The sequence below is a fragment of the Megalops cyprinoides genome, chromosome 12 (assembly GCF_013368585.1).
Source record: "Megalops cyprinoides isolate fMegCyp1 chromosome 12, fMegCyp1.pri, whole genome shotgun sequence".
Lineage (NCBI taxonomy): Eukaryota > Metazoa > Chordata > Actinopteri > Elopiformes > Megalopidae > Megalops > Megalops cyprinoides.
This window is the reverse complement of record NC_050594.1, coordinates 33,097,483-33,674,198: the sequence shown is the minus strand read 5'-3', so window position 1 is coordinate 33,674,198 and position 576,716 is coordinate 33,097,483. Positions and strand designations below refer to the sequence as shown.

At 42.1% G+C, this 576,716-nt stretch overlaps 14 protein-coding genes across 26 annotated transcripts; 8 read left to right on the top strand and 6 right to left on the bottom strand.

Annotated features, from left to right (window-relative positions):
- The first annotated feature begins 37,912 nt into the window (after window positions 1-37,912).
- Window positions 37,913-59,495, top strand: LOC118786452 (uncharacterized protein K02A2.6-like). The gene is given in 4 exon segments (XM_036541510.1): window positions 37,913-37,994; window positions 38,985-39,206; window positions 39,209-39,550; window positions 59,491-59,495. Coding segments are annotated over 4 exon segments (651 nt in total).
- Window positions 59,496-296,991: 237,496 nt separating this feature from the next.
- LOC118787472 (40S ribosomal protein S29-like) lies at window positions 296,992-299,402 on the bottom strand. Its single transcript, XM_036543043.1, has 3 exons — window positions 299,305-299,402; window positions 298,391-298,490; window positions 296,992-297,120 (listed from the first exon to the last, which is right to left on the bottom strand). Exons 1-3 carry the CDS (start codon window positions 299,364-299,366, stop codon window positions 297,112-297,114), a joined length of 171 nt encoding a protein of 56 aa, XP_036398936.1. The 5' UTR covers window positions 299,367-299,402; the 3' UTR covers window positions 296,992-297,111.
- A 3,268-nt stretch (window positions 299,403-302,670) lies between these two features.
- lrr1 (leucine rich repeat protein 1) lies at window positions 302,671-309,312 on the top strand. The gene is made up of 4 exons (XM_036541488.1): window positions 302,671-302,896; window positions 303,915-304,013; window positions 305,903-306,630; window positions 307,346-309,312. The coding sequence occupies exons 1-4, from the start codon at window positions 302,714-302,716 to the stop codon at window positions 307,599-307,601; spliced, it is 1,266 nt and encodes a 421-aa protein (XP_036397381.1). The 5' UTR covers window positions 302,671-302,713; the 3' UTR covers window positions 307,602-309,312.
- A 1,987-nt stretch (window positions 309,313-311,299) lies between these two features.
- Window positions 311,300-316,476, top strand: LOC118787142 (alpha-1,6-mannosyl-glycoprotein 2-beta-N-acetylglucosaminyltransferase-like). Of its 2 annotated transcripts, XM_036542592.1 has the most exons (3): window positions 311,300-311,442; window positions 314,862-315,011; window positions 315,114-316,476. In XM_036542592.1, the coding sequence occupies exons 2-3, from the start codon at window positions 314,884-314,886 to the stop codon at window positions 316,435-316,437; spliced, it is 1,452 nt and encodes a 483-aa protein (XP_036398485.1). In that variant the 5' UTR covers window positions 311,300-311,442; window positions 314,862-314,883; the 3' UTR covers window positions 316,438-316,476. The 2 variants fall into 2 exon arrangements, with proteins under 2 accessions (XP_036398485.1, XP_036398486.1); XM_036542593.1 differs by having other exon boundaries at window positions 314,862-316,475.
- Window positions 316,477-317,979: 1,503 nt separating this feature from the next.
- Window positions 317,980-322,895, bottom strand: dnaaf2 (dynein axonemal assembly factor 2). Its single transcript, XM_036541509.1, has 2 exons — window positions 321,738-322,895; window positions 317,980-318,972 (listed from the first exon to the last, which is right to left on the bottom strand). The coding sequence occupies exons 1-2, from the start codon at window positions 322,893-322,895 to the stop codon at window positions 318,064-318,066; spliced, it is 2,067 nt and encodes a 688-aa protein (XP_036397402.1). The 3' UTR covers window positions 317,980-318,063.
- Window positions 322,896-323,338: 443 nt separating this feature from the next.
- LOC118787258 (kelch domain-containing protein 1) lies at window positions 323,339-340,803 on the bottom strand. Of its 2 annotated transcripts, none has more exons than XM_036542757.1 (13): window positions 340,535-340,803; window positions 339,151-339,221; window positions 336,236-336,353; window positions 335,949-336,061; window positions 328,084-328,168; window positions 327,905-327,988; window positions 327,514-327,594; window positions 327,191-327,249; window positions 326,120-326,229; window positions 325,910-325,982; window positions 325,512-325,596; window positions 325,197-325,249; window positions 323,339-323,844 (listed from the first exon to the last, which is right to left on the bottom strand). In XM_036542757.1, the coding sequence occupies exons 1-13, from the start codon at window positions 340,640-340,642 to the stop codon at window positions 323,697-323,699; spliced, it is 1,188 nt and encodes a 395-aa protein (XP_036398650.1). In that variant the 5' UTR covers window positions 340,643-340,803; the 3' UTR covers window positions 323,339-323,696. The 2 variants fall into 2 exon arrangements, with proteins under 2 accessions (XP_036398650.1, XP_036398651.1); XM_036542758.1 differs by having other exon boundaries at window positions 323,696-323,844; window positions 325,459-325,596.
- An 811-nt stretch (window positions 340,804-341,614) lies between these two features.
- pole2 (polymerase (DNA directed), epsilon 2) lies at window positions 341,615-351,962 on the top strand. The gene is made up of 19 exons (XM_036542852.1): window positions 341,615-341,684; window positions 342,689-342,789; window positions 343,014-343,089; window positions 343,208-343,285; window positions 343,670-343,763; window positions 343,949-344,023; window positions 344,380-344,463; window positions 344,887-344,943; window positions 345,305-345,353; window positions 346,278-346,350; window positions 346,969-347,141; window positions 347,870-347,959; window positions 348,079-348,133; window positions 348,943-349,002; window positions 349,663-349,740; window positions 350,024-350,132; window positions 350,811-350,987; window positions 351,503-351,570; window positions 351,897-351,962. The coding sequence occupies exons 1-19, from the start codon at window positions 341,617-341,619 to the stop codon at window positions 351,913-351,915; spliced, it is 1,584 nt and encodes a 527-aa protein (XP_036398745.1). The 5' UTR covers window positions 341,615-341,616; the 3' UTR covers window positions 351,916-351,962.
- Window positions 351,963-352,962: 1,000 nt separating this feature from the next.
- Window positions 352,963-361,618, top strand: klhdc2 (kelch domain containing 2). The gene is made up of 14 exons (XM_036541971.1): window positions 352,963-353,082; window positions 353,927-354,193; window positions 354,522-354,601; window positions 354,949-355,066; window positions 356,498-356,613; window positions 356,795-356,876; window positions 357,984-358,067; window positions 358,866-358,946; window positions 359,224-359,282; window positions 359,503-359,612; window positions 360,284-360,356; window positions 360,642-360,729; window positions 361,282-361,334; window positions 361,486-361,618. The coding sequence occupies exons 2-14, from the start codon at window positions 353,933-353,935 to the stop codon at window positions 361,607-361,609; spliced, it is 1,329 nt and encodes a 442-aa protein (XP_036397864.1). The 5' UTR covers window positions 352,963-353,082; window positions 353,927-353,932; the 3' UTR covers window positions 361,610-361,618.
- Window positions 361,619-362,753: 1,135 nt separating this feature from the next.
- Window positions 362,754-386,372, bottom strand: LOC118786698 (nuclear export mediator factor NEMF-like). The gene is made up of 32 exons (XM_036541970.1): window positions 386,158-386,372; window positions 385,661-385,729; window positions 385,205-385,307; window positions 384,985-385,110; window positions 384,462-384,610; window positions 384,110-384,177; window positions 383,921-384,010; window positions 383,476-383,549; window positions 383,178-383,248; window positions 382,971-383,046; window positions 380,425-380,565; window positions 378,021-378,229; window positions 377,473-377,667; window positions 376,979-377,042; window positions 376,336-376,424; window positions 375,814-375,917; window positions 374,868-374,930; window positions 374,425-374,537; window positions 374,187-374,244; window positions 373,953-374,011; window positions 370,116-370,236; window positions 369,504-369,882; window positions 366,277-366,325; window positions 366,082-366,131; window positions 365,029-365,188; window positions 364,754-364,831; window positions 364,473-364,664; window positions 364,348-364,386; window positions 363,922-364,028; window positions 363,594-363,637; window positions 363,407-363,486; window positions 362,754-362,843 (listed from the first exon to the last, which is right to left on the bottom strand). Exons 1-32 carry the CDS (start codon window positions 386,214-386,216, stop codon window positions 362,766-362,768), a joined length of 3,357 nt encoding a protein of 1,118 aa, XP_036397863.1. The 5' UTR covers window positions 386,217-386,372; the 3' UTR covers window positions 362,754-362,765.
- A 1,070-nt stretch (window positions 386,373-387,442) lies between these two features.
- On the top strand, window positions 387,443-403,097 carry LOC118787047 (MAPK/MAK/MRK overlapping kinase-like). 3 transcript variants are annotated; one of them, XM_036542453.1, is made up of 12 exons: window positions 387,443-387,750; window positions 388,858-388,972; window positions 389,479-389,568; window positions 390,092-390,162; window positions 393,753-393,831; window positions 394,430-394,478; window positions 395,035-395,213; window positions 398,695-398,796; window positions 398,987-399,160; window positions 400,195-400,318; window positions 401,041-401,238; window positions 401,507-403,097. In XM_036542453.1, exons 1-12 carry the CDS (start codon window positions 387,645-387,647, stop codon window positions 401,582-401,584), a joined length of 1,365 nt encoding a protein of 454 aa, XP_036398346.1. In that variant the 5' UTR covers window positions 387,443-387,644; the 3' UTR covers window positions 401,585-403,097. The 3 variants fall into 3 exon arrangements, with proteins under 3 accessions (XP_036398346.1, XP_036398345.1, XP_036398347.1); XM_036542452.1 differs by having other exon boundaries at window positions 401,504-403,097; XM_036542454.1 differs by lacking the exon at window positions 387,443-387,750 and adding an exon at window positions 388,340-388,513 and having other exon boundaries at window positions 401,504-403,097.
- A 1,173-nt stretch (window positions 403,098-404,270) lies between these two features.
- wdr20a (WD repeat domain 20a) lies at window positions 404,271-441,165 on the bottom strand. The gene is made up of 4 exons (XM_036542389.1): window positions 440,895-441,165; window positions 407,942-408,124; window positions 405,934-407,253; window positions 404,271-405,243 (listed from the first exon to the last, which is right to left on the bottom strand). The coding sequence occupies exons 1-4, from the start codon at window positions 441,156-441,158 to the stop codon at window positions 405,190-405,192; spliced, it is 1,821 nt and encodes a 606-aa protein (XP_036398282.1). The 5' UTR covers window positions 441,159-441,165; the 3' UTR covers window positions 404,271-405,189.
- A 5,149-nt stretch (window positions 441,166-446,314) lies between these two features.
- LOC118786693 (heat shock protein HSP 90-alpha 1) lies at window positions 446,315-459,006 on the top strand. Of its 3 annotated transcripts, XM_036541959.1 has the most exons (12): window positions 446,320-446,413; window positions 447,618-447,680; window positions 454,370-454,456; window positions 454,717-455,083; window positions 455,259-455,392; window positions 455,618-455,929; window positions 456,320-456,485; window positions 456,596-456,786; window positions 456,997-457,144; window positions 457,590-457,858; window positions 458,058-458,391; window positions 458,727-459,006. In XM_036541959.1, exons 2-12 carry the CDS (start codon window positions 447,618-447,620, stop codon window positions 458,837-458,839), a joined length of 2,184 nt encoding a protein of 727 aa, XP_036397852.1. In that variant the 5' UTR covers window positions 446,320-446,413; the 3' UTR covers window positions 458,840-459,006. The 3 variants fall into 3 exon arrangements, with proteins under 3 accessions (XP_036397853.1, XP_036397852.1, XP_036397851.1); XM_036541960.1 differs by lacking the exons at window positions 454,370-454,456; window positions 454,717-455,083; window positions 455,259-455,392; ... (5 more) ...; window positions 458,058-458,391; window positions 458,727-459,006 and adding exons at window positions 447,890-448,256; window positions 448,377-448,510; window positions 448,623-448,925; ... (4 more) ...; window positions 450,840-451,173; window positions 451,362-451,471 and having other exon boundaries at window positions 446,315-446,413; window positions 447,618-447,767; XM_036541958.1 differs by lacking the exons at window positions 446,320-446,413; window positions 447,618-447,680 and adding an exon at window positions 452,543-452,713 and having other exon boundaries at window positions 454,307-454,456.
- Window positions 459,007-463,846: 4,840 nt separating this feature from the next.
- Window positions 463,847-510,164, bottom strand: dync1h1 (dynein, cytoplasmic 1, heavy chain 1). Of its 2 annotated transcripts, none has more exons than XM_036542469.1 (78): window positions 509,814-510,164; window positions 507,873-507,960; window positions 505,386-505,559; window positions 504,688-504,943; window positions 502,595-502,781; window positions 501,142-501,413; window positions 500,747-500,974; window positions 499,450-500,526; window positions 499,154-499,333; window positions 498,477-498,626; window positions 497,950-498,096; window positions 497,650-497,790; window positions 497,377-497,553; window positions 497,075-497,185; window positions 496,862-496,981; window positions 496,507-496,746; window positions 496,246-496,401; window positions 496,012-496,125; window positions 495,809-495,919; window positions 495,294-495,503; window positions 495,043-495,189; window positions 494,704-494,870; window positions 494,210-494,383; window positions 493,930-494,095; window positions 493,644-493,832; window positions 493,166-493,360; window positions 492,739-493,021; window positions 492,320-492,420; window positions 491,740-491,899; window positions 491,286-491,526; window positions 490,664-490,847; window positions 490,171-490,383; window positions 489,526-489,764; window positions 488,874-489,030; window positions 488,417-488,644; window positions 487,650-487,880; window positions 485,500-485,640; window positions 485,116-485,349; window positions 484,782-484,988; window positions 484,532-484,653; window positions 484,269-484,434; window positions 483,499-483,662; window positions 483,205-483,334; window positions 482,859-482,992; window positions 482,667-482,781; window positions 482,357-482,518; window positions 481,903-482,117; window positions 481,142-481,346; window positions 480,861-481,034; window positions 480,615-480,734; window positions 480,402-480,522; window positions 479,726-479,921; window positions 478,375-478,492; window positions 477,825-478,040; window positions 477,361-477,573; window positions 477,128-477,255; window positions 476,822-476,975; window positions 476,337-476,483; window positions 475,945-476,095; window positions 475,254-475,507; window positions 474,717-474,851; window positions 473,042-473,136; window positions 472,646-472,820; window positions 472,450-472,525; window positions 472,125-472,285; window positions 470,259-470,370; window positions 470,110-470,170; window positions 469,678-469,801; window positions 469,014-469,127; window positions 468,727-468,897; window positions 468,106-468,323; window positions 467,706-467,809; window positions 466,470-466,678; window positions 466,050-466,203; window positions 465,519-465,661; window positions 464,987-465,155; window positions 464,638-464,762; window positions 463,847-464,251 (listed from the first exon to the last, which is right to left on the bottom strand). In XM_036542469.1, the coding sequence occupies exons 1-78, from the start codon at window positions 510,064-510,066 to the stop codon at window positions 464,123-464,125; spliced, it is 13,929 nt and encodes a 4,642-aa protein (XP_036398362.1). In that variant the 5' UTR covers window positions 510,067-510,164; the 3' UTR covers window positions 463,847-464,122. The 2 variants fall into 2 exon arrangements, with proteins under 2 accessions (XP_036398362.1, XP_036398363.1); XM_036542470.1 differs by lacking the exon at window positions 479,726-479,921 and adding an exon at window positions 479,068-479,263.
- Window positions 510,165-512,811: 2,647 nt separating this feature from the next.
- ppp2r5ca (protein phosphatase 2, regulatory subunit B', gamma a) lies at window positions 512,812-567,038 on the top strand. Of its 6 annotated transcripts, none has more exons than XM_036541685.1 (16): window positions 512,812-512,926; window positions 513,441-513,509; window positions 524,193-524,355; window positions 553,911-554,110; window positions 555,216-555,326; window positions 555,768-555,860; window positions 555,950-556,080; window positions 556,239-556,298; window positions 557,056-557,164; window positions 557,632-557,685; window positions 558,107-558,277; window positions 559,587-559,714; window positions 560,288-560,389; window positions 560,866-560,938; window positions 561,946-562,062; window positions 563,892-567,038. In XM_036541685.1, the coding sequence occupies exons 1-16, from the start codon at window positions 512,900-512,902 to the stop codon at window positions 564,024-564,026; spliced, it is 1,743 nt and encodes a 580-aa protein (XP_036397578.1). In that variant the 5' UTR covers window positions 512,812-512,899; the 3' UTR covers window positions 564,027-567,038. The 6 variants fall into 6 exon arrangements, with proteins under 6 accessions (XP_036397578.1, XP_036397577.1, XP_036397579.1 ...); XM_036541684.1 differs by having other exon boundaries at window positions 561,946-562,068; XM_036541686.1 differs by lacking the exon at window positions 561,946-562,062.
- The last annotated feature ends 9,678 nt before the right edge of the window (window positions 567,039-576,716 follow it).

Below are 576,716 nucleotides of genomic sequence, written 5' to 3'. Positions count from 1 at the left end.
CTCATTACAGGGAACTTGCTGCATCCACAGAAATCGGGAGATCATTTAAGGAGATGAATGGCTGCCATTCTAAATTATTTACAGTATCTTCCCATTTGGTACCCAAATGAGGATCAGCAGAGAGGGTAGGCTCTAACATTTAATGCAAGCAGAGACTGCTGGAGAGTGTAGCGCAGTGAGATGTGAATGCAAGGCTGGAGTTTAATCAAAACTCTGCTGTGGGGAAAACCACAAACCTGGTGCCTAAAGTACTTCATTCATCGAAGGGATGCTGGATGTACCCAGAACGGCATTTATATCACACAGGAACTGAGTCAGCATTACAACTGAGAATATAGCAGTTCCATCCAAAAGCTGAAGCCCCCACAAATATAGCAGTTCCATGAACCAGCTGTCATAGCCTCATTTGCCTATGCTATTTATTTGATGTGGCTGAACAAGAATTTATCTGAAATTCAAACATCAGTTATCACATTTACTACAACATGTTTTGTACCCACAATTTACTCTGGGTGTGTTTGACATCTAATAATTTGTGTATAAGAGCAGCTCTCATGTTGGCAAGGGTCTGTTATTTTGATAACAATTACAAAAGTTAATAAACCAGAGCTGTGGAGAGCTGGTAAGTGAATCAACGACATGTAAATAAACAGGGCCTGGACAACAAATCATGTTGACAGTAGAGATTTGATGTGGATGCAATCACAGCAAACACTTACAAATCGGTCCAAAACACAAGTAGGCAGTACTGAAGCCTATTCATTACAATGCCTCTGGATTTCATACCCTGTTTATGCAATCATGCATATTTATACCCATCATTCCTTTGGACAAGGTAAGATCACAGAGTATAGCAGTGAGCCAAGAGGACACAGATGAGACTCCACAGCATGGTTGCTGTCCAGAGGCTCTCTAAGCCAGGAGCAAGCAGCCAATCAATCAGCTGTGCATCCAGGCTCATACAGATATCATATGAACTAATCCCTCAATCCCAGAGGTAGAACTGAAAATAACCTGACAAGGATGCAGAGAGAAGGAGATTTTCGATTTTCAGAAGCCTACAACCTCAAAACAACATAAGGACGTACCAGTGGGAGCTGAATCCTTACTGTATGGGGACAGTCAATTTCCCCAGACAAATTTATGTAAAACACAGTCATAATGATTGGGCCATTGTCAAAGGGGGCTTGAGTGCAGGCACTCAGGATGCTGTGTGTGATGCTAACACTTGTCCTGCTATTTGTAACCGTCAGTGGAGCCATGTCTGAAGGGAAAATTGACTGGGAATTCATTGTAGTTCACAGTGATTCTCACAGCAACAGACAGCAGGAAAACAAGAGTCTGTGGTTTTAGAAATGCAGGCCTTGCACAAAGTCAGTTTATTCACCCATTGGATACAAAGATATGACCAGAGTACAGTGCAAGGAAAAAGAGTACTGCTTCTCATCTGGTTCTGCTAATGTCAAAAATAGTTTACTTGCTCTCACCCTCTCTTGCATTGAAAATCTTTTTTTTTTCCAGTAAATTTATTGTTCAGTAACACGATTTACACATTAAATAACTTCATAAGTTCCTCATAAACTATGCACTACACCTTCATATGCATGGTTTTACAGTATTAAATCTGTTCTGTGCAAATGTGCTTCATGAAGGTCAACAGTAATACACTGTATGTCTTCATATGTATATTTTTATTTTTCAAATATCACATTCTGTATAACTCTGCATCAGAATCACTGCAGGTTTTTGATTGCTTTCTAATATAAATATAATGTCTAATCTTTATTGATGAAGGCATTATGTTGCTGTTTGAAGGCCCCACTTAATCACACTTAATATTAATAATAATAAAGTGTGACTGTTCTGTGAGGAATTTAAATGTGTTATAATTGATATTGGTACAGGAGCCATTTACAAACCATTTAGTTTAGATATGGCTTGCTTGGTGTGCCTTATAGCATTGCAAGTATGCAATAACAAGTCCATTAAGAGCTTTTACACATTCTCCTTCAAAGAACAATGCACCAACTTATAATATGCTCTTACACTATGTCACTTGCAGTGAAACTATCACCACTAGATTAACTGATTTCACAAAATGTTCCTGTTACATTCACTGTCATCACTGCTGGCTGGTTGGGAGCCCAATTCACAGATAAGTCTGGAAATCATTTTGGTGATGTGAAAATGGCTTTATTTTGAGGCCTGGGTAGCATTCTATGTGGAGAAGGCCACCTGGCCCGGGCTAAATCACGCAGAAGAGAGACTGAGGTAAAGGATGTCATTTCCTGGTACTTGGCTTCTCTTCACATGATATTCCATTTTTCCCCATCATCATTCCGCTAGCCACCACTCCCACTCCGCAATCAATGAGTGGACCTATGTAAGAATATAAGGAGGTTTCATCATAAGACCAGGGCTACTCAGCCCATGTTTCTTATTGACTGAGTGTGTCTGGCACAATGTCGAACTCTGTAAAACTCTGCCATGAATAAGTGCTATGAATAACTTACTTTTAAATATTTTGCTGCTGAAGCCCTCTGAAGGTAATTTATGTAAATAAAGAACAGCAGAGATCCCAAAACCAGACAGTGACTCCACTTCTAACAACACCCTGCTTAGACATGATCCCTATTATCATTCCTGTTTGACTTTGCTGAAGCCTATTTGGATGCACTGTTAGATAAATCCCTAATTCCTACTGATTTTAGTTTGATGGTGTCAGGGCTCCGCCTCCCTAGCTGTGGTGTTTTTGTTTCTCCCTGTCCATGTGCTTTTTGTTTTTCCTTGTGTTCCAGCCCCGCCCCGCTCCCCGCCTGGTCCCCACCCACCTGATTGCCCCATTACCTTCACCTGCCCGCCTGCTCACCTGCATCCCATCTCCTCATCAGCCCAGCCCTATTTCTACCCTGCTTGTTCGTGTCTTGTTTGCCAGTTTGTTGCAGTGTGTTTCGTACCTGTTTCGTTCCCGCAGTTTTTTTGAATGTCTGATTTCTCCGTGCTTGACTCTGCCTGCCCTTCGTCTTCGTTTTCTGCCTGCCGTTTTGTCCCGTTGCCTGATCGTTTGCCTGCTCGGTTCCTGACCCTGCCTGCTTCTGTTACCGACCCTGCTTTTGCCCACGGACTGCCTTCCAGTTTTCGACCCTGCCTGCTTTTGTTGCACAACTTGCCTGCCGTCATTAATAAACCCGCCTGGAACCTGAAGCTCTCTTGGTCTGCAACTGAGTCCTTGCCTGAGCCCTTACAGATGGGTCACTTTGTTAGATGCTTTTTGTAAGTGGAATATTATCAGCCTCCATTTTGGAGGTTCCATGAGTGCCCCATAAATCAGAACCCCTCTTTTACTGCATTGGGTCTGTGGTCAGCCATCCTCCATATGAAGTCTGGAGACAACTGTGGAGGTTTTGTTCTTTGTTGCTTGGTCGATAAATGCGTGTGGGTGGAAAAACAAACAAAAAAACATCCATCATCTAGCTAGCTTATTATCTGACTGGCAAATCAGCAAGTTAGCATCAGGGAAATATAGAAATTTCTCTCTGTCCTTTAAGTACTGACAAAGGTATCACTTTAAGAGCAAGTAAGTAGCCTGCCGCCTTGTTGATTTTAGATCTAAACTAAAACCAACTTTTAGCTAACTTTTAATTAGTGCAAGAAAAAAGCACACTGAGATACAGCAAATAAGGAAAAATCAATTGATCCAGCAGGCAAAAGCAACTCCGAATAGCAAATACAGACACCATCATTTAAATCTATGTATATGCTTAGCTGAGTCACATAGCAAACTCACATAGCTTGAAAATCCAAATATATGGAATGAATAACAGTTTTATTGTACTGCAGGATCTTTACTGAAGCAATTGAACAGCAGCAGCAATGGTCCACCTAAGTATCAACTTTGCAACTTTTTGGTCAGAAGTCTAGCACCCTAACAATTATTAATGAAAAAAAAACAGTAATGATTTTGCCCCCCATAACTGTGTATAACTGCCCAGAATTGTACAAATACCTTATTTTTTCTCTGACAGCCGCAAGCCATCTTGACACGAATGGACAGCCCCTGTCTTCTCTGAAAAGTTGGACAGTACAAGTTGGATACGTTATAGGCTTTGCTTTAACAACTGCATGCTGGGTGAGCCACTGTGGGGCCTCACAGTGCCAGTGTGATGCATGGCCTGTGTGGTCTTATGCTAACTTAATGTCATTTTTTCCTAACTCAATCATGGAAGTTATAGCCTTTCGGTGAGTTTAAACCCCCCAAGTCATCAAAAAAGTCAATTAAAGTAAAATGATTTCATGCATTTCATGATTGTTTCTTCTGGGGAGAAGAGTTTAGAGGGAATAATTATCAAACCATTTGAACATATGTCTCCCCAAGGTGTGAAACAATAAGATTATTTGTCAGATAATGAGGACATATTGTTACTTATTATTGGGCAAAATTGGGAAATGTGTCTACCCACCATGGCATATTCATTTCCACCTTTCAGCTCCATCTTAGAAAACAATCTGTTAGCTATGCAGAGCAGCCGAGGAGCAATATCTCCTTTTCCGAAAATAACAATAGTGGCAGTGAAGTTCTAATGCATGCAAATGGCCCACGGGACACTGATACAGGACCACCAATAACCAGGCATGGGCATTTTATCCCAAATGGCTTTGCAAAAGCAAACATGCTTCTCAAGTGGCAGGATGCCAATACCTCCATCATTGCACAGTATTGGCTCAACTGAAAGAGAAACACATTTTTAAATAAATAAATAAATACTGTGAAACAGCTATGATATCTTAAGTACAAGGAATGTTTTTTTTTTTTTTTTAAGATTTTTAGGCACAGTGCTGAACTGCTAGATGCATGAATGTTCAAACCATTATCAAATAACAAAGGGGCCCATTTTTCAATGAACAAGTTCAATTTCTCATTTCCACCATTTGCTGCTAGCAATGCTCATTGCCGACATGGCATCAATATTTCAGGAGAGGATATTTCTCTAAGCGAAATCATATTCCTCCTAGTAAGCAATCACACATGCAGGGGGCCCTGACAAAAGCACAATCCACAGGATCTCAGATGTGTCATACTGAGCTCTTGTCGGGCGAACAGGATGGCCATTAAATTGTTACACGTGCAGTCAAATATTGTCAAATATTGCACAGTGAAGGAGCCATGAATGAACACTAACTCTGATCTCCATCCACACTGTATTACAGCCTATATCAACACATCATCACCTGCAAACTAGTCATACTGCTGTGTGTGGATGGTACCCATATCTGTAGTACAGTCTCCACCTGCCTGGGCCGTATCTGTGTGCCCAGGCATGAAACCTCATGCTGGTTATTGAGTGCCACAGTAACATGCATGGTAGGCTCTGATGCCTTAATCTTGTGGTATCCATCTGACTGTACCTGAGCTGGTCTGGCCACGTCCTGTAATTTATTTGGAACTTTGACATGCAGTAGGACATTGATCCTGGAAACACCCCATTCATATGTATGACATGGTGCCTCATTGCTACCCTGGCTGTTGTCAGTCAGAAGTACCATTCTGAATGAGGTGTATGTCAGTATGGCCATTCACTTTCCTCTCCTCCCCATGCCAATGGCATTTTCTACCTGGTGGCAGTAATGACATTTTTCCAGCTGGAAAAAGAAAGTGAATGAAATCACTTTTGTTATTGAAAATTTGTCAGTGTGTACTTCTGGAAATATCCAGATACAAAACCACCTGTTCCATTTTACATTTATTGTAGGCATTGACTGAGCAGTCTTTACAACACAACTGTTATATTAGCATATTTACCACATTTGTGCTGTTTCCCCGGTATAAAACAGCATTTATATGTGACATCTTTGCAGTGGCTCACTTGTGGATTTGATACACCCCTCTTCAAAATATGAAGCACTGGCAACACACCAATGGCAGACATTCACCTGTGGCCCCATAGACAGGTTTGACAGTCTGTTGGCAGAGCTACAGTGGCCCAAGGAGGGATCACCTGTCTGTTCATATTAGTGCTGTCCAGCCTGCGGTGGCAGCAGTCCCATTAGCTGCCAGATGATCCATTATCACACGGGTCAAGCATCGTCCCCCTCCCCTTTCTCCCTCCATCCCTCCTCTTTGCAGCCATGTCTGCCCATGCACCAAGAGAGAATTGAAAACTTTGGATTACAGTCACACTGCTTCACTCCAAATGTTTTCTAAAGTGTTATAAAATGTATTTAATTGAGGTCGACTTGGTACAATGTGGCCTCCATTATAAATTATAAAATTCAATACTGCTGTTATTTCAGTATACATTTTCATAAATTTGTTAAGTTTCTTGATGTGTTGTCTCTCTTACCAAATCTCTTTTTTTCCTTGATTCTAGCAAGCTCTTCACCACTCAGTGAGCACATCTCCTGCTGTTCCTCGTTACCCGCTGGTACTGTAAAATGCCCACTCTCACACACAGACATAGGGTCCCTTCCTTGTTTCACAGGCAGAATTAAAGTCTCCATGCTTATTCATTTGTGGGTATTAAGGCTAATTGACCTCTTCCTTTCCAGAATAGGATAAGTAAACACAGTCTCAGAAAGCAGAGGGGATTTAAAGCTTTCAACAGTGTTTGCAATTAGAACAGCCAGTAGTGCATGACCCACTCTTGCCTCCTTTTAGGCAGGAGATGTTCCAATTGTTTTTGTGTGGCTCCAATTCAAATGCATCATCAATGAGAGAGCCCAGTGGCCGCAGAGTCCAGCAGCACTAGGAGGTCCGTGCAATCCAAACCGCAGAGGATCAGACCAGACAAACCACTCCAGCCTCCTTCTTGGCTCACTCTCCGTGGCATGTTTCATCAGATGTCAATCCCTTGCAATCAATAAGCTTCATCTGACAAAAAGAGTGAATTTTTTCTGATACACAGACAGATATGTTGCCTGCTTGTCATTATGTCACATCCTTCCTATAAAACTATTTATTTTTATTGCTATATTTACTATATCATCAATATGTACCGTTACAATTAGTTTTACATGTATTCTTCAGCAGGGTCTAAAAATAAGAGGTCTTTCTGCAAATAACACAAGTAAACAAGGACCAAGAGACCCATGAGAATCTACAGATTAGCTTTCAGCATGCTGAAAAGCATCAAATGAACAAAAATCTAGGTAAAAAAATGTGTATGTCTGAAAGTGCATCTTCCTTCCCAATATGATCTATCACAGAACAGTTGTAATGTTTCTGTTGTTCTCTGTAATTTTCTCCAAGAAGCAAAAAATAAAAAGGATGCAGTGTTTTTCTTTTGGGGGGGGGGCAAAGAAATGACCAGAACAGTAACCCATGGCCATTGATAATTTCTTTAATTACTTTTATTATATGTGTAGTGTCGTTTTTTGTTCCCTGTCAAAGTCAAGTGGATCACCTAGGTAGTTGAAGAGATTAATTGCTATAATCATGGCCTGTTCTCTCTGGGAGAGGTTGTTATTTCAGAGAACAGCAGGCAGGCGGGCAGAAAGATGTCAAGCAGAGCTACGTTATAACTTTTCACATGTCTTCTAAATTGTCAAAAATGAACCTGCAAAATTATCATGTGTCATAGAGAACACAATGAAGCACCTTGCAGTTGGTTATAACCAACACTGTCTGCAGATATCCCATACATGGAGCTGTGTAAAAGTTGAGGAGCATAAACAATTGCTGCATATGATGAGAACAGGGCTTGGATCCAAGAACTTTGTCACACACACACACACACATTTTATATATATAAAGACATTTCACTAAGAAGCAATATCAACTGCATATGTATGCTATATGAAAATGGGAATGGCTGTTTGGACTGACAAGAAGACCTTCTTGATGACTTTATTTTAAAAATGCCAACTATATATATAATCGGGGGTGGGGGGTTCACACAGCAGCTCTGCTGTGTGTATAATATAGTGGGTATAATAATGTGGTAGGTGATGGATCTAATCATGAGTAATGCAAGTGGCATGGACAAGGAGGTCCAGATGTTTTGATGACAGGATTTCCAAACATGATTTTTTTTTTTTTTCATTTGAATGCAAAGATTCACTCCACAATCCTGCCACACATATGTTCTCTGACATCAAGAAAACAAAATGAGATAGTTGCCAATTTTAAAATCCAGATTTCTGAGCAGCTAGCAGTATTCTGGGACTATTGTTCATATTCTTGTGATATTGCAAAAGCAAAAGCCATTGCAATAATGGAGATCTCACTTTGTTTCCTGCAGCCAATCTATTTCAGTCTGATTTAAATGCAGTACATGTATGTGAAGCATCTGTCTAGCCTAAACTTGTGTAGAATCAGAAATAGATTGATGAAACCGAATGATGAACCCATCAACAAAGAAAGACACAAGGCCACTATGCAATAAATTTAGGAAATTCATACATTTGTAGCACCTTTGACAAGTTAGCTGGTGCAATATACTGAACTCCTTTGGGTTTGTTTGCTTGTTAGTAAGCAAGAACTGAGCCTCATAAGTTATGTTTATGTCACAGGTTAACAGACCCGGACACCCAACTGCCCCGACCACAGTCAGCCCGCCACAACGCAAGACCGGGTAGGTAGCAAAAAAAGCCAACTTTATCATTACAGTTAGGTTTAAAATCTTACATAAATGTAGTTCATTTAAAGACAGCACACCCTGGAGTCACCCCCTTTTGCGTGCTCTCCCCACTGCAGGCCCGGCGGAACCTTTCCATCCTCCCGAATGATAGCGCCCCCCACAGGTAAGTACACACACCCCAACCCACAGCACATGGTGGTCCCCTCCCACCCTCACACTCTGGCAGGTAAGCAAGCACTGCTGGTCCAGAATCGGGGACTGACCAGGTGGGGGTCACAGGATGCCACAGGGAGCACTCACACACACACTTGATACAAAACAGGCATTGCTGCTAATCGCCTCTCCCCCAGGCAGCAATGCCAAAAATAAAAATAAATCTTGAAACCACACACAAAATACAAAAGAATCCCCAAAAACACCCTCGTATTCCAAGTAAAAATTCAAGGTTGTCTGGATGCCAGGCAGTTCCGTGCTGCTGGGTGGGGTTATGCCGCCTCTCAGATCTGATCCCTCGCTGTCCCTGCAACTCCTGCGAACGTGAAGAGGGAACTGAAAGAGCTGGCATAGCCACCCCTGGTCACACACACATACACATGTTGTGCAGGACTGAATGTAACACATTCCTTTCGAAAAGCAGGGCGGATGCTTCTGCCATTTATTGCCAATTGACCAGACGGGCAGCAGCTTCTCCGTGGAGGGTCTGAAGTTGACAACCTTCCTCCTCCCTGGGCTCTCTGCTCTGACTATGTTCCGCCCTGCCAGAGTCCCGCACAAACACAAAAGCACCCGACCAAAAACGAAAAAAAAAAAACCCAAAGAAACTGATGCAACCAAGGAAAAAAAAACACAAAAACAACTTAATACATGTCACAACAGAACGCTTCCCCATGCACTCCTGCTTCCTTTCTCCAGGCAGCTGTCCCATTACCACCCCAACCAACTGCTTCTTAATGGCTACGAAGCTCCCCAACACACCCAGCTCACAGGCCTGCCAGGCATAGCTTGCTCGTTATTCAATCATTCAATAATTGCTGTGCCACACCCACATGCAACTCCCTGGGTTGCCCAAACCACCGCCTGACACTTACATTACCACTTTTTCAGCACTGAGAGGTTACTAGTCATTATGCAATTTCTGCAGGACAGTGGCACGCCCAGCCCTGCCCTCATTCACAATACCACTAGAGTTAATTCCTAAAAGAGCTCACCATTTTAAATGACCTCTCACAATTTAAGATAGCACCCTTTGAACTTATAGCATCTTGTAACTTGGAGAGCTCTGCTAAAGGTGTTATGTTTTTACTGTCTTTCTCCCTTTATGCAGCCCTGTTTTGAAATTGTACATTAGGCTTGTCTCACTGTAACAATCACTGTACTCATACAAGAGTGCTGAGGCGAAGTAGATACTATCCTCCAATTCACTCACATGCAGCCAACAAGGATTTTTCACAGTTCAAGTCACACATAACACTACAGCAGAGTAGGTGCTCATTGGAGGGTAGGTGCTACTCCACTAACGTCATTTGTGCACCTGTGAGAGGTGAGATGAGGAAACCCTGGCCAGCCTACCCCCCCCCCCCCCCTATCCCCAGCAACATGACGCCAGTCATGTTGACAAATGACATGGCTGGTTTCAAACCCAGGTTGCAGTCCTTAGCCTGAATTTAAATCAAATGCCTCGCTGATCGAACCACTCAGCACTCCCTTAAGTATTATACCAACCATTGTATTAGGAGAAATAATGCCACAAATAGTAGTGAACATTCATATCCTACACATGTTTAAAGGTTTAATTAAGAGAATGACACCATACCACACTGCACTCTGACATTCAGGGCCCATGAAGTTATCTGGCTATATCACAGCAGAATGCCAACCATTTCCTTGTATGGTATTTGAAGGGCAAAAATGGAAATGAATGTACAACAGTGATATTAAAAATAAAAAGATTAGTCATGGTTATTAAAGACCACATCCAACTCTGCTATTATCTGCCTGTAAAAAGCTAAAAGCTGACCTTTCATTATTTTTCTAAAATGAGCATTGTGGCATGATTAGTGTAATGCCCTTTACATAAGGATTCAGTCTTTTTTCTTAAGCCTCTCCTTTTTAGCAGCAGTGAGGAGAAATCTTGAGAAATCTTTAGAACCTTTTAGACCTCATGTTGCTCACAGTTCCCAGCTGAGCACTGCATATGTCCCCTTTCTGGAAATTCATATGTTGTTTATTGTAAAACAGCTATGGTTTATTTTTTTCTTTTGTCAGTTATTTGGTAGAGTGTCTTACAGGCTGTCACGATAAGATAAAAATAAATAGATATTGTTTATTTTTCAAAAAAGGATAGGATTAATTAAAGGATTTCAGATACAGCCTTTAGTTATGGATTTTAACTGGGACTTTACCCCTGGTATATATTAATAGTTTACACAGACATAGGTAGTAGAACACAGAACTGTGTTGTTTTCTAAGGCTGCATTATACTGATATGACAATCCTATGATACCTGTTGTTGACAAAGGGAGAGCAGAGGCTCCTCATTGAGTTGATGAGTAAAATCAGATGGACACCGGTGTCCCACCAAAGGAGAGCCCGTGGAAAGCAACCCGACAGGTAGTCACCCATTTGACATCGGCGAGTCTCATGGTAGCATGGGAGAGCAATTAAGAGGATGCATGCTGTAGAATTATGCATTTATACCTGCTGCATAACTGTAAATGAGGTGTCAGTCACAGAGCATTTTTGTTTCACTCCCTCCCTTCCACCCAAGCACACACAGCACCTATCCAGAGAAACTCTGATATTGCATAAGGTTGAGGATTTCCATGATTGCTTTTTAATTGATCGAGAGACTTTATAACGCACATGCTATGGAACACTGCAGCCTTCAGCGGTCCTTGCTGGCTAATACATAGGAATATTATGGTGGCCCATTCCAAGCCATCTTTTCAGCTGCAGATAACAAAATAAAGTTAAAAAACTGAAGCTTGTTATTTGATGCCAATCCACCCATGAAATGCAACTGTAAAGAGCACAAAGTAAATCCGCCATGATTGAAAGGCCTTCCGCTGAGCTGATTTTCAAAAATCATGCTCTGCTTTTATGCATCAAGCAGAGCGTTACTCAACAATAATGATGCCTAAACCAATCCACGGCCATGTCTGTGAAAAGCACTGTGTCATGTGGCTTTCATGTTTATTATGCCAAACAAGACTGGAAATGCAATCCAGCATTTTACTATTGTCATCTGAGTTTTCTGTTTGACATATCTGCAGAGCCTCATTCATCTCTGGGCACCTGTCTTCTCTTTATTTTGCTATTCCCTGGTCCATTACCAGAATGCCCAGTAAGGCTACCAGGGTGGAAGTGGCCTCATGTTGCTCTAATTCCTCTCTGTAAAGAGATGACTGCATTTGAGCCACATGTGTGGCAAATCAAATCAAGCTGGGGATCTCGATGAGAGTAGATTCAGTGTTGTGGCTGCACTGAGCACACAGGCTACGAATCTACAGTCACAAGTTTTAGTCCACAAGACAATTTGCCCTCAGTTTTGCAATATATGCATCAATTGTAGAATAGGGTAGACGTAGCTTATATCATTAGTCAACTCAGCACTTCACAATCCCACATTTCAATATTCCAGGGTAACAGAACAGTATCAGTATATGCCCACTGCACAAATAATACTGTATTTAAAATGCCTGATTATCAGTAGATCGAAGTTTTGACCTGATGTCTGTGATGTATTGTGATGTGTGATGCATGACTTCCACCTCTGTAAAAACATTAAAATACCCCAGGTGTTTTTGAGCATGTGCATACTGTCTGCTGTCTGTCTTGTGCAGGATCAGAACTCTTAGCCCTGCTGCAAAGAAAACAAATGATCCCAATGAGTTAGTTGCAGTGATTTATCATGAATGCTGGAGTGCTGTGGAGACCTGGAAGAATGCTTGCATTTACATGGAGTTACTTACTCAGTGATCAGTATTGACAGATCAGTTCACATCAGATTCTCTGATCTTTTGTTCAGGCCTGCTAAAGACAATGCAAATATTGGATTAGGTGTGTGTGTGTGTGTGTGTGTGTGTGTGTGTGTGTGTACTTGTACCCTTTGCAGACACTAGGATGGGGAATAACAGAATAGTAGAAATGTTTGCTCTCAGTGCAAAACATTAATTATGGCATAGATTCCGAGATGGTAGATTAACTCAAGACAGCGGGAATCTATTTTTGCAGTTATCATAGAAGCAGTTATCATAGACAGTATCAACCTTTATGGTGAAGGGAACAGAAGTGCTGAAATGCTGAAAAAGAAGACTGAAGGTGCCTGCGCTGTTAGTTCACATAATCTAAGGTAAGATCATACAGTTTAGAGGGCTCTTATAGTAGCTCTTTTAGCAGTGGTCTACTCTGTATTATATATTATTATTTGCCTTCTATATTGCCTACTGTGTAAATAATGTAATTTTACCTACTGTGTAAATAATGTCATGTCACTTATTTATGTAACCATATGCCAGATCTGGTACCCTACATAGGGTACGTACCATGTACAGTAAAAATGTTAATGGGAGGGGATTGGGTGGACAGAGTCATTATTTCGTCCATTTCCTACGTACAGTCTCTTCACTGGACATCATCTGCACTCACTCACCGTATGACTCAGTAATTTGAATATGAATAATACATTTACGTATATTCTGCATTTCCTGTTCCTCCCAAACTGTAATTATTGGGGGAAAAGTTTACCCTTGCTTGTTGTCAAATGGACGTCACCTCAGAGAATTGCAGGAAGCTATTTATGGCCTATTTCTCCCACACCAGATGTGCTGGAGACCCGTGAGGCTTCAAAGGTCCTTCTCTAAAGCTGTCAAAGACAGGTAATTGCAACCTCCCAATTTCAGGGTCATGCACTTGACCTCCCTTTTTTCATTAAATGCAACTGAAATTAGAAAGTTCTCCAAGCACAAGAAATAAGTGCAAAGCTTGCTTACAAGTCTGACCAGGTCTTGGAACTCATGTAGAATGTATTGTTTCCCAAAGACTGGGAAAGTGTGTATGCTAAAACCGGTGTGATTATAAAACTAGATAGGGAAAATTTCTAGCTAATTTTAGCTTTGAGGAAACAGCGATTTAACATTAAAAAATGCAAATGCGGAGGTGAAAACTATAGGAAGCTTAATAACGCTAATGAAAACATAACGAACCATACACGCGCGCTACATAGCATAAAATAAGTTACATGCGAAAGGGTTGACCAGGGGGGTGTTTCAGAAAGCAGGTTTAACAAACTCTGAGTTCAAACCTGAACTCTGGGTTGACTACCTCTGAGCTGTCAAACAGAACAGATTCAGAACAGGTGATAACATTTAGTTCAATCAACTCTGAGTTAAGTGAACCCTGAGTAAAGCACGTGCACGAGGAGATAAAGCCCTCATCAATGGAACGCAAATAATATGAATCAGCATGGCAATGAGAGAAAAAAGGGCTCGATCCTCCTACTTCTCCCCAGTGGAGTTAGAAATACTAATGAATGCATATACAGAATATGAGCATATATTTATTTAAAAAAGCAATACAGTAGAAGTAGCAAAAGAACGTGAGCTGGCGTGGCAGAAAATTGCTGACTGAGTCAATGAGTGAGTAATAAAAAAAAAGAAGTTTTCCGAGTGTTCCACTTATTCGACAATTTTATTTTACGTGTTTGTGTGCGTGTGCATGTTAAATATAAATGCAGGTGCAACCCAACAGGCACAAAATGTACTTGGCAGCAACTGAAGATGAAATGCAAAAATATAGTTCAAACAGGTAAGGTATAATATCATTACAAGCAATTGTGATGTTGTTTACCCTACCCTACCTAATTAAACATCATTCAGTGGTTATGTCATATATGTAAGTAGCTATTAAAATTTCCTAAGCAAAAACTGTAAATTGTTCAGCCATCCCAACACTGCCAGTATTTCATATTGTCTATTTGAAAGCAACTCCTAAATGCCTTTATACATGCAAGTCTCCAAATTTGTGTTAACTGGATGTGTTCAAATTTGACCTCCATTATAGCCAATAGAAAAAAGGCTGAGGGCCGAAAAACAGGTGGGGTCCACCACCACCACTCACAGAGGCTGAAGAGATGGCCCTCAGTCAAAACACTGGGCAACCTATTGCTGAAGGTATCCCTGGAGGAAGCTCATCTGATCCAGCCACCCCCCAGGACACAAGGGCCTACATAAGAGCTAAGTCATTCAAATTAATGATATATGTACATTCATCCGTTTGCCAGTGTGGGCTCAGTGATGCCTACCCATCCATACTAGACACAACTTGGCACACAGATTTTCTTGTAGCAGTATTTCTGCTATTCAATTCTTTGTAATTGACTGTTGTTACTTTTCCAGATTCTTAGTTGTCCTTCAGACATCATAATCTATTTCATGGTGACTCAGAGTTATATATTTGAAAAACCATGATGTGGCCTGCACACTGTTATAGAAACAAAAGTTAAATTAGGTGGGGCACTTTTCTGGGTAAAGTTATAATTTAACTGTCTAGTCTTCTACATCTTCTAACAGTTACTGGTGGTGTAATCTGTCTGGTGGAGCCTTCTGCCATAACAGATCTCCATGCAGTTGTAAGTACTTTTAATACTCCACAGATTTATCATAATGGGTTAGAGTAGAACACAAAAATTGTTCATTTTCATTACAGGAGGGTGATGAGGAAACCTTGTCAGCTGCCACGGAGAGGGAAGATACAGAGAGGTCTATTGAGGTTTACACCTTGAAAATAACATCTAACAGTTGATGATAGTGTTGTACCATAGTAATACTTGACCTTCTTTTCCTCTAACAGAGCGATGCTGGAAATTACAATGAGGAAGAGGGTCCATCCACCTCCACAGCACTATGTAACTCAGTAAGATGTTTTTCAGAATTGGCCGATGACGTAGACCTGGCACTGTGATATTCAATGTCATTTTTGTGTTCCTATAGCTCCTTGTGAAACAGCTGTGCAAGGTGTACTTGGAGAAACAAATCAAAAAATCTAATTTAGAAATGGACCATATGCAGATGCAGATGCAAAAGACAAAAATGGAAATACAACTGCTGAAACATCAGTTAAAGGTGGGTGAGGTGCCCACAGGTGGATGATTTTACTTGTTTGAACAACATAAAACATATTAACTACTGTACTGCATTTGTACTTGCAGGAAATAAAGAAGACTTCATAAAAAGAGAGGCATATTGTCTTTATTTGTCACTGGGGAGGTGATGGGTCAATCAGAAATGATGGTAGCAGATTGTGTCTCTCACTGCTCTTCCATCTCGTGCATCAGCGGGGTGGTCAGTATCAATGTCAGGATCGTTCGCTGGATGAGTGGGACATTGTTCTCCTCTAATTGTGGCAATGTTGTGGAGAATCACACATGCTACAATGATGTCACAGGCCTTTTTTGTGGGGTGACCCTGAGCCGACAAGGGCACTGGAACCGGGTCTTGAGAATCCCAATGGTCATCTCCACCCTGACTCGTGTCCTGCAGTAAGCTAAGTTATAACGTTGCTGCGGGCCGGGCTCAGGATCAGGGTAAGGGGTCAGCAAATAGGACTGGCAGGGGTACCCTCAGTCACCAAGCAGGTAACCATCAAACTCTCCTATGATAATACGAGGATACAGTGTAAATTATCAGTTGCAATAGGTGGAAACAAAATATTGATTATAATAGGATATGGCTGTATGTATATACTCACCATGAGTATTAGCTTGTGAGGGCTGAGAAGATTGTTAAGATAAATGATCGACTGTGCTGAAAAACGCTCACACAGATAATCATCAGGGAACGGAGGTATCTACGAAGTATTTGTGCTTCGATATCAACTGGCTCTTCGAGAAAGGGACACGCCATGTCTCACACCGCCTTCAGTCTGCTGGCTTCAGCTAGAGAGGAGGAGAAACTCAGGGTTAGTTGAAGAAAACTTGCCAGCGAGCAGGTTAGCTTCACGGAGTATGTTGCCATAGTAACGCTGAACTGGCTTTGTGAAACCGAAAACCGAGTTTCCTTTAACTCTGAGTCAACTAACTCTGAGTTTTCACTAAACCTGCTTTCTGAAACACCCCCCTGATGTAGTTAACAAATTGATTGTTGACTGTTCAAATTGATTGATTGACTGTTTGAATAACTGCACACTTGTTCTGATTATAGGCATGAGTATTTCAAAAAACCTTCAACAAGAAGCATGTTTTTGATAGTACTGTTTGACAGTTCGTATTGTTCTGATAATTGTACTTATAACAGTGAATCTAGTAAGAAAGGCTAGTGTACATCTGTTAGCACCCCAGCCTGAGCGGCTGATTTCTCCCTGTCTGGCAGTGTGGGTGTGTCCTTTGTTTGTTTTTCCTGTGCATGTGCTTTTGTTTTGTTTTCAGCCATCACCCCACCTCCTGTCCTGCCTATCTGTCGTGCTGCCACGCCTACCACCTGAAGCCCACCCTGCGCACCTGTTCCCTGTTCTCTCATCAACCAGCCCATGTTTATATACCCTTCTGTTTCCTTTGTTCATTGCTTGATTGTCTCAGCTTTGTTTCCTGTGTTGTTCTCACCGTTTGTTAGCTCTGATCTGTTTGGTTTTTGACTCTGCCTGTTCCTGATTCTCCCTTTTTGCCTACCGTTTTTGATGCCGTGTTTTTTCCTGTGGATTTTTTGGTTACTGACTTTGGACTGGTTTTTCATTACGACTTTGCCAGTGTGTTTGGATCTGTACTTAAAGGACCTCCATTTACTGCCTGTTTTGTCTGCGGCTGGGTCCTTTCCCCATCAACCCTGACAACATCTCTGTTCCTCTACTGATGAGATGACAAAAAACAAGAGTCTGTTAACTCTGCCTAAATCCACTTATTTTGTCTAATTTATAAAGTATTTAAAATGCGTATATTGTTTTACTGATGAGAGGAAATAAAAATGAGAGCCTGTTAACTCTGCCTAAATACATATATTTGGTCTCATTTATAAAGTTTTTAACATAATGTATGTATATGTTTTCAATAACACGTGCATAAAAGGAAGTTGTGATTTATCAAACATATATCTCCTCGAAATGGCTGGTTTACCTATTCAGGATAATATAAGGTGATGTGGAAATAGCAGTAAAAATGGTCAGGAACATTTATTTATGCACCCATTTGCCCTTCAGATGATTTATAGATAAAGCCTATTGTGAATTGGGTCGCAATGGTTTGTCATTTTTAAAAAGTGGGTCCCCAGTAAAAAAGTCTGGGAAACACCATTCTACTGTAAATACTTAATATGCATATCATGAATTTGTGACAATGGGGCTCATAGTTCTAGAATGAAATAGGTATTGAGTGCCACCATGATAAAATAACCCATATTAATATGAATAAAAAGAGCATACTTCGTAATAATAATACTTGTAACAAGACATTTTTATGTTTATAGTTTATTTAGTTTCACAGTTCTCTTGTTCTTTTTTCCAGTGGAAAAACACTCAGTGTAAAGCAAATAGTTTTGAGTCACAAAACATTCAGCCTTAATTTCACTTTCTGCTTGCCATGCATGAGGTGGCTCAAAAAGAATCCTTTGGCAAATTTGCGCTGAGGCAATTTTCATTCACAAAGTCAGTGAATCATTGATGATGATGATATGGCTTCAAGGCTTCGGTAATCACAGAAGGCCAAGGGCCACATTCATACAGCTCCTGATATGCAGAAGTTTCAAGACTGTTTATTTTTTATTGTTTGCCCTATTATTCTCACAGTACAAAAAATCAGCCCTGAAATCAGAGGAATAAAAAATAAAGGCGCCATGGAGCTGAATGGATAAGTGATTCCTAATTCTGCTGTGCAGACAGTAGGGGTAGAGACTCATCCCAGAGGAGAGCAGTAAAATTAAATCAGCTGAGACAAAGAAATGAAACTATGAAACTGGAACTGTCTGGCTTTGTTGACTGTGAAGACGTTGCAGTCAGGAAAGTTATCACTTTCCTGCTTCCTGAATTAGCTAAATAGAGAGACTCCTGCGCTAAGTGATAGCCTGGTGGTTACGCAGGATCACCAGCTGCCTCACATCTCCTGAAGCTTCTGAATCCCACAGCGCTCTTTATGCTGTAAAAATAAGTCCTCATTGATCACCTGCTATGGCACTGATCATGCTGTCTTGCCAATAAGAGAACCATGTGCAGGACAATCAAAAGAGTATTTGGATGTAGAGAGCTGTTGCACCCAAACCTTTCCAAATATATTTCCACATACAACAGGATTAAGTGCAGTATGTAAGCAGGGTGCTGAAGTTGTTAAACTGGTGAGGCTGACAAAGGAGATGGGGGGCAAAAATGCACCTTTACTGTAAACAGCCATTTATGTGGAATGTACAGTATGCCTACTTGCTGTGAGTGGATAGAAAATGTGTCAGTTAAATACAGCTCACCCATTTTCAGCAGATTACCTTTTACTCAATAGCATTTAATATGGTGACACTGCATTTATATAGTTCTTTTCAAATGGTTTTAATTATAACATGTTAAATAACATCATAAGAAAGTGATTTAACATCAGCATTAGCTTCATACCAGTCTATTTTATTATAATTATAAAGTTAGTTTGAAGGGCTGAAGGTTAGAAATGTAATGCTATCACATTAGACACAATTATGTAAAAGGGAATCAGCTGGAAATGGGCAAACTTTTTCATCATATAAAACAGGGGTGGCCAAACATTTTTCAACAGGGGCCAGATTAGATCTTGTGAAAATACCCGAGGGCCAGCTCCTTGTTTTTAATTTTACATATGCATTCTAAAAGCTTTTATTTTCCGTGTAATAATAAATCAACAATTAAATGGGCTGTAATCAATAACATAGCAAGGCTTGCCTGCACATCTTCTTACACTGACTTCTTAGTAAAATTCAAAATGCACTGTGCAGTTTTTAATGAATTATGAAACAGTAAATTGCAGTAAATTAAGCATAATTAGGCTACTCTTCATCTCTGATTAAAAACATTGAAAATATCGGCTATTACGAGGCAAAACAACAGGCTCAAGCCTCAGAACATGACTGACCAATGAAAAAAACACGGAAAAAACACGTCACATCACTTTCACCTCCACTGACTGCCACCTCCACTTGTAGGACATGTCCCACCAGTGGAGCCTGCAGCCAGACCCTTCAAATTTATTTGTATTTTGAAATGCGTTGTATTGCAATGATGTCTTATTAGGCCTGTTTTATATTCATATTTCATCTATACCAGTCCATAATTAACTTTGCTTAAAACTAAAGGCACTATAAATAAGTAAAATGTCTGACTTGTTTCAGTATAGTAGGAACCTATATACACTACTATATTGTAGTGTTCGCGCGGGCTCAGGGAAGAACGACATGGAGTATTGCTTAAATTTGGCAAACTGGCTGTTTATTAGCAACACACAAAAGGGAACCAAACACTAGGGAAAAGGGAAGGGACTAACTAAACACGCTATTAACCACAGTCACGGTGGGCAACTTTGTACACATGCAAATGTTCAATCCGCAAAGCATGCTGGTCGGGCTCCGTCACTCCCCCAACACGTCATACTGCCCCCGCCGAAGAGGGTTGCTGTCCCCAGCTACTGACCACAAAGTCTCTTAAGTGTTGGGGAAGCTGCCGCGGCGCCCGCCGCTCAAGTCCGTCCGCACCCCCCAGCGGTGTGGCGGACACTGTCGACTGTCCCCCGGCCCCTGACTCCCCCCCAGACGGAGTGAGGGGCTGATAGGGAGCGAGCCAGTCGCAATGGAGGACCACCACCCTGTTCCGCCGGACCAGTCGCACCCGGTAGACGACATCAGAGAGCCACTCTAGCACAGGCCTGACCCATTTGCTGGCGAGTTTGGGAGAGAGGCCCTTCTTACGCTCAGGGCTGTACACCCACACTAGGGCCTCTGGAGCGAACTCTTCCCCCATGCACCACGTGTCGTATTCCCGCTTCTGTTAGAGTCCAGCGCTGGAGAGGGCTCGCCTGGCCAGGTCATGTGCTTCCTGGAGCCGCTCCCGAAGGTGGTATAAGTAGTCCAGTCCAGGCGCGCCCTCAACCTCAGGCTCGGGGGGTGGGCCGAACACCAGGTCCACCGGGGTCCGCACCTTGTGCCCGAACATGAGATCCGCAGGGGTGCAGCAAGTGGACTCCTGCACTGCCGTCTGGTACGCCCACCGGACCAGGGGCAGATGGAGGTCCCAGTCCCGCTGCTGCTGGCTGCTGGGTGGCTGGGGTGCGGTTGTGGAGTGGCGTCGTCACACCCATTGTGCCAACGGATTTTTTTTTTTTCACCAGGTATGTTGTACTGTTTTTACTTACCTTACATTTAAGGTTCGTTTCGATACTACGTAAAGAGGGATTCAAGTGGGTAGTATCTTAGCCACATGGGAATATGTATGCGCACCTGTAATACAAAGAAACAATCTGTTAATATGAAAAAATCTATACGATCATTATGTATGCCCTTTTTCCTGCGACCAGTGACAAGAGTGGGGCTGGAGCAAGACATTGTACAACGCTGTGCCAACGGATTATTTTTATACTCAGATCACTGGCTAAAGCACAGCTTGGCCGCCAGTGGTCACTGAGGAGTCAGAGGAGGTCATAGGGGGGTGAGTGTACCAGAGCTGAAGTGACTAACTCGTGTGAGTCCTGCGTAAAGCCTTAGGTAGCGGGTAGCAGGTAGCCGAGCGGTTGCTGCGGCTACGTCACTCCCCGAGACCTGGTTAAGTAGCATTGTTGGCGACAGGCTAAGGGCAATTTGCCTTTAGCTCAACTGGCAACGACGCTGGCTGTAAGGGCTTGGCAGCGAGCAGTGAGAACCTCGGTTCGAAATTCACTCGCTCGCTGACCCACGTAACATCGAATTAAAACACAATGCAAGATCCCACCCGTTACACCATGGTATTTCGAGCCAGGCAAACATTGGATGGTGGACACACGGCATCCACCATCTTCATTACACAGTCTTTCACAATCTCGCTCTCAGCAAAAAGGTTTAGCGCGCTTCGCAATTAGCATGGCCATTTTGTAGCTAGCTCTCTTACCTTTTTTCTTTGAATCTTTTGCCTGTGAGAAGAGTTGTTGCTGAGAGGCCAAGCTAGCTTCCAGTTGCTTTTGTTAGTCCTTTCACAGCTGGGCAGTTTCTGGTACAAACTATGTTTAGTTTCGTAATGTCTCTTCACATTGATTGAATTTTTTCATAACAGCGACAGCCTCTTGGCAAATGAGACAGACGTAATTATTTCAGCTTTCCGTTTCTATTGAAAGCAGCGGCCCTCGCTATCACCTTTGCGCTTCTTTGCGGTCATAGCGAATGACTGGTTGGCTTCTGACTGAATAACCAATCAGTTTGTTATTAAGGGACAAGTTTAATTTCTTCTTCATTATTTTGCAGGTCTACAAACTGTTAGTGCTGCCATCATGTGGTGGGCCACTTGAATAGCTCATTTCACGTCTTCACCAGATAGCCTAATATTGTACTGTAGCGCTGGCACCGTGGCGGGCCACCCGCAGTATATTTTGGGAGAGAGGCCACGGGCCATTTAAAATCTGCCCCTTTGGCTCGCAGGCCGCACTTTGGCCACCCCTGATATAAAACAATCAAAAGTAATTTTAGGAAAAATAGCTGGTAGCTGGCCTATTTTACAATGACAGTTTCCACCAGCAGAGGTATACGTCACACTGAATAACAAATCAATCTGTGCAGTATCTGCATGGAGCCAAACAATGGGACCGAGGTATGATTTTTTTTTCCTTTATCGTTTTTCTGGCTCGTGTTACTAAGGAGCACCACTCACTTGACGTTTCAATTCTCCTCCACTCTTTTGGTCCTCAGTTAGAAGGCCTATGCAGCAATCAGAGTTTGGGAACAAGCACAGAGATGACAGCCAGTTCTAGGTGCTGAAAGAGAGACCCTGTCTTGTCTGTCAGATTCTGTCTTGAGGGCATCATACTGTATGCATGTGTGTGCCTGTGTGTGTGTGTATTTATGGGGGGGGGGGGATAGGAGGTCTCAGAATGTTCTGGCTAAAGGCAAAACAGCGTCTACTGTCAGCAACCCCTGGGACTGCAGTCTTCCTGTATGACCAATGTATGTGCCATCTCACAGAAAGGAAAGTAAACTGTAATTGTCTTAGACAATGTAGGGAGTGTCCATAAGCCTGCCATATCATGAATCAAGCCATTCAAATCATGAATGTCCCCTCTCCTCATGTAATTCATAAAAGCATATGTAATTGGGGATGCTTGCTCGTATTTGTGACTCAAAGTCAAAGACAAAGCGCATTGTACTTGGATTGAATCTGGGCCTTGGATTCATTTACAGCAGGGGTCTCCAACCGTTTTTCATCTGAGAGCTACTTTGAAAAAATCAAAGTGGTGGAGAGCTACTCATATCTTATATTACTCACACTTATTCACATAACGTATCTAAACACTCACATTAACCAGCTGAATTAAGCTACTTTTTGTATATACGTGTATCAAATGTCAATATCCAAAGCTCACATTTTGGATCAAAAGCATCTTAAATTCACATCAATAGCATGTCAAATGTATGTCTACGAGATACCACACTGCAGCTTTGACTGCGACGCCAAAGAACCAGGCTCGTTGGTATGGCAGTCAGAACGCATTCTCAACTGTAGTGACAGCACTCTGTCACACTCACATAATATATCAAAACATCTTAAATTCACATCAGAGTCATAGAAAACATTACTACGTGTTTATGATGTGAGATAGACAAATTTGGTGATCATTGGACGCGATTTTGGAACATTAAGCCACGTTAAGCCTTTTCACGTTAAGAGCTTTAGAGTGGTGCTGAATGTTGAATCTTTTACTAACTGAAACACTGGTACTGCAGATGAGGCACACGCACTTGTCCTTCACATTCATGGTAAAAAAAAAAAAAACTCCAGTTCCCGTTCCTCATGGAAATGGTATGGTTTTTTTTTTTTTTAGCCTGTCCACTTTCTTTGTTCATCATAAATCTGGCTATTTTATAAGCTAAACTGGCTTGCTAACACCACCGAACCCCTTGCTTTAGCTCAGTAGCTACTTCAGTAGCTAGCCTACAGGGTAACTAACGTGACGACGTGTTGGCAAACTTGACAGTAGCCTAACTTATTTGATTGAGAGCTGATATCATTTTGTGTTGGAGGGGGGTGGGACATCTGTGTATTTGATTAGATTGAAGAGGTTTCCAGGGTGCATTTATTTGTTGTCAGATTTTTTGTACATAATCTTTGAACCTTTTGGTGAGCTACTCAAAAACAGGCAGCGAGTTACTACTGGTAGCTCGCGAGCAACGTGTTGGAGACCCCTCATTTACAGACAACAGTATATTCCCTCTTATCTGCAGCTGAAGGTGAGACTAATGTAACTGAAGTCTATTGCTTCCTACCACAGTTTAATTGCATCCCTGCAAGTGCAGTGTCACAGATACTCAGGCCTTCCCTAGCATGTTGTGAGAAAGTATGAGATTAAACCAGGGAGGATTTCCCAGGATTTTCACAGTGACTGCAGAGATATAACAGCCCACTCATGCCAATAGATATGTGTCTGAGATAATTTTGCACTTGGTGTCATTGACCAATCCATGTAATATTCGCTTTTCGAGTATAATGTATAACACCATATTTCATTCAAAGGCCACTTTCAGTTTTAGGACAATAGTAATCGCTTACATTTTATACTCAAATGCTATCATCATGGATGTAATTTCAGTTCTCTGGGTTTAGTTAATTGTGTCGGGATTGTCTGAAAATTCTCCTCATGTGTCTTGGTTTAGAACTCGAATTGCTTTTTTTTTCTTAACATTTGTCACTCTATTTGTAGGACCTTAAAAATGCCATTTCACACTCTTCATTCATACCAAACTCATACCAAAACTTGGGTCATACTAGTTTGAGATTAATTTAATTCTGTCAATCTGAGGGAATTTCCATCCTTGTGTTTTTTCACTGTTCAATTCAAATACTGTCAGTGCGAAGGGTGTTATTTATTGCAATAAATCCACAGATTAAAAAGCATCTATTAGCTCAATGTGACTTTTTCCTTTAAAATGGCTCGGTGGTGGAGACTGAATCCACTGCATGATTGTAATGCAATGCTGGATTACTCTTGGAAGAAGAGGGCAATGAACTGGTGATTTTAGCCTAGGATGCAAAGCCCATCATCTTTTAGACTTGAACACAGCAAGGGTCTCTGCCTTTTACATCTTTATCCATTTATGTTTGATTTGTGTTTGATCTGTTTTTTATAAGCTTCTCTTTACAGTAAGTAGTAACTAGATATAAATACAACACATATCAACAATACAACAATATGTGAGCCTGTAGCCTAACTGACTGTGAATTTAAACTGTCTTCACATGAACCAAGAGTGGACAACCTACAGATTAGAAAACATTTATCCATTTATTTATTGACCAGAGAGTAAAACCCATCGGGGTCTGCATCTGGATAAAGGTTCAGATGCAGTGGATCTTTGAACTGTTTCTCAACTCTGTTGTGTGCCTGTGCTTTGTGTGTGTCTCTAGTGTTTGCCTGTGGCAACCTGGCTCTCACATCCAGAGGATATCATGCTCCTGCTTTTTTCACTTCTTTTGGAAGTGGGACTGTCGAAAGGGTTAAGCAATGTGAAGTATATACACAAACCAGTTCCACCACAGGCTACTCTCATTCCCCTCGTGTATCTCTCCTGCACTCTCACTGTCCCTGGAAACATTGTATGACCCACGCACAGAGAAATATAATAAAGTAAATAGCCTGGAGCTATTTAAAGCGCATTTTACTCATGCTGATATTCTCTGTAGATGTGCACTACTCAATTCCTGTGCAAACTGAAGGCAAGGCTCACGTGGCAAGTGTTATGTAAATCAATGGAGCTGAGTCCCTTGAAAGGAGGGGTATGTTTTTAGTATTAACACATGGCAAGCTTGACAAATCAAGCACTGCTGATATTCCTGTCTCAGAGAAATCTGAGATGTGGGCACCAAAAAAAATTAAACTTTTTTGCATTCAGCCCTCAGCCCTCTGCTTCAGAAACTGAGGCCTGGCAGCATGAGATCCAATTAGCATAACGGAATGTGTGAATTTGAAGCGGAGTACTCTTCCTTTAGGGGGTGCGTGAGGAAGCTGAGAGAAGCAGAGGAGGGCAGCTGGTGCCTCACAGTTCACATCGCTACAGTTGGTAAGAGTCCCAGTGCTGTTCTTTACACAAGGGCTTCCCTCGGAAGACACCACACCACCTGACATTGTGTAGAAATGTCAGATACCCTCCTAGAGCTGGAAAGCAGTCTTGTGCAAAGCGTGATTCCATTGTAAGAACACCAAAAGAGGCTTAGCTTCAATCCATATTGTAAGCAACTTCCTAAGCATGTAAAATTACAGAGGTGTATTAATGTGCATGTTACATGTGTACGCCTGTTTATTTCAGTCATTTTAGAGGAAAATTTTGGTTTTGGGATATCTGATTTTAACCATTTTAGGAACCCTGCAGTGTATTTAATTGTTTTTCTATGTTTAATTGGGCTTATAATTAACTTTGCCCTCAGAAATAAGTGTTGGAAAATTTAATTGGTTAATGGCATCAGGGTAAATTATTCCCTACAATTTATGACCAAATGAAGATCTTTTATCCGTCTTGAAGGTAGATATCTATAGGTATCTATTTTGATCTCCATTTTTTCACATGCAAAAGATATATATATAAAATCTCAATTGAAAGAATAGTAAAAAACCTCCCAGTTTGGGCCTTGATCAACAAACAATGTGAACAGGAGAAAAAAAGTGTGCATAATCATTACACCTGTTTCCTTGTTCTCCTGAATCAATGCAGTTTGATCTGTGGTTCCAGCGCAGAGAAGCCTACAATGCTTCAGCTTCAGAAACACTGATGAAGAAAGTGTATGAAGCACACCTCTGATCATCAGTGCCCGTTGATTCACAGCAAGCACAAAATAACAATGCCACAAAGGCATTCCCTACAACCCATGGGATAGGGGGGATGCACGCTCCCCACAGGAAGACCTTAAGATCACACCACAGTTCTCCTAGCAAACAAAGTGCTTCATGTATATTCACTCCTCCACCACTTGTGCAGTATGGTTCTGTGATGGGGAGGAATAAACAAGATTATAATTCAGGAGGGATTCCCACATTCTCCCATTTTGAGCACCATTATCACTCACTTTTTGTTCAAAAGGAGGGGCATGTTTGTTAGAAGGCAGATAGAGACAGAGGGGTAAAAAGGTTGTGCAAACAGACAGCGAGTTGTTTAAATCCTGCATGAATTCACAAGAGCCACCAATGTTTTCATGTATGTGGAGCCAGGGGATGAGACATACTTGTTCCCATTTTCTCACTGCCATAAATTAGCTTGACCCCAACGTTATAGGATTAACAGTACAGGAGGGTGAAACATGCAAGCATGCAAGCATGTCTCAACACCAATCTGGCAACCCATTTTTCCTCCCCTGAAATTGGTGGGTGATTTTTTTTTATAATCCTGTCATTACATTTGCTTTGACACCAGTGAATACAAAGGCCAGTAGCACAAACAATGATTAATGAAAGGGGGGGGGGGGGGCTGCTAAAGAAAGAGAAAATAACAGTACTGTCTGAAAAATGGATGTATGGTTGCTGTAGTACTGTTTGATGAGCCTTGAACAATAAAAATATCACCTCTCCCTGAGTTTTTGCGTGACCGATTACAAATAATGGCAGATAGTGGTCTGAAACCTAGTTAAGAGGAAAATGTGAGGTGTGGCTCTACTAATGGTCTCAATCCAAATGTTCTTTTGCTGCACAATGTATGCTGCTCTGGCCAGCCAAACCTGGGTCAAGGTCTGAGCTCAGTTATTCCTGTAAATAGCTCCAGTATATGAATGGCAAGGGGAATTGTGCAGGCGTGATTCCATTTTTATGAACACATTTTTATGAGCAAATCAAGGACAGGGTAAACCACATAATATCCCCTCTGCAGTGCAATATAAATATGTGATGTAGAGTATGATGTTATTTTTATCATCGCTTTAGTTCAACAACTGAGGTTTAATAGCTGATGTTCAGGAGGACAGGAAATTTGCTATATTCGCTCCTATTCTCCTCAAACCAATCAAAGCCAGCATATAATGTACATAAACTGCCAACTAACCTCTCCTCCATGTTGCATTAGCTGCTGTGGATCCCACTCCTCCTCTCTCCTCCTATCTGCAAGTCTCCCTCCTGGGCAGGATCATAGCCATGCTGACATGCCTACCTCCTAGGAGGTTTCAACTTCCAGGAGATGGCCAAGCCAAACATCCCAGCAGACCTGCTTTCAATTCATTGATGCTGTACCTTTTCACTATTAAATGACAGCATCACACATGAGACCAAAGGACTAACAAAATGCTGCGTATTCATGTGTGTTATTTTTAAATACAGAAAAATAATCATATTGCATTTGTGTGTATATATATATATATATATATATATATATATATATATATATATATATATATATATATATATATATACAATATATATATATTTGCCATAGACTATGATCATTGCAGCACTGCATGGCAATTTCAGTCCAGTATTTTCAACAATCACATTGTGTGTTTGACCACAATGTCATCATTAAATCTTAACATTCAGTACTGTAACAGCATGTCAACCACTATACAGTATTTCTCAAACATTACAATAATTTTTCTCAGAGTCAGAGGCAACAGGATCAAAGAAGCAAGCATTCAATACAAAACTGCTACCAATACTGATTTGAAAGGCAGAGAAACAGACCACAGACCAACCAATGGAGGATCTATTTTGTCCAGGCTGGTTGCAATTAAAAGAAGGTAGATGACATTAAAAAACATCGAAACAAACAGCTTGTCAAAAATGTTTCCAGTTTTTAATTGGCTAAAATGTTTAAATGTTTTAAAGACAGTGCATTCATCACTTAACAACGCAGCTTAACAGAATAGGACCTGAGGTAAACTACACCTGTTTCTGATTAGTTTGTTGTACCATTATCTTCTCGTGACATTCAATGCATGGATCACTGAAACATAGTCAGTGATAACAGCCAGCAGAAGAGTAGTACGGCAAATGCAAGTTATTACTTTAGCAACAGCATATTGCAAGCTGGTGGACAGATGTTGCTCAATAAGATATTGACAAACCTCAAAATCAAGTTGTGCATTGACCCTAAAAAAGTACACGTTATCTGCATTGAGTTTAGTGGACATACATGCAGTATTGTGGCAGTTAGAATAAGCTCTGAATATTTCTGCATCACAATCCTAGCAAATTGCATTATTGGCATTATTACAGTACATAAACCAAGGAGGTCTGAAGATAAAAGGTCTTCTTGGTTATTTTAAACATGTTATATTATCAATAGTGGGTGGCAAGTGGTTTAAAAAAATAAATAACAAATGTGTATTTGTAACCACTGATAAAAAGAGGTTTGTGGGTTCAAATCCTGTGTATGACCTCACAAAGACAGGACCTTGCAGCATAAGTGGTGTAAAATGAAATCATATCTGAAGTTTAATTTTCTTTTCAGCAAAGAACTGTTGGCAACTGACCAGCTGAAGTTCTTAAAGTGTGAATTTAGAGTGAGTACCGAGTCCTAATTGCTTTTCCACTCCCACCCCTCCTTCTTCGCTGGTGATTGATTGGCTGTTCTGTCTGTCATTCCTTTCAATGGATGGGTGCCAGCACCTCACAGCTCTGATGAAAGGTTAATTGGCTGCTTTTCTCTTCTCCACACCTCTTTCTCCCTCTTTAATTATTTCAGGGAAGGGTGGGGGGATTTGGGGGGGGGGGGTACATTGCTGAAACTTGTTAATTGCCTTCCTTAACAAAATATTAACAGCCCAGAATGATCCTTTAAGGTTGCAGCATTATCCATCAGGCGGGCTGGCAGTCAGATGCAGGCACTTGGGCAGGGATTGCAGTGCTGATTCTATTTAAAGCCTTGCTCCCAAAGGCACAATGGGGATATTGAGAAGGTCTGTTGCTGCATTTCTTTGCCTGGTCCTCTTCTGCATTCACATTAAAAAGAGAACTTTTTGCTGAAAAGCCAATAAATTTCCCTCCATTTCCAATTACACCCTCTTTGCTTGCGCTTCCTCCATTATTGGCCATGCCAGGTGATGACACAATTATTATGCGTCATAAATTCTTCCACAAACACCTGAAAGTCCCCCCACCACCTGATGGTATGTAGGTTCTGGATGTCTTTACAATGTGCACAGTAAAAAAGCTGACCTAAAGGCTTTAATCCTTTATAACAGAGGTTTCAGTGATTTCACAAAGCTGTCAATTACCAACAGAACAGAGCTGAATTTGTGAGAGAAAGAAAGATAGAGAAAGTAATTTCTGGCAACTAACCTCTTTAGCCAGAGCTTACTTACTAATTCGTGGCAGGCAAAATGGTCCAACAACTGTCATTATGGTTTGTTTGGGCCAAGACGTCAGTGAGAAGATAAAACCTCTTCAGTATGGAAAAAAGCATCCAAATTGCATCCAGACTTACTATTCTATTGGCCCATGCTAACTTGTAGCATTTCTGTCTTCACTAGAGGTTACATAAGACCACTCTGTACATGTTACCTGGACAAATCTTCCAGAGAGAATCCAAACATAACTGTGATATTGTGCTGATTCTGCTGTATCAATGTTTCAGTAGTATTTGTACATATTGAATAAATAAAACAATAATTTAGAAAAATAAATAGTAAAACTGTAGAATTTAAAAATGATAAATATCTTTTTCATGATATTTACAGTGTGATTTCAAACAGGGGAAAGTGACAAACTGTGCACCAAACACCTTTTCAGCACAGGTCAAGTGTCAAGAATCTTTTTTAAATTGTTCAGGCTTCTGCCTTTGCACTTGCTGAAAATTATACTATTATAAAAATGATAAAATCTCTCATAAATACACTAATATACCCCCAATATGGTTTGTTAACATATTGAAATTTGAACATTAAATCAATTTATGTACAAAATTGCTAAACAGCTGGTCATGATACAGTTGCAAAAAAAAGTACATATCAACTCTTGTTAAATTGTTACTACTTACACATCCTCAGCTGTATCCAGCAGTGGAAGATAAGGAAGCTGTACTGTTGCAACAAGAGAGGGAAGGGAGATGAAGGAAAGTGTAGTTTGGCCACGACAGCCTTTTCTGGATCAATCAGGAATTCTCTGTCAATACAGCTTGAAACAGTACACTTTTGTGCTGTCAGCAGGACTGTGCAACAGTGGTAAGGAGCAGGGCTAGTTTACTCATTTAGTTCCCAGGTGGGCCAGTTCTGTTGTATCCTTTGGCAAGGTACTTAACCCGAATTACCTCGGTAAATATCTGAGAGTGTAAATGGATAGCATGTAAGAACTGTATGGTGTGTCAGTCATTCTGGATAAGTGTCTGTTAGCTATTTAACAGCGATATAATCTACAGCTGGGTACTGCAGACATTCCTTGTCATCCATATGAAAGAGGCACAGTGAAAGTGATCTTTCATACTGTTCATGTCAGTTGCTAGGCAGCTACAACTGGCAGTATCTGTGATTCAGCTTTCCTACAGTAGATTGTTTAAGGCCATTTATCTAAATGTTTTTAGTCACACAGTGTGTAATAGAACAAATCAGACCAGTGTTCCAAAGTCTTTTTTCTGTGCATGGATTTGTTATATTCAAAATTAATGTTTGTTGTAACATCAAGAAATTGCATTTTATGCATTTTTTTAAATCTGTGCTATGGTTGTATATAGTTTTGTCAGGCTGCTGGCAAGGACTCAGGCGCGGACCACAGGAGCTTCGGGTTCCAAGCGGGTTTTATTGTGAACGTACGACAAAAGCAAAATCAAAACAGGCAGGGTCGAGACCAGGAAGGCAGTCCGTGGGCAGAACCAGAGTCAGAAACAGGAACAGGCAGGGACAGGAACAGGCAGGCGATCAGGCAAACAGGGCAAAGCGGCAGGCAAAAACGAAGTTGAGGCACAGGCAGGGTCGAAAACGGGAACTAGCAGACAGCGAAACCGGTGGGGACGAAACAGGCAAGAAACACTGCTACAAACTAGCAACAAGACAGAGACAAGCAGGGAAGAAATAGGGCTGGGCTGACGAGGTGATGGGAAGCAGGTGGGCAGGCAGGTGGCGGCGATCTGGCAATCAGGTGGGCGGGGACCGGGTGGAGAGCGGGGCAGGGCTGGAGTGCAAAGGAAAACAAAAGCACATGGACACAAAAAGACAGACAGGGGGAAAACAACAATAAGAGCTAGGGGGCAGGAGCACTGACAAATTTAGATACCACTGATAATAATAATTGAAGCAGTACTACCATAATGTATTAAAATAGTGTGGTTAATACAACTAATCATATGTGCAGGAAGAAGCTGAAAAACAACAAGTATTATGGTAATTGATATGTTCCTACTTCAGTGATATTTTCTCTCCATCTCTGTGACTAGTGAAACATCGTTCAATGAAGTTTGAAAGTTTAGTCTTGCATGACTGACAACCACATATTTTCCTCATATCAACATGCATACACACTGTATTCAGTCCTGTAAAAGATAATGGCATGATAACATCTACAGGACTCCAAAGATTCAATTTGCACACTTTAAGTTGCCTTACTTGTAATACAGTTTCAACGAATCCTGCTCATACAGACTCAAAAATACAGTTGACATGAACTTCCTTTAGTGATGGGAAAACAGAAATTTTGGCCTTGCTACAAGAAAAGTAAGTTGTATGATGAAAATGTAAGTTCCTATGTATTAAAACCCTAGAATACCAATTATTTTCCATCTACTATATATCTTGTTGTGTTTTATTCCTAGCGACACAGCAAATATCACAACACACAAGGGATGTCTACAAAAATACCAAGAGTATTTTCGTTTGCTTGCCAAGCTTTAGTAAGTGTTCAGGTCAGATCAAAGAAATAATATCCTGACTGAAAATGTCATTGGAAAATCCCCTCAAATATCCATAATTCAGAGATTATGCCCAACAGCAAACCTTCTTAACCAAGCTATTTAAATCAGCTAAGTGACTGTGACAGCTGTTTCTACAATATCTTCATGTGCACTGACTTAAAAAACAAAGCACACTGTGGACAGATTCCTTACTCTCCCACTGTGTATGTGTGTGTGTGTGTGTGTGCATTTGTGTGCGTGTGGGTGTTTGTATTCTTGTCCTATGCAGGGCACATCTAGACCCAATATTTGTTGTCACTTTCATGTGTAAACAGAGTTCAGTTTGTGACAGATCTACAAGGGCAAGAAGAAAAAAAGAGTCATTTTGCCATTCTATGATATACGTGGTAACCAAAAGCTTTGTTACACACTCTAACTTGCATTTGAATCCACTCAATGCTCTACTAGTAGGCATGATACTTGGTCTGAGTTCACTAAGTTGATGTAGGGCCACTACTGAAGTAATATAATGGCACAGTCCCATTAGGACAGTGTTTCTCAATCCTACTCCTGGAGCCCCCTGTCCTACATATCTTCTATCTATCCTTACTAGAAACACACCTGATTGAAATTAGTGATTAAATCAGCTGTGCTCAGCTAGTTAAAAAAGTGCCAATGATGAGTTCAGTCAGGTAGGTAGAGCAGGGAAAGATGGAAAACGTGCAGAGCAGGGGGGCCCCAGGAGCAGGATTGAGAATCAGTGCATTAGGACATGCATGCCTTCATGCTAGTGAATCCACAGGATTACTGCACCAAAAGTGATTTCAGTGATTTCAATACATTTCTTGTATTGTCTCTGTGGTAAGGAGGCTGACAGTGGGCGATGGGATGACTCAAAATATTCTGGTGAGTTTTACCCAAATGTACAATTCTTCATCTGGATTATTCATTAAGAGACTGTCCACTTAACAAAAATAGACTTAAATGATTATAGAGTGCGCCAGTTCACACCACCAATGCAGCTACATCTTGACTTAAAAAAGGAGGATGTGACCTCAACGGCACAATCGAGAAGTGTCGCAGGCGGAGGTGCATCACATGTTAACAGGGTAATCATGGGTGGGGCCCTCATCAATGTGTCACAGCCGATCAAGGGTCAGACGGCATATGTCTGTAAAAGGGAAGAAAAATAACATTTTAATGCTTTAAGTGGACGTGGGTTGACTTGGTTGTGCTGGGAGCCTGTGAGAGACAAGCACAGGAGTCTGAGAACTTCTCTTGATGTTGTAATTATTCTGGAGCTGTTTTTTTATTGTTTTGCACCATTAACAAGCAATTTTTACTAAGTATCACCCATTGCAAGTATTTGCAATAAAATTGTCAGACAAAATTCTTGTACACCTGTGTTTAACACATGTAATAAACATCATTCAAAGTTGTATTCTGAGTGTAACAGTCACATATGCAAACTTTTCATTTCAAAAAGGGCTGCCTTAGCTTTTTATCTGTGAATGTTGGAAAATCATATTTTCCTTAATTGACATTCTTTTGAAGTCTCCAAGTTAACATTTTTAACCACAGGGTTAAAGCTTAGCATCTTAATTTAGTCTTCGCCAAAGCTGGATTAGCTAAAGACGACTCAGCCCAAATTTTCCACTGGTTTGATGTTTCAGAGGTGTTATATATGATGTTAAAGTAAAGAAGTGCAAAAGTGAATGTTTCAGTCAATAAAAATAGATCAGTGTTGAGGTTCTTTGAGAATAAAAATAATGTAGTCTCATTATTTAGAGTCACTGACTACATTAACATGTACACTGTATTATGAATAATGGTCCCTACGCTGGTTGCAGTCATATTCCAAATAAGATGTTCACACACATCATGAAATCACACAATAGAAACATTCCAGTATGAATGAACCCTGTACAGGGTTATTTTATTTTAGAGAAACATCATTGTAGGCTGATATTGTGCTTACATGAGAAGATGAGATTCTATCAAAACCAACAACATCCCAAACTGCTTCTATTATTATTCTACTGATAAAAGTTCCTATATGAGCCATTCTGCATTAACTAATCTTGACGGAGAATGACTTGCCAATTTAAAGCAAAGATGTAAATTCCTATGTAGCTCATAAAATTTCACATTGCAGAATTATTTTTCTTAATGGGGCTTTGCTGAAGAAATTAACTGAGTACAACAAGGTGTATTGAATGCACCTGCGGCATTTTTCAAAAATTTCTTAAACCTGGCTCATACATATGGAAATCACCAGCAAACCACTTCATGAATATGCTAATGTCTGCTGAAGAGCTCAATTAATTAGAAATTTCTGCATGTTCAAAATTCTACAACTTTTCAAACTAAACTCTGCCACCAAAGGAATTAACACACATATACACTCACTGTAGACAGTTGCTAAGGTGATACCAGCCCTTATCCTGTGAATTTATTTCTTCTATAGGCAGAATTGAAACTTTGTCAGACTTGAGCAAAAAAAGGAAGAAGAAATTCAAATAAAATGACTAATTCCATTGATTGTTATATGCCCCTGGTGCGGAAGGCAAAACACTGACTTTTGGAGCATGAAAAGGAAATTAAGCCAACTGAAGCAATTCAAATTAATGTGTAAGTCTAACAAGGTACCTCTAACAAACTTAGATACTGCTCTACTGCACTGTATTATGAAAATGTAAGGATAATATTGTGTATGTGTAACGACTCAGGTAAGGACTCAGTCGCAGACCACGGGAGCTTCAGGTTCCAAGCGGGTTTATTGAAAGACGCAAAACACAGGCAAAATCAAAAACGGGCAGGGTCGATACCAGGAAGGCAGTCCGAGGGCAGAATCAGGGGCAGAGAACAGGAACAGGCAGGGTCAGGAACCAGGTAGGCAGGTGATCAGGCAACATGACAAAGCGGCAGGCAGAAACGAAGTCGAAGTGCAGGCAGAGTCGAAAACGGTAATATGCAGAAATAGGGAAAACCGGCGGGGACGAAATGGGCGAGGATACACTGAGACAAACTGGCAAACAAGACAGGAACAAGCAGGGTAGAAATAGTGCTGGGCTGATGAGGGAACTGGAGACAGGTGTGCGGGCAGGCAGGTGGAACTGATCAGGAGGGTGGAGAAAGGGTGGAGAGCGGAGCAGGGCTGGAACACAAGGAGGAACAAACAAAAGCACATGGACAGGGAAAAAAAAAAACACCACAGCTAGGGAGGCGGAGTACCGACAGTATGTGAAGTATTATGCTATGTGTAGCGAAGGGCAAGAGCAGTCACCCCACCCGGCCTCGAACCCTGGTCTACAGGGTATCGAACAAACTAATTATCTGCACAAAACAAGATCTGAAAACTCAACCAGTTTCACTTGATGTTATGTAAGTAATCTCAGGCACGATATTTTTGTGTTGCTATTGCGCATTGATATACTGCATGAAATAGACTTGCGCATTGATTTGTAATGAGAGTGTGAGTGACATGAGTTCAACAGTAAAAGGAGAGCAGCGAGCTCTTAAATGAAAACGTTGTCTAGACTTTCTTAATGTTAAGGTTGAATGTGTGCGTGTAATGGGACATACACAATTGGCGACGAGGATGGGATTGTAAGACTACACAGCAGCGCGCCGTTTCACGTGAGCGAGGAAAGAGGAAAACTTCACACAGGTGAGAGAAACAAGCATCTGTACAGACAGAAGTGGTGAGTAGGCTGCTGTAGAAAGCTAAGTGGACTGCTAACTCGGATAAATGAGAGAAGGAATGGAAAACAGACAAATAATGGCAGGGGGAATTAGAAATATGGACAGTTTCGATAGCTCAGCAGAAGATTGGGCAACATATGTTGAGAGACTGGATCGGTACTGTGTGGCTAATGACATTGCAGACGGGAAAAAGGTAGCCGTACTACTTAGTGTCATGGGAGCTAAAACCTACAACTTACTACGTAGCCTAGTGGCGCCCGTTAAACCATCTGAAAAATCTTACGATGATATTGTGGAAGTGCTGCAGAATCATTTGAATCCAAAGCCGCTCGTCATAGCCGAATGTTTTAGGTTCCACAAACGAAACCAACTGAAAACTGAGTCCATTACAGACTTTGTGGCTGAGCTCAGAAGACTGGTGGAGCATTGTGACTTTGGATTGAATCTGGCAGATACACTACCAGATAGATTTGTATGTGGGCTGCACAATGAGAACATACAGAAAAGACTCTTAACAGAAAGAGTGCTGACATTAGCTCGTGCAGTTGAAATTGCCACTTCAATGGAAACTGCCGCTAAAGACACTGTGGAGTTGCAACAGCAGATGGTGCAAGAGTGCAATGTACATAAAATAGAAAAGAAACAACAGAGACATATCGCATGCTTTCGATGTGGAAAGAAATCACACTCCAACTGACTGTTGGTTTAAAGATAAAGAATGCAGACATTGTCAGAAAATAGGCCACATACAGAAAATATGCAAAACAAAAATGAAAAACAAAAAGTTCCATAAACATAAAGAGAAAACCCAAAATGAGCATGACATCGACAAAACTTGTGATTCGGACTCTGACCACGACTTAGCTTGTTTTGATGTATGCTCATTAGAAAGGCCCAACAAGGGAATAATATGGGTTTCACCCAAAGTGGAGGGAGTAACTTTGAGGATGGAACTGGACACTGGATCCGCCTTAGCAGTGATCTCCAACAAAGACTATCAGGCATACTTCTCACACCTGAAATTGCAGTCTACAGCAGTGATGCTGAAAACATATACTGGGGAGAGGATAGCGCCGATAGGAGTGGTCACAGTGAAAGCCCAGTATGGTGACCAAAAGTGTGTGCTGCCACTTTTGTGGCATTGAGAGAGGAGGTGCGCCCCTGTTTGGGCGAGAGTGGCTACGTGAAGTGCGACTAGACTGGCGGTCAATCAAGGAACTGCAGGCTGTAGCAGTCACTGGAAAACAGAGCAGCCACACCACAACTGAAAAACTGAATCAAATACTCACAAATGCCGGAAAAGTCTTCCAAGAGGGCATTGGAACACTAAAGCACATGAAAGCGCAGATTGTCCTCCAAGATAATGCCGTCCCCAAATTCCACAAAGCTCGCCCAGTTCCATACGCCCTTCACTCAAAAGTGGTAAAATGAGCTCCACAGACTGGAAAAAGAGGGTATTTTGTCCAAAGCAGATTGGTCCAAGTGGGCGACGCCTATAGTTCTAATGGTTAAAGGGAATGGCTCAGTACGCATCTGTGGAGATTTTAAAGTAACCATTAATCCAGTCCTGACAGCCGAACAATACCCCCTACCACGTATTGATGACATCTTTGCTGCACTGGGCCAGGGTAAACGGTTCTCAAAAATTGATCTTGCACAGGCTTATCTGCAGATGGAGGTGGACGAGTTTTCCAAGAAGTACCTGACGATCAACACCACAAAGGGCCTCTATCAGTACAACCGCCTGGTCTTTGGTACAGCATCAGCCCCAGCAATATGGTAGAAGGCCATGGAACAAGTCCTACAAGGTATACCAAACACGCAGTGCTATTTGGATGACATTGTAATTACAGGAACTGATGATAATGAACACCTGGCAAACCTGGAAAAAGTTCTCAAGAGACTGGAAGATTTTGGATTAAGGGCTAATAAGGCGAAATGTGAGTTTTTCCAGGATGCCATAGTGTACTGTGGTCACAAAATTGACAAACATGGACTGCATAAATGCAAAGACAAAATCGATGCTGTTTTAAAGGCACCACCACCACAGAACACTAGTCAATTGCGTTCTTTCTTGGGCTTGGTAAATTATTACCGTAAATTTCTACCCAACCTCTCAGCAGTGCTCTACCCATTGAACTGTTTGCTACAAAGTGGGACTAACTGGCACTAGTCAAAAGAATGTGAATGTGCTAACACATTTTGACCCCCAGTTACCACTCAAGCTTGCTTGTGATGCTTCCGCATATGGGATTGGAGCAGTACTGTCACACAGATTATCTGATGGAACAGAGCACCCAATAGAATTTGCCTCAAGATCTTTAAATGCTGCAGAACGTAACTATGCGCCAGCACTTGTACGGTAAGCACTTTACCCTAGTCACTGACCATCAGCCACTAGTGTCAATCTTTAATCCAGCTAAGAGTGTTCCAGCAATGGCGGCTGCACGACTGCAACGGTGGACACTGTTCTTGGGTGCTCACACCTACAGCATTGAGTATAAAGGCACTCATCAGCATAGGAATGCGGATGGACTTTCCTGACTTCCACTAGAATCTCCACCGCCAGAAAACACCAAAGAACCAAAGAACATGTTCTACATGTCTGAGGTGGATCCATTTCCAGTCACAAGTGAAGAAATCGTGCTGGAGACAGGGCGCGACCCTATCTTCGCCAGGGTGTTTGATATGACACTGAAGGGCTGACCTAACAAGGGTGATCCATCATTGCCAGCTTATTCCAGATCAGCTCACAGTGAACCAAGGATGCACCTTATGGGGAACGAGGGTTATTGTACCACCAAAGCTGCGTTCCAGGGTGCTGACTGTACTACACGAAGGGCACGTAGGCGTGGTGAAAATGAAGAGCCTAGCCCGAAGTTCTGTATGGTGGTCTGGAATTGATGAACAGCTGAAGACAATGGCCAAGAAATGCAGTGTGTGTCAACAGACCCAAAAGTCACCATCAACATGTACTTAGTTGTGGTTGATGCACACTCAAAGTGGCCCGAGGTTTTCTGTACAAAGGCAGCAACCTCTTTAAAGACTGTTGACCTCTTAAGAGCCTTGTTCTCACGCACAGGCCTGCCACATCAGATCATGAGCGACAATGGAACACCTTTCACTTCTGAAGAATTCCAGCGTTTTGTCAGAAAGAATGGCATACAACACACCACCATTGTGCCATATCACCCAGCTTCCAATGGCCAAGCAGAACGCTTCATTCAGACCTTCAAGCAGTCCATCAAGGCCATGGACAAGGACAGTGGATCACTGCAGCACAAGATCACAAACTTCCTGTTGGCATATCGTAACAGCACACATGCCACAACTGGACAGACACCAGCAATGCTTTTTCTAGGACGTCCACTGAGATCACAATTGGACTTACTGAAACCCAACCTACAACGGCAGGTACAGCGGAAACAGTCTGGTTCTGCCCTACATTCCAGAATGAGACCTCTTCGCACCTTTCATGTTGGACAGAATGTATTGGCCAGAGACTATCGCAACAATACTCAGAAATGGCAGCCAGGCTCCATTGAATCACAGACTGGACCGCCAACATACATTGTCAACATCGGCCAGGGCATTGTCTGGTGTAGACACATTGATCAGCTGTTGGATGCAGCAGTACAGACAGCTATGGACCCAGAGCCTACATATTGTCCAAGTGTCCCTGAGTGCACTGACCACATGCCTGACACCACTGACAACTCAGAAGATGGTAGAGGTGATCTGGAGACTGTTACACCTGTGACTCAAGGCCCTGCTGCTAGTGTCACCCCAGTAATGCCAGCGGGGACAGAGAGACGTTATCCTGAAAGAATTTGTAGACCCCCTGAGAGACTCAGGGATTAAACAAAAAAAAAAAGTGGTTAAAATAGTTCAGCATTAGTTCATGCATGTTATGACCTCCCTAGATGTCAATGTAAACATCAATGCTGGAAGGGAGGAGTGTTATGTAAGTAATCTCAGGCACTATATTTTGTGTTGCTATTGCGCATTGATATACTGCATAAAATAGGCTTGTGCATTGATTTGTAATGAGAGTGTGAGTGACATGAGTTCAGCAGTAAAAGGAGAACAGCGAGCTCTTAAATGAAAACATGTCGTCTAGTCTTTCTTAATGTTAAGGTTGAATGTGTGTGTGTAATGGGACATACACAATAATGGCCAACATGTTGAAATTGTGGAAAACTTTAAATTCCTTGGCACAATTCTGGACTCCCAGATAAGCTTCTCTGAAAATACAGAGTACATTTTCAAGAGATGCTCGCAGCGACTCTATCTTCTCAGAAAATTCAGCAGCCTCGGTGTTAGTCAGCAGATCTTAGAACCAGTTTACAAAACTATTATTGAGAGCGTTTTAAATTTTCATCCCTCTGCCTAGTATAGATTTAAGATTAAACTTTCTAGAATTGTGTCAATGGCAAGCAGAATAGTCGGCAAACCCCAGAAGCCCTTAAGTCAACTTTTTACAGAAAGAGTGAGGAAGAAGTCGAGGAGTATCCTGGCAGATAGCTCCCATCCTCTCTTCAGCCAGTTCGAGCCTTTGAAAGGGAGGCGCTATAGAGTCCCTCTGGCAAATAAAAATGTATTTAAGAAGTCCTTCATCCCAAGTGCCATTAACATTCTTAACTCTACAAGTGACTGATAAGATTCAAGACACAGACACTGACAACAACTATTTTTATTTATTTATTTATTTAATGTGCAATGTGACCTTGTCTACGTTGTTTTATTAACTGCCTGTCTGTTTCTTATGTTGTTGTTCTTGTGTTTTGGTGAGCCGTGGACAATAAAGATATATTCTATTCTGTTCTAAACTGCAGCTTTGACCGCAACACCAAAGAGCCAGGCTTGTTGGTATGGCAGTCAGAGCGCATACTCAACCGCAGTGACAGCACTCCGTCACACTGCCCTCCCCTTCTCCCATCCCAGGGTGCCCTACTCACCAGTGCTTCATCCATCTCTGGGGTCCCTCACACCGTGCTTCACCAATCTCTGGGGTCCCTCACAGTGGGGTCAACCTAACCTGGGGGTCCCTCATACGGCTCTCACACTGGGCACGCCTCCGATGGCCTCGCAGCCAGTCATCCCACCGCTGACACCATTTGTAGTGAAGGGCAAGAGCAGTCACCCCACCTAGCCCCAAACCTGGGTCTACGGGATACCAAACTGCAGCTTTGTCCGCAATGCCAAATTTGTAGCGAGGGGCTAAAGCAGTCACCCCACCCGGCCTCGAACCCAGGTCTACGGGTTACCAAACTGCAGCTTTGACCGCAACGCCAAATTTCGTCGCTACATAATTGGCCAACATTTTTTTTTTTACCCGAGTAGTGGGTGACCATAGGAACCTATCTACCAAGTTTGGTAGCTCTAGCATCTATAGTTTTTGCTATGCAAACACTTTTAGGGCAGAAAATTAAAAATAATAAAAATCGGAACAAACACAATAGGGTTCCAGCACTATGTGTTTGGACCCTTAATAATAATAATAATAATTTGCATTATTAATTATAGAATTTCAAAGTGCTTCAAAAACAAATCTAAGTTGAATTAAGAAGAGCACGCTAATGACATGATATCCAGGATGGTGACAAACTACAGCAGCATACCAATAAAATATCAATAAAAATACAGTAAAATGTAAACAAAAACAGGAATATCATTTACCACTCAAATGCCGAATTAGAAAAGTATGTCTTTAAATGTGATTTTTAAAAGGATCTGACAGTAAGTCTCCAGTATATCAGGCTGGAGAGTTCCAAATCGGCTTGTCCTTGCCTTTTTTGTTTACTCCGTGTTTAAAACGTAACAAAGCAACCGCTGACCTAACTGTACAAATCTGGCTGGTATGGGACAAGCAGGGATGCATTCAGGTGCTAAACCAGTCTGCTACAAGCAGTAATCATAAAATCGATTCTAACATGTACTGGAAGCTGGTGCAGTGACTCAATGACAGGGTTATTATGATCTCTCTTTCTGGTTCTTGTTAGGTCCGTGGCAGCAGCATTTCACTGGAGTTGTAGCTGATCAGTAATGGAACTAGAGATACCAGATAACAAGGAGTAACAGTTGACTTGTCTAAATGAGAAATGTGTTCCATTTTATAAAAAAGAAAAATCCCAACAAAATAAAATATCCTTAAATTTGCAAAATTTTGAAATTTCATAAGACAATTGTGTGTAGTGATGTGACATTACAGCTGAGCACAGCTCTCTGGCAGTGTTCATTTTGGCAGCTGATTTTGATTTAGTCTTAGTCTTAGTGTTTTGACTAAAATGCATATTAGTTTATGTCACATTTTAGTCTTTTAAATTATTAGTCTAGTTTTAGTCAACAAAAACTATAGAAGATTTAGTCTAATTTTAGGCAAATGCATTTTAGGCAAATGTCACATTTTAGTCAATTTGCATTTTTTTTATTAAATCATTACGGTGACCTTTCATCAAGCACACAGATGTTCTTAAGCCAGCTACATTCATTAGGTTTTCTTCTCAGGGCCAGGGACTCCCAGCTGTAGCCTAAACTTGATGCATTTAAAAATACAGTTACATTCAGAAAGGTTGTGTCATGCACTGTATTCTGTATAAAGATGTAATAAGTGTATTTTGCACTGTGGAAGGAATACGACTTATTCTTTGGCTGTCTGTCAAATAAATCTGACAATTTAATTTAAAAATATTCTTTTGCACTCGGTTGTTTATCATTGCAGTGCAAATGACAAAAAAAAAACAACTGCAATGACATACAGTATACTCAGGGCATATAACCTACCCACAATGTAAGACAAAAGTCAGTGCAAATATAGTATAATTAAGTCACTTATATGTTTGGAATAGTAGTGCAAATGACCATAAAGGACATACTAAAGTGCTGGACAAATAAAGGACACGAGACTTAGTGATAAGGGCATTGTCACTGTGCATCTGGAACACAGCATTAGCAGTAGTCTCAACCCAGAACTGAGTCAAGCAAAACTCAGGCAGGCTATTGTCAGAGCGGTGCTTCTCACTTGCGGTTACCACATTCACACTAGGATTAGCGTGAGTGAAAGCAGACACAGAAATAAAACCTAACTAGCATAATATTTACATGGTACATGAAAACAATCGAAGATCATAATAATGGTTATAATTTTACAATATCTCTATGACACAAGCATAATAGGACACTGTACACTAGCTGTCCTGTAAACAAACAACGCCAACAATTGCTATTGCACTGGCAAGCTAACCTAAACACTAACAAGTAACACATATTGGCCACCGCTTCATTTGCAATACTGTTCCTAACGACAAAGTGAAAAAAGACAATATTTCTACTGACTTTGTCTTACAGTGTAGGACCTAGCTCAGAACAACGCTAGCATTGCTGGACATCCTAGTTATAAGTTTGCGAACTTGCCAACAGCGAATGGCAAGAACGAGAGTGAGCGCTGTTTGTATTGTGCTGTAGAAAGGGAAAGTAAGAGGCAGACCGAATTAAGGAGCAGTCCAGCTAGCTAGATAATACAAGGAACATTGACTTAGTAGGTTGTTCATGTAATGTTAACATTCATCCTGCCCCAATCAACTTACCTACCGATATGCACAATTAACGTTAACAAGTCAAGAGAACAAGAAAAGTTAGCTGTCTGCTTTTAGCTAATTTTGATAGCTATAGAACTTACCCTATCATATATTTCTGGTTGGTGGTAAATGGTAAATGCCTCGATGTATGTACTGTTTTTCCCACCGATTTTGTACCCGCACGGTCTGCATTGTGTTTTATTGTCAATAGCATTAGTGATATAGATACAATTTCTCCATAAATCGGCTATTTTTTTTCTTCCGAGTGTTCCACTGGCGGGGCAGCATGACCTGGACCTGTATATCAACCAATCATAAGCATGCAGTACTCGGTTATGCATATCTTGTAAAGTGAGTGACTGTATGTAATTTGATTTTAATTAATTAATCGATTAATTGATTAATTATTTAATTAATGGTAGCTAAATTGCTTGTCTGTCTCTGACATTATCGTTTCATTATTATTCGTCAACGAAAATTGTACTATATTCCGTCACAGTTTTTATTTCCAAAGGTGCATTTTTATTGGCAGATGCTATTTGTACCCGGGTGTAAGTAGCAATGATATACAGTGCCATGCAAAAGTTTGGGCACCCCTGGTCAAAATTTCTGTTACTGTGAACAGTCAAGTGAGTAGAAGATGAACTGATCTCCAAAAGGCATAAAGTTAAAGATGAAACATTCTTTTCAACATTTTAAGCAAGATTAGTGTATTATTTTTGTTTTGCACAATTTTAGAGTGGAAAAAAGGAAAGGAGCATCATGCAAATGTTTGGGCACCCCAACAGATTTGAGCTCTCAGATAACTTTTACCAAGGTCTCAGACCTTAATTAGCTTGTTAGGGCTATGGCTTGTTCACAATCATCACTAGGAAAGGCCAGGTGATGCAAATTTCAAAGCTTTATAAATACTCTTGACTCCTCAAACCTTTTCCCAACAATCAGCAGCTATGGGCTCCTCTTAGCGGCTGCCTAGCACTCTGAAAACTAAAATAATTGATGCCCACAAAGCAGGAGAATGCTATGAGAAGATAGCAAATCGTTTTCAGGTAGCCATTTCCTGAGTTCGTAATGTGATTAAGAAATGGCAATTAACAGGAATGGTGGAGGTCAAGTTGAAGTCTGGAAGACCAAGAAAACTTTCAGAGAGAACTGCTTGTAGGATTGCTAGAAAGACAAATCAAAACCACGTTTGACTGCAAAAGACCTTCAAGAAGATTTAACAGACTCTGGAGTGGTTGTGCACTGTTATACATATAGCTGATATAGGTATTTCTGTATATTTCTGTTTCTGTTATTTAGCCTACCCTCATTGATAAAAATGGACAAAATAACAGAAACAGCTCTTATGACGCCTTCCCACCACATGGTACCAGCTCAACTTGACTCGACAAGTATAACGCAATACAAATCAACAGCACCACAGATTACATCCTCCAAAATGAATTTAATAAACACCTCTCTGAAACAGATTCAACAAAAACTGAAAATTATAACTTTCATGAACGTAGGATCTATTGCAGAACTGTTGTATTAGACTGCATTAGTTTTAGCTAAGTGTACCTAATACACTGAACCCATTCTATACTGCATTCATCTGCGGATTAAATTCGATTACAAATGCCTGTCTGAGAGATGTCAGTGTTAGCTAGCTAGCTAGCTATCGCTAACAATGTTCCAATGTCAAATTACACTACTACAAGGGCGTTATTTAAAGATCCATGTAAATTAGCTAAATTATACGTGATGTATCTTGAATTGGCAAGGTTGGCTACTGCCACAGCATTTAATTTTAAGTCGACTTTCTTAGTGTGACTTGCTAGCTAGCTAAATTAATAAAGCAGCAAGCTAGCAAAGGTTAACGTTTATGTTATGGGTAGTTAGCCTGGTCTTTCTGGAGCTTAACAAAACCAGATAAACCACAAAAATGAATGAAGGATGGTAGAAGCTAGTCATATGTCATATTAAACTTGTCAGTGTTGCTAATTTACAATTTGTTAATATAATAACACCAGCTAAACTCCTGCTTACTATCATTATAATCGGCTAACCATCTCACCCTATATTTCCCAGGATTACTTGTGTGGTCCTGTCTGAAAGCAGAACAATAATTGGATTCTTTGTCTTACTCCGTACCTGCTTGGTGCTTTTCGTTTCAACAGGGTGTGTTGTCGGTAAAATGTTGGTCGTAAAATGACACGCCATCTCTTCACCATGTAAGTCTATGGGGACTAAATGGCGTTAAATAACACGCGAAAAGCTGAAAATGCGAAATGTCCTTAATAGTGGCGTGATATTTATACACCATTCCATGATATCACGTTGTTAAATCAGCTAGCTAGCTAACCCTTGGTTAGCCAACGCTGGCTCAAACATACTGTAGCTAGCTTTTACCAAACTGATGAGAAATGTCTGTATATAGTCAAAACGGGAATAAACCTTACCTTAAAGCAGCGTTCTAATATAGATTTCTTCATTATCTGACAAAATGAAATGTTCACAGCGTTATCATTTGTCGTACTAATTAGCTACCCAAGTAGCACAGTGTTAAGATTTGTCGTAATCCTTATAGCCAGCTAGATAGTGATAAAGGTTATACCAGTAAAATCGCCTCGCACGTTGAAAGAAACGGTGAAATAATTAGCTAATCTTTGTCTCATTAGGTAAATATAATTTTCCAAAATTAATTGTGACTGCATTTATAGAACATCAAACATTGTTACAGACCATCTGCTGCTCACCTTTTCTTCGTAGCTCCAGCCGTATTCTATTCTTTTCCGTTTCCCTTGCTTGCAGTCGTTATTGGACATGCGCACTTGAGTTTGTTTTCCATTCTTGTTTAATGGGTGCAAATAGCCTCACAGTGGGCCAGGGCTATTCGTACCCGGGTGCAAATAGTCACTCCGATTTTTTTTTTTATTTCGTCTCATTTTCGTCATGGAAAAAGGTTTGTTGACGAACATTTTTCATCACAGTTTTCGTCAACGAAATTAACACTGCTCTCTAGTCAAAGTTTAATTTTGAGGTTAAGAAAAACAAAAATTATTTTGACTTAAGGTTTTATATTTTTACTCACAAATGCAAAGATTCAAATTCTTTATTTTGTTCCCATAAAATTGTGTTTTTTTATGTTGGTTAATTTCACTATTGCATTTTAACTGCTATTCTAATTAGTTGGTAGTTTAGGCTTCCCCCTCTCACCTGACTGCATGAAAAAAGTGAATGAGGGCAATTACTGTAGATCGGGGTACATGTATTTTGAATAGCGTAAATTTCATTATCTTCACAGGACTTAGCTAACTACCACAGGAATAACTTGCTATCATGTTAAACTGTCTTGTATTTTAACAGTATGTTGCTTAGCACCGCACAGATTCAGGTAGTATCACATAGCAATCACATGGTTGTTTGTTATTGTTTTTTAGTTTTGCGGGGCACTTGAACTGCTAGTCTTAGTAGTCTCTCATTAGATTGTTAACTGAGCAGGGAATTTATTGAGTGTATCTACACTGAAGTGGCAGCCTTGTCTCTCAGTCTCATCATATAAAAACTAGGCAGTCTATCTATGGCAGTTGATCATCTGAAAAAGGCCCTGGTGCATCACTGTCCCACATTGTGATTGTTAATTAACTATGTGCATTTAATCTCATCCATTGTATGTGAATGTTTTACTTCAGGGTGTGTGTTGGTATTGTGTTGATTGATACATTTAGGCTAGGTGTGCACTTGTGGGCTTGGCCCTGTATTTGACACTGGTGCTTATTTGTGTGTGGATGGTGGTGTCCTTGTTTACGTAACATTTAATGTCTTTTTTTTGTATTCACTTTGTGCTCGTCTTTGGCAGTCAGTCCTTCACGCGCCAAGGCGACCCTCACGCATTCCCTTGCCATACTTCTCCCATCCCAGGATGCCCCACTCACCAGTACTTCACCCATCTCTGGGGTCCCTCACACCGTGCTTCACCCATCTCTGGGGTCCCTCACACACTGGGGTCAACCAAACCTGGGCCCAGCCTCAAAGCCGGGTCTACAGGGTACCAAACATGCGCCTTTGACCGCGACGCCAAAGAGCCTGGCTCGTTGGTATGGCAGTCAGAGCGCATACTCAACCATGGTGACAGCACTCCGTCACACTTAGCCTTGCTAAAATTTATATTTACAGTCCATCCAGTCTGAGCTTCAAATAAAGGACTGCCTCCCACAATACAACTTCCTGTTACCCTTTTCTTGTGATTCCCCACTTAAAAGATAATGTCTAATCCACTGTCATTCTTTGAAAAAAATGCTTCAATCATCAATATATTTTCAGGACACTGGATAATTGCAGAACATCTGAGGTGAAAGGGATCATGGCAATGCTCCTCTTTTTATTTGCTATTCAGCAAGGGAGATATGGAAATCTCTGACATATCATCAGACATCCAATTTTCCAGCTGTCTTCATTAAAGACATGGTGAAAAGTACCTTCAAGAGTTTCCAACGTACAGTGATAAAGCTAAGATTTTTATTAATTATACAAGTTTGAAATGTAAGTCAGGGCTCAATACAATAAATCACAATTGGGCCAAAACCTTCATTCTCATTGGGACTGCACACAAATGTGAGAGCCTGCATGCTTCCTCCACTGAAAAGAAATGAAATGATTTCCAAGGACCCAATGTGTGATGGATGTTACCAATCGTTGAGTTAATGAAAAGCTTCTAGCACAAGCCCTGCCAGACCCTTGGGTTCAGCTTCACCTGCATTGATGTTACAGAGAGATCAAAAAGATCACTTTTTACACAACGTGTACTCCCCTAGTCAGTGAGGTAACCAGGGTCGTAAGGCAAGGTGCATACATGGACCATGAAGTGAGCAAAGCAACAGTTTAAATCTACTGGAGAGTCTGTGGGTTCATCACAAGAACCCTGCCATCTCTTAGCTGCATTTTCATTGAAACTGCATAAAAATATATTGAAATCACAGAGAAACAGGTGGCACTTTTACCTCTTTTTTTACTTTATGGTTTTGGTTATGGTTAATTTTATGTGTAACCTTAATGACATGCAAATGGTAAAATGGGGAAGTTGGCCTATGGTCATACAAAAGAAAAACCCAGGGTGACCTACATTTATGAACTGCATGTCATTCTAACAGGATTATGTCAGGCACTATCACCATGGAAACATTGTGACTTTCTTGAATCACAACTCCCCCCCCACAAAAGAATAGTGATTCAATTTTGAGTGAAAATGCCTATCCATGATTCTGAGCCTTACAGTAACCCTTTGCCTATTCAGCCAGTTATTTGTCAAAAAGTAACATGAAAATCTCAATGTGCACCTACAATATTTTCATTTCTGCAGAGCTGAATACAAATAAAGGCACGGAAATGTCAAAGGGAAGATTTGTCAGCTTTTCCCTTAATGGTCTAAAGTGAGTGGGCCTGGGTTTGTAATCTGTGGAAAGCAAAGCAAGTTAACAATTATATTGTATAATAAGGTTGTTTATTTACATTTAAACATTTAAATAAGCCTCCATTTTATTCAGTGTCCTTTAACAGTGCTATGAGGGGACATCCATAGCTGCCAGGAAACGAGTGTTTGGCCAAGGACAGTTGCCCTAGCACACTCATCTGAAGTCAAAACAACTGGAATGTTTTTCAACAATCTGAGGAAATTGATCTCACAAGACCTGTCCATCTGTCTCTACAGTTACCATCAGCTATTGATTTGCGTGTGGTTTCAGTAACAGAACTGTAATGCTCATAGCAAATAGTGGAATGTTCCTTTAAGAGAGCATGGAATTGTGGATGTGAAACTGGGCAAAACAAATAGAAAAAGGGGAGTGGAAATGAAGGGGAGTGAAGGAAAACAGAAATAAATACAATGTAGTTCATGTTCAAATCCACAATACATGTCTTTTTTCATAATAGACACCACACAAGCCAAGCCCATTCAAGCCCATTACCCCTCACACAGTCTTGATGCCTTGATGCACACAGCCACACCTATCTAGCATCCCCCTGACTTTTAGTGCAGTCTTGGTGGTCAGAACATTACTTAGTGTCAGGGTGTTAATGAGGTCAAGGGTGTTTTTTTTCTTTGAAGATTCCCTATTGAAGCAGAGGTGGTGACTGAATTCAAGACTACAACATTATGAGAGGAGAAATTTAAGGGCAGGGGTTAAATGGCATTGGTACACATTCTGTGATTCTACCATGGACCAAATGATCCCATTTCTGATAAATGGGGTCTGCATTAGTTGGGGATATTCATGTACCAATCACAGAAATAACATGTAGAATGCATTCTGTAGCCCTTTACTGTTTTCCATGTCATATGCACATGAATATTTTAAGAAAATAAATGACCCTTTGTAATCGGTTCCACCATTGTGTGCAGGTAAGTATAGTAGAAGCCTTGTATTTACATCCATTATAAATGCTTTTCACATTGGTGGAGTAATTAGTTGTGTTCTCATAAAGGAGCACAAAAAGCCAGTTATCCTCACATTCCCACCATCAGGGATTATGGAAGAACAATTTCCATTTTTAAAGCTTCTAAATGTAAAATCGTGCTAAAATGTGCTACTTAGTATTTATAGAATACAGCAGCTGAATTTCTCAGAGATTTAGATCAAAAATAATAAATGCAAAAAAACGTAAAACTCTTAAGGCAAATTTCTGCCAAAATTATTTCTGTGCTACAACACAGATTGCCATCAAAGCCAGAGTGAAATACATAGATACTGTTGTTTTTAAAAGTACCCATTTATAGTGCTCACCTTTTTGTTTGTCATTATATTGTATCGAATGCACTGCTCTGATTGTTTTACTGTTTGTGTAACAAGGAGACTGAATATTACCCTCCTACCAATCTCTGCCACTGCTAGAAAAATACATCAGGGTATTAAATTAGGACTTCTTTCCCGAATAGCTTCATCAGAATCCAACACCAACTTCAGCAGCACCAGCATAATAGGATTTTCTTCCATGCAGTCCTTTGAAGTCAATGAGTTAGCTTGTCGGGGTAAAGACTGGCACTCATGATGTGCCTTAATTCCAAATGAGGGTCATTAGCATGCTGGGACACTGTGTCATAGGAGTTGTGTGAGGCTCCCTTGTGCCTAAGTAGAACAGCTCCTCTTACAGGGGGGAAGAAGACTCCTTAAGAGTACAAATTCCACTGTTTTAAAAACATCACCTTCAGCACCCTTCTGACATAGGAGCAAAATACTGTTTCAGTGCATGAGTGGTTCTCTGCATGCTACAGCTTGTATTTTCCTGCCACTGAGACACTGTGAAATCCATGTAAGTGCTGGAAATGTGAGGTCTATTTGTCATTGTTGTATAAATGCCACTTTAACCTTCTCTAATGGCTAAGTGTGCCATCAATATTTGTCATTTATAATTCATGCCGGAATTAGCATATGAGACGTGAACTGTCCAGTTAAATATCAGCCCAAATTAGTCATGTATAATATGTTACATACTATGTAGTTATTTAAACATTTTAATGATTGTATTGTGCTGTAAATTGCAATGACTGCCCCCCTGCCCACTTAGCCTAGCAAAAACAGCTGTTCAAGCAGACCCCACTAAGCAGGCCTCTTTTTCTGAGAGCAAAATCATATCCAATTTGTCCAGCTGTGACAGAGGTGGTAACGCTCTCTGAGTCTCGGGCACACATAGCTACTCATCCTCACAGACACCAGCTAAACAGCAGACACCAGCGAAGAGGTGGGTAAGTTACTCAAATGCTTTGGACACTAATGATATGTATCTTGTGACAAATGACATGGATGTTCACATATGAAACTCCAGTCATATTACTGTGTCTCAGGCTAGTAAGAAGGTGTACATCTTGGTGTACACAGACAGCAGAAAACCAAGAGTTTTACTACATTTGAACGCTTAATTTTCAAATTAAATTATACCATGTTTTAATTTACAACTAGAATATTGTTTTATTTAATTTGTAGGGGATATGGACACATATTTGCAACCAAAAACAAGTTTATTACAAGGCTTACACTCAGCATCCTAAATATATGGCCCTGGCCATCTGGTAAGGAGAGGATTGTGCTCTGCATGACCCCTCACCCTCATCAGGCCATAAAACAACTACTTGCCATTTGTAAGTGGACTTCATGACACTGCTCTTGATTTTAACTACAAATATTCTGGCACAGCCATGCATGTAACACCTCTGAGACACCTGGCAAACGTGATCAAACGTGATCTCCGATGGGGTCACCCAGAGTTTACTGGAGATTCTCAGGTCTCTGTCACGAAGCGTCTACATGGGCTTCTATTGTCCAATTTCCTCTAATTGCTGCACAAGTTTTCTATCAGTGACCGAACTGTGTGCCCACGTGGACTATAGCATTTGAAGTAGCTCTATATAAGTGTGGCAAGAGCAATGTCTGAGGTTCCCCCTTTTCTTAATTCAGCAACGTGTCTCTTTGTAATTTTCCTGCGTTGATGACATTTCTGCTGGGCAAGGATGCGAGAAGACCAAGCTGTGGTTAATATGTAGTGCTTTCCCTTATGCATGAGCTATTACAGATGCAAAGATGACCGGATCTCTTCGACATGCCCCATGTGATGATGTAAGCCTGGCAAGGAAGCCAGAAGAGGTGGACCTCCAGTGACAGACCTGGACAATGTTTTTTTCCCCGACAATGGTCAGGCAATAGATCTCCCTTGCACGTCTTTCTCTCTCTTTGGCGACAAACCCAGAATCCTCCAGTGGAAAATGGACTGTGGCCTTCCCAGTAGGCCTACAACAAATGAGCTTCCATCCCCTCAAGTGTAATGGACTGGCTCTCCTCAATAATTCAATGAATATTATTGTTTAATACGGGTATTGTGAGTAGCTTAGCTGATTTGCTCTTGTACAAGATGTGTTTAGACACATCCATGATTTGTACAATAAACATTTTTCCCCATTACAAAACTGATTAGACTGACTTAACAAACAGTTAAGTTAAGCTTGTCAAAATAAGGTATCATTACTTATACACACGTTTAAATAATGTTTTGCCAGCACACAGCAAACTATGGTTATCACTTCATTATCTCCTGCTGTTTGACTCAGCTGCTGAAAGCCCACTCTGACATACACACTCAGCGTTATCTTTACCTTACCCTTTTGTGTGTTTTGTCCAGGAATAACCTTTTTCATCATGTTTTCATTAATTAATTTCTCATTGTCTGTGTAGATGTTCTAATTTATTTTATTTCATTTTGTCAGTGTTTGTGTTTTGTTAATAAATTTGTTTTATTAATTACATCATTGTCTTATCTGTATTTTGTTTTGACAAACCAACAGACTTAAAAGACTTCATTTTATTATTTCATAGTCATTGAGGAATGTTAACTATCCTCACCAAATGACTGGTGCCCCTATGGGGATAGCGATATTCCCTACATAATTAGAGGAAGTCTAATATCCCCTACAAACAGTACATCCAATTTTAAGTAGCATTATACTACAAACATATGACAATTTGGTATTGTTTATTTATTTATTTTATTTTATTTGCAGTGTTAAACAGCATTCTGTTTGAAGTTATATCTGTTTGTGAGTATGTGTTTGTATGGGCACAAATTCCCACAGACACCCTCCAAAATCTTGTGGAAAGCCTTCCCAGAAGAGTGGAGGCTGTTATAGCTGCAAAGGGGGGGGGGGGGGGGGCAACTCCATATTAATGCCCATGGTTTTGGAATGGGATGTCCAATAAGCGCAAATAGGTGTGATGGTCAGGTGTCCACATACTTTTGGCCATATAGTGTATCTGCTGAAACCGTAAGTTAAGCCTAGACTTCGAGACTGAGTGAGCCTTTGCATCCCAAACATGAGCAGGTAGAGGGTTCAGTAAGAACTTAATAAGGGATGGCTCGATTACCTGCAGTACTTTTTGCTACTTTTGGAATAACAAGTCAGTCAGCACCTTGCAGACTAGGTGCACATGGGGGGTTACATGGAAATATGAGATCACTGAGATACAGAGAGACAAGCCCAGTTAAAGCCTTAGAAGTAAAGACATGTAGTTTTAATTTTGAATTTAATAGGTGGCCAATGACGAGAGGCTAACACTGGGGTTGCATCAAGGCTGGATTATGGACCAGTGAGGCCAGTGCCCTGGGGCCTCGGACTGCCAGGGAGCCTCCAGGCCTCAGGCCGCGCACGGTGCATGGCCCAAGACCTCCGAAGGTCTTGCCAGGGCCCTCAGTGCGCACAGTGCAAGCTGACCACTAGGCCCCTTGGTGCTTATAGCGTGAGCTCACCACTAGGGCCCCCCAGTCCCCTTGGTGTTTAAAACGTGAGTTGACCACTATTCACGGGTGAATCAATGTCATGGATCAAGGTTGAATCACTGTTGAATTTTGTTTCAGTTTTTAAAATCGAATCAACATTGATATCGCAACCTTTTTTCAACATCTTACTTTTCAACATGGGTGATTTAAGGTCTTGTGTCAATGTTGAATTAACCTTGAATTAAGTATTGATTTTGAAAATCGAATCAACGTTGATATCACAACATTCTTTGAACGTCTTACTTTTCAACATTGATTAAACTATAGATTGAGTTTCCTTTTCACTCTACACTGTACAATTGTGCATTCAATTATATTATAACCTAGTTTTCAATTGGATCAACATGACAATACTGACTGAATCAGTAATTTACTGTACATATCCCATTTTTTTAACATCTTTTTATTCAAATTTTCCATATTTTCATGTGAGTACATTAGCTTGGGGGGATCATCACATCAAAAAAGACAATGGCACAATATACAAAATAAATAATACATAATTAAAGCATACGATCACTGCAAAGCAGAGAAACTATGGCATAATGAAGAGCATCTTCGTAAAAGGTTCCTGATACAACAAATGATATCAGACCATACAGTTAATGTGTTCACATTGGCTTGGTGTAACCTTGCTGTGGACTTCCCCAGAATGCATATATCTATAGTGTACCCAAGTATATGCAAATGAAACCCCAGGCTCTACCCAAACCTAGAATACCTTTTTTAGCTGCAGTCAATCCTGCCAATAAAGCATGTCTTTTTGGTCTACTGAGCACAATATCTGAATCATCCCCAAGCACCAACAAACCAGGACACATAGGAATGTGCACACCTAGAAAATCCTTAAGTGTTGATACCATAGTTCCAAAGATCCTTTATTGGAGGGCACTCCCAATACATATGTAGGTATGTACCAACTATTCCTTATGAACAAATTGTACAAAGATATGTGTCCGATATTTTCATTTGAAATCTGCAGTACGGGGTAATGTAGAATCTATGCACCGCCTTAAAATGGATCAATTGATGAGCCAGATTTTTTGAGGATGTAAAAATATTGTGCCAGATTGAACCCCAGTCTACAGTAACACCTAAGGTATGAAGTTCCCTACTCCAAATAGTAGAAACAGCAACATATCCCATGTTTTCAATGCAATTCCCATACAAAATATAGTATACTTTAAGTATACTATATTTCAGTATACAAAGTACACTATTTTGAAGGTACTTTAAGTATACTAGAAATGTACTTAATTATATACTTTTTTTTTACTAAGTAGACTAAATTGGCCCACTTTTTAGTTTAGTTTAGTTTAAGTTTACTTTTCAATACTTTAAAGTATCTGTGTAGTGCACTTTCAATTTATGATGGAGACTTCTTGAAGTATACTTCTGAATACTTTAAAGTATACTTGTATGTATTTCAAGAAGTCTACTTCATAAATTGAAAGTGCCAATACACTTTCAATTTACTAAGACTTACTGAAATATTTAAATGTATACAATAACTATATTTTTATATCAATGTTTTGATTTTTGCATGTTAGTGAGCTGGGCAAGACAACAACAGATTCTGAATACAGAAGCACTCTTGCGGAGGGAATGTTCTCATTTGTTTACTGAAATCATAACACACCATCACTACTGTTTGAACAGCGAAATAATTAACAAAATATTTACAAGAAATTCTACACACAGTGCCTTTAACATAGTACAAAATAGTACAGACAGAACTCTTACTTATTTTGTAATTTAAAGTCTAATTAAGGCATCCTACGCACCGATCATGGCATCAATCTTCTCAGGGTCCAAGGCTGGTTTGGATTCAAGGTCTTTGTGTGCTCCAGATTGTCAGCCAGTCAGACTGGATGTAGCCAAGGTTTCCCTTCCAAACACCAGGACAGCAAGATCTCCAATGTAGACGGAAGGGTCCAGGCTGTTTAGACACTTCAATTGGCAGGCAGACACACAAACTGCAGATCCTGGCATCAGCGGTATCTGAAAAATGATAATAGAAAGGACAACATCAACATTTTGGCAAATAACACAAATATTTCAGTCGTTTTGGCATGAAATAAATGCATTTATGTAACTTTGTACAGAATCGTGTTGTTCTGAAGAACTTACAAGCACTGAATTCCTCCACAGCAGTTCATCATGCCAGCTATGGTGCTGAGTGGAACAGTCTCCAAAGCGTAAGAAATACCCTTTTTAAAAACAACTACAAACCTTCCATGCAGCGACACATGCCTCAAACAATTATCAGGTCACAGATATACATTAAAAAATCCGAAGGCACTGTCGCAGCACTGGAGGTTTGCGAATTTTTTAAAACTTTTTAACATTTTTTACTTGCACCCACCATCCCCTTCTAGATATGGACACTCAGTTATTTCTTTACCAGAGATGCATTGCTGATCTTCATCATTCATTAAATCAGTTCTTCCCACTTCCACAGATTGTCTTGAAAGAAATACAAGCAAACGCCATGGTGCAAACCATAGATTGAAAAACTCCCAGAGGACGACAGTTGGAGGGGAAAAAAAAAATTGAGACAATTAGCAATGTCGCTTCCGTTACCCGTGCACGCAAAAAAGAAACAAGAATAACTTTCTTGTGAAATCTTTGAAATCTTTTTTTCCTGCATTCATATGTATTCTAATGCTTCTTCAAAAAACAAAACACCGACATAATTGGCGCAATTCATAAGGAGTGTATTTGAAACCAGAGACATTTCATGTGTTTCCATCATTTAAGTGTCACCAAAAACTTACCTTTAAAATGACCCAAAGAAGAGGACCTTACAAACGGTACCTTGAGCACCCAGATGTAAGGATTCCCAGAAGAACAAAGGAATGAAGAGGTAAGTTCTAGCTAAAGTATGCTAACCACACAGTAAATTTAATGGAATAATTTTAGCTAGGCCTATATGAGATAACGTTAGCTAGCTAGGTAAGTGCTTGCTAACAGTTACTTACCTTTTATCAGAATCTTTGCTTTTAACTTTAGATAACTGTTAGCCAGAGTAACCAGTTAGCTAAGGAAGTTCGATAGCTAGCTAGATAGCTCGTTTGCTGTGTTAGCGGCAGGGAAAAAAATCACCCTGTACCTAACTTTATTCTTAGCTAGGTAACTAGTTTGCTGATAAAAGTATCTAGTTTGCAACTTTTCAACAATAAATATAACTAGTTTAAAAATATATAGCTAGTTAAACATAACGTTTCTTAAATTTCATTTTATTTTATTTTTTTCTTGAAGCTGAAGCTATGTGTTATAAAAATGTAACATTTAACCGGCTGGCTAGAGTATTAACTTAAATAATGTACCGTTATTCTTTCGCATTGCTTCAGGCTGCAGAGAAAGTTAATGTCAATGCAGAAGACTCTGTATCTGATCCCAACAGAAAAGAGGAAGACCTACTCAATCCCAACAGTGAAGATCAAAATGAAACGTGTGTCTGTCAGTGTATGTGGAAAACCCACATTATCCCACTGCCAAATCCATTTGAACGGAATTAAAGGTCCATTCAGCAGTTGTTTTTCTCTTCTGTTGCACTTGTAAAATATGTTTAAAAATACATTCATTTCCTGTCTGTCTGGGGCTTTCAGTCCTATTACTTTTAACAAAATGTGGAACAATAAAAAATATAATCAATACTAAATGTTTCATCTGACTTTTCTCTATGTTACAATCACACAATACATACAGTAAGTGCTGCAGATGAATTGATTTATAGACATTTCCATTAATACTCCAACTGATAATTCTTTAATAGTATAAGAGTATACAGCTTCATGTTTTGGCAGTAATAAAGGTTACAGCCTCAGTAATAAAAAAGCTTCAGTATGCAGTACATAATAGAATTTCCTTGACATGAATACTTAGTATATACAAGATGAATCTCAAAAAAGTAACTTCTACTGTACAAGTATTTCGACTGTCTTGGCTGTAAACTTACATCCTACTCCAGTATAAATGTATACTATTTTTTCTCTTTGGTAGTAGGCCTATACTTAAAAGTATAAAGTGCTAAATAAGTACACAATTTTCTAAGTGTACTTCTTGAAAGTATATCAAAAGTAAACTAAAAGTGTACTATCCAATTTTTAGTCGGCCTATACTTTAATAAACTTTTTTGTAAGGGTATACAACTTGCTTTGCATAGCTTGCAATACTGCCATCCCTATACCATATACACAAACATAATTAAAAAAAAAAAAGAAGAAATAAATAAAATATATATATATATAATAAAATGCTAATAAAATAATAATAATCATTAATAATGATCATAATAATAATTTAAAAGGCAGAAATTTCTTTTGTATGATGTTGAAGACATTGTCGATTCAAGACACAGATCTTGTTAAAATTTCAACTTTGATTTATAATTATTTTGTTAACCTTTTTACAACCATTAGGATTAAACGTTTTTTCAATGTTGAAACAACAACTGACATTATTTCAACAACCACATTTCAACATTGAAGGTTGGTCACGTGCCGGCTGGGATAAACGAACTTTAGGTTGACGCTTGATCGAGTTAAACAAAACTAATTTATTCTCGTTAATGCAAAAACAAGTGGAGTACATAGTAGAAACAGATACAGTAAATTTATATTTTGTTACTTGTTTCTTCCTTAAACCTGTAATTCAACGGGGTAAGAAACCCGCGCAGCTCCTGTAAACAAAACAGAAAATACCGGCAAATTTGCTACATTGCATTACCACGTCAACCAAAATTCGCGTCTTTGGGTCACTACAGCGCGATTTCGTCGATTTTTTCGCGGGACAAAATATTTTTTCGAACGGCTATCCTGTAAATGAACACATCAAAGACGAATGTTCGTGTGCGAAAAAACGGTGTTTAGCTTTTTCAGAACAGGCTCGATTTTCATCCGCGACAGGAACGCATTCAACCAATGAGGGCGTAGGTTGTGGAAACGTCACACTGCTACAGATATGAAGGAGTCGCTTATACATTTTGTGTCTTAAAACGCAGCGCTGTTTGAGAAGGGCAACAAAAGTTATAAAGATAACGACTTTAAAGACAATGTCTGGAAAAAACATAGGAGAGGAGCTCGGAATGAAAACGGTGGTTGTACAGTCTATGGTCCGTAGCCTACTTTGTGATGTGGTGAAGCTTGATAGCCAGTCTCAGCAAGCTAGCTACGTTGTTCGTTCAGTCCTGCTGACTTCTCCGTTGTGGGTGGGTGGTGTATAGAGCACTAGAGTGACTGTCTACCATTTCTGTGTATTCCTTGAAAATGCTTCAACGTAAACGAGTGGCAACTGTGTGTCTGTTGTAGTTGAGGAGCTCAGGTAGGTCCGAAAGCGGAAACTCCCCGCGTTCTCGCCTCCTTCTCAGGATAGGATGTAGCCTACCAAAATTTTTTTCTTTTTTCAAAGTTCATTCAATATATATCAATAATCATTCTATATATATCAAAGTTCATTGTATATATATCACTTTTCATTCCATATATATCAAAGATCAATATATATTTCCTGTTTGGCATGCCATAATACACACACACACACACACACACCTGCATTCACCTCTTTCAGAATTGTTTACATCTCTGAATCAGAAAAAATATTTTCGATCTTCTTTTTTGCCAGCATTTCAGCTCTATGTGCATCTCTTGTTAGAATGTCCTTGGACCAGATTGTTGAGACATTTACTCATGCTAATTCCAGACAACAGAAATGAGCATTTGATTTAAGAACAGCTGAGACTCATTATATGAATGAGTGTAAGAACAAATTTTGGTATTTCCACACGTTTAATGAATTCAATGAGACTTTTTTTATATGTACTCCCCCCAAGAACAAAATATGCCCATTTCTACAAAAAAATTTGATGATGAGTAAAATAGGCTGTATAAAATAAACAATGCAGGTCACAGGATAAGTCATTATCAGTCTTAAGGAACTGTATTGCAGCTTCTTGTTCACTGGGGTATAAAAATAAAGTAACACGTTTATAAAATTTATTTGGTATCCCGCACTCCTAGACCTTTTTGGCTGCATACGGGTGGAACCTCATACATGCTATAAAATCTGGTGGTGGATCATTGATGCTATGGGGCTGTTTTGCAACCCCTAGTCCTGGGGTCCTTGTAAAGGTCAATGGCATCATAAACTCTACCAAGTACCAGAACATTTTAGCCAAAAATCTGGTTGTCTCTGCCAGGAGGCTGGAACTTTGCCACAAGTGGATCTTCCAGAAACACTAGGCACATATCAAAATCCACAAAGAAACACAGTTCTTCATAAAGTTATGTAACACAAAATCAAAATTTTGCAATGGCCTGTGGTTTGAACTGAAGAGGGCAGGATTTGGAAGGATTCTGTATGGAGGAATGGTCTAAGACAGCGTTTCCCAAACCTCTCCAGGAGGACCCCTTGTCCTGCATGTTTTAGATCTCTCCCTGTTCCAACACATCTGATTTAAATGATCAGTTTGTTATTAAATGGCTTCAGGAGTTCATAACAAGTTGTTCATTTGAATCAGCTGTGTTGGAGCAGGGAGAGATCTAAAACGTGCAGGACAAGGGGTCCTCCAGGAGAGGTTTGGGAAACGCTGGTCTAAGATCTTTCCTAATGAGTTGTCTAATCTCATAAAACATAGAAAAAGGCTTGGTGCCATTATCCTGTCAAAGGGATGTTGCACAATGTTCTGAAAACAGGAGTGCCAATAATTGTGACACTTAATCTTTTCAGAATTTGAAATATATCATTTTTGTTGATTCCATTGATTCATTTATAAAGCAAAATATATTCCAAATGATGTTGCAATACATACAATTAAATCACATAATGTGTAGGTGTGACACCTTGTGGCCTGTCCAGTATACTAAATCAAAATGCTTTGAAATATGAAGACACATATCACAGAAGTCTTACATACTAAGAAAGGACAGATTTAGCACATACTAAAAACTTATAGAAAATTACTGTCATGTCAGAAATCATGTCTTTACAAACTTCAGCGTACTGCATTTTAAAGAACTGAAGATATAAAACTCAGTACTTGGTTTCTTTTGTTAGCTAGACTGAACAATTCACAGACAGTATTAATATTTTAGCATACTGCAACTGTTACGGGTGTGAACCTGCTGTGTTGTGAATTGGATGTTACGTGGGCCGGCGAGCGAGCGAGTTTTGAATCGAGGTTCTTACTGCTTGCTGCCAAACCCTTACGGCCAACGTCGTTGCCAGTTGAGCTAAAGACGAATTGCCGCTAGCCTGTAGGCAACAACACTACTTAACCAGGTCTCAGGGGAGTGACGTAGCCGCTGCAACCGCTCAGCTACCTGCTACCCGCTACCTAAGGCTTTACGCAGGACTCACACGAGCTAATCACTTCAGCTCTGCTACACAACATTTTAAGATGGTATGTCAAAAGGGTTGTGGGAGGTGCTTCATGCCTGCTCTAAAGACAACAAATAAATGGGAAATTAGTCTACTAATAATTTTCAATGACAGTTTATATTTCTCCTAGTATATCTCTTCTGTAAATACTAGTTGTGATACGACACAAAACACCAGCTACAACAAATCTCTCTGTGTTTCACATCAGCACAGTATCTAAACTACTGTAGCTTCTTAGCTGTCAGACTGATGTTTGGTGGTGTGGAGTTTCCGCTTAAGGTGAGCTGTCAAGATTAGGGTTGTGAATGTAGCTGCACGGGCTTTCTCAAGATGAGCCACAAAATTAAAGCCAGATTAGCATGGGACTACAAATCACCACATTTTCAGGTGGCTTTAAACATTTTACTGACATTGAGGAAATTTAGTCCCCATGTAAATCATTCTGACTTGCACCCCCGAGTTATTTTCTCTTCCTAGACATTTTTTTTTCCAGGGGCTTAAGACATGACAGATATCAGACTCCAGTCTTGTGGGCTGTATATTGCTGTGTGTATACCAGTGGCTCATTTTAGAAGATTTAGGATTTGGATTAAATATGTAATGTTTCTAGAAAAATTTACCATTAAGAGTGTGAACACCAGCCTGTAAAAACACTTAATGAAACAATGTTGTGTAAATAATCATTTCTGATAGTACCACATTCAGAGTACAATTTAAAAAAAAAAAACAGCATAATACATGCTTTCGTTCACCCTTGTTCCAGAATTTTTATTTTTGGTTCACAAGAAAAAATCAAATAGTTATCTTGTAAATTCAATGCCTGTACATTTTTGGTGTTCTTCACGTAAACCAGTATTCACAAATTATACCCTGAAGAGATATTTCAATATTTACAGTGCTTGGCCTTTCTCTGAAGGTTACAGGAGATTGAAGATTAATTGTCGTATGTATGGATTTGTGCAGAATGATTTAACGATTCAGACATACCCGCTTCATGCATATAGTATAAACAAAATACAACTATTCTTTTATATGCAAAATGGAATATAGATGCCATCCTGAATTGACAGCACTAATATTCAAGTAGTAATTTTATTTATTTTGAAATTTGATTTTGACAATTACGTGTGAGGAATGTGACAGCATGTGAGATTAGTTTTTTACTTAATGACTCCATTATATTTGGCCTGACAAATTAAATGAAAAATCTTGACAGAATGATCTCATTCTGTGATGGCAACATCTGGTTTCAAGGACAGGTTTTTCCAAGAGATTGTACATCTACTGCTCCCTTCAGGATGATAAACAATAAAAGATATTTGTGCCACATACTCCTCCAAGTCCACAGAGCTGCCATATGTGCCAGCTCTGTGGACTTGGAGGAGTACACAGCCTCAGTGACTGGCTGCATTAGCAAGTGCATTGAGGATGTTACTGTCTCCAGAACTGTCACCATCCGAGCAAATCAAAAACCATGGTTCTCCGCAGAGGTGCACACTGATGAAAGCCAGGGATGGAGCCTTTAAGTCTGGTGACTGGGAGGCTCTCATCACAGCCAGAGCCAAACTGTCCTGGGCCATCAGGGAGGCAAAGCGTGCCTATGCAAAGAAAATCCACAGCCACTTCATGGACTCCAAGGACACACGGCACATGTGGCAGGGAATACAAACCTTCACTGACTACAGGCCAACACCTCAGGCTTGTAGCAGTGACGCCTCCCTGCCGGATGCACTGAATGACTTCTACACATGTTTTGAGGCACAGAACAAGGAACTCGCGAGGAAGACCACCCCTTCCCCCAATGACCAGGTCCTTTGCATGTCCACAGCTGACATAAGGAATACTCTACGCAGAGTAAACCCACGTAAAGCTGCTGGTCCAGACAACATAGCTGGTCGGGTGCTCAGAGAATGCGCTGAGCAGCTGGCAGGCATTTTCACCGACATCTTCAACATCTCCCTGAGCACAGTGACAGTACCTGCTTGCCTCAAAACAACCAGGATCATACCAGTGCCCAAGAAGTCAACCGTGTCCTGCCTCAATAACTACCGGCCTGTGGCACTCACACCTGTCATCACAAAGTGCTTTGAGAGGCTGGTACTGAGGCACATGAAGTCCCATGTCCCGGACCATCTGGACCCATTGCAGTTTGCCTACCGCTCTAACCGGACAACTGATGATGCCTTCACTACTGCCCTCCACCTCACCCTCTCCCATTTGGACAGAAAAGACAATTATGCCAGAATGCTGTTCATAGACCTTAGTTCAGCATTCAACACAATCATTCTGCAGAGGCTGGTTGGGAAGCTGAGCCTACTGGGCATGAACACCTCTCTCTGTAATTGGATCCTGGACTTCCTGACTTCCCCCCACGGCTGTGTGCTGAGCCCACTGTTGTTCACCCTGCTGACACATGACTGTTCTTCCCAGCTCTAATCACATCTCAGCTGATGGACTGGTGTCGAGACAACAATCTGTCTCTTAATGTTGAGAAAACTAAAGAGATGATTGTTGATTTCAGGAAGAGCCCTGCTGTTTACACTGCCTTGAACATTGACGGCTCTGCCGTGGAGACAGTCAACAGTGTCAAGTTCCTGGGAGTGCACATAGCGAAGGACCTCACCTGGACACGCAACACCACCACCATAACCAAAAAGCCCCAGCAACATCTCTACTTCCTGCAAAGGCTGAAGAAAACCAGCCTCCCCCCTCCCATCTTCACCACCTTCTACCAAGGGACCGTAGAGAGCATCTTCTGCAGCTGCATCACCATCTGTTTTGGGAATTGCTACGTCGCTGACCGCAAGTCCCTACAGCAGATAGTGAGGACAGCTGAGAGGATCATTGGGGTCCCTCTTCCAACCATGGAAGAGCTCTTTCAGAACCACTTAATCCGGCGTGCAACCTGCTCGCGCCACCGACCCGACCGAGCACCCCAAATGCAAAATGCACACAGCCACTTTAAACAGTGTAATATGTTTACATATTTAAATATTCACTTGCACTCTTCTGCCTGCCACATTTAGGGCCCTATCTTACACCCGGCACATGGCGGCTGGCACGGCGGCGCAGTTGTCTTTGCTAGCTTACAGGCAGCACATTGTCAGTTTTCGCGTCATGCGCTCACGCTGTCAAAATAGAAGGTGAACATGCGCGGCCTTAGGCGTGGTAATTAAAAAAAGAGGTGTGGTCAAGCTCATGGTCTATAAGACGCTATTTTGACAGCATTGAAAATGCGCCGCTGAACAAGTGCCGTTGACCAAGTGCCGTTGACCAAGAAAAACCTGGTCGGAAGTCAGTGGCGCATTGTTTAATGTTATTTTAAGGGTGCAGTATCAACTTACTCATGTCACTCTGCGCGATCATACACCTGCGAATTACCCTGGCTCAAGTCATGACTCCTACTGGGCAATTCTGTCATTCCTACAGTCTTCCAGAGGAATCCTCCCCTGGAGGGGTGGCTGTTAGGGGACAATGGCTACCCATTAAAGACATGGTTCATTACACCATACATCATGCCAACAACAGTGCGTGAATTGTCCTTTAATCGCAAACACACAAAAGAACGCACTGTCATAGAAAGAACATTTGGGTTGCTGAAAATGCGCTTCAGATGTTTGGATAAGTCAGGTGGCACATTACAGTACAGCCCTCAGAAAGTCGGAGCATTCTTTGTGGTATGTTGTGTGTTGCATAACATTGCCATACGCCATAGATGTCTCCTGGACATAGATGAGGGAACATTACAGGACTTTCAAAGACGTGAGGCTGAATTGCATGTGCCGATGCCAATGGACCCAAATGCACCATCAGCAGCACGGGAGAGGAGAGATCAGCTGGCAGAACAGCTTCATCATCCGTAGCCTGGTAAGCACAGTTTTTTTTATTTATTAACAGAATGTTTTTAGGTTTAACACTTGAAATATTACCATGAATATGATTCACCATGTTTTTTTACATCATGAGGCTAAAACATTGGCAAAACATTTCTTTCATACATCTTTATTCTTTTTCAACTGATGACTGAAAAAAAACAATACAAAGAAACTGTCAAAAACAAAAATATATGTGTTGATCATTTATTCACCCTTTGCCTTCCTTGGGGTTGCAGGCGTGGAGCAGGGCGGAGCTGGACAGGGGAGGCTCCGGGAGGAGTGGGGAGCGAGGTGGTCCTGGTGGATGTGGACAGAGACCTTGTGGAGGGAGGTGGCGGTGGAGGAGGAGGTGTTACCGCAGGTGTTACAGCAGGAGCAACGTGCTCAACTGCTTCAACAAGCGGTCCCAGATTGTCGGCAATGCACGCAAGGGGCCACAACAACATCTCCATGTGGCCAAGACGGGTGTTGACACACCGGACACCCTGCTGGATTGCTGCCAGCTGCCTCTCCAGCATGTTAAAACTGGCCTGCTGGAGATCCAGGAAAGGGTGGTCCTCCTGTCGGACGATGTTGCCACGGTGTGATCTGGGTCTGCTTGTTGCTCCTCTCAATGGCTGATCTACAGCCAGTGGAGCTAAAGAACATATTTGGTGTATTTATTGTATGGCTTTGTTGCGGGTGTTAATGTAAATAATTATAAATAAATAAACAATTAAATGAATTAATTTACACAACCCTGTATGGACTGTAAGCACCGACTGACCTTGGAGCTGGACGCCTATTTCTAACCCTCCAAATCCCTCAATGCTTTCTGCACTGAGGGTTGAGGCAGCGAGGTCCTCCGCTAGCGTCAGATCCTCTGTGGTCCTACGTGGTCCTCCCCTTGTCTCCCGACGCTGCTTGCGGCTTGCAGCGAGCTTTTGCTTTCCCCGTCTCCTTCAGGATCCAAGATTTTTTATAGTCACTATGCAAATGTACAGCGAAATTGCAGCACTCTTTATGGTGTGCTCACATAGCCTAAAACTTAGCACATTCTAGACGTAGAAAGAAAAGAACTGAAATATGTGCAATGTGTTGCATAAATATATAGTCTAAGTAAATTTACTTGAAAACAATACACAAAATACATAAAATGTTAGTATTCATTGTTTTTGCATACTAATGGAACTGGTAGTAAGCAGTATTGTACAGTATTGTACATCTACCTGACATCATTGTAGCATTTTCGGCATTGCAGAGGTGTTCTGGTGAGGCCAGAAGACGAGGAGACTCTCACCGCAATGTCTTCCCACGCCTGCTTGACCTCAAGGAGTTTAGGGGGATTTCTTCTATCCCCATATACGATCTGCTCGTGCGCTTTTACTTCGATCAATGGCGGACTGCTATTTCAATGGTGCAATTACCAGGGAGACCAAACCGATTTTCTTCCGAAGAGACCAATCTGCTCGAAGTATTGAAATAGCAGTCCGCCATTGATCAAGCGCCTCGCTTTTAAAGGGAATGACAGATGATGATCTGATTGGTCCTTTGCATGTCACGCCCAAAACACACCTCTGATTAATTAGGTAGAGTAGTCCAACCCTTTTGGAGCAATGCGCCGGCACTTGGCACGTTTTTTCCGCCGTGAAAATAGCTAAACTCGCCAGACCACACAGTGCGCTTCACGCCACTGACGATGCGCCTTAGATCATTAAAATAGGGGGTTTACAATCTGTTGTCAGTTATTTTGTCTATTTATTGTCTTGTTATTTTGTCTATTTATTGTCTTGTATTTATTCAAATTGATTGAATGTAGCACCATGGTTCCCAGGGAAACGTTATTTCAACCCTACTGTATACTGCATATGGAGGGGCTGAAAATAAAATCTCTCTGACTCTGACTTTGATTGGAAAATTCCCTTTCAGTAGATTACTGTATTATATTTTGAAAATCCCTCCAAAATAATGCAGACATGTAGACTGTCAGTGTCATCACTGTTCCGTGGTCTGGAGTTCAGAATAACCTAAGTATATTTCAGATTCATCAGTGGGTGCCATAGTCATTTTTTATTCACTGGTGTGGGATACAAACACACCATAATACCCAAATAATTATGCATGTACCATCAGTAACCATCCCAAGAATCAGTGAGAAATGCTGGCCTTGGTCAGTGGTTGAACATTAATGAAGAGCATCTTTTGTTATATTTTACTTGAATATCAAATTCCCTTACCCAGGATAACTTGTATAGACAGAAAAAAAGATTTAAGAGTTTTTAAAAACTGTTCCATTTAAAAAGCTTGATATTTTGTAGCAATACAGGTTAATTGTTTCTTCAAAAGTTACAAGAGTAATACAACCACAAACATGTTTTATTACTTCCTCATTGTACAGCATGTTGTGATGTTTGCACCTAGGCAAAGTCACGGATAAAGTTTTCTGCAATGCAGCACATTCTGTTACCAGACAGATGACTGTTCTGAATATAATTCATTTATACAGAATAACTCATTTAGGCATGTGTATATATACAGCATTTTTAAAAATAAATTTCAAGTGTTATAACAGTGTTAAGCACTTGTGTTATCAAGTCAATTCCTTTGTGTGTACAATGTCTGCAAATCTATTCAGTGCTGTTATTTTGCAACAGAAAATGGAGAATGCAGATGTTAGCGGTTCTGTCTTAAGTGATATTCCATCATGAGTATATTACTTCTTTTCACCATTTTCCGCCTCCTGAAAAGTCAGTAGCACTTTATATTGCATTGTACTTATTTACCCTAATTTGCCCAGTATTTGCCTCGAAAATACACGGAGAGTAATGAATAATTACTTGGTAACACCAATACAGCTGTTGTTATTATAATGTTATTGTTGCTATAATAATGTTATTGTTAACACAGAAATAAGTTTACCATATCAGTATATAATAGTTTCATAAAACTTACATGCAGAACTGTGGACAATTACCTGTAACAGAAATCAAGCAAATAGATGCTTGCAATTTCATGTAAAACAATGCAATTACCAGTAACAAGGATGATCTTACTATAGAATTGAAAATTAGTTCAATAGGAATTACTAGAGCTAAATACCAGTTGTTATCACATAATTTCCTATTGAAATATATTAGTAACTGTATTAGCATTACCAGGTCATTACCCATTTGTTTCATCAGAGTTTCCACATACTTTCCCAATAAATACCAGGCAAACAGTGCACTGTAAAATTCAGTGCTACTGAAAGTTCCCACTTCACTTTATATGAAGTACAGTTTCAGCATTTATTTATTTCATTTACCTGGCAACACTGCATCTGAGGTTTGAACCCACCATAAAATATGACCATGAGAGAATGAATTTCAGAATGAATTCCCTTGACTTTTTTTTCTTTCAGTTTATACCTTTGGAGAACTGCACCTTTATTCTGATATCTTTATTCTGATATGCTTACAATACACCAGGAAAAAACAGTCATTTTAGCTATATTGCTTTTTTTCTTTTCTTATAAGAGATATTAGACCTTGCCTGATTCTAAAGATGGCAACCCCAAAGAAAAATGCAGCAGAGCAGACCAATGGGTGTTGACTTCTGCTTTATCCCATCAGTTCTGTATCAGCTTTGGACCAGATGCAGCTCTGAAATCAGGATCCTGCCCACAGTGTGCCCTTTCCATTCAACTGGCTGCAGCTGCTGCAGTGCAGTGTGGGAACTCATCACTATAGTAACTGCAGCCAGTCCAGTGGACTTCCATTCTATTGGACAGTGCATGAGGAACTGCAGTAGTCTCACATGGCAACATCAGTAGTTTGTGCTCTCACATTTGTTTCTGTAAACCCACTTTTAAATACTGTGATCTCCAGCCCTGGACTTGCTGTCTGTTACAAGATGCAGTTGCATGTTTTCTGCAACACACTGATTCTGGTGGAGTGGACCACATGTTAACTGTTGCTAACAAACTTGTGTGAACTGGGTGGTTGATCTCTCAGTGGTATTCAATGGACTCTACTTTAACGACTCTATGTAAATTATGTGGAGTTTGGAGTAAGCTAATGGTCACTCATGGATGTGGACTCACTGGGTTCGGATCATTTGAATCGCTGTAGGGTGTCCAGTTAGAACGTGATGTCCATTTCCTTATGAGGGGTTGCCAAACACCACAACGTGATCTTCTCTCAAGTGTTCTAAATTGAGTGATTGTGGGTATGTGGTTCTGCAATAACAACAAAAATACAACATTGGTGTGGATGCATAAATAAATCACAACAAGGAGTTTATCCTACTGAATTAGAACATTCTAAATGAAATATTAACAGACATTTTTACACTAACAAAAAATAAACATTTCAATTGTGCATAAAGCATTGAACTACTAGGCGTATCTACCGTTGTGTACACAGCAGCTGCCTTTACCAGTGATGTCACAGCCAAACATTCAGTGTGCATGCGCGCCTAACCAGAAAGGTGTAGGATTTCTGCCTCTCATTCCGACTAGCAGCTAACTGGCTAGTTATCTTACTATGGCAGTGTCACTGTGGGAACTTGTGACAACCCGAAAATTCTGTAAGGTATCAATTACAATTTCTACAAACATGCACTGAACTACCAGTAATTCGCCTCCGGTGAATATAAACGTAATGGAATGTTATTCCGTAAGGTATCAATTACAATTTCTACAAACATGTGCTGAACTACCGGTAATTCGTCTCTGGTGTACATTGGATGACGTACATCGTCTTTGCTGCTGGCAGGGTTCTGCTAGGGAAGATGAATAATTCGCCCTGATTGGCGGAAAATTCAGGCTCGTGGTGACAAATTGCTGATGGGCTGTCCGACGTAGTTAGATGAAAGGGCTAGTTCGACAGCACTCACGTCTTACATGTGAGCCTGTTTCACACTACTATTGCTGATTAATGTATAAAAAGCTAGAAAGTTTTGACTGAATTACTACTCGTGTAAGGCCCCCCACACCACGTCTGGAAAAAAACATACCCCATCTGTGTGTATTAATGTCCCTTTATGTCAACATACAGTTTTCATCTAGATAACTATTCCAGCAGTATTTACATTTACATTTATTCATTTAGCAGACGCTTTTATCCAAAGCGACTTACATAGGTTACAGTTCTTTACAATGTTATCCATTTATACAGCTGGATATTTACTGAGGCAACTGTGGGTTAAGTACCTTGCCCAAGGATACAGCCGCAGTGTCCCAGCGGGGATTGAACCAGCAACCCCGCGGTTACGAGTCCTGCTCCTTAACCACTATGCTACACTGCCGCCCTATCAGTCTTAACAGTCCCATCCACACAGCACAGAGAATAAGGGTGTACTCACACTAGGCGATGCATACCGTGCCCGAGCACATTTGACCCCCAAAGTCCGGTTCGTTTGACTAGTGTGATCGCTCCGTACCGTGCCCGGGCCCGCTTGAAGAGGTGGGCTCAGGCACAGTTCAGTTGGACTCGAACATCAATGATGCGACTGTCCCATTTAACAAATATATCCGTTATAGCAACAGTTAGCTGGATATCTGTTAGAATACGCCAAAAGATCTCAGCACGAAGGGTGGGAAAGACAAGATCTCTTGGAGAAACTTCTCTTGTCCAAACTGTTGGTCCAATGGCAAGACAAAACAACAGCAATGCCCTAAGAAGCACAAGGAGACTTGAAGTGGGTTGGCTTCATTATCAGAAGCAGGACTTTCATCAAGTGAGGTAAAAGAATGGAGGTGGAACGAGGCACCTAACACTTGACAAGAACACCACTGTCCAGCAGATCCTGGAGACTGCGAAGGGCCTGTTTTTCCCAGGAGGCCAGTCGCCTAGAGGATCCATCAGTGACTTTACATTTGAGATGTGTGACTTCAAAAGACAAACAGTGTCAGTGACTTCTACACTTGTGGACCTTTATGAAGACTCAAAGTTAAAAATGTTGAGACTTTACCTTTGCACCTTTGGTTTCAGACTCTTCAGACACTGAGAGCTATGAGCAGGTATGTACAGATTATATGAATGCTTGTTTATGAATTGATGGAAATTAAGCAGCCCAAGTTTTGACAAACATTTTTGACAATATCTAAACAAAACACTTTTGAGGGAAAGTGAAAACTTAGTGTTTTCATTCTTGTTGGAGAGCTGTTTGTAAAATCCCATGCAGTTTTTTATATATATATATATTAGGAAGCCATATTAGCAAACTTATCAACCAAATATTTTCCAGTTTGTATAGAGTAACAGTCTATTAACTGTGAAAATGTCAAGCTATATTTCACTTCCTTTTGTTTACAAAATTGAAACTGCTTATTTCATTTCAGAAATTGTCGGTCACCAAGTTGGGTCATATATGGACAGATTGTAGAATATATTTACAGTGAAAGTGAACCTCCAATATTTTTTTTCTTTTATTTACATTAGAGTTAACTAAAGTATAAATTATTAAATTGTTTTTAACAGGATCCAAAAAGTCAGACAATCTGATCAACACAGCCAACATGGAATCTCAACCAGTGTGACTTCAGCAATGGAAAAACCAGTGTGAAGCTCCACGCCAGATACAATAAAACATCCAAGTCCACAGCAGCAGCTGGTTGCAGATGAAGTAGCATCCCTAAGTCCAGTTCAGCACTCCACACCAGATGCAGGAGAGCTTCCAAGTCCAGTGCACCACAACAGGACAGATGATGTGCAGTTCCTAAGTCCAGCTCAATATTCCACACCAGATATATCAGAGCTAATGAATTATGCTGCCACTGGTTCATACCTCACTGTGATAGGTGAAATTCCCACAATCCTCACCGACATCAACGAAAATGAACTTTTTGTTATAAATGAGGACTCAGAGGTGTATATCAGACCACAGTGTGAAGATGCAGAAAATGATCTTGCAGAAACACTTCTGTGGACTGAAGGCCATTTGGAAATGAATGCAGTAACTCCACAACCCCACACTGAGGGTTTCACTGTAGGTTTCACAGATGTTAATGTTTGCCATGGCATTCCATACATTCCACAGTCACACAACCATACATCATCTTAAAAGAGGCAACTACATTTTACGCAACACAACACAATCAAAGTTACATTTCTCTGAATATTTACTGCTTTCGGTCTTTCTGAGTACTTTGTAGCTCCTCCCATAATACTTATTATAAAATGATAGGAAATGTATGGCTGAAATATGACATTAGAAGAACTGAGTTCAGAGTTCACTTGATCTATCACAGCTCAATATAAGCAACAACAGACAGTTTTTATCATGTACCATTATGATTTATGTACTGCTCAGTTGTGGTGAGATTTGTTTTGTATTGTTTAAATGTTAGTGTGAGCACATTCAAGTACCGTATGCTATACTATGTTATAATATTCTCTCATTGTATAAAGTCTAATGCCTACTTTAAACAGCTATTATTTTGAAAGTTGATGTTTATGTACGTGTTGTAATAAATGGTTTATGTGGTGTTTTTTTCAGGTCCCAGAAGTGAATGCATCTGCAACAGGCCCACTGACAGATGGAGTTGTTTCACCACCTCTCTCTTTGGAAGAGGGATCGCAAAAACCAATAGAGACAAGGTATGCACACATTCGCCGAGCAATGATTGTGGAGGATCTTCTGGACTTTTTCATGGACTGTACAGTGGTAAATGTAAATTTAAAGATGGAATTCAACAATGAGAAGGCTGTTGACGACAGTGGGGTTTCCAGAGAGGTGTATACAGCTTTCTGGGAGCAGTTCCTCAAACAGTGTGAAGGGGAGGAGGAAAGAGTGCCGAGACTGAGACCTGATTTTTCAGAGGCACAGTGGCAAGCTCTTGGAAGGATTTGGGCAAAGGGACTTGTAGACCATAGTGTGATCCCAGTGAGACTGTCAAAAGCGTTTGTTTTGGCCTGTCTTTTTGGTATCAGTTCAGTGGACAGTGATGTTCTCTTGGAATCTTTTTCCAAGTATTTGTCAGATGGTGAACGGTTAACAGTTGAAAAGGCTATTCAGGGCACACTGGATGAGGAGGAAAAAGATGAGCTGCTAGACCTCTTTTCTCGAATGGGGTCACATTGTCTTCCCTCTGAACATAACACAAAGGCAGCTATTGAAACAATGGCCCATAAAGCCATACTGCAGGAGCCCAAATATATAATACTGTTTTAATAGAAGTCTGATAGATGTGCAGCTTAATCTGCCTCATAAAGAGAATGTGCTATCATTGTATGCATCAAAAAAGGCAACAAACAAAAAGGTGGTTGAAATGTTGCAAACAGAAACGGTGGTTTTATCACAGAAAAAGCAGACCACATTTAACTACTTGCAGCACTACATCAGGAATGCTGATCAGCGCAAGATGGAAAACTTTTTGCATTTTTGCACAGGCTCCAATGTACTTTGCACAGAACAAATTAAAGTAACCTTCAATAAAAGTAAACCTCCTTTGGTCGGAGACCTGTTGCACATACATGTGGAGCCATAACTGAGATTCCATACACTTACAGCTCTTACCCAGAATTCCAAATGGAATTTGATAATGTTCTGTCAGCCAACTTCTTTATTATGGATATAATCTAGTCAGTGCTTAGGCCTAGAAACAACACAATTCATTGTCATTTTACAGTTTTGTTTGTGCCACTTGCCAATGTTCAAGAAAACAGTTCATGAATTATGAGTCGAGGTATTTTTTTTTTTACAAAGATGTTTACACAGTATGCTATACTTACATGTTTCATATAGTAAATACATTTTACACTATGATCTAAGGCTATGTCAGTTCACAATGTTTCCTGTGAATTGATTTTCATTTTTCAGTATTCTGTTTGTGTCATTTGGTACTGTTCAGGCAAACAGTTAATGGATTGTGAGTCAAAGTGCTTTTTTAACAAGGTGTGTTTTACTTTCTTTTGCTTTTCATACTGAAATTCAATAAATGTATAATGTTTCACTTTTTGAACTATTGGTGCTTGTTAAATGTCTGCTGCATTCCTTTATTTTTCAAGTAATCAAATGACACACCGTTGTTATTACAGTGTCGTTGCACTGCAGAATTAATTTGTAGAGGGCCTTTAGTAGTGATATGGTTACTTCATTGTGTGGCTTTAATAGCAAATATCATGTCACATTTACCACAACTGATAGTATATGAACCTATGTGGCTTACTTTAAATGTAGGAAAGCCTTGTAAGTGTAGAAGAGCATCATACAATGATCAGTAATACCAGATTTCATTCTTGGAGGTCTTTTATCAGTGAATATTTGCAAAATAAATGTTATGATATAATATGACCCTTGCGGACAGCCCCATACCTTTAGGATGCCCGCTGTCCTACCAGTTCCACCCAACACCTCTAGCATCCTCCCGGGAAATTTGCCACCACCAGGGTGTTGTCTTCTCTGATCTTCCTCTGGCAGGATACACCTTCCCCCAGCAGTTGGAGTTTGTCCCCCTTTTGATTATCTGGACCACAGGAGTTCTACACAGTAAGGCATATCAAAAACATAACATTTTCCAGGTAGACTGTTAGGAACAGTGGTCATCATCATATTACATTGTGTGGTGTAACCTCAGTGGATTTCATTTCATTTCATTTCAGTTCAATATATGGAGATCCTCATACAAGGTACCCAAATGCTGTTTACTTACATAACACATATTTATGTTAATGAAGAATAGGAGGACTCTCCTTCATGATCAAAGCAGGCACTTTTCTCCATGCTCCTAGGCCAGCAGAGTTTGATTTTATTTATTTTTGCCTTTATTATGCAAATTTAGCTAAGGGCCACTTCCCTGAATGGAATTAATCTCTTCCTGAACTTATTCTGTTTTTTTTTCCCTACATATTCATATAGCAGCCACATTTGAATGAATTTTGTTTATATCAGTGGATCTTCCCTTTAAGAATAATCAACATTACAATACAATACTGACAAAGCAATATTAAAGGGAGAGTCACTTCAGGTGTACAAAAGTGTAATACATTTCAGAGCACTTCAGAACAGTGGCACAAACATGAATAGTTTGGAATCATTTAAAGTGTATCTGCAAGTTAACCACCTCTCATGGATAATTTGCGTTTGTGCATTACTGTCCAACCATGTGTTTGACATGCATTATAATTGTTTTTGTATTACCTTTTCTGGTGACACTTTTCTTGGTATTGTATGTCATAACACCTGTGTAACAATGTCATAAGAATGACATGAAACAAGACACAACATGTCATGACAGTTTATGTCCACATCTCATTTCAGATTGCTACTTGATTATGTCACCTGTCATGATCAATCTGGAATTAGATACTGACATAAGATGTTATGACATGGTGACATAACATTTTCCTTCATGAGGTTTTATGACAGATTTATGTCTGACACAAATATTCTATGAACTGACATAAGCTGTCGTTTTATGTCTTGTTTTATATTGTTCACATGTTATGCAGCCGGTAGTATGTACCACTCAAGTAAAGCGTTACCCCTTTTCTAAGTAGACATATTTTTTATTTCATCTTTGGTGACTTTATTTTGATATTTTGCTGTTTTATTATTGTATTGTATTTACAATAGGGGTGGCATGATAAAATATCAATAATAATAGACCACCATAATGGAGACATACAATGGTATAAATACTAATGGGTTTTGTTAACTGTTTTTGAAGTACAATGAATAAACAATGATTTACTTTTTATAAATCAAATGAACAGCAGTCAGAGTGTTTTATTAGTGTGAACCCTAGCAGTTCCCAATGCCTCCACTGTTTGCCCTCCTCTGTCTCATGAGCAAAGTGAAAGCAGACTCTACATCTAGATCCTTATCTCAGATTTACTTAATGTGGGGCTGAGCTCACATAACCAGAGACCTACTCAATTAACAAGTTCACAAAAAGCAGCTCAGAATATGAAATCGTGCTCAAATAGCAAAGGTGTTGAGGTAAATGAACAAACTGTAAAAAAGAATATGAGCTACCGACACCCAAAATTTTAGCTCTTACACTTATGAAGTCATGTGATACGTAGCATAATAGCAGCCCCTACCCCCCACCAATGATGATCCACATTCTCCAGTATTAATTAACAATATGAATACAAGATGGAATCTGTGGTTTAAAAACATTTTCTACTTCACACTCCAGTTCAGTTAGTACACCCAAAAATATGACAGGACAAATACTTCCTAATTGCAAATGCAAGACACTCAGAGCAACATACAATACACCAACAACAAAATGCAATCACTCAGTCCAAAATACAAAATACTAACAGCAAAAACCAATACACTTCTGTATGGTATTTCTCTTTATGTGTAGTGTCTTTCTTGTTTGTGAATTATGTCTGATTTATTGTTATTAATTTGCATGCCATTGATGTGTGTTGTGTTAAATTATGGCAAAGAGAATCCTCAATAGCTGCATATTTTCCAGTGATGGATTCACATGGAATGCTAAATTTCTTCACAGCTCATGTATGTCTGTACCGGTAAACATCCTAAAAATCCATCTGTTTTATACCCTCAGCCATCCACTGACTGTCCACAATGAGAAAAGCCTATTAAATAACATACACTTACAACCTCTTCACAATCTGTGTGTCACATTTGGGATTGTTAATTGAACCCTATGAATGGTTCTATTAAACAGCAATCAAACCAATGTATGCCTGAAAAGGCCTGCAGGAATTTTTATCTTCTGCTCTCCAACTGCCAGGCCTGAATAAGAGGTGAGAGTGAGAATCAAGTGAGATTTCCCTATTCCATGCAGGACCAGCTGTCAGATGATTGTACGTGATTGGTCAGTCAAGTGTAATGGGGGCAGGTGTGTTGCAGGTGTCACACTATGTTCTTCACTGTCTGCACAGCATAAGAGACAGGTTTAGCTCACATGGCCAAGGGAATCTCTACAGAAGAAAAAATAGAGATTGTGGTGATCCTTTGATCACAACCTTCCACATATACTATATTTCATTTTTAGAACATTCCAAAACATGTATGTGTGTGCATACCATATCCTGACCTCACATTATAAGGCAGAGGTCAACGGAATAAGGATCCTAAAATATCCTTTAAAATATATATTTTTTATTTCGTGTCATTTCAAGACTTTGGTGATTTCAAGACTAATGATTGATTTTGCATGAATTTGACAGTAATGTACTATAATTTTGTGTGCTTACTACCTGGGCTGGAGCAATCACTTTGACCAGCTGCACTGTTTGAGGCTATTTCCATTCACAACTATACAATGTACTATGCTTTCTGTAATACCCTCTGTACATGTGTCATGCTGAAAACCTGCTTGTTATTCATGTCCACTGTTCACGGAATACAGTTCAATTTCACTAATGGCTAATTCTGGGACAGTTAAGTAATTCTCCATTGTCCCTGTTAACTAAAGAAGTAATAAAATAAATAAAATATCTACATAGGTAGACTTTCAATCCACTGATCCAGCATTTGCCAGCCACTTTTAATTTGAGAAAACACAGACCTGGTATTTTAAAAAGAGTTAAAGTGGTCTGTGTGTGTGTTGATAGCTGACTGACAATGTTCTGTGAATAGCTGTGTACTTTTAAGAAGCCATCTGAGCCATGATTCATACTGAAGAACCATAATGCAGTAATTTTTCTGAAAAGTGTCCACATGAAAGAGATATTTTGCCTTTGGTGTTTTTTCACAAATTTGACACACTTCTTTGATTAATGTGAAACTAGAAGTAAGAATATGAAGTGTTCAAAAGTAAATACACTGAATGTATGTTGAAAGTTAAAAAAAAAAGCCTTCCAGGCTTCTACTACTGTAAGTGTTCCTTGGGGAATTATGGAAACTTTAGATTTACAGTTTTAAAGTGTAAAGACAGTAATTGTAAACCTTGTAAATAACAGCTCAAACCAGTTCTCTCATTGTCATATTGTCTTTGTCACTGACCTGGTAGCCCAGAAAAAGGGAGCACTGTTATGACATACTCTTTTAACCAATTCAGTAGTTCTCATCAATTGAACATTTTCTGACAACACATTAAATTCTTCTTCCAAACTGTCTATTAATATGCAGTACTCATCAGCATAGAATGTCATATTGGTTTGTGAATGAAACTAGGGCTGTGACGATAACCGCATCACCGCAATACCGCGGTCATGAGACGCCTACGGCGGGGTTGAGCTCAATACCGCATCACCGCAATTATGTGTTTATTTTAGGGCTGTCAACGTTAACTCGTTAACGCTCGTTCGCGATTGATCTGGAAATTTTACCGCGTTAATGTTTTAACGCATATTAATCATATTAACAAGTTTGACTTCCTTCCGTAATTCCAGCGCGGATATTTACCTGGCTGAATTACTGAAAGGCGTGGCAAACGCAGATGTGCTGAAGGCAAATTTCGTTTTAACCCTTTCGCATGTAACTTATTTGTTATGGTATGTAGCGCGCGTGTTACCTTATATAGTTCATTATGTTTTCATTTGCGTTATTAAGTTTCTTCTAGATTTCAGTTAGCATTTGCTATATTTTTAGAGTTAAATCGCTGTTTCCTCAAAGCTAAAATTAGTTAGAATTTCTCCAATCTAGTGTTCTAATCGCACCAGTTTTAACATGTGCGCTAAACGGCTAATCACACCGGTGTGACCGTACGCGCGAAAGGGTTAAAAGGAAATTTGGTGTTCAGCACATCTGCGTTTGCCACGTAAAATAAAAAGACCTTAAAATAAAGAATGAGTACATTTCGATTTTTTGCAGCACTACAAGCAGTGATTGTAGTAGATAGCCTACCGACATCATGTTCAATTATGTTGCATGTTTAAAAACCAATGTTCCCTTACCATCTTCTTATTTGTCATTTGATTTGAAAAATAATTAAAACTGTTTTAATGCGGCTACATATAGCCTACCTGTTCATGCTGCTTCAGACGCGATTATTGTATAGCCTACAGAATTATGTGAATTAAAATATAAAATATTAAAATGTTAAATGTAAAAATGTTAAAACGTAAAATATTTGTACGTTTGCAATGACTTTCTGAGTTGTAATCAGCCTTCCCGAGAATTTTGCAGAAAAATAAACAAGTTGTTCATGTGCAAATGTTATGGGTTGGCTTTTTATTTTGAACATCATTGACGCTGATAAATGAAAATATGGCCATAGAAGGTTGAAAATGCAGATTCCAGCACAAAATGTGAACTGGAAAGATGGGCTGCTGTATCCTATTGCTGCTCCCCTGACAGCTTAGCCAAAAAGACTGCATGACATTCATTGCTATGAGGAGCATGAATTGTGTTGTTTGGGTAAAAATAAATGCAATGAAGTAGTGCAAAACCAAATTAATACAAGACAACGAGTTTATACTCAGCTTTCAAAGAGACCATTTTGCAAAACTAAGGGTTTTGCTGAGAGTACAGCATGTTCTTTCCCTGTGAATTAAATGAAACTGGATCAAAAATATTTCAAAAGTGCAATATATAAGCAAGATGGTAGCACTCATCTTGGAAGGGGTATTATGCAGCAGTGAACAATACATGAGTCATAGGTTTGTTATAAGCACAGGTAATCAGTATAACTGTTGTTCAGGTGGCATAAGGTGTCTTGATGCATTGTAAAATAGGTGTTATGATGCTTGTATCACAAAGTCGTTCAAGCCATTCAAGCCACTATGAGTGTTACACAATACCCACTTTGAGTAAAGTGTTACCAAGTTTATTATTGGGCTGGGTAGTCTTTCAGTGACAAAACTGACATTAAAATTTAGTTTGTATAAATTCATGACTAATTTCCCATGTCTTATCTTTGAAATGTACTAAAACTACTGTTCTAAATTATTGCATTACTTGTGAGGATTTTATAGTTAATCTTTCATATATAATCATCCATTTTTGGTTGTGCTGCATTAAAAAAGCATGTTTTTGAATTTCTTACCAGAAGAATCATGTCAGACAAAAAGGATATTACTTTCCTTGTAACACATACCTTCCTTGAAACCTGAAACACATTTACAATGCCACAGGTTTGCAGAGTTTCTGCTCATCACTGCCCACGTCTCGGCATCTGCAGCATTACATACGTGAGACAGTTACAAATGAGGCTGGTTTAGAATCCATCCTGAAATATTCACCTCAGCCCACAGAATATTCAAAAGATATAAAGTTCTCCTTTCACATACTCTGAGTTTGGGTTTAAACACCTACATCTTGCTCTATCTTTTGACTTGCCTGTCTCAGAGTGGGAGGCCATGTCTTACCTTATCAGTTACTCAAAGACATTTTCACTTTTACAGCTAGTTTCTCATGCAGACAAATCTACTTCTTCTATGTCTCCTCTCTCACAACCCCATGGTCAGGATAATGCATTACCTTTATTAGGGGACCTAGATAATGTAACTCCTTATCAATACATGTCATGTAAACCTCTGGATTTTAATGTGCAGTATCCAAATCTGAACAGAAAGGGGCTTCTCCTCCTCTACAGGCAACAAAGTGCAGAATTCATTCTGGATCTAATGCATAATATGTCTCAGGCATAACACAATACTACTAAAACACTACTACAATAATACAAATCTTTAAAGATACAATGGATTTTACAGTAAAACCCTTTGTGATTGCATGACAGCCCATTCTGTGTATGGCAAGTTTTTATTGTTTAAAAATTAAGTGACAGACAAGGCTTGATCTTTCAGTAGGTCATAGACCTTGTTTTTATCATATCTGGAGTATAATTTAGGTCCATTTTTGATAAACCAGCACTAGCTGCATCAGGACAAAGACCAAATTTGACAATATTTTTCAGTTCTCTCTAATTGAAAGCTCTGGCACTTACTAAGACTGGAAGAAAAATTAGTTCTGAGCTTACAGGAAGTGGTTCAGAATGTGTGTAAGCAGTTGCCTGTCAGGGCTCCGCCCCCTTAAGCCGCGGTGTTTTTGTTTTTCCCCGTACCTGTGCTTTTGTTTCCCCTGTGTTCCAGCCCCGCCCCGCTCCCTGCCTGGTCTACGCCGACCTGATCTCCTCATTACCTGCACCTGCCTGCCTGCTCACCTGCATCCCATTGCCTCGTTACCCCAGCCCTATATCTTCCCTGCGTGTCTCTGTCTTGTTGCTAGTTCGTTTCTGTGATTTTTCCTGTCTCGTCCCCGCATTAGTTCCCGTGATTTGTTTGCTGTCGCTGTTCCTGCCTGATTCCTGACTTCGTTTTCTGCCTGCCGATTCGGATCTGTTTGACGCCATTCGCCCGCCTGGTTCCTGACTCTGCCTGCCCCGACTACCGATTCTGGATCTGCCCCCGGACTGCTTCACCGTGTTTTCGAACCCTGCCTGTCCCTGTACCACGAACTGCCTACCGATTCCGATTAAACGCTTGGATCCGTATACCCTGTGGTCCGCGTTTGTGTCCTGATCTCCGATCCTGACAGTTGCCATATAAATTAATAAATCAAATTACATTTTTTGACCCTATAGACCATCCAACCCAGTTTAACCTGTGTGTCATGCTTCACAACTGCAATAAACAGCTTTCCATAACTGGTTGTGGTACTTTATTTGGTAACACTTTTATTTGGTATTTATTTGGTAACTATTTTGATGGTCCACCTGTAGATGCTCAACAGACTAGAAGTAGCATGTCAACAACATATCTGTTGACAGTTCAAATACCATTAGGAAATATACCTGCATACTATAAACTAATTATATTAGACATGACCTTAATATTTCTGATGATGATCTACAGTGAGTTTCAAGACTTTGGTGATGATCAACTGACTTTCAATAAGGTATCAACAGATGATCAGGTAAACAAACAGGGAGATACTGGGAGATGATCAGCTCACTATAAATGCATTATCTATAGATGTTCAGGTACATGTGGTAGCCAGTTCAATCCTCATCTGTAGACTAGTTAGCATATTATCAGTATTATTTCTGTAAAGTGCAACAGACTCTCTGTAGTTTTCATGTTGATAGATCAGTCTTTCAGCAGACTCTCAGTAAAAGCTTCATATCATTCTTGGCTCTTCTGAAAAGTTGTCCCCTTGTTTTTATACAAATATATGGGTGTTCAGTTAACTAACAATGGTGTATCAACTGCTAGTCTACAGAGAGTCACTAAGGGCTGTACCAACTCTCTGGTAAAGACTTGTATGTTTGAATTTTCACCATCCAAATAAAGTGAAAAATTATTTAATTAAGTGTACAATCTACAACTTGCTCATTTCAAATTCAATGTTCAATTGACTTTCAGGAGTATTTCAACAGCATGTCTGATAATGACCAGTTACCTGTAATCAGTAGGCGATTTGTAGAGGGATGAGGGGGGGTGCCATCCCCCTTGTTAGCAAAATGACCAAAATGCATTCCCCTTGTTAACCTGCCATCCCCCTATATACTCTATAGTAGTGTTTCCCAAAGACCCGCAGATTTTATTTGGGTCGGCAAATAAATTTGCAGAATTTCTTACATGGCCCGCCTATCACACTCTTTCGCGCGTACGGCTGTGTTCACACGTAGCATCTTTTTGAAGCTGTCAGCGTCTGTTTTACATAATAATCCTGTGGAGTAGACCGTGTTTTCAAACACGCCCTGAGCGTTTTTTTTTTTTTTTTTTAGATGAAAAAGTTCAACTTCTCAGAACAAACGCCCTTACGTCAAACGCTTTTTTGACAGCTGACCAATCACAAGCGGAGTAGTGACACCTGTCTTTTCCCATAACCACCAAAATTGGAGAAGGTAGCGGTGGAGAAGTTAATTGTGCTAGTTTCTGAGCACAGTGAACTGCAGAACATGACAGTTAAACGGTATCATCATAAAGATGCCGTTTGGAGTCAAATTGGACGGATCCTTGGAGTTTCTGGAAAGTGTTTGTGTTTACTGCTTGTCTTTAGCAAAACTAGCCTGTTAACTAATGTTAGCTCTGCAACAATGTACAGCCAACTAGATCGCTAACAATGTACATGCTACTGTTATGGCAACAAAAGACGCTGCTTTTTGGAACAAAAGCTGGTTAGGGTTAGCTTCGAGTTTGCGGGGTTATCCCCTGAAAATCGACTAAACACGGGGCTAAAAGATGCCAGTGTGAAACGGGGCTAAAGTAAACAATGGACCTTGCATCACGTTTTGGGACATTTAAGCCACGGTAAGCTTTTTCCTTATAATGGGCGTCTGTGGAGAGGAAAGCGCTTAACTTGAGATAACGACCATACTCCTAGGATTTCGGTTTTGATTTTTTGACAGGTAGAATTGTTTGTGACAAGAGATGTCCGAGAGAAATTTGGTGATCATTGATCGCAGTTTTGGAACATTGTGCCACGTTAAGCGTTTTAGAATGTCCGGACTTGAGACGCCTGCGCAGTGTTGACATAGGCTACTAATATTAATGCCATCCACATTAAGTAACTTTAAATTTTTCTTTTTTTAAATTTTTCATTAAATATTTCCCAGTGTCTCACACCGAGGAGGAAGTAAAAGATTAAATGCGATAGCGCCATCATTGCCCACTGTCTTATGATCCCGTAGCCTAGGTTAGCGACGATTGATAACTACCTTAACTTTTCTCATAATTACAAGATCCTGATCTCGTAATTACGCGATCTTTTCTCATAATTACGAGATAAGGTGTATAATTTTTTTTATCTTTTGTGAATGCAATGCGCTTTCGTACATTACACCCTCAGTCTGACTTTTTAGTCAGGCAGATTGGGCCCAAGGTGGGCCCCTTTGTTACTGGGCAGAACCGTGGGCCTGGGGCAGCTGCACCCTCTAGCGCCGACCTCCCCCCGGTCCGTTACTGATCATAAGACACCTTACTAGCAGCATATATCAAGTTAAAATCGCATTGTCACACTTGGCTTTCTCTTATGAATCGTTTGTAAAATATGAGGCCAAGTTTGGCTAAACTTGATCATCACATGAGCGTACTTAGCAATATCTTTATTGTCACAAGCGCATGTAACTGGATTCTTCGCCTAGTAAATGTTATGCAAATATTCGCTAGAATAATATAGCTGGTTAAGAAACGGGGTCAGTGCACTAAACATCTTCCCACAGCTTCCCCAGACCCCAGCCGAAAGACTCGCACGCCGCGCCTCTGGTACCGTTAAGGAACATTTATCTAGGCTATATTTTCACTTTAGCTATGTATGCTACTTTCTCACCTTATGTTTGTGGCGGATCTTGCTTTCATCAATTTGTATGTATACGTTGGTTCCACCAATTTTTTGCCCCCTCTTCTTTCTATATTTTCACATACGTCTCACACATATGTCTCTCAATGTGTCTGACATCTTGGACAGGGTCGCACTACTATGTGAAACGCCATCCTGGATCATATCCACTTGCCTCATTTGCAGACCCTGGGAAAACCTAGCAAACATTATATTAAAATACCACATTATTTCAAAAGAGTAGTTAAATGACAGGTTACTATCATCTTACTGACAAGTTAAATTCTTGTACGTAACATCAGAAGTGTTTAAGACTTATTTATAAGATCGCAGCTCCATCAGTGTAGACCTAGGCTACCTGTGGATATACTTCATCCAGCTGAACAGGCTTGCATGGAAACGCAAAAAAATGGACTTGGTCCTGATGCTCCTTTTTCTTCCACAGCCCTTCCTGCACTGCCTCGTGGATTTATGAAACAGTCTATGATCATAGGGTATCTCCTTATTGAAACCATTTTTAGACCCTTTGTACTTGGACGTCTCTCCGACTTTAAAATATAAATATAAATGTTTCATGTTTTAAAAAACTTACCAGATGTACCCATCTTTGGAGTGGGACTTGGCCATCCTCAAGTACTTTCTGCACCATTTGCATTTCATGTGTGCTTTTAACAGATTTTTCTTTTGCAGCCACTTTATAAGTTTCAAATGGGATTTTTTTTTTGTTTCTCTCACGTAGACCTTCTTAATAAGTTGTCTCTCCAGACCTGACATATTTGTATGTTTTGAGAGTTCAGGCGCGAGTTTTTTTTTTTTTTTTTTTTTTTAATCACTTCCGCACAAGGGCAACAATAATTGGTCAGATATGTCACCATGATGGGTCGCCAAACGATCTGAGAGAGCTTTCAGGTGGGATCAAGATTCGACCACCAACTGTGGATGCACCAAGCCCAAATCTTTAGTTAGGTAATTGATGCCTTTGGTGATTCGTTTTGATAAGACGGTTATATAGTAAATGATCTGCCTTTAAAGTAAGAAATGTAACTTTAGTTAAGCTGGCAAACGTTATTAGCCAGCCATAATGTTTATAGGTAGCTGTGTAATGTTAGCTAGCTAGCTGTCTAAGGTTGCTAGGTTTACCTGTGTGAGTAGTTGCTGTCTATTGTTGCTTAAGCGAAACCCAAAAGTCTGTTATGCACGGTGATGAAAATGTTAATGTCTTTGAATGAGACTAACCATGTAGGTGGTATTATGTGTATTAGCTAGTTCGCTATTGATTAGGTAGCTAGAGTTAACTTAATGTTACAGTACAGTACTTGAGGCTCTGCTAATGCATGTTAATTCATTATTTTTAGATGTCGACATACAACACACGTCGAAGACCAGGCAAGCAAGCGGAGCAGGACAAAGACCATGGTAATGCAAGTGTGTGGGCACTTTGTGCCGTTTTATTTAGCTAGCTAACTATGTCGTAATTGAACTGCTTTTCCAAATTCTACAGGGGTTATCACTTAGTTGGTTTGTAGCAAGTTAGTTGACTGATGGAGGAGTGTAACTGTGGGAGGGATGATATCAGAGTATGGTTATGTACGAAGTGGAGTCCCACTAGGATCACTGTGTGTGGGCCTTTGATCTTCATTATCTGGCTACATAGCTAGTTAGTTACATGATCTGGATACAGAGCTTAGTAGGAAAATAGTAAAATTTGCAGATGATACAAAGCAAGGAGGTCCAGCCAACAATTTGGAATCAACTAAGGTGATTCAGGAAGACCTAAAGATAGGCTAATCCAGAAGTGTGTAGATACCTGGCAGATGGCGTTCAGTACACCTAAGTGTAAAGTCCTGTTTATAGGAAATAAGAACCTTAGACAACACTACTTCATGGAAGGAACAATGTTAGAATGTGTTCAATTTTACTTGGGAATTATTATTTGGGAGTAATAATTGACCAATTCATGTTGGTTCCATTATGTTTTTATAAATGTATAGGTAAAGAGGTTAAGCTAACACCAGTGACCTAAGAACTTCTACTATGGAAGAACAAGACAATGATCCTGCAGAGCCAAGTTGAGGAGTTAAAGGCCAGCAACCCTACACTTCAACAGCAACTTGAGGAGCTTATTGCAAAGAAAGGTACTGGACAATTTTATGAATACCTTAGATATTATTAATTAGATTATTCATTTATTAATTAGATATTATGGTGGAACTATTGATTCTTGACCATTGAAAAGCCTATGCATGACAATTATTAATGAAGTGTTTACTTGCGCAAGGGATTCCAAAAGGGCCTTAAAACGTGTATCTGTTCATGTTTTTGGTGTGTGTGTGTGGGGGGGTGTTGGAGTGTGTATAGGCAAGCAAGAGTGTGTGCTTAAAGGTGCGCTGCACATTCTCTCTCCATCAGAAAATCCTGAAAATGGCGTCTTTTGTTTGTCAGACGGTCCTGGTCCCAGTATCTCCTCGGTACAAGAGGATTTCTATGGTGATGAAGACTCATCAAGTGATGAAGACTCATCGAGTGATGAAGACTCATCGAGTGATGAAGACTCCTCCACAAGTGGGGAAGAACATCATCACAAAAAAAAGAAGTCCAAGAAGAACAAGAAAAAGAAGAGTGAGAAAAAGAAAAAGTGGAACAAGAGGAGAGAAGAAAACTATAAAATAAAGCGAGGTTTGTATATTTGATACCTCACTCTCTCGCTGGTTCACTCACTCAGTCAGATTTCCTATACACCAGAACCTCACTAATTCGTAACTCAGTAATCTGGAAATGGCAGTAAGCTGAACTGTTAAAATCCTGGAAATACCATTCAGTTATGCTTTATTAATTCCGAGCACCACTGCAGAAGGATGCGCATAAAACAGAAATGCTATTGCATTTTACATTGCAAAATACAATTAACTGCGCAAAGGACTACTATTGTTAAACAATACTATTTGGAGGCTGGGCAGCAATAGCAAGTTCACCTAAAGATCACTTATGAGGCAAATGCCTGCTTTCCATCCTTATTTTTAAAAGAACCTGGTTCTCTTATCCTCCTATAGCACATTTACTGGTTAACAACTTTTGGGTTCTCTGAAATAGACACATTTTTTTTTCCTGTTGCCATTTAAAGTTTAAAGTGCCATTTAAATGTAGCATTTTGGTTTTGAAGGCTGTGTCAGCTACCGGTACACATTTGTACCTGAGGAATATGCCGGTGTTTTCTGACAGAAACTCCTGCTGCTGATTTGATTGTTGGTAGCTATAAAGGGAGAGTAGATTATTTGCAAATAAGGCAACAGTTACAGAGTAGTTAAATCAAGAGAGTAACATTTTTTCATTTTATTTTGATGTCAGTTATCGTTATAGTGATTCCTAAGGGCATTTAGATACTATAATTGCTAACCCATTCATTTGCTCAGGAACCTGTTTATTCAGCCACTCAGACTAATTCCCATAGTGACTTATTCACACATACCCACCCCCCGCCCCAACCATGAAGATACATACTTTTTCTCTCGTTCACACATCCACACTGTTGCTTATTTACATAGGCTACATCGTTTTGATTTGTTGGCTTGTAGGTTTTCTGTTTTTCTTATTCTTCTTTCTTCTTTTCTTGGAAGAATGTCCACTTGCTTGCTCACTTTCATACGTTCAAGTCACTATGTTAATCTCTCATTGATCATTCAATTACACAATCAATCCTGTACCTATTTTGTTTCTACTGAACATAGTGGTGCAAAAGTGCATAGGTTTGATTATGCATTTTCTGTATTGTTTTATTGTGTTTTACATTTTTTAAAGTAATTTCTTCTTTTCTTTACTGTAGTAAATGACGTCCAAGATGTGGTGAGGTGATATAGGAGGCTAGTGACAAAATGACAAAAAGGGGTGCAACCATGACCAGAGCATTCCAAAAAGGTTGTGGGTGTGTCCCAGAATGCTGTGGCTTAACTTGCACCAATCGCAGAATTATATCGTGCAGATTGAACCCAGTTCAATTCCCTAACCTTCACATCAGGAAAAATGTCAGAGTTTGCCCAATTGTGTAAGGAAAAAAGGACAGGGGAAATTGGAAGAAAAGTCACTGATATGAAAAGACAGGGCTTGCTTTTGCCTTTTCAGCTGCTGTATCATGGGACACAGTTACGAACAGTAGAATTAATATTATTTTGGTTTGTTCCTCCTGTCATTGGACATTCATTGGTTTGCACAGGATACCGTGGTTTCTTTTGTTTTTATCTTACGTTCATTAAACAGTTTAAATGGAAAAATGATGACTTTTGATTTGATTGCTTCCCAGGCACTGCATTGACTGGGTGACTGTTGAGCATTGACAGTACACATAGTATTTTGTCTTTTGGTTTGTTCTTCCAGTAAAAATGCAACATAATAATAATTTTATGTTGATTAAACATCTGAACGTGAAACAGTGATGGCCTGTGCTTTTTAACTTCCTTAAATTGTTTTCCAAAGACCTTTTTGTGCTGATTTTAAAGTCAGGATATTTTGAACTGACAGTATTACAGGTAACTGGTCATTATCAGACATGCTGTTGAAATACTCCTGAAAGTCAACTGAACATTGAATTTGAAATAAGCAAGATGTAGATTGTACACTTAATTAAATAATTTTCCACTTTATTTTGATGGTGCAAATTCAAACATACAGGTCTTTACCACAGAGTTGGTACAGCCCTTAGTGACTCTCTGTAAACTAGCAGTTGATACACCATTGGTAGTTAACTGAACACCCATATATTTGTATAAAAACAAGGGGACAACTTTTCAGAAGAGCCAAGAATGATATGAAGCTTTTACTGAGAGTCTGCTGAAAGACTGATCTATCAACATGAAAACTACAGAGAGTCTGTTGCACTTTACAGAAATAATACTGATAATATGCTAACTATCTACAGATGAGGGTTGAACTGGCTACCACATGTACCTGAACATCTATAGATAATGTATTTATAGTCAGTTGATCATCTCCCAGTATCTCCCTGTTTGTTTACCTGATCATCTGTTGATACCTTATTGAAAGTCAGTTGCTCATCTACTAGCATCTCGCTGTAGATCATCATCTACAAGGTCATGTCTAATGTAGTTAGTTGATAGTATGTAGGTATATTTCCTAATGGTATTTGAACTGTCTGCAGATGATCCTTTGCTGATAGTCAACAGATATGTTGTTGATGTGCTACTTCTAGTCTGTTGAGTATCTACAGTGGGACCATCAAAATAAAGGGTTACCCTTTATTTCATTACTAACTAACTTGCTGCACTCAAAAGCATGCAGCAGCTTTATATAGAAATGAGGGTATATAGCAATATAAAAACAAATGCCTGTTTTGGATTTATTGCTTGGTTTGGAAAAGGGAAACAGTCAGAGGTCTACAATGAAATGAGCAGCATCACCACACAGCGGCACATGTTTTCACTACATTCAGTGCTCGGTGCAGTTGGGCTGCTATTGGCTGAGCTAATGGTTTCCCTAACTTACGAGGCCTAAGCACCAAAATCAGTTTGCTTATTTTATGACACTAGCATATCTTACTTTCTTGAATTCATTAAATCATCTTCCAGGGAAAGCATTTACATTTACATTATTGGACTTTAGCAGGCGTTCTTATCCAAAGCAACCTACATAAATTACTTTTTTTTTTGAAAATGAACCCAAGAAGTGTGTAGTTCCATGAGTTGTGCCAAATACACAAATAAGTTAACAACCCTTGCAAGGCAAATTTCTAAACATTCAGGTAAACAGTTTGTCTGGCTTTTACTTTGTCATTGAGCATCCCCAGTCTTCGTAATCATGTAGTACTTTTTGTAATTTACATTTACATTTATTCATTTAGCAGACACTTTTATCCAAAGCAACTTACATAGGTTACAGTTCTTTACAATGTTATCCATTTATACAGCTGGACATTTACTGAGACAATTGTGGGTTAAGTACCTTGTCCAAGGGTACAGCAGCAGTGTCCCAGCGGGGATCGAACTGGCAACCTTTCGGTTACGAGTCCTGCTCCTTAACCACTATGCTACACTGCCACCCTAATTTACATTTACATTTACATTTATTTATTTAGCAGACGCTTTTATCCAACGCGACTTACAAAAGTGCATACAGCAAGTATAGCAACAGTACGGGGACAGGATGTGTACAGTTCCACAATGAGACAGTTCTCAGCTGAGAGCAAGGTCTGTTTGAGGACACAGTACTATTAGATTTGTACAATTACAGCCTATAGGGCAACTAATACGATACACTTTCAAACGGCAGACTTCGACAACTTCAAACGGCGCAATGAGCGTCAGGGTAAAGGCGGCAACAAGAAACAATTTAAAAAGCACAATTTAAAAAGCACAGTAATTTACGACAGCACTGATGGGCGGGGGGCAGCAATTGTGTGCTGGGTCAGTCCAGGTAGAGTCTGAAGAGGTGCGTCTTCAGGCCCCGTCTGAAGGAATGGGGTGAAGAAGCTGTCCGTAGCGAGACAGGGAGTTCGTTCCACCACTGGGGAGCGATGTAGGTGAAACGCCGATGTCTGGCAGAACGAGCACCTCCTGCCTTGACCATGCAAGGAGCGAGACGTCCAGTTGCTGCTGAGCGCAGGGGTCGGGCTGGTGTATAGGGCTGGATGAGTTCTTGGAGGTAGGCAGGGGCTGTCCTGTTGATTGCAGAGAAGGCGAGGGTCAGGGTCTTGAATCTGATCCTGGCAGCGACAGGAAGCCAGTGGAGGGATTTCAGCAGGGGAGTAACATGGGAGAATTTGGGGAGATTGAAGATCAGTCGGGCAGCTGCATTCTGGATGAGCTGGAGAGGCTGGGTGGTGCATGCTGGGAGGCCTGCGAGGAGAGCGTTGCAGTAGTCCAGTCGAGGGAGAACTGTGGCCTGGATAAGGAGCTGCGTCGCGTATGTTGTCAGGAACGGACGAATCCTCCTGATGTTGTGGAGGAGGAATCGGCAGGCCCGTGACGTGCGAGCAATGTACTCCTTGAAGTCCAGGTTACTGTCGAGGATGATGCCCAAGCTCTTTGCTGACTGAGAGGATGGTATTGTGGTGCCATCGACGGTGATGGAGAGGTCATGCAGGGGGGAAGGGCCGGCTAGGATGAAGAGCAGTTCCGTTTTACTGAGGTTCAGCTTCAGGTGGTGGGATGTCATCCATTTGGAGATGTCAGCCAGGCATGCAGAGATTCTTTCATTGACCTGGGGGGTAGAGGGAGGGAAAGAGAAAAAGAGTTGGATGTCGTCAGCATAGCAGTGATAGGAGAAGCCATGTGATTTGATAACTGAGCCAAGAGAGTTGATATAAATTGAGAAGAGTAGGGGTCCCAGTACTGAACCCTGTGGAACTCCTGTAGTGAGGGGGGTGGGTGCAGAGGTGGAGCCTTTCCAGTAGAACTGGGAGGATCTACCAGTCAGGTAGGACGTGAACCAGGAGAGGGCAGTTCCAGAGATGCCCATCTCAGACAGCTTTGATAATAGTGTCTGGTGGTTGACTGTGTCGAAATAATAAAATGATATATAAAATGATGAAATGACATAAGCTAAAAATGTTTTGGTTTCCAAAACTATGTCCACAAAATAGCCTGTCTCATGGTTTGCCAAGAACAACACAACACAGCACAATTTTTTGTGTTCAGAGTGTCTGTTGTTTTATCATGCCAAATTTCATGTGTTTTTCCTAACAAGAATAAAATATTTTGGACATGTGAGAAATGTGCCATTTTTCTATGCTGCAAACATTTTTGCGAATACATTATGTATGGTACCACTTTGACATTCTTACCATGTTTTATCATTGTCACCATGTCACCATTATTCATGGGTCATCGTTTGTTAAGGGGGGTGTCTGTGATGTCAGTGAGGGTGTTAATGATGCCTTCATAGTCAATAAACACTGAGCTGTAAGGCACTGGGTAAGTACACCATATAGCTTGGTTCAGGAAGGAGCAATGGACATGGATCAAGGCAATGGATCATTAAGGAATGGAGCTGACACAAGGCTTAAACTGTATAGAAATTAATTCACTTTAGTGAAAATAGAAAATGTGAATTTTGTACAGTCACATTTGTAATAAGCATGCACCAATAAATTCCCCTTAAAGAAAAGAAAATAATAAGCAGGTCTTTTTTGCAGTATGTGTTTGTTTTGAAAGTATTTTTGTGTTTGAGTGCATTCTTGAAATGAATCCTTCTACCCTTAGTGTGAATGTCTACAACTTGTGTGGATACAGTCCTACCGCACCGTAGCATCAATGATAGATTTAGTTTCTCAAAATATGTTTAGAATTAAATGGAATAAATGCTGCAAAGTCCCTTTAAAATGTTACATTAATTTAGCATAGCTAGCAAAGCTAAATGGACATTAACTTAGAGATTTTAGTAGCAGGGCAGCTTAAATTGTCACAAAACCATGAGGAACAGCTCTGATAATTCAGCCAAATGAACAAAACATGTTTTCATTTGAACCCATATTTAAGCTCAAATCAATACTTGTATCGATGCATTCCATGAATTCAGCTTAGCTAACCTCCATTTTAAAGAGTGGTCATGATGGTATGCTAAAAGCAAGTTCAATCATCAAGAGCAAATGAATGGAAAGTTGTAAGATCATAGCTGTTTTTCTTCGTCTCTTGACTCTCAACACAGTTCCCATGGCAACATGAGGACTGTGCTCAGGCCATCACAGGTTTCGCCCACATCCTTTCAGTGTGTTTTGCAAGCATTGACCCCTTTCCACTGTGGTCATATCTTCTATGTGAAGCTTTAATATAAACCCCCAGAAGGTTACATGTGCTGTGCTGAAAGAACTGTCTGTTTTTGTGTGGTGGCTTCTTTTATACTGCATTGGACTAGTTTGCAGATTACTTCCCATTCAAGATGATTCAAAGTTTGCTTGACCAATGAATGCTTATAAACATCATAATAAATCTGTGTTCACAAACATTTTGAGAGATTTGACTAGCAGAGATCTGAAACAGTTCTTTGTCAGAGCAAGAGAGTAGTCTTATTTTACCCACACTTGCTCACATACAGCATAATTCTATTGACAATTCTGTGAACAAGTGTAGAAGGTTTAATGAGGTTTATCTGTGCATGGCATCTTTCATCATTCTGCTAGAGAGCTGAATGTATATCTTCAAGGGACAAACACGCACCAAAGATGGGCCAACCATCATCTTTTCCATGGCTTACTTGCCTGGAGTGGATCATACAGATGCTTCAAACATACACTATGTTTGCTTTCTAACAGATCTTATATTAAGGCTGCTAAAAAATGGATATTGATTTTGTTTGGCAAGGTAACGCACCAGAGTGTGCATGTTTTATGAACAGAACATGACTGAAACATTAGAAGAATGGCAATGTTTGTTAGATATTTATAGCAGCATTTTTATTTTTTCAAGTTGTGTAACGGTATCTTTTAATTGCAGTAGAGATAATTTAGGCAACCTCAATAATGTAACTTAATGCATGATAGTATTCATGAGCATAAGGTGCTTTAGATAACTACGCCCCCTTCAATTTGTGCCCATTCAGCCAAAAGATCATTTGTGAGGTCAGGCACTGATGTTGGACGAGAAGGCTTGGCTCGCAATCAGCATTCTAATTCATCCCAAAGGTGAAATTCGCAAACTGACTTGTGGCAAAGATGGCATCCTATGACAGTGCCACGTTTAAAGTCACTGAGCTCTCCAGTACGACCCATTCTACTTCTAAGGTTTAGAATTGTCTATGGAGATTGCATGGCTATGTGCTTGATTTTATGCACCTGTTAACAATCAGTGTGGCTGAAACACCTGAACTCAATAATTAGGAGGTGTGTCCACATACTTTTGGCCATGTAGCGTATGTAACATAAGGTACATATAACATATATAACATGTGATCGTCTCAACATGGTCTGCAGTTTTAGGGATATATGTCACTGTAACAAATGGTCTTCACACATGTTCAATATTTACTTTCCATCACTCCGAGAAGATTCTTCAGTGTAAGACAATCCTCTGAAATTCCACACTTTGCATCCCTAGTTCCAAATACTTGTCAAGAAGTAATAATTCCTATGCCTTTTGTCTGTATAAACCATCAAGTACGTTGTTTTGTTTAGGGTTTCTCAAACTTTTTCTGACCAGGGACTGGCTTGCTGTAATCTTAATTCTTTGAAACCATCCAATTTTACAAATAAAAAAGAGAAAAAAAAACCTCAAATGCAATATTTATCACTTGTGTAAGTCCGTCTCCCTGGTTTCATGCATCTCACTTTCTGGTTTCTGTGTTTCTCTTTGATTCTGTGCATTTGTTTCCCTGAACTAAAACATAGCTAAAGGGATTTTTATTTGAAAAGAGACAGTCATCTAGCTATGACCTCCAGCTATCTAGCTATTGCGCACTTAGGGGGGTATTCTCCCATGCGTGCAAGTCAAAAAAAGCGCGCAGTTACGCACTTTTCAGCCTACGCGTATTCTCCTCTAGACTTAAGTCTATGATTTGCGTGCCATGAAGGCAGTTACGCGCTTTGGGCAGAGCAATCCCAAACATTTTACATCACATGGTATTGTGAACAAGCCTGGTAAATAATTAGTACAATTAGAATAAAACAGAAATATCCATTAAGATCCGTATAAATAGCAGAGCGTACCCATTCATTAATCAATTTAAATGACAGAGACTACTTTGGAAGAGTCATGATGAGTGATTGCTTATAAATTTTTTATAATAGGCTACTCAGCATGAGTTCAAGTGTGGAGCATGCATTTTGTTCCACCTTTTCCTCAATAGTGCGTTTTTATTAATCCTTTCACACATATGGTCACACCGGTGTGACTAGCTGAAAATGTTTACATGTTACTCATTTGGATATGTACTGAGGCAGTTCTGAGTTAAGTACCTTGCCAAAGGGTACAGCAGCAATGCCCCAGAAGGGAATCAAACCAGAAACCTTTCAGTTACAAGCCCTGTTCCCTACCACCATGCTACACTGTCATCTCATTTATAAAGTGTCTTGGAAAATGTTAAGCAGTTCCAACTAGTAGCAACTAGACTGCAAAATAAAGTGATACCTTTATACCCCAGTAAAAAGGGGTTAAACTTGTACACAATGGTATGAGTAAGGTAGTAAAAGTTTCAAACTGTAACTTTTTAGCGGTAACAATTTGTTCTTTATTTTTCCACTTTAATACTGTTACCCGGTAATTCCATTCCTGATTACCATGAAATTGTCAAACTGATGGATACAATTCCTTCATTCCATTAATACACCCATAGGACATGATGGTACAACCTTTTTGTGATCGTTTTGTCTTAAACAGGTGAAATAAGCTTTCTTGATGAGGTGTACTGCAGCGATAATGTCTGAGTGAATCCTGACGGAATATTTGGACCCTTTGGCCCCCTAGAGAAAAGCACCATTGACAACAGAGTACAGTTCGTGTAGAGCTATGAGAGCCATGGCAGAAGGAGGGAGGAAGTCTCCACAGGCCAGGGGACAGCAAACCAACAGCCTCAATAGATGCCTTTGGATGGAGCAGCTGCCATAAACAGCTGTCCTCTGGGGATGATACACAGTCACAGTATCATTCTAGTTTTTCAGGAGGAGATGACAAAGCTCCTCAGAGAGAATTGAGAGTGGCCAGGTCTGACAGGGATGGAGCAGAGCATGCAATGGAGAGGAGGTACAATACAAAAGACTTTCCTTACAGTATAATGTGCACCGCAATGTTGAGGTGGCAGAGGAGGGAAAGCAAGTCTCATTCAGAGCAACAAGGGGAGGCTAAACAGGATGGTGATGATTGTTACGGCCCAGTCTAGGGTCAGACCGTAACAGGGAAAAAGAGGGGAGACCACAGTCGCGAATACTGGGAAAAGTGTAACAGAATTTATTACACTAACATTTAAAGACAAATAAAACATATAACATAAATCAAGTGGGTAACCGGGAACACAAATTCAGGAGTCGACAAGCCAAAATAACAAACAAAACACAATCTAACTAACGAGAGAGGGAAATTAACTGACTTAACAAAATAAATCTCAAAACAAAAGATACAGTAAAACTTCCCTTTCTCCCTTCTTAACGAAACCAACATGAAAAAGAGATGGAAAAGAAAATGGCATCGACGCCCTACTTCCCACACCCAACCACAGTGTCACGAAGACCAAAAGCAATACTCACAGATACATAAGGACGAGAACCTAAGCATACGCACAACGATGTACAATTAATAATCACAAAATGCGGTAACGATAAGTGGTCTCTTCCCTTGCGCGGACTGAGCCTCTTTGAAGGGAGCGGGCCGGCCAGGAAATGAGGGAAGCCTCCAATCACGAGCAAGGAGAGGAGACACCCAGCGAAGGTCACACCTCGGGGAAGGGATGAGACGGACCTGGGGAAAACGTAAAACGACGCATGCACGCAGCCGGAGCAAAACACATACATCGGGGAAAACGAACAAACACAAACACAAACACAAACAGTAACGACCATGGTCGTAACAATGATGCGATCAAGTTTTTCCTTGGGAAGAAGTGAAGGGAAGGCATTCCAGTCTTAAAAATTTGGAGGTCAAGGGACTGAATGTGTTCGTTAGTCAAACAATCAGATTGTCAAAAACATATTGAACAGTACCAATGCCAGTGGTCAGTGGACCAGAGGGGGGCATGTCAGCAAGAACGTCCAGTAGGTGGCAGCAGTTGTTGATGAGTACATAGCAAAGTGTGTCTGGGGGCATATCGAAAAAAATTTGGACTGGTCTTTGCACTATAAGTCAGACTCATGGCAAAATAAAATCAATCACACCACCTGATGCCAAAAGTGGAATATCTAGCCACCCTGCAGATTTAATCAAACAGATAGTGAAGTTGACAGTGAACCAGTTTAACAAATACTTGGAAATGAGGATCAGACTGTTCAGCTCTTCATGTAGGAGGGCCAGACAAGTCCATTATTAAGGAAGTATGGAAATGAATTTTTACCTGATTCTTTTTGTGTGGTGACCCCCAGTGGCTTCATTTGGAAAGGAGAAAAGGCAGGGGTAAAGGAACCAATCATGAAACTGAGAGCTGTTTCTTTGGGAAGTAGGACATACACTACCTCCAGTTCCTAAAGGGCAGACTGCAAATTGGGGCAAATGACTGTGTCAGTGGGCATTTAAACAAGCCTAGGTGAAAATCCATTGGAAAGCCCATGCAACTAATATGGAACAAATTCAGATTTTGGGTGGTCAGAAAGTCTGGAGGCAATCGTGGGTATGTTAATTGGTGTGGACAAGAAATTTTGTAGTCATTTTGGCCATTTCAGGGGATTTTTTTAGAATGGAGCATACAGGTTTATCGAATGCACTCAGGGCCAGATTAAGAACACAAAGGGCCCTGGGGCAACACCTAATCAAAGGGCCCCCTCAAAATTATCACACAATATTTTCAGGCTCTCTCAGGTCTTGGCTTTTTAAATGGAAAACAAACAAAGTGGCTCAGACCGAGCCATACACTATTCCAGCCAATCAAGATGCTGCTTCAGGATCACGGAAGGGAGGGGTGTAATTTGATTGGCTGTTGAGCTCAATTATCAACAACCCTTTGCCAGAATCAAGGACTGTACCTTTATTTTTGAAAACACACAAAAAAAGTTGAAAACACAACAATATTAAGAAAGATGAGTAGGTATGATTAATTAATAAACAATTTATTTTGTGGAAACAATTAGGTCTAACCTGAGACAAGGAGAACACCAAGGCTAAATGTACAGGAAACCATGGCACAACTATAACATAAAGAAGGTTATATGACTATACAACACAAATTAAATGCTAGGTCCTCACAGATAACACAAGACATGCACACACATTTTACAGCAGCCTAAGCTATTCCATGATAACTTAACTACACAAATTGTTAATAACCAGATGAGAGAAACGGTGCAATCAGTCCAAATACTATCAGTACAAAAAAGAAAGGTGAATAGGCCAAAAAGTACAGAACACATTGCTCTTTCATTAATTTTATATATTTATATATATTTATAATCGAATTTGACTCAATCGAAATAAACAATTGTGGAATCAAGGTGTTTGAAGTGTATGTGTGAGTGTAACTATTGTTGTCGAGAGAGAGTGTAGATCTCTCTAGACAACATGATGTAGGTCTTCTTCCTGGCTTTGCGTAAAGAGAAATCTTTCACAATTTCTGTAAAATTTAGTGCTCTATGTCAGACTCAATGGACATGCGAGTGAGGTGGCATAATCTATCCTGTCCCATTGTTGACCGTAAACGATTCTTGATCATTGATAATTTTGAAAAAGAGCGCTCTCCTGATGCATTGGTGATGGGCAATGTGAGATACAGTATATTCGCAGCGCTATGTCAATATTTGGAAATACAGTTTGCAAATTGCTTTTACGGATTAGTTGAAGAAACTCCCTCAAGGAAGTTTTTTCTAGTTTTCGCTTTTGAAATGCACAATCACGTCAGCAAAATCATCGTGCAAATCACTGAAGTACTTTTCTTGTAATTTCATAGCTGCTGAGCTTGTCCAGAATGTATTTGGATGTTATTCAAGAAAGAAAAGCGCTCACTCAGATCCTTGTAGGATGCATATCTTTGTTCGAGTTCTGCTAATAGTCTGTCATTACTGACATTAAGTACGTCCACGATAAATTTTTGCCTGCTGGTCATTGATAATTCGGACTCAGGCATTTCATCGGCATGTATATTACGCATGCACTTTCTCTGAGTCTCATTTTTATATGTCTTGGACACAGCAGGAGACATACTAAGTGCTGCAGCTTCAAACCTATCAAACTGGTCTCTCAGCGTTGCAACATAGTCTCTTAATGAAGAAATCAACTTAAGTGCATTCACGAGATCTAGATCTACCTCTTGCAACATGACACTTATTGTCTCAAACCTCTGCAGCACACAATTCCAGAACTCAGTTTAGAGTATGTGCTGCACAAGGAACCCACTCTGCAAGGGGATTTAGCTCACGGATGCAAGACTGTACACCCTTGTATATGCCAGACATATTGCTTGCATTGTCGTAGCACTGACCACGACAGTTCTGTAAATTAATGACCAGTTCCTCCAACACTCCCATCACAGCACTGAAAAGCGATTCCCCAGTGTGGCTTGTTATGGGGAGGAATTCTAGGAAGCATTCTTCGATTACACCCTCTGGAGACACATATCGCATAATAAATGTCAGCTGATCAACATGGGCCAAGTCTGGTGTGGAGTCTACACTAATCGAAAAGTATTTAGCAAGTTTAACTTTATTGACAATCTCATCCCTTTCACCCATCAACTGAATGAATTCCACGCATATAGTGCTGGACAAATAGGACGGCTTCCCCCTCCCACTGTTTCCATAACAGACAATGTGTTTCCTCAAGAAGGGATCAAACTGGGCTATCAAGACTACCCATGTAATTTCCATTGCGCGGCGAGCTGAACATTTCTGTATCTCCCCTAAAGGACAGACTGCGCTCAGAGAAATTTCACGGTGGCAACAACTCTTTTTAGAACTTCCTCCCAATACTGACACTCGGAATTGAACTGTTCTCTTAAGCCCACATCAATCTGACCCTTTTCCGATGTTCTTGACAACCATATTAACAAGCACTGTCTGTGATGCTCTGATCACTCGTGCTCTAAAATAGCCCTGTTGGCATGTTTCCAGTCACTGAACCCACCACACCCAGAGAATGAAGATGTGCCCCTCCCAAACAGCTTACACGCGAAACAAAACGCTGACCCTTTACCAGGAGAATACAGACGCCACTCTCGTGGCACTGTCTCAGCATTTGGCAGGGTGCTGTTGAAGAGACTCTTGGAAAAGCTCCGCTTCTGGTGTTTATATTGTTTTTCAGATGCGGAAAAGTCACTGTTCCTGTTTTGGCATGGCACTGGTCCTTTCGTAGTCCAATAATTTTAGCCTTCCTCATTAACGACAGCAGGCCAGCATCCTGGGTCTTTGCTACAGAAATCCCCACTCTCTACTGAAACCTTTTTTAATCCTACTGCTGGTGCTGCCCTTAGTGCCTCCTCAGACTCATTGCTCTGACCCTTATTTTCTATGTCAGACAACAAATAATTACTCTCAAACAACAACACTTCTTAGGCTATTTATCCGTCCATTAAGCTAGCTAGATAACTAAATTGATTTTAGATGCCCCAATGCTAACTAGCTCCTGGTTGCTCATGGCTGTACATGTCAGATAGAGAAGGTGGGGGGAGGAGGAAGAAGGGTGTGCAGAGAGACAAGGCTGTCAAGGAGAAGGGCATCAGGATACAGGAATGGGGGCCATGCTGAGAGAATGACATGGAAAGACAACACACGGGTCAAGGGGAGGCCGGATGGGGGATGGTGAACATCAAAGCAGGAGATGCTCGGGTCTGCTGTATCCCAGGCAGGCAGCTGGGAGCCTGACAGGGTCCTTCTCAGGCTGTCAGCAGGCAAGGCAGTAGGATCAGGATGGCAAGCAATTCACTGGTGTGCACAGCCTGGAATGTGGAAATGGCTGGATGTTTACCCTGAAGAGTGGAGAGACACAGCCAATAAAGTTCAGGTTTTTGGGCAATACAGTTAAAAGAAACTTCCTCTGAAAACAAGCTATGCTCCAATCTTTGATTGACAGAGACAGATAAGCAGCTCAGTGAGGGCATCAACCCCAGGGAGTGGGGGGGGGGGGGTACAATTCAACATGGATTGCCTGAAAATGTTCCCCCTAAAATGTGGTTTGGAACTTCTTCTTTTTTGTTTGCTCATTTTTATTCATTTTGTATGTGTAGTTTTAATTTTAGGTTTGTAGTTATGGCTGTTTAAAATGTATTTTTACTATTGACTACTACTATCTATTTTAACCCTATTTGCTACAGAGACTGTGGTATTATTGTTTGTAATTGTTTTAAAGCATGATAAGCACCATAAATTAAATGTATTGTTATTATGGGCAAATTGACAAGAGAAGATGGGCTGAATGGCTTGTTCTTGTCAATACAATGTTCAGATGTTATATATATATATATATATATATAATAGACACAGGACATAAAAGTACATTCAATAGGACAATAATCCCAGGAATTACATGGTATAAAACACAGTTTGAAATTAATGAGTGCAGAGAATAACACTGTAATTTTGCAGTCTGAACCAATGTCAGTGCTTTCCCTATTACTGTGTGTACCCTAGCATATTTTCTTTCATTTAAGCATTGGCTTGACAGATTAGCTTTGAAACAATACCTTCTCTCCTGCCTTTAGGAGAGGTGTCTCCTTTAACTGTGTTGTGGCTCCTTTGTTCTCAATGTGGACTGCAGAAATGGTAGTGGCCAATAAGCTTGAAGCATGCTTTTAGGCCTCATGAATTCTAGAAGTGCACTCTACCAAAAATGTCGATCAAGTCTGCATTTCAATCTACCATAACCAATCATCCCATTTCCTTTCATTCACTGGTAGTCCTTTGACAAATACCCAGTCTCAGGCAGGTACCGATCTCAAACAATTGTCATACCATCCTTCTGTAGCTATGTGTTATCCCTTTCAGATGATTGCCATAGGCTATGTGCAGTAAAAAAAACATCTACGAATGAATCCAAATAAATTTGGTTTGATTTCTGGTACTCCTAATGGTTTCTTTCAATCCAAAATGCACAGACAATACTAATAGCATACTGTACATGCACTATTCATTTGGCATCTATTGTTCTAGCATAACATGGGTGAACTCTGTCCATTCCTGCAAGCTGTGCCTGAGTCAATTTGCATTGTAGCTCCATGCTGCTCCTAATACGTTTGATGAATGTTCAGTGTGGAGTGCAGCTCACAGTGGTGGAAAAGGGCAAGATGCACACACGTTGACAGTAATGATTAAAAAAGGAACTTTTTTTTAAATAATTTTAATAAACCTCAACTCAGAATTTATAGGAGCTGGCTTATAAATCTTGCACTGTGAATGCATTAGGTGAGTTCTTTGAAAGTGATTACAGACTGTCACTCCAATTAATGTTCTAAATAGAAACCACTCTGATGTCGATTCATCCATCTCTGTTCACTGAGAGAGGCACCTCAGAAAATAAATAGCCAAATGAAGACTGGTAAGGCAAGAAGTTAGAGGCCAATGAAGGCTTTTGTCATATAACAAAGAATGGCAAAAGAAAGACAGAAAGAAACCCCTGAGTTCTCTGACCAGAGTCACGCTTCAAGAGACCAGGGCATGAAAAGAGCAGGATAATACAGTGGTGGCTAAATTAGACACTGCCTTCATTGCCAGTAAACTATATTATACCCACAAAATTAAAGACAAGGAAGATAAACAGCTTAGTGTTACAACCACAAAACAGGTTCAGTCAGCTAATGAAGGGAGATAAGGCTTCTTATTCTTCAATTTCTTTTCTTCTAGGCTGCAACTGCTCTAGAAGCTGTAGAAACTGTAGTGTCCCTCACTCATTGCCTTACCAGAATCACCAGTGAAGGATTTACCAGCGCCACAGTTAAAAGGAAATCTGAATGTCTGAATCATATGTTTTTTTTTAAATATCCATGCATGTATTCATTGGATCTGGTGCGGGAGGGTGGTGAATATCTATTTTGTTAAACATTTGAGTATCGCTGCTTTCATGATTATGGTGAGGTGCCAGGGGAATTGTCCTTGCTCAAGACTGTCCTTGTGTTTGTGTTTAATACTTCTTCTACCTCTGCATTTATCTCTGAATCAATTTTCAAATATATATATATATTTTATTATTATTTAATGTTGCCAAAGGAAACATTTCAGTGCAGTAAGCACTGAGACTGATAGATGGCTTCGTCTAACAACCCAGCAATTTGGAACATGTAAATAGCTAACGTTAGCTAATTCACGTTAGCTATGGTTCCCCTATCATTCAGCTGATTGCATGCAATAGACCAAACGTTAAGTAACGTTAAAGTAAATAAATTGCTGGGCTGTTAGACGAAGCCATCTATCAGTATCACTTACATGTAAATATTCAGGTGTCACCGCCATTGTTCCATCCACTGTCACTTCAACTCCAAACTGGTTGTCAGTTGTTTGAAATAACAAGCCAATGCCCAAACAGTCTGCCTGTCCTTCAGTTAACGGAAGCTGTCAATCAAGGTTCAAGGAGGTCGTGTGGGTGTGATTGCGTTGAAAGTGACCAATCATAAGAGGGCCAGTGACTCCCTTGGTTTACGCCCCCAAATTGTCAAAACTCAGGTCGATTTGCGCGAGCAGAGCTCAATTTCGAAAGCAGAGTTAACCCGCGCGAGCGTGTATGCCCTCCAGCGCTCGCCAAGCAGAAATTCTCTCGCGCGTGGTGGCTGCTTTGTGCGCGAGAATGTTTTCTGCGCTCCCGACTTTTGACATAAATCTGACGCCATAGTGTCCTCAGTCAGAGGCTCCTTCAGCTCTGCTGCAATAAGGACCGTTACAGGAGGTCATTCCTGCCCACCGCAATAGCCATTCTACAATGACTCCCCTCTGTGCCAGGAGAGGAGACTCCTCCACTGAGTGGCAATGCACAATTGCACATTTTACTTTTAATTTGCACATTGTTTTTATTCTATTATTTTTTATTTAGTTTAGTAGCTTTTAGTAGTTTAATGTCTTTTATCCACCTCATTGTGTGTGTTTCTGTAAGTTATGTGTGTCTTTTGTCATTATGTGAATTGCTACTGTAACACTGGAATTTCCCCTTGGGGATAAATAAAGTACTCTATCTATCTAGTGCATTTCCACACAGGAAACTGAGTGCATCACTATCAGACCAGTCTTTGAGGTCTATTTTCAATAAATTACATTGCATCCCATTGGGCACACTGTAGGGTTTTACCAGTGGAAGAGAAAGGGACACTGCTGCATTTGTTGATAATGCAGAATCAAGCCCTGAACCATCTGTAGTGTCTTCTAAATGTCCAGAGTTCTCTGCTGCAATTTTTGTAGTGTTTTTATTTACTAATTTATTTTGGTCTCCTCCATGCATGTGATCACAGCATGTGAGCATTTGCCAGTCCAAACCTAATCCGCTGCAGCAAAACAGCAAGCATACCCAAGTTATTAGAGGGCTTTGTGATTTGAAATTCAGTCAGATGTGTAATTCTTACACTTTTTATTCTCATCTTGTTTTCACTTCCTTTCTTAATTACAGCCCCTCTCCCAGCAGGAAATCTGAAATATCTCTGAAGTAATTACAGATAAATTCAAAGCAAAGCAAACAAGGCCCAACTGTAATGCAGCCTCTTCTATAAAATATTCTTCGCTGCCATGTTAATATCTTCAGATGATGATGGTTTACAGTATCTTTTCAACTATCTTCCACTCCCATATGTATATAGCTTTAAGATTAAAATTATCGTGGCATTAAAAGCTCCAGTTCTAGCATGGCCATTATGTTGTCAAATGGTATTCTTTATGCTGTATGGTTGCAGTTAATGTTAGTAACCATTCCAAGCTATCTGGAAGTGTTACAGTAGCAAAGGAAGCTGCTTAGCAACGGAGGCTTCCACCCTCCAAGCCCGATAAGAGTGCAAGGACATGCAATGCTATGAGGGTCAAAACATTCATGAGAACGGACAGGAATGTCAGGAATTTAGACACAAAATGAGGAAAAAAACACACCCATCTGAAAAAAGACCAGCAAAGGTGCATTTTAGATGTGAACTGTAAGAAAATGCTGATTTGCTCAATTCATGTTCCATCAAAATCCTAGTCAGCTCCTTTCAGGAGTGTCATTACTGTAACATGATGTGAGTGTTTCATTTGTAGTCAACCAGTTATAACAACGGCTGGAGAGAGGCCATAAAGGTTACCTTAAGATTATACGACCCATAATAACCCTGATCGTGATTAATGAATGATATGAATGTATGCTGCTTTCCAAACCCCAGACTGCTTCAAGCATGATTCATTTAAGAAATGGGCAACGTGATGTTATTTTCTCAAGCCTTTTGGATTCCTTTTTTCTCTTGGCCTGCCCACTTCTACAGGTAAACAGTCCACTGTGTAACATCAGGAAATGGAGGCAGAGAAGCCAGTGGTTTAAAAAATTATTAACATTAAACAAATGAACAGACTGTGGGTTGGTCAGTTGGGTCAACAATGATAGTCATTTCTACTGGTCACAAATGAGAAAAAGCAAAGGTTCATCAATATGCCATTGTGTAGATCAAGAGGAAAAGAAGGTCTGGAATAACCTGTTTGGTTATTCTTTGTGCACACAAAAGCCAGCCAGAAGTTGTCTTCTCCCCAATAATTTTTAAAGCAGATTGCTATCAATTAATGTAGTGCTGGAGGCATTGTTGCTTTGTTATGAGGGAGGTTATTTGATACACACAATTCCTTACAAATGATCCTCCTTTTTCAGTTGAAATGGAAAACCTGCTGCATTCAGAATGATAATGTTCTGTTTATCTATTTATTTCAAATTTAATCAAGTCTTACTTTGCTGAAATATCTGAACTTACAGTTTTGCCATTTTTGAAAGAAAATCTTTCTAATCACTGGATGAAAAGACTTTCATGACCGAGGAATACAATCTCTTATAACTTTCTCTTTTATGTCTGCCATGTTATCAACTCAGGCAAAGCTAAGAATGTACATCCAACCCTTTAAACCTCTGGAAGAACTCACATGGTGGTAATCTCCTTCAGCTGCAACAGAACATACTGTTGTATGTCTACAGAAATGGTGGCAATTTTATCTATTCATTTTAGAATTAACCTTTCATTATTTAAACATCCATGCCTGGATCTCACAATAATGTGTTTCAGTGGTAAAAATTAAAGATATAAATACAGCAAGAATTAAGTTATTTTCTTGGTCACAGTTGGCCCAATTTTGCTTCAGTGACAGAAAAATTCCAGTTGTTGGAGATGGTTATACAAGCTGAAACTGTCAGGATCGGAGATCGGGACACAAACGCGGACCACCGGGTAAATGGAACCAAGCGTTTAATTTCAATCAGCAGGCAGTTCGTAGTACAGGGACAGGCAGGGTTCAAAAACACGGGGAAGCAGTCCGGGGGCAGATCCAGGATTGGAAGTCGGGGCGGGCAGAGTTGGGAACCAGGCGGGCGAAAGGTGTCGGACGGATCCAAGTCGGCAGGCAGAAGACGAAGTCGGGAAACGGGCAGGAAACGGCAACAGCAACAGACTCAAGGTAACTAAAGCGGGGACGAGACAGGAAGAACTCACTGAAACGAACTAGCAATGAGACAGAGACACGCAGGGAAGATATAGGGCAGAGGTAACGAGGCAATGGGATGCAGGTGAGCAGGCAGGCAGGTGCTGGTGATGAGGGGATAAGGTGGGCGTAGACCAGGCAGGGAGCGGGGCGGGGCTGCAACACAGGGGAAACAAAAACACAGGTAAGGGGGAAAAACAAAAACACTGTTGTGTGTCTTTGCAACTACATTCCATTCCAATATGTCGATAACTTTAAGAGTAGAATTCTATAGTCATTACAGGCTCCAGTCCTACCATTACAGGCTCAAGTCCATAGTGTAACCAGGCCATTCAATATGGAAGCTAGCCTACGCCACCCTCAGTTAACAGGTGAGGGCCCTGAAAGCAGATAACCTGCACTAGGGTTGAAACACCTCAGTGGCAGTGCACAGATGACAGACCCAGACTGAAATTTAAAAAGTTTATTTAAAACATCAAGGGTACAAACTTTGAGGGGAATAGCCTGGACTGGTCCACAATACTGAGATATCCTGCAGTTTCTGCCAGTGTATTGCAATTTAAGTGCAATCATTTCCACACAAAAAGTGACAACCAGAAAGTCAATGTGCATCACACTGGAAGTATCGACAAAAGAAGCTTTGCACTATATTCAGTGCTACGCTATTAGCAGCCACCGCAACCTACAACAAGCATATCACCCTAAATAGTCAGCAATACAAAAGGCCCACGCCGCCACACCATTCAGCCAGACCAGACCTCCCCAAGACAAGCTAAAAAGTAATAAATATAAGGTAAAAACAAGTATGCCACTAACCCAGTCAAGCAGCCCACATTAATCATGGTATCCTAAACAATCCCACCTTTAAAAGAATGTAACATCCAGGTTAAAATGAGGTACAAAAGTTTTAAAACTACGTCCATGTAGAGTGAACCAGCTCCACAGCGCGCAGTGCTGTCTGCACAACGCAGAACAGAGAAGCCACCAATGTTGTAGAAAATTACCTAAGTTTATAAAATCGCTAATCAACAGCGAAAACGTTGCTGATCAAAATGATATTCCAAATCTCAATCTACAAGATTCAATGCTGTAACGCTGAATACCATACCATACCATACCATACCATACCATACCATACGAACGCACGATGTATAACCGCAGCCCGCTTGCTCTGGGGCTGATTCTACCTCACTCATTTTCCGATCCCATTTTAAAAGGACGCCAAGTTCTATTTCCTGTGGTATTAACTAATCTGTAACAGGTATGGGAATCACGTCATCACTCCGCTTTAAACAGGAAGAGGAACAACCCGACAAGATGCAAATCCACGATACAGCCGCATCCGACAGATCCATTTTAATACACACATGGTTTAAAATATTTAAAAATGACAGTGCCCACTACTACCCTGCTACACATAGTCCATTATGTGGCTAAATAAAATTCTGTATTTTGTGTGGTACAAGGGCGTAGTTTTGGTCTCAATATTGGTAGGGACACAACAACCGAGGGGATATTGGAATTATGTAGTATGACTTCACTCCAAAGATAATGTGAACGAGTTCACTCAAATATTGGTAGGGACATGTCCCTATCGTCCATATGCAAAATTACGCCCTTGGTGTGGTGGCAACTTATGTTAGCAAGCATTACTTGCCACCACTTTTTTATTTTAATGTAGTCATAGTCTTAATATGCTAGACTGTTACATTTTGCAAAATTGTAGTTGTGCAGTTGTCATTAGTTCATTTGGTGGTCCCTGTTACAGTCAGCCATCATTTACAGTTCTCATCTACAGCCAATAATCGTTTGATACATCTGTTGGTTGTAGTCCACTAAAATCATTACTTTGAGTCACATTTTAGTGATGCAAATGTAAGATTCTGTCAAAATAAATGGTAAAACCTACACACAAACACACTGAGAATGAGATCAATTAATCAGACTCACACCGTACAGGCCCTGAATCACATTATCGAGCCAGTTATTACCTCAATTCAACCAATTCGGCTTTCCTCCACAGTTATTTGTGTTAGTGTCTTACCAAGAGCTGCAAAAGCTGCTGAACTGCTGATGTGAACTTGTGCCTTTAAGCATTTTGAATCAGCCTCAGTTGGTATGCACTAATAAAGTTTGAATTTAAACAACTCTTTTGGTTGAACATATACCTATGCAGTCAGAAATATCACTGAATGTGGACATTGTTTCATTTAATGTGTAGCCAGAATGTACATGACTTATGAATTATTCATGTCGGGAGAAAATGAATCACTGCACCGAAGTATTGTAAACCGAAGTATCTCGCGCACAAAACAAAAAAGAGAAAAAAATGATAATAGCATAATAAAATAGATAGATAAAAGGAAAACAGAAACAAAAATAAAAATAGATACAATATTTATCAATCACCAGCAATTGTTTGTGCGGTATGCTATGGGCCCTGACCAAGTAAAACTAAACTTTAAGCAGGAGGATTGGTACTATGAACAAGAGTACTAAAACAGGTTGAAGATAGAAAACTCTCCTTACATGGTGTAGATGGCCAATATAAATTGGAAAGTGAATATTAATTTTTCATGTTCGTCACTTATGTAAATGAATAACAGATGTGTTGGTGATTGTTATTGCCTTAATTCCATCTTGATTTTCCTCAATGAAATTAACACTGTCCTCTGGTAACATAGCTGTCAGTTGTTGATGAACTGTCTGTAGGTTGATTCCCAGTTTGAGCTACCGTGGGTAGTTTTCAGCAAGTGGAGCTATTGTGTTATTAGTGACTTACTGATTTGAACCAGTAATAGTTTATTTTCCTGTGAAGAGAAGTCTTTTGATTGGTATATATCAGTCAGTGATTGAGAGCACTTAATAGCTTTACCAATTATGAGGTTCATAAAGCTTCGTTCTACCCTCTTTTATTATAGGTCAAAAACTGCGGGATGCCTTAATATGATAACCATACTTAATGCCTTTCCTTTTCAAAGATAGGGAAGTTCAGGTTTAGTATTGGAACTTCCTTTTGATGTATGTTTTTTTTAAGACCAGACATCTTTTACAGGTCTGAAAAATTAGACTGGCAATAATATTTTTTTCTTGTTACTTTAGTTTCCTTGAATGTCATCACTGCTTTTGAATTGAGAGATGTGCCCTCCACATCAGTGGATTGTGGATTCAGCTCTTTCTTCTCTTTCCTTTTCATGATGAGCTTCGACTAGGAGAAGGCACAGTTTAGTCCTGAAAAGGATGCCCGTCCTCTGAGTGTCAATCAGCATTTCAACTTTCTTCATCACAGACCTACTTAATGCTAGTCAAGTTGTCTGCACTCTGGCTCCATTGCTGACTCCGACAATTAGTCCTTAAGACTGCTTAACCTTTTCAGTTTTACGTCTGTGAGATTAATGTTTGTGCCACCAGAGAGGGGAAAATGTTAAGATTTCCCAAATCTGCCATCAAAGACACGTTCATAATCTATCCTTTGCCATCTTCTGCCTCTCTGTGAGAGAGACATTTTGTGTAACATCTGTGTCAAAGCACCTATACCACTTATATGTCCAGGAGCCAATTTAGACTTATGAGTAATGAGCACTGCATCTAACTACACAAATTTTAATTCTTGATATTCACGCTTATACAGACACTTGTATCTTAAAAGGAGGTACAAAGTTCTGAATCAGTTCAAACCAAACCTTCCTTCTGAGATCCTGGTGGTTGATATTTGTTTCTCTAAGTTCCACTTAAGCCATGTCTCCCCATTGTATAACTCAGCTGCAAGCCACTGGCAACTTTAGTTATAAAAGCTGAATAGATATTTTGGAGAACAAGACAAGACGATTTCCAAGACAGACCAAAAGAAACGTACCCATTCAAGTTGAATGAGCAACAGTATCAGACCAGGCTAACAACACTCCCAGACCAGTGAATGTAAGCATAATAGTATTCAAGCCTTACTTCAAGTTAACTGAGTTAACTTGTGGTACCTTGTGCCACTGAGAAACCAAGGGAAAGCCAAGTACACAGAGTACCATACAACACAGTCACTAGATCACATAATCAATAACACATTGTGATACTGCATGTAGCAAGTAATACAAGTAGCAGGAGTTAGGGGGTGGGGATTGAGGTGGAACTGAGATGCAGACAGAAGAGGTGAGGAGGGTCTTCAGTTTTCTTTAGAAGATGGCCAATGAAAGCAATCACAGGCAGCCAGTGAAATGAGGTGAGGAGGGGTGTGACTACTTGTAGAAAGATTGTAGACAAGTCATGCTGCTGTATTCTGGATTAGTTGCAGGGGTTTGATTGCAGAATACGTAGTGAGGTAGGAGCAGATCCTTCGAATGTTGTACAAAAAGAATCGGCACACCTGACTCATTGCTGCAACCTGAGAGGAGAAGGACAGTTGGTTGTCAAGTATTACCCCAGGGCTTATACAGTAACAGTGCTATTGGTGAAAAATCTTGTAGAATCTAGGCTGAGGGAAAGGTCTTGAGACAAGGAGGACCTGGAGGGGATGTAAAGGATCTCAGTCTTAGCCAGGTTAAGCTTTAGATGGTGGTCCACCATCCATTCTGAAATGTCCTTCAGGTAAGCTGAGATGTGTGGAGAGAGTTGTGTGTCAGATGGCGGAGAAGACAAGAAAAGTTGAGTGTCACCAACATAGAAGTGGTATGAAAAGCCATGGGAGGAGATGACAGAACCAAGAGACGGTGGATAAAGCAGTGTTTCTATGCAGAGAATTCTGTAGCTCATATCCACTTTGGTGCCAAAGAGTTGCATTGAAAGCAAGCAAACAGCTTGGAAAAGGAATTTATTCTACCAAGTGAGTGGTAAGGTGCTCTCATATTAATTGTTTTATCCTTTGTTTAGTTTGTACATTTTGTTTGTACCTATGTGGGAATTTGGTATGGAGAGAATAAGAAATCAGTAATGTGATGTTTTTCATTTTAGACATCTGTTCATCTGTACTAATGGCCTTGTGTATATTGTCAGCCGCTGTTCTTTTGTTTTTTAGATTCACTTTTTAAATTTAGTGCTGCAAGTGTCTGTTTAGAGGTCATTCAATCGAGCTGACACGACTCTACAGTGGCCATTCACAGCAGCAGGTAATCAATCTCTTGGATTGTGAACCACTTCCTAATGCTTCTGCTGTGGGGGGTGGCAATGGAACTAGTTTCTTGAATTGGAAATTAATCTTTTTCAATTGGAAGCAGTCTTTTAATCTCTTTAAATTGGAATTCGGTATGCTGCAGCAGACTGAGCACATATACAGGCCTACAGGAGGTTTTTTCGGTTTCTTTACTGTGTATTGTGATCACATACCCTGCCTGCTATTTTGTTGCCTTTTATCAGTGATGGTTTTTATGCCTAGAAGTTTGCTCTGTGCCGGTTTGCCTTTTATTTGGCTCTGTCTCTTTAAGAGTTTTTATGTGTTTGTTAAGAGTGATGCAAACCTGCATGGAATGTTGTGAGTTGTACTGCTTTTCCTTAGCAGATGTTGTTTGTTCTGTTTTAATCTGTTTTAATCCCCACATGTATAGCAATAACCTTGGCACTATAATAATGCTGAGGTGTACCGCCACTCCATGGACATCTTGTTGTTTCTTCTTAATGCCTGATTACCCACTAATATAGGAATTGCACATTCTCACAAAACCTCTTCACCTCATGCAACATTACTGGGGTGGTAGTGAGGGCTCCCTGGGTAACAAGGACTGTCACACCTTGTTTGGAGATCACGTTTGCTTATCCCAGTTGCCTGCTATGGCCTGGCCTTGTGTAAGGACTGCTGTAGAAGGTGCTCACTACCCAGCACCATTATCCCACTGTAATAAACAAATAATAAATTATGATTGTAATAAATGTTTTTTTATATCCAACCTGCCATTTTTTGATATGTAAAAAATGAATAGCCTCAAACTGAATTGGTTTTCATTTTTATTATTGTTCTTGATTTTGGTATCTGCAGCACTGAAGTGGAGCTCTCCGTTGCTCCCAGATAAACCAAGGGATGGCATAGTCAATTTCCTCCCTTCAGGGGGTGCCACAGAATAATGCTGGGAATGATAGTATGCAGGAAAGGTCAAGGAATAGGATCCAGTGCACAGATGGTAGCAGGAGAGAGATGAGGGCTGTGGTGACTAGAAGTTTTGAATGTCTGTAATCTTCTGGTTACAGCAATTTGTGAAGTAATCTACAGAGACTGGGGTGGGGGAGAAGGAGGATTGAGGAGGTAGAAAACAGTATATGTCAGTCTACTACAGATAGTGACTTTTGTATCTTGGATTCATAAAAGAAAATCTTATCAGAGGTCACATTTGAAGAGAAGGCAGAGAGGAGTGCTTAATAGTTCAGCAGATCGGCATAAGAGCTGGATTTGCTCCACTTCCATTCTGTGGCAAGCAGCTTGGCCCTGTTTTCGTGGAGTGAATCCGTTAGCCATGGACAATTAAGGCAGACAGGGTTGTACATGGGGATAGGAATTGATAAGATTTTATTGATACCAATGCCATTATCAATTCTGCTTATCGGTCCAATTCTTTATCGATTCCCTTATTGATTCCTGATCTGAATTTTGTAACACAAGAAAGCTATAATGTGAAACATTTAAGAGAACGCTTTGGGATTACTTGCCATGTAATTGTTCAAATTGCCATCCTTGTTAAACAACCTCATGCTGTAGCTTTCGCAGTAGCGAACAAAGTACAGACAATCTGCGCACTGGTGTCAATTATTCTGTGAATTATTTGTTTTATTGTTAATCAAGGAGGATAAAGGGGAACAGGTTGAAAGTAATGATAGATTTAAAGGTAGTTTTAGCCTCCCCTGTTTCCAGCTGACCAGCCGCCACTGATATAGGTATAGTAGCACTGCTGACACAGTGACCCATTGGACAGCATGTCAAACGTTTTGGTTCAAGCTAATTATCTAGCTAATTATCCATAGCAAGCTGTACTGGTGAGCTATATAAATTGATTATTTAGTTTAGAGTTGTCTGGTGTTCATCATAAAATGAAGGTAATGTAGAACCTACCTGTAAAACAAACAAGTTCAGATTTCATTTAAAATGAACAAAATTTAAGGAGCGCTTCCCTCTGTACAGCCCCCATTTCATGACGTGTATATTTTACATATTACCTCTGTTTACACCTATAAAAACAGTATCAGCTAACATATACAGAGAATACCTATAGGTGTATAGATGTGGTTTAGATTCACGCTTATATTTGATATGCTGCTGTCCCCTTCTGATCTTGTTGCTGTTTTTTACAGTACATTGTTGCTGACATTCCTATACCTCAAGACCAAACGAAGGCTTAAAGGCAGGGGCAGAGCCGATGGCTCATTGCAGAGGGGGCGAGGACCTATAGTGGGCCCTTATACAGCCTATTATAGGCTGTATAGGGATGCAAGACAGATCCAAGGGGAAACTTATGGAGACGGAGGGGCAGAACGGAGAGAAATGCGGATTACAATGAGGTGTGCTATTTCAGCACACCTCATTGCATGAGACCATTTTTAAATACCACGGTTCCATCAAAAATAAAACAAGACAGCCAGCGATCGCCTAGTTCCTACTTTGGGACTCGAGCAGAGGGCGTCATTTTTCTGCTTGTATGCTTACACAAGGATATTGGACAGCAAATAAAGTTTTCTGTAACTCTATTGTGTCTCTGCTCATTCAAAATAAATATTGCGGCAAGAAACTTAGCTAGGGGTCGGTCGAAACCATAACAAGACACACAAACAAACTTTGTTCAAAATATTCAACTAAACAACAAAAATGCATGTTCAGTCAGGCAGATTGGGCCCAAGGTGGGCCCCTTTGTACTATTTTGTCCTGATGATCCAGTACATTCTGTTACAATGGGGTCACAACACATCACACGCGCACATACTTTTTTTGTTTTGTTTATCTGATTTGGCACTTGCTGCTGAGATCATCATGCAGCTAGAGGCAGCCTCCCTTCCAGGTAAGCCTATAAAGGTGAACTGTTTACCCGAAGAGGAGGAGAAAGAAACAATGGTGGCAAATTTGAAATGGAGAGACATACTGGTGACTATGCCTTTGGTACTGTGTTAGGTGCTTATATTGATTTTGGTCATTATTTGGTCACTATTTGTCACTATTTGTTTTTGTCAGTGCCCTGGTAGACATTTGTTTTGGGCTTACAATGACTGAAAGCACTAAATCATTTAGTGCGGCTGTTTGTATTCACTGGGACTCCCTGTTTGGAGTCACCGTCCCTCATCAGCTCCCAAATCTGGGAATTAAACGATTGTCTCTGTGCCATCATTTAAATAGAACTAAATTAAACATCAAACCCACTGCTGTGGCTCCAAAGCCAGAAAACACCAGAGGAAATCCAAAAAGTTGGCGAGTCAATAAACTCACCTTGGCTATCTTGGATTGGGACATATGCCTTGTGACACATTTGGGTTTGTCTGTTTATTTTCATACACTCACACAACATACAGTTACATTCAGCCAAGTATCTTCCCTTTTACAGCCATGAGCCAGAGGTAGCTGGTCGTTCAACTGTCACACTGTCATCACACCCACAACTCATTTTTTTTTTTTTGCCCACCACCACCCCCCCTCATTGGAGGACCTCTTTATTAAGCTCAAGAAAAAAGCCAACAGGATCAATAATATTACTGAATTACAGCAAGCAGATGAAGGTAAAGACACAAAAAAGAAAAAAAAAGGATAATAACAGAATAAAATTAAGAAAAAGAAAACAGAAAAAAAAATAAAATAAAAATACATACAATATTTATCAATAGTCTTTTGTCTCACCACTAGCAAGTGAATATCCTCCACCTATCCTCCACCCAAAACCAATGGTCAGTATTCCAACCTCTTCTCTAGTTATATATAACTAGGGATATATTTACGGTTATAGTTATCTATAACTGTAAATATATATCTATATATATATTTACAAAACAAAACAAAACATACATTTAAGGACAAAGAAATGAAAAAAGGGAAGAGATACATTAATCATTACTTTTTTGATTTCCTTCTTTCATTTTGCCCTAGTCCCCTCCCCTTCACTTCACAGACCATCATTATCCAACCCCCTTACAGGGACAACTCAACCATATTTCCTGTAGCTGTTCACTTCTTTGTTACTTGACATATTTGGTAATCTATGTGATCCACTCATGACGCCTTTTCCATTTTGTGCTAATAATTTACACATTTCTTTCTATTATATTCTATTATAGATATATATATATATATATTGTTACGGACAGGCCATTTCCTGTGAGATCTAAAATGACCCTTGAGAGTGCCAGGAGATCTTATTAGTCCCCAGATGAGCCTGTTATTATTATTGATACATGTTTTGTCAGATTTATTTAAGTAAATTTCATTGTTAGTATTAGGGGGTCCCTAAAACACTTCGGTTTGCTTGGTACAATATGAAAAGAGGGTTGGCGTTGCTTAATTAATGAGTGGTTTGACCCTGTGACCCGGGGCGATACGTGGAATGAGGCTATTTCCGGTGGGGTTGCGCATGCACCGGTGTGGCTGCCACTGTGGATCGATGTGGACTGCTGAAGCTGGCCTCCCGCGGGAAAACTGAATACCCTACTGCAGTTTATGACTGACCACTCTACCGCAACATTTCTTTCTGTTGTATTTAAGCAAGCCGAATGTGTACTAGCTGCACGCCGCCCTGAGAGGTTTCGGGGATAGTGCGATAACCCCTTAAGACAACGACAATGCCTGGCGTATCTGTCCGCTAAGGCTGACAGGCTTGCAATATCCCTGCTCAGGGAGGGTGTGACTATATATATATATATATATATATATATATATATATATATATATATATATATATATATATATATATATATAGTATTTTTTTTTTAAGTAAGTACATTTATCCAAATCACATATCAATATTCACACATATCTACATATGTCTATGTTATTCTTTATTCCCAGCCTAGCCTACTGCCACTCTCAGTGCCTTCCATCTGTCCTTATATACAATTAGCCTACTGTTTTCTTGTGCCATGTAACCCTCAATTGTGCTGTGATGTTTTATAAAGAGTCTGAATCTCTCTGTCCTCAAAGCCTCCACAGATTTTGACTTAAAATAAGTATTTTCCCCAAAAGTATTATAACGTTAACTATTATTTGGGTGCCATTTCTTAGATCACCCAACAGCACAGTGGGAAAGTCTAGTGAAAACTGACTACAGTATGGGGACAACCACCGCTGAACCCCTGTCCAGAACAGTGCCACAAAGGGGCAGTACCAAAATAAATGATCCACCGACTCAACCTCTTCTTGACAGAATCTACACAAGGGTGACTCTTCAATTCCCCAAGTATGAAGCATCTTTTAGTGGCCAGAAATGTATATATTAGTTTAAACTGAAAGAATCTTATAGATGAGTCAATTGTTGCTTTGTAAATTAATTTAAACACCTGATTCCACCTGATTCCTGGAATCGGACAGTCTAGCATATACTCCCAAGAGTGTAAAATATTATATGGAGCAGCTATTAGATTGTTTGATTTTAGATGAAACTGATATAATATTCTATTTATGCTCGTCTTTTTAGTCCAATTAAAATTTTTCATATGTGGTCGGCAGACTAGCTCCTGGCCACTTCCTTTACCAATGCTTCTTTTCCATTTTTGTGGTATGGCTGCAATCAGTTGATTAAATTTTTGTAAAGGGCAAACCTTACCATAAATATTGGTGAACTCTTCATAGGACATTAGTTTACCTTCCTTATTTACTATATCATTTATAAAAATAATGCCAGTATCAAACAAGTTTTTCCAAAAGATAAACTTTCTCCCTATCAGGATATTGGAATTAAACCATATGATTTGTTGTAAGATTTGTTCTGTGTTTTCTGGATGGTGGAATTGGAATTGCAGCCAGATTTGTATGGCTTCTTTCAAAAAGGGGGATATGTTGCAGAGAATATCATCATTAAGCTGTGAGAACTGGGGGTGTTTTATCTGTAGAAAGGCAAACAGTCCCTTTCTGAACATTGGGTGGACATTCTCTAATAGTCTTCTGGAGAACCATTTTGGGTTTAAAAAAATTTTTGGAATCAAGAACGCTTTAAGTGAGAGGTTCAAGGCCCTTAGATTTAACAATTTTAGGCCACCTGATCCATATTCATTGTATAGATACATACGTTTAACTTTATCCGGTTTACCATTCCATATAAATTTGAAGATTTTTTGCTCATATAGTTTGAAGAATGATTCACTTGGTGTAGGTAATGTCATAAACAAATACGGAAATTGAGATACGACTAAGGAATTAATCAAGGTGATCTTGCCATAAATTGTCAAATATTTCCCTCTCCATGGCTGCAGAATTTTGTCTCACAACTCATTAAATGATGTTCCACGACACACTACCCATGACCCACTGCACTGGAGTTGGGAAAATACCACACTGCCCTGACCATACCTCTGTGTATGTGACCATTATGTGCAAGCGGATTGCATTTTCACCATTAAAATCAAGCCCAATGTGTTACAATCAAATTATATCATTTTGTGTTTGCTAGCTGGCTTGTTAATGTTCTAATATTGTTCTTGTTGTTGTCAGAGGGCACGAGTACACATTATGGTAGCCAAATCAATTAAATACACTGGTTGAGTTACTGACTGCTCAATAATCAGTGGGGTGCTGATGATTTTCATGCCATCTGTGGCTCTATGCTTCAAAGAGAATATTATGCCATGTCTAAAGAAAATAAACTTTAAATATTTTAAGAAATGTGGGGGGCTGAATTCAGGATGAATTCACAGTCTTGATATCTGTCAAATAGAAACTCAGTTTTCTATCTTTATTTTAACTCAAAGTAGTGCGTTTTGTTAGGACCAATGTAGATTTCACACACAATCACCACTGTGGCAATTTTGTTCAAGCTTTTCATGAGAGGAACTTAATTAAATTCTAATTAGATTTTAAATACAACCCACCCTTATTTTGGCTAAGCCCACCCCAGATGTGTTTTTCCATAGGGATTTCTTACGTTCCCATGTCAGAATCTGCACAATAAAGCAATGGATTTCTTCTGAGAAGCACTGGCATTGTCATGCATGAACCTGAAGTCTGAACTGGCTTCTCAGTGAATGTAGAGTCTATGTTGCAAATGAAATAATGAGTGTGATTCTTCTAGATCTGTATTTTTCCCCTCCATAAAGAATAAGTACAGCAGACAAGAACAGGACATTTCCTTATTGATTCATGTACATCACCCACACACTGGTGGCACAGAGGCACCAAGCATTAACGATACCTGAAGAATTGGGTGGGTCCCTGATCATTTATTTAATGCATTGTTTTATTATAGTGATATTTAATTAATAATAAGTGTGTTCCCTTTATAGTGTCATGACTCTACAGTGTGGTGTTGCTCCTTGGAATGACCAAAAGTTAAAAAAAAAAACTAATCCTCTCATAGCTTACACTTCAAGAACTAAATCACATTGTAGTTATTCAATATTTAAACTTCAGTATGGGAAGACACCCGTATCGTGAAATTGAGACAATACTGTATCGACTGTGTATTGCCTTGCCCAGGTCAACTGTGGGCTAATTCATCAGTCACAGTCCTCATGTTGTTTATTATCTCACTGACAGGCACAGAAGCGGTGCCTCAAGTAGGTTGTACTGTTAAGAGACATTGATGTGGTAGGCTGTCCGTGCATGTCTGTGTGTGTTTGTGTTGTGTGCCTGCAATCTTTGTTGAACCAACACCATGACGAGGAGGTTTATTTTTAAATTGGGCCATGCTTGTGGATATTGTATAACAATTTGTTTGATGTTTTTTGTTTTGTATTTGAAGTAGTATTGCTTTAATTAAGTAATAGCCCACACACAGGTGACAGACATTATCAATTTCAACCAGGCTGCTGTTACCATCACTTTTTTTATCACTATTTTTATTACCCTTCCCCACCCTCTGCAAAAGAACACTATAAAGACAACCTAACATGCAAATACTCATTCAAACAATATTGTTACAATGTTGTAACATTACTGTTTTAATAACAGAAAGAATGATATGTAATACATTTTTCAGAAGCCTGCATTCTGATGTGTTGCTTAGCAACCAGATGTCAAGAGAATGGTCTGAAGAGAAAGCAAAATAATGTTTCTTATTAGTAATCCTCATGTAATTAGTAATGCATGTTAGTACCACAGAAGTGTTGGTTTACTGTAGCATGTCTTCTGCTGTATGTATAACAAACAACCTGCTAGGAATTCCAGTCATGTGACCTGACATCAGATCCTCTCCTTCAAGGGCTCATGGGCAGAGTGGCTTTTCTTGTAATGGATGCACACTGTAAACATTTATTCAAGACGCACATTGTAAGGGGGCTGAATGATGCTGGCCAAAGTGCATTTCCTTGTCCACAAAGATGCTACTGAAGAAGGCTCCTCCCAGCTTGAATGTAGTTCTTTAAAAGAGAGGAGGGAGAAACTTGTCGTTTTCGACAACATTAGAAGCATAAATTATGAGCATGCAATCCCCCACAGAGAGGGAATGATAAAACTGAGCGCAAGAGATGCAATACATTATCAACATTGCAGCCTGACACATGTAAGAACACCATCCAAAAATACACTGGCCATCTAACACATCTACAGTCTGAGGAAAAAGATACTTTGGGGAATTGCAAAAGTGAAGTACAACAGGAGTGAGGACATTAGCTGCTGATGCAAACAAATTATATCGAGTGCAAGAGAGAGAGGTGAAGAATTATGCACCATCCCCTAATGAGAAATTGGGACACCGCTGCACTTAAAGGAGCCATTTATTGACTGACTAGTAGTGCGCTTCCAACGTGCACTTGAAAGTAAAATCCAGATGGAGAAGTTGCTGGGTTCTGCATCATTAATTTTGCAGAGGAAAGCAGAGTAATGAACAATTAATTCTGGATTCCATTCCAATGTCCCACTAAACCTCACCTCAATCTTACACATTAATTACATGACTAGGCCCTGCATTCATGCAGTGCTTAATTCTACAGTCCTGCCAATACATGCCTTTTGTTGGGGGCAAGATTTCATAACGTCACAATTATCAGCTATGAATCAGCCGTGTTGTTGGAAACATTTTGAAGTGGTAATTTTGTGTTCTCTCTCATGGAGACATTTTTGGGGTGGCAGGATGGGAGATAACACATACACATACCTACACACAATCCCTCTCTTGTGTATGTAACTTACTCTCAGTTGCAATTAACATTTCAATGTTATGGAATTTCCCTGTTTGGGAACAAGAGCCATATTACCTTATCTCCTTTTTTCAGTCCAACCACAGAGAATTCAGAGGCATTAGGTCAGAAATTGGGAATTTGTTGATTTATCCTCATCCAAAAGTTTCCATTGTTATTGTTAGAAGTCAAGTAATGGCAAGGGCTGATTCCAACCTGAGATACGTGCACACGAACCCCCATATACATGCTTCCCAGAAGAGTTGTACACCTGTTGGATTTTGGTGAAACTGATGTACTTGCAAGCTAACGAATAAAACTGTTACACAAAGAACTTCAGTCTGGACCGTGGTTGAAGGAGAGGTAGAAATGTTTATTGATGGTCTTCAATACAGCAAGGCATCACAGGCGATGGTCGGCTCAGCAGAGTTTCAGATGTTACACGCACAAAGTCTCGCGCATCTCCGTCTCTGCTCTGCGGGGGTAACTCTGCAGCTACCTAAATAGTCAGAAGCACTCATACAAGCCTGGTAGGATGTTTAGATTTGGCTTGACCTTGCCATGCCTGGGCACTGGCGCCTAATTGCTTCTGAAGGTATCATCCTTGGTCGATAATGAGAACACACTGACCTGGCTCCCCTCTGTCCTCCCTGTCACAGACCTTGACAGGGGGGGCAGAATAAGAGAGTGGGTCATGGGGCACATTGAGTGGCAGCACCAAATAATCTGCATCTATATCACTCAAGGAGGATCCTCAAGGCATTTTTATTACCCGAAGATGAGGTAGAGGACCAAAGGTCACACGAAAGAGTTTGGACAGGGCCTGGAAGCCCAGGCCTTAGGGTCCAAAGGTCAAACGAAAGTGGAGAACAGGGGCCTCTCCGTTGGAGGGCCTGCAGCACATGCACACAGAGTACATATGCGCGTGATTCGTTCAATAGCAGCATCACATTGGACTGTGGATCACATGCCCTGACTATGTGATCACCTTAAAACTACATAGACACAGTCGTATTATACACTGTGCATACTAATTCTAACAGACTAACCATTATACTGCTTACCAGCTACAATAAATGATCACTAAATAATCACCATTATTCTTCACACCTCTTTGCTTCCCAGAAGAGTTGCACACGTCCGTTTGCACAAAATCATGGCATTTCACCTCAGATATGGGTGTGTCACATGTATTCTATCTATCCAAGATACATACATTTTAATTGATGGTTTAGTCAGTTCTGTTTTCAAGACTCTTACACACTCAAAATGGCGAAGTAGAGCATCACTGTGGTGCTTGTGTGAAACAACACTGTTTGTAATTAGACAGGCTATATGTAGTGAAAATACACATAGAAAACCAAGTTTCTATTTGACAGCTATTGAATTTTACATTTTATTACAACCTAGCTTCCCTGGCTCAAAACAATGACAAATGGCTAAAAAAGATATAGCTAACCAAAATTAATTGAGTGGTGTGCGTGAGTGTATGAAAACAAACAAATCCAAAGTGGCATAGTGCAGACCTCCCAAACCAGCATAGCCAAGGTGAACTCACCAACTCTCAGGTTCTTCTCATGGGTCAGCTCTGTCTTTTAAGTTCCACCAGCTACAAAAGCCAAAAGTGTAGGTGTGTGACGTGTCTGTAACGCAATCCCAACAATTTCAGTTTGCCCCATTTGACAATCCTGTACAATTATCAATAAAATATTGAACAATTACTTTTTTAAAACATGACATGTTATTATCTCTGAGGACTAAAACATGGTGGCATGGACGCTTATGACATGCATCATCAAGGCACACTCTATGATTAATGAATGCTCGATAATTAACTCAGCCAGGGTGATTACTTAATTTGGCTACATGTGATTATTGATCTTATGTACATGCACAGAAGAACATAAATAACCAGCATCATATGATGTTCTATAGGAGCAAATTGCCATCTGTCCTGTACATCACGTTCTTATGTTCCTCAAGCAAGTGAAATGGCGATGAGATCTTATGGGATGCAGAGCAGATTGCTCAGGTTTTCTAAGATAGCAAATACAAAAAAAAAGTCATTCCAACACATTGTATTTTAACACTGTCATTTGCAACGCATTGAGTCTGGGCAATATCAAATTAATATTGCTGAATTGTCTTCCAAAAATACACTATATGGACAAAAGTATTTGGCCACACCTGTTTTTCAGGGTTTGGGCTAGGCCCCTTATCTCCAGTGAAGGGCAATCTTAATGCTTCCGCATACCAAGACATTTTGGACAATGCTATGCTTCCAACTTTGTGGCAACACTTTGGGGAAGGTCCTTTTCTATTCCGACATGACTGTGCCCCAGTGCACAAAGCAAGGACTATAAAGACATGGTTTGATGAGTTCGGTGTGGAAGAACTTGACTGGCCCGCACAGAGCCCTGACCTCAACCCCATCGGGCACCTTTGGGATGAACTGGAACGGCGATGGCGAGCCAGGCCTTCTCGTTCAACATCAGTGCCTGACCTCATAAATGCTCTACAGAATGAATGGGCACAGAAATTCCCACAGAAACACTCCAAAATCTTGTGGAAAGCCTTCCAAAAAGAGTGGAAGCTGTTATAGCTGCCAACTCCATATTAAAGTATATGTAATTGGATACAATGTCATTACAGTCCCTGTTGGTGTAATGGTCAGGTATCCGAATTCTTTTGTCCATATAGTGTATATATATGTGCATCTAGTGTGCATCAGTGTGCATCTAGTTGGCGTTGCAGCATCTTCACGTAGGACACGGATAAGTGTATTGCTTTCATAATTGTTGATAATTGTTCGTCAGCTGTAGTTGTAATTAACTTTGTGTTTGCAGTGACCAGTTTTGTTCTATTGTGGTGTTAATCATTGATTAGTATCACCTGTGCTCAGCTGTAACCAGCTCTTTGTGCTTTGTTTGTTTGATCAAGCTAATTAGCATCACAGATATGTAGTTTAACCCAGAGGCTGCCAGTACAGCAGCCTCGTCGTCATTTCCTCACAGCAATTTTACCAGCATTTTAGTAAACGTAAATCGGCCTCTTCATTGATGAGCTCGATGCTCTTCTGAGCTCCCTCCCTGATGACACCCCACTGATTCTACTGGGAGACTTCAACATTCAATCTGAGACCTCCCCAATGGCCAGCGTAATCTCTCTCCTCCAGTCCTTCGCCCGCAACTGCTCGCCATCACCTGCGACCCACAAAGCTGGCAACCAGCTAGGCCTCATGTTCACCAGGAGCTGCACTACCTCACGGGGACTCCTCTCCACGTATTGGACCACTATTTTGTATCATTCTCCCTCATTCTGCCCTCCACCCTCAACCCCCCTACTGACCCCCCTCACCTCCACTTTCAGAAGAAACCTCCACACACTCTCCCACTCTGCATTTACCTCCACTGTTCTCTCTACCCTCCCTCCCCTTCCCTCCTTCTCCAGCATGCCTGCTGAATCTGCTACATCAGTCTTTAACACATGTCTCTCTCAATCCTTAGATGCACTCTGTCCTACTGTCTCCAGGCCATCATGACTGTCACCCTCCTGTCCATGGCTGACTGACTCCCTCCGCTCAGACAGGACTGCGCTGCGAGCTACTGAGAGGAAATGGAGGAAATCCAGATCCTCTGTGGACCTGGCTATCTATCACTCTCTGCTAACAGCATTTGCAACCGCAACAACATCAGCTAAGTCCTCATTCTTCCAACATAACTAACCCATGAAAACTTTTCTCTACCTTCTCCACCTTCCTCTCCCCTCCTCCTCCTCCCTCCCCCTCTCTCCTCTCTGCCAATGATTTCAGGGTTTACTTTGAGGAAAAGGTGACCAGCATCCGGAACTCCCTCCCACCCTCAACAACACCCTTGACCACCATGACCAACTGCACCAACCACCTGTCCTCTTTCATGCCGCTCAACGACTTGGAAGTGCTTCAACTCATCTCAGACCACCACGCCACAACCTGCCTTCTGGACCCCATCCCCTCTACTCTGCTCCAATCTATATCCGGTGAGATCGCCCCATTTCTTTCCTCAATTATCAACACCTCACTAATCTCTGGTATTGTCCCCACAGACCTCAAGAAAGCTCTGGTTACACCACTCCTGAAGAAACCATCCACTGACCCATCAGATGTTATGAACTACCGACTGGTATCTCTCCTCTCATTTCTATCCAAAACCCTGGAATGTGCACGTAACCAACTGTCCCCTTTTCTTCTCAGAAACAACCTCCTGGACCCCCGCCAGTCAGATTTCAGAGCTGGCCACTCAACAGAAACCACACTCCTAGCAGTGAAAGAGGCTCTCCACACCGCTAGAACCTCCAGCTGCCCGACTAATCTTCAACCTCCCCAAATTCTCCCATGTTAGTCCCCTGCTTAAATCCCTCCACTGGCTTCCTGTCGCTGCCAGGATCAGATTTAAGACACTGACCCTCGCCTTCTCTGCAATCAACAGGACAGCCCCTACCTACCTCCAAGACCTCATCCAGCCCTACACTCCTGCCCGGCCCCTGCACTCAGCATCAACTGGACGTCTTGCTCCTTGCACAGACAAAGCGGGAGGTTCTCGCTCTGCTAGGCAACGGCGTTTCTCCTACACCACTCCCCAGTGGTGGAACGAACTCCCTGTCCCACTACGGACAGCTCCATCACTCCAAACCTTCAGACGTGTTCTGAAGACACATCTCTGCCCCCCCACCCCCACACACCCCCCCCCCCCCCCCCCCCCCCCCCAGGTCAGTGCTGTTATACATTGCTGTGTGCTTGTGTTTTGTTTTCTTGTTACCGCGTTTACTCTGGCACTCACTGTGCTGTTTGAAATTGGATCTTATTAGTTGCCCTATACCCTGTAGCTGTATAAATTAGCTAGTACTGTGTCCTCAAACAGACCTTGCTCTCAGCTGAGAACTGTCTCATTGTGAAATTGTACACATCCTGTCCCCGTACTGTCGCTAATACTGTATGCACTTTTGTATGTCGCTTTGGATAAAAGCGCTTGGTAAATAAATAAATGTACATGTATATATGATATATATGATAATATTTCCCCTGGCGAGGGGTGGGAGGCATGTTTTGATGGAGTGGGGTGCTCACATACAACAAAACCCTAGTGGCCCCAATATGCCCACATACATTTGTGATAAAGGGGTCAGCGTTAACGGTTGCCCAATTACCTGGGGAGGGTAATTTGTGGTAATTTGTTTTACTTGTGGGACAAGTAAAACTGGCCAATGATTTGTCCAATCAAGTAAGCTATGATTCAGTGTATTTCAGTGTGGAAAATCCACGGTTTTAGTGTTCCCGCCATCAGGCAAGCACATGCACTTGTGTGTGTTTTTGAGTAAAAAATGAATGAGGCAGATCACATTGGGTTCCGTGACCAATACCTTAGTTCATGACCAATAACTAGCTACCTGCGACTGCTGCAGCAGTCTAAATAAACCAGCTTTTCTCAGAGGGATATAAGGTGTGTAGTTTTTCTGCACTGCGAGCCTTTCACAGCTGCTTACAGGGTCATGCCCCTGCTCCCTCCTAACCAGAAAATCCCAGTGTTTCTCAACCACTGGGTTGCAACTAATAATGGACCGCAACAGTCGTATGAGAAACCTCCCTGTTACTGCTTAAGAATTAGCAGTAAGTAACAGAATAGCAATGGTATCTACTTTTATGTTGCTGGACTCATTTTTGACATTGAGGTCGGTTGACTTACAGAAAGTTACAGGTGTAACAAGCTGCCTAGTATTTATATAGTGAGACTCTTATTATTACTAGTACAGCAGTTAACATGGCCAGTTAGCTAGCCATGTATTATAACTAGCTAGCAAGTTATTTTCTATAGTAGATGACTTTCACCTAGAAAAGTTTACATGACATGGATTCATGCACAGCCAGAGTGTAGGCTCAAAGACACTGCTCACTAAGGTACCGCATGATGACTGCTACTTGACTGATTCATCTGCCTGCATCTCACTGCAATGAATTAGTGCTAGGGTCAGCTACACCACTGTAGCTCTGTATTACACCATATAAAATTTCAAGCAGTAGGGGGCTCCTGCATGACTCAACCTGTAATAACTACAACTAACTACAATTATAAGAATCAAGTCTACCACAGAACAGACAATACAGTGTTTATATTATTTATTTATACCCAGAATTATAAAGGAACATGGATGAAAAAAAGTAAGAGTATTTTTTTAAATGTTATAATTATTATTAAAGTTACCTTGTTCATATGTAAAGATTTTTATTCCAGAAAACACAAGGGTCACATTTATTCATACCTTTAAGAGAATTAAATATGTTTTAAAAAAAAAACTTTTACATCCAGGCAGATGAGGTGAGGTTACACCCATCTTCTAGCAACACCCACAATGAAGAACTGAAGCTGCAGCAGAGATTGGTTTGTGTGATAGCTTTTTGGAATCTGTATGTAAACTACACACACCACAGTCCATGGAAAGAGAGTGGGTAGGTAGGAAACCATCCATACCACCTTAGCTATTTCAGGCTGTGGGTATCCTTAGTTGTCAGTAGTCAAATATCATTAACCACCACACAACATATAAACGGACCGAAAACACAGATTTCTCAATTACGTGTTTCAAATTCCTTTATCACAATTTACTTTCACCAGCCTGTACATATTTTCCATAGTACTTTGCAGTGCAACTGTGGGACATCCTGGGTAACATTTGGTTTTGTGACCAAACCACCAAAACAGCCAAGAAAATATAGCCTGACAAGCCTTTAGTCAAAGTATTTCAGTCACTGCATTTCACATCATGGCACAGACATTGAATGGTAGTCCCAGCTATTCACTGCATTATTTATTATCTTCATTAACTACACAATGGTGAGATAATGGGTCAGTTTAGGATAATGAGTTCAAATAGCCTCTGTTAACGTTAATGGAACCACTTTTCACGTCAGGCTTTCTGAACCCATCAATCTCACCATTTATGAATGTTGAGAATTGTGAAAGAGTAACTGCAGTCTTAATTACTTCAATTACCCAACATATGTGTCTTTAAAGAGTCTTTTAAGAGAGTTTTCAAGACCCAAAAAGAACAGAGCAAATTAATTTTCACTGTTGCCAAGCCTTTTAAAGGGTGGGGCTGCAATTTTCTTCATAAATGACAACATGCCTCATTTCCACAACATTCCTATTTATAGCTAAACATATTTAGGTCTGATTTAGGATTGTTCAACCATACATGTAGCCATGGTTCAAAATGAAGACTCCATCCCATGGAAAGGTTGAACGCTGAAAATATACTTATACATAATTTTCATCAGATATAATTAAATTCTGGAAAAGAGGCAAAGTGAAGCACTTTCAAATTGACTATTTTTTTTCTTTTTCAAAAAAGCTGAGTTATATCATAACAGTCGTCATAAGTCATAACATATCAAAAGGTCATGTCAACAGTACAAAGTGGGACAAGGCTACACGAGACTAAAAAACTCTAAATCCCTCAGAGAATTCATTTAAATCCTCAGTCAGCAGATGGAATCAAATTACAGATTAGAAGTAAAATAAAACGTTGTCCACAGACTTCAGCAATTTTTTTCCCCTGTTGTTAGTAATTGGTTATGAGCAACAAAGATAACTGCTGCCTTTGCATAAATGACTAACATTAAAAAGTTGTCAACATTTATTTAGAGGACATGTGCATACTATCAGCAAACAGCAAACATGTAATATATAGAATATTATAATATATAATATACATTAATTTTTTTTACTCATGTGTCATTGACCTCAATTGAGTATTAATGAAAAAGAAAAAATGAAATTAATGACTTCATAGGAACTGATGCAATGAGACACCAAGGAACAAGAGTTTTTGCATGGAATTGTCTTCAGTGCTGCACAAACTGAAAAGGATCATCACGTTTGCCTTGATGCAGCAAGACAGAGGCACAAGACCCCACTTCCACTGCTGTCAGGACATGAATCTGGTGATGATAGGAAAGAGGAGGGAGAATCAGTGAATTGCTGAAACAGCACAGAGAATGTTGGTAAGCAACCTATTATAGGGTTACATAATTGGGTGTTGTAGAACTGTAGATTTAGATGACTTAGAAGTGTTCGCGATGGAACGTCCGCTAAATCTTCTATTTCAGAATGGCAAGATGCCACACTGAGATTAAAGGCGTAACAAAGGCGTAACAAAGGCAAACAATTTACCTCTGGGCTTGCAGGTCAGGAGGGTGCAATAGTTATCTGGATACCTCAGTTACCCTGCAACACCCACCAAACGTGACGAATAAGCAACCTAACCAGGGGGTAGTGGCAGACCAACCCTTGCCTCTAATCTCTGGTCAACAGGCCACGCTAAGGGCAGCTGCATTCTGGACTCTGAACTCTGTCTGCTGCCAGGCAACCTACAGCACGGCCACACTCAGAACTCTGTTCATCTCTTGTCAAAAGTATGGAAAATGGTCATTCTCATGTGCAACATAATCATATTTGGTGTCATTTGAAAGCTAATTTCACACACACGTCAATGGTACATGTAGCAGGGAGGTACAATGGGTTCATAATAAAGATTACAACATGTGGCACAAAAGTGGACAGTGAGGAATGCACTTATCTTTGCATTCCTCACTCGCTAGCACCCCTTCGTACCCCCTGGTTACGACAGTATTTATAATTGATGAATCTTGACTACACTGTTGTTGCAGAGCTTATCATGTTTGGTCACAGCACTAAAATCCAAAAAAGGGGTTAACTGGTACAGCTCGGGGAGACTTGTTAGCACAACCTCCTGCACACTTTTGCGTATAGCCCATTCATTATTCTTTGCCTCTCCGTTGTACTCTGCTCTTTCTATCACATTGCCTATTGTTCGTTATTTTGGATAACCATACATTGTAACAATAAATTCATTTATCGTAACTTGATGCTCATCGTCTGTCTTACTTGCTGCAGCTGATCACTGTACGGTAAGAGAACTGCTATTTACGCGCTTATAGAATCATTATGCTATTGGTATACTCCGTAGTCCCTCGCCTATACAGCTAGTGTCATTTTAGGTTGAGCTCAGGCCACAGGCATGTATGCATCTCCATGAGAGACTGCAACCCGTATAAAGCAACACTACGTGAGACCAGAGGCTACAGTCCCTTGGTTGCATATATAAACATTCTATCTTAGCGATTAGCAGAGAGGCATCTCAGCAATCCGGTTACTAAATTAGAATACGTTAACAATAACAAAATTGGAGTCAGATGTATTAAAACTGTTATATTTAATGAATTCTGTTCCCGAACCACCAAAGGTAAGATGGCACGACATCCTTCGCCACTGGGGCACTTCCGTCGTTGGTGTGTTCGAGTGAGAGCTCTACAGGCAGCTCTACAATAGAAATAGCATATTAAGACACAGTAGTAATCTTCATGAAAAAATATAAAGGAAATAAATAAAATAATCATTACAGATCCCCAAGATACCATTGCAACCAATTTCCTCTCTCCTATTCCCAATCATAATTTTACTTGTAGATAATAGTCACTTGCCACAATATGTTCTGAACAATTTGTATTTTGGTCCAAAAATTCAATAATAATTAGTCTTCAAAAGAAATTTGAAAAACCACATTAAAATTGGTCTGTCATATTAATTGGACATAACCTCAGGCTAAGAACTTGAGAAGTAAAGTGAGTTTTAATCATAAATGTCACTTCAGCTCTAATTTAATTGTGTTGGTTTGTTCATAATTAAATCTTGTGTTTGTTTGTCGTGGGATTCATGTTTTTACTATAAGCTTTTATGGAAAAAATATTATCCATCTCTTGGGGGGAAATCTTCACAAATGGTAAATTGCTGTATTAAGACTGTCTATAAATACACATGTACTGCCATTTCCTCTGCACTGGAAAAAGTGTGACAAGTGCAGTATAGGGGTGTAGTCCTGGCCCCATGATCAAAACAAAAGTTAAGCAGTGGTGGTTTGCAGACCCTCTGCAAAAATGCAGCAGAAACAACTTTAAATCCTTTAATGCAAAGGATATGTACTTTTATGCAACTGAGGAAATGGAATGCAAAAAAGATATTGAAGGCTGTTGTGATGCAACGATCCAAGTGGGCACACAGTGTAATGTGTTATTCTCGTGTGTTGCCTAAATCTAAAGTACATTTTTCATTGCATCCCCTGAACCCTAATTGGCATCACCACTCAACACCCTTCACACATGTGTTTTACTGTATCATGAAAACTGAACATTATTAAAAGAAGCAGTGTCCCTGTATCTAAAGCAGTATTCAGCCTGTGATTATATGCTCAGGAGTCTTAGCTTCTGTAATTTTTTTTGGAAGATGTAAAGAATGATGAACAATATAAATAGATTTATGCAATGTTCTTTGGTTGTTTTGGTTCCCACAGCTTCATGACTAACGATCACTCGCCTCAAAATGGACTATGGCTTTGGCAGTCAGGCTGCGATCCTAGCAGTTCTGAATAAGATATTCACTTTTTCAGTACTTATGCATAAAATGGTAAAAGTTAAAAATATCTCCATATTAGTATAAGAATTATAATTTTAAAAAAGGAAAAGCATCACAGCAAGATTTTTATCACAGTAAGTTTTATATATATAAAGTTTTTTCACATCAGCCACCAATATGATTTACAATATTTGAATGTATTATTTCTTTTTATGATAGCTGATTACATTAAATGGTCTTAACATTAAGATGTAATAATAAAGTTGTAACTGTTGTAACGATCCATTCAAAACTGAGTTTGGAGGAATTTTATGAAGGCATCTGTGTGCCATAGTAACCAACACAGCAACTGGCTGAAGCACCTGGACACTGATGGAGAGGAGGTGGTAACATATTGTGGTCTGAACTAGTCATTTAGTGGTCTGACTGACTAGCATGGGTTTCTAATTTGCAACAGGATAGACATCCCCTGGTCAATCACCTTAGCCACTCAGGAGCCTAGGACTACTATTCTTGTTCCAGACTGCCAAACTGATGTTCCAAAGCTCAGGTGAGGACTGCATTTTCTGCATTGATCTTCTGACTGCATGATGTGAAATGAGAACCCATGTGTCGGCGTTGCATCTGAATGCATGGGTGTATCATAAAGTTAAGTCTTCGCTGCTTAGTTGTATTTGCTCAGTCTTGCTCTTGTTAAATGTGTCAATGCATCATGTTCCATTTCCTTTTTCAGTTCTTGCACATCTGCAAATACTGACATGAAACTTTCAGACTTATATAAAATCAGCTTCTGCATAGTGCAAGTTCTGTTCTGTCAAATTCTCTCATGCTTCTTAGACTTCTAGTTTAAACATTATTTTTTTTAGCATTAAGTTTGAAAAATACCTGGATATAAAATTGTTTCAGGATACCAGAGCTTAATTGTAACTACCCCAAAGCATAAGCACTTAAATGAATGCTTGTCCAAACCTGTTAATTGTAACTATACATAATAATCAATTCTTATTTGTATTAGTGCAGTGCATTAAATGCATTTTGTGGCAGGACCCAAATCATAAATGTGTTATCAGTAAAATACACTCTTTGCAGATTTCCACATCTGTGTGGATCTCAAGAATGTATCCCTGCAAATGACAAGGGTCAGCTATGTATTCTTTTGACAGCTGGTATGTATTAACAGGAGAGAACATTGATTTGCTGTGGATATATATTGGTTTGCTTGCATATCATCACACAACAGGCTGTTGATAAGCTTTTGTGTGAAGTGTGACTGCCACATATGTACTGGTATGATGTCAGTGCTGTAAGGTTAATGGTTTGCTGGCAAATGTATTGATTTGATTTCCATATGTATTGTTTTTTTGATGCATATGTTGTTTGTATCTTGGTGCATGTGTTGCAGTATGGAATAGACAACCAGAGATGAAAAAACTAAATGAATCTCCAATGTTCTGGAACAAACAAGTTCATTATTAATTGAATAAATAAAGAAATGGGTTGTTGTTGGCTCACCTGCTTAACTGAAATTGCGTCTTTCAATCTCATTATGAATGTTTCCCTCTGATATTTAACTACCACCTGTTCCAGCACTGTGAGGCTACATGATGGTAGTTGTAAGTACAAAGGTGTAACAAGAACAGTGTAACAAAAATAGCTTGAATGTGTAAGTACACCCCTGTAGAAATAAGATATATAAATATATAAAATATATAAAAAAAATATAAAATTAATTGAGTAAGTACCAAATACCAAACCAAGTGCCTGCTTTCTCAGCTAGCTACCTACCTATCTACCTAATGACTTACATTTCAAGTTAGCACACTAGCTGTGTGAAAATTAACTATTGAAGAGTCCAAAGCTAATGAGGTGTAAATTGGGGAACCAGAGTGCTATTGACAATGAAATAAAATTCTGCATGTAAATAAGACATTATTAAATTCAGGGATTCAGACCTCGGGGTCATTGTAGTTATTTCTGTAGGAAACTCCAAACAGGGCTTAACTCTCTGTGCCATATACTGTAGATATGGGGTATGCTCTATCAACCTGTAACTTGGCAGATGGCATACCTGCCATCTAAATATTCTTCAGAAATGGAAGTAACATGAGTCCATTTAGACCTTGACCTAGATTTACTTTAAACTTAAGTTACTTGTATAATACAGCTGTTTGAAGGTTTTTCAATTGCAGTAGCAACATTTCAGCTCATAAAGAACACTGTCTTTGACACTTCCTTCCCTGAACTCACCTACAGTCTTAATGGCACTGTCAACAAACTAATATTTATTCAGGTTGGTTAGACCTTAGGGTATGTGATTAATCTCCTGGTTTTAGAAACAAAGATGCATTATTCTTTCTTTTTTCTCTGTATGTATCTATATGAAGGGAAGGTAGTTTTAGTAGTTCATATCACTAGATCCCCGGACACACCCCTCAGGATACCCCCAGCTGGGCGGTATGACCAAAAATTTGTATCACAATATTTTTAAGATTCTGCTGGTTTCACGGTATATCACGGTATTTTTTTTCCCGCATGACTGGGCGGGACTTATATAGGCATGACTTATATAGGTTTGTGGCTTATTCTACTGTCAGAAGTACATAGATATAAAAACATTTTAATTTCATATATATATATATATATATATATATATATATAATGAAGGCTTTGATTACTATAGGGTTTACTTGGCCCCACAACATGACACAATATATGAAGGAATCAGTATGCATGAAACAGTTGCAGAATGTAAACAATTTTTATGTAAACTGCAACGTAGTAAAAACAGAACTTAAAAAAATAGATATGCCAACAACTTTAACATTGCTTCCTTCTCAAAACAAAATATTTAAGACAGTTCTATAAACACTATAAACTGACCTAAAATATTCAAAGTGTTTATTCAAAGAGATGTTTCTCAAACGTTCTATTGCACAAGTAAGAAACAAGCTTAACATTAATTCACAATATGTTATCCTTCAAGCTAAGCCAGGTATTCAAGTATTAAAATGGCTGTTGATCAGTCACGATTCCCTTGGTTCTCCATTTACCAAATAAAACATTCCAACTTCGGTCTCACTTTCTTCATCCTAGATCTCGGTTTTCTGTTCTTTAATCTACCGTAGAAACAGAGCCTCTCCCAGCTGTTAACAGACTTTTATGCTACCTGACTAGCTAGTGATCAAGTCGGTAACTCTACACCTTAGATTACGTCTGTAAACCCGAGTTGGGGTTTTGGGATCGGACCCAAAATCGGGCCAATTATCCTCTAGGGTGGGGCCAGATGAACAATAACGTTTAGAACGCAGACCTCACAAAGATGTGATGTGTCATGAGCTTTTAACGTAATTTAAATCGATAAATGCCATCCTTGTTAATTAATCTCACGTTGTAGCTTTCACAAGCACACAAACTACAGACAATCTGCGCTGTTTCGCGAGCATATTCATTTACTCTATTTACCCGATTGGTGTCGATTATTCTGTGAATTAGTTTTATTAAAGGGGAACAGGTTGAAAGTAATGATAGATTTAAAGGTAGTGTTTCCGCTTCCCCTGTTTCCAGCTCACCAGCCGCCACTGGTGTTACAAATTGTTTATGTTACTCAAATTGTTGTGTGCCATGGGGTTTGCCCTGTTAAAGAGAGTAAGTTGTGGGCAATTAATTGTTGTTATAAAGCCATAACCGTTAGTAAGAAGGGTACACACAGTTAATGGGGATCCCCCCTCAACATGCTCAGTAGCGCTTCGAGCCGGATGAACCGGTATACCGCACAGCACTACTAGGTGGTAATATTAAAAGTAGGGATGCAGCGATCTGATGCTCAGTATCGGTATGGGTCCGATACTAGCCATAATCACTGGATCGGATATCGGAAAAAAGTATAATCCGATACGACCCATTAGCCTAAACTATCATGTAAATGCTTAACTAAACTTTGATCGACATGCCGTAAAGAGATGTGTCACGAGTAACACAGATAAGCAGCATGTGTCACGTGAACAGTACCTAGAATGTGAGTGAGACCTGTCAGCAGCGGTCATCATGTCAGCTGTGTGCAGTTATTTTAAGCTCAAGGAAGAAAAAAGCAGAAAAGCCAAGTGTAATTTATGCAATGCGAGTGTTTCGAGGGGTGGTGGCAGCGTTGGAAACTTCAACACCACGAACTTGGTTAAACACTTGCAGAAGCATCATGGAAAGGAGCATGTCGAATTTATACAGGCAACGAGTACCAAGAAGAAAAGTGTGCCGCAGAAACAAACATTGCTGAAAACAATTCAGAAGCGTGAGAAACTCCCTCCAGACAGCAACAAAGCTGATAACGGAGAAAGTCGCTGAATTCATTGTGCTGGATGACCAACCCCCTTCTGTTGTTGAAAATGTGGGTTTTCGATGCTTAATCGAACATTTGGAGCCGCGCTACACGTAGCCAAATATTTCATTTCATCTCCGCTGTCCCAAATAAGTACAACCAAGTGCGCAAATTCATTTCGAAATGACTGGAAAACGTTGCAATGGTTAGATTCACAACTGAAATCTGGAGCTCAGACGTGTGTCCAGTGTCAGAGAGAGGCCCGGTTAGCCCGCGAGAGCAACTGAAACCCTACGAGGAGGATTGAAGCCCTCGAGTACGGCGTCCGATTTATGTCAAAAGTCGCGAGCGCTGAAAACATTCTCGCGCACAAAGCAGCCACCACGCGCGAGAGAGAATTTCTGCACTGGAGGGCATACACGCCCGCGCGGGTTCACTCTGCTCGCGCGAATCGACCTGAGTTTTGACAATTTTGGGCCGGAAACCAAGGGAGTCACTGGCCCTCTTATGATTGGTCACTTTCAACGCAACCACACGACCTCCTTGAACCTTAATTGACAGCTTCCGTGAACTGAACGACAGGCAGACAGTGCTTGGCCAGAGGCTTGTTATTTCAAACAACCGAGTCCTGACAACAAGTTCGGAGAAGAAGACACAGTGGACGGAACAATGGCGGTGACACCTGAAGATTTATATGTAAGTGATACTACTAGATGGCTTTGTCTAACAACCCAGCAATTTACTGTCTTCAACTCCGAACTTGTCAGGAATCTTCAGACTCTACCTGGACTGACACCCTTGCCATTTGACCTTGTAAATCTAAGATTCTTGGCTCGTAATTGTAGCAAGTTACGTTTTATTTGTAGCACGTTTTGCCTAGGTAGCATAGCATCACTTTATTGCCCCAGTGACTGTATTTGATATGTAACCTCAGATCAGATTAGTTCTGTCTCGCTACACTGACCTTGCGCTCAGCTTCAGCACTATCTGCATTGTATGACCTGTACACATCTTGCCCTTGTGCCTGTTTGCCCACTATTTACACTTTTGTACGTCGCTTTGGATAAAAGGGTCTGCTAAATGAATACATGTAAATGTAAAATAACAAGCCTCTGGTCAAACTGTGTCTGCCTGTCGTTCAGTTCACGGAAGCTGTCAATCAAGGTTCAAGGAGGTCGTGTGGGTGTGATTGTGTTGAAAGTGACCAATCATAAGAGGGCAAGTGACTCCCTTGGTTTCCGCCCCCAAACTCAAGTCGATTCGCGCGCGCAGAATTCAACTTCGCGCGAGCAGAGTTAACCCGCGCGAGCGCGTATGCCCTCCAGCGCTCGCCAAGCAGAAATTCTCTCACGCGTGGTGGCTGCTTTGTGCGCGAGAATGTTTTCTGCGCTCGCAGCATGTTTCCTGCGCACGCGAGAATATTTTTTGACATAAATCTGACGCCATACTCTAGTGGCAGGTCCAATGGTCAGCACGCGCGAATGAAAGTTGCTTGCAAGAGAGAATGACAGTAGCTGGCGAGAGAGATCCAGTGGACAGCACACGTGATTGAAAGTGAGAGGTCCATTGGACAGCCTAGTATTGTATAGGCCTAGTAAAACCCTTTGGGTCCCATTGAACCACTTGTTTATAAATATAGTTAAGGGCAATGAAACTGTATCCAATCAAAATTTGTCAAACAATTAGATTAATAATTAATAGAGAGGACCTAAACCATCGGCAAAACAGCAGTCTCAAGGCTGGGCCACAAACATGTTGCTTATATTAACAGGCACACAAGTAAAAGTAGGGAAAATACAGCTGGGACCCAAGGGGCTAATTAGTAACATGCAGCTATACAGCCTTATCAAGGAAAAAAAATAAAGGTGATTACTGATGTTCCATACATGTCTCCCCAGACTCCGCAGGAGGACTGGATAACAAACATGATTTCCAAGCTGCATTAGTCTCAGGAACATGTTTTTCCAAGTGGACCAAATTCTGAACCCACCCATTCAAGGCTTCAAATCGCAGTCCATAGGACTGGTGGGTAACCAAATTAATTATGATTTTGCTGATCTATCCTGAATTATGCAAAAACCACTTAGAATGTCTTGATGCCATCTCACACTTCCTAACCATTTTTGATAATCATTTGCTTACAGTCTACATTTACTTCAAAATATTAAATTGTTGTAGTAATCAAATTAAGCTCTGAACAGGATTTTTAAAATAATCTGTTAAATGATACATAGGTACGATCTGAACAGAGAGCAGTTGTCACAACTGAGAGTCGGGGGATATGCTGGATGGCTATTGCTGCTTGCTTGGCAGTCAGCTGTAGAACCATTAGAAGAAGACGACTTCAATATGGAATGGAAGAACAATTTGACCCCATTTCTGACCATCACCTTGATGCATTGATGAGGTCGATAATCACACAAACACCAAATGCTGGTGTAACACTTGTTTTAGGTCAGTCCATCCACTCAGTGTTGTTTCATAAATGATGCTCCTGACTGCAAATTGATGACATTATTCATAATTTTCTTTCCATGGGAACCAGTACTCTGTTATTTTTTCTGACTACAACATTCAGTGCTTATGTTATCCATTACAAGTCTAGGGTGCTCATACACCAATACTGTGATATTGAGAGCTACATTATAATGCAGAGCAGTTAAACAGAGGGCCAATATACATTTCTCACATATGGCCATACTGTCTCTGTCTGTCTTGAAATATTTCTACACAAAGGTCAATGTTGCTTTTAATCTGATAGTAAAATAGTAAAAGATATTTTCTTATAGATGTCATTGTTGTCATACAATGCTGACTATATGAAGTCAATTTAGAAAACAGTATAAATTGTACATACAACAGGGATGGGATGGGGCATCGAACCAACCACCTCAGCATTACAGATGGTAAAGTGAACTAGTGGTTAATGCATCTGTATGGTAATGGTGGCGTCACAAGTACACTCCCTGTTCTATCCCTGTTACGTACAGGTATGTTAGTGCACTAACATTTTTTAAATGAAAAATGTTCCAAAAATGTCTGCCTGATAGGAAGTCTTCGAAGTAGGGGACTCTTGATCCTCTTGGCTGCTGTTGACCCTGTGGGAACATTGATACAGATACGGCATGCCATTAGGAGGAGAGTTTACAATGTGAGATGACCAAATCATGTTTGGTGAGCATCAGACTGTGCTCAATGTTTGATGTTTGTGTGTGCGAGTGTGCGCGCACGTGTGTGTGTGTGTATGACATATTAGTTTGCTGGTTTAAACAAAAATTGTATCTCTTTGGTCCAGGCACATTGACTCCAACCACAAACTGACTGCATGGCAATTTGTATTTCATGGATGCATTGATGGCTACAGCCGGACTGTGATCTACCTGGAATGTTGTACAAACAACAGGGCAACTTCCGTGCTGACCTTCTTCCAGCAGGGTGTGGCAAAATTTGGTATGCCTCAAAGGGTTAGAAGGGATAGGGGTGGTGAAAATGTTGAGGCAGCCTGGTACATGATAAATAATCAGGGGAGTGGAAGAGAAAGTTTTATAGTGGGTCGAAGTGTGCACAACCAGAGGATTAAGCGTCTTTGGGCAGATGTAAACAGGGTAGTCTCAGACTTCTACAAGCAATTTTCCAACATATGAAAGCGAATGGAATTCTAGATCTATGGGCTTTACACTTTGTGTTCTTGGGGTGGATTCAACAGTCAGCGAGGGAGTTTGTCCAACAATGGAATCACCATCATTTAACTACAGCTCGGTGCCATAGGCAGAGTTTGTGGGGAGGTGGGGGGTGGGGGTGGGGGTGGAGCATTGCTCCCCCTAGCAGCTGAAATATGTCACTACATTGAGTGCAAAATAGGTCCAAAATTAATCTAATTAATTACATGCTTTGTGATTAATTAATCTAAATTAATCGCATATATCAATATTTGCCGTGAGAAGCATTTAAAAATATTTTAAAATATTCGTAGCTAGCCTGCAGTTGGGTATGATAAACAATAGCTAGCTAGCAAGCCTACCATATATCTAGCCCGTCCATGTATGCTAAAAAGTAGCTCGCTAGCCTGTAGTGGGCTATGATTAAAAGTGGCTTGCTTGCCTACCGTATAGCTAGCCTTTACATATATGATAAAAAGTAGCTGGTGAGCCTGCTGTCGGGTATGAAAGAAAGTAGCTAGCTAGCCTTTTCATGTATGATTAAAAAGGAAGCTAGCTAGCTTGTTTTTTTTAGTGATGACTGGAATTTGGAGCACTTTTATCATATTTACTATGCTGTCTACGTTGTTTGTAAAAAGTGTGTCAAGATGTATGAACTTGTCCACTGCAAATCAAATCTACCTACGGGTACAAATAAAGTAACCTTGACCTTGAGCTAGCTAACTAACCTGCATTCAAGAAACTGTGTATGTGTTGCTTGACAACACGTGTAAATGTAATCCTGAAGGAACTATTTTTGTCAGCGGAGCTGAATAAATGACAAAAAAATAATTTGTTGTCTCAAATTATCATTACTTGATAAACAGCCTTGTTTGTAGAACTGTTGTATAAAAGCAATATCACACTCAAGGTCGTGCTGTTATACTGAATAGCAGCACGGCTGCGATTCGGTCATAGCCGAATGTAATCACAGCCATGCTGATATTCAGTATAACAGCATGACCTCGAGTGTGATATTGCTTAAATGCACAGTGACGTATAGGGTCAAGGGGCATCATAGAGTGCAATTAATCTGCATTAATTTTTTTGATGCATTATTTTTTCTATAATTAATTATATTGTTATTTTGCAATTTTGCAGCGTTATTTTGACAACCCTACAGTAATGCAATAAAATAAAATGATTGTGAGAAATAAATCTGAATTCTATTATGTTTGGTTTTGTAGTCAATTCATTTTTGAGCCTTCGCATTGAGGACGACATAACAGCAAACGTATCACAAGAGAAGATAGTGGACATATACGAGGGACACAATAAAGGCGTTTACGTCTACACTAGGTTGGACACTGGTTATCTAATATATATATTTTATAAGCCTACTGTAACAACAGGTGACACTGTTGCTGACCATTTTCTAATTGTGTGCGTTTGTGCGTGCTATAACTTGGATATGAGTGAGTATGCATGTTTCATAGTTTTCAATTTAACAAGAAATTAGTTCATGTTAGGGGTGCAACGAATAATCGACGTAGTTGACTAAAATCGATGAACAAATTAGTTGCCAATGAATTTAATTGTCAATTAGTTGGTGACATCATCGCGTGTGTTTTTCGTGCTGACTTGGAATGCTCAGACATGTAGCCTAAGCTACGTTGCTTTACTGGAGTGAACATTAGAGATGGCAATACCTTCACGACCAAAGACCTCAAAAGTGTGGGAGCATTTCACTCTTAACCATTTCGCACATAACTTTTTTATGCTATGTAGCACGCATGTTACATTACATGGTTCGCTATGTTTTCATTAGCGTTATTAAGCTTCTCATAGTTTTCAGTGAGCATTTGCTATATTTTTAAATGTTAAATTGCTGTTTCCTCAAAGCTAAAATTAGCTAGAATTTTTCCAATCTAGTTTTCTAATCGCACCAGTTTTAGCATATGCGCTAAATGGCTAATCACACCAGTGTGACCATATGCGCAAAAAGGTTAACTCTGCCAAGAAGGTTGTGAACTGCAACATTTGCAAACCTGACCTTGCCTGGCATGGGAGCACATCAGTTATGCTCGAGCATCTGAAGAGGTGGCACGTTGGCTCTTTGGATGATGAAGACTCGTCTCATTTAGCTATGCTAGCCAGCTAACTAACTTATGTTAATGTTAAAAGGCATGTTACTTTATGTTATGAGCTGTAACATTTTCTATTTTGAAATACAGTTTCTCTTGATCAATAAATTATTAATGATGTTGAGCATACAGTGTAGCAAATAATAACCTATTATTCACAACGATCCTGTTCACATTCCAAATGTGCCCTAATTTTACAATGTTAAACCAGGGCCTGTCTGCTGTTTAGAAATTCCCTGCTTAAACATTACATCATTGTCATGGCGACGTTTATGGCTGGAGACAGTGTTGCTGCCAAGTGCACAAGTTTAGAGAACACCGGAGAATTTGATACTTTCTAAATCATGAAAGATTTCTACAACTCGTGTCTATGCATGCATGCCCAGTGTGGGTTGCATTCAAATTAATTTGAACGAGTTATGGGTTTGTTGGATCTCATAATGCTACCATAGGTGGCTTTCTTCAAAGGAAGTAGACTTGTACTCCCAGCAAGCAATTGCCCTTAGTCCTTGTAACCATTCATTAAAAGACGTATTTTTGAATGAAGTTCTCATCTTTATTGTCTTTATTGTTAGTTAGCATATGCCATATAAGCTAAATTTAAAAGCTGACAGATAAATAAGAGCCATTGAGTAATTGTGCGATTCATAATACAAATAGTCGATTATTTGTTTCAATAATCGATAGATTATTCGACTATCAAAATAGTCGTTAGATGCAGTCCTAGTTCATATGTACATTAAATGTTTTAAAAGGGTACATGGAAAATGAAAGCTTAACAGTATAATATAAACAAATTAATATTTCACTTTTAGCAGACTTTAACTTCATGGTTAGTGCGCTTCAGTTGTGTGCGCTCATGTGTGAAAGACAAATACCCTACGTAAGTCTATGTGTGATATAGAACAAAGTGGTCAGAAACTGATTTGATGCACTGTGTTGTTTGGCTTTATGGCAAGCTTGGCACTATTGTCTTATGTTACTGTATGTATATGCGTAACAGGCTACACCATAGTTGGACTCTGTACTGACATCATTTAAAAATGTTTGCCCCCATAAAGAAATTATCTTTATTAACGATACTTTTTTTTCCTTTTTTATATAGGCATACTTAGCTTTTTCACCCATACCTTATGTGATTCAGTTATATTTTTGCATTCATATTTTATGTCAAACGGTAGAAAGCGTTATACGCTATTTCTTTTTGCAAAACTCATCCATGTCTAGACCGTTAGTAATTAACTTCTTATTTCCAAACACACAGCCACTCCTAATAGGGCAGCTTAAATTTTCTTTTCTTAATAATTTTTGGACATCTCTTAACTTTTTTCCCTATTTTTATCATTTTAGCTTTCTCTTTTGTTATTTACCTTTTATCCCCATAACGTTGTGATTCTGTCACATTTTCATATCACAGCATCAGTTTTCTATTTTTTTGGGCAAAAACTCTAACAAATTCATCCATGTCTAGATTGCAAAAATCTAAACTGAATCAGTTCAAATAAAAACAATGAAACAAAAGATAATCCATCACAAAATCAGACTATGCTAGATTTAACTAGCCTTCTCCTTGCGTAATCGAGTTAGCTACTTCAGAAGCACTTGACAAGTGACAAGTTCGCGACCACAGTTCGAGTGACAAAGGTGATTGCCTTGTTTCTGAGGTTTATGCTGCCCTACCAGCCATGTTGCATGGTTTGTTATGTTTTCATTTGCATTATGAAGCTTCTTATAGTTTTCAGTGAGCATTTGCTATATTTTTTAACGTTAAATCACTGTTTCCTCAAAGCTGAAATTAACTAGAATTTTTCCAATCTGAAAAATGATTGATTACTATATGCAAAGTATTTAAACAGGGTTAGAACAGGGAAGTTTCCATTCCTTGGTTTTTGATCAGTAAAAACCTTTTCATTACTGTAACAGTATTTCTAATAAGTGTACTGTAAGTACTATTTATGAATTGTTTTGAAGTTAGCAAAAATGTTTACATGAATTGGAGCATAGCACCATTTCTCATAGATGTTGCGATTCAACCCATGAATTGTTTCCTTCCTCAGTGTTTTTCTTTAGTAAGTATTACACACCAATTTTCTAACAGATTTAAGGAAGGTTTAAAGACCCTGGGGGTTTTGGAGGCAAGGGAGAGCAACACAGATGCCTTTTTTAAGGTCATGTGCCACCAGCCGCACACATTTTCATACATCAGCTTCTCTGCCCTGATGAGGGAGGATTTGCATCCTCCTGGCTCCTCCAAGAGGAATACTGAGAATCTGGTGCTTTCCTTCTGGAGGACATTCCTGATTGAGGTTGAAGGTGAAGAAATTAAGTGAGAATGAATGTGCCACATTAAAAAGACCTAACATTGCTCATTCAAAAGAGGGTTGTAGGTGAAACCTTAGCATCATCCACCTGTTGTTCAAGTGACATGTTTAATGACAATACATTATGCTTGACTTTATACTAGGTTCCATAAATAAATGTTACTATGTGTTCAAATGTGATGATTCAGAATATATAAAATGTAATATCTGATAAATTATTATTAAATTGTATATCTTAATCATAAGGGAGTATGTATTATGTTAAAAAGTAAAGAATAAATATTCCATCCCTTACATTCTGTTAGCCACTAAATCACCCCTTTGTCTGATCTACAGATGAATCTACTGAACTGAGCTTTCCCGACATCCTCCTCTTTTCAACTGGTTGCAAAACCTTGCCACCCCTTGGACCGAGGCCTCATTCCACCCTCTCCTTTCTCCATGATCCTGAAGAAGATGGAAAGTTGTCCCGCTTTCCTAAGGCCAATGTATGCAGTAATAACCGATGCCTTCCAACAGTACATACATGCTGATTTTAAGAGTGACATGCTTTACGGCATTCTTAATTGTCAGGACTTTGGCTTCATTTGAAAGTAAAATCATTACCTGTGGAAGTTTATTGTAACCTAATTGGGTTTTTTTTTTCAGTTGAAGACTGTTCAGTAGATGGTTTAGGACATTTTTTGGGTCAAATTTATGTGAATTAAAGCAAAGAAATGGTTTGCAAGGAGTGACAGTGAGACATACCAGATGTTAACACTTTCAGCTGTGAAAGTAATAAAGTAAAAAGTCTTGTGCAAATGGAAAATTGAGAGCGGATTTGAAATGTGCAACCATGCCAACCTAACTAATGTATTGCACACAGGGTTTCTCTCAAAAACAGCTATCTGACTTTCTTACACACCATCTCAATCTCCTGTGGGTATCTATTGCTTCAATATAAATAACACCATGTTAGCTTTATATATTGATAGTCAGTTCAATTTGATTTATTGGCTTTACAAAATAGCAACTGTTACAAAGCATATAAAAACTGTTACAAAGCATATAAAAATAAAAATAGTAATTGTCGTGGGATGACCGAGAGGCAAAAATAAAAGAACTGATGAGGTCAAAAGTTTGGATGAGGTGATGGTGGTTTATTTCACCCAAGCCGTGACTAGTGTAAGTAACAACAACTAATAACACTAAATCAACCGTGAGAGGAACAAAAATAAGAAAAAAAAACAAAGTATAACACAAACAAACAAAATGCAAACAACAATTGCCTAAGCAGGCCAAAAGAGAACACATCAATTATGCTGTGATTCTCTCTGTACTCTTTGCCAGCCCCCCCCCCCCTCCCCCCCTTCTGACTGAGTATGGCTCTTATAAAGACAATCAGCCATCTTGGACTGAACTACTCAGAACAAAATAAATCAAGTTACTCAACACAAGCCATAATCCAATAAATACTGGCATACAAATATCACTCTGTCACATCAAAATTGTTTCCTGGATACTTTTGCTCTTTATAAACCAATACAATTAAATCATAAAAGATTTAATAACCAGCAATCACTGGAAACTCCCCCACAGTCACCTCCCATGTTGGTCAGCCCCATTTGTCTGCTCTCTCCCAAACCTACAAGTCCCATCAGCCCCCTGTCCTCGTGGCCTTTGGTGCCCTTGGATGCCCAGGTAGGCCCCGTTTCCCCCAAACCACAAACATTTCTTTGACTGAAAAAAAAAAGTTGCAATTGACAAAAATATTGTCCAAGATTAGAAATGCTTAAACATTCAGTTGGCCACCCTGCATGTTAAGACATTCCACCTGTCCTTCTTGATTTTTACAGTCAGTGGTTTGGGTTGCTTTTGGGAGGAGGCAATCAAAAGAGCCGGAGAAATACAATGGGGATGGTAGATTAGCACCATGATATGTTTGCCCTGCTTAAGTTAACTAATTCATGTAACGGACATGCACTCCATTACAGTAATAGTAATGAAATACATATTTTTAAAAAATCCAAATCAGATGTGTTATATTCAGAAAATCATGAATACAGTTGCAATTACTGAGAGGCCACATAGTAGCTGCAGCTATTTACCTACTGTACAGTTGACTGCTTAATAGGCTACAAAAATAGTCATAGTGCCGGAAACGGCAATTCCGTCATTATCATACTAATAATTTCCGTGTCGATGCAGTTAGTATATGGTAGAGGTACTTTTTCTTGGTTGTTTCGTTAAATAAATAGAAGTAACCTGTAAGTAAGGATGAGGACTAAATTAACCGGCATCACTCGGTTCATTCATTCGTTCATTAAAAGATTTAATGAGGTTTACTTATTCCCTACTTGTGGTCAGTCGGCACAAAGATACCGGTCGACACGTTTGTTTGCTTTGCGGCCCCTTTAAATAATGTTTGCAAGACCAAGCATTCCGAACGAATTTGCAGCCATCTACGTCAGAGCGTCCACTTCTTCGACAGCGTTGTTGGCAGGGCAGCCAGAGCGAATTTTGACGCTCTCGCCACTCCTGGTGTGAAGGACGGTTAGAAAACTCCAGGATTTCCGTATACCCGTTTACACACTTAAAAATGTGCAAGGAATACGTATCAACGAACGAGTCAGTTCTATGGCGTCAGCTTTATGTCAAAAGTCGTGAACGCAGAAAATATTCTCGCGAGCGTATAAAACATTCTCGCGAGCACAGAAAACATTCTCGCACACAAAGCGGCCACCACGCGCGAGAGAATGTCTGCTTGGCGAGCGCTGGAGGGCATACACGCTCGCACGGGTTAACTCTGCTCGCGCGAAGTTGAATTCTGCGCACGCGAATCGACCAGAGTTTTGACAATTTGGCCAGAAGTGGTACTAAATGAAGAGCTGTTTGGGAGCTGAAAGAGCCGGCTCTTATTGCTGAGCCGAGCCAAATGATCCGGCTCACTAAATTGGGAGACAGCAAACTGTGCAACGTCGCCGAATATGGGGGAGGGGGGCGACTTTCATATTGCCCAATCAGACAGCCCTCCCCCCATCACTCCTCCTCACTCACCCTGAGCACCAACGATCTAGTGATGGGAATTCCGGCTCTTTTTAGTGAGCCATATCATCATCAGCAATAAAAGCTGGCTCTTTCAGCTCCCAAACAGCTCTTCATTTAGTACCACTTCTGGCTTTTATAATTCAGCCAAATTTAGCAATGTTTTGACCTATGACTGGTATGTGTGTACGTGTGTCACTTAAATTATTCAATGTTATTATACTAAACCTTATAATTTCCAGAATACCATTATTTTACATTATGTTTGGTATAAAAACATTAATGTAAAAACATCAATGGTTAAATCATCATTGTTACACATGTGCATTGAACGTTTTATTTATAGGCCTATTGAACGTTGTAAATTAGCGTTTCACTACAAATACTAAATACAGTGCATCTGGTCCTTGTGCATAAATGTATGTTACAATTCTAATGCTACTGTGATGTCCATATCAAATAAAATAATAAATAATAAACTGTCCAAAACACAAACCATTCCAAAAAAATCACACTCAAAACGGAACATGGTGTGCCATATAACAAATAAAAAACAAATTACAGTGTGCAAAACAGCCGCATCAAACCGATTTAACAGTGAAACATTGTAAGATTGTCTTTAGGGCAGATTGGCATTAAGAAAGACTAAGTGCCTCATCTTAGAGGGGCTGATCCGGTTTCTTCTCTCTGTTATTATCTACCCTGTTTTGGAGAAGATTCTTTCTAAAGGGACTGATGGCACTACAATCGGCTCTCAGACAGGATCCTGCCCCCATCGTTCACGTAAAGGAGCCAGCTCATAGAGCCAACTCGTTTGCAACCGACACATCACTACAACGAGCACATTTTAGAAGCTAGAGTGTGTACACATGCGACCGCTGTAGGTGTGTGATTTTGGGATTTTAAAATAAAATTTGGATATTGAAATAAAGTTAAATGAAATAAAACAAAATGAAACAAAAACAAGTAACACCCTTGGAATTTATAAAAACACATCATCAAAAGCCCGAAGCTGAAGTTTCTGATTCTGGCAGACTGGCACCTGAGATTGTAGAAAAGGAGCCTGATAACATTACAACTGGTAGGGCCTAAGTGAAAATCTCATACAGATTAACATTAGCTGATTAACTAGTATATATTACTCTCACAGCAGGGGATGTGCGATATAGGTATTGAATTGTATTTGCTGTCATGTCTAGTGTGTACCTGAAGTTAGCTAGTGAGCAATAGTTTTCATAGTTTTAGCCACGAAATCTAGCTGTCTAGCTAACTAAATTGTCTAGCTTGCCAACAAGTAGCTAAATTAGCACAGTAGCAGTATCTTCCTCCTCTTCCCCCGTGTTCGCCTAACCTTACTCTTTCGGCTACTAAACATCAAGATAAGAAAACGTGATCTTGATCTTGATAGATAATAATAATAATAATAATCAAATGATGGCACTCAAAGATGAAAAGCTTTGGCATGCCTGGTTAACATCAGTCTTGCACGTGATATTGATACGGGTGGATGAAGTAGGGAACTTTGTTTTAGTGAAAGTATAACTACTCAGATATACGCTGTACGCTGGTAAATGCAAAAGTAGGCTACTTAATTTCAAGGTGTAGTTAAGTTAAAGTAGATGGGCTACTAAGTATGATTGTTACTCACTGTGTTTGATATAGCTATAATTATTGTTAGGAGGCATTCAATGCACAAGCATTTGAACTGTGAATGTTAGTGGTCAGGTGGTTAAATGCGGACTTTAAAGGTGCACTCCGCGATTCTTATCCAATACAATTTTTGTCAAATTCAGCTAATTTCTCCTCACGGTCCTCTAACTGTCCATTATGTAGACCTATGTGCGCTCAGAAAAACTCCGGTGTTCCTACACAGTCCTGCCATCGCTCTGCCATAGATGCAAGGAGGCAAAGCAAAGTGAAGATGCCAGAGTACAAACACATCTGGAAAGCTCTGTAGTCTGGATACTAGGGGTGGGAAAAAAAATCGATTCATGATATATCGCAATTCTTTTATAGCACGATACTAAATATTGATACTTCTTCCCAGAATCGATACTGTGACATCATATGCCTAATAGTGGCGCTGCACTGCTGTATTGCTTTCACTGACAAATGTGAGCCAAGAGTGGCCGAGAATTCCACCAGGCCTGTAGAGGGCACTTCTAAACACTTGGGCTGCTGAATACTGTGACACGAATAAAAATAGTGCCAGAAAAATCGCAATAATAATTAATAGATAGTATTAATTAAAATAATTAATACTATCGAATCGCAATACTTGTAGAATCGCAATATATCGGAATCACAATACGAATCGAATCGGCACCAAAGTATCGTGATAATATCGTATCGTGACAAAAGCATATCGTCCCAGCCCTACTGGATACCCCCCCCCCCCTTACCCCACCCCCACAGACACTATACTACTTAAAACATGTAATGTTGCTTGAAATAAATAGGTTTCATCCTCTGAAAATACCCAGTCCTTTGGAATGGAGTGCCGTTTAGGAAAAAATAATCCATTTAATGTGTACATATATTGGTTTGTCATTCACGCATATATTGGTGTGTCATTTACACACCTATTGGTCTGAGAGTCATTTATGTTGGTTTTATTTACTTGTATATTGATTTAATATCCATATGTATTGGTTTGTCATATACTTATGTATTGGTTTCACCATTAATGATTGTATTCATTTGTCATTGATGCAAATTGGTTGCATTGGTTTGCTGTTTATGCATCTATCGGTTTCATTGTCTCTTATATTGGTTCTACTTACTCATGTATTGGTTTGTCACTGAGGCATATATTGATTTGTCATTTACATTTGTACTGGTTTGGCCTTTTCACACCTATTGGTTTAAGTGTCATATATATATATATATATATATATATATATGTATATATATATATATATCGGTTTGCTATTTACGCATCTATCGGTTTGATTGTCTTTTATATTGGTGTCATTCATTCATGTATTGGTTTGGCCTTTTCGCACCTATTGGTTTAAAGTGGACATGAAACAGCCTAATTTTGACGATTTTTGTACAGAATTAAGTGTGTTGGAATTTATTTTGAGAAAATTTTAGATATAAAACAATTACACGTTAAATTATAATAGATTTATGTTTGGTACTAACTCATGCTTTCGCTCTGGCTAGCCGCCATATTGCCGTTGCGTCACTGACTACGTCATGAGGTTGGTTAGTTGGAAAGGCGACCAAGTAAGACAGCAGTTGCGGTGGTGGTACGTAGAATTTCGAGAGAAACTTGCTTGTTGTTCGAGAGAAAAGTTATTTTAAAAACTCAATAAAATCATTTTTAAATCAATATTTTGTGTCAAATTATTGATTTCTTTGGTAAGTAGCCGTGTAATAAGCTGATAATGTACAGCTTCGCGTCGGGGTCCTGCATCAACCTGCCGGGGTTTATTTCGCAATAATGACCGGCTCGCTGTACATTATCCCTTACATATTATCTAATCATTATCTTGTAAACTAGATGGCTGTGCTTTGACGGGAAAAGACGAGACATAACCCTGGTCGTACCTCTTTCTGCTCTGCCAGATGGGCGTGCCGTTGGGCCCTTTCCTTATGGCGCACAGCTGCTACTTTGCTATTAGACTGGGTCTGACGGTCTGTATACCCAATCTTATAAGAGGAAAAATCAAACACAGGGAGCAGCTTCGGACTTCAGCTTGTTGGTCCGGCGAACCACCAGTACGCCTGACCTTCGTCCACATCGTCCTTGTTTACAAAGTGCTCGCTACAAACCCTAGCATCACGGCTAACTGGGGGATTCTTTCGTTTCAGTGCAGCTAGCCATTGATAAAGAACTGCTTGCCACTTAAGAGGCAAAGTATGAAAGTGGACAAAAGTGACCCCCTTGCATCGCTTTTTAGTTTGGCTTTTCTTATTTTCCATTGAGTCAGTGATTGTCAGTGCTGTCACTAGTTAGCTAGTGTGAACTAATGTAGAATGTCCAAGACAACCAACCTCATGACGTCACACTACGCCAAAACAAGATGGCACTACACTTGTTTCAAAAATGTAACTTAGATTACCTATTATTTTTAGTGCAGTTTCACTGACAGTGTTAAACCTATAAGGATTTTTAGAGTGAGAATCCATCTTGTAAATTATGCTAACTACATCTAATGTTTCATGTCCACCTTAAGTGTCATATATAGGTTTGCTATTTACACATCTATCGGTTTGTCTTTTATATTGGTGTCATTCAACTCATGTATTGGTCTTGTCACACCTGCTCCCAGTCAGCCAGCTCAGCCACACCCAGTTCAACCCACTCAGCCAGCTCAGCCACGCCCAGTTCAGCCTGGCTCAACTACACCCACTCATCAAGCACACCTGTGACCCATTCCTCAATCAAGCCCTGGCTATTTAAGGACTCAGTTTCAGTTGCCTCATTGTGAGGTATGGTTTCCTGTGACTTTACCAAGCCTGTTCTCTGTGTTATTCCTATGTTTTGACCCTTCGCCTGCTCTTTGGACCTTGCTTGTGTTTTTCTGGATTGGATTGGTGTACTGCTGCTTCCCGTTGCTGACCTGTTTTGTTCCTGACCATGTTTTTGGATTCTGTGATTAAAAACCCTTAACCGCACCTGGATCCCAGTCTGTTTCATTACAGGTCTGATGTGCTGACGTATCGTCATTTGCGCATATGTTGGTTTGTTTACACATTGACTGGTTTGTCATTTACACATCTATTGGTTTGAGTGTCTCTGGTTTCATTCACTCATGTATTCGTTTTATGTGCTTATGTATTGGTTAGTCATTTACGTTTGTATTGGTTTGCTACGTTACACACCTGTTGGTTTGAGTGTCATTTATATTGGATGGATGCGCGTGTGTATTTGTCATTTACGACTGCAATGGTTTGTCATTGACGCATGTATTGGTTTGCCATTAGTCAGGCACGATGAAGGCAGCTTAAAATAAAATAAAACTAATTTTAAAATGTATTAAAATATTTTCACATATAATTTTAATAACTGCATTGTCCCGTACCTAAGAATTTTTCTTTTTCAAATAATTATCAGGCACATGATTTTCACTGCGTAAGCCAGGACCCCACATTCGTTCGTAGAGATACCAGAGGGAGCGTCCCTATGGGATGGTTGGGTAAAAGTCACAATGCCAACGGAGTGCCAGTGTTGGTTCATGACGGTTATGCGATGGTTGGGGTAGAGTGGTAGTCCAACAGTGTGCCAACATTGGCCCAACCACCGCATGTTTACTGGGCTATTTCATTCTGATCAAGGTGTTTACACGAGACATTTTCATTCCGATTGAGCTTGAAGCCGATTATTAACGGAATATTAGGCTCCATGTAAATGCACCTACTGTGTTTTTAATGTTTAGCGTTTTTTTTTTAAAGAATGTTCATCCAACTAAGGTTCTGAACGGTTATTTTTAGAATTTAGCATTGCTGTGGCTAACATTTTGGCAGCCCCATGTTAAGTTTTGTTATGGGCATTTCATTGCCGTTTCTTCAGAATTGTAAATGTTAGTTCAAAAACTGTACATTACACAAAAACATGAGTTAGAAAAGGCACGAGACACCCTAAATGGCCTACATTGTGAGCAAGGAGTAGCTTAACAATTTAATATATTATATGCGTAGTGTAAAGGAAGTGGCTCTTCTTACGACGAGTCGTAACAACTAATTTTAGTCTATTCTTACGGCATTATTTGGAGTTCCGGTGGCGCATGCGCAGAGGTTATTTTCGGACTTGGTCTTAGAGAAAGATATGGATGGCGGAATTATTTTCGGACTTAGAGAAAGACATGGAAATGGCGGCGTCTGCTCTCCACGAAGGGGCAGAATTTGGCTCCTACGAGTCACTTAAAAAGGCTGTGGGGGAGTGGGAGCAGGTGAGCAGACCTCAGTGAATCTGACAGCTTATGTTGTGATGCATGCCTTGATTGGTATCATCTAAAGTGTGTACACAAAAAAAAAGCGCCAAAGTGTAGAATGTGGTTCTGCAATTCATGTCATGCTGCTGAAAATTTCTAAATGCAATTTTGACTATGACTTTGCCCGGTTGACTTTGACTTTTTAGCTCACAGAGGTGAACATGTCATGGCCGTTAGTCTGTTATCTACCCATGAAATTGACTACTGTAAACACTTATTTTCGTGGGTTCTAAATTTCGTGGTTTTGGCAAACAACACATTTAGTGGAGTTCTTAATTTCGTGGTTGTGATGTATCTAAACATGAACAATGCCAACTTGGCTTTTCAAGTTGCACACCGGCTGTGGTTTCAAGATGATAAGGCGAAACTTTATTACTGTAGCTTCATGTCTATTGAAGCAAGAACTTATGTAGGCCTATGTCCACAGAATAACATGTTCTTGATTCTGTGGCAGTGTGTTTTTTGGCAGTATGTTTTGTTATGGTAGAATTTCATTGGTAACGTACGATTTGGAAGGAGTAACGACTTTAACAACTTGATGAACTTGCTTATTACATTTCAACGTGCTGAATAAAAGTTTTTTGTCCACTTCATGAATGGGTTCGTTAGGTGATTTTGTCCACAGACAGACACGCACACACACAGACAAGACAGATGGACGGACGGACAGACAGACCGACAGACAGAATGATTTAGAGATAGACAGATGGATGGATAGATAGGCACAGCCACAGACGCAAACATGACATAACTTTTTCCCCTCCCCAATGTAATGGGGCTGAAGGTGCGGCCTGTGTTTTATCTTTATTTTTCATATTTGTACACATAACCATAGGAACAGTTGGAGGTTGTGAAGTGTCTCATAAACAATAATCAGCTATCACCTCTATTGTTCCGAATAAATCGGTAATTTCCGTCATAAGAATAGTGAAATTTTTTATTATTACGACAATGAATGGCATCCAAGTCTGAAAATAATCTCTGCAGAGGTAATTTCCGTACACGCCCAGGGTGCACGAAATGTCTGCCCTGTGCAAAAATTGAGGTGACCCCTAGCCCAGTAATACTAGGCCAGCTGGGGTTATGCTTGGTTAGTCCCCAGCTTGAGTTGGGCTAGGTGACCCCACAAGATACATAGAACAAATTGCCGTAAAAATAGGTGCGGACTTATTCTTACGATAGGACAATGTCTGCTATCATCGTAAAAACAGACCGCATTTTATTATTCTTACGACAACTTGGTATACATGTTCACGTCGTAAAAATAGTGAAAATTTTTATTATTACGACAATGAACGGCATCCATGTCTGAAAATAACCTCTGTGCATGCGCCACCGGATAGCCAAATAATGCCGTAAGAATAGACTAAAATTAATTGTAAGACTTGTCATAAGAATAGCCACTGCCTAGTGTAAAACTGTTGGAGTAATCAGTTTTGAACATGTGAAGTTTCACTTTTGTCACTATCTACTCGTTAGCTAGTTAGCTTTAATACTACACCTACTAGCAAGCTGAATAGCTAATCCAGTGCAGCCAAACTATGTAAGATAGCTAGCTAGCGATCAATATTAGCTTAAATAATGAAAGAGAACTTACTTTAAGATGCTTCTTCAGGTTAGAGGTTGACTCTTTTGAAGCAGATAGCAGTTTGGTTGCTGGCAAACACAGCTTGCATTGTACTGTTATGTTGCGACCTTATTTTAAATTTGAAAGTAAAATGGTCCCCATATTTCCATGACAAAATTGCTTTGCGCTGGTTGCTGTCTGTCTCACTCTCCATTCTACTGTCCTGTGAGACAGACAGGCTGCATGCTTTTTTTTTTTTTTTTGTGAGGGGCATGTGGGAGATAGCTAGGCAACTCCGGGGTGTATCATTGGATAAATTTCCCAACTGAATAAACATTAAATGAAAAAAAAAATATAAATCCAATGTAATCCCTTCAGTAATCTAAATATTTTTAAAAAGTAATTTTATTACCATCAATTTAAATGGTAAGGGAATACAGTTACTCATATTTTGTATTTTATATACGTAACTCCGTTACATGTATTCCTCTGTATTACTCCCCAACCCTGTATGTATGTTATATATATGTATGCATATGCATGGGTTAAAGATCTCCGGCCCCACGCCGGAAATCTGGCATGCAGAGATTTTAGATCAGGCAATAAATTATTACTAGTCTATACGAGCTCTGATATTACCAGACCGGAACGCAATTTTATTAAAATCAATCACTGACTTGGTATTTTTTTGGGTGAGTTTTAACCAATGGTAGCCCGTTTAGGCGACAAACTGGCACAAGAGCACTGTTCTTTTCCAATTGGCAACTAGACTCAACAATCTTTGAGGCGGTGCCAGGAAGCTTTTGCGGGTACTGTATCAGTTGATTACCGCACAATAGGCTAACATGCATTCAAATAGATGGAGCATGGAAGCGAAACTTGTGAAGGTTGGTGCAGACACAAGTACAATAGAACGGGGGATGAAAAATAAATGGCGATAGGTTTGGTTAGATGAAAACGGTAATGACGGACAAATGTTCGGCGTATGTTGTCACAAATTAAACGAGTCCGGGAGCTGCTTTGCACCGTGTGTTCGAAAAATACAGTATGGGACAAGCAGCAAAATGTATTGTCTCGGCATCATACAGGTCCCGCACACAAGCAGCTGTTCGGGTTTTTTGTTATACGTCAATGTTGCCGGGAGCTGTGGCCACTGTAGCTGCTGCCGCTGATAAGGCACAGGCACAGACTCAAACGCAGACCAGGTGGGTACAGGTTCCAAGGGGGTTTTATTGGAACTGAAGGGCAAGTTCATAGTGGCAGTACAGGCAGGGTCAAAAAACCAGGAAGGCAGTCCAAGGCAGAGCAAAATAGAAGCAGGGATCAAACACAGAAACAGGCTGTGTCAAACCGGGTAGGCAGGCAGATCAGGCAACCTGTGCAAAGCATCACAGGACAGAACTGCTCACTTAGCGTGTCAAATAGCTTACACAGGCCAGCTACCTGTCCACTCACGACATTGCCTGTCACATTAGCAGTGACAGCTGGTGGTGATATTGGGTGGGTGGGCTAACAAATGCATTATGCCCATCAATAGTTCATGTGGCAGCAACAGCAGCATCACATCCGAGATACCAAGTCACAGCAACAACACTATATAACTTGTTATACCAAGTGCTCTACAACAACACTATAGAGAAGTACCCACAAGAATGGCCTGATGCCAAAAAACTCTCTCTGTATCTGTCTTTCTCTCTCTCTCTCTCTCTCTCTCTCACACACACACACACATACTATTTGACTTTTTCTCTGTACACATTAGCACATGCCATTTTTAACAATAACAAAATATTAAAAAATGATGGAATGATAGGCTACATGATAGAACAGAATGCTCTGTCATGGAGCCTACAATGTCAGAGAAGCGTCCACCTAGGGATGCACTACAGAACGTGTTCCAATTGTAATGACTGCCAATAGATACTGCAGCTGTTTTTATCACAACCGTTTTGCAAGACATTGTGTCAAACATCATGTCCTGAATAAAACAATTTGGTAACCACAGCAAAAATAATGGTCAGTATAGAAGACAGACAGGCAATATGTAGACAGGAAAGCTAAAGGAAATGTGTGTGATGGTATTTTAAGAGGTCTATAGGCTTGGGCCTAGCTTATTTGAAGAGATGCTCACATCGACGACCTTTCTCGGATGTAAACAGGTTAATCACCATGTCATTGAAATCCGGTGATTTTTGGATGAAGTCCCAAAGGCTCGAATAGTTCCTAATAGTGGCTCGTCACAAGCACTGTTGGCTGTTCTTTGAGGTATAATCCGAACAAAAAATATCCAGCAACAACGTAAAAAGTTGAATCATTCAGATTTTTTTATGTTCAACTTGCTACATGCTAAATTTGAAGAACAGTCAGGGATTCATTTAACTGAGTATTTCCTGTCATTTAGCTACCATTTTTAAAAGCTTTGAGGGATAGGTCCAAAATCACCTCTTATTTTAACCAAGAAAATAAGCCTTCAATATATCATCACTATATTAGATTGACTGATAGCTATTTGACAATACTAGCTAGCTAACGTTGGTTGACAAATAGTGAAAAGGTTATCTAGCTAGAGAGCTAGTGATAGCTAATGTCAGCTATTAACTAGCTACCCATTGACAGCCACTCTACTTTTGCCATGATCATGTGATTATTAGAAGAAATGTGCAAAACAGACAGTCAATAGATGTCAGTTACTTGTATTCTAGATGACAAATATATAGTCTGATACAGTAAATGATCTAGTTTCACCGGACTTTCGCGGATACTTCTCAATAGTTTCCGATGGAAAACAGCATTCAGATTAACCGGCACGTGACCGCCTGAGACTTCTTGGTACCGGGCTGAATGAATTTAGCCCAAATGATCAGCAAATCAAGGGGGCGTGCCATGACAAATGTCACTCACTTGACACAGAAGATGAATGGAAGCTGATGATACTGTGTTTGGGCTGTAAAAAATAAGCCCATTTAGATATATTCTCTGTTTTTCTTGTGACTGTTTGGTGCTGTTGCTGCTCTAGGTTCCACCAAAATTAAAAAAAAAATCTGTTCTAAGGTTTTTAACAATAATTTTCTCATCTTTATTGTAAAAGATAGGGAGGGCTTAGCCCTGTTAGCCCATTTATACCAGCCGTCCCTGCACATTAGGTAATGTTTAGTGCACAAGCTGTCAAAACAGATGTTTTCACAGAACGTTGACAAGTCCACAAACCGCAACATGGACAGAATTTTCAGTGTATTGGTCCGATTGTCCGATCATCATCCGATGATGATGACTTGGACAAAGTTGTAACACAGCATCTTGCTACTCGACCAACTTTTATTGAAGTTGCACTTTTCATTTTTAATACCATTTAAGAAAGAAGGAAGCACTTTTAATTTGAGCACGGTAATACAAAATTGTATTATTTATTTATTTTTATCACAGTTTTACCACATAATGAACATAGTAGCCCAGCAAATGTATTTCCTGGACTCAAGAATAAGTGGTGTTTACTTAGAATTGTGTGATTGTGGTGGAAAATTTTTGATAAAGTGTATACCCCATATGTAAATTATGAGTATTGTCACTTCCCCCCCCCCCCCCCCCCCCAGAGAAAAGTGGAGCTTGACGTGATACGATTAAGCTTGTTACATGGTGGAAATAAGTTATTGCCAGCAAACATCATAAGCATTGCCAACAGATGTTAGCTTTTGATTTTAACCACAGTTATTGACATATTAACTGAAGTTATTGATATATTACATTAGCTTTATTTTATTTTTTCTTTACTGTACATGTGGAGGTCTGGAAGTGTATAAGGAAACCAGACAATCTAATATGTTAGCCTTAAATAATATGTATTCTATTATACTTTGTATAGTGGAAAATATTGTTTGCATTAAGCACTACTACTGAAAAGTAATATGATGTGATTCTATGCCTAAATAATGCTGGGGGTTACCCTAGGTCATAAACATTGCATGTAGGCCATTGCTAGGGGGGTAATCTTGGGGGGCTATTACAGGACAGTGGGTGACCATGGAAAAGGAACACTGCCTTCAGCATTGGCCCTCCCTGGAAGTCACCCCAGAACCTTCGTGCACTATGTTGCTGTTCTGTAGTCATGTCAACTTCTATTGGATTACGGTCTACGCTTATTGTATCCTTTTTCTCTGACTCATAGTCATGCCACCTTCGCTTATTGTATCTTCTCCCCCTGACATGCCCCTACAGCGTGTCAGCATGTTTTTGCCTCCTTTTAACATATGCATCCCATTTTAGTTTTATATTTTCTTTTAGGAGTCATACAGCTAGAAAATAAGAGCTGATTGCCTGCTTTGGCCTAGCTGACACCTACTAGCAAATGCTTGCGAACTGTATGTGGATTTACTGCAGTTTGTCACAGTTGCCCATCATAGTAGTGCTGAGCCAACGGCCCCCCTTTGCGGGGTTTAATTCTTCTTTGTCTTGTTCCTGTGGCCCATCTTCTGGGCCGTGTCCAGACGGGGCCTAGTTCTTACATTAACCCTTTGCTTTAAGGCCTAACCTTGTAGCTTATGGCACATAGATATCTGTGTGCCTTCTTACAGTCTGCAGCACCGCGGTCTGGCTAACTGAGTTACTTAACCTTTTTTATTATTTAAATGTGGGCCTGGAAATAATGGTAATATTCCAGGCATATATGCTGTGCATTATTTAATTATGTTTAAAAATCATATAGGTGTGGAGTGGGAATAATGGGAAATTTCAGAAGTGTTATGTTTAAAAATAATATACAATTAATGACTATGGAGTTTATGGGACTTTCCAGGCGGGGTAGATGTAACAGCTTAAAAATTAAATAATGGTGTATTAAAATGGAAAATGGGATGATCTTGAAGGAGGAGCCTGGGAGGAGTTGGAAATTGTGGTCTGGGATAGGAGGAGTGAGAAAAGGCATAAAGGATGGATGTAGGCTGAGGGGAAGGCGGAGTGATTGGGGAGTGTTTGTGAATGTATACACACCGCATATACACCTGTTGCTCCGCGGACCAATCCGGTTTACTGTATGTGTTTGATCACCATATGCAATAAACCAAACAACCATGATTACATCAGACTCTGTGAGGACTTATTATTTTCTGGAAGGCATCAAAATGTGGAGGAAGACCCTCTGTCCATTTGGCCCAGACTAGGGGGATATCCACCACATGATCATTCCACATTAAAAAGGATAGAATATTGCTTTTATATTACGTGATTTGTTTCAGGAGATTGTTCTTATGTCTTAAGCTTTCAGGATATACTGCGTAATCATTAAGTGCAATGCATTGCTTTAACTGGTGGCATCACTGGACAGCAGCTAAAGTGTTCAGTTGAGCAGAGATAGATACAAAAACTCATCTTTTTTTCAATTTTTTCCAAGAGGTGTGTACTGTACACACGTACCAACACACCAAGTGGGATCCCCAAACACACGCATTTGTTTGTTAGCCAGGCAGCTCTCCTCTGCAAGGTCCTCAGTGTCCCAAACCCTGTGCCAGGGCCGGCCCTTGGTATAGGCACTGTAGACAAATGCTAGGGGTGCCGCAAATAAGGGAAGAAAAAATAAATTTTTTTGGGGCGCCCCTATGGATGGATAGCGAAATATAAAAAAAAATTAGCCTATTTTATGGGTTGCCCACAGCATCCTGGGTAAACCCCACCCACCGCGGACTTACCTGGTTGTGGGATAGGCGAGTTATCTGAGCCAGTGACCATGAAACGTGATGATTAGACTAACATCAGTAGCGTAATCATGTCAAAAAGACCGAAGCCCTCTGGTGCCTAGGGAAGAAAAGAAGACAAGAGGATGAAAAACGGGAAACAGACACAGGTAATGTGATTGGTTATGTGAGATAATATGAATGAATAGTTTATCTATTGCATAGTAATACTAGTTACTGTTGGAGCTGGGTGTTACTAGCTTACTTTGGACGATAGTAACATTCACTAATTTAATAAATAGATAAAAATAAATAGCTAGAGTTAACATCAATTACTCCAGGGGCCCTCACATTGTAAGCGCTGGGGGGTCTAGGGGGGCCCTAGTGGTTAGCTCACACTATAAGCATGCAGGGGCCTGTGGTTAGCTTGCGCTGTGCGCACTGAGGGCCCTAGCATTCAACTTCTTTCAGAAGTCTCGGACCACGCACCGCGTGTGGCCTGAGGCTTGGAGGCCCCTGGCAGTCCGAGGCCCGGGGCACTGGCCCAGTCCATAATCCAGCCTTGCAGGCAACACCACAAACCTGTTTCATCATTTGAAACAATATCACCCATTAGAACATGCAGAAAGTAAGAAATTACAGTCCCAAACGAGTGTTGCTAGTGGAACCTTGACAAACACCAGGCCAGTACCCAGTGCGACTACCCAGCAGCAAACGATCGTATCAGCATTTTCCAGCACTGTGCCTTACGACAAAAAAACAAAAAGACACAATCACAAATGCAATTGCATATTGCATATTGCATTGCAAAAGACACGCTTCCCATTAGCACTGTCAAAAATGAGGGATTCAAGAAGCTTATCAGCTGTCACAGGGCAGCTTTAAAACCTGAGACTGTACACAGACTTGTCTTTCTAGCCCGTAACTTGTAGGGTAATGATTTTGCTTGTTTAAAAATTGTACAGAAGATACTGACCATGGTTGAGATTTTTCTTTTGTCTATTTATTTTGTTTACATTGTCAGCTAAAACACTTACAAAATGTTTCAACCCATCTGTACAAAGGGTTTGGCATGCTGACCAGAATTAAGATTTCTTTGTCTATTTATTGTTTTATTTATTGACATTATCCTTTAAAACACTTTGCAGTCTGAGTCATCTTACATGTGTGCTGTATCACATTGCAGCACTTAATTTTTCTATTAAGATATTTGTCTTGTTGAGGAAAAAGGACTGAAAAAGGATTTTACTTAATTTTACTCATGCATATTTTGATGTTGAAAAATATTTTATCATTATAATTGTTTTGAATGTTCTACCTCAGATTTGTGTAATGTTCCACTGTTTGGCAAGTGTTTGTCATGTTCTGACCATAAAGAATAGTTTAAAACCACAATTAACTGTGGTGGCAGAATTGGCTGCGATGCAAGGGGCACCAGCTAAAATATTGCCTAGGGCACCAAATTGGCCAGGGCCGGCTCTGCCCTGTGCTTTTATACCCCATAGCTTTAACACTAGTCACTGATCACATACAGGTGCACCCAACAATTTCTATCTGCCCACATCCCTAGCTAACTGGAGCTTCACTTCCCCTTTCTGCTGTGAGTCCAGGTTTCATGGATATTCACGCAGCAAGTATTACACACAGAGTAGCTCAGTTTTTTTGATTACAAGAGAAGCATGTGCATGTGGAGGGAGGAGTGGGATTTGCTGTGATTTTGGTGACTTGCCACACAAGTGTTAATGTGTCTATTTCACTGATTTTGAAATCCCCGCCCAACCCTTTGGGGCACATAAACCCCTCTCTGCCCAGCCATGAATTCCATTGTGACACATACAGCTTCATGGGCACCGCACGCCGAATATGATCTTCCTCATGAAGAGAAGTGGGAGGCCCACAGGAAGCACAAAATGAAAAATACACCCAATAACCTGGACTCCAATTTTCAAAAACAGCCAAGGAAATTTTGAGGCAGGGGTGGAGTTTATCTGAAGCCACGCATCTTTGGAAAAACGGGTCTCACAATCTCACCCCTGCTCACACCGAAGGGCACCAGCGCCATTCTGTGTGGAGGATAATTAGATTCCTGAAATTCAATCAGTCCAGACGACACTTCTCTCCAGATGAGAACGTGGCTGAATATCGTCAATTTCAATAACAAAAAATTAAGCCATTAGGGTATGTGGCACTCGTTTCATAGAGATTTATACATTAATCAAAAAGAGGGAATATAAAGTGGAATAGGGAAGTAATGCCTTTTGCATATTTTACTGACTGGGGCTTCATCATCTTGGAGATCTACACTCTATGGAGACAATCAGAGCTCAGGGATGGGTGTTAGTGAACCTATCAATTTGCATTTTCCAATGTGTCTGCACTCAGATCAAGTCATTGTTATTATTCTTTACCTGATGAAAACTGCCTTGCCTGATGCCAACTGATGTTATTTCAAAGAACAATCTCTGATCCTTAGAAATTAAAACAGTGCTAAGGGAGCTTTGTTTGGTTCTACAAACAGGTCTGAATTATATACTATAGCTTTAAATATAATATGTAAGTGCTACTCTGTCTGTTTTTTAATATGCAGCCACTTTAGTTATCAGCTAGCAAGCCCCAAGTTAACATGTGACTCAATAAATGTGCCTGAAGCCAACCATTTTATGTGTCTAACTTGCAAATGGAAATGCACATTTACATCTAGGTTTATTTGACATGGTGTGGGCACCATACCATTCTGATTTTTTCTTGTCACATAAATACCCAAAGTAATGAAGTGAACAGGATATGTATATAAATTAACCAAACGAGCAAATAATAGAGTTGGCGTTTAACAGCAGAATTTCAATATTTATCCTAAAATATGACTATGAATTATGAACAAAGAAACAAACAATAATATTCAAATGAGCATAATAACTAAACTAAACTAAACTCTTGAATACTGCCTCTTACATAATATTCAAAACATGCTGAAACGGTGCTGAAATCAGTGCAGTATGAATTCTGCAGTTTTACCCAAAGATGTAATATGTAATACTTGTATCTATAAACATTCAAACCTGTTGGACTTAACATGGCTATAACAAGATGTTGGCTGTAGAAAATTTTGCCCATAACTAAATAAATGTTTTGAATTAGTGACTGCAAATACACTGAATACTTCTTTAAGATAAGCAGGCAATTATAATGCTGCCAGTGGGTTCTTGCACAGATTTTAGAGTATATTGTGTGAGATAAGGTTAGGTCATAATTGCAGTGTTTTAGGAAAAGCTGATTCATTTCTGTTTTAATACTATTTTAAAGATAGAATGTGTGGAGAGATACCTCTAATGGGAGATTGTAAGATTGCCTTATGTTCTGTTTCTTTTTTTGATGCAGTTGTAAAGGCTCCCTTTGACAGCGATTTGGGTGTCCAAATAGGATCACACATAAAAACGAACTTGAGACACCCACATATAGAAATAAAATGTTGGCCCTTTACACAGTTCTTGCTCTCACACAAACAACAAAACTTACTGAACCTCCCTTCAAATCTCAGATGAGATAATCATTCATGGTGGATACACTTTTGGATATACTTTTACTTGCTTCTCTTTTACACAGAGTCAAAAAAAAAAACATACTACACGGTAACTATATACTGTGTGAAAGTGACAAATTGACATTGTAACTACCATAGTGCAATGAATACTCAACAATATTCATTTACTTATTTAGTAGTCTGGTGGTGGCAGGGTTAAAAGCATGTGTACACTTGTTGTTTTTATGTCTTTCTAGTTTAGAATGCCAGTGTAAGGGTAAGACCTAGTGTTCAAAATGTTCTCTGTTTGACAGAATGTTTTTTGACTTGTTTATCGAGCAGTTCAGAGAATTTGTCTGCTACTTAGCTTCATCGTTCAATTTAATTGGCTTTTGTTCCTGGTGGTCTAGTTTCCTAACCAAGATAACATGGAGAAGGTTAAAACAGACTCAATAAAAGATCCATAGAAAAGAGTCATCATGGTTCTATTGGCTTGAGAATGATGCAGCCTCCTGAAAAGAAAAAAAAAAACATATATATATATATATATATATATATATATATATATATATATATATATATATATATATATATATAAAATATATATATGCGCACATAAAGCAACATCCATAAAGACATGGTTTGATGAGTTTGGCGTGGAGGAACTCCAGTGGCCTGCACAGAGCCCTGACCTCAACCCCATCGAACACCTTTGGGAAGAATTAGAACACCGATTGCGAGCCAGGCCTTCTTGTCTAACATCAGTGCCTGACCTCACAAATGCTCTTTTGGCTGAATGGGCATAAATTCCCACAGACACACTCCAAAATCTTGTGGAAAGCCTTCCCAGAAGAGTGGAGGCTGTTATAGCTGCAAAGGGGGGGCAAGTCCATATTAAGGCCCAACCAGCAATGTTCTGCAGCTAAGGATTCCTAGTCAAATTGGTGTCATTCCGCTAAGGAATATAGGGGAGGGTAGGTCAGCCAGGGGTCTGCTCCAGCCAGGAGTGCCTACAGTTTTCCCTGCATAAAGCTGCATATGAAATGTCCTTGGACTCAGTCTGCACAAATGTAGCATGACATCTGTCGAGTATGAGGAAACAGCAGCCAATATCACATGTTTCAGAGGAGAGCACATGTTTGTCCTCTCCCTACTGCATTGACAGGGGCTGCAGCATTAAGGGCAGCATCTGAGGACATAATTGGGAATTTCAAATTGGGAGAAAAAAGGGGGGAAAGCATGGGCATAGGGGAAAGTGACAATCTGTTAGAGAGGCATTTCTTGTCACAGAGATTTTTATGAACCCCTGATGGAACACAGTTTCTGTTGATGATGGGTTTGACATGTTACAAAGTTTAGTTATAGTAAAGGTCTCCTTGAATGATGCTGGGGCATCAATGGAGAGTAAGTGCAATTTTCTCATGTGTAGTGATTTAACCCTGTTGCTATTTTACTTGTATCTCCATGTAAAGGAAAAGGGGCAACAAAACCCCTTTATCAGTGACTCCAAGCACTCCAAGTCAAAGTCCATCTCAGCAGGCCACATCTCAGTAAAAGCCATTATAAGTAGACATTAGTTTGGAGTTTGTCCATCTTTTTACAAAGGACTGCATATTCAGAAGGATCAGGCAGGGGAATGTGGTTGATTGGTGTTTCTTCAGCCTTCAGTGAGCTTCCCCCCAATTCCCTCACCATGTGGGTTTTACCTCCTGTCAGAGCTCCATTATCTGTTATTAGAAACAAAGGATTTAAAGTTTGTGAGGGCTTGTAAGACATATTGCAGACTGTGGAAGGTTCAATTGAAGCAAAAAATTACCTTCTGTCTCAAATTCATTTTGTTTTTTTTGTGTAGATACGTAGCCAAGATGGAAAAATTCCAACAATATAAACCAATGCAACAGCTCCATGACAAGGATCATTAGGCTGAGTCTTTCATGTCGCATTATACCCAGACTTTCATAGAAAAGCCTGCTTAAAAACAAACTTCTAATAAAATCACATAAAATACAAACACTCTCGGACGTCAGAGACGCTGTTGAAATTAAAAGGGGACTGCTTGGGATTACTGCACCGGTCTTCAGACATTACAGAGTATACAGCAGGGTGTGCAGGAGAATCGCTCTCATTTTTTCCTCCACCTGAGCAAACTGCATGGGGTTATTGATGTCGGACCTGTGATGGATTGAGTACATGGATACTCAGAGACAGTGTAAAAATAATCCTCACCATGGTTTAGACAAGAGCAGATCACAGTCCAATTCTCCCTCCATTGCCCCTGCACACACACTCACATATACACACACATATACACAGTCTGCTCATCTACAGCTTCAGCTGCAATTAACAAATGACTAAAGACCAGACAGTAGCCTATTGCAGATTCAATAATATTCTTTCAACACAAACAAATCTGAGATCAGTTGTTGATGCTGCCCCCTTCCCATTAAGCTAAGCAATAAACAGAAAATTGAATCTGTCAGTACTTCGGCCCCTTAGCTGTTTTGGTGTTTCTCTCTGTCTGTCAATGTCATCCATGTGCTTTTGTTTACAGTTCCCATGTGTTCCAGCCCTGCCTCGCTCTCCGCCCTGTCCCCGCCCTCCTGATTTCCTGATTGCCTCCACCTGCCTTCCTGCCCACCTGCATCCCATCTCCTCATCAGCCCAGCCCTTTATATTCCCTGCTTGTCTTTATCTTGTTGCCAGTTCGTCTCAGTGGTTCCTCTGTTACAGGCCTGCCTTGTGACTTGGTTGGTGCTGATCCCGCACCAAATTCTGCCTGATTGCTACCTTGTCCTTGTCTGCCGTCCTACCTTGGTTGCCTGATCTGCCTGCCTACCCGGTTTTGACCTAGCCTGTTCCTGTTTTGATCCTCGCTCCCTGTTTGTTCTGCCTTGGACTGCCTTCCCTGCCTGTACTGCCACCACGAACTTGCCCTGTGATACAAATAAAGCCGCTTGGAACCTGAATACGCCTGGTCTGCATCTGTGCCCTGACAGAATCTGAAAACAAGGAACTTTTTTAAAATGCACTCTCCGACCCCCATCCCAGCCTGACATTGATTGATGCTGCACTGTAAAAAGATTAAAAGAGGTAATCTTTTGTATCGATTACATGCTTGAAATAACTGATGGGCTTCAAAGGCAATGAAGATCTCAAAGCCAGCATCTCCCCAACTGCTGCCCCAGTTCTATTGTCCTGATGAAGTCCATTCACAGTAAACAAAGGTGATGTGAGTTTTCCCTTTTTGGTTAAGTGTTGCAGCCATTCCACACATAACACTGAAAGTCCTTGCTGACAAGCTTAACCATCCCCCCCCCCCCCCCCCCCACACACACACACACACATCCACCCCACCATCTCCCTTTGCATGCCCCCCTCAAATAGTCCATTTACACAATCCTCCACGCCACTGCGTCTGAAACCAATTCCTGCCACGCTATCAATTTCACAAATCATGCACAAAGAGGCAGCCCTCATAGCTAGACTCAGAATCTCCACCGCAAACACAGTTGGGTGTTGATATAGTTATCAAACCCTTGGGATGCTTGAGAAAATCCATTTTTCCTCCCCGTCTAATGTTTATCTCTCCATCCAGCCCTGCTTCACTCTGCCTGAATTAGATATGGCCGGTCGAGGAATTCAGGTGGAATCTACACATGGTTCTGTTTGCGAATCTGCATATGTCCACTTACCCTCCAGCTGGTATGAAAAAGTAATGGGACTACAGCAGAGGACCAAGTGAAATCATGTGAAGTCAACCAGAAGGGGTTTTAAATTTGAAGTTAAACATTTATGCACAATGTAACCCTTTAGAATAGACAGATAAGAGTTTCTCCACACTCATTCCATTCTTGTTTACAGTTCAAAGGGAACACTGCTGTTTGCAGTTGTTTTTGAGCCATATTTTCACATGATTTTTCATTGCCTGAAAACATCCCTACTCATTTTAGATCTGTTATGCTGACAGACTGTCAAACAATCAACAATGCATTTATTTTTCTCAATTCATCCACATTCTGTGATATGTAATTTGGGATTTTTACTTAAGTTATTTACAAAAATAAATTCTGCTCCATTTCTAAGACCTATAAAATATTGATTTTTTTTAGCTAAATAATTTCTGTTCTCCATGTTACAAAAATACCCCATTAATATTTCTGAGCAAACTAAACTAGGCATATGAACCTATGGCAAGTGGAGGCTATAACAAGCAAGCAGGGAACAGTAACAGTTCATCTGTTGATTTTAATTCTTAAGACTGAGACAAAACAATACCTGACCTGGGTGAGCTGAAGCATGATAAATACATGATAGATGATCCCCTGCCTTTGTAACACTTGCTTGTAAGTTGAAGTCAAATACTTGTCACTGGATTGTGGAAAGAACACCTCCGTTCACTGCTAAGCTTTCGTGGGGTGTTCCTTCTTAATTAGTTTTGTAATTGTCAGTCATTTAATGTGCTTCATTCTCAGTGGTTTTCTAAAAAAAAAAATCAATTTACACTAAATATGATTTCAGTGATAAAATACCTCGTTATTCAATTCAAAGGCAATTGAGAGTCAGCCTTGCAACAGCACTTTCCTCTCTCCCAGCTGTCAAGTTGATTATGTTGAAATATGACAGATGGTCCTGCTGTGTGGAGTTTCTTCAGGCAAAGTGTTTGGAGTTGAGGTAATTTCTGTGCTTCATGTATCAGGGATCCCTGAGAGACTTTGGTGACCAGTGAAGCAGTGTATAGTTGGCCTCTTCATCTTCTTATTAAGCTCCCCATCATTTCCAGTTCAGAAACTAGCATCCAGTCCTGATTTGTTGAAACGTTGAATTGAAACGTTGAAATAGAAATACAAATACTAATGACAGAAAAATGTACTTAAAAGGAAAAATGACCTCACAAATAATGTACACCACATAACCATGAGTTTAGCTGTCTGACCTCTTTAAGAAATCTTGGCAACAGTTCCGCTGTGCTTGGTCTCTGCCTGGTCGCGTTAGCATTCCTCATTGGTGTCAGTCATGGGGTAGTGTCTGTGCATGATTTTTTGTTGCAAGCCTCTTCTTTTCTTTGAGCTGTGTATTATACAGATATACATGTCTTCTCACAAATGAAATATAGAGTATTGGGGTGGTAAAAACCTCTCAGTACACCTTTTTGTTTTTTCAGCCTCACCAGAGGCTCCTTCAACATTAGCATTTTTGACATCCTCAAGTGGGCTAGTGAGTCAGCAAACCATAAGGAGAGGAGGGGATGTGGGAGGTTTAAAATGTTTGTTTTGGGACATCCTCCATTCTTTAAGAGAGAAAATGTCTTAACTAAGAAATCAAAAATGCAATTATTAGCCTGTAACAACACCTGGTTATCCTCTATTGCTAGCAAGATCTGCTTGCTATCCTATCCAAAACTATGGGCTAGGTAACTGTATTATACAGCTCCTTACAATTAAACTGGCTGGTTTATAGGAACTACTTTTCGGTTACAGTACATTGTGTCTATTTTATGTTGCGGACCGCTACTGCATTTTTCAGTTATTAGGTTGTGCATTGATACAGTGATTCAGAGAGATGCACTGCTGCTGATGTATTTAATGAGCAGAGACACAGTAAAGTTACAGAAAACTTTATTGGCTGTCCAGTGTCATTGTGTAGGTGTACAAACACAACAGAATTGGCGACGAGAGTAAAATCATCAGAAACGAATTTGACGTGTAATGGACACGGCAGATGACTGCAAGCGCACTGCATTGCCTTTTCCCACCTGGTGAGCCTATGCTACATGGACTAGCTGGCTAGCTGTGACTGGAGGAGGGGACAGGCATTGAGAAAACGAACAGCGGGTAATGTAAAGGAATCACAAAGAACAGTGACGTTACCCACCAAAATGGAAACATGTACGGCTGTGTTCGACAGATGACTGCTTTTGATAGTACGGTGGAAGAATGGGGAACGTACATAGAACGACTTGAACATTACTGCGTTTCTAACGGGATCGGTGACGATAGAAAAGTAGCTGTGCTGTTGAGCGTGATGGGACCAAAAACGTACGATCTACTGCGCAGTTTAACCACACTGACAAAACCAGCAGAGAAAACCTTTAAAGATATTGAGGACTTGTAATAACAACCACCTCAGTCCCAAACCACTGGTTATAGCCGAACGATTCAGATTCCATAAGTGTAACCAGAACAACAAAGAATTGATATCAGCAGGGGCGGAGCCGATGGCTCATTGCAGACAGGCGAGGACCTGTAGTGGGCTCATATACAGCCTAATATAGGGTGTATGGAGATGCAAGTCAGATCAAGGGGGAAACTCATGGAGATGGAAGGGTGGAACGTAAAGAAATGTGGGTTACAATGAGGTGTACTATTTAAGGGGGTGTAATTTTTCTGTTTGTACACTTACACAAGGATACCAGACAGCAAATAAAGTTTTCTGTAACTCTATTGTGTCTCTGCTCATTCAAAATAAATACTGTGGCAAGGAACTTAGCTAGGGGTCGGTCAAAACCATTACGCCCTCAGTCTGACTTTTTATTTTTTTGTCACAATCAAGACACACAAACAAACTTTATTCAAAATATTCAACTAAACAACAAAAATGCATGTTCAGATAGTCAGGCAGATTGGGCCCAAGGTGGGCCCCTTTGTAACTGGAAGAACCGTGGGCCCGGGGCAGCCGCACCCTCTGCCCCCCCACTCATTCCGCTACAGGATATCAGACTACCTCGCTGAGCTAAGGAGGCTCGCAAAACACTGCGAATTCGGCACGGGTGTCGGGGCTCAGGCAGGGACTCAGGCGCAGACCACGGGAGCTTCGGGTTCCAAGCGTCTTTAACGGAATCGTCAGGCAGATCGCTAATCCGAAAACAAGCAGGGTCGAAAACCGGGAGACAGTCCGTGGACAGAGCGAGGATCGGGAAATTGGAGCAGGCAAGGTCGGGGAACCGGACAGGCAGGCAATCAAGCGAACGAGGCAAGGAGGCAGGCAAAAACGAGGTCAGGGTACAAGCAGGGTCGAAAAACGGGAAACAGGCAGACAGAAGCATAAAGCAAACGCCGGGGACGAAACAGGAGAAAAACACTGAGACGAACTAGCAACGGGACAGGGAAAAGCAGGGAACATATAGGGCAAGGCTGACGAGGGGATGGAAAGCAGGTGTGCAGGCAATCCAGGCGGGCGGAGACCGGGCGGGGAGCGGGGCAGGAAAAACACAAGGAAAACAAAAGCACGACAGCTAAGGAGGCGGAGCACTGACAGTACCCCCCCCTCTACGGACGCCCCCAGGCGTCCTAGCGGGTGCGCCAGGATGCCGGCGGTGGAAGTCCCTGATGAGGGCAGGATCCAGGATGTCCCTGGCAGGGACCCAACACCTCTCCTCGGGGCTGTAGCCCTCCCAGTCAACCAGGTACTGGAGTCCGCGCCCCCGTCGCCTAACCTTAAGCAGGCGGCGCACAGTGTATGCCTTTGTCCCGTCGATCAGGCGAGGAGGTGGAGGAACCCGCGGAGCCGGGCAGAGGGGGCTACGGACGACGGGCTTGATCCTGGAGACGTGGAAGGTGGGATGTATGCGGCGGAGAGAGAGCGGTAGCTTAAGGCAGACCGCCGCGGGACCGATCACTTTGGCAATAGGGAACGGCCCGATGAAGCGAGGAGTGAGCTTGCGGGAGTCTGTCCTGAGGGGAAGATCCCTAGTGGAGAGCCACACCCGCTGACCCAGGCGATAGCGGGGGGCTTTGGAGCGGCGGCGGTCGGCGAAGCGCTTAGTCTGGGCTGAGGCTCGCAGCAGGGCGAGCCGCGCACGCCTCCAGGTGCGGTGACATCGCTGGATGAACGCAGCCGCTGAGGGGATGCCGACCTCCTCCTCCTGGGCTGGGAACAGGGGGGGCTGGTAACCTAGACAGCACTGAAAGGGAGACAGTCCCGACGACGACGAGGGCAGGGAGTTGATGGCGTATTCTACCCATGGCAGTTGCTGGCTCCATGCCGACGGCTCTTGGGAGGTGAGACACTGCAGCACAGTCTCCAGTTGCTGGTTCGCCCGCTCGGCTTGGCCGTTGGACTGGGGGTGGAACCCGGACGACAAACTGACCGTGGTGCCCAGCAGCCTGCAAAAAGCCCTCCAGAAGTGAGAGGTGAACTGGGGACCCCGATCAGACACCATGTCAGTGGGCAGCCCGTGCAGCCTGAACACGTGGTGTACAAGCAGTTGGGCGGTTTCTCTGGCAGAGGGGAGTTTGGGGAGTGGAACGAAGTGGACGGACTTGGAAAACCGATCAACGATGGTGAGGATGGTGGTGTTACCATTAGATGGGGGCAGACCGGTGACGAAATCCAGCGCAATGTGGGACCAGGGTCGTCGGGGAACCGGCAGGGGTTGCAGCAGACCAGCAGGCGGCTGGTTAGGTGTCTTGTTCCGGGCGCAGACCGAGCAGGCAGAAACAAAGCTGCGGACGTCCTCTTTAATGGTGGGCCACCAGAACCGCCGACTGATGAACACCGCCGTACGTCGGGCGCCGGGATGGCAGGCGAGTCTGGACGAGTGTCCCCATTGCAGGACCTGGGATCGGACAGAACGAGGAACGAAGAGGCGATTAGGGGGACAGGAGCTAGGACCCGGTTCGGTCCGGAGAGCGGCGTGGACGATGGTCTCGATGTCCCATTGCGCCGCTGCGACCACACATCGGGCAGGCAAAATGGTGCTGGGTTCCTGGATCTCGTCTGCTGGCGCGAACTGGCGAGACAGAGCATCGGGTTTCCCATTCTTGGTTCCCGGTTGGTAGGACAGAGTGAAGTCGAACCGGGAAAACAGCAGGGACCAGCGGGCCTGTCGGGGGTTCAGACGCTTAGCCGACCTGATGTATTCCAGGTTCTTATGATCGGTCCACACCAGGAACGGCGTCTTCGCCCCCTCCAGCCAATGCCTCCACTCCTCCAGCGCCAGTTTAACAGCGAGTAGCTCCCAGTCACCGATGTCGTAATTACGCTCAGAGGGTGAAAGACGGTGGGAGAAGTAAGCACACGGGCGGAGCTTGTTGTCGGAAGCAGAGCGTTGTGAAAGGACGGCCCCCACTCCCACGTCCGAGGCGTCCACCTCCACGATGAACTGTCGGGCAGGATCGGGCTGGGTTAGAATGGGCGCTGAGGTGAAGCGGCCCTTCAGGTTGCGGAATGCCTCCTCGGTTCCCGGGGACCAGGTAAAAGCCCTATTGACAGATGTCAAAGCAGTGAGGGGAGCCGCTACCGTGCTGTAATTCCGAATGAAGCGGCGGTAAAAATTCGCAAAGCCGAGGAAGCGCTGCAGCTCTCGACGGGAAGTGGGGCGAGGCCACTCCTCTACTGCTCGCACTTTCTGCCGGTCCATTTGGATCTCTCCCGCTGTGATCACGAAACCCAGGAAAGAGACGGTCTTCCGATGGAATTCGCATTTCTCCGCTTTGACATACAGGTGATTCTCCAGCAGGCGCTGGAGAACCCGACGGACATGCTGAACGTGTTCGGACAGGGAGCAGGAGAAGATGGGTATGTCGTCCAGGTAAACGAAGACAAACCGGTTCAGCATGTCCCGGAGCACATCGTTCACCAGAGACTGAAACACAGCTGGGGAATTCGTTAACCCGAACAGCATGACCAAATATTCATAGTGCCCGGATGGAGTGTTGAAGGCAGTCTTCCACTCGTCTCCCTCACGGATACGGACCAGGTGGTAAGCGTTGCGGAGGTCGAGTTTGGTGAAGACGGTGGCCCCTTGCAACGACTCAAAAGCAGTGGACAGGAGCGGTAGGGGGTAGCGATTCTTGACGGTAATGGCATTGAGGCCCCGGTAATCAATGCAGGGACGGAGAGAGCCGTCTTTCTTACCGACGAAGAAAAACCCGGCCCCGGCAGGCGAGGAGGACGGGCGGATGATCCCGGCGGCTAGGGACTCCCGGATGTAGCGATCCATGGCCTTCCTCTCCGGCGGAGACAGGGAGTACAGGCGCCCCCTCGGGGGTGAGGAGCTGGGCAGGAGATCAATCGCACAGTCGTAGGGGCGATGCGGAGGAAGCAAGGTGGCGCGGGACTTACTGAAGACTGGCTTCAAGTCCGGGTACTCCGGCGGCACTGCTGACAGGTCCGGGAATTCCTCGGGTGCGGCGGCGTCAGGTGACACCGGAGTCAGAGCATCGCGAAGACAGTGGGAATGGCAGAACGGGCTCCAACCCAGAATCTTGTTGCCCTGCCAGTCAACGTGGGGGTTGTGCTGAGCTAGCCAGGGATGGCCCAGGACCACGGAAGCTTGTGGCGTGTCTAACACGTGCAACACGATCTCCTCGTGAAGGTTGCCGGAGATGAGGAGGCTCACAGGGGGGGTAGCGTGGGTGATGCGGACCAGAGGGGCCCCGGTGATGGCGTGGGCTTCTAGCGGCGAGTGCAGCGGGATACGGGGCAGCTGCAATCGGGCCGCCAAGCCGGCATCAATGAAACTCCCGTCGGCCCCCGAATCGATTAAAACAGAGACAGCATGGGAACGACCCCTGATGAGCAGAGTGGCCGAAAAAAGAGGGCGGATCAGGAGACTGGTTTAAAGGGGTCACGCTCACCTGTACTCCCCTTGCTACGGGTGAGCGCTGGCTTTTAACGGGGCAGGCTGCCACGAAATGCCCTGGCTGACCGCAGTACAGGCAGGCTCCGGCGCTGATCCTCCTCTGTCGCTCGGCAGGGGACAGGCGAGTCATGCGAGTGCGGTCTACTTGCATCGGCTCCGGGGAAGTAGGCGGCAGAATGGCGGGGCTACGCGCAACCGGTGCGGGCAGTTCTTGGAAGGGGCTCAGCAGTCCACTGGCTCCCCTCTCCCGGCACCGCTGCGACAGGCGCTGGTCGACACGGATGGCCAGATCCACCAGGGCGTCAAAGCTGGCCGGCAGTTCCCGAGTGGCCAGCTCGTCCTTGATGGACTCCGAAAGGCCGTGGAGAAAGGCGTCGTATTGCGCCGCTGTATTCCAGCCACTAGTGGCAGCGAGAGTGCGGAACTCGATCGCAAAATCCGACACTGACCGGCGCCCCTGGCGAATCCTGAGCATCTCCCTTGCAGCCTCGCGACCGTGTCTGGATCGGTTGAAGACCTTCTTCATCTCCTCAGCAAAGGCCGTGAAGGAATGGCAGAAAGAAACGCCGGCGTCCCAGACTGCAGTGCCCCACTCCCTGGCACGTCCCATCAGCAGGGTAATGACGTAAGCGATCTTCGCCCGGTCCGTGGGAAACGTGGAGGGCTGCAGTTCGAAAACCAGGGAGCACTGGGAGAGGAACGACCGACAGGTTCCTGGATCCCCCGCGTATGACTCGGGAGGAGGCAGACGGGGCTCCCGGCTCGGGGGTACTGGAGAAACTGGTGGGGGAGCTGCCGCAGGCGGCGAGAGGCGATTACCCTGGCTCAGCTGCAACTGTTGCAGCTGGGACGTGACGCTGGCGAGGCTGGCAGCGAGGCCCTCCAGGGACCGGCCGATGGTTCCCAGCTGGGATTGGTGCCCCCCCAACAACGCGCCCTGCAGCTCCAGTGCAGCCCGCAGCTGGGGTAGGTCCGCTGAGTCCATGGTGGCTAGTTCGTACTGTCGGGGCTCAGGCAGGGACTCGCGGACCACGGGAGCTTCGGGTTCCAAGCGTCTTTAACGGAATCGTCAGGCAGATCGCTAATCCGAAAACAAGCAGGGTCGAAAACCGGGAGACAGTCCGTGGACAAAGCGAGGATCGGGAAATCGGAGCAGGCAAGGTCGGGGAACCGGACAGGCAGGCAATCAAGCGAATGAGGCAAGGAGGCAGGCAAAAACGAGGTCAGGGTACAAGCAGGGTCGAAAAACGGGAAACAGGCAGACAGAAGCATAAAGCAAACGCCGGGGACGAAACAGGAGAAAAACACTGTGACGAACTAGCAACGGGACAGGGAAAAGCAGGGAACATATAGGGCAAGGCTGACGAGGGGATGGAAAGCAGGTGTGCAGGCAATCCAGGCGGGTGGAAACCGGGCGGGGAGCGGGGCAGGAAAAACACAAGGAAAACAAAAGCACGACAGCTAAGGAGGCGGAGCACTGACAACGGGATTGTCTGACATGTTCAGGGATAGGCTATTGTGCGGGCTGAATATTGAAGCATACAGAAGCGACTCCTTACAGAGAGACCAATAACACTGGCTTGTGCTATAGAGATAGCAGTATCACTGGAAACCGCAGCGAAAGATGCACAGGAATTGCAAAGGAAATCCACTATTGCACTGTAAATAAATTCGCAAGAAAACTTTGAGAAAGCACCCGCATGCTTTAGATGCGGAAAAAGGGTACACGATCAGACGGAATGTTGATTTAAGGAATGCAACCAGTGCAACAGAAAAGGACACACCCAGAAAATGTGTAAAATGAAACAATGAGGAAAAAGTGGAGACTATGAATGTGATGAAGCTTTGGCTTACACAGAACTTAACTCCATGAAAGAAAGTGATCACAAAATGATATGGGTGACTACAGAAATTGAAGGAAAGAAATTAAAAATGGAGCTAGATACTGGGTCAGCCTTGTCAATCATATCACTGGAAGATTACAAAGCAAAATTCCCCAACAAAAAACTGAAACAGACTTCAGTCTTATTGAAAACATACACAAGGGAGAAGATTGCGCCAGCTGGAAAACTCAAAGTGAATGTGAAATATGAAAACAAAAGGCAAATACTGGATTTGTATGTACAGCAAAATGATGGTGTACCCTTATTTGAATGAGAATGGCTGTGAAGTATCCAGCTTAACTGACAGTCCATAAAGGAAATGCAGCTGAATCGGAGTGAATCGACACAGGAGAAGCTGAGTCTTCTTATTAAACTGCTCATCACAGGTGTTTCAAGAGGTAATTGGAACCCTAAAACACATGAAGGCATACATAGTAATCGAAGAAAATGTACAGCCCAAATTTCACAAAGCTCGTCCTATGCCATATGCTTTGCGTCCAAAGGTGGAGGCAGAGCTGAAATGCCTAGAGGAGCAAGGAATTCTGTCAAAAGTTGAATGGTCAGACTGGGCAACACCTATCGTGCCAGTGGTCAAGAAAAATGGTGCCACTACACATTTATGGTGATTTTAAAGCATTCTAAATCCTGTGCTTCCTGCAGACCAGTACCCACTGCCACGCATAGAACATATCTTTGCGTCATTAGCAGGTGGGCAGCATTTTTCAAAGATTGACCTGGCTTATTTGCAAATGGAGATTAAAGACTAGATAAAAGTATCTCACAATGAACACCCACAAGGGCCTTTTCCAGTACAATAGGCTTGTTTTTGGAGTTGCATTGGCCCCTGGCAGAGGTCTATAAATCAAGTCCTGCAGGGCATTCCAGGGACTCAGTGTTATTTGGACAATATCATCGTCACAGGCAATGATGACAGCTCCCATCTGGAAAATCTTGAAGCAGTCCTCACACTAGACTGGCAGAGTTTGGATTGACAGCAAGTAGGAATAAATGCAAGTTCTTTAAAAACTCCATAGAGTACTGTGGACACAGAATTGATAAGGAAGGTCTTCATAAAGCCCAGGATAAGACTGATGCAGTCCTTTAAAGTGCTCAAGCCCTGCAATGTCAACAGCTGCATTCATTCCTTGGCCTTAATTATTATCACAAACTCCTTCCAAATCTAGCAACTGTGCTTCGTCCTTTGAACTGCTTATTACAAGCAAAGAGCACCTGGAAGTGGACCAAAAGCTGTGAACAGGCATTCAAGATGACAAAACAGTGGAATACATCGGAAAAGGTATTGACACACGACAACCCACACTTGCCACTACGTTTGGCTTGTGATGCTTCCCCGTATTGCATCAGTGCTGTACTGTCTCACAAAATGCCAGATGGCTCAGAGTGGCCGATCGCTTTTGCTTCAAGGTCACTGAATTCAGTTGAAAAGAATTATGCACAAATTGACAGAGAAGGCCTGATCCTCATTTGGGATGTGAAGAAGTTAAATCAATACTTATGTGGGAAACATTTTACCTTAATTACTGATCACCAACCTTTAGTAGCTATCTTTAACCCTCGTAAGTCCATCCCCACCATGGCAGTGGCACAATTACAGCGATGGGCATTGTTTTTAGGCGCCCATAACTACACAATAGAGTTTAAAGGAACCAAACAACATGCAAATGCTGTTGGACACTCACATCTGCCCTGTGAACCAAAAGAGCTGCATGGCGTATGTTGTCAGGAATGGATGTTGTGGAGGAGGAATCGGCAGCCCTGTGATATGCGAGCAATGTACTCCTTGAGGTCTACGTTGTTGGCGAGGATGACGCCCAAGCTCTTTGCTGATCGAGAGGATGGTATTGTGGTGCCATCAACGGTGATGGAGAAGTCTTGCAGGGGGAAGGGCCAGCTGGGATGAAGAGCAGTTCTGTTTTCTTGAGGTTCAGCTTCAGATAGTGGGATGTCATCCATTTTGAGATGTAAGCCAGGCATGTGGAAATCCTTTCGTTGACCTGGGGGGTAGAGGGAGGGAAAGAGAAAAAGAGTTGGATGTCGTCAGGGTAACAGTGATAGGAGAAACCGTGTGATTTGATAACTGAGCCAAGTGAGTTGATGTAAATTGAACCCTTTGGGACTCCTGTAGTGAGAAGGGTGGGTGCAGAGGTAGAACCTTTCCAGTAGATCTGGATCTACCAGTCAGGTAGGACTTGAACCAAGACAGGGCAGTCCCAGAGATGCCCATCTCTGACAGCTTTGAGATTAGCATTTAGTGGTTGACTGTGTTGATCAGAAATGAGACTGGCCAAGACCAACCATGACCAAGGTTTTTGAGCTAATGGTGAAGGGGTGGCCTGTTAAGGGCAAAGTGGACTTACCTGAGTACTTCAGTCGACATGAGCAGCTATCAGTGTGTCAGAGATGCATCATGCAGGGGACCAGGGTCATAGTCCCACCTAAGCTTCACTCTCAAGTTCTGGATGCGCTTCATGAAGGACACTTAAGTGTGGTGAAGATGAAAAATCTGGCAAGAAGTTATGTTTGGTGGCCAGGAATTGATCACCAAATACAGGAACTAGTTAAGTCGTGCACTGGATGTTAGCAAACTCAAAAGCAACCACAAGCAGCTCCACTTCACACATGGGAGTGGCCTACCACTGTCTGGCAGCGAGTCCACATTGATTACGCAGGACCACTTCTTGACCAGATGTTCCTGGTGGTGGTTGATGCCTACTCAAAATGGCCAGAGGTCTTCATTGTGAAAAATGCCACATCTACAAAGACTGTGGAGATCTTCCGTACTCCGTTTGCATGTACAGGCTCACCAGAACAATGGCAGTCAGTTCACATCAGAAGTATTCCAGTCTTGCACCAGGAAAAATGGCATCAAGCACATTACTACTGCACCTTACCATCCTGCCACAAATGGGCTTGCAGAGAGATTTATCCAGTTCTTTAAGCAGTCCATGAAAAGTATGTCAGATACAAAGATGTCACTGCAAGAGAAAATGGCAAAGTTCCTGCTTGCTTACCGCAACACTGACCACCGTACAAGAACTGCTTCAAGATTTTCCAGGTCAAGCTCCAGCTGTGATATTCATGGGAAGACATCTGAGATCACATTTGGATCTCCCAAAGCCTGATCTGCATCGAGACTCAGAAGCAAAACACCCGAGCTGAAAGACAGCCTCCACTCAGAAGTTTTGAAGTTGGACAACAAATGCTTGCCAGAGATTATCATCATTCCAATCAGAAATGGCAGCATGGTAAAATTGTGTCCAAAATAGGGCCTCTGTTGTACACTCTGAAGGTTGGACATGACATGTTCTGGTGCAGACATGTTGACCAACTGTTAGATGCAACAGTTCAGAATGCAGTCATAAAGAACAAGGAGGAAGCTGTGGTTGTCTTAGAGAACACTGAGGAGGATGCTTCCATAACACCAGAGTTGCCTCATGTTGTTGTTTTTTTTTTTTCAGCCAGATGGTACTCCCCTGTGTGCAACATTGCGGAGCTCTCCGAGTCAAGCTTCACCTAGTTTTCTATTTATTGCTGTCTCTCCTTTCCTTTCATGTGCGGTACATAAGGGCTCATGTTAAGTATGATCAGGTGACTTTAATACAACTAGGCAAACTGGGTCACAGAGGATATTTTAACCTTAGTGTGCTCGACTCCTTCCCAGAACTACATCAACATGCCGGAGTGACGCCGAGCCAGGCAGCAGCAGGGGGCTTTTCCGGCAATCTGAGGCTGCCACGGAGGCGCCCAGCAGAGAGTCCGGCGGCTAGTTAGCAGAGGAAGGCTAACCCTCCCGGTCATACTTTTTGCCAACGTCCAGTCTATGGAAAATAAAATGGATGACCTCCTTAGTCAGATGGCTACACAGAGGTATACTCAGGACTGTTTTGTTCTGTGTTTCTGTGAAATGTGGCTCGGACAGAGGACCCTCGATGAGTCCATAACATCGACAGGCTACACGGTCTTCAGAGCCGACCGAAATGCTGCAGAGTGCTGCAAAACCCGGAGGGGAGAAACAGTGATTCTCATCAAACAGTTCTGGTGTACCGACACTAGGATAATATCCCAGTCCTGTTCCAGGGATGTGGAATATATTATTTTAAAGAGCAGGCCATTTTATTTACTGAGAGAACTGCAGTGCATTATACTGAGTGTTGTGTACATCCCCCCCTCTGCCAACAAGGACAACGCACTCAGAGAACTGCACGACATGATCAGTGGACATGAGAATACCTATCCAAATGCCACTCTTGTTGTGCTGGGGGATTTTAATCACTGTAATTTTTGTAAAAATATACCCAAACTTCACCAGTTTGTGAATTTCCCCACCAGGGAAAACAACACTTCGGATCACTGCTACTGTAACATAAGTGTGACCAGTGGCTCCCTAGTTGTTCCAGGACGACTCTGTCACATGCTAAAGGTTGCGTTGATGTCCCTCCCCCCTGATTAATTTACCAATCACGGGGTTTTATATAAGCTGGGGGGGTACCTGCATCTCACTGTCTTCTAATCTGGTCCGCCTCCCTTCCCATGAGCCGTCCTGTTTTAGTCCTGATCTCAACTTGCTGATACTACTGGAGACTGTTGCCGCTGTGTGTGGGTAGGTGGCTACTCCAAACTTAAATTGGTTTGGCAAGTTCCCACTTGTTAACACGAACTTGGTTTGTTTACAGGTATCAGCCGGTTGGAAGCTGTCTTACCATCGACAAGTGGGTGCATTAGTCATCCTGACGCAAGGGGTATTGTTATATTAGACAACTTGCAGTGAGTAGGATTGCCCTTATAGCACTCAAATTTTCATTGTCCATAGCGATTATTGCAGACTCATTCATTCCTCTCTTGTGTTCCGTAGATCTTCAGCGCTGCTGTTTAGCCTCTTTTAGTATTTGGCTATTCCACCTTACATGTGAACTCGCTATCCTTCCAGTTATTTAGCGTCGCTGGTGATGCACAGCTAGGTTTAAACAACCTTTAGTTTCACGTAGTCCGACAGACCAAGCGCCGTGCTAGCTAGATAATGTCCTTACTTCTAGCATACTCTTTTCTGGAGTTACGGCGCCGATTGTTAGTTGGCCCCAGCAGTGTACTTTTACATGTGGTATTTTACTGGGGCGCGCATTAGCGCTGCTTAAATAGTGGAGCCTGGTGCCGCTGCGGCGGGAGGTTGGTCATAGTGGGTGAACCCCCCCCCTTTTCACATTTGCATGCGTGTTAAAAGTAATTGCACCGATTCACTTGTTTTCCAGCAAGATTTCATTGTATTCCAGAGTGTGTGGGCACGCATGGTGGTGAGTCTTCTGCACGGGTGGGATCCCCCCCCTTAGCCGTGAGTACACCTCCCCCCTAGCTGGCCCCAGCCCGCTCGTTGATAGTGCTGACAGCAACCATATTTTAACTAAAAATTGTAATATAAAAGCGCTATTTTATTTGGATTTAGAGAAGCTCCATAGAGCCTTTGGTGTAAGTGTGATTTGATTATTGTCTGTGCTTAATAAACTGCATGATATTGGAAACCACGTCTCTGTATTCCTTTGAATTCATGATTCGCGATTACACAGAGATTGTTAGTAGCTATATTAACTGGTGGACTTCCATCTGTGTCCCCTCCTGAACTATTCGTGTTTTTCCCAGTCAAAAGCCCTGGTTCAATGTGAATATAAGTATGACAATCAGGAAATGGTGTGCAGCTTTCAAGTCAGGGGACATCATGGGGTATAAGCGGGCTCAATATGAGCTACAAAATTCCATCAGAGCTGCAAAAATGGCACACTCCCAAAAACAAGAGCTGCTACCTAGATAACAACACATGTCGTATGTGGTCACCAACTACAGGAGAAGCACGAATGGGACCAAGAGCCGAGACACCACCCTACCAGACAACCTCAATAGTTTCTGTGCCAGATTCGACACACTGAACAGAGGCATCCCCTCAAAATCCCCCTGTAACACTGAGGAGATCGCACTCCAGGTGACACATACACAGGTTCTTAGGGCTTTGAAGCAGGTAAATCCCTGCAAGGCAGCAGGACCTGATGGAGTGTCACTGGGAGTCCTGAAGACCTGTGCTGAACAGCTGGCAGGGGTGTACACAGACATTTTTAACTCCTCTCTCACACAGGAAACAGTCCCATGGTCATTCAAGTCCTCTGTTCTACACTCACTGAGCATTTTATTAGGAACACCTGTACACCTACATATTCATGCAATTATCTAATCAGCCAATCGTGTGGCAGCAGTGCAATGCATAAAATCATGCAGATACGGGCCAGGAGCTTCAGTTAATGTTCACATCAATCAACAGAATGGGGAAAAAATGTGATCTCAGTGATTTTGACCGTGGCATGATTGTTGGTGCCAGACGGGCTGGTTTGAGTATTTCTGTAACTGCTGATCTCCTGGGATTTTCACGCATAATAGTCTTTAGAGTTTACTCAGAATGGTGCCAAAAAAAAAAAAATCAGTGAGCGGCAGTTCTGCAGACAGAAACACCTTGTTGATGAGAGAGGTGTAGGTACAGTGCCGTCCACAGATAGATTCATTTATTTTATTCGTTCAACAGACAGTAATGCGTAAATCGCATTTAATGTGAAATGCGATCTCATGGAAGTGATGCTGCAATTTTACGACCTCTCACCCAAGCAAAAAACAGCTACAGTAAACAGGAAATGCCCCCCTGCAGCGATGCTAGTAAAAACCGGGTGCATTCCTTAGCTCCCTCTCTTGCTTTTGTATGTCCAAAGAAGACGGACGTACCGCTCCCTCTCTTGCTTCTTACTCTCTTGCTGCATATGTCCGAAGAAGACCGACATACTCTCTTGCTGCGTGTGTCCGAAGAAGACAGACGCATCACTCACTCTCTCCCGAAGGCCGCACCACGCGGACGGGACACGGAAAGCAGATTCTCCAAGATAGCGACGTTATTGATTCAATAACGCAAGAGCCGAGTTTCAGCGCCAGCGATCAGAGCAGCGCGAACTTGTTACTAGCCAGAGACAAAGGTGCGACCGGATCCACCTCAGCGCATCTCCCGAAAGAAATGCTCATCCAGACCAAACCAGACCAGCCCTGGCTCCCCGATGATGGAACCGCCAGCGAAACCATCCACGGAACCACAAGATTGGAACCTCATTTCATGAGCTACAGTAGGCTGTTAACCCTGGGCATAGGACTTTGCATAGCTAAACACCCGATTGTTAGCTACATCAATGAATGTTGTACATCCATTGTCACACGCTATTCACCTCACAGCGTTAGTTAAGATACCACACAGAGACGTAGGGTCTTTGCATGTGTCTCGTCTTACTAACCCCAGTACCTTCTTTTAATTCGCATAAAATAACCCCGCCGTTATCAATCGTCCGAACATATCCTGTACCAGACAGACGTTATGTTTGCTCACACATGCACATAGGCAACTAAAACTCGCCGCCACACGCATGTTTCTTTGTTCTCTTTGAACAAAGCAAGCACGCGCAGCACACGTGCCACTCAGAACAAAGGAGCACACACCCTATGACACATTATTTTTACAAGGTTGTGTGTTGTAATATTACACGTGGAATGAATATCACCAACCTCTGCTGATCAGAATTCTAAAGACCTCTTAGTTGAATCAACAGTGTTATCTGTTTTGTTAGCTAAATAGATAATATTGTGACTTGATTAAGATTAACTATTGATGTGGTAATTTTGGATATGATTATTAATTTAATTATTAATTGAAGTTCCAAATTAATAGTTTAGTATATTTTATGAGACTGATATACGAAACGAATTTGAGACTGATATTTTATTTTAACCACTATGGTAGACGCCATATTCTGTATGGCACCTCCATGTGTTTAATTTAATTATCACCAACATAATTGGTACCTCATGTAAGGATATTCCTTTCACGGAAGTGGTACCCCTCTGTAATCGTAGGTATTGTCCCTACATAATTGGCATTGCCCCTGTGAGGAACACTAACATCCCCCTACAGAGGTCAACAGAGAATGGCCAGACTGGTTTGAGCTGACAGAAAGGCTACAGTAGCTCAGACAACCGTTCTGTACAATTGTGGTGAGCAGAAAAGTATCTCAGAATGCACAACACATCGAACCTTGAGGCAGATGGGCTACAACAGCAGAAGACCACATCGGGTTCCACTGTCAGCCAAGAACAAAAAGCTGAGGCTGCAGTGGGCACAGGCTCACCAAAACTGGACAGTTGAAGACTGGAAGAACGTAGCCTGGTCTGATGAATCTTGATTCTCGCTGAGGCACACTGATGGTACAGTCAAAATTTGGCACCAGCAGCATGAATTTATGGACCCAACCTGCCTTCTGTCAACAGTCCAGGCTGGTGGACAAATCTGACAAATTTGCAGAAATTGCATGATGCAATTATGTCAACATGGACCAGAATCTCAAAGGAATGTTTCCAACATCTTGTGGAATCCATGCCATGAAGAATTGAGGCTGTTTTGAAAGCAAAGGGAGGCCCTACCCAGTATTTGTATAGTGTTCCTAATAAAGTGCTCAGTGAGTGTAGCACTGGTCCCTAAAAAACCAAACACATCCACAATGAACGACTTTAGGCCGGTGGCACTTACACCAGTCACCATGAAGTGCCTGGTAAAGCTGGTTCTCCAATCCATAAACTATGTGGTTCCAGACATGGTGAACTCCCTACAGTTCACTCTACACTGGAACACTTGGACACTAACAGAACATATGCACGTATACTCTTTTTGGATTACAGCTCTGCTTTCAAAACAATCTGGCCAATGAAGCTGATTGTGAAGTTGCCAGACCTTGGAGTGCCAAAATCCACCTGTAACTAGATTTTGTATTTCCTTACAGACAGACCACAGGTGGTGAGGATGGGAAATAAGGTCTCTGCTGAGCTCACAGTCAGCACAGGAACCCCCCCCCCAGGGCTGCTGCCTCAGCCCCAAACTCTATGCCCTGTACACTTATGACTGTGTTTCCACCGAGAACAACAATATCATTATTAAATATGCAGATGACACGACCATCCTCGGCCTCATCAAGGGTAGGGATGAGTCATCATGCAGGGAACAGGTAAACAAAATCATTGTCTAAGAAGAGGACAATGAACTTGTTCTTAACATAGAGAAAACCAAAGAACTAATTCTGGACTTCAGGAGGAGAGCCTCCCCTCTGCAGCCTCTCACCATCAAGGGGACTAAGGTGGAGCTGACAGTTACAAGTTTCTAGGCCTGCACATGTCAAAAAACCTGAGCTGGGCCATAAACACTGTGACAACAGTGAAGAAAGCACAACAGCAACTTTACTACATCAGGCTGCTGAAGAAGGCTGGACTCAGACATCAGCCCCTCACCCTGGCCTACAGTGCGTTTCCACCAAGCAGTACAGTACAGTTCTGTACAGTACGGTACACAATTATTTCCATCATCAAAAGTTGCGAACCGTACCAAAATAAGCGTACTGTACCGTACTGGTTTTTGGTACCCTTCTGTTGGGGTACCAAGCACAGTGGTACGGTTTGTAAAGGATGGAGCTACACCCACTGCCGTCCGTTGATTGGTCGACAGAGAGTCGTCACTTCCGTGCGACAACATGAATACAAACTAGGGCTGTCAACATTAACGTGTTAACGCTCGTTCGCGATTAATCTGGAAACTTTAATGCATTAATGTTTTAACACAAATTAATCATATTATCAAGTCTGACCGCAACTCCTTTCCATAATTCCAGCGCGGATATTTACCTGGCTGAATTACTGAAAGGTGTGGCAAACGCAGATGTGCTGAACGGCAAATTTCGTTTTAACCCTTTTGTGCATACGGTCACACCGGTGTGATTAGCCGTTTAGCGCATATGCTAAAATTGGTGCGATTACAACACTAGATTGGAGAAATTCTAGCTAATTTTGGCTTTGAGGAAAGAGCGATTTAACTCTAAAAATATAGCAAAAGAGCTATCTGTTATAACCTTTGGCCTCTCCCTCCAAAGTGGGTAATTTGACAGACTCACTCAGAAGGGGCACATGAGAGGGTTCCCTCTAAGGAACTAAACCTCTCCTCAGCAAGGGGAGTTAGTTAGGCCGGTTAGCAGGTAGAAAAAGTCATCTTCGAAAAAAGACACAACTGTAGAAATACATTATTGAAGAGCAGCAAAAAATAAAGCTTATCCATGATAACTGTGTAAAGTGAAAATGAAAAAAATGCCAAAAAAAACCTGTAGCCATTGTCATTGCCCTCTGTTCTGACAAGTTTCCTTTTTCCCCAAATTATTCCTTACCGATGTAAAATTTAGTATGGATCCCCAAGGAGGCAATTAGTGAGTTTGGATGTAAACTCATCAAAGATGCTTGGCTAATACAAAGGCAAATGCATATACAAGTGTAAGCAAGGCGGGCAAAAAGAGGTCTTGCAATTTTCGATTCACAGGGTCCTTGTCGTGTGTAAAAACAATATAGAGCAACGAAACTTTTATGAGACACTACATCAATGCGAATTCACACTGTGCTTCTCTTATGATGGCTTGAAATTATAAATATCTGCATGATAAACTGTTATCATGCAGAACCAAACTATTAATAATTGAATTTGCCATTACAAAGTTTTAATGGCAGGCAGTAGTGTTTTATATCTTATACATAAGTCCATAATGCAATCCAATTTACAGTTCAAGTTAATACCACACATCCAATTCATTCAGTTCTACCCACACTATTTCCAATGATTTGCCAAAACTGGTTTCAATATTGCAGCATTCACTTTCTGACACACCTTGCTCTCCGATAACATTCCTTTCAGTTCTTTGTTGTCTACTGTGTTCAGAGCATTCTCTGTAAGTATTTACTGTACTGTAGTCTGGGTTTTTTTTTAGATCCGAATAATGATAATGTTTACCAGTAATTGGCTTTGGTTCAAAAAGCGTAAATGAAGTGGTATTAGCTATCATTAGTTCTCATTAGTTCTGACACCTCTTCCCATTAGGAAAACAGGCTGGGCCTGTCCTCTGGAATTGATATTACTGGCTAATGCAGAAAATGTTCAGGTTAACACATACACACTAGCTAATTACATCCAACTCAACCAGCATTTTATTTTGATTCCCATAACTGCATTACAGATCAGCCGTTGCAGTTTGCAGTAGGGTGGGGAAGTGGATAAACCGCAGCCACAATTTTTGGATGCCTTTGCTGCGAGGGGCATTGGGTGCAAGCAAGGGCGTAGGAGAGAGTTTGATATTGGGGGGGAACACAACTTGCTATGAATTTTATGTCTGTATACGTAAACCCAGTCCTTAAAGGAGCATATATCTTGATTGAAGAATAAAACAATATCAGGATGGCTTGAAATATGAAGGTATGTGCGTGTAAACACCACTTAAGTGCTTTCAAGAAGAGCTGCACACCTCTGTTACTACTAAGCTCATCTGGACATAGGAGATGCACATCTGGGGCAGAGTTAGCCCAACATGAAGGTGTGTCAGCCAACATTAGGGTGTGTCTCATTAGGCCTATATATAAGAAGAGGTATTTTCCTCGTGGAGATGGAAAGTGTATGACACTATTCCACATAACCAAATGTCACACTTTGATGTAATGAATGGTGCATGCTATCCAATCACAGCAGAAGACTGCCAAATATGGACTACACACAGCAGACAGGTTTTCCCTCACTGTATAGCCAGGGAAAACAGGTGCAACGTTGTTTAAAATCTGTGGCCTTGAACAAGAGGAAAGCATGGAAGTACAGTAGATACTGTGCGTACGTATTTTTTTTTTAACTTAATTAAAACATTTATTCATCTGCAGTTTCTAAAACTTAAAATGTCAACTGAATACTGTGGTGAAGTTTTCTTCACAAAGTTGGTCACATAATTCTCCCACCGTTATTACTAGCTAGCTAACTGATACGAACTTTACCTCAGCAATAGGCCCATGTCAGTGACAAAACAGCTGGCTGGCTAACGTTAGCTTGTTCATTAATGATCAGTGAAATAAGTAACAAGCTAACGTTATATATGAAAATTTACACCATACTCAAACAGAATAGCCTGCTGTTCAGTAGTAGGCTATAGAGAATTTGATACCAAAAATAGCGTGCAGCGAGTAGCCCAGAATACTTCCTATGTCCTTGAATTATAAAGGCGGTTACCTCGTGATCTCAATGTTTTTTTTAGCCCAGTGCCTTTTAAATGACTATTGTAGCTAGCTGTGTCGTCCCAGTTAATCTGTTGTATCAACAAGCGGAAGCCCTGAGTTATCTTCAAAAATAAAAATCTGTTTAATGGGTTTACTGTGCTTGCGTTTGTCATTTAACATGAATTCAGCGTATCCTGAAATCAAATTTTATTTAACGTACAGTTAAATAAGTTTCAACAGTACAGAAAGTAGCTAGCTAATAGCCTGCAGTTGCCGTTGCCAAATTATTCAAAAGATGAATAACGTGAAACTGGTCGCTAAATAAATCCACACATGCCTGTCACCATCATCTTTACTCCAAAAAACAATCTAATGTCTGGGGTTTTTTTTCTTTTCCCGGGGAGCGGGAGAAGGCTTAGGTGTCATGACTGCGGCGTCTTAGCTGGTTGTTTTCTTTTCCCTGTCCATGTGCTTTTGTTTTCCTTGTGTTCTAGCCCTGCCCCGCTCTCCGGCCTGTCTCCGCCCACCTGATTGTCTCTACCTGCCTGCCAGCACACCTGCTTCCCATCACCTCATCAGCCTAGCCCTATATCTACCCTGCTTGTCTCTGTCTTGTTTGCCAGTTCGTCTCAGTTTGCTGTTTCGCTACTCGCCGTCTGTTCTGGTTTGCCTGTTGGTTCCGTTTGCTTTGCCTGTTTATTCTTGACTACGATTTCGGGACCTGATTTGTGGTATGTTTGCTGTGTTTGCTGTAGCCCACACAAATATTGGGCAGGATGTGCCTCCCTCCCCCATCCCCCCCAATTCCTACATCCCTGGGTACAAGGTTCCAGATCTCATAAGTTAATCGAATCTGGATCTAAAAAGCTAATGAATATATATATGAGCTGTGTTTAATTGCCCAATTTGTGTAATTAGCTTGAGTGATATTACCTGTGTGGAAGACACAAGGCCAATAATTACAATTTACTGCACTCATGAGTTAACACACAACAGAGGTGGGTGAATGTCGCCAACAGTAGTCCTTGTAGCAATATGTCCCACTTAAGTCTCCATCTGACAGAATTGCAGTAGGGTCCAACATCTGTTACATGCCCCAAGCTACGGAAACAGAGGAGAGATACTTTGTGTGGCATGACATGTCTGTCCCTCTGGTTAAGACTTTGCATTCCTGAGCTGTAAAATTGTAACCATTACTTGAAAACTGTCTCATCTTTCCACAGGGTACGTTCACTCAGGAGACTGCTCACCATAAAATATTCATTACAGAATGTAATTAAAGTTTGAAACAAGCCCTGCAATTAAAAGATCATAAGCATGAATGGTAAAACAATTGGCCTGGCTTAGGCCACTGAGCCGAGACTTTGACCCCTCAAGACAGACCAGATCGTGGCTGACTTTTCTACTATACTGCTCAAATACATTGCTCTGAAATTACAGACAAGACTTTTATTAATTCATTTGTGATCAATCAAATAAATTCACAGTGCTGTAACTTCAAAGTAATTGCCACAGAGTGCTCCACAGAGCACACTGCATAGAAAGAATGTGAATGCAAGTTATAGTAGATATGACATGAATAGAAGAGTACTTCGCCCAGATATCACCTAGACTAGTTTTTCTCAACTACTGGGGTCGCAATTCAAAATGGATCATAGCAGTTTCTGCACTGGGTTGCGAGGGAAAAAAAAACTTCCTCTGGGAATGTTTCCTGTTAATGTACATGCACACAGTAGCAATTAGTGATAGTTTTAATCAAGCAACCAAACTGCCTTGATATCTACTGTTGTGTCGCAGGATTAATTTTTTACATTGTAGTTGATTGACTTACAGAAAATTACAGGTGTAACGAGCTGCCTGGTTAGTTTTATAACTAGATCCTTATTGCAACCTAATTAATGTATCCAAATAGCTAGATTTTATACACAGCTGCTGAAGACAATTTACAGTAAGGAAAGTTTAACCAACTTGGATTCTTATGGGCACTAGTGGGCAAAAGTGTGACATAATGGTAAGGACCTGGGCTCATAACCGGAAGGTCACTGGTTTGATTCCCCAAAGGGTTACTGCTGCTGTACCCTTGGACAAGGTAATTAACCCAGAATGCCCAATATGACTTTACTGATTCACTGGACCTGCCTGCATCTCTCCGCAATAAATTAGTCCTGACATTAGTTTCAGCTCCGAAGCTTTGTATTTACAGCACATGACATTAAAAAAATGTTGACAACCACTATATAGAGAGGAAAGTATTTCATTGGTTCATACTAGTCTATGACTGAGAGTACATTGTGAGGTTGCCCATCATGAGGTTCACAAAGCCTCATTATCCCCTCTCTACTCAATACTGCCTGCTGGAAACAAACCTTGCTGATGATTCCTGTAAACTAGGGGATAGCTAGTATACTGCAGTCAAACTTCAAGACGTTATAGCAGGTCCAGGTTTCAACATATCTTTTAAGTTGATATTAGACTCTAGATCATACAGTTCCTATTAGCTGACTCATGATCCTTAAGAACATAGTCAGCAGTGTAGAGTCAGGTTATGGCTCTTGATCTACAGCTTTAACCTTAAGAGAGGATGTTTACCTGTATTGATCCAGTGGGGACTCAGATTTAGATATTGGTAAACAACTGCTGCCCAGAAAACTGCCAGCCTGAGAGGAATGAGCTCAGTTATTCTCAGCATTTTCAGTGTAGAAAAAGTTTAAAGTTGCAACAAGAAAAAGAAAAGCAGTTCCCTTCACATCTGATAGATGATCTTTAAAGATATCTTGCCCCCCGGTCCACAAAAGCAGATATTAGGTACACATCCTCTTACAACCAATAACTTCCATGAAGAGGAGCAAAGGACACATCAGGGTAACTGAGGGTTAAACTACAGAGGGTTATTCACCTTAGTGACAAAACCACAGTGTAAGCCAGAAAGCCTATCTGAAAGATTAAGACGCTGATAATATTTTCAGTGAGATACGGCAACAAAGGAGTAGAAAATTGAAAAGGAATTTCAGAGCAGAGTTTCAGACACAAAGCACAATCTGTTGTGAGGATTCAAGTAAATCAGAGACTTGTTTCATTTTCATTCTGTTTGACAGATGATGACAGGTTGCTGTTGAGCCCTATGATTTTAAAAAGAAATGGTGGACATGTTCAATGACTGTAGTACATGTATATAGATTTACAAAGGATATCTTTGAAGGTTAGCAGTACCACTTAAAAAAGATGATTAGGATGGTTAAAATCAGTTATTGGATTTTTGGAGCATTACAAGACTTTCATAGTGCTTGTTGCTTCAGATCAATGATAGTTCATTTTGAATGTCAGCAATGCAGGTCTACAGTCAGAGATTATGAAGTGCTTCTCCATCCCAATCAATAATGTGAACACAGTGCATTCAGAAAGTGTTCAGACCCCTACACTTTTTCACATTTTGTTGTGTTGCAGCCTTATGCTAAAATCATTTAAATTAATTTTTTCCCACATCAATGTACACTCAATACCCCATAATGAAAACAAAGTGAAAAAGGGATAATCTTTGAGATGTTTCTACACCTTGATTGGAGTCTACCTGTGGTAAATTCCATTGATTGGACATGATTTGGAAAGGCACACACTTGTCTTTATAAGGTCTCTCAGCTGACAATGCATATCAGAGCAAAAACCAAGCCCTGAGGTTGAGAGAACTCCCTGTAGAGCTCAGAGACAGGATTGTGTCGAGGCACAGATTTGGGGAAGGCTACTCTATATTGTTTTTGCACACAACAAGGACCCTGTGAATCGAAAATTGCAAGACCTCTTGTTGCCCGCCTTGCTTACACTTGGACTTTTTTTTTTTTGCTTGTTTCCACTTTGATATTTGATCCTCAGGGGAGATGACAGAGTATTTAACCTGTTCTGGTTGTGGAAAGCTGGGAAAAGTGCAGACACATCTGCAACAATTGCCACTGAACTAAGTATCTTGTGTTTAATGTTACTCCAGTGTTACTATGTGTTCTAACACAAATTTACAGCCTAAAAATATTTGGCTAGCCTGTCATTGAGATGGGTGATCAAGCATGGTTTCCCCCTGGAGAGTCAAATGTGATGTAACTTTACACACTCCCCAATTATTCATCTGCCTGGTAGATACCCTTAGCCAGGGTCATTTACATAATGTAGTTTCCATTTTTAACACTGTTGATAGCTGGATTGCATTTAAAGAAATCTAGATGAAGCACCTTGCTCAAGGTGCAACTGACAAGCTCTGGGTTAGTGTGGAAGTAAAAATTATGTGAGAGGAAAAGTACTGATAACCTAGGATTGAACTATATGAACTGCATCATGAGTGGAAAGATACTGGGCTATGGTGTACATGCTGTATGAACATCATTACATGAGAGTGTGCACTTGCAACTATAACGGCCAATGTGTGATTGCAAAATTGTAACTGCGAGTTACCTCCCTTGCGAGGGATGATATCTGGGGCGCCAGTGTAGCATGGTGGTTAAGGAGCAGGACTTGTAACCGAAAGGTTGCCGGTTCAATCCCCGCTGGGACATTGCTGCTGTACCCTTGGGCAAGGTACTTAACCCACAATTGCCTCAGTAAATATCCAGCTGTATAAATGGATAACATTGTAAAGAACTGTAACCTATGTAAGTCGCTTTGGATAAAAGCGTCTGCCAAATGAATAAATGTAAATGTAAATCTGCTTAAGTTAGTGTGCTAGTATGCAATCGTGCCTCAACTGCAGCACCAACCAGCACTAGTTCTAACGAGGAACTGATAAGAGGAAGTTGAGCACAGTGCACCAGTCTTGATGTAAACATGTGCTCTATATATTCTGCCTGTCCTCTGTGTAGGACAGAGTTAGCAGACACTGTGCTTACGTGATGTTGACTCTCCTCCAGAGTGCTGAATAAAGCTTTGTTCCCTGAATGGTGATCGAGAGCCTCGTCTGAGTTAATCTTCAACAGTTAGTAACAGCCATGCTGCAAAGCTTCCCATGAAGTCTCACTGCCACCCCCCAAATAATGAAAATGAAGGGTTATTATGCCTCATATTTTACAGTAATGTGCTATAGAATAATTTAGGACAAGTCATAGCTTTGCACAAACACAGCTAAAACGAGTGTGCTGTGGTCAATTTATCTTTGCTGAAAAGCCACATGTGTAAACAATGGTATTCCTCACCATGCCACCAGTGAATTCAGGAGATAACCGAGAGCCCTGGATCCAAATGTGGACACCATCCAGATGGTGAGGTTGAACTTCTGACAGTGATTACTACATTCCTCAATTTTAGTACTCCTGTCAATTAGTTTCAATCCAGGGGTCTCAAGATGTAATTGACTGTAATTCAGAGACATTTACTACTCTCAGCTCCTCAGACTTATTGACAGAAACATCCTTATATCTCATTTACTTTGTGTACACTCTTACAGAAGCCAAACATGCAATTATCACGATGTTAAGGCTGCATTTTAATAATCTTGACTTTTTCTGCCTGGCTGGCTCCGTAAACTGCTCAGTGCTATCTTTAGCCTCCACAGCCTCTCACAGTGAGTTTCCTGAATAACAGACTCCTTTAATTGAATTTCAGAGGGAGTTTAGTTGCATCCTCTTATGCATTTGATTCCTTAATATAAAATGTTGATGAAGTTCAAATCCACTTATGGGCTCCATACAGCTGCTGAATTTGGGTAGAAGTTTGCTTTTGAGAGGATTACATTTCCCTTTAATTTTATTGGTGAAAAAAGGACCACAGAGGTATTCTGATCAAAGCAGCAGCTCACATTGGAAAATAAAGGAGAATATAAACACATATTTTTAAAGGCCTGTAGGACCAGACACCTTTGGATAATTCATTCTTCCAGGAGTTTGCCCATTTTCAAGGTCGTTTATACCAGGTAAGGCCCTAAATCTAAAATACTTGCACCAATTTCCCAAGCCAGGAAAAGGCATTTGAAATATAGGTACGGCATAAGTGCCTGTGCTTGCTTTGATTGTTTTTTTTTCCCCATACTAAATTGAAAGAGCAAATACCATCCCACACCCACCCAAAAAATGGTGCAGATGAAAAAGGATTTAACTCAGAATATACATGGTGCTGCAAGAAAAGCAAATGCCATCACAGAGTTCAAAAGGCGCTGGAGGGTGTGTGTGTGTGTGTGTGTGTGTGTGTGTGTGTGTGTGTGTGTGTGTGTGTGTATCTGTCTGTCTGTCTGTGAGAGAGAGAGAGAGAGAGAGAGAGAGAGAGAACAGCCTGGCATGACTGGCATGCCAACCAAAGGCTCTTGAAAAGGGATGCCTTTTGACCTCTGTTTTCCTGCTTTATTTATTTATTCATCTCCGTGACCTACAGCAGTGTCCTTTTGCTACTCTCTGGGAAACATCTGCGGTCAGGACTGGGGCTAGCTGCTGAGCACAGGTCCGCTGCATATCAAGGTGTCTCTCCAAAAGGGCAGTGCATGGTATTTTGCCATTGGAGTGTGTCAGGAGAAGGGTAAAGGTAGAGGGAGGCAGATGGCAAGTCGTAATCCTGCAGCTGGAACTAAAGGGGATGGGTACACAGGAGCCAGGAGAGGCATTGCCGTTCTGAACATTTCCTCCAAGGGGGTGATAAAGAAGGTCCGATAAAAAGTTCACAGCATCAGCTCTGGGAAACAAGCAAGCCAGCTAATAACATCATCAATTATCCTGTCCTCTTGACTTCTACAATGATTTTCTCCACCCACTCTTAACATGGATTGGAGGGCTCTGACTATGAAGGCCTCCATCGCCGCCCAGGGACGGGCAGGGTTGTAAGGATCACAGTTTGAAGAAGCATGGACAGTGCGCTGGAGAAGCAAGGAGTTCAGTGGGTGTCACATTCCAACATATTCATGGCACCTCTGCATCAGGTTTTCATGAGGACAGCCACATCACAATACTGATGGGACCATGAGGTTTCACAAGCCTCAAAATTAGTGGAGCTTTCATGTGGTGTCAGTGAACCAATCATAGCTTTTTGATGTGGAGAGCAAAGTCTGCTGCTTGGTTCTAGTAAACCAGTGATTAACAGTGCACAGTAACTCCACTTATAAAGGGGTTCATGAAGCCTCACTTTCTTATAACCGAGCCATAGGTGTCTGAGCCTCAAAAAAGCTCAGGGACGTAAGCCATGTATCACCATTTAAAGCTGGGACATTCATTTACACATTCTGACCAGGTCCAGGTAAACAGTTTGATGATGTGTCTGTTGCTTAGTCATACGGATTTTGCCATAAACAATATAAATCACAAGTCAAGGTGAACAACATGTCACAAACTCAGGCAGTTCATTTTATATGGGGACCAGTGTTGATGCCATCTCAGCATTAGCAATTCTGAGACTGGGGGTGACAGACAGCTGTAAAAGAGGGACTGATGAGTGTCTGAGGTCTTTTCTGGTGCTTCCAGACCAGCATTGCTCCTTTCAACCTGTCTTTTTTTAATTGTACATTTACATCAGAAATGTCATTGCACGATTATAAATGCTGGAAGCAGGTGCCATATTTTCCAATTAAATACAAACACACAAACACATATAAATGCTAATGAATCTTAGTCAGAACAATACTTGTGTCCAAACAACAGTATCCGATTAATACAGGTTTCTTCAGTGGCCTCATTCACATGTAATTGGTTTATTTAAAAAAATCATCAAATGAGATTTTTTTAATATTTTATATTATATATATTTATATTAAACACAGATACTCAATGCATATGTCAGGGCCAAATTTGGCAGTATATTCATTCCAGTATATTCATCATTTATTATTCATTATTTATTATATGAATACATTGAATAATAACTTGCACACCATGAATAATGACTTGCACACCACACATGTACTTTAGTAATAAACATGCATTGTGATACACTGTCATAGCCAGCAGCTAGTAGAAGCCATCTTTTTTCTCTGTCTCAGATGAATACTGGTAATAGGGTATCATGGGGAACACATACAGCTGGCCAGAGTGCCACCTACTTCAACTCTTTACCCCCTCTCTACCCCAAAAGAACAAATATCCCCACCCAAATGTAATTAAGTAAACAATCCATTCTTTCTTACCCATCTGTTAGAATACTGATGGGTGAACTGCCTCTTGTAGTACCTGACTCAAGGTCTCAACTGTAGCCATAGCTACAGTGAGGCATTGTTTTGCTTCCATTGCAAGGGAAATGCACAACCAGTCCCCTCTGCCCCCACTTGCTTTCAGGCCACCATGTACCTCCACTGGCTGCCAGTCACAGTTCGTATTTACATTAAAGCAAGTACTGGCATATTGTCCTCTAAAGTGCACTGACATCTCTCAACTCTCCTTACAGCCCTGCTGGTGATCTGTGCTTCTCCACCACTGTTTGTCTGTCTGTCCCTCTGCATAAAGGGCAATTCATTTTCAGCTGTGACCTGCTATTGGTGAAATGAATTATTCTACCTCCACCAATCAATTGTATCCTCCAGATGGCGTGCATGGACGGTTATGTACACCAATCTGAAACAAACGTCTGGAAGCTGACACAAAAGAAGAAAGAAGATTTGTTATTTTCAAATTATAAAGGGAGCAATGACCATAGCAACAGTAAATGTTTGCCTTCAGATGACACCATTTTGAAAGTGAACTTCTTCTTCTCATCAACATGTTGCTGACTCAAAGACAGAGCAGTGGAAGGTACTGTGTCCCCAGTCAGGATGGTATAGTCACTCACCACCTTCCATCGCCTCCTGACAACTAACCTGTACAATCATCAGTATATTCATTAATCCATATATACATAACACCCTAATCTGCTGGCTGAAATAAGATCCAAAGCCTGTCTGTCTGCCATTTTTTATGATTCATACTGTAGGTACATCTAGGGATGCATGTTTAATTGGATGAAGTGTCTCATTGTTGCCTTTTCAGTAGCATTACTGTATGCTACAGGTTGTATTGTAAATTCTTGTCCAAAATAAGCCTCATTGCTATCTGGAAACTTTCCAGAGTGTAGCTTTGCAGGGAGCCATTCAACTGAACACCCTTTACTGGCAGTGCATCTACACACAGGAGGAGGACAACAGTGACCCCTGACATTTTCATGGGTAAGAAGCTCCTGTTATTGGCCTGTGGGATCATCGGTAAGAAGCTCCCTGTTATTGGCCTGTGGGATCTGACACAAAGCTGAGGAGTAACAGAGCAAATTCGCACATCTGGTCTGTGTTCTTCCATGCCCCGTGCTCTCAGATCTGCTTCTACACTCAAAGCCTCACTCTGCTCTGTGTCTCACTACAGCTCCGGTTTTATGACTTCTCATCCTCTCTTTATCAGCTGGCTTCATGAGGATTCTTCCCAGGTGAAGGTAAATGCAGCACTGGCCTCTGGAGCTGCCAGAGAAGGTTCTCGTTTACTCTTTGAAAGATAATGCATGATGTCAGAAAAAGAAAGAAAACAACTAAACACTGACTACTTTTGAGCCTCTTGGGAAGAACAGCCTGTCCATCATGGACGTCAGTTTATTTTGAAAAGTGCTGGGTATTCACACCTTTTTAAAGTGGTGAGGATGAAATGGGCCACGACAAAAAGTGGTGGGGACTTGTCCCCAGTATCCCCAGCGTAAATGACACCTATGCTGTCAATTACTTGTCTTTTCAAAGGTTTCATTAATAGTTGCACTCATAAAGATGGTTCAGGTTATTTTTGAAGGTTGCCATTAATGACTGTCACATTCATCTGTGAATATTGTTTAGTGTCATTATCCTGAAAGAGTGCCAAGATCATAATTTTTTTTAAAAAAAATCACTCGACAGTGAAAAGTTTGTTTCAGATTATATCATCTACATCTTGATTATGATGTTTGTTCTGCAGTCATTGTGAGTGAATACCCACTTTGAAAGATATTAGGGGTGAAATTACATCCTTATGTGTACCTGTCCTAAGGTTGCAGCTGGAGATGGAAATCCTTATTTTTATAATTATGGCTTCTTTCCATTTTACAAAGCGTAGATTTTCTTTTGATTGTTTCACTAAAAGCATAATATAACATCTGTTCCTATAAACTTTTCTTCAGTCACTGTGAGTGTAAAACATGTTTTGGAATTCAAATAACAGACAATTATTAGAAAGCTTTGTACAATATCATATTATATTATGAATTAAAATTATAAGAGATATAACAATAATAATAATAAAATTATAAGAGATAACAGATATCTGGTTTTCCATTTTATGACCAGCACTATGAGTATTATCTTTGCAGCTGCAACTTCATATTGTTGCTTCTGGTGCTTTAGCAGCCCCTCAGACATGCAAACTTGTTTCAAAGTTAGTTGTGGTTATTCTAATTTTTCTCTGTTTGTCCATCTGAGAAGGCTGCAGAGCAAACTAATGCACTTAAAATTCTTAAACTATGAGTCCTGAACAGGTTTGTGCTGGGTCAGTAAAAGATTGAATTAAGCATCAATAATCAGCATGCAATTACCATCACCACTGTGCACTAGATAACAATGTTGGCAGTAAAATATATACTTTTGCATGTAAATGTATCTGTAAATTGTTTTTGTAAATGTATCTGTTGCAATCCAATGAAGTATGCATGAAAAAAATTACAATTTACATTGTCATTACAGCACGCCTAGTAAATTAGCAGGTAAGTAAGTTTCAGGCATTCAAAAAAACCTTGTTTAAATACTTGAGCAAATAGAAAACAATTTTTTTGTTGTTTTCAGCTTAGATAATTTGCTTGTCTACGTCCCATGTTTCATTCATTATTGCAGTCAGTGACAGGTTGTAAGGGGCAGTGAGTTTACTCAGGTACTTCACGTGTTTTCAGGTGTACGAGTCCAGAATGAGTGTCTGTATAATAATACTCAATGTGGAAAAAATGTGGAAAAAATAATAATATATACACACTATATGGACAACAGTATTCGGATGCCTGACCATTACATTGTAATGACATTGTATTCAAATACATATACTTTAATATGGGTTGGTCCCCCTTTTGCAGCTATAACAGCTTCCACTCTTTTTGGAAGGCTTTCCACAAGATTTTGGAGTGTTTCTGTGGGAATTTGTGCCCATTCATTCTGTAGAGCATTTATGAGGTCAGGCACTGATGTTGGACGAGAAGGCCTGGCTCGCAATCTCCGTTCCAGTTCATCCCAAAGGTGCTTGATGGGGTTGAGGCCAGGGCTCTGTGCGGGCCAGTCAAGTTCTTCCACACCAAACTCATCAAACCATGTCTTTATAGTCCTTGCTTTACTTGAAATTACTTTAAACCTGTTCCCCTTTATCCTCCTTGATTCGCAAAACAGCGCAGATTGACTGTAGTTTGTGCGTTATTGCAAAAGCTACAGCATGACGTTGTTTAATTAACAAGGATGGCAACTTGAACAATTACGTGGCAAGTAATCCCAAAGCTTTCTCTTAAATGTTTCACATTATAGCTTTTTTGTGTTACAAAATTCAAATTACAAAATATATATAAATAAATTTTCAATTTATTGTGCAGGTATGCATGTTTATGTTTGAGTAAGCTGCTGTGTGCATAGTGTGTGTGTGTGTGTGTGTGTGTGTGTGTATGTGTGTGTGTGTGTGTGTGTGTGAGTGAGTGTGGCTGGATGTGTTTATGCCCTGTCTGGCCCAATATTCCCCACATTCCTGTGCAGTTGTTGGACAGATGTGCTCCCTTCCAAGGACAGTTACACCATGGAGTGTGAGACATCCAAAACCTCTGCTCTTCCCCCATTTACAGTGCCCTGCTCCTGGGCACAGCACACTGTGTTTACAGCAGACTTACAGCAGACCTCACATGCTCTCAGTTCCTCAGAGGCTGTTTGAGCATTCCAGATGAGAACACTGCTGTTTAGTCAGGCCAGTACATTGCTCCCATAAAGTGAGACGCGGTCTGTTTCACTCTCAGTGCTCTTTGTGTCTCGGTAATGATGGAAAGTCATTGTTCAAGAGGCTATGATGGTCAGAAAGTATCTCTTCAGCTCTCCAGCCTGGTTTTTAGGTCCACCTTGAGGACAGGTGAAGTGGCCACTCCCCCATCTCCTCTGTTGTCAGGGAGAGTGAATGAGAGAAAGAGAGAGAGAGAGAGATAGAGATGTAAAATGCTCCCAAAGCAGATGGCTGAGTTATGCACAGCAGAGATGAAAAATGTCTCATTAGTTTCAACCTGGTAATGGATTACTGTTTAGTATGCTGCCATTAATGAACCTGCCCAAGCCAGCATGGTATTCAACAGGATGACCTCCACAAGTACATGCCTTTTGTCTATTCTGCCCATCACAGTTACTGCCACAGGCCAATATTTATCACCACCTACACTCACACGGACACCCACACACACACACGCACCCACCCACACTCATTCTCTCGCTCTCTCTCACAGACATACACACACTCTCTCTCTCTCTCACATACAAACACACACAACCACACTCATTCTCTCTCTCTCTCTCACAGATACACACACACTCTCCGTCTCTCACATACACACACACACATACACACACACTCATTCTCTCTCTGTCTCTCCCTCTCTCACACACACACCCATGCATGTGCACACATTGTAAAGGTGAAAATTAAAGGGTAGTCCTGTTTTTAATGTCCTGGGTAATATCAGTTGCAGTATTTCAACATTGACTTAAGCTCAGTATCAATCACAGTGAGTCCAAGATTGGTACATCTTGGCAGCTTCTGCCGCTGCCTCTTAAGAATGCATGGAGGCATGAATTAAATGGTCAGAAGACACAGGGAGTCTACACTACACAAACACGCAAAACTATTTACGTTATTAGCTCCTAATGGAAACATGGATTCAGCCTGTCAGATCACATTAGGAGAGATTTCTCGGCTAATCCATTTTTCATGTAATTTGCTTAGTAAACATGTTTTCATGGGCATACTGTCTGGCATGAATTTTTAAAAGAGCCATCTATAGCATGAGTGTGATTGGTTTCCGTGTTGCTGCTAATGGTAAAATGGAAAAGAGGAGCAGGTGTTGTTGTTATGATTATCATCTGGTGTATGATGAGCGTGATCCCAATAATTCAAACAGTCTTTATGTGCTGCAACATTCATGGTTGCTCTCTATTTCTCTATACAGGGAAGACAAAATTTTATGTAAGTATTATGTTTCTGTCATTGTGTAGGTTGTTACTGCATTATATGGCATCTCTCAAGATTTGACAGAAGTCATAAAAAATAATTTTGCTGAGTGAAAATACTGGAAAGCCATTGTTTCGGAAAAGCACTTGTTTTCTCGAAAAAATCTTCCTGTCATGATATCTCATGCCTTTTCTGCAGAACGCATAACACAAAGGATAACATGCATTTCTCACAGTGCCATAGTCACTCACTTCTCTTTAAGAATAGATAGTCACGGCTGACAGCTCTTTTCCTTTTGTGTCGCTCTCTTCCTTCTCCCCCCTCCCTCTTTTCCTCTCTTTTTCTGTCTTTCTCTCAAACCTCAATATCCTTCTTTACGCCCCCTCCATAACAATTGATTTTTCAATATTAATGTATTTATGCTGTATGACTAAAAACACTGTCTTTCTCCAAAAAAGCTGTATTGTGACTGTGTCAGCAGCAAGGCTGGTGAACAGTACCAAGCGAAAAAACACCTCAAAAAATTAGTCACCATACAGCACATTCGAGATATCCTCACTCCCATTACAGTAGGTATCATTATATCTGTAACTCCATGGGTTAGAGAGTAAATACAAAACTGTCATGAGGTCAATCCTTCCAGTAGCACCCACCAACCCCCCACCACCATCCTCAACCACCACCACCACCACCACCACCTTAGTCATCTGGGAAGAAAGTTACCTTCTCACAACAGGTATAGGCCAATAGCAGTATTTGATGCTTGCCCAACTATATCTGCTAATTCTGATGGTTGTACCAATATGTCAAAATGTTTCTTTTTTATTTTATGGGATTACTGGGGAATTTAAATTCCCTGACAGCTTTCCAACAGAACAATTACCTAAACAGAATCAATGCAAGAAATATATGCAGTATAAAATATTTAATTAAGCTTCAAATGAGAACAAGTCTATAATCTGTACTTTGAACTCAGTAATTATTTCATGGTTCATTGAGGTGGATCAGCTGGCAGAGTGTAGAAATGGAACATTTAACAAAATTATACAAAATATATAAGAATAATGTTGACCAAATTAACCCATCTGCTCAAAGGAACCATTTAACAGGATCTTTCTTACTCATTTTGTGACATTCTTTTTGCAATTCAGTATCTGAATGCATATATCAGAAAAAAACCAAGACTTAAGTGTGCTAAGCTGATTTAATCATTCAGATCTTCAGCATTCCAAAGATGTAAAATGCATCTCCTGGCATTGGCAATAATTGCTTTTTGGAACGAATGTTGAATTCTGCATCAATCTACTGTGTAGTAAAATATCTTTTATAAGATGAAAGGTGAAGGACTGAATGGACATGCATGGGTATGTTGCTAATGTCCTATTTGGGAGGCACATTTAGTGAGAATCACCCTGCTGTAGAGCATGCCAGGGTTAAACGTATTCAACACAGAGGCACAAATCATCCATAAGAGAAAATGCCTGAAGAATAATGTGGTGAATTTCACTATATTCTATACAGGTTTTGTCTGTGGATTGCCCTGAGAACACTGTAATGGTCGCTTCCTGTGACAGCCGTGTTGCTGCTTGCCTTTTCTGCAAACTGGTAACTGATCTTTTTTCTTCAGTCACTTTAAATGAGCATCACACCCATTCAAACAAGCCAAATATAGAGAGGGAAAAAGAAGGCACGCACAAACACGCACAAATACACACACAGACATGTTGGCAATGAGCTAATGATTCAAGTCCACACATCTGGGGTTTACTCTGTGATAGATCTGTGTCTGTGGTCATCTGATGAAACTTTTCAAATACAAATAAGATTATGGACTGTAATAGTAAAGCTATCATAGAAAGATGGGGGAAAAGAGCTATGGCAGGCAACTCTCCCCCGTGTGGCTTCAAGTTCCACAAACAGCAGGGGCTCCAATCCAATTAGGTTTAATCAGGAGGCAGATCAGATTGTTTATGTTTGGGTGCATGTGCCACCCCCACCTCTGTCTCCCAGGCCCTGTCATCCATGTTGGTCCAACAAACCCATCAGATCCAAGAGTAACAGTGCACTGGTCATTAAACATAACCCAGCTATCTCCATCTTTTGTGAGACTACAAACTCACTTTTGGAGGGTGGTGTTTAAAGAAAACATTATGTGTTTGATGCTACCACAGTTCCATCACATTTTGTGCCATCCAAATTCCATAGTGTTTTGTTCTCTCACAGTTCCATCACATTTGGCACCATTGCAGTTCATCTGGTGAAATTTTGCCACTCATACTCAAAAGTACACGGTAAGTACCCCTCTTTAACAATGAGAAAACAGTAGATATACTGACTTGAAGTGTTTACCAGCTTCACCATCATAAGATGGTCACATGACACAAAATGTTTGCAAGATCATTGTGAATGCTTATTCTTCACTTTTTAAGGGAATAAGACATCCTGTTTACATCAAAGACCTAAAGGTGTTTTGCTGAAAAACAACACGTGTACACATTTACACACTTGACATGGTGGTAAGAGCCCTTTTCATTAGTATCGATTTGCTCAGCAGACATCCTTATCCAGGGTGACTTATATAGTTTTCATTTCAATTTATTGAGAATACAGCTTTTCTCCAGGGCACGACAGGTTTTACTTTGGGCTTTCTCAAGGGTAAAGCAACTGGGTCCTGTCACGGGGATTGAGCTGTGTCACCTTTCCAAGCCCGGCTCTTTAAAGAGTGGCATGGTGGCCTTCCGTGTCTGGCAGCGAGGCCTGACACATCATCTAGTGTCAGGACAGCCACGTAGTCCGTTGGGTAAGGCAGACAGAAGAGCTCCTGTCAGAAAAAGAGCCGAGGAGATCGCTCACCCTGAAAGAGATGTGCATGCAACCAGGTAGTAAACTTCCACCATCTACACCCCCCCCCCCCCAAACCTCCACCCCTCCTGTGAGTCCAGAGAAGGACGGGTCAATTGATGGCATCCCTATACTAATGTGATCACCTGTGATGAGCCACCTCAGCTCCAGGGCAAGGAGGGCGTGTCAATATTCTTGATCTCACGGCTTACAGCAGATGGAGGCACCTGTTACGGACATTACTAATTACTGCCGACATCCAGCATCATGTCCAGTCATGCTAGGTTCTGTTGATCTGGAGGACCTACACACTGCCACCACAATCCTTTACTCCAGAAACACAGCAAATAAAATAGGGTCAGATAAATGGAAACTGTCATTTGGGTGGACGGGAAACGTTTTTTTGTCCACCCCCCCCCTTGCTCCCTGCCTTTCACTTGTTTCCCACTTGCTTGTTTTCCATTGCTCTTTGTTCTGTCTGAGGACAGCCATCTTCAGTCGGGCAGATATACGCCCCCAGATGTGCCCCGCAGTCTTCAGATACACCATCTGATTCATCGGCTGTTTCACTTTTTATTCTCCTCTGTTATAAACCTGCAGTTTGCACGCAAAAACTCCCAAAAATAGGCCCTCTGCTCCTTCATTTTAGTGCAAACCCACATTAGTTTGTGTACTTTTCCTCCAGCTTGTAGTTTCTCTGCTTAACAAAAGCAGCACTGTGAAATGACTCATCAATAGATTATATCACTCAGATCATGCTGGGCTGCACCATTATTATGAGACTCTGAAAAAGACATTGTAAATCAATCATGGATACATTCTGGAAAATTTACATTTACAAGACTCCATTACTATGGCCTTGCATTTTAAGACCCTTCTTTTTCCATTAAGGTCGAAATGGACACAGGAAAATTAACGGATATTGTATATCAATGGTGAGTGGCCATGTGTTGCCAAGACATCAACATCGACTTCAGCCCCAATCAGAACTGTATTGGATCAGACAAATCCATGGTAATCCAAGTCAACATTTTGAAGATAAATGTGTGCAATTCATGCAGATGTTCCAGGAAACCTTACTAAGTAAGAGATTCATTTAACAGAGTGACAGTATCGGGACACTGGAGCTCATGAAGCAGTTTTGACATATCTATGGTTGAAGCTGATTTCAAGCCAACAAGTTCTGCAATACTGCAATAAAAAAATTCAGTTAAGAGTTTAAGGTGTAACGCAAAGACATGCTAGCCACCATTCATTTTCATTTGGAGCAAATGTCTTTGTCTGAAGTTCTTTACAATAACTTTGGAGATATCTGCCTCCCATCTATCTCTTTGTAATTGTCTTCAATCCTACACAGTCACAGACTTTCTTAGAACTGGCTGTATTGACCAGATTAACAGTGCCCACAGCTTCACACTAGCTACCAAATGTAGACTATATTTGCAGAACTTGCCTGACACAGTCTCTCAGATTATACAATTCCAAATGCAGTAGTGAAGATGGTCACACTCTATATTGTGTGTGTATTTGAAGAGAAAGAGGGAAAAAAAAACTTCCATTGAATAAGATGATTAAAATCAAAGCCTCTAATGTCCATCAAAACATGTTGGCAAACAATATATGTATTCACTGGCTTTGGGACCAAAGTGCTTCATTAGAAATGATTGTCACCATCTTAACAATATGTTAAAGAACCCTAATCTGTGCTGCCATTGGCCAAAATAACAACAAAAAAACATTAACTCAAATGCAAAATGAGGTACAGAATGTGGTATAAATGAAAAACACCTGCTGGAATGGACAGATGCCACAGAGCTCAGAGGAACCCTGGAGCCAAGCGAAGTGAGTCTTTAGCTCAGGGAGCTAATGGTGTCTCTTGTTTTGCTGCATAGACTGAGGGCTGCAGTTCAGGGCAGCGCTAGTTCTGCTACACATGGATGATCACAAATCAAGCAGGCGGAAAAACTGAGGATCTCAGGGAGAGGACTGAGAGGGCAGCTCTGGGAATCTGTGAGGTCAACAGACCCAGAGCTACAGTGGAGCCCACACTCAGATACACTCATTTTCACTCCCAGGCACCCTTACACTCACCAGTAGAGCCATAGCCCTCTGAACAGACTCATAAGAACCATCTTCCTATGAGAGTCCAAAGACTTAGCACAGCAACGGAGGAAAATTTTTCCAGCCCAGCAAAGCTGGTGTGTAAGAACAAAGGCAAATCATTCTAATCCAATGATCCTCAACCATAACAAACATCTCAGAAAGTTACACAAGTGGATATGTGGAAAAACAACACTAATCAAGGAAATAAGCCGAATGCACAACATTACACATGGACAAGAGGTCATTACGTTATATCATTTATTTACTCTGAAAAAGCTCTTGACAGGGGGCTTACATATATTCCATTTGTATCTGCTCATGTTCTGTAACACAATATTTCATTGCCTCTGGAATGGAAATTTTGTTTTGCAGCCTTTCCAAATGATCAGAAATACAAGAGGTTAGATATACAATGCCATATATCAAATTAAAAACAAATCACAAATAACATATATTACATACTCACAAGGTACCCATGGAGGCAGACATTTGGGCAGCACCATATCCATTTCTTATTGGTGTAGGGCATAAGGTATGTGGTATGAAGCACTAAACAAAAAATAACCAAGCCCACCTGAGGTCCTCTAGAATGTGATCTGACATTCATGTTAAAGTGGAACTGGCAGGATCTTTTCTTACTTATAATTTCAGTGAACAAAATCACCTGTACTTGAACTGATCAAGTCTCTGTGGAATTCTCCAAACCTGACTTATATCAACAATGACAATTTTGATATGTTATACATTCCTCTTAGTTCTCAGTAAGCCCTTGATGTGTTTTAGAAACACAATGGGGGATAAAACATCTTAGATTGAAGCTGTCCTAGCACCTGAAGACATTTGAAGAGTTCACTAGTGGATTCTACTCCCAGCTCAACAACTCAGATTTTCTGGTGAAAGCATGAGGTATACTTCTGTTAATTGTGGTAATCTATATTTCTTGATGAAATTGACATGAGGCCTGCAAAAATATCAGTGGGATTCACTAACCAGCTGTAATGTGGGAATATTGGACTTGATGGATGCCTCTCTTCATGTGCACGCTTAAGTAGAATGATGGGTTAAAATTGTGGGGGCGTTTTACAGATGCAGGCCATTAAGTATTCCAATATTATGCACAAGTTTTATATTTTCATGGAAATGTTATAGCCTTAGAAAAGTCAATGTTAACATTTACATTTCGGGCCAAATATATGGTTGTTTAAACTGAGCACATCAAATAACCTCATAAATCTTCAATCTGGTAATATAGTTCTGATGTTCTGTCATTTCCTTCAACTTTACGCAGAAACTTCAACTCATGTCATACTATAGATGATAGACATTAAATGTTTATGTCTTATACTGTATCTGTCAGTGCTGAGAGAAGGTATACCCTATTCATGTACTCAAGGCTGTGAATGGATGGTTGGGAGAGACAGGTGATACAACTGGGTACAAGTTCCCTTGCTTTTCATTGGCCAGACCTGATAATAGCTGTTTAGGCATACATCTGAGATCCTGACAACATCTCTCCACAGGGAGGAAAGAGCATCCAATGAGTCGCCAGGATCCAGGATGAAGAAAATGAGAAATCAGTATTCATTGCCTCAGTTGTGTAAGTACAATTTATGGATGATTAGTTGAATCAGAACCTATAGATGTAGTTTTAGATGATTTTTTAAAGAACAACATGGTTAATAAGGAACTATAAATTCAGACTGAAACTCATTTTTTAAGAAAATGTGGTTAAAAAAGGGTAGTAAGAAAGAAGTAAGATAGAATTTATAAACTGCAGTAAATGTGGCTCTATTGTAAGTTTGTTGACTTAATGAGGAAAACTTGTATCACTGTCAATCCACAATTTTCTCAAGATGTACGGCATAGATGAATGCTTCCAGAGGTCCCCTCAGCACCAGCTAATCAATGTAAGCTTTCTGAGCTAATGCCCAATGGCCTTTTGATGTACTGAGGCATAAATATAAAACAAACACATCACTTACTGCTTACTCATATTAATATGTTATTTTCTACAGTCATATACTCATTTTTGTGCCTTTTGTCTGAACCTCCTTTTGAGAGCATGCAGACCATGATTAATTTGTATGTGAAATTAGAGAACAATTATAGCCTAATTGTTCAAAATCTGACGTCAATAATTTTTTTGTCTGTTCATTTGTGTGTATTTGATTTCTCAGTGATCCATCCATAAAATAAATTTTAGAGAAATATTTGGTCTGTGCTAAGGAATTTGTGAACTAGTGACTGCTGTGAGTTAGGATTCATCTGAGGCAAAAAAAAGTTATTTTCAAGTTCTATTTTCAAGGCCTCTTGAATTTCAGGCATCTCATCATGGCTAGAAGCTTTCAACACTGTCTCACCCGGAATTACCTAAGGGAAGAAAAATCCCTACCTAAGATACTTGAAAGGCAGAGAACGGCTGTTCATTTCATATATGTCATTGGAGTTTTTTCCACCTCTTTTTAATTCTAGGAAACAAGTCACCAGCTTAGACATGACAACCTTTAAAAGTCATCCTTGCCTTTTCCACAGCAACTTAAAACACACATGTCCTATAACATGAGCGGAGCCTTGGATTGGACTCTTTCTCCCTTGAAGTTGTAGGTGTCAGGCCTGGAGCAGAGAGGCGCACGGCAACACTACCTCAGTGAGGCAGCTTGGGAACATGCAGGCATGTTGATATGCCTCTCTTTCTCTCTCGCACTCAGTCAGGTGTGACAGTTTACAGAACAAGCAATCCTGATGTTTGGAAACAAACACAGCCTCCTACCATTCGTGTCTACTGGGATGCTGAGTGCAAGCAGTGTCACGTAGGGCTCTGCAAATGTGTGGTGACATACTGCCGCCAGCCATCCTTGGCTCGGCAGGTTTGCCGCAGAACTCAGCTCGAAGGGCTCGTCCCAGACAGACACGCGTCCTCTGAGACAGCTCCTCAATCAGGGATAAGGGACAGCAGAGGCTGGCCTTCTGTTTCTAGCACGACCCGTGGAATGCAAAGATACAGCATCCATCATAAACAATGGAGCGTCACCTTTTTTTGGAATGGACTTTGTGCATTGAGACATTTTGTGATACAGTGCATGTTACACACATCTGTAGTCACATCAGTCAGGCCTGCTCTCCACTTAGCTGCTTCACACACTAGCTCAGCCAGAAAAGATCCCTATCATTGAAACCACTGACACTTAACTAAGTGGCTGTAAAAACACTGGACAGCAAGTACTATTATTAACAAAAAAGTATCCCTAATCAAGCAGAACATCTTATCGTAAACTATTTCTAACTATATTTCTTTCCTCCACACAAAAGGGCACAGTTCTCTGTACAAAGGTTCCGTATAATCTGTCAGGTAGAAGGAAAGAACAGATTCATTCATTCTCGCACTTGTGGATTTCATTGTACTTTTTTGGACCATGCAGAAAAACAATTACCCTCTCCTCTGCCAACTCCAACTGTGTTAAATAATATAATTGTTATATATTATTGTAACAATTAGTTATAATGAATCAGTTCAATTAGAACAGGGAACATGTCAAAAAATGACTGACTGGAAAAGAAGAGTGAGCAAAAAACAAACTTGGCATAAGCTGCTGCAACAGATTACTTCTCTAACCTTAATGGAAATTTACATGGACTGCTCACTCCCTGCACCCCAAAGCCACCCCCTCTCCACTCTGTTTTTTAATTAAACTTGAACTAATTCCTGCATGGGAGCCTACCTGTGCGACCTACATGGCAATTACCTTTAGGAGGCATTGCCAATTTTCTGTAATGCCAACACTTCCCAAATGAGGAAAAGTTCCCTTGCCAGCATATATGTAAGGCAGATTCAGCACCTGTAGCATTGTGCACTCAGGCTGTGGGCGAGAATAACAAATGCGGGAGGGGGAACGGCACGGGGGGGGGGGTGCTCCCTCGATGCACCGCGCTGCTGAGCATGTTTGCAGAACGCATATTAAAATGTTTTAATTACTTTGCCCCCAAGGTCACTAATCCAAATGCTTACTCGAAAACGTTGATTTCCCTGCCACGCATGCCAAGCAACATTGGCACACAGTGAATATCAAGTGCAAAAGATACATCATACAAATGATTTGTGACTCCAGCGTCACCTGCGTGATTTGCCCCTGTCATTCTCAGTTATGCGAATAGGGTAGCCTGGAGTGCCTGCTTGTCTAAAGGCTCCAAAGTTGATATGGTTGCATGGCTAAGCAGGTATATGCAAAGAGTTTTAACCCACACAGACAGGCATGCATGGCATGACACTGAAATGTGGCCAATTATCTGCCAAAGTATTCCCCTGGTGATGTTTCCAAGAGCTAACTTTTACATGTAGCTATTTTGCCAAACTGTCTCCCCTCATTGTACTGTATCATTTACAAATCTTAGTTCTGACTGACTTCAAAGTAAGAATCCATTAATTGATTGTCAACTCAAAGGGCCAGGTAGATTGATGGCCTGCAGAAAGTTTCAAGGTCTTTAGCTGGGCATCCACTGACCTGCCTTAACTACAGGTTCTCTCTACTATATCTCTACCTGAGGTGACCGGAGGCATTCCTGACAGTGTGTTTGCTGTGCCAATAAAGTTCAGCTCCAAAAATCATTCAAGGTCAACGACACTTAAACATTGGCTGAAAATTGCCATGCTGTGTTGCATCAGAAGGACATTCACATCTAAGGCGTCTCAGAGCAAATTCGACATTTGACAGTACAAAGGGCATCCCCTCGATGTGAAACAGTGGGTGGACCTCTGTCTGAAGGTGTCAGGCATAGAATAGGCCAAGTTAAAGGCCACAGATGAAGCATGATGTTTGATGAATAATTGACCAGATCAACAGTAAAAAAGGGACCCTGGCTGAACATTGCGTAACTCTGCTCTTTTACTCCGCCTGGCAGAGCACTGATATCCTGCCATTTGAGATTGGGGTTCGTTCGTTTCTTTTTTTTTTTTGTATTTTACCAGCAGAAGTTTTGTCAGTCTTCACAGGATGGTAGGCCTTATACAGATATATAAATTAAGGAGAAAGCAGCACAAAGGGACAGAGAGAGAGCCGGATACAGAGCAAGAATGAAGCCATTTGTGAGAGACGAAGAGCATGCATGTGCCAGCCATAAAGGGAGACAGAGGGAGAGGGAGAGGGACCATGTAAGAAGTACAAATGGACAGAGTGGAACAGGAGGAGTGTGTGAGGGGAGCGAGAGGGAATGCATGTGAAAGGGGGAGTGTGTGTGTGTGTGTGCGTGTGTGTGTGTGTGTGAGGTACAAACAGAGTGAGAAAAAGAGAAAAAAATTGTGTTAGAGGGACACAAAGAAAATCAAGAGAGAGGCCTGACAGGCGCAGGCACAGACTAAGATATAGAGAGCAGGTCTCCATGGCAACCTATCACTCCCAGTGTATGTGGTAGAAGCAGCCAGGGGGAGGATGACTTGGATTCCTGACAACGGTGGCTTTGATGGCAGGCACTGCTGGCCCTGTCCATCCTCCTTTAACAATGTCAAGTGCTGGTTTAGGGACGTGGCTTGAGGGGCAGTGATATCCCTCTCCAAGCATTCATCCTAGCATTTTAAACACAAAGAAGAGCCCGAACTTGTGAAGGAATTTAAATTGACCTCATGACCTTTGTAATGGCATCATTTCCTGTGACCTCTTTGTTTAGGATATTACTGATAGTCTTAGTGGGATGAATGATACCCAGCTGACATTGGTGAAGGATTCCCCACGTAGGTGGGACAAAGATCAAACCCATGGGAACCAGAGGCATGCTTTACATGTCACTCAAAATTGATTGGAAGTGCAAGTCAAGGAGGGAAATCGGAGTGAGGCTCAGGGGATGAGCCGGGGACAAAAGCTGTCACTCAAGCAGGAGATTCCAGCACTGTCAGGCAGGACTTACTGCTGAGGTGAAAAAGCACAGACACTTCATCGCACCTTTCAAAGTGCCCTGTGTCATTCATCAGGCTTCAGCTGGGACTCAGTCCCACACTCCTTGAATCTCAAATTGTATAACTGCAAACACTGCTCATCAGGAGGGGCTTGCTTCAGAAAATCTCCAGATTACCTGTATGTTTATTTAATCTGGGTCTTGAAATCAGGACTGACATATCCTAATTAATAAATCTCAACACATGTTCTTTTTAAACAGATCTTATAAATATATTCAACAGTATACAGCAACAGCAATGGTAAAATGTATGCATCACAATACCTGCAGCAGCCTAAATATGCGTTCATTAAGATGCAAAGTCATGTTGAAGGTAACTAACAAATGAAATAGTCCACATTAACATGCACACTTGCGCACTATTTTTCTGGCCAATCACAAAGCAGTCGTGCCATGTGGGTGTGGTTGAGAGGGTCTGGTTATGCTGATGCAATTGCTGATGCAACTGCTGATGCATTCAGGAGCAACAAACAGGGGCAGCCCCAAAGGACAGAAAACTGGATGGATTAGACAGGCCTTCCTTATGAGCATATGCACAGTTATACAAACACACTGCATCTCATGGCCCCACAGCTGAGCACATACACTGACTACATGTACACACCAGAACAAAAGCTTATAGCCTCCTAGAAAGAAACATGCAGAAAAATAAACTAAAAAAAGCACACACTCAAAAGCTGAACCATATACTGTTTAGTCATGTACTGTAAAACACACAGACAAACACATACGCACGCGCACACAAACACATGTACGGACACTTACACACACACTGTCTCTCACAAACATGCAAACACAAGGCAAAGGATGCCTGAGCTGCAGCACGCTGTGCAATGCCATGTCAGGTGCTCTGCCATGCGCCCCTATCACACGCCTGGGGAAAGTGGGGCCTTCAGCTCATCTGAGGCCTTCATTAAGAACGTGAGGCGCTCAACATAATGTGGCCCATTAGCACCAATGCAATTCCTGTATCCTCCTCATCAATGAAACTCCCAATGCCGTTGCCCACTAATTGCCACTTCAAGGGCGCGCAGGAGCTTATCGTTGCCAAAAAGGGAAGGCGTACAGTATCTCCGCAGCTCATTAAGAGAAATCAATAGTGATCCTTAATCTCTGTTACTGATGTGCAAACAGATATGACAGTCACTTCAAAGAGTTGGTGCGAGAAGTTGTGATCATTAAAGGGTCCGGCTCAGGCCACTGCTAATGATGCCCAGCTCAGGATCGCTCCACAGATAAATCCATAATGGCTGGGCAGTGCTACCGAAGCACCGGGCAGCCAGCAGAGGCCCAGCACTAACCAGAAGAACCCAGGGCTCAGTCACACCATCTCTGTGTGAGTATGCCAAGCTTTCTGACCACACCACTTTTTATCTCATTATCTAAAACTGGTAGATATACTGGTAGGTATTTTTCACGGTGACATGATAATATGATGTGTGTGCTGCTAAGTCATTAAAAGTTTGGGTGAGATATGCTTTTTACAGACTTCTCCAAATCCACTGCAGGCAAAAGGTTAAACGTATAGACCATAAAATCAACAACACCTCCCATCCCCGGGCTCACCCCCCTGGGCTTCCCTGCCAAGGATTCGAGTGAAAACAGCCTCACGTAAGAGTCCCCCTGGAAGACAGAGGTGTCAGTTTTTTCTATGTGTGGAGCTGTGCCCTTGTTGGAGAGTTGCGTCACATGTAGCTTAGTGACCCGGTCTATGTAAGCCAGCTGCTACTGAAAGCTTGGCCTCTGCACCTGTGTGTGCTGTCGGTGCAATCAACCCTGCTAGCACTGCCCAGTCAGCCCCAGCCGGGACACAAATGGCCATGACATGAGTGGGAGGGGACAACTCAACACCTGGGACACACTGGGGACCATACGTAACATGGAGAATAGCGGCAACTGAATGGCTCACGCTGGGTTAGCAGTTTTTGTGGCTCAAATATAGATTATAGGTTAATAAAGGTTGCCAAGCCATCCATCACATCCTGACATCATGACTTTAGCAGCTGCCAGCTGCCTTATGCAACCTCCTCCAAAAGGACTGCAAATCCAGAGCCTGCTCAGACATGAGAACTCCAAAGGACGGGCACTGCAAGGGCACAACAAGGGCAAGGAGGAGGGTAGATCACTCCAGAGGGCCGGGAGAAGTACGCCAGGCCAATGCCTCTTTGGCGTGTTTTTCTTTTGTATGGCTGGGAGCTCCACCACTTTTCTCACTGCTGGACTTTTCCACTCTGTTTTCTCAAGGTTTGTTTGCGATGGAGGCCTGCATTATTTATGCAGTTCTGATGGCCTTTCAGGTTAAAACACATTTCAGCAACAACTGTTTTCATGGTTTAAAGCTAATGTGTTTAGCCTGTGCCATTAATCGGCAGGCCAGGAGGGGAGCCAGGCAGCATAGGACTCTGCTTCATAATGGGAGAGAGAGTGAGAGAAGGGAGCATCCCCTGTATTCTCCAGTGGTCCCACCCTCCAAGCATCGTAAAAGAGAGTTCATTGCGACTTTCGCAGAAACTTCCCTGTGTCAGTTCCAAGGATACCTTGCAAGTTAGTCTGCAGGGTTTGTGTTTATGAGAGTACTAAAACCCACTCAGTGAGAACTCTTTAGGGACTGATCACAAAGTGCCTTTCTCATCATCAAATGTGGCCTCCACAATTCATTTACTCTTAGAAAGGAACTGAAGTTATATCTTTATGTACGATGTTCAACACATACAAAGTGACAAAAAGGACCTGAGGCTATAGCTATTAACCTTGCAAGGGCAAATCAAACATTTCACATGGACAACAGGACAATTGTTTGAACATTTACTTTAGCCTGAGAAAATGATTTCCAAGGTTCACACTGAGACAGTAAATGGGACATATTTTCACTGCAAAATGACCCGTATCAATATCTATGTGCTTATTAGAGAGTGGAGTGTGATTTTGTATTGCCAGCTGCTGAACCATGAACTATTTAATTTAGTGCTAGTGATCATATTTTGCTTCGTTTGTGAAATGGACAGAGAGGAGGGGGAACTATTATTGCACAGCGCCATCTGCTGGTTGTGATCAAGAGACATTTGGCATCCAAAGCATCCAGCCACTCGTTAGATAATGCATGGTGGTATCTGTTGATAAACGGACAGATGCTGATGCGTCTGCACAGCAAGAACAAACACTGCAAATAGCAGGGAAATCAAAGCCAGCGAACAAAGTGGGCGACGAAAAAAGGGGGCGATGGAAGGAGTGGTCCTAACTCCCGGCTGGACTCCCGGCTCAGGGAAGCGCCGTGGAAGGCGAGATATGAGCGAGGAAAAGCCCCCCTGTTGAGAGGGAGCTTCATGTGAGCAGGAGATAAAGAGAGCCATTCAGAGCGGGGCAAAATGTGAGGAGGCAGCTGAAAAGATGGCAGCTCTGTGGCTAACGAGAGGAGTGCCACCACTGCTGCCTCCTCTCCCCTGTTCTCCAGCTCCCTGGGACCAGCAGAATCCCGACAGAGAACCAACAGCACAACCGAAGGCCTTGATAATTAGAGGCAACGAGCCTGTGGCCACCTCAAGCTATCCTGCCATAGCATGCTCCACCCGGTCGTCGATGTGAGGAGACCCATTGACAAACATGTACATCCACACACATTCTGTCACTGAGTTTGAGTAATTGATTTGCTGTACTTCTGGCAGGGCACACTTTTCATCTTTTTGTTTTTTTTTTTTTTTTTTTTTTGCTTCCCACTGGTGTGTCCTCTCTGTCTCCTGCATTGGATACATACATTGACTACAATGCATTGAGACTCACGGGCACTGGCACCTTTCCTTATTTGAACTTACAATTTATGATTGCCAATGATGTGCTTATGATTCCTATCCCCAGCTCTTTTTTAACATGCATGAACTTCACCACCCTGCTCTCTCCCATGCCCACTCCTACTATGTGGGCCTTTGCTTATTCCCTTCATTTGACGCTGGTCAGAGGAGACAGAAACAGCATGTAGGGAAAAAGTGAGTAATACCACACTCTCACCACAGGTATCACAACGCCGTACCCCCCAACATACAGCGGTGTCAGCGCTGCTCATTAGTGTGGGAGTGGGTGATTGCATGTGCTGGCATATTAGGAGTCTGGATGCCTCCACACCACGTCTCCCCCATCTCTTCCCTCCCCTCCCTTCCCCTCCCCTCCCCTCCCCTCCTCTTCCCTCCTCTCCTTTCCAGGCACACAGGACACGGGGAGACGCCTGTGCTGTTTTTTATGCATCTAATTGCTGTTTTCATCCCTTGCTGAGAGCTGCCACGGAGCTGGCTGACCCCATTGCTGCTGTTTGCCAGGAGTGTTTGTGCTGCAAGGCAAGGCAGCCCTTGTGACTCTCCAGGCTGCGCTGCGCTCATGCAGGCTGAGGAGGGGGTTTGCATCAATAATCAAAAGGTGAAGGAGGCCCTGGTGAAGGGGCCCCTCTAAAGTTGCCTGAGGGGAGCGCAATCCCCCCGTACTGTATCCCACACTTAATGTATGCTGTATTACTCCTTAATTGCCCCCTGATAATTATTCATTAGATTGCGAGATGGAGGGACTGCATGTATATGCAGGCGTACAGGCAAGCACATGGGTGCATGTATTCATCTATATGTGTGTGTTTGCGCATCTGCTTGTGTACATACGTGTGTGTGTGTGTGTGTGTGTGTCTGTGTGTCTGTGTGTGTGTGTGTTGGCTCAAGGTCTGCAGCAATGAGGGATTGAGATTAGGATGAGATAAAATTAAGGGTTCAAATGAGACTAAAACCCAGAGGGCCTTGTGGCTCTCTGTCTGAGTGCAGAATATCCTGATACGTAGAGCTCCAATACATAGTGCAGCCAGCACTGAGGATCAGAGCCCAAGGATCTCCTCTCTCGAGCTCTTAATCCCTGTGTGACTTGTGCTGCGCACTAAAGTCAACCAGAAAGTCTGGCCTCTTTTTTCACTGGTGTGTATTGACTCTCAGCAGCAATTTTACGCATCAAATTGAGTGATTACAGCGTGGGTGTTTCTCTTCATGTGCAACATCAGATGCATTTCTACCTGGGGATGAGACAGTGGTTGTCCCTCAGGGTTTAAGGATGTTGGGTAACATATGCCCAAGGGCATCTTTCCCTCTGGGCAAATTGCTTACATGCAAACAGCTGGAACTTCGCACCACTGAACCTTCACTTACATTCCAAGTGTTGTGGTATTCCTTTAGGTATAGCCCCAAATGGAGAAGAACTGCTTCTACCAGACAAGACTGCACTGTACAGTTATCTAGACTAAAGCCTGTAGTTTGTCTTTCACCTGGTGGACATAGCACGTGACATTCAGGGAACATCAGAGTTCATTTTTGAGTTATACTCAACTGTGCATTTAGCATTTGGCAGATCAGCTTCATCCCAGGTAGCGGAGGAAAGATGTTGCTTGAGCCCACCTTTTCATATGTAAACAACTCCTTCCTGAGATGACAGCGGGACTGTCTGCTCTCCACAGGACAATAGCTCAGATGGGTATTCAGAATGGTGGTTAATATCAATGCCATTTGAATGTTAACCCTGTGGGGACAATCTTTAGCCTGACCATTTGCCAGGCCAGTCTAACCCTAGGAAGTCAATAGAAGGTGTTGCTTCAGCCCACCTTACAGAATGCAAATGATTCCTTCCTGGGGGGGACTGCGGGAACGTCCAGCCCCCACAGGTCACCAGCCAGGATGGGTACCCAGAATGTTGGAGGGGGTGGGAAAGAATTCCTTTAAAAATCAGTGTTACCATATCATCAGTGTTCTTTTATCTCTGTACTTGAGGAGAATATCCACTAGTTCCTTTACTGTATTAAAGAACCTATTCGTGAAACAGCAAAACGAAGTCTGAAGCCTGCATTCATTTTCATGATTTGGAAAGTACAACAACTGTTTTATTTCTACATTGGTGAGCCAGCCCATATCCGTTGTTCTCGTATTGTGTTTTCATAACAAACCGGGTAGCATTTTGCTGCAAACAAGAAATTGATTTAACCTGCGTTAAAGACTGGACTGCAACCAGGACTACAAGGACAGGCCTGCTATGGATCCATCTACCACCCCTGAGTGAGGAAACACACTTGAAGGCATGGATCCGGACCACGTACATTTGTGAGTATGATCTATGAATGATCTGTATAATTAGCTTGTCTTTCACCTGGTGGACATGGCACATGGCATTCAGGGAACATCAGGGTTCATTTCTGAGTTATACTCAATTGTGCATTGGTTGTCATCACTGATTTATCATTTTTTCTTATGTGTTCAGATGTGGTGTCACTTAAAAGTGGATTTAATGGATTAATATAGATAATATGATTTTTTTTCCATTTAAACTTTGTAAGTCTTATCAAAACCTCAAAAAGTGTTCTGCTTCTTCTGTGCCAGCCACCACAGCGTTAAGCATGCTCTCAGGGCTCTGATCCAGATGCATGGTGGAGCTGTAGATTTGTGCCACAAACCAGCATGTCTTCACCAATGTGTCACCCCGTGGGTTTGGAATTGCCTCCTGATGTTTCGGAGACAGTAAAGATTAAGAGAAAAACGAGGGAGAGAGAGAGAGCTAGAGATAGAGAGAGGGAGAGGGAGAGGGAGAGGGAGAAAGAACAACAGTAGTTCTCTCAGATCCTGAACCCCCCTCACGTTCACTGCAGGTTACTTTGGCAGCTTTTATTTGGTCTGCAGGTTTCCCTCTCATCCTCCCCCTTCTCCTCTGGTTTTCACGTTCCCTCACTTTTATGGGGCATCCGTCATCGCTGCACCGGAGCAGGCGACAGGGGCATTCTAACGAGAGGGCTTTTGTGTGGGCCCGATCATTTTAATCCAGTCTAATTAGGCGCTAACGGCCTCGCAAAAGATGCTAATGCACCCCCTAATGGTTTTATTGGTTGGTTAATTTTTAATTTATCTGTTCTTCCAGTATTTATGCTTATAATGAACAGGGGGGTCTCCCTAGCCTCAGCATGGTCAAATCCTTCCATGGTCTGAGGGAACAGACAGACCAGGGCTGCATCATGACAGGGGTCAGAATACAACTGCATTAGCAACTCCCCACTCAAACCCAAGGCTTTTGTGCAGGGAGGTGGCTGCCATACATGTCATCACTGAAAGTTCATCACTACAGGTTACTTTGTTGGCTACAAGATATTAGCTCATTCTCTCAACATTTGAACTTTCCAGCCTGGACGCTGCAACTGTATGCCAGGCACAGTCATTGGGAATGGATGGAGGACGCTGCTCCAAGACTGGCAGGTAGTTAACACAGTCAGCATGGGTGTACTTACATAAAACCCATCCCTGAAATTAGCTGTGTATGCGCAAAAAAAGCGCAACCTCCAGTCAAAAGCCTTGGTTCAAGGAGACATCACTATAAACTGATACCATCCAACCCCTACAATCACTCCAGTCCTGTCAGAATCTGCCAGCAGGTGCACAGAAGCTTTGAGGCAAACAAGTGTAAGAAGCTGACGATGGGCATTTGCCACATCATAGATCAAGCCTGATTATGACTAATCAGAGAGTAGATGCCTGGGCCTCTGGCATCTGCCATTGAGTAAATATGGCCCAGGTGGTGGGTGCACTCACAGCAGGGCTGTTCCTGCTGACTGGGGCAGGTGATCAACAGAGCCGGAGAACAGATCCTTCACAGGGAAGATGAATCACACTCACACATAATATACATTTATAATACGCATAGAATTCCAGCCACTTGTTATGCTTGATGCCATTAAAATATACGGCCCTAGACTGTGGACTTTGAAAGTGTTGTGATGGGAAAGTAAGGCTTCATGAACCCCACAGTGGGTAGAGCTGCTGTGTACTGTCAATCACTGACAGTATGAGTTAATCAGACTTTACGCCACAGTAAAAAGCCAAGACTTGTTCAGCAGTGGGCCATTGATAACATTGTGCTGTGTGGCACTCTACTCATTCTGAGCATCATACAGCCTCACTGTCAATGCACTGGGGAAATTAGGCTTTCAAAGCAGATTCAGTTAGATACATCAATAACTCATGAGAGGCTTGAGGAACAATTTCATTCGATGGATTCAAACAAATACCTTCCAACAGGGTTGTTTCTAGCTATTGAAATGATCCGGGGCCAAGTCAAGTTTGCCTGGAGCTCGCCTGGAGATCGGCATCGATAGGTTGGGGAGGTTATATCTACCTTTATAATAAATAAATATTATCACACCTTCGGACACTGCAAGTCAAGTTCCGCTCTGTTATACTGCTCTGTTGTTCCGCTCTGTTGTTTTGCTATAAACACCTCCTTATTCAGGGCAAAAATATTCGGGGCTAGGCTTAAAATATTCGGGGCTATAGCCCTGAATGATCGAACCTAACGACGCCACTGCCTTCCAAGATACCCCAGATGCTCAAAATGTAAAACTATAGCCCGGGTCAGCTGAAACATGGTGTTTTGTCAGTACAATTATAATCCACCACAAAGTTCAAATTTTGCTAAATCTCGAATATACTTTATTTTGGAGAAAGGTGGCTCTTCTTTGGTTTGGGTGCCAAAATTACGATTGCGAATGGATCTTTTTTTTTTAGTTCTCACATAATATTTTTGTGAACCTTCAAGGCCTCTCAACGCTTGATGACAACATGACAATGTGTACGAACCTGAAAAAACTGAAGGTGCCTCTTTACTCAAAGTAATCGCTTGAACACAAATACACACATATCTCAGGTACATCTTCCTCGCAACGGAAATGAACAACAGGCGCTTGACAGGAACATGTTACCGTGGAGACTGCCAAAAATACAGGGGCGGGGGGGCTGATGCGGCAGGGCACCGCTATGGGTGTCAGTCTAACACGTACACTTAAGCCCAGCTCTTGGATGGAACAGTGCTGCAGCAGGTGTGCGGTTTAAAGCCACCTTCTGGCTCCAGGGCTGGGGAGCAGTAGGGCTTAACTGGCATTGGGCAGCATGCTGCCTCTTCCAGGAAAGATTAAGGGGGGACGTATGCCAGATTTTCCTCTCAACCCGTCAGAGAGGCCCCCTGGGAGGTGATGACATGCTGGCATCTGTTCCAGGGTGTGGCCTCGCTGAGACACCCATGCCAGTATGCACAGTTCTGGCCAATCCTTCCATTAGAGTAGGGTACAGAGCCTGTATTAGTAGTAGTGAGTAGATATTTCCTACTGTACAGCCTTACCTAGCATGCAGTAACATGGCTGGATTTCCGCTTATCAACAAGTAATAACATGCATATGCAATAATTGTGCTATTAACATGCATCTGTGGCGCCATTGATTTTGTTATAACACATTGCATTAATGATGGTGCTGTGCAATCATCTGAAGTACCATCTGAAGTACATGACATTCCACTCAAGCTATTTATTTGAAAGGTCTCTGTTGTGTTGGGGCAAGTCATTAGGCCAATGGCATTGTGACTCGATGGCTGACGCACTGATTAGGTAGTGTCAGGAGATAAGCCTCGGTCACAGAGCACAGAGGCGTTCCATCCTGCGAGACTGGTAGTTTGCACATTGCTGTGTGAAGCAAGCGCAGAACCAGCCTGCCATCTGCCGCAATTCGTGGACTCTTTGGAGCACACTGGAGCAGTGTAAAGGGTCCACTCTATGGCTTCCAATTGTTGCCTCTCTACAGCTGTTTTTGCTTTCTGCTTTTTACCCCAAGGAGAGAGGCCCTTGACAGATTACATCAAAAATGCACCAAGAGGAAAGTTCTTTTCAAAAGGCTTAGTGCTAATAAGAATTCAGAATGTGCTCTTGAATCAGAAAAAGTTAATTAACCATTGATAAATGAGAATGTGCTCGTAATGTAATGTTAATGGGCAATGTATCACTTGGCAAAGTTTATTAATCTGTTATGCCAAACCGTTTATTAAGCTCCACGTTGAGAAAAATCCCTATCTCAGTGTGATCACAAAAGCCTCCAAAACATTCTCTGAAGTGATAAAACACCATAATGGAGTTGATTCAGTGTCTGGGCTGTTAGACTGAGGGAAAGAGGAGTAACTTTAGTGCGAGAGGAATAAAAGTCAAACAAGGAGACAATGACAACCACATACAAACCAAACGTGTCAGGTACAACTGTGAAACTGATAAAGCATTTAAGGTTGTAATCATATTTCACTCATGGCCACACCTGCAGTGTTGGGGCAATGGCAGCAACCAGACTACTTTAAATGCTTATACTGTGTTGCACCTTCACCACTAGCTATGCGATGCCACTCAGGCATCAATGTGCAAAGTATTTGCAGTGCGTACCATATAATGGTCTTCTCTGCAGACCAGGTAATTGCACGACTCAGCTACTGCAAAGCGTACCCAGCAGCTGTGCTAGGGCTCTCCTCGTTTGTTTCCTTTGAAATTTAGTTCTAATGCTGATAACCAAATCAGCGGGGGGCATTTTATCATTAGCAGATCCTTGGGATATCTCTCTGAGAGCATGCAGTCAGAGTATTCCTCAAATAAATGAGACACTTGACAGTGCAGTTAAATTTGTCTGCCAAATACCATAGAGCATTTATTATCCTGCAAAGGCTAGACTGTCTCTTAATATGGAATAATGCCCATTTCGAGCATGCCCAGGAGACTACAAGAGGAGCTAGAGAAGTGGCCAGCCCCATTCTCTCACCACTCCAAACTGGGCTGCTGATTCTGCTGAGCTTTAACTGAAAAAATGGGACCACTAGGAAGAATTCTGCTGCATGGACAACCCATAAGTCCGTCCTCCCACAAAATCCGTAATCACTTTTGCCCATGCGTCCATGGGGGTCATTTTATGAGAGTGCAAGCGGTTTTTGGCCCCAAGAATGAATGCTTCTCTGGATTAGCTGTGAAGTAGTGCATTGTGGGATTGATTTGCATCTCTGTGAAAGTGTGCTGTCGGCTCAGCAGGATGGTGCAGCTGCAGGCAGCGCAGGTGAAGTGGAGCGTTATTGCCTTCCCATGGGCAATAGGAGTGGGCGGAAATGGTATGCAGGGGGTTATAAATGTTTATTGGTCTCGGGATCATACTGAAAACGCACTGCCAGGAGGAAGAGACACCATTCTCTGAGGTCGAATATTACATTTTCCAAATGTCAGTGGAGGGGGCCTGATCATTAAACTGAAAATATATTCTCCCCTTGAAGCAATTTCTGGTTTTGCAGCTTATTCTTTATTCACTGTAGCTTTTCCTTATTTACAATTATTCCCTTGTACTCTCCATAAGGGCTTTGGCCTTATACAACATGCGTATGGAGGAGGCTTCTGCACACTATGAACACTGCCAGCACTTAAGAATTTAATTCATGAATGATTGGCAAGTTAGATGATGTATGGAAGTCTTCTGTTGCTATATTTGATTATTCTACACATCTGTAACACCTGCTATACAATTTCCATTTTGCCTTGTACAACATTGTGAACGGCATTCAGTTGGCAGTAACAACACTTTTGTTAATGACAAAACATCAACTTTTTGTTGAAACTGGTCAGTTTGCTTTGATTTTCTTAGTAAGTACGTATAGGTTGGTGTTAAGGAATGTAGATCATGGCTTAGTAACAAAATAGTCCCTAGTGAAGCTTTGTAAAACTTCCTTTTAATGGTCCTGAAGCTGTTTATGTCACAGCCTTGCAGTGGCCAAGTTCTGTCAACCAGAATAATGTTAATCTTATGCTCATTGGCTGACATTCTTGCAGCACTTAACTTTGACATCTTACGATCTGAAAGTACTACACACTCAGTAAGGTTGTAGCGCAAAACTCACGGGCAGGACAAAGGTTATGTGAGATGGCACATTTTACATTTAAACAAGCATTTGCCACATCACTATTTTTCATTTCTGTTAAAGTAATGCTGGAATCCCATGGGCTAAATGTTTACCTCACAAAAACAGTTTGTTTTTTCAAAGGGCACAGCATACATACATACAGTCCCTGGACCATGCGTGAGCGTAGTGACATCTGCAACTGTCCCCACTGCTTGCTGATTGCCAGACGAGCCCACCGCATGAACACACCAGCATCACCTGGGGGAGGACCTGTTGCTTTGGCACTTTTAACATATTAACATGGGCAAACACATTTTTCATAGAGACTGCAGATGTGTCTCTTCTACTCTCATTAGATGGCTGCTGATGCAGGGCAGATGCCTGGCAGACACCTGCAAGATACAGACAACATGCGCTAGAAAGGCTGAGCCCATTCCAGGTCATTTTCTGTATTTCTGTTCATGAAATATAAATGCGCAACTTTTCTGCAATTGAAGGGTGACTGCGTTGGCCACATTGTGTGTGTGTTTGTGCAAGGACAAGCTATTTCCCTTAGTCATGAAAGAAAATAGCGGTGATATTTTCCACAGCCAATGGCTCGAACCTTGGAGGAAGGCAAAGTCGTTCAGAATGTATCACCCCCCTCTTTTTCAGTGGATTCTACATGTTATAAATAAAATAAATAATACAAGGTATGAATAAGGTATGAGGCCATGAATGATTAAACACACTCTGGTGTCAGGCATCACATGGGCATTTGGCCTCACTGTCCCTACAATGGCCACACATGCTTTCCACAGCTGAGTGTCATGGGTTTGCCACAGAGGTTGGCACAGATTCAAATAATTAACCTTGGTCCAAACTGAATCCCTTATCCTCAGCTAAAGGTATTTCTGTCATTACTAGCTTCTACACAGTACTGAACCTGAGGGTATGTGTATAACCCCAAACTTTGGAAGGCCTTACTTCAGCTGAGTTTGTCTGCAATACAGGACTAGCACTGACAATACAGAGTAGTGATCCGAAATAATTTATTCACTTATTTCCTTAAAGCCCATGTCCAGGTCAACATAAAGAGTTTAAATATTATCTACTGATATACCTGAATACTGTCCTGGTGTCATTTGGGTACCTTCATTTAAGTACAACAACAGTGACCTATTTGGAATGCAATTCTGCATCCTTCTGGTAAAAACCTCAGTTCTGAAATCACTACCTCATAAAGCCATCCTTTTGTTTTACACGTAAAAACATTGAAACTAAAATACATTTAATCAAATAAAACAGAAGGTACACTTTTAGATAAAGTTTTAGAAACACAAGTTCCACAATAAAGTTCCATGCAGAACACTTATGAATATATATTATATATTGAATACTATATATTTAATATATATCATTGGTGCTGCCATTCAAAAATTACAAAATTCACAAGCTAATATGGAATGATAAAATGCTTAACACTAAAAAATAGTATTAGCTAGGTATATTTGTGACATGGAGATGAATTTTGGGTAATCTTAACTAGCTAGCTTACCATTTGCATGTCCTTTAATATTAGCTATTATTACGCTACAATACTTAATGAATTGCCATTCAACAGTGTTTCCACATCTCAGTCTACACCCCTCAGGAGAACACTGCCAACTGAGAAAATGCAGTAGAAAAGTTTACACATAATCAGATATAAACAGCGAGACAATTCAACTAGATCACCTTTACAACTAAACTTAATAGTGTGTCTGGTACTGTAATTCAGTATAATAGCAAATGAAATTTTAAAATTTCTGCATAACTCAATTCCTTGCCATGAAATACATTTACTTACTACGAGCATTCTCTCAGATTGATGACATCTTTCCTAATACTACTCATAATTTTGTTTTGGAACTTCCAAACAGCTGACATGGTTGAAAAAAACATTTTTGAGAACACATAATTGACCTATTTACATGTGTACTTGTTTTGTCTAAAGTAGCCATATCTGTAACAAGTGCTTGTTTGTGCCAAGAAAAAAACATGGCCTGCCTCCTTCACCTCCTGTGACTCTATAAAAGTCTGACATTTGTTTCAGTCTGATGGCACACTCTGGTTTTTTAGAGCAGAAACAAGGAGACAGCTCTGCTGTGCAGAGCAAAAAATTATGCCAATGTGACAAACAGTAGTTATGAAAGCGAAGACATCTTCAGTAACCTTTGATAATTCGTCAACTGCATCCATGCATTACAGATGCAGCAAAGATGTACTCTCAACAGCAGTGTTTACTTTCCTGTTGTCATGGGAACATGAACCATCCCTGCCCAAGTGCGATCATTTTTCAGATCCAAAAGCCTTTCTTGACTCCAGTGGACCCCTAGACCTCTAGCTGAGTGTTGTCTACGAGGCCTAACTCCTCATAAACATTCAGTCTCTCTAATTTATAAGGAGAACTAATCCTTACATGCAAGGAGGACACATCAGAGTCTACCGCGGAAATATCTCCCAGACTCCTGGAATTGGGTTATCTCAGTCTTCTTCAATTTATTGCTAACTTGCTTAACAGGCAGGTAGCCCATATCCAGTGCAACAAACAGTGCTGATTTTTCTCTCTGATAGTTGGAATGGTAGGCCAGTATAGAGACCTTAGGAAAGACTTTGGTGACAGAATAAATGGAAGAAAGGCAGCTGTTTGAAAATATTCTCTCTTCAGTTTTCCTGCTGTGGTGCATCTAACAGTCTCTTCATGAGGACCTGGAAAGCTGCAAACAGGGACACTACATTCTGCATCATCACTTACACATCACCACATGGCACCCACGGCACACAGGGCATTTGACTCGCGATGTCCACCTGCGCCATGAACACCTCATCAACAGCCATTCACTCACAGATCTCATGCTATTGCCAAACAACCAAGTATCTGTTTTGATATTTGAATTTACTCTCAGTAAGCCAGAAATTCACATTTAGGTTTGCTTTTTTATGCATGAGGATAGCCCTGCCTCTACTCACCTCTGGTATCCTCTGTCACTTGTCTCAAATATCCTGTAAATGCTACAGTGTGCTTGATGAATATTTAAGTGTAAATGCATGCAGTCAACATGCAGTGTAATGTAGCTAATATTGGAGCTGCAAAATCCTGTCAATGACAAGGAGTTTCCAAAAATAGCATCCTTAATCTCTATAAAATTTTAAATGTAATGTACAGTAGTAGTTCATTTATGAGGCATTTCTTTTAAAAGATTTATCAGTGAGGCAAAATTAGCTTCAGTGTCCTCCATGTATAGTCCACATTCAGATCACTTTCATGAAAAAAACACGTGTACGAAATAACATACAAGGTGTACAGTGTTATGTATGAATTTCATAAAGTATGAAGTAAACAGGTCTGAGAGGCCAGGCACAACTAGAACACATGAATGAAAAACTGGAGCTTATGATTAATGTATCAGACAAAATTCCTAAACCACTGCAACCTTTAGAAACAATGTTCAGTAATAACACAGTAGGCAGGGGTTGTGTAAAGAGATGGTAAGGCCAGTTGGGGTGAGGAATGCTTCACAGCAATCATATTATTGCATAGCTTCTATGCATGCTAAAAATTTCCATCTTGTGTGTCTTTGAAATTCCTTTTTAGTGAAAAAATTAACTGAAAGGCAGAGCTCCACTGTAAGTCAGAGGGGCGTAAGGCCTTAAGGAGACCACATGAGCAAATTAGAAAGGGATGTAGAATGTCAACTGGAAGTGAAGTTATAGCAGTAAGTGACTGTGCTGCCCCCCCCCCCCCCCCCCCCACATATAGTCAGTGTGTTTACTCATCTCCATTAAGACTCATCATAACTAAGTGCATAATTTTACTCTAAAATTGTGTTTAAAAGGGAAAAGTTATCTCAGAATGCATTAGGAGTGAGAATTCTGGACTTGTAACAGCACAGCAACTAGGAGAGTCCTCTTTTCTTCTCTATTTAAAAAAATGCCACAACATTTCCATTCACATTTTGTCATTTAACGTGCTCTCATCCAGAATAACATACAAACAGCAAATACAAAGGACGTCTTATAAAGTGTTATGAAAGACAGTATATACAGGACACAAACTGATCAAATCTGAACATTCATCAGCCCCAAACACGGTGCTGAAATAGCCAGTGTACTCCTGCTCCAATACATATGTGCAATTCAAGAGGTCCTATATTAAGACTAGAACATACGTAACAGGAAAGCTACAACATCCATGTCTACCTGTGGGAACGGGAAAGGAGAGGCTGGTCTTTCCATTTGTATGTCAGAGAAGCCTATGCACCTGGGAAATATGATGGTATTGATTCTGTCAATGTGTGTTAGCTGTAAAATGTCCTCTGCCACAAACAAAAAGGGAGTGAGAGAAACAGAAAGGAGGTCATGGAGAACAAGAACAAAAACTCAAAGGTTTAATATGGCCCTGAAAAAAGAGTGTCTGTCTGTATTGTTTTGTCTTTATTGTGTTAGTTCATTAATTTATTGTCCAAAGCCTGGAAGAGTGTTTTCTTTAGGCTATTTAGATCTGTACCTCATGCAACAACAAAGACCGGACCAGGGAACATTACTTCCAATCTCCTGCCTAATGACTCCTGAGCCAGACCCCACCAGTAATACGTGACAATGCCCTATGGTAAAACTCCAATGTAGTCTAAGATAAAATAAAAGGAGAAGGAGACTTCATGCTGAGGTAGGAGAGCTGAGGTGCAGTCTGAAGAGGTGGTTCTGTCAGGAGGTAAACTTACAGTTGCCGCCGCGTTGAGCGCCGCGTTTGGGAATTAATTGGGAACCACGGGTGCGTGCTTGGGTCGGGGCTGCTGAATGGCTGCTGCTGCCGAGCTGGCGGGGTCTGCGGCTGTTCTGGATTGTCTTGATTAGTGGGAGTACGGTTAAAAGCACGACAATCCAGGCAGTCGGGGGGATGGACGGCTTGGGAAAGAAACGCTTTGCGCCGCAGGTTTTACGGGGGATTTTTTTTTTGGTTTGGTTTAGTTTTCTTTTGTGTTTGCTTTTTTTTTGGTTTGGATTTTGGTTATCGTTTCGGCCGGGTTTTCCTTTCGTTTGGGAATATTTTTGGTTAAGTTTGGTTTTGTTTTTTTGTGTTTTGGGGAGAGATCCCGGGAAGGGATCTCTTTTAATAGGTGCGGGAGTGAGGAGTGAGTGACGGCGGAGCGCTGCAGATCTGGACCGCTTCCAGGAGTGACGCCCGGGGCAGGCAAAGCAGCGGAATCCGGCGGGAGAAGAAAAGCGAGGCTGGAGCAGCGGCACCCCAGGCTGGGCAGGAGGCGAATCGGGGTGGTGCCCCTGTGCAGTAAGGAACGTGACTGGCAGTGTTGCCATTTGTGTGTGTGTGTGATCCTGATTGCAGTCTGCCCAGCCTAGCAGAGCGGGTGATTCGTGCCGCTGTGTTCCCTTTCCCCCAGCGCAGCCATAACGCCTGCTCCGGAGCTGCGCGAGAAGGACGAGTGGCGAACATCAGCGTCGAGAAGGAGCGGTCTGGACCAAGGGCATCAGCAGCACTCCATCTGTTTTTTTTTGTTTTTTGGTTTTGTTTTCTTTTTTTGGGACGCAAGCGGAGCCCGGCGTAGCGGCGCAGGCCGAGTTGCGTCCCACCTTTTGTGTTTATTTGCGTATGTGTGTGTGCCTGTGTGTGTGAGGACCCACTCCTCCCTGGCAGGTGGTACCCCCCCTTGGGCGTCCGAGAGAGGTCTCGTTTCTGCCACCAGGGCCGGCGCTGGAGGCGAGTCTGTGGGGTCACGGTGTGGAGTGTGTGTGTGTGCACGGGGTAGTGGGGAGTGTCTGAGATTGCTGTGCTGTGATGTTAGGGTAATCTTGCTCTGGACGCCGGGCCGAGTGAGGAGAGAGCGGGACTAGGGGAGGGCCGCCATAGAGGGGTGTTAGGAGGGGTGGGGTCAGCAGAGCGTGAGCCGTCCCTGCATGAATTGTTTGTTTTTATTTACTTATAATAAAGCTTTTGTACCCGTACTCCTGCGTCCTGGTCGTCTGTGGTGGGCGGATCTATTTGGGGAACCTGAGGTGGGTGTCGGGGGCCAATGTTGGCGGTTGTGGCTCTCAACACCCCCTGACAGTTCCAACTATAACAGAAAATGGTCAAACTCTACAGTTCTGACAGCAACTGGAAGCTCATTCCACCATATTGGAACCGAGGATGCAACTAGGACAAGTGGCTGAGGAAGGAGGCACTCAGGTGTCCTGAAGTCAAAGAAAACAAGGTGACCTGGTCAGTCTGTAGGGTCTGATGATGGACTGAAGATCAAGGAAAGCCATTCTGTACCCAGTTTAAATTTAGACATTGGCATTTAGGGTCTGTCTTGTCCATCTGATCAAATGTTGTGCAGAATGGGAGAGAGGGCTCCCGAGTGGATCAGTTGATGTTCAAGTGCAAGGTTGAGCCCTATGGCACAGGTTTGATCCCAGCCATGTCATTAATTGGGAATTCCAAAATGGTGGGAAAGCTTTGAGTATTCCAAAATTTCAAAGGATGGTGGGAAAGCGTTCTTCATCATTATTACTGCATTAGGGGACAGGTAAGTCTACAGATGAATAGTACATCTAAGCTTAGTGTTAAGGTCTGAATTAGAGGGGATATAATTGCATAAGCTACAAACTCCTGTTCCACATTAAGTCATTTGCACCAAAATTTGTATATGTTGTAATTACACTAATTATTCAGTGCTTAATTTATTACAGTATTGTAATTAATTTCCTTGATCTTACTATAAACTCTTAATGTTAAGTATTGGCAATGCTTACACATGTTAAATCGCCTCTGTAAACAGTTGCAGCTTTTACAACAACATATTAGAACTATTAGAAACAGAACAGCACATTCTGTAAAAATTTTGGTGCAAAATAGAACTTCAAATTCAAATACATTAATGCTTTGGTGAATGTTAGTCTTAAAGATGTATTAGAAGTCTTTGTACCATTTTGCTGTTTTTCTCCAGCAGAGATCCATGTTCTAAATAGTACAAAGCATTGTTCACTAGAGGATTGAGTTTTAAAGCAAGGACAATGTTCACATTTAAACCAATTTAAATCAGTTCCTCTGTGGGGAATTTGAGTAATATCTAAGCCATCTGCTTTCTCAGGTTCTACAAAGCCAGTAGGTGGATGAATTGTATGTTCTTTTTACTAGCAGTGTTTTCATAGCTGAGAGTAAGCAGAGTACAAACAGTATGTGAAATCATGGTTATTTCCATATTTTTATGATGGAGAAGCATTTCTGGGATCCTCATCTGTGCAAAGGGACACTGTCTTTGTTTAGGGCAAGTGTCATTATCTTAAATTATTGCAGAAATTACTGTGGGATATGGGCTCTTAAAATGTATTCACACTTCACCAATAGCAGCTTTTATGTCTGAGCCTTTCACTTGGTAATATGTAACATGTATAAGTCGTGCTGTCATAAGGGAACAGTATTTCCCCCATTTGCACAAGGTGACTGTGAGCCACGGAGGCAGTATTCAAAGTTGTTTTGCAGTTATGACCTTAAACAGAAATTACATGAGGCTACATCAGATATTCCAGGGCCACATAAATCACTGTTCCTTCATTTACTGGTTTTCAAATAACAGCTAGAGAGAAGAGAAACTAGGAAACATACACATATGCTGCTGCCAAAACAAGCGCCAGATGCCAGCTCTAAAGGAGTATGACTCTCTGGACCATGTATTGGAATTAGTAGAAGTGTTCTGTGTGATGGTAAGCTGATAAATTTGTCAAAATGTACACATGGGACTTATTTAGGGCAAAATGTGGACAGGGACACCTGCAGCACTTTGCAACATGAATAATAAATTAAAAAAGAATAAATAAATGTTGCACACAATTAGCCTAGGAATGGCCAGATCATAATAATAATAATAATAATATGAAGAAGAAGAATAGTTCTTACCAATAACCACAGGGTGCTAGACTTATGGTCTAAAGGTGTCATAATGCTGATGGTATTATATGAAGAGAAGTAACCAATCACATCCTATCCAAACAAAAAATATGTTTGTCACCAGGTTCCTTATCAAGGACATCATTTTTTGTGTATGATATCTATTCTGTAAATGCATCAATTTAATTGATGAAATGGGGATACAGCGTTTTACCAGCCCATAGATGGGCAATTCTTTAGCTAATATAGGACACCCCCTATGGCTAATGTTGGTGCAGAAAGATTGGCATGCACGTATGTTGATTAACTAATTGACCACCATTCCTGGGCATCATCCCTTCTCTGCTAGGAACAAAAGCATGAACAGTTTGATTGAATTGGAAAGAAAAAAAAAGAATTTAGCAACATGTTGCAGACAAAATAAAAAACATGAATAAAAACATTTTTAAAGCTGCCAGACATGCAGGGAATCACATCACACAATCATGTGGGGAATCGCTTCAAACAGTGTGGTACTTAGAACATCATATCAGATGAAAATAGCCAGATTCATCACACAAGTAGCCCCTGTCCTCATCCAAGATGTAATTACTATGCAAATAGAAAATGAAAACGCTATTCAAATACATGCTCACCAGAAGAGAGAATGGTTGTGAAAATGGCTCTGACATTCTGATTATGAAATTTTTAATGTGGGCTGGATTAACTCAGAGATAAATGTGTGCAGGGGCTGTATCTGGTGAATTAATATTCTTTGCTGAGGTTGCGTGGCCATCTCTTTGGGCATTTGGGTGGATTGAATTTGGGTGGATCAAAGGATCAACCCCAATCAGGCTGCTGAGAGACACAACAGTGATGTCCCTGGAAGACAGCGAATACTGCCTGTGATCACTTACTTCTGATTACTCGCACTAATTACTGAAGCTGTAATTGTCAGTGCTCCTGATGTGAAATACACTATATGGATAAAAGTATTTGGATGCCTGACCATTACATTGTAATGACATTGTATTCAAATACATATACTTTAATATGGAGTTGGTCCCCCTTTTGCAGCTATAACAGCTTCCACTCTTTTTGGAAGGCTTTCCACAAGATTTTGGAGTGTTTCTGTGGGAATTTGTGCCCATTCATTATGTAGAGCATTTATGAGGTCAGGCACTGATGTTGGACGAGAAGGCCTGGCTCACAATTTCCGTTCCAGTTCATCCCAAAGGTGCTCGATGGGGTTGAGGTCAGGGCTCTGTGCGGGCCAGTCAAGTTCTTCCACACCGAACTGATCAAACCATGTCATTAGTCCTTGCTTTGTGTACTGGGGCACAGTCATGTTGGAATAGAAAAGGGCCTTCCCCAAAGTGTTGCCACAAAGTTGGAAGCATAGCATTGTCCAAAATGTCTTGGTATGCTGAAGAATTAAGATTGCCTTTCACTGGAGATAAGGGGCCTTGCCCAAACCCTGAAAAACAGGTGTGGCCAAATACTTTTGTCCATGTAGTGTATACATGCCAGAAGTGATTACATCTTACGTTTCCATATCCAGCACAACTTGCAGGGAAAGAGAACTAAATCTCATCCAGTGTAACATTCATGGTGTGATCAGACAAACTATTGTTTACTAATACAAACACAGCAAGCCAATAATTATTCCCAGTAGTAGCTTTCAAAAACTAATGGCTGAAACTGACACTTATCACTGACGCTTGATAATGCAGTGTGGTGTAGTGGTAAGGATCAGAACTGGTAAACAAAAGGCTGCTGGTTTGAGTACCCACTGGGGTACTACTCTTGTACTCTTGGGCAAGGTATTTGGGCAAGGTAAGGCTGTATAAAATGATATAATTGTAAGCAATGTAACTCGCTCTGGAGAAATGGATCTGCTGCATGACAATCATGTAATGGTTTTTGATTAGTCCCCATTAATAATTTCACAATATGAGATATTACTGAAAGTAAGACTACTTTACAAAGTTATTCTCAACATGAGAATAACTTTCAAAATTGCATGTTTGAGTGTCAACAGTCTATTTAGGTACTCCAGCACAGTATGGAGGAGCAACATTTACCCTTGCAAGCACGGTTCCTTTCCTCTTACGTCTCCAGCTAATTCTCCTCATTCACAAGCAGCACACACGAGAGTAATATGAGAGCAGACAAAGAGCTAAGTCTCTAGCTCTACAGTAAATCTTGTCTGCCAAAAAATAAGAAACAGAGAAATTAAGTGTGTCTCTTACAATCAAAGTCACCAGAGCAGATAATTAGCAATGAGGATTTTCTCATCATAGGAACAGGGGAGCTGAGACTCTTCATGGCTTTTTGCTCAGATTCAGAGCTTCTAGTGATGAATGTGGAAGGATTTCTGAGAGCGAGCGAGGGGCTGGGCAGTGGGAGACTATGGATTTGGACAAAAACCTGAATTCGGCGGCCGGTGGCACACTGTGATGTCAGCATGCTGATTCCCAGCCTCTCGTCTGCGGTCACCTGTTAGCCGTGGATTCCTGAGCCAATCAAGCACTGCCTGCTGTTTTCTCTGAGCACAGGCAGCATGGGTGTGACTGGATCAAAGGGAATGGCCATGAAATGTGATCACAAAAATGTGATATCATAAAAATTTCCATTAAATTTCACTCTAAAGGATGACGGTTGATCAAACACAACAACAACAATGCAAAACTTCTCTGAATTTCGGAGAGACTTTCGACTGACTCTTTATGCCTTTATTTATTTATTTATTTATTGCAATGTCTACATATGGCCAATAAAACCCACCTAATCCTCAAATAATTTCCCTGAAATGGTTCCGTCTGTTAATGTTTGCTTTTTTGGAGGGGGAAAAAAGAATAAAAATAATGATTTGGACCTGCCGGAAGAGCAGTGCGTCTTGTGTAGCAGATGCAGGCTCCGTTTAATGAGCCAGGTGCAGATATGTCGTCTTTATTGGCCTCCAAAGAGCGGCAGTGTGTTTGGCACAATTGCTGTGTAAACTGGGAATTTTGGCTGCTTGCCTCGTTAGACACAACACAGTGTCATTTCATTTCATTCCATTACCCTAAGTAACGTGAAGAAAACAGACTAAATTCAACCACACACTAATGGTGATGTATTTGGCAAACTGATCTTTGTTTAAAGCAGGCAAAACTACATTTCATCAAATTGTGTGGATAAGTGTGTTATAATCATAACTGGGTCAAGTAGTCAGCTGTCCCAAAGAAACATCCTTGCTTGCTTTTTGATATTTTGATATTTTTTTATGAATAATGGAGGCTACTAAAATGAGGGCACTCTGTTTAAAATTCTATTTAAAATAGAAATATTAATATGTTAGTGTAATTAACTGAGATGTAAATTCAAATGAGAGGTCTCATCTGGTAAATAAAGAACATTGACTTCCATTTGTGTGTCTCATGCAATCAAAGAGAAGATGACTGATTGGCTGTTTGTTGGGTCACAAATGGCTGGTTTTAAATATTCACACCCATGAATCAAATCATGGGGAAGGGTGTTTAAGGTGTCATTTTCTGGATTAATGGAACACTGTAGAAGATCATTTTAGATCAGACAAAGATCTCTAAACAAAGTCTCTATCTCTCTGGTCATTTTTTCCACCAAAAAAATAAGGAAAAAAGAAAAGCATGGAGAAGGGTATTTTAGGGTGTCATTTTCAAGATTAATGAAACTTGGTTGTATAGAGGACGCATATGGCATCTATAAATGTGTCCAGTCCACTGACATCTCTCTGCTACTGCCTCTGTTTTCTCTACCTCTCCAAATTCCTTCATACTCCTTGTGAAGATGCAATCTTCAGCATGGACAGATTTCCCCTCCCGTTTTTCTTGGGGTATGAATGTATTTGTATTCAGGGTCCAGCCAGAGATAAGTTTACAAATCTTGCAATATATAAGCCTCTCATCAGTTTCATCTTTGCCAGGTAGAAAGCGAGTGTGTGTGTGTGTGTGTGTGTGTGCGTGTGTGTGTGTGTGTGTGTGTGTGTGTGTGTGTGTGTGTGTGTGTGTGTGTGTGTGTTTGTTTGTGTGTCTGTGTCTTTGTGTATCTGTGTGTGACTAGATTGGCACTGGATAATTCTTTAAACTGGCAGATTGTAAGAGAAGAGCGAAAGGACAGAACTAGGGACGGCTCACTTCTATTACACCTGAATTTATAAGCTTCATAAGTCCTCATTCAAACCATTTTATCCCTTTTACATTTGCCTATTTTCCTGGTTTTCGTCTCAATGCCTGTGTTTTTACAAAGAGAATCTTTTTAATGTATTTGCAATGCATGGGTCAGATTCCTCACAGCCCTGACTAAATAGGGACAAAAACATGCTATAAAAGAAACAAATCCACACTGGTGCTGTACTGGACCTATATCCACAAGCCTTCTCTTCCCCTGTCATATAAAAGGAGGGACACAAAGCAGAGATTCATCAATATGCATTATCATGGTTAAGGTCAGAGTGCTCTCTGGCAGCTGCAGGTAAATGGTCATTTACCTCCACAAGTTGGAAGGTGGCAGTGGGGGAATTAACAAAAAGCTGAATCAACAACTGCCTGCTGTAGAGTCCATTATTAAAACATTTATAGTTACTGGTACAGTGTCAAACCTGCCAGTACCAAGACATTTTCACTAAAAACTTGTTTCCTCTGTCAGAAAAACTCAGACTTGGCTGGAAATGAACATTCCAGCTTGACAATGATCAACGAAGGATTCATCCTAATCAATAAAGAAATGGGTAACTGAGCACAAAAATAATTTTCTCAACAGATTATCTCAATCTCTGGACCTCAATGCAATCAAATACAATCATTTTTGGTTCAAACTCACAAAAGCATTCACAAACAAAAAACAAATGATGTGAAGGATCTACAGCCAGCAGCCCTGCCAGGAGAAACATTAAAAAAATCATGTGTGCTCACTCAGATATGCCAGAACCTTATAAAACACAACAGGAAGCATCTTGTCAATGTAATCCATTCCAGGAGGATTTACAAATGGCATGGATTTACTCATTTACTAGGATACTAATTACAGGGATGTGAACAAATATGACCCTTGTGTTGTCTGGAATAAAATCCATCATTTATGAAAAATCTGTAAAATGCTATTAATCTTAAAGTATAACATGTTTAAACTTTTTGAAGCAGAAAAAATATCCAGTAATTACATTTTTTCTTCTCTTTAGTCAGTTATTTTTATTCTTGTTTAGTCGGGGGTACAAATAAGCATGGAGGGCAGTCCACAATAAATATATTGTTATAAATTTGTAAACACAAATAACAGGTTCTAACAGGTTCTTAAAGTGTGGTATTAATTGTTATAATGCTTGTTACATTTTAATTAGCTTAAATTAAAATGTAACAAGCATATTTTGGATTACACCCAAACTTTTGTTATACAGTTGATGGTATGATTAAAACTCCTTAGTCAGACAGAGCCACATAATCGAACCATCTGATCAACCACAGCCTCTGTATTTTAAGAGGCTTTTTTGTCCCTAAACTCTGCATTTTTAGGACTAGTGTAGAGGGGTCTCTGTGGCCTCAGGCTGTTACAGTGAGGCTGGGACACATTCAAGTGAGGGTCCCGTTTAGTTTGTATAGAGTATCCCACAGGGATCATCTGCCTCCCCACCTCAATTCTGTATGCTCTCCTGCCTCAGTCAGACCTCCCTGCTATATTAATATAATCATAAGAAAGACCCAGATGTTCATAAAGCCATGCCCATCAACTTCAGGGGTCACACTCTCCTACTGCATCTAAGGAAGTGTCCTTAGGATCTTGATGTACACACTGTTAAAAGGCCAGATGATAGTGAGATGTTGGGGATAAAGAGTAGCTAAGCTGTACACATTAAGGGACATTACCGAGCCATAGCAGTGAGTGACTCTTAAAGTGTCCTCTCTAAGCTTCGTATTTATTATATAGCACAGTAATCAATGTTGAAATGTATGAGTTGATAAAATCAGGCAGAAAGGCTGGACTGTTTGACTATTGCCCAAACACACACATACCCACACACACTCACACTCACAAACACACACATACGTTCACAATATCCATAAAAAATCTAAGCTCAGTTATTATGATGGTTTGTCAGAAGGTAAGATCTGCTGCTCGACTCTCGAATGCTATTTACAAAGGGAATTATGGATAGCTGTAAAATTATGGATAGCTTTAAGTTTTCAGCAGTTGTGGAACAGCATGTTTGTTTGTCTGACTTTGGTGAATAATTACATTCATGTGCTTAGAAATGCAGCAAAACATCCATAGACAGTACTTGAGTAAATACATAATTTAAAAAGGTAGCTGTCACTCAGTGGTATAAAAAGATTTCCCTGAATTGAAAGCATTTTCATTTATTTTCACTTAATTCCACTAGCATGAAAAGGCAAAGTTAATACATACAATACAAACTTAATAAAACAACTTCATATCAAAGATGACAATGCAAACTAGCCACATACACAATTTATTATCAAAGATGACAAGGCAAACTATCCACATACACAATTTATTATCAAAGATGACAAGGCAAACTAGCCACATACACCATTTAGTATTGTAGCATGTCGCTAGCAAACTAAAGTAAATACAAGGCATTTCTGTCCTCACATTATCTGAGATAATACAATCAGCTATTTCATGATAATTGTTCAGTTTCTTCATTAAATAATAAGTGTGTAAGAGTTGCCATGGTTGAAAAATTAAGGTGTTCTACATTTTCCAATTGTTCTCCCAAGAGCAATTGCTGAGCAGAATCATACAAAAATCATATTATAAAACCATTTTAAGTGAGCATTACATTGCAGCTAATGTAATGGACATTTTTGTAATTTACGTACACTTTTGGAAATTACAAAAAAAGATTAGTCTGAAGCTGCACAAAATGCACCCTATGGACCCCAGTAGAGAATTGAAAGGCACTTAAGGGGAATTTCTTGTGTCAGGAGCTGTAGGATGCTGCACCAATCACTCTGACCACCTCTCACCAGCCCCACCAAGCAGATCAGGGACACAGTGGTAAAGGTCTGCACAAGAATGAAACTGAAACCCAAGTCTGACCCAATTGTTGCCCTTTAATACCAGAACCAAACCAGCCCTGAAGTTGACTGTTACCTAACTCAGCCTGAACCTGACATGACACTCATGCAAAAACAATTGTAATTCCTAGAGTTTAGAATGACATTTGTCATTGTCATAATTATCTCTGTAAAAGATAATTATGACCACAGCAGCTACTGGTAATAACGAAATCAATCAAAATCAGATTCAGCAGCTTACATATATCAGAATTATCTCACCAAAACATTTCCTTTGCAGTAACAACATGCTACACTCAGAGAGTAAAGGTCTGTACAAAAAATAAATCCCACAGTATATAACATTTAGCATCTTCAGAATTGGACACAATACAGTTTATCCTTGATGGAAAAACCAGTGCACTATGCAGTAAATAAAGTCTTTACAAGAAAACAACTAAAACATGAGCAAATTTAGATCAACAGTTCAAGGAAACAAATAGTCCTTTTTGGGAAAATGGAGGGCACTTAGGCAAAAATAAGCTTTTCTTGACTAAGTAAGTAAATAAATTAATCCTCCATTCACATTTAATGTGCTTAAAAATAACCTTGAAAATGTTATTTCACTTTGTGTGTATGTCATTCATTCAAAATAAGATTTTAACCCAGATTTTAGACAGCAGTACATTAAAAACCTGACATCCAGGAAGGCTGAGCCCAACCGACCTGAACCTGAGTGCTATAATGCAATTATAGGCCTAAACATCCAAACCCAACATGTTTCCTCAGGTCCTGTTGGCTTCAAGTTCAAATTGCAAGGTTCTACACAGGGATAAAGAGCACATTCAAAATTTTTATAAACACATCACTCATGGCCCATCTTCTGCCATGAGACCTTCCTCTGAGTCAGCATTTCATGCATAGATGGTGGGAACTGAGAACTCACCAGGCACCTGGGAGTTGCTCAAATGATGTTAGAGGAGTAGCACCTATCCTCCAGTGAAAGCCCACTCCATTGTAGTCCATTGTGTGGCTTACAGTGTTTAAAACAGGCATTGCCTGAGTATTACAGTATCAAAGTATTGCAATCATCTTGCCTCGGCAGTTTGTTGCATGTGCAGAGGTTGTCGCAGTGAGATGAGCCTACAGGGTTGTAAAGAAGGGAAGAAAAGTATATAAAAAGCTGAGTTTATAGGCCAGAGCATAGTGAGTGTACCCCTGTAGAAGAAGTGACTTCATATTCCTTCCTTCGGAATTACATTCATATCTAATACTTTACCATTGGACAAGGATTGGACTTTTAAGAGTATCACATATGTTGTGTGTAACACTGCACCTTCTTCATTGTTTGCAGTGTAATACATATGTGGAACTGAGTACTTAAACCTGTCTTTGTATCTATAGTGCACCTGTGTGGTGTGTTGCTGAATGCAGTGTGATCATAAGTGACTGCTGCTGTGAAAGCATACAACTGTTCATCAAATTTGTCAAATGAGAGATAGTCATTGTTTGTTCCCATGATGTGTTTTTAGATAGCTTTTGTATTTATTGAAAAGTAGTTGAACTAGAGTGCCCTACACCTATCACATTGACTCCTTAGATGTGTAGTTTACCTGATTACAAGTGTACAGTTTACAGTGATGCAGTGATTTAAGTGATTTGGGTTGAATGTAGTACTGTTTCTGTTTATAAGTGCTACCCCATGTGTATGTCGTTACATGAACTTCAGGATGCTTGGTGTGTCCCTCTTCCCTCCTTAGTACAGTGGGTAGTGTGCAATAGTGCATTTTCATTTTTTGGGTGTATAAGTTCTTGGTGCCTTGGTATCACATTTGCCCTCTTTTCCTGTGGGCTGTGCTACACCTTAAATGAACTGAGTGAGCCCCACTTTCTTGTGTGTAGTGGCTCTTTTGAGCTGCTGCTCCCCAGTGGTTTTGAATCACCTCCCTTTTGTATAAGCAACTAATGCACAGGTTTGTATATAGTTTGCTAAAGAGGCACCATCAGAAAGATGGTGTTAGTTTAGAGCTCCCATTCCATGTTTTAACTAACCCAAGTATTACCTCAACTGTCAAGTGTAGTGGTATAGCATTCGGCTGTATACCTCAATGTATTTTGTTTATTTTCTGTTTTAAATTAAATTAGATGATATATTTAGACCAGACTTTTATTACTCAACATATGAAGAATAATTGTATTTTCCTTGCTTGTTTAAACTAACATAATATAATTTTTGTACATCAGCGTATGCTTTCAGTCAGTCAGCTGAATTCTTGTGGAGGTAATCACAGCCTTAAACATATATTACATATTACAAAGTCTGCCACCCTTTTATTTTGGAGCAGTATATTGCTGTTAACAGTCTCTAAACTAGCTCTAGCTTCCTCCTTATATGCTATGGGCTACATGTGCATTTGAACAAATTCAGCTATTCCTTTAGCCTCCCATTTATTTAACCAAGTCTGTAAGAACACTCATTTAAGCATAAAGTCTAGGAAAAAATTAAAATGATTACAGTAACTGATTATTATTCACTATCTAGAGCTGCTACCTACAGTATTCTCTGAATGGGTTGGTCATGAAACAAGGTGTGACAAACATCTCTGTGGTTGATTTGTCACTCCACATTTTCTTCTCTACAGAGGAAGTACTGGGCATTAAATATGCATGTGACCTTTACAAACAGGAATATAAGCAGATCTCAGATGACTATTAAAAATATAATAGATTATCTGTTTGAAAGGTAAGAAGTCCTTGAATGCAAAATGACAAAGGTATCCATTCATGGCAAGACAAGAGAAACATATTTAATTTCTTAAAAACAAGAATGAGGTAATAAATCTAATGTGAAATGCTCCTGAACACGTAATTGAGTTAATTTTCTAATGAAGCCCACGGTTGCATTGTTACATCTCATCTGTTTCTCTTCTTTCTATTTTGTCTGGCAGGAGCATGCCCGTAACCAGCTATGAGGTCACCAAGGTCCAGACCGTGGTAATTTCTTTAGAGCTAAAAATAAAATTTGAAGCTAAATACAACTGGATAAAAAAATCAGTGGTTGAGAACTTTTCCTCTGAGACGAGTGCATGCTTAATTCAGTTTAGAATTGCTATTTAGTGTCCGCTGTGTGTGAGAGTTGTTAGAGAGGGCGTGAGCGCAGCCCCTTGCATTATCAGCACTTCCACTGACAGCAGCAATTGGAATTTTCACACAACGCCATTGATTAAAAAGCAGCTTATATAGGTAGTAATAATTGTAATAATAGTAGGCCTACGAAACATTTCAAAGCCAAATTTGAAAGTGAATATAAGTGTATAATGACGTTAGCTTGTAATGATGTTACTCTCAAGCATTTTTCTTTTATTTTTATAGATAACACAGCACTAATGTAACATTGATAATTGTCCTTTTCAATTTCCCTTTTAATCAATAAATTTCTCTATCATTTCATAGGTCAATTAAGAAAAAAGCTCCTATTCATGGCACAAGTGGATCACTTCATCTAAGTAAAATGTATCATCTCCAAACTCAAAAAAACTCCTCTATCACCAACAAGGGACTCAGGCAGGAAACATACTGTGCAGAAAATGAGGTTGACATGGAGGTTAAAAAAACGCCAACGCACAATTAATGGGCACAAGGTGTGTGTGACCCTGAGCATGTTTGTGAAAACCTAAACTAATTAACTTTGTAACGTGTATTTTATGCCTCCCAATTCATATTCAGGGCTCCACAAGGACCATCAAGCCACTGAGCCATGATTCAGCACTCCAATAGGAACAAAGAACAATAGGCTCACATTACTGCACTACCAACAATGTAACTTATTTGTATAGTAACGTATTCATTATCATATTGTGCATCTTATAATGTTAGTCCCCCAATGTCAGATTTGCAAGGGTGTTTAAAATTACACTGCAAGCAAAATAATGAAAATAATACACAATTATTAAATCAAACATTATTATATAATGTTGCAATACACAATAAAGTTATGGAACAACTATATTAAATATTATCACATGCTTATCAAAAAGTATATACATTGGACACAAATATACTCTTTGGTATGAATTGGAACCAGTACATAGCTCTGTCACATCAAGGCACCAATGTTTAACTTTGCTCCCATTTTTTGTGTTTGTTCAGGAATGACATATGACACAACCACAAACCTAACAGTGGTTCACTCAACCAGCAAACATGCATATTGATGTTTGGGCTGCAGTTCCAGGTTGGCTGAGGTATGTCATGTGTCTGCTGGAGATATTCCTGGCCCAGCTTGTGTGAGTGCCATAGCCTGACTGAGGGAGGAGAGGTAGGGGCACTATGCGGATGGCAGAGATTAACCAGAGAGAAGTGTCTGAGCCATAAATCAATCTTCCTACAGCCACTGTTCAGGTTGCAGTCCACACACTACAGTCTTGGCATGGAGACCCTTGCAAAAGCTTTGGTTTGCCAACACCTTTGCACCCACTTGCCTCGCCTGCCTCACCCATGGATCCCCTGAAACACTGTCACCGTTTCCCATCCACCCCCATCTATTAATCACCTCTCCCTCTTTGCATTCTGAAAAATCAATAGGGAGAAGTCCATCATCTTGCTAACAGATTTCTGCTATTCCTCATTCAGGTCATGATTCCAAGTCTCTGGCTCCCTTCTGCTATTAAATATTTAGATGCCACATTTAAGCTGTCATTGGGTCCTTGGGCAGGACAACCATATTTTAATTGTGAAATCAATTAAAACAATCGCAAGTCACTGGTCTGGACGGCCCCTCCCTCTGTGGCTCATTTATTAAGATAAATATCTGTCAGTGTCACTGAGACCATGGATGCCCCTAGCGGAGCACAGTAACCCCTTCCATACAGATGTCTTACCAGCCAATGGATTGATTATCTAGTTCATTCATGATAAGAGTCAACCAAGCATGCAGGGGGTTGTGTGTAAGTGCCAGCTGACAACCTCTCTTTATCCAGGGTGTAAATGTGGCTTTTAGTGGCAGGAGGCCATTTATATCCTTAAAGATACAGCATCCCAAGAACATGAATGAAGCTGATGTACAGTCAGAATTTCGGTTTTAAATTGGTACTAGGCCTGAGCCTGTATTTTGTGATTAATAAGTTTGGCATTTTTAAGTGAGGATGCTAGCTGGTTCCCAGTTATTTACTTGTATACAATGTCTAGCATTACCTTTGCAAACTTCATATTATTTTAATTGCAAGATATTGGGTTTACTAAATAATTGTGAGTGTAACAGAAACTAAAGTCACCATTGCTTTGTGATAAATATTTGAAGATCCAAACAAAGATTTTGGAGTAGAATTTACAGACAAAAATTACGCAATTAACTAAACCAAGACAGACTGGTCCCATCCATGACTATAAAAAATCCCACTTATCACTTCCTTTCAGCATCAGCTGTTCACAGCATCTCTCCTCCACCCCAGCTCCCCCCTTTCTTTTCCCTGTGACCACATGGAAAGTCAATAAGCTCGGCCCATGGTCAGGTGCAATCCCTTTGTCAAACTCTGAACCATTAAGTAAAATCATATAAAATACCTAATAAAATGCAACCTTCCCACATTGATTGTATGGAAATTTATATCCACTACATTCAACAATAAGTATCAGTGTCAGTAATCAGCAGTCACTCGTCATTATCAATATCAATGATCAATAACAGTAACAAATCAGTCTCCTACAGAAAGTATTAATAAACAGTATTAGCGATTTGTTGATTTTGTTAACAACCGTTAAAATTTAGTGTTCAATTACAGTTGGTAATGTGTTAATATCAGGTATAGGAGAGCAAGGTTTCAGGAATCCCACAATGAGTGGAGCTGTTAAGCTCTGTAAAAAGGCTTTGCTCTCCAATAGCAAAACAGCGTTATTCTTTCAGATCACCGACAGCACAGTTACAGACAGCTGCACCCATTCTCAACTCCAAACTTCCCGCATCTGTGGCTCGAGCATGGGAGGTGCCATCAGTCCTTGTTTTTCAGGGCCACCATAGGTTTTCATGCAAGTAGTAAGTAGTAAGTAGGTGTAAATAATTTAAAAACTTTATTTTTAAGTTCAGGAAATGTCACACTTCATTCGCTCAAGTTAATGTTCTCAACTATAGAAGGCTAGAGAGTGCCCACTACAGGCAAGTGTGTAAATCATTCCCACCTCATCTGCATACAGCATATATCACTCCTGTACTCCCCCTTCTCGCCAAGGTATTGCACACTCAAAGCTTAGCTTTACACTATACACAGTATGACAAAATCTAGCACACTCTCTCCACCTCTAAGCTCACAGCTAGGCCCCACTCCTGCTCCACACAGAGAACACACCCCACTTGTCCCTGTCCACAGAGCGGAAGCCATTGTGAGTAGTTGCAGACAAGAGGCCAGACGCTCAGCATCTACTGACCACATCTTCAAAAACAGCAGAGCCAAAGCACCACCTCTCACCACATATCTCGTCAAGTGTTGCTGTTGAAAGAATGAATTGTAGGCGTTTGAGGCCATGCAAATCTGGGAGCGTTTTCTGTTCGGTTAGGTAATAGTTCCTGTTCAGAAAGAACAGTTTTCCAAGGTCTCAGCCAAAGGGACAGTGCTATTGACATGCCAGCTTTGTTTTCATGGCACAATGGAATGCAAATTGATGTATGATGTACATAATTTAGAGGGAACCTTGGTATCTGCATAAACAGCATGATTTAATGCCAGAATCTGTTGGAACACAAAGAACAAACAGCAACAGAGAAGATGCGTAAGAGGAGGTATGATCTGCATCAATATACGTGAGTGAGAAAATTAAATACAGTATAATGCTGCTCAAATGTGTGTTGCAAAAGAAAATGCTTGCTTTGTGTTTGTAGAAAAACCCAAGAGGAACCTGAAGATTGATTTGTTTAAAAATACATAATGCAGGGAACCTCTGGCCGGGTCTCAGTTTGAATACAGCCTGATAAGAGGTCCACTTTGATGGGTGAAAGCACTTATTGCCAAGATGCAATGTATGTGGGAGATAGTGAAGAAAGGGGGACCGCAATGAGAGATAAAAGCAGTGGCATACATGTGACATTACAAATGCAGTGGAAATCATTTTTGAAAAAAAAACATGAAAACATACTCAGGGTTGTTTGTCCTTTAGAATCTGAAACCACATGAAAAGAAGAAAAAGGGTTTTCTTTTGTCACGGTGGTGGATAATCCATGAGTCATTCCCTCCTTGATCTTTTGACCAGTATAGAAACAGGCTGTAAACTACTGCTGCAGTTACTCACCCTAAATCCCCCACCCATTCCCACCTCCCCACACACCTGCCCCCAACATTTTATTTCAAAGCTCTCAAAAAAGGAGGACTGCTGGCCAGTCAGAGACCTGCACGGAAAGAGCATTACCACCTGTTAATATTTAAGAGAATTTGTCACTGACACCGTCCTTGTACAAGCTCTGGTGAATCCATTTTACAGCAAGCGCTTTAAACTTCAAGGACGCAGAATCGCAGGGCGTACTTTTAACTGCATTCATCTCTCTCTTCCAAATAAACATTTCATTAATACCCGGGGTTCCACCCTGACTGAAATGGACATACCTTGTGTGCTCATAGAAATATCACAGTATCGCTGCTAGCAAGTTAAAGTTCTCTGAGGGCTATTTATGTGTTTAATCTATTTTAAAATCAAGACCATTAAATGCCACTGTTCTTGACTTCCCTTTGTGTCCTTTGGCAGCTACAAGTACAAACCTTGCATCTTTGCCTTCCTGGAACTTGTGAAAGAAAACCCCCATCTACTTAGCAGCTCAATAATTTAGGTGCATCAATATTTAAGAAATGCTGTGTTTTTTATTTTTCTGAGGGGAGCATGTTCTTCTGGTGCACATGCCACTAGAGCAAACCAGTGTCACACTGTAATGCCTTGAGGAAACTGCAAGTGGCTGAGCTTCATGTAAGTAGGGCAAGCAGAGAATTTACATTTCCTTTATAACCTTCCTCAACATGTTTTGCCAATTTAGCAACCATGCATTTAAATAATGATCACCAGTTAGAAGCCGATTCAGTTTTCCCTGATTTAACCAAAATGCTTACATGGTTAACTCATTAACATTCTGAGCTTCACATATCAATAAAACCAAGCTTTAAACTGCTTTAAACTTATCTCCAGTCATTCGAACTGTTTAATGTAAAGTGTACAAAGTAAGACTAGCACTACAGACAAAACATGTCTATCAGCAGTGTGAAGCTGAAGTTCTCTGCTTCCCTGATATCTCCCTTGCCATCCACATCTGTGTCAGAAGCTTTTCTGGCCCACATGTGCCATATACCTGTGGATATACTGGATGATGAGTAATATATTCAGTACAGTGCCTCCTGCGATTTACTTATTTCTTTGTGTGTGTGTGTGTCTGTGTGTGTGTGTGTGTGTAATAATTTAATTTGTAAACATAGTTTTTTCATCATTTGTAAGCATGTTTTCTTGATTGCTCCTGACTGTTCCATGAAAGGGCTGTGCATCAGTGTTTCTCTGGGGTGTGGTCCCTCCTATGCTTTTACCCAGTTTATCTCACCCATGCAGGTGTGTGTTCAATGCTTTTTTGCATTTTTATTTTAATGCAAACAGTGTATAAATAAATTTAAATTAAAAACAAATGTGAGTGAGTGTGTCATTGTAGCGAAGGGCGAGAGCAGTCACCCCACCCGGCCTTGAACCTGGGTCTACAGGGTACCAACCATGCGACTTTGACCGCAACGCCAAAGAGCCAGGCTCGTTAGTATGGCAGTCAGAGCGCATACTCAACCGTAGTGACGGCACTCCGTCACAGTCATTAACACTTCTAGATAGCAAGTACTTTGCATTGCAAAAGTATTTTGCAGCAGTCTTCAAAAAGCAGTTGAATAATATAGCTCAATGCTTGTGTTTCAAAAACAAAAGAATACCAATGTTATTTACAAGGGTAGCATGCAGTGTGAGGCAATGCATCTCTGAAGGGAAATAAAATGATCCAAACATTTCCACACCATGTTTCTTCTGTCTTATTCTGTCTCAGAGTCGCTGTATCCATTAGTCTTTGACCAATGACTTCAAAAATGTATCACATTTTTTTGTCTTTACATACTTTTTGATTAGTTTCTGTGACTGCCAAACTTGTGGTGTTGTTTAATAATAATAAAAAAAATCTGACACTTTCTCCGATCGTTACTCAAAGTGAAGGACTAAGCACATTTAGATTGGATTGAAACTGGACCTTTGTCCAGCTAATTCACTGTCAGTTCATTGGTTAATCATTAGCTGTGCAACTCAATGAGGGAGGAAACTGCGAGAAAGGATTTAAAAATAAAAGGTGATGATCATTTTGAAGGATTCAGTGCCACATTCTGAGGAATCAGAGGTTGGAAGTTTCTCAGAAACCAAGTCAGCAGTATTTTTTGGTATGTTCACATCCATTTCTTAGACAAACAGTCTGTACAAGCGATTAAAGTTTACTATCCCTATAAAGCTGTGTGCCAAAAAATGCCAGCTAAACCCTGTTTAGACAGATGGATTGGTATAGTTTAGATATATTAATGTTTGTACGTTACTGTAAATTAATTGTAGATAACATAACAACCCTCAACCACTCAAGATAACATTTGGACACACTAGATGTTGGCAGTAATAGTCAAATCTTAATTTACATTATATTAAAAATGAATGGGCTGCTCCTTTATAATAGGGAGACCAAAATTAACTGTTCCCAGGAAGTTTTACTAATGACTGTTTACAGTTTTGCATGTATATATTGTTGAGTATTGATAATTGTCAATGTGTGAGACTGAACTGACAGTACATCAGCAGAGTATGCATATAACAGGAGTGAGTAAAGTCAGTGGATTTGCATCCATGACCCTAAGATCCTAAAATTTGTAAGAACCTTGTCCACCTTCATTTCACCTTCACCATATGGTTCTGTCCAATATAAAATTTGCTACAGTATCATCACACAAACCTATAATCTCTAAAGTCCTTGCAGTCTCATATTCTCACAGCAGAAAATAGACTGCCAACACAGCCACTCCTATTCCGGCAATCACTCAATACACACAACACTTAATTCCCTATTAGACCAATGGTATTAGTAAGTACTATTACCATTGGCAGGGTATTAAGTAAGCTTCGGCAATAAGCATTTTGATTGGTACTCCTCACAATCTTGAAGACTACCACTGCACCCTCTGGGACAGATTCACTCTTCATGCCTATGAAGAGCTTTGACTATCAAATGTACATGAGAAGAAAATCATTTTTCACAGTTGAAACACATAAGCACACAACTGAAATTGCAATAAACACATAAATGCAATAGGTAACTAATCTAACCAGTTGACCTATGATTAATTTATTTGTCAAATTAATTGTGCATCTGTCTATACTGTAGGTGATAGGGGTTACATGTTTGTAGTCTGGCTGATGACGCTGCTAACCAACTCTCAGACATCAGGGGAGGTTGCAAGGGTGTGCACGTCCTTTCAATAAGGACGCTGCCATCTTACCTGTCCTTTGACCCGGATGTTTAAATGTTTTAAAAATCAATCTGCTTTACTTAGCTGACTGTCAACCTGAGGTAAAATGAAAAGCTAACGTTACATGAAAAGCCAATTGATTTGTTAGCTTAGCCAAGTTGACTACACCGCCATCTTCTTTCTCTTTGTCCCGGGGAATTCTTCTTCTTCGGTTATTCAGGCTCCAGCTGAATTGTGGGATAGGGTTTGCATACTTCGGTTGTAGTAGGTCATCCAGGTACCGTTCGACTACTATTAAATGCCTACTAAGTATTCAGACACCCTACAGATTGTGACGTACAATTCGGATGCAGCCAATGTCTTTTACCTGCGCTAATTAGTTATTGGTTTCACCTGTGTTCTCTGTTATTTAAGCCTTGCCCTTCATTTGTGTATTTGCTCAGTCTTGAGTTGCCATGCTTAGTGTGTGAGAACTCTTGTATCAAGCCTGTTTTTGATCTCCTCAGTCTCCAGTAAAGGAATGTTACGACCCCGTGTAGGGTGAGGTGCAACATAAAATAAAACGTGTGGACACCGTCTTGTCTCCAGTCCAGAACACAGACACCACAAATAAAGCCAGGGTTCTTTTATTAACTCAAACCTTCGGGGGTGGGCAAGGCCAAAATATAACAAACATAACACAACTTGCTGAGGAGAAAGGGAATAAATGACCTAACCAAAGAAAATAAGAGAACAAAATACAATCTCTTCCCTGACTCCCTAAGTATCCGAAAACAGGAGAAAAGGAAAAAAAAATCAACAACAGAAAACGGCACCCACCCCCTATTACCCGCTGGCTAAACCACAAAACGGTAACACAGAGTATTTACATTATATTACAAATATATACAAAAACAGAGCGCAAGCACACAAACGCGCATCATCTATCCGAGGGGAAGCCCTCTCTCCATCTCGAGGTTTCCTCCTTTTAAATCTTCCCGCTCGTTCCTCACCCAATCGCAGCGGGGCGCCAATCTGCAAAAAAATAAAAACGGAGGGCGGAACAGCGCGAGAGCGGGAGCAGACACACGAACGGTAGTCTACATCTACGTCCCAGGACGTAACAAGGAAACATTATTTTCTTTGAACCAAACCTCTCATGTCCTGTGTCATCTTGGTCCTTGGATTCCTCCTGCTCCAGACCCACATTAATTGAGTGTCTTTAGGTCTAGGTGTGTCTGACATGTAACTGTGCATCTTTTCACCTTTGGCTTAGATCAGTAATGTACTTTCTACTACATTTGTCAGGTACAAATTTCATTTTTAGACAATATAAGCTTTTTGTGTTCTAAAAAATATTTATGTAGACATTGGAGTCCTTTCAATGTCATGCTTATTTCAATTTACTCATATCCTGGATGCTACACTGGTTGCACTGCAGTGTGTGTTTCTTTCCATCACCTCTGTCAGAATTATTTACATTTCTGCATCAGATCAATTATTTTCCTTTTTCCCTTTTCACCAGCTTTTTTGGCTCTACCTGTAACTCAAGGGTTAGAATGTCTTTACACTGGATTTTTAGGGCATATTCTCATGATAATTACAGATGATAACATGTATGAGCACCTTTATGTACTACTGGGATTCATTATCATATGAACAAGGGCAAGATAAAACTGGGTGTTCCACTAATCTGACTTTATCGTATGGTCTTTTCCCAAGAACAAAATACATTTGTCTCTATGAGCATTTTGATGAATGATGCCCATTGAAAGCAGGTAGATAAGGAAGGGAAAAATATACAAGTAGTAGAATTAACAAGGTTTACGTTTACTGCCATAAATGAGATGTATTTCACAGATCTGAATGACAGAGTTATGCAGTGGGGCACTGTTTCAATTGTAATGCAAGACTTGGTCAAACAAAAAGCGAGAGAAACAAGAAAGGTCAACAGTTTGAAAATGGCTGTGCACAACAGGAGCTGCTTTCCCTGCAACTGATGCTAGCAGTGAATCTGACAAGCGAAAGCTACTGTAACATAGGGATAAAGCTGCTAAATCCTCGACACCAGCAAAGCAGAAGTTCATTATCATCTGAAACTGTCTTCAACTATGAGCTGCCAGATGGGATATAGTTTGCATTTATTTTAACATGAAATTTTTTCCAGCAAAAAATACTGCAGTTGTATGTATGCACGTTTGATTACATCAAAGGTTTTAAATAACAAATCTTGTTATTTAGTTTCCCAAAATTATAGAGACAAAAATTAATGTAAATATTTCCTTACCATGTGTTTTTTCAACATTTAGTAAAAGAAACAACAGGTTTCACTGGTCCTGAGTACCAAATTTTGTTATATTGTTTTTCCTCCTGTGGGCTGCGAATATCAAATGATACAGAGATCAAATCAACAGAGATTCCTGGGTGGCATTTACATTTCAAAGGGTTTCCAAAAGCATTCTTGATTAGCTATGCAGACAGAAACACAACTTATTGTGTGGAATGTGCATGCTTCCTGAGGAAGGGGCTTCCTGAGGAAGGGACTGATGCCATCGTCACTTATGCAGGTCACATCAGTCCAGCGCATTAGGTGGTAGCATAGCATAGCTTCAGGTTGCAAAGGGGATTAAAATGCCATTAATACTCAATTTATTCCCCCCTGGAAGAGAGGCACGCTTTTCCCGCTAGTCAGCACTGAACGCTGATGAGGCCTTAAGGCTGCATTTCTCTGTTGACCTCATAATTCCATTTCATAATGTGTCCACTGGTTAAGGCTTCAACTGTCCAAACCTGTGCAGTGAGTGAGACTGCAAAGGACACTTTGCATGAATGAAAGCAAAACCATGATGCAAGCACCATTACATCCTTGCATCCTTGCATTTGCCCATGGATTTGTTTCCCCACAAGGCATAAACCACTCTGATTTAGGCTGAACATGTATATTTCCAAGGAAAACACTTTGAAGTCCTTAGCCTGAGTGGAACTAATGTTGTGGGATTAGAGCTTGAAAACTGCAGGGCAGCATTTGGAAGAACCCCATCAAGTTGGATTCCCAGGATATTGTTATATCAAACTTTTATAACCATGTTTAGGGGAAGTTACTGAACATGTGAATCCATTTGCAGGGGGAGGAGGTTCTGCCCAGCTAGCTAAGAGGTTTAGGATTTAAAGTTGCATTAATGGGGGCCCAAGCTTGTTTTAGTTAGATCTGTGTCTGAAGCAAGTGGTTTTGGATGGTCTCATCAGGAGTTCTGCTGATAACATTTCAAAAGGCCAAAAACAGACTAAGCCCCTGAGACTGGAATATAGATTAAGACATTTTGTGGATTTTGTAGCACTTACTTCTAGGAGTCAAGGTGAATTATGCAGCTAGAAGTATCGTATAGTCACTTCCCTGAAGATAATTACAGAAGGTCAGCTGCATTTATTCCTTTGCTCACTGTTAAATGTCACTCCTTGATCTTTGCTGCTTACCCGCCACTCTCATCCCCGGTAAGCATGTAAGGGTAACCAAGAGCCATCGTCCCTACAAGGCTCACAAAGAGGGAGACAAGCTGTCTGCAAATTAGCCAGAATGCTTTCCCTTTTTTATATCCAGGCATGCGGCACTCTTTTCTTTCTTGTGTTTGTCTCTCCCTCTCTCATTCTTTCTGTCTCTCTCCCTCCCTCTCTCTGTCTTTCTCTCTCCCTCTGTCTCTCTCAGCCATCTTAGCTCTTCACATTTCCCCACATCACAACGTGTTACGGTCCCATTTTGAAATCCAGGGAGGGGGTTGGGGCGGTGTGACAGCCGACAAACCCTAATTCCCCGGCTCCCCCTGTCGGACAGTGCGGAGTGCTAAGCCGTCAAAGGACGTCATCGTCACTTTAATCCTCTCCTTTTCGTCGGTTGTTTAGCAGCTCAAGTCCCCTTGCGCACACTCCCATCTGTTTGGTGCGGCCTCTATCCCTGCCACTTATCTGATTTTCTCCCTGTCTGTCACTTCATGCCACTCCTGCGACTGCAGAAGAGGAGTCCTCAAATGCCACAGACTATTTAATTAGGTATGCTTTATCAGGCATCCACCCACAGGGTGACTGTTTTTAAGATAATTTGAGTAGTTATCTGTTTCATATTTATAGATTGTACTGTCCCTGCCATCTATTTTTTTTTTTTTTTTTTTGCTTCAAGGGTGCCCCGCCCTGTTTTTGAACCCACCGTTATCTCTGGGTCTGGGACATTCGATAAGAAGCCACATTTGTAGCTCCTCAGGAAGCAAGAAAACACTGTTCTTCACTATCTATTCCACTTTGTGTCTCCTCTGAATTAATATTCTGTTTGCATTGCATTGCACCTGAAGGGAAGAGTAAACTTCTGGGCATACTGTAAATGTATGCATATCAGCTTCTCTTTGAGAAACTGGACTGCACTAACTGTATACCAATGCCTACATTTGACCCAGGACCTTGCGCTCCTCACTGTCATAAGAAAATGGGGTGGATATTGAAAGAGGAGGAAGAGCAAATGGATGAGTATGAGCAGGCCAAGGTCCGCTTCTCATTTCAAAAATCCGAGAGAATGGCACTCCATTGTGTGGGAGAACCAGACACAGGCAGCAGGAAGTGTTGCATCTGTGTTGCCATGCCAACAGAAATGAAATATATCCTCATTTCACATAAATCTATCCTAGGGAAGGAGTCATACAGTTGGGCTTTGTTAGTCTTGACTATCTAATATCTGCTGGGAAGTACAACATAGCTAGTGCAACAATATTAGCATATCGCTGAAGGGTCTGAACCTCTTAACAAGGTCATGATATCCTACTGCCAAGATCAAATGTAGCTACTTCATCCTGCTTTATGGATGTGATCACTACACTAGTTTGTTTCTTTTTCAATATGCCTCCCCGTTCACATGGTGTGATGTGTCTGCATTGGCCTACAGCACCAAATTGAATTTGTTCTCCCAGAACTGTAAATTATACAAAATGCGCCGAGCACCTGAGAATCTGTACTCCCAAACGAGTTTTGTTACCTTGACCACTTTCAGTATTTAAGAGTATCCTTCCTGTGAGAGAGTTTCCAGTACTTACTACACATAGGCTATGTCAACTTCTAAGTCTGTGTGATGAAAATAATAGGTATGCCGCATAAGTTCCTCTTCTTGGAAACACAGCGACTGTTACTACACCTCAGTCCCCATACCCAAGTTTCACCTTTCATTCACCTTTCATGTAATTATATATTGTATGTGCATGTGTACTTAAGGGTTTTGTGTAATTATTGATGTGGAGGTTTACTTCAGGATATGTGTTAGTATTGTGTTTGTGTTTGTGTCTGTTGATCGATGCACACAATTGCAATCTCATCACACTGTGGCACTGACACTTGTTCATATGGGGTTAGTGATGTCCCATTTGTCCAACTTTTCATGTCATTTTATTTAGTGCTCTTTGGAAATCAGGCTCAATAAGAGCATCTGCTAGATGACAAAAAACGTTAATGTGATGGGTCAACAGATACAGCAGGAACACTGACATACACAAACCTATGAAAGTTTGTCTAACATTTTAGACAGTATAAAGTAAAAGTAAAAAAAGTAAGAGTTTTTTATTGTTTACTACAGGAATAATAACTGCCCCCCCCCCCCCACCCGGGTCATAGACATGCAGTGATACTTTAAAAGCATATACTTGCATATACTTGTATACTTATAATTTATATAAATCAATATTTTCTTTGTGCAGTTTTCAGCATAGTCATGCTGAAACTACCAAACTACATTTTTAATATAATTTTCCCCCTTGCATCCAAGATTTGGATGACTTGGGAGGCAATATAAGTTATTCTTATTTGCATCTAAAATAACTTTTAGCTCCTGTTACAGCATACATCATTTGAAAGTCTGTTTTATGGGTTTTCCAATGCCATTTCAAGGAGGAGGGATAAATTATTTTGGAAAAAAAAAGCCTATACAGCCCATTATAGAACAGTAGCTCTAAGAGAAGTATGTTACACCACTCTTCTGAATAGCTAAACTCCTTTATAACCATGATTCTGGGTAATATTAAATTTATTAAAAAATATATTAAAAACAATTTCAACAGCAAAGATGTTGCAAACTCACTTTGTCTATGAGGCTTTGGTTCAGATCCAGAAACAATTGGCTTGACATACTGTATGATCAGGGTGTCAAATACAGTTAGGTCTACTACTGAATGTGTCTTAGATGGATACATGACACCCAAGAGTCTGTTGTAATGGAGATTATGTTCCATGGATTTGTAAAATAATTTTCAGTGACTCTAAAACACTTGCTGTATTTAATGGTGTTGCTAACCACTTTTGGGTGAAAAATTATTAATACATCAAATTAAACTTCCAGGGGACATCACAGCTGTGAAAATGGCACAGAAAAGATCTATTGTTTGGTAATGTCCTGTTCAGACTTGCAAAAGACAAAACAACACAGTTTCAGTCTTAACTAGGGATATACATTTAAACTAATTTGATTCGCATGCCATTTTTCTTCACCCTTGAATGTTTAAAAAATCGAGCAGTGCTTTTCCCTTCAAGGATTGTAATAAACTCCAGTTCTTTCTGTGTAAATAATGATTCACTGCATTGAGATCTGCATTCTCTTATACTTTTGGACAGGAAAATTAATCATTTAAATGCATTATTCCATTCAGAGTTCTTAAGCTCTCCTTAATGAATATTGAGAAAGAATAAAACTGGATTTTTCTTCATTTCCTTGTTAATTAACAAGCTCTCAAGTACTGATCCAAGTAACTGATTAGTGATTTCATGGTCGAATATTTAAGTAGTTGGTCTTGTTGGTAAATATTTGGTCTCATACCTGCGGAAGCTGAGAACGGCCGTGCTTGCAATTATTAGCGTGATTGCAATGCGAAACATCGCAAGCACACTATTGTTATCTGATAGTTAGTGTGCTTGCAATGTGAAGCAAGCTCTTGTTATCCGATAGTTTTATTCTTCTTCTTTTACTTTTTCTTTTTCTTCTTATTCCACCAAATTTTGGACCGCTTCTCCTCCCACAGAGATATCGACCCCAAACCAACTGTAACCCGTCCGGTCTGACCCCGATCGGGTTGCTTGTATACAGCTAAGCCGTACCCGCACGTTCTCCGGTTTTTGTCATTTTTTCATCCCTTTTTTCTCATAGACTCCCGTTCATTTTCAAAATCACCTCCTCACACTTCATGACCTTCCCACTCGGTCACTTTTCACCCCAGAGCCACCATACCTCACGTGTTGCCTCGGGACAAATCACCCAACACTCATCCACAACCGTCTTGACCCGCACTCGTCTTTTTGTCATTCACTCATCCCTCCATCCTGCCATTGACTTCAATTCATTTTTCGAAGTCTTACCGCTCGGTCACCTTTCGGCCTACAGTCACAGTGCCACATTTGCTGCCTCAGGTCACGCCACCCAACACTCATTGAAAGCCATACTGAATTGCACTCGTCTTTTTGTCGTTCATTCATCCCTCCATTCTCCCATTGACTTGATTTTTCAAAGTCTTACCGCTTGGTCACCTTTCAGCCTACGGTCACAGTACCTCATATGCTGGCTCAGGTCAAATCACCCAACTGTCATTGAACTCCATACTGACCCACACTCGTCTTTTTGTAGTTCATTCATCCCTCCATCCTACCATTGCCTTCAATTCATTCTTTCAAAATCTTACCTCGCATCACCTTTTGGGCTACGGTCACAGTACCACATATGCTGGCTCAGGTCATGCCACCCAACACTCATTGAGCCATACTGACCCACACTCATCTTTTTGTTGTTCACTCCTCCCTCCATCCTCCCATTGACTTCAATTCATTTTTCCAAGTCTTACCGCTCGGTCACCATTTGACCAATAGCCACGGGACCTGATTTGGTGCTTTGGGTCATGTGACCCAACATTCACCAAAGGTGGGTGTGTCCCTAGCAACCATATTGTTTACCCAAGCAACCACCTAGCAACCACCTAGTAACACCCTGGTAACCACCTAGCAACAGCCTAGCAACCATCCAGCAACAACCTAGAAACCACTTGCCTCGGGACAAATCACCCAACACTCATCCAAGACCATCTTGACCCGCACTCATCTTTTTGTAGTTCATTCATCCCTCCATCCTCCCATTCACCTCAGTTCATTTTTTAAAGTCTTACCGCGTTGTCACCTTTCGGCCTACGGTCACAGTACCTCATATGCTGCCTCAGATCATGCCACCCAACACTCATTGAAAGCTATACTGACCCGCACTCGTCTTTTTGTCATTCACTCATCCCTCCATCCTCCTATTGACTTAAGTTCATTTTTCAAAGTCTTCCCACACGGTCACCTTTCGGCCTGCGGTCACAGTACCTCATATGCTGGCTCAGGTCATGCCACCCAACACTCATTGAAAGCCATACTGACCCTACATTCATCTTTTACTTGTTTATTCTTCCTTCAATCCTCCCATTAACTTCAATACATTTTTCAAAGTCTTACCACTTGGTCACCATTTGCCCAATAGTCACGGGGCCTGATATGCTGCATTGGGTCATGTGACCCAACATTTTCTTCTTTCTGCATTTTCTTCAGGAAATGCACTTTTCTAGTTTTTTTAATGCCGTTATCTCGAGATCACAAGTTAATTATTTTGTTATCTCAAGAAAACAAAGCTCATTTTCTTGAGATAACAGGTTAATTTATCTCACTATCTTGAGATAACAAAGTTCATTTTCTCGTGATAACGAAATTTTATCACAAGAAAACGACTTTTGTTTTCTCGAGATCACGCAATAATTATGGAGAACTTGAAAATGAGCGTCTGGTTCATTTGATCAGCGTTTGCCAAACCTCTCCCTTGTCCTGCATGTTTTAGATCTCTCCCTGCTCCAACACAGCTAATTTAAATGATCAGTTTGTTATTAAGCAGTTTTAGGAGATCAGAACGAGTTGATCATTTGAGTCAGCTGTGTTTAAGCAGAGAGAGATCTAAAACATGTAGGTCAAGGGGTCCTCCAGGAGAGGTTTGGAAAACGCTGCATTTGATCACACCTGATTTCAGTCTTCAAGATCACTGTCATGTCTGTCGGGGAGGATCTGAATGTTATCTCTAACAGAAAGACACAATGCAATTTCTGCCTGTGTTAGACCTTGACTGAAGCACAATCTGATGCGTTGATCAATAATGGGTACTCCTGACATTTTCAGCTTAATTCAATTGCTGCAGTTGTCAAGATGCCATCTATGCATGCTGGCATGGCACTCCTGATCTCTGATGAACATTATAAGTAAGAGGAAACAAGCTTTTGTTTTCTCGTGATAAAATAATTAACTCGTTATCACGAGAAAACAAGCTTTGTTATCTTGAGATAACGAAATAATTAACTCATGATCTCGAGATAACAGCATAAAAAAAATAATTGCAAGCACGGCCATTCTCGGCTTCTGTACATACTCTCTCATAACTACTCATTAACATTGATAAGGAAACTTCTGGCATTCTAAAACATTAGTAATAATTTATTAAAAGGAATGTTCACTGTCATAGAATGTGATGCATTTCAATGTTGCACTGCATGCTTTATGTTTTTTTCTACTGTTTAGAGGGCAAAATGCAACAACTATTCTTATTGCCAATAAATTTTTATAATATTAATGTTAGATCCATATTACTGGTAATCAAACTGTTCAGCAGTGTATTTTTCATTAACATTCCTCAAAGTGATTTTCTAGGGGTTTTATATGTGAAATTAATTGTATGTATGAAAACCTATGAGTGCACAACACTTACAAATATTTACTATACTGTTCTCTCCTTCACGTTACGATAAATGACAATAATCCTTGACAGTACACTTATGAGAATAAACGTGTTTACCATTGTGTCATACCATTAACGAATGCAATTTTCATTCAACACCTCAGGTGTCTCACAGCAACTTTCTTACACATGCTGCCATCCTGCGGAGTTAATATGTCCTTGGTGAAGCATTTCTGCCACCTACTGCCTAAAAACATGAAGAACTTCAACTCAGCTTTTCTGTTACAATTTTGTCCAAAATATGAGAATGTGATTGTGATCAATTTGTTTTATATTTCATTGATTTTCATAATTCAAAAAGGAGGAAGCTGATAAAGACATACTTTATTATTATACATTGAAATTCAACAAAGCAGGTAGGCAGCGCATTCGTGGGGAAATTGGACTTTTACAGGTTCACAGGATTACAGGTTCAGATTCTGAGTGGGATATTCTCATTCCACTTTTAATGAAGGTTCTTAGGCTAAATTGCTGTAATATATTACCAACTATATAAATGCATATTTACTGTCTGTTTCCCTAGCAGATGCTGTTCTTAAGCATGCCTGTGACCTTGATATTATTCATACACCTCATTAAGTGGAAAAAAAACACACAGGAGAATATAATAGTCCAAATCTGTAGCGGAGCGAGAGTGGGCAGAGGGTACAGCTGCCCCGGGCCCACGGTTCTTCCAGTTACAAAGGGGCCCACCTTGGGCCCAATCTGCCTTACTGAACATGCATTTTTGTTGTTTATTTGAATATTTTGAATAAAGTTTGTTTGTGTGTCTTGATTGCGGCAAAAAAAAGTCAGACTGAAGGCGTAATGGTTTCGACCGATCCCTAGCCAAGTTTCTTGTCGCAATATTTATTTTGAATGAGCAGAGACACAATAGAGTTACAGAAAACTTTATTCACTGTCCAGTATCCTTGTGTAAGTATACAAATAGAAAAATGACACCCTCTGTTCGAGTCCCAAAGTAGGAACTAGGCAATCACCGGCTATCTTGATTTATTTCCCATCCACTGCTGACGGAGCTGTGGTATTTAAAAATGGTCTCACGCAATGAGGTGCATGCTGAAATAGCACACCTCATTGTAAACCGCATTTTTCTCCGTTCCGCCCTTCCGTCTCCGTAAGTTTCCCCTTGGATCTGTCTTGCATCTCCATACAGCCTACAATGGGCTGTATAAGGGCACAATGCAGGTCCTCACCCCCTCTGCAATGAGCCATCGGCTGCGCCCCTGGTCCAAATGTTTTTTTTAAAAGGTTGATCTTAATAGAGTACTGCAGAGAAAAGTCATGTTGTTCACACATAATAAGATGAATTTTATTCCATAATTATGTACATATAAATATTTACTGTATAATCCTAAATAAGACCAATATCCAAGATATCATACATGCTGGCTTATATTGGCAATTGCACCATTAAAAAAACGAATGTTCAATTATTCACTTGCTCTTACAGTGACCTCAAAAGGATAAATGATGAAACACTCCCCTCAGATAAATCAGTTTCTGAAACGGTGTGGTTTGTAAGATATGCACTTCCAATATAAAAATATGGTTTTTGAGAGCATTTCTTAAATGGAATGCATGCATGATAAATGGTTATTGGATCACAACCAGAGAGGAGAATTTCCTGTTATGTGTCCAAAATGGCTACGGCAGCCCTTGAACAGTAGTTGTACCATCATCCAAAGTTAATGATCTGTTTACACAGCCACCCCCAAAGAATTGCACTCATTACCCACCAAAATGAATGATGTTGAGGGTGGCATTCACTTAAATTGCCACGCATGCTTCTTCTACCTTTTGCACTAATGGCAAGTTTCTAAACCAGAGGTCACTGGCAACAGCCTGCACTGTCACCCATCTTCAAATAATCCATTACTATCCACCATAATCTGGGATGTGTCCAGCAGACCATTAGATACTAAAGGTGGCCTTTAATGCTGTCAGATACATCACTTTGGATGGCCAAAGTACAACTAATTGGTGACCCTGGGTCTCACTGTGGTTTGGACACAGTGGAAACTTTTACAATTAAAATGATCCTTGTCTAAGACTGTATGACAGTGTCATAATGGTGCTGACCTTTACTATCCTGGCAAATATTTATAGTAGCAAACATCATTCTCACTCAGTGTCTATGACAAATGGGTTAAGCAGAAATAACCCCCATTCTGAAAGCAGAGTACTCATCCCTTTCTACATGGATGACAGGATGTCATCATTTGCAGATTTACTTCTTGGGTGGGCAGAGCAGTTGAGGAGGGGTCACAGACTCAGTGGGGTACCATTATCCAAAGAGTCGTTGCACTGGGCACAGGCCACAACAATGGCATCAGGATTGTATATGTTTGTCAGCAATGATGGCATAGGCTATATTGTGATGGTGTACAGTAATGCTGTGGAATAGCTCAAGAGGCAAATGTAGGTGACCAATAACTGTTCATAACTGGTGATCTACAGAAAAACAAACATAGCTTTGTTCTTGAACTTTTGTTCTTTTTTCCTTTTCTTGGTCCCGCATTTCTGAACACACAGAATTAAAGTAAAAGAGCACACAACATCCACATCTAATGCTGTATTCATATTTTCCAAATATAAGTACAACCATACAATTTTCTTTTGTTGTCAAAATACAGTCACCAATTTCAAGGGATTTATTTCTACTCACTAATATGTAACATAAGTGAGACATTATTTTAGGGCATAGTTTTCAGCCTCTGTCATGTTGCCTACCTGCTGTACATATGCTGGTGTCAGCTGGTGACAGCAGGTGTGAAATACTGTAAGATTTTAATTGAATCCTAGTCTGAATTAGTCATTCATAATTGTGTGTTTATTTTTGGGTGGGTAAATGTGCAGTCACCTCCAATTGGCAATAACACTCAATGGGACGTATATAGGCCAATCACAGAAAAGTGTAAAAAGCAAAGCAATGTGCCCTCAATGTGCATCTCCTTGTAAGGCCACAATACGTTTTGGTCAGAAATACCTGCTTGTACAGGATGAGTAAATAAAAAATCAGTAGAATCAAGAAAACATCCAAGGAATTGAAAAAGTCAACTGGAAACATACTCAGATGATGGATCAATATATTTTTTCAATGCCATATCGTGTCAAAAGTTTGGTTTGACTCACAGATTGACAGCTGGAAATGCTGAATATGTAGACCCCTAGGACTTGTTTTCCAAAAACCTTTGGAAAATGGATTCTGCTGTTTGAATGAGAATTTTTCTGCAAATCAGGATTTTTGAAACTTTAAAATGCAGTAAAGATAATGTTGATTAAGGGGTTGATTGTGTAAACATTTCTGCCATGTAACTAGAATTCAATACTACAGTATTAAGGAAATGAAAATGCAGATCAGATTAATATGATCCAAAATACAAGGACTCGTTACAAATATAATAACAATAATATAGCTGTGGGCTTCCGGTTTGACGAGCTAGACGATGGCAGCATAGGAAAGTTGCTCCCGACATTTCGAAGTAAAAATTGCCCACAACAACCCGAATATTTAAAAAAAAAACGTGAGTACAGTTGAATCTAGGATTGTGGGTCTTGAGAATGCATAAATATAAGCCGAAAAAGTCAATGCAGTCGGAGAAAATCGAGAGAGACGAAGTTAGCCAGGTGCCCCAGGCTAGCAGCGAAATGGAGGATACGGAATCGGACCACGACCAGGAGCAGATGGAAGAAGCAGGACTGGGCCTCATACTGAAAGAACTAAGGGAGTTTAGAAAGGACAACAGTCAACAGCTGAAAGAGATTCATGAAGAAATAAGCAAAACAAACACTAGAATAGAGGAGGCTGAAAAGAGGATCGATACGGCCGAAACTCGGATACAAGGGGCGGAAGACGCAGTTACAGAGCTGCTGAAACTGCAGATACACCTGAATGCAAAGCTGACGGATTTAGAGGGCCGCTCCAGAAGAGAGAATATCAGAATCCACGGAGTTAAAGAGGAAGCGGAGGAGAAATCTCCATCGATGGTGGATTATGTTGAGCATTTGCTGCGAGAGGGTCTGGACCTCCAGGACTCCTTTGAGTTACGAGTGGAGAGAGCTCACCGCGCCCTGACACCGAAGCCGCCACCGGGAGCCCCACCGAGGTCCATCGTGGCTAAATTGTCAAGCTACAGGATGAAAGAGGAGTTACTGAGGCTGGCCTGGCAAAAGAGGGGATTTCAACTCCACGGAAAAAGTGTTAATCTGGATCACGACTACGCGCCTGATGTGTTGAAAAAGCGAAAGGAATATACCGAAGCGAAATCAGTATTGAAGGAGAAGAAAATCAGATTTCAAACTCCGTTCCCGGCCCGGTTACAAGTGTTCTACCCGGAGGGGACAGTGCTGTACGGATCAGCGGAGGAGGCGACCGGGGACATGGCGAAGAGGGGGTTCTCGGTGTCAGTCATTAAACACCCGGAATCTCTGCTGGAGCAGATCCAGAAGTTCACTTGGCGCACGAGAAGGAGAACGGGACACCAGGAGAGAGCAGGCAAAGCGGGGAGTTACACGGAAAAACTGCAGGTCTTTAGACGCCAGGATTCAGTATGACTGTAAATCATACGTAAATCATGGGACGTTGGAAATCCCAGAGAAGAAGGGGTGAGTTTTTATTTTAAAGAGGAGAGTCCGGGGGAAACAGCCATCAGTAAAGGAAGGACAGACTACAAACAAGTAATGTACATTACAGGAACATTTTATAGGCTATAATTAAGAACATTCTGTAATGGTCGGGAGTTTTGTTTTCCTTTGTCATGGAACTAGATGAACACTAGTATATATAAAGGACTGCAAATGACTGAGGGCCCTCACACACCGGTCGGTGAGGGAGGATTTCCCTCAAGGCCCTCTTATCACCAGGGCTTAATAAGGGTCGAGATGAAGACCTCACTATTGGAAGCCTTTTTTTCAAGTGTTACTGTGTTTAATGTGTTGTTCCTCATTAAGGGGCATGTTTTGCTGCCGTTCTTTGCAGCTTTTGGGGTATGGCCTGTGATACATGTAGTTAATGGTGAATATCTGGGTTTGGTACGAGAGGGTTTTCTTTGTTTTTCTTTTCAAGAATAGACACCAGATGCAAGCATTTAAAATAGCAACTTATAATGTCAATGGCCTAGCAAATCCTGTCAAAAGAAGTGTAACCCCCACAAGGTCACTAAGAGTATAGCAGGTGTAAACGTTCAATTTAATTGAATAAAGAAAGGGAGGAGGCTTGTGTATAAAAAAATAAATCACTTTAATTTCTGATATTTCAGGTTAAGGGGTGTACATTCATGTAATATTTATTTATTTTTATCATTAAAAAATGCAGAGCTTACGAATCAAAACTGTAATGAAGTATACAAAAAAAAAATAATAAACGTAAATAAAAGTCATAAACAGGTCAGCTGTGGCTATACTAACCCGGTAGAGAGACTAAGGGCTGCACCAGAGGTACACCCTACAATGAGGCAACCTTGATGGGAATTCACTACACACTAAGTAGGAGCCAAATCACAAAGGCTGTTCACTACACACCAAGAAGGAGCCAAAGCCCAAGGCTGTTCACTACACACCAAACAGGAGCCTAATCACAAAGGCTGGTTCACTACACACCAAGCAGGAGCCATAGGCTACTTAATTAATCTAGGCTTTACACAGCACAGCACACCAAGAAGGTACAGAAACCCAATCTATTTCCCCATGGAAAAGTTCCCAGCCACAGCTACGACCAAAGAAAAGAAAAGAAAATAAGAAAACAAAACCAACAAAATGAAAGATTGGAGGTGGTTTCACAATGAGATTTCCTTGAGGCTACAGGCCCAGCTAGCAGGCACAGTAAAAGTTAGTAGTAGGCCTGTGTAGCCTCCTAAGTTGAGCACTGACTACAAAATAATGATAGGGAAAACAGTGGCTACATAAACATTCTTAATGTTTGTAGTTTGCCTTTGTTTCCTGATCAGGCAGGCACACGGGAATCGTTGATAACCTCTGTAAACTTCAGTTTCAAACAAACGTTGCTCTAAAGTGATGTCCTCCGCTCCAAGTTTCCTCAAGTGAAATTTCAAATCGCTAGGTCTTAAAACTCAATGGGCCCACAACCCGGTCTCAGTTATCCGTTTTTCTCACCGCCAGCACAGCGAACTTGTGCAGATGCTATTCATTCGGCGTTTACCGCCTGAATGAAATTTAAAACAACAAAAGAGAGCCGTGTGCTGCGAATTACCGGTGTCGCGTCATGTCACATGACCACCGTGAGACTACCGGAGATTTAAAGTGAACGTGACCCCCGCCACATATTCCCCCTACTTTTAAAGGGCACCGTCCCGGTGGCAGCTAATCCCAGGGCCTAAAGTAGTGCATTGAGGGGACTAGGAATATGGAACTTTGTTGGCTCTGCCTGTGTTGGATGGCTGACTGAGGCAACCGGAAGGGGTTTGAATGTTGGCCTGCTCGTGCCCGCCTTGGACGGCTCAAGTCTTCCTGGGGGCTGCTTAGCCTTGATGGTTGCTCTTGCTCCATGTCCAGAGGGGCCTGGGCAGCATCCGCCGCATCTGTTGGCGAGAGCTGATCTTGATCAACCTCTGCTCTGGGGTAGCTAGTAGGCATTGGTGGCAGGTCCCTGGTCACGACCTGTTCGGTCTGGTGAGGCGGTGGCCCAGCTTGGTCACTCGGTAGGAGTTGTAGCCACACTAAATCCTCCATCTCGTCCTCGTCACTTGCTGGCTCTGCATGCTGCTCCTTCTCACTGCGTGCTGGCAGTCTCGGGGGCCTGTCGGTGGGTTCCTCAACTGCGACGGGTAACACTCTGAGCTCTGATCGGTGGATGTTCTTATCGGGGCCTGAGCCGTCTTCCGGAGTAATGCTGTACACTAATCCTTTTTCATCAAGGCATCTCAAGATTTTGTACACTCTCGACTCCCAGTGATCCTGTATTTTATGTCGGCCCAAGGGGTGGCTTTTCTTGTACACTCGTGTGCCGGCTTGGAGGGGTGGTAGGGGAGAGCCATGACGTTCTCGGGACGCTGCTGCAAGTTCCAGGTGACTCTTGGCACTAGAGTAAATTTCAGCCAGACGTTCTGCATGGATTGTGACCCAATCCACTGGGTGGACACTTGTTGGCTCTTCTCTCACTAGGCCCAACAAAAAGTCCACTGGAAGCTGGGGCTTCTGGCCAAACATCAACTCATAGGGAGAGTGGCTGGTGGACTGATGAACAGAGGTGTTGTATGCAAAGAGGACATGCGGCAGTGCTTTAGGCCATTTTCTTTTTTGTTCAGGTGGAAGAGTGCGCAGAAGGTCATGGAGTGTTCTGTTGAAGCGTTCACACTGCCCATTTCCCTGTGGATGGTACAGTGTGGTCCTGCTCTTCTGTATCCTATACAATCGGCACAGTCGCTTCAGTAGTTCCCCCTCAAAGGCCCGACCCTGGTCGGAGTGTATACGCTTGGGCACTCCGAAGGAATAGAACCATTTTTCTGTGAGGATCTTGACCACTGTCTCCGCTCGCTGGTTCACGGTGGGGTAGGCTTGAGTGAACTTAGAGAAAACATCTGTGATAATAAGAACATTCTCAAGTCCATTACTTGCTTTGTCCATCAATGTGAAATCAAGAGCAAGGACCTCTAAGGGCCTGGAGGCCAAGAGATGACCAGAGAAAGTACGGACAGTTGGAACTACTGCCTTGGCCAAGAGACAGCGGTCGCACTGTTTGCACCACTCTTCAATGGCATAGCGCATCTTTGGCCAGTAGCACCTCTGCCGCACCAATTCAGTTGTTCTCTCAATTCCTTGATGGCCGTGATCGTTATGTAAACTGGTCAGGACCTCTTTGCGTAACGTCTTTGGCAATAACAGTTGAAGTGTCACTTCTCGTGCTGGTGGCAGTTGCACTTCCCTGTACAGGACGCCCTCACGTTCTCGTATGCGGTGCCATCGACGCATTAACTCCAGCACCTCCCAGGACTCTTTTTCCCGCTCTTGACGAGTTGGTGGTTGGGCCCGCCTCCAGTAATGTAAAAAGGCCCCAATCATTGGATCTTTGGCCTGCAAACTTTGCAGATCAGCCGGCTGGCGAACAGGGACTGCATCAACTGCCGAGGACGTGGCTCTCACTCCATCTTGTTCCCACTCCCCCATGGCCATGGTCACTTCTGGGGGGACAGTTATACCAGAGGCCACTGCTGTGATGGACTGAAGGGGCGTGTCCGAGATCCGATGAGGGAGGGCGTCTGCGTTACGGCTACCAAAGGACGGTGCTGTGATGGACTGAGGAGGCATATCCGAGATCTGCCGAGAGAGGGCGTCTGAATTTTGGCTTCCAGAGGATGCTGTTGTGATGGACTGAGGAGGCATATCCGAGATCTGCCGAGAGAGGGCGTCTGCGTTTCTGTTAGCAGCCCCTGGACGATATCTGAGCTCGAAGTCAAAGGCCGCCAGCTAAGAGGCCCATCTCTGTTCCACTGCTGCCAACTTTGCCGTCTGCAGGTGGCTGAGCGGGTTGTTATCGGTGTAAACCACAAACTTGGACCCCAGCAAGTATTCTCTGAAACGTTCAGTCACTGCCCATTTTAGAGCCAAGAACTCAAGCTTCATTGAACTGTAGTTGGACATGTTCTTCTCCGTGGGCTGTAGAGATCTGCTAGCGAATGCCACTGGTCGCCGCTTCCCCTCTACGTCCTGTGACAGTACAGCGCCAAGTCCTTGGTGGCTGGCATCTATCTCTAGCACAAAAGGCTGTGCAAAATCAGCATATGTCAATACTGGGGCACTCGCTAGCTCTTTCTTTAGGGTCTGGAAGGCGTTTTCACAGCGGTCGTCCCAACGCCCCTTCAGCTTGATATTGGAACCCCCAGTTGCTCTCTTGCCCTTTCCTTGTGCCTCTGCGACCAAGTGGTGTAGAGGGCCAGCATGCTTTGCAAATCCTTGCACAAAGCGTCTATAATATGACGCAAAGCCAAGGAAGGATCTGAGCTCGGTAAGGGTGTCTGGGCGCTTCCACTCCATCACAGTCCGTATCTTCTCGGGGTCGGTGGCTACCCCGTTAGCAGAGATCACATGACCGAGGTATTTTACTTCGGCCTGGAAGAGATGGCATTTCTCCAGCTTCAGCTTCAAGTTGTGGTCTCTGAGCCTCTGTAAAACAAGTTCCAACCGTTGCAGGTGTTGTTGAAAGGAAGTGGAAAAGATGACTATGTCATCTAAATAAAGGAGCAAAGAATTGAAGCTCTGGTCCCCAAAAATACGCTCCATTAGACGCTGGAACGTCCCTGGGGCATTGCAGAGACCAAAAGGCATACGGTTGAACTCAAAGAGCCCAAAAGGAGTACAGAAGGCCGTCTTTTCTTTGTCTTTCTCTGCCATGGGGACCTGGTTGTAGCCCGAAGCCAAATCAAGAGTCGAGAACAGTGTTGCCCCAGTTAAGGCGTCTAAGGATTCCTCAATTTGTGGAAGTGGATAAGCATCTTTCCTGGTCTTTGAGTTGAGCTGTCTGTAATCAACACAGAGTCGAATCGTCCCATCCCTTTTTTGGACTACTACAATGGGGGAGGCGTAGGGGCTACAGCTAGGTTGAGCCACACCTTTCTCCACTAACTCTTGAATATGAGCTTTAACTAAAGCAAACTGTGAGGGAGGTAAGCGCCGATAACGCTGGCGTACTGGCGCTTCGTCCAACAAGGGGATTTCGTGCTGGACAAGAGTGGTACAGCCGAGGTCTCCATCATGTTGACTGAACACCAAGCGGTACTTCTCCAGGAGTGCTTTTACCTCAAGTTGTTCAGAAGGAGAGAGGTTTGGCCACTGCAGGCCTGTTAAGTCCACTTGGGCGGTGTTGGCAACTTCTGCTGTCTGGATAAATGCCATGTGGTCAGCATCATCACGGTGCGAAGATGGAGAGTCTGTGATGTGCAGGGTCCCAAGTACAGTGCGGGGGTGGAGCCACCGGTCTTCCTTCCCAACATTGACCACTGGGATGTGTACTTTCCCTTGCATGATGGGCAAAAGCGCAGCTGAGATAAGAAGGTTTGCTGGCAAGTGACCCTCACCATAGGGCAAAGGCTCCAGGAAGCAGGAAGTAACAGCGCCCACAGCAAGAGAACAAGTAGCTGGGACGAATTGAAGACAGCCAGCTGGTATACGTAAAGTAGGGCCTGGTTGAACTATGGCCCGACCAATGCACCCAGAATTAGAGATGCGATCTAGGCTTTGACATTCAGAAAGTGCTCGCCTCCATCCTTTGCCTGCAGCTTGGACTGGAGGGTATTGGAACATCTGCTGGCCATGCTCCCGAAAAAGTTCTGTATAACAGCTGCGAATGGCATTCATCCCTAGCAAGCCTGGAACTGACATTTTCTGTTGCTTAGTAAGAGGGTCCAGGGAGTCTTTGACCACTAGCACTCCGATCTTCGGTAGCACTCTACCCAGGACCTCCAGGTCAAGTTCCAGGTAGCCAAGGTATGGAATGGCTAGCCCATTAGCCGCTTTAAGTTGGAGCCAATCACATGACTGCATATCTTCTGCAATTCGAGGCTGAATGAAGTCCTGGAAAAAGCTCTCTGTTACGGTGGTAACCATCGAGCCAGTGTCTAAAAGGCAACGAGTAGTCACACCCCCAAAACGAACATCGATAATGGGGCAGCTTCCAATGAGCTGTGAAGTCGGTGGGGACGGGACTGCATGTTCCATAGAGCCCAGTAAAACCCCTCCCAGTGCCTGGCTCCCAACACCGGAGGGCGCTAGTTTCCCTGTACCACCCCACTATTGGTTACACCTTCAGCCTGGCCCCCCCTGGCAGATTCACTATGAGGCTCGGGCCCTACTGGAAGTAAAGCTCTGCACACTCTGGCTATATGACCTGCTTTATTACAACGCATGCAGATAGGTTTACCATCCGCCTGATAACGGTAGGGGCGAGACCGGGGGCCAGGTGGACGTTGAGAGGGACTGGGGTCTACACGTGCCTGCCCCAACTGACTTAATATAGCATCCAGCTGAGCTTGTTGCTTGCGAAAACACTCTTTGAGCTCCGTGAGTTCTGAAACTGGGCCAACAGTAACGGCGTTGGTATCTGCCTCATAAGAGTTACAAGAGTAAGCACGAGCTCGAGGTGGCTGGGTACGTCTATTCAACCACTCCAGAGCTTCACGGCGTATAGCACGAAAGGTTAATGCACGGTTAGATGAAATTTTGTCTAATAAGTCACCTTGCAGTTTATCATCACGGAGGCCCTCAACAAACTGATCACGCAACACACGGTCATCATTATCTAGGTTATCATCCCTGTCCTTAATTTGCTCCATAAGCTCCATTAAAACATGGGAATACTCCCTAACCGATTCACTCTCTTGTTGCCGGCGGTGATAAAACTGGCGATACAGGGTATTAAGAGACTTAGAGCAGCGAAAATTTTCCTTTAGAATGGAAAATATCTTTTCAGGGTCATTTCTGTCAGCTAATGGACTGAATTTTACTTCCCTCTTAGCTTCCCCATCGAGCAAATCATACACAAACAAGGCCTGTTCTAACAGAGGGGCTGGACGGGCAGAGAGTGACCGTCGCGCCTCTTCAATCCAGTCCTCCACTGAAATATTATCAGCCGATCTCTTGCCTGAAAACCTGGGACACTTGCGCTCCCGGGGCACACACACCAGTCGTTCTGTGGGTGCCTGACCTGGCACGGTGCTGACAGGTTGAGCAGGTGGCTGTTGAGAAGAGCCTGCTTCTTCCCCAGGAGGCGGAGTCTCTCGCAGTCGTTGATTGTCGGCCTGCAGCTGCTTTACTAGCTCTGTGAGAGCCCTCACCTGGTCCTCCAGATTTTCAGCGGTTGACATAGTGAGGAGAGGCCTGGTGTGTTTCGATGGGTAATATGTCCTATATGCAACCACTGTTTTCCCACACTACCATAAACTCACTACTAACCACCTCCAAACAGACAAGAAACTGAGAAACAAAAATAGCACAAATTACAAAAACAAACCAATGAATAAATACACAGCCTCCAACCCTGCTCGCAGCGCCAAATATGTAACCCCCACAAGGTCACTAAGAGTATAGCAGGTGTAAACGTTCAATTTAATTGAATAAAGAAAGGGAGGAGGCTTGTGTATAAAAAAATAAATCACTTTAATTTCTGATATTTCAGGTTAAGGGGTGTACATTCATGTAATATTTATTTATTTTTATCATTAAAAAATGCAGAGCTTACGAATCAAAACTGTAATGAAGTATACAAAAAAAAAATAATAAACGTAAATAAAAGTCATAAACAGGTCAGCTGTGGCTATACTAACCCGGTAGAGAGACTAAGGGCTGCACCAGAAGTACACCCTACAATAAGGCAACCTTGATGGGAATTCACTACACACTAAGTAGGAGCCAAATCACAAAGGCTGTTCACTACACACCAAGAAGGAGCCAAAGCCCAAGGCTGTTCACTACACACCAAACAGGAGCCTAATCACAAAGGCTGGTTCACTACACACCAAGCAGGAGCCATAGGCTACTTAATTAATCTAGGCTTTACACAGCACAGCACACCAAGAAGGTACAGAAACCCAATCTACTTCCCCATGGAAAAGTTCCCAGCCACAGCTACGACCAAAGAAAAGAAAAGAAAATAAGAAAACAAAACCAACAAAATGAAAGATTGGAGGTGGTTTCACAATGAGATTTCCTTGAGGCTACAGGCCCAGCTAGCAGGCACAGTAAAAGTTAGTAGTAGGCCTGTGTAGCCTCCTAAGTTGAGCACTGACTACAAAATAATGATAGGGAAAACAGTGGCTACATAAACATTCTTAATGTTTGTAGTTTGCCTTTGTTTCCTGATCAGGCAGGCACACGGGAATCGTTGATAACCTCTGTAAACTTCAGTTTCAAACAAACGTTGCTCTAAAGTGATGTCCTCCGCTCCAAGTTTCCTCAAGTGAAATTTCAAATCGCTAGGTCTTAAAACTCAACGGGCCCACAACCCGGTCTCAGTTATCCGTTTTTCTCACCGCCAGCACAGCGAACTTGTGCAGATGCTATTCATTCGGCGTTTACCGCCTGAATGAAATTTAAAACAACAAAAGAGAGCCGTGTGCTGCGAACTACCGGTGTCGCGTCATGTCACATGACCACCGTGAGACTACCGGAGATTTAAAGTGAACGTGACCCCCGCCACAGAAGTAAGATTTTGACCAAACTGAAACGAGATAATGTTGAGGTGGCGTTTCTGCAAGAAACCCATCTTTCAGATACAGAGCATGCTAAATTAAAAAGAATGGGCTTTAAGTATCAGTTCTCATCATCATATCCAAATGGCCATAGGAGAGGGGTGGCAATATTAATTTCCAGTAAAACTTGTTTTGAGTCCCTATTTGAAAAGAAGGACACAGAAGGAAGATATTTTTGAGAGGGAACTTAAATGGTTCGTTGATAACTTTACTGAATATATATATGGTCCCCCTAATTCTGATTGGAGTTTTTTCAGACAAATATTTGATTTGATAATAGCAGAATCTCAAGGTGTTTTAATTTGTGGGGGGGGATTTCAATATTAGATTAAGCCCTAAACTTGACTCTTCAAAAATACAGATAGCTCAGCCCAATCACCTGAACAAGAGGATTAATTTAGCAATTAAGGATATTGGTTTAGTAGATGTATGGAGAGAATTGAATCCTTTAAAGAGAGATTATACATACTTTTCTAATCCACACTTGTTATATTCGAGGATTGATCACTTTTTAATCTTTGGTAAAGATTTACACAGGGTCAGAGATTGCAGCATAGGGATTATGGACCTTTCGGACCATAGCCCTGTATATTTAAAACTAAATCTTGAACAATACAGGAGAAATACCTTGTGGAGATTAAACATCCATATATTGAATCATATGAAGGACCAAATTAAGAAGGATATTACTGAGTTTTTGGAACAGAATGACAATGGTGAAGTTACACCTCCGATATTGTGGGATGCATGTAAAGCAGTGCTGAGGGGTAAGATAATTGGATACAGTTCTCACCTAAAAAAAGCTAGGCTAAAAGAGCTAGATCAGCTGCAAGCAGAATTGAAACAGTTAGAACAAAAACATAAAGACACAAATGATGAGAAAATTAAAGAAGTATAAGAATGAAATAGATGAGATCTATACAAGAGATATACAAAAAAAGTTAATATTTACAAAACAGAAGTATTACGAAGGAGGAGGGAAAGCCAGTAAATTGTTATCTTATAGGCTGAAAAAGCAACAGGCGGAGAATTCAATCCATAAAATGAAGAACCCGATGACTAATTTAATGCACTATAAATTGGAAGAGATACAAAATAGTTTTGAATCATATTTTCAAAGATTATACTCTCAACCCCATGTTGATAGAGTAAAAATGGAAGAATTCTTTGGAAAAATTAACCTTCCTAAATTGACGGGTGAGCAAAGTAATCAACTTACAGTAGAAGTAACAGAGAAAGAAATTAGAGCAGCCATCACCCATCTTAAATCAGGTAAGGCCCCTGGCCCAGATGGGTTTCCTTCAGAATGGTATCGGGTGATGAGAGATTCATTGATCCCTGTGTTGCAGTCTACCTTTAATTGGGTCCTTAAAAGGAATATAATACCCCCCTCCTGGAGAGAAGCAGTAATATCGCTTATTCCAAAAGAGGGGAAGGATAAATCTGAATGTAGTAATTACAGACCGGTTAGTGTGTTAAACCAGGACTATAAGATCTTTACACATATACTTGCCAAGCGAATAGAAGGACTGTTGCCACAAATCATTAGCCTTGACCAGACGGGTTTTATTCGTCAGAGACAAACCCAAGATAACATCAGACGGACCCTACATGTAATAAGCCATATAACAGAACAGGATTTAGAAGCAGTATTGGTAGGGCTAGATGCAGAAAAGGCGTTTGATTGTGTGAATTGGTCTTTTTTGTTTAGAGTCCTGGATGAGTTTGGTTTTCACAATTCCTTTATTAAGACAATACAAGCTCTATATGATAACCCGAGGGCTAGAATTAAAATAAATGGAGTAGTTTCAAACCCTTTTTCACTGGAACATGGAACAAGGCAATGCTGTCCAATTAGCCCCCTTTTATTTGCGATTTTTATTGAACCCCTGAGTCAGTGGATTATACAGAATAAAGACATTAAAGGAATATGTATGAAAGGAGGAGAACAAAAGATTTCTTTGTTTGCAGATGATATATTGATACAGGTATCCAGTCCAGAACAATCTCTTGTACAGTTGTTTTCACTTATGGATCAATATGGATCTTTTTCTGGATATAAGTTGAATGTTTCAAAAACACAGATTCTCAGCTTTAATTACAGTCCCTCCGAAAATGTGAAGAAAATGTATAATTTAAGTTGGGAAGCTGAATCCATGAGATATCTGGGGGTGAATATACCAACGGACTTGTCAAAACTGTTCTCACTTAATGTTCTCCCCCTGAATAATAAAATTAGGGAAGACATAAGGAGATGGGATTTAATACCATTCCTTAATTTCGGCTCTCGTATTGAATCTGTCAAAATGGTTATTCTGCCGAGACTATTGTATCTCTTTCAATCCCTTCCACTAGATATATCAGATCAACAGTTCCAGGAGTGGGATAAACTCATCTCGCGGTACATTTGGCAGGGGCGTCGACCAAGAATCAAATACCAGAGTTTACAGTTAGCAAAGAATAAGGGGGGTTGCGCTCCCGTGTTTAAAAGACTATTATATTGCAGCTCAACTGAGACCGTTAGTGTGCTGGTGCAATCCAGAATATAATGCCAGATGGAGGGAGTTAGAAGGGGCTATATCAGCAGAGTTCCCAATACAAGCAGCAATAGGGGATAAGGGGTTGATGAATAAACTAACTGATCTGGGAAACCCCTGGATTGCTTTACCACTTAAGCTGTGGAATAGGATAATAGATAAAAATCATTTGAAAGAGGCGATAAAAGTTTTGAGATGGTGTGCATATGATCCAGATTTCATGCCCAAAAATTTGGATGCAAGATTTAAGGGTTGGAAAACTCATGGATTAACAGCATATTGTACTCTCTTGTGTAAAGGGTCAGTGATCAGTTTTCAAAACCTAAAGAGACAATTTGGGCTAAATAATGATGACTTCTATAGATTCCTACAGATTTGTCATTATATTGAGAAAATAAGGAAAGAGATCAGATAAGAGCAAGGGGATAATATTTTGTTAAAAGTTTTTATGGATGCATATGGTTCAGGCTCAGGCCTGAACCATCTCAAGACTCTATAGGGGTTTACAAAAAATGAAAGGTAGTCCGCTGCATGTAAAACAGAAATGGGAGAGGGAAGGAAATCTAGTCCTAAATGAAGAAGATTGGGAACATTTATGTGAGATACAATGGAAAACTTCAAATTCAACACTATGGAGAGAGTTTTGTTGGAAAAACCTTATCAGATTTTTCATCACTCCAGCTCAAAAAAGACATTATACTAATTCATCTAAATGTTGGAGACAGTGTGGAAGCCTCGAGGCAAATCATTTTCACATATTCTGGTCTTGTTCAATATTGTTCCCTTTCTGGCAGGAGGTCTATAACATTCTGCAAAAAGTATTCCAGACAAACATTCCTTTTGAGTTTGTGACATTATATTTAGGAGTTCTACCATCAGAAAATGTCTCCTTTAATGACAAATACTTATTTCAGATTTTGAGTGCTGCTTCTAGAAAAGCCATAACAAGGAAGTGGCTTAAACTAGAAAAACCTGCAGTGGACGAGTGGTTTGATATAATTTATGACATTTTTAAGATGGAAAGAATTACTTTTGCTATAAGATTACAGCGGGATCTATTTTTGAGAAGATGGGAAAGATGGATTAGATATGTCAAACAGGTTCGACCATCATTTGTCTAAGGTCTGGATTTATATCCATTTCTCACCCTTTTTATTTTATTTTATTTCTTGTTAACCCTTTTGTATAGGTGGTTTGTTTTTAGAGTCGCAGATATACACCCCAGTATTATTGTTCTATGGAGTTAAATTCTCAATTATGTATTTTATAAATGTAACCATGTAAAATCATAATAAAAAGAGAATTGAAAAAAAAAAAAAACAATAATATAGCTGCAAGCAGCAATGAAGGGGCCAAGCACCACAGGGCCATCAGATAGACATCTAATCAGAACAACCCCTGAACAAGGCATCAGTCCGCCACAGGCTGAACAGACGCATTGACTCCCACTCTTACACTCACACCTATGGGAAAATGTCCAATTGACATTACCTGAATGTGTTTGGACTTTGGTGGAAAACCAGAATGCCCAGAGGAAACCCACATGAACACAGGGACATGGTACAAACTGAACACAGATGCACCCGAACTTGAAACCTCCATATTGTTAGGCAGTAGTGCACCACCGTACTGCCCCCCACTACATATACAGTATGTCGAGCTTAAACATAAGCAGTGCCATAAAATGCAGCGTACCTTCTTGGGACATTGCAATAAGAAAGTGCCAACACTGTTGGAGTAGTGCAATTTTTGGGTATTTGAAAAAATCCTAAATCATTGGAAAAATGGCAGAGAACATATCATATTAGCTGAATATAATAACGTGTCCCTGATTAGAAAGACTTTTTGAAGATCAAATCTTATTTTTTAAAGAAATCATTTCATTTGATATCAATTTAATAAAACACACTGAATAAACAAGGTACGGTGATATATTTTCTACATCTTTTACATGAAACTGCCACATTTAAATAAAAATAAAAATAAATTAGTCTGCTGGGATTTATAATACTACTGAACAATCTCAGATAAATGCCTCCATCTGCCGTTGTTAATGTATAATGACATTAAAAAGTCTAGTCCTCCAATGTAAGACAACCCCACTTTTCAGATGTAATTTCTGAAGTAGAAAAAAAAACCCTGTCTTACATTCAGGCCAATATGGAAAGTCCAAGTGTTTCTTCAACACTATTTAGTGTATTAGTTGTGGCAGTAGGATAAAAGGTGCAGGAGAAATGCCTATTTTAAGTGCCACAAACTGATTGTTTCTTAGCAGCCATGCCATTTGGACATTGAACTATGTGTTCATTTCCCAGTTAGGACCTGACATGTAATGATGTAAATGTCTACAAAAAATTGGTCGCAATATCCGATTTTCTTTGTGTGGTGTGTGCCTTGTGATGTACAAGTGTCATTAACATCTAAGTACATTGACACATGGGTGTTTAAACCTGTTTATCAGTATAGCACCCCAAAGTGGCCAAATTTCACTAAACTTGGTGTGTGCCACCCAGGCCTCATAGAAAGCATGTGTTTTATGCCAAAGAAAAAAAGCATTGCAGAGATATGGCCACTCTTCCTTTATGACGCCTTCACAGGTGAATTTGTGGCTACACTGCAGCCATATTGTTCAACCTGGCAACTATCCTTTAATAACTCTTAAAGACAATGGTCCAAAGAGGTAATACACAAAACCTCATTGTGCTATAACTCTAGGAAGAAATGGGTAATATGTTTTTTTACAATTTCAAAGATGGGTGAAACATAAAATGGCTGATGCGGAGGTTTCATAAGTTCCCAGTTAGGATCCTTAACTTTACATTTACATTTACATTTATTCATTTAGCTGTCAGGGCTCCGCCCCCTTAAGCCGCGGTGCTTTTGTTTTCCTTGTGTTCCCTCTCCGCCCTGCTCCCCGCCTCGTCCCCGCCCACCTGATTCCCTCATTGCCTGCACCTGCCTGCCTGCTCACCTGCTTCCCATCTCCTCGTTACCCCAGCCCTATATCTTCCCTGCGTGTCTCTGTCTTGTTGCTAGTTCATTTCAGTGTGTTTCACCTGTCTCGTCCCCACGCTTTATTTCTCGAGAGTTGTTGCTACATTGCCGATCCTGCCTGTTTCCCGACCACGATTCCTGCCTGCCGTTTTGGATCTGATCGCTGCCTCTCACCTGTCTGATTCCTGACCCTGTTCTCCCTGACTCCCGATTTTGGATTTGCCCCCGGATTGCTTCTCTGTGTTTCGAACCCTGCCTGTCCCTGGATTTACGAACTGCCTGTCCCTTACTATTAATCGCCTGGAACCGGAACATCCTGTGGTCCGCGTTTGTGTCCCGATCACCGGCGCTAACATTAGCAGACACTTTTTTTTATCCAAAGCGACTTGCATAGGTTACAGTTCTTTACAATGTCATCCATTTATACAGCTGGATATTTACTGGATACTAACTTTGATGAAGCACAAGAAATTTAGTTGAAATATCTGCTTTCGTGCCAGAGTAATGGGGATTTAAATGTTTTGGTTTTTTTGTAATGGTGTAGCCCCCAAGTGGCCAAATTTCATGAAACGTGGTACATACCCAGTATTCTTAATACCAACAAAGTGTACCAAGTTTGGAATCCCTCAGACAAAGCACTGCTGAGATCACTCACTTCCTGTTTTGGTGTCTTCACCATGAAATTTCATTGGACGACAGCGGCCATATCGTTTGCCCTAGCAAAATTCTTTGAATAACTTTTGGTCAGAACCCTCTGTAGATGATACGTACCACATTTCAACAGCCTAAAACTAGTTCGCAAAAGTAGGTTTTTCGAAAAATTCAAAATATGATTTTTTTTTTCTCGAAAATCCAATACAGTGGATCCAATAGAGCAGGGGTCTCCAACAAGTCGCTCACGAGCTACCGGTAGCTCGATTCCTGTTTTTGAGTAGCTCACTAAAAGGTTAGATTATGTACAAAAAAATCCGACAACAAATAAATGCACCCTGGAAACCTCTTCCCATTTCAATCCAATCAAATACACAGATGTCCCACCCCACCCCCCCACTCCCCCAACACAAAATGATATCAGCTGGCAATCAAATAAGTTAGGCTTCTGTCAAGTTTGCCAACACGTAGTCACGTCGGTTACGCTGTAGGCTAGCTCAGAGATGGGCACAAATACATCAAAAAGTATCTTGTTACAAATTACAAATACTTGCTCACCAAATGTATCAAAATAAAATACAAAATACTGGTGTGAGAAAATGTATTTAATTAAAATACAAGTAATTTGTAATTTGAACATACAAAAATACATGCAATTAAACTGACCTTCCACAGACATAGAAAACACATTAATAAAAAATGTTATCCTCAAGAGGATGGCGCAAGCTATTTCGCTGACAACAATGAAGATTAACCGCTATAAAAACACCTAAATTTAGCTGTTAGACATTAATTTTGTCCTTAGGCGCAAAAGTAGCTAGCCTGATTTATTGCTAATGAAGTCTTCCATATATGACTAACCACAAGATGCCACTGTCCCAGGCTGTCTGAGCATGCCTGTGATCTTAGCTGGAATGCCACTAGCAAGCTAGCAAGTAATACTGCGTCAAGACAGCTCGGAACTAGTAAAAAACAACATGCACCTAGTGAAAAAAATGAATTGAATGGTTGTCGAACTAGGAATTATCGGTGGGAAATTCGGGTATCAGAGCTCCAATTTATCCATCCTGAACACCGGTGACATAACAAGGAAAAGTTTCCAGCATTTGGGTTAAAAGTAGCCCATTTATGGGTTCAAAGGAAAAAAGCCTGCAAGCTACTGCATATGTTTGCTAGATAAATATCTTACTTCTAGAAAGTCATTGATTTATAAGAAAAATACTTAATATAGGCCTAAATATTTATATTTCAATATATAACGTTATATATAGACATTTGTGCTAATCTAATGTATCTCCCCCGTTCTTCAAAAAGTTCAGCAAGACCAATGCAGCTTCCAATGCAGCTTCTTTCCTTGCGTTACTGGTCCTGAGGAAAACAAACAGTTCACAACGAGCGCGCTGGACCCAACAGGATGTGACACATGATTTACTTGCATCTAGCCAAAGACTGTGAAAGGCTATAGGCCTATTTAGTAGTCCTATAGTAAGGCTAGAGATGAAAGTTCTTGTCTTATTTGAGAATAAAATGACATATTTGATTAAGTATTTTAAATACACAAAATACACTTTCTCAAAGTATTTTGTTACAAATTATTTTCTGTCCAGCAAAATACAAATTACAAAATACTCAAAAGTAATTAAATACGTATTTTAAATACATTTAATTGAAATAGTGCCCATCTCTGGGCTAGCTACTGAAGTAGCTACTGAGCTAAAGCAAGGAGTTCCGTGGTGTTAGCAAGCCAGTTTAGCTTATAAAATAGCCAGATTTATTATGAACAAAGAAAGTGATCAAGCCAAAACAAAAATGTTATTTCCATGAGGAATGGGAAGCGAGTTGTTTTTTTCCATGAACGAGATGCACAAGTGTGTGTGCCTCATCTGCGGTACCAGCATTTCAGTTGGTAAGGGATGCAACGTTCAGCGCCACTTCAGGGACATTCTGAAGCTCTTAACGTGAAAAGGCTTAACGTGGCTTAATGTTCCAAAACAGTGATCAATGATCACCAAATTTCTCTCGAACATGTATTGTCATAAACACTTTCACCTGTCAAAAAATCAAAACCGAAATCCTATGAGTATGGACGCTATTTAACATTAAGCGTTTTCCTCTCCATCGATTCCCATTATGACGAAAAGGCTTAACGTGACTTAATGTGCCAAAATAGTGTCCAATGATCACCAAATGTGTCTGACATCTCACATCATAAACACGTAGTAATGTTTTCTATGACTCTGATGTGAATTTAAGATGTTTTGATATATTATGTGAGTGTGACAAGAGTTCTGTCACTACGGCTAAGTATGCGCTCTGACTACCACACCAACGAGCCTGGTTCTTTAGCGTCGCGGTCAAAGCTGCAGTTTGGTATCTCGTAGACCCGGGTTCGAGGCTGTGTGGGGTGACTGCTCTCGCCCTTCGCTACAGTGAGCTTGACACATTGAAGTTTGAAACATATGGATACAGAACATACATTTGACATGCTATTGATGTGAATTTAAGATGCTTTTGATCCAAAATGTGAGCTTTGGATATTGACATTTGATACATGTATATACAAAAAGTAGCTTAATTCAGCTGGTTAATGTGTTTTGATACATTATGTGAATAAATGTTAGTAATATAAGACATGAGTAGCTTTCCGCCACTTTCATTTTTTCAAAGTAGCTCTCAGATGAAAAAAGGTTGGAGACCCCTGAAATATTGATGAGTCTATTCAATTCATCGCAACCCAGGGATTTAGAGGGATTAAGGATCACAACTCTAGGACAAACGGTTCAAAAGTTACAAGCAAAAAATGTACTCTGAAATTTGGCCTGTTGGTGGCGCTACAGGGAATGATGGATTGACCCTAAATCCGGTGCCTGGATACCTTGGACTGTGCTCTGTGAGGGTTCCAGATTCCACCAAAATCCATCTAGGGTTTCTATGGCCTGACACAGAAAACCATTGAAAAATGATAATACCAAGATAGGGTCCTTTACTGTGATGATGCACAAGAAATTTGGTTGAAACATTGGCTTTGGTTCCAAATTTATAGGCATTTGAATTATTTTCTCTGTGTTTCTGGTATAGCGCCTCCATGTGGCCAAATTTCATGAAACTTGGTGGGTAACCAATATTCCCCCTGGCAATAAAGTATCCCAAGTTTGGCGTGACTCCAACCAAGCATTGCTGACATATGGTTCACTTCCTGTTTTGGTGTCTTTGCCATGGAATTTCATTGGACGACAGCAGCCATAAAGTTTGCCTTAGCAAAATTCTCTGAATAACTTTTGGTCAGAATCCTCTGTAAATGATACGTACCAAATTTGGTAGTGAGAGGATCAACGGTCTAGGACTACTTCGCAAAAGTAGGTTTTTCGAAAATTTCAAAATATGATTTTTTTTTTTGAAAATCCAATACAGTGGATGAGTCTATTCAATTCATAGTGACCCAAGGATTCAGGGGAAATATTGGAAATATAACCTTCAGTGCTTGGCACCTAATAATAGTGAAAAATTCCAACAATTACAATAGGTGCCTTGTACCTTCGGTGCTTGGCCCCTATCTACTATCTCAGTATGATAATAACTATCATCTTAGTATTCTAGAAGAATTGTACATTTATTTACTATATAATACATTATTTATCACATTATTTACAGCTGTTTTTTTAACATTAATTAACATTGACAATTAGGTTGAGACAAATAATACAGAACAAATACTATGGAAAAATATTATAGATTGTGATGTGACAGTTCAACTCAGAAAGCAGAAACAATAGAAACCGTTTTATTCATAAAGTCATTAAGAGCTATATAAAGCTCTGGTGTTGTTTTCCATGCTAAATTAAAATGGAAATTGAAGCCAACATAAAAAATCTTAATATTTCAACTATGATGACTCCATAACTTCACATTTTTGTAGCATATCAAATGAGTCAATCCTACACTGGTTCTGTTAATGATGTAAGACAGAATTTCACCTGGGGGTATAATGAATGCCTCCTGCTTAACAGTGGGACAGTATTGTGTAATTCAGTGTGTTCTAGAATGTTAACCTGCGTTTTGTGATTCCAAAGCTAGATTCAAGTAAATGAAACATGCAACTAACTGCTTGATGTCGTTTTAGCATTGCACTGGTGAATTGCACCTCTGCTGTTGTTGTTGTTGATTGCAAAAGATTCCTTCAGCTATGGTGGGACGGTGGTCATACAGTATTTAGTGATTCAGTGAATTTCTCTGGATTTTCTGGTAGATATTTCTTCTTCTTAACATTCTTGTCATTCTTGAGTTGTTGATTAGGCACCACCCTCAAGATCACTGGTTTCAGATGAACACTGATATTATGATGTAATTTCCAGCCAAAAGTCTTTTCTCAGGCATAGTGGTGTTATTGCAAATGGTAGGGGTGTTGTTTGGCCATTGCCATCCCTCACTTTCCAAAGTACATACAAAATTACATTGACTGTGATGCTAAGCAGTAATATTACATCACATTGTTGTCATTTAGCGGATGCCATTTATCAAGAGCGACTTACATACCTGTAGGTTACAGTTTCATCCATTCATTCAGCTGGATATTTACTGAGGCAATTGTGAGCAGTATTTGCTTGGACCTTTGCAACACAACATTGCTGTAGTGTTTAAAACAGTGGCCAACTTAAGTCTGAATAACATTATTATTAGGGGTTCAGACATGTAGTACTGGAACCCTATTGTGTTCTGATTTTTATTATTTTTATTTTTCTGCCCTAAAAGTGTTTGCACAGCAAAAACTATAGATGCTTGGTAGATAGGTTCCTATGGTCATCCACTACTCAGGTAAAAAATTACCCCGATTGGGAAGCCACAACACGTTTTGGCCTATAACTCTTGAAACGTTTGGGGTAGAATCAAAATTCTTTTTCCCCTGATTCCCTGGCTCCAGATGAACAAAAAAGACTCTTAGACCAAAATGATGTGCCATATTGGATTTTCCGCCATTTTGAATTTTTTGTAAAACCTTTAAAATCTATTTCCTCCTAGATGGTTTGTCCAATTTGCAACAAATTTGGTGCAAATTGGACAAATTAGACTCAAGCCTACCAAATTTGGTGTAAATCTGTCCATAAGTGGTGCTATAGCAAACAAATGGTCATAACTCCATTAAAACCAGTAGTCTGACAAACTTTTTGAAATTTTGCATGCTTTCTCTTGGTCGAAGGTCCTAATAAAGTCTAAAAGGACAAGTGGATAGCTCAAACAAGATGGCGCCATCAGCCGATCAAATTTCAGCAGCCCTTAAACCGACTTAACTATGTCCTATCATCATGAAACTTGGCAGGTACGTTCCTAGAAAACATTTAAATCCCCATTACTATGGCACGAAAGCAGATATTTCAAGCAAATTTCTTGTGCTTCATCAAAGTTAAGGACCCTAACTGGGTACGGCTGAAACCTCTGTGTCAGCCATTTTGTTTTTCACCCATCTTTGATTTTGTCAAAAACACATTTAACCATCTCCTCCTAGAGCTTGGTACAATGCGGTTTTGTATATTACGTCTTTGGACCATTGTCTTTAAGAGTTGTTAAAGGATAGGTGCCAGGTTGAACAATATGGCTGCAGTGTACCCACAAATTAGCCTGTGAAGGCTCCATGAAGGAAGAGTGGCCATATCTCTGCAATGCTTTTGTTAATTGGTGTAAAACTCGTTTAGACATGCTTACCATGAGGCCTGGGTGAAACACACAAAGTTTAGTGACATTTGGCCACTTTGGGGTGCTATACTAATAAACAGGTTTAAACACCCATGTGTCCATGTACTTAGATGTTAATGGCACTTTGTTCCAATGTACATCACAAGGCACACACTACACAAAGACAATCAGATATTGCGACCAATTTTTTGTAGACATTTACATCATTATACGTCAGGTCCTAATTGGGAAATGAACACATAGTTCAATGTCCAAATGGCATGGCTGCCAAGAAACAATCAGTTTGTGGCACTTAAAATAGGCATTTCTCCTGCACCTTTTATCCTACTGCCACAACTAATACACTAAATAGTGTTGAAGAAACACTTGGACTTTCCATATTGGCCTGAATGTAAGACAGGGTTTTTTTTTTCTACTTCAGAAATTACATCTGAAAAGTGGGGTTGTCTTACATTGGAGGACTAGACTTTTTAATGTCATTATACATTAACAACGGCAGATGGAGGCATTTATCTGAGATTGTTCAGTAGTATTATAAATCCCAGCAGACTAATTTATTTTTATTTTTATTTAAATGTGGCAGTTTCATGTAAAAGATGTAGAAAATATATCACCGTACCTTGTTTATTCAGTGTGTTTTATTAAATTGATATCAAATGAAATGATTTCTTTAAAAAATAAGATTTGATCTTCAAAAAGTCTTTCTAATTAGGGACACGTTATTATATTCAGCTAATATGATATGTTCTCTGCCATTTTTCCCATGATTTTGGACTTTTTCAAATACCCAAAAATTGCACTAAAAATAATTGCACCTCCCACTACAGCACCCCCAACTTAAAGCCTCTTCCCACGGCCCTGGGTAATCGGCTGCAGAACCTGATGTGAAGGTGTGGGACAGAAGTTTGTAAATGATTCTGATGCAGACTGGCAGCAGGTAGAGATAGGACAACGTGGGGGAGATATGATCAGGATGAGTAGTGTGAGTGAGGTTTCAGGCAGTGGAGTTCTGCACATACTGGAGCTTATCCAGAATCCTTACAGGAGCTCCAAAGACTAGGGCATTGCAGTAGTCCGGTCACACAACAATGAGGGCATGGACCAGTTGTTCTGTGTCTGGTTGGGAGAGCAATGGTTTTATATGGGCACTATTTCACAGGTGAAAGAAACCCTGGCAACATTTTTAACATGTGCTTTAAAAGACAATGCACTGTCAGAAACAGCGCTCAATTTCTGCACCTACTGGGAGGCACTCACATTGACACCATCTATTTCCAGGATAAAATTGTCTGTTCTTTGTATTGCAAAGAGAGAACCAATTAAAATATCTTCACTTTTTTGAGCACAAGAGTGATGGCAGCAATGTTTAACACAATGGGTGCAGAGTTGGTGACAAGAGAGTGATTAATGATATTTGTTATGACAGAGACAAGAACGGTGAGAGAGGATTTAACAAGGTGGGGAAAGGATCAAGAAGGCAGGTTGCAGATCTCATTTTAGTGGCTAAGTCAGAAAGAACAAAAAGACTAACAGGTAAAATAAGAGCACCCAGGTGCACAGGGAGTAGCAACTTGGGCAAGGCAGTGTGTAGACTTAACATAGTCAATTTTAATATGGAATAAGGACAGATAATTATGGATCTGTTAATAGGCTGTAATAGCTTGCTCATAGTAATAGAAAGAGCTCTAGAATTATGTCTTTAAATAATGGTGCAGCAGTGGGAAGTTCTAGCAACCTTTAGAACTTTGCTGTTGCAAATGTTGTTCAAGAGCTTCACTGTGCAGAGTAAGTCCGGATAATAATAATAATAATAAACTTTATTTATACAGCACCTTTCATACAAGAAATGCAGCTCAAAGTGCTTTACAATAAAGAAGTTACATGCACAGAGTGCTTCACATGGAATTAACATAGAAACAGGGATATAATGCCATAACTAATAATAATAAATGCAGTGTAGCATAGTGGTTAAGGCGCAGGACTCGTAACTGAAAGGTTGTCGATTCGATCCCTGCTGGGACACTGCTGCTGTACCCTTGGGCAAGGTACTTAACCCACAATTGCCTCAATAAATATCCAGCTGTATAAATGGATAACATTGTAAAGAACTGTAACCTATGCAAGTCGCTTTGGATAAAAGCGTCTGCCAAATGAATAAATGTAAATGTAAAATAATTAATGTAAAATAAGATGGAAAATAAAATAATAACAAAAAGTTAAATAAAGGTGAAATTAGAATACATAGCATGGATAATAAAATAAAATAAAAATAAAGTTAAAAGACAGAATACATAGAATGCATAAAATAAAGTAAAATACAGCATTTTAAAAGAAGCACAGCAGTGCATAAGTGCAAAGCAAAGTGCAAAAAGAATTGAAAGTCATAGCTAGTTAAAGGCTAAAGTGAAGAGATATGTTGTTTTTAGCTTCCTTTTAAAAAATATTTAGCGAGCTGGCTTCCCTGATATCTATAGGTAGTGTGTTCCATAGCTTTGGCAAAGGCTGCATCCCCGATTTTCTTTCGGCTGTTGCTGAAAACTTTCAATGAACCAGCAGCAGATGATCGCAGCGTTCTTGAAGGCAAATAGTTAACAGGGGCGTTAGCAATATAGTTTGGTCCTAGCCCATTAAGGGCTTTGTATATAAAGAGGAGGACCTTGAAATCAATCCTAAATGTTACAAGAAGCCGTGCAGAGCAGCTAAAGCTGGACTAATCTGATCTCTCCTCTTGGTTCTGGCTAATAGCCGAGCTGCAGAGTTTTGAATGAGCTGAAATCTCTCAGTGTTTTTTTTTTGGGAGGCCAGTAAAAAGTGCATTACAGTAATCGAGTCGGCTGGAAATAAAAGCATCAGAATCAGTTTTTCAGCATCTTTTTGATTTATAAATGGTCGTACTTTAGCTATGTTTCTAAGGTGGAAGAATGATGTTTTCATCACCTTATTAATGTGGGACTTGAATCTTAGATCAGAATCTAAGATAACACCAAGATTTGTAATTTTGTATTTAATCCAGGGAGTTAATTTCCCCAGATTATTAAACAGCATTTCTCTTTGTTTTAGGGCCGACTAGCAGGATTTCAGTTTTGTACTCATTTTGCTGCAGATTTTGTCCTCCTGTTGCCTTCATAAAGCACTTTAGCATTAGGTTTACCAGGGAGAGGACTGGGTGAATGAAACTGCACATGAGAGGGGTGAAACCATTGTGGGTAGCAGATAGTATATCATTATTATAGTAATCAATAGATTCCTCCAGAATGGGAAGGTGTGGGGAAAGAGGAGAAACAGAGCTTCAGTGAGGCTGTGGGATTGATACATTTTATATTCCAGTAGGACATAGCCCATTTTCTCCAGGACTAAACCACAGGGAAGGCCACATCAGTGATAACAAACATATGATCTGAGAGCCCAAATGCTACCCCACTGGATTTAGAGATATCAGACTGAGTGTGGCCAAGATGGCAAGCTGGGAAGTCAATGTGCTGAAATCAAAGTTCAGCCAATTACATTCAGATAATGGTTATCTCTCTTCAGTCTCTCAGCCTGTTACTCTTGTAATGGCTTGTAGGAACTGATTTTCTCTCCAGTTTAGCTGAGCATAATGATACAATTTTGGTGGCAGGTGACTAGAACCTGCACTTCAAAAATTTTGACTTTTTATATTTGCATTTCTGACTATGTGAGGCTCAATCTGTTTTACACAAAATGTTGGTCTCGCAAACTATCACAATCATACTTGAGATCTTGGGCCATATGTATCAATCTCTGTCCACAACTTGCCGTAGGAACACGCATACTCAGAATCCCACGATTTGTGTACGGAGGTTTTTATCAAACACCACGGGCCACACGTATCAACGGTGCGTACGCACTAAAATCGTGCTCAACACTTTTCTACACATAAAACGGTATTTATGAAAAGATACTTTCCCGGAAAATATGCGTACCTCTGCGCATGGTCTCGAGGTGGCGTACGCATAAAATTTGTAATTTGCAGATTGGCGACACCAAGAGGAACTAACGGTGATGCAAGTAAACGGGTGTTGTATCAATCATTGATGAGTGTTATCGCGCCAGGACGAAGTGACTGAGTTAAAAAATGGTTAAAAATGGCGAGGGGGGGAAATCTTTTTATATCGTTAAACAGTAGGTTATCATCCTGCTATGCCTGTTTCTGCATTTTTTTTCTTCCTGTGGGTGACAGTATAGTGGCGTTTTTACTAGATACGAACAATTCCCTACCTTACCCTTTCCATGTGTTTGTGCGTCATGGCCATAATATGAAACAAGAATATTTGGGGCAGATTCACCACCTAAAATTGGTCTGGCACTGGTGGTAGGTTTAATGAAAGTCATTGATTTGCATTCACCATGCAATAGCCTCTGAAAGGCTAAAAAACAACAAAAACACAAAACTACTGTTTCAAAATCAAATACATTTATTTCACAGCACTGGTGAAACCACTATTAAACCTGAGTGTTCGCAAAATTTAGGTAATCGGAGCACTCGGAACGTAGGTCTACAAGACACAAAATAATAGGCTTACAATTTATGAACGATTCTAACCACCGAGAGATGGCTGCTAAAATCAACAAAACAATAGCCAACAGCGTCAGGGTCATTAAGTTAAAAAAAAAAAAAAAAAAGATGATTGGAGCGTTTTGTCTGTCTTTCTGCTCATGCCATGCAGCTCTCTTGCTCTCTTTCGTTGACCGAAACTTCACTTCCGTGTCGTTTCCAACGAGTATTCCAACGTTTCCAATATTTTTGTTGTTTTTGCTATTTTTATATAGGGTACATAAAACTTAAACTGGGGGGCAGAAAATACAACTCAGGGGGCAAAGCCCCCTCTTACCGCTAGTCTGGCCTCCAAAAAGGACATTTTTTTCTCCTCTCCACCTCATCAACCATCACCTTTATCTCCGTGGGATCTTTATATGCTAATTCGACTATTTAAAGGCGTGTCTCGGTCCATATAAGAACAATTGTGGGAGTGGACGTTAAGCGCGTTCATGTACACATAATCTCACGATGATTTGATTTACAGTCAGATTTATGAAGACAATCAGGCGTACGTGGTATTTGATAACTCCGACGAGAAACCTCCGTACGCAAATTGTGAGATTGTGCGTACGCATGTTCCTACGGCAAGTTGTACACAAAGATAGATACATATGGCCTGTTGTCTTTATGTTTTGGTGTTGATGTTGTAAATTGACCCTCACTATCCTATTTTCTTAATACACTTGATTTACCATTCTAAAGCCAAAACTAGATTTTATTTGTGTCACATCATTACTGCCTCTACTGTTACAAACTTCATCAAGTTTCACTTCATGTCGATGCCTCAACTGGTTCTACGTCAACAGATAATTTCCCTTGATCTACACAGTTGCACAAAAAAGTAACTGAGAAGAGGACAGTCCCTTTGTATACTGATCACACCTTTGTATGTAAAGAAAAATTTTGGTAATCTGAATATAAATGGTAATCAGTTAAACTGCATGTATTCTACATGCCTGGATAGACAGCCTAGTGGCCTTCCATGGCTAGGTCATCCTATTTTTCTCATCTCATCCAAGTGAACAAGAAAAAAACTAGGTTGTTCTTACAAACAGTTGTAGAGCTCACCAATAATTATGCAATGATGAACCCCCAAATTCCTAAATCTTTCAGTTTGGCTGTAATCAAACTGCTTCTTAAGAAGCCCAGTCTTGACCCTACCATCTTGTCTCCTTGCAGCCTGATCTCAAGCCTCCCATAGTTGTCAAAAGTTTTAGAGAAATTTGCCTCTTCCTGCAGGCCAGTAACGTTTATGAGATGTTTTGATCTGGTTTTGGAAAGCACCATAGCACACAAACAGCCCTTCTCAAAGTAATGGTCTATACCTTTACTGTGATAGCAGCTGCATTTCTATACTTGTACTCCTAGATTTGAGTGCTTCCTTTGATACCATAGACTCATCATATTCTCCCAGATTACAAAAACTGGTTCATATTTGTGGCTGGCATACATGCTACCAACACAGATGACATGCAACTGTATATAGCAGTTAAACTTAGGGAAGAAATCCAACTCACTACACTAGAGGCCTGTCTTAAAGATATAAAGGCCTGCATGACCCAAAGTTTCCTTTAATTCAATTTGGATAAGACAGAGACTTTAGTGACTGGCCTGAAGTCTCTGAAGAAAATGTGCACATTTTTCTGTAAATTCAGACAACTTGTCGATCACTGCCAATGCAGTCGTTAAAACCCTTGGATTGACAATTGACTTTGACCTCTCATTTCAGTCTCACATTAATTATATCACAAGTAACCCTTTCCCACCGAAGAAATATTTCAAAACTGAGGGAAATAGCTGAAGGATGCAGAACAAATTATTCGCACATTTATAACATCAAGGCGTGACTGTCACTCTTGGCTGCAACAGGTCTCCAGTTTGTGCAGAACTCTGCCAGAGTTCATACAAGAACTAAGAAATATCATCATATAAGCTGTACTCTATTGGTTACCTGTCAAATTCGAATTGATTACAAGGTCCTTCTTTTAACTCACACCATGGTCCATATGTATCAATCTTTGTGTACAACTTGCCGTAGGAACATGCGTACGCAGAATCCCACTTTTTGTGTACGGAGGTTTCTCGTCAGCGTTATCAAACACCACGTACGCCTGATTGTCTTCATAAATCTGATCGTAAATCAAATCAGCATGAGATTATGTGCACATGAACGCGCTTAACGTCCACTCCCACAATTGTTCTTATATGGACCGAGACACACCTTTAATTAGTCTAATTAGCATATAAAGATCCCAGGTAAATCTGAGTGAAATGCAGAGATTGATGTTGAGGATCAATGGTAGGACTAAGAAAAGAAATTTTCGGACACGGAGGTGATGGTTGATGAGGTGGAGAGGAGAAAAAATGTCCTTTTTGGAGGCCAGACTAGCGGCATTTCAAATCGACGGAAAAATGCGGAGTGGCTCAGAGTAGTGACTGCTATGAATGCAGTTTCACCAGAGGTGCGTACGGTGGAGGAGGTGAAGAAGTGTTTTCGATTTACAGAAACAACTTCATCCTATTTTGGTCAGTGGCAGCGGGTGAGCTGGAAACAGGGGAAGCCCGAACATTACCTTTAAATCTATCATTACTTTCAACCTGTTCCCCTTTATCCTCCTTGATTAACAATAAAACAAATAATTCACAGAATAATCACCAATCACGTAATTAGAATAAATCGTTATGCTCGCGAAACACCGCAGATTGTCTGAAATTTGTGTGCTGTTGCGAAACCTACAGCATGAGATTGTTTAATTAATAAGGATGGCAATTTGAATTAAGTGGCAAGTAATCCAAAAGCTTTCTCTTAAATGTTTCACATTATACCTTTCTTGCGTTACAAAATTCAGATTACAAAACGGAGCTAAATGTAGTGAAATCGATTTAAATGATTGAGAATAAACTTTTAGATTAGGCTGAGTGCAATGAACAATAACGTTTAGAACACAGATCTCACAAAAGTTGTGATGTGTCATGAGCATTTAACGTAATTTAAATGGATAAATAAATTAGTCTCACGTTGTATTTTTCGCAAGCACACAAACTAGACAATCTGCGCTGTTTCGCGAGCGTAATCATTTACTCTATTCACGCGATTGGTGTCAATTATTCTGTGAATTTTTTGTTTTATTGTTAATCAAGGAGGATAAAGGGGAACAGGCTGAAAGCAGGCCTAATGATAGATTTAAAGGTAATGTTCGGACTTCCCCTGTTTCCAGCTCACCCGCCGCCACTGCTTTTGGTGCCCGTATTGCAATGTGAGTGCAGTCGATTGCGCCGATTACATTAACAAAACCAACCATTGCTGCAAAGTGCATTTTGATATTGGCCTGTTCCTCCGCAGTGTAACGAAACGTTATATACCTTGGAATCATCCGGGTGATCCCTTCCCATACTATGGGCGTGATACGGCTCAGAGAGGATTGTGATATCTCCGTCCTGTCCGCAAACTCTCTTTGGAATATCCCGGTGGCGAGAAAACCCAAGGTGGTTAGAACTTGGAGATGAACCGGTATTGCATGGGTTCTCCGCGTTCCCCTGAGAAGAGGCTCCAGTTCCTCACAGAGGCTGAGGAGAACGGCCCTTGGCAATCTAAAGCGACTTATTAGCCATACATCATCACTGGCGAAGAAGTCTGCCTGGTCCCTGAGCACACGTTCATGCCTGATTAGGTTATTCTCGATATCCTCTAAAAGCGCTAGCACAGCCATACTGATTGTGAATGCTTTAAGCTTATACGTTGTAAATGAGCCTGTTAGGAGTATGCATTAAAAATGTTTGATTACACATGGTGATCTGTGACGTATTTTTTTTTGACTACAAGGCCCAATAGCAATGTTAATATAATAATGCCAAATTGACAGTCAGTTTGCCATAACGTCCGACATTGTTCAGTTTACAGTTAAACCAGTATTTCACAAGGATGCATAACACTCATCAATGATTGACCCGTTTACTTGCATCACCGTTAGTTCCTCTTGGTGTCGCCAATCTGCAAATTACAAATTCTATGTGTACGCCACCTCGAGACCTCGAGACCAGGCAGAGAGGCATATTTTCCGGGCAAGTATCTTTTCATAAATACCATTTTACGTGTAGAAAAGTGCTCAGCACGATTTTAGTGCATACGCACCGTTTATGCATGTGGCCCCATGGTAAATAAGGTAGTACTTGATTAATCCAAAAAGGAAACAGATTTCCCAACAGTCGAGCATGTGGGAAAACAGAAACACATAACATAAAACAGAATAAAAAATGCAGGTACCATGTATTCATACAAGTAAGATAAAAATAAAGTAAAATAAAATAAGTGAGCTGAGCTTGCACTAGTTATTGCACTTAAGAGGTTGCACAATTACCTGCACTTATGAAATTATTGCACTAAAAGGATTATATGGTGATCTCCCCATGACAGAAGGGGGAGGAGTGAAATACTTTTATTGCTACAGGGAGAAAGGATCTCCTGTGACACTTTGTGGAGCACTTTGGAGAGATCAGTCTTTTGTTGAAAGTGCTCCTTTGCTGGGCCAGTGTGACATGGGGGGGAGGGGTGATCAGGGTTGTCAATGATGCTTAACAGTTTGTGGAGTATCCTCCTCTCCAAGAACTCCACTAGAGAACCCAGCCCTGCTCTTGGGGTGGCACCTACCCTCCTTAGGAGCTTGTAGATTCTGTAGGCATCAGTTGTCCTCACACTGCTTTCCCAACACCACAGTATAGAAGACGGCACTGGCCACCACAGTCTGGTAGAAAATCTGCATCATTTTGCTGCAGACATCAAAAGAGTGGAGCCATCTGAGGAAGTGACTCTGTTCCTTCTTGTACAATGCCTCAGTGGTTCTGGGCCAGTCAAGATACACACCAAGGTATCTGTACTTCTCCACTACTCCTACATTCACCCCTTGGATGGAGACAGGGGACAGGGGTGATCTTCATCTCCTAAAGTCTGCCACTAACTCCCTTAGTCTTTTTTGTGTTGCCCTCACTATGGGCCTCAGGTGAGGTAGAACCAGTCTTTCCACTGTCTTCATAATGTGGGAGAACCAGTCGGGACATCTTCCACATCACAGGGACACTCTCAAGGCTCAGGCAGGTCAGGCAGGTCAGAGTCTGCTCAGCTCTCTCCTCACCTGCTCCACAGTGAAGGAGACATCAAGGGAGCAGGGTGGAGGGTGAACTGGAGTCCCTTCATCAAACCTCTTGAAAAACAGGTTTAACTTATTGGCCCTGTCCAGACTGTCCTCTACTTCCAGGCTGCTGGTCTGTTTATAGCCTGTGACACTCCTCAAGCCACTCCATACATCCCTCATATTGTTGCCCTGGAGCTTTAGCTCCAGCTTCCTCTTGTAGCTGTCTTCACCTTGCCTTATCCTCTCCTTCAGTTCACGTTGACCCTCTTTACTTCCTCCCTGTGGCCAATCCTGAAGGCCCTCTTCCTCTGGTTCAGGAGAGCTTTGATGTCTTTGGAGACCCAGGGCTTATTATTGGGGAAACAGCAAGCAGTCTTTCCTGGGATAATATTGTCCACACAGAAGTAGATGTAATCCGTAACTTGGTCAAGGGGGCTGCAAATCACATCTTGGCCCATTTCCTCAAAACAGCTGTGTAGGGCATCCATGGCCTCCTGTGACCATCTCCTTGCAGTCCTCATAGTCACAGGCTGCATCTAAACCAGGGGCTTGTACTGGGGTAGGAGGTAAACCAAGTTGCGGTCCTTCCAAGTGGTGGTAAGGCAATAGAACTGTAGGTTTCCTTGACATGTGTATACAGCAGATCCAGTGTCCTCTCATCTCTGGTGGAACAGTCCACAAACTGGATGATGGTGGGGGGGTACCAGCCAAGGTGACATGGTTGAAGTCTATGTATGCGCTTGGGTGCTGCATCTGTAGCCCCGCAATGATCAAATGGGTGACATTCACACATGACACATTTGCTGACGGTGGAATGTAACAACCACCATAATGGTATGGGAGAATTCTCTGGGTATATAATGTGGACGGACACTGACAGCTAGCAGTTCAATGTCAGGGCTGCACACATGCTCTTTAACTGATCTTACTCGCCTGCAATATCACATTACCCATTGTAATCGCAGGCAGATAAGGCTTGTAATTCCTTCTCCTTGCACGCCATTTCATCCTCAACCTGCATCCCCTGTATCTCCTCCTTGGTTCCTTAGGGATCTTAGATGTAATGCCAGCAAACCAGCCAGTCGGGACAGTCAAAGCTCCAGCAGCTGACCTCTGGAGTAAAGAAAGAGATCACCCGCTCCATGTTGTGCTACACGGAGTGCAGAGATGGAGAGGTGAATAAAAAGTAATCTCACTATGAGAGAAAGTATAAAAAGTTTCTGCCACCACACCATAATGTAAAAACTCATGCCAGCAAAATATAAAAGAAATGGTGTAGCTCTAAAGTGTCTGTGAAGTGCTTATCTTGTATACTCCACGACTATTACTACATTCACACATTTTCTGTATTCTTGAAATTCCAAGAATACAGAAAACAACCAGATGAGGGGAAGACCACAACCACAAGAGTCTGGGTCTCTCACTATAACCACAACCTGGGGGACCAACTGGTTTAACAGAACCGCATTCAGTTATCTTGATGCCATGTCTATACCATTAGGCACAGAAAATCAAGATTTGAGAGATTAATTCATTCTAACTCAGTTCCTTATTGTTTAAAGAACACGTGTTAAAAGTGCAAATATCACAGGGTTGTGGCATGGTCATTTTAGCCACTTTACAGTTATGCAACAGACCTGCAGGACAGAGTAGTTCACTACTATTAATGCTGTAACCTCATATCTACTCAGCATAACAGCCATTGTCAGCACGTGATCAAGAATTACACTACACAGATAGAATACTGCTAGAATATTAATAAATCCCCTTTTAATACCGATTATTATATTATCCTTAGGGAAGAATCATGGTTTTAAAAAACCAATACTGCAAACTACACCGTTTCCATTTTCTGGTAGGGGCCCATACATGTCTTTAAAAAGCAGCAAGTGACTGAAACAGCACTTGTGGCTCATTTTGAAGCTCAGACCATTTCCGAGGTCCAGTGATTGAAATAGCAGGGGGAAAGCCAAGTCCAACAGGGAGGTGTCCCCATAGTGCTGAAAAACACTCAGCCATAAGGGAAATCACAGGAGTGAAATACTGACGAAGATCCAGATAAAGCAGTATTCACAGCCAGCAGGGGCTCAGCACGGCATATGTGCCACTTAACTTAATTTGCACACCATGACATGCCCCAAGCATGTATAAACATACTAAACTTCAACGTCAAACATGGTGTGCTCATTATCTACCAGGAATATCACTCCTGGGATTTTACTGACCTATGGTGACCAAGTTTTATAGCATTCAGATACGGAACCTCTGAATACCAAATTGGATAACTGACCTGATGATGTGATTAGGACTGGCCAAAATATGCAAAGGAAACATTTTCAAGTAACTTTTCCTATGTAGTATTTCTTGGGGTAGGGAAAGCTTATGTATATTGAACTTAATGTTCATTAGCCGAAGTCAACAACAGGTTTTCAGGAATACCCAAGAGAATCCTACATAGCAGACATGACTTGCGTAAATTGTAAATATACTGTCAGGATCATGTTGACAAAGTTTCAGGTCTCCATGCCTTATTGACTTATACAATTTTTTGTGAACCCTACATTTATCCAGTTATATGGAATTATGAGGCCAAACTGTGTGACTAATTTGCATATCACATCAGATGTGACCTATGACCCTTCAGCACTCAGCCAAAATTTGAGTTCAAAATGATCTACATTTTAAATAAAAAAAAAAAAAAAAAAAAAAGTCTTAGTGCCTTGTAGCTTCAGTGCTTGGCCCCCTAAGGATATACCATGATTCAAGAAGTCATTATGAGACAACTCATACTGAAGCAATAAACACACCACAATTTGGAAGGCTCTTGAAACATTAAGAATTCAAGCTCAAGAAGAAAACAACTGCAATGTCAAAATGTGAAAGATCAAACACTTACATACACTTCCATGTAAGTGTATTTGGTAAACCTCACTTTCAACGTTATGAATCTGCAACACAGGATATCAAGTGAAACATGTTTCAAGCACATATTTCCAATTCACTTCAGATCACTTTTCAACTACTCAATTGCTACACCTGATTTTGTCCCTTACGGGGTGCAACTGGACTAATATATTAAATCAGACATGCTATTGGGTTACAGCACTCTTCAAATATCCATACAAACATGCATGGAAATTAATGTTCATCAGCCAACTGTGGCAATCTTTGAATGGCAAGTGCTCAATCTGAATTCAGAGGACCACAGAAGATAGGTTCAGACTTCAAAACATTTATTTTGAAATTTTACAATGTAACCGAGTCCATGTGTGTAGTCCTTTCCCAGTCTGTGGGTGTCTGTCCTTCCAATCAGTCCAGCTCCTCAGTACAATTCAATCAAGCTGTTACAAAATGAAAAAAAGATTTAGTAAATAAGCTTTTTTATTATTCTGCAGCTTGTGCAAATGATGTGTATAGCTATATTGAAACATACCAAAGGACATACAAATGACTATTCACAAGTAATTCCCTTTGATGATCAACGTAATACAATTCATCTGCTGGCTGAGTTCAGCCCAATTAATTTGCACTTTCACAAGCAAAGCTTAGGCAAGCTATATTACCAAGACAGCTAAAAAGAATGTGCCACAAGTCACTGAAAGAGCTGACAGAGCTTCTCAAAATCACACTGTTCTGGGACAACAAATGAATGCTTATTGTAGTTTAGGCCAATCTCAATCAAGGTTACTGAAAACATCCATTTAAGTGTTATAATGCTATTGTACAAGAATAACTGTTCGACTCCTTGCGGTGCATTTTCTTAGCAAATTCTGCAGTGGAGAAATTAAACAGACCATTTCACAAAGTAACGGTGAAGTGCATTAAGGAATTTTAACAGTTTCCAGGCCCCTCTCCCACCCGTTTACATTATTACTTCTAGCATGTTTCACCAAACTCAGGCTATTGAATAACGTCATGGTTAATCTAGACACTTGACCATTTTAACGTTTCAGTAAGTTCTAGACAATATTACCATTTCGTCAAAATGGGGTTCCTTCACATGCCTACTTTGGGATTTCGTACTCTGTATAAAACTGAATACATAATGAGACAAGACGTTTTGGTAAAGCTATCATTTTTAAACTCGCAGCAAACTCGCTGGTGCAGGCTGACGTTGATGCATGCAGATTATTCATTCAGAAAAGCACTAAATCCAAATAATATTCTTGAAAATGTGTTCCGCTTTACAATATTTACACATTACCACAATGTTATTTCCCTTCGGGGATGTGTCTGAATAACTGTACAGCGAAACCTCTGAATAGAATGCATTTCGCCTCCAACTATAAAATATCGTAGAGTCAGACGTGTTACAATTATTAGGCAAGTACTACTGTAAATGCGGGTAATAACCACAGGAGGAGGAGGAAAGACAAGCTGTATTAGGCTGAGCGCTGATTTATCAACAACTGTGGCTTAAAATGCCTAGAGTTGGCTATTTTCATGACATAAGCATTCTGTATAGTTTTGTAGGTTTGAAACAAAGCGCAGAAATGGGTCCAACATATGTAGTACTATTTCTATAATTTAACCATTGGTCCTTATTGTCTGTTAAATTGTTGTACTTATTACGGTTGTAGTGTTACTGCAATTGGGAAGCAATGTACATACCTTGACAAAGCCGATGTCGTTTGCGTACTGACGGAAACACTGGCGGCACATATTAAGGCCGTACTTGCGGATCAGACCATGTCTGTTGGAGCAGACGCGGCTACAAACAAAAAAACAAAATGATTTCATGCTTTATTCTCATCCCATAATGTTACATTAATAAACAATTATCTAACTAGAGTTAACTAGGTAACGACTCTTGTCCTAGGGCGCACAGACTATCTTGTCTGACGTTAGCTAACCGACGTTGAATGCTTAACCACCGACACCAAACAACAACGCAAAACAGTCAAGCTAGCTACACTGTTGAATAAGTTATCAAATGCCCCTCCAAACCTAGACGACTGTAGGCAAGTTCGCGGGCGGCAATGTAGCATACCCGTAAGCAGGGCTAGTAAAGGTTGCTGGTTCGATTCCCCGCTGGGCAGTGTTGTTGTACCCTTGGGCAATCTACCTAACCCAGTATTGCCTAAGTAAATGCCCAGCTGTATAAATTCAGAACATTTAAGAACTGTAACCTATGCAAGCCCAGATAAGATGGTCTGCTATATGCCAATAATATAATGAAAGTCAGTTATCGAGCTAGCTAAGTTAATTTGTTGCCAGCAACTGCATCCGGAAACATGTAAAAGTAAAAATTAGGGGGGGGGGGGGGGGGGGGGGCTTTAACTAATTTAACTAGTCTGAATATCTAATGATAACTTGACAATGACATAACTGGCAGCTATTTTAAACATAGTCACAAGTGTGGACAGCGCTTGGAGGAATGGCGCCATATTATCTCATCCCATGTGGACCTGCTCCGGCTTAGCAATCAGGCTGGTAAGTGAGTTAGAGCTCTGTCATCTGGCGTATTCTAACTGACGCTGTTTACTGAAATTAAGTGCACACTGAATTCAAAACAGATTACGTACCAGGATCTGGAACCCTGTCCAAATTTTCTTGGGTGACTCCAGTAGATTTGTTGGTGTCCCATCTTGTCTCTCTCGCCCCGATGTCGAAAAAGAAAGAAAACTGTCGCGCGTGCGCAAATGAAGCATCGTCTGTAAACTACTTCCGCTCACAGTAATCATTATCATTGGTCTCTAAAAATTATAGTTGATTTTTCCAATAAAAGATAGAAAGATGAATGGGATTTAGGAGACGTTCACACCCAACTTAACTTGTTCACTACAAGAGAATCCATTTTTGTGCATTGTCAAAATAACTTTTTCTGTTTAAGCTTCGTTTCAGACTGGGTAAATTAAACTTCAATTTTCAAGTTTATTCAAGTCAGTTGGTCCACGTGATGCAACATGTGGACCCGAATTCTGCAGATTCGAAATCCTTGAAGAGTTGGTGGCCATGGTGGAGCAGTCTGAAATCTTTCATCCTTCCACAGAGATGAGGAAATGGAGAGTGATGGTGGTGACAGTATAGTCACTCTGTGTGTCCACATTTCAGACACGCTGTGCTTCAGTGCAGATTTCAGCACATGCACAAACCTGCAAACATCTGGAGGTTGCAGAGGCAACTGTTGCTCATAGTGACTATTTCATGTATTTCTATTGGGGCTGACTGCAACAGTTTGGATACTTTAGGCAAGGTTTTAAACTGGCCCTACGGAGAAGGGGTGGAGGGTCAGGAACATGCTATAGAAAGTTTAGCCAGCAGCAGAAAGGAATCCCTGAGGTCAGTTTCACTTGCCAGATTTGACAGGCAATCCATTTGTTATTTTTGGCCAGTTGCACACAGAGGTTGTTTTTGTGCAGTTCTTAGTCTACGAGTTTGTCTGTGAGAAACATTGTCAGCAGGTAAAGCAGTATCCCAGTTGCCCAATCCTTCTAGCTTGTAGCTCTGAAGATTTTATCAACCTTTTTAATAAGTATTCACTGTACTTTTAATTACACTGTAGGTACTGTTTTCTACATTTTCATAGACAACTTTGATGTGTATGGACTTACTGTGAATCATTCAAATTTATTACAATTTAGCAAAAATAAGATTATTAAAATATCGACATGTACACTCATCAGGACAGTAAATTTATAATGTACATGTATAACCTATACATAAGGGTGTGTTGTAAGTAAATAAAATGAAATGCAGTGAATCTACTGTATTGTGTGACCCTAAAATTTACCAGCAGATGGCAGTATCAATCTTTGTATTTCAGTTTGCACTAAATACATGAAAGTGTGAAGTTCTATGTATCACAGCAATGAACTGTCAATTGTAGTTTGTGGTTCTTTTATGGTCAGTAGCAACTTTGTTGTAATAAACTCAGTGAACATTTAAATGAATTCATACATCAAGTAAGAAACCAAATCATTCTCAAGTTATAATATTAAGTTATATTTTGTCATTAATATGCTTAATGTAAAGTCCTGTGTAGATACTCTAATCCAAAGGAAACCTACCAGGTGTATGTTTTTACATATTATCTGTGAGTGTCCCAATAATTTTGGACCCCAGTGTATATGTTCATTGACACAATTCACCTTGCACAGTGGTGCCCAACCCAAGATATGAATGTGCAACTTTCTGGTTACAAATCCTGTTCCCAATCTGACACATTGTAAGCACATATTTTACAACCACAGAAATTAATTGTAGATATACTTCCCATTGTGGCTTTATGGCAATATTTACATGTGATTATTCTCTTATTCAACAATATTCTGGCGATCATCCCCTCTGGCTGTTCAGGTTACCTGTCTCTCTAATAATCTCTCTGATTATTAGATTGGCACATCCATATAGTCTCTCCAACACTCTCCAGTACAGCATAGTACAGAAGAGGTCACCACTCTCTTTCACCCCATCATGCTCCATCATTGGGGAATCAATCACCTTCCCATCCAGATGGGAGAATTGGGTGATGTGGTTAGTGGGCATAGTGAGCAGGATATGCTTTCCAAATTCACTTTGCAAATTCTGCGCAAAAAACAACTCCTTAAATTGGTAGTAGTTGTCTGGAGGTCGGGTGGACACGATGTAAGGATGGCAGGTTTTCAAAAATCAGTCTTTTCCTTGTATACGAAATACGCGACTCCAATGTATTGAATTGAAATGAAATTATTATGTGAAACAATGTAAACGTGTCTCATTTGATTCGTCTGAGTTTGTGAAACTTCACCTCGTGAAGTCACGGTTCCTCGTCAGAAGGGGTTAAAAATACCTCTCCAGACGGTTCTCCTTTTCAGCCAATCAGAAAGCGCTGTTCTTAGTGCATTAGATTTTGCGCGGGCACGTCGTTGTTGTGATTCTCGTAATGTTGGTTAGCTTGTATTATCGGCACCTTAGTGTTTCTTAACCTTTTATAGTTTAAGTTTGTGAATGCTGTGCAACTGCCAACGGTATACCCCTTTCAGCTGGTAAGGAACGAGCTATTTATCACCACAGTACAGCTGGCTAGTTAGCCTGCAAGTTAGCTAACCTCTCAATCTGTTCAGAGAGAGTCCAGGCTGCAGAGCTACCTAGTACAACGGCTAATTGAAATGAATTTTTAAAACATCCATATCGACCTAATTTAACTAGTTGTCTCCTAAGTCGCAGCTAGCTAGTGGTAGGGTTGGTCGAATGAAAGTGTGGCAACTTAACGTCACACTGAATGCTTGAAAACAAGTTACCTTAGCTAGCGAGCGTGTTTCTGCATGTCTAAGTAGCTAGCTAGCAATGTTAGCAAGAATATCTTAGTTATGAATTGCAGTCAGATAAATTAGGAATATGGAAGGATATCTTATTTGAGGCGGTATAGTTTGCTGGGCTAGCTGATAATGATGCATGTTTAGATAACTTAGATAACTAGTCCGTAGGCTCATTGTAAAACCTACCACCAGCAGCAAGTGTTCTGATTAATATTACCGGTCATGGCGTTGATGGTTAAGGCTCCCTAACCGTTGATTTGGATGTAACGAGGGTATAAAGATAAACCATATCGTTGTACTTAGTCCATCTTGCTAGATAACTAACGATATGTAGCTAATTATGTAATACTATTGTTGGTCATTCATACCATGCAAGTTGGTTTGGTGCAGTGGGTATTACAGATATAGGAATTTCAGCTAATCTTAAGGTCTCTAGCTAGCCACTGGAAAACTCTGTTTTGTATGGTAGATGGTGAGAACAGATTGTTCGTCTAATGCCCAGTTAACCAGCTGTCCGGTTAAGTTCTCTTCCGCACTGAGCCAATAGGCGTGGCTAGTTACGTGACGTAAGCTACCCCGCTGACGTTGTGGATGTTTTGCTCCATATAAGGACGACGCCCACTTTTGTTGTACATAGTTTAATTGGTGAATGCCGTCTGTTCCTGCTGAGATCCGACATCGATGAGTCCACACCATGAAGCTCCAGTGTGAGGTTGAAGTAGTGAATCGGATGCTTCCTACCTACGGTCTGAAAAACAGAGGAAAGGGAACGAGGGCCGTGCTGTCGATCGGGAGACATTTCGACAAGACTACGCAGCGAAATAACATTTACCTGATGATCTGCACAGCGAAGGACAAAGCAGGATCGAAATATAAGGTGAGTTTTGTCTTTTACAGCAAGGCGTGGCTATGTCGTTTTAAAATTTATTAGGGGCTTGTTAAGTTAAGGTGATCTAACTTCACGTTGTTTGTGTCACAAAAAATGGAAATTTAGTAAAGTTGCAAGTAGAAGTCGTTTCCGAATATCAGGGAATAGGTTCAATAGATGCTTGAAACGTGGTACGATCGATCACTTTAACTGGAATATACGTTGAACGATGGACTGAAACTAGTTAACGAATATGTCGTCCTTATTGATGTAGTTGCGGTTGTACCTATCCCACAGGCGTGATTTTGATGCTACTGATTGTGCCAAGTGTATTATTCGTAACTGATTCTACCTTATCTGACAGAAAATTTGATTGTCTTGCTAAAGCGTTGCTAAGATAGTTACACATTCAGAAAGTAATTTTCCACTGTGATGGCTGATGCTTCCTGTAACTTCACAGGCATGGGGATTAGGTTTACGAACTGGATGTTCTCTGAAACAGACTACATTTAAATTTTGCATTGCCTTTGTTTTATAGACAAATGTACTTTTTGGTATTTTCATCCTCAGTTTGTAGTGTGAGAAGCTATTGCACTATATGTTTTAGTTTTTTTCCCAGTAAACTACAATATATAGTGATTGACATCAGAGCATAACAATTGTATGGGACTGAGATGAGGGTGGTTAAATGAACGAAGGTAAAAGCAGGTTTTATATTGTTGGTCACATAAATGTAATTTGCTACTCTCACCTAAACTATACTGTGGCAGGAGGATAGCTGGCTGTTCTGAAGGTATGTTTAAAAGTGCCTTTAGAAAAGATTTCTTGGAGCATTGGGGTGGTAGGAGCTAGCAATATTATACTGTCCTGGGATTCATTTCCCTCAAATAAACATTTTTTAAAAAATGGGATTGTAATTTTGTGAACGGAAAGCCAGCTGTCATTTATCCAGAAGTGGTATCCAGAGACTGCAGTATAGCAGTCTCTTTGCACTATTTGGACTAACATAAAACATACACCCCCACAGTTAAAGGAGAACATCGAGAAGTTCTTCACCTGGTTTGTGGACGAAGGCAAGGCCACTGTGAGACTAAAGGAGCCAGCTGTGGATGTCTGCCTGAGTAAGGTAGGGGGCAGGGTGAAATGGCTGCTGTTTGGAACCAGTGGGGGTGTTTTTCCCCTTCCCATCATCCAGTGCAGAAGTTCAGATCTGGACACACTGAAGGTGTTGCTTATATTTATATCCTAATTACTTTGAAGTGGTAGACAATGTGAATGTAATGTTGTGCTGTCAGTGGCCACGTGCTCCTGCGTTGTGTATGCTTAGAACTGCAGTATCTGGAAGAGATGTTATATCTTCCCGGCTAGTGTGAAGAGCATGGGTTTTGTTGATGTCGTTGTAGACTGTGACTCAAAGGATTGTAGCTGAATGAGCATTGTGTTGTCAGGACACAGAAACTTCAAAACAGTAGATGTTCTGCAACATATTTCCCAGTGTTTGGTTTTTTCAAACACTATCACAGATTCAGGCATAGGTGATTTTGGCCTGTTTTTTTAAAAGAACTGGCATTAGCATTTGCACTGCATGTTTGCCTGCACTCTGTCTCTGTTGCACCTCAGACACAAACCAGAAGACAGTGCAACACGTTGTCCACACATTCAGTAGTGTGTCTGTTCTCCAAGCGAGGTGCATGTTTCTGTTTTTACCCATTGTTCCGTGGCCAGGATGTGCACCGGGGCCCTGTTACGTAATGGGCAAGCTCGGTCGGCCGCTTGTGAGACCCGTGTCGCGGAGGCTGACTCTTTTGTCACGCTGGGCATCCAATGGGAGGGCAGCTGCCGCCGCGCCTGAGTGCTGCGACAGGGCGGCGGTGACCTTTCCCCCACTTCCCTGAAACACACGCGCCATCATTGAGCCAGCCCGCAGCGCCTGCACAGTGCTCAGACCTGCCAGCACTGACGGAGGCGGCATGCCCTGCTTCTCCGTGAGGCTGCTGTGTAACCAAGCAAGTATGCAGCCTGTCAGTCTGCTGTGAAAGAGGTTTAATTATGTGCAGCAGCGTTACTGAGATTGTCAACGGTGGTATTTATGGTGGGCCTGATTCAGTTCGATATTTGCATTGGAAGTGATGGGAAGGCAGGTCGGGTATTTCCTTGTCTATGAACAAAAATTGTGGTTGTACTCTTGTTAAGTGCATGTGGTGAGCCGTGTTTCCCCTTTGCCGTGGTTTGAGAATGTGTGTGTTTCATTTTATGTGAACGGACACTGAATTAGGTGTATCTGTGACTTTACACGGCTGTGGCCCACCCTCCTTCTCCTTGTTTACACCTCCATCCTGCTTTCTCTCTCACTTGTAAAGCCAATGCTTAATATTCAGTGGAAAAACACAAATGACGAACACAGGAAATATTGCACATTGTCTGGGCCATTTGCCCAGGGTGGGTTATAGTTTTGCAATAACCTGCGTCTTCAAAAAGTTCTGTTTTCTTGTGCCCACATGTTGTGGGTTCTTGCTTTGTAATGCTTTCAGGCTGTCTGGTGGATTTCCGTTGAAGTTGAGAGAGAATTGAGTTGATCTTATTGATTTGCTGGCTATCAAAAGCACAGTCTTAACTTTACCCAAAAGCTGAAATCCTTCTATGTTGTGACTGCGCTGCATAAATCCAACAGGAAAAGTTTAAAAGGACTCGACCATTCTTTGCCGTGACCTGTGTTTTGGAGTACAATCGTGGCACTACTGGAATTTGCACACAAATGGTCTCTCTACAGGTTTTGAGCAGCACCCCCCTTATGACAAGTATCCTAACACATTTAACCACGATAGTAACTCCTTCAATTCAATTTCAGAGAATATTTTGTAGATAAGTCATTGGAGCATTTAGACTGTGGTTGTGCATAGGTGTTCAGTGTGAAGGGGAGGCATATCACACCCTGGAAGCCTTTCATTTACAGAGGTGCACTATCTGTCAAAAAAGACACTATTTGTTGAACGGGTGTTTCCTGTGCCTCCTCAGGCCGATGCCAACAGCCTGAAGAACTTCCTCTCTGCTGCCAGGCTGGCCCACAGAGGAAGTGACAATGACACCCTCCCCTTGTCCACCCTCACACCCGTTCGGGCCCGGGATGTGGAGAAGCCCAAGAAGAGGCTGGTCATCATGTCCAAGAAGGACTACCCCCTGACCTCCAACTTCCCATACTCCCTGGAGCAGTTGCAGGTGTCCTACTGCAAGCTGTCCCGAGTGGACATGCGCATGCTGTCCCTGAAGTGCTTACGCCGGCTGGACCTCAGCAACAACCACATCAAGAAACTGCCAGCCACCATCGGGGACTTGGGCTGCCTTGCTGAGCTGGTGCTACACAACAACCACCTGGAGGCCTTCAGTGAGGCCCTGTGCCTCTCCAGCCTGCAGCGGACCCTGCAGCACCTGGACCTGAGCCAGAACCGCCTGCGGGCCCTGCCGGCCCAGTTCTGCCAGCTGCGGGAGCTGGTCAACCTCAAGCTGGACGACAACCGATTGGTGAGGCTGCCTTTCCGCATCGGCTGCCTCTCCAAGCTGCGCTTCCTCTCCGCCGCCCACAACCAGCTTCCCTTCCTGCCCAGCGACTTCCGCAAGCTCTCGCTGGAGAACCTGGACCTGTTTGACAACCCCTTCACCCAGGCCAACCCCCTGGACCACACCATGCAGCTCACGTTCCCCCTCACCCTGCAGGAGATGGCTTCTCGAGCTGTGCTCAACCTCAGGTGGGCCCCTTTAAAGCAGCCATAGACCCTGAGCATGCCTTTGAAACTAGAAAAATGTATAAATGAAAAAACTATGTCCTCGGGACCTACATCCATTCTGGAAAAAGTCAGCATTTGTTTAAACCTAGTAATAATTTTAGGTTTGGCTAACTAAGCATGTAAAAAGCTTTGCATGTAATCTGATGTCTTGGGAAGGCATGGTTTACAGGAATGTGGGGTGTCCTGTGGTCCACTACAGTAGGACCAGACATCTACAGCTCACATCAGGGACACATCACTCTCAAGTGAAATGCCAGCTGTGGGACCCTGCTGTATCAGTGCCATTTTGTGGTCAAATAAAATGCCGGAGGATTTAGGTGATGTCGACTTAACTAGTTGTAAATCCTGAAGGAATATTATATTTCCAAATTCAGTGAACATTGAAACTGGTGACACATTTGATATGTGATATACTTTAGGAAAGGTGAAAATGGGATTCAGCTGTATTCAGCTGACATGGAATCAGGAGTGAATGACTTGAAAATGTGAAAGGATACAGTTACTCAGAAGTTGAGGTTAATTGATTGAAATTCACGTGCACATTAAATAATTTCACAGGAAGTGTATCTTTGTCTTGAGAATGGCAGAGTTTGAGTGCTCCACTAGTCCTGTTTCTGCTTTTTAGCCGAAGCACTTCTGATTGGTCAATACCCTACCCTGTTATTCTTGTCTGCAGAATCCCCTATGGGCCACGCGTCCTCCCCGCCCACTTGTGCCGGGAGCTTGACCTCGCCAAGACCTGTTTCTGCAGCCGGGCCTGCCTCAGCTCCTACATCCAGACGGCGGTCAGCATGAACCTGCACCTGGTCTCCCACACTGTTGTGCTGGTGGATGACATGGGGGGCACGGAGGCCCCCGTGCAGAGGCACTTCTGCTCCCTCACCTGCTACTCTGAGTACCTGGACAGCTGCCTGCAGCGTGGCCTGAGGTGACTTTGGAGGAGGTGGGGGGAGGGGGCAGAGTCAGCAGTGCTAGTGGAGAGCCAGGTTTAAGGCTTAGTGACAGACGGCTCCCATCTCCATGGAGTTACCAAGTACCTGGACCCCGTCATCAATCCCATCAATCCTCATCAATCCAGCATCTGGCGCGGCATACAGACTCACCCCAGGAGTGCATTAGCTGCTTATCAGTGTTACGGATTGAGAGGTCAGAAGTGACAGGTTTGCAGGCTTTTTTTTGTCATGGCTGCTGTTTAAGGATGGTGCTCTTTGGACAAATGATCCGATTCACAATGTTCATATGCTGTTAGCAGGGACAGAGAACACCACAGTTACATTGACACATAAGTTTGAAAGGCAGCTTCAGAGCATGATCAAGGAGTCAACAAATTACACATGTACACAGTATCCGTCACTGTGTTTGTGTGACCATACATTCATATTTATACACAAAATTCAAGTAAATTCTTGGAATGCCATGAGTGCATCAAACTGCACTCTTTCCTCAATGAAACAGTATTGCATGCAGTGGTTGCTGAAACCACTTACAGTAACCAGCTTGGTTATTGTAAGTCTGCTCATTCTGCTCTCCAGAATTGTTTACAAAATTGTATCAGTTTTCATCAAAGCACCTATTTTTGGTTGGTGTGAAAGAGTGCATCAGTGAGGCTTCTGAAAGGTTTCTCATATTTGGCATTGTATTTATTTATATTTGTTGGGTACCAAATGAAAAATGAAAGGAAGTGGCATGAAGACAGTTTTGGATGTGCTACACATGAAAAGTCAGCAGAAGAATAAAGCTCACTCTGGATTTTGTGTTCATCCACATCAGAATTAGATGCTAACGGGAATGCTCAGGACAAACCAACCCAATGTACCAAACAGTGTAGATGAGTCAACCACAAATAAGAACACTCAAAGTGGACAGTAGTTTGTGTAGTACTTACATGAGATTGAGCTTGTGCGTGCATGCCACACCTCTAACAATACTCTATGTGGTGTGAGTGAGCTGCAGCAGCTGTCTGTCTGTAAAAACATTATCACCAAACTTCCAGTTTGTTTTAAACTTGATATTTTTTTTACATGGGAAATTGTACCAAAACTTGCCTCAGAAAAAGAGTGATTTTGAAGAATGTGTCTTTCCTAATCTTCCTAAGATCGTTTTTGTTTTTTTTATATAAATATATAAAACAGATTTGTTTAAGTGGTCATTAAGTCTTCATTAAATAGAATTTTTCTTTGGTTTAAAGGATCGTTACTTAACCGTACATTTACTTATCATGCAGAACAATCAAAAACAGATTTGGGGCCAATTAGCAGTTGGAGGGTAAGTTTATAGCATTGCCCCACTGTAATACAACATGGTTTTACTTGCAGACTGATAACAAGCCTACTCCTACACTAAAATTCAAAAGATACTTGTAAATGGATCTTTAATGGTGTCAAATCAATGATTACACCATGACCATTACAACGTTCTTCTCCTCATGCTGAAACATCTGGGTGTTTTGAGTGACCAATAAGTGTCCTGAAATAAAAAACAGTGACCTCACTTCAATAGAATCAACCTGCCACATATACCTCTGTCTTCCTCAGATGAATAGGTATGGCAATGAACAGGAACTGATTGTGTTTGGACTGATTAGCTTGGATGAGTATTGGAGACATGCATGACAGCTCATTTATTGAGATTGTCTTGGTTTGTTATGAGTGCATTCAAGAGTGTCTGTTGAAAATCCATAAGGAGATAAGTAATTTAATAAAGTTTGAATCAAAAAACTATCTCCAGGGTTGTTATTCCTTGTTTACTGTGCCAGAAAAAAATGAATGCTGTGGTTTTGTTTTTCACCCAGAAACCATGATATGGATTCTCTCCCTCCTCACTGAAACCAACCTCATTTATAAATAGAAACTTGTAGAAATAAATTTATTTTATTTTGACCAAATCTACACTATGGCTCAAAGGAAAGCAAATGCAACAAAGAAAAAGCCTCAGTTATTGATCAATAAGTGTCATTGGAGGATCTTGCACCTGAGATAGAGTCAGCAACATTGACCTGTGGGAGAAAACCAGACAAGTTTCTGTAGAAAAATGGATCTGAAGACAAAGGGTGGGAAGAAGAGAAGATGACCAAGGAACACATGGAAGCAGAATCAAAAACCACCAGTCATCTAATGAGCTGAAAAATCTCTCAGGTCACACCAAACCAGGTGTGATGCAGAACTGTCATTGATGGCCTATGCTCCCAGTGGAGCAATGGGCCTAAGTAAGAACACCTGCATTTATCAGTTTAAGACTGTGTAAATTTGTAAAACACATTTTACACAGAAAGAGCTCGGTACTCAATAAAGCATGCCTTCATTAGTGAGAAATGATGAGCATCTGATACACATGGTTATGGTGGGCAATATACAATATCTACCATCTACCAACCGTGGAACTAGCTGTTAATACTGTATGTACTCACACAGCACACTATGCCTGTGGATGACTTGAGATTAAACATTGCTATAAATGTTATCCAGATGTTTAGGCTTGCAGATTAACAATTGTCAGTAGTTGGTTGTGAAGTTTAATAGTTTTTTTCTCATTAAATTTTCATGGGATCTCACTCAAACTCATTGAGCTGTGCCTAACTAAACAAGTTACCTGGAAATGTGCAACAACTTGGCAACAAACATCAGCATGTGCCCAAATGGTTCTATTGGTGGTTGTTAATAAGGACTTTGCTATGTATTCCAAGTCTCCACAAAACCATTTTCAGCATAACAAACATAAAGTTACTCACACATATGAAGCATGAATTTTCCAAAAGTGAGTAGAAACACTTGCAAAAACAGGTCTGCCATTAAAATTATTGATAGGAAAATGATGCTAAGTGACAATAAACAATTTGGGAAACATCACCTCCCAAAAAATGTAAACAGTATAATTCCAAAGCAGATGCATCCAATGTTTCTTAAAAATAACTGGTGATTTATCATGTAACTTGGCCTTGTGGTTTTTTTTATCTTAACGCCTTCAATAAAGTAGCCTAAAGTAAAGTAAAAACTGAAAGTAATGTTTCAATGTTTGTGTTGCATCTAAGCATAACATAGGGGAAACATTCAGTGAAGGGTACCTGGCATTCAGCTCAGTTAAACTAACCATTTATACAAATGTTGTATTTATATAGTATATTTTAGAAGAATCATACCAGTGCTCTGCATTCTTTCCCCTTGTGTAACAGAACTAAATTGGTCAGAATTTTGATGTTAATAAACTTAATGTCAAACTTATGTAGGCATGTCTTTCTACTCTTTTACAGGGAAAAATAAATTACCTTGTATATGTTAGTAACTTTGCATGTATGTATGCAGAATTGAAAGCCTATGAAGTAAAAGCAAACTTGATTAGCAATCAAGGTACTTTGATTAAATGAAACGGCAGACTGCAATTAACATGACTCGGAACTTAACAATTTAATAATTTAACATGATTTGATTAAACGTGTTTATTACATCATGTTTGTCTGTTTCACCCTTCCACGTGTCAAGTACCGTATTGCCATACACAACACCCCACCATGTTATACCGTACAAAAGTTGAAGGATGTCGCTGTTGAGAGGGAACGCTGACGTCATCTTGGAGTTTCTGTCGAGCACGGATCTCGAGAGCCCCCTGGAGGCGTAATGCATTCTGGGATACCGAGGTCATTGGTTCAGTTCTTCTCGCTTTAGGAAAAAACGCAATCTGGTGGAAAGAAAGAGAGAAGAATGGAGGAGAATGACCACCACACGGCAGCGTTTTGTTGATCAGTGCGCATCTGGATCCACACCACAGCTACTCGACAAGGTAAGTTATACCGTAAGAAGAAAGAATATGATAGCGGCAACCGTTATTTAACCAGATAGCACGAGGGGAAGGGGATTCATGTCTCTTTTTCGAGTGTTACCCGCTGCGATCGGTATGTTCTGGTATGTTTCGTGTTAGCAAGCGAGGTACCTGCCTACGTTACATGACAGTTTGATCAAGTGAATACTTCAATATTGACGTTTTCGTGGTACAAGGATGTGGCTAGCTGTCCTTTTGTGTAACTGGTTGCTGGGAGTAATTTTTACAGCGTTCACGTAGGGAGGAAATGTGCTTTGCAGATGTGCCCTGAAACTAGAATTAAAATAAATTGTGAAACGCGCCCATGCTCTAGTCTAACCTATTTGCTGCATTAGGAATACAAAACAGTCTTGCTAAATGACAGCTGTGGCCAAATCGATCACATTTTGGGACTTGGTTTTCTGTTCCCACTTCCGGTAAACGCTAGCCAGCCGCAACTTGTTGTCAAATGTGTTTTGGGGAAGGGAAATCACCTAGAAAGTCAACGTAGCTATACTAAAGCTAAATGCATTCAAACAATTTATTTTATGGCCAGTGTGGTTTGGCTTTCTGCTTCAGTAAAGCGTCAACTCAGTAAGTTGTAGCTGGAGTTTACCCATTAGCAAAGCATGTAGCTGATGACAGTTTTTTTTCCATAGTGGAGGCACGGATTAGTTTACGCTCATATTCAGTTAAAGGTGATTTATTTCCATTTTCTGTGCCATATATTAAAACTGATATATCTGATAAAGATATATCTGTGGCTACCATTATTTTCTCATAGAAAAAATAGTTAGTTTTATAGCTAGTCAGATTAAATACATAGTCTTTTGAACCAAACAGCCTAAAATTTTACTCCTCATGAAAGACAGAAATGTCACAAAAGGAGTAAGTCTCAGCTAACATTATTTCAAGAGCGTCATGGTGTCGTCACACTGTTGAATTAGTGTGTTTTTTTAGTGATAGCCAGTTATGGCAACAGACTTCATGTAATTGTGTAAAAAAAAAAAAAAAAGGGGGGGGGGGGGGGACTTAGAAGAGTGTGCGAGTGCCATTATTCACCCCAGGTCACGCAGTGACGTGCGAAAGCAGAGTTAAGAAGTTAAGAGTTAAGCAGAGTTGAAGTTGTGGCCAGAGGCAGTATCCGAGTATCCGAGCCATTTGAGGAATACCTTCTAGTGTGCACTCAGTATGTGTGTAGAGTAGCCAATGTGGTGAGTGACTTCTCTCAAAGACCTACCATACTAGCCTACAGGTGTGACCCATTTTATATGATTCAGATGGGAACACATAACAGTCTGACACAACAGCTAGTGAGATTAGTTGTGGAAATGGTCTTGTAAACAGTAGGTTGGGCTTTCAGATCCAGAGAGTGACTTTATGGTTGTACCCACGAGCAAGGCTAACTGATATATGCCAAATTTAATGGATGTAGTGTACATCCATCTGTATCAATGGATAATATTTAAAACATACGCAGTGTAGCTCTAATGCAGAGCAAGTATGCGATAATATGAAGACATGAGCAAGCTTGTGTGAAAAGTTCATAGTTGATCACATTAAGGCTGTGGTTCACCTCTGTCTGCTTTTTCTAGCAATTCTTTCAGAAATTGCTGAAATATTCTGTTAGAAATGCATTTAATGATCTAGGGCACCTGCCAGGTATATTTGTTATTGATTTCCAGGTGCATGTGCAAAAAACAAATAAATAAAAAATAAATAAATAAATGTAAACACATTCACATGTGTACCATATAGTGCAGCCTTAAAAGGTAGGGGTGCAACTCAAATGACATACTCTGGGACTCACACAAACCCTACTGGTAAATGTGTTGTGAACCATTCCTCAAGAATGTTGGTTGTGGTCACTTCTTTAGCTTTCAGTCAATGCAGAATGAACACAGTGCCAATATACAATGATGCTTTTATATACTGTTTTGTAAATATTAACATTATATTGTTGGTCTTTATGTGAATTATGTGTACCTGTAGAGTTTGCATAAACTGTAGAATTTAGAAAATTAGATATGGCAGGTATGACATCCACATTTCATGCTGTGTTGCTGTATATTACATTTGTTACTAAACAAATATTAAATGATGCATATATTCCTCAAGGGTTTTTTCTGTGAGCATTACGTTGAAACAGCGCCCATCTCTATGTAATGAAAAACAATTCATCTGTTTTTATTCAGCTGTCTGTTGTTGCCAGAAATGCACATTGCAGCAGATTAGACTTGAGCCTGTGGGTTGTGTGTTTACAAACTCTTATTTTGTCCAAAAACGTAATGGGCTCCACTAGATTTAAAAGGTGTTGTGTCTTATAGGTCTCTGTTGGGTCAATCTATCTCAATAGATTTGGGCCCAATACACACTGTCTCAGAACTTGCTGCCAATCTATCAGAGGGCGTAAACTAATGAAATGTGTCCCCCAGCCACGTTTTTGTTTTGTAAAAATGTTGCATAGATTTCAGACATACTGTATAAGTAAATTATTATTTGCCAAGCCAGTTACCTATATTTTTGTTTTGTAAAATTCACTTTTACGGTGTCTTTAATAACAGTGTCAATTTTGCAAAGTGTGATGCAGATTTGGACTTGCCATGGTTCTAGTAATATTTAAGAGCCCAAGGAATCCAAATCAACAGCCAAAAGAATATTTGTAAGCCCTTAAACCTGTTAATTTTAAACTTTAAATGAACAGCATATAATGTAATTTCTTCATGTTTGACAGGTAGTATGGAGCTGTAGTCTTCAATTTAAATACTAAAGACTTAGCAGATTGTTTAGGGCCAAAACTGGGATGGGTGTTTTAGGAGAGAATTACATTTAATAAGTTTTGTGGTCTCATTCTGTGAAAAATATCCATTTATATTGTAAAACCAGGTTTGTAAACAAGATAATGCCTCAGTTTGTAATTTGAAAGACAATAAATTTAATAAATGTGAGACATATAGGATTTACATTATATACTATTCAATAAAATATAAAAATGATGGGGTTTAGATGCTTCAAAATGTCTTTTAGCTATTGAGTTGGATTCCTTAGACCCTTAAATATTAGTATAAGCAAGGGAAGTCCAAATCTCAATCATAGTTTTGAAACGATTGATTTTTACAGGAAAAATTAAAAAATATGGCTGACTTGGTTAAAAGTAATTTACTTTTCATCCATGTAACCATTAAACATGTTCACAAAAAAGAAAATGGTTGGGAGACACCTATTTCATAACTTGATACCATCTGTTACAATGGCAGTAAGTTCTGAGACAGCTGGTGTCAAACCCTCTTCCCCTTTTTTTAAATTTTCATGGAATGAATCTGCCACAAGCATGCATTGAAAGCAGACTGGAAATATAAATCTTCATTTGTGTTCTTCTTTCTTTTGGTTTTGTTTTTCAGGGTTTATCTGCAGCTTGATTTGATGCAAGCTGCAGACTTTCTGCCAGTTACAGCACATCATGTCCTGCAGGATATGCTTGCCTTTGCTGACATTTTGAGAAGATCCATGTTCAGAACATTCCAAGAGTCAAACGTGAGGAAAAAGCACAGGTAACAAACTTCTTAAAGGAAACTTGGTGTCCAGAACAGCCTCTGTAGAAATTTTACCTCGTAAGCTTGCCATATATTTTTTTCCTTTTTGTCCCGACGGAGGTGCCGGGGAACACTGCCTGTCATGAGATTCCGAATCTACAAAAGGAAGGTGTTTATACTGACCCTGGTGGTGCTGGCTTGTGCTTTTGCCTTTTGGAGTAGTGGAAAGCAGAAGAAGAATGACATGTTCTCTAAAGAGGTGGAAACGGTGAGGAACAATCGGGCGCAAGTCACCCCAGGACACAGAAGACTTTTCAACGAGACACAGCCCGAGAAAGTTGCAAAACCAGAGGTGGACAATATGACTCTGGTATACAGGGGGATTGTTTTTCAGTTGAACTTTGACCAGACCATCAGGAACGAGGAGAAGTTCAAGACTCGTCCACAAGATGAACTGGTGGTGGTGGTCCAGGTTCACAACAGGCCCGAGTATTTGAAGTTGCTCATAGAGTCCCTTCGGAGAGCTAAGGGCATTGAGAATGTGCTGCTCATTTTTAGCCATGACTACTGGTCGCCGGAGATCAACCAGATAGTCGCCACTGTTGATTTTTGCCAAGTCCTGCAGATCTTCTTTCCCTTCAGCATCCAGCTTTACCCTCAAGAGTTCCCGGGGAACGACCCCAAAGACTGCCCTAGAGACATTCCCAAGAAAGATGCCTTAAAGTTGGGCTGCATCAATGCAGAGTACCCTGATTCCTTTGGCCATTACAGAGAAGCCAAGTTTTCCCAGACTAAGCACCACTGGTGGTGGAAGTTGCACTTTGTCTGGGAGAGGGTCAAGGCCTTAAAAGACCACAACGGACTGGTGCTCCTCATTGAGGAGGACCACTTCCTGTCACCTGACTTCTACCACATCCTTAAGTTGATGTCATCCCTGAAGATGGAGCAGTGCCCCGAATGTGACATCATGTCACTGGGGGCCTACAGCCATGTCGGCTTCGCTAGCAAAGCAAACAAGGTAGAGGTGAAGGCCTGGAAGTCCACAGAGCACAACATGGGCATGGCTATGAACAGGCAGACTTACCAGACACTCATGAAGTGCACAGACACCTTCTGCACCTACGACGACTACAACTGGGACTGGTCACTGCAGCACCTCACCGTCACCTGTCTGCCGGAGTTCTGGAAGGTGATGGTGAGTGAGGCGCCCCGCATCTTCCACGCCGGGGATTGTGGGATGCATCACAAGAAGGCCTGCATGCCGGCAAGCCAGAAGGCCAGGATTGAGAGCATCCTCCAGAGTAGCGGCAGCCAGCTGTTTCCAAAGAGCTTGTTGCTCACCAAGAGACTGCCCGCAGTTGGGGTGTCCCCTCACGTCAAGAACGGAGGCTGGGGGGACATCAGGGACCACGAACTCTGCAAAAGCTACCGCAGGTTACAGTGATGTTACTTTTGTTCTTCTTCGCATCCTCTTTAAAAGCCTTTAAATATATCTTTTTTTTCTTTATGGACTGTTACTTTGCCTCATTTTATGGGACTGTCCCAAATAAAGTAAACAGGATTTGGGCTTCCATATGAGTGTCTTTTAATAACATAAGTAAAACTTTTCTTGTGAATGATTGCAGTGGTTGGGTGAATTTTATTTATTTTTATTTAAAGTGTGACCTCTGTGTTGCAAACTTGAACATTACCTTGCCACACAAATGAATAACACCCCACCTGGATAAAGGCAATAGTCAGGCTGAATGATTAAAAAATACATGTAGTTTTAAGATGGAAGGGTTGAAATGAATTTCCATGATCACATTACAGATGGCTTTAAATAATAATTTTAGGTTGTCCTGGAAAAGATGAAATTACCCTGCTTGCTAAGTCTAAGAAGGAACCGCTTTTTGTGTTAAATGACACAACCACTTGTCGGGCTACCTTAATCATGGGAATTCATGGTCTTCACCTTCCACTGTGCATGTATAATTAATTTGACTGTATTAATGCTGCATAGATTTGCTGACATCAAGCATAGTCCTAGGGGACACCTTGTCCCATTTACTGATCTTCCATTTAAATTCACTTCATCCTCATCCTCCCCTTTTACCATTATAGATGCATCCAGATAAATAAGCCTGCTGCAGCTGCTGGCAAATTACCGCCTTAAGAACCATTTTGCTGCATTTTCCAAAAGAAGCTATGGAATCTTGGTTCTGTTGCAAAATAAGAGCTGCTAACAGGCAAATGGAACAACGCTTTTATTGTTGCAGTTAACATGTCACAGCAAGGTAACCCCACTCGTAAGGCGTTTAGGTATTGTGCCTTTTAGTGTATGGAGATCATTTAACTGTCAGGCAGTACTTGGGGGTGGAGACCAAAATGTATTTTACAAGTAACTGTGTTATTTCTAACTGAGGAAGGCTAACTGCTTCAGTGTTGCACAACTTAAAAAAAAAAAAAAAAAAAAAAACAGCAAGAAGTACAGTCTACAAAGCTCTCTCCATACATCACACTACTCAGTCTGCACGCTCCCCTACGTAATTGATGTTCATCTTAAACTGAGCTTTCAGCAGTAAGCTACAATGATTTGACTACAGAATGACATGGAACACAAAGCTGAAATTACAGGAAGGCTTTATTCACTGAATTGCTACTGTGAACAGATAAGCAGCATGAGAGGGAGGCATATGCAGGAGAAATCAATGAACACTTAACAAACAACCATCTTAATGAATGCAACTTAAATTTATGACCATCTACCAGTGTGGAATGTTAGGGTGTTTTTTGTTCTGCTGACTTGAGTACTCCCTCTTAACATGAAGTAAGGTAAGGTAAACAATCCAGTCAATGAACCTATAGATTAATGAATGCACTACTAGTTCTTTGAAATGTTTTGACAACTGATACGTTGAAATTGCCTTACACGAGTCTTTACTTTCAATACAGTATGAGATTTCAAATAGGCCTTTGACTCAAGATGATATAAATGTTTTGGGGTTAAGGAAATCATGGTTATTAACTCTTAAAAGCCCACCAAAATGTAATGGCTGAGAATAAACATATACAGAAGGAAACCTGCATGTCAGTCCAGTTCATACAGCATAGAATTCTGGAAGGAGAAGGCTGCCGAGGTTCTATGGTCATTAACGGCCTCTGCTCTCCTATCCTCATCATCAGATTCTCTCAGATCAAACAGCAGAGGCTCACTTTCAATGGGCTGAAAGCTTCCATCATTGGGCAGGTGATCACTAACAGCCTCTGTTTTCCTATCTTCACCAACAGGCTGTCTCAGAATGACTGGCTCACTTTTGATGGGCTGCAAGCTTCCCTTATTGGGCAGGTCATCACTATCGGCCTCCACTCTCCTATCCTCACCACCAGGCTCTCTCAGTATGACTGGTAGAGGCTCATTTTCAACACATTGAAAGCTTCCCTCATTGAGCGGGTCTTTGCTATCGGCCTCTGCTCTCCTATCCTGACCACTGGGCTCTCTCAGAACGACCAGCAGAGGCTCACGTTCGATGAGCCCTTTGTCGAGCGGGTCACCTTCATTCACCTCAGCCTTCTCTTTCTCCACCTCTCTCATAGCATCAATGAAGCTCTCTGTGTCACCAGCCTCCTTATCTTTTCCCATATTGCTTGGTTTGTCTGGGTCTGTAAGGTCCAGCCCAGCTCTAGCTTGGCCCGCCTGACTGTGCACAACATTAATCAGAGCTTGTTCTCTATGGTGTTCGGTGAGCCCAGCGTCTATGGGTGGAGAGACCTGGTAGCCTTGCCCCTCAGCTAACACAAGCTGTGTTGCCAAAAGGGTCAGCCCCCCAGTTTCATTCCCTGGGCTAGAGTGGGCATGCTTTTTCCCTGTCCCCTTGGACCCTTGGGAGCAGGCCCCAGCATGCGCACCACAGCCCAGATTAGGCGATGTGACAGATGCAGCTTTTGATTTTTCATCCACTACATTATCCGGAGATTGATGAGAGATGTCAGCCTCCTCCTGCAAGAAAAGTTATTAAAACAGTTAATCTTCCAGGAGGGAGGGTGGCAATAAAAACGTGCCTGTTGTCTGGTGGACTATCAAAAACTGCAATCACTGTTAGTCTGATGATCACGTGCCATCAAATCACCAGATGAGAGCTGTCAGAAAAGAAATGAAATACGAGATTAATGCATTTAAATGAGTTATGTGGATGTATCCTATTCCTACATACAGCAGTATAGTGTGTAACAACATTAAATGTGGGGGTAAGAAATTGCCCAGTCAGCAGTAAAGTATTTTACTTGTGCTTAAAGTTTGTTGCATTCTTTCATGCACAAACCAATAAAGTATAAAGAGGCAATACACTGTAGCTGAGAAGGAGAAGGGGAGATTTAATTATTGCCTCCTGTTTTCATAACTCGCGCTGAGCTTGCATCAGTCAGAAACCAGCATGCAATGCTGTATCAGGATTCTTGTTTCAACCTGATATTCTACCTCTGTTACTAAGGGATTTAATGTTCTGCCTTGCTGGGGAAAGCTTTGCAGAGAGGGTGGTTGACTCTTTCCATTGAAATGGCTCAGATATAAAGGTGATCTAATTACAGATTGTTTTGGAGAATGTACTGATTCAGCCAATGGTATGATATGGCAGCATCTGCATGTAGAACATGGGCATGCTCTTACACATATTACCTTGTGTTAATCTATGTCACTGGCTTTTGCAAGAAGTCCCTTGTGCAACTAATGCAGACATACTCCACAGATGTAGGCAAATTTATCTGAACAAATTACAAGCATGCAGTTACATGCTATTCCCCTATATCCATGCAAGGCCAGCCCAGACATGCTTTAGCCCTTCTGCCCCTTGAGTTTGGATGGAAGATGACAGCATTTTCTAATCTGAAATGATTTCTTTGTGATTCCACTGAGTGCTCATTTGGTCACATTGATTCTCCAAGAAACTAGGTTTGAAACCTTGCATACAGCATTAAACTGTACATGACTCTGTGATAAGGCCTGTAATTGCCTTCAGCTCTCCCAAGTCCACAAAAAAATTATAACACTGACTATCCAATAAGAATCTTCTCAGGGAAGTTTCCTTTCAGCAGAATAGGCCAGATTGAATTTAATCCTTGATCCAGTTGCTAATTTCACACACAAGGAGAACATTGGTTTCACAATGTGACACCCAGAATTAAAGGTACAGTTAACTATGCATAAATTACATAATCTGAAATGGATCTAATGTTTGAGAACCCACAGTTAATGTACCACTTTATAATATTGCATAACAGAGTATATAGTTAAGCAACAAACCACTTTGTCTCTGAAAAGGGAGTATTTAAGTGCCTATGCCAATGTAAATTAGACACTGATTATATTTTAATTCCATCCTCAGAACAAACATTCTTTTGTAATGCTGTATTGTGGTTACAAAGCCAAACTTGTAACTAGCAATTTCAAATCCTGTGCTGTTGTACTTGAGTAAGGTAACTGATTGTTACTTGTGACTCAGATAGATAACATGTAAAATGTAAGCTATACATACCACCCTGGAGAAGATAACTTGCTAAGCAAATAAATAAAGTACTGTGTAAGGTTGTTCTCATGCTAACCAGTAAAAAAGGTTAGGGTTAGTGCTACATTTATGTTGTTTTTACTTTAATTTTGCTTGACCATTACAAATAGTTTGTTCACACCATCGTCTCACACCATCAGAATCAAGTTACATCACTGGCCTACTGTGACATACTGTATTTTCTGGGCCCACTACGCTAAAGTGCTAGCATGCTACTGTGTTTCCACAACAGCTGTTACTTTTCTGCAGGCCTACATACCACAGTTCCAGCCATCTGGTGAGAAAGCACCAGTTTTGTTTCTACCATATACTGTCCCATTGTTGCTGAATGTGTATCAAACCTGAGCCTACTTGCATCTCAGTGCAGCCCCCACCTCTCCAGAAAGGTCACTGGTAATCCCCAAGTCCCCAAGACATTTCCACAAGAAAATATACCTCTAAATATACCTCTGCATTTGTGCAAGATTAGAGGAGATAATTTTGATCAGATTGTATATCAAATAAAATGGCAAAAGCATGATAACCTTTTTAAAATCCAGGTATGCCAATTTTTCATCACTAAATATATCTTCATAGATGCAGAGGAACTGACAGCAACCATTCTGAGAAAATTGTGTTAGGGGCTGAAATTAAATTGGTGACCACAGTAGGTAACATCATGTAATTGATTTTGGGAGAAGTGCAACTTTATACTCCATGACAGTGAGAGCTCTTAAAGCTGGAAATGTCACCATCTTGTGCAGCTAATACAGGCAAAGGGACACATTACCTTCTGCTGAATGGAAACTAGGACATGGCAATCTGGTTCATAATGGGCATCCTTCCAAAGGCCATGTGCAAAACTGCTGTGGTAGACACTTGTGAAATGATTTACCTCTTCATTGAAATTCTCCTCACAGCTGGCTGCTGCTTCGGCGTGCTTCGCACCTGGGAGTGCTTCTTTGCAATTGAGGTCGGTGGGCTTTGAAGTACCGGTGAGACAGCCTGATTCACCACGACTCATACAACTGAGGCATTCTTTAGTTTCCTCAATAGCATCTTCTGTCAATTCAAACCCATCATGGTTTTCAAAGGAGAGTGGTTGCTTCATCTTTGAACTGAATGACTGAGCATCTGTAGCAGGGGACACTGCTGCTGTACTGTCCAGTTGATGGTGATCGGGTTGGTCTGAAAGTAAAGAGGATGCTCCTTGACTTCCCCCTACATCCTGAGATTGAGCTGTTTCATTGCTGTTCTCTCCAATAATGGCATCTGCCCTGGCCACCAGTGGGCTTTTTAGGGGCAAAACAGGTAAAGTAACAACCAGCTGTCTCTTGAGCTTGTTGAATTTAGCCTCCCCTTTGTTTTCATCCACGGGGTAAGCCAATGGCAACTCCAGTCTGTAAGCTGGTTTCTGGGATTCCAAAATTATTTTTTTCTCAGTCACATTCAGGTCAGCATTCTCAGCAGACTTAAGCAGAGGCAAATCGATGGCAATGACAATCTCTTTAGGTCGTGGGTCTGGGGCCGAATCTCGGGAGTACCTGTAGTCTTGCAAATCAATATACGATCTGTATTTTAAACAGTAGTGCGGTTCCGTGGGGGTGTTCGAATTTTCAGAGATCGTTTGATTACGGGAAACTTTAGTTTGGCTTTGAAAAACGTTGTTTTGGCTGGGGCACTTCTGAGCACTTTGTGACTCCGTTTTTTGATAGTCGTAAGGGTATGGGAAACTGAGGGGGTCGTTTGGGTCTATGCGTTTTGCTTTAGCAGGGTGATCAGGCAGAGGCTTGCGAATGACACTTGGGTGGGATACCCCCTTGTACTTAATTTTCAGTACCTTCACGTTCTTTTCGTCTAATTTGACTTTAAACTGATCTTGGACACCTTCAACTGCCGTGCTGTCGACCAGTTTCATAAACCTATCATTTTTCGCAGCTATGTAAAGCGTGTCTGGATGGAAAACAACATCGTATATTATGTATTTGTTACCTTTCGAATCCAGGTCTGGTCTGCCTGGTGTCACGCTGTAGGGGAGCGACCAGTGTTGGCCAATTCTACCGTCGATCCCCTTCTCCGCTCTGCATTCCGGTTTGCCTATCAAATCATTGCTGCACACGTTGAGGAAGCACTTCTGTTTGCCGTCCAAACTTGTCCTAAGAACCCGTTCTGGTTTTGGATGGATAAATTTAACATCTATGCCTCTCTCCTCTTCCATTAGTTTTATTTCTTCTTCATACTTTTTCTTATTCACTGGGTTTGATATTTCTTCGGCATACTCCCTCAACATTTCTCTGAATTTCTCATCTTTAAAAGCCTTGCTGAAGCGATCAATTTCTTCAGAAGTTAAATTCAGTTCCTCAAGTTTTGAACTTAGCTCCATATCGGCAGGGTTGTTGCTCATTTAAACTTTTAGCTAGTTACGTGAAGACAGCAACCGTACTATTCCTCTGACGAACGTCCTTTTACTTTCAAACTTTCCACCTTATCTCAAATGACATAACTCGTCCTCCGAATTTGGTCACTAACACAAAAATGTCTACACCCAACTATTTAACCGTATTTTTAAGTGATATCTGATAAAGTGTATTACAACTATCTAAATGAAAGAGCCGTGCCTTGTTTACGTTGACGACAACTACCTGCGACACTTACAGTCGAGAGCTTATGTTTACAAATCCATAGTAACGGACTCTGTAGTTGCTATGACAATAAGCATGCGCGTGAAGAGCAGACGGCAACAGTTTTTCAACCATATAGAAGAAAACAAACTTCTCAAAAGAATGCGCGTGCAAAGTCAAAGAGTAATATAGGTGACATGGATTATTTTTTATTTCTTGGCTCTTACAAATGCAAAGGTATCTGAACATAGCCCACAGCATGTGAAAGCTAACATATACAATGATGACTTTACACTTAAAATATATGCAAATTAACCTTGAAAGTCACTTGAAAGCATCGGCAGGGACACATGTCTTTTCAATGGTAAATTTTCGTTTGAGTAGTGAAATTTTCACTGTTCTTTAAAATACATAAATACAAAAGATACAATGCATTAAACCGAGTACTGCAGGTCACCTTGAATGAGTATGCCTGTAATAAGAATAACCGTGATACCAGCCCATTAGTATCACCATATGTCAAGGAATTACTGCAATCCTTGCTGCCTTATGTCCATAAGCCATTATGCAGCATAGCTTATCTTCAGAAAATTTGCAGCTGGCCTAAAAAATGAAATCCTCCTCAGTATGCCTTGCTTTAGTTTTGGTGGTAACCACAACAACTGTTCCTGTAGCACCTCAGCATTCTTCCCAATACAATCTTCACATAACCTGCAGCAAGAAAACATATCTTAGCAGCACATGATTTAAACAGTCTGGCACCCAAACAATCTCAATGTATTTTTGCCACACCAGGTGATATGGAAATTTGGACACAATGTTTTCTAAGGGAGTGCATTTCATGGGACAGGTCACTGTGGACTCAGCCAAAATGAACTGCTGTTGCAAGAGGCATCTGGTTGACATTATGTCCTCTCCATCTGCCATTTTATGCATTCAGTCCAGCCAACTTAGGCTAAAGTTCAACCACATCGAGGCACCAGTTCCGAGGAGTGAGGCAATGTCTCCTGGCCCTGAATACATTTGTGATCTCAGCACTACGTTTAGCACTGACACCTGTTCATGTGTGGTTAGTGGTGTCCTGTTTTCACAACTTTTCATGCCGCTTTATTAAATGCACTGTGTAAGTTCCTCGGAATTAGAGCATTTGCCAAATGACACTGATGCAATGTAATGTAATGATATGCTGGGAGTCTGCTTTGATCCAGGGCATATAATTGGCATAATGATCCTGTGTCAAGAGGTGAGATAATTCATGGTGACCGACACTCTCTCAGTAACTCATTCTGGAGGGCCTCAGACACAGCAGAATCTCTGTAACTGTATTGAAACTGAATTATTAGTGCCATACCGGTCATATAACTCTACTGTAAGACACATTGTTAAAATGAGTTCTGTCATACACAAACACAAACTACTATCACCATTTTCAGCCTCCAAGCTGGGACTACCACAAACTTCAGTTGCCAAAATTTGACCACCAAGTTTTTTCCACAACAAAATGCTTATACTGCCACCTGTCTTTACCTCTAATGCCAATATTTTACTTACACATTAAACTCATTACACACTACCATTAGTAACTTTTTTTGGGGGGGTGGGGGGTCAGGGTTTTGAAAGGTGAGATGAAATTTGAATGGGTGGGTTTTTAGTGCACGCCAGAACATGGACACTTGCGCACCACAGTAGAGTAGGGATAAGATGGAGAAGAGCTGCTATTCCAGGAAGAGACTACATGTACACTTGTTTTCCTTTGTAGAGCGCCAGAAGACAAGGTGAGCATAGTAGTTTTTGTATTTTGTATCGCATATCCCCTGGCAACCAGGCAGCCACAAAAATGTAATGCTTTGCTGCACTGCCCCTGACACTTAGAAGCTGAATGGCTGAGGCAGTCCAGCTCTACTAATGTGTCTTGGAACAGACCCAAAGTGCCCCCAGGTCCCATTCAGAATCCATGACTAAAACTTATCCGTATCAGTACATTAACCAAATTCACATTAATAATTCAGCTGGCCCTCTCAATTACAAATGTGGTCACAGGGATTACAATAAGAATACTTTACCTGAGAAGGGAGTAAGGACAGGTCTGGAAAACAAGTGCATCATTGCAGTGGCCCTAGAGAAGCACAGAGATATTGTCAGTGGAAGTGCCCCCTGTTGGCCAAAAGCATTTACCAAATGTCCTCCTCCAAGACGATTTCTGACCAATTCACCTTGTAGGCCTCTGTCCCATATTTCTCATTGTAGTGGGTACACACTGACACATGAGAGTCTAATGTTTAAAGGTTGAAATGCTAGAGCATGATTGAAGACACACAGCCACACCTGGTCTGTGTAACCAGTATGGTGTTTCTGCTCAGAGCTGTGAGGATACATACTGTATCCACCAAGAGGATGTAGTCCCGGCTTCCTCCAAACACAATGACATCAGAGTCTTTCCCCAGACATGCTGTGTGCCACAACCTGAGAGCAGACAGAATGGAGAAGAGCAGCTCAGCACTTCACTTTCATGTACAATCCTGAGGAGAAAAGCCCTTCTCAAGCCAGGACTTTTTTGCAGACACCCAAAACACAGGGATAATTTGAATGACTTAAATACAGTAGCCTCATGCAGTTGAGCACAGAGATCAATTAATGAACACTGATCACCACCAGTTTATATTTTAACATCCTTTATTTTAACTTCATCATTACATGGTCAGTTTTTTCATTGATGCCAAAGTATGATAGCTGGACCGCTTTAGCATACCATCCGGTCTCAAATAGGCCCACATACCTTGGCTTGTCTTTGTGCGTGTGCTCAAGCTCTCTCCACACTTTTGTCTTGACGTTGAAAAGCCAGGCATCACCTGGAAAGTTGTATTAAACAGGCATGAGGTGATTAAGAAACCCTGGATGATATCTGCAAAGAGATGCATCTCACTTGGGGGGGGGGGGGGGGTTGGTAAAGAAGCCTCTAGGCATGCAGAAACAGAGAGGGGCTTACTCAGAGGGGTGCATGCTACGCTCAGCCCACCGAATAAGAACAAGGAGCTGTCTGATACCGCAGTGAGTGTGTGCCATGAACGGCCCAGAGGCACCGGGGACACGGGGACACTGCAGAGACCACAACCGGAGGAAACACGTCAAACATAGACCCACACCCTCCAAGCAAATCATATCCTGGATAGAGCACCAAACTGTGGACATAATGTCTCTTTATCCTGGAGGGCCACTGCCATCACGGCCTTCAGTAAGGTGCTCCTCAGGAACTGTAAGTATGCACCTTGCTGTAAAAAACTACGTTTTTAAATGGGTCACAGACTACGTGACATGAAAAAGTATACGTACCATATGTCACCCTTGATAGACTTAAATGAACTGAATGGACAGGTAGATGGAATAGTGACACTGATGGAACTGCAGCACACCTTAGTTCTGCTTCAGGGTGGTTCCAGTTACTGTATCTGTGTGCTTGTGTATTTGTATTGTATAATTCTAATGAAACTAAGAGTAAATATAATAAGAATGTAAAAACCAGATGGATTGCAGACTCCTCAGTTTCTTCAAAGAAATGTTGTGCCATAAATATGCTTTAAAAATAAATGCAAGGAGCAATCAATGAACCTGCTTTAGACAATTATAATGCATAAGTACATGTGGTTGAATGTATTAAACAACAAAAAGATGCAAAATACATCTACAAAACTGCATTTTTATAGTATATCTTCATGGCCATAACACATATAATACAACACACTACAGCAAATGGCTCACCATCACTAAATCTACTCATGTGAAAATTGCAGCTGATATTTCAGTAAGAGAAGTTCAGAGAAAAAACTGAATCACCAACACAGGGTCATATGTCTGTAATATACAATTTGAATCCTGTGAAGAGTGGATAGCTTTAAAGAGCTTATCACATTTCTATCTTCCATGTATTACCTGAGAGATAAACACATTTTTGGGAACCATTCCAAATTCGAGACAGATAAAAAAGAAAATGTGGGTTATCAATTTTTTTCCCCAAAAACACTCTCCACAGGGTTCAGATGTTAACACATGCAAAGCTTACATTTCATTCCAAGTCCAAGTCTCCAGGTCCAGACAGTGAATGTCACTCATCCTGGTCTCCTGATACGACAAACCACAGCAGCGATGGGCCAATAAAACTCACTGACTTACAGACACAGAACCGGAACTCAAGCCTGATGAGAGTGGACACATGTTATGCACTGTGGCACAGGCATCTGCCATGGTCCACCCTGCCTGTTCACAGCACCACAGTTTCTACCAGAGGCTGGGACTACCTATCAATGGCACTATCTATCAATGTCTGCAAGCATTGCCAATGAGTTTTAATGTATTGGGGAAAAAGTTAAAAGTACTGGTGCTCACCACAACTCGGCCCCCACACACGTACCCTCTGCTGCCCAGCGTGGCCCCTGCGTGGGCGGCCCTCGGCACTGGAGCGAGGCCCTGACGATGAAAAACAAGCAACCTGCTATAGACTGCCAACATTTTATGGCCTTGCAGTATCTTCAATAAAATTCACATGAACCCTGAAGCCCTTTTCACTGATGGCAGGTCTCTTTTCATCCAAACGTCCATGAGCTGGGTTACTGATGACCTAAAGGCTGTAGAGCTTTATTGGTGAGGATTTAACTCTCAGTTTACTTTTCAGACCTAATTTGCTGTGCAGACTAAATCAGTTTTTAAACATCGGAGAATCTTCAGTCATACATAAAAGCCCTTCATTAGTGTTCATATGGATACTTGTGCTCCTTACATGGGTGCGAGGTTGATTCCAAGCGGCTGTGCTTGTGTTAAACACATGGACTTCGTTGTTCCATCCCCAAAACACCTCTTCTATCTGAGAGCAGATTCACAAGACCTTCATCATTAATTCATTACAGTTAAGTTCATCCAAACCAGCAACAACCACTGGGTCAAATGCTGGATTATTACCCATGAGGCCTCGTCTACAATGAAGCTCCTGGAATTGTCGAGCTCTCTCAGCAGCTTCCGACCATATCCACCAAAGTAGATGAGCCTGGAGAGCGACAGGAACACCACTGTGTAAACATATAAAGTCACCAAAAATGTGACAATCTATTAGTGGAAAAAGAGGTGGAAGATAAGTGTTACAACCCGAGACCCAAGAAGAGAAAATACACAAGCTTAGATAGGCTCTTAATAACCTGTACTATGTTGGTCTTGGGGATATTGTAATTACCCTGCCTGAGCTTCCGTTGTAATCTAATTCGTGCTTTAATGTGGATGTCAGTATGTATGAATATAATGGTGAGGGTGTAGCACTGAGGGAAAAAGGTGAGCTTACCTCCACCTGGGCAAACACCGGGCCCGCTTCTTGGTGTGACGCCAGAGTCGGCCAGCCCTTGCTCCTTGTTGTGGTTTGTTCAGATTTTTATTAAAATGGGCTAAGTTCATTTAGACGATAGTTTTAATTAATGTGACAAAACAACAACAACAACAAAAAAAAAACAAACGGGTCAAACATTTGGGAAGTTCTTTCTGCGAGCACTTTGTCTTAGCTTCTCCTCGGGACTCCACCCCCTTCCCCTTTGACACCACTGCCCCTTTTATCTATTCTCCCAGGAGGCAAGCTCCACCCTGACCCCCAGTGCATGAGGTGTGGTACTGGAAGTGTGGTGTCTAAGCTAAGGTGCACCCCTATCTGTGATATAAGCTTGATCTGTAAGTCTACTATCTGCTGTTATTTATTTGCATAGCATCACATCAATTATTTATAGCTATCTGTATTTTTTTCTGTTCCACACACCTGAATCTATTATTCCTACCACTTTGTTCTCCAGAGAGTGTATGCTTTAGGTACATGTGTAGTCTGCAATAAACTGCCTCCCTAATGACAGCTAGAACAAACTAGCTTTGAAAGTTGGACACACTTTCTGCAGTGCGTTCATTTGCAGAGCAGGTTTGCGACTTAGGGGGACACAAGGGGACTGGGGGACGCAAGGGGGACTGAATGCGTAAATAATTAACACAGGTTTCACAGGCTGTAAACATGCTGGGGTTTAAACAAACTGTAAATCAATGTACCAACATCTTGATAGATGAAGAGTATGTGTGGTTATTGGGGAGAGACTTTATCTATAGTGAAACAAAGTGGCCTTTATTCCAGCCAAGACATCCAACTAAGCTTTTCGTAATAACAAAATGAATGGATCTTAAACCTAATCACTGTATTACCTATGGAAATTTGTCCACTGGTGCCTGTGATCAAAAACAGCCGATACACACTGCCTATACCCAACATCAATAGAATCAGCATCAATTGAAACACCACCTCCCAGAGGCATCAGGTGGCAGCACACTCCACTTGATTCAAGTCCATGGGCCATATATATCAATCTTTGTGTACAACAAATTATTCGCACATTTATAACGTCAAGGCGTAACTGTCACTGTCTTGGCTGCAACAGGTCTCCAGTTTGTGCAGAACTCTGCCAGAGTTCATACAAGAACTAAGAAATATCATCATATAAGCTGTACTCTACTGGTTACCTGTCAAATTCGAATTGATTACAAGGTCCTTCTTTTGACTCACACCATGGGCCATATGTATCAATCTTTGTGTACAACTTGCCGTAGGAACATGCGTACGCAGAATCCCACTTTTTGTGTACGGAGGTTTTTCGTCAGCGTTATCAAACACCACGTACGCCTGATTGTCTTCATAAATCTGATCGTAAATCAAATCAGCATGAGATTATGTGCACATGAACGCGCTTAACGTCCACTCCCACAATTGTTCTTATATGGACCGAGACACACCTTAAATTAGTCTAATTAGCATATAAAGATCCCAGGTAAATCTGAGTGAAATGCAGAGATTGATGTTGAGGATCAATGGTAGGACTAAGAAAAGAAATTTTCGGACACGGAGATAGAGGTGATGGTTGATGAGGTGGAGAGGAGAAAAAAATGTCCTTTTTGGAGGCCAGACTAGCAGCATTTCAAATCGATGGAAAAATGCGGAGTGGCTCAAAGTGGTGACTGCTATGAATGCAGTTTCACCAGAGGTGTGTACGGTGGAGGAGAAGAAAAAGAAGTGGTCGGATTTTAACCTGAGTGTCCTCGCACTTTAGGGAATCAGAGCACTCGGAACGTAGATCTACAAGATGCAAAATAATTCATAACAAGTTTATGAACGATTCTAGCCACTGAGAGATGACTGCTAAAATCAACAAAATAATAGCCAACAGTGTCAGGGTTATTAAGTAAAAAAAAAAAAACAAAGATAATCAGATTGTTTTGTGTCTTTCTGCTCATGTCATGCAGCTCCCTCGCACACTCTCTCTCTCTCCCTCTCTCTCGTTGACCGAAACTTTACTTTCCTGTGTCGTTTCCAACGAGTATTCCAACGGGGGGGCAGAAAATACAACTGAGGGGGCAAAGCCCTCTCTTGCCCCCTCGTGGCATCGGGTGCGGACACACTGGTCCTGTGTGCGCTTATTCATTTTTTGATCTCTCTTTTAATACTGGCTTCACCACTGCTGTGAAATAAATGTATTATTTGATTTTGAAACAGTAGTTTTGTGTTGTTGTTATTTAGCCTTTCAGAGGCTATTGCATGGTTAAATCAATGAATTTCATTAAACCTACCACCAGACCAATTTTAGGTGGTGACCTGGCAATCTGCCCCAAATATTCCTATTTCATATCATGGCCATGACGCACAAACACATGGAAAAGGTAAGGTAGGGAATTGTTCGCATCTAATCAAAACACCACTATATTGCCACCCGCAGGATGAAAAAAACGCAGAATAGGCAATAGCAGGATGATAACCTACTGTTTTACTATATAAAAAGATTTGCCCCCTCACCATTTTTAACTGCCCCCTCAGTCACTTCATCCTGGTGTCGGGACCTGGCGCAATAACACTCATCAATGATTGACACAAGACCCGTTTACTTGCATCACCGTCAGGGTTGGGAGGGTTACTTTAAAAATGTATTCCGATACAATTACTGATTACCTGTTAAAAATGTAATCAGTAACCTAATCCAAGTATCACAATATTAAAGTAACGTAACTTGATTACTTTCCGTTACTTTTGGATTGGATTGGATGTGCTGGTGAAATTGTTTAGCCTAATATAATGTTTCATGTTCCTTGTTAGGTTTATTAATTGTCTGTCTAGGTATTCCTTCCTTTGTTATGCGTGAATGCGCGTTTAGATTAATAGCGGTGACCAGGGTGCGAAATACGGGGGGGTATAATAATCCCTTGATTGACACTTAAGACCCCCTGAAAGGCTCAACGGCCAATTTTTTTTTTTTTTTTTTTTTGGGGGGGGGGGGGGGGGGTGCTCTGGAAAAATCTTTAAAAAAATTATTTGTCACTTGCAATTGTCACTAAAAATGTCTTTTAACCCTTAAAGCTCAACAGACGCAGCCTGAGTCCAATTCACATCCCTTCGACTCGCTTGAATTGCTCACAAAGTATGTCTATTCATCGCTAACGATGCTAGTTGCTCGTCTATGCGACGTAGTGTTGCCGTGAAAAATAATTTTGAATTTACATAAAATTTAATCATAGTATATCATCTGTATACAGCTCTGCGTCCATCTCCACACCCATTACTCTTGCTTGAACCACTCATGAACTCGTCATTGCATAGACATGGAACACATATCACAAGAAAGAGCGGAACTGGAGCTTTGTAATGATGCTAGTCACATATTTGTAGGCTTCATACCGAAGTAATCACATTATGAAGACGGATCAAACTTCAGCAAAGTAATATCTTTACTAATTTCTTCACCCATTTTCACACTCCTGCTTCTCGGTTGAATAAGTCACGAACGTAGCACATACCAAAATAAACAGCAGAACTTGCCCTTTTTGATACAAGTTGTTTCTCTGTGTGACAAAGCGTTGTCGGGTAATCCGGTTTTGAAATCACAGCAAATTTCCAACATAGGGCTGACATTATTTTTCGTACAAAGTGGGATGTAAACACAAAATGATGTATTTGCTTTTCATTGCAATGAGTCAAAAGCCATCTCCCAGTGCCCTTCCGTTTTGTTGTTTCTCCCAGGAAACTCCCGTAATTTCCATGGCAAACTTTATTATGAATAGCCTAATCGTCATACACGGATCCATAAGTTTTGTAGGCCTATGTTTGTCTGACGTTACCCAAGTTGCCAGATCATCTATGAAACACAATCTACACACACAATCCACACACTACATACAATTATTTATTTACTTATTTATTTACTATCCAATGCACCCCACCTACTAAAGTTGTCAGAGCAGGTTGCTTGCAGTGTCTGTGGGTAAAATTAACTATTTGGTCAGAAGAGACGTGATGAGGCTGTATTAGTTTGATAGCTAGCTAGACAGCTATTAGTAATATGACAGTTGAGGAAAGTGCGTGAAAGCCAAATTAACTAGCACGCTAGCTATCTATTTTATTGTAGCTAGCTAAGCTAGCTCTGTGTTTGTTTGCAAGGTGATATTTGTATTTGTCAGCGGAATATGATAGTAGCTAGCTGTTATGATTGTTTTGTTTGTATTGTAGCTAGCTAGGTTTGGCTTTGTAAGGTGGTATTTGTACTTTTCAGTTGAATGTGCAAGTAGCTAACTTGTCTTTTCTGGACAAATAGTTAATTTTAACATTCATACTGCAAACCAAGATATTGACTTCTAATCCTAAGTACCATTTGCTAGCTAGCAACTTAACGTTAAACTTTTTCCAGTCTGGGGCTTGTGTTTTTACCCACACACCATCCTGTCACCAGCATCACCACCTACAGTCCCAAAATATTTTTCAGTAGTAGTTGCAGTATTGACAAGTTAGCTAGCTAACTAACGTTAACTTTAGTTAACTGGATTTCTGTGTAGTTAACATTAGTGGCTGGTCTTACCTATATATGTTTCTTAAAATTATATGTTGAGTCCTTGGATGATGACAGCATTTTCACAGCTGGAAGGCATAACTTGCACTGTATTGTGATGTTGTCGCCCTTTTCTGCTTTAAAGACAAACTAATGGCGAAATTTCCACCCAGTGAGAGCATTATTTTCACTAGAGGCCATGATAATGAATTGGCAACTGTAAGATTGGGTATAGTTCCACTCGAGACCAGAGTGGTGTTGTGAGACTCGTGAAGTGTTGTAATGTGTGCGCATGTGCATGGTAGTATATCGTTCTTTATTTTAAAATGTATTTTAAAATTGTAATCCTGCTAATAATCCCCATTTTTACTAAATGTATCCGTAATCTGATTATGTTTTTTTTTCTGTAACTGTAACGGAATACAGTTACCTTTTTTGTATCCTAATTATGTAACGCCGTTACATGTATTCCGTTACTCCCCAAGCCTGATCATCGTTAGTTCCTCTTGGTGTTGCCAATCTGCAAATTACAAATGTTATGTGTCCGAGACCATGCGCAGAGGTACGCATGTTTTCCCGGGAAGTATCTTTTCATAGATACCGTTTTATGTGTAGAAAAGGGCTCCGCACGATTTCAGTGCATACGCACCGTTGATACATGTGGCCCCATACCTTCTGTCTTTGTCTCAGTGAGAGGGGCTGTTCAATAGAAGTTTAATGTCATTTACAGGAAAAAAATTATATGAGACGTGCTCTTTTACAAATACAGTACTCACAATCACACAATCACAGATGAATGGCACTGGTTCACAATGTCATTTGGAGGTTTAGACATAAATAAATCATTATCCTTTTTGAGCTACTGCAATGTGCCCTAGGAAAACAGCTTCATGACCAAATATGGTCAGACACTGTTGCACTGTACTCTCAATGAACAGCATTCATGTGCTCAATAATTGTTCCTACAATGACAAGCTATGTATGTACCAGACTGAGGTATTTTCTGGTGAAATAATGTGTGAAATAATTTCACACAAAGTGTGAAAACTACTGGATTGTTCCCATTAATTCTGTTTGTCCTTCAAGCAAAAGCCCAAAAGTCACCTTATTAAATGACATACGGATTCCAAACATATAATATACACATTGAGTAATGAAACTAAGATTAAAAGAATTAAAAAACAAAAGTGACAGATCCCAACGTTATCCATCCAACCAACTGTTGTAGCATTATGGAAATTCACTGACTGCCAGACAAAACTCCCTGCTGAGCCATTTCCTAAGAGATCTGACCCCAGAAGCATAGGCCTTGGTCAATAGGTTAAATCAAAGCAATAATACGGTTCAATGCTCTAGGGCAGAGGTACTCAATAGGCGGACTCCGGTCCAAATCTGAACCAAGACCTAAATCTGCACGCTAATTTAACTGTCATCAAGGTGGGTTTTTAATAGCGCACACAATAAAAGATTCCGCGCTGTTTATTCGTCCTCAAAGCACCTCACTTGCATGTTCACGTTTCGTCTTCTATCAGGTCCAATCACAGCAGCTGTAACAGCATCACTATGACAATGTTACAATCTACACTCAGGTCAGGTAGGTAGTCAATTTATCAACCAGTCATTTGTCATCGGCGCTAGCGATGCTAATCGGCGAGCTAATTCGCAGATGCCAAAAGAGTAAAAATGGTGTGTTAAGGGCTCCCGAGGGCCTCAGTTGGTAAAAGCACTCGTTCTGAGTGTAGACTGAACGCTATGGCTCGGGTTCGAACCCGACTGTGTCACTAGCCGACAGTGACCACGAGCTCACATGCGTTCCGCAGGGGCTTCGGTCCCATTAGCAACAGCGACCCCTGCTGGTCGATTGGGCGCCTGTGGTCCATGTGCCAAGCTGCATCCGACTCATCTCTTTGCTAGCTTAGCTTGTGGACCGCAGTGAGAAAAAAAACAGCGGCTGTCCCGGATTGACAGTGGGGGATGTACAATGGGACCAAACATCAATGATGCCTAATTCGACATTCCAAAATTCAGTGAATTGGCCATTCCAAACTGAGGAGCGAATGGAAAAAGGGGAAAAAATAATAATGGGGTGTTCAAAACTGTCCAGTACCAAGAGAAGAAAGGTTGATAGTGAAAACCGGGAGTTTAAGACCGAGTGGACTGAAAAATACGCGTTCATACTCCCCGAGGGAAGCTTAATTTGTAATGAGACGGTGGCCATTGTGACACTATGACAACAAACATGTATATTTTGAACAACATTATCCCCAGAGCACAGATGTAAGACAAAACTAAGCTTGCAAAAGAAAGGCGTCACTTCTCCCATTAAAACTACAATGCTTTTTGTACATAGTTTGGGAGTTTTTGGGACTTATCGTTTTTGTACATAGTTCTGTACTTGGTGGGACTTTGCTCGATCGACCTGCCTTTCTCTGGACCTTCGACTCAGTGGAAATTTGGTAAGTGAACCTAAGACTTATATTTGAGTACCCCTGCTCTAGGGGGTTAACCTAACCCTGGACAGTGGCACTGAAGTGACAGAACTCTGAATAACATGTAGTGAGTGAATAATGATTAAATGTTCTTGCATAACTCCTCCCAGCTTCTCCAATCCAATTACCTAGCTGAGAACCACAGGAGATGACTAGAACTGACACCTCTTCCCAGGTGGTATTTATAGTACCGTGGTGTTGGGACTGAAGCTTGTGAGGCAGTTTGGGGAATTTACTACATGATCAGAAGGTTTCCATCTCTTCATTATTTTGATATAGCTCATAGCTCCACAGCTAAAGGAAAAAAGGACTCAGAACACCCTAGGCACTTTTCACAATGTGCTGTGTCAGCACAGCCAGAACATTTTGGAGAATTGCATTTTTTTGAGACCTGAGGTATCAGGAGACACCTGGCTGTGTGTGACTGAGGCAGATTTCATTCCTGCACCCTTACCTGTCTTTGTACACCCAGCAGGACAGCTTATCCCGCGGCGAGGGTGGGACCCCGCCACTGCTGGACACCTTCCTCCACATGAACATCCCATCTAGGAGGTTAACACTGTAAAGCTGCAAACACAGGTCACCACGTCTTACAAACCGTGATTGGACAAAAAGGCATAGCAGTAACTCCTGTTTAAATTAATCATTTTTTCATGTTATACAGAGTAGATGGAAATTGCCCTATGTCACCTACCCCCAACCCTTGCGTGCCTGTTCAATTCCACATTCAGAAGTACAAACCTGATTGGTGTGGCCACCGTCATCGCAGCCTCCAAATATGTACATCTCTCCATTCAAAGAGCTACCACAAGTCCCTGACATGGAGGGAGGCACTTCCCCTCCCATCGCATGGGTCTCCCTAACAAAGGCACAAATACAAATAAGGTGCTATCTGTAACACTGTATTAAAGCTGACTCACTGACACCATAAATACCAAACACTCTTAGCATTAGTATTGCTTTGATAAAGCCTAGACATTGTCTGCTTTAACAATATGAACAGATAAACTGCACTGTAAAGAATGGATCGTAAAGTGGCAAAACAGATATTATCAACAGAACAAGATGAAGGAACACTATATTAGAATATATCTGTAAGTATTGTAAGCAATACCTATGTCACTCCTCACACTAGCTTGAAATAAACTACACCTAAACATGATAGGAGTTTTTGCTGTGTTTACACTACATCAAGCTGTACCTTTGCCTAAGCACTTTTAGATGTTATACTCAATGTGCTCAAAATCAGAATCAGCACAAGGAGTCATGCTCACGGTGGGATGAGGGCTGTTTTCATTTGCACACTGAGCATGTCTCCTTGTCTGCATGAGAATGCACAGAGCTCCTTAAAAACTGGCTGCATTGGTGTAGGTGGGGGTTCTGATTTACACAGCCGCCTGGGTTTCACAGATATGAACAACAGCAGCGCCTCAGAAGGAAATCGAGCCAGCAACGTTTACATTACAAACCCTACTTTCCTCACTTCAAGAGAGCACGCACTCACTTTTTGAAATTCAACACTGCTGCTTTGCTTTATTAACAGCTAACATGTAGGACAGGAAGCTGACCTCTGACATTGCTTGAATGGATCTGAAGTCCATCTAGAAGCCCGCTTTCACACATGCACTGAAAGCCAGAACGTATCCGGCTCTTAGCCAAAGGAGCTGCATGTGTGAACGCAAATGTCCGAATAGGTCGTACCGGACATGTGACAGACTTCTTTCTGCCAGCTCCCTAGTAAAAAGTGCACCTCATGTCGGAGTGAGCCCACGTGTGAACAGAACTGGCAACGTTCCGGAAAATCCACCGCGAGCGAGTGGGCGTGTTGATGACGTTTCTATCATGCGACCGGCGCGAAACCGGAAGAATACAAACATCTGCCTCGTACTCTTTTCCGCTTGCCTGTACATAGCTTTCCACTGTTTCATTGACATTGCGGATGTCCAAATACATGCTATTTTGAGTCCAATGATCATTAAAGACATAGTTAGCTATAGCTATACTGCCAAAACTTGTCTCTTACGATGATTAATAACGTTGGTTAGTAGTTTATTATCTGGTTAGTAGCTAGCTAAGCTGTAGCTAAGTAATAGTGATAGGTATAGTGAGATAGGTAAACTGGTGACCTAACATTACATAGCGAACAACAAAAACTTACCTTATTGTTATAATAAATGTATAATTAATAATAAATTATGTGTACCGGTAGTACCATTTAGATGGCTATGTGTGATTTTTTTTATAGGCTACCCAAAAATATGACAGCTGTGTTCGCCTTCTCCTCCGTGCCACATTATTTAACCGTACAACCTAAAGGTAAGACATTGAAAAGAAAAAAACTACTTCAACTCGCGAATACTTTAGGTGATCTCGTCAATACTTTTTACTCATGAGAATGCAAGTGGCGTCTAACTGGAAAATACCACGAGGAAATCTGGACGTTTCTAAACTCGCAATGATTTCAAGCAACAATGTGACATACTACAAATGTAATTATTAATGGTCGCATACTGGGTACTACACTAAAAAATAGCATGCAGTATACAGTATATACTTGTGTAGCACGCAGTACACAGTATGCGGTAGGCGGTTTCAAATACAGCCACTGGGATTTCTGCAGCATACTTTTTGCGTCATGTCCTGCCTCCACGCACGCTATACCCAGGCGCCAACCCCTCACCTAAACCAAACCGTAGTATTTCCTGTAGGTGAGAACGCGTCTGTCACGGACAATCTCCTGTTGTGTGCTACATGTGTGAAAGGGCAATTCCGGCCAAGTTGCGGACCTGATTCTCCGCACTTTGTCCGGAGTTCATATGTGAAAACGGCTCATAGACCAGAGACATCTGAATGTGCCCACTGAGAACATGGCATTAAAGCGACTGAACTAGCAGTCAATAGCTTATGTGGTGACAAAAATCAGTACAAGTACAAAATCATTTTAGTAGATAGTAGATACTTTATATTCATATGTTTCAGCCACAGGACTGTAGAAACACTTTTGGGACCAGAGAAGTTCTAACCAGGACAGGCCCATTGGAGATTTCAACTTAAAACACTCGGAATTTAAATGCCCAGGAAGAGAAGCCTTATTTGGAAAAAGTGAAAACACATGAAATGATAAATAATTTAAAACAGAGGGAGCAAAGCACAAGTTAATAATAAGCATGTAGAAGATCTGAAACAAAAATGGAGATGCTTATTAATCCATTCAATGAGTGATGACTTGCTAAAAAAAAGTCCTATTTGACACATTTTCAAAACAATAAAAATGTCTTCATGTACTATATGCTCTGACACAGTTACAAAATATTTTCCTACATGATTCATGATGACTTGATTTGTGATAGGAGAGCTACCTACTGAACAGAAGCTGTCAAAAAGATTTTGTAATTTTTGTCACAGGGATTTTCAATATACGCTACCAAAAATCTGTCTGTTAGTACAGCCAACTTTTGTTTCTGATTGGGGAAGGAGGGTTGGATTCCAGACTAACACAGGTTTGGACTGCTCAGTCCACCATATTAAGACTTCATACATAAATCAGTCTCTACCAGTATCACAATTAAAATATCTCATTTTATACCGTACATATTTCTTCAAACAGTGCAGAGATGATAATTTGTTATATAATGATGTACAAAGTTAAATCTTACCATACACCACTCTCAATGTCATAGAGCCAGATTTCATCATTGGGGAGGAAAATTTCATCATCAGCTACTGACTGCAAAGAAAAATATTATTGTAAAAATATCAATGTGCCAGATATGGCTAATCATATAACCATTGACATAAACAGATGTATTGATACATATATGCACAGATCATTTAGTATGATTATAAGAGTTAGGCTGATATCACTGTTTTAATCATATCATCTTACATACGGATGTGTTTATTCCAGATTATGGTCTGGTTCTTGTAAAGGTAGACACTTTTTTTTTTTTTTTTAGAAAACTTTTAAAAAGTAGTTTAAACATATAGGATGGTAGGCCATATGTCTCAGAATTTGGTGAAAAAAAATTCATCCAGAGATTTTGGACTTTTTTGTCTTTTTAAATTTTCCACTTTATTTGTTATGTGGCAGACATGAACCTAAAGGGAAATTCCTACCTTCAACAAAATAGTCACCCTGGTCTCAATTTTAATTCTACCCTCATGTGTTGCACTTCATAGATCTGTGATGACTTGTGCTTTCTAAAAACAAATAGTGTGAGCTCTTAAGTGCCCTTTAAGAGATTGCCCAACAATGGGACAACTGATAAGTTTTATTCCAACTCCAGCCCTTTACCCTATGGGGGTGCAGATCCTGAAATATAAGTACTGCTAAAAATACTCCAGGGACCAGTCCTCCAAATGCTGCCAAAGGTTTATGGGTCAGGCCCCAGGCCATCCACTTTTATTTTAAAAATGGTCTAAATGTCAATGATTTCTGAATGCTTTATATATATATATAAAAATAAATTAAAAATCATCAAAATCTGAGGTGGACAGATGTCCTACACTTAGCATGTAATGGTCCTCTATAGCCTGTAATTACATCTGTAAGTGAGATGCAACCTTATGTGTTTACCAGGTTTATAATAGGATTGTTCAGTATTCTCAGCCCCCAGTATACTCATGCTGCATACCATTTACTTAGTATATCTTCAAAGAAAGACATAGAACATGGAACAGACTCGCGTTTTTTTTAAATAATTTAGCTACACCAGACTCTGGGTTCTAAACAGTGAAAACATTCCGAAAATGGTGTGCATTCTCCTTTGTTTTACATACGAGTAGAGGCAGTCCATACTTGATTATTGCCTTTACTGGTTAACAACAGCATTTCGCTATATTTTACATAACCCTTAACAGTGTTCAATACAGTGCAGCTACATTCTTTCACAGATAAAATCTTAACTAAACGCAATCTCGTCTCAATATACCTGAAATACTACACCATATCGTCATCACCCAGGTTAAATTGTGTCGGGTGGGCCATTGTCATTAGTCTGTTCACTTCGACTTTATTTTAGAAACACATCTTATGCTTACCACATAACCACCCCACACGTATAGAAAGCCTCCTTCTAATAATGCCGTGTGCCCACTTCGCTCCCGGGCCACAAGTTCAGTAACATACGACTCGACGGGAGAATCCATTTAGGTAAAACTGTGAATCCAAACCTTTTAAACGTAATCTAAAGCTGACATATGCTACTTCACTCAGTGTTCATGGGTATTCAACTGTGATCGTCAATACAGCATAACAACACAACACTGGCGATATGAGTAGAGAAGTAACGGAAAGCAGCGACGGTCAAACGTGTCATTCATGGGCTGTCTGCGTATGTTATGCAAGGCAGAGCAAAAACCACATTTTCTTTGCGCACCAGGTCAAAGGTCAAAGAAATGTGAACAAAAGCAAGACGTTTAGCATTTGCGTAACGTTTGCGTTTTAAATGCTTATTATTTTATTGTTGTATGTGGTCGCCTCTTTAAAAGGGACTGATGCTGTGACAGCGTCTAGACAGGCTACCCTTGTGGCGTAAAACCAATGACACATATAGAATCTTGCTAGGTATTCAAATAGATTTGCTTATAAAACACTCTTATCTACACAGACTTGCATCTCGAACATTCATGCAACTATAGGTATTTTACGTAGGCAATTCGGTTTGAATGTCTTCACCAAACACACAACAGCAATGCCTAGGTGGTCGCACCGGTAACCTCTCTGCCTTTTTGACTACCCCACATTATCAAAGTTAGAAACCCAGCGAAACTGGCTAATCTATATACATAACATTTATACACGAAAATAACATGTGAAATCGCATTTCCAAGTTTTCCATGAGTGCAAAAAAAGACGGGCTACGGGACCATGAAAACTTCCTGAGGATTCTCTGCAATGACAAATGACGAGATCTGAAATTCTAACCGAAGATCCTACAGAGGGTATTTCTGATACAGGAACTCTTTAAGTAAATGATACTGCACGTAATAACAGGAACTTCTTCCAAGAGAACGCAGTATGGTTACTGGTATCCTTATCGGTCTCTTCTGCTGTTGGGGGAAGTCATCTCGGGCAAGCAGTGAAGCAAACGGAAGTGTAATTTAGCGCCAACTGTTGAAACATGGAGAGTCGAAAAGTGAAGACGAAAGTGGCTGCTGGCTTCAAAATGCGGGGGCTAATACTTCGCCCGTAAGTTAGGCTTTTTTATACACATAGAAATGAGTGCACCAGTAAACCCGTAGCTATGTGTTCACGAATTTCCTTGAAGGTGTTGCAGTGATTTTCGTTGGCTAGCTAACATTAGCTCCCTCTCAGTTGGCGGGATGTATCTAGCTAGATGACACGGACAGGGAGATGTCACCTTTAATGCTACAAATAGAAGCCTAATGTTAAACTCGTCAGAGGATATTTAGCTGGCTGCATATTTGACTAGCCGCACAAGTTACGTTCTGTTTCTGGACAGCGACTGGTATCCATTCGCTAGCTCATGTTGTTATTGTATGAATGTATCAGTGCGCTCTACTGATTTTGATTTCATCTGGGTGCGCTGATGATTTTAGTCACGATATAAAGTAAGAAGTTAATACTGGACGTCTTTATGTTGTGTGAATCCGTTAGTTCTATCATGACACCATCCAGAATTCCAGATAATACCACGAACAGTTAATGCTGCCATTAATGACATATAACATTTAGTGGATGTTTAAAGCAGCTCTTCACATTTCATTCTCTACTCTGGCACTCCCATATAACGCAATCTAGTTATCAGTAACTCCACTGGTATCTGCTGATGGCAGTGTTAATGCGTTCAGATAATAAGTGGATAGTGGAAATTTAAAACAGTCAAGCTGCACATTTAGTAATCCAACCAGTATTCGTTTAAACCAGCCTCTGTTTACATCCACTGATCTTCATACAAATCTAATCAATAATCAGTTTTTTCAGAAGTGACTGCTGTCCCATCCAGAAGACATCAGTAGATCTACAAAGTGTCTGTTCTGAAATGATGTCTTTGAATGAAGTGATTGCTGTAGCTCTATGATTGCTGTGTATGCTACACATATAGCTGTTTGACTGAATGGAACCATGAATTTTTTTTGTTCAAGAAACTAAATTATGCACCGATGTTATCTGTAGCATTAACTGAAAGGGTGACAATGATGATGACTACAGTGGTGATTCCTTTTATGCAGCGAAGCCAGCAGGTATCTGGTGGAGGTTTTGGAGTCCGTGAGCCCTGTGGATCTGGATGATGTAATTGAGAAGGTGCTAGATGCAGTGGAGAAGCAGCCATGTAAGTTACAGAGACAGTCTTCCTTAAATTTGCCTGGGTAGGCTTTGCTGCTGCTCTACTGGGGTACAAGTACAAAGCAGCACATAATTAAAGGCAGATCCTTTGCCTCTCTCATAATTGTTTAGGTCACAAACACACACTCTCTTTAGCCATTTTATGCTGCGTCACATTCTCATAGCGGTCTCCTGTATGTTTCAACTGTTTAATCCAATGCTTGTCCACAGTGTCCTCAAGTATGATTGAGCTGTCTGTGGTGGAGACAGCTGTTCAGGAGTGCAGCCAGTCATGTGATGAAACCATGTGAGTCCAGTAAACAGTGACTGTTTTTACATGGTCGCTCTGCCTGTGCTGTATCTACCTACAACATTATCTCATTGGAGTCCTAGTTGAGTGGTGATGCTGTACTGCTTATTTTCAGAGACAATGTCTTCAACATTATTGGAGCATTCAATGTGCCGAGGTACATCTACAGCTCTGAGAGGAAGAAGTTTGTCCCGTGAGTACACTGACTGCAGACACCAAAACAGTCGAGCTTGTGTTGTGGCGGTTGAATCTGGTTTCCTCCTCAGGGGCCACATGGGTTGGTGCCAGTATATTTATGGTAACAAAACTATAGCTCACCCTGTCCATGTGTAACCTGATAGATGGGCATGCCGCTGACCTGTAAAGCTGTAAATGGCTGTCCAGCATTAAGTTTTTGGTACCACTTGGACGAACAGTGTCAGATCTGCATCTGAATTGTCTTCTTGAATATCTCAGCCATGATATGGATATAGTAGTGTTCGATTCTCTGCTAATGCCTTAGAATTTGGAGAAATTGTTAAGCATTATTTTGTGTGAGAACCCTACTATAGAGATGAAGAATGTTCTTCATTTACAGAATCTCCATGACCAGTCACCCAACCCCAAGTCTCTGTGGCACTGCCAGGGACAAGGCAGAGCTGTTCAGGGAGCGCTACACCATCCTGCAGCAGGTCAATACCTTGCCCCCACTCCTCCCATCCCTGTCTGAGCTTGTCCTCTTTCTCCAGCTCCTCACCTGTGTCCTTCCTTTCTTCTTCTTAAGGAACAACATGCCTCCTTAATGGGATGTCAGAATGCATCTCACCTGGCTATAGCTCAGGTTTCTGAATTCATGTCCCGTCCCCTGTTTCCGTAGCGAACACACAGACATGAGCTCTTCACCCCTCCCGTGATTGGATCAGTGCAGGAGGAAAGTCGAAACAAATTTCAGGTGGGAACTGCTCGCCCTTCTGTTGACTTCACTCCATACGCAACATTGCATTTAAATTTAGTCATTTAGCAGAGGCTGTTGTCCAGAGTGAAAGTGCATCTAATAAAGTAGCATGAAGGACTGTACATACAGGACACAATTGACCACAGTCAAACACACAGCCCCTTAACCAGCGAGTACATGCTTCGATACATAAGTGCAGTATGACATACCCTACAATAAAACTACAGCATACCCTACAATACACCCACATAAATAGGTGCTACACACCTTTTGTAGCTCCTGCTTCTGTCAAAGCAGAGGCATGATGCCAAATGAAAAATGATAATTGCTGTTGTGAATGGTGTGATTTGCAGCTGAAGACAGTGGAGGCTTTGCTGGGGAGCACAGCAAAGGTTGGGGAGGTGATCGTGCTGGGGATGATAACACAGCTAAAAGAGGTAAGAGGGATAAACACTGGGTCCCTAAACCAGTGAGGAATGACCCTCTCCCGTGCAACAGGGAGGCTAAGCTATGCCTTTTTGAAATGCAGTTAAATATTAGAAAGGTTTTGAAATGCTGTCCAACTTGGATGTATTTCTAGTATTTCTTATTTGTCGTTTAAATTCATGCATGTCTGCTAACCTTTCCTTTTCCCTGGGTATAGTAGATTAGCCCAGAGGAATTTTGGCACTGATTCCTCTTGGCTTTGCATGGCTCAGTGCTCGCATGGTCACATGGTTTTGTGCAGACATTGTAGCGCTATGATGAAGCTGTAGAATTCCTGCCACTTTCTGTTTCTGCTGCTCTTCCCCCCTGCCCCCAGTGTCCCCATGGAGCTGAGTCACGTAGACTCACTGCTGTGTTTTCTCTCTCTTCCTCAGGGCAAATTCTACTTGGAGGACCCCAGTGGAACAGTGCAGCTGAACATTTCCAAAGCCATATCCTTGTGAAACTGACTTGGAGTGTGAGCTGTCAGAAAGGCATAAGCCTCAAAGCCTGTCATCTGAGTTCCTGTTTGGCACAAAGCTGGTCTGTGAGCCTCGTGAAATATTGATGTGTGGAATTGCATCAGGGAGCAGGTGAGGGAGACGTTACCACCATCCCCCCTTGGTGTGACTTCAGCAGAAACAGCTGGATCCTCCAGCACCCCCTTACACTTAATTAAAGATGCAGTGATTCCCTCTTAATTAGTAGGGGTTCCAGTTACAGGGGTTTCGTATGGAACTTGAAGGAGAAATGTCTCTGACCTTTAGCGGGCAGTCATTTTTACAGAAATGTATTCCTTAACCCCGTGTTCACCAGTTCCACAGTGGTCTGTACACAGAGTCATGTTTTGTCCTGGCAGAAGGTGAGTTAAAAAAATCCATTCTTTTAAGTCTACAGCACCGGTATTTAAAACCAGTGTCCTGTTTTCGTACCATATGATGAAGACCTTGTAGTTAGTTTGAAAAGTTTATGCTGGCTGGGATACTCATAGCTACAGTGCTTGTCAGTGGGTGCTGGCTGCTGAGCCATTTCTGTCCAAAAGAGCAACTCATCCGAGGGATGCTGTCCACAGATGTGACATCCCCCTACTCAGTCTCCAGTTCTGTTAGGCGGAGTCAGAATTTTTCACTGCCTGAGTTTTCTTAAACTAATATGACCCCTTGTGGACTGTAGGTAACACAGCCCATTGTGGTAGCCTATCCAACAGTTATCAGCTTCGTTATATTCTCCCTGTTTAGGTTTGGTATGAGACCTGACCCATCTGGGATGTTTCCCTTAGTACTATTTCACATGCTGGTCCCATCACTTGGTGTAAGCTACAGCCTTATTGCATGTGATGGTTTTGGATCATAAAAGTCAAAAGTATTATGATAGTATTATGATTGTATCAGTCTCATACTTCTCAGCCTTAGTTCCAATAGGATAAGTTGTAGACATTTGGGATTTATTAACTAAAGGATCTTGATGATATCAACTACTGTAACCAGTTACTGTATTTAGTTGTTTTAGAGTTGGGTTGGGGTCAAAAGTAGGATGGACTGGGTTGGGTTGGGATCAAGGGTAGATCCCTAATAAATCATGCACAGGTTGGCTGGAGTCCTGTTTTATGTGGCTGTGTGTTATGGGGCTTTTTTTTTTTTGGGATGAAAAAAGATATTTTCTCCATTTCATGTGCTTAGCTGTCACAGGAAGGAAGGAGGCTCTCTTGTGCTGCTATGCTCCGCACAACATAGCAAATATTTATGACAGCTATCGTCACAGCCACCTCTCTCCCCTTCTCTGACAGGTTGGTATGAGGACTCAGTTTTCCACATCAACGCCTTTGGCTTCCCACCTACAGAGCCCTCCACTACCACAAGGTCAGCTGCTGATCCTCTGCTGGTGACATCCTGTTCCTCATGATGTCGGATTATGTGAGATAGAGCTCCCTCTGGGACAGTCACTGCCATCCTGCCACCACCTGTTTCAGTACTAAGTTGTTCTGAGAGGCAATGACAGCCGCTTCACAGAGGTTACATGTCTCCCTAGACACGAACACTTACAAGAATGAGTGAACACATTCTCCATGGCAACAGGTGGATAGTAGTGATGGGAGGGTGTGGCTTCTTGAACCCAAATATGGTGGGCTACCATGCACTGTCAGTCACTGATATGAACTTGTGTGAACCAGTGACAAGTTGTGCAGCAAAATAATTTGATTTGTTGTGTCACTGATAACACATGATAGCACCTCCCATTGTGGGATTTATAAAGCCTCACTCATGTATTGGATAGGTATTTCTGTGCTTCAAAATTGAAAGGCCTTTGACCACACCTATCTGAAGTGGTGTAATCCCTTTCTTGTTAAGTGTGGAAGTACCCCTTCAGAAAGAAAGGTAATAAGGGCTTAGCACACACTGACTTGCTCTGCCTGTTTTCCTGCAGGGATGGTTGATGTGTTCAAGGTGAAAGTGGGTTCATGTCCTTACCATCCGCAGGGCCTACTATGGGGACATAAACTTCTTTGGTGGTCCCTCGTCTACTTCAGTGAAGGCTTCGGCCAAGCTACGGCAGCTGGAGGAGGAGAATGAAGATGCCATGTTTGTCTTCGTCTCGGACTTGTGGCTGGACAGCGTGGAGGTTCTGGAGAAGATCCACACCATGTTTTCAGGTGCAGATCCTCACTATCACTTTCAGGGCTTCTGCGTGCACTTACCTACCTTCTCCCTACCAGGTATACTGGATGCTTTGTATGATAGTGCGGCGTTCTTCTATTCGTGGCCCTGCATACAGGTCAAGGAGGAGCGTGTGTGTGTGTGTGTGTGTGTGTGTGTGTGTATTCCCATGTGCAGTACTGTCATCTGCTGGTCAGGATTATTCCCTGTGTAGCAAGTCGTGTAAACTCCGAAGGTTTGATTTGGAGAGGAAGATTTGATTTGTATTGGAGAGGAGATTTTCTGTTGTGCTTGGTCACGACAAAAACAGATTACTTGTGAAAGCACAGCCAAATGGTGTCAGGAACTAGCACGCCCAGTTTCGATTTGTATTCACAAAGATCCACCCACCAGATTACATGCTCCTGTGCCAAAATGCCCTCTGCATGGGGCTGGACACTAGCAAAAATATGACAATCTTCCTTTATCCCTTTAAGTCCAGACTCCAGAGTACCCACCAACTACTTAAGGCTTCTTGATGTTTCTGAAAGCATGATAGTGTTACTGCTTCTAGTACACTCTATTTGATGTCACAAACTTGCATGCAGTTTGTCTGAGGATGGGTAAAATGGCTGTAAATGTATGTCTTCCCAGTAGATCATGGCTACAGCAAGTTATTGCTCCATTTTCCCTGGTAGGCATGACCTAGTTAGTGACATCGATCCTGTTCTTGTCTTCTGTGTAGGATACTCAGCCATGCCTCCCACCTGCTTCATCTTTTGTGGGAACTTCTCCTCTGCTCCATATGGCAAAAACCAAATCAAATCCCTCAAAGGTGAGACCCCACCTCAGTGAAAGGCACTTTTATGATGGAATGGTGTTACTTCTTGAAAAATGTGCTTCAGCTGCCTTTTTGTTTTGTATGTTTGTACTTTGTATTCCCTATCCCTCCAGAGTCTTTGAAGGTGCTAGCAGATCTGATCTGTGAATACCCTAGCATCCACAGCAGGTGAGTTGTCCTGAGTGTTGTTATTACATCTGAGGCAATGAGTCTGTGCACCATGGCAGTCTGCTGCTCCCACACTGTCTGTAATCTGCACGCCTGGATTTGTCTATGTGAAGCATTTTAGCCATAGGGAATACCGTAGCATCTCAGCATGTGTCCTGACTTTGTGTGTTTCATTTGGCTCAACACCACCAAAAGATAATTAGATGTGTGGTTTTTTTTGGGGGGAACTCATTGAATGCCCTCATAAATGGCTTTTTCATTTCAATGTAAGTAATAAATAGATAAAATCGAACAATAACAGATGTAGGCATATAAAACAATCAGCCGAATTGACAAGTGTTTTTTTTATCATGAAACATTTGTGTTAAAATATGCATGTTTGTACTGACTTGAATGCAACTGGCAGGAGTCTAATGTCATCACATTTCTTTCTTCCTGAGTCATTGAGCTATACTGCAGTTCTCAGGGAGACACACGGCTGTTCAGTTTTTTTCACTTTTGTGACATTCCGTAAAGAAATAAAAGACAATACAGAGGGCAAGTTTCTGTCCTCAGTGTTAAATAGTCACTCAAAATAATAGTCATTCACCCAAGACCCATAAACGCCTTATATAACTACTAATGCAACATGCTGTCAAGCCTCAGGCTTCACAATCTTATCAGTTTTTGCATTTGTTTTAAAGGCTCATCAATTTTGTTTTCTAACATTTGCTTTGTTATAGATGATTGATTAAACAAAAGCCATTGCGCTATGCTGGCAGTTCGCATTTTTATCGTCTCTGACAAACGTTCCTTTTTTGACACTGCAGCAGTCGCTTCGTGTTTGTCCCAGGCCCTGAAGACCCCGGCCCCTGTACAATCTTACCCAGGTGGGGACAGAGGCCACAGGAGTGTTGCAAGGGTTAGATCGCGACACCTCACTAACACATTCAACTTCTTCAGTGTAAATACTTGCTTTTGAATTGGATCGGTTGCTGCAAAAGACAATGTGACAGTGCTGGCCGATGTACCACACAAGAAAAATTCACTGGCAGTTTATCTTGGATTTTTTTTCTACCAGTTCCAAAGAGTAGATGTAATCCTGCAACACTGTGTTTTATTTGGAGCTGCTAAGATTGCGAACCTACTGTAACTGATATAGGTTAGTTATGTATATTTAGAAGGGGTCAGGTTCCACTATGTAATGCAGTGTCTTCTTGTGCTGTTGGTTTTTGTATTCACTCCCTTCGTTAAACCTCATTAGTTTTTTGTTGTATGTTTTGAAACATTCTATTATTTCTCCCAGCAGATAATTAAATAAGTGTCATTATCTCAGTTAGACAGCAGCAGCACTCCAATTACTGCCTCCTTTTGTCAAAGTGGTGCCTAGAGCGAGAGAAGAAGAGATAACTTTGATGTCATGCAACATTTACTTTTATCATCAGGGATAAGCGGGAAGTGGCCTTTCTTCTGGATAGGCCATTAAGTTAAGTGTCTGGCTTGGAGATTGGAAGTGTTGGCTCCTATGTAAAAAGACTTTATTCCTCTAGACCCCCCCTGGCTGACTACATCACAGAGGAGTTCAGACAGAAAGTTCCATTCTCTGTTTTCACCACCAACCCATGCAGGTACCTCCTGCCTCTTGGTTTCATATTACTGTTCTGCCTGGGTAGCCTTATGATGTCAAGGTTGCTGAAAACATTAGCATATTGTAGTCTAATGGATTTTGTGTGTACAACTTTGTACCATTTCTTCCTTTCTGCTTTATTGAGCTGTACCTTGCAACCTGCTTCAGGGTGTGTTATCTATTATGTTCTTAAAAGGTTTTCAACCACAACACGGTATGGTATGAGTGACACTGTCAACATGAGACTCTGAGACTTCTGGACTACCTTTCACCCATCTTGTTAGGATCCAGTACTGCACTCAGGAGATTGTGGTGATCAGAGAGGACCTGGTGAACAAAATGTGCAGAAACTGCGTGCGCCTGCCAAGCAGCAATCTGGATATACCCAACCATGTGAGTTCAGCGTCCCAAGTTAGCCATTGTCAGTGGAGAATACCATAGGCCAAGGCTACTCAGGGTGAGTGTACTTGGAGGTTTAAGGTTTACCCAGCCATTTAACAACCTAATTCAAATAATCGGTACTTTTTCAAAGGCTGCAATGTAGAGTAGGCGCTGTGCAGATCCATTGATTTGCATGTCAATAGGCTGATGTTGTACACTAATTACGTACAAAACATAAATATTGACAGATCTGTGCAGCACCTCTTCCAAATCTAAGTTGACATCAGTGAATAAGATTGTTTTGATTGAAACCATTTTGCTTCCCCGAAGGTCCTATTTGATGATATTGGTGTTACTGGTTAAAAGGGTGCAGGAAAATATCTGGGTTGTGGCCCTGCAGGACCAAAGTCTTGTAGCCTTGTCATTGGCACTTTCATGCTAAACTAATATTGACCATTTTAGTTATATAAATGATATATAATTATTAATATAGTATAAAAATCTGGGCTGGCCTTGAAGACTCAGGCTCATGAGAGTGGGGGAAAAAATTCTTCTCAATAACTGGCTTGTAGTGTCTAGTTGTCCCTAGACAACTGTCTCACAGCTTGACTGCCATCCTCACCCTGGAGAAAACGTCTTGAGTGTTTTTTTTTTAATCTTGTTCACACCAGCCTTTTTCTTTGTTGCCAGTTTGTGAAGACCATCTTGTCCCAGGGTCACCTGACCCCCCTGCCACTGTACGTCAGCCCGGTTTTCTGGGCCTACGACTATGCCCTGAGGGTGTACCCTGTGCCGGACGTGATCGTGTTTGCTGACAAATACGACCCGTTCAACATCTCCAACACCGACTGCCTCTGCATTAACCCGGTAAAACACTGCAGTCCTTTTGTACACATCAGCATCCACATGAACACAAAGCAGAAGGCTTTGGTCTCTTTTGACACTGTTAAAATGCAGTGCCTGCAAACTAAATATCCTATTTATATAGTACCAGACAAAAGTTTGGAGACACTTTTCTTTTTTTATTTTTACTATTTTCCACATTTTAAAATAATAGTAAAGACATAAAAACTATAAAATAACACAAAAAGTGATATAAACAAATCAATCTTATATTTTAGATTTTTCAAAAATAGGCAGAAATATTTTTAAAAATTAACATTTTTTGAAAGAAATTCATACATAGGCATCACCTTCATTATTTATATTTGTCTAAGAAACAAATTTCAAGCATTTATGCATAAGACTTTAGATCAAAATGTCTTTGAATGCCAGTTTCCTATTATCTTAATCAGGTGTGTCCAAACTTTTGACTGGGACTGTATGACCCTGAAGTTGCCAGCAGCATTTCATGTGAAAGAATCACATGTTTTTTCTTCAAGGGTTCCTTCCCAAGAAGTGGGTTCACTTTTAAGGTGTACTACCCTTCCAACAGAACTGTGGAAGACAGGTGTGCCATTCATTTCTAATTTTTTGCCAGCAGATATTCTTTCCCGTTTTAATATGAAACATTGTATATACAATGCAGGCATTTGTTTTAAAATGTATTAGTCTGCTGAGACAGAAACATAAAACTAAGAAATGAAAATGTCAGACTTTGAGCAGTTTGTTTACATTATTTGCAGGTGTTTTACCATATTACTTATTCCATATAGAAAGTACCACTGGTTGATAGATGTTGATGCAATCCAAGAATGTTCTGCCTGTAAGTGTTGCACATGTGAAACTAAGGTTGTTATTGCTAGCCTGATTTAATTTTGTTGATTTTATTTGCAGTAAACTTCAAGGACTTTAAATGGAACCAAGAATGGAGATGGACTTTTTTTGTTTCTATCAGCCAGCATCTTCCAGTGTACAAAGGCTGTGCTGTTATTGTGTGAATGTAGAATCCCTGAGAATTTTATCTTGTTTGTGTGTAATTGTTATGTACATTGGTTTGATCAAATTAATTTCTGAATTATTTAAGATGTTGAAACATACTGGAAATTATGTCCACACAGATCAGTTGATTTTAACAGTTTATGTTTTAGGGAATAAAAATGTAACAGATTAATAAACACTGCCTAAAATTATAAAATTTCTGTTGCAGCTCTTATTTCTACTTGTGGATGTTACTTTGTTCAACGTAAACGTGATTTAAAAATTCTTTTAATATTTTTGTTATTCTAAAAAACGTATGTTTGTATAATTCATGATTCACCTTATGAATATTGCGTACTTTTTTTTTTTCTTTTGCGTCGCAGTTGGCCCGCTTAAATCGTTTGCACTTCCCGTGTAAACAAGCCTCAATAAGGGCGGTTTCCGGCAGCATACAGATATGCACTTTTCAAAATAAGGGCATGTCAATTTCGAGGTAAATTTTCATTGTTTACATATTACCACGTGTGTTATTAAAATTAAAATCTGAGATAATTTTGTAATGTTGAAAATCTACACACTTTATAGTTAAAATAAAGCATTTTCTAAATAGCACATGATTTGGGAAATACGTTTTCTAGCACAAGCCTCATATTTCAGAACTCTCCAATGTTACTCTCTTGGTAATCTGAAAAAAAAAGTAACATGACCTTTCAGCATGGCACGGGTAACCAGAATAAGGCCTTCTGGACTACTTGCCGTTTAAAACAGGTCTACTGCAAAAACATAATTGTGACTCCAGTGCAGAAATCCACAAATCCACTGTGGATTTTGCATTAGAGGAATGTTGCTGGCTTTGTAATGATGTCATAAGTAGTCAGATGTACCGGAAAACCAACCCTATACAGCGCTGTCTGTCTTCCCGTCAAGTATGCGAGTCGCGATATTCGTAGCATACGACCTATTTAACGCAGTAGAGTGCTTTTATTTCTGTGGACTCTTGACGCTGGGAGCAACTTCCGGTCCGTGCTCAAGCCTGCTAGTTTTCGTTTCATGTGCCGTCTGAGGAAGGACGTGTTTTCAAATACCACACTCTAAACGGCAAGTAAGTCTGCGCTTTTCTGATGTGCTCAGATTTTTTAACTGTTTAACGGTGTTCTAACGTGCTTTTCGGCTGAAAACGGAAGTCTTTTGAAGGCAGTGCTTCATATTAGCTACAGAGCTATCTTGCTTGCGAGCTGTGTCGACGCCGGATGATACAGATAATGTTTGCTATCGTTAGCTAGCTAGCTGCAAGTTAGTTGGGTAATGATATTTAATCCAGTTAGTTTGCTACAGTTTTACTGTATTATCTTTACGTGAAACCCTGCCTCTGGTATATGCAAGCAAAAAACAGCCTTAACAATACCGTAATCCTTAATGTTTTTGTGTTGGTAATTTTGTAGGGTAAGGTTGCTGGTGATCTTGTAGCAGGATGTTTCCTTCCTACATGTTTTGGTTAACAGCTGTAGCAGTTGAGCTTGTTGCCTCCCCCGATGCCCTTCCTGTTCTACACTGGCGTCAGTAGTAGGATGAACCCATGTAGGAATGTGAGGATGCCCTCAGTTTAAAAAAAGGGGACAGGACAGCAATATAGCCATCATGCCTGTCAGTCAGGGTTATGTTGCTGGTAATAGCTCCTAGCACATACATCTTGTAGGACATTTCTGCCTCACTATGAAGCCAAATCTATTTGCGATGTTGTGATGTTGTTAAATCATAGAGGGGGAAGACCAGGGTTCATTTTCCAGTTCTGGTGATTAAACTTATCACCTCCCCCTGAAATGCCTTGCTTGTCACAATACCTACATTTTTTTAGTCACTGCGAGCAAAATTTGTTAGGTCCACCCCCCCAGATACCCTAGGTATGTCACTAAGCAGATAGGCTGAACAGACATCTTTATTTTTAGTTGCCAATGGCAGATGAGATGGAAGATGAGCTTGCTGACCTGCAGGCAGGGCAGGTGGAAGACGAGGAAGAAGAATCTGATGAACAGGATGAAGAGGAAGAGTTTGACTGGGAGGAGGAAGAGGAAGAAGAGGAGGAGGAGCAGCAGCTGCAGGGCCCAGAGTTATCCCCCAATGACGATGCCTTTGAGATGGACACACCAGCAGAGCGCAGTGGCCATATTGCAGTGGTTGATGGGAACTATATGTATGTGTGGGGGGGATACAAGGTATGCTACTGTGGCCTGCAGTGTTTCTGTAATTCAAAGATTTATATTATTAGATGTTGATCATATTAAATGGGATACGTGGTGAAACCAACAAAGAACATATCAGAATTGGTTGGTGCTACAACATTAGTCAAAAATTTGTCACCTTAGTGAATGTAGACAGTTTCTTTAAGTCAGTAAAATTGCTGGTTTGGATGTACAAAGGGAGAACTGAACAATTCAGTCTGTCATTGACCTTCAAAAGTCACATTGACTAGAAAACAAAGTGACCATTAGTTTTTTTTCCTTGGCATTACAGTGCAAATGTCTCCATTTTTTCCCTCCTCAGAACACTCGGACCACAGGATTCTTTGACTTCTACCTGCCCAGGAACGAAATCTGGACGTACAACACAGAGACAGGAAGATGGTAGCTAGTCAGGCTCTTAGTCTGTAATCCTCAGGAGAACATGCATGTGTGTGCCCGCGAGTGTGTGTGTTTGTGTGAGAGTGGATCCTTGTGTGTATGTATATGTGCATGCATTGACATGGTGATGACACCCTCAGCCTGTTGAAAGTTGAGCTATGGTGTTCAGACAGGACATGCTTGTGTCACGTCTTCATAACAAGTGACTTTGTTTGCCATTACCCAGTCCCCATAATCATGACTGGAATGCATGGACACACAAACCTCTTAGTAAATTATTACTCAGTGATTCTTTGTATGTGGGGAGCATGGTAAAAACACACTGGAGGATAACCACCTTGTGTTTGCAGGAAGAAGCGTATGACGGAAAGGGATGTCCCCCCCTCCATGTCGGGCAGCTGTGGCGTGTGTGTGGAGGGCGTCCTCTACCTGTTTGGGGGTCACCACTCCCGGGGGAACACCAACCGGGTGAGTACTTCACATACACTTCACGGGGCAGCAGCCCCTTTTCTCACCTGTCTCCTATCTGTGTGACTGCCTCATGATGGCTTCAACACCAGTGAGTGATTTTCACTGAGTTTAAAATAAAATGTAGTGCATATCATTCCTGCTCTCTCCCTACTGCATGATTGCCCAGCTTGGCAGCTTCTGCCTTACCAGAATTTGAATCTATGGGTAGCTTCTCATATCAGTCCTTTTTATTGTTTGCCCTAGTGTCAGTTGCATTATTCTGAGTTATTGAGTTATTCTGATAATGACATGCTTTGTTATAAATGTCCATGGGCTCACTGTTTTGAGAGATGCATGACCAGGTGGCCTGCCCCGTACCGCCTTGTGAGGGATGTAAAAAAACAGCGCATGAAATGCCAGTAGTCGGCCTGGCTGTGGCTGCTTCCCAGCCCAAGCAAAGCATAAATGAGGGAGTTCTTCCTTGACATGATGTTTTACCTGGGTCACATTCAAGTACACACCAACTGCTGATGGAGGGGGGGCTTTTGAAAAATGGATGCCTTTTACAAAGGACGAACTGAACAGATTTACACAAAACCATGGAAATGGCAGAAGTGGTAACAAAATTATAGAATCATAATACTTAATGCCGATGATACACATTACTGTGCACGTAGCTTAGATTATACATTTTGTTTTTAAAAATCTCATTCAGATACTCGAAAATTTTTTATAATTGTTACCAGTTGTAAATTAGGCCATTAGTACATTATTTGAAACATTCAATTTAATTTATTGACACAGGCCACTCATTAGACAGACGAATATGAAAGTTATTTTAATACTATGCAATACATTTTGATTTCCGTAAAACTGGTTTTATTGCAGAAAGAGAAAGTGATTGGTATAAAATTTCCTGATTTAAGTCATGATAGGTGCCATTTGCAGGCCAGATGGATATCAGGATTACCTTGATTAGTGTAAGCCTTGAAATCAAGCCCCAAAGTCAGTAGTGACCATTTCTGTTCATTTTTCAATTGAAAAAATGATCAGAATAACTATGGTGTAACCATAAATGCTGTTATGAAAACAGCTTATAGAGTGAAATTCAATACTTAAAATAGGGAGCACTACTGTTTTTCAGCACTGCTGCGATAGAAAGCAACTCGGGTATTAAATTTCACTAGATGTCTTGGGCCCCCTGGCTAGGCCTCCGATATCTAACCATCATTAAGTCTACATGCTTGTCCAATCACTTAAAACGGGCCATGGAGGACGAGCAAACAGGTACTTATTCTGGATCAGGACACCCTTGAATCAGCGGCTCGGTCATTACACGCGGACAAAAATGCTATTTGCGATGGGGCCCACTTGTGTGACAGAAGGGAGCTTGTTCCCAGCCCTAAATCCTCCCAAGTTTGAGTCAGTGTCCCCTGCTGTGACCCGCAGTTCTATCGGCTCCCCCTGAGGACAACAGGGGCTCTGCGCTGGGAGAAGATGAGGGACCTGAAGGGGCTGCCCCCCTCCTGCAAGGACAAGCTGGGCTGCTGGGTGCACAAGAACAGGTGAGGGCCAGCTCTTAGTTACTGCAATCTGCTTTGGGCTTTTGTGTCATCTTCAAATTTCAGCCGCTCATCATATAGTGGCTTGAGGTCTGGACTTTTCTGTACTTTATTTCCCACACTAATGAATCCCTGAAAGTGCCAGCACCACATCTCCTGTACCCTATGTATTTGTGTGTTAAAGGCTCGTGTTTTTCGGAGGATATGGCTATGCTGCTCAAGGAAATCATCTTGGGACGTTCGAGTATGACGAGACTTCATTCTGGGTAGGTGCTGAAGAGTTTGATAGCTATATGCAGTAAAGGTTTGGACACACCTGATTAAGATAATGGGAAACATGCATTCAAAGACATGTTGATTGAAAGACTTATGTGTAAATACTTGAAATTTGTTTCTTAGGCATCAACTTCATGATTTATATTTGTCTATGTATGAATTTCTTTCCAAAATAATTTTTAATTAAAAAAAACATTTTTTGGCTATTTCGAAGAATTTAAAATTTGGTTTGTTTTAGGGCTGCCGGATCGCGATTAATCAACAGCGCAATAACCGCGATCTCTGGTATGTGCCGTTAGGTTTCTTCCCGTATTTTTTCCCTGTAGTCATACCTGATGCAGGAGCACACCTCCAAAGTTCAGTGAAATGCTTTAAATCGATAAATGCCATCCTTGTTAATTAAACAATCTCATGCTGTAGCTTTCGCAATAGCACACAAACTACAGACAATCTGTGTTTCGCGAGCATAATCATTTATTCTAATTATGCCATTGATGTCGATTATTCTGTGAATTATTTGTTTTATTGTTAATCAAGGAGGATAAAGGGGAAAAGTAATGATAGATTTAAAGGTAGTGTTCGGGCTTCCCCTGTTTCCAGCTCACCCGCTGCCACTGTTCCAGGGCAGAAAAATATCACTTGTATTTATATGTTGGTTAACTCACCTATTAGCTTTGAACAACACATAGCATATGTTGTCCCTCTTTATCTTTGTAGCCATCTGTTTCTATCTACAACATGGAAGCAGCAGATAGATATTTTTCCCCCTGAAGCATATAAAAAATACGGGAAGAAACCTAACGCCACATACCGGAGATCGCTGTTATTGCACCGTCGATTAATTGCAACGGCTATGTGCGGCAACCCTAGTTTGTTTATAACACTTTTTGTTCACCAAATGATTCCATTTGTGTTACTTCGTAGTTTTGATGAAATTAATCTAAACTTTATAGCATCCAGCCAGTGTTAAGCCAAACCTTTTTCATAGCTTAGACATAGGCCTACATCAGAAGGTAGTAAACTGGAATTGGAATGCCATATGTAAAAGGGCTGATGCATTTGAGCATTTTTAGAATCCTGCACTGATGATGTTGCAGGCGAACAGTGCTGGGCGGGGCTGGAACAACCACATCCACATCCTGGACCTGGAGACCTTTGTTTGGAGTCAGCCAGTCACAAAGGTATCACATGGTGATGTCGCATTTATGATGTCATACTGACCTGTCCCAGATTTGGATTTTTTTTTTTTTTTTAGAGAGCAAGGATTGTTGGCTCATTGCATCGGGCATGCATATATGTCAAAATGTGACAGGACATGTATGGCCAGGAGAAGTGGTGTAAAGGTGGAGGGCATCATGATGGCTAGAGAGGGTATTTTATTTACAGCAGGTACAAAAAAAGGCCACTATTTATAGTGGAGAAAAGGTGCTTTTAACCAAGCTGATGGAAGCATAAAAATCCATCAGGCTCCAAACCTAGACTCGTATGTCTGAGTATGGAGTTGCTGTCAACAAATTTCTGTAAGAACAACAGTCAGCTCCAAATCAGAACCCCACCAGGCTGACAGTACATTAGCACTTAGCCGGAGGCAGCAGCATGTGAGACTGGACTTGAGTATGACTCCTCGCTATTCTCATACTGTCAAGATGATGTGATGCTTCTTCCCCAGGCCAGCAGGCCCCAAGCGCCATATTTTAAGGGTGACTTCCATCCTTTAAACCATGTGTTGTGAGAAGCAGGTGTAGCCAGTATTGGTGACTATTTTAGTGCCTTTGGTATGAAGAGGCTGGTTCCCTTTTGTCCCTAGGCTGTGGCACATGGCCTGCCCTTAACTAAGGCCAGAAGAATAAGCGCTGTATTTGAGGGCGACCTACATTCTTGAGCAGGAACCAGTCTGTTTCACTTTAACACACTGTGTCATTATTACGGGAAGTGAATGCACAGCTGTGTCTGAAATATGAACCCTACTTTTTTACCAGGGAAACGCCCCGTCTCCAAGGGCAGCCCACGCCTGCGCAGCCATGGGCAACCGGGGATACGTGTTTGGCGGCCGCTACAGGGTATGCACTCTTTTTCTTCTGCGCAAATATGTGAATGCTATTGGTTATAGGCAGTTATGTGGAGTTTTGGCTAGATATCAGATTCTGAGGGTTATGAGTTTGAGTCCCATGGGACTATAGTTTTGCTCTTGAGCTCCAGTGAAATTGCATGCATTAAATTGAATTTGTCAGATAGAAAACTGGAGTCTCCTCTGGTTAAGGTTATATGTGGTGATGTAGATGATGCAGTGAAAATCAGTTAATTTAACAAAATGTCCTACATTTATCCCTATAACAGGAGCACCGCTTGAATGACCTGTACTACATAAACATGGACACCTGGGAGTGGAATGAAATGTATGTTGTACCCCACCACTGAACCAGTTAATTAGTCAAACATGTTTCTTTTTGTGGTAATATTTAGATGAAAATATTGATAAAAAGCAAATGTAGTAGTCGTTGTAAGTGGGAGTCCTTCATTTTCATTACTTTACTATGTTACTTCTTATATGATATGCTGTGGTGTGTTGTGTAGTTTTTGTGGCTAAGCACATCCTCTCTCTGTCGCCCCCTGCAGGAGCGTCCCCCAGCACGGTCCCGTGGGCCGCTCCTGGCACTCTTTTATCCCTGTGTCGTCAGACAGCATCTTCCTGTTTGGGGGCTTCACCACAGACAAACAGACGCTCAGTGAGTGGCTATGTGCTTGCCTTATTTCCCCAGTGTAACAGCTACCCCAGCACCAACAACTGGAACAGTGAACATCAGTTCACATGATAAATCCTACATCTTTCCCTCAGACCTACTGTTGTCTATGGTGGTGAGCTAACCAATAGCACAGGTATACGTCTACAAGCGCTTTATACATCAGGATTGCCACCATAGCTGCAGTGTCCAAAGACAGCTGGCTGAGTTACAGCTGTAGACACTTGCACAAAAAATGCTATCAGGTTGGACAATCCAGAGAAGAATTGAGTCATTTTATCAGTTTTCTGGTTCTCTCAAAAATTATGCAGATATAATTTTGATGCAATGTCCTTAATAGTAAATCCAGGGAAAGTCTTTGAGTGTAACAGAACAGAAGCATTTCAAGAATCCTACAGTTTGTTGCATTTACATCATGCATGTTTTAATTTAATAGGCAGAATGAGAGGGGATTGGAGAGGCCCTCCGTACACACATGGCATTAACCATTTTAACCTCATTGTAACACTGCCACATGTGATCCACATGTGGATGCCTGGTACAGAGTCCAGGGCTAACCAGGGCCTCACGCACTTGCTCACCACTGGGTTGGAATGCAAAGCTGTGGGTAGCACACTGAGGTGTCAGTTATTTGCTGTGTGTCGGTTGCCTCTTAGGTGATGCCTGGCTCTACTGTGTCAGCAAGAATGAGTGGAGGCCCTTCAAACACAACAATACAGAGAGCCCCAGGTAAACCACCCTGAGCAGCCAGCCATCTGCCATTTACTCTAATCTTTCTCATTTGATCTAGTAGCCTTGTATTGAAAATGACTGTGTACAGTATCACTCTCATTCATATTGTTAATGTAAAATATGAGTTTAATTTTATATATATGTTAATAATATATAACATACAATAACACATGTTAATGTATGTTAATGTACAACCATGTGTTGTGAGAAGTAGCTAGCAGAGGTGAAACTAGTATTGGTAGCTATTTTGGTATTAAGAGCCTGGTCCCCTTGTCTCCCCAGGCTGTGGCACACAGCCTGCCCAGGGCCTGAGGGGGAGGTGTTTGTATTTGGGGGCTGTGCCAACAACCTTCTGTCCCACCAGAGGGCGGTGAGTAGCCTACATGTGCCACATGGGGGAAATGCATTTTATTTATGCTTGTCAATTTTTGGTTTCATTTTGACCAATTCCATCCTTGATTTACTCATGACTGAACTTTGATATATACAGTGATATTGTCTAAGCATAATTTTCATGTAAAATGAATTATTTCTTTCTGTATATTTAAACATTTTTTTCAGTTCCCTTATTTTTGACTTCCTCATTGATGTTTGCTGTAGTTTGAAGAGGTTCTTGTGTAATATTTCTGGTGAAACACACAGGCATCTAGGAACTGTTTGGGTTCCTATATGCGCTTTTGATGATTGCACAATGGACTAAAACAATCAATCTGTCCTGATCATCTTTGTTTACTACTATTGATACAGTATTTAGCAGACAGATGTTTTCTTATATGATTTTAAAGGATGTCTTTTAGAAGTGATTCTGCAGAACCTGAGGAGTTCAGTTAAGTTGTATGGAAATTTCTATGGAAGGACTAAAAGTCTGTGTGTGGGGGAAAAAAGTTCTTCAGCAACAACTGGGCTGCTGTTCTCTCAACAGGCTCACAGCAATGAAATCCTGGTTTTCCATGTGCAGCCTAAGTCACTTGTACGGTGAGTGCAATCAGTGCCCACATGTTCACACATGTCCAGTTTAGTTCTGGGTGAAGTATCCACTACTGTCATGGTTTCTAATAAACCCTCTCCCCACAAAGACGGTGCATATATGTGTCAATGCACTGCATTAACAGGTGTTTCTCCCCAGGCTCTGCATGGAGGTGGCGCTGCAGCACCGGGAGCAACTGGCGGGCTCCTGGGACTTCCTGCCCAAACACCTGCTACACAGCCTGTCCCAGAGGCTGGCAGGCATCAACACGCTGGGCTCCTAGGCCTGACTGCAGGAGTGTGCATGTGTATGAAAGTGTGTGCATGTGTGTCAGTGTGTGGGACAGTGTGTCAGAGGTGGTAGCTCTGGTAAAGGAGAACCACCCACAAACTCCTCCAGATGTCATCCTGAGCCGCTGCACACTGGCCAAAAAGAGTAACTGATTGTTACTGAATACCTGGCACGTGTGGTCCAATGGTCGATTATTCATTGAAGCCATACTGAAGGGGATACAGAAGATAGTGTCACACTGTAGACCTACTGTGGTCAACCCCTGCTTTCTGAGCAGATCTCCTGCTGATTTTGGCACCAGTTGTGCTTGCTCCCCCCCATGCCAGTACTGTAACTCCTTATCTGCTCTGTTAAATGCTGAATTTGAGGAAATGCATCTTATAAAAAAGCATATTTTTGTGTAGGCGTGTTGTGTGTACATTATTGTAAGTCATAAGATAAATGTATATTTTACAAGAGAACACTAGTTTCGGTACTATTAGTGAGGATTCTATGTTTAGAGATCATGCTTGCTGACTGTCTAGTGTGGTAACTTAAAGGCAGGAAATGTGACATCTGAAGGCTTTGCACTAAAAATATTACAGCTTTTTCACTGTCACTCATATTCAGCACTCTTTATTTTTACATCCATATTTTCAGCCTTTTTTGATGCACCAAATTTGTCCATTGATGAAAAAATGTATGAGCCAGTATATATTGATATGGTTTGACAAGTTGGGGTGTCTTAAAACAAAGATGAAGTGACAAAAAAAAACCCTGAAACCAGTTTAGATTTGGCTACGTTGGGATCGTTGAATACCATGCTCTTCTGTTGTCTCTCTGTACAATCAATGAGAGACAATACTGAGAAAAGCAGCTGGAAAGGTGCCCTTGGATGAGGAGTAATCCTGAAATCCACAGATTCAGTTGGCTGGCTGTACAGCTAGCAGCTTTTCTGTGCTGGATGTTGAAAGGCATTGGTCTCATTTCATGGTCCAGGGCAGCTCCAGGTCTGGTTATTTAAGCTCCATCTCTCTTTTAAATTGGGAAGCTTCTTTCATTTCAAAAATGCACAAGTTGTAGCAGTCCAAGGAGCAGTCAGGACCTTTCTTATGGCATGTTTACATGTTTACATTTACAAGTCTGTGACCAGCAGGTTTCCTGTTGGCTTATTTCTTCTTCACTGCCAACAGGTTGGGTGCTGATACTTTCACTTTGCCTGGGATGTTTCTTGATAAATCTGTGTCCTGAAATAATAATTATGGTTATAATTAACAAACCTTAACTGTGTGTTTTCTTGAATGAATTTCTGACTTGGCTGTTACCACAACGAAACCTATGTCTCTGTTGAATGGGAAGCTGGTTACTCCACACTGACAGCATGGTTTGTGCTGGGTAATCATGGGGTGGGGTCTTGGTTTTCATTTCAACACATAACTTAAGTCAAGGTCAAGCTGAATGCAACAACAGATCAATTAGCAGGCCAAAGTGGAGCTAAAAAAAAAAAAAGCCCTGACCGGGGATCCACACTGTTTATCCGCTGCACCCTGCTCTCCTTTGCAACACTGGTCTGAGATCGGGAGGAAGGAGTGGTGTGTAATGCAGCCTAACTATCTGCTAGGCCCTGCAGATAGAGGGTCGATTCATTCTTTTCTTTTCTTTTTTTTTTTAACTTAATTTCAGTTCAACTTAACTTGCCAGTTAATCTCACGTGCACAATTCCATCCCCAGATCAGTGTGAGATTGTGCCCTGTGAATGGCTCTTATGGGTTACGCTGCATGGGTGTCTGTAGATGTCTGGCTGCCCTACCTTCACGCTGCGGAAGAGGTCCTTCTCCCTGGCTGTGGACTCTTTGGCCTTCATGAAGCTGAACACAGCGGTCCGGGCCGCTGCGGAGGAAGGACAAGACAGGAGATGGTCATCTCTGCTCACCTCTGACCACAGAGCAGTGCACAGGCGAGCCATTAATGGTCCAGCAGTATTTTAGCAGCCATACCTTTTCCCTTCTTCTGTGTGCCTGGAGTTAACTTGACTTTGTGCCTGAAAAAGAAAAAAGAGTTCACATTCAGTCAAGACATGACAATGGCTCACAAGAGACAGCAACATCATGGAGTATGGCAGGAAAAAAAATCTTGCAGCTTGTTTACCATATTGGTGGTGTTTCTCTAACTCTGGCTGAATTGCAAAAAAAGCTTCCTGTCATCAATACTGATCTCTGTTCAGTGAGCAGCACCGTGGTAACTGTACACTTTTGCTTGCTGATCAGAAGGCAGTGTTTTCAAGAGAAACGGAGTGAAAGAGTGCTTCCAGAGAGCCGGTCTTACTTGTAGTTGGTGAGGGCGGTGTAGGGGGCGCACACAGGCACGGCGAAGAGCAGCACATCCTCTGGGTGAGGCTGACCTGTCAGAGAGGTGAGCAGGTTCTCCCCCTCCTGTTGGAGAGAGGAGGCACAAAACAGAGAGATGGGCGGTCAAACTTAACCAGAGTTGGGCTCAATTCAGGAAATGAACTGAAAATCTTTTTTTAAAAGAATGAATAGAATTTCGGTTCATTTCCTACATTTACTGAATTAAATGGAATTGATCCCAACTCTGAACAAAATACATAATCTCAGACACAGAAAGCATAAGCATATACAGCACATAGTACATCAATCACAGACAGACAACAGTGTAAATCTCATGCAAGAGGGTTTTGGGGGTAAAAAAGCCCTGCTGCTTCTGAATTAGACCAACACCCCTCTGTCTCACCTCTGCTCCGGGGTTGTCTAGTTCCATGTCATCGGCTTCCTGCATCACAGAGATACACTGTCAGACACGTTCAGCCAGACTCCTCAAAAAACTACTATGGAACCGAACCCTCAGGTCATGTCTACCTTGTCGTCTTGTTCCTGTTCACCCCCTGCTGGACCCTCCTCCCCAGCCTGGGGCTCCAGTCTCTTCACAGCAACCCCTTGTGGCCGAGGTTTCTGCGCTGGTTTCTGTGGACCCCTCCGGGCAGCGGGTTCCTCCTTCCCCTTCCCCTTTTTGCCTTTTTTCACTCTCTCTTCCTTGTTGGAACCTGCAGACTAAGGACATAAGCAGTGGGTAACAGTCAGTACCACGGGTCCATGACCAGAGTCAGAGAAATGTTCTGGAAGCTCCTGGAGCAGCTCACCCCCAGCAGTTTCATTCGCAGCTCCCTGTCCTCCTCATCCTGGTCCTTGTACTTGTCCTTGATTTTTTTAAGCTTGTTCTGGAGATGCACACAAAAGTATGGGTTTGTCTTCTTATTATGAGCACAACAGGACTAAACTCATAATATTCAAGAATAAAACAGGAACCAAAACTGTGAAAGCATCCTTTGGTGCGGCCCTGGCCATACAGCCACATGCATCAGTATGATGTACGCCAGTACGATATCTATCGACTAACTGGAAAAGACCCCTCAACCTTTTGGCCTCTCTTCAAAGGCTGTTGGGAGGCTCCACTTTTGGTGGTGCTCTGCTTGTCCTGATTTGGTACAGCTGGGCTGGCTGTCTCCTCCCCCTTGTTCTCTGCTTCTTCCTGGTAGTCGGCATCATCCTGCTGCTTCTTCTTCTTCTTCATATCCCTGAAAGTCACAGTTGTCAGAGGAGCTTCTTCAGCTAAACCAAGAATCAATGCAGGACACTGACCACAGCACGGGCACAAGAATGTTTATATTTCAAACCAAATTCCTCCTCAGTTTCATGCACCTTTAGGTTGGCCTTTTGACAGAATCAGTGCTTCACCCGTCATTTCTTTTGCCCAGACTCCAGTCTCCAATAATTCACCATACGTAGCTACATATTACTTCATCTTTGTGACCGAAGATGGTGGATTATTACTAAAAACATATGCAATGTAAAAGCAGGTAAAAGCAAGCCTTTGTTGACTGGAGGCAGTGACACTGGATGCAAGCCTAAACCAGTTTTCATGACAACGGCACACGGACTCAAAATCAAGGATCTTCTGTTACCCGAAATGTGGTGTACTACAGTCCACTCTTCTTCAATAGCTGCTATCCTCAAAGAGGTTTCTGAACACCTTTATGCTTGCAAACCGCAGTTATGAATGGAATGCTGAACTCCATGAGTACGTTCATGTATTCAGACTATTTTTTATGCTTTTTTCCCCTTTTACATAATACTGATTTTGAAACTGCAAACTGTATACTGGGTTCTTCCCACTGTGACAACCTCTGCACTTCAATACACTGGCACACAGGCAACAGTTATGGTTCACACTCCAAGGCTATACCAAAAAAAGTCGTCATGGTGCATTACAGTGAAGTGAGTGCTCACTGGATGTATCATGATTTGAGGATAGGCACTACTCCACTGATGTTGTCCAACATCACTGTAGGCAGACGACAGGTCCTGTTTTGAACGTAGCTGCAGAGCTAAGCGGACCATTAGATCAAAATCATCATTCAGTAATACTGACTTTGAATAATCGTAGGGTGTGAGATTGCGTGGTTTTTACCTTCTTTGCTTGGCTGTTAGGTGTTTTCTCCCCTGCATGTCAACCTCAGACTGTAGGAAAATAGACAATTCAGTCAGACTAAACGCCCTCTATAGCATATTCACAAATTAAGACACAACAGTAGGGGGAAATGTCAATTTGAGCAAAGAAGTCTTTCATTGAATGACCTTTGTCTTACTATGATCCATTACTCACCTGATTGAACACCTCCTGTTTGAAACCTGAGGGTACATTGTGAAGGCTCCTGAAGGGACAGACAGATTACAGTCTCCACATGCTGTATGTACTTCCTCACACTATCAATAAGAACATATTATGATGAGAACAGGCCATTTGGCCCACCTAAGCTCGCCATTACAATTAAAGAGAATCCAAAACTCCATCAAGTCTGGACTTGAACACAGCAAGGGTCTCTATGTCAACTACATGACCTGGCAACCTATTTCCATGTATTGATATGTGTGTATCAGAATACAGCAGAACAAGTCCCACTGAATTTTCTTCACTTCAGTTTCAACTTTTAACTGTAATTAGGGGACAAGCACTGAAGGGGCAAGGCACCTATTGTAATTGTTAGAATTTTTCACTATTATTATACTTTCTGCCATGAGTCTATGGCAGCCCATAGAACCCATTGGTGGATTTTGATTAAATTTGGCACATTGATAGAGGACAGTCCAAAGTATCCAGGCATCAAATTTGGGGTCAATCCATCAATCTCTGTAGTACCACCAACAGAATGGCCATATTGGATTTTCCGCCATTTTCAATTTTTCAAAAAAATCCACTTTTTTGAACTAGTCCTAGATCGTTTATCCTATCACCACATTTGGTATGTGTCATCTACAGAGGGTTCTGACCAAAAGAATTTTGCTAGGGCAAATGATATGGCCGATGTTGTCCAATGAAATTGCATGGCGAAGACACCAAAACAGGAAGTGAGCCATATGTCAGCAATGCTTGATGTTTCAACCAATTTTCTTTTGCATCATCACAGTAAAGGACCCTAGCTGGGAAATTATGAACCCTCGGCCATCTTGGTATTATTGTTTTTTCAATGGTTTTCTATGGAAGGCCATAGAATCCCTAGGTGGATTTTGGTGGAATCTGGCACCCTCATAGAGCACAGCGCAGGGTACCCAGGCACCAAATTTGGGGTCATCATTCCCTGTAGCGCCACCAACAGGCCAAATTTCAGAGTACATTTTTGCTTATAACTTTTGAACCGTTTGTCCCAGAATTGTGATCCTTATTTCACCTGAATCCCTGGGGCACAATGAATTGAATAGACTCATCCACTGTATTGGATTTTTGGAAAAAAAATCATATTTTGAATTTTTTGAAAAACCTACTTTTGCGAACTAGTCCTAGACCATTGACCGTATAACCAACAAATTTGGCATGAATCATCAAGAGAGGGTTCTGACCAAAAGTTGTCAAAAGAATTGTGATGGGTCAACTGATATAGCTACAGTCATCAAAAGAAATTTGATGGTAAAAGATGCCAAAACAGAAAGTGAGTCATATCTCAACAGCACTTTGTTGGAGTGATGCCAAACTTGGTATACTTTGTTGGTATTAGGAATACTGGGTATGCACTAAGTTTCAAGAAATTTGGGCACTTGGGGGCACTATACCATAAAAAACACATTTAAATCCCATCACTCTGGCACGAAAGCAGATATTTCAACTAAATTTCTTGTGCTTCATCAAATTTAAGAATCCTAACTGGGAACTTATGAAACCTCCGTGTCAGCCATTTTGTTTTTCATCCATCTTTGATTTTGTCAAAAACACATTTAACCATCTCCTCCTAGAGTTATGGCACAATGAGGTTTTATGTATTACCTCTTTGGACCATTGTCTTTTAAGAGTTGTTAAAGGATAGTTGCCAGGTTGAACAATATGGCTGCAGTGTACCCACAAATTCGCCTGTGAAGGCGCCATAAAGGAAGAGTGGCCATATCTCTGCAATGCTTTTTTTCTTTGGCATAAAACTCGGTACACATGCTTACCATGAGACCTGGGTGGAACACACCAAGTCCAGTGAAATTTGGCTACTTTGGAGTGCTATACTGAAAAGCAGGTTTAAACACCCATGTGTCCATGTGCTTTAGATGTTAATGACATTTTGTTCCAATGAACATCACAAGGCACAGACCACACAAAGAAAAGCAGATATTGCAACCAATTTTTTGTAGACATTTACATCATTACATGTCAGGTCCTAACGGGGAAATGAACACATAGTTCAATGTCCAAATGGCATGGCTGCTAAGATACAATCTGTTTGTAGCACTTAAAATAGGCACATCTCCTGCACCTTTTCACCTACTGCCACAACTAATACACTAAATAGTGTTGAAGAAACACTTGGGACTTTCCATACTGGCCTGAATGTAAGACAGGGTTTTTTTTATCTACTTCAGAAATTACATCTGAAAAGTGTACACAAAAGTCTTACATTCGAGGACTAGACTTTTAAATGTCATCATACATTAGCAACAGCAGATGGCATTTATCTGAGATTGTTGAGTGGTATTAGAAATTTATTTTTATTTAAATAACATTCATTTGAAAATGTGATTACATTTCGTTTTTACTTAAATGTGGCAATTTCATCTAAAAGATGTAGAAAATATATCACTGTACCTTGTTTTATTCAGTGTGTTTTAAATTGATATTAAATGAAATTATTTCTTTAAAAAATAATAAGATTTGATCTTCAAAAGGTTACCAAAAACAGGTGTTGAAAAATGGGGGGTCCTTTTCTAATCAGGGACATGTTATTATATTCAGTTAATATGGTATGTTCTCTGCCATTTTTCCCACGATTTAGGATTTTTTCAAATACGCAAAAATTGCACTACTCCAACAGTGTTGGCACTTTCTTATTGCAATATCCCAAGAAGGAACACTGCATTTTATGGCACTGCTTATGTTTAAGCTTGATACGTATGTAGTGGGGGGCAGTACGGTGGTGCAAATGGGTAGCACTACTGCCTAACAATATGGAGGTTTCAAGTTCGGGGTGCGTCTGCGTTCAGTTTGTTCCTTGTCCCTGTGTTCATGTGGGTTTCCTCTGGGAATTCTGATTTTCCACCAAAGTCAAAACACATTCAGGTAATGTCAATTGGACATGCTACATTTCCCATAGGTGTGAGTGTAAGAGTGGGAGTCTGTTCAACCTGTGACGGACTGATGCCTTGTTCAGGGGTTGTTCTGATTAGTTGTCTACCTGATGGCCCTGTGGTGCTTGGCCCCTTCATTGCTGCTTGCAGCTATATTTCAAAACTGTAACTGTAATTTCAATCCACCCAGTACCAGTTTCATCAGAATGAGCTTTACTCCTACTGTGTTCTACAGGCTGGTGGAAAAGACATCTCCATTAGACCAGATGCACATGAATATGGCTAGGTTACCTGGAGGACTGCAGGTGGGACAGGGAGATGGTGGTGTCAGGAAAACTGATCTCCTCATCACCCCCCACAGTCTTCATCTCTGAGCTGCCCCCTTCAGCCTCTGGCTCCACCTCCACTTCCAGCTCCTCCCCCACCTCTTCCTCCACCTCCAGTTCCTCCTGGTGGTCTGAATCTTCCTCCGAATTGTCTGCCCTCTTGGCAACCTCAGTGAGGCTCTCTGGCACTTTGAAGTCCTCCTCCTCACCCTCTTCCTCCCCCACTTCTTCACTACTCTCCTCCTTCATCACCCCTTCCTCCTCTCCTTCCTTCATCCCTTCCTCTTCACCTCTTTCTTCATTTTCCCTTCCATCCCCCTCTCCTTCGTTGCTACTGTCATCACCTGGGGAGGTCATGTGACAGCGGGAAAAGCAGGAGAGAAACACTATATCACAGAGTCTATAATACAGACAGACTATAATAGAGCAATGACAAAACATCAGCACTATGTCCATGTGTCAGGGCATCACTACAGCAGTTGTAGCCCGTGAAATGTGTGTAAGTGCATGTGCATGTGTGCTAGTATGCACATGTGTATGAGAGAGTGTGTTGGTATTAGTGAACTTGTGTGGGCACCTATAAGCTCCTCCCCATCAATGAGCAGGTCTGCAGTGCTGTTGGTCACTGACTCCATGTCCTCATCCACCGTCTTCACCTTCCTCTCATCCTGGTGTCTCCACACGCACTGCTCGTCCACCTGAACACAGACCATCCTGTCACCACACTCCTCCTTGTGGTCTCCATCATCACCACACTTCTCTTCATGGCCTCTCGATCATCTCTATAATCTGCCTCATGGTCTCCATCAGAGGTCACGTGAACCAAATATTTTCCATCAATGACGGAAAAATCTGAAGGCCGTCCGTCATTTTGACAGATTAGAACACTGAAGGCGATCTACCGTAACTTTAAGTTGGTGGCGAGTGTGCATATCAATTAGGTATTGTCTACTCTTGTCTTGTCTTTGATCTCACGTGAATGACCTCGTTGTATAGCTGGCTTTAGCCATCGCATTGGTAGGCTGTATCGTAACATACCATTGCAAAATGTCACAGCAGCTAAGTGACCGAAATTTCTTTAAAAAGTCCAATAATTGTGATGGGGTTGATAAGCGAGGTGAAAAAAGAGGGACTGACGGTGCACGTTGATGCAGAAATCGGCACCGAATGATCACAAAAGTAACCATAGCCACATCGAAGCTTCAAGGGTGGTCAACCAGAGCGCGGCAATGGTAAAGCATGTGGAGAAATCGCAGGTTGCCTGTAACGAGGCAGTAAAAACACAACTTAAAGTTGTGTTGTATATGGCAAATACAAACACCCCAAGCCACATATATCCTAACCGAATAAACCTCTTACAGTCTGCCAGGTGTCCAAACCTAAACAGTGCACACACGTATACCCACCATGACACAGTCAGTCAGATGGAGGAGGCGATAGCAATGACCAAAACCAGCGCTATCGATGACCGCATCGCCAGCAGTAGATATATCGGGGTAATAGCAGATGGAACTACTAATATCACAGCTAAGCAAATGCTGATCACATACCTGACACTTCAGCAGAAAGGGGAGCCTGAAACCGTGTTCATTGGCAATTATGTAATACCCTCTGGCACTGCAGAATGCATCACAGCAAAAATGAAAGAAGTGCTATCGGACCGTGGTGCAGCTATTGCTCGGGTCCTTCGGCTGGGAAGTGATGGAGCGAGTGTGATGGTGGGTCAAAAGGCCAGAGTTGCACAACAGTTGCGTCAGAATGACTGTCCCTACCTCGTAAACATTGACTGTGGTGCGCACAGAACGGCACTGGCTGCCTGCGATGCCTCCAAGGCTATGAGTGAAATAAGTGCAGATGTCACCACTATTAATAACATATACACACACTACAAGAATTTCCCCATTCAAACACACCGACTAAATGAACTCCAAAACGAAATGGAGGAACATGACCTGCTGAGCCTAAAACAACCATCGGCTACAGGCTGGCTGTCGCTGGAGAGGGCTGTTAAGGGCATACGTGCCAGCTGGGTTGCTCTGGTGTTGGAATTGGAGGAGGAAGGAAGCTGCGAGAGACTGCCTGGTAGCAAAGGGTATTAGAAAGCACCTCCAAACGTACATGTTCCCTGCCTTGACTCACTTGCTGACTGACGTCTTGGCCATGGTGAACCGCATGAACCTTACGTTCCAAAGAGAAGATGTTAACATCTCTTCCATCCAACCTGTCATGAACATGACCCTAGCTAGCCTAGAGGAATTGATGAATGGGCCAGGTGAGGCGGAGACGAAATTCAATGAGGCTTTACAAGACGGCAAGTTCTGTGGCATCACGCTCACGCAGGCAGACGCGTAGACCTTTTCAATTTTGCGCACAGAGTACATCGTGGAGGTAACTAAATCAAAAAAAGATTCCCTTCGGAGCATGTGGGCATCATCGCTGACCTTGAAACCGTGCTCAACGCTTCTCGCTATCCAGGTGCTGACAGCACGTTGAAGAGCTACGGACTGGAGGCCTTGGAGCGCGGCTGTGACCACTGTGGGTCACAGAGGGGTGCAGCTGTGGCACTGGTGCAGAAGGAGCGCATGCTGCGGGGGGTTTCCTCCCGCTGAAGCGAGTGCTTGCAGGATCGGGAAATCCCACATTCAGAGAGTCTTGCCGACTTCTGATCACCTCCCTGGGAGAAATGTTCCCCGAATTCAAAATTTTGGCTGAAGTGGCGCTGGTAATTCCAGTTTCCATGAGTTCAGCCTTCGTCGTCTGTCCGAGGCAAAGACGCAAAACCTAATGACAATCGCCTCTGCAGCAATCTCCCTTGATGAGTTTGATTACGCACAAGCGAGCACCCGGTTTAAGTCCATGTGGACCAGGAGGAAGGTTTGAGTTCAGGCTAGGCTACAACAGGTCAATTATTGTTGAATTCAGTTAATTTCTTGTAAATGGTTTGTTCATATTTTAATTGTAATTGTCTGATTTTGTAAAATTGCATTGTTCATATTTGCCTGTTTAGGCACAATGGTATTTTTAGCACCCTCCGCTGTCACTGCAGAAATAAAATCATTCATCTGCTTCGTGTGGTTCCCCCCGTTCCCCCACTTCTTCGAGCATGAATCTATTTTAATTTAAATTTTTTTTACAATTTTAATATTAAAACGCCGTTATTGCCAATGGTAACAACAAGTGCACACATCAAGCAAACCTCTCCAATAAAGTCTTCTTTGTCATAAAAAATTTCCAAAAAAAAAAAAAAAAAAATTACAGGATGATCGTCATCGTCACACTGTGACACTCTACTAGCCCGCGTATGCGTAAAAAAAATCGAAAACTAACAACAATAGGCTATTGCTGCAGCTCGCGCTCGCTCCTCGTTAACCCGAAAGTGTGGTTAAAATGGCAAGTTGCCAGAAAAATACAGATTTTTATTTTCGTAAAGATAATGTCAGTGACAACAATGCCGGAAAAAGAAAAACAGCATCGGTTCTTCATTTACCTGAGCAAACAGCCAGCACCAATGTTCCCCCAACCTCTTTCGCTACAGTTGCTAACTCTAGCACAGGGGTGGTGGGGAGCTCACCTTTCGCTGTATGGACCCAGATGTGGGCCAGAAAAAAAGAGGCATACCCCTGGATCGATTATACATACTTGACTGTATGCGTTTGGTGTGAATTAGTTCGCGGATCCTGTGTGTCTGCTATTGTTATGAATTGGCATGATTTGTGTGTGGCTATGAATGAAGCAATGCCGCACACATTATGAATGTTGTTGAAAATGTTAGTTTTTGTAATACAGTAGCTAAAGTAAGCATAAGTAGTTTCTGTACGTGGCGATTATTAAGTCTATTTTTGTGTGCGCGCATGTGTGTGTGTGTGCGCGAGTGCGCGTGGCATTGATGAAAAGTGACCACACGGTCGGTGTCTCTGTTCATCTTTTCCCTCCATGCCCTTATAAATGCACAATCTATCAGCTTGTTCTGTATACTAATTATTAAAAAATGAAAATGAATGAATGAAAATGAAATGTTATTAAATATGTCTTATCATCATTAAAAAAAGAAAATTAAAATGACGGGTAATAATAGATTATGACGGAATTTTTACGACCCCGTGAAAATGACGGACTACAAGAAAGTCTAACGCAACCTCTGGTCTCCATCATCACCATACTCGTCCTCATGGTTACTCCATCACCACTACAATCCTCCTAATGGTCTCCACTATCAACACACTCTTCCTAATGTCCACTACATCATCACTATAACCATCTCCATGGGTTCCATCATCCCTCTTTATTGTCATCACTGTCAATGACCACACACACACACACACACACACAGAACTGCCTCCACCTGAGAGAGCCAGAAAACTATTCCAGCAGGTGATGGCAAGAGCTCCCTAATCTGGGACGAAACACCATTTACCTTAAAGAGGAAACCGAAACCCATCATGAGGTAAGAGGGTGGCAGAAAGTTCTTCTTCCCTGTGTGAAGGAGAGGCATCCAGGTTTACACACAGTCTGATACCAAGATTTCAACTCATTGACCAACTGGCTAGTAAGCAGCCTAAAAAATACAGCCTATAGAGCAGGTGAACATCCCAGTCTCCTGAAACGATTATTAGCACACAGAACCCGTGGTACAGGTTGTGATTCTCACCTCTGATCATGAAGCTACCAGTTGTCAGATACTCTCCAGTTGGAGCTGTCTTGGACACCTGGACAGGGAAAGACACAAGGAGGTGTCAGAACGGCAATGTGACACCCCTCCACCCTGACCATCCCTGCCCAGTCAAAGGTAGGGACTCTGTGTAGATATGGTGTACAGGATAAGGAGATCAAGATCAGTGTCAGGGGAGGGGGCCCTATCACAGGGTGCAGGGAACTTCACAGCTTACCTGGTGATGGTGCACCCACCAGGCACTGGTGATGACCTTGGCATCCCAAGCTGCACTGTAGCAGACTGCCATGGTGCCTGCCTCTGTCAGGGTGCGTGGAGGCACAGGTTCACCTGCAACAATCCGTGTCACATGACTCTGAGACCACACCCCAAAAAGGCAGTGAACAGAAGCATCACAGTCCTAAAGACCACAACCCCTTAGTTTCAAAAAGACCTCAAACTGAGTCAAGGGCCAAGCGCTGGACTCCATCCTAGCTCAGTAAACGTGACCATTTAGAGAGTAAGTGGACAGAGACAAGCTAGTCCAACTGTTCCTAACTTTCTCTGCCCCTCCCATATTGTCCTATGCTAAGGATTCTCAACCAATCACAGTAACCACGTGTCAATTATGTAATGGAGGCGGAAGTGGTCAAGGGCAGGCTCAGCCTGTGGCTGACTCACCTGTTGGGTTCTTGATGACACAACTGGTGGCTCCGTGGAGGTCAGCATGGACATAGATGTCACCTGGCAAGGCACCATGAGAAGCATGATGTGGTTTCACAGCTGAACATGCAAGCTCACGGCAAGCACATTTATGTGAGCCATCAGACTATCGCTTGCATGGTACAGAACAACCACAGGAGAAAGTGGACCATCACATGTGTGACCACCACAAGAACCATAACATGTGATGGTGGACTGTCATGTATGTGGACTTTCACACGAGTGGGAGGACTTTTACATGACAGGACTCATCTGTGGTAATGAACAACAATGTATGACAGCATGACATTGGACTGTCACAATCATTCATAGTAAGGAATGATTATGTGCAGTAGCAATGGATGATCACACACAATAGTCCGCTATCACGTATATGGCAGTGGTCTCACATGTAGTGTACCATCTCAGGCGTGCTGCCTCCTATGGACTGTCAAAAGCATTCACGTTCATTAATTTTTACTAAATTATTTTACTAAAGTAAAAGTCCTACCCATAAAGTATAATTCCTTTACTGTAAACCACACACAGATCTAAGGTAACTGGATGCTTTTTAGTCAAGTCTGGATACTTAGCAGTTTGATCAAAATACTCCAAATTACAAGTACAGTACTTATTGACATTCACAAATATATTTGACCATTTCTGAATGTGTCAATGTCTAATCTATTACCACTCAAAAAGGAGACTAGACATCCACTTGAAGAGACAGGAGGTGGTATTCACAGATGAAAACCTGTGCCCCATCCAGACATGACTGAATAAAATCCAATACGCCTACATTTGTATTTCTATCTAGTATTTTACAGGGAGGCTGTGGTGTACGATAAGCACAAATTAAGGGGAACTATGAGTTACAATTATGGATACTTTTGACAAAAAAATTCACTCAACACTGCCTTCTCACCTGTCCTCAGGTAGCGTTTGACGATCATCTCGTTCTGCTGTTGGTCCCGCCCCGCTATAATGAGGTAATTTTCCGAGCTGATAAACCACAGAAACTTCTCAAACCTGACAGCAGAAATATTAAGAAATCATTGATCGCGTAAGATAATTGCTACTGACCTCATCCAAAAGCTGAATGATGTCATACAGCGAGAAAGTAGTGCACGGGTACAATGGAAGGGAATTCATTAATTAACAGAAAAATGTACTCAGCATACTGAGAGCTCTCAACACAGAGACCACTCAATGTTTTGGACTGTTTGCTCTGCTGTGCAGTACTGTTATGAGCTAGATTGCTAAATATTAGTACATGTGCTTATATTTTCTGGACTCTGACCTGTGTTTTGTAGTGTTTGCAGTTCTATCTACTACACTGGTGAGGTCATTCATTATATGGGCGCACCAACAAAGACCACATTATGTGGAAACACATGCATGTTGTGAAGGGAAAGGTAACCATAACATATGCAGACAGGAGCCTTACCAGTAGATTTTTCTGGCCTTCTGGATGGTTGTCACTGTCTGAACCTCTTTCAGGGTTTGCTTGGTCTTCTTCTCTGCAGACTTGAAAGCCTGAGGTAGGAATGACATCAGCAATGAGTTGAGGGGTTGTCATTGTTTCAGTCCTTCACCCAACATATATAATTATCAAACCGACATGACAGCACTGCTTTATGAGAAAAGAGAACAGGTTTTATGAACCAAAGCTCCTAGGTTACTCAACATTCCCTGTTCTTGGTTCATCAGTTGGAATGTCTCATCAGATCATATTTTGGCATTCCAGGGTGACCTTAGTGTCTTCTGTAGCTTAATTCTTTCTGAGCTAGCAAATCAAAGAACAGATAAAAGGTTTACTTTGATATCTTGCTGTAATACTCTGTAATCTATGCTTGCTACCAGGCTAAACTGACTAGATTATCAGCTTTACAGATTTTCCTTATCACAACAACCAAAAACGTGACGAACAGAGCTTGCTATATACACATTTTTAGGATATCAGATGCATTCATTTCCATTTATGCAGAGTAAACCTCTAACTTGAACTAGGATCAACAGATAAAGGCATGACACCTCATGAACTGGTAATGTTTAGAGTCCACAAAACTTCACGTCATTACAAACTTCACCTTCTCTGCTGCCTCCACTGTTTTCTGCTCTTTCTTGGCTGCGTGCCGTTTGTGGTCATAGTACCTGAAAGCAAATTTAAGAACCTAAGCATCAACCTTGAAGACTTTTTCAATAAAGGCTTTAGTTCTGAGTTTCTTGAGAGCACAGAAGTCAAAAGCAAAACGCATCAATCCAATAGGACAGTAAGCAAAAGCGTTTGGTTTTAAAACTCATGTCATGGATGTCAATATGGCAGGTGCCCCTAACATGGAATTTAATTGAAACAGACAATATTGCTCTTACTTGCTCACTAAATACCAATCAGATGCAAGCTATTAATACAGCAAGATATTAATACAGCATGTAATGCCCTGCCTCCCATGGGAGTAGAACCAGCAGCAAGCAAGCACTTGGATTTGTGGAATAAACCAGCTGCTGACAGCTGTTTGTTTGTGTTTGTTTGTATGTGGCTTCAATGCTATGTTTGCAAAGGTTGGAGCAAGCTAGCGCTCACTTTTTAGCATTGGCGTAGGCTGAAAGGCTGAGGTCCACATCCACCAGCATGGGTTTGTTCTTCTGGGCTTTGCCCTTCTGACTCTTGTTCTTGTTTTTCTTCTTCCTCCCTTTATGCCCCTCGTTCTCCTCTGTCTCCTCAACCTCCTCCTCCTCCTCCCCCTCTCTTTCCTCATCTGATCCGATGTACGGGTTCCTGGGGAAGAGAGGACAGTTCAGCCCAGAGCCGGCAGCCACTAAACCCAGAACTTGGAGGAAGTACACCAATGCATGTAGAACAGATGCTCTCCATTACAGCAATGTCGGTGAACCTAGCTGCCTGACAGCCAAGACTCGATTGCCTGGGTCTCTTGAAATCTTGATTACCTACACCACTGTCTCCCAGCATATGGGTCGAGCCCCTGTGGGTTCCATTCACAGCATGTAGTCAAAATTATTCTTCCAGTAACACATGTAGCCCTAAGCTTTAATGAAGCTGCAGGATTTTCCTCATCCAGCTGCAGTATTGTGTGTAGAAATGCTGGCCACTCTGTTCCGGATGCCTCTCACCGCAGCAGCATGGTAATGTGGTTGGTCTGCAGCTTCAGCTCCTTGATGGCGCAAGCCACAGGGTCTCCAGCGACCTGGGCCTCCTTCACGATCAGGCCAATCTCTGTCCAGTCCACCTGGTTAGCCAGAGCACTCCGCACCACCTGCAGCGCTCGCTCCACCACGGCCAGGTTCATCTCCACCAGCTCCCCCTTCAGCCGATCCAGCTCCTGCAAAATGCATGCCTGTCACCATGGCTGCTGCTGCTGAAGTGTCAGGTATCAGCGCTAATGTCGCCAGATATCATCAGGCATGATCACCGGTACATATCATCAGCACTGTCACACATCTCCAACATTTTCTCACACGCACACACACACACACACACACACACACACACACACACACACACACACACACACACACACACACACACACACAAACACACAAACACACAACACACACACACACACACACACACACCTCCTTCTACAATATGCAGCACACAAATACACACAATAAAGTGCCCATCGCTTCTATACAAAATTCAGCACAGAGAATACACCTAAGAACTGACATACAACAAGACTCATAGGTACTGGGGGAAAGTCACACAGTTTAAACATAGAATCACCACTTTGTTTTTTATGCGCTCTGGTTACTATTAAGGTCAATCAACCGCCTCAGTTGGTACAACAAGCCTTGCCCTGTCATTCAGAAACAGCAGTACATTACTGTTCCTCACAAGACTAGCTGAACTACACTACAGAGTAACAGAGGTAATAATAAGAACAACCATTTCCTTTGTTATAATCATGTTATTTTCCTTCCCTCAGCGAGGATGAGGAGCACATGAAAAAAATACACTTTGATGTGCTATGAGAGAGTGATATGAACTTTTATTCTCCTTCAGATAATGAATAAATGAGGAGACAGACCAGCATACAACCCTTCTACTCTGGCAAAGTCCTTCTCAACGGAGAGCTGATGAATTGCCAACAGGAGACGCACAGAATACATCAAAACAAGATTTTAGTGATAATAATCAGGTGAGTGCAAAGTCCCTGATAAGTGCAGGCCAGTCACGTGGAAACACCAAACCATCCCTCACAAGGAAAACTATACACTGGCACTTAGCAGTGGTTTAATGAGCAGTACAATACAATTCAATATAGTATTATAAATGAGAATGGTCAAAGTAGTAATCAATCTGCAAAAATGTCCAAGTTTAAAAAAAAACACATACAGGTGATGTTTACCTGTGGACAAGATTTAATGAAAAATAAAACCAACAAATAATCAATCACTAAATTCAAATGCATGCCAACACCCTAATAAAATAATAAGAGCTAAATCACCATATCAGCATTTCAGGTGAAGCCATGAAGTGGCAGGTAGCATGCTGGTCTTCCTTTACGGAAAAATGTTTTATGAAACTGTCAGAAATCCAATCTTCTCAGTTCTTACTTGAGAATATGTTCTGCAGTGTGAAATGTCTTAGGCTGTGTTCACACGTAGCGTCTTTTTTGATGAAAAACACTGGCCAGAGCATTTTTTCAAGCAAAAAAAAAAAACGCCGGCAGCGTTTTTTCCAAAAGCAGTTGAGAGCGTCTTTTGTTGCCATAGCAACAGTAGCATGTACAGTAGCATGTTGTTAGCGATCTAGCTGGCTGTACATTGTTGCAGAGCTAACATTAGGTAACAGGCTAGTTTTGCTAACAAGCAGTAAACACAAACACTTTCCAGAAACTCTTATGATCCGTCCAATTTGACTCCAAACCACATCTTTATGATGAATGTTATGATACCGTTTAACTGCCATGTTGTGCAGTTCACTGTGCTCAGAAACTAGCACAATTAACTTCTCCACCGCTACCTTCTCCATCTCCGTCTGTGATTGGTCAGCTGTCAAAAAAGCGCTTGACGTAGGGCGTTTTTTTCTGAGAAGTTGAACTTTTTTCAACTGAAAAAAACACCCTGAGCTGCAGAAAAAGACGCCGGCGACGGAGTTAAAAAAAACACTCGGGACGTTTTTGAAAACACGGTCTACTCCATAGGATTATTATGTAAAACAGACGCTGACAGATTCAAAAAAGACGCTACGTGTGAACACAGCCTTATTTTCTATAAATGATTTTTGCAGATTTGCAGTTTTGTACCAAACCTTTACTATTATCTGTCTGTTCACAAAGGGCATTCATTAGCAGATAAACAAGGAAAACAGTTTGAAAAGGCATTATTCTATGAACATTAACACTGACATCTCATGTGACTGTGGTGCGACATAAGGTATATTAACTTCACTTTCACAGCTGGCATGGTTCAAAGCCATGATGATGGTTTAAAGCCATGATGATTCCACAAGCTCATGTGAATTGAAAACATCTCTTTTTCCATCTCAGCATGTAGACTTTCCAGCACTCACCTGGGCTTGGTGCAAAGCCTCCAGCCGCTGCTCGTGGTCCCTCCTCACATTGTCCAGCTTTTTCAGGGCCTGCTTCTCCTGCTGCAGGGCCTTCATGTCAATCTTCTGGCTCTCCATCTTGGAGTAGAACTCATCAACTGCCTGAGTGCACAAGTACAACTCACATTCATAACTGAGGCAAACAGAACGTCATTCTGATCTGTCTGGCACAAAGGGTTGGGAACCGAAGTTCGGTTCCAAATTTAAAAAAATACAAAATGCCAAGTACCGGATACCCGTAAAGAAAAAAGAATTTCGGTTAGTGCTGACCGATAAATCGTATTTTCATATACATCACGATATGAACATGCGCGATAAACACATCGCAAAAGACTGCCAAACGCGATGAATTAAAAAAAAAATCATTTTATTTACACGTGCCACGCATTGACACTCAGCATGCAAACATTTGACCTATGCGCTCCCGCCGCCACGTTTTCCGGTTAAGATGACGCGCCCCTTAAAACTGATGTTCCACCAATGAGCGGAAACGGGCAGGGGTGTAGCGAGCGCTGGTTGAATAGGAAATAAAATGCACTAAAGAAGCGTGTCTTTGTGATAAACTACAGTTGGCCTTTTTGACAGGGTTGCCAGTCTGATTTCAAGTGACATCACATAAAAAGCTGAAATCATGTTACACGCTATCAAAACCGATTCCTGACAAGGTTCGCTAAAACACCGGTTTTATTTTGTTTAATTGACACGATCTCAGTAAGGAAACCAGACTGGTGCCATTTCAGTCACACAAGTCAGTGCGAAATCACTACCAATTGGGCAAAATAATTATGCCAAACCTAGCAGCCCGGGTTAGCAGATTCTGTTGTATTTCCGACCAATAATCTGTTCTTGGTGTTATTAGCTAGCCAACGTTACTGTAAAACGAAATTACCAAATCGTTCCGAGTGATCCTGTGAATGAGAAGCTAATTTTCGTTAATACGTTTTGACATTGTGGTTCATTAGCTACCATATGGGGGCATTTTGTGATGATGTGTAACTTAAACTTTGCTCAATGTAAACATAATATCCAATATTGAGTTATTCGGTGTTGTCACTATGATGTTTATATTTTTGTCAATTTTTCAAGCTGAAGTCAAATTTCCACTCGATTACAAAGGTGGACAATACAACTGTTTTCAACTTAATTTTCTAAAGCACCTTGAGTTGCATGCACTTCTTTCAGAAAGGCGTCTTTCTTTTTAAATATGTTTATGCTCCCAAAAAGAAGAAATTGGATGTTTCATGTTTTTGACAATCATCTCTGCAAAAGAGTAGTGTTTTTATTATTTTGAAATTTTATTTTAGATTTAGAATTAAGAATTAATTTTCTATAAAATATACTACATTTTAATGTAACGTAATTTCACATAACATCAACATTTATTTTTGGCCCGCGGCCCTCCATCCAGATCAATTTTGGGCACCTCCAGTTTAGAAAAAAATATTTTAAAGGGAGCAGGGGAAATTAAACTTTCATTTCTTATAGTTATAATGTCTTATTTAAATTAATGTTCTTTTAATTGGTTGGGTATTCATGTGCAATTTGTTCAATAAAAGCATGTTCGAAATAATTTATTTCATTTCTTTATTCAGTGGGCATAGGCTATTCAATGTTTGGAGTCTATGTTAGCAGTGTACCTCTTAAAGCAGAAAGACATAGGAACTGTATAGCTAATATGCACACTTCAATATATTTATTGCAAGTCATATCTTCATCGCAATATTGAACAATGTTATCACACATCGCAGACTTTCCTCATATCGTGCAGGCCTAATTTCGGTTCTGCTTATCGGTTCCTAAACCCGATAACCCTTTATTATTGCAAACAAAGGCTACATATCTGCAAAGACGTACGTAGCTATCTGCCAGGACTTGTCTACGTGACTACGTCACGCATCAACGCAACGGCGTGTCCATTTGTTTAGCCCCTTCGCGCGTACGGTCACACTGGTGTGATTAGCCCTTTAGCGCACATGCTAAAACCGGTGTGATTAGAACACTAGATTGGAAAAACAGCGATTTAACATTAAAAATATAGCAAATGCTAACTGAAAACTATGAGAAGCTTAATAATGCTGATGGAAACATAACGGACCATGTAACGTAGCACGCGTACTACATAGCATAAAAATAAGTTACGTGCGAAAGGGTTAAATACGAACTTGCATGCATGGCTAACGTCATAACAGTGTGAAAGATGGACCGCGGTAAACGTTCAAAAGTGTGGCTTCACTTTAGAAAAGAAAATGACGACAAGGCAAAGTGCAATGCATGTGGGAAGCTAATTAGCTGCAAGTCAGGTTGCACATCAAATCTGACCAAACATTTAAGGCAGCACGGCGTTGATCTGAAAGACTGTACAGTGTTGCGATAAGCAAGAATAAGCAGAATTGGAATCGATGAAATTCAAACGATACCCAACCCTACTGGCACAGAAAGCAAAGACATGACAAACAAGGAGGTGTGAACGCTAACCTGGGGTTTGGTCCTTAACACAACAAACTCACCTTGTCAAATGACTCAAACTCCACGTGAGGGCTGTTTGCATGTTGGGCGAACAGAAAGGGATGGAACTCCTCATATCTGTCAGTCAAAGACATAGACAGGTTAATTCAAGTCTAACCACAGAGCGGAAACCTGCAAAAAGATATAGCATATCTCTATCCAGACATCTTTCCTGATGTGAATATGACATTTAAAAATTGAGTTCATACGTGAGCAAGTCTTCTGGAGGCTTGTCTGGTGCTAAACTTGGCTTTTTCTCACATTTCTGGATGATGTAGCCCTGCAATTAAAACAAAAATGATGCGGCTTATGGTGACAGTAAGGGCTTTTTTATGTGTAAATTCTACTTACACATTTCTCTTAGCACTCACAGATAAAAATATTTTATATGCATTACCACAATGGAAATCTGTTTGTATTGACACAAGTTTTTAACCAAGGCTGCTTTACTGTAATCATTGACCTCTTTATGGCAATGAGAAAATCCAGCTTTATAAGGGAACTCACTTTTCCACTGAAGTTTGCAGTTTTCTCCATGTACTCCTCTGCCTTCTGAAGAGCTTCCAGAACCTTAGGGGCATCTAGACAAATCAATGATGACATCATCATCATCATCATCATCAAACAGACAGCTGAGAACTGTCTCATTGTGGAACTGTACACATCCTGTCCCCGTACTGTCGCTATACTTGCTATATGCACTTTTGTAAGTAGCTTTGGATAAAAGCCTCTGCTAAATAAATGTAAATGTAAAATCATCATCATCAGAACTGTGTTAACTTTAGTATCAAACAGCACAAGTCAAACCGGCCTGAGTCATAGGGCAACAGTGAGGACAGTGCTGAGAACTCCACTGCCTGTGCCGGAATGAAGACTTTTTTCCTACTCTGTGAGTGTGGAAGCCCTGTCTGTCTCTGTCACAATCAGTGCCACAGATCCCTCGCGGGTTTACCTCGAGTAATGTCGAACTGGCCATCCAGTTTCACAGAACCAGGAAGGCTGACCTCCATCAAGCAGTGCTCGATCAGCGTGGCCCCATATGCTGCAGGGACACACAGACACAGCAGTAGTGAGGACACACACAGCAACTACTCCTGGGACAGGTGGCAGGAGGGTGGCACTTGTGACAGGTGGCACTTACGCAGGTGTGGATTGAGGATCCTTTTCACTTGTTCTCCTTTGGTGCCGCTCCACAAGATTTCAGTGAGCCTTTAAGGACAAAACCATCAAGCCAAAGTCAAAGTATTGTGGTTAGCACATACTAATAACGACATGACTCAGACTGTGTGCCCCAAAGGTCATATGAAATGCAAACACAAACACCACTTAGCATTATTTTAATTACGCAATATGGTATATGCACTGAGGATCAACCCAAAATTTGAAATAATTAATTCTCATGGTGCCCTATCCCACAATCCTTCAAAACACCCGGCAGCCTTGCCCTGTCCCTCACCTCTTCCACCCCCCACCCCCTGGTGTGGCTCTGTTACCTCTCCAGGCTGATGAGAGGCTCCGGGGCCCTGGCACTCTCCACTGGGTATCTCTCCCTCACCGCAATCTTCACATCCTCCGCCTCAGCCGTGCGGAAGCGCAATAGGTTCAGGATGGTGTACTCATGGTCTGTCAGGACAATGTTCCCCTGGGGAAACAGTACTCACACACATTAGGTTCCTTCACCGCAACACTGGCAGACTCATACCAAGCAGACACAATCAGAAATATACTACAGACATTCTGAGACCCTAGTTTCATTGCTAAAAATTGGAAAAAGGGATAATCTATGAGGATAAATGTACATGTAAACAAACCTATCAGGACTTACACTAAAACTGTCAATCGGAGAAGACATGGCATTACTCATTGTTTGATTTTGATTACCAGACTGGACTTAAAACAAAAGTATAGACTGCTGTATCCCTGAACAACTGCAGTTGCATGAATCTCTCTTGAAACCAGACAAATAAAAGAGGACACTACCAGGAAATATAGAAAATATATTTGCAAACATCTCACCCTGTCATAAAGCTCCACTATTAGGTGGTAGGCAGCCTCGTCCGAGCCAAACTGAATGTCCACAATCCTGTCAACTCCAAGCTGTTTCACCAGCACTAGACGACGAGACTTCAAGTGCTTTCGGCACTGGGAGGACAGACAGCAATTCTCATTAAAGGCTAATCAGTTCATTGCATTATAAATGATTTAGAGTCTGAGGAGGACAAGAAGTTGTCCTTACTTTCATGGCAAAGCCAGAGGGCATGACGTTTTTGGGCCATTCAAACTCTGTGGAGTGAATGCGTATCCCAGACTCCAGCAGAAGCACAGCTTTGGTGTCAGGTCTGAGAAAACAAAACTGTTATCTATTCCCAGCCTACAGCTAAATAATTTATTTCAAATTTGTTTGTGTCTGTAAGGATGTTCTAAATGAAATTTTCAGTTGTAATATACCACACTTCAAAGTTAACTTATTTATTAACAAATTCATGACGTATCTGTTTCCCTTCCTAATTATCTTCACAGACATGAATTTAGGAAACGCAATCATGCTTGCCATTGTGTTCTTGTCTAAAGCAGCTAACTGTTTTGGATTCAAATCAACCTGATGGATCAACCAGTGCGATTAAAAGAATAAGATAAATAAGATTAAATATTAGCTACTCCCTCTAACAGTACACCAAAGCAACACACTTACTTCTGCAGACGGATTAAATAGGTCTTGGTGTCGATATCATAAATGTTGTTTACTCTCATACCCAGAAAGCTGCAAGGTCAAGAACAGAAAATCAGTAAGGGCACCACCACACTGCTGAGTTCACATAAATTTAATAACATGCAACGTCGCTAGCTAGTTTAGAATTTAGAGGCAGAAAGACAGACAAAAATGTCTCATCGAACTTACAAGTGCCATTCGTTACAACCAGTCTACATGGCATTGAAGCTGAACATAATTCAAGCTAGCCAGTTAGCAAGTAAGCTAAAATCCTGGCAAAGCTAGTTACGCTAGTTAGATGAATGGGGTTACCAAATAAACTAACGAGCTGGCTATGGTCTGTTCTACTTAGTTAGCAATGCACTTCTACCCTAAGTTAAACGAGCTTATGTAGCTAGTATAAAAGTGACAGTGCATCATGTTGCAAATTAAGCCCTAGCTGTCCAATGTTCGTACAAAATTGCAAATGGTATTCTTACTTGGCATTGATCTCGGCAATGACAGCTCGAATGTCCACTGTATTAAACCTGCTTTTCATGATGACGGTAAATAGGGTCCAGTTGGCTAACGCTAAAACATGCCGTCCGCAAACTCCATCAGCCGATGCTGCAGTCAGAGCGCATGCGTGCAATTCGTACGGAAGCCCGTTTGCCGCGTGTTGCTTTTTTTTAGAATTAACACAAAAAAAGATTATCGTAAGATCATCCTTTGTGTATTAATACGTATCAGTATACATGAAAAATATTTTATCATTTCAGTGTGTTCACACTACTTGCTACGTCCAAGTAGTGCTATTAGTCGATCGAGCTACAAATACAGAAATGTGTTCAATGTTTTAGAGATATATCATTAATCCGCTGAATGGCGCCCTAAACGGTGAAACAACGTCATCGACTTCAGAATTGATGAGTTCACGCCGCCGCGAAGCTTTCGCCGGGCGCGGTGGCGTGCGCCTGTAATCCAAGCTACTGGGAGGTTAAGACTAGTGGATCGCTTGAGCTCAGGGGTTCTGGGCTGCAGCAGGCTATGTTGATCGGGTGTCCGCACTAAGTTCGGAATCGATATGGTGCTCCTGGGGGAGCCCAGGACCACCAGGTCGCCTAAGGAGGGGTGAACCGGCCCAGGTCGGAAACGGAGCAGGTCAAAGCCCCCGTGCCGCTCAGTAGTGGGATCGCGCCTGTGAATAGACGCTGCAGTGCAGCCTGAGCAATACAGTGGGACCTAGTCTTTTGCTAAATTGCACGTTGTGGAAAAGTAAGATTAGAAATTATTCTACAAGCAAACCTCCCCGAGTGACTGCATGTGATAAATCAATATATATGTATAGATGTTATGGGCAATGTAACGATTCATTAACGTGCCTAGCTGTTCCAGTTCGAAGGGAAACTGCCCCTCCTGGAAGTTCCCCTCCCTAGCTTTCTTCAAAGTCGTTGTAATACAAAAGCGCCTGAAGGAGGTGCGCGAGTGTCCGTCTGAAAAACAGGGAAATGCACTTTACCTGCTGGTAAATAGGTTTTAAGATGGCAATAAAATACATGGGACAGTGCGGCGGTTAATGCACCCTGATAAATTAACCTGTTAAATACATGTTAACTTTAACCTGCAATTATCGTTGCCATTCTCATTAAAATGTTTTATTTGCGGCACCACTCAGAGCACGAAACGACGAAATGAAATGTATTTAACTACACACACTGCGCGATGACGTTTATTACCCCGCTGCCTAGTGCCCAAGGGCGTGTGTTTACAGATTTGTGAGGAAGCTGTAAGTGCGGCATTTGGGGTATTAGTTACGGTTGTCTGGTTGCTGTTTAAAATGAATCGACCACATTATGTTGACAACTCTATGAAAACAAAAATCTATTAACTATTTCAACTAATGGATACTTGAAGCCCCACCATGAAATAATCAAAAACACAATTTTGCTAAAGCTGTCAGACAAAGAATAGAAATGACCATTTTACAATGGCAAGCGTGGCGGATCTTCTGGAATACGGACATCTAGACGAAAATCGCCGACGCAGTCGAAATAGATCTGGGCATGCTCTTAGCAACATACTCAAAAGCAGAGGTGAGAGAGTTTCATGGATCAGTGACCAAAGATACTGCCTCGTAAGCCAGTTGGTAGTTTCTTTTAAACATACAGCTATCATGTTATCAGCTATCGTGCTACATGTTCAATTGTTGAAAAAGGCAAATGATAATTATGCACATAACCGTTCATATTTAGACTGTTTAAGTTTATTTTGCAATCTAAGTATAAAACCTAACTAAAAAATTGTGTGTTGTGTGTTGAAGCTAACCTACGTTTAAAATGCCTTTCGTGTTAAGGCTACACCAGTCAAACTTCTGTGGTGTAGCTTTAACGACAAGTAAACCAGTTAACCATCTGGCTAATTTGCTGGTTAGCACACACTAAGGACCATATTGAACCATTTCCTGCCTGGCATCCAAATGAAACCTTCATATTTTATGAAAGACAATTTGATAAATGGAAACAGCGTTTTTTTCGACAGTATGCAATGATATTGCATATTTCATCTGAAAGTCGTGAATACCTTCGCACTTCGTGGACACGGCCACCAGCGTAAAGGGTAACATTACAGTTTCTGATCTGCAGAGGAGGTCAGAGTTGAGGCGTGCCCAGTTTCCAAGGAGACGGCTGTAACATGGCGAGTTTATAACTCCTGGTGTCAACTAAGCTAACTAACCTAACTAGTGTTTTTCGTTTTAATTGCGTCTTACGATGTAAACGTAATGTATGATATAAATGCATTTAGTATGGGCATTCTGCATATATATGCAGCACTGATGAACGGACTGAGGAATGGATGGTAAGTCTTTTAATTGAATTATCAGTAGAATCGAAATGGTTGCTAAAGTGTTTTCCCCCACTTTAGAATGGTTTGCTTGTTCGTCTGCAGCGTTGCCAGCAACGATGATTTCATGTGAATGCAGATGTTTTCCAATATTTATATACAATCCTAAAACAAATGTATCTTACTTTCGATAGTGTAATATTTAGCGTATTGAACCATCTTTTTGAATTGTATTTGTCAGGCCTCGCAAGTTACAATACAAAACTGTAACGTTACGTTGTCACTGTGTTGTACACATTGCTATGTACTTCTTATTTATTACGTTGAAGTAATGCCATTTATTCCCGTTTGTCGTTTAGATTACAAAATTATCAAGAAAATTGGAGAAGGGACGTTTTCCGAAGTGGTGAAAACTCAAAGCCTGAAAGATGGGAAATACTATGCATGTAAAACAATGAAGCAGCCCGTCGACAGGTGATTTGTTTATTAAGCATTTTAATATTTGATGTACTTGGAAAAACCTGTCAGATGTGTTGTGTTTTGACTGTGATGTGCCACGTCCTTTGTGTCCGTGCAAACACGTGAAACTCGAGAAGGGCAGTCCCACTTCCGAGACGCATCATGTGCTGGCCTTACTGATGACATCATGCCCGGTTAGTGACCTTGTGGACAGACTGCGGTCAGCCTTATTCAGGGATGTTATGAAATACTCTTCGTTTCGTTCAAAAGTGAAAATAACACTGAATTTAAGCTAATTATCCTCTCCAATTGATTTAATCGTCCAAAATCCTTGAATGCAGTCTTTGCACATTTTCTGAGAGCTAACACAGTATGCGTGTTGAGGACACTCGGGGAAAGGGCACGCCAGTGAGAATGACATAATTTGCAGTTAAGTCGAGGTGGAGAACAGCTTCTGCGAAGTTGTTCGCTGCTACTGGGCCAAAAGCAGAACATGGCTTATTTTAATGTTTGTCTCTCAGCTTGGAGCAGGCGAACAACCTGCGGGAGGTACAGGCTATGAAGAGACTGAGCCCCCATCCCAACATCATCCAACTGCATGAAATTATTTTGTGAGTCGATGGGCTTAATGCTGATCTGATACACAGGCTACAGTTCCATGTGTGGTATACTGTACATGTCCTAACATGGAGAAGGCTCTGGGGTTCAAACTAAACAGCAGTACTTGATACAGGAAAAATATCAGCCATTTATTTTGTGGGAAAAGCATCTACTTAAAACAATTTTCACCAACAACAAAAGTTATTTTAACTCCCTAGAAAGAATAAAAGTCTACCTATCTGTGGAGTAGGTGGTCTGGATGCTACAGTGCTTTTTGACCATCTTGCAAAGTTAAGACTGTTAAGTATTGTTTTATGAGGACCTAAGTCAAAAAGTACTGTGGTCCTTTAAGTGCCTACAGGTGGAAATATTGCTGCGTGTAAGAGACACTGCAGTGTATGGTTGCTTTTTTTGTTTTATGATATTAGTATCATAAAAGTACTAGTGATATTGCCAGTATTACCAAAAATGTTTTAGCTGCTATTAGAAGTAAAATCTTGACGACATTGCTTTTCTATATTTGATATATGCTAGTGATGAAGAAACCGGATCTCTCTCCTTGGTATGTGAACTGATGGAAATGAACATCTATGAGTTAATACAAGGTCAGTATAGGCTCATCTGTCTAAATGTTTTTTTTTTTTTTTGTCAGAAATCCTTAGTCTTTTCTTTGACAGCCCCCTCACCCCCTTCTCATCTATAATGTACCTCTGAGCTGAATCCATTCAACCTATTCTGCCAAATGAATAAATGTAATGTAAATGTATTTAGTTTTCAAGTTTTGCCTTGGAACATTTACGGTATGAGATGTTTGCTGTTTTGCCGAGGATCAGTGTTATTTGAAATGCTATAGGTCATTTGGATTACACGTTCATCATTAAATGTAAATATATGTTAAAAGTAAATACACTAATCATTAAATGTAAATACATGTTAAAAGTAAATACACTATATAGACAAAAGTATTTGGCCACACCTGTTTTTCAGGGTTTGGGCTAGGCCCCTTATCTTCAGTGAAGGCCAATCTTAATGCTTCAGCATACCAAGACATTTTGGACAATGCTATGCTTCCAACTTTGTGGCAACAGTTTGGGGAAGGCCCTTTTCTATTCCAACATGACTGTGCCCCAGTGCACAAAGCAAGGACTATAAAGACATGGTTTGATGAGTTTGGTGTGGAAGAACTTGACTGGCCCGCACAGAGCCCTGATCTCAACCGCATCGAGCACCTTTGGGATGAACTGGAACGGAGATTGCGAGCCAGGCCTTCTCGTTCAACATTAGTGCCTGGCCTCATGAATGCTCTACAGAATGAATGGGCACAAATTCCCACAGAAACACTCCAAAATCTTGTGGAAAGCCTTCCAAGAAGAGTGGAAGCTGTTATAGCTGCAAAAGGGGGACCAACTCCATATTAAAGTATATGTATTTGAATACAATGTCATTACAATGTAATGGTCAGGCGTCCAAATACTTTTGTCCATATAGTGTATGTTTATCCTGAGTACTGATGCAGACTAAACTATATTGTCATTGTTCCTGCATCAGATTTGCACAGTTAAATAATGAGACAATATTCTCATTTGCGCAAGACATCGATAGTTTGAAGTTTGTTTTTTTGGGTTTTTAGCACATGAACTTTTTCCAGCCACTTTTTCTGACTGCTCTTAGGTGTATAAATACAATTATGCAATGTCTATTTGTCCCGTTCAGCATTTTCTTCAGTTTTTTATTATTTAAGTCATTCCTATGCAGATACTACAGTATGGACGTACTGCAGTAGCTATACCATTACCCAAGGCATTTGTTTAAATGCTAAAGATTTAGTCTGTTCACAATGCTAGAATTATAGCTGTTGTATCCACTGACACAGAACAAAAAGTAGATATAGTCTGAAATGCCCTTCAGTACCACCCAATTTCCATATTATTAACATACACAGGCAAGCAGAAGCAGATTAGCATGTGTTAAAGTTATTTTTTAATCAACCTAGGTCAATAGCAAAGAATGTTAACAAATGAAAATCTTAATTGGAGTAGATTTAAAATAAATGAAGCAGAAGTCTCCTAGTCATCAAGGGCAGACTCTTTTGGAAAAAAAAAGTCTAAGCCCACGTCTCTTACTGGATGAGATTCGCATGAGCTGTGCGATAATGACAGTTCACACAGCTCCTCTGATTATTGCAGGGTTCGATTAATCATGGTTGGCTCACTGCTACAGGGGCAGCAAGCAGCCCTAGAGGGCAGTGACATCATCAGATATCATCATATAGTTATTATCTAACAGCAAGCTCAGGCATTCAGAGAATGGGGGATGGACAGCATTCTCATATGCTTAATTTCACCATGAAGAAGCCAGGAGAACATTTAATCCTCTTGCAATTTAGATATACTCTTTCTTCTAATGAGTTCTATTACATTATTTAGTGGCATTACTGTAGCTAGGCTACCCTACACTGTGGGTAATTTCCTAACTAAATGTAGGAAAATGCTATGGCCATGTCAGCTATTAACTTGTTCAAAGTCCTTATATTAAGAAGTGTTTGCCCTGACTCTACTGTGCATTAAGAATGTACTCAAATGGGGATGTCAGGTCTTGATCCTCAGCATTACAGGACTGATTTGTGTTAATAGCACTGGCAGGTGCAAGGGTCCCCACTAGGGGCGTGTTTCAATCTCAAACTGCTTCAGAGGACGTGATGAACAGAAAATAGGGCTCTAACTCTGCTTACATTCTCTAAGCCCTCACACGGCTCACTAGTCCACGCAAGAGCTGATATATACTTCATTCTGCACAGATTGCTGACTGCTTGTGTGCTGTGCTTGTGCCTGTTAGCTGTCATTCTACTCTGCAAATATTGTCTTTGGGGCCAGACACATTGGTTTTTGTGCAACTGAAAGAGCTGCCACATGCTGAGCAAATACTGTCAATGGAAACAGAATAAAAAGCCTCTCATGAATCAGCATAATGACTGGCTCGTCAGCCTCACCTGCCACAGGGTAGCACCGTGACCGCTATTACAGCCCAACACAGTGGAAAGAGCAGGCCCTAGGAAAATCTATTGTCCTGCTGTGGTGGGAAAAGATGTTTCCTTATACACAGTTTAGAGTCGTTCACATTGACTGAAATCACACTTTGCATAATATGAAGGGATTAAAAGCAGCAAAATCAACAGAAAAGATACATAATTGTAAAGCAAATTGGGCATCACTTGTGCAACAATGGAGCTGGTCTCTGCCGTTATTACCACTGCGGTGAAGTACGAATGTCTAATGATTTTAAGAGCTAGGATCTGAGCTTATCACAACCCAACTGCATAGAAATGGCCCATAAAGGAGATGAAGCTTAATTAGAGAAATAAGGAGTCCCACATTTTTTGCTGACGGTGAGGTTATTATTCATTTTTTAATTACACGCCTGAGAAGGTTTGTTTGTTTTCCCGGTGCTTCTGTGGACAGGCTCATGCAGCACATTGGCCATACCCAGGTGTGCTGCCTGTACAGGCATCCAAAATTGTGTTATATTAGCTACCCAGTAGACCCCTAAAGGGGGTCTTAGGCCTTGTGCTGTACAACATTCGCATCTGTTTTGCTGACAATTAAATTGGCTAGATATTAGCAGAAAAATTGCAGGGAAAAGCTCAGTTCATAGCAGAGTGCTGTGAAGATTTGGGCTGTTCTGTGGAGATAGAAGGTTGAAGCCATTGTAGAGGGAAAGCTGTTGGGCTGGAGTTTGACAGATGATACTGTAATTATGATGAAACATTGCTTCAGTTCAGCGGATCACTGTTTGGTTCTTTGCTATAAATGCAAGATCATGTTGCTTTTTAGGTCATTGTTTCACACCATGAGAACACCATGATATAAGGTACTGGTGCTCTTGTAGATCATCATTTCGCTTTGTGCAAGTGGATGTGATGTAAGAGTTAATCTTAAGGATAAATGTCAGGAACTTTGTACACAAACACAATTCTTACATTTTACTTGTTTTTCAGTATGATGCACAACTTGTGCTCCCGGCTATTCTATACCTGTGTTCATGTAGCTCTTATGATATGTGTTGAATGTATCTTGCTATAATGGCCTCGTAAGTTGCTCTGGATAAGAGCTCTTGTGCTATAATTATGAGTAAATATATAAGCAAGTTGCGTAATATCCATGATATTGCAGTTTCTGTCTTTCTGATGGCTGTGTAGGTCGGCAGTATCCTTTGGCAGAAAGTAAAATCAAACACTATATGTACCAGCTGTGCAAGTCATTGGATCACATGCACAGGTAGGGATGACAACTCATCAGGTAAGAGACAGGCCCGAGAAGGTGTTCAACAAAGGTGACTTCCTCTGTCGTGAAAGTAGCTAAATATCCGTCAGTGTAGTTTATTTTACTATCTACAACTTTTGACAGTGGAAGGCTGCCAACATTCACATCATAGTGACTGTAAACAAACATTAGCTAACAGGCGCACACTGCTGAAAGTAGCACACAGCTGCATACTATCACAGTCTACAGTATGTGCTCGTTTGCCTTACAATGGCATTTATGAACTGGTGACATGTAATTGACTCATGTTTGTCTCTAAGATATAAATTATCAGGCATGAATTCTACTTCTTGCTGAGTCTCCAGTGGAAATCAGGCTCAGAGATGAAGCATTTCTGAAGGAATGAAGCAGTAGATGAAAAATGTATACACTCATGTTTACAATTGTAAGGCTGTGTGTAGGTTATCAGCACAAACATTAATTAGCTAACCTATCCCAGCCTTAGGCTGTGTTTGTGCCTTTGTAGGTCCATGTTGCCTTAATTAGAAAAGGTGTGTGCATGCATTCCAGCTATGACTGTGTTCACTGGCAGATAACTTTACCTCTGTTACAGCAATGGGATCTTCCACCGAGATGTCAAGCCGGAGAACATTCTGATAAGAGTAAGTTGGAGAAAGAACACAGAACAGAACAGCTGAATTAGAATGCCCTGCTTCCTCGAGCACATTGCACAAGTGGTATGTGACCTCACTGAGTAACATGCTGTACTGTGGGACAAAACATATCCAGTAATAAACCTCAAAGCTCAGTGTCAGAGTCTGGTCAAGGGATGGCTAACTCTCTTCCTGGCTAGCCACAGTGTTTTCCTTTTACCCTGGCCCAATGGGAATGCATTTGGCATCATGTCTGTCTGTCTGTCTGTCTGTATCAAAGGGGTGTGGTAACATCCTTTTACCAGTAGAGGGTGAATCAAAAGGGCAAAGGTCTGCAATCTCTGGCTGCACTTATTTTTGTTGGACTAAAACAAGCATAACTTGCACAATTTGTGGGCTGTGGGTATGCCTGTGACAGCCTGGCCAAATCATTAAAGCGCTTCACAAGAAAGGACACCAGATACTACAGACTAGAATGAAAGGAAATAGCATCTGTTTACAGCCAGATTATTTGAAGGGTTACCACCCTAGACCATTGAGTGATCCGCTTTCATCGTCTCAACAGCAGGATGTGCTGAAGCTGGCAGATTTCGGCTCCTGCAGGAGTGTGTACTCGAAGCCCCCACACACAGAGTACATCTCCACCCGCTGGTACCGTGCACCCGAGTGCCTACTCACCGATGGCTACTACTCACACAAGATGGACATGTGGAGTGCGGGATGCGTCTTCTTCGAGATCATGAGGTACTTCCTCCCTCTCCCATCCCACAACTGCCACCACTGTTAACAAGATCACCTCCCTCTGTGGCTGGGTTACAGGTCTTCCAGTGCTCATGACCGTAACAACAGCTTTAAACACTTTTGAGTTCTCTCTGAGGGGATGTATTTAATTTGGTCTGGGCCTTGATAAATATAAGAGTAAATATACCCGCAAGCAGCGATTACGGGGTCCAAGCAGATCAGCTGAAAATTAAATGGGTGATGGCTGCCATTGTTTCTGAGTCATGAACTTGTCCTTGAAGACTTTATCAGGACCTTTGTCCAAGATGCGGTGTACAAAATGTTAACTTTATGAGGTAATTGGTTTAGGAGATATGGCCATTTCTTTGCTATAGTGCCATCCATTCATGGATTTACACCAAACTTGATCACCTTAAACCGTAGTACCCACATGTTTCAAAAGATCTGTTATTGTTCTTGTGCCCAAAAAGCCCTCCCCAACCAATTTAAATGACTACCGCCCTGTAGCCCTCACATCAGAAATAATGAAGTGCTTTGAGAGGATTATGAAGGACTACATCTGCTCCTCTCTGCCATGTACTCTGGCCCCCCTCACTTCGCCTACCACCCCAACTGCTCCACTGATGATGTAGTCACTCACGTACTGCACACCGCCTTATCCCACCTCGACATCAGCAGAGGGAACTATGTTAGAATGCAGTTCATTGAATACAGTTCAGCTTTTAACACTATAGTCCCCCCTTTACTGGTCAGTAAGCTGCTGGACCTTGGACTGCATAGCTCTCTGTTCAAATAGATCCTAAATTTCCTGACTGGTAGACCACAGATGGTTAGGGTGGGTAGTCTCACTTTCACCTCTCTCGCCCGCAACACGGTGCTCCTCAGGGTTGTGTCCTCAGTCCCCTGCTGTATTCTTTGTACACACATCACTGTGTGGCAAAGAGTAGCTCCTACACCATCATAAAGCTTGCGGACGATACTGTGGTGGTGGGCCTGATCACCAACAACAACGAGAAGGCCTACCTGGAGGACGTGGAGGACCTGACAAAATGGTGCCAGGTCAACTGCCTCTCCCCTAATGTCAGCGAAACAAAGGAGCTGGTAGTTGACTTCTGCAAGACGCGACAGAGGAGCTACACCCCACTCTCCATCAACGGTGCCCCAGTGGAGAAGGTGAGCAGCTTCCAATACCTCGGCATACTCATCACCGAGGACCTGACATGGACCACTCACACTACCACCCTGGAGAAAAAGGCATGGCAGCACCTCTATCACCTCAGACTGTTAAAGAAATCCAGACTGCCAAAACAGATTTACAAACCTTCTACTCTGATGCCATTGAGAGCATTCTGGCAGGATGTATCACTGCCTGGTATGGGAACTGCTCTTCACAGGACCGTAAGGCCCTGCAGAGGGTGGTGTGACTACCTGAGCGCACCACAGGGACTGTTCTCACTCCCCTCCAGGACTTGTATACCAGGCAGTGCAGCACCAGAGCCAGTAGGATTATGAAGGACCCCCATGACCCAAACCAAGGACTCTTTCAGTGGCTGCAGTCAGACAGACGCCTCCGCAACCTCAAGGCCAATACTGAGAGGCTCCGTAGGATCTTCTTCCCCCGGCCATCAGAACGCTAAATGCAGCCCATCCCGCAGTGTGGTATACTTCTGACCTAGCTGGCTATGTAGCTTTTACTCCTATCTACCTTCTTTCTTCTCTTTATAGTATATCTACCTTAGTTATGTTCTTTAAATTATATATTTTTTTCTATTGTGAGTTTTGCACAGTCTGCCCTACTGCTGACCATCGTTTCACTGCTTAGTGTACATTGTACCTTGGCATGTGACAAATAAAACTTTGAACTTTGTCCTATATATATCAGTTCTCAAGGAAGTGTGACAGGTAATGTAAATGTTAAATAGGTCAATTTTGTTTAATACATGTATTATATGCAAGAATGTTTGCCATTAGAAGAACCCAAATGCTTTTTGCCATCTCAGGTCAGTGAGAGTTGACCTGAGTCTAGGTGTGAGGGTCAATGAATGTTGATCTGGGTGTAGCTGTCTGGAATGTTGCAAAGTGTAGTTTTTGACTGGGGGAGTGGTGGAAAGTGAGTTTGCAATGTAGTTTTCATACAGATTGCTATTTGACAAATCCAAAACAATCCTGCAAAGTTTCATGATGATAATGATGGTAATAGTTAAGTCAGTTTAAGGGCTGCTGAAATTTGATTGGCTGATGGCGGTCATGTTGTTTGAGCTATCAACTTGTCCTTATAGAATTTATTAGGACCTTTGACCAAGACACAGAATGCAAAATTTGAACCTGGCAAGTGCAAATTTGGTCGGCTTGAGTCTAATGGACTGTAGATGAGGGATCTCAAGTTTGATGATGAGTGGACATTGCATTCAGGAGTTATAGCTCTTTATATCAATAGAGGCCATGCCTGAAGATCTGTGTTTGAAGATGCTGTGTACCAAATTTCATGCAAATCAGCCACATCGTCTAGGAGATAGATTTTAAAGGTTTTACAAAAAATTCAAGATGGTGGAAAATCCAATGTGGCGCATCAATTTGGTCCAAGAGGCTTTGACTCTAGGCCAAACGGTTCAAGAGTTATAGCCCAAAAAGTCGTTGTTGCTCTATATAACACTACCAATTTTTTTACTCGAGTTGTGGGTGACCATAGGAACCTACCTACCAAATTTGGTAGCTCTAGCATCTATAGTTTTTGCTGTGCAAATACTTTTAGGGCAGAAAAAAATAAAAATAATAAAAATTGGAACAAACACAATAGGGTTCCAGCACTACGTGCTTGGACCCCTAATTATTCAGTGCAGAGCAGAGTGTACAGACTGAACAAAAGCCAACATTCTGGAGTGGTGCTCTTTGACCTACACCAAGCCTGGCTGGAATATTGCTGCGATGTCAGTCCAAAGACTTCCTTTTTGGTGCCCCCTCTGAAGCCCCATTGACTTTCTGTGAATGTTCACCGTGACAGCTTTTGGGAAAAAAGAGAGCCCACTGTTAGTCGCCAAGTCATTTGACCAGCAGGATAGCAACACCACTGGGCACAAAAACAAATATTCCTTTGACAAAAGCTGCCCGTTTCCACCATTACATCCCCTCTTACGTAACCGACTGCCATGGGGCTTGGTAGGGGATTCCTCTACACCAGTTCAACTTTATATGAGGTGACAGCTTTTCGGAAAGGGCCAGGGACTCTTGAGTGCATTATGTAATTTTTGTTTGAGTAATCGGCTATTATGTTTCAAGCAGAAATCTGCTCAAGAGGGCAACTGTTTCACAAACTACATCAGTGTGGAAAAAGCAGTGCTTTATTGTGATGCCTCAGATGTACAGTGTTCCACATGGAGACCCTTTTGGCGCTCAGTCAAGTGAATCATTTGCAGCAATGTTATTTCACTTGTAATAAAGCAATAATACCTGTGATGCCACATAATCATATTCCATTCTCCTGCAGCCTCAATCCTCTGTTCCCTGGCTCTAATGAGTTGGACCAGGTGGCCAAAATCCACGAAGTTCTGGGCACACCTGACCCCAGTCTCCTTCACAAATTCAAGCAGTAAGTGAAGTCTATTACATTTTTACAACCCTGAAAATAAGGATGTGGTCTTCATCTCATGGTAATCCTTAAGGATGTCTGACATCACAGTCATCCCACTAAGAACATTGAGTGTTTCACTTGTTGGTGTGTACAGGAGAGGCTGCTCTCCGTCTGCGATGCTGTCAGCCCCAGCCCGTTTTCTCTGCAGGTCGCGGGCGATGCGCTTCGACTTCCCCCCGCAGAAGGGCTGTGGCATTTCCCAGCTCATCCCGCACTGCTCAGCGCCCAGCCTCTCGCTCCTCTACCAGATGCTAGAGTATGACCCAGAGGAGCGCATCAGTGCCAAGACGGCACTCCAGCACCCCTGCTTCAGAGAGCTGCGGTGGGCCCGTCACTCACGTTAGCGATGAGCATGATAGCAATGAGTGGAATCCGCACTGCCGTACCGCTGCAAGCCCGTCTCGCACGTTGCACCCCAAGACTGTTATCACTTTTTTGTTTTTTTATGTATGTATGTGGTGTGTGGGAGGGTTATTATATCCTGGTAATTATAATGACAAGGAAAATATGAAGCAGCATAAAACAATCTTTTAGCAGTCTGGAAACAGTACATACACATAGCCTGAGCATTGATGTTCACCCTGCAAAGACAGCAACCTGTGGCGTCAACATCAGAGCCCTAGCCCCGATTTGCTTAGTAATCACTACTTCTTCACAGATCACTGCAGCACAGATGCTATGATCTTTACACGATCTGATTGTCTGATTGCCTGAGCTATGTCATCCATCCAGATACAAGAAACAGCAGTTAATCACAGCACTGATCTGTAAATCTTCATATTAAGGCAGGCATAGCATATTTATATTATAATATATATATTATGGGATGAGCTATGAATACAGGAGACAGAGAACTTACCTTTATTTGATAATTATCCTGAACATGTTTTTCCCATGATTAAGTTGCATACCAATTTAAATAAGTATCCCATTAGCAGTCAATTTATTTTTTACTTGACTGCATCTATAATACTGCCTAAGTGCACGTCACATGAAATCATTTGAATAATAACGACAAAGCCAGTTTTTAAAATGAAAAACAATTTCAGACCTCTTTCCTATTAAAATGATTTTATGTATCCTAGTGTACTTTTTACAGGCAAATGATTTAGTGTCCAGTGCGCTAATGTGCTGTACTGCTGCAATATTAGGCCAAATAAGCAAGTAAAAGGTGGGTGGGCCTACTGATACTGGGAAGCTTGCTCATCATGTAAAACAATTAAAACAGATTTAGTGCAGTTATTAGTGTAAGGGTAAGTTCTCCTCCATTTCCTGCTCACAGGTAGACACTGTAATACCTGTATGTAATGGCCACTCGTAGTTGGCATTAAGTGCAAAGCTATTGGTTATTCTCAGGCTGGCAGAAAAGAGAGCATCAAATATGAGATGGGCCATCGGAACTGTGGAGGGGGCACAGACCAATGGGACACCTAATTCTGTGGACCACCTGTGGCGCATTGCGAGACAAGGTCGGAGACAAGTAAGACAGCCAATCCACAAGGGGGCGCTGTACCTGTAGTTTACACACAGCAATCGCAGGTGGAGGTGTAGGATTTAGATGGAACTAGCATAAGGATACAAAATTGGATACTGAAAATCAAGTTTTATCACATACTTTACAATGCGTTAATTCTAAAAATACAATGGCTTAAATTGTTTTAAGGATGAAGTGAATTTGACATTTACTCTGTACTCATTGATAGAATTATCTGTACATGATTCTGTATCAGTTTTTGTGTGCCAAACCTCTCAATTCCATATTAATATGCTTACATACACGCACATGTGTGCAGACACACACGCACACTCACAAACATATATATGTGTATACATAAGAGGGTAGTCTGGAAATGTGATGCATTATCTGACCCTGATTTAAACAGATACAAATCAGAATAACTTTGGGTTTACCATTTGTGGCTGGATGGTAGAAATCAACAATCGCTATTTTAGGCCTGGGACGAAAGGGCTGAGGAATGTAAAAAAAGATAATAATTGTGATGTGAGGTGGAAGGGCATATGAGCAGATTACATGGTTCACTGACCACCACACACACACACACACACACACACACACACACACACAGAACACATCGTTGTGCCTCAGCATCCGTGTCCTGAATGATCCACAGATGTGTTTAGTGTCAGTAAGCAGTACAATGCATGGAAAGTGTAACCAGGAATCATCTTTTGTTTTCACAGCACCACATTAAACACGTTGCAGACCCCCTTATCCGTCGCAACGCTCCAGTTTATCCTGTGGAATTACCAAAACTGAACGTGATGATCCCTCCACCAAAAATCTCTTTCCCCATTGCTTCTCTCCCAGCACTTACCATCAGTCATCATGGGTCCCTGCCTGCCATCAAGTCTAAAAAGTGCCAGTCGCGGCTGAATAAGGTAAGTATACAACATGCCACTAAGCAAGACAAACCTCTTCTCCAGACTGTGTGTGTCTGGGCAGCTGAGCCTTGAAATCAAAAAGTCAATTGCAGTGTCTTGAATGTGATGCAAAGGGGAACATTCAGCAGTAAAACACTGCCATGCTCTCAGTAGCCTCGTTAAGCAGCAGGAAATCAGGGCCTGATTGAAATAATTGCTTCCTGCAGTGAGGTTTCTGTATTGAAGATGGGCTAAAATTGTCACCCATATCCTCTGCTCCCAGCAGCCCAGAGATGAGACGCATCGCCAGGCTTTCAAGGGCTACCACATGCCCCCTCTGGAGAGGAAGCACGGCGGTTACTGAGAGCCAAATCCCAGAAGAGCTCCCCTGATGGCTAAGGGGAGGTACTGCATGGATTTCACTCCAAATGACTGCTCTCAGCTTAGGATTTATATATTCTTAAAAAAAGCATTTCAAAGGCATGGCAGTAACACACAGCTCTTCCTCCACCGACCCTGCTCCTCCCCCTTAGAGGACCCTTATAAACACAGTCCTGGAGGAGAAATGAACTGATGGAGAGTGCACTTAAGCAGTTGTCAAGAAGCAGTCTGTCAACTTATGAATCCCCAGCAATACCTTTCAACAGCAAAATACAAAACCACCTCAAACTGAAATATGCCACTACAACCCATTTCAAAAAGGATACTGTCAATGGAATTAGCTTTAGGCAATTATGTTCGCTTTTAATCCAGCCATGACTCAGTGATTACCTTAAATTGGCTCCAGTGGTTTTGAAACCATGTGTTGTATTTGAATTTGGAAAGCTAGAGTGTTTCCAAAAAATGCTATTAAAAGTGAAAACACACTCTAGGATAGTACTCTGTGAATAAGGCTGAACTGATACAGTTACATATGCAGAACAATCTGATGAAGCTTGAATCTGTAAATGTGAAAAATAACCATTTTGATATTTAACTGCCTGCACATTTTCTCAAGGACCAGTACTTGCCTTTTATTTTCCATATAAGGGCAAGCATCCAAGAACATAGCTCTTAAGCATGTCCACCTTTTAGACAGCAAGATTATGAATTGAAACCAGCTCATTGCATTTGAATAAATCATTTGAATTCTGTCAAATCTTACTGCAATGAGGCGAACATTTAGATGATCTACTGCTTTCTCTGAATTTTAAAGCAATGTCATTACTTTTATGTATGCATTAAGGCAGAAACCAAATGAGTTATATGCAATATTTCCAGGACCTGTTCTAAAATCCAGGGACATGGAATCTCCACAGCATACAGCAGCATCTCCAAACACAAATCTAAAAGCCATATGAAAAACAGTATCTGGAAAGGTCATCACAAATTACATCTCGCACCATTTTCATGTCATCAATGTCCTTGCATTGGTGTTTATACTATACTATACAAAAACAGGGCAGTAATTAACAATACAGGCTTAACTCTGGTAGAAAGTTGTCTTTCATGGGGTATGACCTCTATGTTCATTCATCTTTTTTTAGGTCACCTTTAACCTTAGGGGTTGATGGGGTAACAAATCCTTGCACTCACTCACCCTCCATGCACACAGTACTGTTGTTTTTGAATGAAAAGTTTTGGACACTGAAGGATATATATGCTTTGTGTATTTGCACAATACCTGCAGTGTAAAATGGAGCCAGTGCAATAGCTTTTAAGTCTGGTTTTCACACCATCAGACTTCATCAGAGTTTATCACCTGACAGGGAAGGAAATGGGATACACATCAAAGTTCATTTGTACAAGTTTGTCCTTCACCCACCTGAATACTAAGGCTTCTCCCCAGTGCAGACAGTGGAAAACCTATGACTAGAGATGAAAAACAAAATAAAGAGAGCCAGCACATTGCTCCCTGAAAGAAGCAGTCTTAGTTTGACAACTTATTTCTGACAGCGCTTTGAAGCACCATCCCTCGCTGCTCCATCTCTTTTGAGAGGCGCTTGTTTGCCATCATTTGGGATTTGGAGAGATCGGAGCAGAGCTGGGCTCTCAGGGATTGGGGAATGTTTGGTGGGCGGATGGGACTGTCTGCATGCTCCTCTATGGTTTGACCTGTTAACGGGGGGCATGCAGCACAGTGGCTGCATACAGAGCCTGGGGCACCCGCTTCCAGAACGATGACAGTCTCATTTCTGCCTCCGGCAGAGGCAATGTGAATGAGCTTCCTCCCAGCTGATGCTTGCTTCTGACATATGGAAACAGCACTAACCATTTGTCAGAATGTGGGGAGACCTGGGAGAAGTACCTTGACATTACCTATATTTTAAATACTCATCACTGAAAATTTAACCTTTATTCAAGCCCCTCTGGGTGATAAATCTGTACCTGCTGTGGACAAACATCTTCCAACATGAACAGCACAAGCACAAGTCGTGTTGTCAACCATGTCTTTTCTCTTTAATGAGGAAAAACAAAGTGAAATGTAAAACTGGTACAGCCACTCCGCGGTCATTGTCACCTCCTTGTAGTGTGCAGTCACTCCACTCTTTGATGCCACTGACAAAGATTGAAAGTCACAAAAAAGAGGGTACATTAAAACTGTTTTAATAGTGTCACACGAAAAAAGGTCCTATTGCTGAACCTTGAACCTAGTAGTTCCTAGTGGATGCTACTTAACGTTACATTGAATAGCATTGCTGATGTTAAGCAAAATATTAATTCTTGTAATTTTTTTTAGTCTACCATAGACTTCCTGAGCTTCATATATTTGCGGAGTTTGACTGTTCCTCTGCCCCATCGATGTACATTTTCTGAATCTGTAACAATAAGCATTTGAGCTTCACCTTGGAGATAAGAGCATTTGATACAAAGACCTCCTATACCAAACATTTAATTAAGAAAAATACATCTGAATGATCTTTTGTACAACAGAAGAGAAAAACAAAAACCTGCATATTCAGGATTGTTTTAATATTATTAATATGTATATTTTCTGCATTAGAAATATTACTCTTTTCCTTTAATGAAGATGAATTTCCACTAGTGTAATGATCATTTGTTTTTGCCCCATCAATCACTGAATAACAATTTTATACATATAATACAGAGCAGGTTTTAATTTGAAACAATATTAAAATAAATGCTCAATAGATAAAAAGGTTTCAATCATTTAGTATTTTCTCCACCTTGTAACTGTCTGGGAGTCCTTGCACACCCCAAAATTGTAAAGCCATTCTCTTCTAACAAACTATTAAGTGCAAACAATGTTTCTTTTTTTTTCTTTAAAAAAAACTATCCAGCATCCAGCTTTCAGATTTAAAATTTCAAGCCAGAAGATAATGACTTGCCATAACCCAAGTGCATCCAGGCTGCCCTCAAATGTTTTCTTTTTTTTGTTCTTTTATAGTAGTTAAGTAAAACAACAAAACACATCAGTGCAAAATACTCAAATGGTGAGATTCTAATGTTAACGAAAAATGCTCTCATTTTTAAAAGGGTTTTGGATGGAGGCAAATGGTTCCTTTCCCGTGGCTCTGTCCACTAATCAGGTGTGATGAGACTGTACCACATTCCAGGGTAGTAAAGACAGACTGCAGGAAAACAGAAGCCAGACTGGTTTACTTCCATCTCTGTCTAGTGCCAACTCCAGTGAAAGACCAGAGGGAGGAGACATAAGGTGAGGGACTGAAGTGGTGGTGGTGGTGGTGGAGGTGGCGGTTTGAGTGGCGCTGACTGAAAATAAATAAAAGCATTACTGAGACACTGTCAGCCGCTGTCCAAAATTGCACCTCATCCTTTCCGTTTATGCTTCCAGACTTCTGCCAAACACTGGGCCGTTTCTGTTCAAAGCGAAAAGAACCAAAAACGGGAAAAGAAACCAAGAAAGAGAACAGAATCTTGCAATGCTGTGCGGGTGAAGGCCAGCATCAGGCTGTGGCAACATTACGTCTCTGTGACGAGGGTCTCTTAGCAGCAGAAACACGGTGGCTATACTACAGTCCCACTAGGTGAGTTGGCCTGGTTTTGGGAGGACAATAAACCCTAGAAAGGAAAACAAGGAGAGGTGCATTTGGACAACTTGAAACGAACAGATTTATTCAGTCCCCCTTGCCTGTCTCCTTCACCCTCCCCCCACTTCCACTCCCCCTTACAAGGGCCCTGCCATGGGAGTCCTCCCAACACTAGGAGGTGACATCTAGTAATGACACTCCATGTGGATATGACATTATAATGGAGTGTGTTGCCTTTGGTCTGATCGCCCCAGTGCATGGAGCTCATTGAAGCCATGTGTTAAGACACTTCTTGGTAATGTAGCTGCTCCTCTGTATGTGGTCTTGAGGGGAGAGGGGACAACGTGGACACAAACGTTGTGATTTCTGACCAGCTGAAGCTACAGGCCGCAGCTGTTTTTTCTCCATTTAAGATCGACCTCTGAGTATGGAGCTTACCTTGGATGTCACACTTGTTCAAGTGTGTTTACAGCACTAGACTGCCAAAGTGATGTCATAAGCTCTGTGCAGCTGTGCATGTGGCCGATATGAAATGCGATTGGTGCATGTAGACATGTTTGGTTTTGAGTCTAGGCAATACATTAGGAACAGCTGGTCCTGCCAGGTGAAACAGCTATGAATATGTTTATGTGTTGGGGGAAAATACACTCTCAGGACGGTGTACTTTACCTATCTTTACCAATTTAACTATCTTTACCTTTCAGTTTACCAAAGAACTTACCACTTTGCCAGGCCTTGCCCATGTGCAAATAAATCCCTCTTGGCAGGCTGTGACTATACAGTCCTCAAGAAATATCAAGACAGTGAGTCTTTCATGTGCTATCTTTTTACAGATGAGGGGCTCTAGCAAGGGTATGTCTTCCATGCGGGGACAGAGCGTGGTCCCCAGCGTCTTAGCGGGGTCCGTTTTGGTTTTGGCTAGCAGGTTGAGCTTGTCGCTGCTTTTGCTGCTGATGTGGCCCATGCTGTGGTTGCGCTTGTGGTCCTTGTCGTGGTGCCGCTCCTTGCGGTCATGCAGCGAGAGCGTGGCGAACTTGCTGACGCCTGCGGCGATGGCGCCATCCACAGCGCCGCCCTTGCTGTTGGTGGCGGCAGCGGCTGCGGAGTGCGGCAGGCTGTTGGAGCGTGGCAGCAGCGTCGGCAGGGAGTTGCCGGGCGTGCTGGCGCCGCTGTTGCTGCCATTGGTGCCAGGGTTGCTGCCTATGACGCCGCCAACGCCCCCACTCCCCGACCCCCCTGCTGGGGGGTTATTGGTGGCGTTCATGACGTTGGTGTGTGTCCTCGTTCGGGACAGCGGGAGGTGGGGGAACAGGATGTCCTCCGTCAGGTCCCACAGGCACAGCTGCGTGTCCTGCCCCACCGAGCCGAAGCGGTACGTGACGCTGACCGGCCGGCTGTCCGTGGAGTTGCGCTTGGAGAGCCGTGACTGCGTGCTGTTGGCCCGCTCGCGGCCGAAGTGGATTTGGTCCTGGAAATCCTCGTCACTACCACTGAACTCCAAGGGGTCGCTTTCCTCCACACTGGTCGTGTAGTGGTCGAACGCCACCACGCTCACCCACGACTTGTGCCCGTGGCCCCGTGCGATCACCCGGCAGTCCAGGAAGGACCAGACAGTCACCAGGTCATCCTCGCCGCCTGCCACGATGTACTTGCCATCAGGGCTCCAGCAGACACACAGCAGTCCACCAAAGTAGCTCTTCATGGTCCCGTGCAGCTCCACCGAGTCAAAATTAAACACCCGCAGAAAGCCATCCTGGCTCACGCACGCCAGGAACTTGCCATCGGGCGAGAAGGCGAACTCATTGAGTGCGCCCTCACCCACCGTCCATTTCAGCAGCGGGTTGCGTGTGGACTTGCTTTTGCAGGTGTGCACAGCGTAGCTGTCGCCCTGCTTCAGCAGCTGGTAGTGCGGCGCCGTGGTGCCGCATGTGTGCTCCACATTGTACAGGTACATGCTACCACTGGAATGTGCCACCAGGAAGAGCGTCTCTGAACCTGGCACCCACTTAACGCATGTTACCCGCGACTTGTCTATTAGTCTCTGATGGAAATGAAGAGTAAAAAAAAAGGAGGAAGAGAGGGGAAAAAAAACAGATGTTAACTTCTGTTATTAAGAATAATTCGACAAGCCCTCCATTAATTGCATTTTTAATGGAAATGTCAGCAGACAGATTAAATTCATGTGCAGTGACATAATGACTTTCTCCCCTATTGCTGCCTGCTCTGCTAATCTGTGCTGCTTCAGCAATCTAACACAGAGGTTCAATTAGCACAACTTTAAATTGAAACATGCAAAATGACCCTTAAGCGACTGACAATGCGATACTCTTGATTAAAGGAAATGGTTGCCTGCAAACTATGTCGGTCTTGGTCTCAGTGTTGGGCTCTTTGGTCATACTTTCTGAGAGGACATGCTTTGTGTTCCACGCAAACTGCAAAGGCTTTGACTACTACACAGTCCTTTCCTTTCATCCCTCAAGAATGACTACAGCACATAAAAGACCACATTTCCCAGCATTCCCCCACAGCTGAAACACTACTCCATACTGACAGGCCTCATGTTGGTGTCTCCACCTGCCAAAATTGACACTATTAACTGAAATCCTTCAGGGAGAGAATAAAAGCGAAGCTACATTCAAAGAAGTGTTCAGTATAGATGTACCAAAGCACACACAGCTGAAATGACAGGGCAAACTGGAACGGGGTGTGGGGCATTCCTCAGCACTTACTTCTTCATTGAAGAGCTTGCTGGTCTCCTTCTTGATGGGGTCGATGAGCTGCACCTGGCCAGCGGAGAAGCCCACCAGCAGGGACACGCTCTCAGCCGTGGCCGTCAGGTGGTTGAAGTCATGGCAGGTGGGCTGTGTTCCCTTGTATATCCTTTTGTCGATAGGCTTGCTCAGGTCAGCAGCCTAGAGTGCAAACCACACACAAAACCCCTATACTGATCTTAAGTGTTGGCTAGGGTTTAACTATTTTCTGTCTTAACAAAGACACATCACCATGCTATTATCAAGTAGCTGTGGGGAGTGGAGATTAAGGACACGTGCGAGACAGTATTATGGTTCTAACAGTGTTAACTCCAGCTGCATCAATAGATAACATACAATCTTAGAAATATAAATCATCCTGGATGAAGACATATGCTGAGCATATAAATAATGTAACGCATATGTATCCAAATGGAGATATCTAGACAGGAATTTTAAAATAAAATTATGCTTACCAATTGGACATACCAGAAATACTTTGCAGTCAATTGTTTGCTAAATGCACCATGTACTGAATAGCACTGAAAAACATTTAACATTGAAAGACTGACGTATAGTTAAGGGTGTAGTTTTAATAGTCTTATGTCAATCTATGGATGAAAGGGAAAATTAGCAGGACATCACATCCTAAACAGGCTTAAAATGTGGCACAACCGGCAAATCTGCCTGCCTTGGAAATCTGAGGTGCCTTTGATGAGGGCACAAAGACAGCACTGCATGATACCGCAGTCAACAGGAAAGCGTGAAAAGGCAGCCAGGCAGGGAGCCATAAACACAAGGTCAATAACTCTTCATTCATGCAGTTAGTGCTGCTCGTACCGGTGAGGCAGTGTGTGAAATAACTGCCGCAAACAGAAACTAGAAAGCATAAAAGGATGAAAGCATCCTGACCACATGATACTTCACATTAATGCTGTGTGTTTCTCAATCGGGAGCCGGGCATTCATCTTCAGTAGGCCTGAGCTGTTACATTATGCATATGGTTTATCTGCTTAGTGTATGCCCTTATCCAATACACTTACAATGGCTCACATTGGAATGTTTGTCCACTATAACATAATACCTGTCACAGTTTAGGTACTGCACCCTGCTACACTGTAGAACAGTGAGCTACCTGGGATTTGAACATGGAGCTTTTCAGGTTTTAAGTCCAGTTTATTAGCAACCGTGTTATGTTGCCACCCTGACACTTCCATTAAAAAATGACCTGCAGCAACTACAGCCCAAAGACTGAGAGCAGAAACACTTTGGTCCTTACTGACTGGAACCCTACACATCTGCACTGGAATCTGCTGTATACAAGGCAGTGGCCTCAGTTCTCTTACCTTTCACTGTAAGACACCAAAAACAGTAGTTGAACATTGAACCAGAGTGACCGTGTCTTCAGGGGACCGGACATTGGGGACTTCCCATTACCCCCTTCTCATCTTCCTGTCTTTGGTACAGAAGTGTGATTTGATTGTAATTTGAAGTCCTTCAATGCCTGTTTTCACATATGAACGCTGGACAATGTCTGGAGAATCAGGTCCAGACCTTGTCCGGATTTGCCCTTTCACACATGTAGCACACAACAGGAGATTGTCTGTCTTCTCACCTACTGGAAATACTCCGGTTTGGTTTAGGCGAGGGGTGGCACCTGGGTAGAGCGTGCAGGAGGCAGGACATGACGCAAAAAGTACGCTGCGGAACTGGCAGTAGCTGTATTCGAAACCACCTACTGCATACTGTGTACTGCGTACTACACAAGTACAGTCATCCGCCGTTTAAGGTCCATTCGGACAGCGTCCCTTCGCATATACGTCCGTAGTCCCAAAGGTTATAATAAAGTTTAAAAATCCTGATTGCAGAACGGGACGTAGCGGACGTAACCGAACGTAGTGAAAGCAATACTTCCCGAACGCAACACGTGTCTCATGGAAATAAACCGATTGCGCTGCCGGGCATATAATAGTACAGTACACAGTATACCATATACTGTAGTTTGTTTGTGTGTCTTGACTGCGGCAAAAATAGTCAGACTGAGGACCTCTAGCTAAATTTCTCGCTGCGATATTGCGATATTGAATGAGTAGAGACACAATAGAGTTACAGAAAACTTTATTCGCTGTCCAGTATCCTTGTGTAAGTGTACAAACAGAAAAATGACGCCCTCTGTTCGAGTCCCAAAGTAGGAACTAGGCGATCGCCGGCTGTCTTGTTTTATTTCCCATTGCCGTCTCTGCTGACGGAGCCGCGGTATTTAAAAATGGTCTCACGCAATGAGTTGTGCTGAAATAGCACACCTCATTGTAAACCACATTTCTCTCCCTTCCGCCCTTCCGTCTCCATAAGCTTCCCCTTGGATCTGTCTTGCTATAATAGGCTGTATAAGGGCCCACTACAGGTCCTCGCCCCCTCTGCAATGAGCCATCAGCTGCGCCCCTGGTGTTCACACAACGTCCAAATCACATAACGTCCCATTTCACAGAACGTATCGTGGACGTTAAGCAACGCATGGCTGTATATACTGTATACCGCATGCTATTTTTCAGTGTAGTACCAAGTATGCGACCACTTGTAGTATGTTACATTGTCGCGTGAAATCATTGTGGATTTAAATGTCCAGATTTCCTCGTGGTATTTTCCAGTTAGACGCCACTTGCATTCTCACGAGTGAAAAGTATTGACAAGTTCACGAAAAGTATTCACGAGTTGAAGCATTTTCAGGTTTTTTTCTATTGTCTTTTTTCTAATGTCTTACCTTTCGGTGGTACGGGCACATAATGTGGCACGGAGGAGGAGAAGGCGAACATAGCTATTGTACTTTTGGGTAGACTATAAAAAAATATCATACATAGCATATCATACATACCGATACACATAATTTATTATTAATTACACATTTATTATAACAGGAAGGTAAGTTTTTGTTGTTCGCTATGTAATGTTAGGTCACCAGTTCACCTCACTATATCTATCACTATTTCTTAGCTACAGCTTAGCTAGCTACTAACCAGATAATAAACTACTAACCAACGTTATTAAACATCATAAGAGACAAGTTTTGGCAGTATAGCTATATCTATCTCTTTAATGATCCTTAGACTCAAAATAACATGTTTTTGGACATATCTGCAATATCAACAGAACAGTGGAAAGCAATCTACAGGCAAGCAGAAAAGAGTACAAAGCAGATGCTTGTATTCTTCCCGTTTCGCACCAGTCGCATGATAGTGGGCATGTTGATGATGTTTCTAAGTCCTGAGGCTGAGGCTTACTGCAGGTAGCTGTAAAAAGGCTGTAGCTCCTTCAAGCCTGCAACTCTCACAAACTCTTAACTTAAAACATTATGTTTAAATTTATGTAAAGCATGTTATCGCAACTTTGCATTTCACAAAGGAAGTAATTTGACCCCCTGGTACCCAAATATTTGCTTGTGACTTTATCTTACTTTTTCACCGTGTTGGAGGGCTATGCGTGGGTCTCCAAAGACTGGAAAAGCAGTGTTTCTGTTTAAAGGAGATATTCCCAGCTCCTGCAGAAGAGCTACTGTCCCGTCTGAAGGGTGTGTGCAAGTAAGGGGCAGAGTGCCTCTGTCCACACCTGGGACCACAGTCCACAGCGGACCCTTCATCTCGCCAGGGTACTCCCAAATCCTGTTACTGTGCAACAGCTCCTTACTGCTGCCTGAAAGCCGGTGAAGTTCACATCGTTTGACTTAGGGCTGTCATTATTAGCAACACGCCAAACATGGCTGTACAAGGACTACTGTTTTTGCCACCAAAGCATGAGGGGTGTCTGAGGACCAAAAAGCTCCATTTCACACGTGAGACATCACTCAGGCTTATAGCACTTTAATCTCTGCTGTTGGACAGTACAGAGGCCCTGGATTGTTACTGTGCAGATGACTCTGCACTGATGATGTTCAGATGGTAGGCTCTCTCTTTCTCCTCTGCTTTGACTTAATTGCAGATGTGAGGAGGACAGAGGAGAGCAGCTGTCCTGCTGTTCTCTGGGGGGCTCGCATGCAGCTGGGGAAGTGTTGCTGGATCCTGCTAAATATAACAAGCAGCAGCCACACACACACACACACACACACACACACCTGCCCACACACCTGCCCCCACACATGCACACAACATGCACAAAGACGCATACACACACATGCATATACACCCAGACACAAACACATGCAAGCCTGTACTCACATACACACAAACAGAAACAAACAAAACAATGGTAGAAACCTAACAATGCAACCTAGTAGGAAAGGGGTGTGAGGGATGTGAGGTGTTTGCATGAGCTGAGGTGAAACACCAGCGCTTTTCCACTCTCCCCTTACGCTGTGCTCTGGGTGCTGTCATCCTCTCCACACAGGACAGCTTCCTCCCTTTGCACTCCAGGGGGGCTGAGCACGTTTTTGCACTGAACACACAGAGATGCTCATCACTCTTCAGCAACTTTTCTTAGAGGGTCCAATTAGCCCCACCTCCTGACAACAGGCTCTCTGGTGCCATGGAAACCGAGCACCCCCCCCCCCCCACCCCCCCGGTGCGTGTGAGAGGCCCATTATCACATGAGCTGCATTAGCACACTACCTCACCATTCCAAGAGCGCAGTCCTGCCAAAGGACCATCCCGACTCAGACACAGCCCGCTCCAGTGAACTGACCCGGCACAAAAGCAGACAGCTGGAGTCAGAGGCAGACCTAGGAGCTCTGGCAGAGTGAAAGGAATCCATACACGCAGTGACACAGATTCCAGCCCTACGCTGAGAGAAGCATTAAAATGACAGTTTGAAGCCAATCTGACTGGAGGCACTGTGCAAAACAAAGTGTATGATCAGAATTTCAGCCTTTATGACGGATGGGTCCTTCTGTGCTACACTACTGAAGCCTACACACGTGCGGTGGAGTGTTCAGTCTCAACAGCAAGACTCCAACAAGACTACTGCTTAGGCCTTCCCTTCAGGGGACTTCTCAGCTCTCACCCAGAGCAGGAATACCCAAACTGGAACTCTGCATCAAAATGGTAGAGCATAACTGGGGTAATGCAGCTGGAGGAAGGACAAGGTTGAGTTTCATTTGCAGTTCAGGGAGTACAGTCTGGGAGAATAGACACGAAGAGCTGCCTACCCAGTTACATGCATTTTGGCTACTCTGATGTTCTGGGTGTTTTTGGGCAGATGTGGGATGGTGGGTGAGTTAGCATTAATGACTAGTTCATGCCAATTACCTATTTCCATATAACAAGTAGCATACCTTCTCCATATAACAAGTAGCGCCAGAACACAGCAGCGCGGATGGCAGAATCGGCAGAACAAGGTTTTCAGCAGGGAAATGAGGGCCAGACATGGAAGAGCGAGTGCAGCGGGGCCAAAACCAAACACTCAAGACCAAACATGCAGAAACAGGCGGCGGAATGCCGACTGTGAGCCGAGTACACACAGAGCCAGGCTCTGCGTTTACAGAGCTGCTAACAGAATGAACTACCCTCCTAACTCAACTATTTAAAATAAACTGCTCTACTGTTTGTCTGCAAACATCCAGACGGCCATACAATTTACCAGATCATGATGAACTCAGCACCTCTCTTTTGGGTCATGTCACCCAACATGTTTTTTGACAGCATTCCACACAAAAAATGTAAAAATTAAAAATGAAATGATATGAGGAGGGAAACGGGAGAGCTGTGTACTAACACAAACAGGGGCTGAAAGAACACTAAAGGTGGAAAAAAGGGAAAGGTGCCCACCTCCCCTCATAGTGTAAGCATGACAAATGGAGCTCAGGGTCATGTCAGGGGTGGTTAAAGCCACAGACTAATTGCCTAAACGCCCACCATTAATCCTGTAAAACTCCCTCACCAGTCTGTCCTGACTGCCACCCCCAGGAGAACCACAGAGGGGAAACAGTTAGGGCTGTGACGATAACCGCATCACCGCAATACCGCGGTAATGAGACGCCTACGGCGGGGTTGAGCTCAATACCGCATCACCGCAATTATTTACTTATTTTAGGGCTGTCAACGTTAACGCGTTGACGCTCGTTCGCGATTAATCTGGAAGTTTTAACGCGTTAATGTTTGAACGCAAATTAATCATTATCAAGTTTGACCGCAACTTCCTTCTGTAATTCCAGCGCGGATATTTACCTGGCTGAATTACTGAAAGGCGTGGCAAACGCAGATGTGCTGAACGGCAAATTTCGTTTTAATCCTTTCGCATGCAACTTATTTGTTATGGTATGTAGCGAGCGTGTTACCTTATATGGTTCGTTATGTTTTCATTTGCATTATTAAGTTTCTTATAGATTTCAGTTAGTATTTGCTATATTTTTAGAGTTAAATCGCTGTTTCCTCAAAGCTACAATTAACTAGAATTTCTCCAATCTAGTGTTCTAATCGCACCAGTTTAATCACACCAGTGTGACCGTACGCCTGAAAGGGTTAAACCGAAATTTGCCGTTCAGCACATCTGCCTTTGCCACGTAAAATAAAAAGATGTTCGATCTTTTTGCAGCACTTTATACAAGCAGTGATTGTGGGGGCGGTGAACCGCTAAATCGTGGTAATTTGTTGCTTTATTACCGCGGGAAGAAAAAATCATCACCGTCAAAGCCCTAGAAACAGTCGCACTCGGTCCAAAGGAAGGAAGAAGCACTAACACATGGGGAGAAAAAAAAAGCTGCAGAGGAGATTTGCATCCACTACTGTTAGCTCTGACAGAGCTTCACTCACAGCCCAAATCACTGGGGATTACCCATGCCAGAGCTGGTATATACTCTGGGAGATTTAAAAATATGGAACAAAAAAAACTTAATGAGACAGACTGTGATGTGTGAAAAAAAGTTCATGAAAAGTTTAGAGACTTTTTCAAAAAAATTCAGAGGCTACATAACAATGTGCATCTACCTTGAGTAGTGAGTGTTGTACAGACACACTGTTCTTATGGCATTGCATGTATGTATTCTTGGAGTGGATACTGAACTTTGGCACAAAATGGAATGGTGTGTCACACACATGGATGCGTTTGAAATTTTTTTTTTTTTTTTTTTACACACGCAACTGTAAAATTGCATGTGAAACGGTGAAACAGAGGTAGTAGTTTAAAATAAAACCTTTGCACTGCTCTACCTGTCATCACATCAGTTTCAGCGATGACACTGAAAGTTCAAAAGAGCTGGCACTCACCAGATACCCTTTGCATTGTGGAAATAATGTGGTTTGCCTACACTACCTTAGTCTGCCAGCAGGTGGAAGCACATGCAACAACGTGGATACTGCTGGCAAAATGCTCTGCCATTCTCACACACTTTCGCCACACTCTCACACAGAACAGGCATCCAAAGAAGAAAGGAGGAAAGGAAAAGACGAGTGACAGCAAAACATAAGTCAGAAATGTCAAAATGACTTTTGCTTGGGAAACAAAGTTCTATACAGCACTGAGGAGAAGTTATGCTTAATTTAAAAAGTGTAGTGTAGCAGACAGAGGAAATCACCAATCACAGCCTTTTCTGAAACTTGAACTGACAACCAGATCAGTACCAAATGCTTATCTGGGAAATGGTGTGGCCTACATTACATTACTGTCATTTAGCAGACACTCTTATTCAGAGCAACTTACATAGTGCATCTAATAAAGTGGCATGAAAAGTTGCACACAGGACAGCCGTGTCAGTGCTGAGAACACAAATGACTACACTGACATGTACATGTAAAGCAGTATGTACAACTTAAGGACTATATCACTTCAAATACATGTTGACACGTATTACATACATGGAAGTAAACCTCCACACATCCAATTACATAAAACTCTGAAATATGCTTCCACACATATCATTGCACATAAGGGGAGCAAAAGATCACACGTAGGCAGGCTGAGGTGTAGCCTGAAGAGGTGGGTCTGCAGCCTGTGACAAAAGATGGCTAGTGTTTTGAGATGTTCTGACCAAAACAGGATGCTTGTTCCACCACTCAGGAGCCAAGACACAGTGGACGTGACTGGGATGCAAGGTTATGAGATCTACATCCCTGGGATCTTCCCATGACTTGTGACCATTTGAGACCACTGCAGTGCCTTTTCTACAGACAAACCTTCAGACAGCAGTTCAAGCTGTGCAGCGGCTCAAAAGGCAATCCTGAGCACAGTTGTGCAGTGGGACCATTCATACACTGTGTCATGGCTGACAGGAGACACCTTTTCTCAGCTTTAGATCATAAAGCTTCTCCACCCTCTCGCAGGTGGGCAGCAGGGGAGGGGACACAGAGAAAAGGAGGAAGAGAGAGAGAGAGAGAGAGAGAAGACTCGCTGCTGCTGGGGAGGGAGCAAGAAGGTCCGCAGACATCAACAGACAGCTGGAGCAGATCCAAGGTGATGACAATATGCACCTGGAATTGAATTGAATTCCTCTCCTAGAGCGGAGAAGTTGGATTTCCTCGTTTACTGACAAAGAAAGTGAGCAGACCTTTCTGGACTAAGATGACAAACAAAACCTGTGACCCAGAACACAGCATATCCATGGATAAACAAAAATATGCATTTAAGTGGTACAAAAAGCGCAGTGTCCTGACCCTTCACACTTCAGGACTGTGTGGGGATTCTGGGTGACAGTCACTGAAGGGTCATTATTGACAGGGGTATTTCATTAAGCATTTCTGGCACAGAGCGCTCTCTCTCTCTCTCTCTCTCTCTCTCAAACCATTGCTTTTTGTCCACATGGGAAGCAGAGGAAGAGCTGGAGGCCACAGAGGCGAAAGCTGTTCTGTTCCATAGGGTCTTACTGGATCAAGAGCACTGCTGAAAATGCGGAGTGAACAGCAGCCCGCTGTCAGTAACCACGCACCTTTTAATGAGGCCGCCAACTGTGTTTTAATTAGGCCTGTCTATGAAACTCCATCATCTCATCATCAAGTGTTTCATCCAAAACCAAAGTAAAATGTTCATTTTTCTGGGGCTCCCGAGTGGCTCAGTCGGTAAAAGCACTCGTTGAGAGTATAGACTGAACGCTATGGCCCGGGTTCGATCCCGACCGTGTCACTAGCCGACAGTGACCGGGAGCTCACAGGCGGAACACATTGGCTTCGTTCCTCTGGGGATAGGGGTGGGTACGTCGGCAGGGGCTTCAGTCCCATTAGCAACAGCGACCCCTGCTGGTCGGTTGGGCACCTGTGGTCCACGTGCCAAAGCTGCATATGAAATGTTTTCCTCCGACTCAGCTCTGTGCTAGCTTAGCTTGTGGACCACGGTGCGAAAAGAAGCAGCGGCTGACATCACGTGTCTCGGAGGAGGGCACGTGCTTGTCCACACCCTTGATATTGATAGTGGGGGTTGTGCAATGGGACCGATCAACGATGACAAATTGGACATTCCAAAAATTCAGGGAATTGGCCATTCAAAATTGGGGAGAAAATGGAAAAATGAAAAAAAAAAGTTCATTTTTGTAATTCACATCCACATCATGGGTCACTCTAGTTTGACTCTACCAACATTTTGTACTTACCTTTTGCAGGCGTGATACACTTCTGTTAAGAGGACATGTGATTAGGGCTGCAACAATAACCGCATCACCGCCACACTGCGGTATTAGGAGGTGTACTGCGGTGTTGAGCCCGTTACCGCCATTACCATCATAACAGCTTTTTTTCCCCTTATCTGAGAGTGCTGCCATCCTCATGTAGCTTTTGGCTTTTGTCTACACGTATCCAGAAATTTTCAAAAACTCACTTTTTTCTATCAGTTTTGAAAAGGAGCATGTCCACAGTACACATTTTTTAAAATATCTCCACAGGAGAACAAGAAAACGATTCTAACACCCAGACCTCTGCACTGAGCATACACATAACATTTACAAAGCACATCACGTCATTGTAACCTTCTGGTCGACTGACATTGAGGAGAAGCGGTTTGCGAGTCTGGTGTTGAAAACTAGTGAGCAACTGCAACTGTCAACAAATAACATTATGGAAGAAAACATACAATGTATGATAAATGTGTGTAATAACTATTTCTTTAGTTTTAAGTTAATCAACCAAATAGTTAGCATTTTATATAGTGTTTGAAATGCACGCCATGAATAAACTAGTACAATTAGCCTAGGCGATGGTCTAGAACTCAATCAATGGATTTTTGTCTTTTGAAAGTGATAAAACAGTAGAAACGATGTTTGCGCACCAAATGATTGTATGACTGTTTACGTTAGGCGTATTTGTTGTTTAACCCTTTCACGGGTATGGTCACACCAGTGTGATTAGCCATTTAGTGCGTATGCAAAAACGGTGCGATTAGAACACTAGATTGGAAAAATTCTAGCTAATTTTAGCTTTGAGGAAACAGCTATTTAACATTAAAAATATAACAAATATCACTGAAAACTATGAGAAGCTTAATAACGCTAATGAAAACATAACAAACCATGTAACGCAACACATGTGCTACATAGTGTAAAAATAAGTTACGTGCAAAACGGATAATTCCGATATTTTCTGCTTCTGTTACATGGCTACATTTGAAATTCCCAGCAGCTGCTGAGCATAAGGAGTTTAAGGAATTAAAAACTCTGAGTAATTTATATAGCGTATTTTAAAATAGACCTAGTGCCCCCAGTTCTGGTAAATTAACCCTTTCGCCCGTAACTTATTTTTATGCTATGTAGCATCCGTGTTACGTTACGTACATTCGTTATGTTTTCATTAGTATTATTAAGCTTCTCATAATTTTCAGTTACTATTTGCTATATTTTTTGAACGTTAAATCGCTGTTTCCTCAAAGCTAAAATTAGCTAGAACTTTTCCAATCTAGTGTTCTAATCGCACCAGTTTTAGCATAGGCGTTAAACAGCTAATCACACCAGTATGACCATACTCACGAAAGGCTTAAATCCCTTGCTGGTTATTGTGAATGGGGTACAAACAAATCTGCGATGGTTAGCTATGGTGTAACAGTTCATTAGTCAAAATAGGGGGTGGCCTGGTTTTTTTTTTTTTTTGTAAAATTCAAGTCTGAATTAGCCTATTTACAATAACACAAAAATAACTGTAGGCTTTCAAAAAACAAGAAACAACAAAGCCAATAAACAGCTTGTCCTGTATTTGTTGGTTCTTTTTTCAATGCTTTTAGGCTTATAGTGGTAGCGACAGTAGTGACAGTCATAGTGATAGTACCACTATATTGCATATTAAGGGACAAGTAATGTCAAATGAATGAATAAACACAGGGGGGTTTGGTTGCGGTATTACCGCAAACCGTAAGGTGGCATTCTTCGAATACCGCAGTAAGGAAATATACCGCTGCAGCCCTACGTGTGATTTTGCATAAGTTGAAAAAATACAACTCATGAAGAAATGGGACAAAGAATTTAGCAACAGATACTACAATGGTGCTTAGCTAAGGGCTTTTCTCACTTTCAGCTAAAACTGTACAGAAGCTGACAGATTTATTCCATGAAACCACAAGCTCATCTGTTCCAGCACCTGAATGAAACTGTATTTACTGACGTTATTTCACCTTTTAGTGAGAGCAATGTAAATCCTACCAATATTTCATTATAATCAGGCTTTCACATAACATTTCCAAAGCTAGAGATTTCATTTTTTTAGTAGCTAATGGCTTTTTGTTCTGTTTTTAAAACATATCTTACTAGGTAAAAAGATCTGGTTTAAGCAAGCAATTTACTTTTTTTTTTTTTTGGGGGGGGGGGGGGTCTTTTCAAGCCCTCTTGATTATTTTACAACGGGCCATGCTGGCAGTGTCAGGTATGACTGCAGTATATGAAGTTCATTCAGGAAAATGGTCAGTCCATTTCAAACCCTGATATACTTCTCATTACATTACTGGCAACAACAGATTCATCAAAAGGGTGACACATAGTCCAGTAAACTAATTTTATACATTATATGAACAAGAAATGAGTAGCCACTGCTCCAAGCACTTGAACACACATAAATGTTCTGCCTGGAGATTTTTGTGTGAAATGTGGCATAGGGTGCACAGATCTGTACTCTGTAATGCATTACTCTGCGATGTTAACAGTGCAAAAACCATTATGAACCACATTCTGAATGTGGTTTGTATGAAAATGAATAAAAATCAGCTGGGTTGATTGTGTCAACATGTTCACTAACTTGTTAATTTTTACAGAATACCCTATTCATACTAATGGATTTATTCTTGTGGAATTTCAAATACTACCCCACTATTTTGGATAGGAATTTCATTTCATCACCTTTTTTAAATTTTGGAATGCCCAATGGTTTTTCCCCTTTTTCTCCCAATCTGGAAAGCTTGGTTGTATCATGGAGATGCCAGTCACCAATACAATCCCTGCTAACAAACAAAAATCAAACAAAACACGTGATGCCAAGCACAGCTTCTTTTCACAACACAGTCCCCATGCCCAGCTTGTACAGGCATGAGCTGGAGGAAGACATTTCATATGCAGCTTTATATAGGCAGACTGTGGTCGACCGACTGACCAGCAGGGGTCACTGATATGCGATAACACAGAAAAACCCCTGGCTGACATACCTACCCATTTCAACCCATTTCAACAAAGGAAATTTGTTCTGCCGCAGTGGGCTCCCAGTCATCATCAGCTTATGACACAGTCAGGATTGAACCCTGGCCATAGATCTCAGCGTGCTTTCAAAGCAAAAAACTTGACCACTGAGCTACTCGTGAGTCCTGATCACCTTTTTTAATATATAAAAATCTGGGGCTGTCTTTGGAGTCTGAAATTAATGTCACAGTGAGGATTCTCACTATGCTCACCAGGCAGCAGTGTAAGGAACAGGGCTCATAACTGACAGACTGCTGGCTCGATTCCCCACTGGGGCACTGCTGCTGTACTCCTGGGCAAGGTACTTAAACCAGAATTGCCTCAGTTAATATCCAGCTGTATAAATGGATAACATGTAAAATTGTAAGCTATGTAAGTCGCTCTGGATAAGAGTGTCTGATAAATGACAATAATGCCAAAAAATGTAATGCTCTATTCAAAGGAAAGCCAAAGCACTGTCAATCAAATACAGTCCGCATGATAAGTGACACACTGTAGCACTGTTAGAAGAATCATTGTGGAGGCACTTGCACAACAAACTGCTAATTCTTCCAAAAATCTATTTTTTTGTCATTTACGATTCAACTTGACACGCTACTTGCGTTATGTTCAGGCCATAGACTCATGATAAGAGTAACACATCCATTTCACATACACATGGGTCTGTGCTGCACCCTCTGTAACCCTATGCCTGCAAAGGGGGGAACTGACTCAGAGTCATGTGTGTAAAGTTAATAAGGCGAGAAACGTCTGCACTCTGTATGGAGTGGAAAACTACCTTCAAGTTGCCATCCACACATCCATCTGGAATGAACTGCTGTTGGATTTTCACATATTCAGAGATAGCCAGATAATGACAAAATGCCAAAAAAGGACCAGGGTAGCATGTCTGCCCCCAGAGCTTGCAGCTTTACGTGCTGTCAGTAACTCGCCAATCTCAATTATTATAACTATTAACTTTTAGCAAGCAGACATGTACCCATCACTACCCACACTCGTGGTGTAGTTCCCAGGGTGATGATGAAAACTTAATGAGCTCTAACAGGTGTTGACAAATCTGCTCACTGGTTGATTAAATGCTGCCTCCCCTCTTCTGTGGGAAACCTTTGTTTGAGCTCTGTTACTTTAATATAAGCACAGCACTAATTATTACAATTGTTCTACAGCCATACAACATGCTTTTGAGATTGAAGGTTTAGGCAGTGGCTTTATTGGAGCCGGTCAGGAGGAGGAGGCAGCTGCAGGGTAAAGCTACAGAATGGGCAGGGTGACCACACAGTACGAGCTCCCCTTTCTTGGGCTCCACTGCACTGACAGTCAGGAACGGAAGGAGGAGATCACTTCCTTAAAAGTACAGCTGTTCCCTTCTCATCACATCTAGCAATACAAGTCATGCAGCTTTTCTCCTGCTGCTGTCTCTCTATGTCTTGTTTTATGTACATCTGGTAGGCGTTTGAAAAGGAGTATCTTTTCTAAAAAATTCCCTGCATACTTCATTGCTTCTAAAAGGGAGCAGCATGACTGAGCTGCCATCAAATGCTTGCTAGATAAAAAAAAAAATTGCAGGGATCCATTCAGCAAAGACAAGTGGATGAACACTTTGCAGCTCGCACGAATGGAGGTCCATTTAGCTGATTAGATGCATTTTCCAGCCATTGGGGACTTTGAGGGTTGGTCCATTTCATCCAATGTTCCTAAAACATAGTGCTTGTTTTCCACAGAATGCGTTTGGAGGTCAGGGGAGACGGTGAGGCGAAGAGCTAAAACGCTTCTCATCTTGGCAGTATCACCGTGTCGGCGCCTCCGGTAGCGGTCCCCTGACTGCGCATACATTAGCCGAACTTCTGTGCCGTCGGTGAGAGTGTTGCTCGTTTCCCCAACTACCTGTCTTGTGTGCCGAGTCACGAGGGCTCTCTGAACCCCCGTGAACTCAGTTGCTCTATTCAATCAAACCACCGTGTGCTTCGTCCTCAGCTCTGAGTAAAAGACACATGCAAACAGTAACTTTTATCCATGTCTTACACAACACTGTGGCTTTTATATTTATAGATTGCCACTAAAACACCCACAATTAAGCATTCATTTACAGGTTACCCTGTTTTTTAGGTTTAGGACAATTTGCATTAACGTTGTAGTGAATCTGGGCTTGAATGCAAAATGTGATACATGGTTTAATTTTTCAAATTTTAACAGTGTAATAAATATGCTAATATGTGATGTGTGTATTTTGGGTAAACTGGGGATTTCTAAACCAATTTGAAGCAACAGTTTCAAGGATCTTCTTATGCAATTGTTAAGAATTTGAATTAACAGTAACATGAGAAAGTCAGGCGAGAGTGTCATGGGTTTCCGATAAGAGGCCTAATAATTTCAATACACATACATGTGGCCACAAATGCATTACTGGTAACAGTATTCACACTGTTGCTAGTTATTAAAGAAGGAGAGCTCTGGATCCCTGCATTAAATAAGACAATACACTGATGGTAATTCTGCCTGAAATCAAGAGTGAGTGCTGATCTTTTTAAAAGGAGTCCTTATTTACATAGAAAGAAGTGCAGTTTCACAGGGGGAGCGAAGAAACAGGGTCTGATGATTTGAATATTTGATCTGGCAACAGAGCCACAGTATATTCCAGCGGCGTACTCACTGAAGTTCACGTCGCCAGCAGGGCCGAGCGAGGTTTGGGGGATATGAACAGAGGCAGAGGCTGCTGAAGGACTACTCTAGCAGAAAAAGCCATCTGTCTGTACGGACTCTGCTCTAGAGATGGAGAGCAAACACAGGGAGCACACCATTCAGACTGAGGTGAAGAGGCCACTTACGAGGTGGCCTGCTGAATTAAAGCTAAAAATAACGGTAACTGCATTCCCCTACGGTGAGGGGTGCTTTCCACTCCAGCTGTGAGCTTGGTTTGGCTTCAGTTGCATTACGGGGAAATTTCTCCCCTGCAAAGGTGGAAATCAGTCAGGCATTTACAAAGTTCACCACACAACGGCCTGAGCTACGCTCACCCAGTATGGACAAAACATTAGCATTAACACACTGTCATTGGCAGGCTTGCTTCCAAGTGTCATCTACCCTGGGATCTATGGCATCAGGCAAGCCAGAGGGCTGGAGGAGAAGCAGTTTTTCCTGAGATGAGGGACGGGTGGACAGAGGCATGGAGCACAAGCACGCTCATGGAGAGGAGAGTGACCTGAGCAGCTGCCAGCTGAGGAGACCTGTACATGCGACCCCGCTGGCTTGGCTAATAGCCTCTTCATCCTAACCCTCCACAATAAGCACGACTTTCACAGCCCCACTCCACAAACACTCAAGTTATTGACAGCACATTTGAAAAGCGGAGACAGAACACAGGAAACGGCTGCGTTTCGCCTGGGGAGTTCGTGGCTGGAAATCATCTTCACGCACTTTCACTCATAAACAAGGAGCTAAACTGCTTGTAAACGGGGCACTTACGAGACTTGCTTACCCTTTGAGGCAATATAACAGCAGACTTCTCGCTTAGAAAAACACCACCACTACATCTGTATGGCAGGCTTATCTTTACAGACAGCAGATTTGGAAACCGGCTGCATAAAAACAGCTTCATGAAAAGATGGCACACCACAAAAAGGGGTTTATGAGGAGCAATATCCGAGAAAGGAGAGACATGGGTGAGGCGAGGGCACAGCATGCTGGGATAACTCTGAGACTCCCCCATGCAGATCAGAATGTATACCATTCCTCGCATTCATTCTTTAATCTGCCTGTACTGTTCCAGGCCAAAATCAGCCAAGGTGTCTGCTGGAACTGCGGCACTCCTGTGTCAGTCCCTTTTAGATGCATTCTGCTAAGTCTAGCCCAGTTTGTACAACTTGAAGGAAACTGGAAGATAAAATGAAAGTGATCACCAAAAATATATCAGATTAATAGAAGACAAAAAAGTGGGTTTCTTTTCTGCTACAGTGGTTCTCATTCCAGGTCATCCTAGGAAGAGTACAGAAAAAAGTAGCAATAATTTACATTAATGCCTTCTCTTATCATTCAACAAATCATTTCTAATTAAAATGTGTCATTAATGTTTAGTTTCCTGGAAAAAAGAACAAGAAGTGTTTAAATATTAAGCCAAGGGTAGGCATCTATATAGCAGAGATGTCACCAGACCTTACAAAGCTGTTTTTATGTATTATTTCTTTGCTTGGTAGGTCAAACAAAACACTTCCCCAAAATGCCCCTCCCCTAGAGGGACTACTGCAAAAAGTGCTGCATCAGTAGAGTCTACAGCCCTTTAAATGAAGCACCTGGAGACTAAAATTCTGGAAGCTAAAAGTCTCTGCAATCATTTTTCTCTCTGTGTTCCTGGTGGAGGAATACCTGTTCAGAACCACCTGCGTAAGAACAGATCTTGCAGCAGAGCACCCAGAGACAGACCCGAGGCCTCACTGTCATACTCGTAGGTCCGTCTCCCTGGGACCGGCACAGTAAAAGGCGCTAAACTCCTGATCCCGCCAATGAACAGCATTGGAAACCTGTTGAACCTGTTGAACCTTATTAAAATGGAACAGCTGACATGATTCAGACACAACAGTCCCCCTCCTATTAGAAAGCCTTCTACTAGAGAATTATTGGAGAATGTGTGCGACTTCTCCACACGTGGAGTATTTCCAGGGTAAGCACGGAGGAGCTGGAGAGAGCAGGGTGAAGGGGTGAGGCTTTGGCAGGCCTGCTCCAGGTCTGTCAGGGCAGCCAGATAATTATGCATCAGCGCTGTGTGTGCGTTCAGACGGGGTTACAGAAAGGCCTGCTGGGTTTACTCAGCGTGTCCTTTAACAGAACGAGCAGGAGGCAGAGCAGCCACCTCCCACTTCACCGCTCACATTTCAAACAGCCAGTTAGAGTGCACCACTGCTGTGGTCAGGCTGAGGAGAGGGGAGGGCCCTAATGCAGCTATGCTGACTGAGTTCCTCATTCATTTGCCTAACGTGTGCTCTTATCTCACCAGATGTTTCCATTTGGTATCTCACCTCTCTTTACACACCCAGCTGGAGGGTTTTTTCCTAGAACTGTTCCAATGACCTGCTATGTTCCAGGAACTGCACTTTGACCCATAGGGGCCCACTCCAGTGGGCTGCCCTGCGCACTGCCCTATAGGGGCCTACTCCAGTGGGCTGCCCTGCGTACTGCCCTATAGGGGCTTACTCCAGTGGGCTGCCCTGCGCACTGCCTGAACCTGACACTGCACATCTGAGGAACTTCCCTTTTTCTGTGCTTTCATTTAAAAAGAAAGAGAAACATTTAACACGTAATAGAATGTGTGAGCTATTACTAATCACAAAAAATTACTATGACTATACAAAAAGAACAAACACCGGAGAGTTTGATTAAGCAGAATCAGACAAATTATGATTATTACTAGATGCAGTTTTGCAGCGTGAATCCAGCAAGAACAGTGCAGCGAGAACAGTAACCCCCCCCAATCACATGATGCTCCACCTTGCTTTACAGTCAGGGATGCAAACTCATCAGGGGTGAAAAAGGTGACAAAGATGCAAGCCCCCTAGGGGGGTCTGCGGCATGCCCCCTCGGGAAGAAATTTTTTTAAATATCAGCTTTAAAATGTGGATTTACAGTCAATTTTAGCATGAGGATATAGGGAAAAACTCACCCTAGAATTAACGTAATCTTACTGCTACAAAAGTAATGTAAGCGGAACAACAGTTCAGGGCACTTAAAAAAAAAAAAAAAAAGTCAGGAGAGTGCAGAGCCAGGTCCAAAACTGTATTAAAGTGCATTGCATCCACAATACAATAAAGTTCATCAAACAAAACAAAAACACAATATGCACAATAACTGAAAATTCAAATGGAAAACACAGCTTATATTATATTTTGGTAGAGAGAGAGAGAGAGAGAGAGAGAGACTGTCCTCCGAGAAAAACTGTCACAAGGTAATTTCAATTCAGCTTGTCGTTTTCAGTGAGCTTGGCATTTGCCCCCTTCTCAAGTGACATAATTAGGCTACTGTAACAAGCGTTGTGTTTAACTACATCATAAGTAACGTACGTCCATTTTAGCTAAATGTCAACACAGTTTTCTCATGTATTAGTCTCATGTTCCAAAACAAATCCAAAAGCAAATTGTTTAATTACGTGGTTAATACAGTATTAGCCTTGCTAATATTATCTTAGCATAAAGAAAATGGAACCATCAGGGGCTAACATTAACATTAAGTTGGCACTTTGGCTGAAGAGCTCAACTTATGTTGTAATCCTTGGCAAAATGGTAACGTTAGTAACGTTAAACGAGTAGCCCGAGAGCCCTAACATCAATATCGTTATACAAGTGGAATTTGGAATAACAAGTACACTAGCTAACGTTAGACTCCATGGAAATAACGTTAACACCACATCCAAATCGTGATGGCTAGCGTTCACTAAATCAAAACAACTCAACCATATCAGGCTAACTAACAGTCCCAAGCTTGACATATCGTCATGCAAGCCAGTTAAGGTTATTATAACGCTACTGTAAGAGATTCTTACCTTAACCCTTTTACACGTACGGTCACACCAGTGTGATTTGCCGTTTAGCGCATATGCTAAAACCAGTGCGATTAGAACACTAGATTGGAAAAATTCTAGCTAATTTTAGCTTTGAGGAAACCGTTAAGGCATGTGGGCAGTCAAAAATTTACCTCCCAGAGATGGCCCTCTTCAGTCTTCACTCTTCTCAGGTGCGTTGCACGGGCCAAGCACAGAGGCCAGGAGCTTTTTTTGACAACTCAGAAGGCGTGGTTCTCATTTCATTCCCTGTGACTTCCTCGCAGACCCCCCGGAATTTCAAAAACTCAACTCAACTACACAAATCACACAAATGACCTGTTTTGGATTCAAAATGGTGATTTTCGCTGAAAGGTTTACATCCCTGTACAGTGTTTATTTTCAGTGCCTTTCCACAGGTATAAGCTAAAGCCCAGATTTGCTCACAGAGTGATGAAGACATGAACAGGGCTCAACTATACAGAGGGCCCGATGGGGACTGCGCCTGTCAGACCGTCTCTAGGGTCTTTCAGGCTGACTGGTCCACATAGAGTGGAACTCAGGACTCAGTGCGGAACACTGCGTGCTGTAAGGAGATGGCCGAGTCGATGTCATCATGCATGCAGGCGGTGTCAGAACCCCGTTGTTGCCTCGCAGCCAAACTGCTTATCAGCAAACTCGCAGGGAGTATGAGGTCCATGAGGAAAGGGGAGCAAGAGGGTCTAGAAAACATGAAGTGACCTTCATTGCCAGACTGAGTCCCTTCAGCACTGGGGTTCCTGGCGCCCCCTGCAGCAGGACTCCAGCTCCAGAGGCTGGAGCACATGTCTCTCTGACCCTGTGATGACACAGATACCAGTGGCTGCTTACACAGGAACAAGGTAGAGCCCCTGAGGGAAGCCTAATTTATACAACCCTGTGCATACACTGCCTGTGAACAGACAAACAGAATTCCAAACCAGGACAGTTTCTGCAGTGCTTTGTTTGCAGATACTTATTGGTATGAATGAGTGTCCTCTTTGGAGGACGTGTGATGCTGTTTGTGTGTCAGCACATGGGGGTGAACGAGGGTCAGATGACCTCTAACACCGCTGCCAGGGACCCAGCTCAACAAAAACAAAAAGAAGCATTCATAACATGGCACAGGGGCACTAATTGAGGCTGTGTGAGACTGAGGAGCCAAACGGCTTACCCTCGAAGAGTGGGGCCTTACTTTCTGTGAGGGTTAAAACACCTGCACCTGATACATTCATTTTTAAGCTACATCATATCTGCATCAGGTATTCCCCTAGCCCCTCCTCTCCGTTGCAACAACCTTGAGGTTTAACCCTATAACATCTTCCCTTGTCTGCCTTGCTGTGACCCCATCTGCTGACAGATGCCAATTATTGCAATTAGCACTAGGCCAGGAGAGAAATCCTTTATTCACTACTAACTTATGCCATAGACTTTGTACTTCTCGTAGCTAGGACATCCTGCTTCAGCTGTTGTTGCTGGAAGTAGAAGGCAGAGCTAGCCTGCCCAGCACACAGACACTCAGTGTAAGAGACTTACTTCTCAGGCCAAAAAGAGTCATCCTGTTTCTGTTTTGGGTTTTTACATCACAAACAAGATATTCATGGTTTAGCCTCAGGGTGCTGCTTACCAGTGATACGAAGACAAACTGCACAAACTTTCGGGAAGAAAAAATAAACAAAAAATCCAAAATCACATCCTCTTCTGCCCTTCCCCAAAGTCATGTGTAACCAACGGGACAGTAGTCAATCTCATGCAAAACATGGGTGGGGAATACGGAACGCCAACAGCATGACCCTTTCCAGAGAATGGTATCTTAATCCATAACATCATCAAGGCAGGTTAAGGTAGTGCTACCGTTAAATTGTTGCATCACCTGCTCATGGTACACTTGTACCCTTGGGCAAGGTACTTAAGCCACACTGCCTCAGTAAACATCCATATGTATAAATGGATAACATGTAAGCTATGCAAGTCACTCTGGATAAGAGCATCTGCTAAGCAAATGCAATGCAATAGCAGAGCGTGTGGATACTGTCATGCATTTACTTGTGCTAACATTTCAAAAGAGATGAAAGGTTATCAATGAGTCAGTTCAGGTAAATTCAGTGAGTGTGAATGGGTCCCCTTTCCTAGCCCACCGGCCACAATCCACTCAGTGCCCTTTGCGCTTTCTGTCCTTACAGTGCTTCAATACAAATTCCCTTAGTGGATATTTCCACTGAAAACAAGGGCCAGAGTGGCATCCAGGGTGATGCTCTGAACTAAAGGAAAATGAAAAAGAAAAAAAAAAGGCCAGGCAGGCAGAACCGCCAATCCCCCACCCACGCCAAATCCTTTGGTCCACACAATGTAATCTGTGAGATTTGAGAGGGTGCAATAGTGACCCACTTCAGACAGAGGCAGGGAGAGTGCGGGCGCCTCGGCTCGCCTGCTTCATCTCAAGACGTCCACCTCGGAATACCAACTCTCCTTTCGCTTCCTGTGGTCCAGCTGATGAAATCGACAGCAACGATCATCTCCGATTCAGAACATCATTGAGAATGATGCCACTTTTGAATTGCTAAAGCACAGGGTTCCTGAAAAAGGAGAGCGGAACAGATGTGCTGAAATCCGGTGGTGGTGCGCCCGCAGCTGTCACAACTGTAAGGGGGCGTGCAAGCCTGACGTAGTGGCCTGCCATGGGGCCTGCCATTCATGGACGTTTTAAAGTGTATGGATGTATATAAACTTGATATTAAATATGCGTCAAATACATGTTAGAGGAGGTTCAAGTTTAAAGCAGTGTTTAAACAAACTAGTAGTGAAGTTTTATAGATCTTGCCTGTGCATCTGAGCAGTTAACTAATGTTTAATGGCATTAGTTAACTGCTCAAAAAAACAGTACAGTAAGGTTAAAGTATGAAATGCATAATGTTAATGCTGCAAGTCTAAAAACAGTCACAAGCCTTCATTATGTGATTTTTTGCAGATCAAAATAATTCCATTTTTGGTGCCATTACAAAAACCTGACTGGGGAATGTCTCTTGTTTGAGCTCTTGCCATACAGAACAACATACTGAATTTGGGGACAGTAAGCCCCTTCATTTTTATGTTGATTTCACAGATCACAAGGCCATGGGCATGCTGCAAACAATCTCACCCAGATGACAAGGTAAAATTCAGAAATACTGGCAAGAGCCCCCCATCCCCTTCCCAACTTAAATGCCACTTAACTGTTTCTATTTTTTTTTAAATAATTTGTTTTTAAAATTAAAATTTTATTGTAGTGGGGTGGTGACACTACAGGAGTGACTGGCAAATTATTCAGGATGCAAAAGTCCCTAGAATTGGCATACACGCTTCTTCCTTTCTCATTTGTGTATGCCTGTAGGTCCACTTCAAATGCTGTTTCTTTAACGGGCTAGTGCTAAAACCCATGTTTTATGATTGGTTCTCATAGTTAAGAGTCAGTAGCTTAAAGTTGATGAAAAGTACACCAATGACAGCTGCAGGCTGCAGTGTGTCTATTTCTATATTTGCTGAATAACAAACACAAATACAATACTGGACTACTTAGGAAACTGTTTGCCAACAAAATGAATCTTATTTCTTTATTTATTTAGGTTGACAAAAACAGAATGTGGGCATCCTTTTCTGAAGGGCTTATGTACCCCATAAACCATTGTTTATGCTGAGCGAAAGGGGTTTCCAGGAGAACTTTCTGGAACAGACATCATACATCAGAGCAATATAAACAAAATGCTTGTTCTGGCTTGCTAAATGACACTAGCGTGGCACACACTCCATTCCAGTGAAGGAGCAGTGTGACTCCAAGCCTGGAGAGGAAAGAAGGCAGGCTTTCTGCTGTGGTCGTATGCTGTGCTCACAGGAAAACAGATGACTCCTTGCCAAAGTCGAGGCTGCTACACTCTGCTAAATCACCCATTCAGGCCCTATGCTATTCCAACAGCAGCATTCCAAAAGATACCCTTCAAATAAACAATTAGCAATTGTGGTTACAGTTCCAGAAAGTTATAGGTGTACCCATCAGACACCCTGTTTCTGCTGAAAGATGGGGAAGAAGGCGAGCGCTCACTCTCACTGCCTGGAATTTGTGCTGCTGATATCTTACGGAAGGGAATAAGCCTTTTTCTTCAAAGTTAAGTCACTTTAAGGGGTTGTAGCGAAGGGCGAGAGCAGTCACCCCAAAGTCGCATGGTTGGTACCCTGTAGACCCGGGTTCAAGGCCGGGTGGGGTGACTGCTCTCGCCCTTCGCTACAGGGGTGAAGAAGCAACCAAACTCAAACATGGAGTTCGGACAGGTTCTTTGCATATGATGTCACAAACCGGCGCACTTTCAAGATGGAGGGCTGGCAACTGGAGGCAGATTCTGGGGCAAGTTGGCAACGACCACCAACACTGCAGCAATGCCTATGGTTTGCGCTGTTTACAGCTGTTCCAACCAATCAAATCGGGAAAAAACAAGGGCTACTTTCGAGTCCTGAAAATAGTGGTACACAAAGGGGAGAAATTTACAAAAACTCACAGAGAAACGGCGGCAGACATGAATCAAAAACATCCGTCTTAAGTCTGGTGGAACGGAGTCCGACAATGCTCGTGTATGCAGTGACCACTTTGTGAAAGGTAGTATCTGCGATATTATCACCTATGGTGTTTGTTCTGCAGCTATACTACCTTCCCTAAAAAAGAACCTTTGCAAACCAGACTGATAGGAATTGAATGTTACCTCCCCACAGATGCAACACAGTCAGTACTGTGGGTTGTGTAATAAGTATTAGGAGTTCCACAGATGTAGCTAGCTATGTTTCCTGCGATATCACCACCCTGGTCTGTATTTTTTGTCAGCTTTAGCTAGCTATGTAGGTAGCAAAATGACTTAGCCTTACTTTTCATGAAGTGGTCACTGCATGATAGATTTAAAGGTAGTGTTCGGGCTTCCCCTGTTTCCAGTTCACCTGCCGAGTGGCATTTTTTCCCCCGGAAGCATTTCACATGGCCTCGGAAAACTGGAGGTGTGCTCCCGCATCAGGTAAGACTAAAGCAAAAACAATACGGGAAGAAACCTGACGCTGCATACCGGGGATAGCTGTTATTGCGCTATAAATAGCTATACAATATACCGGTACGGCTATACCGCCCAGCCCTATTGCACACTATTTATAGTTGTCTGTGGAGAAGCTAGCGTGAAAACTAGTAAAACCTGCAAACTGAAGGAGACCAAATGATCATGCTGCTGCACTCCAAAGCCTCATCTCAGGCTGATGGATACCTGGAGTGAAGGTAAATATGAGAACATCCACTGCCATGTTGAGGTTAAGATGAGGTATAATCTGGAGTAATGGTAATTCTTCTTTCATAATCTCACAGAGGGGCAAGAGAAGGTGGCAGAATATTGTGGCCAGCACAAGAACGAGTGAACACTTAAAGCCTTCCACATTCTGTGCCCACATATCACCGGCACAAAATGAACAGATTGTGGTAGCATTGTTATTTGTTTGATGAAGGTGGTGATGATTTGTTTCACCTTCAGGAGATGCCAAAGACTTCCAAAGATACTAACCTGCAAAGATACAACATATGGAAATGCCAGAAAAATTCAAGAGCTATGCTAGACTGTCCCCATGTTCTCAAACACTACAATACGTCAGCTGACATACTGCCAGCTTGTAGGAATCTTTAGAATTTGCGTTTAAACACACTGAGCTTCCCACAAATCAGCTAAAGAGGCACGCAATTTGAAGAGATACATTCAACTAAGTCTTTAGGGTGATAACCTATCTGATGAATTTTATACCTGTTATTGACCTTCAGCATAAATGAAGATAATTGCTTTGAATTGCAACAAGGCTAGTTCACCTCACAAAAGGCAGGTATGTGCTCTTGACATCTATTACGCTCTACAGTGCTTAAAAATATGTCACTCTCAAAGGGGATTCAGTGAAATGTAGTCAGCACCTTTCATGAAGCTTTGTTTAAATTGTTCTTGTAGGTAACATAAGGACAGACCAGACCCAGTCTGAATAATGGGAATACTCACCTCTAGTATGAATAAAGTCAATAATAAATAATGTAAATGGTGTAATAGAGTACCATAAATAATAATTGTGCACACATAGAATCATATATGCATATGTAAGGTACCAAACATGACAACAAGGAAAGAGGACCATTTCTTCCCTTTCTGTCCATTTTGTATTTTTGGTTATCATTCAGATACAATACAGGAAAGAGGACAAACAAAACCCCAAACCTTGTTCTCACATTTAATTCTTACATATAACACACATGTAAGGAAGCATTCCACAGTATTAGATTACCTAATATACCAATAAGACAAACATTAGATTATCTCACAGCAATGCTGTACCTTACAGAACATACTTATTTTATGGGAGCAATAATTCAGATGAAACATTTCACCCAAAAAACAGCCATGCTGAACACTGGACAATGTTCATAACCTGTGGCATTCACAGCTTACGAGCGCAGAGTCACCCTCCAGAAAATACATGCTGACATGTCACTGAGTATTCCTTCATTAGATCAAGATTCTGACAGGAGTGTGGTCTTCCATCAGAAGACTGACTGCGCTTACCAGCCAAGCATCAGGCCTGACCACGTGTTTGGTAGTAACCTTGCTCCAAATTTCTTGGAAACAGCAGCACAGAGCAGCAACCAAAATCAGGTGGTACATCTGCTCAATCAGTTTCACCATCGTAATAGGGGTGTGTGGGAAAAACCAACTCTCGTCTCTGTCACCGATGCATAATTATCTCAGGTAGGTTGTCATATGTAAGGCTTGGTGAATGAGGCTACTTCCTCTCCCCCTCAGACTCCCATGGCAAAGCCGAGAGAACTCGCCCATTCTCAGGGATTTCCTGAAAGGTGCTGAAGAGCACCAATACCCAAAAGAAATGAGGCAGATGCTGAAGATCCTCCAACAGGCACTCGCAGCCACACCCACTGGACTGGGAGCACAAGCTGACCTCAGTCCCTGAGGAAGGCTCACGGTGCTGAGACACCAGCTCCGATCTCATTTGTTTGTAGTGCATTACATTTATTTTAGTTTAGCTTAACAACAAATATCTCATCAACATACTGTTGGACATGAACACTGACCCCTGCATATACTACTGGATTCAGAGCTTCCTGTGGAGAAGACAACAGAGGGTTAAGATGAATAGCCTTTTATCTCGCCCTCGGACCCTCAGCACAAGCGCCCCCCAGGGCTGTGTCCTCTCACCCTGGCTCTTCTCCCTTTACACAAACCACTTGATATCCCACCACAGCTCAGTCACCATTCTAAATTATGCAAATGACACAATTATAATTAGACTTATAACCAACAACAGCGAAGACTGATACAGTGCGCAGGTAGCCCAAGCAGTCACCTTGATAACAATCTCCAGCCCTACACATCACTCATTACGGATTCCAGGCACAGCTCCCTCCCCAAAACCCCCATATACATTTCAGGAGAACCCATAATCATCACCAACTCATTCAAATTTCTTGGCACCCACATCAGCAATACACTCAAATGGAACATCAACACTGACCACATTATCAAAAAAGCCCAGCAGAGACTGTTTTTCCTAAGACAGCTCAAAAAATTCTAAGTAAAACGAAGCCTCCTCCTTCAGTTCTACACAGCCATCAATGAGAGAATACTCACCCCATCCAGAATAGTTTGGTACGGCAGCTCGGACAGTCACACACACAAAAAAACTGCAGCACATAGTCAATAAATCATTCAAGATTATTGGCACCCCCCTTCCATCAGTTGAATCACTATATCACAAACACACTATCAAAAGAGTAAAAAAAAAATCTCTGACCCCTCTCAACCTGCTCACCACCTCTTCCAGCTGATGCCCTCTAGGAGGCGCTATAAGTCCCTGCCCGTCAAAACATCCCGTTTTAAAAGCAGTTTTTTTCCCCACTGCAATAAGGACTCTGAATACTTCTCTCTAACTCTGACAGAGGTACCTGCACTTAAATCTCCTGTGTCAATCTTGTAAATATTGTCTGTGAATCCTGTCTTGTGGCATTTGTGAATTCTCCTGTGTCAATCTTGGAAACAGTGTTTGTGAATATTGACTGTGAATTTTGTCTTTTAGCATCTGTGAACATTGTCTGCCGTGCTAGTCATTGTCTCTAATGTCTAATGTGATGTTGATAATTGCCTATATTTGATGTTACTGACACTGTTGAATTGAGCTTACCCACCGTGCTGTACTGAAAGCAAATTCCACCAACCTCGGTCGTGTGGTCATTAAAAATGATTCTGATCTACCAATAAATGTTTTCAGACTAGCTGAGAAAAAATGGTCATTTCAAAGTGGCTTGAAATCCTCTTTCAGGAAAGACTGGACCCTGCAGGAAAAGGACTGATCGGCAAATGCAATTTTGAGATATGTTTTGAGACATGCCAGGGAATAATAAATGTCACTGAAAATATTTTAATTGGTTATTTTAGAATCAGAAAACCTCTGCAAGAATGCCAGTCATGTGCCACTCTATTGGCACCTTTGCTAACCAGAAGTGTGTCAGGCCAAAATCGTTCAGCCATATACCTGGTGACAACTGTGCTTACAGTGCACAGTTGTCTGTGCATGCTTAACTGAGATAAGCATGCATAAACTTTACAGAGGAGCACTGCTTATTAACCAATTTGTTCCTCATGTAATGGGAAAGGCCGCCTGCAAGCTGACTGAACGGGCAAAATGCCAGCTGATTCTGATTGCTCTGTCTGTCTGTATACATTATCTCTGTGGAAGAAGTGGTTTCCCCAAGACTTACTCTAAGGCCTGAGCACATGGGTGGAGAGTGAGGCTGGAGAGGAAACGCAAATATGAACACCTACGCAAGTTTACAGACAGAGCCAACATGAGACGGGTGGAAACAAAAGTGACCCCTGGAATGATGAATGTCATTATGGGGGAGGGGAGCCTTCTGGGGCAACAATAAGGTCTGTATTAAAGGCTGAAATTTAATCTAACCATGTGCATGACCTGCAACATACAGCTGCAACTTGCTTCCAAGCCTGTCCATTTTCCAGGCACAATTCGCAGTAACTTCCTGGAGCGTGTCACACAGACCTGAAAGGAATGGTTCAAATAAACCTGCTCATGCGATGCCCTCATGAGCAAAGGTTTCTGCTATAAAGAGGGCATTTCTAATATGCACCGCTTGGCCAGAATTAGGGCTGGAACTAACGACTATTTTGATAGTCAAGCAATCTATCGATTATTGAAACAAATAATCGACTATTCGGATTGTGAACCACACAATTACTCGATGGCTCTTATTTATCTACTGGCTTTTAAATTTAGCTTGAGGTTGTTTTAGGCATATGCTAACTAACAATAAAGACAATAAAGATGAGAACTGAATGGTTACTAGGACTAATTCAGTGAGGGCAGTTGCTTGCTGGGGAGTACAAGTCTGCTTCCTTTGAAGAAAGCCACCCATGGTAGCATTACGAGATCCAACAAACCCATAACTTGCTCGAATTAATTCGAATGCAACCCACATTGGACACGCATGCATAGACACCAGTTGTAGAAATCTTTCACAATTTAAAAAGTATCAAATCAAATTCTCCACTCGGCAGAAACACTATCTCCAGCCATAAACGTCGCCATGACAATGATGCAATGTTTAAGCAGAGAATTTCTAAACAGCAGACGGGGCTCTGGATTAACATTGTAAAGTTAGGGCACATTTGGAATGTGAACAGAATCGTTGTGAATAATAGGTTATTATGTGCAACACTGTATGTTCAACGTCATTAATAATTTATTGATCAAGAGAAACTGTATTTCAAAATAGAAAACGTTACAGCTCATGACATGACGTAACATGGCTTTTAACATTAACATTAGCTACGCTAGCTAGCAACTAACTTAACGAGACGAGTCTTCATCATCAAGAGAGCCAACGTGCCACCTTTTCAGATGCTCGAGCATAACTGATGTACTCCCATGCCAGGCAAATGCCAGGTTTGCAAATGTTGCAGTTCACAACCTTCTTGGCAGAGTTAACCTTTCCGCGCGTACGGTCACACTGGTGTGATTAGCCATTTCGCGCGTATGCTAAAACTGGTGCGATTAGAAACCGAGATTGGAAAAATTCTAGCTAATTTTAGCTTTGAGGAAACAGTGATTCAACATTAAAAAATATAGCAAATGCTAACTGAAAACTATGAGAAGCTTAATAACACTAATGAAAACATAGCGAACCATGTAATGTAACATGCGTGCTACATAGCATAAAAAATAAGTTATGTGCGAAAGGGTTAAGAGTGAAATGCTGCCACACTTTTGAGGTCTCTGGTTGTGAAGGTGTTGCCATCTCTATTGTTCACTCCAGTAAAGCAATGTAGCTTAGGCTACATGTCTGAGCATTCCAAGTCAGCACAAAAAACACACATGATGATGTCACCAACTAATCGACAATTAAATTCGTTGGCAACTAATTTGGTCATCGATTTTAGTCGACTACATTGATTATTCATTGCACCCCTAGCCAGAATGAGATGATCAAATGCTGAATGCTTTTAGAAGTGCAGCATGGAGACCGGCATTGAGCAACGTGTCATTTCATAATTTAATAAACATACCGTACTTGGCTGAAAAGTTTACAAAGGTTATGCACACAGGTCTTCAAATTCCAATACCCCTACCTTTACAACAAACAAAAAGTTCTTGGCCAAGATGTGGAATAGATTTTTACAGCTAATTCATGCACAAGGGAGAAACCCCAGATATGTTCAGGGACTTGCCTGCCTTTCTTTTAACCCTTTCGTACAAAAGTGCAAGTAAGTAAGAAAGCACTATCTGGTCATATTGAGACCAAGTACACAGCCCTTAACAGTTCACTGGAACCTGGTCAAAACCCACCTGTTGCTATGCAGCCCCCCAATGGCCAAAAGGAGACACTGCCATTCAGTCATGTGCCTCCAGCTGGAAATTGGGATCATCCTATACTGCACTTCTCCATCTCATTACTAATGATCTTGTCCACTACACTGTCTTCAAATGGCCAAAATAGTTACCAACAATCACAGATGCCTCTTCCTGTGCATTACAAAGCCAGGAGGGAAACAAACCAAAACGCATACAGGTAGCTCACCACACTTCAGGACACCACAAAGATGCACATCACATTAAGCCCTCAACATATTGACGAGGAAAGAGTGGCATTTCAAGGGCAGCTGCCCATACAAATATGAGTGAAAAACCAACTTAATTTTTTAACTGCTACAGTCAGAGCTAAAATGCCTCCCCTTCTCACTGGCTTTCAGTTTGTATTCATTACTGGCCCTGTTCACTAGACCAGGTACGAAAGTGTCTGGGAAGCAGCAAGAAGTTCGGCACAGACCACTATAGCTGAGGCAATGCTCAGCACAAATATCCAAAACAGTCTGACAAATCCTGCTGCCTTAAGATTTCCAGCCCTTCTATAAACATGATTAAATCTGACACCATGATTCTGAGGAGCAAATGCCTGATACTAGCATTTTGACAGGAAAAGCAGTGTTCCTAAAATGTCATCAGACATCAGATGAATATATCAGCCTCATGATCAAAGAGCAAAAATGAGGAAGGAGAAATTTTTATCTTTTAATATTTGTTTGTAATTATACACACCAAAATTAAACTGACAAGATAAGACAGCAAATGACAAACCTGTAGCAGTTACAGTAGCACTGAGGACAGCTGTGAGTGACAGAACTGGAAACATGGGCTCAGTCAGACTCAATGAGAAGCAATTAAACATGCAGCCTGTCAGGAGCAAACAGCTGTGCAACATGACTTTCATTGAGAAAACTCCCCCTAATGATGTTGCTGCTCACAGAGAAAACACATAAATGATGTTTAATCATCACTGGGCTAAGCTAAGGGACAAATCGTGCCAACCCTGAAAACTTTAATTAGCCACACTTCCACTGACCCAGATTCAATCCAATGCACTTTGTTCTTAACTTTGAGTAACAAATTGAAGCCAGCATTGGGCCTACTTTATTTATACTTGAGTGCAGTGGTCTCATAAAAGTAGAGTGAAACCAAACATAGATGAAATGTAAAAAGATGACAACAACAAAACATCAGTAAGACATAATCTAACTGTAGGTTGACCTACAAAAAAGGACATCAGTGGGTAATGAAGATATCCAATACGGAGTTACACAACAAACACAATTTTATGCATAAGAGAAGCTACAGTGTGCACATATGTAGACTTCGGAACTCCAGTCCCCGTTGAGGATCTGTCTCAAGCACAGGCCCACACTGCTTGACCTCAGAAACCCCTTTAGCGCCCCGAGTGATGGGCAGTCATGCCTCACTGACATGGGGAAAATAACTTCTAAGACATTCTTGATTCTAGAGGCGAAAGGGGCTGTATCCTGGACGCCCCCGGGGGCAGATTACGTCACCTTTCCGATAACGGTTAATGGCTCACGTTTGACATCTGGTGCGCCTTTAGTTCACAATGGTTTCCTTAAGTTCAACAAAACGTCAGGCCTGTACTGAGTTGCGGACGTAATCTGTACGCGGTACGCTCAGAAAAGCAAAACGGCAGTGATGAGTTACAGCGCTGCGTGACGCACTGGAAGTGTTGAAGGCTTAGAAACGATTCTTCTGGGCATGATCAGAAATTGTAAATTGTATTCACGTTAGGGTTACTTGCAACCCAGCCTACAGGGGAAACTTGACTAAGATGACGTGCCAGCCCACGTGAGAGCTGCTGACTAATGTAAGACATTGATCACCCTGTAATGATGTCCACTGTCTCAAAACGAATTTAAGGTGTGGCATGGAACTTTATCTATCAATGTATTCGTTTTTACTTGTTTCCGTACACCACAAGTAAGCCGAGAAGAAATATGCGTCAGGCTAGCTCTGTCAGTTGGCTGTACACAAGATATGTTTAAATGAGGGTATGAAACATTTAAAACTCAGTCAAAGTGCACAGCACAAGGCCAAAGTACCGGTAATAGCCACGCTTGCATCACTTTGTCATTCCAAAAATCACAAAACTGCGGCGTCTTTCTGTCACGGGGCTTCTCAAGCTTCAAAATGAAGTGTATCTCCTTGTTCCTCTACCTTGTCAGTGTCCGCTCCTTCGTGTAGGTACGAGGATCATCTCACACACCGATGTCACTATATGTGTGTAGCAGGCACCGGCCGCAAAGATAACACACCACCACCATCCGTTCTTGCTACATGTAGCAGGGTATCTACGGCCGACAAGAAGCTGGTTTATGAGGGCAAAAAGTACACGCACATCAGCGTCACGCAATCAAACAGCCAAGCATGTTGCCGTTCGCTTATTCAAAACAAACCCACTTGGAGGCGCACACGGAATCAAACGGGGCAGACTCGTCGTGCTGTATTGCCGTGACACCAAAATCTCCAAGCGAACAGAAACAAGCCAAATACATCTGTCACAATGGGGCGATCGCCGGTGCACCGCAAAGCCACGTCCCGTGCAACGAAGCGGAAGCGCCCGTGAAGTTCACTCTCTCGAGTTCACGCACGTATTTATGGTGAACTGGGGGGTTTCCGTAACAGTGCAAGACCGTGCGTGGGGGATCGGAGACAGGTGAACCGAGGCCCTGAGCTGTCAGATTAGCAGCGCATACCACAACACTTTCACAAGAGACGTGCACAGCAAACTGGAGGGAGGGGAGGGAGGGAGAGGGGGAGACACTTCGGCTGCGTCAATCACAATCCAGCCGAACTGGACAACATTGTTTCTAGACCCCGTTAAACAAATTATCCGGAGACAAACAAACCAAGCTCAGAGGACGCAGTGTCCCGTTTACCTTTCTGACGCCTTTGTAGATATAAAAGTATAGCTCCCGGCCCACATTGAAACAGATTCTGTCGCCGTTGCCGGACTGGTCGTTGACGTTGACGAAGGAGACTTTGACCGGGTTGGAACCCTGGGAATTGAAAGGCACCCTGTTGGGGCGGCTGTATTCGGAGTGCGTGAGGAGTTTGTAGACGCCTTCCCGGGTGGTGAACTGAGTTTTAATTTCGTTCATCTCCTTCCCTCCTCCCTCCGCCGCCATCTTGGAAATTAGCATTCATCCTGCCCCGAGCCCGGATCTTGCTCACGGCGCATGCGCGCTCCCGATAGAAGCGCGACTCCCTTCTTCTCCGTCGGCAATAGATGCCTGGATTCACGTGGTTGATAGTGGTCAAATTGCATGTGTAGGAATCAGAAAAGTACCAGAATTTGTTATGTTTACTAAAGATGGATAAACACTCGCGACTCAATCTACGCAAGGCCAGCAAACTTTAAGAGACTTTCCTTCCTACCATACAATGGAATTGAACCACAGTGTTAGTCGTAGCTAGCCAGCACTGGCACCACCATTTATTCCTTTTCTACCAAATTTCTAAAATAGTAAAGAGTAAATGCGTGAATAACTGTAAGATTGATCTATATCGGGGTATTCTAGTGTCATAGGCCTACGTTGCATGTTTGCGCGCAAACGTGCAAGTTCATAAACAATCACTAATTACCTTTGTCCATGTCAGGATTAATTACTCGATTCATTCTCAAAATACATGGACCACTAGTAAGTGGAAACACCATTTCAAACACCAGCGATTCACTACTAATGTTTGACCACATTTGAACCAATAAAACGTAATTTAGTGTGCCGCATGAATTCGACGTTCCGTGAACAACAGCCCCGCTTAGTGGTTAATCTTTTGGGGCCATGGCATTATCGAAAAAGTAGCGTAAACATTTTCTACGGGGGAAGTGCCATCATTACGAAAGATTAAAAAATAATAAGTTCAGTTTCCAAAATTGTTTCCACGCAGGTTATGCCGACGTTTTTGTATGAAGTAAGATGAGTCACATAGGTGGAAAGAATTTTACCCTTATACCAGATAACATAACCTTTTTTCACATTAAAAATTATTATTTTTAAAATATTAATGTATCTTGTGGGTAATTGATATTGTGGTAAAACAAGGATTTTAACTGGATTTTTGTGAGGCTATCAGAAAACTCATAATTCATTGTAATCCAGTGAATATCAAAGAAATCTTAATTTATTTTACTTTATGGCAGAAATGTGTAACATACAGGTGACCTCAGTGTAATCATGGAGGCAGCACTGAAATTTTCTCAGTGACCAGTTACCTAAGAACCCAGACAGAGAAATATTGGCATTACTTGGCAACACTGGTAGCTCATTGCTTAATTGCAGTTTCCCTGGTGTCAGTAAAAGCAGCTTTGATTAGTGATGGGACACAGATCCCAATGGCTTCCTATTATGTATCAACATTTACTTTGTTGTTGCTCAGGTCTGCTTTTACCAATTTGATTCAATGCACACACATACACTTACATGCACACACACAAACAAACTGAGGCAGGCTTATTAGGTAAAGGTTACAACATCAATTTCCTAAAGCAGCACTCAAATCGTACCCTTCATGAAGGCAGTAATTCTGAATTACTTCAGGAAATATTCAGTTGTGTTACATGCATACAATACAGAAATATAAGCTATGTACACCTTATCACACATATTTGAATATAATGAATATAGATTTAATTAATGTACTCTGTGTACTCTGCATGCATGATCAGGTCAGTAACTTTGCTTTAGGGGGTATGAGCGATGTAAAGCATTTTATGCTTTATATGGCTGTATTACCTTTGTAGCCTTTAAGGTCAAAAGCTCCTCGCCACATGTTTTTTTTTTTTTTCAGAAAATGGTTATATTCTGAGAGATAATGAACAGATGCAGGAATTTGTAAATTGGTGTAGGGATGTAGAGAAACTATCAGATTCAAATCCAAAAAACTGGATTTTGTGATCAAATAATTTCAGGCACATTCATGAGGAATTCACTTCACACACTCTGTAGTTATTTGCAGATGCAGAGGTCAGGCTTTAGCATAATATTAATATGAAATATATCCTAATATACACTTACTGACCACTTTATTAGGTACACCTCTCTAATACTGGGTAGGACCCCCCCTTTGCCCCCAGAAGGGCCTGAATTCTTTGTGGCATGGATTCAACAAGGTGCTGGAAACATTCCTTAGAGATTCTGCTCCATGCTGACACGATAGCATCACGCAGCAGCAGATTTGTTGGCTGCACGTTCATGCTGCGAATGTCCCGTTCCACTACATCCCAAAGGTGCTCTTTTGGATTGAGATCTGGTGACTGTGGAGGCCATTGGAGTACACGGAACTCATTGTCATGTTCCTGGAACCAGTTTGAGATGAAGTGTGCTTTGTGGCATGGCGCGTTATCCTGCTGGAAGTAGCCATTAGAAAATGGGTAGACCATGGTCATAAAGGGATGCACATGGTCAGCAACAATACTCAGGTAGGCTGTGGCATTTAAATGATGCTCAATTGGTATTAAGGTGCCTAATGTGTGCCAAGAAAATGTTCCCCACACCATTACACCACCACCTCCAGCCTGAACCATTGACACAAGGCAGGATGGATCCATGGATTCATGTTGTTTACGCCAAATTCTGACCCTACTATCTGCATGTCACAGCAGAAATCAAGATTCGTCAGATCAGGCAATGCTTTTCTAATCGTCTACCATCCAGTTTTGGTAAGCCTGTGTCCACTGTAGCCTTTCCTGTTCTTAGCTGACAGGAGCTGGTGCCGGAGGGGTCTTCTGCTGCTGTGGCCCATCCACCTCAATGTTCGATGTGTTGTATGTTTAGAAATGCTTTTCTGCATAGCACTGTTGTAACATGTGGTTATTTGGGTTACTGTTGCCTTCCTGTCATTAACAAGATGTTTTTGCCCATAGAACTGCCACTCACTGTTGTGTGTGAAAAACCCAGGAGATCAGCAGTTTCTGAGATATTCAAACTACTTTACAATAAAACAATGGAAGAGATTTATGAAGAGTTATGAGGTAATAATCTTAATTATTAGAGTTATGGTAGTATTAATGAAATTTATCATTGTAATAAGAACATTAAGGTAATTGTTATGCATTGAAGGCTCAGATGAATGTGTGTATGTGTGCATATGTGTATGTAGATGGTGTATATCTATATACATTTATATGTATATATGTGTATACTTATACTTTTTTAAATTTGCATTTTCTGTTCTGTGCCTTTTTTCTGTTTTGTATTACTGGTATTGTCTTATGATTTGATTATGAAAATAAACAGTGTATAAAAAAAAACACCCCGTCTGGCACCAACAGTCATCTCACGGTCAAAGTCACTTAAATCAGATTTCCTACCCATTCTGATGTTTGGTCTGAACAGCAATTGAACCTCTTGACTATGTCTTCGTGACTTTATGCATTGAGTTGCTGCCAGATGATTGGCTGATTAGATATTTGCAACAACGATCAGGTGTACAGGTGTACCTAATAAAGTGGTCACTGAGTGTATACTGTAACATTATATATAAAGAAAAAATACACTGCAACATATCAAAACTACAATAATTTACAAATATCAAAATATTGATTGAACTAAAATATATTTTAAGGGAATATATAGTTAAAAATTAAAAAAGGTACTGATACAACATATGATCACTCATAGGAAATGTATATCACTGACAAAAACATAGTTTCATATCATTATTTTACTGCGTTTGTCCAATTTGCTTACTGCAGGTAATCATCACATTGATTCATTCATTTAGCAGATGACTTTATCCATGCCATTTATTCAGAAATACAACCTACCGCCTAAATACTATACAGATACCCGGTAACAGACTGGATACAACAACATCGTATAACCCTTAATTAACAATTAAGTAATGCTAATCAAATCTGACAGAAGTAAGAACGTTCCATTTTAGTGCTGAATCGAGCACAGTCAGTGACTGTGGTCATGCGTCCTCGTGCGGCCAATGTGGGAGAGAGGGAGAATGAGTTACCAATAGTTGCACAACATGCGCAATTTCAATTGACACGTTATCCACTGGCAGAGGTAGCATCGAATGTCACTTTTTCATGGTAATGCAGACATTTTCAACATTTCAGACGGTACCAACGACAGAGTGTTATTAATTTATTATTCTTGTTATTTTTGAACGGCCGGGGTTGGCTGTGACAAATGTTAGTCGCTTCTCACAGAACAGTATTTTAAAAATCAGCTGGGACGGCAATTTACAATGAATTTAAGAGCTACACAGAGAACTCGAGGCTGCCAGTCCATTAAGTCACTATCATTGTCATCATAACCTATGCATACCTCTGCTACGTTACTACCGGAATATTTATTCTTTCTGTTTATTCAATATGTACTACTCATCGCGTTTTTCAGAACACACCATTGTAATTTTAATCTAACAATATTTTATACCTGACAAAAGTTAGCCACGTAATAGCACCAGAAGGGTGGTGTATGAATCACGCTATAACCCACGGTCCAGACCAGATGATCATCGCATGTACGAAGCGAGAAATGCAAGACCATGCACCAACCGTAGCCTACTCCGCGTTACTCATTTTCCGGTATGAAGTTTGTCAGGTTTTATCGGTATTGAGAAAAAGACACTTTCTGTTACACAACATGCAGTCACAAAGTTGAAAGACTAGTTGTGGGTCAACAATTAATGTAATCTGAGTGTCTGGATTCTCGTCTTTCTGCTTCGAAAACGAAATTCAAATAGTCAATCCTTTGGAATCAATGAAGGTACGACCTATTACGCAAACCAGTTTGGCTTCTGGAAACCACAATTCGCGAGCCCTCTTAGGGTAAAATTTGTATAGTACCGGAGAGAACCGCCCCGAATGCGGAGAGAAATTCAACCCCATCTCTGACCATTTCCTGTGTACATACATACCAATTTAAACTGAAACTGACAGAGAAAATCTAAAATATATGCAATTTACACGTGCTTGTTTGATTGGAATATCTCCTTCCTCTGCAAGGCCTTTCTAGAACGAGATGTACCCTCGATAATTTTGGAGTGAACTCTTACACACATGGTGGTGCAGGCAGAGGTGCCCAAGCCAGCACTCCTTTCCCAGGACAGGCCTGGGACAGATCTTGGATTGTCAGTGGGCACCTGATGATGATTGACAGACCCGCCTGTGACTGTGAAGCCCTAAAAGGACACACCAGCATGTCACCCCCCACCCCCCTAGCCACAGTTACTTTCTTTAGTCCTCTCTCCAGCGTAGATTCCTTCTGGAACCCTCTGAATGAGAAGTTCTAGAAAGGCAGCCCACCCAGTATAAAAAGGAGGCCAAGGGCCACAGGACCTGAAGAGAGAGAAGAGTCTTTATCCTGAACCAGGAGAAGTACAAGGACAAGAACGACTTGAGCTAAGTACAGCTATTCAATTCACTGACTTCAGAAAGGTGAGCAAAAGGGGAAGTAGGTTTCGGCTAATCTGTTAATCCTTTTGGTAGAACCATTCAATTATCTCAAGATATGCAATTATCATATAGGCCCTGGAAGTAAAGATTTATAGTTGTGTACAATGCATACTTGTTCAGAAACAGCACATGGTTATGTAAAAAAGGTGGATATCAAAGTTTTTTCATTGCTGGTGAGGAAAATATTGGTTCAGCCATACAATAATTTTGTTTGATATTGGCATGCAACCTTTCATTAGTAACAGGGTTTTAAATATTTGGTAGTGCCTCCACTGTGTGACTGGTTAAGCAGAGATTCTTTGCAGTTTTTCTGAATGCATGAAGTATTGGGTGACCATTGAGAAGCACATGGGCAAGCACTTGCTCTGACTGAGACATGCTGATAGAGACAGCAGTGGGAAGAAGCTCAGGCTTCCTGTTCGATAGGGCAAGGTGTGTAAGAAAATAATCAGAATGTAGCGAATGATAGCAAGTGACCTTTAATATACGAGACAGGAATGACCTTTAATATAAGGGGTTACCTAAATGTTTTGAAATAATACAAATGTCGTGATCGCATTTGAACATCTGACCTTTAAATAGAAAACCATTCTAGCATTTGATTCATAAACATGTGGCTGAAAGTATCTACAGGATAGGTAGTGTTATGTGCATAACAGCTGGGAAAAATGAAAAAAGGTGCAAAGGCATATTAAAACACTGTTTATACTTCACACCTATGGTAAATTATTTTCCAAGATAATAAATTTGTGATGCAACTAATACCAATTCTTCAAATGGCATTATCAAATGGCATATTTTGACACATGGATGTGACATCTACAGTTGCGGTATTTGGTTCACAGCGGTGTCTGCCTGTCCCCCCCTCTACTGGTACTATTCTGCACTGGAGAATCAGCTTTTACCATAGCTGCATTAAAACAAACACAATTCGTCTTATTGGGTCCAAAGTTCTTATCCAGGGCAGATATAGAAGAGATTCTTTATGGGCTTTAGAATTGCTCCTATCTACTCAATGTAGGTACACAGCATGGATGGTACAAGTGCCAAAACTCAGACACAAACTTTAGCACACTAACTACAAAACTATATAACAGTACTAAAATACTGAGTAACTTATTTTCAAATGATACGGACATCCTTTTGACATGAATTTTGTAGTAACACTTGTTACTGTTTGATCCAGATGCCAGAGAAGGCTGCACAACCCATGGAGGAGGAAGTGGAGACCTTTGCCTTCCAGGCAGAGATCGCCCAGCTGATGTCCCTGATCATCAACACTTTCTACTCCAACAAAGAGATCTTCCTCAGGGAACTCATCTCCAACTCCTCTGATGTGAGTGCACTGTAGGAAAACTGTTGATTGGCAATTTGTCTTAAATATACTAGCATGCAATTGTGCATATTATTGAACTTTATACACAGATCATAATATATTTTATTGGTCTGTTCTTTCAGGCTCTGGACAAGATCAGATATGAAAGCTTGACAGACCCCAGCCGACTGGATTCCTGCAAACATCTGAAGATCGACATCATTCCTGACCAGGTGAACCGCACCCTGACCATCCTCGACACCGGCATTGGAATGACCAAGGCTGACCTGATCAACAACTTGGGAACCATTGCCAAGTCAGGCACCAAGGCTTTCATGGAGGCCCTGCAGGCTGGGGCTGACATCTCCATGATTGGCCAGTTTGGCGTGGGTTTCTACTCAGCCTACCTTGTGGCAGAGAAGGTGACAGTCATCACCAAGCACAATGATGATGAACAGTACATGTGGGAGTCTGCAGCAGGGGGCTCCTTCACTGTCAGACCCGACACTGGTAAGTCACCCAGAACAAGTAAAAAAAGAAAAATCTATACAATTAAAAAAATGTATTCCAATGCTTTTCCAGTTTCCTAACCCAGGCTCAATTCAGCTCATAGTGCTATGTTACTTACAGGTGAACCTCTTGGTCGTGGCACCAAAGTCATCCTTCACCTTAAGGAGGATCAGTCAGAGTATGTTGAGGAGAAGCGCATTAAAGATGTTGTGAAGAAACACTCCCAGTTCATTGGTTACCCTATCACACTCTATGTAAGTGGTAAAAGTCTCCTTGGACTAAAAATGGAGGGTTTAAGCATCAGCAAGAGTGAGAAACCACTGAGGTGCCATCATTATAACTTTATCTCCTGTAATTGTTTTCTAGGTGGAGAAGCAGAGAGAGAAGGAGGTAGATTTGGAGGAGGGTGAAAAGGAAGAGGAGGTGGACACAGCAGCTGCAGACAAGGACAAGCCGCAGATCGAGGATGTGGGCTCAGATGAGGATGAGGACACAAAAGAGGGGAAGAACAAGAGGAAGAAGAAGGTCAAGGAGAAGTACATTGATGCCCAGGAGCTGAATAAGACCAAACCTATCTGGACTCGCAACCCCGATGACATCACCAATGAGGAATACGGCGAGTTCTACAAGAGTCTGACTAATGACTGGGAGGACCATCTGGCTGTGAAGGTAAAGAAAAACATCTACTAGCTCACTCTTCAATGCATTTATGCTCATTCCATTAATCATGTTGTAATACTGTATGTATTACAACACAATCAATTGCTTATAATGGTTATCAAAAATTATATTTTGGACTTTCGGGACAATCGATGCGAAATTTTTCCACGCTCAGTTGCCTAGGTAGAAAGTAGTATTGTCTCACAGTGACATCGCCAATGTATGACAATATTCCTCTTTCCCACAGCACTTCTCAGTGGAAGGTCAGCTAGAGTTTCGGGCCCTGCTCTTTGTCCCGAGAAGGGCTGCATTTGACTTGTTTGAGAACCGCAAGAGGAGGAACAACATTAAGCTCTATGTGCGGAGAGTGTTCATTATGGACAACTGCGAGGAACTGATGCCTGAGTATCTCAGTGAGTACCTTCATCTTAAGCATCTTATTGCCTTTGCAGCTTTCAGCCACAACATAGTAGCTAACAATTTCTTATCCTTTTCCTCAGATTTCATCAAAGGCGTGGTGGACTCAGAGGACCTTCCCCTGAACATCTCCAGAGAGATGCTGCAGCAGAGCAAAATCCTCAAGGTGATTCGCAAAAACCTGGTGAAGAAGTGCCTGGAGCTCTTCACCGAGCTTGCTGAGGACAAGGAAAACTACAAGAAGTGCTACGAGCAATTCTCCAAGAACATTAAGGTTAGACCCATTGTTTTTTCCATGATCCTCTTCTTTAAACTATTTTTGGTTTGGTCTTTCTCTCACAATGTAAGCTTGTTTTTGATGGAAAGTTAACATTGTAATCACTTATGCTCCTTCAGCTGGGCATTCATGAAGACTCCCAGAATCGCAAGAAGCTCTCAGAACTGCTGAGATACTACACCTCCAACTCTGCTGATGAGATGGTATCACTGAAGGATTATGTGTCCCGCATGAAGGAAAACCAGAAGCACATCTACTATATCACTGGTAAATTATTTAAAACAGTTGTACAGTATTTGTTTCTGAATATATCTCTGGATTTATCTCTTTGAAAAACCTCTAAGGTTTACAAAGTCATTTTCTGATGTCTTCCTTAGGTGAGACAAAGGAGCAGGTGGCCAACTCAGCCTTTGTGGAGCGCCTCCGCAAGGCAGGCCTTGAGGTGATCTACATGATCGAGCCCATTGATGAGTACTGTGTCCAGCAGCTAAAGGAATATGATGGGAAGAACCTGGTGTCTGTGACCAAGGAAGGTCTGGAGCTCCCTGAAGATGATGAAGAAAAGAAGAGGCAGGAGGAGCTGAAGACCAAATTTGAGAATCTCTGCAAGATCATGAAGGACATCCTTGACAAGAAAATTGAAAAGGTTCTTTACTAATTCTCCTTTTCCTTCTATCAAATATCTCTGTCGCGGCTCAGGCAGGGACTCAGGCGCGGACCACGGGAGCGTCGGGTTCCGTGCGTCTTTAATGGAATCGTCAGGCAAATCGCTAATCCGAAAACAAGCAGGGTCGAAAACCGGGAGACAGTCCGTGGACAAAGCGAGGGTCGGGAAATCGGAGCAGGCAAGGTCGGGGAACCGGACAGGCAGGCAATCAAGCGAACGAGGCAAGGAGGCAGGCAAAAACGAGGTCAGGGTACAAGCAGGGTCGAAAAACGGAAACAGGCAGACAGAAGCATAAAGCAAACGCGGGGACGAAACAGGCGAAAAACACTGTGACGAACTAGCAACAGGACAGGGAAAAGCAGGGAACATATAGGGCAGGGCAGACGAGGGGATGGACAGCAGGTGTGCAGGCAATCAGGCGGGCGGAGACCGGGCGGGGAGCGGGGCAGGAAAAACACAAGGAAAACAAAAGCACGACAGCTAAGGAGGCGGAGCACTGACAATCTCCCATTCAAATTGATTCCAAATATGTGAATTCATATTCCTTTTTCGATGTTTCCAGGTTGCAGTCTCCAACCGTCTGGTCGCATCCCCCTGCTGCATTGTCACCAGCACCTATGGCTGGACTGCCAACATGGAGAGGATCATGAAGTCTCAAGCTCTGCGAGACAACTCCACCATGGGCTACATGACAGCTAAAAAGCACCTTGAGATCAACCCTGAACACCCCATCATCGACACACTCAGGCAGAAGGCCGAGGCTGACAAGAATGACAAAGCCGTGAAGGACCTGGTCATCCTGCTCTTTGAGACTGCTCTTCTGTCCTCTGGCTTCACACTGGACGACCCCCAAACACACGCAAACCGCATCTACAGGATGATCAAGCTTGGCCTGGGTGAGTTTGTCAATCCCAGCATGAGTGAACAGCAGTCAAGAGAAGTGGCTATGTTTTGTCTTAGCCATGACCAGCCTTTTACAACAGACAAAACTCATACCTTAAGGCTCCAGTTTTTTATGCATCAAGTGAATTGGAAGGCCTGGGAAATGCTCACCTAATGTTGATTATTTGGGTTTCCTGTGCAGGAATTGATGATGATGATACAATCGTGGAAGATATTCTTCAGCCTTGCGATGACGACATGCCTGTCTTAGAGGGTGATGATGACACATCAAGAATGGAAGAAGTCGACTGAAACATTTATTAAGTAAATAGCTTTTTGAAAATACTAGAATTTTATATGAGAGTTAAATTATAAATTAGTAACCTTTATTTTGTTGTAAGAAACATTTTTGTCAGTCAAAGCTGATAGAACAGAATAAAACAAAACTGCTGTGAAGTCCAAAGTTTAACTTTTACAGTCATATTAGCTTTAGATGATAGAAAAATAGATATTCAACTTAGATTTTAAAGCCCTGATATTTGGTACTTTTATTCTCATACACACAATTATATTATATCTGAAAAAAAACGTTTAGATATGAAACCAAACGATTTGTGTCTTTATCTTTTTTACTTGTGTCATGTTTTTATATTCAAAAGCAATGATTTCTAATAAAAATCCTATCTGAAAAAAAAAAAACTGTGAGCCTCTTTAACAGATTAGATGCATGGTGAACATGGCATTTTGTTCAGGTTCTAATCTTTTAATTTGATGTGAGGTTATTTGAATCATTTCAAGAAAAAGAAACTAAGGAGGCGCATAATCAAAAACATAATCACGTTTGCACTGTCTGTTCCCGCAGAGCATTCAAGAATTCCATTTTACCACCCAACGCGCTTTTGTAACGCCAATTTCTCCAGAGACGACTTGCTTTTTCAAAACATGCGGAGATCGGTCATGATAATCCTAACGCATTAGACACAAGAGTCATAAAGTGTCTATAAAACTTTTGTGCCGTAGTTACAAATTATCCTCATAAGGTTGGAGCGGCAGTTTTTCTTCTTTTTATTCGAAAAATCTTAGTTTCTTCAACATACGTCCCACATATATCAGAATTCTCTAAGGCTGCCTTTGCAATTTATTTAGTTAAAACAGAATGTCTAAATTAAGTCAGTTTAACCATTCAGCCCAGTAGCCATATGTCCACATTGCCGCCGAGTAGACTGAAAATTTGTTTCCGGTATTGCAAGATTTTTTTCCTATGAGGAGGACCATTCCCGATCCAGCCTTCACTAACGGCTGATTGGCTGAGGCGGCTGGGAAAATTGACGGTTCCTAGACGTCAGCGTGATTGGCGGTTTCAAACACCCTGTCTCAGTGCAGAGAGACTTCTGGAAGCTGCGGTGCTTCTCGAACTGTCTGTACACCAAGTATATGATATTCATAACCGGGAACGCCGATTATCATTAGCCAACCAGTAGCTGCAGGTGGAAAGGCATCCGGTGGTGCTCGATCCAAGTGGAATCTTCGTTACTTAGCTAATAAGAAAACAAGGTAAGATAAAGATACAGTAAATGACTCTATAAAATATTAATAGAATTAAAGCTTCCTATGGGGAACTGCTTCACCCAGCAGGCTACCTAGATCAGTTAATTGCATGTCTCCTAACCACATGCCATATAGCAAGGTAGGTTTTGATCACTACACCAGCTAGCTAAACTCTGAGTGCTTGACAATAATAAGTAATGCACGTAGCTAACTAGCTAGCTAAATTGGCAACTCGTAAGGTTCAAATTGACTGACTTCGACTAGGTCGCTTATTCACTTGGCAGAACATCAGCGAGCCGAGCTAACGTTAGCAATATCCCAGCCATGAATACTTCACATTATCTAGATAGTTTGCAGGGTGATGGCTAACTACGTCGACTAGCTATGCTGTCAGCTACTTTTTGTTGTCTTGGCAAATAGATGGCTAATGTTAGTTAGCCATCTAGTTATCTCGTATCACAATGTACCGCGACGATCGACTAGCTAGCTAGCTTAACATTACACTTATGTCGTAGAATATTATTAGCTACAATATTAGCTGTGATAGTCTACAGTGGAATTCGAGCAAGAGTGGATCAATATTTCGCACTGAAATGATGGTATATTGGAGTAATGAAGTTAACCAGAACTGTGTAACGGTAGGTAGCAAGGTGTCTGGGCAGCGAAGTAGAGGATGGAGGTCGAGTACTTTCTAGAATGTTGCTGTAGCCCAGTTCAGCCGATAGGGGGCGCAAGGTCGCTGCAGGGACACGATGCCATGTGAGCTACCAGGATTTCCAGAAAACTCCATGCCTTGTGCTTTATGAGAACCACATTCACACCATCACAAAGATGCACTGTTTGTCCTTAGTAGTATATCATCAAGTGACTGTTGACTTAATGTGTCTGACCTCCACTTACTGAAAGGTTATCAGTTTCAATTGAAATAAAATAACTTATTTGCAGTTAAGTATTGGGATTTGGTGTAATTTTTTTAAGCTGTATGGTTAAGTCTGTGAGAAGTGGGACTGACTTGAAATGGCATGACATTCTCAGGATTTCTTAAGTTTGCTCCAATGTTTGTTAAATGCATATGGGTACAGGCAGTTTTACTAATTTATGTAATCAGTTTGGAAAGATTTGAAGTAGTTCTTTTTGTCTATTTTGCTTCTCGGGCAACCTGTAAGATTTAATTTTGATCTTCACTAGCAGTCATAGTCTTGGCGTCATATTAAAGCTCTTAGTTTGCCCTGATAATTACATTTTTGACCATCTGTAATTGCATTATAAATTTTTCTGTCTCTGAATTTGAAAAATGAATAAAATATTTAACTGTATGTTCCAAGTTTGAGGAAGTCTAAGAGGGTCATGCCAAAGACTGCTGAAAAAAAATGTTAAGGGGAAACATGGCAGGGCAGATGTGTATTTTTTTCTTTGGTGTTGCGCATTATGAGATTGTATGAGGGTCTGTGTCCTTTTGAAGCAGTGAAGGTTTTTCACTGCCGTTTTAAGGAATTACAGGTTGTGATGGGAACGGTTTAATGTTGCAGAATGTACAAGGCGTGGCAGAGTTGTATGTAATGGTGGCCAGTAACCCAGTATGTGCTTCTGTCTCTTCAGATGCCCGAAGCACACGATCAACCCATGGAGGAGGAAGTGGAGACCTTTGCCTTCCAGGCAGAGATCGCCCAGCTGATGTCCCTGATCATCAACACTTTCTACTCCAACAAAGAGATCTTCCTTAGGGAACTCATCTCCAACTCCTCAGACGTGAGTATGTTAAGGGGGAAAAATCACATTTAAAATGTTGAGAATATATTAATAGATCACATTACTGCGTCGATGGTATTCTATGCAAAAGTAAAAATGCATAGCTTTCATTTGAAACGTAGACCATCTGAGGTATTTATCTGTCATTTGCAATCATTTTGTAGGGTGTAGTAATGCCTTGAAATATTTGAATAAGATACATAATTTTGTTAAGTTATTTAATTTAAATTTTAACATTCCACATCTTATTTGTTCTTAAGGCTCTGGACAAAATCCGATATGAAAGCCTCACAGATCCATCCAAGCTGGATTCTGGGAAAGACCTCAAGATCGACATTGTTCCCAACAAAGAGGAGCGCACCCTGACCCTCAGAGACACTGGCATTGGAATGACCAAGGCTGACCTGATCAACAACCTGGGCACCATCGCCAAGTCAGGCACCAAGGCTTTCATGGAGGCCCTGCAGGCTGGGGCCGACATTTCCATGATTGGCCAGTTTGGCGTGGGCTTCTACTCAGCCTACCTTGTGGCAGAGAAGGTGACAGTTATCACTAAGCACAACGATGACGAACAGTACGCCTGGGAATCCTCTGCTGGGGGCTCCTTCACTGTCAAAGTGGACTCATGTAAGGATACACAATCAGTAGGCAATAAGATGTGATATGTGCTGGTGTGTTGCATTTTATAATATTTTATAACCCCTTTGTGGTAAAAAAGAGAAGAAACTTGATATCTGCAGAAAACATTTTAGTTCATGTGGTGAAGCCTCATTTAAACGTAACCTGCAACCCCTCTCCACAGCTGAGCCACTGGGCCGCGGAACAAAGGTGATTCTGCATTTGAAGGAGGACCAGACAGAATACCTCGAAGAACGAAGGGTGAAAGAAATTGTAAAGAAGCACTCCCAGTTCATTGGATACCCCATTACACTGTTTGTAAGTACTGTCGTGTTAGTCCAGTGCTTTGCATTATTCTGCGTTATTAACAGCATGCCAATACACAGAGGCAGATGTGAATCGATATGTGTTGCTCAAACTTGAATTAATCCAACTGAAGAATTGTAAGGAGCAATGACTCAAAGAAATAAAATGAGTGCAGATGCCACAGTTCAGTCTGAGTTTCCTGGTGTTATATCCTAAACTCCACTCCACTGTGCACAGGTGGAAAAGGAGCGTGATAAGGAGGTGAGTGATGATGAGGCAGAGGAGGAGAAGGAAAAGGAGGAAAAGGATGAAAAGAGTGAGGAGGACAAGCCCGACATTGAAGATGTGGGCTCCGACGAGGAGGAGGATGAGAAGAAGAGCTCTGACAAAAAGAAGAAGAAGAAGATCAAGGAGAAGTACATTGACCAGGAGGAGCTGAACAAGACCAAGCCCATCTGGACAAGGAACCCTGATGATATCACCACAGAGGAATACGGCGAGTTCTACAAGAGTCTGACCAATGACTGGGAGGACCACCTGGCTGTGAAAGTGAGATTTAATGTCATGGGTTAGTCTTTATTGTGTGCAAAATACAAAATACAACCCTGAGTTCACTTGAATTTTCTGAGAAATTGTGTATAGTGAGTTCCTCATTAAGAAACCCCTCAAACTAAAAAATAATGAAAATTTTTTTTAAACTCAATGCAGAAGGTGTCAGATACACCGTTTTGGGACATGTAGGGTCAGTTGCACTTTAACAATGAGTATTTTTATGCAAAAAGCAAGTTAGGGCCAATATTGTAAATGCACATAGTTACGACATGCCTCTAAAGTGATCAGCACTGCCATCAGGCACTTTTTTGTTGAAGTCCAGTGAAGCAGAGGTTTGGATTTCATTCATTGTGAACTTTGGCTCATCGTGTCTCTCTCTCATGACAGCACTTCTCAGTTGAGGGCCAGCTCGAGTTCAGGGCTCTCCTCTTTGTGCCAAGGCGTGCCCCTTTTGATCTGTTTGAGAACAAGAAGAAGAAGAACAACATCAAGCTCTATGTGCGCAGAGTCTTCATCATGGACAACTGCGATGAGCTCATTCCAGAATACCTCAGTAGGTAGACAGGAAGCTTCTCTTAAATGTGGCCATATTATTAAACATGATCTGATGGCTGTGATCAGAGCAATGTGTCATAGCGTTGATTATGTGTGTTTCCCTGGCAGATTTCATCAAAGGCGTGGTGGACTCAGAGGACCTTCCCCTGAACATCTCCAGAGAGATGCTGCAGCAGAGCAAAATCCTCAAGGTGATTCGCAAAAACCTGGTGAAGAAGTGCCTGGAGCTCTTCACAGAGCTTGCTGAGGACAAGGACAACTACAAGAAGTACTATGAGCAATTCTCCAAGAACATTAAGGTTAGTCTTCTGCTCACACATCATATATCACTTAATAAATTTGTTCTGCTAAGCAGAAGTGGGCTTGAGCTGAGACATCCCTGAGATTTACTGATACCCTGCATGCTGATATAGTGCATAATTACGCCATTTTAAATGCATTTTGAAAAATATTTTTTTTGTAAATGAGCAACATGGTAAAATGCCAAAAATGTTTGTTTCTAACCCCAGCTCGGAATCCATGAGGACTCACAGAACCGCAAGAAATTGTCAGAGCTGCTGAGATACTACACTTCTGCCTCAGGGGACGAGATGGTGTCCCTCAAGGACTATGTCACTCGCATGAAGGACAATCAGAAGCACATCTACTATATCACTGGTAAGTGGTCTCTGTAGCATCTGAGACCTTGGATCACCTCCCTCGAAAAAATCCAAATCTCACCAAGCATATTTGTCTCTTTACAAGTCAAAATATCTCTTTACACTTAATATAAGACACAGTCACCAAACAAGCAAAATTTCCTTGAGCTACAAGGACTTGTTTTTAGACGGTGCATCTTGAATATCTGTGTATTTCCACTAGTTCCATTGGCAGATTTATTCACTTATTGCTAGCAAAAAACATCTTGTATTAATTATTTTATTTCTTATTTTTGAAGGGCTATTTTTTGCAGTGCAGATGTGCATCAGTGAGAGGTTCTTGTATTATGTTATTGAACATGTGAAAACTTGTGGTTTAAATGAGCCCGTTCCAGGCCATCATAATTGCAGTAGTATTTCACAGACAAACATCTCGTCTGAGTAGAAATCTTGTGCTCCTGCAGGTGAGACGAAAGACCAGGTGGCCAACTCGGCCTTTGTGGAGCGCCTCCGCAAGGCAGGCCTTGAGGTGATCTACATGATCGAGCCCATTGATGAGTACTGCGTCCAGCAGCTCAAAGAATTTGAGGGTAAGAACCTGGTGTCCGTGACCAAGGAGGGCCTGGAGCTGCCGGAGGATGAGGAGGAGAAAAAGAGGCAGGAGGAGAAGAAGGCCCAGTTCGAGAACCTCTGCAAGATCATGAAGGACATCTTGGAGAAGAAGGTTGAGAAGGTGAGATGCTTTCCTGCTCACTGACACTCACTCAGATTTGGTTAGCTCACAGTTTACAACAGACAGCTGAAAAGATGTAAAGTCATTTTTGGCAAGAACAGGCTGACTGCATGCTGGAGACTTCAAAAACGGTGGTTGGGAAGTTAACAGATCTTTTTTTTCAATTGAACGTTTTAACCCTTCTTCCATTTTTGACCAGGTTGCAGTCTCCAACCGCCTGGTGTCCTCGCCCTGCTGCATCGTCACCAGCACCTATGGCTGGACTGCCAACATGGAGAGGATCATGAAGGCCCAGGCCCTCAGAGACAACTCCACCATGGGCTACATGGCTGCCAAGAAGCACCTGGAGATCAACCCTGAACACCCCATCATCGAGACACTCAGGCAGAAGGCCGAGGCTGACAAGAATGACAAGTCTGTGAAGGACCTGGTCATCCTGCTCTTTGAAACCGCCCTTCTGTCCTCTGGCTTCACACTGGACGACCCTCAGACACACTCAAACCGCATCTACAGGATGATCAAGCTTGGCCTGGGTGAGTTTGTCAATTCCAGTATGAGTGAACAGCAATCAAGGGAAGTGGCTATGTTTTGTAGGTTATCGGTTCCCAATTCAGACAGGAGCCTGTCATCTCATACAGTGGTGATTGTAACAAACCCTGAATCATTAAATGAAAATGTTAATCTCGGCAGAGCTACCGATTTCAGCAATGAACGGAATATTAGTCATCTTTGGAGAACCAAAACCAAATTTTCCCACAGCCACCGTGCAAGATCTCGAGTTTGCAGATGACAAACAGATGTGGGTCAAGGGGGTGGGTGATTTTTATTTGTACAGAAGTGCCTCATCAGCTCCTCTGTCCTTCCACAGGTATTGACGAGGATGACATGTCCACAGAGACAGAAACTGGCTCTGCAACCATTGAGGACATGCCCCCACTGGAAGGTGAAGACGATGCATCCAGAATGGAGGAAGTCGACTAAATATTCTAAATGCCATTCAGTGCTGGCTGGTTAGAAATCTAGAGTACCAAGTGGTTACTGCATGGATTTTTAACCATTCTGAAATGCGTATATATCCATGTGACTAGTTTTGAAGCTTAAAAAATTCCATTCCTGTTGTAATTCAAGAACACCCCCTGACATTGTTTTTTTCCTTCCATTTTTTGTATTGTTTTGTTATAAAATTTTGTATTTATATTGACATTCCAACATGTTATTTTTTGTGAAGTAAATCACATTGCACATTTCTTTCAAATAAAATTACTGAAACGGTTTCAGCCAAAATGTTGTTGAATTTGTTTCAGGTTCACCTTTTTAATCTATCCCTTAATTTAACTGCACGTTCATAAGGTTAGCCATAACAATGAAAATGTGCAAGGTATATTCAATGAATATGATTATTTGAAAATTGCACATGTTTTGGTGACATTGAGTTATGTTAAACCAGAACATGTTGGATGTATGTTCTCCCAAATAAACAAGGAATGGGAAAGGCCAAGCAGATCATCTGTAATGACCATTTTCTTAAAACAAATACAATAATTGCCAGTGGCTAATGATGCCTTACTTGATGTTTCGTGTAAATCACTGCATGAATACACAATTCAAAAGCAGTACTCCTGGTTTAATGAGGGATGGACATTTACCATCTGTACCTATGCAGGCTGGGCTTCATATGTACCACATGAGAGAATTTGCAGGAGTACAGTGTAGACTCCTGGTACACTTTTCCAGTTGTCGCAACATACATACATAAAACAAGAATTATATAAATAGCTACATGCGGTGCAGAACTTGGAGGTGAACTGATGAAATCTGGGTTATATCTCACATGTAATGGTGCGATTACATTCCTTCTGTCATAACGGTTGCAACCAATTGATGTGGAATTGATAATCTAGGGATCATCTAGTGTGGAATCTACGTGCTGTGTCGTTTTATTGTCTTAAGGGGGCGCCAAAACACTATTTCATACGGCAGAATGTCGACAACGCGTAAAAAGCGAAGGCAGACGCCGGTGGCTCAAGGTAAAAAAAAAAAAACATTTTGCATTCAGTAGCAACTAGGTAGACAAATCAGAAATTTGATCCACAGATTGACCCAGATAGTAGGTTTTCTCAAAATTGTTGAGCAGTTGTCTAAATTGCTCTTTTCAGAGCATTGACTCACTGTCATATCTCAGGCGTCTTTTTACCCGGAATTGTTCAAACTCGACTTTGTTTGACAAACACTGTGTTAATATTCAGTAACGCTACAATAAACAGTTTAAATGTGTATGCCTTTTTCTACAATTGTTTTCAAGCCTTTTGCACACCTCGATAGCGTTGTCATAAAATATACGAATTTCTTTGCGGACAAAATGTTTGAGTAAAACCGAAGCAGTGCGTCAAGTCTTACTACGCAGGTGTGGGAAATCAGCATGAAATCTTGCCATAATGCCTTACTTCTGACCTCAGGGCTGACAATGAACACCTGCTCAATATTCTCCGTTAAAATTAGGTATCATAAATAGATAGTCCAAAATTAGATTAAATTAGTTTCTGTTAATTGTCTAGGTGTGACGTTATTATATTATGTATAAAACTGCTAGTTTCAAATGTATATAATTACTTTATTGACTAGTATGAAGGCAATATGGCTAAAAAAGCTAGCTATTGGCTCTGTATAAATACGTGAACAGAAATTTAAGTGGTATCTGTAAGAATAGAACTTTAAAAAGTTCGAATCACTAACGAATTGAAATATATTTAATATGTGCCTTAAGATGCCGTTAGCCTAAATTTTCTCGCAAAATCAATCATTTAATTCGTGACGTCAGCTCTACACATGGTGTGCACCAGTCGGCGTAGTTGACGAATTTTTCATGCCAACGAGTTTAAATGAATTACGTTTAAGGGGGAGACTTAAAACCTCCTTGCCGAAACAGAGTTCATACTTTATGCGGTCGTGTTTTTCTTAGAGCCATATAACGAACATTGCATTTTGCAAAGACTGCACGTCATCGATGATGGTGGATCATAAATTGCGCTAGACGACTGAACACTGGCTGCATTGTCTCTGTGTACACAGGATTTCGTGATGAGAAAGATCACCAGAGAGATGCAGGTTGCGTGGATAAACTGGCATTCAAGTATATGGTGAGCCTATCCAGCAATCCCTGGCCAATTTATGATCGCACACTAAGCATTTAGTTTTACACGTAAAAAGGGAGAAATAATGGACTACACAGAGAAGAGACATTATGGACACACTGGACAGAGAATGAACCAGCTTTAATCCAAGTGTACAAGTAAACGCCCATGTAACTGAACAGCTATACCCACGTAGATGTAATTGCAGCACATAGCAGTTTTATTCAGGCTATGAAACTTCAGAGCAATTGCTGTATATGCCTATGATTGTGTTAAGATTTGTGGGGCTTGTTTGCTGTTTTTGCTTCAACCTCTTACTATGTTACCCTAGAAGATGTGTAAAGTGGAGTCCAGCACAGACTCTGAGGCAGACACCAGCCCGAGGTGGTCTGATACCAGCACCAAGGTATTTCTGCCACAGGCTGTTTTTTTACTGATCTGCTCCCTGACTGACATGGAACTGCGTATGGTATTCTGACTTCAGCTAAATTATTGAACCTGTAGTCCCCATTGTGATGACAAGGGACAATGCTTGCTGGATCACACTGTACACAGTGGTTGGGCTGGAGTCACGGTGCCAAATGCATGAAAGGCTGCATACAGAAAGCACACATACACATGATTTCCCATAATGATGGGTTGAACAGTATGCATGATATGTGCAGAATATTTTCCAAAGACCCTGGCAGTCCTGTGGTTTGAGAATATGAAGAAGTGTATGGAGAGTATGAAGAAGTGGGTTGACAGGACTCTTCAACATGTTCTGCTGTGTGAACGGGTGTGTGTCTGTGCAGGGATGTGCTCCTAGTACACCGGAGAGTAGAACCACTTGCAGGATGCTGATGTTTGTGCCGAAGCCAACAACACGCCATCGCCTGCCAGTGAGTGTCAACAGACTGCAAGTTGCTGCACAGTTATTCCTGCATCCGCCCACCCTTCAGATCTGGATCCCTTCGTTTCTCCTCTAGATATGACTGATTCTCCACATTTCCCAGAATGTATTTTATTCTGCTTCTTCTTCCATGTCATAACTGTTCCTGCTCTAGTCCTTGGACCCCTATGACGGGAGCTCGGAGGACTCTGGCTCATCCAGGTGTGGCCCCAGGGGGTCATGGAAGGGGGGCTGCAGGACACGGGGCAGAGGCCAGAGGGGAGCCAAGAACCCCACCGCTTTCTCCAAGGAGGCGGGGAAGGGTGGAGCCCAGGTCAGCACGATGGTGCCACCAGCTGTGGATGTCCAGATGAGATCCTCCAGCTCGGACTCTGAAACGTGCATGGGTGATTTCAGCCTCTCTTCCCCCAGAAGCCCAGGGGGACGGGCGGGGGAGGCAGTCATGGATTCCGGGGTGCACACAGATTCGTCTCACTGCACGCCCGGACCCTTCGCCTACATAGGGGCAACTCCCGCCCCTCGACTGCCTGAAAGCCCCTCCCGCAGGAGCCCCTACAGCACGCGTTCCAAATCCCTGGGCAGCCCTGCCTGTCTCAAGCCCCTCCCAAAACGCAAGTCTGCTCCTCCAGGAGCTGAGGGAGGGGAGCGCAGTCTGAGGAAGAGGCAACGTGTTGTAGGGATGGAAGTAGGCCACCTTCCCCTATAGGTGAGTAATGCCAGGACACCCAACAGGGTACACCTAACAGTAGTGCATAGGCTCTAAACCAAGTTTTCCATAATTCCACTGACTGACTGCTGACTGCAGCACCTGATGAGGAAAGTCTCATGGTCAAACAATAACTACAATGGTTTTTGAGGGTACTATACTACACTGATCTAAACCTCATGTACATGGCTCATGCCATACAATGTAACCACTATATCAGCTGTTCCCTACGGCTGTGCAGTCTGCACAGATTTTTTGCAGAATGAAATGCTCAAGGCCTGTATGAATGATTTCCATGGAATTTGTTCCTTATTAGCAGTGGTCACTTATGGGCATCTTGTTCTCTGTACAGGGAAGGAATAAAGAGGCTGCTGCTTGATTGGGGAGAAAGGTTGAATCTGCTGGAAAAATGCGAGAGTTCTCTTTGGTTTATGCACATTCAAGATTTTGTTTTGACAGTGGTGAATAAGACTTTCTGTTTGGAAAAAATAAACTTTATGTTTGGAATATTTTGTTGTAGCAGCAGCATTTCTATCACCAAAACAAGGATGTTGGTTTTTTGTCTGCTATTGAGTGGTTGTAAACTTGTAAACCTAACCTCTAGGTGGGTAAATGGACCAAACATGCCTTTACGCTCTTGTCACTTAAGTAATGGCCTCCAAACTTTACACGTTAATGGCAGCATCTGGTTTCGTAAACCTTTTTGGGGGCAATACATCACATGCCAAAAACGTATTTTTTTTTTTAAATTTCAACTCCTTAAATTTCACAGCCTTCTTAAGAGAACTGCTTGGCCACAACCAGATATATTCAAACTGCCTTTATCAGTGTTAGAATATTCCAAAAAAATCCGTCATACATATTCATTTGTGCCAAATAATTCCAAGATTTAGGTTGAAACTGGTACTCAGCAGAGCATCCTTGACTAATGATGTATTGCTTTAGGCATGCAAAGTTCCCTATGAATTGCTGAACTGAATTTAGTATCCTCAGTTCTCATTATAGCAACAGTGCCATTCAGAACAGTAGGCATTCCACCCTGTGAACACTCTCTCTCACACACACACACACACACACACTGTATGTATGCAGCTGGAGTTTGCTATAACTCCTTTTAATTACAGTGTGGATTTTGGGGTTTGATGGAGGCTTTTCAGACGGACCAATCTCTGCTCGTCAGCCATTGAGGGTGTTGAAATGTAAACAGTATAGACTAGCGCCACAAAAATCACAGATACATTTTATTATGCATGACAGTGCCAAACACCATGTTCCTTTCATAAAAACCATACAAGTTCCTTCTTTAAAATCCTCCAGCCCTTCCATTCTGACCTCCTTCCTTCCAACACATGCCTTATAACTTACAACACTTCTCAGACCTTCTGAACTGCTTTCACAAAATGAGTAATGTTTAATTTTTTTAATGAATCTAGATTATAACATCACTAGTTACTTTTAAGATACGGTTTCATGCTGAGCTAAACTACAGATTGGAATGAGTATTAGTTCTTGTGTTGTCCTGTGAGAGGCAGTGTCTACTCGGTGCAGAGCACAGCCACCCCACGCTCGTAGAAGTTGTGAGGGTCCTCCTTGGTGGCGATATCGAAGTCCACTGTGAAAATCAGGTCAGCCCGGGTGAAGTTGAGGTACACGGGCAGAGTGACCTGTGGAAGTGCGAGGGAGAATGACAACCAAAGGGGTTTTAAATGTATACGTGGGAATATTTGTGTAACCTTCAAAAATACATGGCTTTACAGAGGTAACAGAATTTTCCCAAAGGCACAAAGACCTCTAATGGACTAAAAACAATTTAATAAAATAATAACAATAATAAATACAATAAAATAAAAAAAAAAAAAACACTTGACAAGCAAAGGGTTCAAGGGACTACATTTCACACGCCAGTACTGCACATATTGTGTGTACAGCTACTGCAGGATCAGACAGCCAATCGTTGGGATTTCATTTCTGTGGCTGTAAACTCTGGCAAATGTGCGCTTCCATGAATTTGTGAGCAATTAAGTTGCATGATTTTGAAAGCAGGGCTCACCATGTTCCTCTTCTCCGCATTGCTCTGCTTCAGCCAGCGCAGCTGAGTCAGGGGGAGCTCGGTGGAGATGGCTGTGGACAGCGACAGCTTGTTGTTGGCACAGGTGGCGCCCTGCAGCTTAAGACCTGCCACAGAAAATTCAAAGGATCTGTCAGAAGATACCACCTTCCAACCCATGAGATGGGCCAATAATCTATTACCAATGCCCTGTACTAATGCTGATGTTCTCCCCCATTACAGTGAAGGCTTGGCACAGACTGTCTATTCAACTTGATTGCTCGCTGGTATTCCAACCTGTCAGTCTCAAATCAGGAGTCTAGCTTATGTGAACCTTGCCACACCCACTTACCTTTGATGCCAAAGCTGCAGGCATCCAGTGCGGCCCCCTGGGAGGTGGTGACGTTGACCTCCAGGCAGAGCTCCTCCAGGGACCAGCTGTTCGCTTGGGCCACGTACTGCCTGGTGGCCGTGATGTAGGCCTCGGGTACGAACAGGCTGCCCAGGCATACATGGATGTTCTGCACCAAACACAGCCGACAGCATTACAACCCCACCAACACCAGCAGCAGGTTTTAAGTTACCGGGCAGGATTAATAGTGGCCCAAGTGAGCGCTGAACTCTTTCACGGTGCTGCCACGCTGGCAATACAAGTCTTCAGCCTCTCTGTGGCTGCAGTCCAACTATGCACTGCTATGCATTTGCTATGGGTGAAGTCCCTGCATGCCCCATGTTAGTACTGCAGGGAGTATAACTTCCACTCCAGGTGCTTCCATTTCCAGACAAACCAAGCCAGGATCAGCTCCAGCACACCGTAATCCAACCCCAGATGCTGTGTAAACAGTAATAACGTTGTATGACAGCGTCTTGGGCGACAGGCTAACCTTCAGCTCTTTGGCGCCCCCGCTGGCGGCTGCTTGAGAGATCTGCTGCAGCTGCTTGATGCGCTCGCTGAAGTCTCCCACCCACTGGATCACGGTCATGGACGCAGGCACTGTGTAGCGAGACCAACTGCGGGGCAGAATACCTGGAGGGTGACACGGCACACATCTTTACTGTTAACCGCTGGCGTGACCCCTAAAGCTTCGACAAAAGGATTCATTTAATGGAAATGGCAGCATGGTTCACTTTGAACACTTGTGCAACTGGATTGAAAGTTATGCTACCTTCAGAAAAAAGGGGAAAAATAAAGACCAAAACGTATTTCGTTTCATGGTTTTCCCATGTACACACACACAGGGAAAAATATTCTAAACTACAACAGGGAACAGTGACAGGAAAAGGAAGAGTGATAGCATGGCTCAGGGGTGGAGGAAAAGGGCACCCTTTTCATACACAGGAACGACTATACTCTTCCATATACAGAAGGCAGTGTGTTTTTACACTGTTGTAGCTTAAAAGGTGCCCCATGGTACCTTTGACAAGGTCGTTGATGAGGGCACGGAGCACGTTGGTCTGCTTCTTCTTGCCCTCGCACACCTGCACAACGTCCGTCAGGTCCTGCCGCACGTCCTGCAGCATTCGGGCACCCATCTTCACCTCCCGCTCAAAGAAGCGGAAGAGTGGATCCTGGAAGGGCCAATGAAATCACGTCAGCAGCAGCAGCAGCAAGCTGGACACATTCAACACTCGACAAAACCATCATTCATGGGGTTGCAGAAAGAACCATTTCACATTCTCCAATTCATATGTAGCAGAATAAAAAAAAACTGTTTCAATATGTGTATATCTCTGGAAGCCCAGATCCAACCACCTCTTCAGAACCAATACAAGGCTGTGATATATGAGCACAAGGTACCAGGTGCACTACACTCTAGGTTGTGCATGACATGCACCTTGATGTTCTCCACGGTGCGCTTCAGGTGGTTGACGGACTGTGGGATGAGCTGGAGCCAGTTACAGGCCGTGGTGTGCAGGGTCCTCATCCAGGCGGGCTGGGCGTCAGATGAGGGGCTGGTCCGCTGCTTCTTCTCAGTCTCATAGGCCAGGTCGTCCTCATCCTCCAACATCTGCATTTTCAGCATCTTACCCATCATGTCAGTGCCTGAGCCATGCAAGCACAGGGTGGGTGTGGTGGGAGAGTGGGTAAGCCCGGGGAGGGGGAGGGGAATAGAAATTAATTGTGGAAAACAAACTTGAAAGCCACATATACTCAATCCCAACATAAATGAGGGTAAATAATTAGTAGTGCATTAACGAAGAACTTTAGAAAAAAATTTAATGAGTAAGTGAATACAAACAGCTACTGTTGTGTGGCAGGCACAAGGATGGTAAATGGTGGACATAACTGTAACAGTGCCATGCATTTGGACTTTCTAAAGGAGCATTCTGGGTGGGGGAAAAAAGGGTTGGACATAAATCATAACTGCATACAAACATGAGGTAAAACGCAAAAGAGAGACGCACAGACAAGGGAAGCTGGACTGCAGTCAGGTGACATGACAGAATGCGGCGAAATACAGCTGCTGGAGGGTGAGGAGACCCCCTGCTATCAGCAGAACACACCCACTGACAAGTGTATGGTCAGCAGTAAGCTGGTATTAGCACAAACTCACTAGCACAAATGTACGATTAGCAGGAACCAGTACACCCCATGTTAGCAATCACATATAGACGGCCAATGGGACCGTGACTGCAGGTCATTTTAGATCCGATTTCTTCCATGACCTTGTATTTTTCTGTGTAAACCTGTCTGACTGCAAACTAATGAACCACTAGTCTTCAAAACTATAATTCAAATTGCTGGAGCGGCCTGTTGCCAATATTTGTACTTGACTGTATCAGCTAATACATTCTGAGGATTGCTTGATTTTTGGAGACTATACACAAGCTAAGAGGTGTTCTGCCAAAAGCAGAATGAAAACAAGGAAATGGCGTTAAAAATGTCGGATGAGAACTAGGCCTGCGAAAACAAGACCAGTTAGAAAAGAGATGTGGAAGAACACAGAGAACAACGCAGGATAAGAGATAAACTGAGGACAAACTAAGAAGAGATGGAACTGCATGAGCCAGATGGCAGGTGGAAACAGAATCCCACTGGTCAGCCTCACGGAGGTGGGATGCGGCATTACCCTGAGTGGTCAGTAGGACCTTCTCGGCGTTGCTTGGCAGCCCCAGCCAGGATGGGGTCTGGGTGTCGGGCAGCAACTCCACCCAGTGCATGAACTCCTCTCGCCTGAAGACACAAGCCACCACATGTAGAATTAACAGACCGAGTAAAACCATTCTAACAACTATTTATATGGATAGGCAACATCAGTCAATGCAAGCCCCATGCCTTCAACCCAGTACCTTTACCAAGTCCATGAATAAAACCACTGGGGAAGCACATGTGCTTCTCTGGCCAAGACACATTCTCAAGAGTCAACCTGGCCAGATCAAGCTGGGACAACTGCCTGTGAAATGTCTATCACTGCACACCACTCCCTCTCCTTGTGGAAACACTGCAGGAGCCACGAGCTGACCACTGACCGGATGCCGTCGGGCATCTTGATGTCCTTGTGGCCGTCCACCTTGAAGGCCAGTTTGAACTCGCTGTCGAAGCTAGAGGTGGTGAAGATGCGCTCCAGGAAGGTGTTGAGCAGTCGCTGGTCGAACTCGTTGTCAATGCGGCCTCCGTAGATGGACTGGGCCATTAGGGTCTTCAGTGCCGCCCATGGGATCTTGTCCGGGGAGATGTTCTGCCGGCCCTGTGGTATAGGGAACACACTTAGTTAATGTGCTGTTAATTTGCATACTTTAAATGTGTCCCCTCTTAAGGCTGCTGTGCAATGGAACACCTTTCAGCCATGCTGGGAATACATTTTCCACTGGTGGGAGACGTTAGCCCCTGTCTCCAATTTACCCTGACAATGTGCTGCCTACACATTTGTGAATGGAAAGTTAAGGGTTATCTTTTTCTCCATCAGTGCTTTCTTTAGATCCTTACGTAAAATGAGTCATCAAATTCAGAAGTCAATAAAAGATAGTTCAAAATGACACGCACAAAAAAAAAAAAAAAAAAACAAAATACTGACTTCATGCGTTTTAAATCTTGTGCTAGTCTGACAGAATTAAAGCAGAATAAAGCCTGCATCATTGGACGGTCCTCACCTTGGCCGTGTCATCCAGCCAGGTGTCTACAGTGTCACAGGCCGAACGCAGGTCTGACTCGCCAAACTCGTACTTCTTGGACCAGCCCAGCGGGGCATAGCGCAATCGCTCCTGGATCACAGCATGGAACCAGGCCAGCAGGAAGTACAAGCGGGCACGCTCGTTCGGGGACTGCAGGGGGGACAGCAGCGTGAGAATAACCCAACACTTTCCTCTCATAGCATTCCAGCAGCATGGACAGTTCTATAACTGGTTCTATAACCAACCCCAAGAAGGGCCTCACTCACCTTGCACATGCGAGCCACTGGGATGCTGCTGAATGTCCTCAGCATGTTGGCCTTCACACCGGGAGGGGGCTCAAACACGAAGATGCGGCCGGCTCGGAGCAGGTTGACAGGCACCTGGGAGGTAGAGAGGAGAGAAAACTGTCAGTCCCATTCCCAGCTCTGACATGTATACTACGGATAGGGATGCACCTTAGCTTAGACGCCACACTTCCAGTGTGCCACTTCATGCACTGGCAGCACTTCTCAGATGTTTGACCCGTTTGTTTTTTTTTTTTGGTCACATTAATTAAAACTATCGCCGAAATGACCTTAGCCCATTTTATAAAAATAAAAAAAACCACAACAAGGAGCGAGGGCTGACGACTCTGCCGGCACCTCAAGGAGCGGGCCCGGTGTTTGCCCAGGTGGAGGTAAGCTCACCTTTTCCCCTCAGTGCTACACCCTCAACATTAGATTCATACATACTGACGTCCGTGTTAAAGCACACATCAGCTTAGGTTACAACCAAAGCTCAGGCAGGGTAGTTACTGCATCCCCTAAACCAACGTAGTGCAGGTTAATAAGTCTATCTAGGCCCACATTTTCTGCCCTTGGGTCTTAGGTTGTTACAATGTAGGGAAAAGAGACTGTCCCAGGGTCAGTGGTTTGGGGTGACGGAGCTTGCCTTGGGGTTGATCTCCATGGTGAGGAAGAGGCGGAAGCTGGCATGGGGCTGCATGGAGTGGAGCTTCTTCTCAAGCTGCATCAGCCATCCAGGGGCGAGGTGGACGTTCTCCAGCATCACCCACCTGCCACCGAGAGAGACAAAATGAGCACGTGGAGCAGGGTCAGAGGTCAACCCAGAGGTAGGAACAATGTCCCAGCTCCTCAACTCTAATGAACTTGGAGCTGTGTCTAATTTCAGCTCCTTATTATGAGTTGCTGCAGAGATTTGCTTAATCTGAAGTAATTGTCAATTTCATGCAAGTAGAGACTTGGTTATTCATGACTTGTTTTCTTAACAAGCACTTGAATACTGATCCCGGTAATCCACTAGCGACCAAATACTGATTCCATGGTCAAATGGTTTCACATTTAAAGCCCAGCTGTCACCTACCTGCCTGACTTGACTGCAGTGTTGATGTCTCTGTCGGCCTTGTTGAATCCCTCAGCGGAGCCTGTGGTGAAAGGACAGGGGTCACTTTGGCTCAGGGGCATAAGGCTGCTGTCTAGACAGATGGATTCAGACATCACGGCCTTCCTTACCAATGGAAATGGACGTGATTTGCTTGCTCTGCTCGGCAGCCAGGTCCCTCACCAGTCCGCTGGCGTCGTAGCCAGGGACAGAGCACATCAGGACGGGCGTACCCGGCTTCACCTGCAGAGGCCCACCGGTCATTTAGAGCAGAGGTTTTTTTTAAATAAAAAAAAAAAAAAAAAAGGGGGTTCAAATCCTAAAGGGCTCTGTGTGCTGTTTCTGTCTCTCAACTCTGTTCCTGATTACTTCCTGATTACATTCAATCGTTATCCCCTTTCCTGAATCACGGAAACGACAGTATTTCACAGCAACACATTACAGGAAACGTGCATCAGTAAATAGATGACTAACTGGTAGGGATGTAACGATACCAAAAACTCATGGTACGATAGTACCACGATAAAAAGTCCACGATAAGATATTTATCACGACATTAAAACGAAGAAAAATGACTTGAAAAAATGTCCTTTATTATATAATAAATCAGCATTTTTTATTCATATAAAATGTGTTTTTCCTTTTAACATAAAGTCTTTCTGCTTTCCTTCTTCAATAAAATAAAATAAAAGTAGCCAGCCATGACCTAAGCTTGTGCAAAAATTGGCATGAATGATTAAACTATGTATGTACAATTCAGTGGCTCCAGCCAAATCTCTCAGGGGCCCCCTGATGATGTTGCGATGATGGCCAAGTTGACCCGTTCAATGGGTAAATTAACAGCTAGCTAAATAGACATTGTCATCAGGATGGAACAGAATGCAGGGGTAGCAGAACAAAGCGTTAGATACTTTGTAGCCTGTTAGTCACATTTTCCACTCATACCAGCTCCGTGAAAATCCCCGGTTATACGAACCCCCCCACCCTTTGTAGATACTTGCTTGATGTGTAAATTTTGTCTGGAATTCTTTAGTTCCCAATTTATCCTGATTACCATGACAACTGAACGGCATTTCTTTTCATGTCACGATCGAGTTGCTCTAAGTTGAGGTAACATTAGCCATGTTGAACTTGAATGTGACAAGATCGCTGGCTGCCCCGGCGATCCGTACACCAGGTTACGTATGACGAAAGCACGTTAGTGCAGGCACACCCAGAACCCATATAGATTGCACTGCAGTGCATGCAGTTCGAAAAAGACTCTTATGTTAAGGCAATTTATCAGAGCGATCTGGGGATTGTCAACCAGACTGAAAACACCCGACAAGGGGCGGTACTCCACGGAACACGACTTGACGCTCATTGGACTATGATATTCAGAGGCAGGACAAACAGTCACAGCTAGTGTAACACTGTCGTAGAATATGATTCCCTCCCTTTCCCCCTTTGGTGGTGCGTTGCCTGACCGTTCTAAGGAACAAACTGCCCCTGGTACAACTGCAAAACAAAAAGCAATACAATTTTCGACAAGGAGAGAGAGTAGAATGCAGCTATACTAGCGAAATAACCATGTAATATCCTGGTAGATTTCGTCACATTCCCACAATGGTATTGAGGCATTTATCGTGATATCGCAAAATTCGATATATCGTTACATCCCTATAACTGGATGAACAACTGCACAAATTGAGAATTGGTTGGAAGACATACCAGCATACCCACAGCCCCCCAGGAGCTGAGTCAGATACCACTTCCTCAAAGGATGCTTTGAGGGAGCAGAGGGATGTGATGGACTCAAAAACCATTTGTAAAAACATGATCTGATACCATCAAAATACCATAAGTTGAACAACTCACAAGCACACCAACTTCGCACAAACTCTACTGCAGTGACTTGCCACAGGCTTGGTTTCCAGCCGTCCATCTTTAAGATGAACAGTGACAGAACTAAGACTTCCCCCATCACTACTCAAAGTCCAGGCTACGTGATCCCTTACCTCACTGTCCACAATGCTGGCCAGGTCTAGCGGCTGCTCGATGATGGACATGAAGGTCTCCCCCAGGACCTTGGACACAAAAATGTGGGACATGGCCAGCAGGCGGTCGGGCCGGAAGGCCTGGATCAGGAGCAGCTGGTGCACGGCCTGGCCAATTGGACCTGGACAGGAAGTAACACGTCATTACAGCACGCGAGTGAACCACTGGCCTACGGGCACTTCTTGATCCGACATGAACATTTAGGTAACCAAAACCACAGCAAAGGAACATGACATGACTGAGATGCACTGTAAACCCTGAGCTTCATTCTGTTCGGAAACTCACTCGAAGTTTTCTCCTCGACCCAGAGGTAGGGCACCGACAGCTCTGGGGAGTTGCTTTCCAGCCACATGAAGAATTGCTGCAGGGGGAAAGGGGTAGCGTCAACCCTCCCACAATGCACCAACAAGCACAAATAACAGAAAGACGGGGAGCTGCTGCTGGCAGGGCTGACTGGGGTCAGGTTTCGGAGGCCTCTTACCTCGTCGGCCTGCACCTTAGTGACCAGGTCCTTGAAGGCCGGGAGGCGGCTGAGGCGGACCATGGCCTCGCTCTGGTCTGTGGTCAGGCCCTTCACCTTGGGAACTGCAGTTCCCGTCAGCACAATCTCCTTCCCACGCAGGAAGTGCTGGAACTCAGCGTCGTAGGATGGCTCGCTGGGGAAGACAGCAGCTTCAATTCTATGAACTGTTCGTAGGACAGCTTTTGACTACAGTGCAAGCACATCCAGTCTGATCTATTCTGTAAAGATTATATTCCTATAGCATGCATGCAGCGGAGGCGTATTAGTAGCTTTATTGTTTATATGCACATCCATCAGTGGAGATGTGTCATCCTTACAGCAAAACAGGCCTATTATGGTTGGACAGTCACTTACCTGGTCTTGCCTTTCAGGCTGATCCTGGCTAAGAGCATGGCGAAGGTGATGTGGTCATTGTGCAGCATACCTCTTGCCACTCGGTTGAACGCAACCTGTGGAAAACAAGATGTGTGTTGCATTGTGGTTAAGGAGCAGGATTCATTTGATTCCCCACAGGAGCACTGCTGCTGTACCCTTGAGCAAGGTACTTATCCATTTATATTTACTGAGGCATTTGTGAGTTAACATTGTAAATACTGGAGTGTAGCCTCCTTCCACCCACTTTCAGGAAAAGGACCGGGAAGGGGGGCACATTTCATGCTAGCGAGTATGACATCACTGAAAGCTGACTGGCTGCAAGCTGTTCCCCTTTCAAAATGGTCCCAGACAAAATATATATCTACATGTGTGGCTAGCAGCGCCAGTCTAATGCCGGGTTCAGACTACACAATTTTTTGTCTTTCACGACGGTCACCATGTCAGACTAGGCATTCATAATGCCATAAAATCTTGCCTCGTCTTGGTTGGAACCATTGTTCACGTCCTTGCGTGTTGTCGGGGAGGCGGGTCAAGAAAGTGACAATCATGGCTACAGAAGCGGTATGTGTGATGTTGGTGGTCTTCTGTTCAGAAAAGAACAAGTAGAAGAAAAAACGATTGTGGACCCGTTCCTGGGTGTCACGAAGAGGACAGTATGGACTGTCTGTCCTTCAAAGAGAACTTGAGGTAACGAATGTGTTATGTCAAGAACATTACATAAATGTAGCTAGCTACCACGTTCACTGTATGTACACAGAAGGTCTTGCGGAGGAAAAATGATTGGGTTTTGGCAATAATATTCTCTCTAGTAAATGAAGATACAAAGACATGTTTTAATATCAGGTGGTTTCACAACCACTATAACTGAAATCAAGAAAACGGTAAATACAGCTCCAGTTCTTTTCATTGACCACCGCCTGAAGTGACGCATATGCGTTCAGTTTACATACAAAAGTCACACAGCCCTAGGGCAGGGCTTCTCAAAGTCCAGACCTCAATCCACATCCGGACCGACCCAGCCCATACCTCATGTTATGAATACAATGATACATTATGAAGTGAAGTTATGATCAGCTCCTAAATCGCAAATACAGAATGTGCCTCGTTGTCTCTAGTTGTAGTAGATTTCTACAACTAGTGTAAATGTAGTTGTAAGTTTAACAAATATGACAATAATACTGATTACTGTTATTACTGTAACTCCATGCAACTGACAGTTACTGCAACACGGTGTAATCACAATTAAAATAAAATTACCGACATTTAACAATAATACTCTTACTCTTACAATACTCTTACTCTTACAACAGTACTCTTACTATTCCCAATTTCCATGTTTGCAGAGAGCACTCTGTCATCCTATTGGTCAACTTCGGAACACGTCGTAAGAGATTCTCAAAAAATTCTGACATGCTAGACTTTGTCGGGGTGTCGTGGGGCGTCCAAGACGCCACATCGCTGTTCGTCGATTATGTCACATTACAAGACCCGTTCGTCGTTCTGCGTCACTCTTGATGTTCACATTCAGGCCCGATGCTGGAAATTTGTCGGCTACAACAAAATTGTGTAAAAATCAAGCTGAAATTGTGTAGTCTGAACCCAGCCTAAGCTGTTCTCTCTGGAGTCTGAAGAGGCACTGCTGCAGTGGTCATACCTGGAACAGGTCCTTGGTGATGAGTGCCAGGCGCTGGGTGTGGTCACTCACAGCCCTCAGGTTGGCGTTTTCGTACAGCACGGTGTGGTAGATGTCCAGGAAGAAGTGCAGGGAGTACTGGTACAGGAAGTGCATCTGGAGGGAGAGGGGTGCAACATCAGACCGGAGCATTACAGCAGTGACGGATACAGGAGGCAAACTTTATAACTCTACACTGCAGTGTTTCTCAATCCTACTCCTGGAGCCCCCCTGTCCTGCATATCTTTTATCTTTGCTCCAAACACACCTGATTGAAATGACTAACATGCTCTCGATTAAATCAGGTGTGCTCAGCTAATCAAAAGTGCCACTGATGAGTTCAGTCAGGTAGGTAGAGCAGGGAAAGATGGAAAACGTGCAGAGCAGGGGGGCCCCAGGACCAGGATTGAGAATCAGTGCTCTACAGAATAGGAGGAGGATGACCAAAAGGAAAGCAAGAAAAGGAGGAGGTAAAGGTGTAACAGAAACAATTTTAGGCCCCAAGCCTTGGTGCCCCACCTGGTTGAGGGCCTCCATGGTGAAGTAAATGCTGCTGCAGGCGGAGGACAGTGAAAGGTACTGCTGGGACACCGTCTCCACCTCCTGCATGACGATGTCCGTCTCCTCCACCTTCCGCGTCACCTCTGCCGCCTCCTTCTTCAGATTCTCCAGGGTGGTGATGATGGTGTCATCATCCAGGATGCGACCCTTGACCTCGTTCAAGGCCTGCAGCAGGGACTTCTCCAGCTGCCGCAGGCGCAGCTGGAATTCACCTGCGAGGAGGAAAAGCGAGATGAGAAAGGGTCTCAGGACCTTCAGCAGTACCGTGAATGAGGAAGACTCCAGTGCCTTCTCCCACTCTACAAAGCCAGCACAACAGATTCCAGAAATACAAACAATTGCCCCTCATGAATAAGAGCTCAGAATTACATCAACCTCACCAGGACCACAACAGGACCAGGCTGAAAAGATCAAATAAAAAGCCCAAGAGCACTAACCACAGTTGTGAAAGTGCACCTTGGTATAAAGCCCTTAAAAACATGATTACCCCTAATCCACTGTATAACTCAAACATTAGAGGACTGACTAATTGTCATATACTATAAGACTGCCGATTTGTTCGCCTGCATTAGAGGATTCCTGACTTGTTCTCATACATTGTGAAAGCTGCCGATTGGCTCCCACATGCCGCCCTGCCCGCCGGCCTCACCCTGCAGTTTGAGGAGGTCCGAGCGCTTCTCGTCCACGTCCGGCCGCTCCGCTTTCAGGACCTCATTCAGGCACTGGCTCTGCAGGCTGCTGCGCGTCACAGTGAAGTTCACGAAGGTCACACGGGAGCACAGGTCAGGAGGGAACTCCACCTGCACAGCACAGAGGAGCCGTCCAGTCCCAGCAGGAACACAAAAACACCCATGCAGGCATGCTAGGGCCACCTGCACTGGCCTATGAAAATTTTTCATAACTCAATTACCAATGTCCCACTTGACAGATGACACTCTGATTCCATGAAGAATGTGAATCATATTTTCAATTTTGTCTTACAGCTAACCATAGACTGAAAAGACTCTGGATTACCATTATATTCTGTAATTCAACACTTACCGTAGGGTCTCGGGTGGAGAGGAAGATGACAAAGGATGGTGACAGGTCAATGTCCTGGTCGCCGAGAGTGATGAGCACTCGGCCACCAGTCCTACGGACCTCCCTGTTGAGCACAGGGTTCAGGATGGGGTCGTAGCTCTCCACATCCTGTAAAAAAGAATCCACTCAGTCAAAATGCACATCTCCTCACATCTTGAAGTTCAACCCACGTCTGATCAAGTGGCAATGTTCCACAATCCCTACAGCTTGTACTGTATAAAAACAATTCTAAGAGTCCTACAGCAACCTGTAAGGGAGAAAATGCTATTCCAATGACATGAAAATGGAAAACACAAAATTTTGGTTTCGAATGATAACAGATAGTACTAAGATTTATTTTTGTATTCAAAATCCATCCATCCGTGTCCATTTTAATTTGGCATGAAGCGTAAGTGATCTTTCCATTGTACAGCAGGGAGGTGTGGAGTGGCCAGGCATCCTTATACCTGCACCAGGAGAGGGTTTCCAAATCGTAAGGCGCTCTCCAGGTTCTTCCTGAAGGCGTCATCCAGGAAGCTGGTCCTGGTGATCTTGCGATCCTTGTACTCGTTCATGATGAACTCAGTGGCTTGGCCTGAGGGGTCGATGATGAGGGGGTACCTGGACAGTGATGGGACAGACGGGGGGGGGGGGTGTCAAGGAGTATTCAGACTGAGAATACGCACAGCAGACTGAATGGTTTTGAGTTCAGTCTACGGGAAACCGTGGTGAGAAACAGATGCGAGATGAGACTGCAGAGTGGATGCACTGACCTGTTGAACCTCTTCAGCATGATGGCGTTCTCGGTGCAGAGGTCATCAGCGGGCAGAGAGTTGGCCTGCCAGCGCAGCCGCTCGTCTGCGTTGGACAGGTACTCTGTCCTGGCAATGTCCGTGCGGAACTGGGGGGGAAAGGCCATCCGTCAGAGGGGTGTTAAACACTCAGCTCTTGGGGCAGTTATGGGACAGAGAGGAGGCTTTTGCAGATGGGCGGGTACATCGGTTACCTGGATGTTGGCCTGCTGCAGGTGGTGCGACCAGGTGGTGAAGAGGTTCTGGCGCATCTGCTGCTCAAAGTAGCCGGCGTAGGCGATGAAGGCGGCTGACAGCAGGCAGTCCCCGGCGATAGTGGACATCTGGTTCTTGAAGGTCTCGCTGGTCTTCTCCCAGCGGTCGCGCTCAGCCGACAGGCTCTTGAGCAGGGCGGTACTGCGGTTCACCTGCATCAGGGAGAGAGGGACAGTCAGACGCTCCCAGGAGGCGGAGGGCAGGTTGAGTGGCAGGGGGATATTAGGCAACAGTGAAGGAGCAAGGCTTGTAACCTGTACTAGCCCAGAACTACCTCCAACTGTATTATAAATATCCCACTGTATTAACATGTAAAAAGTGTAACCTGTGCAAGTCATGTGTGAGCATCTGCTAAATGGTGGTAATGTAATGTAATGTAGGGGAGAGCTCCTCCCACACTTACCTTGGCCTCCACAGCGGCCAGGTCAGCCTTGATAGCCTGTGCCTCGGAGATGAGCACGGCGTACTCCTCCTTGTAGCGGGCGATGCTGGACTCCAGGTCCCGGATCATCTGTTCCACCTCCTCCGCCTTGGACTTGTTGTCCGTGGCGTCGTCCTCCAGCTTCTGCAGCTCGTTGCGCAGTGGCTCCACACGCTTCAGCATGTCGGCATAGTTCAGCTATGAGGGAGAAGGCATTTTAGAGATCTGAGTTCCACCAATCATTATGTTTGTATTTGAACCTAAAGACCATGGCTATTAACACTGGCTAAACCTGCTAAGAGGATGAATGACCTCTGAGAAAATAAAACTGAGAAAAAAAATAAAACTGAGAAAGTATTTGAACTTAGGCTCAATACACTTACGCTCAGTCTCTAACTAGAAATGTTAAATACATTAGCTATAATTAAATTGATCTACTGTTCGTTTTTCCACGAGAAGTATTTGTGTCCTCCAAATGAATGGCTTTCGGGGATTGAGAGTGTAATGAGACTAGAAGAGGAGTTATCCTTACCTGAGCAATAGCCCATTTGACCATAGGCCCACAGGCCAGAGAAGCCCTGTTGACCTGCTCATAGTTGTAAGCGGGATTGGATAGGTAGTTTTTCTTCATCTTCTCACGAATTGAATCACTGTATACCAATAACAGCAAAGTAAATACATGAGAACAATATAATTTGCCAAATGATGTATTGAAGATTATAAAGGATAGGGGGGTGGGGATATTAGAAAGACAAAAGGAGGGATTTTATGAGAATGAAAGGTTGGGAATCTCTGTTTAGACAGAGGGGGATTAGTGTTGGGAAAACCGTCTACTGTCAACTTCAGCCTTGAGAATTACAGAAACCACACCCCAAAAGTGTATGATCTGAAACCATCTACCCTTATTCAGATTAATTCAGGCAATGATTTGGCAAATGCCAAATTTATCAATTACAAATTAAAGCAAATCAGACCCTCCTTCCCTCTGACCATCTCAAGCATCTTCAATTATCAAAATCTTTCTTCCCAATCAACCAGAGTGCCAGCTAACTTAACAGATGTATTCCCTCTTATCACTGTGCTGAATTCAAAATGAGCGCGTGGGGATCATGCAGCGGTTGATACCACATGCAGCAGCGAAATCATAAGCAAAGAAGACCTGGCGCCTGTCCACCAATCAGGAGAAAGAGACAAACGAAACAAAATGAAATGGGGGCGGCGATACCTCGTGTCCTCTGAGACAAAGTTGACTATGCTGGAGATGAAATTGTCCCTGATAATAACTTGTCTGATCTTTTTCCAGTCATTAGTCTCCTCGCCCAGCAGCAGGCAGATAGACTCTAAGGCCAGCTTTACAACGGCAGGAGGGTTGGCCATGGCGCGCACTTCAACGAGGTGCTGCTTCTTAATAGAGCTGACAGCTGGGAACGGGAGGGAGGGGGGGAGAGAGGAAGGAGCTTTAGGACCATGCAGGACAGATATGGGGGGGGGGGGGGGGGGGGGGGCGACAGGGAGGGACTGCTAATGCCATGTCAGGGGTGGGGAGAGAAACTTGAGTTCCAGGCTGAGGCAGATTCGGGCCTTCATAATTTCTCTATACTGGTTTCCAAATTCAAAATGTGAGCAGTCTATAGGGGGCCAGCAAAGGCCTCCTTGTGCTAACTGAGCCAGTAACACCTTGGTTCAGACACCTAGGGATTCAAATTAACTACCAAGAAGGAAAATTCCCTGTTGTGCTCTAAGCACTAGGCTAAAATGCTGTTGAAACAGGCCGTTGAGGCTGCTCACAATGACATTGCTCTGGTTTAGTGTTTCATGTGTGGAGGACAGTTTCTCTCCAGAGCCCCTAACACGGCCGCCACACCCCTGCTCACTCTGGTCACCTGATCTCATCGGCAGAAAAGTTAACAATGGTGGGGATGAAGTTCTCCCGCATAATGATGGAGCGGATCTGCTTCCAGTCCGTGGTGCTCTCCCCGAGCAGCAGGCAGATGGACTCCAGGGCCAGCTTCACCGCCCCTGGTGGATTGGCCATTGACCGCACCTCCACCAGATGCTGCTTCTTAATGGACTTAACGGCTAACCCCGGCCACCGGGGGGCGCAGCAAGGCAGAGGGGAGCAGCATCAGAGAAAGTGAGAGCAAGAAAAACAGCAGAGAAGTTAGCGAGGTCTGACAGAAGAGTGGAAGACAACTGACGGCACACAGCGAGAGGACAGGAGGGACACTACGACACAAGAGTGAAAACTTGAGAACGATAAAAATCCACACACAGATAAAGCGCTGAGCAGATCAGCTGCTTCTCTGCACTGACCAACAGAAAGAATTACAGATGAAATCCATGGCAACGATAGATTCAATTCAATTCATACACCTCGCCACATCACTCACTGAAAAACACACTTCAAAATGATCAAAAGTATTATTTAAAAAAACTGGGTAGAAAACCTCATCTTCACATTTAACAGACCTCATTACAAAACAAAAAACAATTAAAACAAAAGAAGAAATTAGCGCTCAAACACCAAGTTGCATGGGTTGCGTACAAGACAAGTCTTACCGTTTTGGGCTTCTATGACAGCAGGCTCCACTTGGTCCAGGTCTTGCTTCACACGCAACTGCTTGTCCTTGATCACTTCCTGCTGCCTATAGACAGCTTCCTGGATCTCCTGACTCATGACCTGCAGACCCCCAACAAAGAGAAGTTAGCCTCTGTTCGTCTTCTAACAATCTTCCACCCTCTCTTCCCATCATCTCAGTGCAGACGTCCTACCTTCTTCTTCTCTGCCTCCTGCTGGTCTTTCACCATCTTCTTCAGCTTGTCGTTGGCAGCAGCATTCTTCACCTCCAGCTCCTGGCTCTTGATCCTCAGGTCACGGCGGAGCTCCTCCACCTAAAGTGGAAACGCACAGGTTTGTCTATACCTGTGGACTCATGCGTGCCAAGAGCAACGTGGGCAGGTGGCCAAGTACCTCTGCCCTCACGTCAATGTGACGTGAACCAACCGTCCTCCCCGTACCTGGTCCACGGTCTCTTTGATCTTGCGCAGGCCCACATTAAGGTGCATCTGCTGCTCCTCCAGCTCACTGCGCTTCTCAGAGAACAGGTCAGCGTAGTGGTTGATGAAGTCCAGGTAGTGGCGAGGGGTGATGGCCATGGTGCGCCCACCACGCTTTGCCAGACGATTGTTTGCCTTTAAAAAGACAAAAACCCAGGGGGGGGGGGGGGGGGGTGAAAACCTCCCTGCATGAGAAAACTAGGACAAACACCCAAGGACATGGCAGGAGCAGACTGACTCACCTGGTGCAGGGTCTGGTGCACAAAGACGCAGCTGTTGACGATGGCCTCACGGTGGGTTGGAGGCTGAGGCAGCTTGTCATACACAATGGGCATGTAGTCTGGCACCTTGTAGTTGGGCTTCTCCAGGTCCATCTTGCTGGTGAATTCTTTGCCGACCTGGTACAGGGCTTCCGTGGACCAGTCTCCAAACCAGTTCAGCACACACCTGTGGAAGAGAGAGATACAGACAGGTCAGTCTCCTTGGTCAGTGATGAATAGGGCTGCGTGCTGACTTTTAGCAGCATAAGAAAACTATGGCTCTAGAAGGCAAGTCTTGCAGGTTCCTTCACCCAAACCTCATCAAAACAGATCAAGGCAATGACACTAACACTGTCAATGACATCTAAAGGAGTGCACCCATCAGGTAATTCAATAAAATTACTCTAATAATCTAATAAATAGAAATTTTATACTGGCAAACAAAGTTTTATTATCAGGTTGAAAACAACCAATTAACTAGAGAAAGAGATGCATGACATAGCCATGTAGCTACCTGGCCAGCTAGTTAATTTAGCAGACTTGCCTGCAGCTGGCTAGATAGCAACATAGTACAAGTAAGAGAAGAAGAAAAAGATCAGTGACTGAGCTAGCTAAATAGCTATTCTAATGTCAATGACACTTATGCTTGACGGAATCACATGCATTGTTTAATTTTTTACACCTGAGCACAACAAGGAGCTGGGGTACACAGCATGGGCTGCAGGGGCAGGTGCAGGACCCACCTGTTGAAGAGGGCAGGGGAGGTGGCGGCGCGGTCCTTCAGGCCCTCGGAGGACGGGTTCATGGTGAACACCACATGCAAGTTCCTGATGACCTGGCTGGTGAACCACTTGTACAGCTCCTCGTGGGTGTCCAGCATCAGGCCCTCCTTCTGTGCACCCTCCTTGCACTGGGTCATCAGGGTGGCATACTCGTCACCCTCGAACAGACCGGGGACCTGGGAGACACAGAACACGCATCATGGGGGGGGGGGGGGGGGGGGGCGGTATGGGGGAGCAGAGACAGGACTACACATGCTAATGTCTGCCACTGTTTAGCCTCACACAGAGCAATAGAAGCAATGGAAGCAGCAACAGGAATTCCTTTGACTCTGGTTGCCCTCTCAGGACAGGTTTTTGGACTATGGTTGCTTGATTGCATGACCACAGTGGCTCAAAGAGTGGAGGGAGCGGTCACCTCTCCATTGGCCAGCAGGGTGTTCATGCGCTCCAGGAAGCCAGAGTCCAGCACGTTGGACTCGTCCATGATGAAGGCGATCTTCTCATTCTTGCAGCCAGATCGTCTCAGCACGGTGCGCAGGTCTTCGTCAAAGTCCTCGCCTGTGTACTTCCTGTGCACCTATGCGCACACACAATTACCGTATCATACACAGCGTTCTTTGAGTGAACAGACGTGTAATATTACAGTCAAAAGACTCAAAACACTGACACTTCATAAACACAACCACCGAATCTCTTCAGGGCATGGGTGGGGAGGCTGTACTTACCTTGATCTGGTAGACACTGAGGCCGTTCATCCAGGCCACGAAGCGGGACAGGGTGGTCTTCCCAGCTCCGCTGACCCCAATGAGGAGCAGGTGGCCCTGTGGCTGGCGGAAGATTCTGGGGGGAAGGTCACAAACATCACTCAAACAGCTCAGTGAAGTCTGGCCCACTGAAAATGACGACATCTCACTTACCGGTCGATCCTGAGGACGTGATCCAAGACCTCGTTAAAGAGCACCAGAGGCACGTCCAGCTCCTCCTCATAGAAGACCTTCAGACGGGCTTTAACATAGTCTCTCAGCTCCTCCTGCTCCACAGGGATATAGTCCTGGAAAATAGCAGAGCGCAAAGAATGTGTGAAAAATATGAAAATGAACCCAGGGAAAATGGTTGCATGCATAATACAAAGCTAAGCAGAACACTTAGTACTGAGTACTGAGTGTGTGCACATGCGGCTTTTCCCTGGTTTGCTTATTTTCTAAGTAGCTAGAACCTCAGAAGGCACTTCAACACCTGAACTTTAGCCAGGGTTGAGCTCACCTTGGACAGCCAGTTGCTGTACAGGATGGGTCGATTCAGGGCCTTCTCGCGGTCGATGTTGGGGAAGTGTTTCAAGGCAACCGTATCAATGTTCTCATCAGTCCAGCGGCGTTCCTCATCCTCCACCAGCCTGTGTGTGTGTGTGTGTGTGTGTGTGTGTAGTGGAAACATGGCAAAATTAAACTAAGCCACATCATCTTGCATTTCAGCACCCTTATCATTCATTCACTTTGCTGCAGGTGCTGTTTGTTTCATGCCTGATCCCTGAGTGACTGCCACCGTCCTCATGCCCACCTGTCCTGGAAGAGACGAAGCGCCTCGTGGGCCCAGATGCGGATCAGTCCCTCGACAGGGAGCGTCTCCAGGGGCCGCAGGGCCTCGAAGATCCCCCTGACCCAGCGGGTCATCTCTCGGGGGGAGTAGATGTAGTGTGGCTGGGTGTCCTGGGTAAAGCGCTCCTGCATAGGACAACAACAGCACACCCATCAGCCAAGACCACAGCCACTTCCCCAAGTCCACAGCCACCCCAAAGACCACAGCCATGCCCACATTTACACATGCACCAAGACCACAGCCACACCCACATCCACACACACACACCAAGGATGTTCATCACAAATGTGGCTAAGTGCTGAACAAACTAGAATTGGAAGGCTATGGATTTGATATCGCTGGCAAGTTGCTGGAAATGACCTTTCTATCCACACAGCAAATGAATAATGTCATGTATGCTCCAATCCACTCAGTGTGAGTTATCAATAGTATTATGAGGCAATGAGGTATGAGGCAGACCTAAGCACCAGTACGGTTTACCATTAAAAACACTTTGTTTCAGGAGATTAGCGAGTCTCTCTCTTAGCTAATCTAGCATTTGTTTAAAAATATTTCGGTGGTAAAATTGTCTGCTTTAGGGCCCACAGATGTCTTTCCTGCAACTCATCCTAACTTCAACAGTTTTCCACTTCTTGTTTTCAAAATGCTAGGACCTCAGTGAGATGAGGTGAGATGTGCTGGAGGAGCACCCACAGGAGGCACTGCGTTTGCAGTGAGAGGTGGACTCCCACCTGTGACATTGTGTAGAACTCCACCATGGCGGCGGTGAGCGGCTCGGCGTAGGTGCGCAAGGACGGGATGAGCCTCAACATGGCACGGTTGAAGGTTCCATAGATCTGGGTGAGGGAGGCAGGGCCGGGGTAGTCCACATACACCACTGGCACATGGCGTAGGAACCTGGGATCAAACAGCATGCAAAAATAATCATGGCCACATTCATCAACAGACCATAAACTAACGCAACAACGCTGGGGACCAACAAGCCACACTGTACCTGTGTGAAAGGGGCTTTCGGCCAGGGTCTGTGGGGGGGTTACAGGCCCCAACAAACTGGATCCTCTCCAGTTTGACCCAGGTCTGGTCTGAGGTGCGGTAGAATCCTCCATGCTCCACCATCTGTATGTGTGTGGGATGGGGAGAACTTCAGAGCAAAGCTTAGCCTAAATACTGATGTTCAGCACCAACAGTAACATACACCCTGCAGTGTTAGCATGAACGCAGACACGTCCCCCGAAGCCCCATACCTGTCTGAGGAAGGAGATGACCCTTTGAGTACCATACTTGTCCATGTCTGGCAGGTTAATCTCATCACAGAACAGCACCAGCCACTTGCCCAGCTGCACCGGTGCCAGCACCACGCCGTTTGGTGTGCGCCGGTATTCGCAGTAGTGGTCGAATGTCTTCAGCAGAAGCTCGGGGGTGGTGGCGCTGGAGAAATTCAGACCCACAACCTGAAAGAGGAGGGGAAGAGGAGGGAGGAGTTGGGGTGTAAGCCCTTGTTAGAATGTAAACAGTACTGCTCTGACTGGTTGCTCTTGACCATGTGGGTACCATGACTGTAAAGCTGGTCTTGCTCACCTCCATGTCAGGCAAGGCTCTGAGGGCACTGAACAGGGTCATGGTTTTACCAGACCCAGGCGGGCCGCACAGAACCAGGGGCTTATGCTCTGCCAGCCAGGTGTAGAGCAGGGCCTCGTGGCGCACTGTGTCCAGGGTGGGCACCACGACGTCGGGAGATGCCACCTTGTGAGTCTCCACTTCAATCTGGGGCACCTTGCCCTGCCACGACTGCCATTCACCTGTGATGGAAACCTGGGGCAAGATATGAGTATTAGTTAGAACAAACGGGACATCATTTCACGTGGAAGGCTTCGCAAACAATGTGAATTATTCATTTTCTGAAGCTGCATTGGGGGTTCTGGCCTAGCTCTGGCAGTTGTGGACACTGGGCGAAGCGGGCACCTCGTAGTCGATGATGGGCACGTTGGGCGCCGAGGGCAGCGGGACGGTGGTGATGCGCCGGATGTACTCGCCCAGCTCTGCTCTCATCTTCAGCCTGCCGTCACCAGAGAAGGACCACAGCACGGCGTAGATCAGGTACCTCTGCAGGAGTCACACACAGAGCATTTACCATGATGGGCTTACAGACCAAAATGCAAGACATACATTCTGAAAGAAAATCTTTAAACCAGATCACAGGGCACATCTTAACAACGTTCATATAAAAGAACAATCTTATATGCCTTGCAAGGCCTTGGTTGGACATTAACAGCACAGATGATTTGACCTCAGTGTCATCCTGTTCATGCTCCTACAGTATGTGCCCCTTTTCCACCAAGGCAGCTCGAGGGCTGGTTCGGAGCTGGTGCCTAATCTCAAACCAGTTTTTGGCGTTTCGGCAGCCAAAGAACTGGCTCTCAGCCAGGAAAACTGGTTCAAGAGTGGCACCAACCCTTTGCTGGTCTAGAACCAAGAACCGCTTATGTCAGGGGCTGGGGGTGGGAGTATCGTGACCAACAAGACCAACTAAAACTTTACGACTGTCATTTAAAAAAGAAAAAGAAAATAAAAAAGAGCTAGTGTAGTGTCTAGTCTGCCTAAAAAGATAAAGAAAAGCCATTTTTCAAATGTTCCGCCTTGTTGCCAGCCAGCTACATGTTTCTTAGCTGTTTAGCGAGCTACTAATTTTTCACATCAATGTTATGAACGTAACATTTATGGCTAGCTAGTAGTCAAATATTAAGTGACGTTGGTAGGTGAGTTAATGGCAATAGTAGAAAGTGTGCATGCTAATGTGCTAATCAAGGTGCTAACGTAGCATGCTAACCAAGGTTACGGTAGCTGGCTAGTTAGCTAGCTGTTGGTCAGGTAACATTACCCAAGCAAGCGTAGCTACTAATTTCTTACATCAATGTTATGTTCGTAACGTTACGTTCAACGTTTGTAACATTGATGTGAGTGTAAGATTATAGTGCTTCTAACTTCTGACCAGACATGGTTCAGAATCAGAGAACTGTTAACCTGATGGCCTTATTATCATAGTTACAAAGGAAGCTCCACACCTTGGTGCCACGCTACAGTTGGAGCCAAGAGCAATTGATTAAGGCAGGCAGCAGACATCGAGTCTAGCATACAACCGGGAGTGGGCAATTGGCAACCATCACCACACAAAGACGCGGTCAGCATCAAAGGATCCCGCTTTGCATTGGGAACATAGGTTGATGCTGCAACAGTGTAAAACCTATTGTTTGTTGCCATTTGTTTCATGGTATAAAAGGCCGATCACGGTAACAGTTCCCTGAGTTAAAGCTTCGCAGGCAGAGATGCTGCCGGATTCCATCGCCGAATAAAGCTTTTTCTCCAAGCGCGCTTTTGGTCCGGTTCGTTTACTTTTAAAATTAGAACAAAATCCAACATGAGAAATTAGTAGCTATGCTTGCTTGGGTAATGTTCGCTGTCCAACAGCTAGCTAGCTAGCCACCTACTGTAACCTTGGTAATAGTAGCTAACATTAGCATGCTACTTTATAATGTTGCCATTGACTCACCTACCAACATCACTTAATATTTGACTTCACAAACGGCTAACATTGTATAAAGTGTAGTGAACAAGTTTGTTTTTAAAGCACTGTTCTCGTTTTTGTTGTTGTTTGATCCCGCCAGCGCCAAGCGGAGACGTATACAGTGACGTAATGATGTGGCTCTATAGCCCGTGGAAAAGCAAACCTGTTAAGAAGGTTCGCAAGTTGAACCAACTCTAAATTGGCACTAGCACCAGCCTAGAACTAGCACCTACTTCGCGTTGGTGGAAAGGGGGTAAAACTGATCAATTCACAGAAACAGGAAGATCGGATACGTAGCAACAACTTCAAGAACAGGAATAGTAATAAGCTTCTACATCAAATCTCGTGAATAACCTATAGATCCCGTGGAACACGTAACAATCTTAGTACATTAAGAATGGTACTTCCCAGAGTGCATATATCCACCAACCAGAAGAGCTGTCGTAGCAACCCTAATGTCTTATTTCCCGCTTATATACATTTATTATATTGCACGTATCCATGTAGTCACTGAGAACTGGTCATCTGGAGTAAAGGAGTGCAGTCCCACCTGCATGTAGCGTTCCAGCTGGTCGATAGGCATGGGGAAGTCTGGGTGGTTGTTGTTGTAGAGCGCCACGTTGCGGCAGGCCTGGTGCAGCATGGAGAAGAGGGAGCCCATGCAGCGCAGCCTGGTGAAGTCCATGATGTGCTCCATCTTAGAGGCATGCTCCAGCGCCTTGATCACCAGCCCCGTGGAGGTGAAGTACGGCTGCAGGATGGCGGCTGCGTCCCGCTGGATCTGCATGGGATGGGAGAGGCGAGAGGGAACAGGACACAGGACTGTCAGCATGACACAGGACTGTTTTAGAGCCCCACACTGCGCAGACAGCACATAGGTGACACTGATTTTTATGATATGTGGATCTGATGACACAACGGGTGTAGCGACTGAAAGGAACAAGCCAGATATATTGATATATTTCTTATATTGGATATATTGATATACCCAGATACATTTAATTTCTACCATGTTTCTGCTGAGTTATTTGCATACAATATGTAAATATATCTGTGATCCATTATAACCCATAGTGGTACCACACCTCTACACACTGCATACAGTCATTATGCCCAGTAAATGAATGTTTTGTTTTAAACCATAATGCTTTGTGTTTCTGTTGTAAATGTGTCATTATGTGAAACTTCATGTGCCAGGCATCCTTCGAAAAAGATTTTTAATGTCAATAAGAGTTAATAAAATATAGGCTTAATGAATAAAATTAGAAGACTGCTGTGGAGGCAGAGGAGTGCAGGAGTGGAGGTAGTTCTGGGTACCTGCAGCATGGGGGAGGCGGCCTCCTCGCCCTCGTCTTCGGTGCCCTTGCGCATGCGCTGCGCCTCATCCTCGCCCTCGTCCAGCGGGATGCTGCGCAGGCGGGCCAGGAAGTTGTTGAAGATCATGTCGGTGCTGAGCACGTCCTCGCTGAACCACACCATCCCACAGCGGGACACGGTGGCCAGCGTGGCGTACTTCAGGTCTTGCACCTCGAACATGATGCGCACCTGTGGGAGGGGGGCATGGATCATGAACCCACTGCTGTTGAACTAGATTGGTTTACATGGAGTTCAACTCAAAAGCTGTGAGCAGCCTTGGTGGAACCAGCGTGTGTGTACGTGTATGCATTTGGGTATGTGTATGTGTACATTGCTGTGTCTGCATACAGGGTGGAAGAGGTGCATGTGTGTGTGTATGTGTGTGTGTGCCTGAGTGTGCATAGAGGGTGGGGCGTACATTGGGCGGCAGGCTGAGACGCTCCCCGTTGGGCAGGGTCAGCAGCTTGTTGTCATCCAGCACCGAGTTGAGGTTCTCTACCCACTCGGGATCCACATCACCGTCGAAGATGATCCACTGCCGCTTCTGCAGCTCGCCGCGCACATTATCAATGATCCTGAGATTCAGAAAAACATGGACTGGTCACATCAGAACGCTGAGTGCATCTCTAAACTCAGCCCCTCCCACCAGGAAAGCTCTCAATATCAATACACTCCCACTGTGGTCCCATTTCTCAGCAGACTATACCCAAATTCCATCAGCTTCTCACAGTAGCTGTACATTGCACATGCCATTCTTCAAATTGACGTAAAGACACCACAAAATGAAAATTGGGACACTGCTGTTGAATCCTTGGGCAAGGTACCTCCAATTGTCTCAGTAAATATCCAGCTAAATAAATGGATAAACAGATAAAACTGCAGCCTATGTAAGTCACTCTGGATAAGATTGTAATTTAGGGATGGGAAGTAAATGTAAAGTTAACTCAAGAGCACTTTCCTTTCTTTGGTGTGAAAAGTCCACCTCAGTTCAAAATGATCTCAAAATGACTCATGAAAAGAGCCCATGAAGAGACAGAGAGATAAGCAGGACATCTGTGCGTGTGGCTTACTTCCTGAGCACGTGCGTGAATAGCCCATCAGTCCACTCGCGGGTGTTGGGGTCCAGGGTGCCGTAGAGGTGGTCCTTGCTGATGGCCTTAGGGTCAATGATGTGGGCCACACCCTCCACGCCCTCCAGCCTCTCCAGGGCCTTGAGCAGGACCCTCCAGGCCATGGTCTTCCCGCTGCCTGAGGGGCCCACCATCATAAGGCCATGGTTGATCTGGGTGATCTGGTAGAGCTGCAGCACCTGTGGACGGGACAAGGGAAGAAGCACAGGCATGAGTCACCCAAGACCAACACCACGCACCATCACAGTACCTATGACTATTATTGTCATCAGGGAGTGGCATATTTTGGGTCCTGATCAAAGCAGGAATGAATGTCAGGGATCATCAGTAGTACCACTGTGGTGATGGAACTGAACTCAAACAATAGTTATCTGTGTTCAAATCCCAAGAGAACTACTGGTCTTAGCTGAAGGGTACCCCAAACACCAAATATATCCAGTTATTTGAGCACACCTGTATGGTTACACAGCCAACACAGACCTGGACATATTTACCACAGCAATTCAAGTTCCAAATTCCCTGCTCGCTATATTGACGTGGGTGTGCATGAATGTGAGCTGTGGAAGTCGCGCTGTGTTAGTGTACCTTCTCCACCCACATGCTCCCCACGTCGTCTCCATCCCCATAGGTAAGGTACATCTCAGCGCAGACCTTCTTGAGCTCCTCACGGAGGGCAGTCATTTCCCCACGCATGTACTGCACTCCGGGGAAGACGTCCGAGAGCAGGCTGAACAGCAGGGGGATGTCCTCCGCCACCAGCTTGGGCACCATGGTCTCGCACACGCTCTGGATCAGAATCTGGGGCACGTCCACACAAATGTCAAATGTCACTGATGTAAAAAAATCACCGACTGCGTTTCCATTAGTGATACTACAGCAGACTCAAGAATGGATTTAGTAAAATCAGTGACATGGGTGGTGGAAGAAAGTGTAGCTCACACTTAAGTCAGAGCACAGCCTTCCTAAATGCTATTCTCTGAGAATAGTTAAGAGTCAGTGTGCTGAATGTGTGCTCCTCCATGTACCTCCATGCATAGTTATTGTAGTAGAAAGAGGCGTGAAGGCTGCCCGGCCTCACCTCCTGCTCGGGCAGGTTCTCGGCGATCTCATTCTCGTCCACGTCCTCACCACGCTCACGCTTCTCGCGCTTGATCTTCTGGATGCGCTCCCTCTTCACGTTGCCAGCGCTCACCAGCACGCTCTTCAGAGCTCGCAGCCCGAAGTCGTAGTGGCTCTGAGAGGACAGCTGCTCGTCGCAGAGCCTGATCAGACACACAAAAACATACTGTGATAAAGCAAAAGCAGTGGAAAAAAAATGTTAAACTTATGGCAGTACACTTCAGTTGGCCACTCACTGTCATTACATGACAGCCAAATGCAACAGTGGCAAGTTGTAGTTACAAAAAAAAAAAGCAAGCCTATCTTCCAAACTTGACATGGAGATACTACAAAAAGTGATGTAGTGCCAGGGTAGCAGTATGGCATAGTGGTAAGGAGCAGGGCTCATAACTGAAAGGTTGTGCTGCTGTAGCCTTGGGCGAGTTGTTAACCCAGTTACAGCTGTATATTTACTGAGGCATGTAAAACTCGTAACCTTTGCAAGCTGCACTGGGTGAAAGCATCAGCTAAATGACAATAACGTAATGCCACTGTTGCATTGTGAGGACACCCGTATCCAGTGTGGGTGGGTGTGTACTAACTTGAAGAAGGGGACAATCTTCTTGGCTAGAGTCTCAGCAGTGCGGAAACCCTGGGAGTACAGCATGACCTGGGCGATGAGCTGCCGGTCAGGCTTAGTCATGGCCAGGCTGCGGAACAGCTTCTTCAGGTTGTCGGGCAGGTTGGAGCGGCCGGCGTAGCCCGGGTTCATGGTGATGAAGATGGCCATTTCAGGGCTCACCTTCACCTGCTTGTTCAGCAGCTCACAGGTGATGGGAGAGCCTGGGGGGAGGGACACAACACAAGGCAGTCAACCCAAACTCATTTTTACAGTCTACCAGAAGAGCCTCCACTTCCCTGTGCAACCCACCGCCCACATCACAGCTTTTAAAGACTGAAAATGGTAATGTGGTAGCTTAGTATAAATGCATAGCTCAGGCCAGAAGCCTCCAGTGGAGGCCTGAGAGAACGGCAAGGGTTGTGTTTGTTACGTACTGCGGTCTCGGTTGGGGTTGCTGTGCTCCCGCAGGGCCACCTGGATGTACTGGACCTGTTGGGAGACAGCCGACAGCATCCTCTCCTCCAGACGGTTGAACTCGTCAAAGCAGCCCCAGGCGCCCACCTGACACAGCCCCACGAAGATACGTCCCATGGCCTGCAGAAAGGGAACGGTAAAGGAGTGGAGAAGGGGCTCCATTCGCTGCTGCACCAAAACGCAAGGCTTAGCATGCCAATAGGGAGGTGAACTTGTAACCTGTGCAAGTCGCACTGGGTAAAAGCATCCGCTAAATGACAATAATGTCATGCCACTGTTGCATTGTGAGGGCACCCGTATCCAGTGTGGGTGGGTGTGTACCATTATCCTGGATTGCCACTTTCTGCTTCTACTGGTTTTCACACCAATTATCATTTTGTTTCATGTTTTGTTTTATTCTTGCAACTGCTCTTGCAATATGCCGCTAATATTTAATCCAAAATGACTTACTGTATTCTGTACTTCTGCAACAACCTGGGCTTGCAAAAATAAATACAATTCATTACTGTTTACAATCGGTTTCATCTGAACCATTCATACCTGGAAGTCAAAAGTCTCATCGCAGTTAAAGACCAGCACAAAGCGTCCAAGCTGGTGACCGAGAGCTTTCACTGACTCCGTCTTTCCAGTACCAGCAGGACCTACAAGAAAAGTTGAGGCGTTTAGCTAACCGATTGCCTGCCCAGTAGTTTAGGTAGTTGACTTGTCCTAGAAGACAATTGCTCTTCACCTAGAAGTACACATTCTCCACTTTATGAAGCAATAATATGAACAACCACCTGGCAAAAATCTGAGTAAGACACACAAACATGTGCTGCAACTACACTGCTGGACCTGTTAGATAATGAAGAAGTAAAAATGCTATTGAAAAATGGGAAGTACTGTTATTACTCTAGGGGAGCTGCTCAGACACTTTCCCTTCTGCTGCTGCTCAGCAAGACTGCGTTCTCAGCACTGACCGAAGGGGGAGCCACCGAGCCGAGCCTCCAGAGCCTGCGTCATGGTCAGGTAGCAGCGGTCTGTGAGCGGGGTCTGGACCAGCTTGTCCTGGACACCCAAGTACTCAAAGCCATAGTTGAACTTGGCGTTGGCCATCTGGATGGACAGCTGCTGGAGCACGTCGGTCTGCTTGGGGTCGAAGTAGAAGCGCATCTGGCACAGCCACTCAAAGGACTTGGAGTTGTCAATCTTGTTCTTGATCAGGGCCCTGGTCACGTCCCTCTGGTGAACCAGCTCTGTAATCTAAAATTGGGTGAGAATATTTGCAATGACTGAGATTAACAAGCACAAATAGCCCTCTTTAACTCTTTAACAAGTATCTCCCAGAATGCACCACTTGGTGAATGACGGCATTTTATGTGTTGCTGTAGAGATGAGACAGCTCACCAGGTGCTCCAGCTTCTTCCTACGCAGTGGGGGCTGCTCCATCAGTACGGTGTCGGCCAGCACGTTCAGTGTGGCCTCCACGTTGGACAGGACCCCCTGCAGGGGCGACATGTCCCCGCCGCCCGCGATGGTGGTCAGGGCGCTCTCCACGTTTTCTGACCAGGCAATCTGAGCCGACAGAACCACCAGCTGGGCCTGAGGAGAGGGGAGAGACAGAGGCAGGGTGTGAGCTTCATTCAGGAATTACAACTGAGAGGCTGTAGCAGTGGTAACATGGCCAGTTTTGGCTGACCTAAAGTCTGCTGTGATGATTTCTATAAGACAGCTGTGATTCTGATAGCAGAACCCTATCACAGAGTATCAGGTGTGGCAACATTCAAGGGCTGTGTGGAAAATACTGACTAGAGGAGGAGTAACTTTTTTTTAATCCAGTGCAAACTGGCCCTTGCGTGGAAGCCCCATACTGTGGAAAGGGTACCTGGTATCTGTCAATCCAGTCGATGTAGGTGCCCAGGTCAATGCCGGTGCCCTTGTTGAAGGCGCCCACCTCCGTGACAGACTCAGCCAGAAGCTTGGCCAATGTGACCCTCATTTCCTTCTCCACGAGGGTCAGCCACTCGTTGATCTTGGGGTGCTCTGTGATGGATACCGGGGTCTTGTAGAGTACCTGGAAAAAAGCAGTAGACATGACTGACCCGTCTGCAGTGACTTGTGCCATCTAGGCCTCTTTTCCTCCAAAAACACCTGCTGCCTTATGTTCCTACCTCCTCTCCCTCTCGGGAAGAGATGCCCAGCACCTCAGTGTTGTCCTCGTTCAGGAGGATGCTGGACACTCCGGCAAACATCTTCTTGAAGTGCTTCTGCAGCTTGGCCACGTTCTTGCTGTTGCCAATGATCTCCAGCAGGTCTTCATCACCCACAAAGTAGAACCTGAGAACAAGGAGGAACTGCTCAACACCTGCTACCTGTCACCCTAAGATGCTACTTGAGTACAGCAGAGCTGACCATGTACACAAACTGGTGAGGCCGGAGCAGCCCGTTTACCTGGGGAAGGACGAGCGCTCCCTCTCCAGGTACTCGCCCAGCGCCTTCTGGATCTTGCCCAGCAGGTCGGCCAGCCTCTCCAGAGACCTCTGCACGCCCTGGATGTTCAGCACATCCATCACCAGGGGTGACTTGGTCACTTTCTTCATCAGAGCCAGGAACTCTGTGCTGATGCTGGATGGGGCAAACATAAATTTGAATGCAGTTCCACACAGCAAGCTTAGAACTTTTCTTCTTTTCAGCATCTCTCTCTGATCTGATGTTAGCTGGAAGTAAACCGCACTATGTTTTAGAAACATTTATCTACAGGGTGCTACATAGGGCTGGAGAGACCTCCCTGGGCTTGGAGTGCCAACCGCTTTAACCTGATGTGAACCTATCTGGTGGCTCTCCCCAGCTCTCGGAGGGTTAGCTGGGTTTGTTAAGTGACTGAAGCAGTCTGAATAGTTTGAGTGCAGAGGTGAGTGAAGGTCTTCATCCAGGAGAAAGCTTACCTCTGGAACCTCTGGGTCTCAACAGGAAGCAGGTGCTTGATGTCGGCGCTGCCAGTGAAGATGCCCTCCAGGTAGACCCAGCGGCGCTGGACATCAATCCACACGTCGAACAGGGCCATGATGCGGTTCAGCTTGTCCTCCCAGCTGAGTGCATCCTCTTCAAACACCTACAGTCCCAGACAGTGACATCGTTAGAATATTAATTCTGATGGCACTATGAAGCATCACACTGAAATGAAGCAGCAACTGAACTAACTGGGAGACTGCCCTGGGATGTATTTCTAGGTCTGTGTCATGAGATCTAAGTAAATACAACATGAGTAAGAAAGCATCGTTTACCTTGTAGTAGGGAGACAGCTTCATAGCTGACACGCTGTTGATGTGCTCTTTGACCTTGTTGAAAAGGTCATCCCATCCCCTGATTAGGCGACACTTGTTCTGGTAGTTGACCAGGTCCAGCTCATAGGAGTTCCAAACCTCCCGAATCTACAAATAAGAAAATTAAATGAGTCTGACACATAAAACCCCCACTAGGCTCATTTGTTATGGCTTCCAGGCTTTTGTGGAGCTATCCCACCATTCCATCTCACCTGCTTGAGGAACTCTTCCAGGGCCATCTCTCCCTGGGCCACCAGCAGCACGTCCTTCACCACCATCTCGTTCTTCTGCAGGTCCACGTCCCAAATCTGGCCCAGCGTCAGCTCTGACAGCACCCAGTTCACATGGAGCCTCTTCATCAGCTGCTTCCAGTGGCGGTCCTTCAGTGCCTCCGACTTCAGCTCGATCACCAGCATGTTGATCTAGCAGCCACAGCACAATCACACATAATTATGCTAAGAACAACAGCAGAGCAGCTTCAGAACAGCTCAAACCGCTGTTGTGTATTGACTGATGTGAGGCTTGATGGCCTCACTTTGTTGTCCTATAGAGGAGATATTCTTTAAATAACTGAAAGGATACGAATCAACGCAGGTAACAATGTTGCAAGGGAAGAGCACAGAGGCCATGAGCCAGTCAACAATCAACAGGAAAACAGATTTATATTTTAAAACAAATTCCTTTCATTAATCTTCTTACATAATTGAAAAAAATAAGGCTGGCTCACCTTCATGTAGCCCTTGAGCAGCCTCTGTACATACTCGTAAGAGGCATACTGGCGCAGTCGTGCAGGGAAGTTCTTCAGCTGGTTCAGAAGGCCATCCAAGCTCTGACGCAGCTGTGTGCAGACAGAGAGCATGGTGAGTTTTCATTTACGTCCAAACAGGAAATGAATGGCAATACAGCGAAACACCAAGGCGAGTATCTCACCTTGCGTGGTTGAACAGAAACCCAGGGCTGCTCCTTCATCTGATCGATCTGCTCCCACACCTTTGACAACTCAGACCACACTCCCTTCAGGTCCTGCAGCTCCTCCAGCGCCACCTGCAGCACCAAGGAGGAACAGACAAACACATAAATGTGTTTTCGACAGGATTCCCCAACTCCGCCCACTTTGGGAACTGGTTTGATTTCGATGACTGGGCCTGAGTGGGAGGGGTGTACCTGCACTCTCTCCTCGCTGCCGCTCAGCAGCCCCGTGTCAGTCAGCTCCAGGGCCTCTTTGGCTCTGGCGCACTTCTCCCGGTCGTCCTTCAGCCTGCCAAACTTGCCCTCGTAGATGGTGAGGGACTGCAGCGCCTCCTCTGGACGGAGGCTCCCCTGCAGAGGGAGTTAAACAGTGTCAGGGAGACAGACCCAGCACCAGCCTACACGGAGTGAAGCTCTGACACACAACCCGGTTCTGCAGAGAGGAGCCCCACTCACAGCAACAGGCTTGGTCTTCTCCCAGTCCGTCAGCAGGTCAGTGGTGCGGTTCTCCACGGCCCGGTCCTCCTGGACAATCTTCATCTGCAGGTTGGCCACCTGCTGCTGGATTGCCGTGTCCTTGCGTTTCATGATGTCACTGAAAGCACCCCACTCACCCTCAATGTTGTCGATGTAGAGCCAGGAGGGTGGGAACTGGAAGCGCTGCTTCTCCAGGAGCCGCTGGCCATTTCGGAAGAGCTAGAGGGGGGACAGAGGGGAAAACCACGTGGGTTTAATACTGGAATACCAACACGCCATGTCAACAAGTTGGTAAATTCACAGTCCACCACCGCAGAAACTCTGTCCCACTTACATCAACCTGCTTCTCAAACTGCTTGATCTTGCGCTTGAGGGTCTGCACGTAGGTGATGAAAGTCACAGCGTCCGAGGTACTGGCCGTGTCCACAGAATGCTGTTCCAGCTCTTGCCGAGACTGTTGGAAGTAGGTCATGCAAGAGATTGGGTATGAGAGGGGGGTTACTGGAAAAGTAAGTTTAATAGTGGCATTGCTACCTCATGAGCTTACCTTGGAGATCTGGGAGTGGAAGTCCTGCATGTTGTTGCCCAACATCTGCCCAAACTTGCTGAGCACCTCTTTGTGCCAGGAGTCATACTTCAGGTTCACTTTAGACTGGACCTGAATTTTGAATGGGAATGAAAGTTAAAATTAGTGACCGCACTGCCATCACTACAGATTTATATTGGTCCATGCACAACTAATGACCACGGATCTTCTAAGTCTTCTAAATCCAGCAGACATGCAAAAGGCCAACAAACAACTAGTTAAATAGATGAACTAATGAAATGAGGTCCACTGCATGACTTTACCTTGCCATAGTCTATGACCACAGGGCCAAACTCCTTCCTGGTCTCTGCATTGTCGAAAGTCCCTCTGGCTTTGCGGATCTGGACCAGCAAGGCCTGCCACTTGTTGAGGTCTTCCCCGAGGCGGTTGTAGATGTTCTCAGCCTGCATGTCCCACAGACACTGGTACTGCAGCCACACCTATGGAAAGGCAAAAGCAGATGGGTGAACCAAATGTTATTCTATAACAAAACCTTACCACAGAAGGAGCAGGAGGATGCATAACAAGGATCATACCTTGACATACTGCTCCACCTCATTGACGTTCTCCTTCACTGCGTTGTAGGCTTCCTCAAGAGCGGCCGGGCCATCGGGCATCCTCGTTAAGGCATTTCTGTAATACTTCTCCTCCTCCGAGAGCTCATAGTGCACGCCCACCTGCCAATCACAACACAGCTTTACCAACAGGCTCTTCTTGTGTGCATGAGCAATCTACTTACTCCATTCTCATCTCTGCTCAACTGCACGCAATATATCACTTGGAGGTATGAAATTCTGTACAGTGTGATTTGAACCAATGCTGGAACCATCACAGACCTGGTATCTCTGACTCTGGATCCTTGGGAGGGAGAGGATGACCATTTTCCATGAAAACATCTCCTGGTAGAGCTTGTAGCGGCAGTCTTCTATGGGAGGATTTAGGTAGATGACTTGATTGGTGATGCGCAGCTCGTGCACAACATTCTGCAATGAGTAAACACGGTTTAATCAGTCTCAAAATAAGGAAGCAGAACAAATTGGCTTCTCATCTCCAAAAGGCATGACATAATGATGTACAGCTTTGAAAAGACAACACTGAACACCACTTCTCTCCACAAGTGTGGCGATTAGCTCAAAAAATAAATCTTCACCCACAAAACAGCATTCTTGTACACATGTTAATGTTGTGTAACTAAAATTGTTTTGTCCAGATAAGCTTTTTTATCATTCTGTCAGATATTTTGAAAATATAAAAAAGTACCTTGCAACAAAATAATAATTGACTAATTTTGCCTTCAAGACTGAAATGTTTCTCAGCTAAATCAGCTGAACACACTTTGCACCAGCATCATGTGCATGCTCACCTTGATCTTTGGCTCTCCTCCAGGCTTGTGGCTCACTTGAGGAGCCTCTGTGTCCATGTCGACGTCAGCCTTGTCCTCCATCTGCCCCCGCAGCACCTGTGTCCAGGCCCTGAGGCCGGCTTGCAGACGCACCCCAAGTATTCTCTCAATCTGCAGAGATGGTCAAAGAAACTTGACTCCAAGACAGCAGACAATGATAAACGGGTTGGACTATGGAGGACTTGGGTTTCACAAACAGGAAATGTCACTTTTAAATGCCATTTTTAAGTAGCAAAACTCAGCAACCTCAACTAAGTAAAATACATTATTTGCCTATTTGTGTGCCCGCAACATAATGTAAAACACTGACACACAAAAGGGAACAGACCAAAATAACTTGTATGCTTTTTTTTCTGTTTGTTGAGCGATTTATCATGGTATAAACTGACAGTGCCACATACGGCAAATAGTCAAAGGGATTAACGGAGTAGGTGTTGATCCATTATGCAGTTTAAGGGAATTTACTATTTCATTTTGCTGCTTGACTGCTGGGTTGAACTGTTTGCAGTTTGCAAAAAAGCTCAGTGTTTTACCAAAAGGCTCTCCAGCCACTCTTAAAATGCCACCAGTCATACACCAATTGGTATACCTTTGATTTATAACAATTTGCAGTAAAGGTGTGCTAGAGCTGTGCTAACCTCGATGTCCAGCTTATTGACCCAAATGGGCAGGTTGGAGTAGGAGTGCAGATTGAGGTCATCCACAGCTTTCTGCACACGGCTCAGGATCTCAGTGAAGGTCTTGTGGTCATACATGCAGGTCTCCAGGGAACGCACCTCCAGGTCGATCTTCTCCTCGATGAGGAGGAGGTCATCCACCTAGACAACATGGGGCCCATACAATCAGGTGATCTACAGCTCTTTCAGTTTAACATGTACTTAGTGATCTGGCATCTAGACTGCAACTTTGAAACTGAGAATGCTGGAGGGCTGACCTTCTCCTGGAAGTTGAAGACTGTTTCAGCCAAACGCTGGACGTAAGGGTCCAGCTTGTAGGACTCCCACACCAGGGCAATGCCTTCTGTGATGAGGGCCTGCACTTCCTTCTTCAGGCCCGCCACCAGCAGGGAGATGGAGATGCGCTCCTCCACCTTCTCACAGGTGCGCTCGTAGGTGCGCACACTCTCAATGAGCGAGATGGCGAAGGGGTACAGCTGGTTGGCCTGGTGGGCCTTGTTGACAATGGCCAGCGGCACGCGGAAGCTCAGCCACTTGAGGTTGCGCACCTCCTTGGAGAGTGTGATGATCTCCGGCAGGAAGTTCACCTTCAGCTTCAGCATGTTGCCTGTGCGGCCGCGGGCACGGCTGCTTTCAATGGTGAAGATGCGGCCCGAAACGCCCAGGTTGCGCTGCTGCACCTTGCGGGCCCAGTCATCGAAGATCTCCTGCGTGTTGAGCTTGGCACGGAAGCTGTCGCCATCCTGTTTGAGCTTGAGGCCCTCCACGTGGTTCTCCCAGCCCTTGCCCAGCACGTCCTCCACGCGCTTCATGTAGGCCGTCAGCTGCCGGTCAATCTGCTTGGCCCAGATGATGGAGCCCGAGACGGGTGGCAGGTCACGCACGTGGCTCATCTTGCATGACTGGCTCTGTGGATACTGCACCTTGAACTTGTCGTGCAGCGACTCGATGTCGTCCTTGACGCGCTGGATGAGCTGTGTCTGGTACTCGCGGATAGCGCCACGGATGTGCGGCCGCACAAAGAGTGCGTTGAAGCGGGAGAAGATGCGGAACATCTCATTGGCATTCTTCGCGGTACCAAGCTGGTCGCGCAGACGGGCAGTGATGCGTGTCTCCACACGGTCAATGCGCTCATCATAGCGCTTCATGGCCGCCTCCCAGGCCTCCACGCCCTCCTTGGACACATCCAGGCCATCCACTTCCTTCACGTTCTCATAGGCCAAGTTCACCTCCTCGATGGCATTGGCATCAGCCGCGTCAAACAGAACCTCAGCCACTTTCATATCAGGTGGCTCCACAGCCTCACCCTGCGTGTGCTGGGGAACAGCTGACACCTATTGCAACCATTAAAAATTGCAATTATGAAAATATTCCCCTCAGAGGAAGTGCCACCCACAAATCACTTTTCTAATGTATAAATCACCTTAATGCCATACAAAGCATCACTCGTTAGTTACACTGCACCTAAGAACATGCAATGACTGGTTTTATATGAAGAATTTTTAATCATGCACCTTACTGCTGCCCTCCCTGGTCCTTGTAGTGGTTTCATACCTGGGGGCGGAGAACGCGCACGATGACGGCCCTCAGCTGCTCATGCTGCCGTCGGAAGCGCCTCATGTGATCCAGACGGGCCTGCAGCTTGCGGTGGGCGGGACTCAGGCGCCACACCATCTTCAGGTTCTCCTCCCTCTTCCTCTTCACTATGTCCCTCAGCAGCACCTGCAGCTTCTCATACTCATCCTCCCAGGTCTGGAACACCTCAAAGCACGCCACCATGACCTGCCGCGACACACACACAAGGGTCACACGCATGTTTACATCACCATAGCAACAATTACAGTCACCCAGGTCCATCATTTTATTTATTACAGCAGTATACAGCTGTTGTAAGAAACCAGCTCTTACTGGAGACTCGACATCTTAGGTTTCACAGTGCACCTTCTCACCTTCTCAAATTCCTCATAGGCCACATGCATCAGCTTCCTGGTGCCCAGGACTTTCAGGAGCTGGGAGCTTAGGTCCCGCGAGATAGCCTCTACCAGGCGCAGGGCACGTTGGATGGGGTACTTGGTGTTGCGGATCTTCCGCAAGTGGGTGAAGATGGCCACCAACGCCTGGCGGATCTTATCCAGCTCAGTCGCAGACAGGAGGTCATTGAGGGGGAAGTCCTTCATCAGGGGATTGTAGTCATTGACGGTCTCCACAGCCTGCTTCAGACCTGGTGAGAGAGGTTCACAGTAGGGGTCGACTGATTATCTGGTCGTTAGATAATCGGGGACGATATTTGCAAATTCTTGATTGCTGATCATCGGTATATTTTTTTATCTAAATTCTATCAAAAAAAAAAAAAAAAAAATTAAAAGCAATGGATGTACTATCTCGACGCACGTTCTCTATCAGAAAAAAATGCTACTGGGATGGCTTTCCAAAAAAATTCCCATCATTGGCCGAGACAGACAATGTTATCTGACCTCGAAAATCAAAGGTTTTTTCAGACCTGCTGCTGGAAACAAGGATGGAAGGTAAGTATCCAGTAAAAGAGCCGTTGTACTCAAACCTCGCCGTAAATTGGACCTTTTTGAATCAGTGTAAGTAGTCTACGCTTAAGATAAAATACAAGCTTGGAATATAAAAGAAATAAGAACTTGTAATAAAGACTAATTGGTGCGCTTATGCTATAAGTTGCAAGTATTTGACACTGCACATTTAACAAATAGTAATGTACATTTATTCCTTCAAATGAAACATTCAAAGAAATTTACCCTAAAGCACAGCCCTTCTGAATTGACCAATGACCAAATGGGATCCTAGGATCTCTCCACAGCTTTAGAAAAAGCGTGGACGCACAGGCTAGTTTTAAGGTTTTTTATTTCATACTTTATAATGAAAATGCAGCCTAAATGATGCATCAATTCGCCTTATTTCTTACGCAATGATTGCCATCATTCGTCCGATAATTGAATGCTTTTGCAAAAGGTATAGGCATCTGTTGCGTAGCCAAAATAAGATAACCAGAGAAATTTATCCACAACGTCAATATTTGCCCCCTTTCAGTAGGCCCTGTCTCTCTCGCACACCGTCTCATTCGAACGTTATAGTTTATTTTTACCTTTGAGAAAGAATTTTCATTTGATCTTTAACTTTATGCCGAAAACATATGACTAAGTAAAGAGGGTTTGTAATTAAGTCCATGTTGTCACAGCCTATTTCTTTTCACACCGAAAAAAAACGTTAAAAGCATTCTAATATCGCCCTGAAATATCGACTATCGTCCTCTTTTGTCACAGGCTGATAATCATTATCGTATCAGCCTCGAAAAAACCAAGTCGGTCGACCCCTAATTCAGTTAGTCCTCTCCGTCGCCCTGACGTTCTCTGAGGAGACGTGGAGGCATCTCACCGGTGTCGGTGTCGAAGCTGACGGTGGCATGGAAGCGTTTGCCGTGTTTGAGAATGTCCAGAGTGAGCAGCACCTCGGGGCTCTCCCTCTTCTCCTGGATGCGGTTCAGAGCACGCTCCAGGTTCAGCCAGAAACTGATCTCTTGCAGGGCAGTTCCAGAGGCAGGGTCACGGTCCAGTTTGGTCACCTGAGAAAGGGTGGGTTGTTAAAACAGATTTAAATCTCTGTAAAATGTAAAATGATACGTCAAATCATGGACAGTTCCGACTCAAACTCAAACAGTATTAATCTCTGTTGAATGCATTTAAAGCATTGGATGAGAGTACTGAATGTATGTATGTAAGAATGCATGCATCTTCCTAATTTTACATGTTCTCATACTTGCATAAGTAATTCAAAACTTGAAACAGCAAACAAGGAAAATGTTTCAATGCTTGGAGACATCAAGTATCACTTGAGGCAATCTAAACTGGCATGAGCATATTATGACTAGGGCTGGGTATTGAGGCTCGGTACTTCTAAAGCACTAACGTCGGTACTACCGAGTATCGAAATCCGTTTACGCATTCGGTGCTACATTTTGATACTTTGTAATAAGGAATCCCTATTAGCTTTCTCATTTAAGGCTTTGCTCAAAGAAATTCTCATTTGATCGTTAAACAAATATCAGACATTTTTAGCAAACTAGCCAGCATTAAATACTTGATACCTAATGTTGCTAACAGGGAGTGTGTGGGAGAACGAGGTAGCTAACATTAGCTATACATGGCTAGGGGCTAGGTATATTGGGGAGCTGTAAAAGAAATATTATAGAGACTGGAGAGGTAGAGCGAATCAGAAGTTGCAGACACCAGAATGTTGGCTAGCACACTGCAACATGTCCACTTCCCATTGATTATAATGAGGAAACTCCTGTCTTTTCCCACCAAACTAAGGGGATTACAGTCATATTTCCAACCAAGTTACACTCATAATGCATGTAAGAATAAGAATCAAAGTGTGATTTCACTTGGCATGATTCAACAACGAAGTTAATGGAACGTGTAGAACTGATGAATAACCTACAAGAATTTACAGTTGTAAAGTAGCTTGAACTTTAATGGTTACTGAACTGCGTATGAACATCGAGATATATACAGATCGAGCCAGCACTTGCCAGTCAGTGATAATGAGAGCAAACAGCCTTGTAGCGAAAGCTATCATAAATGGTTCCCTTGACAAGGGAGTTCCTGGCCAGAATGTTTTAACTTTCTGAATGAATGCGTGGACAACTACACTAAGGTTACTGACATTCTGATACGTAGATATGTTGCTAGTTTCCTCATTGTAATGGGTTCTCAGCTAAAAATCAGCTTCTCAGCAAAAATAGAGCTACCTAGCTGCAAACGTTTGTCAGTGCCTAAAAGCAGAACACTGCAGAAACATTAGTGCAACTGTTGTCACTTATAATTGTGCTTGCTACCTTGATGGTCAACTATATTGATTCCAGTAAAATTTGTAATATGTATATATATATATATATATATATATATATATATATATATATATATACATATATATATATATATATAAAATATAATGTGTGTACATAAAATACGTACATAATTATTACTTTTTATGTGCTGCATACAAGACTATTACATTACAAGATTACACGTTACTCGCTCGCTACAAATGAAATCATTTAACCCGCATTCTCTCTGACCTTAGCTAGTTCAGGCCACACGGATTCACAAATCATTGCTAGCTAGCATTAGCTACCTATCTTAGGCATTATTGTCATAAATGGATTTAAAATATGACTGTAAACCCCTTTGTGTGGTAGAAAAAGGCAGGAATATCCCCTTTAGGGTCAACGGACAATTGACGCGTGTGGGGCACTGGACGTCATGGTTTCTGCAACTTCGGCAATAAAGGGAAGCAGTTACCTTCTTTCCATATTTTAGAGTTCAGTGCTGTAAACTTGTTTATTTAGTTAACATTAGTTTAAGGAACAGCGAGGATAATGATGTACCTAGAAGAGTATCATTTTAGTATTGGCACCAGCCCTAATTATGACTATAAAGGAACTGTAGTCTCCTGCCTGCGCTCACCTTCTGGATTTCCCTGATCCACCGGTTGACCCCTGACTGCAGCTGATTGAGGAAGGTTGGGTCTTCCACCTTGTCACCAAAGTCGGTGACCTTAGGCTTCTCCCCGCGCTCGTAGCACTGCTTGGCGATGTTGGTGATGATGGGGTTGATGAGGAGGCTGATCTCCGGGATCTCGATGTTCTGCTGCAGATGCAGCAGCCCCATCTCCAGCTCAGCGATTTTCTTCTCCACAGAGGGTGCCATCTTGTCACCATCCCTGGAATGGGTGGAGAAAACAAGCTGACATTAAGAGTCGATTCATAATAAAACCCTAATGGTATAAACTCATCACCTACAGTAGAATCAATAGTGTTAATGAAATGCTGTGGCTGAAGCAAACATTTTGACTTTGGCAAACACCTAGACTGAAAAATGAATTACAAATTAATTCAGCATATCCATTACATCTCTCGGCTGTATCTCAACAGAAAAAGCAGGTTTATGAAATGCAAAAACATTACCAAGACAGCATTTCCCTCTCATGCAAACATGTTCACTAACCTATCAGATAACAGATGCAGTACACTGCCTAGTCAATAATAAACTTTATGTTTTGCGTAGCATGTAGAATACAAAAATCCTGAAATTTCTATATGTCGATAGTGACAAAATTTTGACACCGACAGCCCCAATGCAACATGTCTGTAAGGAAAGCTCACCTGTCAGCCTTGCCAGACTCCCGGATGTAGGACTTGAAGAAAGGGGCGACGGCATTACTGATGAAAGAGTGCAGGGTCTCATAGGGGGAGTCCTCACTCAGAGTCAGCACGCGCACCTGGCTGGAAATGGTCTTGTCTGCATCAATGACTCCAGTCCTCTTGATAAAAGCCAGGCTGAAAGGACATATGAAAGCAAGCATTATATTGCATTCTGATCAAAAGACTAGAAAAAAAAGAGACTAGAAGAAAATGATATATGCATGCAGGTATGTATTCACGTAGTGAGAAAATTGTGTACTTTAGGTCAGTGAGAACAATTCAGCAATGAAATGAAAGTTAGCCAACACACTATGTATAATGACGACATTCCATGGCATTGTATCAGAAAGAAAATCTAATAAACAAGGGTCAATGTGACACAAATTTTCACTGAACCAGGCCTAAGAACGGGAAGTCCTGTCTCTGAAACCATGACCAAAATGAGTGAAATGGATACAAAATACCCTCTAGTACTGCTTTGAGGATGACTAAGGCCAGGTCCAAACCAGTTGTGTCGCGTGTGCTTGACAGCTACGTCGCTGAACTGCTGCGGCTCGCATGCGTGCGTTTGTCCACACCGCCAGCGTTGCTGCTGCGGCGCTGCTACTGCCAGGCCTATCTTTTTACACTGAGTTTGCCATTGATAACGGCCGGAATGTTTGATTTAAATTCACTATAAATTTAATTTATATTTAGTTTAGACAGACAAAGATTAAGAAGCGTGTGCTCAATTGTGAAAAATAATAAAAATAAAAATAAATAAATATAAACAACAATCCCTCCGCACTTGGCCTGGCTCAGTTTAAAAGCCATTTCCATGGGGGGTTTCAGGGTTCTGTTCTACAGTGTTCCAGGGGTGGGCTTATCGAGAAGTATCACGGGACCTTAATTTACATTACAGGTGCCAAACCAAATCTAAAACTATATAAGCAGATGTTCTGGGTTCAGTCTCTGTTGAATCAGAAGTGCTCTGCATTTGACTTGAACTTGAAGCAAGATATAGTGGCAACTTTTTTTCCCCTTACAAATGAGAAAGTAGGCTCCTCTTATTCAATTGAAAAATATTTTGTCAAACAGCATGTTGATCATGAAGAAAACAGACTGCCTAGGACAAATTATCTATTTAATTTCTTTTTTGCATGTAATGTTACTTTAGATAGCTTTTTATTATGCTACCTGTCTATTCGCATTTCCTAAATAATATTAACGTGGTTAATTAATTTTTTCGTTGGTTTGTAGTGCGAGTTATAGACAAAGGAAAGACATTGCACTTTCTCTTTTGCTCCGGAGGAGAAACAAGCGAAGAATGTGGGTTCACCCAATAAACCAGAGAAGGAGGTAACTTGGAGCTTTTCACCATCTTGCTGCTGAACTGCGTCTTTATAAGGACAAACACCTGAAGTATTTCAAAATGAGCGCTGAGCAAATGGATCCTCTTCTTTCCTTGACTATATACAGTAGTACATATGCAGCCTCCACTTTCCCCTTTAATAACATGCAGTAGGCGATTTGAGGGGGGGATGCTATCCCCCTTGTTAGCAAAATGACCAAAATGCATCCCCCTTGTTAACCTGCCATCCCCCCCTCTCCATCCCCTAGTTATTGGCAGAGAGAGTGATGAGTGTGCATCTGCCATCCCCCCTGTTAAAAATTAACAAATCACCTACTGATAACATACAATTGCTACAATGGTTAAAAAATTACATTTTTATTTTTTTCATGTCCGTGACATATAGCCTAGACGTTGAAACTACAGAGAAAGGTGTCAGTTATGTAATGTTGCTGGTATGATGTCAATGTGAGTATCAACAGATCATTTTTATTGTCTATTTTTGCTGAGAACCGCGCGCGTCACACAGAAAAAATAGGCTCCACGCCGAAAGTCTAGATGACTCGCAGCTGCAGCGAGGCTCGAGCCGCACCTGAGACGCGCTGCTCAGGCAGGCTGTGTGGCTGCTCTAACCCGTTAACATGGGCGCTGACATGAAAATCAAGACGTTCCGTGACCGTCATGCACACGCAACGCAATTGGTGTGGCCCCGGCCTAATAATTGCTACGTATTGAAATCTGTCTCTTTAAGAGCCGAATGAACAGGATTATATATGTATTAAAATCAACAACACTGGCACTTTGTCCTCCAGCTAATCAAAGTGAAAACAATTGTCAGGATTGACGAATACAGACTTATCCTTAAAGACCTTAAAGTTTAAATAGAAAGGATGAAAAAAGAGGAATCACCTGAAAACAGCACTGATCAGCACTTTTACATATCTTACTGCTTTTTAATTCCTTTCAGTATCCTTCTTTCTTTGCAAAAACAACACAATACACATTTGAATGACATTTACTGGGGATGATGTCTTGTACCAAACTATTCTGCTTACACTTGAGTTTTCACAAAACTGGTAAACTGACAAAGACCCATTAGCACTGAGGGCAGCCTGTACCTGTTGGATTTCAGCCCGTAGTGTATGTCAATGGAGATGTTGTAGGTTATGCACTCCTTCTCCTCTTCTCCCTCATCCCCAACATCCTCTGACAAAGAGGGAGAAGACAGTGATGCATTTTGGTGCCAACTGGCAACCATGTCAGATGAAGTTGTAAAGATCATGGGGACACTCCTGACAGCCCAGTATTAGTTTGCAAATAGTGGCTCCGGCTGAGTATGTTTCAGTAAGTTGTCAGAGCAGGGAAAACAAAGCATGTCACAGTTTGAAATCCACAATTTTCCAATCTTTCACTTTCCATGGCCATGCTAGAACCATGAAGGCATTAACAACCAATGACCAGTTTTTGTTGAAGGTACAGTAGGCTAGAGACCACTGCATTAAATTTGGCAAAGCTGCATCAAAATCTTCAGTGATATAAGCAGCAAATTATACAACACTTTCTTGTTTTAAAATAGGACAATCATGCATCAGTAAGCTAAACAATCATAAATACAATTGCCATTACTCCAACACAATTATTGTTATTATTATTATTGTTATGCCAACACAATCAGGATGTTCAATGTTTCTTCGATGCCGATATTATTTTCCATGCCAGTGTTATAAAACATATAGCCTAAAATAAACCAAAAAAGAATAACTGATTAGCTTAATTGTCAGTTTGGTGTAGTGTCTGTTCGGTTGTATGACGCAGTATCGTCCAAACGGCTTCAAAATCAGCTGATGTCTGAAAGGGCGGGGCTGTCTGTAGGATGACGTTGGTACTGCACAAGGTCCAAAACCACAGCCTTGGATCTGCAATGCAGCGCGGCACTCCTACTCCACAAACAATGCTTGTAAAAATACTTCAAACCAAGGCTGGGTTAGTTTACCAGGCCACGGAACTACAAATCCCCAAAACCTGCATAAAAATTCCTAACCGCTTAGAGTGTGCAGGTTGGCCTGATAATTAACTTGCATGTAAGGTACAAGTGACACTGTCCACTTTATTTAATTGCAATTATTGTTAAAATGATTGCTGATTAAATAGATTTACAGCGCCTAAAAACATCGCCGAAACGACTTTGATTTTCCCCCCCTTTTATTCAAGCCCTGTATACGATAGGCTACAGTTCGAGATACACCGCCTTAGGATAGAAACTCAGTCCTTCTCTGTCACATGAGGGGTAAAATAAATAACACCCGCATGATCTTCTTGGATGCAAGACGCTAGCTATGCAATCAGAAAGTTAGCTAAATGGGTACCAGATTGATACAATCAAATATAGTTTCGAACGTAAGACAGATGACAAAGCACTTTTAAAAGAAGGCAAACAAATCTAATCTTAAATTTAGGTACCCCCGCCCCCAAACACACCTGGAATGGACAACGACAACTGGCCAAATACCTTGCAAGTAAAAGGTCGTGAAAAATTGCCAAGGGTGTGGTACCATGTGGTGACTAGTTAGTTAACCAGCTAGTCTACATCCACTTCAATTCACGTCGTTGTTACCGTTGACGTTACCACCGCTGAAGATGACAATGTGCTAATTTACAATCAAGTCTACATAGATTAACCTGCTCCCTACGTAGACCCACTAGCCACTGTCATTGTCCTGTGTAATACACAGGTGGATGCAGATATCGTTGTACATTAATTCAATAAAACGCAGGCAGAAAGTCAATAATACTAGCTAACATTAGAAATCTAGTTAGGCAACGTTAGATTTTTACATTGTGTTATGTAGCAAGACAATTATTCTAACTAATGGCAGCTAACTGTTCAATCGGGTATTCTTCCTGCCATCTTCCAAACCTGGATGATGCAGCACCATCTGCGCTGTAAGTAGCTCGCTTGCGAAGCGGCACTTTTCATTGCTAGGCCTGAACAACTGTAAAAAAAAAAAAAAAAACAACTGAAACGATTAAATGATTATGAACCACATCATCAGACAAACCTTTAAGGGTGTTCCTCTCAACCAGAATGGTGTGCACTTGAGGATCTGAAAGGAATTTTCTCATCTGCTCTACCGAGCTCTTTTCTTCTAGGGCGGTTTCCAGGGAGGCCGGTGCTTCGCCGCCATCTTCTAAGAGCAGCGGGACAAGCTTGCGGATATGCTTCTGAAGCACCGAGGTGTCGGCCACCGTCTGCACGGCAGCAGACACCTCCATGGTGCCAGAACCATCTTCAGCTCCACCGCCGTCAGACATCTTCAAAAGCTGTCAGTTTCAAGTTATCGTTGGCTATAGAAAATATTCACTGCTGTATGAACAAGGGACTCTCCCCCAGCTCCATCCACTGAATAGGAGTTGCAGCTCGCCTCGGTTTAAGTGTGCGAAATGTCAGTCAAGTGACATATCGGAGGTAGGGGTCAGACGCGATGCGTTCTGGGTCTTGTTGTTCTCGTCTCCAGAAAAGTGAACACATTGAATTGCAAAGATACTACAATACTCATGATGCACCCCGTGACGAATCACAGGTTTTGTCCTTTTAGAAGCTGCGCAGATGTTGCATAGATTTGTTGATCTGTAAATCATCTGAATCATGCTTTGTTTTCATGGAGGCCATAATATTGTCATATCATGTTACGACCCCCCATTATACTAACTAAGAATGTTGCAAAGTCATTTCTCCACCATATAGTATTGTGTGGGTTTATAAGCGTCTTTTCTACTGAACATTCAAGAAATAAGTTGGATAAGATACCTACGTGATATTTGTTTCAAATGCTTGTTTCGTGGTATGACTACGAAAATTAGGTAAAGTTGTACAGAAATGAAATTATATGATTTAGATTTTCTTTTTTTCTCTCTATAGATTGTTTACAATGTTTAAAACAAAGTTGCAATGTTTAAAACAACATACACCCGGTATTACTTCGAAGGAGAGGTGTGAATCTTCACTGGTCTCAAGATTAGATTCGATTACGATTCAAAGCGTAGCGATTCGATTACAAAAAGATTCTCCATGCATCACCATGCATCTTGTCTTCCATGTTTTTTTTTTTCTTGATACAAGAATACAAGCCCTCAGATTTGAACTGTTTTTAGTTTTCAACTTTTTGTTTAACAGCTGTTTTCAAAAATCATATCAAGTCATACAACATAAAAATCTTTTTCAAGTAAAATTAGCCTACCACAAGGTATATGTAAACAGTAACACAAAACATTTTTGTTTTTAGTGCATTGTAAATTAGTGGTTATGGTTAGGCCCTATTTGTTTTTCATTTGAATTATATTTAAAGTTCAAGAAAATCCACTGTTGAAAAGACAAGCTTTTTTTCAACCTTTTCGCACATACGTTCACAGGTGTGGTTTGCCGTTTAGCGAGTATGCTAAAACTGGTGCGATTAGAACAATAGATTGGAAAAATTCTAGCTAATTTTAGCTTTGAAGAAACAGCGATTTAACATTAACATTTAACAGCTAACTGAAAACTATGAGAAGCATAATAACGCTAAAAATCAGCAAGAGTTTCCTCTAGTCATGATAATAGCTATTAATAATTCATTGATTATATTTTTCCTAAACATGAAATACAGACTAGTTAAATGTGCGGGGCGAGACATGGTGAAAAGGGTTTATAACTATATAACGATTAGGAATTATTTGTTTAAGACAGGTATAGCAGAGAACGGGAGAGTTCGCTCTGTAGGTAAATTTTAATCCTCGGTTTTGCGACAGAAATAAAGACTCGCCCCCTGATTTACTGAGGTAGGTGCAAACCAGGTAGATTTAAAAATAATTTTTATGTGTGCGCCAAAATTAAAACATGCTTTCACTGGGCGGTATAGTGTGACTAAATAAGCTGTTTTTCCTTTAAATCAGGCTCAATTAGCTAATATAATAATTAGAATAAACCCATCCTTCATTTTTGCGTTCTCTGGCTGACACTCCTTGAAATACACGTTCATCAGTTCTACTGCTCAAGCTGATCCCCGGGGAAATCCCCGCAAATAAGTAATAAATATATATATATTTTTACGTTATAGCACTGGACACTGGACTTATAGTGTGTGTGTGGCAGGATGCGCCCAGCTGTCTGTGTCGGGGGGGGGGGGGGGGGGGGTCTAATCTCACCGTTTTTAGCATACGCGCTAAACGACTAATCACACCGGTGTGACCGTACGCGCGAAAGGGTTAATTACAGTTTTTAAGAATCGATTATTTTCTTTTTCTGCAGAATCTTTCACTTTCGCATCGCGATGCATCGTAAAAACGATTATTTCCCCCAGGTCTCCTTCGAAGTACTTTAAAGCGGTCTGAAATCGCATTGACCCTGGCTGAACGCCAGGGGGCAGTATGGATTTACAAATTAAAATCGGTGATTGAAATATCTCAGTCAGTTTCTGTCAGTGTCACTTACACATATTCGGGAAGAATCAACGACAACCGACGTTGCTAAAGAATAACAATATCAGACTTTGCAACAGTTATTGCTACCGAGCTAATAATTTTGTAAGGCAAATCAACATTGCATTTCGATTATTTACCAATAAACGTGTCTGAACCTGCGCATGTAGTTAACTTGACTACCTGAGTATTCTAGAGTGCTGGGTTGCAGCATTAGTAGTTGTTTACACTATGAAACTGTGCTGGCTGTAACATTAACGTTATTCCATCAGTAGGCTATAGCACAGGAAAGACATGGAATCAGCAAAATGTTTTATTCGATGGCGAAAGACAAAATCTGGATGATTAAAAACCTCCATAGATTTCTGGTAGGACTAGACAAGTAAAACCGGACAAATTCTCTGCACATTACCATCACATTGCAAGTTCACGCAAAACTGCCCGTAGCCTGCGCGAAAGGCATTATTTGACTAGAGAGCATACTGACACAGCCCAGACGAGGGAGAAGGGACGTTAGATCACCTGACTAGCGACAGCCAATGAGATCCGGCGGAGCAGAGGCGAACCGCTGCAGTGTGTGCGTATGCGAGAGAGACAGCAAGAGAGAGAGAGCTAACAGCTAGCTAAGCTAACGCAGGACCAGACCCAGGGAGAGCGTCAGTAGGGGGACCGGGGAGCTCATTTCTCTGCAATGCCGAATAAAGCTAAAAAAGAGAAGGTGAGTTTTGCCTTGCGGAGTGACAGGCAATACGAAGGGAGCTGCATGGGTTTATATCCTAAATAACTACTTAGCTGTGAACCCCGAGGCCTAGGCTACATTGACTGGGATGCTAGCTACCAAGCTGGAGCGTTTGAGACTGTGCGGTTGCTGCAGGGCTGGATGTCGGGCTGTGTCTGTCGTTTCCATTACATTTTGGAGGCATTGATGATTAGCTTAGTTTGTCAGATAAAGCAAACCCGCCTGATAATGTGAAGCGCATTTAGCTATGCAGGCAAGTTTATATATCACATTTTACATGAGGTTAGTGATAATAGGCTATTAAATCGCGCTTGAAATGGCACATTTTTAACTAGCCAAGGTGGCTAGTTAACGTTAGTTTGTTTGCTAACTGTTCAAGTTAAAATGTTGGGAGGCTGAGCATTGCAGTACCGCCACAGTAGAGCACTGTGATATTGAATAAAAACGCTGTTGAAGAGCAAGCTTAATTTAATATGTTTCGTTTCCTATTTAGGAATCTCCAAAGTCGGGAAAATCGGGAAAAACTGGAGGGAAAGATGGGCAGGAGAATTCAGAACATGAGGTAAGTGGATGTAACTAACGTTATGAAGCGGTCGTTAGTGCCTAGTTAGTTAGCTGGTAAATCGACGTTAGCTTGCTCACCCTGAGCTGTTTAAATGCCTGTTCTAGTTGAATGTTCATCGCCTCTGGCTAGCTTGCTTACTAGGTACAGTAGTTACCTGCCACGAGGGAAAAAATTCACAGCAAATGGTCAAACCATTATTTCTGTGAAGTTCATTCATGGTCTCTTGAACAATGCTTTTACCGTGCTGCTTTCATGTAGAATTTCATTTCATTTAGCAATTTGAAAACTTACTGTAATTTAACGTTTTATATTTACTCACACATACACGCATATGCGTCCGTCTTTGTGGCTGTATCTGTGTGTGTGTTTGTGTGTGTGTATACAGACATACGTATATACATGTGTATATGTGTGTATATATGTATGTATGTATGTATGTATGTGTATGTGTACACACACTTTTCACACTTGCCACATAACTAAACTCTTGGTTCTAAGGTCCCCCCAGCCTGCAACAGTAACATAGGTAACCAACTGAAATGTGTTTGAAACATTCCCTGAAGTATTGTAAAGTCAGTTTACAACTTTTGTCTGATATGGCAAGGCTGCATGGTAACAAGATTGTGGCAAAGTTGCCAAAAGCATTTGCTGTTTGTTAGTGCAATTTGTTTGTACATTTGGAACATTAATTTTAAAGGTTGTGCCATGTCAAGTTTTTTTTTTATGGAAGTGATAAACTTAGTTTATTATATTTTAAATTTCAGCACTTGGATATGGCTGTGTGGTCAAATAACTGTTATATAAGGGAAGGCAATGGATTAAATGGATTTTGAGGTTTGTTCAGACCTGGATGGTGTCATATCTGCAGTCTTTTTTGTAGAAACCATGTCAATAGGCATACTGATTGAAACAACTAGTCTGGCAGATGCTGAAGCAATGCTCGGGAGTCCTGGGAGACTAAAATCTGTTGGAATGTCCATGGTTTGTTATTTTACTGCACTCATGTGCATTATTTTGTTTTGACTGATGACCATTTTTAGCACACTTTGATATGTAAACCGGAGGGATTGTTTTTCTGTTGGTGTCATTTGTTAGAGAGTAGGAGGAAGGAAAGGGATCCGGGACAACAAAAGATGGGAGCGACTGGCGTTCTTTTTTGCTCTGCTGGTCTGTCCCAGCTCGAGGCACCCAGAGAAAAAGAAATGGAAAAAGTAAGAAAGAAAAAACACACATTGAGAAGAGTCCCTCTGTCTCTTCCTCACAGAAAACCCCTCAGCCTCTACGTAGCTGGCACGTAATTCCTTTGTGGACAGAGCTGGTTGCTGAGCTGAAGCAGGCTTATGCAGTCGTCATATTAAGTTTTCAATCCCCCCCTCCCCCCACACAGGCCTAATCCGGGTTATCTGTCCAGCAATTTGTGTCAGCAGCCATTCAGTACATCAGTGTAATGTGCCAACTTATTTCAAATTTAAATCACAGAGCAGCAAGCTGTTGCAGTACTGCTGAAAGCAACCCTCATCCCCAGCTGATTAGATGTTTATTCCCCAATGCAGACTGTCCATTCTCTGTTCCCAGCAATTAAAAGAGAACAAGTCCTGGTTCTGGTGAGGACATGGGATGATATTGAAATAATCTTTCGATTGCTGTGTTTTCTCACTTTACCAGTAATTACTTTTTGTAATACGTTTTAAGCCTGAGTTATTTCAGATCAGTGTAGATTTACTAAATTCTTTTCTGGCATTATGTCATTAGAAAGCAATGTGTGGATGTTTGTGGGATGCTTAAAAATGACTGTTTTACTAAGCAATTGGAGTTTTTACAGTGGTACTTATTGGGGTGGCCCCTGCTTCTTCAGGTGCCTGCAGTGATTCCTGAATCAGTGGTTTTGGGTGTCATGTTCTCATGTAAATCTGAAAGAAATTTTTGTGTATTGTAACGTAGCCCTCACGGTAATGGAGGACATAATATGAAAACTGGAGAGGTGGGAGGGAAACTGAGTCCTTATTGTTTTGAAAATTGATTCAGCCATTAAGACAGATATACACAGCTGGTATATCACATGAATACCGGTCTTCTTCTCCCTATGTTTCAGCTGATACCTTAGTGTTTCCAGTGGGAACACTGACTGTCAATGCTGTGTAGTGCAGTAGTCACAGAAGGGTCTTTAATTAGTCACTTTATAAATCTCAGTAATGGCTTGGTAGGGAAATGACATTACCGTCATTGTGGTTGTGTAAGTTATGTAGGCTTATGATAGCATTTTCATGCAAATGTATATATCATTTTGTTTAGGCTTCTATGCTGCATATGGCACATAGTCTGGATAGTTTATGGACTCCTGAAATGGGACCCAAAGTCAAGATTTTGCTGTGATTTCCTCCCTTCCCTCACATAGGCAAGTCTGTGCAGAGTGTGTGTTAGTGTTGAAGTTATCATGCTAACATCAGTAGAGGTGTCATGTTTGTTATGCTTATTTTCTGGGCCCCTTGCCTGTGTTAGCACTCGTCCAAATCAAACCACCAGGAAGGTGAGTACAGCTTCAAAAGGCATAAGGTTACAGTATGTACCCACAGCAGTATCCAATGCCATGCATGACAGTAATTTGATTGTCTTGGATAATCTGTTCCTTCTATTGTAGCATGGATGTTTATCCAGTGTTGTACTCAGCTTATATCAAGTTGATGACTCCTGACTAATGGAAACAGTTTGCCAGTTCACTGGGACAAATGTGCGTTTCTTCCTTTTAGGACAAATAGTTTACATCTATTCACACAATCCCAATAGGTCCTCCCACTTAGTCTACATGAGAGTAACAAAATTAACACTGCAAAACAGTAGGACTGATTTTTATAATTAGTTCATTGTTATTATTTCTCATTTTTGAACAGCTGACAAAGACATGTAATTACTGCTAATGCATTATTCAGTGAGCAATTCTGTTTGGGTAACTATTTTTTCATTAGCCTGTATGGGGTAAAACATTGTGGTTTCACTGAGGTCTTACAACTTGTCTTTTTTATCAGCTGTCTAAAATGTTTGTCTCTTTACAACACAAAGCTTAGTGTAATTATTTGGTTTGGGAAATGCCTCCGATCAGAGCTGTTATGTGCTCTGCTGCCTATTTACATCCGAGTGTCACCCCCCCCCCCCCACTCAAAATATAAAGTCATTGACACTTCATGTGTCAGGTTGTGATTCACTGATTGGCTCAGGGATACCTACTGAGTCCTTAGGATCCTATATGTCAAACCTGGTCAGATCGGCTCTCCTGACATCTTGTAATCTCCACTTCCAGCTACCTGTTCATATTTACTAGACAGGTCGTGGTGAGAGTTTAGTATTGAGGTGAAGACTGCCACTACCAGCTCTGCCAAATATTCCCCTTCTCTGCTCTGAACACAGTTTCACACACAGCACAGTTACAAGTGAGTGAGACATCCACAGTTGCTAGTTCTGATGAAAGTAACAATAAGGGTTGTCAGTACAGTTTACTAATGTGTGTATTAATAGTTTTTAGTAGCTCCATTATGGTTGTGTAGTGGACAAGTCCATCTGAAGATTTTAATGGCAACCTTAATGTTAGAATTGAGCTCCAAAAAGTGGAAGCTTAGTATTTACGTGGGACATGTGAAAGAAGAAAGACTGTTTTGGATTGATTTGTAAATAACCTGTCTTTAATGAGTAGTGTCTTTGTCAGTGATAGCAGAAAGCAAGCTCTCGCGGGGGGGCTTGAAGACTTAAGACCATGTACCAGTACAACTCTGGCGCTACGTTAGTGCAGCTCTCGCAATTGTCTGGAATGAAAGCAAGGATGTCGCTGTGGTTGTTGAACCAAAAGAAGTGTGTGCGTGTGTGTGTATATTTGTATTTATGAACCAGGGATTTTGTGATGCCAGATGGGGACCTGTTCATTCTATTCCTGGAACTCTCACATTATGTAGAGGTCAGAGATCATGAGAAATGGCCAGTATAGTCTGTGATATTTATAGTGGAATTTGTTGCATTGCATTTTAACAGGGTTACTGTGAGCCCGTTTTATGTAGCCAACAACCATTATAAATCAACAATTTTGTTTTTGCTGTTGCAAAACTGCAATTTCACTCAGGATGTTTAGACCAATTTGTAAATAGTCGTACGTTATCAAAGGATACAGAGTGTTCAAAGCAAAAAGGGATTGCTTAAAAATGTTTTTGTCTGAAATTACATTGTATTTTCATTTTCTAGGTCAGGTGATTACTGAGACAAATGGGCCTCTTAACTAACACACTTTTTTCCGTTTTTGAGTTTTAGTTTTAACCTTTATCCAGTCACATCTGCCTCTTCCTGTAATAACGTAGACATACTACAGACTGTGGGAAGCAGCCTATAGACAGCACAGACAGTTTTTCCTCACTTTAAGAGGGTTTTACAGGAGCAGCATTCTCTCAAAGCTCAGCTGCTCCAAAAAAAAAGGCAACAGTGTTATCCCATGAGCCTCTGGTGACATGAGTCCCGGGACAGGAACATTCAATGCAGCAGCTCTCGGGGGAAGCCGAAGAATGCAGTTTATGTCTCTAGCAGGCCTGGCATAGCCAAAGCGTGCTTCCATCACAGGGGTGAGACATCTGTTCCCAGCTCATTTTACAATCCCGACCATACTCCTCATGGCAGTGTCCCTGTGTGGGTGGCCATGGCCAAGTAGGCCGGTCAGGCCTGACCTAGCACCACACACAATGTTCTCACAACTTTGCTACAGCTTTTCGAGAACCCCTGACCCTGCATCTCCACAGCCCCTGAAAAATCTGCCCAGTCAGCTGATAAGATCTCCATTATCTCAAAGGAACTTTAGCCACTATTGCCATGTAAACACAGCAGTGCTGCAATCCAAATGACCGCTCAGCCAACTTTAAGCTGTCAATTAAGAATAAATCAGTTTGGTTTACAGCCAGATACAGTGGATATAAAAAGTCTACACACCCTTATGAAATTGCAGGTTTTTGAAATGTTTCTGAATGTCAGACTTTTTCCATCTGTAATGTGCTCTTCCAACAAACAAAAATCCAGAGAAAAAACAAATAGTTAATTATTAGAAACATTTTAAATAAATAAAAACTACAACAACCTGATTGCATAAGTCTGCACACCCCACCCAACTAATATTTTGTGGAAGTACCTTTTGCATTTATTACAGCAGTTTTTGTGAATAAGATTAAGTCTCTACTAACTTTGCACATCTAGACTTGGAATTTTATCCCACTCTTCTTTGCAAAAATGTTCCTTCAAATTGTGAGGGGATCTCCTGTGTAAAGCTCTCTTTAGGTCATTCCACAGTTTTTTTGATGGGACTGAGGTGTGGGCTCTGACTGGGCCATTCCAAGACTTTGATTTTCCTTTTCCGAAGCCATGCTTTGGTCGACTTGGATGTGTGCTTTGGGTCATTGTCATGTTGGAATGTGAAATTCCTCTTCATCTTCAGCTTTCTGACAGAGGCCAGCAGGTTTTGTGCCAAAATACACTATATGGACAAAAGTATTTGGCCACACCTGTTAATTATTGAATTCAGGTGTTTCAATCAGACCCGTTGCCACAGGTGTATAAAATCAAGCACCTAGCCATGCAGTCTCCATTTGCAAACATTTGTGATACAAAATGGGTCGTTTTGAAGAGTTCAGTGACTTCAAGCGTGGTACTGTGATAGGATGCCACCTTTGCAATAAGATGGTTCGTGAAGTTTCATCCCTGCTGGATATTCCACAGTCAGCTGTAAGTGATATTATTAGAAAGTGGAAGCATTTAGGAACAACAACAACTCAACCACGAAGCGGAAGACGTAAAATCACAGAGCGGGGTCAACCACTGCTAAAGCGCACGGTGCATAAAAGTCACCAATGCTCTGCTGATTCCATAGCTGAAGAGTTCCGAACTTCCACTGGCATTATTGTAAGCACAAAAACTGTGCGGCAGGAGCTTCATGGAATGGGTTTCCATGGCCGAGCAGCTGCATGCAAGCCTCACATCACCAAGTCCAATGCCAAGCGTCGGATGGAGTGGTGTAAAGCACACTGACACTGGACTGTGGAGCACTGGAAACGTGTTCTGTGGAGTGACGAATCACGCTTCTCTGTTTGGCAGTCAGATGTGCAAGTCTGGGTTTGGCGGATACCGGGAGAACGTTACCTGCCTGACTGCATTGTGCCAACTATGAGGTTTGGTGGAGTAGGGATAATGGAATGGGGCTGTTTTTTTTCACTGCTTATCTCCAGTGAAGGGCAATCTTAATGCTTCAGCATACCAAGACATTTTGGACAATGCTATGCTTCCAACTTTGTGGCAACACTTTGGGGAAGGCCCTTTTGTATTCCAACATGACTGTGCTCCAGTGCACAAAGCAAGGACTATAAAGACATGGTTTGATGAGTTCGGTGTGGAAGAACTTGACTGGCCCGCACAGAGCCCTGACCTCAACCCCATTGAGCACCTTTGGGATGAACTGGAACGGAGATCGCGAGCCAGGCCTTCTCGTCCAACATCAGTGCCTGACCTCATAAATGCTCTACAGAATGAGTGGGCACAAATTCCCACAGAAACACTCCAAAATCTTGTGGAAAGCCTTCCAAAAAGAGTGGAAGCTGTTATAGCTGCAAAAGGGGGACCAACTCCATATTAAAGTATATGTATTTGAATACAGTGTCATTACAGTCCCTGTTGGTGTAATGGTCAGGCATCTGAATACTTTTGTCCATATAGTGTATCTTCATATTTGGAGCTATTCATTATCCCATCCATCTTGACAAGAGCCCCTGACCCAGCTGAAGAGAAGCAGCCCCAAAACAGAATGCTACCACCACCATGCTTCAAAGTAGGTATGGTGTTCCTTGGATGATGAGCTTTATTGGCTTTGCCAGATATATCGTTTACAATTTAGGCAGAGAAGTTCAACCTTTGTCTCGTCAGACCGTAGCACATTTTCCCCACATGGTTTGGGGTGACTGAATGAATCTTTTTACATAATTTAGACGAGTTTGGATATTCCTTTTTGTAAGAAAAGGTTTCCATCTTGCCACCCTAGCCCATAGCCCAGACATGTGCAGAATACAAGAGATGGTCGTCACATGCAAGGTGAGACCGGTACCTGCCAGAAATTCCTGTAGCTCCTTCAGTGTTGCTGTTGACCTCTTGGTAGCCTCCTTGATAAGTTTTCTCCTCGTCCCTTGATCTTTGCAATGTCTCTGTGGTGCCACATTTTCTCCACTTATTGATGATGGTTTTGACAGTGCTCCATGGTACATTCTTTTATCTCCTGATTGGTACTTTTCAACAATTAGCTCTCGTAGTTTCTTTGGCAAGGCTTTGTGGACCATGGCTCTCCTAGTAGGATGCAACCCCAAACATTCAAGCAAATTCTACAGCAACAGCTGACTTTAATCTGGGTTTAATCAGAATCACTTTCATTGATGGCAGGTATATGGTGATAACTACAGACATAATTTTGAATGTGATTGGTTAACTTTGAACACTTCTAGAGCCCCCATTATGAAAGCGTGTGCAGACTAACTGTACCTTGTGCTGTGTTCCTTTTCTACAAAAGAAATTGAGGTTTTCTCAGTGTTTCAGTCATAGTATGTTATTTAGTGCTGCCCCCGACCAAAGATTTTCCCAGTCAACTAATAGTCTTTAGTTCAAGCCATTAGTCGACTAGTCGTTGCACGTTGCACGTTTATAATTTAATTATTTAAATATATATTTTTATATTATAAGTGTCATTGTTAACACTGTGCTACGTTACAGAGAAATACAAAACTGTACTAATGAGCCTTTAAAATATAAATTTTACAAGCGCGTGCACAAAGCAAGCCGCCTGTTAATGACAACGCTAATGGCAAAAGCAGTAATGATTCTGAATGTGTCGGAACAACCAGCGAGGTGACTGAACATTTTAATTATTTCAGCACAGTATAACATAATACAACATATGAACTTGTAGCACCAACACAACAACTTATTAAACAAATGATAAATAAACATGAAACAGAACATAAAGTTAAACATGCAATAAGCGATGTAATTTAGTTTCCCCAGTCCCCATGAACACTTGAATAAACCTAATAGCGCATATGACAGTATATTTATTTGGTTGCATATAGCCTTAACTTTGTGATTCGTTAATGTTAATTAGGCCATTAATTATTAAGCATAATGGAAAAACCCTTTAGCGTGTACAGTCACACAGGTGTGATTAGTCGTTTAGCGCATATGCTAAAACCGGTGCGATTAGAACACTAGATTGGAAAAATTCTAGCTAATTTTAGCTTTGAAGAAACAGCGATTTAACAATCGCTCGTTTAAAAATAAATATAGCAAAGGCTAACTGAAAACTATGAGAAGCTTAATAACGCTAATGAAAACATAACGCAGTGCGCTACATTGCATAAAAATAAGTTACGTGCGCTTGAGTGAATTTACTTTCCATGCTCGAAAACAGCTTCTCAGGTATAACTCCACGAAAGTATGATGTATCCATGCGATTTTTCGGGGTTCTGGTAAGTGTTGCATGCTGTACATGCTGATGCAGTCAGGCATATCAGACTTGTAGTGGCTCGGGGAAAATCGCCGTGTTACTTTCGTCCCGGCTCTCCTCTACATATTTCAGATAAGTTATGTTTGAGGTCGACGAATGATAGGCGAATCTTTGCATGCTGAGTTTGCATGTCACCTTCTTAGGGTCATCCTTTACACGCTCAAAATGATTTTCTGCCCGACATAGTCTAAACTTTTTAATGACAAGATGCAACTCCTGAATGGAGTTTGAGGTTTTTTTTTTTTTTTTTTTGCGACTAACCAACGAATGAAAACTTGGTCGACAAAGACTCTTCTAATCGACTAACGTTTGGTTGACTATTAGGGGGCAGCCCTAATGTTATTTACTGCTAATGTTATTTACTGCTCTGGAGAGAGAATTTTTCATTGAGTTCTTGAAAACAAGAAATTATTTTCTCTATAAGAACTAGCAATACTGGTGTACAATTTAGAAAGTGTTTATGTTTTTCTTATCAGATGAAATAGCTCTGCAGGGTCCCACGGTTGTATTAGTCTTGTGTAAATGTTTGATTTTTTTAGCACAATCAGAAATGTGAACTCATGTTCACTGTGGAAGTTGGCATCAGGCCCTGTTTTAGGGGACACAATTATGGTGAGAACAGGCATAACTCCTAACAGTCACAAAGTTCATCATGATTCATCATCATGCTAGCATTTCAGGCACGATAGGCAAACTGTTGGTCTCAGAAACCAAACAAATCCAGAAAATCATTTTTTACCACATCTTCCTTTTAAAAAATGTTCCCAGTTTTTTGTTTTCACTGCTTTCCTCCTTCTACCAACATTAAAGTATTTTATTGAGATACACAGCAATTGCCCAGAGCTTGGGCTGTATTTCTGAAATTATGTCTCTGGGGGTTTTGAAGAATCATGGTGTATTTAAAGGACACACAAAAATCATCTCCTCCTGGCTGTGTTTGAAGGTGAATAGGACTACAGCCATTTGTACATCCAAGCCAAACTACACTCAGGTGCCTGAAAGTAGAGACATATTGGAAACTTGGAAGGAATGTTCTTGTACTCTGATAGTTGTAAAACAGTCACAATTTGTAATTATTATTATTTGACTGAGCTCTGAGTCTGACTGAGGTCCTGTGAGAAATATTTTACTGAGCTAAATGAAAAATGGTGACTGCTTTGAGAGTATCAGAGTGCAGGAGTTTTTTCCAGGTTTACAGTCTTTTTAGGGATGTCTCTCATGACTTGTCCAGCTGTTACCCTTCACAGTACTCAAGCTGTCAGCTGTTTGGGGAAACGGAAATCAAACACATTACCAAGGAACATTACACTGGTTGCTTCAGTACTGAAAAAAGCTATGCACCAAGCAAGGACTCAGGCCACATTATTTATTTCATTTCTGCATCCTATTTATTTCATGTCTGCATGTACACCTACTTCACATTTTTTATTGAATACAATGATGAGACCTTATTGATGTCATGCTAGTTTCTGTGTGGAAAAGTAGGTGCTCTTCTGAGAAAATGTCCTGATATGCTAAGAAGTTGGATTGTGCCAGTGTGTTTCCTAAACAGAGTAATGTATACAAGTGCTAAGGTTGATGAGGACCGCATCAGAGTTGATGCCTGGAGAGGGGAAAATGACCCTTTGGGAGGGGGTATCTATGGCTGCTGATGCAAATGTCTGATGTTTGCCCAAACCAGGCAGCTGATGTCACAGCTGATATTTCAGAATTTTTGCAAGTACTGGGAAAATTGAATTCCTATGAAAATAACCTTGTCCATATTTTGTAGTGGTGAAATGGGACATTTACTGTTGGGAGCTAAGGGAGTGAGGCAGCAACAGGTTTAGATTCCTTCATATAAAAAACAGGTGAGTCTTTTAGCTCTGGGAAGTAGACCATGTCACTGCACACAGTGGTAGAGGCATGTCAATGCATCCAGTACATGGCTGCCATTCTGATCCCTTTGAAAGATGTCAGATCGGAAACACCTGATATTTCTTGGAAGGAAACCTGACCCTTAAGCACATCTCTGTTTCCTTTGGTCCGGTGAACGATCACGGTGAGTACGGCCCGGATTTCCGCACACACTATTGAGAGGTGGTAACCGGAACCCTGCTCTCCCGGCTCTCGTTTCCCTCCAGGGCTCCAACAAGAAGAACAGCAACAGTGTGCCGCCCACCACGCAGCTGCTGAAGGGGAAGCAGCCCGGCACACAGACGCCCGTCAAGAAGGAGAAGAGGCAGAGCTCATCCCGCTTCAGCCTCAGCAACAACCGTGAGCTGCAGAAGCTGCCCGCCTTCAAAGGTACGCGGCTGATGCACAGCAGTCACCACACATCCAGGAGCACGGCCCGGGGATGGAGGCTCAGTCTTCTTAGGTCTTTCGGTTTGCTGAAACACTCAGTCTCTTGTTGCCTTGGCACTATCTACATATTGCCTGAGTTCAAAACCTCCAAATAGCAAAACTCATCAAAACTCATGTCCAAATTCATGGAACTCCGAGATCTGAGACCAGTAGATGGTCTCATTGGCTGTTGTTCAAAGATGGTGTGCTTGTGCATATTCTCCCATGTATGTATGTGTGTGTTTTTGTGTGCGTGTGCGCGCCTATGCCTACATGCATTCTCTTCCAGAAGGGATGCACTCATGACCGCGGTTGCATGGGTTTTGTTTACAAGTCTTGTCAGATCTAGACTGGTCTGTTTAAACCACCAATGTTGTTTTTATAGCCAAAGTTGAATTGTATCTTCAACTTTCAACTCAGTAAAAAGGAATGACTGATATGCTTTTTGTTGCATGAAGGGCGTTCCCAGTGAGGCCTGTGCAGTAGGCAGTCTGTTACTAAACCCAAGCATCGTGAGCCCCATTTACGAACCCTACAGCACTTGCCCACTCATACCAGTGAGTGGCATATTGATGTCAGCTACCAGAAAGGATTCCTAATGATCACATACTGCCATCCTGTCTTTGGAAATGAGCTGTAATTCCAGACCTCGCTGCCCTGAAGGAGGTATACATTGACCTCAATGACCTCGTTGTCATTTCCTCCACGAGACATTTCACAGTATCGATTTGCTCATCATTCCTCTGTCCGGACCAGGATGTCTTGCGGTCCAGTTTGCCTTTAGGTAAAGAAAACGTGGGAATGGAGTGTCTTATTATGCCCATCAGCAGAATATGATTAGAAAAAAGGTGAATTTGAATCGCATTGTTTTCAGTTGAAACTGGTCAGAGCCTCAGCAAGCTTGCGAGTTAGCTGTTGCTTCCTCTTGCCTGTAAGAATCCTGGCTGGGTATTAAAATTTTATAGCCCTGGTGGATCCTGACAACCGGCCTTTTACTGTTCAGTAGGTGGCCTGCTACATAATTTAAGGCAGAGCCTGTGCTAAGCACTGTTTGTGCCTTATCTCCTGGAAACATTTATCTAAGCACACAGCACTGAAATCCCCCACTCCCCCACCTGTCCCACAATTTAAGGTTTGGTCTTGATTTGAAAGGTTTTTTTCTTCTCATGTCTGCTGTCAGAAGTGTAAATTATTGTAACCACAGGAAAAATTGTTGTTCATCTATTTCATCACTCTCTGGTCTTTACGAAATTGAAATTTCCTGAAAATTCTGTTTGCATCTGTGATTCAGCTTGCCCTGATGAATGAGGCCAGGGATTTGCCACAGATGGTACATTTAGCATAAAGCCGGAAAGCAGTTTTTAAAAAAATATTAATAATAATAACGGTTTGTTTGGATTGCAGATGTTAAAAGAGTAAACCGGACAGCTTTTTAAAGATGATGGATTTGCCGGTTCAGCTGGTGCGGTGCACTGACCTCAGCCTTTCGTTTATTCTTTCACAGTTTTTTAAAATAGTTTGGGGCCCGTCTGTTAATCCTCACTCTCTGCCTCTCACGTCCAAACCAAAGCCTCTGTTCCCAGAGAGGGGAGAAGGGCTGTGTCACCATGTTCACTCACTGGCCGTTAAAGTGCAGGACCAAAAGGCAGAAACGCACCTTTGTGTGGTCTGACCTTATGGTTTGTTGCAGTGCGTATTAGATGCGTGGTAAAAACTGAAGTGTGGCAGGTGCTGTGACAGGCTGTCATGGTGGCAGGGACGTCATTAAGATGTCTCAGCATGGATGTCAGCTATATATATTCTCATCATCTTACGTTGGTGGCGTTTCCACCAGTGAATCCTGATTAGAGTCTTTGTGCCGGGTTATGCTGTTTGAGGGAAGGAAGTCTGGGAGCATGCAAGGTCACTTGGCACAAGAGATACTGGCAAATTATGTTCATGGTTGATTGAATAAGAAATAAGTAAGTGTTAGAATTAAAGTGCCACCAAAGCTTGAGAGCAACAGCTCTGTTCTCGTGTTGTTTGTTATGTTACATGTAGTGGACATTCAAATGAAGAGCACTGAATCATCACCAGAGCTCTGTGTCTGCTCATGCACCATCACCACATGCTGATTCTCACTGCCAGAAGTGAGAGTCCAGTGGAGACCTCTTACAATTTGCAGCCATTCAGTGTTTTTGCACAGTCAGTGCAAGTCCTGAAACATGGCTATTTGTGAGATGGCTGACACCAATGATCCATTTATATTCTCAGGGGGACAAATGATGTCGTCATTTTGTGCAGTGTCACTCATCCTTTCAGAGTAACTTCTGTGTGTTTCTAGTTCCTAGTGGGTTTAACCAAGTAGTTTGAGCTTCGTATTTCAGATGTGAGAAGTCAGATGTGGAAAGTGTATTGGGATGTTTGCAGTGCTTACAGTTCCACAGAGTTGTGAACGAAACTACAAAATAATTTCATTTTGGTTTGTTGTATTGCTTAATTAAAAAGGCTCTTGGATATTTATTCCTATAGTGAATATGAAAAACAACACATTTTTAAAATGGCAGGTGAATTACACAGTAACATGCTATCAGTCATTTTGCACAGGTCATTGCTGTCTTTACGAAAAGTCTGCACAGTATTTGTATAAATATATGTTGGGGGGGATGTGGCAAAATCAGGTTGTTGTTGAAATTATTTTATAGGAGGGTATGACTGTGTTTTTACCACAAAAACATCATCAGTCTTGTTACTCATTTTGATGAAAATTCTCTTTAAATATTAATTTCTTAGCCAGTTATAAGAGAGGGCTTGTCGACTTTGGATGAGGTTGAATTTTTAATTATTTTAATATCGACCATTAATCGACTGCTTGGATTTGTGCTTTAATGCTTGTTAATTAACAGAGGTGTTGTGGTGTTTCTCGTCAATATTTATGAAGGAAGACAAAAGAATCCTGCATATAGTTGAGATTAAGTTTCCTGCCTGAAAGTTTGAGTGAATGTACAACAAATATAAGTTATAATTTACGCGGACACAAAAGTTCCACACCTCATTCGAGGAAAATAAAGTGAGTTTGATTATTTGAATATTTGACCTTGGGAGCCATAGAATACGCAAATGTTAAATGATTCAAAATGTGTATCCCTAATGTCAACAAACACACAACAGACATACTGAACTTTCCAAGTGAAAATGTTGGGCAGCAACTTGAGGAACTTCTGTAACATCTTTTACAATCTATGAGAAAGAGTGTGTCCAGTATAGCACAGAGTGCAGCTCGTTCCAGCATCTCAGTCCTGGAGAGGAACAGCTCTCTCGATGGCCCTTGTTTAAGAGACAGGGTTGAGAGGGAGCCAGCTTTGGCAGGAGGAGCAGAATCCCAGGCTTTGATGTTGCACTGCTGTAGAGGTGATGGGTGAGTGGAGCATAATTCATTTTGAGAAGAAGCTGAGAGGAAAGCAGTTTGGTGACCATATACCCTCCATGTTTCTCCCTCTGTGTTATCCTCATCATGGTTTCAACAGGGTTAATATATCTTCTTCAGTGTCAATATCCTTCTTCCAGTTTATATTTCCCCTTGCGTCCAGTGAAGATGTGTTCACTGTGGTGGCTGATCTAATTTATACTCAATAAAAACTCAGCGCTAACCACAGCCTAACCACAGAAAGCCCACCAATGATGGACTCTAATGAACCACATGACTCGCCTCAGAACAGATACATGGTCTTCATCTGATTCATGGCCTGGCCCTCCACCATTGCTAGGCTCATAAATGTTTAATTACTTACTGAACAAATGAGCCAACAGATGAAGACTAAGTGATGCACTGCCCATGTTTCCAAAATTGACTGTATTCCCCCCACCCCTGCTCAAGCACCAGTAGTGTTGCTCACACCTGAGCGTATCATTTGGCCAGAAAGAAAAACAAATATCTGTCTGGAGCTGCAAAAAATATTTGAGCCCTTTAAATGCAGGTACCACAGCCTATTAGTCTAAACTATCCTGTCAACATTACTAATAGGTCTAAATGAGCATTCATTCATATGTTTTAGCACAAGGTGGAAGCGGTAGACTATTTATGATTATTTGGTACTTTAACTTTGCATTTCCATTAAAATAATGCAATGTTTTGGTGAATTTATGAAATTATAGAACTACTACAATAAAGAAAACAGTTGACACTTTTGTTGTTTTTATTGGGGGATGCTATTTCCAACAAAACACAAAACTGATTAATTGTGTAGTGGAGAAAAAATTCACTGGCATGTGTAGGCTTACTTAGAAATGGAGTAGCTATAAATAGCTATGCAGGCCTAGTTTGAGTCCTCCCTGTGTTTGTGCAAATGAAATGAATAGCCTAAATGTCATAAAATAAAAAGTAGTCTAATTATAAAAATTAAATAAAACATAGCTTTAAACATACTAAAAGTAAAAAAATAGGCTAGTTTCAAGCATTACGTTTTTTGTTGTTTGCTAACTTCTCGCCACAGATCAAACACCGGTAAGCCAGCAGTAGTTGTGGTGAAAGCAAACAAATCTGTCCATGCACTATTAAATTCTCTGTTTTCCTCAGAGACTTTTCTTTTTTTGGATTTTGAATCCATAGCTAGCTTAGGAAAACACCCACTCAAGCCACTGCTATTGAGTTCGGCAAAAAGGCGCCAGGCCGTGATGTAGCATATGATGCACATCTTAGTTGACGAAGTGTTCCAACATTTTTTTTTATTCAGTGTATAGGCTACATATTTTTACAGTTGGATAATGTAAGGATGACTTTAGGCCTACAACAATGATTGCAAAAAAAAAAAAGTTCATTTCCATATTTTTTTTCTGACAAAGCTAGCAAGCCACTAGAGAGGGGCTAAAGAGCCGCGGGTTGCCGACCCCTGGCATAGACATTGTGTTGTGTATACTCTCCACCAATTTAATTACCTCCTGTTTTTGCTGTTCATGTTCTGAATACAATGTTATTAAGCTAATTAAGCTAATTAAATTATGTTGTGCACATCGGTATGTTGTACAACAACACCATGAATAAAATTCACGTATGTGCTTTTGCTATCACCCGCTATAGCATAACTGCTTTAAAACATAAATTGTTTTAAGCCAATTAAATTATACAGACCAAGCAGACCAAGCACATTTACCTCCTCTGTCACCAAGAGGAGTAATTTATTTCTTTTCCTGTTGACTGTGTGTGTGTGTGTGTGTGTGTGAGAGAGAGTGTGTTTTTAAGTCAACCACGAGAAGATTGTCTGCATTAATATCATACCATTCTGTATGTAACTGTTGTAGCTGTAAGGTGTTGAGTAAGGACAGCTCTCATCTCTTTTTGCTATATCCACCATGAGGGCGGTTATTTATACAAAGCACAATCTGCAGAGCGTTTTGTGAAACTTGTGGTTTTTTATAGTGGCGTGTGAAATAAAATTTGACAGATGGAGTTGCCTGTGCCTCCAGCTCGTTCTCTGCCTTTGTGAGCGCCAGGTGAATCACGGCACTGGTACTCTCTTCTGCAGCTCTTCATACGCCTGCATGTATATCTGCTGTCCGAAACGCAGTTACGTAAGAGATGGAAATCTACAGCAGCGGGGCACGTAAATGGATTGGCTTTTTGAGTTGGATTTTCTCAGTCGTCTATATTTAGGGGTAATCCCCAGATAAACGGTTAATGCTTTAGGTCCTTGATATGCATTGGAAAGAATGGATAAGCTCTCAACAGTGCAGGTATAGCGCCCCTCCTTTCTACTGTCATGGAAAATCTGACTGGGAGTGTGTCCTCTCTGGCTGACTAAGTAAAGGAAGATCAGTGGAGTAAATTTATATGCCCCCCCATTGTGTAGGTTATCAGTTGCCTGCTCTTGGGAAGGAGGTGATCGCATTTGGCTGCCCCGGGGAGATGTTTCACTTTCCATGTCTGTTCTGAGTCAGCCATTGGAAGACCCAAGACAGTGAGTTCTGCATGCAGCAGTGTTCACAGCACAAGTTGCTCACCCTGTAAGTTGTAGGTTCAAATCCCAGTTAAGCCTCTTTGAATCCCTTTGTGATAAACCAGCTTTTGTTTTTCTGCTTGGACAGAGTATGTCGCACCTCAGATGGATTGAGGTTAGAGTACACTCCTCCCAATAAATTGTAAAATTTTCAGGTACAGAAATGGACCAAAACCAGTGATTTGCAGAGAAATTATGTCATTAAAAATATCGAATGATTAGTCCAAATGAATAAAATTTCAGGCTCACATTGTCCATAAATGTTTTTCATTCTGAGCAAAAAGGTGTGACTGCTGATTGTCCAAATCTCTCTCAGCCAGCCAGCCTCCCCATTTTCAGGCTGATAAGCCATGTTCTCAGACTATTTTTAGGCTGCAGTTGAACCAGCCAAGTCGATCATCTATGTAAAGAACTGAGCATGCTAATTCCTGACCAGATAGGTCTTTGTTGCACTTGTTGCCTATTCCTGGTCAGAGAGAGATTTCTGTCTTTTAAAAAGATTGGTGACGTGCCTTTTCTGGGTTTTAAAAAGGAATGCATGCAAGAATAGTTGGTGTTTTGGACACCACCACAGCTATCTCCATGGTTGCCCAGCATAGCTTAAATTCTGTCAACCATTCAGACCTGGGCGATCGTGCTGTAAGGAGAAAGTTTATGTAATGAAAACTGGGCAAGTGTGGGAAAGCACCTTTGACTAGTGCACAGCGATTTTAATCCATTTATTTTTTGACCCAGGGAAAATGGCCTATGTATTTGGAAGGTCTGTGTGAATGAATGAAGTCTAGGAGGCAGAAGCAGAAATGCTGGCAGTTTAAAGGGCTGTGTAGTTGGGTGCTACACTGTCACTGGCTGAGGAAGATGAATGCTTTGGTGTGAAATGGGTCTGAAGCTGCTCAAGCCACAGTGCTGTACCACTCTCCAGCAGCAGGCTCTCTCTGCTGGTGAGATCTTATCACCTCACCTGTGTGAACAAGCTCCCAGCAGCCTGTGCATGTTTTCATTCCAGCCATTCTTGTGTTTATCTCCTTACCAACACCGCTGTAACCGCGGCGACACGATGGCCAGTGGACGTGCCCGCAGCAGGTGGCATTTCAGAGGAGGTTTTTTTTTTTTTGTTTTTTTTTTTTTGGAGAAAGGTTGAAAAGGGGAAAGACCAGTTGTAAACCTACTGTGTTAGTGCAGTTATCAGGGGCCCTTCTGTGTGTTGGAAAGTCGGTGTTGAGGCGTTTGGAGTCCCTTTGTATGTATGCTGTGGGTGGAGGAAACCCTGTTCGCCCCTGTTTAGCGGCTCTGTGAACCACCACCCACATGTAACAATCCTACTCGCGTTACTGCTTGTTTGTTGATATACAAACAAAACCTTTTTGTGCTACAAGCATGTTTTTCTCTTGTTGAGGTGAGGTGCTTTTGAGTCATTTTTCCAGTGGCTTCCTCTCCCCTCATACACTATCTGAAAAGACATCTCTCATTTCTGCTTTTGAACATTGACAGCATTAGCATCAAATTGATCAAGAGAAAGTCAACCTAACATAGTAATTGATGATTTCAGAGTTTATATATTTGGTCAGAGAAACATACGCAGTTTTTCAGTTAAACCTCCTTGCTATTCAGTCAGGCAGTTACAGCCAGGTGCAGCCTGCTGCTGAAACCACAGCCAGCCTGACTGGCCTACTCTCGACTGCCTTGATTAATATAAAAAATCTTTCTTCATTCAGGAAGAGAGATGAAAAGATGCGTGGTGATACCCCCTCAGCCGGCTATTTTGAGCTCGGCTCAGCACTCGTGCGTCAGTCATTCCCGTGGGAGTTGTGTTGAATCTGCATCTCTGTAGGAGGGAAGCAGACTGCAGGAGGAGATGCCTTCTCTTCTGTCTGATTCTTGCATCCCGGGAGGGTGACGTCACATGCAGCGTGGGGCTGTGTGGAGCTGCCGTGAATCAACGCCGCTGCAGACGCTCATCACTGCCTCGCAGGAAACCTGCCCAAACTGGTCGCCAGCTTTCGCCTTAGCCCTCACGCAGCAGCTCAGACTTAGAATAATCTGAAACAAGATAAAGGCAGGTTTGTGACAACAGTGGATGGTGGGATGGTAATTCACAGCGCTAGTTTGTGAGAAAACTTGAGATTCCTGACATGGTTTTATCAAATCCTCCTCAAAGTTAGTCCATGAAATACCCTACTAAGGGCTGCCACTATGCTGCCTGATTCACCATGACTTTAAAGTGTCAGGGCCAGCTGAACCGTTAGCCAGCAGAGCTAGCAGTTTGAGACCTGGAAGAGAAAGGCGCCCTCTTGCTTTTCATTGGTCACATTACTGGCTAGGGCTGCAACTAATGACTATTTTGATAGTCCAATAATCTATCAATTATTGAAACAAATAATCGACTATTCGGATTATGATTCGCACAATTACTCAATGGCTCTTATTTATCTATCGGCTTTTAAATTTAGCTTGAGGTTGTTTTAGGCATATGCTAACTAACAATAAAGACAATAAAGATGACAACTTTATTCAAAAATACGTCAGTGAGGGCAGTTGCTTGCTGGGGAGTACGTCAGCTTCCTTTGAAGAAAGCCGTCCATGGTAGCATTACGAGACCCAACAAACCCATAACTCATTCAAGTTTATTCGAATGCAACCCACATTGGGCACGCACGCATAGACACGAGTTGTAGAAATCTTTCGTGATTTTTAGAAAGTATCAAATTCTCCGGTGTTCTTTCAACTTGTGGACTCAGCAGCAACACTATCTCCAGCCATAAATGTCACCATTACAACGATGCAACGTTTAACCCTTTCAGGTGTACGGTCACACCGGTGTGATTAGCCGTTTAGCGCAAAAGCTAAAACCTGTCTAGAAGCCTAGATTGAAAAAATTCTAGCAATTTTTAGCTTTGAGGAAACAGCGATTTAACATTTAAAAAATATAGCAAATGCTAACTGAAAACCATGAGAAGCTTAATAACGCTAATGGAAACATAGCGAACCATGTAATGTAACGTGCTACATAGCATAAAAAAGTTATGTGCGAAAGGGTTGAAATGCCGCCACACTTTTGAGGTCTTTGGTCATGAAGGTGTTGCCACCTCTGATGTTCACTCCAGCAAAGCAACGTAGCTTTTTAGTCAGCACGAAAAACATGCGCGATGACGTCACTAGCTAGTCGACAGTTAAATATGTTGGCAACTAATTTGGTCATCGATTTTAGTCAACTACGTCGATTATTTATTGCACCCCTATTGCTGGCTGTTTGGCATAGAAATTTACCATGTGGACTTTTTAAAGACAAGATTACATACCTGTAGAATTGGTCCATGACCGATTCCAGATTTTTGAGTCAGATATAGATGTTGTTTAAGGACAAACCACTAAGTAACGATATTGCCATTTGATAACACCATTAAAAGCTATTAAAACAAATGCTTGATAATTAAACTGAGGTGAGATTACATTGCCTCTGTAATATCAGCAGAAGGATTACAAGCATTTGATTTGAATCGAGTTGCCTGTTTGTCATAAAGTCCATCCATCCGTCAAACTGCCTTACAACAAATTTCTTAAATGCTTGCATTGATGAATGAAACAGCTTGAAGGTTAGCTGCACAACACAGCTACCCTGAATGGAGTAAATGTAGTCGGCACTCATAACAGCAATGTTGCATGTTGGTGAGAGGGAGAAATTGTTTGTGCTTTCACAAAAACTCTATGCTTGTCTGTATTTTGCCTAGGCACCATTCACAGTTCCCATTTCCTGATTTGAGTTCAGTTCAGATTTCCCAGAAGTGTAGTGCAACATGGCTTCAAAAGGGGCACCCTAGAATTACTGAGCTTTTCCTAATGATGATTGTATAATTATTAACCTGAAACTAACACATGAATAAATGCAAACAAGACTTCACCTTTTTTAAAATGGCTTTTTGCAGAATCTTACTTGGCTCAGTAGTTGATCTGTGTTAGGTTATTTTTACAGGCCGGAATTAAGTGAACCAGCCAACTTTAATATTTAGCAGATGCACAGATATTTCTTAAACACATAGCTACAATGCAAGGCCTACACATGCTTATCAAACAACGAGTGTCACATTGATGCTATGAATGAATAAAAATGTGTAGATTTTTTCTCTGAAGGAGTACTCTTATGTTGAGGGAAAGTACTGCTGCTTGTTCTGCTGTATCACAGCAGGTCAGCTGATCAGCAGTCACACAGTTCTGCCTTCTCTTTGCTTGCTCTGAGCAGAGCGCTAATCACAGGGCCTGGTCTTCAAGGCAGGGAAGTCTAATTCATTAACCAGGCACGTTCTGAGAATCATTTTACATCTCACAAAACCTTTTTAATCCATAAACATAAATTATATGCTAATGATTTTTCATATAATTGCCTGAAAGGATGAATTAATACTTTGATTTGTTGGTTATAAGTACTGTTGACTTGGAGTCAGAATGTAGTTGAGAACTTTTTCCTTACCATGAGGCCATCTATTTCCTGTGATTACAGCAAAGCAGAGTTAAGTTATAAGTGTGCAACATCTTTTTCAAGTGCAGAGAATGGAGTACTAAGACAGTGGCGTATACTGTGCTTGTCATTGTTAGGATGTTGCTGTTGTGCCTCCTTTGCTGTTTGTAGATGGGCAGATCATCTGTCATGCTGATTTATGTTCTGATGCAGGGTAGTGTGTTTCTCTGTGCATGTCCTGCCATCTGCTGTTCAAAATGTGAACTTCCTCAGTCTGGAGGAGCTAGACAAACGGATTATAGCATTATCATTTATGTGGGGAAAGCCCCTTATCTGGAGGGATTTGCATTGCATACATTTTTCATATTATCATTACTGCAGCTGGAAGACTGAAGAAAATCAGGGTCAATATAAGTACTTTGCTTAAGGGTACCACAGCACCCGACTCAGGACTCAACCCCACGGTATATCCAACCCCTCATTGAAATTGCATCACTTTCACAGCCTAAGCCCTGATCTTAGACTTAATCATACGTCTTTCACACTGTGTGATCAGTCAGTCATTGCTAGAGATCAATGTTTGCCAGTTACCACTTTGACTGTGTGACAATGACAAATGCTGCAGAAAACACAGTATTTCCTCCTGACAATGGGAAAGATGGTGTTAGTGACTTTTTTTTTTTCAACTACCAGTTGGCACAGGTTATTAACTTGTTTTAGCAGTAATGGAAGCTATGGGTTTTGAAAAGTTACATACAGATCATCGTAAAATTTGATTACTTACTCCTGGAAATATAAATTGCAGGCAAATTCTTGTGGTACATGAGTTCTGCCTGAGTAATTGTCTGTAGAAGCTCCTGCAATAATCCTACACAAGCTGTCCTAAATAGGGAGGGAAACGCAGACATCTTGGCTGTTCTCTTGGGTTTTTATCTGACATTCTTCTGGGAGCATCAAAACAGCGTGTCACCTTTTGAGTATGCCAAACTCAGATTTCACATTAAATATACCAAGGTTATGTTCCTAGTAAGATTGCTAGGTGGAGACAGCTTTCTCCCATGTGAATGAAAGACATAGGTTACAAAAATCAAATTAATGTGGCTGTTTCTATAATTTTCTCTTTGCAACTAGACAGTTGTGTAGACATATAAACATGTATTGGCAAGTTAGCCATAGTACCCATGCAGTGATCATGTATTTTCCACTTCAGTCCATTGCAGAGTTACCCCATATTTTGTCAGTAGCTTTGTTTGGAAGTATAGCATTAGGCTACCATGAGCCTTGTGGAATATTGTTGGTTTGTTGTTAAGTTTTTCTTAGGAAGAGGTAGCTGCATAATGAAAAGTACAGCCACTCAACTGCCTAGTTACTGTTCCACTCTGCTCTGCTTCTTGCATCTTCACGTAGTGGCAGTGATCACCATCTCAGACCAAGCTACACACAGTTTTGCCGTCAGCAGTTGGACTTCAGGATTGTCTCATGGCAGCATCCTCTGGACTTGGGAGCAGCTGACGAGATACAGGGTCTTGAGAGTGGCTGAGATAGTGGAGAGTGGAACCCGAGACTGCGGTTGAAGGAAGCCAGCGGGGTTCTGCTGCCATGGACTCCCAGTCAATGCTGACAAATACTACAGGGTAGATCTGTAGGACTGTGCTTGAAATGAGCACCTCAGAACTACTTGACCTAATGCTTAGCTTTATAAACACCAGCAGGGGGTGCACATGAGTCTCTCATTTTGTTTAAAACTCAGTTTCTTGTTTTATAATATTTTAAATGTTTTTATTGAGAAAAAATTCCAAATTATTAGACATGAGATGAATTTTCAAGCATGCCTGTAAAGTAGTAGGAGAAACCCTGGAATATTTTCTGCTTTTGACATTTTTTGCTATTTTCTTTAAGCTGAGTACAGTGAGGTTGAATAGGTGAATTTCTCAGAATGCTTTGACTGTAGGAAGCCATCTTACCCATAGCTATTTATCCGTCTGGTCAAAAAGAGACCCCTGTCAGGATTCATATGTTTGCGTTAGGCGTAATGTGGCTTCTGGACCTGTGTGTAGGGGCTCTCATGAAATGCCATGGAAAGGGAAAGTAAGCAAGAACTAGAAAACCTGCCTGACATTTGTTGTGTGACAGGTCACATGGCAAAACTACAACTCTTGTATAAGGAACACACTAGCATTGACAAGCGGGACCTCTTTGTGCTGCACCCAAACCCAGCCCCTGACAAAGCTGTGATTTTTTTTACTCATGTCTCTGTTCTTCTGCGGTTTGAACTAAAGGATTTATTGTTCTCCCCTGGAAAAAAATAGTGGATTTTCATTTTTAAGAAAGGGACTTCCCTGGGGAGGCTGTAACTTTGTTTAGAGAGCGCATTGTTTTTCTGCGAGAGGCAAGGAAGAGGAGTCAGCCGAGTGCTGTATTTTTTCCCCAGCATAAATCCAGCATGAGGCCAGGTGGCTGCCTAATGGAGATGTGTCCTGTGCGGCTGCCAGAGGGCCCACCTCTCCTGTGAGCAGCGCAGCCTCCCGGCTTAGCTCACCTTGCTGTGGAAACCGTGAGGAATGCAAGAAGAAACCTGGCACACTCTCCAGTTCCACAGAGAGCTGGGACCCTGATGCATCATTACGGATGGATCTGATTATTAGGAAATGCAGGAGGAGTAATTGCATGGCTCATACATCAAAGCTCTCTGCCTGTGTTAGCATCTTTAAATGGAGGGGCGGGATGCCATACCTGAAATTCAAACTGGAGTGCAGACGTGTTTGTCCTCCCCTCTGAGGAGCGTTGGTATGGCTGGTAACCATAGCAACTCCCTGCTGACGCACCTGTGCGGTTGCCATGGATGTGGAATGAAATGACACTTGGAGGGAAGGCACTCGGCCTCCCAGGCACAGCCTGCAGAGAGGCCCTTTTTCTGCAACAGATCAGCCCAGCTTCCTCACCTTTAAGACACCTGCAAATCAGTGCTGAATTATTTAACGTGTCCCTCTGCTCTGTGAAATGGAAGCCAAGCACACCCCCACCTTTAACACATCAGCTTGAGTTGCTGTACAAATGAGCAGAATCTTAATGAGGGAGCTCAGAGAAGAGAGAAACCTGGAGCGAAGTGTGTGACATCTGACACCCAGCCCTCGCTGTGTGACTCCAAACTGGAGGCTGGGAACATCACTGAAGCTGTTGTCATTCTGTCGTTCATTCTTCATTTGCAACAGTGTCGAAGGTGTGCTGGTAAATGCAGCCAGCACAGTCTCTTAGAAACTGGACTCCTATCCAGAGGGTTATGTTTGATGTCCAGTCCCAGCACCTGAATTGCCACAGCACAGTAAGAAGCTGTGTAAGTGCATTAGTGCTTCTGCCAAGCAATTAAATGCTAGCGTTCATCTGCAGGCAAAGACTGAAGCTGCACATAAGAGCTTTTCAGTTACCAAGTGTGAAGGAAACGCCTTGCATGAAGTTATCAGGCAGGGGTTCTTTGTGTGCACCTCAGCAGATGGGCTCTCACCATTGGCCAGCAGACAGCTCGCAGTGCATGTGGAGAAACCGTGCTGCGGTTAGTATCACAGCTCGGCAATGTTTCGCTCAGCTTCCTGTACCCTTGCACCTTTCGCCTCTCCCTCTGTCTCTCTCTCTTTCTCTCTGTCTCTCTTTCTGCTGGTTTGCATTGTGCTCTATCCCACGCAAGTCATTTGCCTCACAAAGCGAGGGCTGCGGGCGTCCGAGGCATCTGCTCTCTGCCTGCTGAAGGCTGTCTTGCACATCAGCTCTTTGTGTCTTCATGTTCTCCTGCAGGTTCTGCGCTCACACCGCCTGTCATCATCTCCCATTAGGCAGAGCTGAGTTCAAACCTGCAAAGGACCAGCAGCTAATCACAAGACTGATCATGTTAACCTGAGATTTTTTTCCTTCTCCTCTGTGACAAAATGGCAAAATAAATGGCAAGCACTCATTCCTATTGCGTTCAATGCATATGTTGTGTATGTCCATTATCCCTCATGTACAACAGCGAGTTCTCTAGTATGCCACTGAAAGACTTTTTGTGTTTGGTAATTACCTCCCTCATCAACACCACCTTGTAAAGTCTTCTGGTTCTGGGTGCAGCTGAAACGCCACACGCGGGCTCCGTTACTGGGTCAGTAGTTCACCAGCCCAGTTGTGCAGCCGCGGGCGTGTCTGCTCGAGCATGCTCCTGACCGGTGGAGAGCGCTTCTGCGACACTGAGCGTGATCCTGAGGCGACGTCAGGGCAACGGCGTGCCAGGGGTCTGCCCGGTGGAGGTACCAGCAAGGCTCACCACGTGAAAGGGCTGAACCGTAAATGCGAGGTCGCGCGCGGCTCTGAAAGGGTTATGTGCCGCCGGGCTGGGAAACACAGTGTGGGCTGTGGGTTTGAAATACCCACCGTTGCACAACAGAATCCAGTCAGTTGGGGGTTCGGGGTTTGCCATTGGTTAGACAGGTGGTGGAGAACACAGCTTCCCCTCAGAGCACATCACTTTTGCGCTAGCATTTGCGGCACATATCTCGCAGTAACATGACCACAGTGAGCCCTTCACTGGAGATGGTGCAAGCTTGAAATTAGTAGTGCTCTGGTTTGTCATGTTTGAGTCCGTCACCCCACATGATTGGCACAGCAACAGTAACTGCATCACAGAGAGGAGAGCAAGTTTTACAGCGCTGTATGCTTACCATTTAGGTGGAGGGATTTTAGTTAGGGAGATTTGTTCTCTGTAGTTTGTGGACAGGCCAGACCTTGTGCTTGCTGTGTTCATCTGATAAAAGGAGATTGGGGAACAGTTACAACAGTGTGTATCACAAGTATGCAAGTTCCTTTTGTAACCTTTACAATTTCAGGAAGATCACTGGTCTGTGTTGAATTAAGTTGGCTAAATGATACCTCAGTTTGAATAAAACTTAAGGAGTCATTGCCCTTATTTGTATCAGGCAGTGAAATTTCTATAAAAAAATGTTTAGAAAGGTAAAAATCTGGACAAACTAAAAAAATCATAATACAAATCAGAGCTCTTAAAAAGATCTTTGAGAAGTTTGGCAAGGTTTTCAGCAGTTCCAGTGTTTTTAATCTTCTGTCATAAGGATGTGTTAACATATGCAGCTGTGTCTATATGGGAAATGGCAATTATGCTCTGTGTGTGTGTGTGTGTGTGTGTGTGTGTGTGTGTGTGAGTGTGATATGTGAACATAAAACAGGGTGTTCACCATGGAGGGAGACAGAGGGCTGCATCCTGGGCTGGTAGAGCCCCCTTCTCCCCCAGCGGGTAGCAGCAGCACTTAGTGTAGCTTCCTTATACATCATGCTATCAACAGGAGAGGGAGAATCCTTTATTTACATTCATTACATTTACATTTACATGTATTCATTTGGCAGATGCTTTTCTTCAAAGCAACTTATAAGTGAGGTACAATACAACAAAAGTGAAAAACCATATGGAGTCACCAACATTAGAAGTGCTGCATGACCAGGTTTCAAAGGTTGGCCAGGCAAGGTACAAACTAGCAGGTAAAGCTAATGAGTGCGTTAAACTATTAGATTAGACTTTTTAAAATAATTTTATTTTATAGTCTAGTAGAATAAATCCAGTTTGAGACATTCACTGGTGCAGTGCTTATTTCTGTTGTGACAGAACATTTGGCTTCATAGTGCTCTAAGAAAATGAAGTATTTCAAATTGCCGAGAAAAAAAAGCACTGTTGTTGGAGGCATGTGTGGTAACCCTTATACAGGTCTTCTCTGGAACACACGGGAGCACAGGCCTCATCAACCCTGTAAATGCAGCAGTCATACTCAACAGTGGTGAGCTTGTATTCATAAACAAGACAAAGTGCGCATTCAAACAGCTCTTGTTACCTTCAGAATGACAGGTGGGAATTTTACATGTGAATTTTCCCTTACAGATGTAGCAAATTGTCAAAACTCAGCATTTGATGGGTATGTTTTGAAAACATTTGCCTTTCTTAACTGAACAGGAAGTTATTGTTGTTGTTATCCGTTCTGCAAGAGCATGCAATGTTTGAGTTTTCTAAGCCCTACTCTCCACTGCTGTCTTATGCATTCCTTCTCTAAGCTTTTCTGCTCACAGATAAAAACACATTAGTGAGAGAAGAGTGGGAGTTAGAGGAGAGGTGTGGGGAGAAACACTCACCTCACACTCAAAGATGAGCACAGCAACCTCTCCTGACTTCCAAAGCCATTTAAGAGCAGTTTGAAAAGCAGGATGTGGAAGTGGAATTTGCAGTACATTTCCCCTAGTGGAAAAGCTGTTAATATTTGAAATCTGTTTGAGTTTCCTCCTTTTTTGGGTTTTGACTTTTTTGTGTTATTTCCACCATCCATATAGTACCTTATAGTACCTTGGTAATACCTCCTCTATTAGGTAATACCTTCTATTTTACCTTGAACAAACACACAGTAACATTCCTGTGAAATGAGCCTTGAGCTCTGGGCATAGTCTTCAGGATTCCTTGTATATGGATTGAAGAACATTGTTAAATAATTCTACCATCCAGCCTGTGTCTGACTACTGAGAGGTACTGGGGTTCCCCAACTACATGCATATTGGAGCTAGCTACAGCTGCTCACGAAATGTCCTCTCCTGTTTGATGATATTATTCAGTACAACTAAATGTGCCATTCTAGATAAGCTGGTTGCTTTTTGTGTTAAGTTGGTTTTCTTTTTTCCTGTTAATATTCACTTTCTTTTTTCAGTATTAATCTTGTTACTAGTTTAGTTTAACATATACACTGCAACCCAAAAGAGTGTGTTAATGTTTTTGTCAGCCAAGGGTAGTATGATGAGCACTGCACAGTGTTTTCTGGCCAGAGTAAAAAAGATATTTCAGATCCCTGCCTCTTAGGGAGGGCGCCAGTGCTTGACAGTCACACATGAATGGAGGCAGGGCCTTAATCTGACAATAGGTCCCGCCTCCCCTTTCAGCACAGCCAGTCAGCTGCCGTCTCTATTTGCAGTCTGTCAGTGTCGCTTCATGTTGCCGCAGCCGGCCAACCGCCTCCCCCCTTTTCCGCTGACATCACTAACTAGCTAGTTCCCTCCAGCAGCAAGGAGCTTCATTTTCTGATCTGTTTTTGTGCTAAAATGGAGGCTGGTTCCTTGCCTTAAGTGGATTGCCTTCCTGGTCGAGCATAGATGTTGACATGTAATACAGCTGGAAGCAGGATGGTCATGGATGCACCTAACTCGAACGGGCCTTTCCAGCCGGTGGCCCTAATGCATTTCAGAGGTGAGTTTGTGTCTCATTGTTGAGAGAGGAGAGGGAGGGGAAAAAAAGCGTTGCCTTTTACGTTGTGGTCCTGTCCAGGAGAAGATTTGCGTTCAGATCGGAGTGGGGTTAAAGCTACCATTCTGAGGATGACAGCGTGTTGGGTTTGGCTTTGTTTTTGTTGTCGTGTTTTTCTCGGAAGGAGAGGTGTGTTTGTGCCGCTGCTTTGAGGGCATGTCGGAGCGTTGCCTGCACAGCTCAGAGAAGGAAAGGGAAAAAAAGCTGGTTTTACTGCTCTCTGCCCTGGCTTGCCCATCCCCCACCAAGCTCTGATGTCAAAGGAAGTGAAGTCACGGCCTGGGGAAGGGTGTGTGTGTGTGACACACAGAGAGAGAGAGAGAGAGAGAGAGCGCGAGTGAGTGAGGGAGGGGGGTAGGGCACTCAAGTCCTTGCCCTGGTTCTCTCTCTCTTGCCTGTGTGGCTTGTGTTACACACTGAATTCATTTGGGCACAAATTGCCCTGAGCAAGCAGACAGCAACTGCAGCAGAGGATAGCAGTCCTTTGTGTGTGTGTGTGTGTGTGTGTGTGTGTGAGAAAGAGAGAGAGAGAGAGAGAGAGAACCAGTGAGCTGAAGGACTGCACTGCTCGCTTCCCTGACTAAATGTCTCCCCTCCCCCCATCCTTTCCTCCTTCCTCTCTCCTCAGCAGTGGAGAGGTTGCTCTTACGGGGAAGGACATAGCCCCCCTATTCTCCTCTCACGCTCACAGAAACACACAAGACAAGCGCAGAGTCCCCTCTGCAGGTTCACCTGGGAGTCGAGATTCTGGGCCGAATGCCGGGAAAGCAAAGGTTACTGGATCAGCGCTTTTAGCTGTGTGAAGTGGAAACCTTAAGGGTGACCAAAGGTGGCCTCAGCTTTGAGCTGACCACAATCAGACCAGTGATGAATGCATTTTTTGTACTCACGAACAATCTGGCATTGTGTCATATTTGCTTAATGTCATAGCAGGACACAGGGAGTTTCCATGGCCTGTAAAACAGTCAAGACAAACGTCTATGGCTTATTGTTCAGGCACACAAGAGTAATGGCAAGTCTGGAACTGTCATTCCCTCATGCTGTGCATTCCTTATATTGTGGTTACAAACTGTATTTCAATGTTTCAAATGTCCAGAATCGACACAGCATCACAGGACATGACTACTATTCTGCACAGGCCTGTATTTAGTCTTTGAAGGATTTCAGCCAGACAAAAAGAAAACAAAATCTCACACACAACGTATGTTGCATTAGTTGTGTAGTGAAAACTGTGAGGCTGCCATTTTGGAAAGGGTTGCAGTGTAAAGCCTCAACAATGTCAACAGCAGAGGCACAACATAGCTTTATCTGCCCTGTGCAACCCCTCTGTCCCAGAATATGCATGCACAGAAACTTTATCAGCGTTATGTAACAGGATCGTTTTGCAAGCAAACGTGGTCCCAGCGGGTGGGACTAGCACACAACGCTGGCCCCCTGTGGTGGGATGTCAGGTGACCAACCCCCCCCCAGTGTCTGCATTGCCCTCACACACAGCCCACATGCGTCAAACGTGTGAGCCCCCCCCCTTGAAACAATACTCAGAATCGTTTCGTTCAGTCAACGTTCTCAGAATTTGGGGTCACTTCCTGTGACTGCCAGTGTGGCCATTGTCTGCCCCTGTCCCTGCTGTATTTGAACGTGCCCGGGACCTCTGGTGCCCTGGTCTCTCTCTGCAGAGATGTAGGGAAAGCTTTGTGTTGTGCCCTCCAGCGTTTATTGTGCTTTGTGTGGAAACGGTCAGAGGAAGGAGGGTGAGTGCTTTTGCCACTGTCAGGCCCTGCCTGACTCCTGCTGGGCCAAGCCTTCCTGTAACATACAGTAGTCTCCTTTCAGTGGCTCATGATCCTTATACCACTGTAGCCTGGTGAATGCATCTGAACACATCACACCAGCCCAGTGTTACCAGCTTGCAGGTGTTGTCACAAGATCTGGAGACATTTAAATTGTCAAAGTTTATTGTCACAAACATACAGGAAAGGTAGACAGACAAAGCTCTTCCTCTTGATAAGCTCCTTTCTTACGTTTGCCAGCTTCTGTCTAAATAAAATAGCTTATGGAGGGCTATCTGGTGACTTTGTTCTGGAGACAGTGCACAATGGGCCACACCTAGTCCCCTTACCACCTCTGTTTTGCAGTGTTTCTTGAGTAGATATGAAGAATGCTGTGTTAACAGCAGAAGTTAATGTTTCAGTTGGTGCATTCCTCCTTTGCCCTCATGCCTGATTGACTTTCAGACTGAGAGCCATGTGTAATGCTATTGTTCACCTAGAAGGTAGAATGATTTTGATCCACTGATAGTGGACATGTTTGTTTTGTTCACTGATCCAACAGGCACCTGACCACCTCATAACTCATGCTGAGTGGAATAACCTGGATGAGTGTATGCCAAAGCCCTGTGTTCATATTGCGTAGGTTTGAATAAAATGCAAATGCGATTCATTTTTTATGAAGGGGATGACTATGATTTTAGAATGTGAGCTGATCAGGCTGTGATTTTAGAATGGGGTGCTATGGGTTGCTATGCCATGATTCTAAAATGTCAGACAGCTGGTCCTAAACAATATTAAATATTGAGAAGAAGGAAAGCTGCGCTGTTTTAATGTGCCTAAGGCTGTACTGGACTCAGCCACAGGTTCCCTGGTATCTAACAATGCAGGTGTTACTTGCAGATGTCGTTCAGCAAAAGAGCAGAGTTTTGGTTCCACCTGAACCTAAGAGCCAACACTGGATTTTGCAGACTTCATTGCATCTCCCACTGTCTCTTAACTGCTTTTGCTCATGCATACCAATTTTCAGGGGGACACCTGTGATTTAAAGAGCTGAGATGGTCAGGAAAGTTTGTCATCCTGCAAACTGTGCTGAAATTCCTTGCTTCCCTGCTTCATCTCCACTGGCTCTGTGCCATGTCTAAGGACCAAAATGCTAGTGGCTGACCACCACGCTCGCCCACAGTTGCATGGTCCCCACTGAGCGTCCTGCCCCTGGCTCTCCACGTAACGGCCAGACTGCAGTCTGACAATATGGACGTGCCCTTGCATCAGAAAGGTTTCTCCTACATTTAGTGGCAATTTGGGCAGGGGCTAAGAATCCTGCCGTGTTCCGCTGTTAGCAGTAGCGCCCCTACTGCAGCTGTGCAGCTCCTCCTCTTTCACGTGTTTGCCCAGCTCGCTGTGACGTCCGTCCGCTGACTTGCTGACCGACCCACATGCCTGCCCCAACATCTTGCCAGAACCACAATGCAACGATCGCAACTATCATGCATGTATTGTCACAGGCAAACTTTTGGGGGATTTTGGGAGACATCACTGGCAGCTACAGGGTAAAAAAGACACTTTGGATTGGAAGGAAAAATTTCCCTTTTTGAACCATGCAGGAGCTCAGTGGTAGAAAAGTTATACATAGTAGAATAAACTAAAATTCTAATGAAGGAAGTGGATGTGGAAATGCTGATTCTTTTTCCCCCCACCCTGCTGTTAGAGTGCTTTTCTCTCTCTTACCTGGGAGCAAAGAGCGTGAGCTAGGACTGTGCGGAATGAAGGACGGCTGGCAAGTCTCGCTTCCTGACCACAGTCCCGGTGGTCATCCTTTTCCTAGGAAGATGTATCCCCAGCATTCTGCTCCCTGGCCTGTACACAGTGGAGCACATTCATGTCCAATGGGGCTCCCAAAGTGTTCCCATCGCCTGCTGTTACAGAAGCATTCCCTTTGAATTAAAGTGGGCTGTATGGGATGCAGTATGCATTAGGGATGGGGTGTTGTGTGTGAACCTTGGGTTTTCGAGCGTTCCATGCGAGCAAGTGTGTTGTTAGATGAGCTTGTCTGTACATCCCTGAGTGAACAGTTGGTAGAAGCAGCATGCCTGTGTCAGGCACATGCTGGTCTGTATAGAGTGCTGGGGCACAGGGGGAGGCTTTTGAAATGCTGGGTGGCCTTCTATTAATAGAAAGCAGGCCTAACTCTGGTCCTCAGTGATATGCAAAGGAGCCTTTGGCCAGAGTGTGCAGTAGTGGCTAGAGACCTGCAGTCGTAACCATCATTTTGCAGATTCGGCTCCCATGTACAGGAAATGCTTGCTTCAAAGGATATGCTCTGTGAATAAATGGCATTGGAAACTGTAAGCAATGCTAAGCCTTCACTCAGCATCATATGACAAAGTCAGTTACAATACGGAGATCAAACCATTCCTGTATTTGTGTTTCTGACAGAAAATGCAAAGGAAACTAGAGGCAGTAGGCAGCTTTCAAGGCTTTTGGACCCAACCTGTGTCTGATGGCTTTGAACCACAGTCAGAGGACAGCGTTTTGACAAATTTCAGTTACTTGTTGAGGGTGTGAATGCAAGACCGGTTTAGAAAATGGAAAAAATATGATGTGCATTTATCATCAACAGTAGCATTTGTGATATTTGTTGTGTCTGGGTGTGGCCAGAAGCCTCTGTTGTCTGATGAATGTGTCGGTTGTGAAGTGAATGAACAAATGCTCTCAAAAGATAGTGGCTGTAATGGGCATGATTCATGACCTAGACATCTTAACACAATTAACCATGAATATGAACCTGATGGAGTAGTGCTGTGAAATGCTTAGCACAAATAATTTCTGTGACCATATTAGGCATACCTGGGCGTGACCAGGCAAGAGGAATGACACAGGTTGCACATATGCAGTCTATACAGAATGAAAAATGTACCAAATGTCAGGTGAACGAGTGAAAGTTGTGGCCTTGTGGGAAAACCCTTCTTCTGCAGACCCACTGAGGTGCATGGTGGACCCTGGAGAAGCATTTCAGTGACATCTATAGACTCTGACCAACAAGTAGGCATGGGGGTGGTCCTCTCATGAGCTGCACAAGGAAGAAAAACAGGAAGAATGAAAAAAAAAAACAAAAAAGAACAACCAACTTAACAACAGCAGGGCATTCTGGTATTGATATATTGATATATATTCATATTCATATTGATATTGCATACAGAAATGGAATTGGATTTCTTTTAATGGATGCATGGTATTGAAAAAAGTGGGAGATTAGATATATCTAAGCCTCTAGTGAACGGGATTCAGTTTGGCAACCCCACTTCCTAGAGTGTATGATATAGCAGACACAAAACCAAATATGTGTTCTCAAGCTCCTTTTGGGCTTAACTAAACATTAAAATTGTGATGAGTCACAAAGGCTAATTAGAGATAGAGTTTATTGTCTTCTTATTCTCTTACTTTTTTCATCTTAAGTATATACTGCTTTTTAATTTAAAAAGCAATGCATAGCTTATTTATTGATATAGGGCCTTTTATGTAGCTCTATCATGTTAATTCAAAGGATGCAAGGGGCAATACAGGGCAAAGATGGAAGGTCATGGCAGTGTATTTTCTAGATTGGAGCAGGTTATGTGATTGAATGCACATGCATTTCAGACCTTAATTACATCTTTCTCACTGATACAAAACCTTATTTCAACACCAGTCTCATGAGGACCCACAGGCAACGCCTTATAGTTCTCTTATAAAATAGAGAAGTGTGTGTGTGTGTGTGTGTGTGTGTGTGTGTGTGTGTGTGTGTGTGTGCGTGCGTGCATGCGTGCGAGAGAGAGAGTATATGCATATGCGGGGCTATATGATTCAAATATAAGGTAAAACCTGGAATAAGCCCAATACTACATTTTACAAAACTTGGCAAACATGAGATTGAGTTTAACTTTACCGTGCATGCATAATGTTCTCAGGAGTTAGCTGCTTCAACCAGAGAGGTCACCTCCAGCACAGATGATGAAATACCAGTATTGGGAAATGTGCCATGAAGGCGGTGGCTTTTATTGGTGGTGTTTTTTTTTCCCAGGCCAAAAATCATCTATTTTTAAAACCATATTCCAGTATTTTTAGAGCTGATAATGCAGGCGTATGTCACTCCTCTATGGGCCTCATAGCATCATTAGCAACATGAGTGGTGGCCAAGCGTCTCACTCATGAGTCTAGGCTTACAGCTCCTAGCGTCCCCAGACTGGGGGACCAATACAACAGCCCTCTCTCCCTACAGCTTAATGTGTGCATGCTCTGGGGGGCATACTGTGAGTTTGAAGGCCAGCAAATAAACAGTCTTCTTATCCCATCTTTCTTTTGAAATCATGGTTTGCGGCATTTTTTTCCTTTGTTTGCTCCAACTGGGCCTATAGATTACTATCTAAGAATGTTCACCAACGTACTGAAAACATCAGAACTGCCACATACAGATACACCTTTTCCACCAACGCGAAATAGGTGCTAGTTCTGGGCTGGTGCTGGTGCTTGCTTCAACTTGCAAGCCTTCTAAGAACCGGTTTGCCTTTCCACGATCTAGAGAGCCACCATAGAGCCACGTCATTACGTCACTGTATACGTCTCCGCTTTCCCGCTAGTGCCAAGCTAGCAGTGGTGGCTGGTGAGCTGGAAACAGGGGAAGTCCAAACACTACCTTTAAATCTATTATTACTGTCAACCTGTTCCCCTTTATCCTCCTTGATTAACAGTAAAACAAATAATTCACAGAATAATGTACACCAATCGTGTAAATCACTGGTTCTCAATCTTGCTCCTGGGCCCCCCTGCTCTGCATGTGTTCAGTCTTTCCCTGCTCTACCTACCTGACTGAACTCATCAGTGGCACTTTTGACTAGCTGAGCACACCTGATTTAATCACTAATTTCAATCAGGTGTGTTTGGTGTAAGGATAGATAGAAGATATGTAGGACAGGGGGGCTCCAGGAGTAGGATTGAGAAACACTGCCGTAAATGATGCTTAACTAAATTTAGCTCCGTTCTGTAATTTGAATTTTGTAACACAAGCTATAATGTGACACATTTAAGAGAAAATGTTAGGATTAGTTGCCACTTAATTGTTCAAATTCATCCTTGTTAATTAAACAATCTTATGCTGTAGCTTTCGCAATAGTACACAAATTTCAGACAATCTGCGGTATTTCGCGAGCATAGTGTTTCGTTAACTTGCAGCCGCTACTGCAAGCTAGCCAACGGGAACAAACAAGAGAACAGTGCTTTACAAAACAAACTTGTTCACTACATTTTATACAATGTTAGCCTTTTGTGAAGCCAGATGTTAAGTGACGTTGGTGGGTGGGTCAATGGCAACGTTAGAAAATAGCATGCTAACGTTAGCTACTGTTACCAAGGTTATGGTAGCTGCCTAGCTAGCTGTTGGTCAGCTAACATTACCCAGGCAAGCATAGCTATAGTAATATTTACATTTACATTTACATTTATTTAGCAGACGCTTTTATCCAAAGCGACTTACAAAAGACGTTCAAATCATTGATGTGAGATATTACTAGCTATGCTTGCTTGGGTAATGTTAGCTGACCAACAGCTAGCTAGCTAACTAGCCACCAATGTTACGTTTGTAACATTGATGTGAGAAATTAGTAGCTCGCTAAACAACTAAGAAATACAGGTGAAACATTTGAAAAATAAAGCTCTGGTTTTTCTCTTCTTTTTAGGCAGACTAGACGCTACACTAGCTCTTTTTAAATTTTTTTTTTTTGTTTTTTGGTGGTCACAAAATTTTAGTTGGTCTTGTTGGTCACGATAATCCTGCCCCCAGCCCCTGATGTAGCGGTTCTTTGTTTTAGACCAGCAAAATGTTGGTGCCGCTCTCGAACCAGTTTTCCTGGCCAAGAGCCGGTTCTTTGGCTGCCGAAACACGAAAAACTGTTTCGAGATTAGGCACCGGCTCCGAACCAGCCCTCGAACTGCCTTGGTGGAAAAGGGTCAAGAGTGTGAATTATTCTAATGTATAGATTTGCCCTGCTTCCTCTCTTTGTTTTTAATCTATACATCAAAAAGAGACTTTCATACTTGGAAATAAGACAGAATGTCATTTTCCCATTAATGAGATGGGTATGTATGGAACGGTTTAACCTGAAGTGATTTCATATCCCATGAAAAGCAATAGATTCTGCACATGGATTTAATGTCTAGTGTCATCGTAGCAGAAAACACAAACAAGGTTGGGTATTACTTCAGCATGGATAACTAGGTGCTTAGAGACCCCGAGGGGATGGCTGAAATGCGTTTCTGGAGTGTGGTGTGTCTGGGGGCACCCATTCTCTCCCTCCTGCTTTTATTGGGGGGTAGCATGGAGGACAGGGTCTTGCAGTTTTACTGGGATATCATTCTGACCTCGGAAACTCTGTAGTTATTCTCCTCAGCCGCAGTTTCCAGCACCGGGTCTCCTTTCCTCTCCGCTGTCCGAGGGTCTGCGGTGCCTCTAACAGCTGGCCGCTGTCCGGCCAGCTGTTAGAGGCACCGCCAACGAGGGCACAGCACCTCGGTATCTGTCAGCACACTGAGCTTTCCCCTCCACCTCTCTTTCCCTCCTTTCGCTCACTCTGGAGTCACTTGCCCAGCAGAGGGCGTCCACGGCAGCCAGTAGAGCTGCAATGGATATGGTGTCCTCATGTATGCTTACATTTCCATGCACATTTTTGCCTTTTAATCTCTAATAAAGGCAGATGATTCTGGATGTTCTTTTGTTAAGATTGGGAAAATCTGATTATAATCTGTTCATGGTCACACACACACAGTAGATGTCAGTGTGAGTTTTTATTTGATTTTTGTTTGCAGAAGCAGTTATAACTGTCATAGGAACTCTTCAAGTGAGTGGATCATGTTTTGTTCAAGAACATATCTTACTGGGTTGTTCTAAATTTATGTTTTTGTATCTGGGTATGTAAGGGTAAGGATGAATTCATAATTAAACGTTAAAATCAATCAAGCCTGTACATTTACAGTGCACTATACACCTGTAAATAAGAGAGCATTGACCTCCAGCACTGACCCCAGTCAGTGTTTCTGCTTGGCCTTTCTGAGTGCACATGACTATATGTGCGTGTGGATCTGGTGCGGTCAGATTTAAAGGGAGTGGCTAAAGCTACATTGTTTGACAATGAGGGCACAAAGCACCACAGCAGCCTTTCTGAGTGGCATCTGTCATTTTCCCCTGACCTTAATGCCACCTTCCTCAAATGACCACTTTTCCCAGGCATCCCAGCAGCAGCTTTGATGATGTTAGTCAACTGTGCTACAGGGGTGTAGGGGTTGCCCACGAGCACATGGAAGTGATACAGGTCCACAGCAGTGCTGGTTTCACTCCCCAGGCCTCTGACCAGCCCCTGACTGACCCCTGTGCTTCCACAGGCTAGTAGATACCAGCAGCTCCCTGCAACGCTCCAGTCTTACTGAAGTCTGAGCTGCACAGGAAAGGTGTAGGCCTCCATGGCTATCTGCCCTTAATCTCAATTCACACAATCACTTAGGTTCACTATATGGACTGAGGCAGCTCCATTCTGCCAGATAAATGGGCTCTTTTAAAGGGCACAGGTCATATTCGTATTTTTATGGTTTAGATCTCTCATCTTACACACGCACGCGCACCCACACACACGCACATTCACACTCTTCTCAGAACATTGACAATATAGTGAAATTCAGGACATGTAAAACAGAAAAATGACACATTTTGTATGTTTTTGTGCTGTCAGTGTTTTCTGCAGTACGCGTTTGATAAGTTGTGCTGTTTGTGCGCTTCTGTGAGCCCGCCTGCGCTCAGAGCTCGTCTGGTGCACGACTCCCTCCTAGCACCACCTTACCTGACAGACGGCTTGGTGCCAAGCCCGTCACCTAGCAACGAGGAGGAATGGGCCTCCTCAGAGCTCAGCCTCTCCCTCTGCACACAGCTCTCTGTCCCCCCCGCTCTGCCATAACTGAACGTTTCTCTCTCACTTTCAGATCATTACATGACCTCATTTATATAAAGGCCAAATGACCATGTTTGTGCGTTGTACATGGCTTTCCCTCTTACACTTGATCGATTTACACATCTGTACATCTCCTGATGAGGTCACTGCACTTCACATCTCTGTGTATTTCTTTAATTGAGGTTAGTAACCTTGCCAGAGGTTAAACGTGCAACCTTTTGGATTTAAGCCACGTTTCTTAACCTCTGTACCAAATACTTTATGTGCCACTGATGGCTTTCTTGGGACAGGGCAGTGGTTGCACCAGTGGGCTTGTCACCAGAGGTTATCTGTCATTGTTGTTTTTTTGGCCATTTGTACACACAGAGCTGTGTGAATGGCTTTGTGGATGTTTTTAGGAAAAACACTTCTGTAGTTAGCACAGCCCAACCGTCTCCTAAACAGTAATGTTGTAATAAGGATGATATTTGGTTGCTTTTAAATGTTATTTTCTCATGAGCTTTGTAGTGAGTTTTGTAGGGAAATCAGGAAGACGTGGTGACTTATACACAAATGTACACATTTACATATACTACAGCCCTTTCTTGTCGTGTTTGAACACTTTGAGCATTCAGTGAGGAGATACTAGACGTTCATGTTTTGTTTTGTTTTAAGTGCAGCTAAGCCATTTGCTTTTCTAGAATAAACGAGATTAGTACCACCTGGCACTTTTAATTTGCTTTTCAGTTGCTTGCTGCAGAGAACGGTGGAATGGTATGACTTATCCCCAAATCACTGTCCCTTGCCTTGAAAGAAATGTGTGTCCAGCAGCCAGATGGATAGCTGACATGTGTTAGGGGCCTGCTTAAGCCATTCAATATGTTAAAGGTGTTGGGCATGTGGATTCAGTGGGACAAACAAGTAGATGCAGTGCACTGAAAATGGCAACACCAAACTGTTCACCTAAATGCATCGGTATCAGCCAAATGGAGCTAGTTACCATCTGTGGCACGTCCGCTCGGCTAGGCCAGGAGCACTGCGCTCCGCTGTGGCATTGCTCCCTCAGCCAGCCTTTGTCATCGAAGCTGTGGAGGCTCCTGAAAGGAGTCTGCTGAATCATCCTTGGCTGCAGCTACTCCATCTACTCCCCCTCATTTCAGACCGTGAGAGAGACCATCCAAAATCTCTGAACTTGGCTAATTGGCTACTTTGTTCCAGCATGGGATGCTTGGTTGCCATCGTTGACAAAAATCCCTCTTATGCTTTGGTTGCCATCGTTGACAAAAATCCCTCTTTTATGATTCGTGAATGAATTTGTGCTGGACCTCCATTAGAGTACAGATTGTACATTCCCCTTTTAAATGTGTCTGTGTCCTTGAGTTCTTATTTTGGACATTTGAATTTTTTCCTTCTCTTTTGATATGTGAACTGTCAAATCTGTGGCATTCAAAGTGTACTTTCTCATGTGCTTTTTTATAGAGGGCTCTTTAGCCTGACAAACACAAGCTTTTTCTTATAATGAAAGGGAGACACCTCTGTACCTGTTTACACAAGGCTGGAAAACTTCCAGTTTTCCAGATTTCTTCTTAATTACAGAACACAGCTGACCAACACAGGGATGGATAGCTCTGCCTCATAGGACCCGCTACTCAGCATATATAATAGGCTGGCAGTGGCATGCAGAGCATAATGCATAGAGTATGTCACAGGAGTGCAGTGTGTACGTTTAAGCTGAATGGTTGACATAAATGTAAAATTAACTGAATGGTCTAAGGTTACCTCTTCCATAAAGAAGAGCATTATTGCAAGTCTGACATTTGTTGACTTCTAGCAACTCTTTAGTTAGCTGGCCAGCCTGTGGAGGTCTGGGTCTGTAGTCAGGCTAGTCAGTGTGTTTTAAATAGGAGAGAGAGAATCAGCCCTAGGGTTGAGTTTGCATTTTGCTCACTGCATTTTTCCGTGCACCAGCTCTCTGGTCTTTGCATTTGATTTCTACTCATTTTATTGCTCAGTCGGTGGAAGCCTGTCCTTGAGTGAAACTAACACATCTCCCTCCTTCCCCAGATGTCCCTCCAGCAGAGCAAGAGAAGCTGTTCATCCAGAAGCTGCGGCAATGCTGCGTGCTATTCGACTTCGTGGCTGACCCACTCAGTGACCTCAAGTGGAAGGAGGTGAAGAGGGCAGCACTCAGTGAGATGGTGGAGTACATCACGCACAACCGCAACGTCATCACCGAGCCCATCTACCCAGAGGTGGTGCACATGGTGAGTGCCTGAAAGAGACTGGAATCGAAAAACGCATCATGGTGAGCTGCATCAAAGGATCTGGTTCAGTCGCTGTCAACCCACGTGGCCGACCATAGCCGAACACACTCATGGGGCCCAGCGTTTTAACGCCTCCTAAGGGGGCTGCAGGATGTCTAATTGGCTGTGCATTCGAGTGTGCCCCAGTTTCACCACAGTGATAGCCTTTTGATTTTCATCAAAAATCCTCTTTATGCTGAGCAGGAAACTGCCACCATACAAGGGTGAAAGCACCCAGTCTTTTTAGGCCAAGGAGCTTTCATTCGCTCAGCACCAAAAGTCCCCTTAAAAAACTAATGGAGTGCTGTGAGTTTAGCATGAAAATATACCGTCCAACTCTCTGCTCTATCCTCTCTTTGGAACGCAAATTGACTTTGAAGTCCCTCGCTTTCATCATCAAAGCCTGCAATGCTAATGAGTGCATTAATATGATTATTTGCTGCTGCCAGTGTGTTGAAAGCCTCTGTTGGTGAGTGAATGTGTCCTCTCCAAAGCTCAGTTTTGGTTAAATGCCTTGTATGTCACAGCTTTGCGTACACAAATACACCAGGTAGACATCCTGCATAATATACTCACTTTTTGAGGCGTGAACAGTTTTGAGTGTGCTTCTTTTTGTGTGGTTGTTGCAAGACAGAAAAATGTAGCAGTTATATAAAATCATGAAGTCAAACTCAGAGCTCTGAGTGGTCACTCAGAAGTCTTCTTTGCATTATTTAAAACTTCCTTATGGAAATGGGAGTTCCTCTTTAAGCTCACCAGTGTGAGTTTCTGAGGGTATTGGAAGCATTTAGTAGTTCCACACATTATTAGGCGAAGGAGCCCTCCCCTGAGTCTGGCTCCTTCACATATCACTGTGGTAGGAACCTGTCACTTTTCATCCATTCAGCATTACTTTGATGTTACCATTGCTGTGCTCAGAGATCCCCCTTAGAGGTCACACCTGGTCATTGTAATTTGTAATGGAGCTACTGTTTGAAAAGTGGTAGACCTTTAACTATGTATTTAAAATCATCTGGAAATCTGTCTGCTGTGGTCATACTGAAATGCTTTCTCCCCCCCTCCACAGTTTGCAGTGAACATGTTCCGGACGTTGCCGCCTTCGTCCAATCCCACAGGAGCTGAGTTTGACCCTGAGGAGGATGAGCCCACGCTGGAGGCTGCGTGGCCACATCTACAGGTATTCCCACGGCAGCAGTCATTCCGAAACAGGGCTCATAACCAAGAAGTTGCAAGACAGACTCCTAGAAGGGGCACTGCTGTTGTATCGCCAGAGAAAGCTGTTTAGCCTGAATTGTTCAGCACATATCAAAGCTGTATAAATGGAAATATATGCACTGGATAAGGGTGGCTGCTAATGTAAGAAATTTAATGTGAAGATAAATTTGCGTTTCAACTAGCATTTGAAGTCCGTGTTTTGGCAACAGGAAGTTGTTACTGCAAGCAGGATTTTTGTCAGATATGTGTAGGTTTTAACTGTTTAAATATGGCATCCCATTTCACGCAGCCCATGCAAAGATCTGAATCTCCTGTTATAATTTTATGAATTAGATAAGTCTGCAGTGTATGTGGAAGACCAACATAATTATTATTTATCTGAAATCTTTATCTTCCTTTGCAGCTCGTCTATGAATTTTTCCTTAGGTTTTTAGAGTCTCCAGACTTTCAACCAAATATAGCTAAGAAGTACATTGACCAGAAGTTTGTGATGCAGGTAAGAGCACTAATCTTTTTGCAACAGAAGGTTGGATTTGAGTTGTTATTGCAGGCTGGATGTAAATGATGTCCTCTGTTGAACCACAGCTTTTAGAACTCTTTGACAGTGAAGACCCTCGGGAGAGAGACTTCCTGAAAACCACCCTGCATCGAATTTATGGCAAATTTCTGGGACTACGGGCGTACATCAGAAAACAGATTAATAATATATTTTATAGGTGAGCCACGTTCATGAATGTTTTTTTTCTCAGTTTGGTGAACATGTGCATTTTTGAAATCAGATGTTGGTGTATTAATGCATGAATAATTCTGTGTGAAATAAATGTATCCTATTGGTAAAATGATGTGTAAAACATATTTTTTGCTTATTCTTTAGGTTCATATATGAAACTGAACACCATAATGGAATAGCTGAATTACTGGAGATACTGGGAAGGTATGAGCTTTTTGCATATCGATTTGACCTATTCATCTTCTCAGCTGTCACCTCACCTTTGGTGCGATGTATAGTTGTGATGATCTGATGTGAAATGGAAATGTGCATCTCCATCACTGTGGTTCACCTCGCAGGAAGTAAAACTGGGTTAAGCTTTGAATTCATCCATGACCTTTATTTCAGTGTTTAAAACCTAACAACAAACACATGTTGTGAATGTTTTGTTTTTGTCTGACAACAGTCTTTAATTAAAAATAGTAAAAAAATAGGTTTTGTTTTTTTTCAAGGCTAGACGTTTCTCTTGAGATTGATTGTAACAGTTACATTCCTCAACTGTTAGGAATGTAGCAGGCTAAAAATGTTCCGTTTCCCTGAGAATTGAGAATAAAGCATTTATTCTCTGGCCATGTGCTTTGTCTTTGGGGACTTTACAGATGCCAAATCTTATGATTCCTCTGCACAAAGGCACAGCTCTTAAGTGTTTGTCATGTTTGTGTTTTTGTGATGCCCTACACCAGCATGTGTTTCGGTACTATTTTTGGCTTGTTTTTCTTCCTTTTGAAACTTGCGGGTTTCAGGGTTTGCTCCATTTAGCCTCTTTTTGTCTTCAAAAGTGATGTCACTGCCATTGTTTTTTGCCCCACAGATTGACTTTTTCCCCTTAGTAGGGTGAAAACATGTTTTCATACTATATTACCTGGGTTATTATCCTCATTTGAAATGCTTCACTTCTCCTTCCTTTTTTTTCCTCTTACAGTATAATCAATGGGTTTGCCTTACCATTAAAAGAAGAGCACAAGATTTTCCTTTTGAAGGTTTTGTTGCCTTTGCACAAAGTCAAGTCACTTAGTGTCTACCATCCACAGGTACGTTTCTCTCATTTGCTGGGTCAGTTATGACATAGCGCTTGTTGTGGATTCAGGCCACCAAAAAACATCATAGGAGGGCTTGCCCTTTCAGTGGTGCTGTCTGAAGTTAAGAGCAGCCAGATGGCATCCAAACACCTGCGGTGTAGTGGGAGGGGGAAGCACCCAGCTTAGACTCAGCATCCTAACTATGTTTCTGTGACACGGCACAAACAAAACGTGTTGGCCACCGCTACACGCCTGCAGCTGTCCCGGGGATGTCACCACCACCGTTGTTAGCATGTGTCCCCACAGCTGAAAGGAGCAAATTAGTCCACTTTGAAATAGCACTGTCAAGATTTTTTTCCCTGCCCTGAAGCAATCTGTGTGTGCTGACTGCATCATTGTCCCTGTATTATTTGAACTCATAATTTGTCATTGGCTAAAACACTTCATTCATTTTGCCATATGCTGTATGTCTGTTACAGTTGGCGTACTGTGTGGTGCAATTTCTGGAGAAGGACAGCACTCTCACTGAACCAGTAAGTCATCATGAGGTCATTCTTCTTGACAGGAAGTCCTCTTCAATGTGGCAGTAAATCTACTGTTTCTAGTGCATGTTTTTCACATTCTTTTGTGCTACAGGAAGTCATTATTGAAAGGAAAAGAAAGAGAAAGAACAGAAACCTTGTTTAGTTATGTTTTTCTTTTCCTGTCAGTATTATTTCTTGTGATAACTTTGTATCATGGACTCATGGATTCGTGGAACATATCACATTGAGAGCTGAGTGTATCATCTCATGCCTGTTGTTTTCCTGTATAAATGATGCACAGAGCTAAGTATGGTGTTTTGAATGTGCATAAATACCATCTGTTTTCCTTTACATTCATATGCAGACCCACTACTTGTCTTTGTGTCACTGTGGTGTGTGGCCCTCTGCTTAATGGTTCTCTGTCTGATAGGTGGTTATGGCCCTTCTCAAATACTGGCCAAAGACACACAGTCCAAAGGAAGTGATGTTCCTCAACGAGTTGGAGGAGATCCTGGATGTCATCGAGCCGTCTGAGTTTGTCAAGGTCATGGAGCCGCTGTTCCGACAGCTGGCCAAGTGTGTCTCCAGTCCGCACTTCCAGGTGAGAGCCTCTCTGCTTGTTGTGTACCTGTGGAGGTAAACGGCCAGTCATGCTTTTCTAAGGAGATTTTGTGAGGTATCTTTAAGGCGGTATGTATTCACCCATCCCCTACTCATCTCACTGCTTTTGATAATTAGTGATGGAAAAGTAGACTACATAATGGATGGGGTTCCATATTCTGTCAGTCACTAATGTAATGCCAAAATACTTCATTCACCATGGCAAATCACTTACTGATCCAAATCAGGGAGTTACTGATATGATTGCTCCACCTATTTTGGGGATTGATAAAACCCTACTCTCTCATAATTTGTGATGAGAAACATTAGTGTTCTTGGTTATTTAATTCAGTCTCTGGCAGCAGGTGAAGTGCTGATTAGAATGGACTGTGGACTGTGGTATTCAGGGGTGTGCATTTGAACTCCATATGAGAGGCCCTTGCTTTTCCTTCGAGACAGCTGCTTGATCTCAGATGGGTGAAGGTGCCTGTGCTAAGTAATTCAGTGATTCTAGTGATATTCTAATTAATTAGAAAGACCTTAAATCCTGAAGGTGGAAACTCCAGGAACAGCCTTTCCAGGCACTCTATTTCTACCCTCTTTTTTACCATTAGTCAGAGGAATGTGTCTTTGTTTCTTGCTTCCTAGAATTATCACCAGTAATCCCTTATGAGTAATGATGTGAGTGCTTTGTTGCACCTGGAACCAGGCTGACTTCCTATGTTTACATTCTGGGTAATCTTTCAGTACCTCTTTTTGTCAGCCTGAAGGAGAACTAACTGTGTCAGCTCACCTCCCCAAAATGTCTGGTGCTGAAGTATTAACAAGCAGGCAAGGGAGGGGATTAATGCCTGTCTGTTTGTGGTGCATAATTCCAAAGCTGTCAGGAAGGAGGACATGTGACAGGATAAAATCACATTTAGTGTATATGCTGTTTACATGTTAATATATTGTGAAGTGGAGCTATTTATTAAGTGATCAAATGTTTTGATAGCTTTATTGGTAGCACACATGGCTATATCACTTTATATCTAATTCATCTTACAACCGTTAGCTTTATTGTGTTGTCAGTTTGTTAGCCAAATGAAAGCTTGACAGCTCCAAAAAGTACATTTTTCTCTACTCATGAGTCTAATCTAGTATTTCCCTCTCAAAATGTAATGGATAGCAGTCAAAGCCTCACAATGGAAAACAAATCAAGCCTTTTCAGGTACGCACAGCTAGCTCCCAGCATGACTTGGCCCAGCACACTTCTGCTCATGGAAAAGGATTACATGAAAGTGCTGTCCTGACTGATGGCTCCCATGCAGGTTGCAGAGAGAGCGCTGTACTACTGGAACAATGAGTATATCATGAGCCTCATCAGCGACAACGCTGCCAAGATCCTCCCCATCATGTTCCCAGCGCTGTACCGCAACTCCAAGACCCACTGGAACAAGTGAGAGCCGTGTTCCGGAACCACACCACAAATACATATCTACGGACAACAGGAAGCGCATGCAGTGTCAGGTCCTAGTGTTATGCCAGAGACAGACAGCAAGACAGGACAGCTGAATTTTGTTGTTCAGCAGTGTTAATTGTTAAAGTGAAGATTTCATAGAGAAATCTGGTCTCAGTCAAGTGCAAGAAGGAGATCAGTGCTTTATCTAGTCATAATTATGTTACTGACAGTTTGCACTAGTTGTTCATTGTTTGCATATGTAGTTCTCTTGGGTCTCTTAGTTCTCTTGTTCTGCTGGGTTCTTTGTCAGCTCTAGTTGGACACATGTATAGCAGAACCATAACTCTTAAAAATAATGGTGGGAATCCAGGATCCAGGACCTAGATGGTAATTCTAGCTTGGCAGTGCTAAAGAAAACATGTTGATTGTCTCCTTAGGCTTAAGAATGGCAGGGAAAACTTAACCCTTGTTTCCACTCTGTACCTCCCAGAGACATATCAGTAGTGTACACCTGTGACCTGGCCTTGCTGGGGTCCCTCTCAGGACTCACTGTGTCTCTGTCTCCCTCAGGACCATCCATGGGCTGATCTACAATGCTCTGAAGCTTTTCATGGAGATGAACCAGAAGCTGTTTGATGACTGCACCCAGCAGTTCAGGGCAGAGAAGAACAAGTAAGAGAGTCCAGGCCAGGGCAGAACCGGGGTTAATCAGCATACCTCCAGCGAGACTGGGTGTGAGATGGCACTCCCCTGAAATTAAGGGGCTGTTTTTAAAGAACATGACTCTATTTGGGTTCTCAGGAGTTCAAAAGTAGTGTAGTTTAAGGTTTCCATCCACAGGCCTTATGAATGACGTTTCATTCATTCATTCATTCATTCATTTCATTTCATTTTTATTACTGAGGGACTTTGATACTCTACCCTTTAGGCAATCCTGTTGAGATGTAGTAATTCACGATTCTTGCTTGAGTCCAGCATCCCCTCAGTTGAAATCGGTTGAATAACAATAATGGAAAACGCACCATATTGCACGTCACCACATGCATACACATTGTGTTACCATTGTAAACCTATTCCATCTACAGCATTATCCTGCTTTAGCCATGGTACACGGTGAAAAGGGCTTTTCTTCTCTGCTGTCTCAACAGAGAAAAGGCAAAATCAAAAGAGCGGGAGGAGGCCTGGATCAAGATTGAAAATCTAGCCAAATCAAACCCACAGGTGAGTATGAAGGGTGCCCAGACACCAGTCTTCTTTTTCTGCGATTCTCTGTCAGTCCCTCTATTTCACTCTTAGACGAGTAAGCCTACTTAGCTGTGACTTCATGGCTCCCATTGTATTTTAGACTTAAGCAATATGATTGAACTTAAGAATGATTTCTAGAATGTGATTTTTAGCCCTCCCAGTTCACTGCAGAATTGTAAATTAGGAAAGAAACCAGCCAACTCAGAATTCTCTTTCTATTAATGGAGCAGGGTGACCTTTCAAAATTTCCAATAAGCATTCTGTTATTATAATGCCAAGCATCTCTATTTTTAACTTGGCATGACGCGCTTGTGCCTTAAGGTGAATTATGTGGGGGTAGGTCACGAGTCTGGCTCATGGCATTAAGATCCACTCACTCCAAAACTTATTGCTGATTTCGCCGATGCGTGATGACATTTGCAGTTTAACAAATAGCCAAAACTTATTTTGAGCCAGCCCAGAGTGTCACAGGGAACCTTTACCGTCTCATTGGGTGGAGTTGCAGGCCCTAGTGGTCACATTTTTACCAAATGAAAGGATAATCCTATCATTTTCTAAAAATAAAGTATACCTGGGGTTGTAGTGGAGCACATTCACTGTAGAGCCTCAATAATGACCTGCGTATTCGGAGTGTTTGTGACCACCTCCATTACGTGTAAGTCATGCCCTTCATGGCAATCTACAGTAGGCAACAGTCATGCAGTAGCTCACTAATATTACAGTAGTATCACTGGTTTTCATTCTTAGGCCTCAATGAAATGGTCATGTTGCATAGCTCATTTCCTTTATGCTTTCAGTACATCCCCAACCTTTTATTAATTCTGTGATAACAGGGAAAATGGTTCCTGCATCCCACTGTCTTTTACTTTGACTCTGTCCTATTTGTTTAACCTCTTTTTTTTCCTCTCTTTCTTTGCTTGCAACTGATTGGAATGTTTTTTCACGTTTTTCATTTTGTTTCTGTTTGTTTTGTTTCACATTAGTTCCTTATGTATGTTGATTCCTCTGGCCTCAATAGTCCAGTAGAAATGGAGACAGATGGTCCATTGATAGAAGATGTTCTGATGTTAAAAAAGACTGTAGAGGAAGAAGCGACTCAGGTAAACGTGAGTTTTGTCTACTGATCTCTCCTCTAATCGTAGCTGTAGCTCTCACTGAAGGCTTGGCAAAACAGGCCATGGGCTGAGCACTGGAATCAATGACATTGCAGAGTGGTAACTGAATGCCCTGGGGGAGGGTGCTTTTTTTGCATGGGTTTGGAGGGGAACTGAAGCATCTCTTATAACCTCATCCGCTCTCTTGCTCACTTTAACTCCATTTTTAATAACACTCTCCATCCAGTTTCTGTAGGTGCATGCCTGGCTTGGTTTGCCTTCTTGAAAGAAAGGGGAGAAGAAAACCCTTTCAAATCAGTTTTGCCCTAACTCATCAGTCAGTTGAATCCTTAAGTCAGGTGGTTTTTGAAGCTGGGTCACACTTTGTTTAAAGGCCTGCTATTGCTGTTGGGAAACAAGCCACACAAGGCTTTAGCGACAGTTAATTTCACACGGTTAAAAGGGCAGTGCACATCGCTGCCTGTTAATAAGTAACCAGCTGCAGATGGGAAAGTGCACGTATGCTGCAGAGGTATCTGTGCACGTGTGTGAGCCATTAGAACAGCACCACCAGGCCCTGGAAGCACAAGTGTGGCCTTAGGCAGGAAATGCGAGGATGAGGTGGTAAAAGGTGCAGGGGATGGAACCAAGGCTCTTGCCCAAAGCAGTTTGAGCCATCCTGTATTTGGGCCACTCTTACCAAGGCATGTCGGGAAACGGAGCGGCGGGAACACCTCCTGCCAGAGACCCCATGTCACTGGCCAAAAAAAAAAAAAAAAAAACGGGATGGGTCAAAGTGCAGTGCGGTGGGTGTGCCTGGCTCCGGTCAGGGAATGCGTGAGGCAGAGTGGTGACACTATCTCATTAACGCACCTTGTCGCTTGATGCTTCTGGGACGGAGAAGGGAAGGCATTATGGCAGAGCTCTGAAGCAGTGGTAGGCAGGATCGGCTGCTTCTAAAGGTGGGAGCCTGACATTCTGCACATTTCCTGTGTGAACCTGTAGAAGATTAAACTAAAGCTGAACAGATAGGATCAGGCACAATGCTGACTTGCTTTCTAAAAGTGTGCAGTTGTTTATAGTGCCATAACCTTGTTCAGAATGATGATGCTCATACTGTATTTAATTTGCTGTAAACTTATGCATTGGTGTCTGTGAGTGGTGAAATGAAAATGATTGCAGTTACTTGTGATAGGCTCAGCCAGTGTATTTTCCCAGGCCCACAAACACAAGTTCTTTTTTCCCCATGAGCATGTTGATAGCACTTTTTCAAGATTCTACACAGTAGCAGTCAAGAGTATGTCCAAAGGCTCTTTTCACAGAATGTAGTGACATCATATTCATCCAACAGACAGATGGACAGCAGCAGAGCTTCTCTCTGTCCAGTGTTCAGGTGTTTGCTGTGATAGGACTCTATCAGGGCTAATGCTTCAGCCATGCTTAGCTGCATCCTCCTACTGGCCTACTACATCTATCTCTCTGTATAAATCTGAGCAATAGGCATGATTGACACTGAAAGCTGGTAGGTGTCCATGTGTGTGCCCCAGTGCAGGGGGTGATGGGGAAAGACAGGTAGGGAAAATGCTGAAGTCACACCTGGGGAGGGTTGAATCGCAGCCTTTCATCCCAGCCTGGGTTTTGACTGACAGGCTCCTCCAAGAAGGAAACTGTTCAGTCACTGCCATCTTCGGCCAGCTTTTGCACCATAGAAGGGTGGGTCAAGTTTGTGGTTGAACCCCAGCCCTGGTGTGCCTCATTGAGATTGGTTGGTTGGGTGATTAACATGGACCCTACCACCCCCTGCCCCAACCAACCCCTCCCCTGCTCTCCCCCAGATGCAGAGAGACCAGCGGAAGGAGCGGCCCCTGGTGCGACGCAAGTCTGAGCTGCCTCAGGATATCTACACCGTGAAAGCCTTGGAGTCCCACCGCCGCGCTGAGGACATGCTGACCACACACGATGGGCATTAGACCCACCCCTTGCCCCTCGCCCCTCCCTACAGACCCCTGCACATGTAAAGTATTGGCATAGGAACGGTGCGGTGTGCCCTACCTGCCCACCCCCTCCTGCCCCCTCCCGCCCCCCGCACACTCCCTGCTCATAATGGTTTCTGCTTTCTCAGGTGGTTTTTTTTTTTCACCATTTCTCATTTCACATTGTTGTGTTTCCTTCACACAATCCACATCTTGAATGTTACTTGTGTTTTTTGTTTTTTTTTTGTAGTCCTTTCCTTCAAATGAAAGTGAAAAAAGTTTGGCTAATGATAGGCACACTCCACTGTAGGGAATGGTGTGGTAACATTAACAGGTGGAGAGCAAGCAGGACCAGAACAGGGAGGTGCAGCTTGTGTTTTTCCTCTCTTTCAAAGGGAACAAACAGGGAAAAGCGACAGTGGGGGGCGACTCTCTCCTCTTTCCATCCTTTTTCTTTCTTTCCCTAGGGACAGCTGCCAGTGCCAAGAGCGTTGTGTTCGTCTCGACTACATGTTGATGTGTTATTAGTGGGATTTTAACAGGGAAAGGGATGGGGGATGTCAGTGGAGTTTGTGTCCTTTCTTTTGGCATCAGACATTGTAATTAAGGCTTTTTTTTCCTCCTCCCCATAACACGTGCTGAAGACCAGCCTTTTCGAAAGTGGCTGTTACCTCTGGGTTTTAAAGAGAAAGAAGGAGTGAGTTTTGGTTTTCTCTAGACTCCCATTGTCAATAGTTTTGTGCCATACCACGTGCTTCTAATGTTTCTTTTGCTTTTTTTCAAGTGGTCAGATTCCCTAGGCATGAAATTTACAGAACACAGTTCAAATATTGGTGGTTCAAACAATGGTAGAACTCTTTCAAGAGGAGCAACAGATCGAGGGTCCAGTGTTAGGCTGCACAATAACTCAGATTACGGTGCAAGTCCTGGTCCACTTGTTTGTATAAAGTGTAAAAATATATATATTTTTAGTCATTTACAACTGGGTATCTCTGACATAAGTAATGTGTCCTATGCTTTTGTGCCACTTGAAAGACTTTGAGTCGTTCATTTGGGTTGTGAGGAGCCTCTTCCCCTGGGACAGGCGAGTGAGTCTGCCGCTACATGCAAGGGTGTGGTTCGTAGAGTCGGCAGGAGGAGAGCACTGAGTAGGCTTTGTCTGTCTATCGTCCCGCTTCCCTGTTGCTCCCATAGACAGAACATTCCACGTACCAGCATGCACCTCTTCACCAGTGAATTCTAACCCAGCCCCCCCAGCTCATGTCCTGAAGTTACCTTTTAAGTAGTGGCTGAGCCACACCAGGTGAGCTGACTCCTGCTGTGGCAGGAGACCCTGCGGCCCCCGAGTTCTTCTCTGGTCACAACCTCCCAGAGCATTAAACAGCCTAGAGTAGGGTATGCAGCACTAGTCCTCAAGGGTCATGGTGTCAGAGTTTGTTCTGCTTCAAATCTTGAATTGAGGTGGTTGTTTGGATTGCAGATCATTGCGTCTGGCGTTCCAGGTGTGAATCGGCCAGACATAGAAAGGTAACTAAAACCTGTAGGACCTGGACCCTTCCCTTTGCCAAAGACGTGCTGGTCACTGTATCACTCAGTCCAGACCTGCATGCTAGCGATACCTACAGTACGAAACGATACCCCTCAAAGAGGAAGCTCCCAGGCTACAGAGAGACATGGACCAGTTACTGAGCATCAGACAAAACAGGCAGTGTTTTAACTCCTTTTGGGTTTTTGGCGCATTTCAAGTTTTGCTGTGCTCTCTCCTCAGAGGTGCTTAGCCGCAGAGCTGAAAGGACTGTTATTTGTGTTGCATAAGTGAAGAACATGGCCTTTATTCACTTTGGAAAATAGTTTTCACAGTGCCTTTATTACATGAGAAAGATACGAAGATATTAGCCTAACAAAGATTTGGTATAAGGTTTTGCATTTGAACAATCTATTTCAAATTAGCTTTCAGTAGGTTTCAAATATACATGTGAGAATACTTGCTAGTAAATATACTTGCACATATAAGTTGACATAAGTTTGACAGCTTCCATGTTCGGTCTGGCCTTCACAGAAGCAGATAATATCCTGATGGTGAGGACCTCACCATAGCGCAGCCTGTTAAAACACCTAAACCACACTTCCTGTAAAACTTGAAGAATGTCTTTTATTGTTTCGTCGTATCCCAAATGAATCAATCCTGCTGTTGGCTGTGATTCACCTGTGTGTTTATCCAGCTTTTAGATTGGCTGAGGCTGTTCAATCCCAGAATGGCTTGCAAATCAAGGAGAGGAGCATGCTGCAGTTTTTCCCCTCTCTCTCCTTGGAGTATTTGTTTCTACTGTATACCATTGTTTGAACTTCCATTTCTTTAAACTGCTACTTCCTTTGGTTTGGATCTTCTGTGTGTCTGAGTTTTTAACAGAAGGTTGTTTGTTTTTGACTCTGCCCCCCCCCCCCCCCCCCTTTGCGCACTTAACTGTACGTTTGTATCTGGTTGGATGAGCAAGGTGTAAAATATTCCACCACGTTCAGCATTTATCCTTTTTTCCCCTTGAAAGAATAACATTCACCATCATCATTTATTTTTCCTCTTTAAAACAATGTAAGTCTACTGTTACGTAAGTCAATACTGTTTGAAAAGACATTTTCCCCAGTGCATTTTCTTGGGACAAGCTTTGCCTGGTTTTGCAGCAGTGGCACAGAAATGACTGAATACACACAAGAAAACAAAGCAGAAAAATGGGTTTTGGTGATTGTTTTTCTTCATCCAATGGCTTTGCTTCAGCATCTCTGGAGTTTTTTAGTTTTACATGTGCTTTCCAAAATACAATAACATGACAAGTGTCCTTTAGTATACCACCTGTACTAAATGGCTTCATTTAATATTGTACATATAATGTACTTTGTTTTATGTAGTGTTATATCTATTAAACGGTAGATTTCATATTTTGTACAAAATGGTCCTATGTACAGAATAAATCCTGAATAGCAACTGCAAAAGTTGGAATGTGGCACAGACTTTTTTCTTTACCTGTAATTATCTGCATTAGAAATGTTAAAGGTTCTAATATTTTTATCAGTTTGTAATTCTACAAAATTTGTTTCCACATTCAAATGTCTGTGAGAGGAATCTTCATACATTAGCTTTTATTTGTGTGCTTTTATCCAATTCTCAAGTGGTGTATATCTATATAGAATAAATAAAGAGAACATGTGGATTTTATATTTTCATCCTAAAACCAATTTCAGAGTGGGTTTGATTTATGAATGTTGTGTGTGTGCAGTTTGTCTTTCATGGTGCATGAAGGCAGTATCAAATTGAGATTTGCAATTAAGGTTTTCTCTGCAAAGGATAAGGACTGGAATGAGTTCTCCACGAGTCTCTCAACTCTCAACTCTCAACGAGATATTCACATTGGGGACAATTAAAAGCCCTGTCTGAAAGGGCTGGTCATTAGTGTGTTACAGATTGTCATCAGCACACACTTCATACACTGACACAGAAATTTTGAACACAGGCATCCTCCCTTTAATTGTAAGATAACATTCATTCTTGATCTTGAAAATGATTATGATACTTTTTCACAATAAATAGTAAATTTATTTAAAATGTTGAAAGAGACAAGTGTATATTGACAGCAGCAATGGGGAACCTTTAAGTGCTGCAATATGGGTACTCTAACGTATACTATTTCCTTTGGGAGTGCAGATACCGTAAACTTCAGTTTCAGTTTGAAAAAGGGGAGGAAAAGGAAAGCCCCAAAGCAAACAACTTGGTGTATGAAATCCTCTTTCACACATGACTGTCATGCCCAGAAGCCCCGTGAGTCGCCAGGAAATACCATGACGTGTCCATTCCAGTCATTTAAATCGTCATCGTTGAACACGCCGCGGCGGTACAGAAGTAGACTTCCCGTGCCCTACGGGCTAGCTAACCAGGGTTCCTCCGCTCCACTTAAAAGACAAAATCTATAAAAAGACGTCTGCTTGTCCTCACCATATGAGTCATCAGGGTTCCAGCCCAGCGGTTGTTTTCACGCATGACCTGTTGGTATAGTGGTTTCACGATTTCGTAGTACCAGAACGACAAGTCTGTGACATTGTCCACTAGGGGACGCCAAATACGCGTTTAAGGGTTTGCATACAGCAAACATCGCATGCTGTTTGAGTTTTATACAATATAAATGTAGCAAAAAAAGAAAAAAGTGAACACTCACAGGTTATGAATGGGAAATTCTCTGTCAATAACGTAATTTTTGTTTTAAAAAAGTCGTTTTTACCTCATTGAGCTAATAGAAAATCACATTAACACTATTTTAAATCGCGATATATATACACATATATGATATGGTCGCTATCCGATTCAAGTGTGGTAATATCCCACAGTCTGACCAAATGAATTGTCAGGGGCAGGAGGGACTTCTTTTCGTGAGCTACGTAAGGAATTTTTGTACTTCGCAAAGAAAGCTAAACGAGGTAACTACATCCCAAGACGTACCAAATTCTGGCATCATTCTCGGCAACGCATATTGTTGTATTCTTGTATTATGCTTCCGCCGTACGGTGAAAATGCCCTTTCTGTAACCCTAACTCACAATGCTGGACTACGTGGTAAAACACGGGGTCCATTTCGGTGAAAATAAAAATATCATTTCTTCAACTCATTCAAACATGAACTCAAAAAACCTATTTTTGCTAATCTTGGTGATACCAGAAACTGAAATAACTGGAATATAACATCTTTCATGTAATTTGAAATAATTCTGCGTTTTTCGCCCGAATAGACTGGTACATTACGACCACTGTTTGGATACAAACCATTCTGGTCATTGCTATCCAAACAGTATATCAGATATTTCAAATGAATATGCTCATTTGCTAAAATGATTAAATAACTTTTTTAACTTTTGTTTTTGTTGACATTCTGTTTCGGCTGCACGCCAACAGGGAGCTGCACAGTTTCAGGTTTATTTAATTTTTATTATCGTTGATGAATAATTTTATTGCCGTTACGATAACTCGTTGCTATAGGCTACGCCAAACCGATGTATTATAACATGTTATTTTCTGTATTAATTGCTTAACCATACACGACTTAAAAAACCTCCCGCATATACATGCGTTATTTAATGCTTAATGCAGGAATCGACTAAACTGCTAATCTCATGATCGTGGCACACACCCTTGAGTTATGACCGTGATGGGACCAACAGTGGTAAAATGACTCTCCTACTTGGGGTAGTCAAGCACTATCGATGACCACAAACACACACACACAAACGACATCACCATGCAACAACCTCAAGTTACGGGTGAAAAAAATACATTCTCTATAAGTCACAAAAAGTTAAACAGCTCTGCCACTGAAACTACAGATGTCAAAGTGCTTACACTGTACAATTTGGCCAACATGACCTTACAGAAACTGAACAAGAACTAGGCCTATTCCAAATCAATACTGCTACTAGTTCGTAATTTGTGTGACTTGGCCCCATTTTTCTTTTTACCAAAGACATATTGACAACTTGTGACATTTTTTATTATAATAATATTGATGCTGGTCCTTCCTTCTTCCTCGCATTTACAGACACCATTTATATTGATGACACCTTTCCTAAAGTGGAGGTAGGAACTTTAATGGTTTAGCGCAAAAATATAAACACTTTGGCCACAAAATGCTTTTACAGTTGTTTCCAGTCTAAGGGGGGGGGGGGGGGGGGGGGCAGCAGTGTATTTCAAGGATAAAAATAACCACAGGATCATGTATGATTGCAGGCACACATGACACATGCCATGTACGTATGTTGAAAGAAACTCCTGATCTGTCAGCTGTGGAGAGATACAGTACCATGGTACATGACTTACATAATATAAGATGTAAAAGATCAATATATTATAATGACACATATCATATTAAAACAAATTTCTTCAAAATTATGTAGCAAAATGTTTTCCTAAAGTTAAATGTATCTCATTCTCTCAATGAGAGTCAACTTTGTCTTCAGGGACATATTAGAGAGCACTGTAGAGTCTTCTGTACAAATATTCTTTGAAGAGTGGCCCATACATGATTTCCTTGAAATCTGAAAGAACATAAATCTGGTGAAAGTGTAACCAGATGGACAAACCATAAACTATACTATACTAAAAACAGCAGTACTGTATTTACAGTGGAGAACAGCAGTAAGCTTAAAACTATGCAATACTTCTGAATGGAGGGTTTTGAAAATGGCACATGTGATAGCTGCTGTCCATCTTCTCGATTGCATGGATGAACAATATGAGAGTTTACAAAGTCCTTCACCGGGAAGCTAAAAGTCAAAGATAGCCCTTCAACGTGACACATGGATTACTCCCTCCCTGACCACTGAGAACTAAAGATGAGTTGTGTTTTTTTTTCATCAGCCTACCACATCTACTGCGCTTCAGTCTCGTAAGAGCACTAAAGCTTTACTGCAGTGAATTACAGGTTCACATGTTGCAGGACTTCAGAAACACAAATGAAAGGAAACACAAACGGCCTGTGCACCTTTCCATTGTACCTTTTACTCTTAACACTAAAGGTGATTTGTGTCCTTTGCATCCATGTTTGCTTTAATAGAGCAGTTATTATAGAAAAAAACAATTCTGCTGAATCCATCTCTCCCTTTTAACCCTTTTGAATTTGTTCAGGGTTGACATGGGGACAGAGAGAGGCTCAGAATACAAAAGCAATCGCGTTACAACGTAAATACGGCCCATTTCTTGCTATTGAGTGATAATCTGCTCTCATTCTGGCAAATCCTGAAGAGACTAGATCACCAAAGGACTGAATAAAAAACAAAAACGGAAGAGTAGACAGTCTGAAAAGGATTTATAATGGGCATTAGTTTACACAACATTTGTCAGATGAAATACACTTTCCAGAGTAATTCAGGATATTAAAGAGATAAAATGTGAAGTTTGTTTGTGATTTTGTGCATCTTCCTTATGTTCACTCTGTTTGAGAGAGCACCCTGTAATACCCTACTCTGGGCAGAGAGCCTATTTTAATGCGCTCTAACTGTGATAGTGGAAGTCATGGATTAGAGACAGGACTGATCTCTCTTGCTCTCTCCCACACATTCACCATGACCTCGCAGACACAGCCGGTCTCATTTCTCCTTGTCTCAGTGGAAAAAGCTACATTTTTGTAACAGTGTGGGCTGGACTAAAAACCGACAAGATATCATTGGCTGCAAGCCCCGTGCAAATTGCTGTGCACTCTGTATCTTAACAAGCCCTTGAAATCAACCTCATGTCTTCTGTGTAGAAATGCCTATAGATGATTTAAAAGAAACAAAAAATCTCATCTCACCTTCTGGATGGCCACAGACCAATCTGTTGCAATCAGAAATGGCGTGTGATATCATATTGTGCAGATGTTGAGTTTACTTTGAATAAAAATCAAAAAGAGTTCGGATACATTGTCTTCTGAGACCCAAAAGTGGATTTCTCTTGAATCCCACTTGCACAATTTTAGGTGTTTGGTCAAACCTCTGGTCGAAAAGTTAAGCATGTAGTTTTGGCATAGGGAAAGAGCAATGGCAGGGGATTTAATTAGGAAGGAAAGAGAACAGTGTGGCACAGTCAAGGGATTCACATGGTCGGCTAATTTGCATAGTCCCTCTGTCGCAGAGGAGACCTTGACAGACGCTGTCGGGGCACAAGCTCCTCCCTGCCTGGTGGTGGAGCTGCGTTTTCTCCCGAGGGCGGTAGCATTTCATTCACACTGTCAGGGGCTGGTGACATGCGGGGCTCCCCAGGAGGCTGGACGTCTCTTTCCTGCACGACTGTGAGACCAACGGAGTGGAACACCATGGCAAAGCAGGCCTTGGAGATGCTTGAGCAGCTTCAGGTGGCCCGTCGGTGGGGCTCTGTGCACACTGTTCCTGCATTCAGACTCTCCATGTTTAGTGCTCTGTTGCAGGACTGAGGTGAGTGAGAGGACTCCATCAATTCTCCATATTAGCTGGTGGCTTCCACATTTCTGGGTTTAAAAGACACACATGCACAAAATAAATTAATTAATACCTTAAAAACTCATTCAAAGTACACAATGTTTGCACTCATATGAAGATGAGGTCATAAATTCAAAATGGAGTATTCTGTGCTTATGAAAACCACATCCATCCATGATGATTCTTAGAAGGGGTTATTTCTTAGAAGCAGAATTACAAATGAATTGGTAGAATTGAATTTGATGTTTTAAGCATTTTCTCTTATTTAATTGTGAAATGCCCCCAAGAATTCCTCAAATGTATTTTATAGAATACATTGTTAAACAAAATAAGAATACTATGGCTAATGCAGTTGCTAGTGCAATGCTGTGGCACAGACAATGTTCTTAACTCATTAGATAAACATTTGGCTTCTATTTATTTTTATTTTTGAGTGTAGCCATTATAATTGCCATTATGGTGTTATCATCACAGTGGTTATCATAGGGGTTGTTCTGCCCCACTGTTGTTGTTAAATATATGCAGTTCTTATATCAGTAATTATTAAACAGAGCAAACTGTAACAACCTTTGCTGCATCCAAATCCACCAATAACAAGTTGAATATCTGCATGGCATTGTCTGAGATAAATCCTCTTTGTTTATTAGGAAATTTTCTTAATTTTGCCAGAGTGTTATGGCTAGGACAACAAAAGAAAGAACCGCTGTGGTGTATCAGCACCAATTTCCTAACAAAGGCTGTTATGTTTCAGATATTGGCAACTTTTTCAAAAAGCTAACAGTGGACAATCAGTCTAACACACCTACTTCTTCTGTATTCCTAGGGCAATATCTGTACCCAGTATTACTTAGCACTAAATCACAATTGACATGTTTTATAATAGACATAAGGTGCAGGGTACAATGGTATAACATGAATTTTGGCACAGCCAGCAATTAGCCAGGTAGTCTGCACCTTGTACAGTATTGATGACACTGGTGGCCATAATGTAGAGCATTTTTATATTTTACACAAGAAAAATACCAGATACAATCATCCTGAAAGTCCAGTCCCTCTGCTTGACATCCCTTGTCTCAAATCCTCAGGTCTGTAGTGTTGTGTTGGAGCTCTGCCTGCAACCTGGTTTGTCACACACACACACACACACACACACACACACACACACACACACACACACACTCCCGCATGGGCAAAATTCAAGCTTTCCTTATGATTTTAGGTCATCAGCTGCTGCATACGTGCCAACCCCCCCCCCCCCTCAAATCTTTGCACCCGACTGCAGGTAGCCCCATCTCTGCTCACCTGCCTCCACTACTGCCTCCCACTGCTGACTGGAGCACAGACAGCCATGCTGTCCACAAGTATGGGCCAGTTTTCAACCGCATCACTGAGCAATCACCTGCTCTCCTTCCAAGGACCACTTAAAAAGCTCTGCCTTTTCCCCCTTCCAGGCCCAGCTCAGTAAGGCCCAGCTGTGCTTTAATGGAAGTGAGGACACTGTCATGTCCAATTCAACAAGCTGTAGGTGTAGGCAATTCAGGTGTGGAATTTTCCACTCCTCCCCATCCCTCTCGTTCTCACCATGACCCACAGACATAGTCACATACCCACATATATCACACATCCATTTTACATAAAGATTAGGGGATCTGCATAGCACTGAATAACAGTTGAAAACATTCCTTATGGTCAGGTGAAACAAAAAACAAAACTTTTTGAACCTGCACCTTAATGTCATGTTTGGTGTAAATAGGATGAAGCTAATATCGAGGAAAAAATGTCATGCTTACAGTGAAACATGGCAGGGACTCTTATGTTTTGCATATATATGGGCCCTGGAGCCCTTGGTATTATTGAGGGTGTCATGAACTCCAGTGTGTATGAGGAATTTTTGGACAAGAACCTGGTGCGAAAACTACAAAGAAATGCTAAACTCAAATCTCAATCTACAGACATCATTCTTCTAGACAACTAGTGGTTCCAACTCAGTAGAGCAGTTCTCAGATGAAAACCAAAAGATGTGAGTAATGTAGAACAATTTTTCCAGGGGGAAATGGTCATGTTAAAAATGAAAATATTCATCTACTTATTGTAATGTTTTCACCCCTCAATTTGAAAATACTCACATGTCACCTGCAGCTATTTGTCTCTCTATACAGCTCACTATACATCACAGGAGGGCAAATGGCAAACAGAGGATAGGAGCATCCACCACGGGCATTATCGGTGCAGCTCATAGTCACCAGTGAATGCTGTTGAGTCTCTGGCCAACAACCCCCCCTTCTTCTGTAGAATAGGGCCAATGGCGTTCCACTACAACAGACTCATATTCATCATTGGCTCCTGACCAGATTCTAGCTTGTCTTGGGCTGTAGGGCTCTGTCTGTGCTTGGAACAAGCCCTGTAGCAGACTGAACCACTCGCTAGCCCCATTAAAATGTTCTGTTTGTTTCTGTATCAGTGGCATGAGGAAATATGCCACTCATGAGGAGCACATAAATATATTTGCATATTAAAGGATAGAAACAATAATTTGCTGAAAAAAAAATTGAAAATGTTAAAAAGGAAAGGAAATGATTTCTCATCATTTATTAAAATAAATGTACAATGTTCTTTACTGTCATGAGAATGCATTATTAGCACTTTTGTAGTCAAAATAGTTAGGAACCCAGACATATGAAAGATAAAAGATAAAAGTTCAAATGAAAGGTTAGAAACTTGTATGAAAACAATGTATGAAAAACCAGAGCTGTAATATATTCAATGCTAAAAGAAAATTGATAAAATTTCTCACATTGGAGTGAATTAGTTTTACATCTTACATGTCTTTTTACACTGTGCTGGTTTCTTTTTGTCATAGATATTTTAAAAATTTCATGTTAAAATGTAGTTCCAGAACTGATGATGATGCTTGCTAAAACATTGTCAGGGAGATTTTGATGGCAATTAGTGGAATCGTGTTTTACTTGTATTTATTCATTTTTGGACAAGCATATTTCTGAAGCATTTCAGAACAACCAACAAAACTGCACCTACCTACCTGAACTCATTACTACAAGCCTATGATCCCTCCCGACCACTACCCTCTGCTATCAAATGGTGGTCTGGTGGTCCTGTCACATCACAGCACAAAATCACTATCCAGAACTTTTTCCAACGAGGTCCCCTGATGGTGGAATAAACTTCCACACTTCATCCATTTTGCCAAGCCCCTCACTATCTTGAAGAAACACCTGAAGACACAACTCTTTGGCGCTCCCCTACTCACCTGAAACACTATCACCTAAAGCAAGTTTTTATGTCTTAAATGTCTTTTTATGTCTTTGTTTTCCTTTTAAAAAAATTCAAGTCTAATGGTTTAATGCACTCGTATCTCTACCAGCTAGCTTGTACCTTGTCTGGCCAACTATTGAAACTTGGTTAAGCAGCGCTTCTAATATTGTTGACTCCCTATATGGCTTTTTGCTTGTGTTGTGCTCTTCCTCACTTGTAAGTTGCTTTGGATAAAAGTGTCTGCCAAATGAATAAATGTAAATATAAATGTTCTTGCAAAAACCTTGCAATGTTTCCGTGCTGTGGAGCATTTGATTTTACATAAGGAGCCCTTCTAAAAGTAATGTGAAAAGGATGAAGCCCTGGCAGTACAATCACTGCTTTGTCTGTTCCTACTGAGCTGCTGTGCTTCACAGAAAATACAACTGAAGTAAACAGAAGCTGAAACAAGGGAAATCACAGGGGAGTTCTGGGCAAGAGTTAAAAATCCAGGTTTCGGGCTGAATGAAAACATTCTGACAGTGCTGTCGTTGGACCTTGTTCGCTCCTGCTTGCCACATGCCACTCTATCCCACAAATCTTGGGGGTGACGTCAAACTGAGACAGGCCCGCTCTTGCCCTCGGCCACCTTGATGGGGAGAACTTTAAAAAACTGCCCCTGGTTTGTTTCCTTTTCCACCCGCTGATTTGGAGATGGGCAATTACTGCCTGTGACTCACCGCTGTAGCCCCCATATCGGCCCAGAGGGGACAGAGACGACAAAGTGCGTCTCCCAACACCCCGCATCCCCACTCGTGATTCATCTAGCCATCCCCCTCTTTAGCTCGCAGCATTTTTGGGGGACGGAGGAGGATAGGCATCGCTCCCACTTGCTCCCACCATGTGCACTGGGGATCTCCTATTTGGTTCCAGGCAGGCCATGTGAGGTTTATTTTAATGTACCCGTGACAGGCGACTCAGCCACCAAAGCTCAAAATGGCTCTGGCTATTTGGTACCTTTAAATAAGTAACTTGCGCACACTTGTGAACATCTGAGGTAAGATGTAACCTAGTACACCTGTATCTTCATGCATAGCTGTCTTAATCTTCATTATTAAACCATAATGGCATGTCCTGAAAAGACCTGTGCATACTGGGCTAGGGCAGGAAGGAGTCACTGCACTTGTAGTTGTTTATAAGTACAAGTACCCTTTAAGCATATTGTGTTATTTTGGGGGATATTTCTGCACTATATTAGCGTTCACTGGTTCATGGTTCACTGCTGATTCTACCCTACAGAATTCCCTGTGACAGAATGGTCACCCGCACTGACTCACATTGATGAATCAAGCAGATGGAATACACAACAGTCTCTCCTGTGTCATGAGGTGTAAAAGAGGCTTCCCCTGGACTGGGCTGTGCATTTCAGAATTAACCTTCTAAACTCACTGCTCCACCAGCCAACTTT

Coding starts and splice junctions, on each gene's coding strand:
- LOC118787472 (XM_036543043.1), bottom strand. CDS start 299,366: ATGGGACACCAACAAATCTACTGGAGTCACCCAAGAAAATTTGGACAG. Junction 298,491..299,304: donor GGACAGGGTTCCAGATCCTG/GTACGTAATCTG, acceptor TTTTGTTTGTAG/CCGCGTCTGCTCCAACAGAC.
- lrr1 (XM_036541488.1), top strand. CDS start 302,714: ATGAAGCTCCAGTGTGAGGTTGAAGTAGTGAATCGGATGCTTCCTACC. Junction 302,897..303,914: donor AAGCAGGATCGAAATATAAG/GTGAGTTTTGTC, acceptor ACACCCCCACAG/TTAAAGGAGAACATCGAGAA. Junction 306,631..307,345: donor CGAGCTGTGCTCAACCTCAG/GTGGGCCCCTTT, acceptor TCTTGTCTGCAG/AATCCCCTATGGGCCACGCG.
- LOC118787142 (XM_036542592.1), top strand. CDS start 314,884: ATGCAAGCTGCAGACTTTCTGCCAGTTACAGCACATCATGTCCTGCAG. Junction 315,012..315,113: donor AACGTGAGGAAAAAGCACAG/GTAACAAACTTC, acceptor GTCCCGACGGAG/GTGCCGGGGAACACTGCCTG.
- dnaaf2 (XM_036541509.1), bottom strand. CDS start 322,895: ATGGAGCTAAGTTCAAAACTTGAGGAACTGAATTTAACTTCTGAAGAA. Junction 318,973..321,737: donor AAACAGCTCAATCTCAGGAT/GTAGGGGGAAGT, acceptor CTTTTCTTGCAG/GAGGAGGCTGACATCTCTCA.
- LOC118787258 (XM_036542757.1), bottom strand. CDS start 340,642: ATGGATTCTCCCGTCGAGTCGTATGTTACTGAACTTGTGGCCCGGGAG. Junction 327,989..328,083: donor TTGTAGACGAGGCCTCATGG/GTAATAATCCAG, acceptor ATCTGCTCTCAG/ATAGAAGAGGTGTTTTGGGG. Junction 327,595..327,904: donor GGAATCAACCTCGCACCCAT/GTAAGGAGCACA, acceptor TTTCATCGTCAG/GGCCTCGCTCCAGTGCCGAG.
- pole2 (XM_036542852.1), top strand. CDS start 341,617: ATGGAGAGTCGAAAAGTGAAGACGAAAGTGGCTGCTGGCTTCAAAATG. Junction 343,764..343,948: donor GCTACACCATCCTGCAGCAG/GTCAATACCTTG, acceptor CTGTTTCCGTAG/CGAACACACAGACATGAGCT. Junction 344,944..345,304: donor AGCTGAACATTTCCAAAGCC/ATATCCTTGTGA, acceptor CCCCGTGTTCAC/CAGTTCCACAGTGGTCTGTA.
- klhdc2 (XM_036541971.1), top strand. CDS start 353,933: ATGGCAGATGAGATGGAAGATGAGCTTGCTGACCTGCAGGCAGGGCAG. Junction 354,194..354,521: donor ATGTGTGGGGGGGATACAAG/GTATGCTACTGT, acceptor TTCCCTCCTCAG/AACACTCGGACCACAGGATT. Junction 356,877..357,983: donor ATGACGAGACTTCATTCTGG/GTAGGTGCTGAA, acceptor ATGATGTTGCAG/GCGAACAGTGCTGGGCGGGG.
- LOC118786698 (XM_036541970.1), bottom strand. CDS start 386,216: ATGAAAAGCAGGTTTAATACAGTGGACATTCGAGCTGTCATTGCCGAG. Junction 383,047..383,177: donor CCTCCAGAAGACTTGCTCAC/GTATGAACTCAA, acceptor TTTGACTGACAG/ATATGAGGAGTTCCATCCCT. Junction 364,832..365,028: donor CTTTGAAGAGAGGCCAAAAG/GTTGAGGGGTCT, acceptor GTGCATCTCCAG/AACAAGCTTAAAAAAATCAA.
- LOC118787047 (XM_036542452.1), top strand. CDS start 387,645: ATGGCAAGCGTGGCGGATCTTCTGGAATACGGACATCTAGACGAAAAT. Junction 399,161..400,194: donor CCCTGCTTCAGAGAGCTGCG/GTGGGCCCGTCA, acceptor GGTTATTCTCAG/GCTGGCAGAAAAGAGAGCAT. Junction 400,319..401,040: donor CGAGACAAGGTCGGAGACAA/GTAAGACAGCCA, acceptor TTGTTTTCACAG/CACCACATTAAACACGTTGC.
- wdr20a (XM_036542389.1), bottom strand. CDS start 441,158: ATGCTAATTTCCAAGATGGCGGCGGAGGGAGGAGGGAAGGAGATGAAC. Junction 407,254..407,941: donor GCAAGCTCTTCAATGAAGAA/GTAAGTGCTGAG, acceptor CATTTCCATCAG/AGACTAATAGACAAGTCGCG. Junction 405,244..405,933: donor GGGCAAGGCCTGGCAAAGTG/GTAAGTTCTTTG, acceptor TTTCCTTTCTAG/GGTTTATTGTCCTCCCAAAA.
- LOC118786693 (XM_036541959.1), top strand. CDS start 447,618: ATGCCAGAGAAGGCTGCACAACCCATGGAGGAGGAAGTGGAGACCTTT. Junction 454,457..454,716: donor TCATCTCCAACTCCTCAGAC/GTGAGTATGTTA, acceptor TTTGTTCTTAAG/GCTCTGGACAAAATCCGATA. Junction 456,486..456,595: donor GCTCATTCCAGAATACCTCA/GTAGGTAGACAG, acceptor TTTCCCTGGCAG/ATTTCATCAAAGGCGTGGTG.
- dync1h1 (XM_036542469.1), bottom strand. CDS start 510,066: ATGTCTGACGGCGGTGGAGCTGAAGATGGTTCTGGCACCATGGAGGTG. Junction 482,782..482,858: donor CACGTCCTCAGGATCGACCG/GTAAGTGAGATG, acceptor CCTTCCCCCCAG/AATCTTCCGCCAGCCACAGG. Junction 477,256..477,360: donor TGCAGCAGGCCAACATCCAG/GTAACCGATGTA, acceptor TTTCCCCCCCAG/TTCCGCACGGACATTGCCAG.
- ppp2r5ca (XM_036541684.1), top strand. CDS start 512,900: ATGCCGAATAAAGCTAAAAAAGAGAAG. Junction 554,111..555,215: donor ACCCAGAGGTGGTGCACATG/GTGAGTGCCTGA, acceptor CCCCCTCCACAG/TTTGCAGTGAACATGTTCCG. Junction 562,069..563,891: donor AAGAAGCGACTCAGGTAAAC/GTGAGTTTTGTC, acceptor GCTCTCCCCCAG/ATGCAGAGAGACCAGCGGAA.